The sequence below is a fragment of the Rousettus aegyptiacus genome, unplaced genomic scaffold (assembly GCF_014176215.1).
Source record: "Rousettus aegyptiacus isolate mRouAeg1 unplaced genomic scaffold, mRouAeg1.p scaffold_m13_p_14, whole genome shotgun sequence".
In the NCBI taxonomy this organism is placed as follows: Eukaryota; Metazoa; Chordata; class Mammalia; order Chiroptera; family Pteropodidae; genus Rousettus; species Rousettus aegyptiacus.
In genome coordinates, this window is record NW_023416289.1 from 3,874,754 (window position 1) to 4,451,469 (window position 576,716).

Consider the following 576,716-nt stretch of genomic DNA (forward strand, 5'->3'; position numbering starts at 1 on the left):
AAAGAGCGCTCCGATGTCAAGCGCAGCTAGAATCTTTGCCTTTGGAGCACGTAAAGGCAGAGAAGGAATTCATTCAGCAAATCCCAGGCTCCAGACTGATCTGGTCTCTAATAGACAGACAGACGTGAGGTGGGGGAGGGGAAAGGGGAATAGGAACGACACTACACCTTTCCTCTTAGGGGTGACGATGTCTGAGCGTCCCGTGCCACAGGGGTGCTCCAGGTGCTAGTGATCTACTGCCAAGGAAGAAGCCACCAGGAAACAGTGCTCAAAGCAATGGCAATGGTTCTGCATTATCTCCCGCACTTTTGGGGGTTGACTGGACTCACCTGGAGGTTTTTGCTTGCAGAGCTGTGGGCCTGTGTTGCAATTGGACTATGGCTGAGCTAGAATCATCCCGAAGGCTCGACCAGCCGGGACCTGGGAAAAGCCAGGGCCCCTGGAGCATCTCTTGGGGTGATGTCTCGTGGAGGTCTCTCTACCTTGGTGGCTTAAAGGTAGACAGACTTCTCACATGGTCGCTCAGGCTCCAAAGGCTTATGGCTAAAGAAATAGAGAAAAAAGGCAAGTGGGACAGGAGGAAGCCGTTTTACCTTTTAGGGCCTCGTCTCAGAAGTCATGCAGTATCACGTCTACCACACTCTGTCGGTGGAGACAGTCACAGGCCTGTCCCGGTTCAAGGGGAGGGGGAGTAAAGCCGCAAAAATGGGAAAGAGCGTGTGGAACCTGAAATATTTCTAGGGCCATTTTGAGAAAATACGATCAGCCACAGTTTGTATCTGCCTAAACCCAAAACCAGACTGAAGGTACAATGGATTTATCTCTCAGAGCCTCGGTCACCTGTCTGTACGATGAGTGGGGTTGGGTCAGGCCAGTGGTTTTAAAACTGATGTATAGTGAGCCTTGTCCAGCACATCGTTTTCTAAACCTCAAGGGGTCAAGCAGGTGACAGTGAAGCTTTTACCTTGGAACGAAGCCGATACAAAACGCAGGGAAAGAGCTTCCTTTTTTAACACTGAGGCTCTAAGCTCCATTTCCGCCTTGACATTTCACACCCTCAAGGCAGAACCCAGGTCCTGGGAAGAATGGAGCCTCCTCCCTGGCTCCGCCTAGAGATCAAGAAACTCTCCTTCTGCCACCCCGGGCATTACCCGGGCGGTGAGCGGATTGATTTAACCCAACAGAGACAGATTGTTGAAATTACCCTCGCAATAGGTGCTTGCAGGTAGTAGTACCCAGGAGGGACAGGAAAGCAAAAAAGGGAACAAACCCAGGCAATTTCCAGACATCTCCAGTGCCCATTACTCTGTGCACTTAAATAAACAAACGGCCCTCAGGCACTCAGCGGCCAGAATCCCAGGACCCGCGGGAGTGATTTCCTTTCACTCGACCCGAAGACTAATCAATGCCCAAACCGCACGCGTACACCCCAGCCAGCTCTCCACTTCCGGGCACCGACTCCGCTCGGGGTGGATGTGAAGCCCCCCATTCCCACCCGCCTGCAGGGTGGTCACTGAGAGAGGAAACCAGGCTCGTCCAACACGGCGGGGCTTCTCTGCTAGTCCATGTGACAGACGCAGTGTGCCTGAGATGCAAGGAAGAGGGAAAGGGCTCCTGGGAGTTGCATGGTCCAGGAGGACACACAGCGAGCGCCTCCCTCGGCACTGGTCAGCTGCCTGGAGCCAGCAGGGTGGTCCATAGAGAAATACCAGGCCCGCCCAGAAACGGCTCTGTGCCGACCTCCAGGGTCTACTCGGTGATCCCTGAATGTGTCCGGGGACGACTGCTCGCAGAGCCCTGGACACGGCAACCCTTGCCCAGTGAGTGGATCCCAGTGGGACAGGAACCATGCTGACCCGTGGGCCGGACGACGGGGGAGTGCGGCCCATTACGAGTGGCCAGAAGCCGCTTTCTCTCCCGACTCCAGCTCTCTTCCCCGCGGGCCTTCTTCTATTGTGACAGATGAACTCCGACCTTGACTAATTACGACACAGCGGGGCCACCTCTGATCACGAGCTTGTGAGCGCCTCGGCCTCGTCGTCGGCATCTGTCCCCGGAACGTCCAAGAAGAAGGGCCGGCAGGTCATTCTGTCTCGTCTGCCACAGCAAGAGAACGTGATGTCCAGGAAATCTCAAATTTTCGTCTTTTGGATATTACCGTCATGAGTATGGCCGTACCCCACATTTTATTTATTTAAGATTCTTCTCTGAATTGGCTCACTTTGGCAGGAAGAAAAAGAACATTTACTTTCAAAGAAAACTTTTGATCACCGCCCAAACTAGAAAACCAATATTGCACGCCATAAATAGACAACAACTATAAAAATACGCACCGCGGGAGTTCATGGTGGATTAGACACAAGCGTTTTACTCTGCTCATTGCCGAAACCCTAAAAAAAATGACAGCGAAGGGCTAAAACACAAAAAGTAAAAATACACAGGACCGAAAAGGAACAGAAGAGGAGCAGATAGCGAGTGACAGATGTCAACAAAAGTTTTGGCTGCTCGTGAGAAAATGGATCGAGATCAACTGACATCCGAGCCCGAGAGAAAGGAAGCGGAGATAAGCAGTTCTGAGCCGCAGCGCTCTGGAAAGGCTCCTGGCAAGGTGAGAGCCGGGGTAGGAGTAAAGCTGGCAGAACTAATGGAGAACCTGAATTAGAATCCGTCAGACTCTGGTCTCCTTCTCCCACCAACTGCCCTGCCGGGGACCACTCCTCCCCATCCCAGAAGAAGATGGGATGTTCATATCTGGGGAGGTTGATAATGAAATCAGTCCTTGTATCATCCAGAAAACTTTGTAACGCATTTTCTAAAAGTTGAAAATGCAACTAACAACCAAAGTACATCTTTAGTGTCTTACCGCCTAGATTGTGTGGGGTCGGCACGTCCTAAGATGGAAAGGCTCCAGAGGACAAGGTGGCCACTGCAGCTCCTGCTATACTCAGGTAAGACGAGAGGTTGCACCATGGCATAACAGGGAGACAAGGTAGTAAGAAGGTCAAAAAGATGGAAGTGAGCAGATCAAGGATAAGAAAATGAGTGGATTGTTACAGATCTGCTATTTAAATAATAGACATCCCAGAGAACCACAAGAACAAGAATAAACAAAACAAAACAACACAAAAGAGGGTACAGAGGGGAGGAAATTATCAAAGAAATAACACAAGAAAATTTTCCGAAAGCTAAAGGCTTTGGTTTTCTGACCGAAAGGGCACACCGAGTGCCTAAAAGAATAAATGAATGAACAACCACACTAAAAGATATCATCATGAAATTTCAGAGCATCGGGAATAGAGAGATGAGACTGAAATCTTTCAGAGAGGAAATGGGGAACAAGATAAAACAAAACGAAGCCACATCTTTAAAAAATCGGGAATGAGCAAGACGATGGACTTGTCCTCACCTCAGCAACACTGGGAGCCAGTGAAACATATCTTTAACCTTCGGAAAGAAAATTACTTCTACACTTGAATTTTATACACAGTCAAGGTATCAATCCAATGGAATGGAGGATTAAAGTTTTTTTTACAATATGTAAGGTATCCAAACTTTGCACCCTTTCTCAGAGACGTACCAGAGGATGTGCTCCACCAAAACAAGGCAGTAAACCAAGAAAGATGAAGACACGAGATCCAGGGTACAGGGGCTCATGCACAGGACAACGACAAGGGGAGTCCCCAGGGACAGCTGTGCTGTAGGCCTGCGAGGCCGTGGGATCAGATGGGGCAGGACGGGTGGCTCCAGGAAAAAAATGAAACTGACAGATTAGCTGACAGGTGTGGCTGGGTGTAAAATTGGATCGAGGGCCTTTGTATAGAGCTACTGGAGGGTGTGGGAAGAGTCACCCCAACATTCAAAGAAAGGCAAGCCAAAGCAGGCAAAGGCCAGGGAAGAATGACATCCTAGGACACGAACGGACTACACTGTGAATCACGTTTACCCATTCGTCATAAGGAAAACACCAAATCTGAACTTAATAATAAAAAACCCACAGCGAACCTATGATGAGAAGTTGGGACGAGGGGGAAATATACATAAGGACTGGTCTAAGAGAGCGCTCATCGTTCCTCTTTGAAAACTGGCGACATCTACCCAATGTGCGAGACAAATCAGGAGACAGTAGCATGAGCGTGTCATTTAATACAGAGGGGAAAACGACCCGGAAGAAATAGCTGTCGGAATGGACAGCGGTTTCTTCTGGAAATCGGCATTCGTGGGTTGGGAGAAGGCAGAGGACCAATGGGCCCGATGTCCATGCTAAGCCTTGTACTATTCGGCTATGTGTTAAGCAATGTTTATGTGTTATTGTGACACAACTTTTTAAGCGAATCAAAAACTAATACGATTAAAAAAAAAACAATACAATCGAATTTTCGCTAGATAGCATTGGCACCTTTCTACTTTTCTGAATTCCTGTCTGGGAGAAATCTCTGTCGGGTGCTAGCTTGTCTTTGCTGCCTCTCTATTTTAAAAAGGAGATTAGGAAAAATTAGAGCCAAAGGCTAGCTCCCTAAATATCACCAGCACAGGCTGTTGCTTAGCCACAGCTGAATTTATTGCTAACGGGGCAAGAGAGAGCAAGGCTCGGCAGAGTTCTGGCAGCGTCTCCAAGTGGAGAAAGTTAAGTCGGGATGTGCTGAGAGTTAGAAGTTTGTTCTTAGGAGGGTCTGAGGATACAGGGCTCATTAGGACAGAGGAAGAACCGCAACAGGCCAGGCGTGGTGGAATCGGCAAGGATTTTGAGAGGACCGGATCAAAGGAATCTCAGGCCACAGCGGATGTGTCGATGCTTTCGTTGAAGAGTTGCTGGGCCTTTTGACACGCTCCCGTAATAAACACTCGAACCATTTCCTTGAGCAGGACTGTTCCGGAGGCGTCAAGCCAGCCAGTGAAGACAGCGGGCGAGCAAAGCCCTGTCATCACGGACGGCGCAGTGCGGCCCGGTCCTCAGCGTCCGGGCTGGGTGTCGGGGAGACAGCGCGTGCTCTCAAAGACAACGAGAAGGTAATAATGGACCAGTACAAGCAACTGCCACCTTCGCGTACAGTCCATACCCAAGATGCCTCGGCCCACAGTTGGGACAGAAGGAGTTTTAGAACCACGCAAAGTGTTACTATCGGGGAGGGGCGTGGGGGGGGTGCCAATTACACCCTGACGGTTATTAGACCTCAAACCTTGAGGGCCCGAACCTTGGCCATGTCAGTCTTCCTCTAACGATTCAGAGAAGGAGGGGGAGGGGGGCCCTCAGGGCTACCAGGATAGAGCAGTTCCTGCGCAGGCGTGGGGGCAGCTAGCCTGAGGCCAGTGCCCGCCCCGCCTCGGCCTGGCTGCAGAGCGAGATGTCCAGGGCACTTATTTTTTGCCCATTTCAAATGTCTAGTGTCCCAGGTATTTTCATATATGAGGCATTTCCTATAAGCACACATATATATTATTTCTAAGTCATGAAAAGATTTTGAGTAATTAGCAATGGAACCCCACAGCCCGCACTTACTGTCTGCCTGTGGCATGTTCTGGAATGTTTCCCTCTTGTTTCAGTGAGCCTGGCCCAGGGGGGAGAAGCGGGGAGCACCAGGCCCAGCAGGGGTCCAGTGGAACAGCTGACTGGGGTGTGCGTGGCTGGGGGGGGGGAGTCCTGCACCCAGATAGCCAGGGTGCCCTGGGCGCTGCCTGCCGACGGCTCATATCCCAGGTCCTGGGCTTCCCCGCTAGCCGGGGAAGCGTGCCGAGGGATAGCCTTTCCTACACACAAAGTTGGTTTTCTGGCAAAAATAGGATCGAACCAGGTTATTTATTTTCAGAAAAGGTCTCTGAGCAAACATCTTGAACCTGTGTCTGTGAGGCCAACCCCTCTGCCCCCTATCCCCTTGCGTGTCCTGGGAGCGGCCTCCGAGACCCCTACACACCCCGCAACCTCTCCCTTCACGCCCCCAGATGAAGGGATGTGTCTGGGGGTGGGGGCGAGGCCGACTCTGAAAGCCAGCGAGGCGGGGGGCCCTCTCAGAATGACCCGCAGAGGTCACTTCACAGCCACTGTCCCCTTGGCCTGCAGATCGCTTTTCCTCTAAGAAGCAACAATGCCGGGCACTCGGCTGAAGTTTCTACCCGAATCCAGGGGGATGTTTTTCCGCTTAAATCCACTGACAAAGGCCCTGGGGTAGAAGGGCGTCTGTGCCAAGCTCTCTCACCCCATCAGCTATCGCCTAGAAAAGCAAAATAATAATAATAATAATAATAATAATAATAATAATAATAAAACATCAGCACCGAAAAACACAAAGACGACAAAAAGCCCTACCTTATTTATTTATTTTTTGACGGCCTGAGTTAAAACCAAAGTCAGGTTCAGGTTCGCTTGGGAAGGGGGACTGGGGGGGGGGGGAGGGGGAGGAGGTGCCCATCGGGGCGGCGGTGGCTCCCTCACCTCCCCCCGCCCCACCCCTCCCTGCCCGCTCCACCCGCCAGACCCAGAACAAGACAGGAGATTTGTGACTGCTGATGTGTGGCCCGTCCGAATGAAGGGGGCTTTCATTAACAAAGTAGCGGACGGTGTCATCTTCCCCTGAGTCGGAATCATTCACTATTAGCACAATGTGTTATTATTGTATTTTTAATTGAAATGTAAATTCTGGGAACACTCTGACCCAATTTACTCCCAGGGAAAAAAGGGCAAAATTCTCATTTTCAGGTCTCTAGAAATGCAAGTTAGTGTTATTAATGATTAAGCTCTTTTTCCTGCCCCCGCCGCCTGGGGCGGGCCGGAGAGGGGCCCTTCTTATCCAGGTAGATGGTAACCTTATCCAGGCCCTCCCAGTGCATTTGATCGGCAAGGTAGGGTGGGAAACGCGAATATTCCCCCCACCCAAGGGTCCTGGGGTTCACACCTGGGCCGGGAAGTGGCCGGCGTATAGATGCGGTTTCAGGTTTTAAATGATGACGATGATTGATGCGTGATTAAATGATTGATTTGCAGAGGAGATTATTGTCCCGTCTATTCTAAAGAAACTCTCTTTGTCAAAACAGAACCGAGTGGAGACAGGATGATACGGGCATTGATTCAGACTTTGTCCGCAAACATTGTGCACTCACACCCCATTGGCTGATGTTTCCAGAACTTGCACTAGAATTCAAAGGGCGATGAGTATCACAGCACCTGCTCTCCTAGCAGAAACAGGACAGGGCGTTCAACCCACTGACAAATATTTACTGAGCACCTACTAAGTGCCGGGCACTAGGAGATGGGCGAGAAAGCAAAGATGAATGCTTCCTATGCATACCTCTGCCTCTCCCGCTAAGTACGTAATGGCTCGAGTGTCGCCTCTAACGGGACTTTCCTGCCACCCGATCTCAGACACCCCCACTCTCATCACTCTCTCTCTTTAGCCATTTAAACATTTTCTTCATGGGGCTGGTCATTGCTGGACATTCTCTTGCTCGCCTGTCCATTATTTACGGCATGTCTCCCCTGACCAGCCTGCGGCCACTGGAATAAGCTCCGTGAAGCCCTGCCCTTGATGGCCATGTTCTCGGCACACCCTCGAAAGAGAGGCGGCTGGCACCTACCAGCGATTAATGAATATTTATTAATAAGAGGATGACTATGGTAGAGGAAGTCCTAAAAGTCCACCTGACCCAGAGGCCTACTATGTCTCCTACCGATGTCATTAATTTTACACTCCCACTGTGTGCCCTAGAAATACGGAAACACAGCCTCGGCCCAAGGGAGCTCAGAGTTAGTGCAAAGGACAAAGAATAAATGCACCCCAACGTGATTGTGTTCCAGACCAGAGTTCTCGAAGGGGCCCATTTCCACATGCCTCCAGGGGATGTGGAAATGGGCCCCTTCCGACAGTGGGCGCTGTCTGAAGGTCTGTTTGGTCATCCGACAAGAAGGAGGTGCTAGTGCGTAGAGGCCAGGGCACCAAGCATCCTACGACCCAAGGAATTAAAACAAAGAATTAAGGATTATCTCCAAATGACAAGAATAGCAAGGTTTAGAAACTCTATTACACACAAAGACTTGAATGTAGCATTGATTTTGGAGGCAGAGGTGGAGCGAAAGGGTGCCCTCGGCTAGGGGGTCTGCGTCTCGCAGAAGAAGCAGGCCAGCGCTGTCATGCCCTTAACGGCCCTCTAAGTCGAGCCCGGAAAACGAGGGCTCGCTCCGGAAGCTCGCTGCCCCCTCTGGAAGCTCGCTGCCCCCTCTGGAAGCTCGCTGCCCCCTCTGGAAGCTCGCTGCCCCCTCTGGAAGTTTGCTGCCCCCTCCGGAAGCTCGCTGCCCCCTCTGGAAGCTCGCTGCCCCCTCTCACTTCTCAGTGTGGATGTGTCAACCCTTCTAATAGGAACTCCCTGATCTACTCCATCATTTCATAGAAGGAGAGGTTGAGCGAGGCTCTGATAAGGAGCCGGGTTGTAATATTACCAGAAACCCGATAAGGAGTCTGGGGCATCTCCCCTCTCACTTTCCCCCAAAGTAAAGGGGCAGAGTTGTCCCATGCCATCTGCGTGGGTCACATTCGCAAGGCCGCAAGGACCAACCCCCACTCCCTCCTCCTCCAAAACTGCCTCTTTGCCGAAGCCAAAATTGCTGGGGAAGAGAAGAGAGTCTACGAGCCCACACTTTTCACGTTACTCTTAGACGAGATATCCGTGGCTTCCTATAAGCAAAATGAAAATAAGGACAGGCTGAGGGAGACGTGACTGGCAAAACCAAGCAGCAGGTGGGGGCTCCGGGGCTCCGGGACTCCAGGCGGTCAGCGTACCCCAGACCAGCGCAAGGGAACAGAGTAATGCTGGTTATTATCGGACGATCCCCGGATTGAATCCTGGCAGGGGAGGGGATTCTTTTTAAAGCAACTTGGCATTTCATCGCATCTACTTATAGACCATAGATCAAATGCTCCAGGCAGGAGCGTGGTGGGCGGGAGAGAGTAGAGGGTCGGTTGGGGTGGGCGGGGGGAGTAACGCCAAAGGAAGAGCCCGCGGCTCCACCTTCTCAGCGCCTGGGACTCCGATGCCCCGTGTTTACAAACCAGGAGTCAGGGCTGAGCTAAAAACGCTTCTGCTTCCAAGAGCCCCCGCGGCGGGAGGGCTGCCAAACGGCCAGCCTCCACGACGTCCAGGCAGGCCCCGCGAGCCGCGAGGAGGTGGCTCAGGGCCCCCTTGGTGGCTCGCTGGCCCACCCCACCCCCCGATCAGAGGTCCCCTTCCCCGTGGGTTGAGAAAGGTCGGGCTGGAAGGGAGACAGCCGAGTCTCGGACCGGATGCCCGGTGCCCGAGGTCACACTCTCAGCTGCGAGCCACGGGCTTCCTGTCTCTGCCATGCTTAGAACTCCTCCACGGAGCCCCGGTGCCTTCCGCATGGAAGTCCAACTTGCTTCGCCTTCCAGGCCCATTTCCTAGCGACCCCATCCCCTTCGTCTTCGTCCCTCCCCCTGCCACCTGCCGCCACCGCGTTGTCACCCGATCTGAACCACCAAAAGTAACCAACCGTGATGTCAAGGAAACAGGCCGTCCTCGAAGGCGAGCCCCCCCGTCCCCAGCCGGGGACTGCTTCGTGCAGACGCCCCTTCCTCCGGGGAGCCTTCCTCCTGCGCTCCGTGCGAGCCGCTACCACTGAGACACCGCGGCACGCTAAGCATCGGTCACGGGACTCGCCCTCCCGTGCCGTGCCCCAAATCGTCTCCACGCGTTTGCGTGGACCAGACCGTGAGTTTCCTGAGCACGACATCTGTGTCTTTCTTTTCATTTTCCCAGCACAGGGACCGGCGTACGGTAGGTCGGTCCGTGGCAAATAGTCTCTGGGTGAATATACGGAACAGGCCTTTAAAACATCGATAGTTAGAGTGTGTGTTAAATTGAGAGTTTCGGACTCTCGGCTGCAGAGAGAGAGACAGAGAGAGTCGGAGAAGGGGGAGGGACGCAAGGCGGGGTGAGTTTTCCCGGAAGAGTGCCAGCTGAGGCGTCCGCCTGGTACCAGGCCGCCTCGGACACTACGTCCTCGAGGCCGCGAAGAGACAGTGAAACTGTAACGAAGAAGGAGACCGTGACGCCCATTTTTTTAAAGCCTGGCATCCCGACGGAATGTTAGCGCGGGGCACACGCCCGCCGCACGCGGACTCGGCTGCACACGTGCGTCTCGTCGGCATGGGGCGGCGGCGAAGTGTCCAGGACGTGCGGTCCAGCAGCCCGGGTTGGCATCCCGGCCCCGCCACGCGACCCAGCTCTGTCACACCTGCCGCGTGACCTCGGACAAGCTCCTTACCCTCTCTCTCCAACCTCTGCGCCCTCGTCCCGAAGGAGAGACACAAACCGATCAACCTGTTTGGTTTCGCTGACCGTAAAATCAAATAAAAGGTGTACAACGAAGACTCCGAAAAGGAAAGCTCGCGTTATCACCACATGTGATATCACTGCAAGTCGTGACAAGCAGAACGAGAAGATGTTTTTTGTCTATAAGTTTCATGGCACCCCTTCTAATTCGCAGAGACCTCCTTAGAAATTACAAAGTTAGGGTGGGCGGGAAGTCAGGGAATCGTTTTTGTGCAAGAAGCTGCATTTGCTGAAAAAAAATCCATAAACCGGGAGCTAAAGCTAATCATCCACTCGCAAGGCAGAGTCATTTGGCATCTCATTTTCTTGCCGCACTAGCTCAGGATTCACCCGAGACTGGCCATCTCGGGGAGCAGGAAGGCCCGAGACGTTCAGCAACGCGGGATTAAAAGGCTATCGACAGCTCGTGACAGGCGCTTCCTGAGAAACGCTTCCTGGTCAGATAGCAGCGATCATTAAATATATGAGGATCAGTCAATTTAATCTGTTCTTTCATATGGATTGATTGGGTTAGCAAAGCCACCGGGCGAGGAGACAATTGACATTTCTGCATCCCTCTCAGACAAGCTGGGGAGGGGAGGGGGAGGCCATGTTACAGCGGGAACCGCCCCCCCAACCCCTACCTCCTGCTCTTCCACCTGAGCCTCCATTTACGCAAAATGGGGCGCTCCCTGGGCCATAATCTGCGGACGGGTCAGAGGCACATGTACCAGCGCTTCCTCCTTGAGCCCCGAGAATGGTCCCAAAGAAATTCCCCCCTCTTCATCCTCCTCCCACCGCGAACAACTGGCTCGAATCCCGAATGACACCTGTGAAGAGGCCACGGAGGCCCCGGAAGCCGGTGGCCCTGAGAGGCCGCCCAGCCGGCTGGCCAGCCGAGGAACCGAGAAATCAGGGTTCGCTCGGAACAGACGGCAGCGCTGCCGGAGGACGGGTTCGCCGCCCGGCATGTCACAGGGCTGAAGCAGGTTCCTCCAGAGTGGTCTGCTAGGTGCGCAGGGAGCAGTGAGAGTAAATCAAGGCTCTGTCCTCCTCCTCGGCTGCCCTCCATCACACACGACCCGGGGGAAGAGGACAGCCCTTTGCTCCTTGGGGTGCAACCGCCCGGGGCTTCCCCACGTCGCACGGGGCAGGCATCCCGTGGCCCAGACGACTTCGTGTGGGCGTGCCAGATGGTTCCGCACGCAATGCCCACGTGCCCGGGCCATCTCTCCCCCTCCTGAGCGCGTTCCTGTGGCTTCGGGCACGTGGTGCCCGAGCCGTCTGTATCCCCGAGTGCCCATCTCCCTCGTCAGGCCGCGAGCTTCTTCGCATGCTCGGTGCCCGTCACAGGGGCGGGTCTAAAGTAAGGTGCTCGGGACACGCGGAAGGACTGGGTAATGATTGATCTCAGGGCTCCGCGAGCCCTGTCGGTGGACTCCACGGTCCTTCTCCTCATGCTGTGACCTTTTCGTGTCACCTCGTGGAGAGAGGGTCAATTTATCACCTACGTTAATGCTGTCCCTTGAAGTTTCCAGAGGGCGGAAATTGCCTCCTTCTTCGCTCCCTTGCTACGAAAAGCCGCGTTTGTAACTATAATTGTCCAGAGAGACACAAATTCTTCACAGACATAAATAGAATAGCCTCTAGACCCTCTTAGACCCCACAGTTTTAATTTTGTACCCCTCAAGTCAGGCCCATTTTGCCTCTCCTCAGCCGTCATCCCTATAAGCCGTATCATGCATAGCACCACATACAATTATATACGGAGGAAAGAAATTTCTATTTCGGTCTCGAGAAAATTATGTGATTTTTTCCCTTAAGTTCAATTTTAAAACATGGAATATGACTGAACTTAATGTTAGGACTTACAAAAAACGTTCACAGTAATTATAGATGAGGATACATATATGCAATTTATTTCAAATTTAGTAATACAAAAAAAAAATTCTGGATCCTAACATAACTATTTATAACTTGGCCAGGAGAACTCTGAAAAATCCCAGTGATTTCGCCAGAATAGGTTATTCTTCACGTACCTTATTGAAGCAATAATGCATGACAGAGCGTGAATTATGGCATATTAATTCTCACCTAGTGTGCTATTAGGCTGGCATTGATGGCCAAGGGCTGTCAGTGCAACTAGGCATGAATTAATATCTAATAATTCCCCTGCTGAAATGTCTTATTGAGATGATAGCGTTTTATTAGTAAAGGTTATTCCTTTAAAAATGTTTTTGTATGCTAATTGGGAGAGAGGGGCTCAGCTAGGAGAAGCCTTCCCGGGTTTTTCCAGCAACCGTTTCTGAAACTTCTCTTCGGTGTCCCCAACATTTCGTCCGTGTTGATACGCAAACATCATCTTTCGGATGTTTTCTCAGACACGCGGCATAGAGGAGCGACTTAGCAATTGAGAATGCAAGCAGGAGAGCTCGCCGCCTCGACCGTGCAATCAGACTTAAGGGAGCCTTGCAAACGTGAGCACCGCCCAAGGAGGTACCGAGCGAGGATGTAAGAGTTGGAAGACTTTGGGTGTCAAGTGGGGGGGCCCTGTGGGTGGTGGGGACCAGGCTTTGAATCTTGGTTCCAGTGCCTACGAACCGCAAACCTTGGGCCAAGCGACTCACCTCTCTGGCCCATGGTTTCCACAATGGGCTTTCTCCCCACCCGACAGGTGTGCCATGATGAATAAGCGTCCACTGCCCGAAGGCCCTCTCCCTACCCACCTGTCCCTCATACTGAAGCCAAAATGGACACACTGCCCGGCCACTCTCCTCCCTCTGGGGTCCACGCAGTCTTCCACCGGCGCCTAAGTCCCCATGTGTCCCGTTGGCATGGGAGTCATTTCCTCCTGACCCTGCTGGGTTCCGGCTGCTCGGGCCCCGTTCCTGCTGCTCAGATGGGCTGTGATTCTTCCTGCCTCGGGGCCTGCACGCCTGACTTCCAAGCGGCAACCCCATCTATTGTGTTAACCGTTCCCTGGGCGACTCTCGTCACTTTCCAGAACCCCGCTGAGACCAGAGGCCGTCCTGAACCCTACCTGGTCGGCATCCCGGATCTCCACCTCCAGGCGCAGGGTGAGTGCCCCGCCTGCCTCCTTCAAGTCAGGTGCGGCCGTTTGAGCTGAACGGGCCAATGAAATGTGAGCGGAAGTAACATGAGCCGCCTCTAGCAAGAAACCCTTAAATTCGTTTCTTTCTCCTGTGATCATTGAAGCTGGGTGGAGGTAGAGCCTCCCTCAGTCGGTTCCTGACTGAACACAAGGAGCAGACCAGCCTCAGAATGAAAGAAGCAGGACCCGCTAATCCCTGAGGTTTGGGGGCTGTTTGTTACACAGCAGTACATGGCTGCGCCTGGCCGAGACACTGGCCTGACTCACATGTGGACCGGTCTCTGGGTAACGCCGTGAACTCTCCCTTAACACCGCTTATCATGACTGTGATTGCTTAGTTATGTGTAATTATTCACTGAAGATCTATTTCCCCTGCTAGACCAAAAGTCCCAAGAGGACACAGACGGGGCCTGCTTTGCCCACCACTGTATCCTTAGCTCCTATGTGCCTGGCTCGTGGTAGAGGCTCGATAATATTCGTTGAATCAATGAGCGAAAGAATAAATGGTAGGGGAAATGCAAGAACTTAGGAAGCATCCTACCAAAAAAAAAAAAAAAAAAAAAAAAAAGTACATTCATCTCCCTAATGAGTTTACTAGCTTGGCAGGATAAAGTCTCCGAACGGCAGATCGGTATCCTCTGAGCAACGCGCCCTGTCTCAGACTTGCTGTGTGAGTCTGAGCAAGAGTCTTCCCCTCTCTGGGTCTCTCAACTTCATCCATCAAATGAAGATGCTCTTTCCCGGGACCTTCCTTATGCGGGGCTGGGATACAATAAGAGATGCCGAAAAAGGACGCCGAGCGGGCGGGTAGCAAATAACACCATCCCAGGGTCGCCGCTCGGGCCGGCAGCGGCCAATCCCTCCAGACGCGCCAGACACCGAACCCCGGCTGCCCAATCTACCCCCTCCGGCATCGCCCACTCAGAAACCTCTGGGTGCCCTGCAGCAACGCCCCACGGGAAGGGCCTCACCGAGGCCAAGAGCAAAAGCACATTTTCTCAGAGAGGCCGGCGAGCATCTTTCCTCACTTGAACTATACAGGAGTTCCTTCGTATGATCCAGAAACGAGGCTGGTAAACACGGCTTCTCACCCGCAGGCTGTTGGTGAGAGAGGGGGTTCTCTGGTGTTTGGGGCCCGAGAAACCTTTCCACGCCCCCCACCAAAACAAGAGGCTCAAAGTGCAGGACAAACGCAGTCACTCGTGTATCAGAAAATCAACGCCGTCGAGGGCTCGGAGCGGCTAAGCCGGCCCGTGCGTGGACACCGCACAGCGCGCACATCGACGCGGCGGCCGACCTCCCGCGGCGCCGACAGCCAGCATTGGGTTCTGAACGCAGCCGGGCGGGGTAGGGGGGGCCTTCACAAGTGTGATCGTGTGACTGAGGGGTGACAGTCAGTCTTCGGAACCGTGGTTCGAAGGCACTTCCTGCCTCCGAAACAGAGATTTTTTTTCCCCTGGAGGTTTGGCCCAGGGTAAGGTGGCCCACGAGACGAGATCTCCAATAAGTCCCCGACGTTCCAGCGACTCTCTGTCTTCGTTTTAGACCCTTCTGAGACTTCCGGTTTGTCTCCGAAGCTTCCCGGGTCTGCGTCTACGCCTTTCAACACGTCCCAAAGGAATTCGGATCTCTCTGGGAGTCTGGGAGAGGACAGGAAACTGAGCGTCACCCTGTGTCCATCCTGGCCCCTTGCCAGAGAGCTGGCTTCTAGGCTCTGACAAGGCTGCGGGTTGCAACTGATGCTTCGACGTTCTCCTAACCCTCAGGGGGCCCCTGCGCCCCCACGTCAGGGAGGCTTTGCTCGGGTTCCAGTCTTTGTGCAAAGCGCCTGCCTCTGTCCATGCCACAGCCTCTCAGTATCAGCCCGGATGGAGGAAACAGCCTGCAGGTGTCATTTGCAAAGCAGACCAGGAGGCCAAGAATGACTGCACGGCAAAAGCGGTCACTTCTTCAAGACCTTGTCTACCCTGCACCATGCAGATGTCACCCCTTTGCCAGAAGACCATCCCTTAGCACAGCGGTCCCCAAACTTTTTGGCACAAGGGACCGGTGCTCTTAAGAGAATCTAATGCCTGAGGCGGAGCTGAGGCGGTGATGCTGGTGCTGGGGAGCGGCTGCAAATGCAGATGGAGCTTTGCTCACTCGCCCACCGCTCACCTCCTGCTGTGTGGCTTGGTTCCTAACAGGCCACAGACTGGTACCGGTTCATGCCCAGGGCTTGGAGATCCCTGCTTTAGCCTGAACAGTGGTCTCCCCAGGTGCACCTGCTCAGAGATGGAACCACGTGACTCTATGCTAGGAACCACGTGATTGAGAGATGGGAGAAGGGGACCCATCGTAGAGATAGGATCACTGAGGCAGGTGGAGCAGCTAACTGCGATGAAAAGGATTCAAGGCCCAGCATCGGAACCTTGCCACGCTTGCTGGGATGCATGCTCCCAGGCCCCGGGCCCACCTGCTTCATCAGAATCCCCGGGGCCAGAACCTCCAGGCCTAGCTGTCTGGACAGTGGGGATCTGGTGTCCCGCTTTCTACCCACAGTCATGCAACTTGGTCCTGATGAGCCACGAGGTCCGAGAATCTCTGCAGGAAAACTTAATTCCTCCCAGCTCTCCCTGCAGTTACCGTAAAAGGAGGCGGATCTGAGAGCTGACAAAGGCCGCAAGTTAGCCCGGGCTAGTTAACACAGCTGAATGTAAAAAAATGCAAGTGTTTAAAATCCTCCTGCATCGGGCTGTTCCTGGTGCTGGTTGTTGCTGTCGTCAAAATCCCTCTCCACCCGTGCCAAACCCAGGCTCCTCCTGAAGCCTCCCCCAAGGGGTCTGATAGCACCAATCACAGGGCGCAGTTTGTAGGCAGCCTCAGGGGAAGGTACTTCTGAGACTACGTCAGGCCTCCATGCAGGCCTTGCCCTCTTTCCAGGCTGTGAATTTCTATTTCTTCCTCCTGGGTGTTGGGGGTGGGGTGGGGTGGGGGGCCGTGCTCCTGCCCTGGCCCCCTTGGAGGGGCACGTCCCCTCTCCGTCCCCTCTCCGTAAGCAGCTGGGCTCTTCTTGGCAGCTGCTGTCGATTAGTAAATTATAAGTTTGAGGTTAAAAAAGAAACGTCGGAAGAATAAAAACCTTTAGTCTGGCAATTGGAAGTCAGGCTGCCCAAATGAACACCTGTTGATAAGGACCATTATGATTAGACGCTGGAGGTTCTGGGTGAAAAGATCACTGAATTCATTCTGATTGCCTCACAAAACTCTGTATAACAAATGATCTCCGACGGGGGCGTTGAGGGACTTGCATTTGAAGTGCTGGGGGGAGAGTTTGTTTCGAGCAAGGTAATATAAGCTCTGCAATGATATTAAAATCCACCGCTGACTGCACTTGTCTGTATGGCCCTGTTGAAACAGATTGTGCATGCTAAGGTTACCGCGTATTATGCTTCTGGGGGAAAAAAGAGAAACAATTGATATCAGAATCTTTTAGAAAGGTTAGTTGAGAAAGCATGAGGTCAGAGACTCATGACTCCCGAATTGTTGAATCATTTATTTACTTCTGTGTCTCTGTAAATGGAGATTGGGGTGTGCGCCCTGTGATTTAAACAGCCTTTGTTTTATTTTTTAACCATATGTATGTATATACACACATTCATATATATACTTTTTTTTTTTTTTTTTGGCTAAGGAAGACTAGAGTAAAACGTGTGTTAATAAATGGATTCCCTTGCAGTGAGATGACCTTTGTACTTTGTAACGTCGTCAGAAATGAGAAAAACTTAAGCATTAGAGATTACATGATGAAATAGGTGGGCGGGGGGTGTGGGGGGAGTGGATATACTGAATATTAAGTAGTTTCATTCTTTCCTGAAAAGAAAGAGACTCCGACTAAAATATGCCCGGCGTCCTACCTGTCTGTCAGCTCCCGATTACATCTACGAGCAGGCATCCCATCTGCTCGCCCAAATGAAAAGTGTAATATTCTACTAACTACTTTCTATTATCGCTCAACTTAAGAGTTTCCTGCAAAATGATCCTCGGTTCATTTGAAGTTTATTTGGCACACAAAAGGAAGCTCCAGACAGCTTTATGCTTTTAAGCTAATAAGCAGTATAGCCAGCTGACTCCGTGGCTGAATTTTTTCAGCTCTCGAGCCATTAATATAACATGAATTTTCCTAGTCGTGGACTTGCATTTGTCACGAGGCACACAACCTAGAGAGATCCTGAGAGCAACGGACGACTAGGACTTGGAGCAAAATCCTCAGACTTTGTCCCCACTTGGGACCTTTCTAATAGTGAGAGGGTAGAGGTTATATTAAACCCTTGTTGGCTTAAGTAACTGTATTTTCCCTACCAAGTATATCGTTTTACTAAAACCACAACGTGCCCTGCAGTGTCCGAGCATAAGAGGGGCATAAACTCCCCACCTCCACCCCCAAAACCTTTCAGGAGAGTCACTCTCAGGAAGTTTGAAGATGCTTCTGGTCCTTTGTTTCTCGTTTATCAAAAAGATTTGAGAAACCTTGCTGTGAGCAAAGGCTACTTGGGTTGCTTGCAAATGATCTCTCCCCAGGAGCAACCACTTCTAAAAGAATTCCAATTTCTGCGAGATGTGGAAGGTCTTTGGGGGTTCCTCTGAAATATCAGATAATTGAATATAGCTTCCTCCTACTGAAAAAAAAAATTTTTTTCACGCATCCAACAACGGCTCCCAAACTCCCAAGATCCCTTAGCACACTAGTCCATGTTATGACAAAATTAGTCTGAGCGTGACTTATGGAGCCCCCGAGGGAGGTCCCTGGGCCCGGTAAATATGTAAACATGGCTTTTTTTCAGTTTCCCTTTCGCATGAATACAGAATAAACCCCGCCGCCTGCTGCGCGCCGGAAAGTTCTCCTCTAAGTTAATAAAATCTGTCAACTTCCATAAAGGCTGGGAGGAAGGGGGTCCACAGGTGCGGGCGCCGGGGCGCAGGCTCCAGAAGTCGGGGCAGCTGAGAAAAAGCTCCGGGCACCGGGAGCCTCCGTGCCCATCACTCCCATCAGGCTATTGGGGTCATCTGCCGCCTCGGAGGTGCGTCCCCCGCGCCTGCCCCGCAGAAGCGACAATGACATTTGGCCGCGCTGCAGGTGCGGCTGTGGGTGGCCGCGCGGCCTGAGTTGGGCCGCCTTTGTGGCGCTGGGGTCCTTTGATCTGGGCCACAAAGGGCCGCAGAGCAGCAGCCCCCCTCGCCCGCTTTCTGCGGAGGGGGCGGGCCGGGGGCGGGGGCGGCGAGGAGGAGGGGGGAGGCGGGGGGCGGGGGAGAGGGAGGGGAGGATCCATAATATTTATTTCAACAATGGCTTCAAATCTTTTTAAACATCATAAGAACACGGCTCATTAAGCCCACAACAGCCTTGAAATTGTGTTATAAAACCGCAAAACAGAAATCAATACATTTGCTAGAAAGGAGGTAATGAAATATATCGAGTCGCCCGAGAAGCGGTTTGTATGAATCATAATATTATTATGTGCGCATCAATTCCATTTCCAATACTTAAAGTTAACCAGCTAGGCAAGCGCGCCCCGAACCCCCATTCGCCCAGCCCGCCGGGGGTGCAACCTGCGGACGGCCCGGGGCGGGGCCGGATCGATGCCGCGCGCGCCCGGGGCTTCAGCTGCCGCGGCCCCGTTGCGTCCCCGCCTGATCAATACGAGCTCACAATGGCCCCGGGAGCGCCGGGGGCGGGCGGCGGGCGCGCGGCCCGCAGCCTCGGCCTGGCCTCCCGCCCGCAGCGGCGCGGCCACCGTCCACCCTGGGGTTTGGGCCAGCTGCTCAGCCCCTCCTAACCAGAGCTCAGCTCCCCGCAGCCCCCACCCCCAGATCCCTCCCTAGAAGCTTCTCTCCCTTCCTCCACCCCGCTGTGTGTGGATCTGAAGACCCCAGCCTCTGACCCGGCACCCACGGAATCCCACCCCTCCAGGGGCGACCTACAGTGTTTCTCATTCTTTTCTGTGCCCGGGAATCAATGTTTTCTTTCTTTCTTTCTTTCTTTCTTTCTTTCTTTCTTTCTTGGATGAGGATGGATGGGAGGGAGTGGATGGAGGGAGGGAGTGAGGGAGGAGGGAGGGAGGGCGGGGACGGGAAGGGAGGGAGAGAGGAGGCGTGGAGAGAGGATGGATGGAAGGAGAGAGAGAGAGAGGGGAGCAGGAGAGAGGGAGAGATGAGAGAGAGCTGAGATATAGGAGAGAGGAGAGAGAGAGGAGAAGAGAGAGAGCGAGTAGAGAGAGAGGAGAGGATCTCTCTCATTTTTCTCTCTCTCTCTCTCTCTCTCTCTCTCTCTCTCTCTCTCTCCTTCCTTCCTTCCTTCCTTCCTTCCTTCCTTCCTTCCTTCCTTCCTTCCTTCCTTCTTTTTTTTCTGTTGGTGAATTAAAACCGCATGCATTTTTCCTCTTTAGTGATATGTTTTGAGAGACGCTCTGACCTCCGTCATGGACAGGAAGCTAAACACCGCCCACAGATCCAGGTTTGTGGGGCCTCGACTTTACGAAATGTGGGGGGGCCCTCGTAAAAACTCTCACTTTTGAAAAGTTCGTAAAAGCACAGAAGCACATTGCCATGGTGGCTCCTGGCCTGTGAGGCGATCGGTCTGTCAGGTGGGGCCCCAGCGCTGGGCCCTCACAGCTTGTGGGAGAGTGTGACCCCGTGAAGTCACCTACATGTCCATGCTGCCTCCCAGACCTGCTGGCTCTCTTCCCTCCCTGTCCCCAGAGCACAGAGCCTGTCACACAGTAGGTGCGCCGTGCAGGGGTTGGCACGGCCAGGGACGGCCACGGAGCCAGGGCCGCCCGTCTCAGCCCCAGAGGTCTGTCTCTTCTGGGCCTTGAGCAGGCAGTGCCCATGTCCACCCTCCAGCTCAGCCTGCGGCCTTTGCACGGTGCGTTTGCAGTTCGGACTGACTGTTAAATCGAGAGCTGGTCAGCGCGCGGAGCATTCTCAGGTGGTGAGTGAAAGACGGATGGCCACGTGCAAAGGTCCTTGCACACGCACAGGTGGACCTTCACGCCTGAACACATGCACGCACAAAGCCGGTCCGTGAAGGCGTGACTCCCCAGAACATCTCGGTTTTGGAAAGAACTTTCTATCTCACTAGATTCCAGCAAAGCTGAATATAAGAGCCCCAAACAGTAGTTCTCAAACCGGGGTGATTTTTGCCTCCCCCCTCCCGACTCCCACCACCCAGGAACATTTGGCAAGGTCTTGGAGACACTTTTGGTTGTCACGACCTGTGGGTATGGGGTTGGGAGGGGAAAGAAATGGTACCACCACTGGCATTTAGTATGTAGAGGCCAGGATGCTGCTAAATGTCTTACGATACACGGGACGGCCCCACGGCAAGGATTGTCCTGCCCAGGGACAATGGTGCCGAGACCGAGGGACCCTGGGCTAAGGCTGCACCTCCTTCCGGCCAGAACTCAGAGGGCTGCGGGCACCGTGCCAGCCGCGGGGCCTCCGGCTCCCTCTCTGGGGGCGGGGGACGGGGACGGGAGACCTTGGCCATTCCTCTCGATGTCGTGGCTGGATAAAAACGCCTGGCTCCAGCTCTCCACCTGATGACCGCTGGCATCGTCCCCATGTACTGCTGCCACCGTAGCTCTGGGCCTTTGCTCCAGCACCACTTGAGGACAAGCCCTTCATGCGACCCCTTCCGCCACACCGACCAGTCGCCTGTTTGCTGAGGGCTGGCTGTCCAGCTCCTGCCCGGCCTTCGAGGTACCCGACTCATCGGAAGGCCTGGAACAAATAAATCACCGATTTCGAAATCATTGGCATCACCCCTGCTCTCCAAAACCTCCCCATGCACACCCGACACCCTCCTCGCCCACAGCTCTAACCCCCCGCCCCCCGTCCAGGTACCCCACGGCACACTCGCCTGCTACAGCTACTTAAACTCTGCGGTATAAGCACAGGCGTTAGAAGACTGACTGCATCCCTATTTCAGAACCTAAAACCTGGGTGACAATAATTTTTTCAGCGCTCGACTTTCCCCCTCTGGTCTGGTTCTTCGTCCCCTCCTCTCTTCTCTCTTTTCTCCCTCCCCCCGTTGCCTATTGTCCCATGCTTATCCCAGAACTGACCATTCCTGCCGCCGCGGTCACCTGCGGACACAGACTTTGCGACAGCCCGCGCGTCTGCTCGCGCTGGCCAGGAAAGACCAGTGGTCACATGAAATAGCACAAATGTGATTTTCTTTGTCTGGAGAGGGGAGTGTCATCTCTGCTACATAATCCCAATTACACACAATTAGCTGACTCAGGCCACCGCTGGCCACTTATTGACAAGGCAGATGGTCATCCAGCCTATGATTTTGTCATTGCAGAACCTGAAAACCATTTTAATGTGGGCACAGAAAACGAAGAAACGGTCTCACATTTAACCATTTGGTCTAATACCTTCAGAGAATCCCCTGAGCATGTTAAGAACCGAACTAAAACGTAATCTATTCTATAGTTTTGAGCTTTGAGCCTAAAAAAAAATTTTTTTTAATTAAATTGTTTTCATTTCCAGTACGTATCTGAGGAATGAGACTAAAAGAAAAATCCCGTGGAACAAAATTTTCCATATTGTAGAGCTCAGAGATACCTAAGAAAAATTAGCCCTCGTGATTGAATTTTAAAACTTTGGGGAAGGCCAAAATCTAGGGGAAACTAAAAAAGTTGCCAAGTTCTAAACATATTAAACTAACTCAAACAAAATAACTCAATCACCCTTCGAGTTAGGATTTGCCATAACTTGGTCATGGTTTATGGAACCAATATTGAGTAAGAAAGTCAAAATGATTTCTTTCTCTGTAAATTTTTGAGGGTTTGTTTATAAACACAGAGATTCCATCATAAAATATAGAGTGTTTTTTTTTTCTTAAACCCAGCACGCAAAGCATTAGGAATGCCTCCAGAATGGCAGGCAATTTATTCTTGTTTACTATGTTTATGATCTGCAGGATGTTCATAAAATCTGGAAACATAGAAAAATATAAATAATGTGGTCAAAGACATCTTTCATCTTAAAGACAAGTAATAATATCTATATTTCCAGACTTTATGGACGTCTTTTATTATTACTGCCATGTAGACAGTACAAATGGACATCTCCTTAACATTTCCTATGTGACGCCGATATGTACTTCAGTGAGAGTAAATATATCTTCCTCCGCATTGTAATGCACCCCATCTGTGTAAGTTTTTGGAGGCTGGGTCGAAATTTAAATGAGTATCATCGAGGACCCCTTTGTAAAGGGAAGAAGCTTTTCGATAAGTGAATTTGTCAGTTTTGGAATAAAGGTCTGCGTAGATCGGATTTTCTTGAAAAGCAAGATGAGGGCAGGAACATTGGGGCTGAGGGGAAGGACGGGCATCCATCCGCGTCGCTCGAGCTGTTCTGCAGCTGGTGTTTGCCTATGTGCTTTGCACGGTTTATCTCTGGAATCGTCCGCCATCTCTCGCGGCTGGATGAGGGCGCACCTTTAGGCAAGTACACCTAACGTGGGGAAGGGCCTTGTTTTACTTGGTTTCTAGGTAGGAATGAAACGAGCTGTAGCGGGAAGAACAGAGATAATGGCGGGGGGCGGGGGGCAGGGCAACCTCATGTTCTGCTCCCAGCCCTTTCACATATCGAGCTCTGTGACCTTGGCTACATCGGTGGTCTTTTGTAGGCCTGTTTCTTTTAGAATCAGGGAAACTTATTCTAGGGCTAAACATGCTAGATTTGTAGTACTTTCGACCTCATTGATAAAGAAACTTCCTTTGTTTGAAAGCATCCAACTCACAGAACCTGTTGTTTACAGGTGAGTAGAAAAGTGTCGACCACAACCTCCACTGTCTGGTCCACGGGGAGCCTCGATTGAAATTGCCTGAAAGAAATCTTAGGGGCCAATTCCAATACTCTTACTTAGAATGAAAAGTCAGCTTGAACCAGGACGTGATGACTTACGCTACAACTATGCGTAAAACACTGTCTTCTAACCCGCTTACATTCGAATTCTTGAGGGCTATGCTGATATGTTCACAGGACATCACCCTGGTATCTGGGAGACAGGTACATGCTGCCTGAATACTTATACAATCAAAGAAAAAACTGATCCGTCCATCAATTGATGGTGAATCCCTCAATCCACCAAAATTGATTATGTATCAATAGACAAAAGGATGAAGAAGATGTGATACACACACACACACACACACACACACACACACACACACACACACACACGATGGAATATTACTCAGCCATAAAAAAGAATGAAACCTTGCCACTTGGAAGAACAAGAGTGGACCCAGAGGGTATTATGCTAAGTGAGATAAGCCAGACAGAGAAAGACAAATACTCTACGATCTCGCTTGTATGTGAAATCTAAAAAACAAAATAAACAAAACAGAAACAAACTCACAGATACCGAGAATAAATTGATGGGAGGAGGTTGGAGGAGGTCGGGGGAAAAAAGGTGAAAGGGATTGAGAAGTACAAATTGTCAGTTATAAAAACAGCCGCGGGGATGCGAAATATAGTCGAGAATATGGTAATAACTACGTACGGTGCCAGGTGGGTAACAGACTCATCAGGGGGATCACTTCATAAGGTATATAAATGTCTAATCGCTACATTGTACACCTGAAACCAATATAAGATTGTATGTCAACTGTCATTGGAACATATATTTAATATATACTATATTGCATACTAGATGCTAAAATGTGGAATAAAGATCGTAATCTGGAAGCCCCCCACCCACCCAAAAAAGACAACAGTGATTGAAATAATAAATGAGGATCTGACTGGTTGGGGCTTTTACTTGAGTTGGCGTCCCTGTTTTGAGGAATTCTGCGATAGGAATACGTTTGTCCGTATTTTGAAGTTTGTTCCTTTCCACCTTCCATTTTTACCACCTCACTCACCACGTAAACCCGTTCCAGCCCAAAGATTCGAATCTTGGATTCATCTGAACATCAACAAATCTCATTTGCCACACTGCCTGGTTTATAGCAGTCTCTAGCATGCGTGTGCGCGCGCGTGTGTGCGTGCGCGTGTGCGTGTGTGTGTGTGTTCTGTGCGGCCGCCTGCATGTTTGGGTGCATCTGTGTCTGCAGATGTGAGTCTCTTGCCAGTGAGAAGGGGGCCCGCCTTTCTACAGCCTTGCAAATCTTGAAAGCGCTGGCTGTACCGTTTTCAGCAGCTGAATCAATATTTTAATAGAAAATTACAAAGAAAATGAGTACAGTACTTGGAAACCAAAGGTTGCCGACCAAGAGCAGAAAAATAAAAGACTGCACATCACCTCGAGGAGAGAGCGGGGAGAATTGACTTCCCATCCATCTCTGTGTTCCTGTACTTACGTGAGAGCCAACATACTCTCCTTCGGCCCATGATTGCTTATTTTAAATTGTCTTCCAGTCCCATGGCTCTGGCTTCCTTTCCCCCACCTCTCTTTTCTTCCAAGCCTCCCAGATGATAGAATCTGTACCATTAGCTGGTGTATCTGGTTAGAGTCCAGAGATGCTCCTTGCCTCCAGCCACCCCTGGGGAGAGGAGACGAGGAGAAGGGAAGATGCCTCCCTCCTGGAAGATGATCGGACGGCCCCTGAGGGTCTGAAGCTCTGCCGATGAGCCACATAAGATACTGCAGAAGCCCAGTTGCCAACCAGCGCAGCACGCAGCCGTGATCTGGGTCAGGGGCACAAATCGAGGTCAAGGCGAGAATCTCTGACCTTAGCCCGTGCTCACCCGCTCTGCGTCCAGAGTCCCTGTTAACCAGAGATCGCATTTCCATCGTCACACCCCGGAAAGTGGCCTCTGATTCTGTCACTTTCTATCTCTTGCCAAGCATCTATTTGGGGAAGGCTTTTGATGTCATCTTTCAAATACCCGAAACCCAATCCTAAACATTTCCAAGTTGAGCTCCTCTTCCATTCGCAATAAACCCCAGAATGTGGGTCGGAGGAGATGAGTGGCAAGCCGTCCCTTCGTCTTGCATGGAACCTGGTATCTGGACCCTCTACGGGGAAGGATCATAACAAACCATCTCCACACCCACGGTCTCCATGAAGGTCGGCAAAGTCCCCGAGACTGAACTCTGCGGGAAAAGGGATGAGCGCGTTTCTCAACAGGACGGAAGGGAGTGGTTTCAGCGACTTTGCTCACTGAACTTGGAACTCCCCAGTGAGTTCGCGAGTTGCAAACGCTGCAAGGGAGGGAAGCCTCTTTTCGAGGAAAGACGCAGAGAAGAGCATTCCAAGCTCAGCTGAATTTAAAACTCGGTTCTCCTCGAACTAGGTGCTCATCCAGCTGCGTACGCATTCCCCTTCCCCTCTGGAATTTAGACACTGTGTTTCTGTATCAGCAGAACGCCTTCCCGGTCCTAGAAACTATTCTCTCCTGAGTCCGCCAGCAGCCTGGGGGTCTGCACCTTCATGCCAGACTCAGGGCCCACGTGGGAGTATGCGCTCCAACATGAGGACAAGCTCCAGAACCATTAAGTTCATATTTGGAACTTAATTTTAAAAAATCATGTTCTTCTATTGTTATTTTAAAATTTTCATTACAATAAAAAAAAAATTGAAAGTAAACTATCAGCGATTCCAGATTCTAGCAACTGGAGTTCTAATTATTTGAAAGCAGGAGTCCAGGGCGGGGTCCTGGGTTTTAGAGGCAGAATGCTCATTTGAATCTTAAGTGGATACTAAATACTAGCCGTGATCCTGTCCTGGGCAGCATGTTACTCAGCCTCAGCACTATCGACATTCTGGCCTGGTCATCCTTTGTCGTAGGGGGCTGTCCTGTGTGTCGTGGAGTGTTCAGCAGCAACCCTGGCCCCTACCCAAACAGAATTGTCTCCCGACAGTGCTGAAGGTCTCCTGGGGGCAAAATCGTCCCCAGCTGAGAGCCACTACTCTTATCAAGGGGAAAATTCATGTATTAGCCATTTCTAGTCCACTGGAAAGAGAGCACAAGGTTAAAAATGTTTTCTGGACCATAGAGTAAAAAAAATGAAGAAAACATGTATGTATGTATGTCTACCCATTTAACGAAATCTTAAGCCATTGAAAATATAAGTTTTAAAGATACTTTGTAGCCATGAGAATATGCTCTTTCTATAATATTAAATAATAAAAGAGCAGAAATGAAAGGAAAAGTGTCGTATACGTACTCCGTAAGACACGCGCATTTGAAAATATTGACACTATTCTAAAAGGAAGAACGAAAATGAAAACTATTGTTATCTGCGGGTGGTAGGATAATGCGGTATACATTTTCTTATTTAAATTTTTCTATTTTCCCAAGTTATTCACCACGAACATGTATCTTTATAATTTTAAAGCAGCTGCAGGAAAAGGACAAAGAACCTTGCATTAGGCGGCAAAGCTGCAAACGCGGGGCCATCCTCTATGCCTAATTTAATTTCCTTCCACACCGGGAAGGAGGCAGGCGGTTCCTCTCCTGCTCATCTGCTGTTGAACCTTCACTCCCTCCGCTCGGCGGCTGCCGCGTTGCTCCGGCCCTCGCTGTGCAGCATGTAGTGGCCCCCAGCCCGTGCTCTTGGCAGTACCTATTAATACTCCGTTGTGTAGTGCAACAGCTTTCAGAGAAGTAGCCTCCTCAACCGCACAGGCCGCCCCTCTCTCTGGCCATTTCACAAAGGCGTAAGCAACCTGAGGGCAGATGTTTATTCTGCTTTGGTCACTGCCGTGTCCCAGAACCAAGAACAGTGCCTGGCGGAGAGCAGGTGCTCGCTAAACTCCTGCTGAGTGAGTGAATGAATGAATGAATGAATGAACTCCGCCCAGCATGCCCGGGCGTGAGAAGGCTTCTCTGAACTCCTGTTCCTTTTGTGGGGCTACCCTGTCCCTTTGTGTGACGTCCAGGGCACGTCGCTGTGCTCCGGGGGCTTCCAGGCGGTGGTCCCCCCGACTCTGCATGTACTGGAGGGCGATCCTGGGGCTCACCAAGCTGCCTGGCACTTAGCGGGAGAATCACAGTTTAATGAGCTCTGAATAACCATTGGGTGAGGAAGGAAAGAAGTGAGGACAGAGAGAAGGTGGAAGGGAGGATGGGAAGGGGGCTCTGGGCCCTGGTGAAGTAGAGACCGCTCTCTCTAGACGATGGCAGACGGCATTTAGATCAGGGGAAGCTAAGCGGCTTTTTCAGTCTGTGGTGTGGCTGCTGTGTCGTCTGAATGGAGCCTTCCAAGGTCAAAGGCGGAAGAGCCTTTTCGCAGAGGGCGATTACCGCTCCTAAAACTGTTTCCTTAGAAAGAGCTGGGCTGGCAGAGAGAAATGCTGGGTTGAAATCGCTCCCTACCACGTGTTAAGCAGCCCCGGAATCATCTCATTACATGCCCTGGACCTCGGTTTCCTTATCCGTTTAAAGCTAGTGGTGTTGCCGTCTGCCCCGCCCTGCGGGTTTAAGGGAGCCGTGAAGATACAGGTGTTTTGGGAAGCAGAAGTCCTCCCACAGGCAAAGCATGATGGGTAGGACTTCCTTTCGCCACCTCAGGCTCAACGCCACCGTTCAGCCAGCCTCCGTCCCTTCCCTTCTCTATCCGGCATCAGCATCAGGGAGGCCTGCAAGAGATCCGGGATCCTGCCAGAACCTGAGGATCTGCTTCCCGATGGAGCCCTTCTCCGGACACGGCCTCGTGCTACAGAAAGCCAGGCTCCGACATCTTCATCTCTTCACGCCGAGGGACTCTGCAGCCTTCCTTCACGAATCAGTCTGTGGTTGCACCCTTCTACCCCAAGGCGCTTCTGCCCCTGGCCATTCCTCTCCTTGCCTGCAAAGTGAGCTGATCCGCCCACATCTTGGGAGAAAAGACGATGCCTACAGAGGCCGCAGGCTGGTAGGCGAGTGGGGCGGGGAGAGCAGGCGGCTGCGCTCCATCCGAGGGCACGGCCGCGCCTCCGCGCCGGCCAAACGCGGGAAGGCAAGAACGCGAGACCATTTGACATTCAAAAAAAAAAAAAAAAAAATCTAGAAATTCGAACTTTTATATGAGATCTCCTGACTTTCAAATGTTGGCAACGCTTTCAAATTTGTCGAATATGCCTTGCGAGCCAAATAAAACACACATGCCGGCCTCCGTCAGGCTGCGAGTCTCCACTTTGGGACCCGAGGCCTCTGGGCATCCTTTCAGCTCGGAGAGCCCCCGCTTTTCCGGGCTGCGAAATCTGCTCAAAACCCCCCAGAGCTCCTTCTCCCTTCCCATCGCCTCCAAGGCCTTCTTCGCCCTTCACCTAAGCTGCCGTGACAGCCTCCTTCCGGCCCTCGGGGTCTACGCACGGGACTTCATCTGGGAAGAGGGTCTTTGCAAATATGATTGAGTCAAGAACGAAGTCATCCAGGTGCACGCTGACGTGCCTAGGGTCCTTAGAGGAAAAGAGACGCAGAGACAGACGTGCGTCGGGGGGAAGACAATGGGAAGGAGCACGAGGAAGTCGCCATGTGAGGACAGAGGCGGAACTCGGGGGGGGGGGTGCAGAACTCGGGGGGGGGGGAGGGAGGGGAGCGGAACTCGGGGGGGGGCGGCAGGGAGGTGTCTACGAGCCGAGGATTGCCGGTGGAATCAGCAGCTAAGAGAAAGGCATGGCACAGGCTTCGGAGGGGACCATGGCTCTTCCACACCGCGACCGACTTCCAGCCTCTACGACTGCGAGTCGGTTAACTTCTGTTGTTTCATTTGCTAACGCGGCCTTGGGCAACAAAATACGCCGGCCGCTCGGCAATCCCGACCTTCTCCTTCTCTCTGTCCCCATGGCACGTTCGGGCCGTGAAAACCTGACCCTCCTCCCGGAGTGCCGAAATCTCCTAAAATCCTAATTGCTTCCCTAAAGCTTCCCTCGATTTTCCAGGAATTTTTAAACCTGGCTCCGCGTGCGTAAGGAAATGTGAAGCTCATCGATTCTCTTCACAGGGAGACAAAAATACACCAGCGGCTCATGTCTGCAAACTATTTCTTCACTGCGATACTTCGCATGCAACACCTCCCCTCCCCGTGAACGACTGCGTGGCCTGCAGTCTGTGAAAGGTGCACGCAAAAACAGATGATTCCTTTTCCCGGGAGGGAGGGAATGGGGGCGGGGATAAAGCCCCTCCCCACCCCGCGCTGTTAGGTGGTCGGAGCAGCGTTGTCTCCTTGAGAGAGATGCAAAAATAACGTGATCGCTACTTATTAACAAGGTCCGTATACGGTAGTTGGTGACCGTCCCATGCACGGAGCATCAGCGCCCGCTGAATGAAGGTGCTGGAATCAGCGTGTGGGCTCCCAGTCTCCGCAGATCTCTGCTACTGCTGTCTACACTGCGTGCCGAACACAAAGGACGCGGCGTTCAGGGAACAGATCACTTACTTGCCTGCGACTCTCGGAGGAGCCCGCTCTGGAGCCTGGGCGTAGAGTCTGGCCGCACGCGGACCAGGTGTGCGCCCTGAGAAACGTCGCTACCCCTTTCTGTGCCTCGGTCTCCTCACCCAGGAAATGGCGCCAAGACGGAATTCACATCACGGGGTTGTGACAGGAATTAAGTGAATTTGGTTAACTGCGGCCCCAGTGACAGGAAGTAAGGGACGTCCTGCAGACTCAATGGCTTATGACAACACCCGTCTACTCCCCTAGCTCCGTGGCGAGGCGATGCTCAGCATGGCTCACTCGAGCCTCTGCCTGTGGCGGGACCTGGCGGATCGCGGTTGGGCTGAGGGTGGCTCTGCTCCACGAAGCTCTTAATCTTTTCCGGAGACCACTGGGCAAGTCCTTCTCGTGCTGATGGCAGACGCACGAGGACACAAGTACAAACAGGTAGGCAGCTCGAGGCCCAGGCTGGCTGGCTCCTGGCACACCATCGAATCTGCCTCCTTCGGTCGGCCCAAGCAGGTCACATGTTTGAACCCAAAGAAGCAGGAAGTACACCCTGCCCGGGGGGCCGGACTGCAAGTTACGAGGCAAAGACTACAGATAATTCGGCTGAAGAACCGATGGCAATGATGTCAACCTCCAGAGCCACCCTTATTATTATAATTTTCGCAGGAAGCATTGGACTGAGAATCCAGGTCAAGATACCACATCCTGAGCTTCAGCTGGCAAGCTGACCTTGGGGCAGTCACTTCTGCACCGAGACTGAGAGGGACACATTTAAGTGACTTAGGCCCCAGCGCTCACACTAACTTCTGTACATCCAGAGAAGTTCCTTCGGGGCCCTCCGGTGTCTGGAGGTTTAGGTAAAAATGTGTGTGTGTGCTCATTAGCATCTGGTCTCTGCTGAAGTCTGCAGGAGCACTCACTGTTCTACTCACACATCTAAGGGGACCCGTGTAGGAACGGTCACTCGGGGCTGCATCCTCCATATTCGGCTGCAGCAAGCCCCACGGTTAGCGTGGTGACTAAGGATGCTTAGCCATGACAGGGATTCGGGAGGGGTGTTATCTTGGTTATCCAAGAACTGGGGCCCAATTACCAACGGGGGAGGGGTCTTAAAGGGACAGTGCGGCTCGGTGCAGTAGTTCGGCTTTCTTGCTCCGTATTTGATTTCTCTTTCGCACTCCTGTGTGTGGTTAAGGAGACAGTCCCTTCGCAGCCACATGCTGTTAGGATCCTCTAGGTCGAAGCAGCCCAGGAGTGGAACATGCAAGCGGCCAGCCTCTCCGGACTAGCAGCGGCGGCAGCTAGAAAACTCTGCGTAATGGACGAGTGATTGCAAAGGGCACTGGAACGTCCACCTCCGCCTTCATGACCACGCTTCCCCCTCCCAGACCGGACCGGCCAGCGCCCCCTCTAAAACCCTGGCTCGGCGGCCTCAGACCTCCGCCGAGAGACACAGGGAAGAACCATGTTTTTCAGGGCCTTTGTCAATGGCTTTCGAACTTTTTTGATGGCAGTTCGAGCCGAAAAGTCCATTCTATTGCTGTGGCCCGTGCACGCAGGAGTGTGTACACACGCACACAGCTGTGACGAGAGTGTTGCGAGGCACTACTCACGGAGTGTGACATGCTCGGGCATTGTCTATTCTGTTGCATTCAAAATAATAATGCTGGCGATGACCTACTAGATTGATTTCATAAGGCACTAATGGGTTCCCAGCCCACGTTTGCAAAACTCTGGGCCGGTTCCAAGGTGTGTGCTGGAAAGTATTGGAATAGGGAGGAGGACAAGGAAATAGAACTCGCTGAGACCCGCAGACGTTGCGCTCGTCCGGAGCGAGGGGAGGGCGGTTAGAAGAAAGTCGGGAAAGATGTAGCTCAACGAAGCGTCAGGACGTGTTCGTATCATTTCGATCCGGGATATGTCACCAAATGGGTGGGGATTACGAGGACTTTTTTTTTTTTTTCCTGCGCAGCACTGGAAAGACTACCGGAGAGAATGGAATCCAGGGTTTCCCAGTCCTTCGAAAATAAATAGACTCACGTTTTAAAAAGAGAGTAACTTAAACAAAACGAACAAATAAGGACACGCTTCCCTGTTATCAGAAAGTAGAGCGTTCCTCTGGAACCTTTCAGGAGCCGAAAGGGTGTAAAGCACAAGGAGTGATCACCTTAGGGCGCATCTTGCTAAGGACGCACAAAATAAGTCGAGATAGGGCAAAGATGCTCGCAGCCAAGTTCAAAGCCACGAGGCCAGATGCCGAGGGTGGTTTCCGGGAAGGAGCTTGGCGGGGCCCTTGCCCTCGCTCCGGGTGCCGCTGCGAAACGAACCCGAAGGACAGTTTTGATTTTCGCCTTTTTTTTCCCCCGTGATAGTGAAAAATCCTCTTCGGATTTCTTTTGGTTCGTGAAAACAGGCCTTTTGTAAAAGCAAAGGGGGGCAAAGCGGACTTTAGAAAAGTGGGGATGCCTGTCGCAGCACGGGGGGTGCTCCCATAATGGGGGTGCGGTAAGCCTCTGACGAAAGCTCCTGGGAAACGCTGAGGGCACTCGAACCCCGCAGGGTCCAGGTGGGGAAACCGGTCCCCGGCTGGGCGATCGAAGACTGCACACGCCCCAGGTTGGCGCCCGAGCAATGGCTGGCGCCCAGCGGTTCCCCGTCAGCTCTCTGGGTCTAAGTGTTGTCGCCCAGTTAGTGACGGTGGCCCCGCCTGTCTCACGGGGCTGTCACGAGACGTGTGGCAGCACCCCTAAATTCCGACGGCAGAAGAGGCGCCGCAGGCTGAGGAGTGCTCCCCTTCCAGGTTTGCAGGTGACTGTCTGGGCCTCCTGCTGACTGCGGCCGTGATTACAGCAAGAAAATGTGACCCCTGGTCCTCGCGGACCTCACCGTGTCAGGATTCAGTTGCGCTCGGGGCGAGCTGGACGCGGTCCCGCCCTGGCTCTACTGAAGACGGTCGGCTTGTGTGGCCTCCCACACAGCGCCACCGCCGCCTTCAAAGCCCTTCGCGGAGCGTAAGGACAAAGATGCTCCTGGGGCTGCCCTCTGTGAGGTGCGCAGCCCAAGGCCCCACACAGAAGATGGCTTGTTCCTGGCGGTGTTTATAAAGGCTTGTCACATTCTCCACCCCCGTCGCCCTGGCCAGAGCCCCTGACAGGCGGTCCCTGAGTCTTTGTTAAACTCCAGCTCAGATAGACATAGAAACACGAGAGAAGCCAAATCATATGTTTAAACAGTTAAGAGGAAGCCAGGCTCAGCAAGGGACTACAGCCCTGGATTTAGCCCGGGTGAATTTTCCTTCGCTGGGATTTCCTGTCCCTTTTCTGGATGTTTCTATCTATCAAATGTTCCCTGGCAGTTGGTTTAAAGCCATCGACTCTGCAGTGAAAGAAAGCCTTACAGTCCTTATGCTTAGTTGTTAAAATATCAACGGCCGCCCTGTGGTGTGGACCCAAAGCCGGGCTTATGTGACGCAAGGCCCAGCCTCTGTGCATCTGCCCGCGGTGGGGAGACAGCCCAAACCTGAACAGGGGGCTCAGAGAACCCAGGACCAGAGAGGCCAGCACATCACCCCGACAACAGCCTGGGGGCGGGGCAGGGCCAATAAGATTGGGGGGAGGGGGAGGAAGGTCCCTAAGGAACTTAAAGTAAGTGAACCCAAAAGTCAGCCTCCTGCAAGGTCCTTAGACTGCAGTTAAAATTTAACAATTTTTTTATGTAAATCATCTGGTATGCTGAACTACATGGGGTGGGCGGGAGGCAGGGGGAGCGGAACAATGGGCTGGGATTAGATAATTTACTTAGTGCTAAAATTCCAGGAAGTTTGTGTTGATCTGGGCCTGGATCTTGTTCCTTTTTAGCTCGAATCTAAATCTTTATCTTCCTAGTGTAGTTGGGAGGACTTTTTTTTTCTTTTTTTTTTAAACTCAGTCATTTTTACAGTTGTCATTTTTACCCCCTTTCATCAAATAGAGCTGGTTAGATTAGTAGCTCTTAGCACAGAGATGAAAATATTGGTCGAGCCCAAAGGGCCCTGTTTTGTTTATCCTAATGGAGCGGGCTTTGATCTAAACAGATTTCCTGGGGTCTGGAGGCTATGACCTAATTCCTGTCTTATCCGTCTCCACTTTCTGTGAATCTCAGATTGCGCTTCACAGTGGAGCCCTTTGAAAGTCGCTTTCCATTTTTTCCCACTTTGTTACCCCCTCTGACACTGGTTTCTTTCGGGGTAGGGTGTGTGAAGCCTAGTAAAGGCTCCGATGCTTTATTTTTCTAGCAGGACTGCGAAATTTTAACAAAGTGAGAGGTTTTTTTTTTTTTAGGTTCTCTCATTCCTGACATTCGCAACACGCCAAAAACAATAAGCAAATAATCTACCGCTAGAAATTTATGTCAACTGCAGATCATTTAGGATTTTCTGTATGAACACCTTTTTTTTTTTTCTAATTAAAAAAAAAAATTGTCCCCAGACCCAACCGCCCCCAAAGAGTCAGTTGACTCAACCTGGCTTATAAGGATGAGATGTGGAAACTCAAAGTTAGCTTCAGGCATCTCCAAGTGATCCGTGGGGACAGTCCCCTCCCTGACTCGACCCCCGATGCCCACCTGGCACTTGACGTGAGGGGTCTCGGGTGACTTGGGTCTGTCAATGGTCTCTCCCCTTTTTGCCTTCTTTGGTCACTGTCGATCACCAAACTGCTCTTTCAAGAATATGTTCCAGAAAGAAGGAAGCCCGCGCGCGCGCGTGTGTGTGTGTGTGGTGTGTGTGTGTGTGGTGTGTGTGTGTGTGTGTGTGTACACGGAGGACGGAGGCAGGGGGTGGGGAGCAGGCGAGATGGAGGGGGAAAAAAGGAAAACCACAAAAAAATATAGAGAAGAAAGACACAGGAAGAGGAAAAATGAGAAGAAGGTGAGAGAATGATAGTGAGACAGAAATAGAGGAAAAAGCACAGTTATTTAAAAAACACAGAAAACCAGACAAGTTGCAGACGTGTGTAAATTTTGTGTGACGGACACAAGGGTGTTTGTTACTGTACTTTTCTGTTTTTACAATTCATATTTAAAAAAAAAACTGGGGAAAATGTCACCAAAATGAATATTTTTAGTTTTGAAAATTTTGTAAACTTAGCTGTCATCATTCCAGGCAGCCACAGCCCAGGAAATTCAGTCCTTGGTGGTTGTGGCACTTCTGAGCCCCTTAAATTTCTGAAGAGGAAAAGAAAGATGGGCAAAGGAGGAGAGAGGCTCGGCAGGAGGGCTTGGGGAAGGGGATGGCGCGATCGTGGGTCCAGAAGAATAAACCGTCTTGCTTTATAAATGTAAACCCATTTCTCTTCTGCGGGGCGAGCCCCAAAGGCTGAGCGTCTTTGTCACACGCTGGGAGGAAGCAGGGCCGAGGGCAATTTCTTGCTTTGGAAATGCATGGAATGGGGTCTGGGCAGGTGATGATCAGTAGATTAGAAAGAATCACCGGTCGCCGGCTGGGCTGGGACAAAAGCCGAGAGCGAGGGGAGGGACGGACAGAGACCAGGACGCTCTGACCTTTTCCCAAGCGCTCCGGATGCCTCGGAGAGTCTGTCTAAAATGCGAAGCCGCTCTGGCTGCCCTCGGCTCAGAAAACGCCAGAGAGGAGGCCGGTGGTTAGAGGGGGAAGGAAAAAACCTCTGGGCCCCCGCCCCCCACCGCCCGCCTCGCGGAACCGGACGCGCCGCCCGGGGTGGCGCAGGGCCGCGACCCAGGGCCCGCCGGCCTGTGGGGGCCCGAGGGGTGGGGACCTCGTGGCTGCGACAGGAGGCGAGGGGCGGGAGAGCGGGGTCCAGCTGCTGACCCCGTGCTCCGGGTGGGCCAGCTGGGCCCTTGGAGAGGCAGGCGCGGCGCAGGGCGCACGGTGTCGGCCTGCCCCTCCCGGCGTCCAGCATCCTTCCGACCCCCCCCCCCCGTGGGTCCTCCCTCCCCCGTCTCAGCCCCGGGGCGCAGGGGCCGCTTCCGGGAGGAGCAGCCAGACCCTGCGACCACGTGGGCCCGGGCACCCAGTCCACGTCGCGCCCAGCCACGGGAAGGGGACGGACGCCTCCTTCGCAATGAAAACTGCCCCCTTAGGCCTCGCAGGACGAGAGCTTCTGGCCAGAATTCCGGGCCCTCTCCTGCTCCAAGCTCTCCAGCACGGGGCGGCGGCCGCGGCGGGACAGGCCCATCGAACAAGTCGCCTGCACTTGCTGGAGCACGGCGCCCCTCCCCCATGCGCGCCCCCGCCCGCGGGCATCCTGCGGGGTGGGGGTCAGCGCCCACCTTCTGGAAGGCTGAGCCCCGGCCCCCAGGCAGAATCAATGTTTCCTGGGCCCTCTCAGAGCGCAGAACCCCCACAGCCTGGGAGGCGCACCCTGAGTGGCCTGCGCCCCGTGGAAACTTCTACTGGAAGGTGGCCAGATGCTCCTCCCTTTACCTGGGCGCAGGGCCACCCGCTGCCAGTGGTTCCCAGCCTCACCGAAAGAAGAAGTTCAACGGCCCCTCTAGACACCAACCGCCACCCTGTCTGCTTGCTCACCCCAAATAGTTCTCAGGAGGAAAACACACTCCCCAGAAGGAACGGGAGAGAGGGAGAATTTGCATTTTGAGGATGAACTTATTCACGTCGATTCTACAGCTCGGTCGTGATGGACTTTTCCTTTCAAAAACGCATGTGTGTTTCAATGCCTAAAAGACTATTTAAATAAAGCACAGGTTGACCTCTCTGGGTTGAGCCGGGTTTGAGTCAGATTATATGACCCACCCCCCCCAATCAGGGATTCTGCAGGGGGTTGCTCTCCACCTCCTGAAACAAACAAACAAACAAACAACAACAACACAACAACAAAAAAGGCATCCTGGGAAATGAAACCAGAACAGCTGAGATCAAACTAAAGTGGGACTAGGTACCGATGTCCTGCTTAAGGTTAAGGACACTTACCTGTCTGGGTGAAACCTCCAGGAACGGTTATTTCATTTTGTTTTTTTTCTTTTTTCTTGGGTGGGGGGTTGTGGAACGAGCCAAACTGGTAATAGTTACTGAGAAACTATCTCAGATGCTCCAAATAAAAAAAAAGAAGCAAATCTGTTTCTGTTATGCCTTTTACAATTCCTTATTTCGAGGGAGAGACACACACTCACATACAAAATTTACTGGTTCCCCGGGGAAACGTTAAAACACATTTCAGGGCCTAGCTAAATAGAAATGCACTCTAAAAACACAGACACAGTATTTGGTTTTATCTGTTGCAAAAAAAAAAAATGTATTTGATTACTTGAGTAAAATTACAGTATCTCTGTTGTTAGTAAGTATTAAATGTTAAAGAAATTGGACCCCCCTTCCTTTCAACTTTCCAAGAAAGTGCATGTAACAGTCCAATTTTTTCTTCCATACCTAATACAAAATAAACAAACACTATACCTGCTCTCTTGATCAAGAAGCATTTGCTCTTGTAAGGAACATATGTACATTCTAATGAAAGTGATATTTCTTACTGTATATACAGAGAATCTACATTTTCTCCACTGAAGTTTGTTCAAGATGCTATACTTAGCAGCATTGTGAAATTCCAGCACAGGTCTTCTATTGTGAATATACCTACAAGGCAAAAATGTTACGTCTCAGTTTCAACTACCAAAACAACACTTGTATTTTTCTCTAGAGAATTCTGCGTGCTTATTACTGTACAGAAACCTATGAACATTGAGGACGACTCAAGTAAAAAGCACAATACGAATAGCAGTTCAAAACGGAAATGGTCAAATCTACCAAAAAAAAAAAAAAAAGAAAGAAAAAAAAGGCAGGTTGAATTTTAGAATCAAAATCAAAAACAAAAACAAAAAAAACCCGAAAAAACAAAAACCGAACCTTTCAAGGAACCACACTGTTCAGTCTGTACTCCTAGTCCCTTCCTTAATTCTGTTTTGAAACATTAGACAATGTGTTTGCTGATAAAATTTTCCAGCAGGATCAAAGTGTACATTTATATACAGACTTTATTGGAGATCTAATGCATCACGGAGGCATTGCATCAACACCAGATTCATATTAAACTGGATATAGAAAATAAGTTAATGCCAGATTAAGACCGCCTAGCAGGGCAACTTGCAATTGCCATAAATGTTACAGCAAGTTTACAACACTCTAGTCAATTAGTATTTAGTCCAAAATACAGAAGACCAAAGTTAAACGCTTGCCTTCTGTTTGCAAAGCAAGGTTATATCACTAATAAATAAGCTTTCTTAGAACTCTAGAAGTTGAACAAGGTACAAAAGAATGTCTTCATAAGGTGGTCGTTCAGAGAGATGCGGGCGGGAGGCGAGGAGGAGGAGAGGAGGCGGCGGCCGCGGGGCTCGCCGGGGACAGGCGTGCTCTTTCTCCCTCCGCGGCCGCCCTAACTGGTGACGATCTCCTTGCTGTCCTCCACGAAGCGCGTGAAGCGGAAGCCGGCGCCGCTCTCGCTGCCTGCCATCTTCTCCAGGCCGGCCAGGGGCGCCCCGGGCTCGGCGTTCTGGAGCTTCTCCAGGTTCCCCGTCAGCCCGCTGAGCGGCGAGCTGCTCCCGCTGCCCAGGCTCCCGGGGACCGGGGGGAGGCCGCCGTTCTGGATGACGGAGATCTCGTTGGCCTTCATGGCCAGCCCGTTGGACAGGGCCGCTGCGTACTGGTTCCAGAAGCCGGAAGGGTCCCCGCTTCCTGACCTTGCCGCCAGATCCTTCTGGAACATTTCTGGGAACTTGACGGGATTGCCTCCTAGAAACGTCATGGGGCCGTCCACAGAGAGCCGCCGGCCGCGCCGGGCGGGGGTGCTGTTCCACATGTGGGTGCCCATGTGTACCTGGGGGGAGGACACGGGGGGGGGGAGGGGAGAGAGGAAGCGAGAGGCTTAGTGGCTGAATCCGTCCCACCCACGTCCCAACCACAGTCGGCAAAGCAAGTGGCCTCACTGTCTGTCCTGATTACGCGCCAGACAGTAAAAAAGGTAACGGGGACCCCCACGCCCCGCGCCCGGGAGTACCGTGCTGGCTCTCTGCAGCCCCGGGCGGCCGCCCGTCGTCCTGGGCCATCGTCCCTCACTCACTCCTTTTATTACCCGCATTTAGCTTCTAATGGCCTCCGGCGAGCCAGTCGGCCGCAGATCGCTCCTCTCAGGGTTAGAATCGTTTAGAATCGTTACGTCCGTCCACTCTCATCGCGGTGGTAAATACTGTCTGACACCCTCTCCCCTACGAACATCCTTTTCAGATGCGAGGACAGTACCCCGCACCGACTGCCCACTGGAGGCCCCGCGCACGGAGGCAAATGCCAGAGAGTAATTATTCATCTCGCATTACTGGCAGCGATCTCGAGAGAGAGACTCTGTCAACAGAAAAATGTCCACAGGACGAGAGCCCAACTGTTGCTCTAGAACGCAGGCGTATTTGCTTAATTTCCAACACATATCAGTAGGAAGCGTTGTGTAATCAATTATCATAACACCCATTAGCAGAGGGGTGACGTTATGGTTTTCAGAAAAAACCAACCACGTGGCACTGCAGAGCCGGCGGGGGGCGAGAGAGAGGGGCACAGGCCGAGGCAGACGGCCATCGCCCGTGAGGCGGGCGGCTCGGCTCGCAGGCCGCACGGAGGCTCGAGGCTTTAATCAATACCCCGTGGCCAGGCCCGCCTGTCCTCCTCGCTAGGTGATGCAATTTATTTGGTGCACTTAGCGAGACAAGGGAGACGGGCTGCTGTTTCGCTGAGGTACCAAATTACTCAACGGCGGGCTGACAGCCGGCCAGCCGCAGCCGCAGCCGCAGCCTGCCCTGGTCCTCGCCACGCCCCCGACCTGCCCAGGCGCCCTCAATTCTCCACGATCGGCCACGTGCAGCAAGCAGGCCCCTGGCGAGGCCTTCCTCCCTGGCTAGCCGAGGGCATGCATCACAAACCGTGAAGGGAGAAGCGGGGTGGGGAGGGGCTGGCGGGCGGCCGGGCGGGGTACCTTAAGATTGCCTTTCGTTGTGAAAGCTCTTCCACAAATAGTGCAAGCGAAGGGTTTCTCTCCAGTGTGCGTTCTCTCGTGGATCTGCAGGGCGCTCGACGAGGAGAAGGTCTTGCCACACGTGTTGCAGTAGTGCTGTTTGGGGGTTCTCCTGGGCAGCGCTGGCATCAGGACCGAGGACGTGGCGGAGGACGGCGGAGGCCCGGAAGCGACGTGACCGGCGGGGGTGTCCTTCCCATCCTGAGGAGTCACGTGCACAAAGCCGTTGACCTCTGTTTTGATGAGAGATGACAGGGTGGTGGCGGGAAGCCCGGCCGCCGGGTTCTGATTGGGGCCGAGGTGGGAGCTGGGCTCGAAGAGCTGTGATGGCAGGTCTCGCATCTGATGTGTCAACATGTGCTGCTTCAAGTTACCCTTTGTGGAAAAGCCACGATTGCAAACTGTGCAAATAAACGGTCTCTCTTTGGTATGACTTCTGTAGTGAATGTCCAAGGCACTCTGACAAGCAAAGGTTTTGCCGCAAATGTCGCACGCGGTGTTTTTAAATTTACCCCGGTCTCTGAACGGGAAGAGGATCCCCAAAGAGTCTTCTCTGACGATCTTCTCCGTGTGACTCGACGTCAAATCTAAAGCCCCGCCGTGCACGGGGGTCGGGGACAGCCCGTTGGCGAACTCGCCGGCCGCTGCTCTCTGCGGCTTCTCCTCCACGCCGGGCGACTTGTGGAAGTCCTGGGTGCTGTTGGACGGGGACAGAGCCTGCATGGAAGAGGTAGACTCTGAGACGGCCGGGCTGCCGGCACTCTGGCTCTCCACGTCGCCGCCCACCGAGGACGAGTCGTTGGTCAGCACGTCCCCCTCCACCGACCCGTTCTCCACGGACTTCAGGCTGGCCTGCAGCTGCTCGGCCAGGCCGGCGTTGATCATCTTCATCTGGTTTTCCAGGGCGGCGATGCTGGACATCTCCAGGGGCAGAGGCGAAGAGGGCAGGCTGTCCTGGGACGCGTCCGCGGACCGGGGCGTGTCCGGGATGCTGCCCTCGGGACAGTCCTCCATGTTCTCGTCGGAGAAGGCGTCTAGGTCGTCGAAGGTCTTCTCGTCGAAGGAGCCCGTGTCGGACTCCATGGACTCCGGGCAGCCGTCGGGCACGGGCGTGTTGGGGATCTGGCCGCCCATGTGCATGCGGATGTGCTGCTGCAGCACCACGGCGTTCGTGAACTTCTTCTGGCAGATGGGGCAGGAGTGCTGCACCCGCAGCGGCGGCGCGGCGCGGTGCACGCTGTAGTGCGTCTTTAGGTTGCCCTTGGTGGTGAAGGCGCGCCCGCAGATCTTGCACTTGAAGGGCCGCTCGCCGGTGTGCGTGCGGTAGTGCATCTTGAGCGCGCTCTGGCAGCTGAGCACCCGGTGGCAGATCACGCACTCGTTGGGGTCGGTGGCCTTCTTGTCAATGTTCTCCACCAGCTGCTGCAGCTTGGACGTCTCGGACGCCTGGGCCGAGTCCAAGAGCCCCCCGAAAGGGAACTTGGCCTTGAACTGCTCGGACATGAGCGGCAGCAGGGGGTTGGTGAACGCGGCGGCCCCGGCGGGGCCGCCATCCGCCGCCGCCGGGGAGCTCAGCGAGCTGCCGCTCGCCGCCTGGGCCAAGCTGCTGTCTTCGCTTCTGCCTCCGGGGGGCAGCGCCGTGGACGCCTCGGCTTCCTCCAGGAGCCCACCCAGGTTTCTCGTGCCGGGCTCGGCGGCCCCGGAGTCACTTTTGACAGAGCCCGGGGGGCTGGCCGCAGAATGGCTGATGGGGATCGGGGCTGGCTCTTCGGTCTTGATGAAGGGCGTGAGGCTTGGCAGGGTCGGGGGCAGGGGCAGGCCGACCGAAGTGGTGAGGGTGGGCAGGACCGGTTTGGTGTCCAGCCAGCTGGTGACCGGCTTCTCCGGGGGAATGGACATGCCATAAGGGATGCCGGTGCTGGTGGGGATGCTGTCCAGGTGCTCGGGCACGGGGTAGGGGTTCATCTGAATGTGGGGGTACTTCTCTTTGTGGCGCTGGAAGTGGACCTTGAGGTTGCCCTTGGTAGAGAACCTGTTCCCGCAGACGTTGCATTTGAAGGGCCGCTCGCCCGTGTGGGAGCGCAGGTGGATCTGCAAGGCACTGTCGCTGCCGAAGACCTTCGCACAGAACCTGCACTTGTGTTTGAAGAACGCCTCGTCGGACGCGCTTTTCGCTTCGAAGGCGGTGACATTTGGTGGCTTGCTTTTTCTTGGCTGGGCCAAGGCGGACAAGGAGTTCAAATCCTCTGCAGTTGTCCCAATGTTGGGCAAAGGGCTGGGGAAAACCGAGTTAGCAGGGGCCGGCTGAGGTAGAAGTGGATTAGACGCAGGGCTTAGTAAGCTGCTTATTGCGAAAGCTGGTGAGGACGATGCTGAGACCGCCGGGGTGCTGGCGCGGGAGGCGCCAGCGCTCGGAGCCACTTTCTCCGAGGACGGCGTGGTGCCCGCTGCAGCCAGGACGTTGACGTGGGGGGAAGAGCCGCTGCTGGGTGGAATGAGGCTGTGGCCGGGACTGGTCTGAGGTAGCTGGACCGGGGGTAACTGCTTCACGCCGCTGATGCTGGCTGATTGGCTGGCGAGGCTCTGTGCTAACCCAGCCGCCGCGGCCAGCTGCTGGGATAAATGGGAGCTCAGTGTGGACAAGGGGTTGGCAGATGTTCGCAAAGTACCTTGAGACGGGCTGGAGGCTGGCAAGTCTGCGCTCTGAGACGCCAGCAGCAGTATCTGGTGCCGAATCTGCTCGATGAGCTGCAGCTGGTGGATCTGCTGCTGCTGCAGCGCCAGCAGCTGCTCCATGAGGGCGGGCACGGCCAGCTTGGCCCCCGCCGCGCCGCCGCCCCGCGCCTCCTGCGAGAACTGCGCCACGGCCACCTTGGTGCTCTGGAGGTTCTCGATGACGACGTTGCTGTTGATCACGGAGAAGTTGCCCAGTGTCGTCAGGTCCCCGAGTTGAGGTAGAGACGTTGTGATGGCTGAGGTACCTGTGGGGGCGCGGCCGCCGCCCCCCGGAGCCCCGCCGCCGGCCCCCGGGGCCTCCACCTCCATGGCCGCGGCCCCGTCAGGTGCGCGGGGCTCCGGGAGGTCGCGGCGGTCCGCCTGCTCGGTGTCGTTCGCCATGTCGTTCATCTGTTCCTCGGGGTGGTCGGAAGGGGGGCTGGGGGACGTTTCCGGTGGGGAGACTGGACTTTCATTGACGATTAAAACTAATTGATTTTTAGTACAGTTCTTCTTGTGGAGCAGAAGATCTGATAATTCAAAGAACTCGGCACAGCACCGGCCGCAGACGTGGGCGTCCTTGTTCTTAGGGGGGCGGTTTGGTTGTCCCTTCTCTGTGTTTCCTGCAAACATCAAAAGACTCAGGGTTAGGAAGGAAGCCAGGACACACACGGGCACCTGTGACTTCGAAAAAAAGAGGAAAAAGAAAAGAAAAAAGGAAAATGAAAGAGGGTCATCAACTGTTTTCCACCCGCGAAACTCAAAACTATTGCTCTTAAAACCAGTCAATATTACCTAAGAACATCCATAATTACATTTTAAGGGTGTTGGCGGAATTCCTATCCATCTGGTATCTCGGAGAGCCATGGCCTTCAGATAATCCATCAAAATATAAAATACTATGAACTGAAGACATTGGTGCATAATGAAATTCCATAGCTAAGTATTGATTTCCAATATTTTGTATATCTTATTGTCTACTCATCCAGAGAGGGTGCAGCAGCCATTCTGAGGACTTATTAGGTTCCTGAGTTTCTGTCAACCTTATTCATTTTCAACCGATTCAAAGATATCTGTGACAGTTAGTTCTGTCACTAAACTAATTTGTAGTCATTCAGGTTCCAATCAGTTGTTGACAAGGTGGGGGGGGGGCGGGGAATGCATATCACCAAGCTGAAGGCTGACAACTCGAAAATCACCTCCGGCCCCTACCTAGAACCCGAGCTGGGTCTGATCCGTGACAAACACACTTTAGTCACATCTCAGTAACAAATCCTCCAGACTGTTTCTCAAGATCCAGTTGAATACAAAAGAGAAAGCAACACACACACACACACACACACACACACACACACAATGAAGAGAAACACAATGACCATAATCCGTTACAAGGTCTGGCTGGCATCTATATATCACCCTGTGGCATGTTTATTTTTAAAATTAAAGAATGCAACCCTGGCTATCCCTCCACTAATCAAGGCACATATGCCACCAGCCTCCAAATAAGCAACATCATGCCTCTAAATATTTCATCAAAAGTGCTCTTTCTATCTATAAAACTGGCACAAGATTTACATTTCTGATTAAACATCAACTCAAAGAAGGATGTGCTGTTAAGTGGGAGCGAAGAAATAATTCTGAGTTTGGAGTTTGGAAATGCTTTGCCGGTCTCCTTGTCTGAATGCCTTTAAAAAACAGTTTGCTCTTAACTGTTATCAATTGTTTAGCAGATTGTCCTGAACCTTTCATTATAAAAATCCCTTTATTTCATGTTTGTTTCCACTGGTTGCTCAGATTTCTTCTCGCTAAGATCCATTTGTAAATTAAACATAAAAATCTCCAGCTCCAAGCTAACGTTCTATTCGAAGACAGGATGGCGCCCCATTGTTTGCCCAGCATGGGGAACACCAACTTCTGTTGTACAAATGGTGTGTGGTCATCTCCGAAGGCTGCGAAAAAAAAAAAAAAAACTGTTTAATTCAAGGATTACCTCCCTGCATGCTTTTCTGCAGAACTGAGTCAGATAATAGTTAGTTTCCATGACTTCCAAATTGAATCTCCCAGAAAAGTTGCAGGGAGAAAAAAAAAAAAAAAAAAGAAAAGAAAAAAAGAAAAAGAAAACCTAATTGCAAATATGAATAAATACAAAATCAAATGCTGCTTTTTCGGTAAACTTGAGTCAACTCAAAAGAGCCAGCCGTTGGCCTTTTCGTAGTGAACATCAAAAACAAAAAAACAAAACAACATACAAAAAAAAAAATCTTGAGTTTGTTTTGCATTCCAGAAAATATAATTAATACCTAAATGCTAACTTCTAAAAATGCCTCAACTCTATTTGCCTTGAGTGATGTTGAAGTTGATTAAACCCTGGTCAAGTATGCCAAACGTATGCGTGCTTTATTCACTGGGAGTGTTATTTGAGCAGCTAAGTTATACTTAACAAGCGAGCTTTCCTAATACCCATCTTTTAATCTCCACCAGGGTATGGTGCAAAATGCATTAACAGTACCAAACACATCTCAGTCGCAGCAGAAAATACCAGTAAGGATTCTGTTTTAATTTAATGTTTAATCATCCTAATTGGTAACCGGATTCCTATGTACATTCGAGGTGCTGTTTTAAGCAATTTCTGTGTGTCTCTCCCTGCCTTAAAATAATATAAACAAAATATTAAACGAAATTCGCTAAAGTTATGTTGCTTAACTTGGGACAAAAATAATGTGACAAAAATTCTGTTTAAAGCTTCTTATTTTGACAACCAATTTTAAATGATGCATCCATTTCAGATGCTTATTTTAAACTAGGAAATGCAATTCCTAATATATTCAACAGAAATGTTATTTCTTTCTCTTTGCACATTTCCATATGTAATGGTTATGTTTCCATCTACTTTTACAGCCAATTATGAAGGAACAAAAGCTATTCTGTTTGTTCACACATTTTCAACAAAATGCATTAAAACTATTATGTCAGCATGTTCTATTAAGCTCTGCATTCAGTGGAAAATACTTTTCAACCAGCTCACATTTATCAAAACATAAAGCCACTTTAAAACACAGTTTTGCTTGGTCAGCTGGGCTTAGACAAATAATGACAGATTCAGAACTAAATAACTAGCAAGGGAAATCAGAAAACTGACTTCATCAATTGTACACATTACAATGTAGTTGCTTCAAATATTTAGCACATCTGTGCTCACCATTAAAGGGCATTTTAATTCTTTGTAACTTGCAAACATCTGATATTCTCATAATATATAGAGAAAATAAAAAGAAGGTTACTTTACAGGGTTTAGCCGATTATTACTTTCCTGTACTCAAATTCTACATTTGTGCTGCTTCGAGACTCACTTGAGAATTTTCAAGTTTTTCAACCTGAATCTTTTTATATTTAGGATTGTGCTAACTGGACAGAAAATACAGATGCTTAAAAATAAAGGCCTGCTTGCTTCTAAGAACGAGATCGTGTTAAAAAAGCTGCCCATATTTCAGCTCAGATTTTCACAACATTTTATAATAAGCTGATATTTGATCGCACTGTAGAGTCAACTAATTTAATTTCCTGATGTTTATGAACATACCCCCCTCCAAAAAAATTCCTGGTATCTATTTTGATTTATTTCAAAAGCAGGTGTCGCTACACTGTAATAGTTCTTAACTTTAATTCTATCTGCATTCTGAACAGAATTCCAATGAAACAGCTTTAAAAAAACAAAACAAAACAAAACACAAGCACTAGTTTGAATCTTTAACTACTAAAGGGAATATTTTAAGTAGTAATAAGACACACACTCACACAAACTAAGATGTTCTAATTCATTTTTCCAACGGCTACCTTGTATTTCTCTGAATAAACTGTTACATAGGATTGCAACTGGTGACCCATTATAGTAAATACAGTTGCCTTGTTCCCTGTACTATGGTGAAAATAATATCCCGGTTCCTTTTCTATGGGTTTTGCATACAAATTAATTTTGTGATCTGGGTCAGATAGGAAGATTTAAGAAGTAGTGGTTTTCTAAGTATGCACGCACTAAAAGATATTTGGAATTTTCTGGGGGTTTGGGGGGAGGGGAAGGGAGGAGTGGTCTTACAGCTCCATCCAATTTATATGAAAATCCCCAAAGTCTTGGTTCTTTTTGTACTATTTAGGTACTTGATGCCCAGTTCATCATCTGAACCAAACATTGCAGAATAGGAGGCAGAAAATTGAAGTGTTCCAGGATATCTGTCTACTGAGAAAACAAAAATAAAACTATGCCCCACACAGAAAGGTTTAGCCAGCCAGGGGGAAAAAAAAAAACCCCAAAGCAAAACAAAACACTACTACCACATTTAGTTTTCTGTTTTGGAGGTTCTCAGAGAGAGCCTTCACTTACCTCCCCTTACCTAAGACAACATTCACATTTTTAATAGAACCTCTTGTGATGGTGGTTTTGGAGCCTGTAATTTTCGCAGGCTGGTCCTTTTCGTGGGCCAATTTAGAAAGGCTATCACAAACATTTTTGATTGATTGGTCTTTTATCTTTTATCTTTTTTTTTTCTTTCTTTTTTTTTTTTTTTTTTTACACAGACCTGGGAAAAGCCTGAACCTGACTATCCAGCTTCGGATTCCAAAGAAATTTTAAACACTACAACATATGCTGTGCATATTTTCTGTGATGTCTTAAGTTTCCTCTACGTGATATGCAACCAATGACAAAATTTACTGGCACCTTCGAGTTTTCTCAGTGTTCTGACCCGGATCTGTGTATTCTTCATGCAAGAATACACGTGAAATCTTTGAAAAAAATAACAACGCGGACAAGACACTCATTTTAAAATACTGATACGAACCCACCGAAGGTACATGAGAAATGAAAGGGGGAACTGTCTTCCCCTTGGATAAATCAAACTGAACACTAGATGGGGTTCCAGTTGCAAGGGTTTGTTCAAAAACTTCTTTGTGGCTTTCCTATTCCAGTGACGCGTAAAAGAGAGACTCCTTAAGGCGAGATCTAACCTTCAACTACATAAACATTGGCAAAGGCACAAGAAACTAAATCCCTGTTGTTTGAGGGTAAAACTGAGCTATGGGAACTACCTGTCAATCTTCCCCTTTGGGGGTCTGGCATCTGAGGGTGACAGGGGAATAAGGTTAGGAAAAGAAGCCAAGCTGATAAGGTGAAACTAAAATAAACTACTAACTTCCTGCTAAGTGACTAGCAAGACTCAATTTGGGGGTCACTGGGAAGATACTGAAGGACATATTATGATCTGGACCTTGTCACCTTTGCATGGGAGGGGGCTAGCAAAGGTTAAAACAGCCCGACACATCTAAGTTTTCTAAAGCCTGGCACACAGACTTTTTTCTTTTGCGGGGGAGGGGTGGCGGTTCTTAGGATAATTTACCGTCTCCTTTGCTGAACTGCTAAATTACTTCAGTTTGGATAATCTAAGAATATTCTGGAAGGCATGGCTAGCTGCACCAGGATATGTCTTAGAAAAACTGAATTAAGACGGCAGGAGAAATTTGGTTCTGGTTACTATACAGACTTTGGCTTTTAACAATTTCGAAAAAAAAAACTTAGAAAACTACTAGTCTACTAATTTCTTCCCCAGATTCCCAGTGAGATTTCCACATTTAAAAAATGTAGGTTTCTGCCTTCGAAAGGGTTGTTGGTACAGAAAACTTGCTACCTACAAACATAGAAAGAAATGAAACAAAGTCCCCTAAGAATTACCTATAAATTGGCACTTGTGCCCATAAACTATGGGAGAAAGCTGATGTAAAATGCACCACAAAACATTCGGTATCACAAATCCGCTTTCCCGTACTCTCTCCCACGTCCAAATGTACTTTGCTTATTTCTGTGTGTGTTTTTTTTAAAACATTTTAGGATGTATGTACAGCCAGAAGCAAACCCCCAGTTTGCATTTTCTTGTTCAGAATCTTTCCTTATGCCGCAAACTTAAAATAGGCCCGATAAAACATAAATTCTTTCCAACTGCCTTATCTTGCAGGTGTCGGTTTTTCAAAAAAAAAAAAAAAAAAAATGCAGTTCATCTTAGTTCTCTGTAACCTTTTGGGCCCAGAAACCAATGTCCTGCCGTTAAGCTGCTCACGATGAGTAAATTATTTTGGTAAATAATAGAATTTCAATATTCATATAAATAAGAGGAATTTTGATGATACTTTGCATGACAGTGACTGTTTTATCTGCAGTGCGTGATGTTTTTATCTTTCTTCCAATATTATTTTTTCCTCGGAAAAAAAAAATGAGCACCAAAAACACTTTCTTAATAAATGAATGGAGTCTGAATGTGGCATCCATACTGCTACAGGAATCTTAGAAGCACCACTCGACGGAAAAAAAAACCCCACACCAACACACACACACACACACACACACACACACCCCTGAAATCCAAATTTCAAGCAAAGAATCCACGTACAAAATCATTAGGCTCCAATATTCCCTTTCCTCAGAATTGTTTCTCTCCATAAATACTTTTTCCAATGGCAGTCATCTTCCTACAAGTAATTCAAGACTTGTTGCATATCATTTAAGAGAGAAGTCATGTATTCGCCACAATCTTGGTTTCACAAGAAATAGAAAAATCCCCAGATTTATTTTAGGCTGTTTCTGGTATTACAGCTTCACTGAAGTAGAATTAAAATGTGAACACTGTAAGATCAACCCAGCAACCTCCTTTCCTCCAACTTGCTCCCATGAAGTTCTCCGTGTGGCTGTTTAGCATGGCCGGGGTTGGACTTGTACACGCGCACACGCTCAGACACACACATGCACGGTGCCCAGCACAGCAGCCTTGGTTGCCTACAGCCTGGGTGGGGGGGGGGGGGTCGTTTTCTCAGGGCTGCTGGAACTGGGGTCCACAAACTTTTCTAGGTTCGACCTCAGACGTTACAAAATCTGAAATGCTAGCACAGGAGAGCATCAAATAGATCTGATTTGCTATGTTCCCATATTTCATTTACCGCATTTTAAGAACATTTCAAGATGTTAAGAAAAAGGAACCACGTTGCTCGAGGTCTGCCTTCTGAAATGTAACAACCTCTCGTCTACGTAAAAAAATAAATAAATAAACAGAACCCCCAAACGCAAAGCAAAACAAAAACCCAACAACTTCTTGAAGCGTGCCGTTGTGTGCGGAGAACCGAGGCGGCTGAGTCCGCTGCAGAAAAGGTAGTGACTTTGTGAAGGTAACTTTGGGACGTGTCACCCGTGCCCGGTCCCACTTATCTGCCAGCGATCCCCAAATAAAAAGAGCTGGAGTGTGCAAGGCCCTCCTGTAAGTCAGACCTTGAGGAGGATTAGTTGTGTACTAATATTATTACAACACACTAAATCCTGTAACCCTGTTACAGAATCCACCCTCTAGGCAGCTTCTCCCAAACTTATTGTTCAACCATGTAAAAAAAAAAAAAAAAAAAAAAAACCGGTCATAACCTAAAACCATTACTACCAAGGAGAAAGAGGGGGTGGGGGAAGGTGGGAAAGGGGCCGGGAGGGGAGTGTTTCCTCCCGCGCCCGGGGCAGTTTACTGCTTCTTAGGACAATGAAGCTGCCTTTGGGAATAAAAAAGGAAGAAAAAAGAAAGGAAGAAAGTAAAAGAAAGAAAAAAAGAAAGAAAGAAAGGAAACTTGATTCACTTAATTAACTTACCTCAAAGCTTGAATCAACGAAAAAAAAAAACAAGTCTAATAAATAATAATGGTAAGAGGTGGTGAACCCCTTTTATGCTATGGCTTTATGAGAAGCCTGAACTATTAAAAATTCAGGATTTAGAAAGCGACACGAGAAAGGCAAAGATCAGGCAAGCATCGTTCCTCCGCGAAGCCTGAGTCTTCTTTCTTTTTTGGGGGAAAATGTATAAAACCGGTACAGATTTACCAAAAAAAAAAAAAAAAAGACTAAAAAAACTCTTTCTTCTCCAGTTTGTTTGGCGTTTCCCATATTCATTAACTTTAACAGTATCACGGTGCGGAAGGGCTCACTAGAAACTTTAGGAAAGATGGGTGTGGGGGCGAGGAGGCCACGAGGAACCAGCTGAGAAAACCCGGGAAACATTCGCAGCTGCTGCAGCGGCCTGGGGTCATTTCGCCTCGATTTCCCTCGCGTACCGGGCTTCGCCTGGGGCGGAAAGCGGGGGTCGGGGGCTCTTTTCAGCGGACTGAGAAGTCGCAGAGACTCTGGGTAAGGCTTGTTGCTTGACAAAGTACTGGGGTGGGGGGCAAATCGCGTAAACAATTTTTTCGATCGGTCTCAGTGCTTCCCAGTTTCTTAAAAGGACCCCCACCCCCGACCCACGCCAGGGGTTCCCTTCCCGACTGCCAGGCGGGGTGTAGGAGCGGGGTCCCCCGGCGCCTCCGCGCCGGCCACTGTGCCCCGGCCTCTGCTGGGAAGCAGGCCTCTGGGGAAGGACCCGAGCGCGGGGCCCGCGCGGCCGCAGAGTTCAGTGGACAGAGGTGGCGATCTCAGGGCCGCTCCTGAGCCCCGTAGGGGTCCAGAGCTCCCTCCCTGGTACCCCAAAATGCCTCCCGGGATTGCAGCATCCCGAGAGACCCCCGGAGCCGCGGAGCCCGCGCCGATGCCCGCGAAAGCCCAAACCCGGCGCCGCTCCATCGCGGGCGGCGCGGGGCCTGGGAGCTCGGAGCCGAGCCCCTAAACCGAAACACTCTCGGAGACCGGGAGGCATTCGAGGTGTCCTCCGTCCGCGCCCCGGATCCCCTGCCCGAGCTCTCCCACTCTCGGCCGTCACTGCCTCTCACAAACTTTGTTCTGGACTTGTTCATTCCCCCCGGGACTCCGCAGTGGTCGCCTGCCTCGGGTTCAGGGGGACCCTCCTCTGGCTGGAGAGTCCCCCAGCCCTGGAAGACGACCACGGCGACTCCTGGGACTGCGGGGTGCCTCGACCCGCGGCGGGCGCAGGCCGGATGGAAAGAGTTCTTGGGGCCGGGGTACCACGCGTCGCGAGGCAAGATGCGGGGAGAGACGTGGGCAGCGGGACCTGACGCCGTGACCCCATCCGCCTGCACTGGCTCGCGAGCGGCCGGCCGCCGAGGTCCCCGGCGACCCCGCCGCGACCCCAGCGAGTCAGGCGCGGGCGCCCCGACACCGGTTCCCATCTTCTTGCAGCTCTGGACCCCCAAAGGCACCCCACGCGGGCGGCGCCGGCCCAGGTGGAGCGTGAGGGGGGGCGCGGGGAGCCACCTCCCCGCGCTCCGGGTGCAGCGCGGAGCACAGAGCCAACTTCCTCCGCGCCGGCAGCTGGGCCGGGAGGCCGAGGCCCGGCCCGGGGCCCCGGGCGCGGCGCGCCCCGGGCTCCGCTCCCCGGAGAAGCCGGCCGGCGAGCCCCCTCTCGCTCCCCCGGGGCGCCCGCAACTCCGCACAGATCCTGCCGCGAGCAGTGTGGGTGCTTGTGCTCGCTTGCCCCGGGGCAGCGGGGAGCCCGGCGAAGGCAAATTGAAAATTAAAAAGAAGAAAAAAAAAAACCCAAAAAACAAAACCCGCGCCGAGTCGCCCAGGCGATCGGGGCCGCGGGGGCGGCGGGCGCGGGGACCCGCCGCGTGTGCGTGGGTCCGGGTGTGCGTGAGTGTGAGCGCGCGTGTGTGTGTGTGTGTGTGCGCGCGTGTGTCCGCGGCGCGGGCCGGAGCACTCACCATCTCGCCGGGGGAGCGAGGCCACTTCGGGGTCGGACTGGAAATGTTGAGGCTTCGCTTGCTTCCTCCGCGACATGCTGGCTCAAACATCAGCTGGGGCAGAATAAAAAATTACTAAAAAAAATCTTCTCAAAATTACGGAAATCGAGCGGCGGCGGCGGCGGCGGCTCCCCCCGCCCGCCGGCCCGCCCGCCCCCTCCCCGGCTCCCCGGCCCCGGGCGCAGCGCGCATGTGTCCTGCTATAATTATGATTATCAATAATGCATTGCGATTAATCATAGAGGGGCTCTTTGAAAGGCGATTGGCACCGGGCCAGCGCTATTCAAACCCGCTCGCCTTAATCAATTAGTTCGTGATTTGCTGCAGACCCCTGTCTCTCCGCGCGCTGGCCCAATAAGCCGGCCGCGGGGCTGGCTCTGCGCGCCGCGCCGCCGACACTCGGTTAACCCTGTTCGCGGCCGCCCGGGACTCCGCGGCCCAGCCGCCGGGGGCCGGCCTCCTCGCCTCGCCTCGCCTCGCCTCGCCTCCGCGCGCTGGGCGCCCGGGCCCGCGCCCCCTCCCTCCAGCGCCCCCCCCCACCGCCCCCATCCCAGGCCGGGCCGATCCACATTAGCATGCCCTCCCCGGAATGAAGCCTCCCGGGCGGGGGGTGGGGCCGGGCGGCGGGGGCCGGAGCCCCGGCTGCGGGCGCGCGGCGAACTTCCCAACTCGGGCGCTAGGCGCGCCGGCCCGCGGGGGGAGGGAGTCCCGTGGCGGGATTGGGGGGGCGGGCGGAGGAAGTCCCGTTTCGTGAGTGTTTCTTCGTTTCTTTAAGAGCTACCAGAAAGCAGCCCACCCCCACCCCCATAAAAAAAAAAATAAGCGAGTGGGGAAGAGCCAGCCCCACGCCGGTCCGCCTCCCGCCCTCGGCCCGGCCTCCCGCCCGCTCGCCGCCTGGCTCGGCGCTCCTTCGCCCCGAGTTCTCCAGCCCCTGGATCCCGGGCTCGCGGGGGCGCGGAGAAGAGGACCGAGGAAAGGTTTGGGAACGTGATGGGTTGGGGTTTGGGGGGAGGGGCAGCTCCCCCGCCACCCCGGTCCTCCTCGGAGGGCCCCGATCCTCCAGCCTTCGCTTCCCCCCTCGCTCCCTTTCTCTACCTCGGACATTCCCAGGACAATTAGGGCTGAAGTTTTCGGGAGAAGCAGCCCCGAGCCCGTGGGATAAGGGGCGGCCCGGCTCCGCCCAGGACCCCTCCCGGACCTCCCCCCCGGCTGCCCCGGTTGGCTACAGGGCGCGTCACTCCGCGGGGAGGCGGCGGCGGCGGTGGCGCCTCCGAGCCCGGGGCGGGCGGAGAGCAGCGACCGGCCTGGGATCCGAGTTCAGCTCCAGCCGGGGGGGAGGGGAGGGGCCGCCGCTCGCCCTGCACGCTGCCACCCGCCCCTGGGCGCGGGAGGCGCGGCCCAGCCCGGCCGGGCCCAGAGCGAGGCCAGTCCCCAGGACCCCCGGGCTCCCCGCCCGGGGAGGGGGCCGCGCCGAGCCGGGGGTGGGGGGCGGGGGTCCCTGTCCTTCGCCGTTCGGCCCAGCGGAAGCTTGCAGCCACCTCTCGGGCACTTGCCGAGAGCTGCACCCAAACTTTTCGCTCGAGCTCCATCTCCATAGGCGGGGAAGCAGCCTCCCTACCCGCGCCCCGGAGCCCCGAATCGGGAGCCCGGGCCCCGCGCTCCCCGCGCTGGGCTGGGGCGCCCGCGAACCTGAGGCTCCGTCCTCGGCTCAGCTTAGCTCTTCCCGCCTTCGCGCCTCGGGGTCTCCTCGCTCCAGGGTTCCCGAAGTCCTGCGCCCGAAGGACAAACTAAACTCGGGTTGAGTGATGGGGAGCGAGGGGGGGGGGTGCAGATACACAATCCCTGCCCTATCTCGCGATCGGGAAAGGAGAGGGCTCATAAGGACGCCCCAATTCCGGAGCGCCCTGGAGTCTGGGAAGCGCCACGGTCGGTTCGCGCGAAGTGGGCACCCGTCTTCCGAGCGGACTTTCGGGTGCTCCGGTCCCTTACCGCGCTCTCTCAAGTGACTTTTTTTTTTTTCTCTTAGCGTCTTTTTTTAAAAACTCTTAAATCTCTTGCGTGTGGGCGAATGTTTCTGTTTTCCCTGCCCCCCCGCCCTTCTTACAACTTTTTCCCTTCTTTCTCCCTGTCCGCCCTTTCTTTCTTCACCTTTTTCTCTTCTCCCCTTATTTTTCCTCTCTTCTGCCCTCACTCGCTGGCTCGGTCACACACACACACACACACACACGCACACGCACACACACACGCACACACCCTCCGCCTCGCTTCGCCTTTCTCCCCGGGTCCTGTTGGTTACAGTAGATTTTGATAAAAAGACAAACGAAGCTATCAGTGGGGCTGAGGTTGAAGAATGAAGATAATAATGTTTCCTTAGGTGGTGCTTCAAATGCCATTATTTCTCACTGAATATTTAAAGAGATCCCTCGGCAAAGATGGATCTGCGTGCTCCCGGGGTGCGGGCCGCACGCTCCCCCCAGACCTCCGGGGAAGCGTGCCAGAGTACGTGTGGACCCCGCACCCGCCTCGCCCCGCAAACCGGCCCTCGCGGACACAGCCGTCCGCACTCCCACAGGTCCACGAACGCGTCCTCGGGCACTTGCACCCTCGTTTCTCTGACTAAGCCCGCGTTGGGAGCCGCCCGCGTCGGTCTCTACCAGTCTTGGCATGTTGAATGTCGGGGCCTCGGGGCACCGCGTGCGGCCAGGAACCCAGCGGAGCCGGCGGCCCCGCAAACGCCTCTTGCCGGGACGCGCCGCTGGCGCCGCGGGAAGCTCCCGGGGACGGCTTCGCCTGTGTTCGTTACTCGCTCTGCGTGTGATTAAGCTTAAGGTGGGGGGTGCGGGGGAGCTTTTCCTCCCCCTGAACACTAAAACAAACAACCAAACAAATGCACACGCAAAAGCAGCTTCTGGATAGTTAACTGAAAATGGGCGAGCAGAGACTAATTGCGAGGATCCAAACTTTAATAACTTCTTTCGTTCTTCCGCGTCCTCGACGGCGTACGGGCGGGCGTTGCGCTCCGCGCGCCGCATCCTCAGCTAATTTCTTGTTTGTTTTCTTTCCCTCTGTGGCTCAGAGAGAGGAGAGGGGAGGTGGGGGGGGAGGGGAGGAGGGGGATGGTCGGAATGGCGGGGAAAGGAGAATTGGTCTTTATTGTTGATGGCAATACATCAATTACGGGCCATTGTCTCGGGCCCAAGTTCCAAGGGTCGCTAACGCGGCTCAGCGAAGTCAGGGCGAGGGTTAGGTTTCGCGTGCAGCGAGGCAAAGAAATAACTAAATTAATAAAAAAAAGAAACGGAGACAGAGTAGGGGTTGGCTTTTACTTTTGTGCGGGTCGCGAAAGAAGGCGGCGAGTGCCAGTGAGGTGCCGGCTCTGGAGCCCCTGCCACGCCTCGCTCACTCGCCAGACCAGCGCGCTCTCCGGGGGGCCGCGCGGTGCCAGCCTTGGGTGGGGCGGCTGCTGGGGAAATCGGGGGGACGGGGCTCGGACTCGCCATTCCCACCAGAGGGCCTGACACTGTGGGGCCGAGCCACGCTCGAGGATGGGGGTGGCCCGAGCGAGAAGCAGCGGCCGCGCCAGGGTCGTGACCTCGTGGGCCGACAGGAACCGCATCGGGGGACGCACCTGGCGACTGGTGCAAACTCACATTTTAAGGGCTCGATGCCTGCGTTTCTCCCCACACGTCCCTCGGGTTCCCCAAGACCTAGAGCGTCTTTGGTAGGTTGGCGGGCGGAAGGGCTGTGTCCCCAGGCACAACTGAGTTCCCAGTGAAAGGGGTTCCGAGCCCCTCTGCTTCATGCCGATCCTGGGCAGGGAGGAGGGTGTGGAGCCTCCCCGTTTGGAGGCCTGGTTCTTCCACCCGCAAAAACATCTCATTCCGGCCCAGCCTGACCCCGGGGTCTGGGATGGAGCCTGGAATGAGGCCTGGCCTGGGCCCCGGACCCTTCTTCTCTTCCCTTGCGCGTGCGTTGGGCACCCAAGACACGAAGGATGCCCCCACGCGCTCCGCCCGCGCCCCCCTCGCCCTCCTCGCCCCAGTTTCCTCAGCCCCCAGCCCCAGGCCCCCGCCGGCCCCTGGCCGAAGCTAGATGGGCAGTAGAGGAGGTTTCGTTTTCTTCTGCCAAGTGAAAAGCAGCGAGAAGGCGACCACGGCGCACCGGGGGGCAGGGGCGCAGGCACGGCGATGGTATCGACGTTATTGATGGGGAAACGTTCAGCCGGAGCCGCGAGATCAGGTTCCCAGCACCCCCCACCCCGCCCCCGCGGAGGGGGGAGGGACGGGGCGGGCGGCGGCGGCGGCGTGTGTGTGGGGACCCGGCACCTGGGTGCACGCGCGTCAACCGCCGGGTTTATTTGTGTTTTTCTTGTCTGAAAGTTTGGGGGGAAGGGAGGAAGACGAAGGATTGAGGTGCAAGTACCTAGTCCTTAGTACCCTCTCCTAGGATGGGGGCTAGAACGGTGGGAGGATGGGGTGGGGGGAGGCTAGGAAAAATGACGGAAAGCAGAGACCAGGACGGGGAAGCCCAGCTCTAGGCTCGGTGCTCGTTCCAAGCCCCGGGAATTCGCTTTCCTGGGAGTTTCAGAAACTCCTTCCTTAACCGAACTGCTGTCGCTCAAATCCTAACCTCTCCTTGGCCTCTGCAGAGGCATGGAACCCGAGGCCCGGAGGCGCAGGCTCTGCGGGCACCCCCAGCCCGGGTGGAGTCTACGCTGTGCGCCCGCGGCGCATTCCCACTCTGGCGGCCAGGTCCCGGCGGCGCAAAGGCGCCCTTTGGTGGGGACTCCGCCGCCCATAGCCGAAGGCTATCTCCAGCCTGGCGCCTGGGACCGCGCTGGGACTAGGCGCCCAGGCGCCAGCGGCAAAAGCAGCGGTGGCGAGCGGAGGGTGGGCCTGGTGATCAGCTGCTCGCATCCCGGCCGAGGGTCCCACACCGCCTGCCCGCGCGGCGAACTGCGTCAGTCTCTCTTGCGGGGCCATCCCCACCGCCGGCGTTTGGAGACTGTCTTCGCCTGCGGCCGCAAGTGCTAGCGCCTGCGATTCTTAGGTTCTTACTTTCCATCCACGGGAGCGTCTTGCACTTAAATTCACTGCGCCCCGCACGCAGCCGAGGCGCAGGGGTGTCTGGGTGTAAAATCCTCCCAAAGGAAGTGTCTCGAGGTAGAGAAAGTGGAAAAAGACTAATCGAATTTACAAAAAGAAAACTTTCACTTCTTTTTGGTTAAAACCCCCTTTGCGGTTTTGAGAGAGAGAGAGAGAGAGAGAGAGAGAGAGAGAGAGAGAGAGAGAGAGAGAAGGAAATTATCTCCAATGCAGTACAGTGCCGCTAATTTCTGGAACCCAGTGATAAGTGCGGTGTCCAGAAAACCCAGCGAGCTCATGGATTCCCATTTTCAAGCTTGAGAAGTAGGACTTTAGGATCCAGTGGACAGTGATTAGTTTGTGGGTGTCATCTATTGGAAAGAAGGTGAGATCTGTGAAGCCCTGTACCGCTGTGTGCATTTGGGGGTGTGCCTGGGGGTTCTGCTAGGAAACTCATTTTCATTCATGAGCAAGATCCCCTCAGATGACCTCCCCATGGGAGTCTAGATAAACTAATTTATCTAGATTTCTTGCAAATTTCTTGCAACAAACTTTAAGAGAATTATGCTCTGCTTCTTTCTCTCGCAAAATATCCCTTTTTAAAGAATATTTTAAAAATCTCAGAGATGTGAGTCTTGGTTTTATAAAAGGCTCGTGTGCAGAGAGACCTGCCTGGGCATGACTTCTCCGTCCACGTTCGTGGAGGAAAGCACCTTTTGGTTTCTGTTTGGTAGAATTCAAAATGTCCAGGTCTGGTTTCAGAGACATCTTGGGGTCCAGGCTCCTGTCTGCCTGCCGGCCTGCGAGCAAGGCCCGTCCCTCCCATTGGTGGTAATTTACAAATCCCACAAGTCTCGGCTGAGCTATGATTTTCATAGGGGCTATTTTAGGTTTCTCTCTACTGAGAAAGTGCTTGCTGTGAGGGAAGAAAGATGTTTCTTCTTGGGGCTACAGTTTGAGTCAGAGAACTATAGCTTCCACTCCTCCCCAAAATAAACTTTAATTCATCAATCTTGTGCCATTCAAAACCTTTCAGCTCCATAAGTGTGATGAATAAGAAAGGGGGTAAGGGGCTAGCTCCCCCTCCCCCTGTGTCTTTCCCTCCTTGCTTCTTCTCCAGCTCAACAGTTTTCTTAATTATCGCACTATAATTTCTTTCTCTGCCACAGTAACACCACTGCTCTCTTGAACGTAATATCCAGTTTCATGTGGACTTTTAAATGTAAGGACCTCATGTGCCCAGTTCCACATCTGTGACTCCCTGCTTCCTTCTGCCTTCTCCAAACAGAAGCCATCCTCTGGGTCACAATCCCCAAACCACGCATACCTCCTCACTAATGTCAGAAACTGACTCCAACTTTTTCTTCCTCCTCCCGTCCCTAATTCTCATTCTGTCCCAGCTTCATTCCTTTGTCCTGCCCTCCGGCCCCCATCAAAGACTCTTTGACATATTTTGTAGTAAAATCCTGAGAAGCCATGCTCTGAACTTCACTCAGGCTGGAATGGATGTAACTTTTGCCCAGAACTTGGCTCAAGATTTGCTGTGGCCTTTGCCCAGGGACTGAAGATGGAAAGATGCCAGCAAATCTCTCCTCCAACCAAAACATGATGGTTTCAGGAGAGTTGAGGTGGAGCTCATGTTTTCCAGGTTTGTTTTTGTTTTCTCTTTCTTTCCTGGACCTCACAGAACCTCCAGTTTGGGAGAATAGTATGGAGAAAACCTGCTTCTTATCTTAGCCCCCTTCAACGATCTCTCTTTTACTGACCTCAAGTATTTGTCATGGACCAGCTTGATTCCCCATTTCCTACGTGGGTGTTGGGGTCTGACTGTTGGGGTTCACATCCTGGCTCTGTCATTTAACAGTGTCCTGGGAACACCATCCTAGCTGTGCATCCATATGGGGGGGGGGTAGCCTTGTTCAGATTCATATCACTACCCTCTGATTCCTGCTTCATAAAGTGGAGCTCACGGAGAAGCGGCCTAGTACTCACTCTCCCTCCTCCTAGCCGCGTGACCTCCAGATGTCTCCAAGAGCTTCTTCATCTGGTAAATGGAGATAATAATAGTCCTTATTTCATAGGGCTCTTCAGGGTTAAAAGAGTTGATGTGTATGAAGAGTTTAGAATAGTAGCTGGTGTGTAATTAGCACAATATAAGTGTTAACTATTATTGTTGAGAGGGTTGTCGTGAGCCTCAAACGATGGTTAAAATATCATTATCCATCCATCATCCATTATCCATCCATCCATCCATCCATCCATCCATCCATCCATCCATTTATTCATTCACTCTGCAGAGTAATGTGCTAGGCATGGGGGTTACAAAAAGCCCTATCGTACTTGCCTTGTTGGCGGGCTACGAATCACGTGGTTTCCTGGGAGTGCGTTCTTGCCTGGCTCAGTGTTGGGGGTGAGTGGAACAGCACAGGAGCAAGGGAAAAAGCAGTGCTCGATCTCAGGGAATTGCCAACATCCTAACAGGAAGTCCCAACTAATAAAGAAAACTGGAACTGGAGCAAGTCATGCATGAGCCCAAGCCCAATCGTGCATGTGGGTTGTTTGGGCCCTGGATAGACCATCTTCATGTTTCTGGAAGGTTCATGAGAGCTGGCGCATGTGTAAATAGCTATTGCTCAGGTACCAGCCTGTATTCACCTGGTTGTTTATGTGGCTCATGTATTTATTTGTTTATTTGTATGTTCTGATTCTGTGGACTCCTTTGAGTTGTACGGAAAACAAAACAAAACAATAAAACAAGTGCTGTTTTTCTTGGGGCACCTCGAAAGGTATGAGTGACTCGCGGGGTTTACTTAGGCCTTACTTTTCTGGCTCTTTCTTCTTCCATTTTTGTTAGGTTCCCAAAATTAATCATGGTCATGACAATAGAGCATTCTGTCACCAAGTCTGATGTTCGGGATAGAAAAACCTTTCAACCTGTCCTACCCTCCCAGGGATGTGTGATTCTTTTCTGGGTTCAGACCCGCTAACGGCTGCTGCATGGACCAACTCACAAGTAGCGTTCCATCCCTATTACGACCAAATGTAATTTAACATTTACTGGCACAATGCAAAGTGCTCTTGCGAATACTGCTCCCCCCCCCCCGACCCCGCCCCCATTCCGTGGTTTGGGATTAAAACACATTTTATGGTCAGACTCTGGAAAAAGAATGAGCGTCTGAGAAAAAATACCTGTTAGCAGTGGAGCCGGGGCAAAGGGGAGAGACGAGAGCCCACGTGTCCGGCTTCCGACGTCACGGCTCCCTTGGGAAGCCTCTGACTGCGAACGCAGTTTAAGACGTCCGCAGGTGTCCACACGTGGAGGGCGCGGTTTCTCTTCTCCCCGGTCCTGAGGGAGTAGACTCGATTTAATCTGTCGCTGATGTCCGTCTCCTCAAAAGTAGTACACAGGGGCCTCCGGGGGCTTTATTTAGAGGCTCTCAGGAGCTTGGCAGTATGTAAATTATGCATGAGTGTCCTTCAGAGTTCCCCGTGGTCACAGTCGGAGGGGTTTAAACGTGATTTAGCATTTCGGATGATTTGTAGGAGCGTGGGAGCCAGCCAGGGCAGTGGGGGGAGCTCAGACTGGTTTTCTCCCCATCGCAATAAATAGGTTTGCATGTCTTGGCTGCTCCGTCCGCTCTCCTCCTGGCTTCTGGATTGATCTATGAGTAGCCCTCGGCGTCGGTGGGTGGCCTCCCAAATGCGTTGACTATATCGGGGAGTGCTGAGATTTTTCCAAACCAAACGTTTTATAACTGTGAAAAATGCAATCCGATCTATAGTGACCCCCCCTTGCCTTCTCATTCCTTCATTCACGTGCACATTCATTAACCGATATTTATCGAGCACCTACTATGTGCCAGTTCATGTTTTAGGCATGAAGGATATAATGGTGAATAAGACAGACGAGATCCTTGTTCTTCTCATGAAAAGCATATGCATAGCCAAAAAAAAAAAATTTTTTTTTCCCACTAAATTCAGAGAACGGCAAGTGCTTCAGAGAAGATGAAATTATGCAAAGTGACAGGGAGTGACTTGGGTGGGAGCACAGAGTGGGATTCTAGGGGGACCAGGGAAGGCCTCCGAGGAGTTGATGTCTGAGATGTGAGTGGGAAGGCGTCGGCTCTGCCAAGAGCATCCCCGGCCGAGGAAGGGCACGTGCAAAGAGCCCCGAGGTGGCGACGGGCTCCGAGAAGTGTGCTCCGCTATCGTTTCCCCCCTTTTCCACCTCTTCCTCATTATTAGATTTTTGGGGGGATTAGGAAAATTAATTTTCCTTTTTTTAAAAATGGGTTTTCCCAGTGGAATGGATGGAATGAATTGTGGACTATCCGTGCAATGGAATACTGCGCAGCCCTACAAAGGAGTGAACTATTGAGTCTTGCGGTGACGTGGATGGATCTCAAAAGTGGTGTGCCGAGTGGAGGGAGTCAGAATCGAAAAAGCGATTGGTTATCATTACATGTGTATAAAATCCTAGAAAATGCAAACTCTTCCGGAGTGACAGAAAGCAAGTTGGTGACTTAATGGTTGCCTGCGGGTGGAGTTGGGGGGAAGGACAGGTTTCTAGGGGGCACGAGGAAACATTCGGGGGTGATAGAAGTGTTTGTTATCGCGGCTGCCGTGACAGCTTCACAGTTATATGCAAATTTCAAAACTGATCAAACTGTATTGTACACATATGTGCTTCAGTATACTTCAATTAAATTTCAATGAAATTGAAAAGTCAGGTTTTTCATTTCACAAAATGTCAGAAGCAGATGTTATAGATAAGGAATTTAAAGAGAAAATGGAAATTACTGCTGTCACATTTAAACACCTGAACCCTAAATGCTCTCTGGGCCTTGGTCACATTTGATCTGGGGATCAGTAGTGACTTGGGTAGAGATGGGACTGGGCTCAGAGCCACCTACATTGACCCTGGAAAAAACAAAGTTTTTCTTTTGTTTCTGAGTAGTAATGACTCTTTCCATTATTTCTACCCAGAAACAAAAAAGTCCTTCAAATGCCAGGTACTACTCTAGTCTCAGAATGAGAGGCCCTGTGGATGGCAAGAGAGAAGGTCACAGCCCCCAGTGACAAGTGCATCCAGATGCAGTTCAGGGCCTGAGTCCGGGCCAACACTGTTCAGAACCCCTAAAGTGACTGGTGGTTTACAGACTGGATGACGAATTTGCAATGCCATAGACCACTTGTGACGAAGGACCAGGTGGAGGACAAAGTCCTCCCCTCCCCCAATCTATCATGGGCTGATACTTTTCTAGAATACAATAAGAATGTATTACTAGAAAAAAAAAAAAAAACGGAACAGAAAACCGAGTCATGAAAAAGATAAGTCCCTAACTTGCACCGCGGAGTCAGCAAACTTAAAACTCTCCTGGCAAACTGCCCGAGCAGCTTCTAAACGCTTCCTGTCCATCTCTCCAGCGATGGTGTTGCAGGCGGATCAGACGTGGTTCGTGGATGGACCGCGGTTGGAGTAGCCCAGGCGTGGTGCTGAGCCCCGCGGCCTGTGTGGTCATTGGCGGTGAGCGGTGTGTCACATCGGCTCCCCTGAGTGCTCGGCGCAGCCGGACGGGGCCTGGGGCAGCCAGAGCCCCCAGGACAGGTTGCCCCTGAGCCACACAGATGTTGCCGTTGTTTATGCGGAAAACGTCAGGGCAGGAAGCCCCGCCTGCTAGAGGCTGTCACACTTTCGTGAGCTTAACAATTGCCTGGGGGTGGGGCTTGCTAAAAAATCCATATTTCCGAACCATGGCTCCAGTATCTGCAGAGTGCGGGCCGGGAATCTGCATTTTAATCAGTCAATACCCCGGTGACACTGTAGTGGACTCCGACATGTGTGTCCCAAGGACCTCATTTTGAGAAGCACTGATGCAGCCTCGTGGGGGTGAGGCAGTGGCGGGCCTTCCTCCAGCAGCACGGGCTGACGTCTCTCTACAGGCCAAGTTTAAGACCAGACATTGAACCGAACGATGCCTCTGTTAGGCTCCTTTGCTTCAGCAGGAGACCCTGTTCCCTTTCCACAGAGAAGCAGCCCGCTAAAGGGCATAGGGAGCTCCCAGATTCTTTCAGAAGCCCAGAGAGTCAGCCCCAGCCTGTTGAGATTCGGTCAGCAGAATAGCTCTTGAAGAGACATCATTATTGCCATTGGGGGCAGGGCCGCTACCTGTGCCACAGAAACTGGGCACCATGGCTTCTGGGCGCTGGCTGTAGATCTTATTCCTGTGACCTCACCTGGCAGAGGGGGTTCTTTACAGGCCCCATCTCCGGAGTTGAAGTCTTGCAGGGGGGCATTTACATAGCTGCAAGGGAGTCTGGGAAGATGGACGTCTGGCATTTTCAGCTTCTGTAAGGCTCACGTACTGGGGAGTTTCCTGAACTGGGTGAACCAGCAGAATGGCCACTGTCCCCGCAGACTCGCAGCCACATCCGTCATCCGAGACTCTCATGACTGTCTCCTTGTTTTCCTGAGCATCGCGTGCAGAAGAGATGGCAGCGGGCTTACTTCCAGGCATCTGTGACAGCGAGGTCCCTCAGCGGCCCCCTGGAATATTCTCAGAAAAAAGGGAGGGAGGCGCAACCTGCTGCTTAGGGCACACTTGCCAGGCCTGAGCACAGCACACACGTTGCCTCCATGAAGTCCCCCAGGAATTCTGTGAGGCGTTTTTATTCCCCTATTTTATTTTATTTTCCCCGATTTTATAGATGAGAAAACTGAAGCTCTTGAGTAATTTCCCTGGAATCACAGAATTTTAGAGGTGCTGATGCTTGAACCAGGTCTCATGGTATCTTTATGAGAAAACAGAACTAAGCCAAATGGAACTAAATAAGAACAAAATAATTTTCAAGTTTAGGACATCCAGGTGAGGGGGGGGGAGGGATTTGGGGTAGGACTTTGGACACAATCCGGACCTCTGTTTTAATTTTAAATGGTAGGAAGGTAGAGTTGGAGGTGGAGATTCATTAATGTCATGGGAGCTGTGGCAGCGTTGCATATTTGTATGGGCAGTCTTTAAATAAATGCCTCTGATTTACAGCTGTTGAAACTGAGGGAGAGCTTTGAGCAAAGCAAATCCACCCTGGTGAACGAAACTGTCGCCGACTCTAGACGAGCTCCTGACTGAAGCCCAGGGTCACTCTGAGTGGCTCCCTGGTCCCCAGCCCCGCCTTCAGGATGAGTCGGCAGTTAAGACAGGCAGATGCATCTGCTTCTTTCATTGGCCCTGATGATCGTAGTTGAAAAAGTGAAAAGTGTAAAAAGTTGCAAAGTAGAAAGATCCAGGACTTGGGAAAAGGACGTCTGTGTTAAAACCTCGCTCTGGTCATGAGCGGCAGGGTTTCCCCCACGTCTGGTAAGCTGGCGGAGCTTCGCTGTCCTTCGTCGGGGTAGTCACCTGTCTGGGGGAGAGGGGGCAGCAGACCGTAAGCTGCACATGGGCGGGACACACGGGAGGCATCCAGTACATGGCTGTTGAAGGAACGAATCTGGCGAGAGAAGGGCCGTCGCAATGTGTCCGTGCACGCCCCAAAATGCTGACAGACGCAAGCAGTCTCGTGTGGTTAGACAGGGCAGCGTCCCAAACACTAGTGCACACAGAACTAACCTGGGATCTGGTTCGAATGCAGATTCTGAATCGGAGGTCAGGGGTGGGGTCCGAGGTTCCGAATTTCTAACAAGCTCCCGGGTGACGCGAATGCGGCGGGTCACGGACCACTCTTCGTGTAGTGAGGGTGTAAATGAGTGGCCAGCAGATGTACAGGTCATGCTGGGGTGAGTGGGGTGTGGGCGGGGCCCCCTGGACCTGTGATCCTCCAATAGGAGCGTGGCTCCGTTCTCCAGCTCATCCCGTGTCTAGACAGCCCCCCGGTCCGACACCGTGCCCGCGAAGGGACGCTAACCACACGCTCTGTCTCAGGCTGCGGCTCGTGCAGCCTGGCAATGGTGTCTCACGCTCGCCATGTTGGGTGAAACTCATGGCCCTGGCTGCCCGTTGCTCTAAGTCGCCAGCATGTGACACTGGCATTAATAACCACCAATACTTATGAGCCCTCGGCACAAGCTGGACATGTGATGGGCACTCCACAAAAGGTAGCCGATGATGATAATGATGATGATAGTGATGGTGATGATGGTGATGGTGGTGATGATGATGATGGTGATGGTGGTGATGATGATGGTGATGATGGTGATGATGATGGTGATGATGATGATGGTGATGAGGGTGATGATTATGATGATGAAGGTGATGGTGATGATGGTGATGACGGTGATGATGGTGATGATGATGATGGTGATGAAGGTGATGGCCATGATGGTGATGGTGGTGATGATGGTGATGATGGTGATGATGGTGATGATGGTGATGGCGATGATGATGGTGATGATGATGACTATTTTAAGACACCTTTTTACACCTCTCACTTCTCTTGGCAACTCGATGGCATGGGTGTTAGTTGTTTGGACTCGGCAGTGTCCGTCGGTAGGTCCTGGACATACCAGGCTCACTCCCAGCTCCAAACCTTCGCTGGGAGCGGTGGTTTCCTCTTGAGAGATATTTCTGCCCACAAGGACAAAAATGTCTAGAGCCATGTTTGGTTGTCATGACCGGGATGGGAGTGCCACTGGCACCTAGTGGGTAGAGACTGCAGATGTCACTAAACATTCAACAATGCACAGCAAAGGCCCCCCATCGGCAAATGGTTACAGGACCCAAAATGTCATCGTCATCTCAGCTGAGGCTGCGAAACCCTGGCTTAGGCCATTTCTCCTGCAGAGAACGCTGGCCTCGGTTTTTCCTGTGACCATTCCACAGGCCTCTGACCTGAGGAATGGAAGAATGTCATTATGCTATTTTCCTAACCTTGAAGGCCTTTAGCCTCTTAACCTTGCGGCCAGTGAGAGCCTCCCAGCCATGCCCCTGTCACACCTCCCGGCCTTTTACAGTAAGGATGTCGGGTGGGATTTTTGTTTTCACATCCAATGTGCATAGGGAAGAAGGGGGCAGGGGCCACCGGTGGGCGTCATCTATTTCAACTTAGACCCCAGAGCTCTGTGGCCACCGCCCCCCGTCCCTTTCCTGCGACCAAGGTCAGGAGCCTGCCCAGCACAAGGAGGCAGAATGCTTAGCCCTGCCTCGGTTGCAACATCTGGACGTGTTTTCTTTTTGTTGTTGTTTTGTTTTTTCCTTTCGAAGGCAGAAGAAGAAGGAGAAGGAGAGAGAGAGAGAGAGAGAAAAAAAAAGGAAGCATGTTAGGCAACTAGCTTGGCAGAATAATGTCTTTTCCTCTCCAGAACATGCGGCGGGCTGATGAGCTGCGGCCTCCCTGGAGTTTTCCTTTGGCATGCCTCTCGGCAGCACGTGGGGCTCTGTGACAGCCTCTCTGGACTCCAGCAGCCGTCCTGGTGAGATCCGCTCCCTCCACTTAAGACACGGGAGTCGGGCATGGGGATCCTGGGAGGAGACCTGGCCTGCGCCCGCCGGCCAGGGAAATCCTGTGGAGTAGCCTGAGGAAACGGTCCAGGCGGCAGGTGGACGGTGTGGTCCTCTTGGAGATGCTTTCTTTGCTGCGAGCTCGCGTGGGGGACGTTTCTCAGAGAGGGGCGGGCGGCAGGCAGGCCTGCGAGGAGGCGAGCCTCGATTCCGGCTCCCGCTGCCTTTGACTGGTCGTGACAGGTGCCGCCGGCGTCCGGCCTGAGAAATGGCTGTGCTGCAGGCACCTCCGTGAACGCGTCTTATCGATCTGCTGTGCCCCTGCCTCCCCACCCCCTGGAGAGAGAAAAAAGCAGCGACAAACGTCAGGGCCACAGTGCAGCCCCAGCAGGGTGGCGCCAGGGGCTGCAGCCGCCCCCGGGGGGACCGTGTACACAGCGGTCGCCAAGCTGCTCCCCTCGGCATCGCCAGCCCGCGCCTCCCGCAGAGACGACGCAGGCCTGCTTGCGGAAAGAGTGTGCCTCTCCCGATGTGAATCACGGCGTGGCTGTGATTCACTCCCCCACGCGGACACATCGGACCTTCGTTAAATGGGACCGAAAACAATCAATCTGGGGCGGAACGCCTAGGACCCCATTCATAACTCATCCTTTTCCTTAGCTCCCCAGCACTGGTGTGTGTGTGTGTGTGGGGGGGTGTCACAGCCCAGAGCCTGCGGGCCACACTTGCAGGAGAGAGTGTGTAAGCCCAGCCCGCTGACTTCGCGCGTGACGTGGAATTGGCCATGATCAATACATTGCCATAAGCACTGAGGGGACATTTTTACGGCTTGTACATAAGCATTTGTAATGTAGAAGAGATGGGGTCCGCCGCCAGCCCCCGTCATCGGACGCACCTTCCACACGTGGACGCGAAGGTGCTCTGGGAGAAGTTCTGCTCTGTGGCCGCAGAGCAAGGGCTTCTGGGAATAAAGCAGGCTGAGGCCGGAGAGAGCAGGCGCTCGCGCGCGTGGGAAGGGGTTTTTCCCGGTAGCGGAGTGGTTAAGCGCCTGGCCAAGCCTGGTGGCAAACTGTGGCTCTATCATCACTCGTTGGCTTTGTGACCTTGGGCAGGTCACTCGGGTTCTCTAAGCGTCCGTTTATGAATGATGACAGTCGTACCTGGCCTCATAAGGTTGTCGTAAGGATGACACGGACCGATGTGTGTACAATGTGTGTAGCCTGTCACTAGGGTTTAATGGCAGCTCGCCAAATGTGAGGGAGAAGAAGATGCTGGTGATGATGATGGCGTTGACGGCCATGACCCATCCCTTGGTGTCTGTAATGTACCGGATTACGAAGTGTAGCCACACGCCTTACGATCTGACGCGTAGCTGTCACGCAGTAAGCGGGTTCAACCACGTGAGAGGGAGCTCGGTGGCACAGGCCAGGCAGAATGTGTCCCCGTGATGACCGCTTGAGCTCCTGAGCTGGTCCTAAGTCTTGGACCCCTGCCCTGGACCCCTTGTCCCCTCCCTGCTCTGTCTTCCTCAAGCTGCCCATGGGCTGGGCGTCCCAACACTGCAAAGTGCTTGCTCACATTAGGGCTGGCAAGCCACGGTGAAGAAGGAGGATTTGTTGCCAAAATTGTCACTCAGCGTTCTTGTTTGTTTGCTGTGACTTTCGGGTGGTCCGCGCCTTCGTTCCGTAGTGTTCGACGAGTGATGTCAGTTCGTTCGTGGTGAACATGGCAAGCGGGGGACCCGAGGCAGCCAGGGCCTGAGCGCGGGGCGGGAAGTTGCCAAGTCGGCAACTAGGATTCTGTGTACCCTTTCGCTCAATTAAAACGCCGCGTTTACGTCAGATCATCGCTGTCTGGGGGCCATCTGAGCCCGTCGCGGTCTCGAGAGCAGGCATGTCCCGAGCCAGACGTTCAGCCCCGTGCTTTACAAGCGCGATTTCAGCTGAGTTCACAGCAGTCTCACAAAGGGGGCCCTTTCAGCCGGCGGCCTTCTTGGCTGCAAGCGACCGCCGCCCTCACGCCGTTCAGGAAGGAGGGAGTGTGTTGGAAGGACGTTGGGGCTTCCGATGTGACTGGTAACTGTTGCGACTCGGAAGAATCTCCGGTCTCTGTCAGGAGGCTGGACCACAGGCTGTGAACGGGGGCGAGGACCCGGTCAGCCTAGAGGGCCAGGTTACAGGAGGGCTGATCCGTGTGTCACCTCTGCTGCTCCGAGCACCATAACGCCCAGTCTTCTCCACGAGGCGACATCGCTCGATCTGGATCTGCTGAGCATGTACCCAGACCCTCCCTGGGGCAGGAAAAAAGGATCTTGTCTGTCCAGCACCAGCACCAATGATGCCCGGCAGGCTTATCTTTCATGAGGAGTACACTCCACTGGGGGATCCCCAGAAGGAGTTTTCAGTGGGGGAGAGCTGGATTCTAGGTGGCCCAGGTCGGCAGGTGACCACCACAGGAAACTCCTGTCCTCGCTGTACAGAGCAATTACCTGAGGCTCAGGAGGGCTGGCTGACTTACCCAGTTTTTGTCACAGGCATCAAGTGGCAGAGCTGGACCTGCTCTCGGAATTCTCCTTCTCTCGACATTAGCTTATTCACTGTCCTTGAAGACCACATGGGTCAGGGACTGTCTGTCACATAATACGTGCGATGATGCTCTCCTAATCTATATAATGGAGAAAACACGTTTGTTTATAAGCCACGAGTTTGTGTGTAGCTTAAAGGGAACCTAAAAAAAAAAAAAAAAAAAAAAACCTCTGAGGCCCGGCCTGGGGTTCCTTCCTGCTTTTCTTTCCAGACTTGTCTTGTCCCATCTGCCCTTGGCAGCCGCGCCCCAGCTGGCCCCAGCCAGCCTCAGCCAGGCCCGCCCCCTCCCTGGTTCTCAAACTCAGCCCCTCCTGCTTCTAAACACGGACCATCTCGCGTACTTGCCAAAAGGCTCTCCCCTGGGCTCTCCCGGGGCTGGCTCATGCTCCGTGGGGTTGCTCGGCTCAGAGGCCCTTCCCCAGGGGGCCTGCCCTGTCTGAGTTGGTCTCAGCGGTCTGTGTTCTGATCGCTGTGGCCTTGAGCACAACTGCTCCTCCTCTGCCTCTAGCTGAATGCAAGCCGTGTTGAACAAGGTCTCATGGACCGTAGGACCTCAAGGAAAATTTGGCGAAGGAAAGAAAGAATGAATAACTCTCGATGAGACACACCCGGGAACACAGAGTAATCACTTGAGGAGGGTTTTCAATTCACAAGGGCCTGTTCCGCCTCCGACATGGCCCTTTCCAGTGAGACCCCCCCCCCACTTTTGGTGGTTGTTGGTGGCGATGATGGCGGTGGTGGTGAAATTGATAATCTCCTCCGCAGATGTTCCTTGCCTCCAGTTCTTCACCATTCTGCCTGAGCAATATTTTAGTCATGGAAATGTAGAGTAAATAGCACCAGACTTAGGGCGCCTGGGTTCAAGGTCAAGTTCAGTGCATCCTGGCCATTGGACCTGAGGCAGGTCCCTTAATGCCTCTGGGCTCAGCACAATTGGGGTCATTAAGCTCCATTCAAGCTCCTTTATACAGTTGTGGGGGGTCAGACAGGAGAGAGCTTAGGAGCATGCCGTGTATTTCAAAGAATTCACGCACTTAACACGTAAGCTGTTGACCCTGTTGACCCGGAAGCCGCATTCGTAACACAGGGCCACAGCCCTCCCAAGGAAGGAGCCAGGGCTTGGGCACGAAGTCCAGAAGTCCACGGTGGGAGCAGGCAATCACCAAGACACCTTAAGGTCCTCTAAAGGCTCGCTGAGCCTCAGGGTCTAACCGAGGCCCCTGGCGATTAACATAATGATTTGCATAATACCCTTTGCAAGTCCTGAGAGGCGGGAGGGAAGGGATCATGACCCACAATACTTTTTTCCTCCAGCCATCCTTGGCCTCTTTACCTTCATATCCTCCCTGCTGGAGAAACGGGGGGTCGGGCTCCTCCTGGGGACCCCCTGCTGCCACCCCCTCTTTCTGGTAGTGTGCACGGGGTTGACGGAGACCTCAGGTGCCACACGCTCTGATGGATGGCAGGCCTTCGGCGTGACAGCTCTCGCAGTTGAAACCATTAGGGGTTATTCTCCTTTTAATTCTTTGTGGTGGTTCTCGCTCCTTCCTTAGAGAAACCTCTGATTTTCACTTGCGCGACGCTTGGCTGCCCTTGTCATACTCTACAAGGCGATTTCAGTTCTCCGGTGCCAAAGAGCCTTTTCTGCTAATCAAAACACAGCTGCAGAGGCCCGCGTGAGCTGCTAATGGGCACCCCAGCTCGGGGGCTACGTCTGTCTGTACCTGGGAAAATAGATATAATTAGGATAACAGATATCATATGCATATGCAAATGCAGCAGGTAAAAATGACTAGCAGCGCGACGCGGCTTGACTTTGCCAAATGCCGTCAGACAAGCCCGTGGCTCAGGCAGAGGCCCAGGCTGCCTGCCGCTCCCACGCCGCCCCCAGGGCCAGCTCCAGCGCCCTGTCTCCGGCCCCCTCCTCCCCTGTGCCGGACCCCTCCTGCAAGTCGATTTTCTTTTTCCTGTAAAAATAGATCCCCCTCATTTTCTTTCTTTTTTTTAAAAATTTTTTATTTTTTAGGCGAGGCAACCCTTGGTCGACCTCACAGATTGCAAGGACCTTGTCAGCTTACGATCCCTTTTCTTCTTCTTCTTCTTATTTTTTACGCCTACAGCACCCAGTCTTCCTACGTGGTCTCCCATCCAAGTACTAACCGAGTCCGACCCTGCTGAGCTTCCGAGATTAGACATGACCGGGCATGTTCAGGGCGGCGCGGCCGTGGACCCTCTCATTTTCTGAAGCGGCTCCTCCAATAGCCCCAGATCTCACGAGGCTGCAGGGGTCCCAGCATCCGAGGGGTTAGCAAGGGACGGAGGGATCAGGAGAGAACGAACAGTATCCGTGTTTGACCTTTAGTAGCGGTTCTGTCCCCAGAGTGCCAGCGCAGTGACCGCAGAGGCCCTGACAAATCGTTCAGACCAAGTGTCTTTGTCTGAAGATAATCACCCCACGAGGAGGGCGTGGAAGCTCGACGGAGGTGTCGGGGGCCGGGGTTCCGGGGCTGTGTCTGCCTCCTCCCAGGGTTGTGAGCTCGGGCAAGTGACTTGCCGCCCTGTGCTTGGCGCCCCTCTCCCTAAAGTGGGCATAACGACGGCACCTACCTCAAAGGGCCTGGCGAGCTCTAAGCTCTCGGACGATGTTATCCCTTGTGAAGGGTCTGCGGGAGGGGGAAGAGCGTCGAGGACCAGGCCTGGTGTCCTCGCCCGGCTGCATCATTCCATCCATGTGCCCTTGGGTGAATGAATCATTTCTCCTCTCTGAGCCTCAGTCTCCTGATCTGTAAAACGGGCTAATAATGCCTGCTCTCCTGGGCCGCTAGAAGGACCAGACAGACAGTGGCTGAGTGTCACGGTGTTGTGTAACAGTGAGCAACAGATCCTGGCTTCGTCTACGGAGTAATGGTGTCTGCACCTTTGCGGACAGGGAGAGCCTCGTTTGTGAAACTCTGGGTCTGACAGGGTTGGAAGAGGCCCCTGAGCCCACGCAGTCCATCGGAAGGGCTATGAAACTGTGCGGGCACACACCACGCTCCCGCCTGCCTACCAGGCTGTGCAGGGTTCAGAGCGGGCATCCAACTCCACCAACCCGCGGGGGGATCCGGCTTTGTGGTTGGGGTTGGGACCTAGGCCTTTTCCGTTTCTGGATTCTCTGTACGTAACACAGTGCCCAGTGTGTCATAGACGCTGAAGGAATGTTGGTTGCCCGAATCAGTGGATGCCCAGGTGCTGCATTACATTGTGAGCTTACTTCTTTGCCCTGGGGTATAGACAGCTGTCACGGCCCTGGTCCCTCTGGCGACGGTGAGGATGACGCTTGTGCAGTGCACGCGGACTTCGCAGTCAAAAGCACGTTCCCATCTCAGTTCCGCCACGTACTGGCAGTGACCTTGTTTGAACTTCAGTTTGAGAAACCTTCAGTTTGCCTCATCTGTAAAGTGGGGATAAAAACAAGACCTCCTCGATGAGGTTTACACCTGTCGGAGCCGGTGTCTGCCGTATATGGAAAACGCAGGTGGTAGAATCGAAACGGGTCTCCCTGTCTCTTCCCCTCCACCCTCCTACGCAGACGCTGGGGCCGTTCCACACCCGGTTCAGTCCCGAACCCCACGAGTGAGTCTGATCCTTTATCGAATCGCGGCATTGATGTTTTTTATTTCGTCGAAGGCATCGCTATTTGTCCAATAGTGTAAGTCTTAAAATAAGCATCTAACCGACCTATGAGAGATGACAAAAGTCATTTCTGCACAAAAGATTATCTCACGCGATCATGTTGCCATTGTCGTCTGGGGCCTCCGTAGCTGGCCGATTTCCGCAGCTACTTAAATGATGACATTTGTCCTGATACTGTGTGAAACGATGAGCTCCTCAGGGTAGGCTTAGTTTTAATAGTGTACGTCAGCAGCAAATGGCTTGGAAGACCCAGAGGAGAAAGCGAGGCGCGGGCTCTCGCCGAAGCGATGGTGTGGATGTGTTTAATATCTGTATGAAAACCCTTTTAGGCGCCACAGTGATATTGAACAGGATGGTTTGGAGCATGCAGGTGAACCCCTCGGGTTGATGGGGCGCAATGCAGTGAGCATCACAGAAACCTTTTGAGGTCGTTCGGAGTCAAATCTGAGCTTCGAAAATCTTTGACAGACATTCGATTCCGGTAGTAAGATACTCTGAAACAAGCTGGGAGAATAAAATCTCTTCATCTATCTATCTATCTATCTATCTATCTATCTATCTATCTATCTATCTGTTTGTTGGTAAGTCCACCGATACATTTGCCGCACTGTTACAATGTTTAATCACTTGCCTCCAGCAAAGAGCAACCTTCCACCTGAAGTCACAATTTATTAGAGCGCCGAGAACATCTTGGCTGTTTACCCAAAAGATGGCCAGGGGTCCTTAGAGGCAAAACGAACCACAGCTCAGAATCACAGATGAAAAGATTGAAAACAGAAAATCAGTCCGGAGGTGACTTCAGGGAGCATCGTATAAAACTGTCACCACTTTCCTGTTCCAGATGCACAGAGTTCAACTGTGGCATTGTCACGGGTCTGGCCTGAGCTGAGAAGGGGGCCAGGCCTGCACCAGGGAGGGGACACGGGGCAGCAGGGGACAAGGATGCTTGCTAGGGACATATACCTTCCAAGAAGGGGCGGTCCTATCTGCCCCAGGGGTGTGGTGAAGCGCAATGAACAGATTGGGGGTTCAGCAGACTCTGCCGCTGTCAAAGTCCGCTCCGTCTGGTGTCATAGGTGTGGCCCTAACTCCAGCCTTTCTTACTCAACCAGAGGCGAAGCGAGTTTTGGAGCAGGGGGACGTCTCCGAGGCGGGGAGAGCCATTAGACTATGGACACTGCAGGCGCCTCGGGCTGTCCTCGTGGGCACAACCCCGTGGACCTCACGCTTGGATGGCCACAAAGAGTTGACTCCTCCCCGTAGCCAGCCATCCAGGACCGTCCCTCAGAGGGCACCTGGACATAACGCGCCAACTGGGAACTATCGACTCTAAAAGTTGATGCGTCAAAAGATGGAGAATTCCCTACGTATCATCCTGGATTCTTGGCTACACAAATAGCTAAAATTCCTTTAGAGTTTTTGAGAATCGTATTTCAAACAGGGTTTTAAGTAATAACGGGTATTCAGGCCAGGAACGGGTAGCTCTGAATTTGGTAATGACATCGCCAAGAGTCACAATGACGCACGAATGGCTCTAATGCGTCCCGAAGGGAGAAACTCGCCAGGAAAACTGGTTTCGGCCTGTTCGCCCCGGCATTCCATCAAGGCCGTGACGGCCGTGAATTCCTTTCTTCACAGGAAGTCTGTCATCGTTTTAGCTCTGTGATACGCAGTTTAAGAACTGGGCAGAATTCTAAAAGTGCTCCCTCTTTCCAAGATTCTCCTCTGCTGGCTATTCGGTCAAACCCGAGTGTGGATACTGCTGTGAAGGGATTTTGCAGATGTGATTCAAGGTAGGTGAATCGACTCTACGATACGGAGATTTTCCGGGTGGGCCTGACTCCGTCGGGGGAGCCCTTGATGGAAAGTGAGTGGGATTTGAAGTTCCCTCGCTGCCTTTGGAGGTGGAGGGGACCGCAGGGGAGGAACGTGGGCAGCAGAAAGCCACAAGGGACAGGGTTCTGCCAACAACCCGAGTGGACCTGGAGGCAGATTCTGCCCAGAGCTCCCGGATGCGAACCCGGGTGGCCAATGCCTTGATTTTGGCCTTGTGAGATGCCGTGTAGGGAACCACAGACCGTGAGATAATAAACGGGTGTTGTTTTAAGCCGCTAAGTTTGCGATGATTCGTTATACCGTTATACGGAGACGTCAAAGCAGGATTAATCGCGGCGGGCTCTTCCCTCCCGCATTGCGTTTATCTGGTGTTTTACGGTCGGCATCTTTGGGGCGTACCAGCAACGGTCAGACACCGGCGGGCAGGTGTCTCCATTTCTACAGGTGAGGGATGGACTTGGGGAGATCGAGGGACGTGCTCAAGAGACAAGATGACTTGAACGGGGCTCTTTTAGTCATTTGGTGTATTTGGTGGGGACGGGGTTGGGGGGGTTCCTTTACTTTCTCTTGCTTTCCAATAGGAAAAACGTGAACAGTCTAGGGACATCGCCACTGGGAGCTCGCAAAGGGAGATGAAGAAAGTTCGGAGAAGAACATGCCAGGCAAAGGTTCCGCCTGCCGCATCAGCTCTTGTCTCTGAGCAGAAGAGCGTGTTGAAAAAAGGCCCTGCAGCTGTGAGCCAGGGACAATGCATGGGGGGCAGGGTGCAGGCGGCCGCCGGAAGGGGACGGCTCGGGAGCTGTATTCGGATGGCGGAGGGCAGAGACACACAGGCCTGTAATATCAAGAGGAACGATGTTTGCAGGCCGACCTCCCAGACGGGGAGATGGGGGGCAGACTGCTGGGCTGTCTGCACTTCTTAAAGGAGCCCCCTAACTTAGCCTGTGGCAGACACGTCATCCAGGACCACCTCCCCACGGGCACGGGTGGAGGCTGAGGCCATGAGACAGAGAGCTTGGGGTGTGGCTGGGGACAGAGTCACATCCGTTTTTAAGGATGCATCACGTAGAAGATGTTTTGCTAGGATTCTTGGAAGCTTTATATGAGGCTCTCAGCCTTACACACAAATGGAGTTAGAGCTTGAATAACAGGGGTTTGAACTGTGAGGGTTATCGTTATGGGGGATTTTTTTTTTTTTCAGTAAATACCATTGGCTTTTCGTATCCACTGCATTTTCCATTCAGAGAGTCCCCAAATGGAAATGTGGAATTTGGAGATGCGAAAGGCCAACTCACGTCAAACGTCTCAGGTGGATTTTTGACGTTGCCGGGGGTGGCACCCCTGAACCCCGCATTGTTAAGGGGATACAGCACGCCTCCAGGAAACACTCGTCATTCCATGTGACGTGGTGACCCTGTCCCCATGAGTCTGTGGGATGGACCGGGACATGACTGAGTGCCACTGAGCCACAGAGAGGAGGTGCTGTCTGTCACACTGCAGGGCTCCTTGGAACCTGGAGGTCGGCTCAGACCCCAGGGAGGCCATTCCTTGTGAAACCCCTGCTGAGGGGCTCCCCCCCGCCCCCGTCTCTGCTTTGTCTGTGGGGCTCAGCTCATCCTCCAGAGCCGTTAAGGAAGCTATGGCTACACAACTCTTAACCCTAAGATTTCGACGAAGAAAGTCACGGTCAGATGAGACTCGAGTTTCCGGATATTCTGACCTCATGCATTAAAAAGCAGTTCTTAAAGCATACAGAGGAGTCTGAATTGCCCCAAGAAGACACGGGCCGTCTGTGGAAACAGACTCTTGCAGGCAATGGCGTTGAGAAATCAAGGCCTTTTCCTGAAGGACTTACAGAGGCCTTCGGGGGCCACCAGCCCTGTGCACCCCCAGGGGGTCCGCGTGGCACCCTGCTTGGCTGGCGAATCTTTTTGTTTGCGTTTGTTTGCTTTTGGAATCTCTTGGGAAAGAATGCGATAGAGATAATTCCACGAGCCATGCTGTCCACATTTTCATTCGTGGCTTCTCTCCTCACCTCTCAGGGTCCTAGTCTCTTCCCTTCCAGGTTTCTTTTAGGAGTGCAGTTTTCTCTTTTCAAGAAATGGTTCATTTCTACTCATCCATTAGTTAAAAACAAAACAAAACAACATTAGGCAGCCCCGGGCAGGCTGGGGCGGTCACTGCTCGTCCATCTCTGGGTCTCCTTGTCCTCCGCTCAGGAGTTACTTTCACAGCTGGAATTCGCAGCCCAGGGGAGACACTTTCAGGCCCAAGGGCAAAGAGCCTTGGGAGGTGGCACGATTCTAAGGGAAACACTCATTCCGCCTGGCGACGTGTCCTGAGGTGGGGGGAGGAAAAGGAAGAGGAGAGAGGATCCCGCAGCGGTCGACCAAGAGGGGCCTCTTTACGGCCTTCCTGTTTATGGCTGAGAAGTAAACAGCCTGGGAGCCAGGTCTTCTCCCCCGCAGCAGCTGCAGCGGGGTGCGGGCGGGCTGGGGACCCTCTCTTTCTGGGTGGCAGTGGGCCGGGAATCTGCCAGTCACGGGAGTCTTGGGGGGCATTTTTTTTTTTGAAACGGCATCTTGGGGGCACTTTGTCTTCACCTCGTGCCATCGGCTTCGCCCACGCCGGTGGCTCTGCTCCTCAAGGTGGGGGGGGGGGACAGGTGGGGACCTGTGTGCACAGACTCGGGCTTCAGGGCCCAGCTGTGTGGCTTTGGCCGAGCCCTGTGCGTCTCTGAGCCTCACTTGCAGCGATGAGCAGGGGGCATTTGACAGGATGTGGACGCTGGGCCTGGGAGCGGCACTTACGAGTTGCCCGGCATGTGGTACGTGTCCACACATGATCACTGCGACGATTATTATTTCAACTGGCCCCCTGACTAAACCCCCAGGGCCTGGGCGGGCAGCGGAGGGCTGTGGGTAGGGGCGGGGGCCAGGCCCACCTCTGAGAGGTTTCCTGGCCTGGGTCCAGGCGGCAGCTCCTTCTCTCTGGGCGGGAACCTGGAGCACTTTGCCTCCTGATGGACCTGCAGGCTGTGATGGACGAGAAGGTGCCTGGACTAAGATGGAGAGCCGGGCCGGGGGGCGCACACACCGGAGATCGATAAGCTATAATTATCAGGAATGGTGTCTGCGGGAGGTGGGGAGTCCTGCGGGCAGAGAGAGACAGCGGAGGGGGCGGGGAGATGCCAGGCAGAAGGGGCGGCGTGCGTGCGGGATGAGCATCCCCTGGGGGACGTGCATCCCGGCCCATCCTGGCGGGGGTCCCGCCTTGGTGGGCGGCTCAGGGGGAGCCCCGAGCGGGAGCGGCTCACTCTGCAGCCCTGGCACCCAGGCCTCCGTCCACGCGGGTCGGCTTCGTAAATTCCACGAGTCCGGATACACTGTCGGTAAAGAATGCCGTGTTAACTCTTTGGGGCAGGGATGAAACGCTCTCATGTCTGCGTACGCCATCAAATCGATCCATTTCCTTGGGCTGAGACGTCAAAACCGTACAGATTGCGCTACGTTAGGTTAGACCTGCCTCCCTGACGTCACCAGGGGCTTCGTCGTCCCCCGGTTGAACGCCGCGTCCCGGGCCCACCACGTCATGGGGCTTTCGATTCAGTGCTCCGGGAACCCGTGCGTGTGATGCCGTCACCAGGACTCAAAGGCCGAAGCCCCGATTGTCCACTGGCCATTCGCGAGCTCCGCCGCGCTGCATTTCCCTCAGAGCCTCCCAAAGCCCCCTTCGGAAGCTGCCTGTTTCCTGATCCCGACACTGGCGACGTTGGGGTCCCACCCCGGAAAAGGCCGGTAAATCTGTGTGTGCGTTCTTGGCCCGCCATCCGCCCCGTAGCGTCTGGTAACCGTCACCGCACAAAACTGGCCTTGATCGAGGTCCTCTGGGGTTCACGTGTCCCCTAAATGTATCAGAGAGGTCCTCGTAGGAGGAATGCTTTTGTGACACTCAGATAAGTTGAGTCACCCCATTTGTTTTTAAATAATAATTTTGAAAACCAATGTAAAAACAAACCTGTTTTACACTGGGCTTTGCTGTGAGCCTGGCACGGGGCTAAGGACAAGCAGTATCTCTGTCACCTGCCTGATCTCGAGGGTTCCAGTGGCTATTTGTTCCCTCATTTGCGGGTAGAGGCGCTGGAAGGAAGCGTCGCCTCTCTGTGGCGGAGCTCGCAGGTGGCCGAGCCTGGCGGATGCTCAGGCATCTCGTCGGAACTGCACCGTGAGGCACGAGGTCATCACTGCCTGTCCCGGTGAGGAAGCCGAGGTCCCGGCAGGCCGACTGCCGAGGCCTCACGGCTCACTGTGGCCGTGAGCAGAGCAGGTCCCTTTGTCCTCGGAGGAGGGGAAGACGGGTGCACAGCGAACCCCACCCTGCAGGGGGGTGCTCCAGCATCGGCCTCACACTACCCGTCCCCCGTCCAGCCCCATCGCCTCAAAGTATGTGCAACGCTCCTTCTCCTGTTCTAGGTGACGCATTCGATGAGCGGGTCAGCCTCCCGCCCCTCGGCTGGGGACCCACGTAGCTGCCCGGGTTCCCCGGAAGACCGAAGGCAGGAGCACTGAGCCTGGCGGGGACCAACTGGGCCGTCTCCACCTGGGCTCACTCCTCGGCTTCTGTCTTTTCTCTCTGGGCAGCACCATCTGGAAAGGTCCCTGTCATCTATCTGGGAGTGGAAAGAAGCATGCTTCGTGAGCCCACTTGGCTGGGTGAGCGAGGGACCCTCGGTGCAGAGACTGTTCCTGGCTTTCGGCTGGTTCATTCCACACACAGGTGGGCACGTGCCCCTAAAACCGTTTGCCTTTGTGGGGGACAGTGATGGGGGGAAGGGAGGAGCAGGCACACAGGGCTTGGGGTTTCTCTTGCTAATCATTGAGCACAGCCTTGGCCTTTGGGAAGGAGGATGCGATTCCTACTTTGTTTCTTCTCTCCCTCGCTTTCCCTTTTTTGTTTTTGTTTTTGTTATTTCAAGTTGACACCGTAAAAGTGCAACAGGGAGCTTCCCTTCATCTTTTTCCTTTTGTTTTGTGCTGGTTTAAATCGTATCAAATTGTTGCACAGTTCACTTTGGATACAATGAAGCCAGAAATGAGAAACATAAATTACCTTCTGCTCTGAGCTTGAAGAATCTGCGAGATTCTTCCCTTTCTAAACTCTATGTGCGTTTTTCATTTAGTAACTTATTTTTCTAACTTGATAAGATATCACTACAGAAAAGGTGGTTAAAAAAAAACATGGTGTGTGTGTGTGTGTGTGTGTGTGTGTGTGTTTCACTTAAAAGAGAAAGTAAAACACGGATTGATATTCTGTTAATTCTGCTTGGCAAACACCACCCCAGGGGTTACTTGCAAGCATCAGGTGTGGATATTTCTAGTTTTTTTAAACTTCAAACACGAATCCTGGTCATTCTTCAGTGGCATTCCAAAAAACAAATGTGAGACTTTACAAAAGACTTACACATGTATGGGATTCGAAGCAGTTTTCCCTTAAATTAAAGGATAATTTAAGTTCCCTTAAGTGGAATAAATTTTTCCTGCAAATTCAGCCCGCTCGTTTCAGTTTTACTTGGGGAAGAAGCGCTATCCGTGTAACGCCTAGCAGAAGAATCATGTTTATTAGATGTTTTCTTACTCGCTTTAGATAAAGGGAGAAATCTTGAAGCTCTAGGAGAATAAAAATGTCTGGGGAAAAAAAAAACAGTGCGAATGAGTGCTTCTGTCTGTATTTTCTCCAACCTAGATTTTTCTCTTCTCCACCAGGCATGTCGGACCTTACACCTCCGTTCCCATCCGTGACGTCTCTACAGAGCGAGGACATATGCCCGCTTGCTGGGAGTCCCACAGGTGCCGGGGGGGTTTGTGAGCCAGAGGAGGACGGTATGGGGGAGCAGAACTGAGAGCTGGGCTGAAGCCAGAGGCCACCATGACGAGGGGAAGAAGGGCCCGGAGGCGCCACCCGCAAAAAGGCTTTGCTTTCTTCTAAAAATGTATTAATTTGATGTCGGCCGTTCGCAGAGGCAGGCAGGAAAGACACGGCAGGACCGATATCAGTGGCTCCCTCGAAAGGTCCCGCGACCTGTGTGGGCTTCTGATTGGACTACTTCATTTCCCTCTCTCCTTACTATGGCAGAAATGCGTTCATAGAAAGGCTCTGCTTCCTGATTTGTAGTTCTTTCTCCCATCTCGAGGTGCTCAGAACTACACATCCGTGCACACACACAGGACACAGCACGCTCTTCTCACTGGGTGACCGCGGGCTCCTCTGCGTCTTCCCCAAAGCACCTGCTGTGCTCTGTCTCCCCTGCGGATGTACATCTGGGTGGCCCTGATAGCACATGAAGGCTTCAGGCCCTTCCCAATTCCAAAACGTCTCCATCCCCACGGCCCCGTGTTTCTCGCTATCTGTCAGCATGGACCAAACGCGCCCTTTGCGGCTGATTTATGGCTGCCTAGGGAAAACTCCACCGAGGATATAAAACACAGTGTCCCACACCTGCGCCTGATCTCACATGTTATCGGTGACTGTAAGTGCGTTTTATAACCCCGGCGCCAAATCGAAATCAAGGTGATTTGCGCATCAATCTCCCGGATAAAATCAGGGCATACTCTGTTGCAGTTTGACCTTCCTGGCGCCTTTGGAGGGTCCGACTTTTCTAAGTCCCTTTGGACAATTACCCAGGGACAGTTGGAGAATGCAGTGATAATGGCCAGAGCTGGGATTACCAGCTGTATCAAAAGGCTTAACTCTTGAGCCCCAGAGAAAAAGCCCTAGGAGGAGGGAGCATGGTCGCTAAGAGACTCAGGTGCAGGCAGAGGGTGGGGAGTCCTGTGCTCTCAGGCTGCACCCCTGAGCCCTCACAGAGCAAGAAAGCAAAACTCTGAATTGTACAAAAAGCCGGCTGAAAACAGTCTTCGAAGTAAGGCCTTATTTATAATCCCAAGAGCTCAGGGGACCGAGCGTGAGAGAAGTCATTACGTTTCTAAAATGAGTGGAAGAGTGTAGGGATAGGCATGAGATCAGGGGCATGCATCCTGCCGCTGCCCGGAGCAGGCTCTTTGTTGATTTTTACAGAAAATGGTCAGAGGCCTCCTGACAGCTCTGACTATCTCCTCTGGAAAAGTTCAGATCTTAACCCAACATTTCGACGGACACCTTCACAGGAGCCTAGCGAGGTTAGAGATATTTTGAACAGATTCGTGGAAATTATAGATTTTTAGAACCTGAAGCCTCTTTAGTGATGGTCAGAGGGTGTAGTTAGGATAAATATTTTAAAGTCTGGGTTTTTATGCCTATAATCTGAGCTTCTCAACTTATATTTAGCCCAAACTTCTTTTGAAAGTAATTTCATCTCTTCTGATTCTATGTCCTTCCAGGGGCCAGGGCAGGAAGCTCAGATGACTCTTCCAATAGTAAAGCCTGTTTTACAAATCCCTTTAAGATATGCTAATCTACATGGGCTGATTATTAAGATAAATGCCTTGTGTTGGAAACTGGAGTTAATTATAATATATATAATTAGCCACTGGTCAGCCTAGAAGTTATAATTTATTGTTCCCTAATTTGCATTTATTATCAAAGATATTTAATTTAAAGAAATTACCAAAAAAAAAAAAAAAAAACCTGATTTGGGTGGTTATGGAGACGGTGGGCATTTGGGAAACTTCAAAACTCTCTTTCCCCCACCCAAACTTTTCTGAGCCCATTATATACAATTTCAGGAAATAACACATTAACATTAGGAGATGAGTTGTGCTTGTTGATTAAAAAATGGCAAGGCTGTTTTTGTAGGAAGAGAAGATGTGGTTTTCTCTTTCGGACCCTGATTTTTGGAACAGCAGGTAAGCTTGCGAGATAAGAGGGTCCGGGAGTTTGCGTGACAGGAAAGACTACTTACTGTGTCCTGTTGGGCGGGAGGGGGGCGTGGGGGAGGAGGAACAAAGTAAAATATTGGATGCGTTTCCTTTCAGGTAATAATTTCTTCTGGATAGTGACAAAGAGTCCAGCAGTTTGTGACGGATGCAGCTTTTGTGTAAAAGGAGATTCTGGAGCCTTTTCATAAAGAATGTTTCTGTGACGCCTCACTGGCCTTTCAAACTCATTGTTGCTGTGTTTCTTTATCTGACGCCCACTCTGTCACTACTCTGGGCCCCCTCAGCCACACGGGGGCCACTTCCGGGTGTCCCTTTGCCCCCGAAGTAATTGGCACAGGGAAGGCGGCCCCCCGTCCTCCCAGAGACCCTCCTTTTCATACATGCAGCCAGGTTGACTTGCAGCGAGTTAGTCTGAAATGCGCCTTCAGGAGAAGTGACCTCTCGGGGAAGTCAGAATTTCCCTCCTTGAGATGAAGGGATAGAGCCGGGTTCCTGCCGGCAGGAACGCGCCTGTCCGGTTTCTGAGCTGGTGGTGATCACCCCGGAGCCACTTGGGCAACGTTTTGGAGCTCGCCGGATGCCGAGGTCAGAATGCTGCTCTCCCAACTGCGTCCGTGGAGGTCAGAAACGGGACGTTTGGGCTTCGCGGCTGTTCCGTTAAGCGCACAGTCAGATTGGGTGAGACTGGAGTCTTTCTTCCTGCGGACATAAATTTTGTCCTCTTACTGAAAGGGAAGTTGGGGTAAGGACGGGGGCAAGCTTTGAGGAAAAGACCGCAAACTGCCCTTGAACTCCTGAACAGCGTGAAGCGTCATGGGGACACCGCCTGTCATTTTTGCAAAGGGCCCCGGGCTTGTCCTCTGCTCTGGGGGCCTTAGTGGGCGGTGGAGTTTCAAGGGGGGGGGGGCGGGGCGTGGACTGCAGAGCTTAAAAACGCACGCCAGCTCAAAGCGCCCCCCCCTTTTATTGTCACCCAAAGCAGCCATGCTGATGTCGGTGACAAAGCATGAGGAGGCTGCCAGAGAGGATGGGCTTCGGTGATACGCACGTCGACTCTGATCGGGGTTCGTGCCGGGCCCTGGTCCATCTCCGGGTCGGGGCACGTGCAGCCCAGTCCCTGAGAGTGTTGGCCACTACTGACTCAGAGCTGTCACCTTCCCTGAAGGGTCACACCCGAGCTGCCCTGAGCAGCCCTGGCCAGGGCATGGCTGGCCCCAGCAGGAGACAGGCCTTGGGGACGGACAAGTCACCATTCAGAGACCACACCCCCACAGGCCAAGCGTAGACCTCGCTCCGGACCCCAGCCTCGCTCAGCCTGGACCCCACATCTCTTCTTCTTCCCCACCTTGAGCACGCCTTCGGCAAACCCTGCGCAGTCAGACTGCAGTCGTAGGCTGTGCTCTGAGGGGACTCTCCCTGGTCACTTGACTTCCGGTCGGCACGCTCTGTGGCGAAGGCTCACTGGGCCTCCGATTTCCCCAAGATCGCCTCCAATGCAAAAGCGCCCGTTTGTCTCATTTCTCCTTCTTTGCCCGCAGATGCAAGACGTGTGCCCAGTGCAGCTTCGGACGTCTCAGGGGTATTCGATGGCATCCGCGGGCCTGTGGAGTTCCAGGGCTCTGTGTCCCCCGGAGGGTGTTGGCAGCCCTGTCTCAGGGGCACTGCTCCAGGGCCCTGACCAGTCTCTGAGAGGCAGGACAACATGGGCTTTGTGACCCAACAGACCTGGGTTTGGTGCAAACTGCCATCTTCTTCCTGTGCCACACCAGGCACAGGACTACGCCCCATGCCCCTCGCCCCGCTGGTGAGCTGCGGAGCCGGCGTTGAACCCAGGCGCCCCGTTCCAGAGGCCCTGCCGTTAGCCACTGTCCTGCTTCAGGGGGCCGATGGCTGCTCACGACACGGTAGCGATGAAGACGATGACGACGACGACATTTGCACACCTAGAAAACGAAGGGCAGGAGACCAACCGAAATTCCACTAAGCTCTTTCCCCGAAGCTCTTATGATGAGGAAAAAAGACAAAAACAAAACAAAACTAAACTAAACAAAACAAAACCGCAGGTTCCCGGAATGCGCACCAGCCGGACTCCACCCTCACGAGACGCTGACTTTGGGTGAGGCCATTGGTCTGAGCCTCGGTGTGCTCGTCTGTAAAATGGGCAGAAAGGTCAGGGTTACGTGAAAAGAGGCCCCGGGTCCAAATGCTCAGCCCTGCACCTGGTGCGGCAGGCACCTGCCGGGCGACCGGCGGTTAGGAGGCCACGCGTCGGGAGAGGACGCAGGGTGGCCATGGAGAGAGGCAGCACGGGCAGCTCTGCCGCTCGCGGGGCGTCTCCCAGGGCGACACGGCCAGCGTGGCCCCCGAGAATTGCTGGGATCCCCGGAGTCGCGGCGCGTCGGTGCTCGCGACGAGGTCTTGCCGTCTCCTTGACTCTGCAGTGACCATTCCTCCGCGCCCCGGGGCGCCCTGCCCTTTATCCTGACATTATCCTGACAGCGAGCTCCCCATGAAGGGCCGAGAAGGGTGGAGATTTCACTTCCTGTTACTTACCGCTGCATTCCCAGTGCCCAGAACGGTACCTAGCGCCTAACAGATGTTCAATAAATATTGCTGAGAATGTGAACCTTATCCGCCGTTGGGACTGGCTGGGGCAGGAACAAGCGCTCGTTGGTTGCCAGGAGGCCTTAAAGGGTGCCTTTGCTCTGCTCTGCGGCTTTGGAAACACCGCCTAACCCCCATGGACTTCATCTAGCCTGTGAGTCACACCAGCTCTACCTACAGGGGTGGGGCAGCGCCAGGCGAAACTGACTGGCTCTTTGAAATGTAAAAACTGTGAAATTGACTTGAAAAGAACAGTTGAAGGGAATTTAGCTAGTCCTTGAAGTTACAGTAGAAAATGTTTTTAGGAAACATGCCGCCGTTTTGTGTTTTCTCTTAGAAATTTAAAGGCGCCTTTCGAAATAAACTCCAGGATTAAGAAGTCAAAACGGGACTAATAAACGATTTAGAAATGAATGGCGCCATGTACCAGAAACCTGTGGGATGTGGCTATGTTAGTTCTCAGAGAACAATTTATAGCTGTAACGGGTTTATCAAAACATCAAATCGAAAATACGGTTTCTGAACATTCGACTCAAGAAGCTGGAAAGCAAACACTATCACCAATACCAACACACACACGCACGCACACACACGCACACACACACACACACACAGAGGAAGAAAACATTTTCAACTAATTTTTTTTTTTCATTGAAAAGTCTTACGACAGTGGGATATGTTTATACCAGGAGGTTTTCTGGAAGTGGTCGCCATTTGATACATTTTCCACGAATCAATAATTTGTAATTACATACTGCCCTATGGAGAGTGTGAAGCTTTCTAAAGGATATGGCTGTTCCGTCGTAGCCAATCATGCTTTATTTTGTCCAGACCCTTTTGGGAAGAGGGTCAGAGGAAGAAGATGGAAGGGATTGTGGGGAGAGCAGAGGGCTCACCCTTGACCACGCGAAGAAGCATCTTGCTGGGTGATGCAAATCGCACAGTGCGGTAGCAGCATCGATATGGTCATGGAGCCCTGAGTGTGGGAGGGTCCGCCCTCCCAGCCGCCAGCGGGGATTTCCGCGGACACAGACGGAGGTAGAAGGGGGACCAGAGTGCGGGCTTCCTTTTCTAGTTCTATTTGAAAACTATTTGAAAATTAGTCTTATGACTCATAGGGGACCAGACTCTCAGCTCCCTGAGCACAGCGTCCAAACAAGATGCTGGCGACGGAGGGTCAGTGGAAAATCCTATCTGGGTAAAATGGTAGTGCTTACCTATCTTCGCATATTTGGGCTGCTGTAACAAAATAACACAGACCTGGAGGCTTATGAACAACTAGTGTATATTTCTCATAGTTCTGGAGGCTGGAAAATCTGAGGTCAGGGAACCCGCCTGGTCAGCAGAGGCCCCTCCTCTGGGGACCAGCCTCGTCGTTGTACCCTCTGGGGTCTCTTTCCTGAGGGCACTCATCCCACACAGGAGGACTCCACCCTCATGACCCGATCACCTCCCAGAGGCCCCGCCTCCTGAGATGATCACCTTGGGCAGTTAGGATTTCAACACATGAGTTTTGGGAGAACACAGTCTTCAGCCATAGCACTACCTCTTAGGTGGTGAAAAGTAAACATCCGTGAGGAACTTGTGTAAAGCATTTAGGTTCATGCCTGGTTTACGCCCAGGCTCAAAACTAGACAGTAGCTATATGTGACCCACCCCTTTTGTGCCAAATTTATCATTTGGAAAACAGAATAAACGATAACCATCATATGCTACTTGGGAAGGGAGTTTAAATATAGAAGGTCGAGTCATGTGAAATAGTCGAAGTTTGATCATTTTTGACCTATACAAACAGCAATTTCACACGGGTCGACCTGACGAAATGTGGGATGGCGATTCACGTCTATAGAGACTCGCGGCTGATTATAAATATGATTTGTTACTTTATTCCCTCTCCATTCTCTATTTCCATGATGAAAGCGCATCTCAGAAAAGGGACGGGGCTGGAACTCTGGGGTCTCCCCCACCCCATCTTTGTTTTATTTTGTACTTCCTCCCCTGCCCCCGCTTCGCCAACAAACCCATAATGATATTTCACAGCGCTCGCTCGGTAAGGGCGGCTCCGTTAATCACAAATGTCCCATAGAAGTGAGTAGATTCGCTATTTTCTGTGTTAAGTTGTTAATTGATTTGATAATTGCCTGGGAGACACACACAGACATACACATATGCAAAACAATGTCAGGTCACAGACTTTTCTCTCGACAGTAAGATGAAGATGTTTTAGTTATTGGAACTCAGATGTCACCTAGAAGAATAAGAGGAGGGAATGGGAAAAAAAAAAAAAAAAGAAAGAAAAAGAGGAGAATGGAGCCAGCGTGGCGGGGGTTGGGGGGGGGCAAGTCATCCCTCTTGGTTATCAAGCGAAATGACTCCCCAAATATGACAATAAATCACTGTAGGAATCAATCAGACGGGAGGCCACTGCTCCATGCTGATAATGCATCAATCAATATTTAATGTTTACACTTTAATTAATCTACACATGGGAAGCATTCTTTCAGTGACAAAAACAAAGGGATGAGAAATCAAACACCTTTTATATCAAGGAGTGGAGAGTGCGCTGCCTGTCTGGGTGGCTTTGATTGGACCTGTCATTGATCACCGTGGTCCTCGACAGCCTCCGAGTCACATTTGGATATAAAGCTAATGTGGGGGAGGGGACCGGAGGTGTCACAGTCCGGCAGGGAGGGTTGTGACTTCCTCAGAACTGCTACGGAGTATAGATTCTGTGAAGGCAGAACAAAGCCAGGGTAAATATTGGATTCTAAACGTTGATGACATCTTCTCCCCAGAAAAGATTTCTGTCTGCAGATAGTGATCTATAACTCTAGGGGAGGCAGGGCGAGCAGGAAAGACATTTTCCTTCTGGTTTGAAGAATCCAAGTGTCGTCTCGGACACACAAATTCCAGTCTCCTCCACTAGGAATGGTTTATAACATGCGTAGCTCATCAGCATGATTCCCACCCTCTGCTCTACCTCTTAGCAAGCATTTAAAAATATCCGTGTCCCGCATTCATTATAATTCACGCACAGCTGCACCTAAATCTATTTCAGCTGTGGTTGACTAGTTGACCTACTATACTCTATTTTGTAGACATTTAATCAAACATATATTGCATTTGGTTTTGCAGGTTTCTTTTGACATTTTGAAGCTAACGCCTTTTGTTTAGGGTCTCAAACATTTTGTAGGCTCTCGAAAAGCTCAAACGCTATAAGTATATGTAGGATTTCTATTTGAGAAAATGGCTCGATGGACGATGCTGGATTTTGACCCCCTGACACCACGGAGCTTTCCATTTGGGGAGCATAGCAGTGAGGTGAGGATAATTGAGTTAAAAACGCCAGGAGTCTTGGCTGGGGTTCCCCCAGAAGTAGATTCAGGGTAAGGATTTGAGAGCAAGTGTTTTATAAGCGGGGAAGCCGTATTTATCCACCAGCTCTCTGTCTGCTGTTAATCAAGGGCTCCTTCCAGGGGTTCACGGTCTACCACGCCCCACTCCCAAGGTTCAAGAAATTGCACAGAAGCAGATCTTTTCAAGAAGACTTCAGCTTTCAGAGTTAAATCGTCACAGGATATGGGTGCCTATCAACCTCGACTGCTCCTCCAGGACAAATAAGTCATAACTGACATTGATTCTGATAATAATTGAGCAAAGTCAATCCTTGTATGATGCAACTCTTCTGTATATGTTTACAAACTCTACTGATTAACCCAAGAACTGGACTGCACCCCATCTTCCCGGCCCAGGTAGCATCATCACATTCTAACGGTTTCTTTTGTAGAATACATACTACAGTCATCAAGTGCTTACTAGATTGATTTAAGTTCTTCCCTCTTTTGCATTTAAACTACACACCTCCCCCAACTCTGAGTTCCTTTGCAGTTTACTAAATTTAGTTCCACTTCATCTATCATTGACCTTAACGTATTTCTAATTGGTCGAATAGTATTTAACTTCCAAAAACTTTTTCCAGGAAGCAGGCCCAACCTGTGTCTCTCTTTTAGTTTTAAAGAGTCTGTTATGAGGTTCTGTGAGTGCAGGTAACAGAGACAGGTCTTCATTAACTTAAGCAACAAGAAGGAATTGTGGGAGGGCTACTGGCCAGACTCAGGTCATCTCTGTTGATCTCAGTCAAGACCCTTATGGCCAAACTCCAAACACCTGTCCCCGTGCATCTCCACTCAGGAATCAGCATTCTAGGAAAGACCCTTTAATTGGCTTTGGTTAGATTCCCTTCTCACTTTATGTCCAAGACTGAAAGAGATGTCCGAAGCTGTCACTGCCCCCCAAAAAAGGTGGGCACTAGACCCAGCAGAAGGAGAAAAGGAACACTGAGCTGACGAAAGCAAGAGAAGCCATGATATCCATCACAGCCTTGTTTTTATACCATTTCATATGAAAAAAAAGGATTTACATGAACACACATGCGTGCTCCTCTCTCGTTTTTTCTTTTTGGTTTTAAATGTCTATTCATTTATTTCCACTCTGATCTTAACTGTTTCCTTCCTCTGTTTACTCTGTGGTTTGTTTGTTCCCCTTTTTCTAATTCCTTTAGGTATAGTGTTTATTTATTTGGGATTTCTCTTGTTTCATAAGGTAGGCTTGCATTGCTAGGAACTTCCCTCTTAGAACTGCTTTAGCTGCATCTCATACGTCTTGAAAAGTTGTGTTTTCATTTTCATTTGTTTCAAGGTAGTTTTTGATTTTTTTTAATTTCTTCTTTGATCTGTTGGTTGTTTAGAAGCAGGTTGTTTAGTCTCCACATATTTGTGGGTTTTTTCCCCCAGTTTTCTTCCTGTAATTGATTTCTAGTTTCATGCCATTGTGGTTGGAAGAGGTGCTTGATATGATTTTAATCTTCTTGAATTTATTGAGGCTCATTTTGTGGCCTAATATGTGACCTATACTGGAGAATGTTGCATGAAAAACATGTGAAAGATATTTTACAGGTGTAAACATTTTGCAATTTTTAGATGAAATGCTCTAAACGAGTCTCTTAAGTCAATCTCTAAGAGGATTTTAAGGCCATTATTTCATTATTAATTTTCTGTCAGGATGATTTATCCATGGATGTGAATGGATATTTAAATCCCTACTATTATTGCAATTAAAAAAATAAAATAAAATCCCCTACTATTATTATATTACTCTAGATGAAGTTCCCCCAAGTCCCTCTATTCCACACTCGAGTTTGGTGAGGATCCTCATAACCGGTTCTTCGAATTCTTTATCAGGAAAATTACTTATTTCTGTTTGCTTAGGGTTTTTTTGGGGGGTGGGGGGTGGGGGAGGGCCTGGGAATTTTTCTTATTCCTTCGTTTGAGAAATATGCTTCTTTTTTTTTTTTTCATTTTGACTTTCCGTATTTGTTTATATGGATTAGACGAAATAGCTATCTCTTCCAGTATTGGAAAAGCAGCCTCACGCAGAAGTGGGTTCTCTGTGCACTGTGTGTGTGAGTGGTTTTGGCTGGCCGGTAGGAGCAGAGCAGGTGCCTCAGGCATCTGGGGCACTTGGTTACCGAGCCCGAGCAGTTCCGGGGGGGACAGGTGTGTGTAGTAATGCCCTGTCATCTTACCTGCTCCCTTTCTCAGGCTGAAACGGGTTTGGGTGATGTGTCTGGGAACACTCTGTAGCGACTTTGCAGGCACACGGGAACCCCTGGAGAGAGCCCTCGCCACCCTGTGGAGGTGGACGGGGATGTAAACAATGGAGCTGATTGGCTCCTCTACCCTGGAGACTTCCTGTAGCTCCCGGAGGGCTTGCCTGACTCTCTAGTCTTCTCTATGTGGTCTCTCTCCTATTTGTTGTATTGCAAGTGGTCCCATGTAGAAGCGACCTCTGTCCGTGCTCTATGTGCTGGGTAGTTTGGAAAGCTGCTTGGAACCTGGCAAGCACTTCCGGGCACCTGGGGCACCAGCAGGCACTTCCGGGCACCTGGGGCTCCAGCAGGCACTTCCGGCACCTGGGGCTCCAGCAGGCACTTCCGGCACCTGGGGCACTGCTCCTTCTCCCTCTGCGTGGAGGCCCAAGGCTCCGGGCAATGTAGCTGTGAACGCGCTGCTGCCGGTGACCCTGCAGGTAGGACGCAGCCCTGAACAGTGCTCCCGTGGGGCTGGAGGGGTTGTAAAGGAGTGGTGTCACCCATTCCGTAGGCTGGAGAGTTCTGGCAGCTCTCGGAGGGCTCTCGCGGTTTGCCAGCCTCTCTGGCTGGTCTCTTTCCCTTGTTTGCTGTCCAAAGCTGCTCACTGAGTGTGCTCCATCCACTGGCGGGAGTGATTGCTGCTTAGACACATGCATTTTTGGTTTCGCCCCCGGGGCAGGGTGAGTTTGCGTCCTCCTGCATCGCTGCCCTCTTGGATGTCTCTAGTCACTCCTTTTCCTGCGAGGCTCTGCTCTGCGCTCAGATAAAATAACAAACCAAGAGTAAGCGTAATCCTCGTACTCCGGAAATGTTAGACAATTAATCACAAAGTCACCACTGCTGTAAGTGTCCCGGAGGACTCTGGATCGTGGAGCCTTTAGAGACCGCGCAAGAGGGGTGGCCCTGACGAGGTGAGGGGCTCGCGCAGGCGCCGGTGAGCAGAGGCCCTTGCGGAGAGTGGGCGTAGCGCAGAGAGCAGGTCGCGCGTGGCGGAGACGCAGGATGAGGTGGGCGGGGCCGGGGCAAGCGCCGGGGGTGGGCGGCCTGGTGTCGCACGCAGAGGCTTTGGAAGAGTGTCCAACAGGCACCCACACTTCTGACTTAGGTTTGGAGACGCGTCTGGGTAGGTGGAGCTGGAAAGAGTGAAAGTGGGGAGGGGACCAGGAGGCATCCGGGGGGAGGAGCAAGGGGGCCGAGGTGGGGGCGCAAGGGTTTGGCTGGGGAAGCAGGGTGGGTCGCCGAAAGCAGAGGCGCACGCCCCCTTTTTAACCCCCTCCAATCTTTCTTTCCAATTTTGAAATTAGCCTATGTCTATTCACAATGATCTTTAAAAGCTCAGGAAAGAAATTGGCATGCCGAAGACCAAGAACATGGCAAGGACATTAGTGTGTGATTGAGCAATGGCTGCATGCTAGGCCCTTCACGTTTATATCCAGAAAGTCCGCTCATGTAAATTCTTGTTTTTTAAACAGTTTCTGAGCCCCTGCATCCCCTGGAACCAAGAGGTCCAATATTTCCCCGTTGAGAATTTTCTACACTTTCTTTAAATTATCCAAGACCCTTTTGGAATTACTTTAGTCCAGTGGTTTTCAACCAGGGACATCTCCCTTCCCCTCAACCTGAGAACGTTTGCCAATGTCTAAAGAAAGTGTTGGTCATTACAGGGTGTGTGTGTGTGTGTGTGTGTGTGTGTGTGTGTGTGTGTGTATGCTATTGGCATCTAGTAGGTTGAGGCTAGAGAGACATCTAAACCTCTTAAAATGTACATGGCAGCCTCCTACCATAAAAAATTATCTGGCCCAATGTGTCCATAGTGCTAAAGTTGAGAAATCTTGCTTTGATCCGAGGGGATCGGCTCTAGTTCAGTCACTATCAGACTTGCTAGTCTCGGCCACATGGGGTCGCTGTTGGAGATGAGTCTAGTGCAGTCTGGTAGCTGCTTGTTCTGGTAAGAATCCCTGCTCACACCCAGTGACATCCCATGCTGGCTCGTAGTTCACGTCCACATGTTTATACATCATTTCCTAAAGTTCAACAACCGAGCCAGGGAGTCTGGACCTGAGATGCTTCTGTTTTAGCCACAGATTCTGTGCAGAAGAAAAAGACCCTGAGCTTTGGCTTTCACCGTGCTGCTGCCCTGAGCTTTGCCCCCTGAAGCAGAGTTCATCCTGTAGATTCCCACCAGGTTCACTGTCGGTCAGATTTCAGACTCTCCAGGACTTCTTTTGGGGCTGGGGGGAGGTTCCCCTGCCCCATCGCTGAGGCTTCATTCTGCTCCCTTGGGGACCTGGCACCCTATTTATTTAGCTACTCGTGTCTTAGAATTAGCTGAATGTACATGATGAGCCCTGAATGGATTCTGCTACCAGCAAGCTAGTGACCTTGGACTAAGTGGCCTCGGCTCTCTATGGGTAGGGAGACAAGTTGGGCTGGTGACGGTTTTCTAGACTTAAATCATGTGTGCAAATCACTTTCCCATTTTATATCATGTCTGTGAACATGCACTCTTGTTTATTTAATATTTTCCCTTTAATTGGCTCACTGAATTTACTCAGCACTTTTTTGTTGAAAAGAAATCTTTATTCGCTCTCACAGATGGAAAACCAGTTGGCATAAATAGAAGGTAACAGAAAAAATAAGGATAATGCAAACAAAACAAAAGAGCTGTTATTAAATTCTGGCTAAACGCTGTTGCTCGCTAAGGATTCTGAGTCATAGGCCCACTTGTGGTTCTTGAAGAGGGAGATGGGCCAATGTTAGAGAGGAATTGGAGGCACGCTAGGACCCATGGAGACATTTTCCCTCCACGGCAGATCAGAGGGATAGGACAAGGGCCGAAAGTGAGTCTCGCGAGGGCGTGCGGTGCCCGTGCAGCAGCTCACGTCGGCGCGGGGGCCATGCGCATCCCGTGCCTTGGGAATTCTGGACTTGGTGGTGGTCTCTATGCTCCTGTGGACCTGACCGCTGGCTTCCTTTCCCTTGTCTGCATCACAGAATCACCGAGCGGTGCGGATGCGGAGGCGGGGTGAGGGCTTCCTACACTGCAGTGGGGCACCCCTGGGGCAGACGCATGCTCGCTCCCCATGGACGTGAGAGGCGGGGCTACAGCCTCTACCGAGAGCCTTCCCTTCCGATCCGATTTGGGGATTGTTGTTGGTTCCTCAGTCGGAGATGATATCCTTGCTTCAATGCTTCTCGTTCTCAGAAAAAGCGCAGATTTCCCGGCGGCAGTGCGAGTGATCTTTCCGGGAGCCATGTGTCATTCACGGCAAGCACCTCAAGTCCATCAGTCCTTTCCTGGTGGTGGGGGGGGGGGGCAAGCTCAAGGATAGTTAAGGAGGAGAAGTGTCTGGGGTCCGGCCGAGGCGACCGAACTAGGCAGCAGGGATAAGCAAAGCCCAGGGTCACGGCTTTGCGAAGGTCCACCCTTGGCTTGACCTCTGTTCTCAACCTGGGTAGAGCTGGGTTTGCCGCCCAGGTACAGTAATAAGAAAAGGCCACCAAGAGGGGACTGGGCAAAGGACCTCACTCCTTGGAATGGATACAGCGTTTCTGGTGCAGAGTAAGTAGCCCCCGGATGTTACTGTTACTTTGCGTTTTCCCTCTGTTGTCTTTCGCAGCACTCAGACGGGCCCGACCTTTCCAACTTGGCCGTGTAAAGAATAACAACAGCATAAGCCAACTTTTTAAGACTCTCATTACTCGTCCCAGGCCTTGCGCTCAGGGCTCTGTATGCCCCGTTCTGTTCCATCCATTCAACCACCCCACAGAATAGAGGCTATTACTGTCCTTATTTTAGACTTGAGAAAACTCAGCGTAAGTGTCTTGGCCAAGATACCAGTCGGCAGCTGAGCGGAGCTTCAGCTCTGGGTTGCAGCCCGGGCCTCTTCCGGCATCTTCTCGGAAGCACTGAGTTAGAATGCGAATCCGATCGTGTTTCCGCTCCTCTAGAACAGAGCTTCCTTCGGCTTGGCTTTCTTTTCCATGCCCTACAGAGGTTCTCAGACTGCAAAGATCGGACCCAGGGAAGAGAGAGAGTGAGAGAGAAATTGCGAGGGAAAGACCAGAGGGCGAGCAGATGCTGCAGTGTTGTGCTTGATCTATAAAGTCAGGATCTTTGGGACGAGTGCTGGGAAGGAGCGTTTTTGAAGAGCTCTCCTGGTGGTTGAGCCAGCTGCGAGAAGCTGGTCGGGGCACAGCGTGCGGGGTATGTCAGTCTACGGATAGCGGGGTCTGCTAAATGTTTGTCGAAGGACTGCGTTCTTCCACAATTTGCCAAGGGTGGGGTACAGAGTTCCAGGACGGGAGACGGTTTATGCCATCATCTCGATGGGCATCGTCAGGAAACCGTGACCTCCAACTCCAGTTTAGGGCTGTAACCACCGTCAAAAGGGAGGGGAAGAAGGAAGGAAGGAAGGAAAAGGAAAGGAACGAAGGCAGGAAGGAAGAAAAGGAAAGAAAGAAGAAGAAGAAAGGAAAGAAGGAAACAAAGGAAGCAAAGCACCAAAGGAAAGATACTCGAGAAGAAAGAGGAAGAAAAAAAAAGAAAGAAAGAAGGAAAGAAACAAAAGCAGAAGAGACAGCAAGAAAAAAAAAGGAAGCGAAACGGAAGGAAGGAAGGAAAGAAGACAAGAAAGACAAGCAAAGGAAACGGAAGGCGGATAGAAAGAAGAAAGAAAAGAAAGAAAGAAAGAAGAAAAAAGGGAATTAGGAAGGAGGAAGAAGTGAAGGAAGGAAGCCCGAAAGAAAGAAGGAAGAAAGAAAAAGAAAGAGGTCCCTCCAGAAGATCAAGGTCCCGAGTCCATCCCTCCCTCCTCCCTCCCTCCCTCCCTCCCTCCCTCCCTCCCTTCCTTCCTTCCTTCCTTGCTTCCATCATCTATCTATTAATATTACTAAATCTACTTTGTACAAAGCCTTCTCTCCTGCTGGGATTACGTTTCTATCCTGTGCCAGGTGGCGTCGATGCTTGGCTCCTGATGTTGGGGGGGGGGGGGTGACTTAACCTCCTACGGGAAGCAGAGGCATGATCGTGAGGATGTCGCCAGCATTCCCTTTTCCTGACCTGGGATGTGTAGCAGGATGCCCTGTCGTGGGAACTGAAAATGACAGTCGAAGGTCGAAGCGTTAGACCTACAGCCACAGCCGGGCCCCGCCCCCTCCACCCTCCACCCACCCCCTGAATCTCCGCTGAGAACAGACCTGACTTGTTCTTTTCTTTTCTTTTTTTTAATGCACCTCGCTGTGTGACGCATCCAGCGTTTGTTCCTAGATGACTTCTCAACACAAACACAATTCTTCCCTGGATCGGTTCATAGAGTCCACAAACTACTTCCCCCCAGAGGAGGAGCCTGGCACAGGAGGAGGCTAATGGAATACAAATCGGGGCCGGGCGTCCCCCCCACGGCGTGGGGAAGGCAGCGTGAGGGCCGCCTGCAGTTCCAGGCCACCGCTCCTTTCCATGGATCTGGGCAATCAAGGCTTGATGGTGCTAATAAACCCTCTGACCTTTTATTTCCCAGGAAGCCAGACATCCAAATTCCCCCCGTTTAATGTGTACACAGGCACGCAGTTGGTCAGCAGGCGCGCCGGGGTGGGAATGCACCGGGGAGCTCACCTCATTCTCGCCAGCTCAATTCTCAGGCCTCTGGCGTGGGTTGTGTGCTGTAGTTAAGATTCTGAAAACACGTCCCCAGGTCGCCAATCAGAGGCATACGGAGGCGCTGGCATTCGTTAATCAGCCCGTGTCTTTCACCGAGTGTGTGTCCGCTGGTTTCTCTTGCTGAGCGCTCTTGAAAGGCAGAGAAAGGAACCTTTTTCATTCGTTCGTTCATTCGTTCATTCATCTATTTGTTTTTTCCATTTTAACCTGATGTCCAATTTTGTCTTTCTCTGTGTGGAATCAGCTGAGGGAAACGGTAAACCCAGATCATATATTTGCATACAGATTTTAAGGATTTTTTTCTTTTTTTTTTAGTGATGTTTAAGAATATCTGGTAGTGACTGAAAAAAAAAAAAAACCACTTCGCGTAGTTGCTATAAAACGGTGATTTTTACAAAGCAGATTCGAGCTATAGATGTTTTAACTATAACGTTTCTAGAATAAGAACAATGAGTTCTGGGAAGCCAGTGGAAAAATGGCCAACTCCCTTACTCTAAATGATGACTTTTTCCTTTTGCCAGCAAGGGTTTAGCATTTTTTTTTTTTTTTTTCGGATGGCAAGAATGAGAAGCTTATGTGGTCCTCAGCACTCCTGGAAAATATTCGAATGTAACATTGACTAATGCTGCTGCAATGATGGGATAATTAAGTAATTTCAAGAGCCTGTGTCCAAATATTAGGCATAAACCACCATGTTGGCCCTGGCAAGGATGTTAAAAATTAAATCCTCGTCAAACCTCTTGTGGCTGGAGACAGAATGAGAAATTGAGTGGGTGTCTTGGTCAAAATTTTAAAAAGAGCTAAAATTCTGAAATTAGACCAAGCCATTTTTTTTCCTCCCTGTGTTCAGAAAATCTCTGAGAAATAATACAGCTTGGATGAGAATCTCTTTGAATTCGAGAGGCCAGAGAAGGACTGAGCCATTGTTTTCTTTCCTCTGGCATGTTCAGGAACAACTCCCAGGCTTCACGGGGGGACCCAAGATTTTAAACGCCAGAGGAGACCTCCTTTCCCCTTACCCACATGTCTGCCTGTCAAACCCAGGACACCCCATAAATTCCCATCACATGGCCTTTCCCATTAGTAACAGAAAATGGAATTTAGGGCCAGTTTATAGGGTGACATTGTTGTGGCTGACAAATGACCCATGTCAGGCACCTGTTGTGAATGCCGACTGAATGCCACATACTTTTTTTTTTTTTTTTTTTTTTGGCAAAAGTAGTTTGAAGAGTACTGGGTTCAAGTTGCGTGAAAGGCTGTGAGAGGGTTTGAGTGTCATGTGTAGGTAGTCAGCTGGTTTGACCCTTTGAGATATTTAATGAATATACCCACTCATATACCCTGGTTACTATTTAGATGGTCTCCCATCCAAATACTAACCAGGCTCGACCCTGCTAGGCTTCCGAGATCAGGCGGGATTGGGCATGTTCAGAGTGGCATGGCCGTAGACTAAATTTAGGTTTTAAAAGGCTACTTCCACCAAATGCTAAATGTGCTAGACATGGATAGAATAATCTGCTTAGTCCGAGGACAATAGAACGGAAGTCTGGATGACATTTAGAGAGCACTCTAGTACAACTCACGGGTTTTCCTAATGAGACTGAGGATCAGAAGGAGGAAGTGTCTTGACTAAAGTCATATGCGGGTTTGTGGCAGAATTGGAGGTCTCCTGATTTTCCAGGGTAGTGTTTCTTCTGTCGTAGTGATTTAAGACACGACACCGCCTCATCCATTTGAACACAGGTAAAGCACTCTAAAATCATCTGTCTGTTCTTCCGTCCATCCGTCCGTCCATCCATCCATCCATCCACTTAAAACAACATTTACCAGTCTTCTCTGTGTGGGGCATTCTGCTAGGTCCTGGGGACACAGAAGGAAAGATGCCGTGTGTGTCCTCCAGCATCAGTCACATGGTATCGTGGAGTGAGAGCTCTGCCGAAGGTCTGCACAGCTCCCTATGGGAATGAGAAGGAGACATATTGGTATCTGATTGGAGGAAGTCAGTGATCGCTGTACAGGAGATCTGACCTGTGCTGACCCTGGAAGGACAGGAAGTTGGAGCCCCCCGACTTTGTTCTTCGTATTCGAACTAGTTTTGGCTAGCTGAGTTCCTTTGCCTTTTTATATGCATTTTAGAATCAGCTTGTCAGTATCTTCAAAAACATGGCTATTGCACTTTATCTGTGAGGTAAGGCGTGACGACCCTGTTCATTCCTGGTTTTAGTAATGCAAGTCTTCTCTTTTTCTCATGGTCATTCTAGCTAAAGGTTTGTCAATTTTGGGTTTCGTTGATTTTTTCTCTGTTGTTTTTTGATTCTCTGTGTAGTTCCACTCTAATCTTCATTATTTCCTTCCTTGTACCTGCTTTGGGCACGCTCTTAGCTTACTTTTCCATTTCCGGTTCCTCAAGGTGGAAGGAAGTTTATTGATTTGAGAGCTGTCTTTCTTTCTTTTTTTTTTTAATATGGGCATTTACATCTATGAATTTCCCTCTGAGTGCTGCTTTAGCTGCATCCCGTAAGTTTTGGCATATTGTATTCTTATTTTCATTCATTTCAAAGTATTTTCTAATTTCCCTTGTGATTTCCTAGTTGACCCAATTGTTTAGTTAGGAGAGTGTTCATTAATTTCCACAAATTTACAGATTTTTCAAATTTCTAACTACTGATTTGTAATTTTATTTCATCATGATTAAAGACAATACTTTATATGGTTTCAATACTTTTAAATTTATTGAGCCTCCTTTTAGGGCCTAACACATGATTTATCCTGGAGAATTTCCCCGTATGCATTTGGGAACAATGTGAGCTCTGTTGTTTCTGGGAGGAGTATTCTGTAGATGTCCATGTGAACTCTGTTGTTTGTTGATGTCTGTGAGGTGGAGTAGTTTAGGGTACCGTCTTCTGTTTCCTCGCACGTAGTCTGTCTCATTGTTCTATCCGCTACGTGAGGTGGCGTATTGAAGTCCTCAGCTACTTTTGTTGAATTGTCCATTTTTCCTTAAATCCTGTCAGTTTTTGCTTCACGAATTTTGGGGCTCTGTTGTTAGGTGCATATACGTTTAGACTTGCTATGTCTTCTTGTGGATCGACACCGTTACCATTATGATGTGTTCTTCTTTGTGGTGTGGTACGGCACTTTTTGAATTTTTGAATGATGCCATCCTTGGAAAGTTTACCCCGATGCTCAAGTAATGCTCATGACTGCCAGTACTGATAACTTATTATATTGCTTTTTCAAACCAATCATTGAAAGGCTTGTGTACAACATCCAAAGCTTGCTCTTGTAAAGCCATAGCCCCAGGAAGAACGACGAAATCTATTTTAAATGTCTTTGCCTTCTTTCTTTATTGATTCTGTCAGGTGACCTCTTTAGCATCCAAACCAGCTGGCTGAGGTTATTTCAGGCTAACTTATTTTCCTAAAATAGTACTGTTTGTTCAAAATAAAGCATTTGAGAGCCTTTTTTACAATTTAAGAGACTTCAAGCAGATTTAAATATAATCCAACTCCCTCTTATTCAAGAAATAATTTTAGAAAAATAAGCCTGTCTAATGTTCAGGCACATACAGTCTCCAGCTGTCTATACCGTTATTTTCATTCTACTTCATAAAGAAACTCAACTAATCACTGCGTCCTCTCTGGCTTTTTGGTGCTTTGAAGGTCGCCCCTGGACCTTATTCCTGCAAAATCTCAGTGAGCAGCATGTGGGTTCCAGCCAGGTCTGCAGCTTCATGTCCTGGCCTCAGGAGGGCCGTGACTGGGCCTCCTGATGTGCTTCCCGTCCAGACTCTGCTACAGAACTAACAGACTTGTTCGGTTGAGTAGGAAGCTTGGGGAGGAAGAGAAGCATAGCCCTATTTTCTGTAAAGGTTAATTTTCTTCAGGGCACCGAGGGGGCGTGCATTGTTCAAGGCCAGCAACACCGTTCCTGGCCATGTTGCTCCCTTGCTCTGAGCCTCTGGCCCTGGATCCTTTGAAAGGCATTCTCGAAGTATTTAGAAGCAAAGCTCTATTATACAGTCAAACTCTCTCTCTCTCTTTCCCTCTCTCTCCCTCTCTCTCCTTGTCTCTCTCTTTCCCTCTCTGTCTCTGTCTCTATCTCTATCTCTGTCTCTGTCTCACATACACACACTTGCACGTGCACACACACACACTCATACACACACCGATGCGTGGTGTTCTTCATGGAATCCTAGAATCTCAAGCCTGGCAGAGCCCAGGACATTCTCTCATAACATAACCAAGAGGTCCTTCTATTACACGCACATGGAAACGTGACCTCGTCCAAAGATACAGGCTTATTTTTCAGTGTGTGTATTCAGATATTACTGCGAAATGCACATTTTGAAAAACTAGATCATCTGGCTTTAAAGTACTTTCCAAAAGTCAGGGCGCCGGCGGAACCATCCGCTGCGCACTGTGCTCCGGACTTGCTGTGCGCTGACCCCTCCGGTCCTTTTCCTGCCCCCAACCATTCTTCTCCCCTTTGACGAGGTCAAATCAAAAGGTGGACGTGTTTCACTAGGGTAAACAATGCAACGCAAAGACGTGGCTACCTGTCTTTCAACATTTAGGAACCGTAGTTGGAAGAGAATGTAGGCTTAGCTCATGGGACCCCAAGAGGTAAGACTGGGGCCAGTGGAAGTCAGGTGGGTTCAGATCCATTCTAGAAGAACTGCGTCTCTGGTAAAAGTGTCCGACTGGCCTGCTTTGGCAAGCAACAAGCCGCCTGTTCCTGGCAACCCTAAAAATATAACTTTGATGATTGTTGCTTATTTTATTATTTGGCAATGTTTACTTGCCCTGCTGTTCCAGGCTCTGTGCTGGGACATGGCTGTGAATGAGGTGGGTGGGGCCTGTCCTCTCGGAGCTTCCCTCTTAGCGAGGTGGAGGGTGCAGGCCGTAAACAAGAAAACGAAAACATTTTTAAAATCATACATTGTGATGCACACTGAGGAAGACATGGACGGGCTGCTGCGGCGGGGAGTGGAGGGGGCCCAATCCCCACCTTGACCGGGATGCTTTCGACGGGGATCGAGCATCACCGTGAACATTCGTTGCCTTACGATTCTAGGGAAGTGATTCTGTGACTGGGCAATGGAAGCTTCCTGATGGCTTTGCCGCCCAGAAATTCAAGATAGTCCTGGAAATTTTGAATTTGGTTACCCGGAAGTCGTTGAAATCCAACACAGGGCTCAGAAAGTCTGGACTCGGGACAACCAACTCCCTGAAATCAACAGAAATCTCATTTGTTGTTGGTTTTTAGTTTGGACTGGACTTTATAGTTTTTGGCTAAAGGTCGTGCATTGATTTTTAGCAGAAAGAGTCAGATTAAAAGAACTGGCATGATATCTGGATTTCTTTTAAAAATCACATTGCAAGATCCTTCCTGGAAAAAATTCCGGACTCAGGACCTTTTGGTTCAACCATCTGCACCTGGCGTTGGAGGGGTGTAGGTAAGGAAGCTTCACGCCATGCATAGTCTTAGTTTGTCCCTTAGAGGTGTTTTTTTGTTTTGTTTTGTTTTTGTTTTTTTTCTCTCCTTAACTCAACATTTAAAATTGGAACGGTCTACTTAAAATTTCTGGCGTTAACAATTTCTGGCGCTTCACGGAAAAGTTGGGGATCCGTCAACAAACGCCCGCATTCCCACGCGCTCACGCACCCGGAGAGGCAGCAGCAGACTCCTCTGTCCGGGACCTGGGCTTCTCAGCGCATCAGCCCCTGAGCGGCCAGGTCACTCATTCCCGTGACCTGCTGGGCTTCCGCAGGCGTCTGAGTGTTTGACTCCCGATCGGTATGTGTCTGGGCCCAGAGACTGGAGACGTTGTTTAATGAGGGATCCTTTATGACCCCTGCCATATTGTCTCTTCGAAAAGAAAAGGTATCATTGAACTTTAGACTCTCAGAGCCGAAAAGGCCTGTGAAGAATCACCCCCCCGCCCCCCTCCCCCACCGCCACCCCCATCCAAATCCCTGTTGAATTCATGGGGAAACCGAAGTCCAAAGAAGAGGACACTCAGCCATGGTCACATACCGAGTTGGTGCCGCCAGCGACATGCCACAGCGAGTCACCTATGCACAGAAGTCCCATAGTAACCATTACATTACATTAAGTCCAAAGCAGTTTAAGAAAAGTCTTCCATACTGGAAGGACTTTTTTTTTTTTTTCCCCTTCTTAAATGTATTGGAAATAAGTAAAGAAAGAAAAAGAAGGAAATTCTGTGTTGTCAGGCCCATCTGAATTTTGTTAACAACCTTAAAAAAACCTTCCAGATAAAAATATTTGACTGTCATATCTTAATCATTATCTTGTTGAACTGCACTTACCACTTAATCTAAAAACTCAACAAAAATCTTAATCCCTTTGGTAAACTTCTCCAGGGCGCCGATGCCATAAAGATATTATGCCCTTCTCATGTCTTCTCAGGTGTTGGAAAGGAGGAGACTCGATATTTGTTAAAATGTCAAACATTCTTTGCGTAGAGAGGGTGTCCTTACACTTTGGAGACTATTCTTTCTCCTTTCCCTTCAGCAACTGAGATCAGGAAGACGGATCTTAAGGCGTTTGGTGTGATGCCTTGATTTCCATACATTGTGAAATGATTACACAATCAGTTTAGTTAACTTGAAGCGTGAGCTGTGCTATCCGTCAATTACATCTCAATAAAAACACAGGAATTTAAAAATTTTGGATGTCTGATCATGGTGTTGTGATTATGTATTTTTTAAAGAGATCTTTTCTTAAAAAGTTACTACATTAAAAAATACATTTTGAGATCTTTATAGGTGAAATGATGTATCTTGTAGTTATTTGAGGCGGGTGAGGAGATGGGTAGGTCTGAGGTGTAAGGAGATTGGCCGCGTGCTGTTAATAACTCATGATGAGCGATGGTAGACAAGGTGGGCTTCTCACGCCACTCCCTGACTTTGTGTGTATTTGGAATTTTCCATAACAAAATTTTTTTAAGTGAATAAAGGAAGATGGCTTTTAGAGGTTTCTGATGTCTCCCCAATAATGGTGAATTGTTAAGGCAGCAAGGTGTGATTCTAGAAGGCTGAGTAATGCTAAGTTCCATTAATAATAATAATAATGATAATAATAATAGTTAATAATATATATATATTTTAAAGCTACATTTGTTGAGCATTTACCAAGAGTCAGGCGCCGTTCTGAAAAAGTTCCCTCTAGTGTCTCATTCAGCCATCACGACGACCCTGTGAACTAAGTTTTATTGTTATCCCCATTTTACAGACAGGTGAACAGAGGCACTGGGAGCCTTAGGGGTTCTGCCCAGGGCTTTACGATGAGCTGCAGTGAAGCTGGGGTGTGGCCCCCATCTCCAGACTCCAAGGGTTTCATCATTATTTCTCCTTTTAAGACAGCTCCAGAAGCAAAACACACATTCCTGAGGTTCTCTCTCGAGATATTTTTTTGAGATGGACGAAGCCTCCTAAGTCTCGGTCTCTGCTGCCCAGTGTGGCGACCGTTAGCCTTGCGTGGCTATTTAAAGTTAAAATAATTAAAAATTACATCCGGTTAAGAATTCGGCCGTCAGTCGCGCCAACAACATTTCGTAAGCTCAAAAGCCACGTGTGGCTAACGCGCACCGTGTTGAACACTGCGGACACAGACATTTCCGTCGTCGCGGAGAGTTCTTTTGGGCAGCACTGTTACCGATGAAGGGTTCGAGACTCAGGGAGGCAGAGGGACTTGTCCAAAGACACGGTGAGACCCAGGATTCAGAAAGCTGTTGCGATGCCAGCATCCCAGCCTCTCCCCTTGTCCCCTGCGCCCTTCCTCCTGCCAACCTCCTTTTGTCTTTGCAACGAGATTTTAAAGTTTCTCAAGGGCGAGTGGCACATCTTTTATTTGTGCACTGTTAGCCATTCGACCCTCAGCCCCTTCCAGGGCCCAGCACACAGTAGGGCTTCTACAAGCCCTCTCACTCTCCAAATGACAGTGGGGGTTCTGGCAAGTATCAAGCTTCAAGGTTTAAGTAAAACGTGTTATTATAATTTTTTTTTTTTTTTTTTTTTTTGGAGCCGGCATACTTAATTGCGTAAGGCAGAGAGATGGTTTTTATTTGCAAACCTCTGAGGACTAGTATGTTTAGTGGGAGAAGAGGGAGTGAGCGGACCGGTACTGTTTACCTTTCTCGAGGTGAGAAGGGGGGTAGGGGGCGTGGGGACCTGGGCCTTCAGGACCCTGGCACTAACTTGATCTTGTAAGAATTCTAACCAGAGGTTTAGTAAAGTGTGTAGACCCTTGGGACGGAGGGGTCTGGGCTGCCGTGTGAGCTTCAGCAGGTAACAGCTGTGCAAGTGCGGACAATTTATGCACACTTTCTGGACCTGTGTTTCATAATTTGTAAAGTGCAGTTTGGCCTCCCAGCGTCGAGACACAGGAAGCATCGTTGAGGTAATGCCTGAAGCATGACACCTAGGACCCTGGCCCCGTACCTGGGAGCCACAGCTACTTCATCCCCTCGTTGTACAATATTTATCATTTTGTCACTCTCGCTAGACCAAAGGTTTCATAAGGGCAGGGCCCTTGTCCATCTCATTCTCTGCTGTATCTCCAGGGTGCACTTCTCGGCTCCATAGTAAGTGCTCAATAAATATCTGTTGAAACAATGGAAAAATATCTTAGTTTCCCAAAAAGTCTGTGTCACAAGGACGCTTAAGTGTTTATAGTTCTCCTCCCTGTCAGGTACACAAATCTCCAGTTTAACACTTCTGTTAATCAGTTGCGTGGGCACTTCTTGAATACCTCCGGTGATGGGGAGCTCACTACCTAACGAACAGCTCTTTTCAGTTTGTACCTCTCCATCGGGCGTGAGGGCAATCGCATATGCCTAGCCGAGCCGGGCCGCGTCACACTCCTCAAGTGCACCGTGCCGTGTTGCTCGGCCACGTAAATCCCTTTTCTTCTGTAGAAACAGGGTTGTTTCTACAAACTCTGTAGACTTTCCCAGTTATCACTGGGGGTAGGGAGCGAGGTGGAAAAACGAACCTACAGAGTCTGGCTATAAAATACATTACCTGCATTTATGGTCCTCGTGCCCCAAGGCCTGGGATAAAGTGAAGAAGGAAAAACATTCCACTCCGGCTCCCAGTGACCCCTAAAAGCAACCCTCCACGGAGTCATTTAGGATAGTAATTCGAGTATAAACTCAAGCATGCGTTCCTAGCCTTCTCTCCATAAATGCAAGGAGCCTCGCGACGGTCGGCACCAAATTGCTTGAAAATGCGGCCCAGAACCCTTCTGGGTGAGGACTGGGCTCGGAGAAATAAAAAAGTTAAGGGCGCGTTGCTATGGCGTTCCGGGTGAGGGGGTGCGCGCCAGCCTCAGACCGTGCACAGAACTCGCGTTCTTCCTGGAAGCCCTGCCCACGGAACGCGAAGCCAGCAAAAGCCATTAAAACGTCAGCCCAGGAGCCGGGTGGGAAAAATGCACGTTTAAAAGTAAACATGTAGCCTTGTGATAATTGTGTCCCCTGGAAAGCTAAGCATGATGGAGAGAAAGGGAAAGAATTGGGAATAAAGAGAAAGGCGGGTAGGGGAGAGGCTGCCCGCTTCCCGCCTCCCGCAGATTTGCAGTTTAGAGACATGGCCTTTGCCACTTGCTTGAGCACAGCACCCAAACGCCGTCCTTGATGCTTTCTTTCCTTTCGTTATTTCTCTGCATCTAATCACCCGGCAAATCCCGAGGAGTCCTGACTTAGCTCCAAAATATTAGGTTGAACCCTATGCGGTTGCCAATATTACAGCTTCTCTGACCCACAGGAAAGGACAATTCCGTCTGGTGCAACCTCACTGAATTTCGCATCACCGCTGTCATCGCCATCCTGGCTCACGCCCATCATCACTACGTGACAGTAGCCAATCGGTCTCCTCGTCCCGACTCTTGTCTCCTCTCTCTCCTTTAACCACGTGTTAGAAATTAGAACAAGCCAACTCCACACTTACGTTACTGCAGGGTTAAATTTGCCTGAAGACCTGACCTCAGAACATTACACAGCGTTGCTGAAAGAAATTAAAAAGTTTCAAATGAGTAGAAAGACATTCCGCGTTCATCGGTCCAAAGTCTCCGTGTTCTTTTCAAGTCGATCTGTAGATCTGTAGGTATAAATGTAATGCAGTCTTAATCAAAACTTCACGAGGCTTTTGTTTCGTAGAAGTTGACAAGCTGATTTTAATATTCCTGGGAAAGCCGAAACGACTTGGTAAAAGAACGAAATGGAGGGCCGATACGACTTGATTTCAAGACTTCATAAACAGCCACAGTAGTCAGGAGAGTGTGGTTTTCGTGTAAATATAGACACGTAGATGAATGAAACAGAATAGAGAGCTCAGATGCAGACCCACACCTACACGGACAACTGATTTTTGACAAAGGTGCAAAGACAATTCAGTGGAGAAAAAATAGCCTTTTTAACAAATGGTGGTTCAACAATCGAACAGCCATATGTGAAAAAATGAGTTCAGATCCACATTATACAACATATAAAATGTTAACTCAAATTGTGGGCCTAGAAGTAAGTAAAGTGTAAAACTATAAAATGTCCCCAAAAAAGAAAATCTTTGATCTTAGCTTAGTCAAAGATCTCCTAAATATAACTACCAAAACACAACCCATTAAATAACATACTGGATTTCATCAAAATTTAAAACTTCTGTTCTTAAAAAGACTTTGTGAAGAGAATTAAAAGATAAGCCACACAGTGGGAGAAAATATTTGGAACTTATATGGCTCATAAAGAACTTGTATCAGAACACACACATGCACACACACCCTTAAAACACAATAGTAAAACAAAGACAAAAAACTTAATAAAAACATGGGCTAAAGATTTGAACAGACACTTAAACAAAGAAGATTATGTGAAAGTCAAATGAACACATAAAAAGATGCTGTAATCATGAGTCATTTAGGAAATGCAAATTAAAATTACAGTGCTATGTTACTACACACCTATTAGAATGGTTAAAATGAAAAAAACTGAATGTAGGGCATTAAAACTCCCACTCACTGTTAGCGGGAATATAATATGATATTAGTACTTGGGAAAACAATTTGGTAGTTTCTTAAAGAAGTAAACATATACCCATCACATGGCCTCGCCAGTTCACTCTTACCTATTTACCCAATAGAAATAAAAACTTATGTCCACACAAAAACTTGTACACGACTGTTCATTCCAGCTTTATTAAAGTCCCAAACTAGATAGAACCCAAATGCCCATCAACAGATAAATAGATAAAAAATTATGACATCTTCATACAATGGAGTACTACTCAGCAAGAAAAAGGAATGATTGTTGACATAGGCTATAACAAAGGTGAATCTCAAAATAATTATTCGGAGTGAAAGAAGACAAAGAATATGTACTGTCTGATTCCATTGATATGACAATCTAGAAAATGCAAGGGAATCTGTTGTGAGAAAGAGCAGATCAGTGATTGTCTGGCGATGGTGAGAGGTAGGAAAAGGGTAGCAGGGATTTCAGAGGAGCAGGATGTAGGGAATATGTTCATTACCCTGATCGTGGCGATGGTTTCACAAGCATATGCGTGTGTCAAGATGAACCAAAGTCTACACCGTTCATAGTAGGTCAATCATACCTCGATAAAAGTGTTCTAAAGAATACTCCAGTGGTTCATGGGACAAACCAGTTCTTCACACACTTTATCCCTGTTGCTCTTTTTTGCTCTTTAGTTGGTGCTAATGATTCATGTTAACAGACGGTTTGTTGAGAACCAAGTACAAATCAGCTCAGGCAGCCGTTCTGCATGGTCTTCCTGGATGCGAAAACACGGTCCAACTCTGTGCCATTTACAACAGACCCGTGTTAGATCTAAAGACAAAAAGAAGGTAAGATGAAAAGATGAAAAAGGATACGCAAATAGTAACAAACGTGAGCTGAGGTGGCTATACTACTAAAAGAGAAAATAGAGAAAATCGATTAAACCAAAATGTGGTTCTTTGAAAACAAAATCAACAAAATCCACAAACTTATTCCTAGGTTGACTAAGAAAAAAAGAGAGAAGACTGAAATAGCTGACATCAGAAATAAAAAAAAGACAAATTACTACTGATTTTTTTTTTTTTTTAGGCGAGGCAACCCTTGGTTGACCTCACAGATTGCAAGGACCTTGTCATCTTACAATCCCTTGTTTTTAAATTTTTTTATGCCTACAGCACCCGGTCTTCCTAGGTGGTCTCCCATCTAGGTACTAACCAGGCCCGACCCTGCTTAGCTTCCGAGATCAGATAGGATCGGGCTTGTTCAGGGTGGCGTGGCTGTTATTAATGATTTTACAGAAATAAAAAGGATTATAAGAGCGTGCAAATAATTTGTATGCCAACAAATTGGATAACCTAGATTAAATGGATGAATTTCTAGAAACATACAACCCACCAAGACTGAATTATGAAGATATAGAAAACCCGAATAGAAGTATAACAGAGGAGAATGAATCAGTGATCAGAAACCTCCCAACAAGGGAAAGCCCTAGACCGAACGATTTCACTGGTGAATTCTACTAAACACTAAACGAGGAAGTAATGCCAATCATTCTCAAATGCTTCCAAGAACTTCAGGGGGAGGGACGACTTCCTAATTCATTCCGTGAGACTAGCATTAGCCTGACACTAAAGCCAGGTAAAAACTCGGCAAGAAAAGAAAATTATAGATTAACATCCCTCATGAATATTGATGCAAAAATCAAAAAATACTAACAGAATTCAGCAGGATAATAAAAGTATTATACACCATAACCAAGCGGGATTTAGTCCTGAAATGGAAGGGTGGTCCAACACATGATCATCATTGATATGTTAATCAATGTGATACACCCCATTAACAGAATGAAGGTGGGAAAAAACTCGTGGTCATCTTAATTAATGTAGAAAAAGCACGTGATAAAATTCAACCCCGTTTTGTGATAAAAACACTCAACACACTAGGAGTATAAGGAAACCACCTCAACATGATGAAGGCCACATGAAAAGCCAACAATGGGCATCATGCTCGGTGGTGACAGACTGACAGCTTTTTCGCTAAATTCGGGACAAGATCGGGATGGCTTCTTTTGCCACTTCTGCTTCACACAGTGTCTGATGTTCTAGCCAGAGTAGTTAGGCAAGAAAAATAAATAAACACCATCCAAATTGGAAGCGAAGAAGTAAAATGATCTCTGTTCATAGATACCCTGATCTTACATGTAGAAAACAAACGAACACAACAAAAATCCCGTCAGAACTAATAAATAAATCCAACGAACTCATAGGATACAAACTCAACGCACACACCAAATACCAGTTTTATTTCTATACACCCACGATGAAAAATCTGAAAAGGAAATTAAGAAAATGATTTCATTCACAATATCACCAAAAAAATAAAATAAATAAAATTAACCGTGGAGGTGAAAGATGTGTACACCAAAAACAAAATATTGCTCTAAGAAAAGAAAGAGGGCATAAATGATTCATTTTACACATATATTTGTGATTACTGTGCGCCAGGCATTACTCTATCTCGATTCAGGGTTATACCAATGAAATCAATAAAATAGAGCTTACATGCTGATGGGGAGTTACAGGCATACGGGTGAATCAGTAACACGTGCATGTTAGACTGTGATGACTGTTGAGGGCAAAAATAAACCAGGGCCAGGACAGAGCCTCCCGGGCGCGGGATTTGCACCTTGCTTGCTCGTTGCCTGACGTCTCTGCTAGAACGCGAGACTCTGACTCTGGGCGGGAACCATCTCTGTCTGGTTCCCTTCACAACCCCCACGCCCAGAGCGATGCTGGGAACAGGTTATGAGTGACTGCTGCGTGGACCAATCACGGTCCAGTCTGAATGAGGAGCTTGCAGCAGGGCACAAGTGGGGAGATCGGTTTATAGCGTCTGATCTCCCCTTGCCAGCTCATCTAGGAAACTTGTGTCCAGTAAGAACCAAGAGATCTTCCTGTTCTTTAATTGGGGTAACATACCCATCAATTCAGTGGCACGACGTACGTGCTCAGTGTCAAGCAACTGTCACCTCTGTTCACCTCCGGAACCTTTCCTCATCCCATCCTGAAGCAGCCTATTAAACACCGATTCCCTGTTCCCCTGGTAACCACTCTTCTAGTCTCTGTCTCTGTGAATTCGACCGCTCTAGGTACCGCCTGTAAGTGGAGTCATCTAATACTTGTCCTTTTGTGTCTGGCTTATTTCACTTAGTGTAATGTCCTCGAGTTCCATCTGTGTTGCAGGCATGTGTCAGAATGTCATTGCTTTTAAAAGGTAAAAGGAATTTACTTTTAGGCAGATTGTTCTAATAGGTATGTAGGGGCATCCTATCGTGATTTGAATTTGCATTTCCAAAAGACTTTTGAGGCCGCATGATAATCATTCTATGTGCAGACCCAAGGGAGCTTCTTGGCTGTGTCAGAATCCTCGGTCCGCTTTGAGGCTGGTACAGCAAGAACTGCTTCATAAATTTCTCAAGGGTGGAGAATCGCGGCTACCTCATTCCCTGCAGGACCCCGGGGCCCAGCACCAGCGCCGAGCACGCCGGCACGCTGAGAGAGAGACAATGTGAAGATCCAGGGCCTTTTTTGGAATTTCTAGAAATTGTCCACTTTATTATTGGTATATTTTCCTGTGTTTCCTGCAAGTGAGGGTCCCAGGAGGGAGGGTCCCTCATGGCCTTTTCCGCCCTCATAGAGAGACATACCGAATGATTCTGATGGATCCTGACTTCTGTTCATTCAGTCACCAAGATGTCCCTAAGCAAGATGGACCTGGAACAGATGGATCACTCTGTTTTCATCATAAAGACAAAGAAATGCCCAGGGGCAGGATGATGAGAAGGAAGCCTGGACCACTGGACTACCGATGGGCGCCTGTGAGTGCGCATCCCTTTTGAAGAATTCTTTTCCCTCATCCGCTTTGTCAGGAATGGTTTTCTTTCCTCATCTCCTTCTGTTTCCAGCTCGTGCTCTGCATTTATACTGGCTTCTTCCCAGGGGTTCAGGTGAGGAAGTATAACTGTGGCCGCCTCACCCATCAGAGACATTGTCTCAGGCCTGGGAGAGTACAGACTCCAGGCAAAGACCTGTTTCTCACAGCCAGGAGTGCTGGGTCCCGGACCAGCTCGGAGCGACTTCCCCAAGTCGTGTTTACACTGTCACGCTGTGCAAATTGGAGAGTTTGTTTCCAGGAACATCTGGGAGGACCAGCTGGACACGTGTTTCCCTTCCCATTAATTTAGGTTCCTAATTAATCGTGCAAAACCCAAACCTAATAAGCAGGAACTGAGACTGAAAATAATCATTATGCCCCCCCAAACACGCACACAGTTTAACGACAACTTGGCCCAGGTGATCGCGTCTCCCTTGGCTCAGTTCTGTGGCTCTGACCGAGGGGTTCGGAGCGAGAAACACTTGGGGAAGCAGATGGATCTGTACCCTCCGCTAGGCAGAGTAGAACCTAATGGACCAGGGGGACCCGGGGCTGACTTCCTGATAATTCGTAAGGAATGGGTTTCCCTTGGGTCAAGTGCATCGTGGCCTGAGAGTCAGTGGCCTGAGTTCAACCCCCCACCCCAGAGGTACTAGCTTCTGTTCACCTCTCTGGGCCTCAGTTTTCTCATCTATAAATAGGAATAATAATATCATCTGTCTCACAAGGTTATTGTGAGGACTGAATGAGAAAATTTATTTATGGTGCCTAACTTTGGAGTTGGCACATTTGTAAAAATGAGTGGGAGCCGTTATGGTCAATGCTGCTGCTGATCAACATTCTTATTAGTAATCTCTTCCTCTGAGGATGATGGTGATGATGATTAGTCACCTAAAAAAAGAAAACAAACCCATTTCTCATCTGTTATGTCATACATCTTGGTTCATAAGACCCTGGCTGAGTTTGAGTTATTGGTCATCAGATTCAAGGTAAAGGTTTCTTTTTTTGAATGCAAAAGTGTCCCGGATTAATGTCCTTTTTAAGCTTTATAATACGACGAAAAGAAATTATGATGCGGCCACATGAGCGATGATTGTCCCTGATCAAGATAGAGCAAGGCGTTGGTTGGGTAGGCTTGGGAACTCCATTATGAGTAGAGTCTGGGAAATGCTAGTTTTGAAACCAGATCACATACTGAGGACAAGGCCCCCAACTTTGAGGAAAAACAGAGTTAAAAAGATCTATAGAAAGTATTGCAAGGCGTCTTGCACATCCAACCGCCGTGAAAGGTGCCTGCTGGTTGGTGAGCAGGTGCGTCCGGCCCCCACGGGCTGTTCTTTCCTTCCTTTGCATGCGAGTTTTACAGGCGCACACGTTCGGGGTTTTGCCGATTCTGTGCCCTTTCCCTTTATGCCCCCAAAGACCTTTGGAAAGTAGCGCAGGAATAGCGTTCGGCGCGGAGTGTGGCTCACTCAAAAGCAAACCTGTTCGTGATACTCTGCCTGTTAGAAACCTCCCTGAGGATAACAAGTCAACTCTCTGCCCAGCCAATAAGACCCTGGGAAGTCCGGCCTCCCGGGGACCGCAGCCGCAGTTCCCATCGTGCTCACCCTCCTGCCCCTCCCGCCCCAACTCCACCAGGCTCCCCGCTGTTCCTAGAAACGCACACACCCCCTTCCGTCTCCTGACAAAGGCTCTTTGCCACGGCTGGAAGCGTGTCTCCTCCTGCTCGTCCCTGGACTTGGGCGTCTCATCCCTCGGGCTCTGGCGTAAACGTCGCTTCCTGTAGGAAGTTGCCCCCGAACCCGAGCGCGGCTGCTTTCTTCGCTCGTGTCCTCCCACGACTCCTCGTGCCCCCTCTAGGCCGGCAGCTTTCGTGTTTCGTTGCAACTGCTCGTTTAATTGTCTGGCTCCCTTGAGAGACCCACGATGGGTGAGGGCAAGGGCCATATGCATCTGTAGCTTGACGTCTGGGACCCCGATTTGCAAAGAGCATGTGTGGGATGCATGACCGTCCAGCCCGATGTGGCTGCTTCAGGCCTTGGCTCTGAGGCAATCGCACAGACAGCAAGGTGGCCGCAGTTAATGATACTGCATTGTATATTTATAAGTTGCTAAGAGAGTAGATCTTAAAAGTTCTCATCACGAGAAAAAAATTGTAGCATATGAAGAGACAGATGTTAACTATTGTGTAATTATTTTGAAAGATATACATATATCAAGTCATCAAGTACACCTAAAACTAACAAAATGTTACATGTCAATTGTATCTTAATAAAACTGGGCAAAAAAAACCCAAAAAACAAAAAACGATGTATTAGAACATGAAAGCTGCCCATTGACAGGTGGAGCAGAATATTCCAGGATGAAACCTATAAGGGATTTTCTACAGCAAGCCAGACGCAACAACTGTGGCAACTTTGTAAGTGATGGCGCTTCTAGTTGTAAGAATTGGAAACCCCAGCCTCAGGCAGCATAAGCAATAAATAGAGGGCGTTTATTCATTTATATAACTGGGAAATAGAGGCTTCTATTTTAGAAGATAGTATAGGTTTCGGGTAAAGCTTGACCTTGTGACTCGGTGATGTCACTAAAGTCCAGTCTCTCCCTTATGAGTGCGAGATGGCTTTCGGTGGCTTTCACGGCTTTGGGCTTGATCCTTCACGTCGGGAGGGAGGAGAGCGCACCTTTCTTCTCCCGCTTCTGGGAAAGAATCTGTTCTAAGATCGGCTCACGTGGCGTGAAGCGTACGTCCAACCCTATTCCGGGCGCTGAGGCAGGCGGAAGGGAGGTGCCGATGATGCAGAGGTCGCAGGTCTCGCTGCCGAAAGCGGGGACGCAGTCGACTTCTTCAGAACGACGTACGTTTCCAAGAGGAAGTCAGGAAAGGGAAAGCAGGAAGCGGTGCGAGACCATCGCGAAAGTGATCGCGACAGCGATCCGATCACAAACGCCAGGAGGTGTCGGTGTGGGCAGCTCGCCCTTGGTGGGACCGAAGGAGAAACAATGCCTAGCGGGGACCCTGGTGGCAAACGCACGCGGGGCCGCACGCCGGCTCCCGTCTGCCGCCACGCCGTGTCTCTGTGCGGGGCTTGCTTAGCTGATGCTTCGCGGTCCCCGTCTGCCAGCCCTGGGGCGGGGACGCGCGTGGGCCGAGGACAGGCGTGCGCGCGTGACCGTGGAATGCGTGCACGCGGGCGGCGCAGGGCAGGGCTCCAGAGCCAAGAGCTGGCGCTTTATTCAGCCCCCGTCACGTCCCCGTGGTGGGCGCGACAGCACGAACGTCTCTCCCAGTACATTTCCTTGTGATCTGTCCTTAATCCAAGCGCGGCGAGCGTCATACTGACCCGAACGGGCCTGAGCCTTCTCGTCGTCGGGAGTTCCAGTGCCTGCCCCGTGGTAAGAGCCTGTTTGCCCCCACGCGCTGCTCAGGTTTTCGTCGGGTCAGCGTACTGTGTCCCAACAACCTAGCAATTTGCATGTTCTTCCTGATTATCTGGTAATTAAACCCAGTAAGTACAAACACGCTGTAATTATCGTGTAACCGACCATCTGGACGGAGGGATGGAGATAACTGCGTATTTACGCTAGAGCCGTGTGATAATTATGACGTCACGGAATGATCGGCCGTGAACGAGAAGACGGGTTTGTGAGAAGCGTGATCGTCGCTTTTTTCAACATTGATCCTGGCACGAGTTTTCTAGAAACAGCCGGAGATGTAAGGACGTTGGCTGATGAGTCCCATCGGGATGGAGGCGTGGAATGCACACCCAGCAGTAGGAAGTCACGCGCTCACCCATTGATTCCGATCTTGTTTACACGTCATTGGACGACGCCAAGCGTTTGTTTACCTGAACTGTCCTCCCATTTGCGTTGGGCTCACCAGAGCCTGTCAGCAAATGGAAATGTGTTTGAGTATGGTCACGACGTTTTATTTTACAGATCTCAGGTTCGTGGAGGAAGTCAGGTGTTCGGTCATAGACAAAGCTTTCCCGTAGTGGCATGCGTCCTGTTTTAAAATGGTCAGGAAGATGCACTTCCCCTGTTGGATAGCACCAGAAATGATACTTGTAACAGTGAATGCGCTAACCATGAAGCCTCGCTACGTCTTGACTGTGACATGTGTCACATTATACTTTGATATGACATGTATGAGGGAGAAAAGGAAACAGGGGGTGGGGTGGGGGAGGGTGGCCAATGGGAGCAAAACATAACTGCGCTTGCGAGAATGATACAGTGGGGTCGGATCATGTGAGCGTTCATGAGATCGAACTCCCGTAATTCTGTCAAATCGAGGATGCTGTGCAGGTACGGGGATTGGTTCACACACTGCTAACAGGGAAAAAAAAGTCATCAAGTCAATCTAATGCAGTGTTTTCTTATCATTAGAATTTTGAAAGTAAAAGAGTCGAAAGAGCTTTCGTACATGCATTTGGGCATAATTTTTATTACAACTCCTCTCGGGTCAACACATAGAAGGAGCACGTCGACGAGGTGCTCCTAAAATGTCTTCGCGTGGACGGTCCAACGCTCTTCGTTTGCTCTTGGACTCTGAGATTTCAGCATCTGTGTTCACGTGACATCATCCTCTGCCTTGCGCACACTGGTGATTCAGCGTTTTGCCGAAAGGGTGACTGGCTATTGTTTCTGGCATTTTCTTCCCAGGCAATTACACCCATCCTGCAAATTATGCAGCATTATCTGCGGCTTAAATGTTAGTGACGGTTCTGAAATTTTATTTGCTATTATCATTGAGTAAGCTTTCAAAAGTCTTTCTCTATGCAAATGTTTATAGAAATATTATATGAATAATATAAGGAGTCAAGAAAAACCAAATAGTCTTTTTTTTTTTTGAAATGACAATGACTCAAGCTAAGATTCCTTCAGCATGAGTCAGACAACAAAATCTTGATCGAAATGGACTATTGTAAGTTAATGAGACATTATGAAACATGTAGGATTTGCACTTTAAATGTTTTTTATTAATCCTCATAATTTTATTTATACCATTTTTCAAAGATCCTGTTCATATCTCATTATTAGTCATAATAACTATATTTTTGTTAGATTTTCATGAATGAGGAGCTTGATCAAGTCTGCATTGGGATTCATCAGGCTGAGGGAGACTTGGCTTCTGTCTCTTCTTGTCTGTCTAAACTGCACAGGAATCTCACAGGGGCTCCCCAGAAATGATCAGACGAAGTTCGCGAAAGGAAAAGGCGAAGATCACACATACCTATTCAGCTGGAACGCTTTGGTTAAAAGTGAAACAGGAACTGAAAATTATAGTCATAAAAGCTAATGGCGCTACAGCCCTTACTGCAGGGCGAGGCGCCGTTTTAACTCGCACGCAGCACCGCAGTTCATCCTCACAACAGGTCCGCGAGGTGGGCAGTACTGTCACCAGCCCCACATCAGCGGCTGGGGCATCAAGTCCTCGCGAGTGGCCCGACCCACCCCAGATCCCGCAGCCGGGCTTCCAGCCGGGGCGTCCGGCATCCGGCTCCGCGGTCCAGGCCGAGCTGCCCGGGGAGCCAGGGGCATTTAACCGCCGCACCTCCGGGTTCCGGGGGCCGGCCAGCTCCTTGGCGTCGTTCTGAAAATGGATCATGGCCAAAGGCAGCCTCAGGTGAGCTGCTGTTGCTCGAAGAAGACGGTTGACTAACACGAAGTTTAGGAAACATCTTCGAAGCGGACCAGCCGTTAAGCGTTTCCATTTCCCTTTTTCTTCCCACAAGGAAATCGTGTGCTTTTGCAAGAACTCAGCGAAGTAACAGCAGCTTTACCCCTTTCCACTGACTTAAAAGCTTAGGCCGGCAGGGTCGAAGCCGCCCAGCCCTGCCGCCTTGTTCCGTCGGAAGAATCGGGAGCGGCACCCAGAGAGGCTTTCGTGCACCTGCAAAACCTTTTCCGAGGGTCCCCTTGAGCCTGGCGGTGGGGCTGGGGACACATAGTGACCATAGTGACTAGTGCTGGTCTAGTGTAGGACACGCTCAAGGTTGCTGCATGGACCACCTGTCAGCCACTCTCCTGGAAGCTTTGCAACAGGGAGTCTCGGGGGACGTGCCGTGGATGACACCGGAGGCCTCCGCCGCGGGCAGCCTCGGCATCTGCCGGGCTCCACGTGGCTCTGCTCGCGTCTCGCTGCCCACAGGCCGCGGCCCGGGCTCCGCTTCTGGGAGAGCGGCCACAGCTGGAGCGTGACAACGCAGACGCCCGCGAGATCATCGGATTTCCAGTCTTGGGACACAGAGTTGGCTGGTTGGGGAGTTGGGAACAGAATGGCAGCGAGGTAGGAGCAGGGTGCAGGGTCGGGGGTGCTGAGCCTTGGCGGACGCCGAGACCGCGAAAGACCCCGGCGTATGCCAGAGACAGTGACCGGTGTGACCAGGAGGCGGGGGTGTGGCGCAGGGAGAGTTGACAGAGTTATGGGAAGACCCAAGGGCGACCCTTGGAAAAATAATGATACTATCGTGCATAATAGGTGGTATCGACTGAGAGCTTATGCTTACGCCAGCTCAGGTAAAGGCTTCATGTGGAAGCATCCCCATCGTCCCAGGACACAGGCTGCGACTATGATTCCCGTTTTACAGACGATGGCTCGTGGGCGAGTCCGGCCTTAGGTTCGCTGTAACTGGCAAAGGGTTTAAATCAGGAGCGCTCATCTGAAGAGCCGGCCTTGTGTCAACGGGACAAGACGCGGCCACTCCACACTCATCTCCCGAGTTCGACAGGCAGGCAGGGCGCCGTCGCCCCTTCCGACCAGCAGGCGAGCGTCCGCGTGCCACGCTCCCCACCTCGAAGCCCGGCTCCTTAACGCGTACGCCGGACCCTGTCCCTGCCCCGCTCGCCGCCGTCTGAGTTAACGCCACTGCCCTCGAAGGGACCTTGTCTTGGATTGCGTTCCCTTTGGCTCAGTCCCCCAGGCCGACTGGCCCTCCCTTGGCCTCCAACCCACCGACCGCATTCCTGCCTCCGGCCGTCTCTGCCGGCTCAGGGCTCTGCTCAGCTGCCGCCTTATCGGCGAGGCCATCCCTGACCACCTCCTGTGAAATAACACCTCCCCCTCGGTCCCTGTCTCCTCCACCTGCTCCGTCTCTCTCCACAGTGACCCATTTCTGCAATGACATAGTTATTCTCCGTTTTCTCGCCCGGCAGTGTACATTCTATAAGGAGTGGGGGTGGGGACTCTGTTTGTTCACGGCTGCAGGGCCAGCCCTGGAGCAGTGCCTGGTACGTAGGAGACAGTGTGCAGGATGAATGGATAAATGTCTGTGGTCTCTCAGCGTTCATATGTGAGACATACAGCAGGATCTTTCGGAATAAAGACACCTTTATATAAATATAAAGCTCAGAGGCATAAAGATGCATTGTTTCATCTTTGCCTGTAAGGACACAATGTTATAAAGACAGCTATATTTATATCTACAGCATCTCCAGATGAAAGGCCAGACAATGACCAGCAGTGACAGAAGGCGAGGACAATGGGCGCTGTTTACGGCCTCCTTGCTGGGCACACTGTTGGTCTCTGTGAGCTCCTTTTCTGTATAAGCGCGTTTAACCCTTGTGTGGTGGTTTGACTCTTTCTAGAAAGAGCCACAGTTGGCCAAAGTCTCTGTATCTGACACATCAGAATCTAAAATGGGGCTCTCAGACCTACAGATGGCCCTCTGCGGTGACAGTACTTAGACGCAGGCTGTCTCCTTCCTGTCCCTGGCTGCACCTGTGCCAAGGCCAGCTGGGAGAGGACATGAGGGCAGTCCCACAGCAAGCACATGGCCAGCTTACTCCGTCGAGAGTCCCCACGGGCATGCCGTGTGTCCGCCCCGTGAGTCTCCAGCGCCCTAAGCCATGCCATGCTCCCCCCCCCCGCCCCACCCCCCAGCTGATGCTCACAGAAGCCCTCCTGGGCCTAGAGAAGTCTTGTTTATACTCTCATGAGCCAGAACTGTGTCCTTCCACACAGCGGGGCTGGCACTGTGTGTGCCCCTGGGGAAAAGCCGTTGCTGTCAGGATTCGAACCCATTTTCCTGATCTACAGAAGGCTTTTTTTTTCACGACATGCATTCTGACGAGGGCATATTCCAAACACTATAGCTCCCAACTCTAGATAGAACGGGTAAGAAAGGGAGCCTCGCAACATCCTGCAGAGCTACAGGCCCCGGCCCAGCCCTCAGGCCCCAGTGGGGACTGGGTGAGGGGGTGCTCTGCTGGCCTGGCTGCCTCCAGCAGCTCGTCGCCCTTTTCCCAAGCTCCCTGTCCCTGCCCACCTGCTATCAGAGACCTCCCAGAGCAGCCCACTCACCTCCCACCTCCCAGCCCCTGACTCCTTTGCTGGCGGGGCCCAGAAAGAACCGAGGGGCCCCGCCAGCTTGGAGCCATCCTCCTCCGTCCGGAAGGCTCAGGTGTCCTGGGGTGGGGTTCGTCGTGTTCCCAAACCCCACAAGAACCTCCCTCCAGGAGGCGAGTTTCTTTTCCGCCCTTAAGAAACCACTTCCGGAGGCCAGCTCTGGGAGAAAAGGAGAAGCGGATGTCGGCCAGTGACACGGGATAATCGCTTTGCTCAGTGCTCGTATTTTCCTACCAATTTCGTATTTTTCAAAAAAGGACAATAAAACAATTGTACTCTCGGCTAATTAATGACAAGCTGGTAAAAGCATCTTCTCATTGTTCCATTTATTTCTCCATTTCTCCCGGTTAACAGTCCTGTCTCTGAAATGAGTCTGTCGTTTACACAATGCTGTCACCCCATTGTTCCTTTATCATCCTCCATTTTCATAAATCGGGGTGTTAATCCCTTAATGGCTTTTCTTAGTGCTAAAAAAAAAAAAAGAAAAAAAGAAGAGAAGGAAAGAAAAAAAAAAAAACCCGCCCAGCCCCTGCTCCTCTGAATCCCCCAGCAGACAGTGCAGGGTGACACCCTGCTGTGTGTTTACCCCAAAAAGCAGGTCGGGTGGGGGACTTAGCCCCTTCTGTTTGTTGGCCAAGCGGGAGGCCCCTCATCCTGGGGATCCGCCCCTTCCTCAGGTCAGGTTTGCTCAGCGTCTCTGCTGGGCTCTTTGATGGGGCCTCTGACCTTTGCCCGATGGCCCAGGAAGGCCTTGCTAGGTTAGGGACGGGATGGGGCAATGTAGGGTCGGGACACCTGATTCTTTCCAGACTTCCCAGCACACATTCCCAGCGCCTTCTCGCTCGGCTCCCACCAGCCTGGGCTTCCCTCGGGTTGCAACCCTGCCCAGACCCCTTCTTCATTTCTCAGGACCCCGCACAATGACTGGCAGGCAGGAAGCAGTCGATGATGACATTGTCATCATCGTCATCGTCATCATCATTGCCCAGAACCTTGCCTCAGCCTCCTGCATAAGAGTCTGGAGTCCACCAGGATTTCACGGTCCGTCACCCAGGGAACACGTCCTTCCTGAGCTCTAGCTCTGGGCAAGGCCGTGAGCAAGCTGCTGGGGGCTTAGATTTAAACCAGAGGCCCCTGCCCTGGGGGAGCTGCCTATAGTGAGTACACAAATAACTTGCAGGAACAGCTTGCAAACGCCCCGGCGCGTGCTGCGCCCTTCCTAATGGCACAAACGCGGCGCAATGAGCCCAGCGCTGGTGGCGGTGGTGGCGGTGTTGGCGGCGGTGTTGGCGGCGGCCGCCGTCACGGAGAAGGACCTCAGTCTGAACCTTTCAGTCTGGCACAGAGTTCTCCAGCTAGAGTTGAGTAAAAAAGGGCGTTCAGGGCAGAATGAGCAGCTTGGGGAAAACGCAAAGGTTGAAATAGTGCAAACTGCTGTTGAAGGATTTTGCCGAGGGGCGGTGGTGATGGAAGGGTGGGCTCCTGAGGAGCCCAGGGCCATATCTCAACCCCTCCAGCCTGAGCCATGAGACCCAAGGGTTTCGAACAACCAGAAAAAGCCTGTGGATTTCAGGCTGATGGGCTAGAATCTTGCTCATGCTAGTTCAAACCATGCGAGGACTTTATTGGCTTCTGTGCCTCCTTAGCTCGAAAGCGTTCAAAAGGCTTCAGGCATAGCAGGATCCAGAAGCTCACGCGACTTATCAGAACACCGTGTGTTGGTCCCACTTTATTCTTTGTGGGTGTCGTTTTCAGACAGACTCTCCCAAGTCGGTAGCAAAGATGGTCATTGACGACTTAAAGCTTATTGAGACTTTATGCCTAGAAGTTTTGAAAAGAGTGGGCGTGTGCCCCCAGGGGTCTCAGAAAAACTGTCTTCCTTCTAGACCCTCACGGGCCTGGCTTGCATTGCATGGCTCTCCCAGAATCAATCACTTTGCTTCAAGTCCCAGGCAGCTGGCCAGACCTGGGTCTCATGGTCGCTCTGAAACAGGAAGAGGGCATGGGGCATGGCAGACCCTATTCGAAGGGCATCATTGAGAGTGGAAGAGGCATGGGAGTTTCCAGAGGAATTTTGCAATGTTTTCCCAGAGAAAGCAGCAACAAATTTGGGCCAGCCAGGAAGAAAAATGTGACTTGAGCGAAAAGCTAGAGACAGTTGGGTAAAAGTAATTGAACTGCTACTAAAATTCTGCATGTCTTTTCTATGCACAGAAAGAAAAGACTAAAAGAATCACCACCAAAATGTCGCAATTGGTTATGGGCGACAGGATCATGGGTGATTTTTACCTCCTTTTCCTTTAGCTGGGCGACGATAAAACACAGAGACAGACAGACAGACAGACAGACAGACTTGAGTCCTGCTCCCCGCCTTCAGCTAGAGGGTTCGGGCCCAGAGCATTGTCGCCCCTCTCGGCTTCGGGGTGAAGGCTCGTGAAACGCGTCTCCTCGGAGCTCCCCACCCCTCCCTGATGGGCATGGACGGCGGATACCAGCACCGCCCTCGCCGCCTCTGTTGCCTGGCTCGGCACAAACGGGCATCACTTCTGTGTGAACCGACGCCGCTCACCCCAGACGGCCGAGTATAGAAACGTGACGTCGCTATCCCATTGTCTTTGTTAGCATAACCTTACTACCCCACGAATACTCTTGCCAGGCAGCCAGCTTCATGGTTCATTAAGGAAGTATCCCATGGACTCTTCGGTAGGAAGCATCCAATGACATCGTATCAACGCAAGCTCTTTGAAACCCTCCCTTCGAAATGATCGCTTGGCTATTTCCATCAATCCTGAGTGATTAGAATGCGGTCCTTACCCACTTCTAGCCAACTCCGGCCCCTGCCACTTTAAAAACGCTCTTCAGACCAGAGTTCAAAATCTCAGTAAAAATTACCTTGGCTTTCCTGCTTCTAGATGCTACCTAAGCTCTGGCGAGGTGGAGCTAGACTCGGCTTTGCCTTATTAGTAGGCGAATAGGGGTATTTGGGGAGGCAGCATTCGACATCTGCAGAAGAAAACTATAGAACTATGTCTTCGCATGACCTCATCCAGAGGGCCCGTGGGGGATTCTCTCAGTACAGGAATCTCCACCCTGTTCCCTTAGGAAACAAAAGAGGCCGAGTTTATGGAGCCACACCCTGCCTGAGAGTATTAAGACCATTTCACAGTCCTTATGATAGTTTTAAATGATCTATTTGTTTGTGGTCATTCGTTTAATGTCTTTCTTCCTGCCAAAGCTGGAACCCCACGAAGGCAAGTACTGCGTCCTAATCATCGTTTGTCTCTGGCGTGAGAAGGGTGCTCGGTGCGTGTGAGTTTGGTAGTTGTGGGATGGAAGGATGGCGAGTGAGCGAGCAGAGGAGGCGTCCGGGTTACGGTGCCGGATCTGCGGCTGGCTCGCCGCGTGCCTCGGGGCAAGCCCGTTCTTCCTGGCGCTCGGTCTCGCTGCACGTGCAAACCTGGGTGCGGTGACACCCAGAATGCGCGTTACGTTATAGGCAGTTACGGCTCCAAAGGCAGCCGCGGGCTCTGGAGGGCGACCGCCCTTCCGGGGCCCCGAGGTCGGTGGCCCCAGATGCCTGGCGATGAATGCCAGATCCTCAGGTTCGCCCACCTTCCCAACTCCTGAGACGAGGCAGCGGGGGGCTGGGGGGGGGGACAGAGGTGGGGGAGGTTGGGGGGAGGCGGCCGGGGTGTTTCCTTGCATCGGCCGCTGTGTTCATATAAAATGTCGTTTTCTCCTGGCGTGTGCGTGAGTGGTCCTTAGCGACACGGGGCAGAGACAGCCCCTGGTCCCCGTCCTTGTCGTCCCCGGCCCCCAGCCCAGCCTGCTTCTGGAAGGGGACCACTTCGGCCATTTATAACCCCCTAGGGATTTAAGTGACGCATTTCCCTGCCAGAGACATTCACAGTTACTTTCTCCCATTATGAATCACCAAGTTGGACCCCGCTCAGAATTTACAGGGGATTCCTACACTTATTGTGACCTTGGGCCAGCTGCGTAAGCTCTCTAGTGCTGGACCGCCTCGTCCACAGAACAGAACGCCAGTGGCTGCCCCACTGGGTGCCCGGGAGGTTAGGCGAGTTGGCGCAGTAGGACACCGGGGCACGCCGCACAGCTGCCAGTGATCGCTGTCACCCCACGAAGTGCCTGGTGCCTGCCTGACCCCAAGCGATGGCTCCGTAATTGAACGCTGCACAGAAAAAAAGAGAAAGAGAGAGAGAGAGAGAGAAAAGCGTGCCGTGGACCTGTAGCTACGCCTCCCAGGCGTCACAGCGCGTGGGAGAAGCCAGTCTCCACAAGCTGCACATTGTGTCATTATGTTTATGTGACATCCCCAACTGTAGACCTGCCGTGATGGAGAGCAGAGCAGTGGTCAGGGAGGGGTTAGGGGCTGGATGGGGGCCTGACTTTATAAAAGGCTCGGAGGAGGAAGATTGGGGAGATAACGGAGCCGTTTCGCATTCCAGTTGTGATGGTGGCTACACGCCTCTGACCGTGTGTTAAAAGTCACGAACCCCTGACCTGGAAAAAGTTAATTTCTTGTGTGATATTTAAAAAAAAAAAAATGCCGTGGCTTGCTAACGGTTGTCGCCTTTCGGGTACCTCCTTTCCCCTGACAAAATAAAGAATTAGGAGGTACGATTACAGCTCGGCAGGTGCTCCGGAGAGCAGGGGCATCGAGCGCGGCGCCTCACGGCGGAGAAGGGCACCGGGATCCTGGGACCCGCTCGTCTGCGCGGCGGCCCAGGCGAGGGGTCGGAGCCCAGCGCGACGTAGACCCGCAGCGCGCCGTTCCCGAGAGGTCTGCGTGCCGTGTCCTGGCTGCTCGTGGCATCGCCGTTCTTCCCAAGCGAATCCCCGGCGGAGAAGGATGTCGAGCGAGTTTGGCGACGGCTCGCGGCGTGCGATCTTGGCGGGGTTCAGGGCGCGCCCGTCGAAGGTAGCAGGAGGGAGCCGGCAAATGTCGTTTTAGTCCCCACGCGATCATTTAGGGGCCGGCGACGTAAGTTCTGGGGAGGGAACGCTCAGGCCAGATATGGCGGCCGGGGACGCCTAGGCGGCAGGGGCCTTGGCTTGGCACCAGCGCTGTGTGATCGAGGGGAGTCCCGCTCCTTTCTCGGACTCGCTTCCGCCACCTGCTCCTTGGCAGCGGTGAGGGTTGAGCCTGATCGTCCCCAGGCTCTTTCCTTCCCATGTTGTGGCCGAGACCAAGTCCCTTCTTCCTGTCCTTCGGGGCCCAGGCGCCGCGGCTTCACCAAGGCAGTCAGTCCCAAGTGCGTCTTGAATTTGATGAGCGGCAGGCATCCTTTTACCCCTCGGCCGCCCCGGAGGGATCCCCTGAGCAGACTGCTGTGCCGCACGGCGGCAGGCTCTGCGGAGTGTCCGCCACTGTGCCCAGAGGTGCCGTTAGGACGCGGGGATTATGAGGTGAGCAGGAAGAGGCAGCCAAAAAAGCAGGGAGCCACTTGAGCAGAGAGTATAAACATAAATATCGCCAAGCAGGCCCCAGCGCGGGGCTTTTATGTTGATGTGCTAATATGTTCTCCGCTAAGGGTTTATTTACGCCGTTTCGGTGCAGTCGCCGCCATTCATTTATCTGCATAGGGAAGAGGGACTAACAGGACAGTTCCTCATGAGCAAGCGCCCCCATGTGATCCCCACCGCTGTTTATAATCCTTCACGCCCAGATCTATAATTCACGAGCCGATGGCCTGGTGGCAGTTTCCATAAAGGCCACGCCGGGCGCCCAGTCGTTAACTCGCCCGTGCCGTCGCGCACGGAATCGAAATCAGCCCGCTCTTCTTCTATTCATCACGACGCCACCGACGTGCGGGCAACGATATTATCCAAATATTATTAAAACTTTGAACCCTGGGCCCATAAATTACGGCCGAATGGCTCCGCGGCCATTAGGAGAGAGGGAGGTATGGGCTGTAGTGGCCGCCGAGTAATTATGTGCTTAAAAGGAAGCGTGGCTGAGCATTCCCCTAGTAAAAAAAAAGAGAGAGAGAGAGAGAGAGAGAGGCCGGGATCGTTTGTTACTGCTCCAGCGTGCGCGGCCGGGCGGCTCCGGCAGGTCAAGTCAACCTTACAGCAGGGCGATTATCTGCCGAGAGACGCTGACCATCTGCGGCGGAGTTCGCGCGGCCATCGGGACGGCGAGCCGGGGCCTCGTCCACTTCAAACGCTTGGCGTCTTCCACACAGCACCCCGCCCCCCCGCCACCCCACGTTTCGTTGATGCAGCTTTGAAATACGCCCTCCCCTCCCTCCCCCGGCCCCGCGCTTTAATGTGCCCCGCAGCTGCTGATGACGGCGGCGGCGTGACTTTAGAAGGCTCTCGCTATCTTTCTCCCACTCTTTAATAATCATCATAATAATTTTTGCTGCGTTTCTTTTTTTTTAACTCCCAAACTTTTTTTATTTTTATTTTTTTTTGGCATTTATTAGTTATTCGAGGCGTATGACCGGGACGAAGATAACATCCAGTTGTTGGAGAGTCCAAGGTCGGTCCGTGTTTAATAAGACGCCCGAGCTCTCTTTGATTCTTGCACCTGCAGAGGCTGGCGGGCCGTTGTGGTGCGTGGAGGCAGGTGGTCCTGGATGATGACCCGGGAGATAGGGGTTTGCAGGCTGTCATGGTTCCCTGGACCCTCTGTGTGTCTTGGGGTCCCAAGGAAGGAGGGAGAGGGACCCTAGAAACCAGGGAAGAAGGAGCGGGGAGCCGACCAAAACACAAGGCTGGTCGACCCAGAAGGTGGGCGGAGCTGGGGCCGTGGGCCTGGCCAGGCGGGTCACGCCGCAGGTCACGCCAGCCAGCGTTCCTGGACACGGAGAGCCCGAGAGCCGTTCTCCTCCCGTAAAGAGGCGACGTTGTCCTCTCGAGCGAGGAGAGCCGGGCCCCATTCGCGGAGGAAGCTGAACAGGATTCTCCCTTGCAAAGTGACGTAGGACTAACAGACCAGATTCCTTTCTTCTCGCGGAGGACAGGACCTCCAGAGCTGCCGGGCGGTTGCGACCCGAGCATCGCAGAGATATACGGCGTCTGGGCTAGCTTCAAAGCAGCCCCGGGAGAAGCGGGGGTGCGCGGGGCTCCAGATGCATCAGACGTCCTCCTGAGCCGATCATAACTGTGGGAGCCCCGTCATGGGCACAGGGGGGTTTATTGGACTATTCTCTACACTTTTGATGGTATCTGAAAATTTCCCATAGTCAGAAAAACCTCAAGGAGCAGAACTGCTCTGTGTTGTGAGTGACCTGTGATCCTGGCAAAGAACCTGTCTCCCCAGGACCGAGTTCTATGGGAAAAAGCCCAGAGAAGAGAAGCCCAGATGAACCAGTTGGCAGAATTTGTGAGATTCTCTGCTCTAATCCGTCCCGGAAACACTTCTCCCAGGAAAACCTGCTTAAAACCCTGTTTCATGAGGCACCTGCTCGGGAGCCCACGAGATCTTCCTAAGAAGCCTGAGTTCCTTCCTGTGGTTTCGAGACCTGCCGCACCTCTCAGGCCCAGCAGCTCCTCCCCCCCCCCCCCCCCCGGAGCCTGGCAGGAGGGTCAGGTGGCAGCGGTGAAGGAGAAGGGGGCACAGGAGGGGTGGCGCCGAGGCCACGTCCCCGAATGTTCTTTCCCCTTGTGTAGGGAGGGGACAAGTTCCAGCGACACGGCCTTTGGCCCCAGGGATCTCCTCCCTGAGTACGTGCTGGGGAGAAGGCAGCCCCAGCATAGCTGCCTGCTGTCCCCACAGAGGGGAAAGAGGCGCGTGCACGACCAGGGTCCGGGTCCCTTCAAACGCACAGGCTTATTTTTTTCTTTTCTTTTCATAAGGGGCTACCTTGACCTTCAAAACAGTTCTAGAAACAGACCACCCCAGCGAGTTGGGGGGAAGATCTGACTCCGGGTACCGTCTCGGGCTGCCGTCACAGGGGGAGCTGACCAGCGAGCACAACCCCTCAAGCCCACCTCGCTGCACTGGCCACAGGGCGGCTCCCCGGGGCCAGACGCCTGGGGTCAGGGCCTGGCTTGGCTCCTTTTCCAGTTGTGTGATCTCGGGCAAGGGACTTAACATCTCCGTGCCTAGGTTTCGTAGTTTGTAAAACGGGGATAATAGTAACACTCCCTCCCTAGTTTGCAGCGGCTGTTAAATGAGCCCCGGTAAGGCCCTGACGTGTGTTAAGTGCCGTGTGTTCACGACTCGAACGAATCGAAACCGAATCTTTGGAGGTTCGGCCTCGCGGCCGGGAAGTCGGTCCTGAATTCCTCCTCCTGCGTGCTCCTCGCAGCCCGCCTTCTCTCCCATTCCTTCAGCAAACGTTTGTTAAGCGTTGACCCCGGGCCGGACTCGGCGACAGTTTTGACTGCAGGTGCCTCTGCCAGATTTCTCTGAGTCTGAGAGATCCCGGCCGCCGCAGGGTCCAGGTGCCCCCCGCGGGCCTCGGCTCAGCGGTGTCCGGGCCTCTCTGGCCCATGAGTCACACGTTTCTCTCCCCTTGCTGAGCAGGTTCTCGGAGGCGAGGTCCGGGAAGCTGGGATTCAGGAGGCGGCATAACTTGCCCCGGGTCCGTCAGGCAGGATGGGGTCCAGCTGGGGTTTTGCAACCTGGGTCTGACTCGTTTTGATGTCATATTGACGTGGGCCACCTTGTCACTAACTGCTTCGCTGGACATCGTGTGCATGGTCAGGGAGTTTAGCGCATTGCCCAAAGCTGCCAATCAAGGCAGCAGCTGGAGAAGTGAGGGCCATGGACCCTCTCTGACAATCCCCACACGAGTCTACACTCGGCGAGCCTTGTCAGGTTGCACACGGATGTCCATTTCCCACTGACATCTTTGTCCCTTTCTCTGACCTGAAATGCCTGTGGCTGGGATGGGTTTCTGGGGAAAACTGCACAGAGAACTCAGTGAAAGAGCCTCCGTTTGTCCTGTCTGGCAACCTGCGACCTGCAACCTGGGCCAACCACAGTGGCTCACGCGGCCCCGTCGCCAGCTTCTCCGCGAGAGGCTGCTGGTTGTCATCGCCCAAGAAAGTCCTCTTTCCCAGGAACGGCCCCTCCCCTCACGATTTCCTGTCCTCTGGCCTCTCTCCAATTTATTGCTTCTGTTTATGATTTGAGGTTAAATGCTTTCAGTTCCATTTTCTTAAAAACATAGATTTCATCCCCTGCCCTCCCCCCTACCCACCTGAGGTAATGACTTCTGGGCTCTGAGCAACAGGCCCTGGAAGGCAGGAGCACACCAGCCTCACGGGACCCCCGGCTAGTTCCCACGCGAGGCGGGCAGGCCGACCTCGGCGCAGCCATTTCTAGACTGCAGTGTGTTAATCGATCCGGTCTTCACATTTCAGACGAGCTCCTAAGGCGGGAGGCTCTGGCAGTAGGTAGCAGTGGGGCACACCTGGGCCCAGCAGGGTGGGAGGGCCTGGAGGGGCTGAGCGCCCAGGCCCAGGGAGCATAGGAGAGGTCTGGGGACAGAGCTGGCTCCAGATTGGACCCTGGAAGGGGCCAGCGACCTATAGACTCCCCTATCTGGTGCAGCCATTTCCTGAAGAACAGAATCTGTGGGGCAAATGTGCTCATTTCTGGATCCCAATTTCAGAGTCTGCCTCTGGCCCTCACAGGCCTCCTGGCCAGGTGTAGCCACTCACCTGTCTTACGGGGTACTGGGGGGCACGCGGCCCTCTAAAACCACCCCGTCCCTGGCAGGAAGTCTATGCGGGACGTCGATTGGCCTCTATTTCGGGTTCACTCTGTGGATTGTTGGGGCCTCTCTCTACATCTCTAGCGTAGCCGCCACATTTTCTGACATCCACCTGCTTTACGTCCCCGATATGCTCATTCATTCATCCATCCATCCATCCATCCATCCATTCATTGAACAGCTGATATTCAGATGTTGGCTGAGGCCATGGGATAGAGAGAGATGAGTTAGAGGTTGCCACGTGAATGCGTAGAGGAGTGTGTGTGTGTGTGTGTGTGTGGGGTGGCGGTTAATGGTCAGAAACGTGACCGTTTTGTGTGTAAAAGTGCACGAAACCATCTCTATAATTCTATCGTTTCAAGAATGCTACTTACTTAAATGGGCTCGTTCTGTCCATAACCTTTTCACAACGGCATAATTTCTTGTTCTGAGAGAAGTGTGCGTCCTCCAAATTCACACGCCGAGGCCCTAATCCCCTGTACCTCAGAATGCGACTGTATTTGGAGACAGGCCTTTAAAGTGGTAATTAGGTTAAAATGAGGTAATTAGGGTGGGTTCTCATCCAAACTGACTCGTGTCCTTAGAGGAAGAGGAAATTGGGACACAGACTGGGGCAGAGGGAAGACCGTCCGAAGACAGAAGACAGAGCCATCCACCAGCCAGGGAGAGCGGGCTCGGAAGACAGCGAACTTGACCTTGACCTTGCACGTCCGGCCTTCAGAACTGGGAGGGATCAACCCGTGTGAGCCATCCAGGCCGTGGGATCTGCCGCGACAGCCTCAACGGACCAATCCATCTCTCTTGGACTTGGGCATCCGGCGGTCAGGACCGTCGATGATGGCGATGACGATGACGAGACGATGGGAACGGGAACCGTGGTAGTGGCCGGGCCTCCTTTTAAGGATTCTACGGGCGACGTTCACCGAGCTCCGTCTCTGGCCCGCGAACCCGAGCCTTCCTGATTATCCTTTGTTCTTGGGTATTTTCATAGCCCCGGAGCAACGTCCCCCAGGGCTGCCGGTGGTGCTCCGACCCCCACCCCATCCTCAGGCCGATCTTGAGGGAACTGGTTCACGATCCAGTCTCTTGTCTAATTCGCCCCTGGAGAGGCCGGACGGTGGGGGAGACAGGGAGGAAGAGGGAAGGCCACCTTCCCCGCGACTATGATGATTGATGGAACATCTGGCGAGCCGCAGGCGCCTCCTCAGACTATCTTTTGCCTACTCGATAATAGATGATCTAATCTGTCTCTCTATAGCACTTCCTTCTTCGGGCAGGTGACAGAGATGGAGCAAGCCCATCCTTCACCGGGAGGAGACAGGGCTTCCCAGGGAACGTGCCCGGCGTCGCCGCAGGGCGCGAGGGAGGCTGCCACGCGGGCACCGCCGTGCGAGGCCGTGCGGCGGGCCGGACCCCCCGCCCGCGGCAGCGCGCCTCTGGCCGAGCAGTGGCAAATGAGCAGCGTTTCCCAGGGGCCCAGGCAGCCTGGCTGCCTCTCGTCCCTGCTCGGTCCCCGCGGCATTTCTCACGGAAAGCCAGACACGTGCTCCCCCTCCCGCTTTCATGTTATATTAGGCTGAAATATTTCAGGTACGAAAAAAAAAAAAAAGCCCCAGAGGATATTTCCGTAAACATCGGGGTACACAACACTCCGCTTAAGGAAGAAAGCATTGCGAACGCAATCAAAGCCTCTTTCCTGCACGATTTCCCTCCTCCCTCCGCCCCAACCACCGTTCCGAGTTTTCCCACACATGTTTCTATGACTCGACTGCATTTGTATGTGTCCGTGTGCTTTTAAACTTAAAAAAAACCAAAAAACAAAAAACAAAAATGCCATCGCGTGGCTGGCAGTCTCCAGCAGCCACTCTCCCCCCAGCCCTGGTCTGACAGCTCGCCACGCTGCAGTCCTGGCCTGAGGCCGGCTCAGTTAACCGCCTCCGGCTCTGCCCAGGACGGTGAGCTGACGCGCTCCTCACCCCTCGTCTTGATAATGGAGAGCTTGTTTCCTTTTTTTTTGTTGTTGTTTTCTTTCATATTTCAAGCACTATAGCAATGAACATTCTCATACATAGCTCCTTAGCAAATAGGCAGAATTTCTCTCGCATGTACCTATGGGCGAGGCATACTGGGTCATGGGGTGTATGCACTGCTAGCTTTTCTAGACGTCAGCAAATTGCACCCCTGAGTGATTTGACCAGTGTCTGCTTGTACCCGAGAGGCAGAAAGTCCCCACAGCCTGAGAACCTCACGGCACTGCTGTGTCAGACTTTCAGCGATGTCACTGGAAATGAGGTCCCCCGGTGTGGTATACAGGGCTTCTCTCTGTGTCTCCGTCTGTCTGTCTCTGTCTGTCTGTCTGTCTCTCTCTCTCTCTCACACACACACACACACACGGAAGCAGTTGAACCTTTTGCCCGTGCGTGGATCTGTGAAAGGCCCCTCTGCACAAATGCAGGTCAGAGTCATGGGACGTAGGATCTGCAAAGGGCGTGGCCTGATTGTCACCAGGGAAGAGTGTGCTTTCCGCTCAGATGGCATCCGGACTCCACCCCCTGAGTGTCCAATATGGTCTTGCAACTCTGAGGAGGTGGCTTCACTTCTCTGAACCTAATTTTTGCTCATTCGTAAATGGAAAAAGTAAGACCACTTGGGAGCGGCTGCAGGGTTAGGAGACGCTGCGTGCTGAGCCCATAGCCCAGTGATGGGGGCGCCGACCGCTGGGGAACGGCGGCCGCAGACTCTTCTTGCCCCCGCCTTCACTTTGGGGTGCCGCTAAACGCAGACGGAGACCCTCGTGGGGCCCCGAGCGTGGCCTGGCACGCGTAGCCTCAGGGGGCCCCTACTGCCGTAACCAACGAAACGACGCCTTTTAGCTAACGCATTTGTCGTTTGCACACAAGCCGAGGCTCCTTTGTTGCGACAGGGCAGCTCTGTTTACTCAATAACGGACCCGCTTCGATGAAATTCGGTGATTTGGGTTCCTCTGCTCAGAGCGGAGGGTCCAGAGTGCGTTCCGGCCCGGACCGGTCGCATCAGCATCCTGCGGCCGCTGGAACACATTTCCACAAACTCGATTGCTTTAAACAGATTTTTTTTTTTTTTTTTTTTTTTTTTTTATCTCACAGTTTTGGAGACCAGAGCTCCAAATTAGTTTTACGGGGCCCAAGTCAAAGTGTCGGCAGGGCCAGGGCCCTTCCCGAGGCTCGGGGTGAACGCACCCCTTCCTCGCCTCTTCGGGGTCCCCGGCGCGTGGCCCCCGCACCCCGCCATCTGTCGTCCGTTCTTCCGTCTGTGCCAAATCTCCCTCCGCCTCTCTCTTACGAGGGTCCTTGTGATTTCATTGAGGGCCCACCTGAATACTCCGGGACAGGATTGTTAACCGTGTTATAGCTCCAAAGACCCCTTTTCCGAATGAGTTTCTAAGAATTAGAACCTGATGCCCTTGGGGACCCATATCTAGCTTGCTGCACCCGATTCCATGCCTCACTGCATGGTCGTGGGGGAGGGATGCCCTGGTTCGCAATCCACGTGAACAGCCAGAACCCATCCCGGGGAGCCCTTTCTGTCCCTTAGCCTCCCTCTGGGTCAACCAGACCCTAACAGGACTGGGGACCAGGTAAGCATTTAAATCCAACATGACATAATGTTTGTCTGAAGGTAATTCTGCTTCTAAATTATTTGCAAATGTTCTTCACATTTCCCCACTTCTCTTTGTAGGATTCAGAGCCAATTTGTAATAAGCAAGAGCAGTTTGACCCAGATTAAAAGGTACAATTAGTCTGTCTGCATGGTAAACCTAAAAAAGTACTACTTACAACAAGTTATTGTTTTTTCGACAAAGGAAGATGTCCTAGCAGAACAATAAAGTCCCCACTGCTGATAAGAGCCTTGTAATTTACCCAGAACGTGTGGTACAGGGACAGAACAGCCCCCAGAACCTGCGAGGCCGTAGCACGTCCTGCTCTCGCGGGGTTAAGAGGTGACTCCCAGAAAAGGAAATGAGCCCCCTTACTGCACAGAAGAGAGAGGACTGCCAGGCAAGGGCTGGGGACCCCCCCCCCCCGCACCCCCGCCTCTCCCCTGGAACTGCTAACGGTTGCTTCCCTTGGAAATACATGCCCAGTGGGGCTGCCAAGTGTGCGAGGGCCACCCTGACTCGGGCCACCAGCTGTCCCAAACTGGTGGTGGGAGGGGGCAGTCCTGGAATGAGTGCCCACTCGTGGGTCCTCAAGTCCTGTCTGTCCTATAGGCTCTTGGCTGGAAATCTGGGGGGTAGTAAAAAACTCGAGGGGGCTGGGTACCCATGGTCCCCCTCCTCGTAGGCCCCGCCTCCCTGGCCTCGGCCTCTGTCGTTGGGGTGTGGAGCTCTGGAAGACGCCCCCACAGTAGCTGGGCACTGGGGGGCTCTCTGGGCCAGGCACTGTGACAGCTCCATCTGTGGATCATCCCAGTTAAGGGTCGCACTGCGGCGTGAGCGAGAACTCTCCTTATGAGGAGTGAGTGTCAGGGGCTGACTCGTGTCCCCCTTGGATTCGGCTGTCGAAGTCCGTGCCACCAGGACCTCAGAATGTGACCTCGCTTAGAGAGAATCGACCGGATAATCGGGCTGTAGTAAAATCCCTAGGGAGGGCCCCGATCCGATATGACTGGTGTTCCCGTAAAAATGGGGACTGTGGGGGCAGGCACGCCCTCGGGGAGGGCGGACGTCACATGGAGGTGAAGGGAGAGACCCAGGTGGCGCTTCTCCAGGTCAAGCAAAGCGCCGGAAGCCGGAGAGGAGAAGGGACGTGTTCTCCCTCAGCCCGCAGAAGGAACCAGCCCTGCCGACCCCTTCGCCTCGGACTTCTAGCTTCTAGAATCGTGAGGCGGCAGCCCCCGGGTGTTAAGCCCCTGGGTTCGGGGCGTTCTGTTAAGGCAGCCCCGGCGAGAGCGCACGTGGGGCTGGGAAGGCGGCTCGTGCAGCCGGCGCGGCCGGCCGTCTGGCCGCCGGTGTTCCCAGCACGTCTTTTGCTCGCCTCCTTCCGCTCTGAAGGCGGAGAACCCAAATAGCTGTTTCATCAGCCTCTCTTGAGCTAGAAGTGACCACTGACGTTGACCGGGCCAGTGACACTTGAGTCTATCGGGTGTTTCTGGGCAAGTTTCACTCTCCCAATTAAAGAGACAGACCAGTCTGTCACCTCCTCTGCTGGCATCGGAGTGACCGGCCTGCAAAACGAGGACGATGCCCGAAGGGCCTCAGAACTTCCGGGCTCTTCGTGGCTGAGCCACTGGAGCTGGACTTCTTGTTGTGAAGGAAAAAAATTAACCCCGATGTTGTCAAGTCGCTGCAGTTATGATTTAAGCTACTTCCTGCCCAGCTACCTCGTCCCCACCTGCCCCAACATCCCAGGTTTCGGGGCTCTGGTTAACCCCGCTTCACCCTGACAGTGGTGCCTGTAGCGTGAAGCCTAAGACTTCGGACAGAGTCGGGCCACACACATCTGAGTGCTGAGGGGTGTTGTCTCTGTCTCCCTGAGGGCACCTGGGGAAAAGGGGGCGGGGGGGGGCGCAGCAGCCGTCAGCTCTGTAAACGGGAGGGGAGACGGCACCCACAAGCGCGCAGTGCCTGGGAGCAGGGCGGAGTGCAGAGAGGCGCAGGACCCCGCTCAGAGCCCCGTCTATCCGTCTATCCGTAGCCAGCAAGGCGCGCAGGCCCAGCAGGGGGCTGCGTTGCCTCTTAACACCTCAGGGCCGGGAGGAGGGGGCAGCCAGCTGCTGGGGAGGGACCAGATCATTCTGGGAAGAGGATCGTCTTCTAGGGCAGGGTGTCACAGGGGAGTGTCCATGCAGGGGGCTGGGCAAGATCTAGGCTCTACCTTTCTCTTGCTTCTACTTCCTCAAATCCCAGAATCCCTCTGCTCCTGTTTCCTCTATTTCTCCTTGGTACATAGTACAAAGCCTTCTTGACCGTAAGTACTTGGTTACATGATTGTGTAAGCACACAGAAATGGGCGCTCGCCTGTCACAATGACTCTGACCTCTGTTCTTCCTGTAACAGATTTGAGCAAAAGGGTGGGACTCAATTCGGCTGGTCCATTTAGCTGGATCTTACCCAGAGACCGCAGTGATTGGTTCAAGTGCTGACATGTGACCTCCAGCTGACCAATAGAAGTCTTCTCTGGGACTTTAAAAATTAGAGCAGGGAAGGGAGTATTCCTTCTGTGGTCAGGAGGCTCGAAGAATGTGAGGCCCTGGCTTCTAGAAGCCACGATGCCCAGAGTACGAAGAGAGACCCTGGGCAGTGGGATGGCTCCGGTCCAACTCGCCTGCGAGCCATTCCCCAAACATGAGTCGAACCAGCACCATGACACGATCACCACAGTACTTACCACTTAACGAGCATGTAGGGTGGGTGAGCCTGTTGTACTCAAGATGCCCTCATCCTCCACTGGCGGGTGGGCTACCCCTTTTCTGGCTTCCTGGGGCACCGTGCTTGCCCTTCTCTGGTGGCAGTTACCACGCCCCGTGTCTGATCATCGGCACGCGATCGTTGGCTAAGTACTTGCTGGGATGGAGGATACGGCACTGGGCACCAGGGAGGACAGTAGAAAACTGTAACCTGGTTCCATGTGAGTCTCGAGCACGCGTGGACATCGCCGCATTCCTCAGGCAGGCCGAGGCTGCGGCAACCTGGCGCAGGCGGCGGGAAGTTTTTCGGGGGTTATGAGCGCACGTGTTTATTTCTCGCTCACGTTTGGGATCCATGGCGAGGGGCCCGGGGCTCGGTTCTCCATGGCCTTTATTTCGAGGACTCGGCTAACGAAGTCGTAGCTCACATTCCGCTGGCCGAAACAAGCCACGAGGCCATGCCCGCGTCTGGCAGCGAAGGAAAGGACAGTCCTTCAGAAGAGGGAACGCCAGATCCCGGCGAGCATGGCACTGCCTGCCACGCTGGCTCTGCTGGCCAGCCTGGGGCCTTGCACCCGCCGAGTCCCCAAGGATCGCTCGTACTCTTTCCTTCCTACTATGTATCACAATCGTTACGCATGCTCAGGCACTGGCTGAGCATTTAGTACATACCACGTAATGTCTATTTCATTAAACGAGGGAGCGTGGGGGAAGGTCTGCGTCTCCTTAACTGCTGCGAGCCAGCACTTAGGCACCTAGGTGATGCACGCCAGGTACAGGGAATGCTTGTTCCCGGGTACGCGAACGGGCGAGGGAAGAATCCACGGCGGGGTCTGCACCTGCTTGATTCCTGCGCTGTTCCAGCTCTCCGTGTGTGCCGGGCCCTGTGTTAGGGCTGGCGTGACGTGGATGGCCCCCCACCGCCCTGCCCTCCGCCTGGAGCTGGTGGCCGGAGCGGGGTCTTGTCCAGCCTGCCCCTCACCCCATCTGAAAGTCAGGAGGTTGGACTACATCCCATACATTAACCCCAGAATGTTTGGTTCACATCATCACTCACACAAAACACCCATATGATATACGGAACCTTACGCAATTGTCAATGGACTGCTTCTGACCAACGAAACCAGCAATTTCCTATGGTTCGAGCTAACATGAACCAGGCAAGAGCTCTGTCTGAAGCTCGGGCCCCCACTGCTTCGATATTTCTCCAGCCCCTGCCCCTGCCCCGCAAGGCACATTCACAGAGTCTTGGTGTGAAAATCTCTGGACAAAAGCATCTCCAAGTCTCGAAATTCTAAGTCCCAGAATTGGGCTCTCCTGCAGGATGGCCAGGCGCTGAAATGCAAAGGCCCGATACATCTGCAGGAGAGCTCCACCCACCTCCCACCCCCAGACCTGTGGCACCTGATGCATCCGGGAGTCCCAAGGGGGGTCCCAGGCCCCAAGGCAGCACGTCGTTGTGGTCCGCACCCCGCGGCATGGATTCCGCGGCTAACCGGATGAGAAATTGCAGCACATTTCCTTCACGGGGCTCCTCCATGCATCTCTGTCAACGCCCGTTTACATTCTGGGATTGAACTAATTTGTTTCCCGTTTGCTCCTGGCCGCAAACTTCAGGCAGCTCAGCTTTGCCGGCCGTGCGTTCGCGACTCCGTCGCCTCCTCCCCTCGTGGTCCCCATCCCCAGCTAACCACATCTGAGAGCAAGGAGGATTAGCAGGCTCAGGGGGATGTGACTCCGGCTCTCGTAGCTTGGACACTCTTGCTACCGTTGGGGGCTTTTGGGGAGGGGGTGAGAATGAAGGCTCTGATGATGTGTAAACGCAGGGGGGTGGGGGGAACCGCCCTCGGTGCCCAGCTGGAGTGCTGCCCACCCCCACCCGGCTCAGAACACCCCACCCGCGACAGCAAGCGAGTAAGAGTGACGGTGGCCACGAAGCTAATTGCGGTTAACGTTTACCGAGGACTAAGCCTGCAGCACGGTGTTGACTCCCGTTCGTGCATTTCAGGCCGCTCGCTTCATCACCCTAGGACCTTAGGCGATGTCGTATCACGCCCGTTTTGCAGATGGAGAAACCAGGACCCAAGAGGTAAAATAATGTGCCCAAGGTCACCCGTTAGGACTCAACTTTCAAAACCTGTGTCCGACTCAAGGACTCATGTCCAGTTGCTCGATACGGCCTCCCCACATCTTAATGCTTCTAGGCAGCTACTGAAAATAAGCATCTTCTAAACTGTAATCAGAATCGTAGCCGGAAAACAGTGGGGGTAAGGAAACCCGAGCCGGGAGGCCCCTTTGGGGCGATCGGCGATGGCATTTGAGACCCTCGCAGTCCTCCGGGTGTACCCATGTGGCATGTTTTAATTTTAAAGTGACAAACTAAAAAGATGCTTCCTCGGGGCTTCCCCAAATGCTTGGATAGTGGCTGACGAGAAGGCTAATTTTCTCATTGACATTCTTCTCCTCAGTAGAGTTAAGTAATTTCAGCTGTAAGAATATTTATTTTTAACCCCTATGGGACTCTCTACAAACTGTTTTCATGTTGAGTATGAAAGAGTGGAACCTCAAATCATCTTTAGTTTATTCAGGCTTGGCCTGCAAAACATCTGGTTAATATTTTCTAAAGCTGGAGATATGCATATTCTATGACCAGACAATGCTACTCCTGTGTAAATATGGAATAGAAATGAGTGCATATGTTCGTCCAAGATGAACGTTCAGAGCGGTTCGTACAGCCCCAAGAAGGCCCACGGCCGATGAGGGAAATTATGGTCTAGTCGCACGGGGGGACCAGTACACAGCCCTGGGGCAGAACTATTGTCGGCCACACCCAGGGACACAGAAGAACCTCACGCCCATTGAGTTCACTCGGCAGAAGTCAAACCTAGAAAAGAACACCCCGTATGATTTCGTCAGCCTCGAAAACGAAACGGCCAGTTATTTGACCAGCAAAAGGGGTTCATTCAGGAACGGCAAAGACAAACCAAACCAAAACCAAACCCGAAAACGTAATTGGGGACATGCAACCTTTGGCGAACCATGGGCCCGTGTGGAGAACAGAGCAGAGGAATGTTACTTTATAGGGGGAAAGGGGGAGTTGGGAGGGGGGTGGGGAACTGTCAGAAACAAAACGTCCATTGGAGGAAACCGGGAGTTAGAAGTGTGGTGGCTTCCCATTGGCTGAGTCTTGGTGGTTTCTCATTGGCTGGGTCTGTTGCTAGGCAAGGAGAAAACCTTCCTTTCCGCCGCTGGAGTAGTGGAGTAGACGTTCCCGTTTGAGAAAGGAGAGGGTGCGCTTCCTTCTCTGGGAGCTAACAGCCGTGGGTGGTAGCGGGCGAGCGCCCCCCTTTCGGCGTTCCCCAACTGCATTCGCAATGAGGTTTCCTTTATTCATTTTCACAACCTGGTGCTTTCAAAGTTCAAAAACAGCCAAAAATAATATTTGGGCTTAGAAATCAGGATCCCTTTAGTCCTGGGGTGGGGGGGGGGAGAGTAGTGACTGGGAGGGTGTGCGAGGGGGCTTTTGGGGGTGCTGGCGTCACCGGGGCATTCACGGTGTGAACTCGCCTTGAGTGCTGCCCTGATGCCGTGCACCCGTCCTTGTGCATGTTACGCTTGGGTGAAAAGCTTCCCTGAGGAACGGCTGCTGCCTTCAGCCGAGCTTGAACCTTATTTTATCACCAGAGATACGGCAGGGTGGGGGCCCAGCCGGGCTTTATTATTTCCATCCCGAGCTCCTATTTCAGTACCAAATTCCATATCTGCTGGTTCAGTGTTTTTAAATCGAGGGGTGCCACCATTTCATAACCAAAAGGTGGGTTGTAAAATTAATTTAGTGGGTCTTGACCAGCATTTTTAAAGACAAAGTATATCATATGACATAACATACCAGAACATGTTAGATTGTAAAACAGGTAGTAAGGATAAGGATTACGTGATGACATGAAACATTTTCTTTAAAGTAAGGTACATGTGTGTGCTGGGTTGACACGTAAAATGTTTTGATTTTTTTGTGTGTGTTTTGCTATGAGTTTAGGTCGAAAAGTTGAAAGTTTGCAAATCCCCCTCCTCCCTCCCCAGGCAGCAGCTCTCAGATTTGCTACTGGGAGTCGTACCATGCGGGATCTTATTCCTTACGACCCAGGGGCGCGAGGCCAGGTCCCCTCTCCTCTCTTTATTATTACTATTTTTTCCTTGTCCGTCCTGGGAACCCGGGCGAAGCACAGTGTCCGACCCCGAGGGGATCGGAGAGGTGCAGCCGTGTGTTCCGAGCCACCGCGTGGTACCGGTTCACTCCTCTTGGTATCCTGAGTCTTGATGTAATGTGCAGAGCCCACTCTGAGGTCTCAGATTTAGCCCAAAGTTCTTAAACCTCCCGGAGGTCCTTGGCTTGTGGGCCCCAGGCGTGACCCTGAAGGGCACCCCATGGAACTGGGCTCGCGGGTTCTCTACTCCCTTGGCTGTGAATGTTCTTGAACCCAAAGAGCAAGCCACTGTCTCCACACGGTCACTCCACTGTCCAGGACTAGACGTTGCCTCTGCTGGTGGCCCCTTAGGGAGAGGGGGCCACACAGCTGACTTTCGGAGGATGCTGGTGTGGTCGTACTTGTTGTGGTCGTACTTGAACTTTGGGCTAGCTGGATGTATTATCACCTTCTAACACACGTGGTGGTGGGCGGGGTGGGGGGGGGACAGGGGGCAGATGCTTTCGAAGCCAGTCCTCTACCCTCGCGGCCTACCTGAGTCCTCCTATAGTGTGCGCTTCTACCTCAGCCACCCGGGTCTTCTTTCTGTACCCAAGGGTGTTGTTTGGCACTGCAGGAGCTTGCTTTGCCTTGCAAGCAGGGGCAACCTAGAAATATGGGGGACAACACCCCACCAATGGGGGCTGGTCGTCAGTGGACAAATGTTCAGCCTTCTGTTCCAGGTCCCCTGAGGAATGAGCCGCAGTTACCAATAGTGTACCTGCTCATTAACGCACCTGTAATCACCTTTCCTCTCTTTCCTGCCTTGCCGCCTCCTCGCCTCCTCCTCACCTGGGCCTGCTGGGACTATGTCCCAGGTCAAACCCCTCCACCAGATCTTTGTCTCTGAGTCTGCTCGTAGGGGCTCCCAAATGAAGACCCTGTCTGATTTACTTCCTTCTTAGGGCGGCGATTCCCTGTTGGCTCCATCTGGTCACTCCATGAGTCCAGGGATCTTTGTCTTGTTCACCGATGAGTCCGAAGTGCCTGGAACAGGGCCAGGCAGATAGTTGATGCTTAATAAGTATTTCCTGGATATCAAAGGAAACATGCAGACATAGCCAGGGATTCAAGGTCTAGGCAACCTCAAGCTGCCCAGAAGCTATTTTACTCAAGCCGCAGGGAGCAGACCTCATGTCAATGCCCAGTGTCACTGCTGTGACCTAATAAGAGTTCCCGTAATGGTCATCGTCGTGATGTCACGGGTCAGATAACTGCTCGGTTCTCCACTACGCTGAAGGTTCGCAGAAGCAAAGTCTCTCTGTCTTGTCTCTGCTGCAGCCTTAGTACTTAATGCTGAGTCTGGCACATAGTAGAGGCTCAGTAAATATTTGCTGACTATATCAGTAATAAGTAAATAAATAAGTAGGTAAATAAGTAAATAAATAAATATAAATAACAAGAGCGCTTAAGCGTTTTGCCAAGTTTCACAGCTGGGAGCTGTCGGGGCTTTGAACTCAGTGAGAGCCAACTTCAAAGCCCGGTTCTTTGGCCAGGCCAGGCTACTGCTGCAGAGTGGCCATGTGCGCGCCTTCCGCCTTCTGTCCTTGTCCCCACTGACTGTGATTTCAGCCATCCGCCGGGCACGACTATTGTTTTAAGGTACCAGAAAACTTCTGTAACTGAATCGTATGAAGAAAGCTTTGCGTGACCACGGGCTCAACCCCGCAACCCTAGTTCTCCTGCCCTTGGTCTTTAAACTCCTCGCCACAGTTAGGCGGATAGTCACACACTCCACCACGCCCTCGACCTGGCATGCCCGGCGAAGACAATCGTGCCTGGCCGGGCAATCTAAAGTCTGGGTTTACGTTCTGGTTTGTCTATACGCTGAAACAAATGGGACTCGAGGTGGAAATAGGGCAGCTATGGGGATCTTACCCGCGAGACATCTTAGGTTCTTACCGGCGAGACATCTTAGGAGAGCTCTGAAGTGTTCCATGCCGACTTGACTCGGTCACAGCGTCCTCAGTTGTTCAAGGAGCTGGGCAATCAAAAATCCGGGTGGGCATTGGCCACTAAGAGCTCGGCTCCTCTGGGGTAAGTGAACGGCCCAGATGCTGTTGGCTGAGTGTGACGTCATATGGATGAGAAGGGGTGATTTCCCTAAGGCCGCATGCAGAGCTCATTGACTGGAAGAGTAAGTTTGGGTATAGGAGGAAGTCGAACTGTTTCTTCTCGAAAATATGGCATCCCGCTCTTGGTCTGGTCCTCCGGGGCCGACCCGGTCAGAGTGATGTCTCCGGGCCTGGGCCGCGGTGCCTCATGGAAGAGATGAGAAGTGTTTTGAGGGAATGTGAGGTTGGAATGGGGGTACATAGTTAAAAATTCAGTCGTAACCCGAAAAGGCTTAAAATGTGATGGGAAGCCAAGGAATTATGGGAGGGAGGTAGACCAGCCTGAGACGGCCCTTGGAGCGGATGTAGAGGTGTCCTAGGACTCGCCGGGAAGGGGATGGCGGATGAAGAGGCCCTGAAAACCGCTCGGGGGTATTCCATATCGTCACTCTTTGTCCACTAGGTGATGGTCCCTCCTTTCAGGCGAGTGCTGGGCACCAGAGAGCCGCTCTGGCCCGCCTTTCCGGGAGGGCCCTCGTCCAGACACTGGCTCTCTGTGGCTTCCCAGTCTCATTCAATCAACATTCCCTCTGCATTCTTCCTCGGAGTCTGCCCCACGAAGGCTGTACACACAGAAGGAGCCCAGTGAACTCAAAACCAGTGTATATTTATTTATAAGCTTTATGTATAAATACTTATGTCTTTATTATTAGAGGAATTTAAAAAAATTCTACTCTATCTCCGACGTGTGGGATATGGTAGTTGCTCACGTAAGGAAGCATGTTCACACGGACTGTGAGCAAGAGGGAGCCATCGAAGGGTTTCAAGCAGGCGAGAGGCAGCATCTTGCTCCAGGAGGCAGATTTCCCTGCCTGCGACATGTGCTTCCGCTTGGTCCCAGGAGAAAGTCCCATGGCTGAGCCGCATTCTTGTCCCGGTTCTGATGTTCTGGGTTTTGTCCTTAGGCTCTGCCGGCCCCTCCACTCTCCTCCTTAAGTAGGGCTTTATTCCTTTTCACTGCCCTAATAATATTCCATTTTGGCACGTGTTGGAACTTCTATGTTGCGAGCTTAAATTTATGAATTTCCTCCTACAGCTAACATCGCGCATTTTGAAAGAAAGGAGAAGTCCTATTTCATCTTTAAGTATCCTGAATTTTATATTCTGGTTTAAAAAAAAAAAATGTTTTTAAAGCAAAATTATGGACCACTAAGCTGTCATTGAGGCCATTTACAGGGAGGAAGACGGTCATGAAGTCCTGGGTTCAGTTTTGCCCGTAAGCAGACCCGGAGACAAGGATTAGAGTGTGAGGAGGAGGCTCCGTCCCCCAGTTCTCCCGTTTCCGCGGTAAGGAAGGCGGGACTTTGTCCGCCTGCTCCTGTCCTTCCATGCCGGAGACGTGCTCCCTGAGCGTTCACGCGCTGGCATTTCTGTGCGTCCTCCTTCTGTCTGAAAATGCCCTCGGGCACAGATGCAGGTGCTGGCAGGGGCCGGCTGTCTGAGGGGCCATGGATGGAGCCCTGAAGTGTTTTTGTATCATGGACCGACAGCAGCAGTTTGATCGACCGAGAGTGGCCGTGTGCCAAAGTAGTGTGTTCCTCCTCCTGAGGTACTCGGGGTGGGGGGACCTCGAGACCCCCTCTAAATAAGCACTTCCTTTCGGTAGCGTTTACAGCCGGTGATGGGCCGTGGTCACGTTGGGGCATCGGCTGGACCCATTCCTCTTGCGATGTTTTGAGTTGAAATTGCACCTCCAAATGGCAAGATTTTATAGGCACGGATGTTTCTAGGGAGTGGTGGGTCTGAGTGTGGAGTTAGAGGCTTCGTCTTGGCACCAGTTTGCTGTGTGATGTTGGGCAGGTCCCTTGTCTGTCTCTGAGCCTCGGTTTCTCTGAAAAACAGCAGTGAGACAGCTTTTCTGATTCAGACTCCAGGGCTGTGGGTTTTGTTCTTCCCCGGGGGGCGGGGGAGGGGGACAATGCTGTCCCCAGGATAGCAGGAGAGGTTATCCAGCCAGCGCACTGCAAGCTTCCTTACCTGGGGAAGGAGGTAGGGATGCGGAACCTAGGCTGTCCCAGGGCAGAGGTGGCTCTCACTTTGCTTGAGCCGTGGGACGTCCACTGAGCTGGGAGAGGGCGAAGCGGAGTCCGAGGACGTGGCCGCCCTTCCCAGGGCCGCGCTCCTGGTGGCCGATGGTCCGTCACGTCGCTCTGGTCCATAATGTGATAGAAGTCAGCAGCCTGACCGCGCCCTCCACCCCCCGCCCCCACACCGCCTGCCCCATCTCGAGTTTTGGACGAGGGGCCCCCACTCACATTTACCCGCAGGACACCGGCCCACACTGCCCGCCTGCTGCATTTCTCGCGCTGCCTTCAATCGTGGCCGCGAAGGCCATTGCTCCGTGGACAAACAGCTTGCGGCCCAGCGTGTGACCCACAACTGGCTCAGAGACTGTGATCCGTGCAATCTGCGGAGCGGGAGAGGACTGGGTGCGCCCGGGCTCCCGCGTCTCGTGAAGAAAAGTCACGCCCTGGAAGGGATGCCGTGGGTTAGCGAGGCTGTTTGGTATCATCGAACCGTGAGCCGTAGGCACCCGTGATGCCTCGCGATCCTGGGGAAGGAGAGAAAACGGGGTGGGCCTGTGCGTTGTTGGTGCTTGTGTTCCTTGAACAGAGCAAGACGAGAGCATCCCTCCGTGTTTATGATTTACGGCCCGCGGGCCGCCATCTGTATAACCCCGCCAACGTTCCGTCAGTGCCCCCCGGCTCCGCAGGCTAGGCCGGCCGGACTGGAACGCCATCGGCATGTCGTCCGACTTCTCGTTTATAAAAATAAACTGGCCCGCCGGAGCTGTGTGTGAGGGGTTTATACTGAGCAGCTGCAAAAGCCGGCGTGTGAGGGGCCGGGGAGCGGAGGAAGTCGGGGGCGAGGAGACGTGACCCCCCGCCCAGCGCGGGGCCTCTCCCGTGAAGCCGGAGAGGACCACTTCGGGAGATGAAAGGAAAGGGGGGAGGGAGGGGGACGGCCTCGACAGCGAGCAGGTCAAACACCCTTCCCCGTGGTCAGACCAGCACGTCAGAACATTTGGAGTGCCGGCCTGGATGGAGCGCATTTGCCTTCTTGGGGGAGGCGCCAGCATGGGCCCCAAGGGGCGGCCCTGTGTTCTTTTGGGGGAGCAGAGAGCAAAACAAGGAATAGAAGCTGATCAAAGGCTCCCTGAAGAGGTGCTGTTTCAAAAGCTGGGTGCTCTGTCTTGTCACTAAGCGGCAGAGTCCCCTCCGGCAGAGGCAAGGAGAGCCCGTGGGAAGGGCGTGGCTGGGCTCCCTCAGCCGGCGTCAGCCGCAGGGCACCGTGAAGCCCTGAAGGGGCCCGAGCTTTGTCACCTGCATAGCCGGTGGGCTGACTCGGGGCTGCTCAGGCAGGAAGGCATCAACCTCCTGTCTTTAGGTTTGTCTCTGAACCCAAATGACAAAGACGAGACTAAGGTGCAGAAGTTTCAGAATGTCACGGTTGAAGTGCTCGTGAGCCCCCTTATTTAAAGAGTGGGAAAGGAGAGGCCTGGGCAGAGAGGGGCTCACCCGTCCTGCAAAAACGGTCGGGGAGGGTGGGGCTGGGCCTGGACCTGAGGTTTCCTGGCCACGAGACCTGCTCCATTCCTTTGTCCGTTTGTCCACACCTGGCTGCTTCCTTGTCCCCTGCAGTCTGTCCTCCAGACGGAAGGCAAGGTGATCTTTTAAAGACATTAGCCCAGTCCCCTATGCGGAACCAGGCTGAGGCTTCCAGTAGCGACCGGAACGGCACCCAGAGTTCTCGCATTACGTGATCTGTGAGTGTCCCCCGACTTTGCACCTGACCTCTCACAGGTACCTGTGCGTTCTAGACACAATGGCCTTTCTGCTCCGTGGCCATGCCAGACTCCCACGTGCTGGTCCCTCCATCCGGGCCTCTTCCCTGGGATCTTACTGTCGCTACATCCTTCTCCTCATTCGCCCTCCTTTGAAAGGCTGCTTCCCCAGAGAGGGTTCTCCCGAGCACCTGTCGGGGCGTTCTGGACTCCAGCTTCCACCTTCGTGATTTATGCTCATTAAGAGGCCACACACTTTCCATATGCCGGGAACTGCTCAGGTTCTCTGTTCCGCTGAAGGGTTCTCTCCTATTCGTAGCACTCTTTATATTTATGAGTGTTCTTTTATTAGTATTTGGGGAGAAGAGGAAGATAAAAACATGGACCCCCTTCTACCATTTTGATCTAAAAACCTACTGGCAGCTTTATTGTACCCTCGGTTCCTAGCTCTCCGGTCTCAGCTCCAACACCCTGTTGTAATTTTATGCGAAAGATAATGGGGTGCTTCAAAATCGGGGCTGGGCGGACGGTGACATGAGCACTGGGGTGTGAGTTCGGGGCTGGAGCAGCTCTGCGGCCCCCCGGCGAGCTCGGAGCGGCTTCCTGGAGAGGCGGACTCCTGTCCTCCCCCAGGACGCAGCCCACGGCTCCCAGCCAGCGGGATGCCAATGCAGGACAAGAACCGGCGAGCCGCGGGGAGCGGACGTGCAGAGAGCCACTCCGGGGGCCCACACCATCGCTTTTCCTACACCCTTCCCGACCGGCCCAAAGGATCGACGCCCCTTCAAATTCTGGAAGCTCATGCTGCTGCCTCGGCCCAGTTCCCCGGGGGCGACCCACTCACGTTCCACCGAGAGCAGTAGCCTGCCAGCCCCGCTGCTGTCTGCTCGGCCACGGGGCCAGTGGGGCGTCGCTTGTCCTCGTGGGCCGCCTTACCCACGGGCTCGTCTGCGGCAGTGGCCGAAGGCGGGGGTCTGGGACGTGGGGGCTGCAAACCCCTCACGCCGGCCGCCCGTCCGGCCCTTCCCTGGACACCAGGAAGTGGAGGCTCTGCAGGGCCAAGGACCCAGGGGACACAGGGAAAGAGTTTCTGGACTGTGGAGCTGTAACCGGGAGGGGAGAAGGCTGAAGGCAGAATGGCGGGCGGGCCTCGGGTCGGGGTAGGGACCTGCCTTTGGTTCCTGAGCACTTTGTGTATGTTTTTTTTTTTCTGATAATTATCCTTTTTTGGTAGATATTATATCAAATCTGTTAAAACTGTACAGGCAAGTAATCAACATTGACTTCCTACATACTCTCTCCCACTTATCCAAGCCCCTCAGATTTTGGCAACGATATATTGTCGTCCTTAGGAAATCACACGCTTTATTTAGCATTTCGTACCGTGAACAGCAGGAGTATTAAGTACCAGCAGGGCTGTTAATTTTCACGAGTGCTTTCGGCATCCTTCGTATGACCTCTCTGGTCTTCGTGGTCTTTTCTCTACGTTATGGGAGCTGTCGTGGAAATTTCCAAGCAACTTAGGTGAAACTGAGGGCTCTTTGGCTCTTTTGTGATGTTTCCAAATCATCTTTCCAAGAGAGACGCATTTCTTTAAGCATCGTATTAAATGATAACAGAGGAGATGACCCAGGTGTCTTGGGAGATGGAGTGGCTGTTGGTCAAAAGAGGGATGTGATGTATGGATTACCATGTAGCATCATGGATCCTGAGTGATGCCAGCTCTCCATGGGCTGGGGTGAAATAATGGACTCTCTGAGTTAATGTTTCTTCAGTAAAATCTTGTCGATGATTACTCTTATACCCACTTCCCTCCCCTACCCCCCCCCAAAAAAAAAAATCAAGAGGATGCTGTTTCAATGTCTAAGCTCTCCGGCCCAATAGTCTAATCATGACATGATGTGAGAGATGTCAAACCAAAACAAAACAAAATGAGCCAGTTTCTCTTGGTTTGTTAGAAAGAGCATTGAACAGAGATTCACTTCTTTAACGATTTGTGCATTTATTGAGCACCTACTAAATGCTAGATGCTTGCTGCACAGTCCTGTATCAGAAAGGCATGGACCTTGGCAATTCTTTATGAAGCTTGCTATCATATGGTGTGCGTGTTGGGGGCATGTGCACATGCGTGTGCATTTTAAGGAGGTGTAGGCGACAAAGTAATAGCCAACGTGTGCATATGTGTATGTAGTAAGTGCGTATCAGGATCGTACTGCAGTGAAGAGCTATCGAAATGCCTGGTGTCTGGTCCTGGATGACCAACGAATGAGCCGTGGGTCATGGACGAGTCGTCTTTCTCGCTGTCTCTACTGAAAGAAGAGGTTATCTTTTACAGGTTACCTTGTTTGCACTGAGCACATTTTACTTTGATAGTCAGGAAAAAAGGCAATAAAGATGAAAGAGACGAAGATCAAGAAGGAAGAAGCAGAGCAGAAGGTGGAATTCCAGCTTAGATCTTCCGTGGTTCGCATGCCCGATGTTATGCGGATGTTTCTACCACGCGGCTGGAGTTTTGTGTGTCACGTGTTGTATCCTTTTGAGGCCTAAGTGACAAAGAGGATATTCTCTTTTCTAATGAGCTTCACTGTCACACACGGCAGATGGTGATTCCATATCTGCAGGGACGACTGAGTCAAAGAGAAATGCAAGTCCGTGCACCTCGATGGGCGAGCGACCGTTTAGACGCTGAGCCTAGTTCATCTGTGTCCTGGCTCGGGGTCCTCCTCTATCCTTTTCTTCGGCTTCATCGGGATTGTTTTTATCTTGGCATTAACCCCCCTGTGTTCAAATATCTTACTCTGACTTTCTTGGCTTTTGTGATTCAGGCGAGTTGTTTGAACATCTTTTTTTGGTTTAAAATTCTTTTTAAAAATGCCATATGATTCCACTGATCTTACCAGAAACCAATAAAAACACATTACTTTAAAAATAACTCCCATAAAACCTCTTACTTGTGAAAAGCTTTCATTCTAATAAAATTGGAGCTAACCAAAACCTTTTAAAACTGCTCGCAGGCATGCATGAGACTTGGCATGTCCAGATTGCACAGCCTCTAGTGGTGATGAAGATACCAGAGCTCTACTCTGTCTGTAGGAATGTGGGTCCAAGATAAATGAACTCTCCTCCTTTAGAAAAGAAAATTCCAATATGAGAATGATAACACCCCACAGAAGGCCACTCATTCTGCGTTTTGCCAACACGGCCACTGGGAATCTACAGTCTTTTCCGTTGTGTGTGAGGTTGTGGTTGGGTGTTTTTTTTTTTTTTTCCCCCTTTCCCTTTTAGTTTCCTAAATATAGAATTAATGGGTTTTAGGGAAAGTCAGTGATTGCCCTTACTTGAGACTGGAAAGTAGAAAGGAAATCTCTCTCTCTTTAGGCTTCGAAATTCCCTTTGAGTTGGCACCGTCGCGAGGTAGTTTCACTTTTACGTAAGACACATGTCGGTGGACGTGATGTCTGTGCTGATGAGAAGATGGAAGGTGGCCTCGTTGGTCCAGGGCGGAGGAGTGAGCCCCAATGTCGGGCCTTGGCTCCCGGTGCCAGCTTAGCCACCCCAAACGCCCCGCGTGGAGGACTTTGAAACAACAGACTTGCAGGCTGCCCTACTCAATGATCCGGAATGGGGACCCAGAATTTAAATCGTTGCTGTTTTTTTGTTTTGTTTTTTTTAACGATACCTCGATTATTCAAACGTGCAGTCAGTTTGGGAACCAGAGGTGTAAAAACAAAAAGCATTACAACAAAAGATAATTAAATAAAAAAATGTCCTCGCAAGAACCAAGAAGGAGAAACAGTGGGGCGGTGGCTCGGCGTTGCTTACACCCACCCCCTCCGAGGCATATTCCCGAGGCCCTTGACTCGTTCCCCCATCAAAGGGATCTGCGATCAAGTAAATACGGAAAAAGCACGGAGCTGCACCCACTTCACAAGATTCTCAGGTTTTTAGAGAGTCTATAAAATGTACTAGGATGCTCGTCACAAAAGGAACATGTTTTGCGAAGCTTAGCGGCATGTGTCTCAAATGAACGTGACCACAGACTACTCTCTTATTAACTAAATGTTAACATTTCTAAAGGCCTATGGAACATATTTTCAGAGATGCAGCTACAGAAGATGCATTGAGTAATTCCCGTGAGATAGTCAACCCTTGATTGCTGGCAGAATTTTTCATACACGAGTACCCCGAACTTACTACATTGCTTTTCGGGGGTTTGGGAGCACCACAGTCTATGTGCCCACAGGCCACATGCCCTCCTGGTCTGCTGTGGAAAGACAAGGGCACTCTCTCGAGTGGCTGCCAAAATGCCTCTTGAGAATAATTTTCACGTCTGACGAAGCCCAACCCTTTTCGCGTGCTGAGGGGGTGGTCTGGAGCAGGATTCTCTGTATTCCCTAATGAGACAGCACTTGCTTCATTTCATTTTTATGGCTGAAGGTGCCAATCAGGGAATTTCAGAAACGTCACGCCCGCAAGTACCGATTATCTACTGTGTGCCGGAAGTACTGCCTGTGTCCCCTCTAGTTTTTACGACGTCCTGCAGACCCGCCCCCATTTTATAGATGAGAACGCCGAGGCTGAGAAAAGTTCATTAGCTCGCTCACCTTGTCAGTGATAGAACGAGCTGGTTGCTGTGAACATTTAGGCTCTTTACTTTCAAAGGAACCTTGAAAAGACACTTTTTTTTTTTCCTTTTCCATAGAAGAGTTTTCCCTCTTCTTTTCTTCCCCGAATCCTTAGCATCACTTTTCTTTGATTATCTTCGACACAGAGAGAACGTGAAGGCAAAGTCATTCCCCTCCCCACTCTGGGCATTTTTTTAAAAAAAAAATTTAATTTTATTACTAGTTTCAAGTCTACAGTGCATTGGTTAGACATTTATAAAACGGTCCTCAGCTACAATCAAGTGTTTGCTTCCTAAAGGAGTTCTAGGTATGAAAGAGGACTGAGACATCTTGGGCCCCAAAGCCCAAAAGCTACATGTGTCAAGTTCCACAAGGCTCTGTGTCCACCACAGCCAGTTTGTTGGAGTCCGTAAAGGATAGCAGCCGGCCAGTCAAAGATACGTCTCCATGCTGCTCAGGGTTGGGGGTGGGGGGGCGGTTCTCTTTTCGGGAACTTGCTCTTCTTCTGTTCTTTGTACTCAGCCCTGACCCACCATTGCAACCTGAAGTCCCCATATCCTGTATGGCCCCCCGCAGTGGTGTGTTGTCCTACATCCTGACGCTCAGCTGCACGTGGCCCCTCGTGGGAACGGGGTGGAGTCAGCAGAGACTGTGGAGGCGTCTGGTCTCCCCACTGGCCACCCTGGGAAAGCGCAGAGGAGGGAGAGAACGAGGCCTCACGTCGTCTTTCGTTATTTCGGCAAAGGGTAGCGGGTATCCCGGGTTCGTTCTCAGGAAGAACAAAGCCGAGTTTAAGATCAAGCACGATCGCTCTTTCTGGACTGTCGTGTCTGTTCTGCTTGCTCATCCAGACCCGGTATTTACAGGTGATGGTTCTGGAAGGTAGCGCCGGACAAAAGGGTTGCTTCTTTAAAAAGAAAAGCGAATATTTCCCAAAATTCCATTTTTTTCCCCTTACCTAAAAATTATATTAGTTCAAAACAAAAATGGAACTCTGGTCATTGTTTCTGAGAGTGCGCGTGGAAACCAATGGAGAGTGTCACCGTTCCGAATTGACGTGGGGACGGGGAGGCCCTCTGGGTCCCGATGTTTGCGCAGCGAGGTGGACTGGCCCGCGGGAGGCCCAGCTCCGCCTCCCAGGGAACTCGGGGGGAGGCGGGGTTGCCGTTCTGCTGGCAGCAGCCGGCTCTGGCCTCTGTGGTCCCTCCTTGTCGTCACACGTCAGCGTTGCCACCCAGGGCCTGGCAGCAGCCGGAGGCCCTCGGGCGCGTGCGTTCCTCCAGCTTCCGGAATCCCGGGACATCTTCCTCGTTCCTTGACGCCGTGGCCCATGCGGATTTGGAAGGGCTTTTAAAACCCCACCAAATGCATTTCGTGTTCTCGACAAACAGCTTTCAAATGCCTGGATTATTTGTTCGTCAGTTTTACATCTGGAGTGCGGTGCCTCATGTTACTCGGAAAAATAAAGGAAAGACAGGCAACATTGCTCTAAATGCCCCTTTGCCGCTTCCCAGAGCCCGGGTCAGCTCTGCCACGAAGCGCGGCCTGGGCCCGTCCAGCCTGTCTCGTCTGCTGTCTGTCTGTCTCTTTATCGCTCTATCTGCCCAGGGCGGACCATCCTAGTCATTTTGTGGCCTCGATAAATATCTCGACCCATTTCGTGAATGTTTTTAGTTTGGCTAAAACTTAAAACACATTTTCCCTAGGCACTTTTTCCTCTTAATTTTTAAACTCATATATTTTAAGGAAAATTTAGCCCATGTGTTTCTCATTATTCCTGATTCATTTGCACTTAACTCATCAAAATGTTGCTTTGCAAAAGCCGTTTGCTTTCCAAGAAGACTCCCGAAGTCCTTTTTTGTAGCTTCGGCCTCCCCCAGCTGCTTTTCTCTCCCTTCCACTCTTTTTTGCCTCAAAGACACACTTTTCTTAAAAATAGGACTCTTCGCCCCCGGTAGTGGACATGTTGGCTTATTGTAGGAAAAGCCGACGTGGACGTGGAGTCGTGGAGTCGAGCTTCCTGTCGGCCATTCCTTGATGGCTCTTCAGAGCGCCGGCATCCGGGAGAGACGTGTGGAGCCTCGGTGCGGGAGGGTCGTCTTCTGTTTTCCTGACGTGGTAAATGAACGTTAGGCACTAGCGAAGAGCAGTTTAGGACGCAAGCTCCGGAGTTGGCCATTTTTGGGTTTAATCCCACATTAACCTCTTTGGATACTCTCCTGTAAAATAGGGGTGACCATAGTGCCTACCACACGCACAGAGTTACGTGGAGATTCACTGATATGCCGTAAACAAGGCAGAGAACAATGTGCGACAAGTTCATAGTAAGCGTTCAGTTATTACCTGTTCGGTTTTACACGTAAGGCCCCTCCCACCCAGATCACGTGTCTATTCTCAATGACATCCTCTGGCTCGGTCTTATTTAGGTGACTCCAGAGACAGATCCTGAGACCAGGATTCAGGTGCAAGGAATTTGTTTACCTTAAGAAATTTCTGTATAAGAGTGGGGAAGTGATTAGTTAAGGTCTCCAAAATCTAATGGGGAGGCTGGCAGGCTGGCGACTCACAAGTCCCAGGTCAGTTTTCCTGAGGAGCCATTGTCGTAGCTCAGATCTGAAGACAGTCTGCTGGAGAATTTCTGTTTGCTCAGAGGAAGGCAGCCTTCTGTTCTGCCCAGACCTTCAGCTGGTTGGATGAGCCCACACCCACATCGTGGAGGGCGACCTGCTCAAAGTCCACTGACCTAAATGTAAATCTCATGCAGACACGTCCCTCATCCCTGACAGAAACATACAGCATAATTTAGGTGTTGTAGCTGTGGCCCAGCCAAGCTGGTAAAGTTAACCATCACAGGAAGTAAGACAGGGACAGAAAAGAGGCCAATGCAGGTTGCCCGTGAGGGCAACTGGAGCTTCGACCCTTGGGGAGCTGAGAAGGCGTTGATTGTCCTGGTTGGGGGCTGTTCCCACGTTGCGTCCACCCCACGCTTGTGGCCTGCTGCGTTTGAGAGAGCCCTTCACCATTCAATGGTCACTTGCATTTTTCTTACTTTTTTTTTCTCTATTATGAGTAATGTTGCCGTGAACATTGGTAGACAAATGTAATTTGATTCTGAAGTAATCTCAGAACTAGTTTTTTCTTTCAGATTCACACATTTATCTCAGTTGTGAATAGATCCTATCAACCAACATGTTTCCAAATCGTTCAGTTTTGTAGTGACTTTAATAAATATATTTAAACTCATAGAATCTTTATATAATGGTAGTGACAGGTAAAAAATATTCACTGCATTACTTAGGTTCACAGCTATTGAGAAATTAATTATATACAAGTGCATAGGGAACTTGATTTGATGGAAACTCTAATCAAATCTTAGAGACCATTAAATGATTATTGATAGTAACCAATGCATACTTTCCTTAGTGCTGAGGTGCCCTGGGATCACGATGAGGTTACATTCTAGCTTTATCTGTCTAGCTATGTGACCTTGGGCAAGCTAATTAACCTCTCTGAACCTCCATTTTCTCCTATAAAACGATGACAATAAAAGTAGTTCCTCCTTCACGGAGTTGTTATGAGGAACAATATGAGTTGGTACATTAAAAGCATTTACAACAGAGCTTGGCACATAGTAAAAGCTCAATAAGGTGTTAGCTATTTTTATTAGACTGAAAATCGAAGAGTTGGAGTCTAATGACCCAAATTCAAATCCTGTCTCTTCCATGTACTTGTGCGACCCTGGAGAGGGCACTTCATTTCCTGGGGGTTTCCTCTTCTTGCCTATGGGATGGCACCATTTCTGCCCACTCTCCTCCTCTCCTGGGGTCAGTGAGATCACACGGGCAAGTACGTGGTCACTTGCACGTCCTTTGTTCTTCACACTTTGCATCTCGACGTGCCTCTGGTGTATCTCGCACCCACGTATTGACCTTAGAAGTTTCCAGATAGCCTCCGAGAATTGCTTTATGGGTGAACCAGCATTCAAAATGACAATCTGTCAGGTAGAATGACACCCTACTGCATGAGAAAGAGGTTCCCACACAGCCCAGAATATCTAATTATGTTTAGCAAGGATCTGAGTCCTTAAACTGTTGATGTCGAGGTTTAATTTTTCCAAGACTTTGTTATAAATATTTCCAAGCACGTAGCAAAGTCGAAAGAATTTTATAATAATCACCATATAGCCCCCTCCTAGATTCTATCATTAACATTTCACAATAACCGCTTTATTGGATATCTGTCCATCCAACCGAGGCTTGACATTGTGATTTCAGAGCTGGCAATATCGCCTTTCAGATATGTCATTATCCATCTTCGGTTTCTGAACAATCACAGTTCCCTATATTCTGTACTGTGGACTCCATGGGTCATTGGGATGTATCAGAAATTCTAACAGGTTGCATTCAAAGAAATGTAGTGAATTTCCTTGAAGGTTCAGAAACAACCTAAAAAAATGTTTCTTATTTAGACCCAATGGCTTGATTGCTCTTTGCGACACGTAGTTGGTACAGTTAAACCAGCTGGTCTACCCCCTGTAGTTTAGCTTGAGGACAGAGAGGCTTAGGAGAAGGAACTGATCCTTGGTCTCATAGTCCAAGATAAAGTCACAACTAGAACTGAGGTATTGGGACTGCAAAGTGAGTCTATGTTTAAATCGTCTTCAAGTCAATTCTCTTGAGTCTACATAATGCTTTTCGTTCCGAGGCGCTGGTTGAGAAGAGAGAACTGTGAGATTCCTGCTCCCAGCAAAAGTGAAATCACGATGAAATGTCATGTTGAATATTTCCCTTCGAAGCACCACGAAACATTTTAAGAGGAAAAATATTTACAGGAACAGAAGTTTCTGCCTACTCGTGTGCACGAGTGTGTCCACGCCCTTGACGGGCGTGTGTATGTGTGGCGATGCACGTGTAAATCTGTGTGCGCTCACTAGGAAGAAATGTGTCAGTGCGTTCGTATGCTTTTCACTGTTTTGCAAACACATTTGGCCTGCCTTTCCAACTGTCTCCCCTGTCAGAGGGTGACGTGAAAATTCTGGCTTCAGAGACGAGAAGACCCAACGTGATACAAACTAATCCAGCTCAATGAGGCAGAGTCGAATTACCCTAGAGTCAGCGGCGACCCCTTACTCAAAGCCCCACGCAGCTCACGGCCCACAGGCCGTTTGCTGCAGGGCTGGCCAGGGAGCTAGTCTCGCTGACATGTAACGCGCGTTTCTGGCAGTCGTATTGTTTCAATTACTAGACTGTTCACATTCACATCTCGGCTGACACGTGCGATGGAGCTTGCTCCTTGCCTGGTACATAATTTAAGGTAAAAAGAAAAGAGGGTGTGTTTCATCATGGCCTATCATATCTTTGTCTTTTGTTCTGGGAGGTATTTGCATACCTAAAGGGAAATGGCCTCTTTAATTTCTTTCCCTTCTCCTAATCAGCTGAGGCCTATTAAGAAGCTGCTCTGTATCCTGTAATCAGACAATTTATACAGCATGCACCCTTAGGCAACAGCTATTACAAAACAAGCTGGAGAAATCCTTTACAATAAGTGATTAGAATGGGAAGACACCATTCATAATTAATTTTTTTTTCTTTCTGTTTTTGTTGGCAGATGTCTGAGGCATCCAAGCATGGCCTATTGCCCGTGTCTTTATTCTGAATAGAGCAGGGCAGCCTTGGGAAAACGCTGGCTGCGAGGCTAGCTCACTTTAAAAAAGTAACCCAACCTCTTCTCCTCTCGGAATCAAGGCTCAAAGAGAGTTTTAGAGAAGGGTGTCTGGTGGATCACGTGACTGTACCTACTGGTCCTTTCCCCGCCTTTTTAATTATAAGTTGTCGCAACCCTCGTGGGGGTCTGAATGCATTGCAGGGCCCAGCCATCCGTCCCCACCGCTTTGCCGTGTAACCTTGTCATGCCTTCTCCCTCTGTGTCTGGAGTCCGCCATCCGACTTGCCTTGGCCAACGGGGGGTTAGCGACCGGGACGCGTGTTGGCCACAGAGGCTTGCACGCCGCTCGTGCAGTTGGACTTCTCGCCTCTCCCCCTCCGTTGCGGCCGCGTGAACATGCGCGTTTGTGGTGGGTGGCGAGAGACACACGGAACAGAGTGAAGTCCCGCCAGTCACCCCCAGACGGCCGAGTGAGCCGAGCCAAGATCAGCCGAGCCCAATCTAGATCCGTACTGCACACGCGTTAGTTCGATAAAAGTTTTCGTTGAATGTCACGGAGGTTTTACGGTTTTTAGTTACACAGCATCGCTGTGGCAGTAGGTGATGGATACGACCCCTAAACCGATAGAAAACCTCTTCGGGTGTGAAAAAATAGGAAACGCATAAGTCTACGCCTTCGTGGAGATCCTGTTGTTCATGATACTCCAACTTCCACCGATAGAAAAGCTAAAGTGGCTTTGGACTAGCGGTGTGTGCCTGTGCGTGGCCATGTGCGCATGCACGCACACTCCTCAAGGAGTCCGCGAAGGAGGCTGCTGAAATGTCACCCAGATGACAAAGGTAGTGAGTGCCCTGTTGGCATTCATTTGTTTCTAAGTGACATAAAACCTGATTCAAAACGGCTCAGGCAAAAATGTGAATCTGTAGGTAAAAATGACTTCAGACATAAAAATAATCCGAGACTCAGGTGGCATGACCCGGATTCTTCATACTTTCTCTTGGGAGGCTCTGGATTTCCAGATGTGGAGAGGCTCTTTGCAGCAACAATTCTACTGGTCCCAAGCCAGGTGGAGAAGTCTTCATGCCCTGTGGGCCCAGCTGGAACTTTACTTTTATTGGATTGTCCAGTGGTGTGCTGTGGCCAGGTCACATGCCGTGGCTCTCTTCCCAGCTCCAGCTTCACAGACATCATATTGGTGGCTCAGAATCAGCCGCCGTGGGAGGATTTACACCACGGAAATTGACAATGGCTACAGATCGACACATTTATTATTCACAGAGCCAGGCGTTAAACATTTACCAACACACTCTGTTTGTTCCCAACTTTTAATCAATCACCAAAAGAATGGGGTTCACCCATTCGTGGGCCTTTTCTAGATATGAAAGTGGGGGGTCAACCTCCCTTAAATTAATGCCTAAAAATGAGAGAAGATGGTGACCCAAGATATATTCAGAGCACTCCCACCAAGAAAGAGGGTCAACAGGTATTAGCCTCAAATAATAAATACTGGTTCTGCTTTTCAGGTGAGAAAGGTGATATTTAAGTGATGTTCACAATTTCACACGAGGAAGCCCTAGACATGGTACTAGAACCTAGTTCTTCTGAGCTGGCAAAATTGCATGCATGTTTTTTTTTTTCTTTCTATACTTTATCATTCTCAGCTTATAGCCCAAGGGTCCACCCAACCTGGAGCCTGCGAAGCCTAAGGATGATGTGGTTAATTTCCTGGAACATCCTTCACCAAGCGATGAGCAGATAGTCCTGTGGTCTCACCGGTAAATGATGAGATCGCTCATCTTGTCTCTTCCACTGACATGAACTTCAGCCCAGTTTCTTCTCTCCTGTGCTATTTTCCTGCAAGTTTTCCACCCAGGGTAGCTTTAGAGAACTGTGCCCTCCAGGAGGAGTTCCGATTTGGCAAATTCATTTGGAAAGGGGACGAGGCAGGCACTGGCCCTGGGCTCTGTAAGCGAAGCGAACGTTGTGCTCTGGCAAGAGCCAGCTCATTCCTAGGAAATGTAATTTTAAAAAGAAATTGGCATCGGATTTACCTTTGGTGGCTGGATTCCAAAAGCTCTCCTCTGCGAAGTTATTCTTGACCAAGATGTGAACGTCGTTGGCAGGGATGTAATATTTGCTGGACTCATGTGGCCACCCAATATTTTTTTGCCCTGACAGACGTTGCTTATTAGTTGGACACTGAGTTGGCTCAGATTTTGGCTGAGACTTCTTGAGATGATTCTCTGCGTCCCTAACTGATCAGAGCTGTCATGACATAAAAACTACTCCAGCTCGTTTTGCTTTTATGATCTGCAGTCCTCAGCTAACTTTTGGCATTTTCTCCGTATTTGAGTTTTACTAGATCCGATGATGTAACGTTTGGTTAGTTTGTTATGTTATCCTTTTTTCTTGATTCACGTAAGTTCAAAATTGTTCCTCACAAACTGGTTTAAGAACCCAGGGTTCTCGAACTGTGCTTCATACCACTTTGTAAACTTCCCAGTCAAGATGGGTACAAACTAGGTGCTCAATAAATACTTGGTTGATTAATTACCTACTGAATTAGGATTAATTGCCTAAGGGATTTCTGGGTTGATTAACTTAAGGAATCCAATGGAACAAAAGGCTAGGAAAGGTTTTGCTAGCATGGAACTTTCAAAGTAAAGCTCTGAGACAATCTACCGATTAGGAGAAGATATTTGCCAAAGATACATTTGCTAAGGGGTGAATATCCAAAGTTTGTACAAAACTTGTATAACTCAACACCAAAAATAATAATAATAATAGTAATAATAATAATAAACAATCCAACCGAAAAATGAGCAAAGGACCCGAGGAGACATTTCTCCAAAGAGGACATGCAGATGGGCAATAGACATATGAAAAGATGCTCAACATCACAATTATCAGAGAAATGCAAATTAAAGCCTCACACTTGTCAGAATGGCTCTCATCGATAAATTAAAAAAAAAGCATTGGTGAGGCTGTGGAGAAAAGGGAACCCTTGTACACAATGGGTGGGGTTGCAAATTGGTGCAGCCACTGTGGAAAATAGTGGTTCCTCAACAATTAAAAATAGAACTGCCTTTTGACCCAGCAATTGCATTTCTGGGTACTTCTCCAAAGAAAACCAAAATACTATCTATGCAGCCCTATGTTAATAGCAGCGCTATTCACAATAGCCAAGATATGGACGCAACCTAAATGCCCATCGATAGATGACTGGATGAACAAGAAGTGGTCCATGTGTACCATGGACCGTTGCTCAGTCATCGAAGTGAAATCTTACCATTCGTAACAACAGGGATGGACCGCAAAGGGCATTATGCTTAATGAAATAAGCCAGACAGAGAAAGGCAAATACCACACGACTTCACTCAGAACAAAATAAATGGACAAAAACTTATAGACATAGAGAACAAACTGACGGTTGTCAGATTGGGGGGGGGGTGGGGGCTGGGTGAGAAAGGAGAAGGGATTAAGAAGCACAAATTCGTAGTTACGGGATATTCACGAGGATGTAAAGTACAGCATAGGGAATTTAGTCGATAATATTGTAATAACTCTGTACGACGCCAGATGGGTATTAGACTAATTGGTGGGACCACTTTCTAAATTATACAAATGTCTAACCACTATGCTGTACACCTAAAACTAGTATAAAATATTATCGAATGTTAGTTGCAATTGAAAAAAAAAAAGTAAAACTTTGGGCTGTGATAGTTTAGACAACCTGCAAACCTTTATGGGCTGCTTGGAGTTTGTGAACATCCTCACTGCAGGCACTGGAGTGTGTTTGTTGGTAGCTAGACAAAGTCTTTATCTTCAAGGAACTTGTGGCTCAGGACCAGAGGAAAAGGAGGATACGTGTGCTCATGGGGAACATAGAAATCTAAAAGCGCCTCGAAGGGAAGGGGTAGAGGTGGGTGGGGCTGGCTCGGTTAACAGCTGCTCTCGCTTCTCGAGCTCCTGTCGGTTTGCTGTTTCCCTGCTGCCCTAGTGGGATGTGTCCCCAGCCATTCCTCTCATTCCTCTCCCCGCCTTCTGCTGCAGGGAAAGTCACATTGGGTCAGCCCTGGATAGTGTCCTCGCTGGTTCGCTGTGGCTTTCTCTGATCATTAGCCAAACTAGGGGACTTCTCCATGGCCATAAGCCGCTGGAGGTTCAGATGGGCTGAATTTTCCACAATGGCTTCATTCCTGAAACAAACAAACAATCCTACTCGGCCCTTGGAGGTGAAGGAACAGTGTCTCTATCGGCTGACTCGGGAAAGGGGGGCTGTTGTCACTGGGGGAGATGACAGTCAGGAGTGGCCCCAGGAAGCTTTGACTGGGCACGAGGTAGCTCTCTGACCTCAGTAGAAGGATTTGTGTGTGTGGGGGGGGTCTTTCCTCGAGTCCTCACACGTGCTTTTCCAGGCCTGCCCCCACTCCCTCCGGCTCGCTTCCTCCTGGTCCACACCTGTGTCCATGCCCTGCTTCAAGTCTCCCGTTTGCTCGTAGTCTCTGCTTCCTCGTAGCTCTGTCTTGCCCACAGCTCCGCAGGGTCCAGCCTCTGCTCACGGCAGTCGATCTTCAGTCTCACTTTCTGGAAATAAAGTTCTTTTTAGACACAGAAAAACGTGTTCTTCAAAGAGCCCTCAGCAAAACCAAATGTGAACCGTTTGTGGAGTCAATAATTTTCATTGGGCTCCAAGTAGGACACACAAATACCCTACTCGGAAGGGTCTAGAAAATGGTGATCTAAGTGCCTGAGTGTCTGTGTAATTGGAATGTAGAAGGCGAGGGGTGTCTTTCAATAAAGGAAGTGAGGGTCCGTGAATAAAGAGCCCTGGTTAGTGAGTCAGGAGACCCGGATTCTAACATCAACTCCTCTGGGCTTCGTAAGCCATGAAGATGCTGGGAGAATTTTGCGTGAGGAATATAGGGTGGTCTCCCTACTTCCTCTCATCTTTCTCCTTCCTCCATCCATGCACTTCTGTAATGATGAACATATTAGTCCATCACCTCGTGAGAGCAGCTCTGATATCCCGAACTCCATCAAATTAAAATAATTTTCCAACCAATTACACATTGGGTACCGTGTGCCAATCACCAAGTCTCAGATGAGGCATCTATCAGAGCAGACAGAGGCTGAGTCATGGCTCTTAAGAGTGTCTACCCACACAAGAAAGCCTTTTCTTTGGGAGGAATTTATTTAAAAGACTCATACATATATAAACACACACACAAGCAGAGTGTAGCTACTCCACTGGCCTGAGCTTTCGCTTTTTCGTTTTTATTCACTCAAGAATCTAACTCAAGATACGAGGGGTGTGGAGAGGTCCCTCTTGAATCTGTCGGCCCCTGGGTTTTACTGGGAGCCTGGCTTTTTGGTTTCTGACCGTAAAAGGACTTTGTTAACCAGGCCCAGGTCTCAGCTTTGGCTTTATTCACCCTGTGACCTGCTGGAGGTTGCAGATAAGTGAAATCTACTTAGCATCCCTAAGGGATAAGGACTGGCCCCGCCAGTGGGTTGCTCTGGGGAGATGAAACTTCATCAAAGGCGTGGGGTAAGAGTGTGGGGTCATAGGACTGAAACAGAGAAATGGGTTCCCCGCAAAGAGCCGTCTGCAGGGAGGCCGGGGACTCATGCAGGGCGGAGCCAGGAGGCGTTCTGGGCCGCTCACGCCTCCTGCCTGCTGGTGAGAGGCCCGGGAAGCCACAGGGCGGAGGTCAGCCCGGCACCTCAACTTTGTCCAGCTCTGAGGAGTCAGTCAAGGACCTTCGCTGCTGTAAAGGTTCTTAGACGTCACTGTCCCCATTCCCATATTTGACAGAAACACTGGACGGTTGTCTCTTTACCTTGTTGATGGTTTCTTTTGCTGACAGAAGCTTTTTTAGTTCGATGCAGTCCCATTCATTTATTTTTGCTTTTACTCCCTTGCCTTTGAGGTCAAATTCATAAAATCCTCTTCAAGTCCAAGGTCCTTGAGTTGAGTTCCTATGTTTTCTTCTATGCATTTTATTGTTTCACCACACACCAAAATGAACTCAAAATGGATTAAGGACCTGAATATTAATCCATTTTGAGTTCATTTTGGTGTGTGGTGATAGACAACAGTTTAGTTTCATTCTTTTGCAAGTGGCTTTCCAGTTTTCCCAGTACTATTTTTTCGAAGAGGCTTTTCTTTCCCCAGTTTATGTTTTTGGCTTTTTTTTTTTTTGTCAAAAATTATTTGCCAGTATAAATCTGGGTTTTCTTCTGCACTCTCGATTCTGTTCCACTGATCCGTGTGCCTTTTTTCTGCCAATACCATGCCGTTTTGATTACTGTTGCTTTGTAGTATAATTTGAAGTCAGGCAGAGATGGCTTTGGCAATTTGGGGCCTTTTGTGCTTCCATACAAATCTGACGATTTTTTTTGTTCAATTTCTTTAAAAAATGCTGATGGGATTTTGATGGGGATTGCATTAAATCTGTATAATGTTTTAGGTAATATGGTCATTTTAACTATGTTGATTCTTCCAATCCAAGAACACGCATATCTTTCCATTTCTTTGTATCATCTTCAATTTCTTTTACCAGGGTCTTATAGTTTTTATTATAGAGGTCCTTCCCATGTTGTGTTAAATTTATTCCTAGGTATTTTATTCTTTTTGTTGCAATTATGAAAGGAATTATTTTTTCAACATCTTTTTCTGACACTTCGTTGTTAGAGTATAGGAACGCTATGGATTTTTGAACATTGATGTTGTATCCAGATACTTTACCTTATTTGCTTATTGTTTCTAGTAGTGTTCTTGTGGAGTCTTTAGGGTTGTCTGTATAGAGAATCATGTCATCCACAAATAGTGACAGTTCCATTTCTTCGTTTCCTATTTGGATGCCTTTTATATCTTTCTCTTGTCTAATTGCACTTGCTAGGACCTCCAATAGAACACGTTTTTATTACCCATGCCACTTTGAGGGTGGGAGAGAGAAATGAGTACATCATTTTCCCTTATTTCCTCCAATGCCTAATTGCAGTTTTCTCAGATTAGTTGTAAAATGATAGCACATTGCCCAAATGCACACATCAGATAAGAGTTGTGCTCTCTGAGAGATGACGGGGTGCTGTCCCCCTACGACGATTTTATGAACATGAACCATCTGAGTTGCTGACAGCTGTTGCACGCATTTCGAATCTGAATTTTAAATCGCACTCTAACGAAGTGGTTGAAGATTGTAAGACAGTGTGGCGTGATGGCCTGACGAATTGCCTCCTACCCCCCTAATCCCTTTTCCATCAGAAATAAGACATGGGACCTGGGACAAGACTCTGAACTCCTGAGCCTAAGAATCCTCATCTGATGACCACTCTGATAAGCAGTTGATGCGAGTTAGAGTCAAGCTCTTCGCACATGCGGGTGCTCGTGAAAGATGGGTACAAAGTCAAGCCAGCCACACGTCCATGTGCCCCGTGTATGAGAGTAGGTTCTCCCAAATCAGGTGTGCAGACCAGAGGCCTGCCCCTGGCCTCCTACTGTCTCCAGGAAGCAAGTCCGTCGCTGAGCTCAGAGTCCACCTTTCGTAAGCGCAGGGAAGAGAGGAAGCCGTTGTTAGCCGCCGTGCAGACCCAAGAGTCCACCCTGGCCAAATCGACCCCTTCCTGCGCTTCAGCCTTCTCATGAAAACTGGTTGGCAGAGAGGTGCGCTGGAGCCACCTTAGGGCCTCGCAGCTCCCAGAGCTGGGTGCAGACTTCCTAGGAGCACAGAGGGTGACAGGAAGGTGGGCAGCGTGGTGGCTGAGCAGGTGTGTGATGCACACTGGCCAGAGAAACGTCCCCTGGGCTCGGCCCAAACCACAGTGCATTCGGCCTTGAGCCCATCTTCCTCTTAAAACGTGAAGCCCGTGAGTGTTTTCAGGTGAATTTAATCCGCGTGTTTTTATTCATTCTAATCTATTTGAATTTAGCTCATAAATATGTAGTTTTTAGGAGGCGGAGGTTGGCCCGAGCCAGTTCCTTTCTTCCTCTTTTCCCTCCTCCTCCATATACGTCTTCCTTCTTCAGGAAAGGAGTTACTTTTCCCTCTTTTTATTTAACTATCTAAGACAAATGTCTGGGCTTGCTCGGAAGTCAGTATTCATGAAGCTGTGTTAGCACTAAGTGAGTTCTTCCGGGGCAAAACCCGAAGCCACAGTTCTGTTTCCACGCTTGTTCTGTCGATGCCATCGCAGGGCACACGTAGGGCGAGGCGACGGATTACAGTGTCATACGAGCCACCTCGGCGACTCACGTGAGGGTGAGCGCAGAGCTGGGGGCTGGGAAGGTGCTCTCCAGCAGAGAATTTCTGCAGATTTGGGGGTGAGAGTGCGAATCTTCAGACTCTCGAGGTCCTAAGCGTTTCTCTGAGAGACACCAGAGACCCGGCCTCAGAAGCCAGATCAGCACATCTGACCGTCTCCGGGACCACGGCTTAGCACAGGGACCTGCACAAAAAGCAGGACGTACCAGCATGCACGTGGAAGGACAGAGTGGGAAGATTGTCCCTGCTTCACTGAGGCGGGCGAACGGGAAGGAAAGGCTGGGCAAGGTCCAACGGTGACAAAGCCCTCCAATAAATGCCACCCTTCAATTGCATTAAACAATTTCTCTTCCTCCACTGGGGCGGGGCCAGGAGGAGAGGGGCAGAAGGCTGGGCCGAAGGGACCCCGGCCCCGGGCGAGAGGTCCAGGAAAGCCTTCTTCTCTTTGTGCTTAACATTCTGGAGTTTCTCCCCAGCAAAGACGAGGCCACACTGTTCTCCACCCTTCTATCCCTCATAGCATGGAGATCGGGGTTCCGTAAACGAGAGGCGCTCTCTCGAAATCTGGTTATTTTGAGTATTACTTTAGTCTGTCTCCTTGGAGATACAGGGATGCACATGGGTTTCAGGTCCGGACCACAGTTTTACATCCGGGACTTGAGTGCTTTTCATGAAGTTGTTTAATTGCCTGTGGGATGCTTTCGAGACCAACCCCTCCTCCAAGAGCCCGGGAGAGAATTCTGCACTGGAACCCAAGAGACCGGAGCTGGAGAGCGGGCTCCGCCTGCCTCTGACCCCGGGGCTGGCTGATGGTGGCAAGGCACGTCCGTCCTTCGGAGCTCATTTTCATCATCTTTAGAATGGGGACCTTGTAATCGCTCAACGTTAAAATCGCGCAGCTCCGTCGACCTCATTTTATAGAGGAGCAAATGAATTCATCTTTCGACGACTTAGAAACAGATATTTAGGTCCCATAGGGAGTCGGTAGACGCAGCAGGCGGCACACGGACCCTCAGGTCAGACCGCTTGGGTTCAAATCCCACCTCGGCCAGTTCCTGGCTGTGCGACTTCAGGCAAGTTACGTAATCTCTCTGACCCTCAGTTTCTTCACCTGAGAAACGTAATTGTTATAATAGTAACAACACCCACCTCATAGGTTGCTAAGAAGAACCCATATGTGGAAAGAGTTTGGAACGGCAGCTGGCCGGTGGCAAGGAGGAAGCAAGTGTCGGCTTTTATTATGCAATGAGCCAACTACGTTTGCTAGGACTGCAACCCCATCTTCCGAGGGCCGCTATCCATGCTCTTAGCCAAAGGTGCACATCAGACTCATCTGGAACACTGAAAACATACCTGTCGCTGGGCCCCATGCCACTTCGGTTAAACTGGAAGGAGGGGAAGGGGCCTGGGACTCCGTATTTTTAAAAAGCTCCACAAAGCAATTCTTAATGTGCAGCCTGGGCTGAGAGCTGCTGCCCTCGACCACGTCGGAAGACCTTTTTTGAGAATCAAGTACAATTCGAAATCTTTATGTGTAAATAGTATCCATAACCATTTGTCAAGATCTTATTGTCTTCTAAGGGGCATAAGTTGCTTTTCAGTGTTATTCTCGCTTCAAAGATGTGAAACATACATTTTTTTTTCTATTTTCTTCCTTTCGTGAAAGCCCCTAGTGGGGGCTGAGCGCAGGCACACCGGGACTTATTTCAGAAGAACCGGAACAGCCCCCCACCCACCACCTCCCCCCACGCCCCACCCCCCGTGGGAGAGACGCATCAGAACCCCCTCCAGTCATTACCATTTTAATGTACAAAATGACATTATGCCGAAAAGAAGGGGTTCATAAATTATATCTGATTTTAGAAAGTTTTCCAGCCATTGTATAAATGACAGATCTATAAAAGAAGACTGAAAATGAATTTCAAATTAAAAAAAAAAAATAATTCCATGTTTTTATGGCAAGCTCAAAAAAAAAAAAAAATTCTCGGAACAAAGTGTTTCTGAGGAGGGTGGTTCAGGAGCCTGTGGAGATGAGCATTGCCTGGTAGGAGGCAGGAGACTCAGGACCGGAGGGAAACCGGGGTTTGTCGGGGGTGGGGGCTGTCGCCAAGGTGGCGTGCCCAGAAGCCGGAGCGCGGTCCCAGGGGCTGGAGGAAGAGCAGCCTCATTCCCGAGTCTGAGGGCAGTGAACGGTCGAGTGTACCCCACACAGGCGTGCGACAGGCCTGGAGGCCGAGACGCGGCTGACGGATGGAGTTATGGCCTGAAATTCCCAGCACGTGCATTTCCACGGGGGCCTTGGCTACGGCAGATGCAGGACTGGATATAAAACTGGTCACGTTTCCTTTTCTATTGGTACCTCAAATTTTGCATAAGGTCAGAGAAGCGTTTTGAGAGAAAAGGTACCCTGGGCTGTCCCTTCCCCTCACTGAGGTTTGGTGACATTGAAACCTGTCTGAAGGCCGGGGTGGGCCTGAGCGAGGCCAGATTGCAAACCAGGACAGGGAGGCCCCAGAGAGGGCAGAGGAGAGAGAAGAAATGTGTCCTTCACCTCAAGCCTGGGAGTCGGAGAGAAGAGGCTGATGTTGACATCCTGGTGAGCCAGGCACCTTCCTGAGGTCCTGCGATGTCAGGGCGTTGGCAGGTCTTGCAAAGGTAAGAGAGCTCTTTCCCGAAGCCGGGAAGGGCCTTGGTCGCTGGACCTGCTCAGGGCAGTGGCGTGTGAGGGCCGGTTGCCCAGTTTCTGGCTGAGATGACCGAGTCCAGCAGGCAGGCTTCCGTGGGCAGAGAACGGAGCCGCAGCGGTTGTGAGTTCGGTCTGAAGAGGCTCAACAGAATTGTCGCCGCCCCATTGAGGGAGCATGGGGACGGATCACGGGCCTGTGGACACAGCTGTCGGTGACTTAGGAAGGGGAGCAAGGTAAACTGGGATCCCCGATGACGGAGCGGGCGCAGTGGAGGAAGAGGGGTCGGCACACTCGCGACGGGGCATCGAAACCCGCGGAACCACGCTGGCTTCCGCAGGCGGCGTAAGCGTGAGTGCCCTGCACCCACGTTCGCCCTCCAATCCATCACAGCTCTTCATTCACTCAGTGAACGACAGACCCAGCTCGGTGCCGGGAACAGGACAGACACACAGAGAAAACGCTGGACGAGCGTCCTCATCCACGAGGCAGGGCGGCCCCCGTTTTCCAGCAGAGCTGCGGGGAGCAAGCTCGCGCCGCGTGCTCCGGCCCCGCCCTCCGGCCCCGGTGGCTCCGCCCCTTCTCCGCGACTGTGTCCCGCACCAGCCCGAACGCCGCGTCCTCATCACGGGCTGGCCTCCCTGCCCCTGGCTTTCGACTTCTTCCAGCCGAGCGTTCTGCAGGCCAGCGGCGCGTCCTTCGCCTGCAAAGATTGTCCGCAGACCTCTTCCCAGGGATAACAGGTGCCTGGAGAAGTTCTGCGAAAAGAAGGCTGCGAGGACAAGGGCGGCTGGGACACAGAGCGTGCTTCATTCTCCGCCCGGAGTCTCCTAACCAGCGCTGGCACGCGCAAGGCCGCTGGGGATTCTCGGGGGCGGCGGGTCTTTCTAACTTCATTGAACCCCGCGCTCCCCAAGCCCGTGTGGCCACAGGGCAATTTTCCCCACAACACTTATGAACATCTTCGTTCCTTTCTCTTTCCCTATCACGATCTTCATTTTTCTCTGCTTCATTTTTCTCCTTAGAACTTAGCACTCTCTATAGTTTGGTCTTCTGGGTATAGGTACGTACCAACCGAGTGTTCTATTTTCTGTTCGCCCCCGAACTCCCCCTAGAATTTGAGCTTTGTGAAGGCAGAGAGACACACACATGTCTATATATGTACATACATGTCTATAGAGATACATACATATAGAGATGATAGATTAGATAGAGAGAGAGATAGATAAATGGATAGATAGATAGAGGATGGGTGGATGGATGGATGGATGGATGGATAGATAGATTCCACATATGCATATACAAAAGGGCCTAGAACGGTGCCTGCAACGTGGTGGGTCTTTACTCAGCAAATATTTGTTGTGAAACTTAAATCAACATGCTTCCTTCTGCCTGCCCTGAATAATACTGGAATAAGCAAAAATAACGCAGCCCCCGGCTCCAGGAAGCACGCCCATTTTCCAAGACCAACAGCTTGCTCATCAACGTTTGCTTCGAGACTCTTGCCTCCCTCTACCCACCAACCCAAAGCTATCCTGTTCCAGGCTCTGCCCAGTTCCAACCGGTGGCCTACCTTGTAAAACTCACCTTGAAATCCCCCAGCTTTAGCCCCAAAACCTTAGAAATGTCCCCCTTCCCCACAGTGTCCTTACACTGAGATTCTACCGAGGTGGTGGCATCCGTCACCGCAGTAGGGCTGATGAACTTAGCTCTGTTCAGCCGACAAGGTTTCTGGTGGTCCTTCGCAAGGCCAGTGATTGACAATTCAATTAATACGGGATGACTGAATTCTGTTAACTGCGACCTGTAGAACCAACTTGGTGAACAGGTTTTTTACAGGTCAGGGAACAGGTTTCTTAGCCTGGAATTCAAGGTCTTTGCTGGTCACGCCTCCTGCCGTTTGCCGGTTCCTGGCTGCGTCGAGTGCTCTTGAAGCCTGGCTTGTCCCTTCCGCCCCTACCTAAAGCCCGCCTGCCTACCCTTCACCTCTCCATTCAAGCACCACTTTTCCAAGATGTTTTCTTCTGTCAGCCACTCACAGGGATGGCTCATGTGGTTCCGCACCAGCCTCCCTGATTGCTCACTTTAGGGACCGCACCTCGGCACCGGTGTACTGAGAAGGTCACTGCCAAGTGGCCCGGGCTTTACCCCAAACTTATGTGAGAGCAGGACCTCGCTGTCCTCACTGATCACGGAGAAGTTTGAATCCTTCTCAAAGGGTTCGCATTACAATTTAAGGTTTGCTAGTGCCGCCATGACAAATGACCACAACACGCTGGCTTAAAACAACGGAAACGTGTCATCTTACTGACCTGGGGGCCGGAAGTCTCGAATCAGGGCGTGGGGTGGGCCGCACCCCCTCCGAGGCTCTTGGGGAGACTCCTGCCGTGTCACCTCCAGCTTCCGGTGTCCCCAGGTGTGCCTCGGCTTGCGGCTGCATCATGCCCTCTGCACGTGGCCTGCTCTTCTCCCTTCCTCATCCGTAGGTCTCTTAAAAGCACACGCCGTTGGATTTAAGGCCCATCTTTATATGCCAGGATGATCTAATCTCAAGATCCTTAATTTTATTACATCTGCAAAGACCCTTTTATTCCAAATAAGGATTCCTGGAATTAGGACGTGACATATTATTTTGGGGGCCATCATTCAGCTCACGGAAGGGGTGTTCAGATTAACTAATAACTAATAATTAACTAATAACTAATAATTCATGAAGCATTGCTTTTGAAAGAAATAAAATGCAGTGCAGAGATAAGTGGGCATCGTTGCTTCCACAGTAAAGAAATTGAACTCTCTTTCCAGAATGTTCTTCCTTACTTGTCGTGTCCCCTGGGAAATGATTCGGAATCATTTCTCTGACTTCGGACTTCCACCTCTGGAGTCCCCTTCTCACTCAGAACATCTCACCATCTTCGAAACAAAATAGTTGAGGTCTCCCTCGTCCAGGTGGACCATGTCTTCCTAACCTCCACCTTCCGCCACGCCCACCTGCCACTCCAGCTGTGACACCGCCCCATACCACAAAGGCAGCCTGCGCCACCCAGCCTCCAGCCGCCTTCCCTCCACCCGGACTTCCTCTCACTGCCCACCTCTACCCCCTCAGCCCGTCCACCCAGCAGCACTCCAAAAATGATCATCCTCATTCTCTGACCATTGCCTCCCAACTCCGTTATAAGATTGAGCTACCTTCTTCAAAGCATCTCATACTTAAAAAAAAAAAAAACACGAAAATCTCTTGCCAGCCACCAACGGCAGCCTAGTTATTTGCTGAATGGCGGTCTTGCTCACGAGACCCGGGGGCGATGGGAAAGAGGCCTTATCTTCTCCTTCTCGTCTGTCTCCGTCCTGATTTGCCTCCCCTCCCAAGGTTACCTCCACTGTCTCCGCTTCTTCCTTCTTCCCCTCCCGTCCTTCCTCTTCCTTCTTCCTCTTCTCCTTCTCATTCTGCTTCTTTAGAGCGGGCATCCCTTTCCACCTGGTTGGCGTTTTCCTTACATGATCTTGTTTAACCCCAGTGACAGCTTACAACACACAGTGGTGTCGTCTCTGTTTGAACCGGGCGCGTGAGTCAGTTATGGTTTGCCGCACGGAAACGGATCCCCCACAGCCCTGATCGAGCGCCTCGCACGCAGTGGGCATTATGCAAATGTGCGCTGAATGAATGAGCAGATGTGGAATCATCAGGGCCATTTAAAATATTTTAAAAATAGCGGAGGAGGGTGAGCAAATCGGATCGTTTGAACCCAAGCTGTGTGCGCATCTGACAGTTGCAGCGAAAGCATCTAAACAGCACATTCGTTAGTGGTCTGCTGGTTAATTGGTAGGTACACACTTGCTTCTGTGGAAATGAGACCTCATTACCCTGTCTTTTTTCCTTCGAGTCTGACATTTATGAAAGGTGAACGGATATCTTATCACTACGTGGAGCCAGCCACTGCAGGGCTCCTGCCTTGACAAAAATATTGCCATATTGCCAGTGTTTGTTTTCCTGGGAGTCTGCACTGCTGGCTTTTTTTGGCAAGACTTGTAGAAAACACGAAACTCGGGTTTGCAGGTGGAGGCAGGGATCCGGCTGCCCCGTCAAAGCTGCAGGGGGAACGGGGCTTCTCTCGCGATGGGGGCCTCTCGGGCTGTGTCGGGGCGGCTCTCGCCCTCCGAGACCCTTGACCGACCAATGAGCAGGATGCGCCTGTGGATTCCGGTGGCCGCCCCTCCGTGGGTGCCCCTGCATTTAGGAAGGTGTCAGGTTCGGAGACCTCTGGGGCTCACGCAGGAGGCAGATCGGAAGGCTCTCCAGCTCTTACTCTCTCCCAAATCGGAGCTTCCATTTTTCGCTCCGGGTAGCTCTCCTCACTAAGTGTCTTTTCAGGGCCAGCGACAGCGGTAAAACTTGCTCGCATTTATCGAGTTACACTTGTGGCACCGTTCGGAAGGCCGGGGGTCCCCGCAGCCCTGCTACGGGGGGAAATGATCGCACGGAGGGAGAGCTGGCTGCTGACGTGGCCGGGCGCCCCCCGTGCACACGGCTGTCAGGACCCGTCCAGCCCACCGGCTTCGTAAATCACGCCCGATAAAAACGAATGACAGGGACGCTCGGGCAGCGCGTGCCGCGTGGCCGAGCACGATGCTAGCTGCGTCGCCTGCAGGGTCCCTTGGAGCCCCCACCGCTGTGCTGGGAGGTCGCCGCTACCATTATTCCCACGAGGAAAGGGAGGCACAGGAAGGCGGCTGAGACGTCGTCACCTCGCGATGGGGGTGGGACGGGTGGGATCGAACCCAGCAGGCCAGACCCTGCTGCGTTTGGGAACGTTCTCGAGTCGTGCCGCGTTTCGAGAACACGCTGAAAGCTGTGGCCCTGGGAATCCCGTGTTAAAAAAAAAAAACGTTTGTCCTAGCGAACGCGCTTTAACGAAAGCGGTGACGAGTGGTTTGTCCCGTCTGTCTGAGTCGACACCTCATGGTGGCACAGGAAGTCCGCGCTCAGTGCCATGAACGGGCAGGTAGGTGTGGTGGTTAATTTTATGTCCGCACTTGGCTGGGCTAAGGGGTGCCCGCACAGCTGGTAAAACATCATTTCGGGGGCATGTCTGCGAGGGTGTTTCCGGAGGAGATTAGCATTCGAGTTGGTGAACCGAGGGAAGCAGGTGGCCGTCCCCAAGGGGGTCGGCATCGTCCGATCTGTCGAGGGCCCCAGGAGAACAAAAAGACGGAGGAAGGACGAATCCGCCCCCTCGGCTCCAGCTGAGACATCCGTCTTCTGCCGCCCTCGGAGGCCGGCGCTCCTGCCTCTCCAGTTTTTGGACTCAGATCAGGGCTTATTACACCATGAACCGCTCAGTTCTCAGGCCTTTGAACTTGGATTGACGTATACTGCTGACTTCCCTGGTTCTCCGGCTCGGAGATGGCAGATCGTGGCACTTCTCAGCCTCCGCCTTGCGAACCCGTCCCCATAATGAGTCTCCTCTTATCTCTCTCTTTATATCTACCCCGTTGGTTCCGTTTGCCTGGAATACAGCAGGGTCGCGGTTCAGAACAGGCTTCCAGTCATATTGCCAAGGACTGGAATTAAGGCCCCCTTAGCGGTATGAATTCAGGCCTCAGTGTTCTCGACTGACAACAGGGGTAATAGTAGCCTCTTGTTTTGTTGTGAGGTTTAAAGGAGCCGATCCAACAGCGAGCGGCAAGGGGACCAGCGTACACAAAGTCCGCAGAGAAAAATGTTATTATTAATAATTTTAAGTCGAATGTCGGATACCTAACAGGAGGCCCCTTTCCGTAACACAAAGCGCATCAGTGCCAAGCGGCAGGAGACCTTCTTGCCTTTGCCTGTAAAACCATGCTCGGGTCCATCAGTCAAAGGTATTTCTTGAGCACCTACTATGTGCATACTTCTGTGCTGTGGTCTGGGCTGCATTTGAAGGTGTGAGCAAATTCCAGTCCTTGGCAATATGACTGGAAGCCTGAACTTGAACTCTAAAAGGACATAAGTCTTGGTAAAACTGAGACGAGTTGATTGCCCTATTTAGAATGCATGTTCAATGCCTACTCACGAGGCTAAGGACCACGAGATCCAGGCACAGGGTCTGCATGTCATGTTCACGTTGCAATTCCATGGCCCAGATCAGGGCTCGACGTGCACTGAGTGCTGAGTACTTATTTGTTGGATAGATGGATGGCTGGATCTTAAAGCATCCTTCCAACTCTTGGGTCTGGGATTCAATAAAGGTAAAACCAAAGAAAAGAGTAATAATGGGAACCACCCTTTCAAATGCCCTCGAGGCAACTGCTACCCATGAGAAGGACAAAAATTAGAACGGAGAGTCGCTGGTAAACAGAATGCCCATTCCAGGGACGAAGGAGATGAGGCAAGAAGCTATGGCTTCGGTCGGGTGAGGTCCGCGAGACACTGTGCCCTTTTCACGCATCCGTGCCTTAAAATCGTTCCATAAGAAGGAGCTGCTTGCTTCTCATCTCTCTTTTGCAAAAGAGGAAACTAAGGGACATTGAAGTTAGGTGACAGGTCCCAGGTCTCACGTGGGGGTTAGAGATGGGACAGACCCCGTCCCCGAAGCCTGCAATGATTACCTCGCCCCTCTCCCCATGTTCGAGGCCTTCGTGATTCTCAGTCTGTGGGTCCTAACATGGGAGGATGGGGTCACAGGAAAAAATGGGGTGCAGGGAAAAGAAGAGAGTTCAAGGCTGGAGAAGGAAGTGGAGACCACCCCCACTCCCCACCCCCACCCCCGCCCCAGAGTCACCTGAGGCTCTGGGCAGAGTGTGAGTTTCAGAGAACTCACAGGAGAAATGGCATCTGAGGACCAGGATGTTAGGGCTGGGTGGCTGTGCCCTAGGATTTGAGCTTGGGAATCATCTCCAAGAAGAGGAGAATTGAGGTATTGATTGCACTTATTTTCTCATGACACAAAAGGTAAATTAATCCTTTTAGGGCAGAAAACATGTTTTTATTACATTCTGAGTAATTTCCTTTGAAAAAGAAAAACATTTTTTTTAAAGCCCCTGGCAGGAAAACTGGATTCCTCCCCACATCTTAGACGATGAGAATGCGTGTCATTATTCATGCATAATCTGATTCCAAACGATTCCTTGTTTACAGTTTTTGTGTGTGTGTATTTTCTTATGTAAGCAAGAGTTAATACATTCAGACATGAAAAAAATAAGCTAAATTATTTTTACTGCTTCTCTTTAGGACGTACAATATGTCTTCTTTAACTCTCAATGACATGCAAAACAGTTGGAGAAAAAGCACAAATAAATGCCCATGGAAACAAAGACAGATATCCCGGTGGGGAGGGGGAGGGTGCATGCTGCCCACCCGGCTCTCCTTCTGCCCCGTCGGGGGCCAGGAGGGTCCGGGACTGGCTCTGGAGCTGGCTGCCCCTTCCCGTGTCCATCGGAGGCCAGCTCACCCTGGCACCGTCTTGGTGGGCCTCCCGGCCGGGCTGAAGGCAGGGGAAGCATCCGGCTGGGCACGCGCTTGGCACATCCGGGCGGGAGGCCCTAGCCGGTCTCAGCCTTCACATTCCCAGCCTCCGCCGCGAACTCTGGTGCGCGCAAATCATCCGAGGATTGTGTCCGTGTGCTCACTCGCCGGCCCGCTCATCAGAGAATTTATCATGGCTTCAAAGCCTACCTGCACTTTTTTTTCTTTTTTCTTTTGGTAAAACGGGCGTATAACATTATAGGTCAGTTTCGTGTGTAAACATCTCCATTGGCGCAGAGGATGCTGGAATCGGAGTGAGACGAGGACCAAGGGCTTAAATTCAAGGCGGAGCCTCCTCTCAGCTGCTGACCCCGTGTCGCAGGACCGAAAGCCGGGTCCCCTTAAACCGTCGTCCTGGCCTCTTCTCTGGCCTCATGGCTGCTCCGAGCCTCCTGGTGCCTCTGTTGCGAAGTGACTTCAAATCCGTTTTCAACTTCCCCTGCTGGCAGTCCGAGCCTCTTAAGGTTTGCTGATTTACATTTCAGTGGACAACTCTGTATATGCGAAGTCTGCTTAGAAACATGCTTTCACTTTTTAATTCTTGCGTCACAAAAAAAAAAAAAAAAGAGCAACGTGTTCTCTTGTCCCCGTCATTAGAAGAAAAAAACCACGGCAGCCTTTTTTTTTTTTTTTGCATTTAATGCAGAGACGAAACAGGCGGCCAGTCTTTGACGGGGATCATCAAGCGCGGCAGTGACGAGGATGTAAAGTTTGACCTTATGAATCCAGAACGCGAGGGCCGCTGGGAGCTCGAGGCATGCCTTCTCACCCCGCCATCCCCCCGCGGTCTCTTTGAAGAGATAAACTGGCTTTCTTGTCCTTCCAACTCAAATAGAGTTTCTTCGCTGTCATCTGTTAGCAGGTCTTAGGCTCAGAGGGCAGTTGGACCTTACACAGCTAGACACCGTAGTGAAAGTGAAATGAATTATGATGGCCATTTACTGAGCCTCCACCAGGTGCCAGCCCTCGTTCTGGGCTGTCACGTGGTCCTCAGCTTCAGAACCAGTCTTCAGCGCAGGCAAGAGGCCCCTGGCCCGCGCGCGTGCAGGGGCACGTGCAAGGGCGCGTGTGTGCATGTCACGCCAGCCTGGCTCTGGCCTTTGGCTGACCGTGCCTCTGCCCAGGGCGCCGAGACCCATGTCCTCCTGGAACTCAGGTCTCCTCTTCTAGACCCCACTCGGGGCGCCTAGAACCTCAGAATTTTCTGCCTACGAGCTGCACATACCTCTTCCTTGGGCTGGTCGTCTCGAAGGAAGATGGCAGTACCAGTGAGTGTCCCCAGATCCCACGGGTGGCTTTTAACTGGGCTGGGGGCGGGCCTTGGGGTAGAGGGGTGTATGGAGCGAAGACAGGTAGGTCGCCCAGGTGAGGGCCCTTCGCGTGCTCTTTCGAATGTCAGCAGCGGGACCACTCACCGTACCCCTGTGACGTTTTCTTACAATTATCTCTACTTTTATAGCGGAGACCACGAAAAGTCAAATAACTTCCCTAAATGTGCACATTGAGTGGGTGGTGGGGACCCAGTTTTAACATGGACAGTGAGGCTTCAGGGCCCCCAACTTCAGGGGACCAGGAGGCATGTGTAATGGTAAGATACTGGCTCGTGTGACTAAGGAGGCCGAGTCCCGCGATCTGTCATCTGCCTGGTGGAGGGTGCGCCCCTGCCAGGGAAGCCCGTGCCACAGTTTAAAGGGCTGAGACTGTGTGAGCCAGTGATCGGTGAGCTTGTGTCTGGGTCCCAGGACCAGAGAAGCAGGGGTGTTAAGGGCAGGGGACGGTCGAGTCCCGGCCCAGAGGTCCGGAAGAGCCGACTCAACCTTCCCCTCTGGTTCCATCCAGACCCTCAAGACATTGCATGAAGCCCACCCATTTTGGAAAGGGCCATCTTCTCTACTCAGGTCACCCATCCAAAAGCTAATCTTTCCTAGAAACACTCCTACAGATGCACCCAGAAATTAGGTTCGACTAGCTGTCTGGGCTTCCTGTGGCCCAGTCAAGCTGACACACAAAATTAGCCATCACGGTCAGTCAGAGCGACCTTGGCCTTGAAGTAGGGTTCAGTAGGTCTGCTGATGGAGGAGGTCCTCGTGGAGTCACACGGTAGCCTGGCTGTGGGTTGGTCCTGTGGTTCGAGGGGGCCTGGTTCACAGCTGAAAGAGGGTCCTAGGGGAGGGACTCAGTGATGTCACCAAGTGTGGGGCCTTTAATCAGTAGTAACCAGTGAGGTGAACCAAGTGCAGGTTCCCAGACCTGCACCGTCCAATACGGCAGCCACTTTAAATGTAAATAAATTACAATTAAATAAATCGCGAGTGCCCAGCAGCCACACGTAGGGGACAGCTGCACTTGTGTCACTGCAAAAGCTTCTGCTGGACGGCACCGGCCCGGCCCATCTTCCAGTGGCTTTCGTTGACCTTTTTGCCTTATTTCCAAGTGTCAGATAGTTTTTCTAACATACCAAAGTAGAGTTATTATTTGAGCCATATTATCCTTGTTTTTTTTTTAAGTAGTTCTCGGGTCCGGTGTCCCATCGACGAGTCTAACCAGTCAGGGGTGCTTCTTTAGAGGGTGCATGCGAAACCAAAGTTGTTGGACTCTTGTCCTTGGAAAGTCAGCTGCCGCGTGAGCAGTCAGCTCACCCCGAGACCTGCGCGCTGCAGAGACCACCTGTGCTCTGACCAACGCCCCCGCTCATGGGAAGAAGAGCGAAATCATCTTCTCGCCCAGCAGGAAGACAAGGCTCACGGAGCACACGAGTGAACATAGACAGTCTCGTTCCGCATATCGACGCGTTATGGGGAGAGGGGTCCAAGTATCATGAGGATAGCTACCCGTATTCTCATATTAATGAAATAAGGTAAAAAACGTTAGTCCTGTAGTCAGACTCGGCCCCTGAAAATCCATTAAATTCTGTGGAATGTACAGAACGCATTGTTTGGGGAGCAGCCTCTCGAAACAACTCAATCACATTTTTTTTTACTTTTTTTTTCTTTTTTTTGTGGTCCCGCATTGAAAGAGATCATCATTTCTTCAACTGACTCCTAGATGAAGTGGGTGGCTTCGTTTACTGGGTTTGTTCTAGAAAATAAAAAAAGCTTACTTAGCTATTTATGCCCAGCCTGTTTACTAGAGCTCACATGAGTTTAAAAAGGGTCTGTGGTTTTATTCTTTGTAGTTTTTGGTTTTATCGGTAAAACAAAGAAAAAAAAAGAGCAAACTATGTTGAAACTAAGAAAGTCTACTAATCGGGTATCTCAGGGGCTGGTGAACTTATTCTATTCAGGGCCAGACAGTGAATAATTCAGGCTCGCAGGCCATATTGCCTGTGCAGCCATCCTCTGCTCGTGAAAGCAGACACTGCAGAAATGAATGGTCATACCTGTGTCCCAATGAAAACTTATTTACAAAATCAGATGGCCAGTAGGACTTGGACTGTAGGTCATGGTTTGCAAACCCCTGGTATAGCCGAGTGATGGCTTATCTACTCTGCCTTGTGTTAAATCTCTATAATCATTCATCCATTTATCCATCTGTGCATCTTTGCATTTATACATCTGTCCATGCACCCATCCATCCATCCATCCATCCATCCATCCATCCACCCATCCATGCATCCATCCATCCATCCATCCATCCATCCATCCGTCCGTCCATCCATCCGTCCGTCCATCCATCCATCCGTCCATCCATCCATCTATCCACCTGCCCACCCACCCACCCATCCACACAGCTATCCATCCAGCCAGTCATTTACTGATTCAATGAATATTTATTGAGTGTTTATAGCGTACGCGAAGCTCAAACATCTGCATAAGTTAGAGCCTCGTTGCTTTTACTTTATGCCGAGGCGAAAGTGCGCATGTGATTGTGGCTCCCCTGCTCTGACTGTCACTGAGATCAGTGACGCCGAGGCAAATCCCCAAAGTCAGGACACCCTCCCTTTCGTATCTAATCACCTCCTACACCCACCTTCATTCCAGCCCGTCTCGTTTACTTCTCAATTCCTTCTTGAGGCGCAAGGAAGAGAAATAAATAAGAAAACCTCCTTAAAATTGGGGCTGGCGACCGAAAAGCCCTTTGCCACGCAAAGAGTGTGGGACGGTGGGACGGAAGGCCCTTTGGGGCACCCCGCACCCCGTCTGTGACTGGGGCAGCATCTCTTCCTCTGGGACTCTGCCAGAGGCTCCCCTTAGCGCTTCCTGGCGCGCACTTAGCCAGATCTGTTAGACTTTCCGTGGACCCCAAGCCCCCTGGGCGCCCTCGCTGGTCCCCTGTGGGGGCTGTAAAGAGCCTTGAGCACCCCCAGCATGCTGTCCTGCAGCCAGCCGGGCCAGAGGAAAGACTTCCACGGTCTGCTGCAGGCCCGCAAGCAGATGGCGGGTGACAGGAGCCCGGCGCCCCCCCAAAGTGGTGGCGTCGCCCTAAAAGATGCCGGCGACAAGGATGGGCGCGCGGACGTGGGCTTCCCGACTGAATTTCTGACGTGGTAGAGACGAAACCGACAGCTGTTAAGTCAGACCGTGTATGCAGATGGTAGAGTCTCCTGCGGGACCTGCCCGCTGTCTCCCTTAGACACTTCTAGGAGTTCACGGGCACTGCATCAGGGGGCTTGGGCTTGCCGCTGAGGGGCAAGGCTGGCCCTGGCCGTGCAGCGAGTCCCTCCGGTCGCTGGCTGTGCGCAGGGCTCCGAAGACCCCTGGGTTTGAACAGGTGCTGAAAGCTGGGGAGAGCCAAAATATTTTGTTCTTTCTGGGTCACGAACTATTTGCTGATAGAAACATCTGTGTGTTCGGGTGTATAAGCTAAGCATAACAGAAGTGCCGAGGACGGCGCTAGCCCCCTGGGGACCCCAATAAAGTCACTCTCTTAAACACGAGCCCCTTGCTTCTGGCCAGAGTGACAGGCAATGAATTATCCACGCTGGTTCAAAGGGCAGGGTCGCCTCGTAACAACATCGCCCATATGCTGCAGCTAAATCAAGCCTGTCCCCAAATCTCGTCTGGGGAAGGTGTGTGTGTGTGTGTGTGTGTGTGTGTGTGTGTGTGTGTGCGTGCGCGTGCGCACGTGTGTATTTGGAGCGAGGTGATGATGTAGGTCCGCTTCAGAAGCGATATTCTCCATAATTAGAGGAAATGTTACGAGTTCATTTCCTCGGAAAAGAGCAAGTGAGAGAGAAGGGACTTAAAGACTAGAAGTTTAGACAGGCCTGCAAGGCCCCTCGCGCCCTCGCTCCGATATTTAGCAAAACATTAATCTTCTTGCCAGCAATTATAAAGGATACAGTGACGTCGCTGGCTCTCCGAGAGTGAGTAATAGCGATGCCATTGTTCCCCTTTATGAACGCCTTGGCTGTACCAGGCAGATGAGGTAAGTTGGGGCTTTGATATGTTATTATTCGGCACTGGCAACGCATAAAGGATGCTTACACAAATATCTGTCTGTTTCCGAGGCTCTGTTTCCCACCTCCTTACAACTCCAGATCAAAGCGTCTCAACATTTTATTATGAAATCATGAAAATCCTCCTCTAGTTTGCATATGAATCATAGGCTTTTTTTTTTTTTTAAAGCCACCCCTGAGCCCCCTGTGACAGTGGCTTCTGAACCGCCCAAGGGAACAAGGTGTTAGATATTTATTCCTTGAAGGCTGGGACTAGCCGGGTAGGGGTGCTATCCAAGATCTTCAGGCAGCAGCAAAGCTTGGCAGGGGGTGGGGGGAGGGGGCCGGAGGGGGGGCCCTCTGTGCTATGAGGAGGCCAATGATCTCTCTTTCTCTTGTCGGGAAAAATAAAATGCAGCGTGAAAGCCTCCATTTGGAAGTGAAGAAGGGAAAGTTTACACACCTAGTTATTTCAAGCTAAACACACACACAAAAAGCCATCTTTGTCTTCTTAAAATAAAAAGAAATTTTCGTTTTCGAGATTGGGGCAGCAGCTGTGATTCCTGTAAGTGGTGACTTCTAAGCCCAGACTTCTTGCCCTGGTGGGTCTGGCAAACCGGGAGAAGCAGCCGCTTCTTTTGTGGGATTTGCATATCAACTGGGGATCTTCCTTTTGAGTTGGGCTTCTCTTCTGGGGACAATTAATAATCTCCCTTGGAATGTGGAGGGTGGGGAGGAAAGTTGCCTGACAAAGTTGGTGACTCCAGGACACACGCGCGCGCGCGCACACACACACACACACATGCACGCAAGCACGCACACGTCTGGGCTGGTTGAGTCTCACTTTGGAGTTTGTTTCTTATGCGGATATGGCCGTGTAGACTGCAACGAATCAAAGCTATCACATTTTCGTGCAGGGAGCTTTGTTGGGCAGGGGCAAAGGGCCATCTGCAGTATGGAGGATGCAATTTAGCTTTAGCAAAATTCCACCGCCCTGGGAGAGGTCTCTGCCTCTGATTAGTGCCTGCGGGCTGGGTACATCTCGGAGACCATGAATAAAAGGTCTTGCCCTATGGAGCAGGCTTCTTCTCTGATGTGGTCCAACAACAACAACAACAATGTGAGATTCTGTGTCCCAAGCCTTGGCCTGTGCCCTGTGACGTGCCAGCTGGTGGAGAGAGGCCAAACTCTCAGCAGCTACCGCATATAGACAGAACTGGACAGCAGCCCTCGGAAGGAAAAACCGGCCCCCCCTTCTTCTGCAGAGTAGGAAGTGAGGTGTTAAACTCCCCTTCAGGGGACATTCCTCTGCCTACCTGTCCGTGCCTCCTGCTGGCCTTTGGCCAAGGATACTACAAACGCAGTTGGGTTGTGACATAATGTTCTTACAGTAAAATATTTGCCCTCATCTCACAAGCACGCTGAAATGAATCATCATATGGAAACAGCTCACCAGTGACAGCTCGCCTCACTTCACTTAAAACGTGTGGGAATCTGTCAGAAATGTAGGGGGTACCTTCTAACTCCGCCCCCTTTTCCTCTGACCAACACTCAGAGACGGAGTGGCAGGCGAGGCCTTCCCTGCCCTCCAGGTGAGGCCTTCCCTACCCTCCAGGTGAGGCCTTCCCTGCCCTCCAGGTGAGGCCTTCCCTACCCTCCAGGTGAGGCCTTCCCTGCCCTCCAGGTGAGGCCTTCCCTACCCTCCAGGTGAGGCCTTCCCTGCCCTCCGCCACCCTGCCGTCTGGCTCTGCCGCTCAAGCCAGCAGGAAACCGTCACTCACGACCTGAGGCTCTCTACCCTGTTTCCTCTCCGCCCTATGCATGTATTCATGTTTATTCATGTCACTTCCCCTCACTCAGAAGGACAAAACATCTTATTTTACGAAAGAACCCTGAACGGTTGGTAACGATGACCTGGAACTCCGGGCTGAGAAGGTTCTGAAGGCTGACGGGGGCCGGGGGGGAAGGGCGGGGAGTGGCTTCATCGACCAGTGATGACTGCGTAGTGACGGCTGTGTCCCGATGGCTGCCCTACCGTGGTCATGGAGGAGACGGGGAAGCAGCTGTGCTGAGAAGCCGCCCTATCCGAGCCTTCTGGGCTGCCCGCCCTTTCCTTCCTGGCTCCACATGCCGCCATCCCCGTAGGTCCACGTGGAGCCCCTCCCCTCGCCTGCAGCCTTCGCCGCCGGCCCCTGGCACCCCAGCTCCCAGTGGGCATTGAATCGTCTGCCCCCAATGCCGGCTGCCCTCTCTCCCGAGTGCGTGGCTCTCGTTCCCAGCGAGAGCAGCTGTTCCGGAGGTCACTTCCCGCTTATGACACAGGACACCCTGACTTCGCTCAGAACCACGCGTGAGACGGGTCGTAGGGCTCATGTAACGCCACAGTTTGTGGCAGCACGTGCCGCGGGGGCTTCCTCTAGCAATTCCGGCCCTGTGTGTTGTTCGGTTCTGTCTTTCCGGGGTGCACAGCTCCCCCGCGGTACCCCTACTGACTGCAGGAAAAAGCCTAAGACATGCATCCCAGGTAAATGTTCAGAGTCTCACCAAAACACAAATTGTATTAATTGTCCCGATGCACAAATATTTACTCTGATATTTAGGGAGAGAACAGAGTGTCGGCATAGGGCCGTGTCTACTACCAACTTAAAGAATGAAATGTCGCTTTATTCTATTTATTCTACTAGTAAAAAGGGAGGGCTTTTTTGTTTTGTTTTGTTTTGTTTTGTATTGTTTTTTGTTTTTTGTTTTTTTGTTTTTTGTTTTTGCAAATAAAGATGGAGTGCTGCCCTGTAAGCCGGGAAGGGCCAGCGTTCCCAAGTGTGTGAAGCGTTCCTCCTGCTGCGGGGATGTCCCCACCCCCGGGTCCCGCCCTCGGCCCAGCAGCCCAGCTGACACGTGATGGAGGCTCACAAAGGGAAGAATTCCGCAGGCTGGGCTCTGAGCTTGTTCATAATTTGTCACATTGTTCCCCCACTTTGCCGCGTGTATGAGATATGTAAGACCCCCGACGGCGCCGAGGCCGCGGCCGCGGCCGGGCACAATGGGGGAGGGGGGGGGCCGCGTTGTGGCTGTAACCTGCGGCTCCTTTGCTTTTGTGGCTGCCAGTGAGATGCTTCAGGTCGTTGGGGTGGGCCTTTGTGAGCGCGATTAAAGACCGGGGAGGAAGGGCGAGGAAGCCACGGCTGTCTGCACGGGCCCAGGCGACGACGGCTGTGTGGCGGCGGCTCCCGGGGCAGCGGGCAGCGGGGTGAGGCGCCGCTGACATGGTCACGTTTGTTTGTGGTCTCCTCCGTACACAGAGCCGATGGCCCACTAGGGGCGGGGCATCGTGGCTCCCTCCACCTGCTCCCTCATCCTCACCCTCTGGATGGGTTCGCAGACTCACCTGCGGGCTGGAGGATTCTGGTTTACGTCCGGAAAACGAGCAGAATGGAGCCGACCCGTTTGGGGACGGTGCCCGCAGGGGAGGCAGCGGTGGCCGCGCGTCCCGACGGCCTCGGTCGACGTGACTGTGATCCACGTCCGCAGCGACCCTCTTCTGAGATGACCCACGCGCTGAGCCAGAGCTCTGGTTCCCCGGCGCCCGCCCCTCTGTGTGTTTCCTCGTCCCCCACCCAGTCTCGCTCTGCTGCACTAGACGCGTAGCCGTTTCGAGACTCAGTTTCCTCTCCCGTAGAACGGGGGACGTGTGCGTGGGAACTATAGCCATCACATACACGATACACGCGATACCTATTCAGGAGGTTACGCCTAATAGCAATGATCAACAGGCTCCCATCGCTCCAGAACTCAAACGTCATCCGTCTGGCCGCGGCTTCCTGTATGTTTCACTCCACGCCCACGGAAGTACCCCAAATATGCGCACACTCACACGTGCTCACTTGTAACCAAGCCGATCGTTTTTAAACGGCGGGAAACCGCAGGCAGACGTGGAGGTGGCACGTAGCCGTGACCAGCCCCGTGGGCCCGCCTCCCGGCTCTGCCCCTGCCATCCCGCGGCCGGCCGCCTTCGTCTCGACCCCGCTCACTCTTCATCTCATTGGGATGTCAGTCCCCGACGTCATTTTATTCCGATTTTGAAAATATGTATATATATATTTGTAATTCTGCCACATGTGAACGTATTTCTCAACAGTATAATATTTCGCGCTTCTTCGCTCCAGATCTTATCAGAGCAGCACGGTTTCGCATGCAGTTTGTGCCTGATTTAAGTTTATGTTCTACATTTCCGCCTCATTGAGGCGTGTAGCTGTGGCGTGTTCATTTCTGCTGCTGTGTAGTTATTTTGTGAGCATTCCATCATTTATTTATCCGCTCTTCTGGGTCTAGGCGTTAGGTTGGTTCCTGTTTGGGCGACTTTAAATAAAACTGTTGCCCGTGTTCCTAGACGTGTCCTCGGGACTACGTGTGCCTGAGTCGATCTACGTAGAGACCAAGAGTCGGATTTTTAGGTCTTGCCCTATCTACCTTCTTCACTGTGTGAGATGATGCCAAACCGTTTTCCCGACGTGGTTATTGAGACTTGACTCCCACGTTGATCCTCGAGTTTCCACCACCTCGAATCCTCGCTGAAACTCAATATTGTCAGACTTTATCAACGCTGCGCCGGTCTTGGGGGTGTAAACCCATTTCACTACGGTTTTCATGTCCCTTTCCCTGTATGTCTCTGAGGTTGAGCATGAGGACCGTTACGCTTGGCCACTCATGTTGCCTCCTCTGTCAAGTTCATGTCCAGGTTGTCGGCCTATTTTCTATTGAATGATTTCTCTTTTTCTCCTTATTTTTCAAGAATTTAAAAAATATTCTAAATACGGAGATTGTGTTGATTAATTCTTGATCGGTTGTCTAGAAAATGTCTTCTCCCTGTTTGTGGAATTCCTCCCCCTGGCCCCCAACTCTCTATGTTGTTTTCTCATGAACAAAAGTTCTTAATTTTAATATAGTCATGTCTGTTCACCTTTCACTCCATGGTATTATTATTTGTTGTTATTGTCGTCATCATTATCATCATCATCATCATCATCATCTTCTCATGTAAGAAATTGTTCCCCAGCAATCATTAAGACATTTTCCTCATCTTTTCTTCAAAAAGCTTTAAAGTTTTGCATTTTACATTTAAGTGGTTGATCGACCTGGAATTGATTCGGTGTGTGGTACGAGGTAGGGATCTGATTTTAATTTCTTGTTCCATGTGGATAATCGGTGTCTCCAGGACCTCTTGTTGAGCAACCCGTTCTCCTGAAATAGTGAAAGGGGTCAAGCTACAGCCCGACAAGCTGCAAGAAGGGAACAGAACAGAGCAAGGGCTCACAGAGAGGCTGGCATGTGAGGAGGAAGGTGGGGACGTGGGAGGAGGGAGATGGCTTCACTGAACAGGCGACGTTTGGACTGAGCTCAGAAGGAGCCGGCCACGGAAAGGTCAGTAGGTAATGGTTTCTATGCAGAGGAAAGAAGAGACAGTGCCAAGGCCCCGAGACGAGAAGCAGCTTTGCATATCTGAGGAGCAGAAAGGGGGCTTGGAGGGGATGGGATGTCACGAGAGAGGAGATGTTTGTACAAAAGTCCAGGCTTGACGATACCATATTACATTGAGTACATTGTAGGCAATGACATAGAATTAGGACTTCGTTCTAAGCACCGTAGGCAACCATTCAAAATTTTAATCAGGAGAACGGTGTGATCTAATAATATCTACTTTAAACTATCGCATGAGACAGAAGGTAAGAAACGTACTATAATGGCCAAGAGTGGAAACAGTCGCAAAGTTCGAGTGGGTGATGGTGATGGTTAGAACGATCTGTTTCGGCAGGGGGAGAGATTGAGGCATGCCTCCCTGTATTAACTCACCTGGCCAGACCTCGCGTGGCCCACCTTCCTGGACGCCCAGAGCCATCCTTTCTGCGTCTGCTGTCCCTCGCCCTGGAGTGTCCTTCCTCCAAACGTGCCTCAGTCCTGTCTGCCCCTCGAGGCCCTGCCCACGTGCATTCTCCTACCAACGGTATTTTCCTGACTCTGGTAGGATAAATCTCTCCATCTTCTGGGCAAGGTCTCGTGCTGCTCCTCCAAAGCTGCTGAGGGCTCTTTGCCCCGTCTACCTGGCATTGGTGTTACCTGTGAACATACGGTCAAGTCTTTATCTTGCTACCAACAAGCTGAATGATCCTAAGTCCAGCCCTTTCTCAATCTGGGCCTCAGTTTTCCCATCTCTGAGAAGGGTTTGGCCAGATCCTTTTCAAACAATTAGATGCTTTATCATCTCTTTCCTGCCCTATTAGATGTAAGCACACTGAGTTAATACATCCATATTGTTTTTATCTTTCTGCCTAGGCTCTTACTGAGTAAATATCAACCGTTACTATAAATAATAATGTGCCAATAAGCATTCGCTCAGTTCTATATGATGTTTTACGTGTAGGCTATCAAAAAGAAAAAAAGATGGAAATTTGAGAGTGTAAGTTAATATTATTTTCATTACCCGCTTCGTTCAGATTTTTCTCGAATATCTATTTGGGGACCTTCCTGGGTCCAATGATATGTGTGGCCACAGACTTGCTTATTTTTTTTTCGACCACGTTAGCAGTCAGCCATGTGAATCTGTGTGATGCTCGTATCTGTCTACCCGGATGTGTGCTGTTCGAGTAACCTTGTCATTAGCTCGACTTGACAACTGGTCCGATGACTGGTTACAAATTATCTCGTCCCTTCCGAGTTGTTGTTTTAGGCTGATTTAACTTGATGGGTTCCGGAGATGCCGGGAGAGAGGGACAGCGTCCCCTCCTTGCCTGGATCCCAGATAAGCAGTTGAACAGCTTGGATGCCATCATTCGAAGAGTCATAGCGGCTGTCCCCGAGCACGGTTCCTTCAAGATGCCATAGGAAATGATTCACATCCTCCTTCCCTGGTGTAGGAGTCTCTGTGGGTCAGGAAATGCCTTTCTTAAGTCCAGTGTTTCTTGGGTATCTCTTGGCCCTGCTATTCTTAGAGACACAAGTTACGATCTCCGCTCTTGGGCACTTCCAAGAGTGAGGCCGTTGGCCCCACAACCAGAAAACACTGAGCCCAACTTGCCAAGTGTGACGGAAGACATGTGCTCAGAATGCTGTGCCCACACAGAGCTCTGCCTAATGAAATCAGGGAAGGCATCTCGGAAGAGGTGGAATTTGAAACGAATCTTAAAGGATGAATTGACATTCGCTAAATGGAGAATGGCATTCTTTGGAGGCGGAGGAGCATATATAAATATATACATATAAAGAATGTTTTATATAAAGCAAGGAGTTCATTGGACTTAAAAGTAAGAAGTGTGCCCAAGATGGGAACATGTCGGGAAGGGAAGAGAGATGCTCAGATTTGAACCCAAGCAGTGGGCAATGGAGATCGAGCCAAGATTTATAGACAGCGGACTTTATTTTGGGTGGCAGTCTTATAGACAGAGTTTTGGGAGAGTCTGGGGCAGGTAGGGGCCTGAGAAGGCCCCCCGGAAAAGTCTAGATAAGAGGACTAAGGCATCACAGGCGAAGTGAAAGGGGTGGCTTGAGAGATTTTTAAGGGAGAGAACAAATAAGGTTTGGTGAGCACCGAAGCGCGGAGAGAGAGATGCGGTTTTCCAGGCGGAGCGTCCCACGGCTCCCCGCGGGCCTGGAACGAAGGCCCAGCGCCTCGCCGTGCCCTGCAAGCTGAGCGCCCGCTCTCAGATCTCGTCTCCTGCCGCTGTCTTTCTACTCACCGTTGTCGACCCCAGGGCTCGCGGCTCGAGTCCCCGGGCTCATGGCCACCTTCCGGGTGCCGCCTCTGTCGACTCCTCGGTGCGGAACACCCTGCCCCATTTGTCCATTCGTCACGCGGCCGACTCCCTGTGGCGATTTGGGCGTCCACTCAAGCCGTTTCCTCGGAGACGTCTTCCCCTGCCCGGCCCGGTTTCTCTCATCCTCTACTCCATCGCTTTATTGTCTGCACGTCTTTATGGACTGATCTTGCTTTGTCTTCTGCGTAAGACTACCCGAAAAGATGTTTGTTTGTTTGTTTTTTTTCTATTTATCGTGCACTCATTTATTTCCTATCTTCCTTTCCAGAAGCCAAGTTCCACGGGAGGGGCCGCGGCGCCCCACTGGTCGCACTGTTCACAAAGAACGCGATGTAGCCGGGACCTCTCGCAGTTGTGGGGTCCACTGATCCTGTCCAGCAGGACGTGTTCGGTCTCCATGTCCTAAGCTCTGAGCATGTGATGATACCAGGGTCTGTTTTCTGCTCGGAGGCACTGCACAGTTTGCGGTAAAACTCCGCCTACTGCCCTTACGTGCATGATTTCACTGGGTCCCGGGGCAGAAGAGGGAGTCGTTAGTATCATCATCCCATCCTCCAGAAGAAGGAACAGAGATTCGGAGAGGTTGAAAAGATCCTTTGAAAAGGCTTCATCTGCGATATAGTGCTGCTCCTAATTTTAAGCTTTCCTTCTTCCCAAGTTCTCAGATTTTCCCAAATAGTACTTTTCGAAACACATGTTATCTGTGATCTTCTGAGGATGGCTCTGTAACATAAATTACAACTTCCTCTGTGGGCCGGCTGTGTGTATATGGAAACCAACATCCCCCCTTAAGGGCTTATGCATCTGCTTAAATTCCCAAACACAACTTTTAGTGTACACCCATATGTGCCATTCAGTGGAAGGCCGCGGGAATTACACAGATGAGCGAGGTACTGCTTCCCTCGTGAGGGACAACCATCTGGTGGCAGGGGCCTGGGACGGTTCCCCAGTTGTCAAGACTCTATCTATTATTAGAAGCTCAACTCAAAACAGCTTAAGAAAAATGGCCAAGTACTGGCTCACATAACTGGGAGTCTAGGCAGGCATCTGGTCCAGGATAGTTGGATCCAGAGAGCTTTGATGATGTCAACAAAACTCTTTCCCTCCCTCCCCCAACTCTAGGCCCTTTTCTCTGTCTCGACGATATTTGCAGCTAGACCATCTCCTTGCAGTGGAAAGGCAGCCTCATGCTCTTTGTTGTTGTTAAAATAAGCTTTCTATTTTAAAACAGTTTTGGATTTATGGAAAAATTACTAGGGAAGACAGAATTCCGATGGATCCCTTGAACGAACCAGTGTTTCTTACTAACTAAAGTCCATGCTTTTTCAGATTGGCTTCGTTTGTATCTAATATTCTTTTGTTTTGGTTCCAAGATCCCAGCTAGGACATCACATTACCTTTCGGGTGTCATGTCTCCTGAGGCTCCTCTTGGCTGTGACGGTTTCTCAGACGTCACGTGTTTTGGATGACCTTCACAGTTCTGAGGAGCACTAGTCGGATATGTCCCAAGATGCCCCTCTCCTGGAATTTGATGTTTTCTCACGATTCAACAAGGTTTATGGGTTCTTGGGAGGAAGACCGCAGAAGTAAAATGTCATTCTCATCGCATCGCGTGTAGGAGTGCCTACAATCCGGTCTCGATGTAGCACGTGTTAAGAGTGTTTGCATACCCTTCCGGATCTTTTCCTATGGACACACACACACACACACACACACACACACACACACGATTATGGGCCTCGTTCCTCGCCACCAGCCTCTTTTCTCAGACACGGTCTTGCCTTTCTTCGCTTCTGCTTTCTTCTGTCACTAGCCTTCTTGTGGTCCTCGCCCCTTACTCTCCTGAATGTATCTCTAAGGACGACACATTCATCTCATACCAGGTTCGCGGCGTGCAGTCGTATGCTGCACGACTCCAGGAGGCGCCGTACACTTAGATCCCTGACTGTGACTTCTCGGAGCTCTTCCGGAGTTCTAAGCTGTGCTACCTTGTCAGTCCTGCATAAAGCCCTACCTTTTATAAAACATTTCGTTTTACCTCTATAGCAATCCTGGATAGGAGACCAAAAAAGACAAATAAAACGATTTGCTTCTTTTCATGAACCAATGAAAGACTCAGGAAGAACCAACCATAGAAACCCTTGGCCGAGCTAAGTGCCGGCCTTTTCCCAGACTACTTTCCGATGGGAAAAAGGACATTCGTTTGGATAGAGGGTGTACAGTTGAAAACTAGCCTTGAGAAGAGCTCCAAAGATAGGGCCAGAAGTGGGGTGGGGGGAGCAAAAAAAGGAGAGGTAGGTAAAAAAGCCATGAGGCTCCTATGAAAATAACATCATAAAATGTGCAGGTGAGAGAGGTGAGGTTTGTAAAAGACGAGAAATGAGGAGGATGGTCCGAGGCCAGCACTTACCTCCCTGGTCCAGGATGACGTCTGCCCCCCAAGGCGAAGGCTGTTGCTAAGAGGGCGCTGTGGGCTGATATTTCCATTTTTCTAAATCTCAGCAGCTAGTTCCTCCACACCAGCCCACCGGCAGCCTTTCCTGATTCATGCAGACGGGTGGCTCAGCGTGCTTTGCCAGCTTCGGAGCACATTCGGTTCTCGGGCGCGAGGGATCATGTTAGATTCTGAAATAAAAATTGTAATTGGATTATGCTCAATTGCAGTCGTAATAGGATTGGCTCTTGGTATAGAATATGAATGAGGTCAGCCTAAAGGAAGCAATTCATCCCCTTAATGACAACATCTTGGTCTACGAAATGAAGACGAGATCAAAGCTCATTCAAAAATAAGTGTATTTAACGGAACAGTAGTTAAAGAAGTCTGGAGAATTCATTTTATTTTCATTGCATAATATCTGTTTCTCATAGACTTGGCTTGTTCTTCAGCCCTCTTTATTCTTACGACTGAGTATGGGTTTGATTAGCTTAATTAGAGTTAATGTTTTGGGAGTAGAATGTGGGACTGTGAAAGTTTGGGTTCTTGAAGACTTTGAAAAAGAGAACTGTTGGCCTCGTGCTACATCTTCGGAATCAAAAAAGTCTGATGATTATTATCATCTTAACATAATTGAAGCACTGCTAAAAATAAAAACCAGAAGGAAAAAAGAAATTGAACCCAAATAAAAGGAATGGAGTTATCCCAGATTTGGATACAATTCTTGCAGCAAATTGAGCTTGAATCTGAAGCCTTAGGTAATTTAAGATGAATGCCAAAAAATTATTATTTTTTCACCCTCTGAGCCGTTAACCAGGGCGATCTCCCCGTTTTCACAATATTTCCTGCTATTCTCCTCCTGTTATCTGTGGCTCCACTGAAGACCGAGGAGGACCTTAGAGGAAAATGCCACTTGAGATTAAAGTCTTGTTGCATCTCATGAATTCACTGCACAGGGTCTCACTTGCCGGAACTGCGAGGTGTCTAGGGAACGCCCCCGGGGGCCTTGCTCAGAGGGACCATGTGGGCCACGCTCCCCCTACCCCCTTCCTTAAGCCATGGTTGAGTCTCAGGCTGAGTCTGCTGAGGCCGGACTTCCCATGTCAGGGGAGGGGAAGTTCCACAAAGTTGGGACCCCTCAGAGGATTAAGCATGTTGTTGCTAAAAATGAGAAAGGTTGAGAGACAGGGTGGGGTAGGGGATGTTCTTCAAGTTTTTGCTTTGAAGACCCCCGGCCTTTAAATTATTTACATTAAGTGAAGTCATGCTTTAATCAACTGGCAGTCAGCGAGGTGTTAATTCGGTCATTTAGCAAATATTTATATATGTATATTGTGGCAGGACTGCACGTGGGGCTGGAAAAAAAATGGAGAATACAACCCACCACGTTGCTCTCCTTATGGGGTTTGCCCTCAGAATGGGGTTCGTGTGCGCGCGGGTATGTGCGCGTGTGTGCGTGTGTGTGCATGTGTGTGTGTGTGTGCGTGTGTGTGTGCTTGCATGCAGTGGGGGGACAGAAATAATTAAATAAGCAGAATAATTTTGGACGGTGGTAAGTACTAGAAAGGAAATAAATAAGCTGATGACATGCAGTTTGACCCAACAAGTTATTTCCACCTTTTTCAGTAACATGGTTGGCACTCAAAAAATCAAGGTGCTTAAGTTACTTTATAGAGGTTTTTTTTTTTTTTTTGCCTTATAAATAAGTAGTAATCACTATCAACTACAGCACATGTTAATAAAGTAAATATTTTATCAACTGGAATTTTGTATTTAATGACATTTCTGAACATTTATTTAAAGTAGCTATTACTTTTTAGGCTATTTCTGAACCAAAGAGGTTTTTATATTTTTTCAGTTGCTAATTGTAGTGTTAAATGTTTTTTTTCATGTTTTAATTTCTTGAAAACGGTTCAGCCCATATAGGTTCTGTCCATTCAGTTACTCAGTGAACTAATTCAGTACCTGGTCTGCGCCAGGCTGGCTACTGGGTGCTGTTCCGGGTATCTCTGTGAAAGCCAGCTCTATGTTAATCACGATAGAATTCCAGAATCCTATTATTTTACTAAACCATAGATACTATTTTATACTATTTATACTATTTGCTCATTTATACTATTTGCCTATCCAAGTCTTTTTCCAGGCCAGACTTAGGCTAAAGTTCAGCCCACGTCCAATCACTGATGGTTATTTTTAGTGAAGCTTTTCACCGTTTGGTGTTTGCTGTAGAGAGTCCCAGCCATCCGTGGGCGGGTCTGACCCTCCAGAGTCGCAAGGAGCCCTGACGTCTTCCTGCCCCTGGAGTGGACCGCTCAGGGAAGGATGGACTAATGGAAAAGGATGACAGCTTCTGGAAGAGCAGGTTGGGTGAGCCTCTGAACGCATGGCCAGGGGAAAATTCTAAATCTTTTAATGCAGAAAAGAAAAGCTTTCGAGCCATAAAATAGCAAACGTAATGGAAAACTTCAGAGAGAGCCACATCGCTACAGAGGGCTGGGAGTTTCCAGGAGAACATCGAAAGTGTTAAATGAGAATAAGTTTATAAAGCCAGAGTGTGCGAATGGTGGTCTTACTTGTGGGGATTTTAATGTATCTTTTTCATGTCGCCCTGCTGGCGTGACGTACAGTCAGGATCCGGTCGATGGTGGCGAGGGTGTTGGCGCGGTGTGACCTTTTCGGGCGAGTCTTCCTTGGTGACACACCTTTGATTTCGTCTCTCCTAGGATGAGTTGTGTATCTTTATAGGACTAACCTGACCACCGTCCGTTTTCTGGTTACCCGTGAGCCTCCTGTGTTGGAGTGTGGAAGGCTGACGTGGGCCGTGTGCAGCCCCGTCTTCCCACGCCTACCGCCCCCCGCCCCGGGCACACAGTGCGCGACCATTGTGGGCTGCGTCGAATGCCAGGGGAATGAATGATCAAATATGGCAAAAGAGGAGGTAACTTTGTACCTGCCTTTGCCAATGCTCCCTTTAGACAAACTCCGTCGTCCTACAGATCACCTCTCTTCACCTCTCGAGGTTCCTGCACGCCCCTCCGCCAGAGCCACCTGGTCGGCAGAGGATAAGTCTACATTCCCCCACCAGCCGAGGGGATTTTCAGTGTTTCTTTGTGTGTTTTGTTCGAAGAAAGCAAAACCGATCTCCTGCCCAACGGTCCACAGTTACAGCAAATATTCTTTTAACACCCATTTCCCCCAGGTTCTGCTACGCGCCTGTCTCTCGGAGAGGGGAGGGCGGAGTGGTGTTGGACCCTCCCCGGACATTGAGAATTTCGGCTCCAGTTAATCTCTGGACCCTTTTACAACTCGAAATTCTGTGAGCCCGTCTGCTGCCAACATTTGGTCGGGAGATGAGTAGGCGACGCGAAGGATTTAAGAAACATATTGGGCGGCTTTGTTCTTAAGCTGGCATTGGTGCCATTGTGTGTCTGGAGAGGTTTTGTGGTCAGATTTTGATTATTTGCTAGTTTTGGCAACCGTCGAGATGTTAGATCTCATATTGTTTCTATCATTTTTTACAGTTTCACGTTTAACTCTTCGCCGACGGAATGTTTAGACACGTATCAAGATCAGATGTGATTTAAAACAGAAAAGGTGATTGTGCCTTGCTTTTGACTTCACGCTGATCCGGCAGGGCCCGACTCCGGATTGCAGGGCGATGTTGGCTCTCCATTACGGGTCAGTGGGCTGCGTGTGGTCAGCGTCATCTTGTAAGCAAGAAGAAAGGTTTAGTTGTGTCTAACAAAGACAGAGCATTAGAATCCCCACAAGTAGGACCAATTTGTACATCTCGGCCTTCTGGATTTCTTCCTATTCCACACTCTTGACATTTTTGGCAACGCCTAACCCTGTAGGGTTCTCTTCAGATCATTACATATTTCCCAAGATTTGTACCACTTGGCACCCCTTGTCTGCTGATGTTGCCCTCTAGCTAAAGACCTTCCCCCCTCCGTCCCCCAGCTCCCCACTGCACCGGAGTTTAGTTTATACATCGTGAAATGCCACCCTGAGGAACTTTTGAGGAGACCCTTACCTCTACGCTTCTCTCTCCCCCAAACACTTCCAAACCCGGTCTGTTGAGACTGTGGAAATAGATGAGGATTTCTACACGTTAGCCCTAAAGAGATGGGCTGCTGACCCGACGGAGTCTCGAGAACCAGGCTGTGCTACCTATCAGCTCTTAACCGTGGGCTCATATTGACATTTTTACAGCCACTTATAATACTATTGGTTTTTTAGTTCATGCCTTACACTCGTATTGATTAGAATATGACATCCAGGTGCTGGAAAATCCATCCCAGGCCCCGGATTCTTCGCATGCCAGCGCCGTAAGTCACGTGGGCAGAGTGCTGTGCTAGGCACATTGCACAAGCCGCACAGGCTCTGCGTGGAATTGTGTTGTGTTTCGTAATGCGTGAAAGCCCGCGATGGCGCAGAGCCAGGAGTCCGTTTAGCGGTGCCACGCGACTGCCGTAGCTACGCGGCCCAGAGCTGGTGGGAGGACATTATGGTAGGAATTAACGACGCCACCAGAGAACATCTTCTCTGTCCCCCTCCCCCTCGGCCCTCCTGTCAATCAATTCAGGTGGTGCTGTTTGTGATGACAGAGAAAACCAGCATCTCAGAGGCTCACTGTCACAGAAATAGATTTCTCGTTCAGAGATATATGATTCGACCAGTGGCGGAAGTCGGAGGTGCGCTCTGCTCCATGTGGTCATTCAGGAACCGAAGCGTCCATCTTTGACCTGTCCGCCTCCAGGGTTCTAGAATGCTCTCCAGTTAGCCACTGAAGTGATGGAGAGACTGCACAGGACCGTATGGGAGGCCTTTACGTGCCAGGCCTAGAAGGAGCTTTCGTTCGCTGGTCATAATTCAGTAATGTGGCCCGAATGGGCTGGGAAACGTAGTCCAGCTCTACATATGTCCAGAAGGAGAGGAACCAGCACCCGCCTTAGACAAGGGCCCACAGAGCTCCCGCCCCGAGCCGTGTGGGTCGCAAATGTAAACACAGAAACGCACTCGTTAGAGAATGCCGCCGGCCTCTGTCACGCGGGCCGTTGGGTTCTCAGCTCCGCCGCAGCGTGACTCATGAGCTGAGCTTCTGCTTTGGTGACTAACACCGTTCAGGCCCCGGGGAGATGCTTTTCCACCTCTTCACTTTGTTGTCTCAAAACACGCAGCAGCTGGGCTTGGATGCCGTGGAGGCTGGTGGCCCGTCCCGCTGCCGACGTCAGAGACGCTCCTCCCGCCTCGCGGGGTGGAAGGACTCCACGGGGGGCGTTCGAAGAGGAAAAAGACTGGTTAGTTTTCTCACCACCACCTTCTCAGCTGGGGAGAGGAAGTCGAATTTTGCCCGATCAAGTCTTATTCCGAGGACGGGGCCACCCCCATTTCCCATTTCTGTTTTCATTTGTGGCCTCAGAGGGACTCGCACAGTAGCTTCGTGCACATTCCTCGGTTTTAACCTTATGACGATACATTTGTCAGGGTAGAAGTGGGGTTGACAGATTTTGCAAATAAAACGTCAGGACTTTTTAAATTATTATTATTATTATTATTATTATTATATCTGGCAACTCCACGGATTAGAGGACATGCTTTATGTAACCATTTGTTAGCTCAATTTATAACTTTGAATATTTATACATATGAATAGTGGGGCTCCGGTTTATGCTCTTGCCCTGGGGCCTTGAGAATTTAGGGGGGCGCCTGAGCAGTTTCGTCTGGAATCTCTAGGTTTTGCATGATACTGCTGTCCTTCCTGACCTACGGGGCAGACATGCGGCTTCGGCGAAGCCAGCTCTCGCCAACCTCCTGGGCCAGAGGACGCGTGACTGAGCCAGTCCGATCAAAGTGAATCTTTGGATTTATTTTTTTTTTCCGGGAATTTGGAAAAATAATCTTTAATTGTTCTGCTGGATTTGGACAAGGAGCACATGGACCAAGATGCCACTGACGACCACCTTAATGCACAAGAAGAGCCAGTGACAAAGACTGTGTCCATGACCAAACCGAAGACAGACTCCTCTGGGCCCTCTTCTCAACGAGGCTCCGCCCTCGGCCCCCCTCCCGTCCCTGGCCTGCCCCGCCCAGGTTCAGCAAGAACCATGCGAGGTCATCCCTCCAACCCCAGGTGTTATGCGATCGCACTTGACGACGATCAGGCTCCTCACTCCCCGCCCTGCTTCGCCCTTTGTAAGACCCCCGTTGGGTCGGTTTCTCGAGAACCCCGTTACCCGTGGTGTCTCCTCTTAGTGCGTTCCCTCCTGCTGGCCCCTGCCCCGTCCCTTGGCTGTAAATCCCCGTTCATCCTCGTACTATCGGGACGTGAGCTCGGCCTCTCTCCCCTATTGCCACGGTCTCGAATGGAGTTTTCCTGACAAGCCAGCAGGTGGTCGGTTCCACCTGCTGTCGAGATGCCGCCGCGGCAGCCCCTTCCTGGGCTCCCTTTTCTCCTCCTGCAGTCCAGAAACATGTGTTGGGCCCTCGTCGCGTGGCTGGCACTGGGTACTGAAGGCGAAGCAGCAGCTTAGGTTGGCAGAGTGCCTGTCCTCAGGGGCCTTGCATTGCCGCAGGAGAGCCCGAAATCGAGGAACAAACAAACACATACATAGGAGAATTTCAGATGGTGACGAGTGCCGGAGAGTGAGATACGTAGACAAAATAGAAAGACTCAGAGAAACAGGGAAGCCCCAGAGAGGAGTCGCAGTCACCGCAGCAAAGAGAAGAAAGAAACAAATGGAGTCGATTTTTATAATATACTCTATTTAAGCCGATGCATCCAAAATACTATCTGAACATGTAATCAATATAAATCACAGGGAGCCATTTCACCTGCTTTTCCTGTACTCGGGCTTTGAAATTCGGTGTGTAATTTACACTTACAGCACAACTTCCGCGGTGTCGCAAGTGACCCACAGCCACGCATAGCTGGTGGCCGCTGTGCCCAACAGCACAGGCCTGCTCACGCGGAGGTGTCTCCGCCCTCCCTGACTGCACGGACGTCCAGCTCCATTCTTAAGCCCCATACAAGGGATTTTTAAATTTAGATGTAATCTCCCAGTGCCGAAATTACCAGCACCGCGCTCTCATTCATTCCCGTAAGGCATGTCCTCGCACTGACCCACTGGGCCTGTTGGGAAGGACTGAGTCACGGCGGTGACAAGCCATCCCTCATGAAGCGGTCCCTGAGGCTGGCCGGGCGGCGGGCTGGGGGACTGGCTTTCAGGATCGGCTCTGGGGAGCCCACTGCAGTGAGGGGCTGGTGGCGCTGGATCTGGGAAGACCCCACTGGGCTGAGAGAGAAGAAAGAGGAACTCATTTTTGTCCTGCAATGGCTCTCACCCTGGCGATGGGGAAAATGAACAGGAACACTTTGAAATGCTAATTATTTAATCTCTGCCAAAGTTGGCTGCTTTCAGGGGAGCCCGAGTTCATTTGCAAAATGAAACTATTTTAGAAAATGACTCAGGTTGGGAGAGCGTGGCCTGCAGGGGTGCCGAGGGGGCCTTCCTGAGTGCCTCAGCCCTCGGCACCTTTCAATGTCTTCCCAGTGAAGCCCAGCTGCTCCCCAAGCTCCTCCCAAGTGTCCCTTACGAAGCCCCCAGACTTTAAACGGCGTTGCCAGCAGATGCTCGGGAACACTGGCGTTAGGGGCCGAAAGACCCGAGACCTCGGAACGCAATTTCTGCATTTTCTTCCCAAAGGAGCTTTGGCAGGTCATCGACCTCGGCAAGCTGCACTTTTCACATCTCTAGAATGTTCTCTCTGCGTTTGTCATGAGGGTCGAGCAGTATCTCTCACGATGCGCGTGCGGCCCTGACGCTGTCCAATCCAGTTAGCGCCCGGTCCATTTTGGCCATGCTCAGTTGTGCTGTTATCCTTAGGGTTGGGAATCGCGTGGTTATCTCTCATACGCGCTTATTTCTCTCAGTTTTTTGTTTGTTTGTTTGTCTTTTTAAGTATCAATTACCCTCTAAATGAAGAAAGAAAGAACTTTCTGGCAAAGCCTCTCCCTGCGCCCGTATGAGCGCCCACGTCAGCCCGCGTCTGCCATCTCAGGCTCCCCTAACACAGGACCGACAGAACGAGGGGCGTAAGGGGCAGAAATTTGTTTTCTCGCGGTTCTGGAGGCTGGAAGTCCAAGGCCGCGGCGTCTGTAGGGTGGTTTCTCCCTGGCCTCTGCCTTCGGCGTGAGTCGATGCTTCTCCTCGCCGCGCCTTCGCGCGGCCTCTCCCGGAGTGCAGCCGCCCGATGGCTCTACCTCTCTTCCGGGAGAGTCGCAGTCTTATGGAACCAGGGTCCACCCTTCGAGGAAGAAAGTAGAGCACAGAGACATCAGATAATTTGCCGGTGGTCACACAGCCAGGAGTCTGCACAGTCTGATTCTCGAGTCTTTAATGGTTACATTGTGAAAGGAGAATTTCTGTAGATGTAATGGTGAAAAACTCCTGCAGATTACTTTTTCATATTCTCAGAGTAAAACTTCCCAAGTCACATCAGAGAAACTAAAAACGATTTCCGATTCTGGAAAGGAGTCTGTGAGTTTGGCTGGCAGCTTGGTGCCTGGGCTTCAAGAAAACATTTCAACCCAGAACTTTCTGACTGGGGAGCCCCAGAGAGTCTGTGTCCGAGAGGAAAGCGCTCGCAGTCTCGAGGGCAGGCACACGTGAGCCAGTGGGCCTCCTGGGGGACCTTCTACCGGCCAGGTGTCTTTTCCCATCAGGCAGCGGGAGGCAGGATGTGGGGAAACATGTGACTTGGAGGTGGGGGGTCCCGTGGCATTGTCCCCAGCAGCCGCAGGAGCGGAATCTGCTTGTCTCCCAGGTAGCGGGAACGCATCATGACGGAAGGGCCCTCTGCATCATTTACCGCCTGGTGAAGCCCACGAACCCGTTACTGGGATCATCCTGGGCGCGCCTCTAACCACACGAGGCTCCCGGCAGGACTTGGCTTCCAGAAGTAAGTTAGCAGCAAATGGCTGATGTAGTTGACTTGCAGAATCTCTCTCTCTCTCTCTCTCTCTCTCTCTCTCTCTCTCTCTCTCTCTCTCTCTCACACACACACACACACACACACACTTTCCCATATACATACATATGTACATAGCAGTTTCGGATCTTATAATTTACATGCATCAGAATGCTTCAGACGTCTTACACACGTGCGTATACACACAGACATACGTACGATACATTCGTACACCACCGATTCCTTCATTTCGGCTTTGCGAGTTCGGTGTTATGTCACCACGGTGTTTGCGGTGACATGTTACCGGACAGAGAGAGCTCATCTGCCCGTCACTGGCAGAGGCGGACACAGGGCACTGAGCATCGCTGTGGGAAAGACTGGCTGTTTCACTGGGACTGGCTCCACCCAGGAGGACGGGAAGCTAATGCTCCAAACCCCAAACGCCCCGTCCAGGCTTCCGGGTGGGTTTTCAAGTGTTTAGGGGAAACAGCAATGTGGAAACGGGGGGCGAGTGTGAGTCGGGGGGCCTGGGAGCCTGGGAGCGCGACCCTTTCCGGTAAGGGCGTCGGCACCAGGTCCTCTGCACGCCGGACTTCCCTGCGGAAAGGCTTCCGGTCTTCGGCTTCTGGTGACGGCCCGGTCCTCGGGTTCCGTGTGTGTTTGGGTCGTGGGGAGGGGCTGAGACTTTGGTTCCAGGACAGCCGGAGGTCACAGGCCCCTCCGCTGCGCATGCTCCGGCCACACGACTCGTGGTTTTGGTCTGTTGTCTCTGAACGCGACTCAGCATCTTGCTGACTGGGCTAGGACCAGTTGTGAACTGGTTCCGAGGCTGCAGATACAAACGTGTACATATGTCACCACACACGACACATAACGTGATGTGAACGATACAGCCGCCGGCCGTCTTCCCTGTGTCCCGGCTCCGCCCCAGGAGAAACAGGCAGGCGGAGGCTTGTATTTCCCTCCTTCCTTCCGCGCAGCCACGAACCCGAGCCATGCGGGGCGACGGGCGACCCCGATTTCACGAGGAAGACGTGAAGGGCAGCCAGGCCACAGCCCAGCTCCGCACTTGCCCCAGGATCCAGGGCGAGGAGGCCCGGCACTGGGGGACGCTGCGCTGCTCCCCCCACCCCTGTCCCGCTGTCGGGCCAGCCAGAGATCTCGGGGGTCCGACTCCTTCGGGCCCTGTGTTCCACTGTGCTGCTGCGCCCCAAGGCTGCCTTGGGGGTCTGCCCTGGCATTCGGACGACGGCCATTCGTACCTTCGCAGGCCCGGCCGGCCGCCTGTTGCTGACGCTGGCGGGGGGGGGGGGGGGGGGGACAAGGCCTGGCAGTTTCATGCTTTAAAAGTAGTTTTGTGCAAATCAGCGCCTCTTAGCCACCCCCCGCCCCCTTCTCTCTGCACCCTCATCACCCAGGCCCCGCAGAGAAGAAGCTGGTTTGATTTAAACTCACGGAGGGGCTGGGAGCTGGGCGTGGGGATGTGTGTGTTTATATTTCCTCTGCATCCATTAGGGCCGGTGGCTGAAGGGGAGGGGTGGGGCGGGGGGAGCGGAGGAGGGAGAAACTTCATTTATATGTTAATAGTTGCCAGCACAGGGGCTAAACTGACAGAACTATTTCATGGGAAACTGACACATTTTGTCAGCCCGGCTGTGGCTCCACATCTCAATGGGGCAATAATCTTGATTAGCAAAACAATTGGGGGCCTTGGGTTCCCGCTCAGGTTACACGGGGCCAGTGGGGGGAAGGCTGGGGCCTTCGGGCTCGAACACATTTTCAAAAGCCACCGAGTTTAGGCAAATGAAGGGAACCGTTGGGTCGGGGAGGGGGGCGGGAAGGGGATGGGCGAAAGGGGTTAATTTGATTGACCGAATCTTCATAGTCTCACAATCATTTACTTAGCGAGTAACTCTGGAGAGAAACCAGGGGCAGGGCGGGAAAGTGGGGTGCAGTATCTGTTCGCCCAGATGTGTGGGAACTTTAGCTGCCTCCTCCTTCCACTTGCCAGCTCTGAAAAAAAAAAAAGAAAAAAAAAAAAAAGAAAAAAATTCGCAACCCCGTTGGGGCCCTAATTACCACGTGCAGAATAAGTTGTTATCTAAAAATACACACACTCAACACCCACAAACAGAGTCACCGCAGGCCACTGCCGTTACCCGTCTCGACTCGGCATTGGTTTTATTTTTATTATCCGTTCATCGCATTGCTAACTAAAGCTGAGAGCTGACGATGGGCTTTGCCTTCTAAGAACTGGACTGTCCTAGAAAGATCCGATCGGTTGCTTTATTTTCAGTGTGACCTGTGTCTGTTTGTAAACATACTCTTGGGAAGAGATGCAGTTCCTCCAGGGGCCTTGGTGCCAGGAGAGTCCCTGAGAGATATGCCCACCTCAGGGCTGGGTGGGAGGGACACACGGAGGTTCCGCACCTCTGCAGCGGGGAGCCTTCCATCCCGTTAGACTCTGCTACCTGCCATCGCCCCCGCCTCGCGAAAGAAACAATTGTTTGATGCAATTCGCCAACCAATTTTAAGCTTTTTATTCTGAAATAATTATAGACCTACGAGAAGTTGCAAAAAAGAGTACATCGCGGTCCTGTGTGCCAGTTACCCTTATTAGTGTAGGAGGGAAAAATTATGCCCTCTATCCTCTTAGGTCTAGTCATCGGAGGCCTGCAAATTAACCTGACAACGGAGAGAAAAGCACACACGTTTAATTTACGTGCGCAGAATGTGTTTGTGGGAGAGCTCAGTGATGAGTAACTCTAAGGGCTGCTTAGAATTTGGGGCCTCTGTACCTTCCTTCGTAGGGCAAGAAGGGGGGAAGGGCACTGTGGAAACGCAAGTGAATTGTTGCGAAAATAAACGGGCCCTTAGGAGAATGTGTGGGGGATGCGATGATCTTGTGACCTCTGTCTGGGTGTGGTGCTGACTTTTCCCGAACAGAAGAGATTAGAGTTATTCCAGGGGAAGGGGTTGGAACAATCGCGTGTTGCGTGCTTAGGCAGGTAAGGGATCTCGGGATCTCAGGATCTCTAACGCCTTCAGCTTAGAGTAATTCTTATGCCAAAGTGGCATATTTCGGGGTGGCAGAACCTGACCCTTTTCATCGGAAATGCTGGCTCTCATGCTGCGCTCCTGACCCCCCGAATTGGAGCCTGCATTTTAACCAGCTCCCTGGGGATGCCCACGTCCGTCGACGTCGGGGGAGCATTGTTCTGACCGCAGCTTCTTTAAAAGCGACACGTAAGAATTCCTGTTATCGAATGAGCCTCCGTCTTAATTGCATGGTTTTCATGCAGTCTGTAGCCCCTGTGGGTATGTTTCTTGGGAAAAATGGACGTTCTCATTGTCACTTGTCTGGGAAGATCCTTGTACAGGCAAGGGAATCCCAGGGGCAGGCGGGAGCAGGCACTCCAGTCTACCTTTGGCCTTGATCTGGTGGGTGTGGACTATTCTCAAGAGCTCCGGCAAGGTGCTCGATGGTGCTTCTGGGGCATATGCAGCTGGTACCGGGAAGCCGGTCAGAGGAGCTGCCTACAGCGAGAACGTGCCGAACCGAACCTGTCGGGCACCCTTAATCCATGCTTCTTTTCCCGTTTATTTCTCCCGCCTCTGTCTTAACGCTGAGGGATTTGAGGAAAGGTTTGTGCCAAAGCGGGGGACAGCAGGAGAGGGCAGTAGCACCCCCTGCGCCTTACTCCAGGCCCGCACGAAGGTTACAGTGGCTCTCGGGGACAGCCACAGCAAAAGGTGATGGTCAGCCTAAGAGTTGCAGCCGCAAACTTGTACTTGCCTTTCCCATGTGGAGACTTCCTTCACCGTTAACTTGAAAAACTCAAGTTTTATTTTATTATGAGAAGTGGCAATTCTGTAATGCTCGCAAGTGCTTTCCAAGTTAACTCCTGGGAAATACAGATTTGGAGCCCTGGTCTCTATTTCCCCGGGAGCCGAACTCAGCCACAAAAAATAGGAAGGTCCCTGAGTGTGTGCGCATGTAATTTGCATTTCTATTCTCTATTTCCTCCGGCTTTAAGGTGAAAGAAATAGCACATCATTTATTCCAAAATATATGATTCATCTTTTTTAATTAGCAGAGGCTAGCAAGCTTTCTCCTGTGCAGAATGAGGCCAAATGCTGCACATGGCAAATTGTCGTATAGCGGATTCATGGGTTCCTTCGGCCTAAGTTTTTGGTTTGCTTTGCTTTTTACAGGAGGGGTGGGGACAGAAAGCTTCCATCTTTTGGTCCGGCCCTGGTAGAAGAAGGGCTGCGTGGGGAGAAAGCTAAGCAGAGAGCAGAGAGAGGCTCGGAACAGCTAGCGATGCTCACGTGGGCCAGCTGCGGGGAGCGGCAGCCCTGGGCCGGGCTTGGCCCATGAAGAGCAGGGCCCGTCCCCTCGTGTCCCACACGGGGGACCAGGGGACCAGAGAGTGGGAGTGATTTACGACGCGACGGGAAGTCACTGGCACAGCCCGGATGTTGCTCTCTCGACTTCGACTCCAATACAAACGAATTTTTCTGGTCTCTGTTCACACTGATCGCAACTACAGATCAGTTGCTAAAACCCTACGTCTCCTGGTACCTTACAGTCGCCGGCTTCTCCTGCTCATCCTGACGTAGACGACGAGTGCCTTCCAGCCGTCAGCCCACTGAGCACACACAGTAGGTGCTCCTAACTTTTTTTAATAGATTACGAAAATGATCTTTGTACACATAAAATATCACGCCCACAAAAGAAGGCCGTGGGTTCACTTTTTGTTAACATAGTTATGATAATGCCGTAGCAGAGTTAAACAATTTTAAAGTTGTAAGTCAATGATGACGATTTATAAGTATTTTGTTTCCTATGCCAGAGAGCACTGTGCGTCCAAATCAGATAACTTGAAGTCGCATGACAAAGGAAAGAGGGCCAGATGAAGAAGCAGATCTGCAACAGTGCAAATCTATCTCGATTTCTAGGAAAACAGCTCAAAGAGCAGACCCTGAGAGAGGCGGGTGCACAATGATCTGTTTGTTATTATTTAAAAATAAAAAAAAAACCCCACTGTTCGCATGTGGCACAGAGCAAGGATTGTTCAGGGAAGAATTAGCAGTATGTGGTGATGTCTCAATCACTTCGTTATTTTTATTAATTATTTACTATCATTATTTATTTTATTAATTAGTCCTCCAGGGGCAGGTCTTTTTTTTTTTAACGAAGCTGGTTCTCCAAGGGCTAAAGGTTAATTCCAGCTGCTTTTGCACTAGGTGGTAGCTATGGCCAAAACCAGAATTGTTCCTCCAATACCCTTTTGGAATAGGAAAAGTCTTAACTTGTCACCAGGCTGCCCAGCTCAAGATGCATTTCCCAGTTTCTCTTGAAAATAGATGTGACCGGGCGAGCAGGTTCTGGTCAACGGGAAATGAGTGGAGGTGAAGCCTCGGACCCCAGGGGTCGCCGTAAAGGAAGAGTGTTCTCTCTCTGCCTTTGCCGGTCCCCTCTTCCTGTGGCTGGAGTGTAGAGCTGGTGGCGACGGCCACAGTCCTGAAGGACAGAGCCGCGTGTTGGGGTTGGCAGGACGAGAGGGAGAGGAAGCGGGTCCCCGACACCGTCGAGGCGGCCGATTAGTTCTGAGTCACGTGGAGAAATACACTCGGTTCTCGCTCGGGTCTCCGCATTTGGGGAGCTTTTGTTGGCAGAAGCCAAACATGGACCGGCTACTACAGCCGAGCAGCTTCCGGTGCTATTTCCACCGGGTCCCCGCACGCTCGGGCGCTCGCCTCACGCGCTCCCCACGGTTTGGAAGCCACATTGGATCTGGTCCCCTTACTCTGAGGTACCTGTGCCATATGAGCCGCAGGTGGGAAATCTCCACTCACGAAGAGGATGGGGAGGCGGCCCCCCCATCCTCGTGAATCAGATCATTTACTCCCCTCCCCGACTGACGCTCCCTGGGGACTCCTCATTCCGCCTAGACCGAAGTCCCGATTCCTCACACGATTCCTCACACGACCGCTGAGGCCCCACGCGCTTTCGGCTCTGCCTGCCTCCCCGTCGCCCCTGGCTGCTGGCTCCCTCTCGGCTGCCCGCTCTGCTTCGAGCTTGTGGCCTTTTCTTTTCACAAATAGGACTTGACCGTTTCTTCTGTGGGTGTGGTCTCCCCCCTGGATCTTCCCACGGCCAGTGCTTTCTTCTCATCCACGGCCACGTTCAAGCGTCAACGCTTCCGATAGCAGATCTCTCTGCAGACCGATCTAAAGCCTGCTTCCCTCTCCATGACTTGGTTTTACCTGTGCCGTAGAGTCATCACGGTTTGAAACGACCTTTCCGATTCATTTGCTGGTTGTCTGTCTCTGTCTCCCACGAAGAGGCCGGCCCCACGACGGTGTGGACCGATAGCCCTGTGAAAGCGCCTGGCATGCAGTAGGCACTCAATAAATACTCACCGACTAATTACAGAATGAACCCTTATGGGGTCTACACTGCCGGTGTCTACGTTAGGTGAGGAAGCGCAGGGGTCGGTGCACAGAGCTCCTGAGGGGTTTTCTCGGACCCCGGCTTACCCATGGGCCCTGCTGACGTGCTGCACAGACGCTCAGCCTCTGTCATCTGGGAGCTAATTTCCCAGACTCCCTCCAGTTGTAGCTTGCCTGTATTAGCCTCCACGACTGTCTATTAATTTACAGCGCGAACCTACTAAAAGGGCAGCCAGATATGATAATGCATTTACATGCATGCATATAAAGGCTGACAGCTGTGGCCAACAATTTTGGATTTTGGGCTTTTTTTTTTTTTTTTTTTTTTGGTATCTGAGTGTGGGGCGGGGGGGGGGGGATGTTTTTGAACTCCCCTCCTGAGTCAGACTTGATTCCTGCTGATGAATGACTCAGCGCTTATGATTTTATCTGGAGTTTTTCTGTGAAATACAAAGGGAGAAAGAAGCCAGAATAAAGATTTGAAATAAATATATTGACAGAATTCTAAGAAAAGATAATAGATTCGGTCATGTTCCCAGCATCATCATTGGAGGGAGTGGGGAGGGGGAAAGGTTTGCTCGGCCAGAGCTGTGTTTGGTTATAGATTAATAATCCAAGGTACAAACGGTTCGGGACAAATTAGAGAAAACATAAACCACAATATTCAACAAACTGAAGTTCAAAGGTTTCTGGAATTTGCTAAGTTGTTCTTGGTCATACATTTTTAAAAAGTGATGACACAAAACAGAGCGTTTGAACTTTGCCACACAAATAGCAAGTAGATTTTTGCTTGAATCGCGTTAAGAAAATATGCAACTGTTATTGAAAAAAAAAAAAACAAAACAAGGAGAAGAGGAAACCGAATGGAAAAGTTTGGACGCGCCCATTAGCACGTTGCCAGCCATCAAAGAATAATAATTCTGCTGCAGAAAATGCGCGTTTATTTGGTTTACGTTCCACATTGCACAGTGGTTAGGAGCATCGCTTGGGGGCTCACTTTGGGGACCCCCGTCTGGCTCTGACGCTTATTGGCGCTATGGTCTGGGGCAAGCGACGGAGCTCTGTGTATAGAAATATTCTTTGAGCGCCTCATGCGACGCCGGGCACACTGACCGTCTTCCTAAGCCCGCTCCGCTCCTCCACTACATGCTTCACATTGTGGAGTGTTATCTTTATGATACAAACAAGGTCACGTCTTCTGAAAGCCCTTCATGTCTTCAAACACGGGCCACAGGCTAACGCTGCCCTCCCCTGACCGCCCCCTCCCTCGTCACGCGGCTCCCTCCTCTTCTCTCTGCTCCGGCCGTGCTGGACATCGCCAGGTCCCTTTAGTGTGCCACACTTGTTCCTCCCTTAGGATCTTTGCACCTGCCCTTTCCTCCACCTGGAATTCTCTTTCCTCTTTCTCTTCCCTGACTCATCTTTGTGAGTTCGGTTTAACTGTGGAGTCTTCAGAGACTGTCTTTGACCTTCCAGGCTTCCTTTCCTGTGCTGTTCCTTTAGTGCGTGGACTCGGGTGGACTCTGACCATGAATTGCTCTCTCTGACCAGACTGGGGGGCCCCTGAAGGCAGGGGTGGTATCTGGCTTATTCACTGCACCCCCAGCACTCGGCACAGCCTGGCGCACGCTGGGCACTCGGTGGCCGCTCAGGGCGAATTCAAGGAAGGCGTCAAGGTTTCGGCGAGTCCACGTTCCGTTCTGCGGACGTGGGGATCCCACTACCTCTGTCGTAGCTTCACAGAGAGGCTTAAACGAGAGAAAGACTATGTAAGTGTTTGTCAACCATAAAGGACCGTAAAGAGCAAGGCATGGTTATAATTTTTCATGTCCCTCAGGAGCATTTCAATTTCAAGGGACCAGAAATTTAACTCAAATTGGCTTACACTGGGGCGGAGGGGGGGGGATTATTTTGGTATCTATAATGGCAGGATTCAGATTCCGAAATGGCATCATCATAATTCCCGCCCCGAAGCCCCCCCCACCCCCCGTCCCTCCCTCTGCTGTCAGCTTTTCTTCCCTCCGGTTTCCCGTGTTCTGTCCCCAGCCGAGCTGTCTCACTGTCAGCGACGGGAGGGGCAGGTTACGCTATACCGTGCGAGCCTGGCACCCCCAGGAGGAAGAGAGTGTGTCTTCTCGATAGTTCCAGCAAAGGTCCATGGAAAATTCTCTTCAGTTCCTCTTAATCATACCACCTCTCTGCTATGGACTGAATGTTCGCCTCTCCCCAAATTCATATGTTAATCCCCGCCTCCCCCCGCCATGGAACGGCATGGGATGGGGGGCTTTGGGAGGGATTTAAAATTAGCCGAGGTCACACACGTGGAGCTGAATGGAATGTGTCCTGCCGAGGGTCGCCAGAGGGCGCGGGTCCTCTCTCTGCGCGTCCCCATGCAAGGACGGAAGGAGACCTGAGCAGTCCGCAGCCTGGAGCGGGGTCCCTGCGGAAGCCGATCACGCTGGCACCCCGGTCTTGGACGTCCGGCCTCCAGAACTACGAGGAATAGACGCCTGTTGCTGACAAGCCAGCCAGTACAAGGTCTTTTGTCATAGCAGCCGGGCCAGACTGAGACACGCTCTGAGTCACTCTCTTGGGACAGAGGGCTGTGCACTGCTCGGCCGCTGGGTCTAGGCTGCATGACGCCGTCTGCACGACACCGTTGGTGCCTGAAGATGCGATTAGTCGACCGGAACTCCTCGGACTGAGAAGAGGGCAGTTCGATTGCACGGGAGAAAAGTGGGGCGTTATTAAGAAAAGCCGAAGCACAGTCCACGCGGACAGGAAAAGGCAGCGAGCAGCCCCCGCGGACACCGCCCGGCTCAAGGGAAGGCGTTCCTGCCGCTCACCCCCTCGCCCTCGGAGCTCTGTCTTCTCTCTCACGTGATGGACAGTCCACGCAAGTCACGTGACGCAGCATCTGCACCACGGAGGCGTTTAGGAGAAAGCTGGCTCTCTGTGTGTCACAGCGGGTGAGATCAGGGTCATCACAAGCTCACACACTGAACCTTCCCATGGAAAAAAATAAACCCTGTAAGGAGAAAAGTGTCCAGGCCCTCAAGCTCGGGGTTTCTCGGAAATAAGCAAGTTCACCATGTTTTGGAAATTGCCAAGAAGTGCCTGGAGTTTTCCTAGGCGATGATACAAGTCCAGTTATAGTTCCGATGTTGAAGTCAGAAGATAAAAGAAACCCCTATTCTAGTTAAAACAAACAAACAAACAAACAAACAAACAAACATGTGTTTGTTTGTTTGTTACTCATTGAAGTGGCCAGTCTGCTGGTCTGTCGTGATGATGCTCGGTGGTGGCGGTCCTCAAGGCCAGGATGGATGGAGAGTCCGGCATGTTCTCTCGCGTCTACACAGAATCATAGAACGCTGGCAAGAGGGACATTATTTCGGGGGAAAAAAAAAGAAAAATAGAACATCGATTGTAGGGAAGCATTTCAAGGCCATCTAGCCCAAAGCCCTGGGTTTAGAGCAATGGCCCTGCAGCCCAGCGTGGGGTGGCGGCCTGCCCGAAGGCACAGAGCTGTTTAACGACAGGGCCGGGAATAATGCTCGGTTCCGGAGACTGCCTGTTATTTAATCCCGTCTTAATGGTTGTGATCAAAGGACACGGTTTCTCTCACACATCAAGAAATAACTGGACTTAATGTCGGTTAGGTGCCTGGTGAGCTGTCTACCATGGCGCAGTTACCCTTCGTCAACCGCCAAGACCTGTTGGTGCACACAGACGGCTTCATTTCTGCGTGACAAGCCCGCATGTGAATGCACGAGGGAACACACTCGCCCTGCGGAAGGGTCATTAACGGAGCCTCGGCGGGGCCCGTAGGCAGCACACTACGCGTATGCGTGTGCACGCTGAGGTGACGGTCGTCGTGGGTGTGCAGCCTGCTTGACTTAGGGGTGTGGGCTCCGCACACACGAGTCCCCTCTTCTAGATAGTGGCTTCCCATCTGCATTAAAACACAAAATCTGCACTTGCAGACGATCTATATTCATCCGTCTGTCATCTCGCTTCCTGCGATGCACGTGAGCACGCGCGTGTGTGTGTGTGATAAAGACACACGCATACATTTCCTCATCGGAGGGTTTTGTGTATCAGAAGCCGTACAACGACAAACAAGCACAGTTTTCTTTTTTCTCAGTCACGACCTTCTGCATCAAACTTGGGTTTTTAGGGTCTGGCAAAGCACCTGCTTTGCAAACTCCTGCTTATTCTGACATTTAAATACAAGTGAAATTAAACCATCAATGAGCCTTGCGAACAACTTAAAAGAGGGGAAAAATGATTTAAAAAAAGAGTCAGGTGGACAGTGTGGAAAGATGGAAAAGCACAGAGCCTGTCTGAGAAGTTGGGTCTCAGCTTGTGTTCACTTCTGATTAGTTCCAGCCTTTTAATTGCCCTCACAAGCTCCTTTCAGAGTTTGGGGAGCCCGTCCCTGCGGGGGCCGCACCAGCCTGAAGCCCCTCTGATTCCTGGCACCTACAGGGCAGAGCTGTTGCCACGGGGAAGCTGGGCTCAAGCCACATAATTTTAGGACCTACAGAATTCCTAAAGTTAAAAAGATACAACAACAACAACAAAACAGCCCAAAGCAAACTCTTGGGGTTCCCTTCGTGCTGATTTTGTAGCAATATCAAACTCTTAAACTTCTGAATATACAAAGAGGTTTTTATTTTAAATCCAAAGAACAAATGACCTCTTCAAATTCATAATGAGGCATGCATTGAACGGAACACAGCCCAAGGTGAGTCATTCATTAATCATAAACAAAACAGCCCCGATCAAGGACACATCAGAACACACTGTAAAAAGAGGCTAGGTTGCCCAATCTCTTTATTTAATATTAACTACATTATGTTTTTCATGTGAGTTCTGAGAAGGTGATTTTCTCACTTACCTTGTAGCCAGCTCGGTGTGAATGGCTAATTACTTCCCTTCGAGCTGTTTCTTCTGAAGGTTAGACCTGTTCGACAAGACCGGGGGTCCAACCTCACCTCTCACGGTGGGGTGGGGGTGGGGGCGTCCACAGCCAGAGACTTTTAGCTGGAACCCCTCAAGCATAAAAACAGCTGCCAACAGGAATATTTCAAATGACGTGAATAATATTTGTGATTAATAACATCTAACCAGAACAGCACAATCCAAGAAATACATTATTAGCTGATTACGGATACCTGATATGCTAATTATCTTCAAAAATTTCATTGCCGATGACTGTTTTGGCAGAAATTTGAGTAGGGGAAGGGGAAATTTAAACTTTTATGTAAGTTGGAAACAAAGCATCGGGGCGATTGGACTTCGGAAGACCTGAGAATGGTATTTCGTGTCTAATTCTGTCCAGTGAGAAGGAAATTAAATGATGAGAATAGAAATCAGTGTGAAGATTGAAACCTGAGCCAAGGAGAACCTGGGGGTTGCCATCAGAAGTTCTTCATTCCTTTCTTGACAAAAGGCTCCTGGCACCGAGGAGGGCAGGTAACACGATGCGCTCTGGCAAGGCTCACCTGGGTGCCTTTCAGGGGCGTGCGTGGCACTGCTCCTCGTAGGCCTCGAGGACTTGCTCCTGGATGCCCACGTTCCCAGGGGAGAGCTCGTCGCTGCCAGCTCCCCGCCGCCCCCATGGGCTCTGGCCTCATCCACGTCCCAACCAGATCCAGCCCTCGGTGCTAAATGGGCGAAACTAGCCTGGGCACTGTCACTGAGGCTTTACAGAATGTAACATATCGTGGGGGACCCAAGAGGTCACATAGTAGCCTAGTGGAGGAGCCCAGAGCAAACCCTCTCAGTTTACTGGTGGAAAAGCTGGGTCCCAGAAAGGGTCGGTAAGTTCCCCAAGACCCCAGGAGGGTGACAGGTTTCTGGCTGTAGAACATCGGCTATTTGCTGGGGAAACAGTGAACTAATATCACTCTGGACCGTTTGCTTAACCACAAAAGTACCCGGTCTCCCCTTCTGGAAGTCTACAATCAAGAGAGACTTGTTGTTGTTGTTGCTGATGACAAACAACATGGTAAAAACACTCCTCGGTTGGACAGTAAGTTAGGAGGGAAGGACTCTCTACGGGGGGAAGGACTCTCTACGGGGGAGCTCCCTCCATCTCTGGCCCTCTTCCTGCCATCTACCGCCAGGAGGAAACGTCCCTCTGTTTCTCTGTCCCCCTCCAGGCTGGACCGGGTTGTCTTTGTAGTCTAGAAATCAGGTCACATACTAATCAACTCTCCCAAATGTTTCAAAGTGGGCAGGGGGGGGGGGAGAAAGGAAGAAAAAAACGATACTATTTCCCCCCCCTCTTTCATGGGTGCAGCTCAGACTTTGCACACAGTAGGTGCTTTTCAGAAGTTTCAGGAAACCAAGGTGCATTCAGGGAACGGGTCCAGTGAATGAGATTTTGCCACCAGGTACCCAGAGTAAGGAAACTAAGGCCGACCCTGAAATTTTCTCTGCTTCGAGGGGGACAGCCACCACCAGCACGGAGGAAGGCAGCTGACTGCCTCCTGCCGTTACAGACGGCGCTGCGCTCACCGCCGCCTGCACCGGCGTGCATGCCGTAGGCAGCTTTGATTGAAAAGTTAATCAACGGGCTTGAGTTTCTATCAATAAAGAGGAGAGAGATTGATTTAAATACTTGATGACAAAAAAATTTTTTAAAGCCCTAAACCCCAAACATCTTAAAGTGTGGAGATAACAAATTAAGAGACAGTGAAAGATGGGTTGTGGCAGGTTTCCATCAGAACGCTAAAGTTTTCGAGAAGAAAGTGGCCCTGGGAGTGGGAATTCAGCCTGACTTGGAGCTTACAAAGGGAGATGGGTAAGAAAAGGATGAGACGGTTGCCTACTGGTCGGGTGTGAGTTTGTGGGTGCGGGATGGACCAGCGCGCCGACACCCCCAGCGCCACCCCACGGCACCCGGAGGGCTCAGAGGGTGTGGATGGTCTGCCCTGATCCTGCACCAGCTCCCGTCATCGTGACCAGCCCGAGGGGAAGGCTGGGTGGGAAGAACCGTGTGGATCGAAGTGGCTGGCTTGGCTCCCCGAAGGAGATGTCCTTGAGCAGGGAGTTGAAAAGTGGGCATTTTCGAGTTGAAAGTACCCTTCAAACGATCAGGCACAGCCCTTTAGCTGATGACTTGGAAAAACGTGCCGGATGGAGTGTTTTTTCCTCACTCTCGGTATGTCCTCCGGATGGCTAGGCTGGCCTTCGGTAAACTGGTGGTGGTTGAATAAGAATAATAATTAGCATTTATTAAGTGCTTGCCAGAGCTAGGTCTGTGCTGGGTACTTTTCAGGCAGTCTCTCGTTTACTCGTCCCATGCACAATGTGCAGCCATGAATTTCACTGCATTTCAGTTCATAGAAGAAAAAACTGAGCATTCGGAGGCCAGGGCAACTTCTCCAGTGTCCCAGAAGTTTGGAGCTGGGGTTGAAAGCTCATGCATTCACCCATTGCCCAGTCTGAAGTGACTTCTGGTGTATTCTGCAGCCAGCAGAAGAGGGAAACAGAGGCCTCTAATGGATACCAGAGCTGTTTTACCTAGTGATGTAAATTCGTGTCAGGGGCTGAGCCACGGCCTAGCATTTATCCCAACCGAGGTTCGTCTTCATTGATGCAGGATCTGTTAGAGAGGCTGGAAGACAGTAGGTACTCAGTATAGTGGCCGACTACCCCATGAGCTTTATTTCCTCTTGCCTTCTCCCAGAGAACTATTTCTCTCCCATTCCTCGCACTCGGTACACCCTTTTGGACTCTGTGCCCTTGATCATGCTGTTTCCTTAGCTGTGGGCACAGTTTCTTCATTTTCTTTGTCCATTAAAACTGATCCTGCAGTGCCCAGCTTAAGAACGGCGAGTCTATGGTGCTTGGCCTTCCTTGACCCTGCTTACTTCCTCACGTGCCCCCCGAAATCAGGATGCCTCCTCCAGTGAAGGCTCTTGGCTTCGATTACACCCTCATTGGCCCTTATTAATTTTTCTAGCGTCCTACTGAGATGTAAACAAGTGCATTTTCCCCAACTTGTTTCTGATCTCCTTGAAGTCTGGGTGTTGCTTGCTAATATTTATCCTCGTGACTCTTCGCCCAGCCCAGCCTCTGGAACTGTGCTTGGCACCCAGTAGGCACTCAGTGGTCGACTTCGATTGCAGATTAATTCTGGAAATCCCATCTCACAATCCTAATGTTTTCTATAGAGAAGTCGCTCAATAGACTGTTCAGTGGATATCAAGTCCTTGCTAGGAATCTGCCACTCGGAGAAACTAGCTCTGCCTCGTAGAGGACAGGGCTTTGGTGGCCTGGCATAAACATATGTCCTGAACGGGAGTGACTGGCGGAGGGAGAGAGCGATGAGACAAAGCAGCTCAGGTTGGGGACAGAGCAATGGTGTGGACAGCGAAACAGGATTGTCGAGAGGTTGGCCCAGCACAGCCATTACCATGGAAACTAGCACCAGGGCTGAGTAGGCACCTACCCATCTTCCTAGGTGGTCATCCCGGGTGGGTGGGGGTCAGAGCCCTGGCCCTCCCTCCCCCGGGAACCGCCTGTGGCAGATACATCAAGACCCACTTCTCATCCCCAGGGGAGCTGTCAGCGTCGCACATTCCATCAGGCACTTCCGCAGCCCTCAGATCGCTGCTTTACAAAAGCATCTTTTGATTGATTCATCAACTACCAAACAGGAAAGACACGCCTGTCACCGCGTGGGGAGCGGCAATTAGCAATGGGGAGAACTCAGAGGTTGGCGGTTTGCGTTTTTTGGCGTGGAGGATAAAGCCAAGAACAGCTCTTTCTCCAGATAGCCCCAGCATCCCGCCCATGACCTGGCTGCGATGAAACGGAGTCAGAGCAGTCCGTGAGAACAGCGACGTTAACACCGTGAAGAGCAGATGCTTACTGTGCGCTTATCGGTGTCGAGCGTGGTGCATACGGATTTAATGACATTTAAATTAATCGGATTCTTTCAATGACCCTCGGATAGGGAATACTATTTCCATTTTACAGAGGACAACGTGGAGGCTCAGACGCGGTAAGCATCTTGTCCAAAGTCAGACGGTGAGGAAAAGGCAGAGCAGAGATTTGGGGTCGGTCCTTCCGACCCCAGCATGGGAGCCCTTGACTATTCAGCTGGCGAGCGGCCTCCATCCGAGTGTGGTGGACTCAAGTTTGGACTCAAGTTTGAGAACAGATGAAAACTCACCCAGTGAATCCTTGTTTCCAAAGGACATTTTTTTTCCTCTTTTCCCTCCTAGATAAAGTACATGCTTCTTTTCTCTGTAGTTAAGCATGCAAATCACCATCTGCATAACATTCTGTTTCAAACGGTTAGGCTCTAGGTAATTGCAGTTTACCCACTGGCCATATTTAATTTTTCCAATGTGTTTTCATTCATTTCTCCCCTTCTGAGACCCTTCTAAGAGTATTTTTTTTTCCAAAATAGGAAAATTCTCAGTCATTAACCTAGCACTAAAGTATTTAGTTATTATTATAGATATTATTTTTTAACCGGTAAGACTATTTAGCAGCATTAAAGATTTTGGATAAAAATAAACACAGCTAATATTCAAGCACTCTAATACGATTCTATTTATGTCTTGCATTTTATCTTGGACAATTGGGCCAAAGAGCTAGATTTTCGCGTAGGCATCATATACACAGACTATTTTTGTATCTTTTATACGCTTATGTAATTTTAATTTTTTTAATCTCATAAAAGGATCCCACTGCATCGACTTCCCCAGTTTCGCAGACGACCCTCCATCTCCTTGGACGTGCGGGTCGGGCTGCCTTTCCAGATAGCGTAGCTAACACGGCGCTCCCTGTCTTTCACGACCTCGTCCCTCCCGTTTCCTAAAGCGGTCGTTCATTTCCCCAGCCGACTTTGATGTGCGCTTCCTGCCTAATTTTTAAGAGTCAGCAAAGGGCATTTTAATCTGCTGACAAGTTACTTTATACCCTGTTTTCTGGTTCTTTGTACTAAACCAGGCATCACTGGGCACCAAGATGGCCGATCACGAGGTCGCCATTGCTCTTTGCTGATGAGCTGCAAAAGGCAGGGTGCCCTGCCGGGTGCCTCATGAACCCCACTCGTCTGTGAGAGGGTCGACATGCACGTATTGACTGAAGCTAGTGCCACACACTCCTGCCGGACCCAGTGCCAAGTGGTTTACATGCGTTCGCACTCAGCCCAGGGCTCTACACATAGTAGGCCCACAGTCGACATTCGTTGAATGATTGTGCGGTCTCTTCTCTTTCTCAGAATACCTTGGAGGTTCTAATGATTAGTCCAACTTCAAAGATGAGAGCGCCAAGGCTTTGGGTGACTTGCTAAAGGCACCTGGTGATGCTAATTTGGATCCGGTTTAGTCTGACCCCAGAGTCTCCCTCTCTCTCATAAAACATAATAATACCAAGCTCGCTGTCTTTATCATGTTCTGTGCTGCTCGTAGGTCGGAGTACATACGTATGTTTTTCTTCTTTTTCTTTTTCCAATCTCATCTCACTTCTGGGAATCCTTATGAGATTCTAAAATAACCTCTAACTCTAGGTCTTCATCTACGTTTGTCTCAAATCTTTAAAGGAAAAAAAAAAAAAAAACCCAGAGGGACCAGGAGAACAGGTGCCTTAACTACCTGGTGTGTCTCTCCGGGATCTGCGAGACAAGCCTGGTGTACACGTACTCACTGAACGGATGTGTTAGAACCTGCCCTCCGCGCCAGGCCCAGGGCTGGGCATGAGGCATATAGTTGGATGAAAGGTCTCCAAGGAAGGACCGAGAAAATAATAAGTGAACGATAATTCCCCAGCAGCGTACAGGGCCCGGGATCTGGGCGACAGGATGGGGTGGGAGGGGACCGTGTTCTGACTGGTCGATCAGTTACTGCTTTTCTTCCGTGCGGAGGTGTAGCCTGTAGGAACCACGCTCAGATTTTCGGCGTGGCCGGAGGCGGCAGTTCAATTTTGCTTTTCCAGTTTAACTGCTAAAGTGTCGAGTAACCTCTTAAATACTCGTAGGTCCCTAATGATGCCTAAAGACCTGACCTGGTCAGTTTTTCCGCCTTTGCATTTCGTCGAGAGTTTTTCAGCCTCGATCTATTTTGTGTCAGATAACCCGTTTTGTGGGGACTGTCCTGTTCACTGTAGGATGTTTAGCAGCGTCCGTGGTCTTTACCTGCTACGTACCAGTAGCACCCCCTCCCCAAGAAGGGGCGGTCAGAAACATCTCCCCTTGCTGCCTAACGGCCCCTGGTGGGCAGAATTGCCCCTGGTTGAGAACCACTGCTCTAGACTTGTAGATTGTAACAAATAATTTCCAGAATCTGACAAAAATCAAGAAAATAGTAATCATCGTTAAGTGCTTTCGATGTGCAAGTCACTCTGTTAAATGCTTCGCATGCATTATCTCATTTAATTTTCACACCACCTGTGTGATGAGGCTATGATCGCACAGCCAATCACTGGCAGAGCCCAGGATGGAGCTTGGGCTCGTGTGGGTCACAGTCATGGACAGAGAATGATAGGTCTGGACCTTCGGCACCAGGGACGGGCCATCAAAATCAGCACATCTCATAAAGTGCACACCGGTCACCTGGAGATCTTGCTTAAATGCTGATTCTGATTCTGCTGGTCTGAAGTGGGGCCTGAGACTCTGCATTTCCAAGAAGCTCCCGGGGGGCTTCAGCGCTACTGGTCCATGAACCACACGCTGTGTGATGAGGGCCTAGAGCAGCGGTTCTTAAGACTTTCTAGGTTACAGATTCAACCAAGAATCTGGTACGTTATGGACCTCCCCCCAAAAGCTGCAATTATGCACATACATTTCCTAAAAGCCCAGCTGAGATCCCTAGCTCTCTCCGGAGCCACACCCGAACCCTTGCCGAACAGATGGGTCTCCCCTGTATCAGATTCCCATGAAAGCAGAATCCTGAATTCCGTTTCGGCTTACCCTTTTGCACCATCTCAAAACGCCCGTGGCCTGAAAGTCCTTGTGATGCCCACGTGTGTCTTTCTTACTGTCATGCAAGCTCACGACCTCTGCCATTGCCCTCCGCAGAGCCAGAGAGAAACTGGCTACCCTTATCGAAGCATTAACCTCACCCCCTCACTTTGCCTCCTCTTCCAAGAGTCTTCGAGTCCTGCATGCCATCTTTCCATAATAGTGCTTGCTTCCTCCCCCACTCCCCCAGCCATCGGTAATTATCTACGTAACGCATATGCCATGTGATACAGTTATCAGAAAGTGATGTTAACCGAACATACACATACAAAACAATATGAGAAGATACTTTTCTAAAAGAACAGATAACCTTAAACATTAATAAGTGGAAAATCTGTGAAATCAAAGCATTTTTTTCTTTTTATATAATAGCCTTTCATTCTTTTTATGATTTTGTCTTTGAAAGCTGTTTCTGCAGATGACAGATGATATTGTTCTTCCATCCTCCTTCAGACAGAATTAAGGGAGGAAGGGGGGAAAAAAAACTATTGTAGAGCCATTCCTCTCTGCAACGCGATTTTTATAATTAATATATACAACCGAGCAGAGAAAGGTACGTTATAATGAAATGCAATTAAGAGATGTTTGTTCTTTTCCCACACGTGATGACTGTAATTCTCTCGGCTGTTTAGAAGTCAACCATTATCATTACATTTTGCACATATCTTTTTTTTTTTTTGCTCCCAGATTTGTTTATTTTCAATAAAAAAACAAACATGGATTTAGAGCATTCGCTATTCAGATAACATCATCTTTTAACGATGGCCCTCGGTTATCATCAAATCTACCACCTTTTATGGTGGTTTTTTTTCGCATTGGCGTGGCTTCCAATTTTTAATTAATGGACCTTTAAAAATAGCTCCAAATAAAACTGTAATTTCGATTTACAAAAAAAGCTTGGTTTGGATGACAACGTTGTGTTTTCCTCCCATGTGGAAAGGAACCAATCTGATTTTATAGTTATCTGTCATCTTGGGCTTTAATTATAACTCTCCTGTGCAACCTGACATTTAGCCGTGCACGCTGGGCTGCCCTCTCTTCACGCGCCCCATTTTCTTTCTCTTTTGTCCCTCTGCTCCCCAAATTGAATGGAAAAATAAGGGTTGGGAGGATCCAACAGTCACTGGCGGTAGGAGGTAGTGTGCCCTGGGGTGACACCAGGCGCCTGTTCAAGTCTGGCTCCTGATTCTCCCAGGCTGTTTTCAGTGTCGAATGTGGTGGGCAGGTCGGCACCAGCCCGAAGGACAGAACTCGCTTGGAATTGCTGAGCTCGAGTGCTGAGAAACTCGCCTCGCCTAGCAGAGACCCGATGTGGGGACAGAGGAACAACGTCTCACGCGATCGATGCCTAATAAAAACATGTGGCTGAAATGCAGCTCGGAGCTTTACTGGGATAAGCAGAAGGAAACACAGTGCGCCGAGCGAGGTCTCAGACACTAAACGTTAGTGCGCGATTTCTACTCAACATCTCTTAAGTTTCCAGGGCCCTAAAATTAAAGATGGTGGTAGCGTCTGCTCTTACTGGATCCCCTTTGGTGGAGGGAGCGGGGACATTGTTTAAGGCACACATGGCACAGAATGGATATTACGTCTAAGAACCAGGCTTGATGTTTTAGAAGCTCCAAACGAGGCGATGGTATTGCTGCTTAGTTCAGAAATATGTTTGTTTGTTTGTTTGTTTGTTTGTTTGTTTTCCCCAGGTGTGGACAATCAGGAGATGTAGGGAAAACATGCAACACAGCAAAGGATTCTTTCTTTTTATTCTATACACGTGTAATGTTTTATTAGAGATACAGAAACAGTCACTAAAAATCTCAAACAGCTCTTTTTAGCCTATAAGTAGAAGTCAGAAATATAGAGAGAGCAAGATCTTTTTTTCTTTTTTTTTTTCAGTTACAGCTTAGAGAGCAAGATTTGAAGGACCAGAAATAGTCAGATCCCACGTAAACACCTTCCCAGTAACCCGACAGCAGCCAGTTCAACTTCTGGAGCCTTCTTTGCGCTCCGTAAAGCACAAAAGCACACACAGATGAATACAACAATAATCTGGGCCTTCGAGGAGCTCTTAGACAGAAATATCCAAAGCAAATGAGTGTTCTTTCCCGAGGTACTGGGGAAGATTCGACACACCCGGCGGATGCCGAGACCTGGGGCTCGCAGGCCGACCCGCTTCCTGGGTCAGACTTGCCACCGCAAGGCTCCCTCCACCGCTAAGTTAGTACCCAGTGGGCTTCTGCTTGGTTATTATGGAGTATTAAAAAACAAAACAAAACAAAACAGTTCCTTTCAAATCTAAAAAAGAAAAAAAAATGTCAAATTCATAAAAACAGAGAGGAGAAAAGTGGTAGCCAGGGGTATAGGAAGAGGTTGGTGAAAGGGGACAAACTTTCAGCTATAACGCGACGTGCGTCTGAGGACGTAACGGTGACTCTGTTGTGGTGACTGCAGTTGATTACGGTGTCGTGCAATTGAAATTTGCTAAGAGAGAAGAATTGAAATGTTTTCACCAAAAAAAAAAATAAATAAATAAGTATGCGAAGCGATGGATGGGTTAATTAACTCAACGTGAGGCATCTTTTCATAATATATATGTATGACATATCCCCACGTTGTACACGTATCTTACAATTTTATTTGTTAGTTATACCTCAATAAACTAAGAAAAAAACAAAAAACAAAAAAAATTAACCAACCCACTGGTTTCTTTTATCAATGAGAGCTGCTTGTGAATCCTGGGGGCGGGGAGATCTTAGACTTTTCTCTACATCCCTTATTCCTTAACCTTTCCAACCAAAGTAGGAAACATAGGAAAACGGGCAGCACCACATTCTCTCGGTCTGTACGAATCATGCTCCCAGCCGGCGTCATTTTCCTCCAGCGAGGAGCAAAGTTTTCTCGGCAACTAAGTTATGCCTTAATTAACTTTCCCTCTATACTTTTCTGCTTTTTATAAAAGTTAGTATGAAACTGCTTTTCTGCTGAGCTCTCAAATTTTACATCCTGTTGGGCAAATTTTTTCTTTCTTTCTTTTTTTTTTTTTAAATTCTGGTTATTGCAAAACACAATTTGAACCTAAAAGATTTTACAGGTGTTTGTGTGGTGGTCTCTTCCCGTAGGCTTAGTAACTTGTTTCTCTTGGTCTGTGTCTGGCTTCACTCCTACCTTGCCAGAGGGTGTGGGTCACGTGACATACTGAGGTCCCTGCCAGCCCTGGGTCCTCAGATGAAGGCTGTGCGAACGCTCAAGTGTTTGGTGGCCGCGTGCTTTTATCCTCCCCGTTGTTCGCCTGTGGAGCCGTGAGTTAGGGCCAAGTTCGGGTTCTGACTCGCCGACTAATTTTCTAAGTGACTTTCAGAATGGCTCTCTCTCCCCTTAATTGTCAAGGGGGACATATAGTTGTCATAGAAAGTGAGACAGCGCTTCTCAAAGAAAGGAGCACGGCCTGACGGTTCGGAATCCGTGTCACGACTCAGAATTCAGGCTCTGGTCACTGAGTAGCTGTAGGCCTTGGTGCCAGGTAGCTCACCCCAGGAAGCCTCATCACTTCCTCTTGAAAACAAGGGTAATAATGCTGCCTTCCGCAGGGGGTTCTTATGAAGAGCAGATAAAAGCTTTTAGGACCAAACCTACGACACAGTCATTGACTCACCGTGTCAATAAATGTTGGCAGGTTTGTTGTGTGTGTGCAAAATATGAAACTTGACGAGAATCAGATCATTTCTGAATCAAATGTCACATATTAAATATCGAGCCTCGGAAGGCGACATAACCTTTCGGAAGCATAACCTTCGGGCTTAAACGCCCATATCCCTTTGATGGACGTTTTCCCCTTCTCGATCAATATACTATTATTTAAAAGTCCATCGTGATGTTGCCTGACCAGTTATTCCACTAACATCCGAAGAGTCTCCGTGTGGTTTGAGTCAGGCCACCACGTCTTCATGCTTCCGATCTCAGCGACAAGCAGGAAGGGGTTCACCCCGCCATCGCAGTGGGCCACACGGGTAGGCAGCCACTTGCAGAAGGGCCATGTGTTTAGCTTGGTGGTGCCTGGCCGTTGCAGTCTTGAAATTCTTAATCATTTTTGAACAAAGGGGTTCAGAATTTTCATTTGGCTCTGGGTCCTGCAAATTCCATAGCCAGGTCTGCCTCGGGTCCACGTAAACGGGACTTTGGCTTCTGGTGGCGGCGAGACTCCTGGGGACAGCCCCCACTTCGGATGCTCTGCTCGTTGTCTGAACCTCCTTCGGTCTCGTTCCTGGGGGAGGTCGTTGGCTCTCCAGTGAAGTTAAACTTAGAAACTTGACACTTGGCGATCTCTCTTATGGACTTTGTGGCAAATGCTTTACCCTGTCACTCCCATGAATAAGGCCCACCGTCTCTTTTGACCTATGTCACACACACCCTTCACCGCAGTCAACTTTTCTTTGCTGTCTAGTATCTAGACCCACTTGTGGCAGGGACAACCGGAACACAATAGTGTGCATTTTGATTAATGCCGCTTCCCATGGTTCTACGAGTTGTGGGGACCCGATGCCTCTCAGACATTTGGGATGGACACTCATCCTACAGTTAAAACATCAGCCTTTGAGACGGTTGTTCTGGAGCGCCCAGGACGCCTTTGTTGGCCTGCCCCATGGTGAGATGGTGGCCAGACCCCCTTGGGAGTCCAACGACCCTTCTCCGGGTTCCCGCGCACTACCAGAACGCCTCTCGCAAATTCCACGTGTCTGCTGTGCATCATTGTGGTTTCTCTTCTAGTTCTCTCTTTAATGTGAGGCTGTGCCCAGTGATTGACAGTTATAATTATTCCTCAGAGAGCCTCATATTAATAACAGCCATTGATCTAACTCAGATGATTCTAAGCATCTTGATTTCTTAACCTCAAACGTGAGACTTCAGCTCCTCTGAGCTTGAATTGTGCAGCTTATGAAAGAGAGCTAAGACCAGATTTCAAAAGAATAGGTAACCTTTTTTTCTCCATCTCAACCCAAATGTAAAGCCCCCCTCTCTCCTCAATGGTTTTTTTTTCCCTCTTCTTGATCAACATATTATTATTTTTAAAAATCCATTTTGACTTTCCCTTGCCAGGAAAGGCTCTCCATGCTCTCTGCGGCACAGCAGGAAGCCCTTTGAGACTCATTCAGATTGGTGGGTGGAGGAGACCACAATTATACCCCATTTCAATGACACGTCTGGGGGTGCAGTGACTCCAGACAAAGAGGCTGAAATGTATGAAGGTTTCTGTGTCTTCAAGACAGAACCTAAAAATACCTGCCCGAGATGCAGGTTGGGAGCTATTTCCAACGACGTGGCTTTCCTGCTGGGAGCTTGAGAGGCTCTGAATTCTTTTCAGCCGGCTGTCTAGGGCGCCTGGGGATCAGGAGGTGATGCACAATACCAATGCCGAGGCTTAGAAGACTCCCCAAGAGGCACCTCAGCCTCCCGTTCCCGCCTGCTGTGCCAGCTGACAGGCTCCGATGGGTCTGCTCCGAGCTTTTCCAAATAGCCAAGGACACCGTCCATGCAGAGAGCAGGTTCTTTAGGGAGCAGCATTACTGGTCAAGGAGACTGCTGTCACAAGGAGGTGGGAGAAGAGGGAAGTGTGAGTGGGCAGGAGAGGATCTTAGAGATTTTCCAGTTTCTTCTTCTGATGCTTCGGTTATTTCTAAAATAGTGCTTCACCCAACGGATATACAGCCTTCATTTTTCATGCTTCCTTTGGTGATGTGCTTACCACCTAAAGAGGGATCACGTCATTCCATTTTCATCTTTGTTCTTGAGTTGAAACTGACCTGTCTCTAGCATCTAAGTTCATCTAGTCCGTACTCTGTTTTAGTGTTGTGGACCCTCGTCGGTGGTGCTCAATGCATTCCACAGAGCTTGTCTTCTTTAGGTCAGTGTCTCTGTGTCCTTTGGCCTTTTCTGTGGGGACTTTGGGTCTAACCCCACCTGGTCTGACTCCTCTGGAAAATCGGTCCAAGGCCTTCTCAACTGGGACACAAAAGTCATGCCTTCTCGTGTGAACTTCCAGGAGGACATTCTGGAAGCATTTTAACAGTGTGAGGGTGGGGTTTTCTCACGGGGGCGGTCAGCAATGAACACTTTCAACCAAATTCTTTGAGACATCAGGTATCAGCTCAGCTAACCTGATCTGGTTTGGAGATGCTGCATTTGAAATGCATGCCTGGACCACTCTCAGGAGCATCTCTCAGCATTTTATAAAGAGCAGGGTCAACCTCTTGGTCCCAGAAAAAAATCTCAGTCTGGTGATGGTCATACTCTTTTGAAGAGCGAAGAAAAGAGCCCCCTGATTTGTTGAGCTCTTTGAGAGAAGAGGAACATTTATTAAAGGGAGAAAGCAGAGAGAACCATACTCCTGCGGACTACTTTTTAATTTCTTAAAAAGGATATTAAACACTTGCGTAAACTACAAGGTTAAAAAGAGAAGTCCATTGTGTCAGAAAACTAGACCAAAGAAAGCTACACCATTTATATAAAATTATTTCATAATTTTTTCTTTGTTATCTTTTGTGAAAAAGTTTTCTTTAAAGAAAGTACTTTTTTAATTCATGAGTTTTCAAACTCATAGGAAAGTAGGAAACACAGTATAATGACTGACCGTATATCTTCATCTAGATTCATCATTTCTCTTCCTTCTCTCTCTCTCTGTCTGTCTCTCTCTTATCACACACAGTACCACCCCAAAAAGCTTGTACATGTAATGATCTATTCCCGCCCGCAATTACATACTTTATCAGGTATCACCCAAGAATAAGAGCATTCTCTTCCTCTACCAGAATACCATGATCATATCTACGAAAAATCGTTAATTCAATAACATTATCCAACATGCAGCCCACACTCAAGTTTTTAGAATTTTTACAAAATGTCCTTTTCAGTTAAAAAAAAAAAAAGTAATCCAGGATTGCATTGATCTCCTTGCAGCTCATTGAGTCTTTGCGTTTTGTCTTCCCCAATCCAGACGAGCCCTCCCCTGCCCCCCAACTTCTCGCTGGTCTTTGAAGAGCTCCAGATGGGGTCCTACAGAAGGACCCACATTCTGAGTTTGTCTGACCATTTTCTCACAGTCACATTCAGGTTAAACATTTCTTGCAAGAACACAGGTCCCTCCTGCAGCATTGCGCCAGGACATTTTTGTCTCTGTCTTTTTTTTTTCTCTGTTTTCTAAGCATTTCTTAATGCCTATCTCTCCAACACAATAGCAGCTATGACCACAACACCCACAATGCACCACTCATTTTGAAGATGAAAGAAGATGACCGTTTGTAGGCAACTGTGATATAATTAAAAAGATTTTGGAAAGAAGGTACGTAAAGTGACTTTAAGCAGGTTGTGCAAAGTACGTGCTTACAGACAGAGCGGCTCTGGATTCTCTGGTCTGGTTTTAGTACAGCGTATGGTTAAAGGCAGACTAGATTGAGGTGTTTCACATGTGAAATCGAAATATCTTATAAAAATCCAGGAAGCCTTAGAGATTGCGGACAGAACCAAAACCTCCTCGAGACTGACCAACTCTGCCCGTCACAACTGGTTGTCATCTGACTGTCCAGCTTCTCTCGGCGTCTCGTCTCAGGGGGAGACGGCGTCACGTGTTCTGGAATGGGTCGTGGCGCGGGCTTCCCCTCCTGTCCGGTCCCCTAGTCAAGCCTCCGCCACAGCTGCCCCGTGGGGACACGGCTCCCCTGAGCTTCCTGCCCCCAGCTGTGCCTTCTGTCAGCTGGTCTCTAAGTCAACTCACTGGAGGGCTGGGCCTCACGGGGCTGCTCAGGAGGACAGCTTTTGGCTCAGAACCAACCACCGGGGCATGTAAGTGCTGGCGGGGGGCAGAGCTGGTGGTAGTTACACATCGGACGCCTTGGCCACTTTTCTCCACTTTCGTTGATTTCTGTTTTTATTGATTCTGAGTTTCTCCTTTCTCCTCTAACACGTGACTTTCTCCGAGCCACAGCCTCCTGCAGATACTAACTCATGCACGTAGCTACTTAGAGAGCAGGATTTTACTCACCTGCGACCCAGACTTCACCACGTGTCAAACAACCCAACCAAGACTAGCGTTTCATTATGTTTCATTAGAAATCATTTCTTCAGGATAGACACCCACCTTTCTATAGATAATGACATAGGTAAGATAGAGCAGTGTATGAATACATAGATTACAGATAAGATAGAGAACTTTAAAACATACACCTATTAAAGTTTGACAGTTCTCCGGCCAGACATGCTTGAGAATCATTGCACTGGACACAGCAGAATGTTTTTGGTGGCAGATCCTTTCACATAATCAGGTGCTTTGTGAGTCTCCAGGAAAAGATCACGGTTGTGGCATTTCCCTGCTTACTGGAATGAGAACCCTTCTTTCTTGGGAGAGTCAGTGAAGCGAATTGACTCCAAACCTGCTTGTAGAGCTTCTCTTATGCTGGGAGTTGTGTCTGTGGAGGATCCAGGTGACAAGTCCTAGTTGGGAATAAGTATGTTTTCGTGTCTTGTGCCAAACAGTTGGTTTCTGAAGCTAAAAAGAAAAGAAAAAACAAAAAACAAAAAACCAAAACAAACAACACCATCAAAGATCAGTTAGCAGGAGGGTTAATTATCTTTTACTCAGAGTTCAAAACAACCTCAGGGACATCTAACCTATTGGCTCTGCCTTTCCAAGTCATTAGTAAAGAAAACTGTTTGGACTTCGTAAGTATGCTTTTATTTTGGGATCCAAAATAGAATCCTAGAGAGATCTCTGTTGTTCTATCAAAGATATGGCACAGTCCCTGTAGTCACCATTCCTTTGTGAGTCCCACACAGCCAAGCCCTACGGAGGCCACAGAGGGACAGAAGGTTTGTTCTCCTCCCGCAAGAGCAGAGCTTTAGATTTCCATGTTATAATTGAAGTATAAATAGAAGCATAATTTGGGACTCACTGCTTGTCCTCTCTCATCAGTCCACATTCTTTAAGCTTGCCACCAAGATAATTCTAGAAGTGCTAAATCCTTCCCCTCAAGTCTCTCTCTGACAATGTCTGGGAGAATTTTAGGAAATGCGGTGATGCTCAAGTTATGTGCAGAATTTCATACCCAGGGAAACATGGAGGCAGCGGCCGGGGTATTGATTGCACACAGTCTAAACATCCCCTGCGGTCTTAATAAACCACGTTTCTTTCTTCTTGGCTTCAGGCTGAGTCAGACCAGCCATAGCCAAAGTCAGTTACAGTCCTGTGTGATCACGTGATGTGTGACTTCATTTTGGCCCGTGATAAATGATTGTGTCTCTGGACCTGCAAGAGTGTGTAATATTTTTTTTGTGTATGTTGAGTCATTATTATTGCATCAAACCAAAGTAAATGAATGTCTACTACCATTGTAATGAGAGAGAGAGGGGAAGGAAAGAAGGAAGGAAGGAAGGAAGGAAGGAAGGAAGGAAGGAAGGAAGGCAGGCAGAACATCTTTAGAGAAAGTCCTGACATAACTGAGAAAGCAGGACACTTAACCTGCTTTCAATACCTAAATTCACTGTATGACTTTATTATAAAATTCTGCAGAGTCTAGTTTTTCCTGGGTTCTCCTTAACTTTTCATGCTGAAATATTTACCGTCGTGTTGAGATAGTGATGCAGACCATGCCATAAAGCTGGTCTTTGATGCCAATGGCAGACAAATACTGCTGTTTTTTATAGGAGAAGGAGAGAAAATTGGCATCAGCTAGGAAGTCACTGCATGTTCAATATCAATGACTTAAGGTCCCTCTGGCTGGCTACCTCACAAATCCCTGTGCTCCATGAAACAGCATCAGAGACAATAAAAGAAAAAAAAAAGAAAAAAGAAAAAAAGAAAGCACAGAACTATAAAAAGGCATCCAGAAAGATTTTCATAAATGCAACAAGACTTTAAAAAAAAGCAATTTCATGTCTACTCCAGGTAGACACATAAAATCTTATGAACCAGTTCAAAGCCTCATTCATGAGACTTTCATGAAGATTCTTTTAAACTTTTTAAAAGAAAGCACTCGGACGGGAGGAAAGGGAGAGAAAACAAGTATTTGGGCCACGGGAGGCAGGGAATCAGGAAACGGACTTGCGATGTTTTCCTCGGTTGCAGGTGCTGCGAGCCTTGGTGCTCCCAGCGAGGGCGGGGCCTGGTCACAGGGCTCGTCGGCATTCATCATTAATTCATATTTTCCAAAAAACGAAGGGGAAGGTGGTAGTAGGAAGAATAAGGAAATGTCGGACCCTGGGGGTGGCGACCGAGCCTAGCGGAGCGCGTGGAGAAGCCAGTCCAGACACGGGGAAGGGGAGAACTTACGCTCGCTGCTTCCCGCCGAGTGACAGGTCACCGCCAGGCCCAGCCTGTCTCTCCTCATCCAGAAAGCCCACCCACCCAGTCTCTAGTCCTCTTTTGAGGAGTTTTGTTTCATAATAACGAGGTGCATAGTCTGAGCCAGGTGCGGGATGCGGGGTATAGAAGGGTTATCTCATCTCACTTCCCGGCACCCGAGGAGGGGGGACCCCGCGTTATCGCTATCGTATAGACGAGGCAGCTGAGGACGAAAAGGGTGAGCGACTTGAGGTTACCCCACTTGCCAGTTTTGTAGCCGGGGTACAAACCCAGAGCCTACACTGTAACGGGGGGCACACAGTACACACAGGACCACCTCCCTTCAACTGTGCTGGACCCTGCTCTGCTCACACCCGCGGCCCTGCTCACACCCGCCGGCCCTGCTCACACCCACGGTCCTGCTCACACCCACCGGCCCTGCTCACACTCAGACTCTCCTCGGGCTTGATGGAGGCAGTTGGGTTTCTGGTTGTCCAAGTGCAGGTTGGTAAAAGCCCATACATTCAGCATCGGGTTTTACAAAGCCTCCTGTCCTCACTGTGGGGTTGGGAAATAAGACCAGCGAAGGGTTTTTCCCTCTACAAATCATAATCCTGTGCTTTTCCCTGATGAATGGCCACCGGCGAGGCTCAGGTAGGAGCAGCCGTACTTCCGTGACGCAGATGCAAACACACCGTGTTTTCCAGGTGTCAACCACCCGAAGCCTTTCTCCTTTCCCTCACCTTCCCTGTTCGCGAACTGTTCATTCGGCAAGTCACTCGGCAAACCTTGCCCGTGTCTACACCACGTCAGGCTCCGGCCTAAGAGTGGGGAGTACAAGGACAAATAGAGGAAAACCTTTTTACTCAGTGAGGGGTTCCCAGGTACGGAAGTTGAAAATTATGATAGAAAATAGTAGTGAACGTTGATCAACACCCTTTGCCATCCTAAGCGCAGTGCTTTACGCTCTTAATCTTCAGTTAGTTGCTATCGTCCCCATTTTACAGGTGGGACAGCCCAGGGGCAGAGGAGGTAAATGATTAGATTTTTTACATCTAATTTTCAACAGGCCTGTGATATATCCTATTGTGCTATGTACCTTAGAAATCTTAAATTTTGTTTGCATCTGAAACAGGTGAATTTGCGCCAGGAGACGTCCTTTTAGCTATTATATACCCAGGGTCATACCGGAAAAAGGTAGCGGGGGATGGCCCCTGCAGAGCTGAGTTGAAATTAAACATTTTATTATTATTAGCATACGTATAACAAAGGTAGACAGACTACACTTGGGTGTTATGGGAAAATGGATTTTTTTTTTTTTAACTAGATCATTTTGTCATCCCTGAGGTCACTCTGAGCTTTAGGTCTAGGTGAATGAAGAACAAATTCTCAAAATATGACATTTTCAGGTATCGTTGTGGGTTTTTTTTTTTTCATGCTATAATTTTTCCTCCTGAGAGGTCGTAATTTACACATCCACCTGAATTGTAGGTAATAGGATTACTGCTATCTCTTTTCCTTGGGATTTCATTTTGGGGTGGTAATAAGGAAATCAAACCTACAAACAAACGGAATGCTCTTTGCCTTCTGAGAGATTTCAGGCAGGGGTAGAGGAGAGGAGAGAGTTAGTGGGCAAATGAACCTAACGAAACACCTTTTGAAATAGAATAATAGGCAAGTGTATCAATACTCACTTTGAGCTTAATTATTTATGTTTAAGAAAATCCTACCTATGGCAAAATAGGAAGGAAGGAAGGAAGGAAGGAAGGAAGGAAAAGAGAATGAAAGAAAGATACTAAGTCTAAATGGGAAATTATGTTGAAAGTAATTAAGTTCTCAATATTTGATCAATTTTGACATACAAAAAAAAGAAAGACAGGTACGTATGATTCACTCAAACAGCGCTCAGCGACTGCAAAGCAGTTATATTTAGGACATGCATGCATACTCATCCGGATTTTTTTTAAATGTGAACTTTTATTTTATTTAAAAAAAATTTTCGGTTACAGTTGCATTCGATATTGTTTCACGCTAGCGCCGGCGCGCGGCAAGGATGCGGGACTCGTCCGTTTGACCTAGTACCGGGTCCAAACTGCTCGCTGCGCGGGCCCAGCCCTCCCGGAACTGTACACAGGTCGTCGTGCTGAGCGGCTCCGGCCTCTCGAGGGGGCATCGCGCCGCCTGTGACCCGAAGGGAGCGCGGCGAGAATCACAGGCAGAAAAGTCGCTGTTTCGACATCCTTTGATTTCCCCTCGTCATTTACTAAATGCATTAAATTAAGCTGCAGATGTTTTCCTGTCAACACAGCGCTGTGTTCTGCTGTGTTATTTTCCTGATAGAGACATTTTCTATACTGTAAATAAACACAGTTTTGTTAATTAGTTAATGAATTATTTTTTAATGCTCCATTAGGCTTTAGAAAAAAAATAGCGCGAGCTATTGAAAGTTCTCATTTTTAATAAACAGACCTTGCAGTAAATATGGAAGGCTACACATCTGCTGAAATGGTGGTTCTTGACGGAGTAATTATGGCTCCAGCTTCCTGTTTTAAGTTATTACGTGCTGCTTAGAGTGTTTTAGGCTGGGGAATTAAGGTTTATTAGAAATACCCAGGATTTGGGACAGGATATCTGAACATAGCATCTTGAAGTGAGGGAGAGAGACTTGGAATCTGCTCATTCATGTTATATCTCCCTCCGCCGCCCCCCCCCACCCCCCACTCCCAATAGGGAGGCGCTTTAAACAAGTAGCAAAGAAACAGAGAATTCTGCATTTAAAAGTCCAGGTTTCCCAGGGAAATGCCAGAATGTCGGCAACAAAGCAAACCCGTAAGCCTTCTTCTCCATGCTCACTCGAGTCGTGCCATTTTTTTCTGCCAAGCGAGGACGGAGGGGTCTTTGCTCATGGAGCGTCTCGGGCCAGCAGCGGATTGGAAAAATGTCCAAGCAGGGGACGCGAGTTCTCTCCCGGATGAGTTCATTTCAATAGTCACTGCGTTTCATCGGATGCAGCTGGTTACATTTTTAATAGGCAGATGGCTAATTTTACAGTTCTAAGCCAATCTCTCGCTGGAAAGCATCCAGAAAGCCCGTGGTACGGTAAGGCCCAGCAGAAAGTTCAGCAGGACACTTGGGGGAAACATAAGCTAACGTCAGCCCTTTTACTCCAACGTCTTTAAAAAGAATATTCGGCGCTAAGCTGAGGGATTTTCAGGGACTGAAGCTAATGCCAGATGGGTGGCCGGCTATGACATCTTCAAGGCCTAAGCAAATGCTCTTAATTAGTCTTGCATGGTCAGAGCCTCAAACGGCATCAAACCAGTAAACACTGATTTTTTTAAAATGACAAAGGTGTGTGCATTTGCAGAAATGACCTGTCGAACTGGACAAGCATGTTCTCTTCACCGAAGCCCATGGTGTCATTAATCTCCGCAGTCCTGTGATCACCCCTGATCCCTGCCTCTGTTTGGGGTATCCCTCCTTCCCCCCGACTAGTATGCAGTTACTAATGTCCACTTACCTCGCCAGGTGACAGCCACCTCCCCACCACAGGGTTGGGGAGAGGTCAGGGCATCTGTTGCAATTTTAAATACATCCTTATTCCTAAACCGTTAGGACATCTCTCTCTTTAAAGCCATGGCTATTTAGACATCTTCATGAAAAGGGAGTTTGGGAATATCTCCCATTTTGCAGGGCCTGTAATCAACCATTTCTTATTCTCTGCAGAGGGACCTCAGTTCTGTCTTCACAAAAGGCTTTGAAAGGTCCTAAAACAATCCCTCCCCGCCCCGCCCCTGTAGCTCAGGGTCGGGGTAGGGGTGAGAAGGAGTTAAAAACCAAGGCGGAAAAACAACAAACATTTTCCGGGAGGTGATAAAAGTCTTGGATGCAAAGCATCCTTGTTTTATCCCTGTGATGAATCGCCCCAGGGCGACTGGAAAACTGTTTAAGGACCACGATGGGCAAATGCCATTGTTTAAATGAGGCAAATGGCGTTCTACCTCTAAGCAAAATAAAAGATGAGAATCAGAAGAAAGGAGGGATCAAAGGAGCTTTCTCCAAACAGATTTATAAAAGAGAGTGATTTTTCAATGATTTCGACTCCTACTTTATAAAAATATTTTATGAGGCACTTTTCTGAAAATAAAACATGCTTCTGAAGAGTTTTCCTCCCCAGATCGCTTCCTGGAAGTGGTGACGTTACTTTTATCCAGTGCCATTGGCTGCCCAGGACTTTATTTAAAACAATGCAAAGAAATCCAACAAAGCCAGTAACTCTGCAGAGGGAAACTGGCTTTTTTTTTTTTTCTTTTTCTCTCCCTTTTTGGCCAGAAAAATAACCTTCAAACCTCAAATTGAATCTATAAATGCTTCTATCAAATTTTTCTTTCAAGAACCTGGAAAGCGGTTCATTTTGTTTTACAGAACAGGTTTGAAAAGAGTTTTCTTGCAGAGTTTTTGTTTTATAATCAAAATAATTCAAGGGAAGTGACATGACTTTTCTTTTGAGATTTTTTTTTCTGGACAAAGTATAGTAAAAGGAAAGAGCGGGGGGAAAAAATCTAACCAATTCCAAGACTAGCAGACAAAAGTTACACACAATGGGAAAAACCTCAAAGATAGTTATAAATTATTCTGTCACTAAATTAAAGTATTAGTAGAAGAAAAGTCTGAAAAATGTAAAATGAGTATTAGCCAACGACCTTCACAGTTAATGGAATTATGGAAACTTCTCTCTGGTATGAATTTCCCCCAAATACACTTTAGCCTTTTTTTTTTTTTTAATGCAGTTTAAAGAAACTTTATGCTATTTCAAAATAAATAATAACTTTAAAAGGAAAAAAAAAGCTAAAAGAAAAGCAGAAATTAGGGCAGTTTTTAAACTACAAGCCAACTGTTTGCTCTACTTTGCTTTATTTATTAGTTCTTAAGGTATTTAAAACTTGAGCATTAAAACTGCAGAATAATTTGCAAATGAATGCAGTTGGAGTTGTGAAAATATAACTCACAGCTGAATGTGGGTTATTCAGACAAATGGCTGCTTTGTTGGAGGAGGGGAAGTAAAGTTCTGTGTTAATTTATTACAAACTGCGGCATTTCATCCCTGATGTCCAGGCAACAATGTTTTTTATTTCAAGTAATTTATAAGCACTTCCCACAGCACTTAAGCAGCGATGTCCTTGGCCGTTTCGCTCCCAGAAGCAGAGTGTATGTGTATTTACTGTGGGAATTTGTTTTTAATAAAACTGTTTTAAGGCATTTTTATTCCTTTGCTTTGTTACATTAAAAACATTCGCTGCATAAGTAATGTATTTTATTCCGAGCTGAAAGGCAGCAGCTCACAGCCGGCAACTGTATATTAGTTGGCGGAGAATACTGACGAGGGAGAAGCCAGCGATGCTTAAAGCGAACCAGACCGTTTTCCGGGCGGCGCTAGGTGTCCCCTGTGCCCAGGTGTCCTAGGGAGGCAGCTGTTAAGTGGCGGGGAGGCCCCCCCCCCGGAAGTGGACCGATGCTCACACTCCGGAACTGGATGGGATAAAGGGCGCCTGACGAGCAGCAAACGTGCGTGTGAGCCCCGCTCCGCGTGGAAGGACGCACGCACGTGTGCGGTCAGCGTGGGGAAGCCTTACACGGTTCCGTCAGTTCTCCGTTATGTCCGAGGATCGATTCCCCGCCCCAGGGTTCCAAAATGGGCCCTTATGCCAATTTTTAAGGAAAGCCCACGGATACTCAGGTTCCTATGTGCACGTAGACATCTGTAATTTTTTTAAAAAATCAGAATTACTTAGATGCTATTGGGTCGGTTGAAATTGGGGCTCGGTAGCTCAGAACCACATTTGGTTTCTGGTTTTCGGCACTGGTGAGAAAGTTGCGGAGAGAGCTAAAAGTCACAATAGTCTTGCCCCGAAGGTTGGAGGTGGCTGACAAGGGTCCTCATGGAGATTCCAGCTCTCCAGGGGCCTACGACTCTCTCGTTCTCTCAGGAAAGGGTCATAGTTTATCTATCAAATCGATTTATCTATCACTTATCAATCTATCATGTATGTATGTATCTATCTATCCATCTCTCGTGTATCTATCATCATCATTATTATCTATCATCTATCCATCATCTATCCATCATCTATCTATCTATCTATCTATCTATCTATCTATCTATCTATCTATCTACCTACCTACCTATCATGTATATATCTATCTATCACCTATCTTCTATCATCTATCTGTCTACCATCATTATCTATCTGTCTGTCTGTCTGTCTATCATCTACCTACCTACCTATCATGCAGTTTTATCATCCTCGCAACTTTGGGAGAAAAATCATTGGTCTTAAGAGCTGACGCCATAGGACACTGATCGATAATTTCCATATGCGTGTAACCCCGGGATGTCTATATACGCAGAGATCATTTTGTTGTGCTTTGCTTTATCGCCCTTCACAAATGCGGCTTTTTACACCTCGAAGGCAAGACCCTCCACCCGCAACGAGGTCGGGCATGATTTGCTGTATTGCAGGGGTCCGGAACCGGCCCCTCTGCGTCTGCGAGGTCTGCCTGTGTGTCTACCATGAATCATGAGGTACTTCAGAGGCGCGCACAGCTGATGCAATCTCAGGCTCCAAAGGCAAAGATTCTACCATGCCTTGCAGCCTACCAAGGTACGGGAGCTAGATAAAATGCAGCCTCATAATTATCTAGACACATTTGAGAAGTTCTTTATAATTTGAAAATTGCTTTGACTTTTAAAAAGAAATTTGATGAGCAATTACTCCATAATAATAGATTTTTAAACTTATTATTAAAAAAAAAGTAACAAGAGATGTGTTTGAACAAATTACCTTTAAGAAAATATAGGTTTTTTTCCCCTCTCTGTCCACTAACTTTTCCAGAAGTGATGAATAGAAGAAAATTCAGATTGCTATGCTAATTAGCCACAGAAATCATCTTTATTATTTGTGAAGGACCCATGGAAGTTAGCACTGGCCTGTAGGCCAGGCAGCTGGAAGAAACTAGGAAGTAGGTCTGATAAGAATCAGACTTATGCGCTGGGTGCAAACGATACCTCTCTTCTCATAAGGAGCTATCGCTAATGAAGAATTGGTCAGTACTTTCTCCTGTTTCCTCTGTTTCTTTATTAAAAACCAACGTAAGTTTTTAAGGCCAGCTCTGAGAGGCTTTTGTGACTTTAACCTATATTCACGTTTTTATTTTCTGACTCCTGGACCCAGAAGTGTGTGTGCGCGTGTGTGCGTGTTAGTGTGCGTGTGTAACACACATATACATTTGTAGGGCTTGAAAGGCCCTTGGGAATCACAGGGGGACCATCCCTCTGGGCTTTGGAAGGCTGGCAGGTGGACTGAGGGGGGAGGAGGAGTGGGCGTGGCAAGTCCCTGTAACACGTGGGCGTGGAACACAGCTTGGCCTCGTGGGCTGCTTGCCCCTCTCGACACGGTCGCGTTCTTGTGGGGTCCAGCCCCTGCCTCCTGCTTCTGAGATTTCTAGCATCTCGAGTCCTTCGGAGATAAAAAAGGGAGTCATGTTTTCTCCTAGGTGAAGAAATCAATTTAAGAGCTGGTCATAATAAAAAAAAGGTTCATGATGTTTTAAAGAAACGAGAGAGGAAGAAAGAAAGCAGGAAAAGATAACAACACATCACTTCGTGATGTGGCAGCGACAGCCGAGAGTGTTTAGCTAACGCAGGAAACAATTATCTATCAATCAAATGATCCTCGACTTTAAATTTGTCGTAACAAATATTTACCACGTATGATGAATCTCCGTGCTTCTGGAGGGGGTGTTAACCTTCTAAATGAGCAGGTCGCAAACACGACTTTGTCTATGCCGAGATGACTTTTTCAACCCCGTTTTAAGCATGTCGGTAACAAGCTGTGATGGTTAATCACTACGCCAGGGAACCTTTGAGTGGACGCTAGAAGCCGAAGCTCGGAGTGGCGGAGAGACCGACACGCTGTCTCCCCGTCCAGTGGCCATTTCATGGCACCGTTCCGTCCCCTAAGTATGAGTCAGCAGGGGAAAAACAGCGACGTTCAGGAGGCGTTCTCTCTGAGGACGCGGACCCTTCCTGATTCTCGGCCACGTGAGTCCTTGGCACCTGGCGAGGCATCTTCCTGGGCGGGGCAGCAGGCTCCGGAGGCCAGCCGCCTCGGACGCCAGGCCCGGACGTGCCTCCTGCCAGCCCTGTGGCATTGGGCCGACGGCTCTGTCATCGCCGTACCTCAGTTTCCTCATTTGTAAAATCGGGACGATAATGGTAGCCTCTACCTTCTAGGGATGTGTTGGGTGTTAAATACGGTACATGGCATTTTCTACGTGTCAGCCAAGCGTGGCCTGTAGGAAACACCTCAGGATTATGACTTGCTATTATTTCCCGGCCGGGTCCAAGTTCATGTGCTGAGTGGCCCCCATGTCGACCTTCCGCTCGTAGCTTTGCCCAGCAGCAGAAATGCTTTCTCCACTCACGCTTTCTCTTTTCCAGTGTGTTTTCTCTGCCAAACGAAGCGGGCCAGCGAGCCCCTTCTCCCCTTCTGCTCCTCCCCGGCTCTCTTGCTCTCTCACTTTCTGTCCGTCTTTCCCGCGTCCTGAGCCTCTATCTGTCTCCTCGCGCTGTCTCTAGACATCCTCATCACAGCTCTATCTGCCTCATTCATATTCGTTCATTAGCATATGTTTTGCATGCCCCTCCTTTACCCAGACTGAGAAAGCGGCCCCCGCGGTGCTGCGGGGGGTCGCCGGGGCAGGAGCCGGGAGGCGGCGGAGGGGCCGCGGGGAGGTGTTCCGTCTTCTCCAAGTCACTCTGGAGGAAGCAGAGACTTTCAGGATTCCGAGCACAAAAGCGGCCTTATTAGCTTCTCAAGTCCGGGAGCTCAACATTGCCCAGAGAGACAAAAGCAAAGAGCTCATTTGGGGCTGAAGCTTCTGCCCCTGCCTTAAACCCTGGGGTCGCAGGTGCTGGGGCGGGGGGAGCATGGGATCGGAATCACATCCTTGGGCACCTGAGTGTCTGAGCTTCACTCTTTCCGGGTCTCTCAGTTTCTCTGGCCCTTAGTACAGTTTTCTCTCTTCTCCACCGTTATCTTTTCTAGTCCAATTCATTCACACTCTGGTGAAAAGAACTAGTTTAGTTTTAATGCACTATCTCCCCGAAGGATTTGGGTTTTAACGTGCTGCAAAAGATTGCCTCCGGATTGTAGGGCAGGGGGACAAACCGGCAGAACGCGGGCCAGATTTGGCTCTCAGGTGTCTTCGCTTCGTTCTGCAGTGCGATGCCCCCAACCTCACTGATGTGAAACATTGGTAGGGTTCCCGTACAAGCCTGGACGTCCGGCCTCCCTCGAAGAATCCGGGCCTGCTTTGCTTCGTCTTCTCTCTCATCGCGCATCTGTAAAACTCTTGGTTTGTAGATTGTCTTGTTCGGCAAGTAATTATTCTCAAATATCTGTCATCCAAGCTCAAAGTATCTCAGGCCCTCTGCCATCCTAGATACTGGGGATCTCTAAAAGCTGGCCCTAGGTGATTCATGGGTATGGTGAAAATACGTTTGACCTTTTTACCTCCTAGTTTTGTGTTTATCATGAAATGCATCTTCGTGTGCATCATTTAATGTAAACACGTGTACGTAAACCCACCTGTCTTGGGATGCACGTTCAAACGCTGTTGACCGATGGTGCGTGCGATCCACATGGAGACCCTTTGCTGCTGCACCGTGGCGTGTTCTGAAACACTCGTTAAAAGGTGACTGCATGCAAAGCACATGTTAATTCATGAATAACAAATGAGCCAGATGGAGCTGTCCCGAGGATGCCAGGAGATAGATATAGCTCAAGGAAACAGAGATAAGCGCCAGAGAGAACGAGCGAGGAGAGAAAAAAATTTAAAAAGGCGTAGGTGCCGGCGAGTATGAGGCTTAAGGAACCCTGGTGCTCTGGCCTCTGAGCTGTGGAAGACGTACCACACGGGGGAGAGCAAACTCCCTTCTTAGAGCACAAACAGAATTCTCGATTCATCGACATGGAGCTGGGGCAGAGCTTAGGGGACATCTCCTCCCATGGGTCATTTTATGTAGTGGGGAAATCAGTCCTGCAAAGCCTAAGCAGTTTGCCTGGGGTCGTCGGCACGTCTTCTTTGCTGGTAAACGTGGTCATTTCCAGTCTCTGGGAAGTGACCAGTGATCGGTGCATCTAGAAAAAGAGGGTACGGTTCTCAAGGACCACCGACAAGAAAGGCACCCTTTCTCATCAGGAATCCACTCTTACCGTTTCTATAAAAGTTAAATCCGTTTCCTTACTGTTTGTTCTGTGTGGTGAACCCAGGCCATCTCCTCTCTGGTCGATTGGTTTCAGGAAAGGAATGTTCGAGGAAGGGCTTGAGACACAGTAGATAAGGACAGGGGCTTTGGGATCAAGTGAACCCGGGGCCAAGTTCCAGGTCTGCTTGTGACTCAGACTGTGAGGTCAGTATTCCCATCTGTAAAATGGGGCTGATGGTAGTACTTACCAGGGGAGACCTTGAGTTATCAGTAAGTTTCATTAAGACAGAAGTGCTGCTTTCTTGTGGGAAGAGAAACTAGATGCTCTATGGGACATGGCATGCTCCTGGTTCTGGCCAAAGCAGCCAGAACTAAGCCTTTGCTTTATGTGATGCAAACTTAAGTTTTTGGCAAGGAATTTTACTCAAGTTTTATTATAGAAAGGTCTCTTGCCTTCTTTTTACTTCTCCTTGTCCTGTCTGTTCCCCTGTTCCTCTCCCCTCTGTCCCCCGAGGCAGTTTTCTAGGACAGGCCAAGGACTCCAAGGTGGCCTTGAACCCCAGAAAGGGAGGGAGGATCCAGGCTGTCTCTGAAATACCAGCTTGGCTTCTGCTCTTGAAGCCTCCGCTTCCTCTGTGGCCCCGGCCGTGGGCGTCACGCTCTCCCTGCAGGGAGCAGATGGGGAGCACCAGCCGCCATCGGCACGCCACCCCCTCGCCCCAGCTCAGACCCGGAGACTTCAGGTCAGCTTTATCCGCCCTTCACGTGAGGAGCCACCATCGAGGTGTTTGCCGGCCTCCTGAGCCCGTGTTCCATGCGTCCGTTCTGGGTGCAGATCCCGGATCAGAGGCCCCCACAGGCAAGGGGCAGTATTGGGGTACCGGCTGCGGTGGCACCCAGCTCGGGAAGGCAGCGCCGGGCACGGCGTGCTGGTGCAACCCGGTGGCTCCCTGCGCTGTCCCAGACATTGGCTTCCTTCCCCGACGTCATTCCGCGAAGGATGCTGGGCTCCGTTTCCTTAGCCTGGCTCCCTTTTATCAGTCTGGAACACGAAACTTCTAAAACCCCATTAACTAGTAATCAGTCAGGGCCAGCGAGGGCGCCTCCACCACCCCGGGAATATCCAATTAGCAAATCATGATCCGGCCCTCCAGTGAAAGAAGTCAGACCCATTATCTGTGAGGTCCCCAATTAGAGTGTTTATTCATGAAAGTCTGTGCCGATCCGGCCAGCCCTCCGCTCCTTCCTTCCTTCCCAAAGCTCGGCCAGATTAAGCATCTCTTCCCACCCCCACCCAAGCCCCCCTCCCCCCCCCACTCTCCCAGGCCTCCCCCCAAGTCTGCCCAAATCACGAGGACCTTCTGCGAGCAGCAGGGCGGAAGAGCCGGATTCTTTAGGTTTGGTCATGCCTGACTCGAGTTCCATGTCGTGCGTTCCTTTCGCGGGGAGAAGGAAAAGATAAACGAGTGGAGCCCCGAGTGTGGCCGTGATTTCGTTAGGACGTATCAATCTCACTTTGGCAGTGAAGCCGGCACCCGCCAGACGCTGAGATCGCCCCCAGGCGCGGGCCCTCGCTCCTTCCCCTTCCCGCTTCCTGTCCCCACTTGCCATCAGCTATGTCCTCGCCGCAGAAAAGCGTGGAACACAAATTCATCTGCTTTTCGAGTCAAAACGGTCCTTCGGCGACTCGGCGGGGTCTCACCCCATTCCATTCCGTTTGCCAAATGAGGAAACATCATATTATTAGGTTTGGTTCGGCTTTATAAACCTCTCCATTTTTCTTTTTAATATATATATATAGCCAAGACTATAACCCCACCTTAAAAATGCTCAAATAAATATAGCGACCATGAAGTAAAATAATAATAATAATAATAATAATGAAGCAACCAAAACCATTGTCGGCTGGGAAGATGACCTTAGCTAAGTCTCTCCATTCGAAAAGGCTGAGTAAAAAAGGGAAGAATATCCTGGTTCATTCAGGCAAACAGCCGTCCTGTTCCGTGTGCTGGGTAGATAAAGTCTCAGCCCTGAGAGGGTTTTTGAGGCAGGCCACTTTAAAATGCGTTCGACACGGTATGAATTTCCTTCCACCGTCGGGCCTCAGAAAGCAGGTCTTCTCCCCACCGGAAGGGAAATTCTGTCCCTTTCCAACTTTGCCGCCAGACCAGTTGCTTGGGGGAAACTCGCGTAGGCTGGTGTGAAAACACAATCTGTCTGTTTATATTCCTAGAGCCAAACACGGTGTTTTCTGTAATTCTGATTAGCATCTACTTGGCCCCTTCCTTGGAGCAGCCTGGGTGGAAAAGTTCCAGATAGAAATCTGTGAGCTTCTGCCATCAGCGGCGAGCCGGGGCCCTGCCGGCCCCAGAGCTGACGGTCAGAATCGCAGGAATTTTGCGATGATGGAAAACCGGTTTTTAAATACAATCGTTATTAAAGTTTTAATTAGATGAACTTACGATGAAATGAATCCTATTAAAAACAAAGGTAATAATGCTCAAACCTGTGACTTCTTAATTACGTTGCTACTCTTTACTGGCCCCGTACACGTTACATCTGGAAGTTATTTACACTTACTGCATCTGTACGGCAGGAACTACCAAGTTCCTCCTGTCTCGAAATCAGCCATTGGGGGAAACGTTTTCACCATGGAAATGAGGAACTTGACAGGTCGGGGTCCCACGCTACCCCTACCCCAGCGCCAGTAGTTAAAAATGTACCTGTCTGTCCCGCCGAGTCTGTTCACGGAGTGACCCCTTCCTGGCTTGGCTGGGCAGACCTCTCCGGTCTGCGTCGGCGAATTTCACATGCAGCCGAATGGTGTCTGTTCTCTACCAGGTCCTTCATTATTGTATTTGTGCCTGTTTTTAGTGGATGTTTTTCTAAGTTATGTCACATAATCCGCCGTCTTTCACACAGAAATTCTGACGGTGTTTCGATATTTCTTTGAGATTGGAACGTGGGTGCTCGGAGATGTGTTGTCACAGTATCTCGGGGGACATGAAGATATATATTCATTTTCCCTACACTAAATGACCTGGACAGCTATGAGGTTGTAGTCATTCTGCTTTGATGGCTCGTTAAACGTCTTTTGGATTAGAGAAAAAGATGTCAACCGTCAGTCATGTTTTTAATTACATAAATAGTACATGAATACATGTTCAGAATAAATGATTGAAACAATACATCGATTAAAGGAACGACCCTCTCAAACCATTTTCTGTTCCCAGAAATAACCCCAATTACGTTTTGATGTGTTTCTACCATGATCTTTTAGGATACATCTACACATATATACATGTTATTTTACATAATAATAAATTAATATATTATATATACACAACTTTTACACAAATGGGAATCACAAAATATTCTGCAGCAAGATCGTTTCTCTTATGTCATTAATTTTGTCCGTGTTAGTGTGTGTGACTCTCTATCACTTTTTAATAACATCTACAGGATCTCACAGTCTTTCTTTATTGAGGGACATTTAGGTTGTTTCTATTTTTTAAAAAAATATTTGTTACGAATGAAGCAATACTAATATTCTTACGTATATATCTTTGTGCGCATGCGAACGTACTTACGCAGGATGACTCTAAGAAAGTAAAATCATTGAGTCACAGGATAACCGTCGTTTCTGGCTCCTTTCATTTCTCATCATCTCCTGTATCAATGAAGTTTATTAATATTGTGCCCGTGAGTAAGCAGGCTCTGGGGAATGCTCCGGTATCAACAAATAATTCACATAAACAAATAGCGGCTATGTGAGGCCTCTGGAAAAGCCGGCGCGTAACGGACGCTTCTGGTTGAAGAAGGGGACAGGAGAGCGGCGTGGTCAGTGAGGCGGGCACTGCGGTGCTTGTCCACGCCCTCGGCAGCTTCTCTTCCAGCATGTTCTCGCTCTCTCCCAGCCGTCCTCCTCCACGTCTCCGGCCTGGGGCTTTCTCCAAAACCTCAGGAAGCCATTTGGCCCAGGAGGTCGGCCTGAAGCGCTAGGGAACTAACAGCCCCCCAGAAACGGCTCGAGAGCAGTGACTCTAGTTGGTGCCTGAACACCCCAGCTCTGTCACTGCTGCGGTGGGCTCCTGCTGAGGCCTGTGCTTCGGTCCATTTCCGGAGCTTCCCCCAGGGGACTGAGCTGCGGTGGTTGACAAGGCTAGCTGGCTGGGTGTGACGACTTCTCTCGGCCACCTTCTCTTCCAGGAAGCTAGCTCGCCGCCCTCTCCTCTACCAGGATTTTCCTCACCTCCCAGAGAGACCACCTGTGCTTGAACCCTTGACTGTGGGTTGTTCCTCTGGGGAGCCCAAACCGTGACAGCTGACTTCTCAGGACGGTGGTCATGGCAGCTTCCACCCCAGACAGGAGGTGTTGCTAAGCAAATCTAATGCCCCCCCCCATTCATTGCAAGGGACAAGTACCCTCTTCATGAACGCCTCGAGCCACGTCTGGCCGCCCTGGTACGGAAGGTCGGGGCCTGTGACCTGACCGGCAGGGCGTGCCATTTGCGGTGGAAGCATGCTGTGTTGTCACAGGCTTTAGGAATAGCCTCTCACGTTTCTGCTCCACGCGCTCGGCACAGAACACACACATTTTCTTGAGGGCGCTGGGCCTGTCGTCGGAGGTTGGGGGACTCGGGTGAAACTGAATCAGCTCCACCTACGAATGTGAAGCTTGGAGCTTCATTGACCAGGAAACCAAAACCCTTCCTCATAAGGCAATTTCCCTCTCCTGAGGCCGAGGCCTGGCGCGGGAGACCCATTACCCCGGAGTCCAGGTCAAAATGCCCTAGAGCTGTTCCCTGGACATGAAAGTAGAGAGCTCCAGAGCCGTTTCAGAATCATTAGAGAAGCTCGTAACTTCTTCCAGCCAACAAAGCCTGTGTGGAAACTGTCCCTTTTCTGCTCCTGAGCTGGGGCCAGCTGGTGGTGACTGTCAACGTCTCTGTCATTGAACCCGAAACTCTTTCTTAAGATTGTCCTCATTTCTCTTGCTTTAAACAGCACTTAGAAGGCCCTGAAAAATGGACCCCGACTTAGCGATAATAATAGCAAACTTTTTCTAAGCGCAGTGCCAAGCAACACGGTTGTGATTCATATGCATTATCCCACTGAGTCGTCAAAACGGCACTCAGACAAGATGGATAAGATGGCGATTCTTCCTGCCCAGTTGAGGAAACCGTGGCACAGTGAGGTTCGGTGACTGGCCCAAGACCATGCAACTAGTAAGTGGCTTAGCAGGAATTTTTGTCCCGGGGTGTCTAGCTTGAGAGCCCAGGCTCTCCACCTGTGAAGTGCCTGACCTTGGAGATCAGGCCATTCTTGTTTTAAAGGCTTATTTAGCTATGTGGCCTCGAGCAAGTCATTTAAGATCTCCGAGTTTGAATTTCTCCAATGAGGGCGAGGAGGATTCTTACCTCATGGGGGTTGTAAGAACCGCGAGCTAGTGAAAGTGCTGGCGGCCGAACAAACGCCCTCAGAGAGGCGCGATTATTATCATTGTTGTCCTTGTTCTCGCTGTCACCTCATACTCTGCGCGTCCACACTGACGTCCGTCCGTGTGTGCCGAACGGCTGGCTGGCCCCTCCCTCAACACACCGGTGGCTTCTCGGTCCTCCCGCTGCCCGCAGCGCCGGGCCCCAATTCTCTGCGGCCCGGCATAAATGTCACCCTCTCTGCGGAAGCCTCGAAAATTCCCAGCGAGGCCTTTTCTCCCATCGGCGATTTCATCTAACAGGGGAGGAGCTCGCTGGTTAATCGCGTGAGGTCTAGACACAGAGAGTTCAGCTTCAAGGAGCGACTCCCCCTGTTTACAGACACGGCGCAAGCGCCCTTGTATGTGAAGTGAGGGAAATTACAGTGTCTGTGTCATAGAATCATTGTGAGACTTAAATGAGAATAAAGGTATAAGAAGCTTAGCATGGGGCTGGGAACATAGTAAGTGCTTATTAATCTTATATTATTTTAGCATTATGAACATGTCTGTTATATCATTTAATACTTGGTATTATGATTATAATTATTGTATTTTAGGGTCTTTATCCCCGCTAGGCCACCAAATTGTTTAAGATAAGAATAATTTCTACTCCATTTTTCTGCCTTTTTTTTTTTTTTTTTGCTGTCGTTGTTGTTTTTTTTTTTTTTGTGCCCGCTCTAAGGCCTGGTGTACAGAAGTCGGTTTGATGTTGGGTGGATAGACGGAGGAGCGGGTGGATGGGTAGCTGGTTAGATGGATGGTGGTCACCGCTGCCTGGCTAGGTGGCTGGTCAGAGGGGCTGGGCCATCTCTGCTATCTGAGATACACCGTCACATCGGGAAGAAGGAAACACGGAGGGACAAGACGCAGCCTTCCGAACTCTTTGGTCTGAGCCGGGGACGATAAAGGAGAAAGAAAGGAAACAAAACCAGCGACCGCGAAGGCTAACGGTGGGTCCATTTTCATCCATGCTGGGTGAAGAATTGACTTAAATCAACCCCAAGACCCCTTTGGCTTCTGAACATTCACCTTCACCTTTCTGCATCTCCAGCATGTGACAATACCAAGGTGTCAGTCCGAGACCCGCTCACCTACAGTGAGCGACCGGAGTTGTCATCTGAGCATCTGGAATATCTCAGACAAATCTGGCTGTTCTCAGGCCTGCAGGGAAGGACCAAGTAGGATCTGGGCTTCAGCTCTCTTCCTGAGTTTTCTTAGCGGGGAGGCTCCGGGTTGAGAATCCAACAGTTTCACAAATAGACTAAAGCTTGCTTTGCTGAGAGGCCCCTTGATTTGTAGGGGTCTTAACTCTTGACGTTACTTCTCGAGAGCTCAAGAATAAACCAAGGGTATCCTTGGTTTCTTAGCCTTCAAACTCTGCCCACCAGGCCATGGGTGGGTTCTCAGTGGGCCTTGGATCTCTGCTATTTAGAATCAATGGGGTGAACTCTTCAGAATTCACTCAGGGGAAAGTCACCTTCATCTTAATGTCACATACACCCTATGCCATTAATGATCCTTCCCCCCTTTGCCAAGTATAAGGAATAAGACAGAGGACTCACATTTACAGATGGTGCCCGGCATGGGAGTCGCCACTCTCCAAAGACACCTTCTCCCCTTCCAGCCAAGGCTCTTACCTTTCTCTAGAGTGATCGTAGTGAGAATCAAGAGTAGGAACTTTGCCTCTGATCAATTAACAAGCGTGTATTTGGTTCCGACTGGACTTATTCATTGAGCCCAGGTACCTTGATGGGATGATTAGAAGAAGTGAGGTCGCACTTTGTGCTGACCCCAAAATAGGCACTCAGGTAACTCTTATAGGAAAAGAGGGGGAGAATAAGGAGCAGGAGGAAGAGGAAATGTGGGAAGAAGAGAGAAAGGAGGAGAAAGAAAGACACTCTTTGCTCTCTAAGATCTTACACTCCAACCAGATTGGCAAGATCTGACAAATACCCACGAATCGATCCGAGAACCGAACATAGTTCCTCTCTCCCGTCCACCCTCCCTTCCTCGTCTTGCCTTCCTTCTTTTCTTCTGTTAGTTCTCAAACAAGTATTCTGGTGAGCAGAGATGCCCTGTCCCCTCCATGTACACAAACATGCCTTAAGGCCTGGAGGAGACGTTGGTGGGGCGTGGCAGTGAGAAGCTCTGGGTCCGGAGGGCACTAGGCTTCGGTTCTAACCGTTGCCTCACCAGCAATGAGCTGTATGTCCGGGTATCGTTACCTAACGCTATCAATCTGAGGGGCCCTCCTCCGTACAGAGGGGTCATCAAAGGACCCACGGGGGAAGGCTTTATGAAGATCAAAATGAGGCAGCTCATGTGAAGCCAGCTCCTAGCACAGCCTGGCACACCGTGAGCTCTCAGTAAATATCCACGACTGTTTTTGGTTTGGTTATCACTGAATCCCTAACAAAACGAACCTGGCTGAACATAATTTTACCTTTCTTTTCAGAGTGCGCCATGGGATCATCCCAAAAACATCAGTTATCTTGTTTTTAAGATGTTCAGAGGGACCAGAAGATCAAAATTTCTGCTTTAAAGCAAACAGAACAAAACAAAACAAAACAACACCGAATATCGAGCTTTCCTTTCTGTAGAGTCTTGACTAGAAGAGAATGGGAAAAGAAGCAAGGGCAGGAATGGCCGACTCGAGGCTCGGGGCCCGGGCGAGGCCAGACCCGGCTTCGCAGTCTGGCTGACGGGGCGCCGCTCCCGTTCCGGGAAGCCAAGGCCCCGGGGTGGTGCTCTGCCCCCGTCTGAGACTCCAGACGAGGGTTCTCCGCCAGACGCTCTCAGAACCAGGCCCTTATTCCTCATCTTGTCTGTGGCTCGTGAGATAAATGGACCGCAGACATTTAATTCTTGAGAGTGTCTCCTTCGGCTTCTCTCCGCAAGGCCCAGCGCCCATATCTGCTCTACATTCTGCGTCGACATCTACCTTGAGGAAACCCTAGCCACTCTCAAGAGCTCAGATGTTTTCTTTTTTTTCTGTGCCGACAACCCCTGGTCTTATTTTAAGGCTAGAGGAGGCTCTGGCGCTTGCTGTGTGGCCGGGGGCCTTCCTGCCCTCTGACTGGCTCCCCATTCTCCTCACGCAGACAGGGCCCATCTTTCCTTGTGTGTTGGGAAAGATCAAACTGCTTCTTTACTTACTCCTTGGGACAAACGGCATCCTGCCCGTCCACCTGCGCTCTCCCCCTGGTCCCGGAGGTCTCAGGGTGCGACGATGCCCCGTGTGCTCGGCCTCAGGGGACAAAAGACGCACTTTATCGAAACGTCATATGTCAGCCTACATCCTTCAATTCTGTTAAAACTCTTGCTTTTTTCTTTTTCTTTCTTTCTTTTTTTTTTCCTTTTTCTTAAAAAAAAAAAAAGAAAGAAAAAGAAAACATTATGGCGAAAAAGGAGAGAAAAGGATTGGGGAGAAGGGAGAACAGTCCACAAAAAAACCCCCCCAGCAAACCCGAGCCCACTCTGGCAAGTGAAAACATCTGCACTTTCTCAGCAGTTTGAAAGGAAACAAAAAATTGCCAAGTGGTATAAAATTTGAAGAAAAATTACCCAAAGGAGGAATGGACGTTAACTACGCTTCAATTCCCCACTATGGGTTGACATTTGAAGTACTTTCTTCTCTCCTCTTTCTTTCTGATTCACAGTGTGTCTAAAAGGGTGAATTGGGTGCACAAAACCCAACCTCGTCTTGCCAGGGTGGGTATGAAATATGAAGGCCAGACGATTGTCTGGGCTCAGTGCATTGGAATAACATTGGTTAAATTATGGATAGTTTTTGAATAGTGTCACTTTTTTTTTCTCTGCAGATGGTTGTTCACACAAGGAGCCGGGTCTGCATAATTGTATCACTAATCAGCAGTAAGGCAATTAGTTGTGTAAGTGTGCTATAATCATTCTAACAGAAGAGATGACGAAAAGACAAAAAAAAGGAGGGGGGGCCCAAAATGTCTTTTCTGAATCCATCAACTGACAGCCATAATTAGATATATATAATTGAAAATTCCACAGTAGGGGGGCCGGCTTCTACAAATGAATTTTCTCTGCTGCCCTCACACATTTTTGTCTTTGGTTGAGCATCCCCCTAGGAAAACGCAGAAAACTCGTCATTCCTGGAGTGCATACTGTACTGGGTATTCTTTCAGACCAATGATGTCAGAATAACAATTTTTTTTTTTTTTTTTTTGGAGCATAGTGGGGCTCAGGGTGGGGACTGGGAGGTGAGTCTGCTCTGAAGGCTAGTGCTCAGCGTGGGCTGAGACGAATTGCGTTGCCGCGAACTCTGTCCTCGTCACTGGAACCCTGACGTCCCTGTTTTGGCTTATGATGGGAGATTCTGGAGCAGGGCCGACTTCCCCGTGAGGCGCACTGTCTAGGGTCCACCATACCTTTAGGGGCCCGCACGACTGCTTTAATTTTAATGTCTTTTTAAATGTAAAAGAAAAGGAAATGGACATAATAATGAAGTGTGCATAAAAATGAATCCAGCCCGGATTAAAATGATCTTTGTACCAATTCAGTTGCAAAATGCAATGTTTAATAGCCTTGTATGGAGGAAGGCGCCCACGAAGGCCAAAGTGCCCTGAGCCCACCAAAGTCATAATGCGTCACTGTTCCCCGGGGACACGCGGCCCTCTACGGAGGTGAGCAAGAGTGGGCTTTTGGGGAGCCTCCTTATGCCTACACATCCCGTCCCAAGCTCGTAGAGTCAAGAGACAGGAGACTTTATTTAACCAAGGTCTGATGATCAAAACCTATCATTACATTTGGGTTCAAAATTCTTAAGCACGGATATGAGTTCATGGAAACTATGCAGAAAAGCTTCGTGCCGAAAGGATTAGACTACAGCATCTCCCGACAGACTAAAAATCTTTTGAAATTGGAAGTGGGTTCTCCCAACCTCTCTCTCGCTCTCTCTCTCTCTCTCTCTTTGAATCTACCAACTCTCCTATAATTTAATTGGACGAATCTTAACTGTGATTTTTCCCCCTCCCAAAGAGGGGGCACATTGCAGCCAAAGCTTGTTAATTAAGTTCTTTAAATGCCCCCAGCTGTGCAATAAGTTTCACAGCAACACAACTGAAAACTTATTATTTTTCTTTCTTTTTTTTTTTTTTTTAACATTTGGTGGCCAGTTTTCAATCATGCATTCTTCCCCCCTCCTTGTTTTGAGGATGGGAAAAAACAGGAATAATCTCTGGGAGAATTCCCATGCATTGTGAAATCTTGGACAGACAGTCAAATTGGAGGTGCCATTAAGTGGTGTCTAATTGGAGCCTGCTTAAGGAGGGGAGTCACAAGGGACGATTCTTTGGGGCTCGTAGGCAGCTCGGGCACACACATGCTCGTGTGGCAGTAACTCCCAGGCAAGTACTCAGGAAAGCAAAGCTCCCGCACGGGGCCCGAGGGCTGGAGTTCTCACTGGCGGCAGGTGGGGCCGCGGGAAAAGCCAGGCCAGCGGAGAGGACGGACGGTCACCGAGCGCGTTTCTGGTGTCCTCTGCCGCCTCGCCTCGTCTTCACCGCCTCCGCCGAACTGGCGCAGGGGGTCTGACGCGGCGGGAAAGAGGCAGAAGTGAGTCCGCAGTCACCTCCGTCCTCCACGAAGCTCCTACGCGTGAAAGCCACGTCTCGTGCAGGGGACAGTGACATCCGGCGTACAGGGGCGGGGACTTCCGTGTCTTTCATGTTCCAGTTTCCTCGCTTCTCAGTTTCCTTTTCGGGCGTCTCGCCATCACCGCCAGGCTTTGCCGCTGGCCGAGAGCACGGGACGTGCTTCGGCCAGTGGCGTGGACGTGGACACACTGCCTGTCAGGTGCATAACTCACCCCCTTCCGTGACCCCTCGCAGGAGTGACCGTCCTTCGCCCCGGGCACCCGGGGTTTCCATGGCACGCAGAGCCGCCGCCCCCCACCTCAGCAGAGTCCACCCCCACTCCGCCCTACCGACCCACCCTGGGCATGCAGCTTGCAGGTGACATAAGCATCCCTGTGCCCGACCAGTGAGATTCAGGGCCGTCGGGCACTACAGTGCAGTTGCAGCTGACCGATACAGTTACTCAGAGTGCGGAGCTGAATGGTGGCCAGGTTAGGCCTTCGGACGTGTTTCGTTTGGTCGTGTTTTCTAAAAAACTAGTTGCCAACGTGAAATACTGAGAAAGCACTCGTAAAAATCTGGCAACACAAGGCTTGCACGCCTCCCGTGGTGTGGCCGCTGTCGCCCGGGGTAGCAGCCCCCAGCACTCGCCACGGGCAGGCACCGGGAGGCCATTGACGTCGTCTGCTCTGCCCTCTAAGCTAAGATCTCCCCAGGCCTGGGGGACAGGACGTGTCTTGGGGTTTCCCTTCCTCGTCGCTTCTTCCAGGTGCCACCGGAAGGGCAATGACCAGGCTCGTTCAGGCTTCGTCGCCCAGCGGCGGGGCTGCAGGAGGCAGCGAGGCCCCGGGTCACGGGCCTCCGTGAGTAGGGGCTGCAGCTCTCAGATCTGGGTCCCTGCACCTTGTCCGCTCACCCGTGGACCATGGCGTGTCAGTGGCCACTGGGCGGGGCACACCTTGGAGGGGCTCAGGCCCAGTGGAACGGCCACTTGGCAACTTTGCAACTATCACACATGGCCAGGCAAAAAAAAAAGAAGAGACACTCTTGCCACTGGGAGCCCCGGGACCCCCCCCAGCGCCCCTCCCCGTTTCTCGGGGTGTCTTCCTTCAGGCCCATGTGTGTCTTGCCTTTTCCCCGTGCATACACAATGGCCGGCAGCCATTTGTCCTTGAAACATGCCTTCTCCCACACTCTGGGATCCTCAGCATCTTTTCCCCATGGCTCCTCCGGCTTCACAGACGGCGTCGTTGCCATCACCAAGCACGTCAGATGGAGCCGTAAGTAAGAGAGAAACCGCAGACGCCTACCTAGCCGGGATCCAGCTCCCTGAGACGTAGCCTGCGCACCCGCGGGGTGAGGAGAGGGAGGGAGGCGGGAACCGGGTGTCGCGTGCGCCAGTGCCTGAGCCCTGACACGTCCCCTGCCCGTGGGCAGGTGTGGTCCGTGTCTCGAATGCTGTCAGCGTGAGGGTTCTTCTGCTCCCAGCATCCTCGTCTGTTTCCTAGACGTGGGACTCCCTTTGGGCAAAGTCATTGAACGAAAATGAGACTCTCTTCTCCCGAGCCCCGGGCCCCGACCTCCCTGGTCCCACTGTGGTGGTCTCCGGCCTTCCTCCTCAGCCGTCCCTTCTCTGCATCCTGCGGACGGGGAAGCTCGTTCTTGGTCTAGCGCATCTTCCTTCCGGTCCTGTCCTTCCAAGCCATCTTGCAGACCGTCCTACTTAGACACCCAGGACTGTCCCCGTCCGAAGGACTGCCTGGGAGAGGGATGACCAGCGCAGGCCCTGTGATGGGCGAGCGGGGTTTCACCCTGTTCCTTTCGTTTACTGGTCGGGGGACTCTGGGCAAGTGATTGAAGCTCCAGATACCTCTGTTTGCTTGGTTTGACATCGAGATAATAACAGAACTGGCCTCAGAAGGGCGCGATGTTGTTCTCAACGCGTGAAATTGTGTACGACATTTCCGGGCTGCCCGGTTCCTCGCTGGGAGAGCTCAATAAAATTAGCCATTTATCTCAACTCAGAGAGACGCGACCGAGTCTTCTGCGGAGGTGGGAGCTGACACCTCCGCATTCTCCTCCCCCAGTTTTCAAGCTTTTCTGTGTCACGCTGGCGATCTGGAAAAGTCCTCAAGCCACGTGCGTGTTTGTTTGTGTGGCTGGTTGGTTATTCCTTTCATTAAGCCACAAGCGTTTGTGATGATGTGATCATCAGAACTGTATGAGCGGCCTGAGAACTGCCACGGACATGCTGCTCAGTATTCATTAGCCGGGTAACTGATGGCCGGGCCTCGGGATAATGACAGCTCGGCTGCACCCCGATCGCATCGTTTAATATAACTGATTTCTCAAGGAGCGAATGTGTCTGCTGGCCTCGTACTTGTAAGTCAGAGGTTACGGAGGCAAAAAATGAGCTGAATTGGAAGAGGGCTGAGAGAATCGACTGAGTTCTAAATGCCCCATCTCGTGCCCTTTTAGCCAGAGGTCAAATCTGGGTCCCCGGAGGGCAGAATTTGGCTCGCACGAGGCTTTTATAAGAAATCAAATTTGAGCACTTTTAAGCAACTCGTGTATTCTCTAGTTTGCCACAATATCTGCTGTCCCCTTTAGCTTGACATCTCATCTCCTTCATTCATTTACGTTAATCTGTGTGGTCCCTGGACACAACTAAAAAACTTGGTGTTTCCTCCGTAAATATGAAAATTACCGATAGGGACGTAGGGGTTAGAGCAGAAGGCATTTAACGACTTCGTAGTTATCCCACATTTCCAAGCGGGGACTCTGAAGTCCAAGACAAGTGACATAAAACCATTTCTGACGCACAAGTAGCTGGTAAGCAGAGTCTTAGCTGTTTACAGTCTCCAAAATGGGATAATTCTTCTGGAAATTTCTTGAGCAGAATAAGAGTTTGCGGCATAAGCACGGGGGCATCGTTGATGGAGTATGTCAGATCCTGCAACACAGAGCCCGTATGAGAGCTGTCATTTGCCGTAACCCCTGCATTGTTCCTCGCTAAGCCTGAAGAACTTCTCATTCATCCGGAAAAGCCCACTTATACCAAAGCATTAGGGAGCATTGTATATTTTGCCGAAGATCTTAAAATGGAGACGGAATGAGGGGGTTGTGTCACGGCGTACCCAGTCTTTCTCTTAAGAAGTTCCCACCAGGAGCATCTTCTCCACCTCCCCACCCCCCACCCCCAAACTCACTCCTCTGCCCACACGCTGTACGGGGTCTCTCTCCTCCCCCCTCGATTGATGAGAGCCCCTCAAACCCTGACCCCAAGCCCCCTCCCCTGAGCTTATCCATCCTCTTTTCTTATGCTGATCTACACAATCTCCCCCCCCCCACCACCCTGTTTCTATCTCCTTCTATCCTTAATGCTATTTACAAGTGTGAGAATAGAAATTTTGTTTGTGCTCAGTAAATAAAAGATTCTTCGGTTCCCATGACCTAACTCCATAAATGGCAATGGAGGATTATAAATAACGACGATAAAATATTTTCGTTTCTCTAAACACACGTGATCTTTAATCCTCACTACAGCTCTGCAACGAGATAGGTATGATTTGCGCCCCAAAGGAAAAAGAGCAGAGATCGGGGAAGTCGAGTCACTTGCCCTCGGTCATGCGGCTTGTGTGTGCTGCAGACAGGAATTAGTCCTTCCCCAACCTCCTTCTTTACCATCTGAAGGCACTGGATGCCGGGCAGTAGGACTGAGTTAACTGATCCTCTGACATCAATTCTAGATGACTCTCTTTCATCCTTGCTGGGATCTAATAGCTCAGAGATGGCAAATTTGGTTCAACACCCTTTTTAAAAATAGAATTCATCTACAGGATGCTTTGCATACTTAGAGAACAGCTTCTAACGGTGAGACTTCCCCAACTTTGCTTTCTTCTCCTCATCTGAGCCTTGTTATAATTCAGGCCTCTGCATACAGCTGACAGTATCCTCTTTTCTCTACTTCTTTCATTAGCACTATCGTTTTTAACCCGTGGAAAGAGGAGAGGGAGATCGAGCGTCCCAATGACAGACGTGTTGTTCTGAAACTACAATTCTGACAAATTCGCAAACTCATAAAAAAAGATGTTTTTCTATGTTACCCTGTTAGCTCAGAGCAGAGAGTTAAGAGTCTTTCTGGGGGCTAATTCCGAGCCATTTTTGGTTATTATTCACAAGATGTTTTTCAGCTGAGTTGTCAGGTTGTTAAATGTCTTCACCATGGAGTGTCCCAGTAATTCAATCCCTCTGGATCGCCCGGAGTGTCTTAAATGTTTTGATTGCAAATACAGGAGAGAAACTGCCGTCCTGAAGAGTCTCTCCTTAAATCTTCTTATAGATTAATTTGCTGTGTGGCCTGAAATAGGTCAAAAGGTTTTGGCTCAGGAGTAGAATTCTAGAAATAATCACCCTATAGACACTCTAAATCAATCATAATTAATGCACTTGCCCGGTTCTGTCAGCTGATTGCTGCTAGAGGGCGAAATAAAGAGACCCTTTCTAATACAATTTGAAAAGAGATCAAATCTGTCATTTCATCTAATAATTGAGCCAAATGAGAAAAGAGAGGGGCCAAAGTTCACTGGGTGACCTTATGTAAACCCAATAATGCATAATTCATTTCCTTTTTATGGAATTTATAAGCTGCTGTAAACGCACAGGACGGAATCATCTGCCCCCTCTGTGGCTCCTGCCGAGTGGTTCTTGCTTGTCCCCAAGTGTCTGCGGAGCTGCCCAAACTTTTTGGGTGCCTGTTCTGGCTGATAATCCCCAAGCCTTCAACACGGGCCGGCATTTAAATCATGCTCCCAAGCGTGCGAAGTTAATAACTGAATAAATCACTGGCAGCTCTCTCTGAATGATATAAAACCTGTAATTTATTTATTGAGCGTTACAAATACAGTTACAACATGTTTTCATGCACGAGGCTTTCCCGCTTTTTAATATTGTCGAAAGGAGGATGTGGGTTGTGGGTTCTGGAGGTCGAAAAACAGCGCGTTCGGGCCTCGTCCATTTTCCCTTGCGGCCTAGTGACGTGGGGCAATGAGATTTCTTCCCAGCGATGACGCCGCTTGGGATGAGGAGCTGCATGGTCGAGGAAAAGTGCGTTTTAGAAAAACTTCCAGCAGTCACTCAAGCTTCTCAAGCAACGGGTAGTCAAGTTTCCCCCGTCTCTGGGCCGCGCTGGAACAGAACGTTTGTTTTAAATGCACGCAGATCATCATGAGTTCTTGTCTCAAGAGTCTTTGAGAGCAGCAAGCCAAGCACCTGTTTCATCAGATGACGAAACCAAGGTAGCTGTGCCTTTTGCTTTCCGTGGGTGACGTCCGAAGGGGTCACGGGCTTCTCCGTGGTGCAGTTAGCCCGAGATGCCTTCGGGGCTTCTAGCGTGTCCCATTGGCAGAGGCCGCTGCCGACACGTTTGTTGATTGACGCGCGTGTCTCCCAGAATGCCATCTGACCATTCCCATGCTGCACTTGGGCGCTACTAGGACAGGCTTTCCGAAGCTAGCTCCGATCTCGCCATTTCTCGCCGTTGCAGGTTTTGGTGTATGGTGCCGGGGTGAGTGTACACTGGTCCAGCCTTTCCTGAGAACAGTTTGGTCCGACTGAGATTTTACATATACTCTGACTCCCAAAGTTTCACTTCTTGTATTTCATCTTAAGTAACGGGTAATTTATCTTAAATATAGATAAAGGCGTATATACTTACAATACATCCGACATGTATTATAGCTATAGAAAACACCCAAAGGCTCGTCCATAGATCGTTAGATATAATGTGGGCATTAAACATGATGGTGTCCCCACACGAAAAGATGTCTGTGCCATGTTAATTGAAAAAGCGTGTCGCAATACAACCTGAGAAGTATAATTCCATCTATTTTAAAATATTCCATTCAATAAATAGAGAGGAAAACATTAGGACTTCTGGAGTTAATTACAGATTAAAGTCATGACACCAACAGAGAATGGACCGTGACACACAGTAATCTAGAAAGTCGGTGTAAATCTGGGGCGAAATTCTAATTAATGTGTGTAGGGGATGTTGGAGTCAAAACTTAGTGACGTTGGGATATTTCACAATCCATACAGAATTCATGCAGGGGAAAAAAAGAAAAACAATATAAACGTTCCATACTTAAAAAATAAAAACCTTAGCATGAAATGTTTATATATTCTGTATTTTTTGTCCGTGTGTATGTATGCACATGCATGCACGTATGAACACACACACAAGTACATGTAGATTTGTCGACATTGAAATGAAAATCTTCAGTGTGACATAAGCATCAAAAACAAGGTTAAAAGACAAGTGATAGACTAGGAGAATATATATTTTAATGGCTATGACCAACAAATAACAGATAAATTTATGAGGAATATATAACTCGATAGAGAAAAACAAATCACAAAGGATACATATTGACAATTCATGGAAGAGGAAGTTCAAAAGGCTGACGAACACATGAAGAGAAGCTCGTCGGTAATGAGGGAAGCGCACATTAAAAAGCCTGGAGTTACCATTTCAGACTCATCGAAATGGCAAAAACTATAAAGCTTGACATTTTCAAGTGTTGGTGAGGAAAACAGGAATTCTTACACACTACCGATGAAAACTATTCCACATTATTTAGCAATTTGGAAATAACCACTAAAATTGAAGATAAGTACCAACCGCAACCCAGCGGGCCCTCTTGTTGGTATCTGTCTTAAAGAGGTTCATACATTTGCATAAAGACAGCAGTCCCCATCCTTTCTGGCACCAGGGACCAGTGCTCCCATGAGAATCTAACGCCCGATGACTTGAGGCGGAGCTGAGGAAGTGGCGATGGTGCTGGGGGGGGGGGGCGGCTGCAGGGACAGATGGAGCTTTGCTCACTTGCCCCCCGCTCACCTCTTGCTTCGTGGTCTGATCCTTAACAGGCCACAGACCGCTACTTGTCCACCGCCCAGGGTTCGGAGACCCCGGCATAAGGAGACAAGAATGAGGATAGTTATAGCTGATGAGAGTAAACAAATAAGAAGCAATTACGATGTCCATCAACAGAGTACTAGCTACACAGCAGTGGTGTTTATACCATAAAAACACAGGCTGCGGTTCGAATTCAGGCTCTATCATTTACCAGCGGCATAGCCGAGAATCCCTTAAGCGCTCTGTGCCTCATTTTCTCATCCGTACAGCGGGAACAATAAAGACCTTAATGAGGGTCAACAGGTTAAGTGTGGAAAGCATTTAGAACAGTGTCTGGCACATAGCATTACACGTTATTTACAATTATCATGATAAAATAATCGAAGTAAAAACAAAACCCTAGATCTTTGAGTATCAACATAGTCGAACCTCAAAACTTCGTGTCGAGATTGATGAGGAATTTGTCAAGTGATTGTGTTGCCTGGTACAGTAGGAAAAACATCTACACCATCTTTGAAAAAGCACATAAAACCATGTTATTTTTTGCTATGGTAATATTAATACAATAAAATTATGAGAACATGCCTAGGGAATTCCAGTGTTATTTATGCTCGGTTCTTGAGGGAAATGGGCTAAATCATAAAAGGTGCTTCCTTAAGTGGAGCTGTATTGTTTCATGTCTTTTGAAAAAAGAGAGATCTGTAGCAAAAAAAAAAAAAAAAAAAGAGTTATTAAGAATTTTAAAATTTGAATAGTGAGTATACAGGAGTCTATTATCTTACTGTCAAAATTTTTAAGTCAATATTTTTTCAAACTTCCTTTTAAGTTAAACTTTTTATAGTTTTCAACATCTAGGTTTTGTTAGATTATACTGCGACTTTTCTTTTTAAGCAACTTTAAATGGTATCGTAATTTTAATATTGGTGTCCACTGCTAGCATATAGTCGTATTTTTTCAATTTTTGTATTTTTATCTTGTTTTCTGTAACCTTGCTAAATTCACCTATTCCAGGAAAGTTTTGGGGGGTGGAGTGTGAGGGGTAAATCCCTTGGAATTTTCTAAATAGCTATCTGCCAGTTGGAGACAGTTTTATTTCTTCCTTTTCATTCTTTTAATTTCTTTTTTCTGATTTATCGCATTAGCTAAAACTATTAGCACTATGTTGAATAAGGGTAGTGAGATCCTTGACTCGTTCCCAGTCAAGGGGAAACCTTTCAGTCTGTTAAAATTAAATATACTGTCAGATGCAGGCCTTTTGCAAATGTTCTTGATCAGTTAAGAAAGTTCTCCTGTATTTCTAGTTTTATAAGAGTTTTTTTTTCCTTTGAATCAGAAATGGGTGTTGAATTTTGTCAAATACTTTTCTGCATCGACTGATACAAGCATATGAAATTCGTTTCAGCCTATTAATGTGGTAGATTGCAATAATTAATTTTGTAAAATTTAGCCAGCCTGGCATCCCTGGAATGATTCTAACTCAGTTATGATACACAATTCGTTTTACATATAGCTGAATTCTCTTTGCTAATAATGTCTTAAGGATTTTTGCATCATGTTTATGAAGGATATTGGTCTGCAGTTTTCTTTCTTCCTTCCTTCCTTCCTTCCTTCCTTCCTTCCTTCCTTCCTTCCTTCCTTCCTTCCTTCCTTCCTTCCTTTCTTTCTTTCTTTCTTTCTTTCTTTCTTTCTTTCTTCCTGGCACTGTTTTTGTTTTGAATATCAGGGTAATACAATCCTTATAAAATGTAGGCAGGGTTCCCTTTTGTTCTTTTTTTTCGGTAAGAGATTGAGTCGAATTGATGTTAATTCTTCTTTTGATGTTTGCTAGAATTTTCCACTGTAACCATCTGGGGCTGGATATTTGTTTTGGAAAGTTTTAAAATTATCAATTCAATTTCCTTAAGATGTATAGATCTATTCAAATTATCTATTTCATGTTTAATGAGATGTGGTATTTTATATTTTTGTAGAACTGTTCATTTTTATAAACGTTGTCCATTTTTGTGGATAGAGATATGTATAGTACTTCCTTATTCTTTTGAATTCTTCGGAGTCTGCAGCGATAACTGCTGTTTTATTTCTGATATTGGCGATTTGTGCAATCTCTTTCTTTGTCAGTCTTGCATTAAGGTTGTCAATTTTATTGATCTTTTTTAGAAATAGATGGTTGTTTCAATAATTTTCGATAGTGTTTTTCTGTTTTTAATTTCATTGATTTTTTTGTTCTTATTTTTATTATTACTTGTATTATGCTGCTTTGGGGTTTTCTTTCTTTTTCAGATTCTTTAAGTGGGAACTTAGATTATTATTTTTTTTTGAGTTTTTTTTTTCCATTCCTCATATATGTGACCAGAGCTAGAAATTTCTACCTAGTCTATTTTCATTTTCATTTAGTTCAATGTATTTTTTCCTCTTAGATTATTTTTTGATCTATGAACTATTTAAAAGTATGTCATTTAGTTTCCAAATGTTTGCAGGTATTGCTTTTATCTTCCTGTTATTGATTTCAGTTTAATTCCATTATGGCTGGAGAAGGCACTATATGATTTCAATTTTTGAAAATTTGTTGAGACTTGTCTTTACTAACGAGAATAAGGTCCATCTCAGTATGTGTTTCACAGAATCTGTGTTCTACTTTTGAGTGGAATGTTCTGTAAATACTCTGTGTAGAGTAATTCCTATTGTTCCATCTTCAAATTCACTCAATATTTCCTTTGTTCCTTTCGCTCTGTCGTTTGGCCTACCTATTAAGTTTATTACATCAATCATTGTACTTTTTAATTTTAAAATTTCCATTTGGTTCTTCGTCTTCTCTCTTTTATGCAATGATTTTCTCATTTCTGTGATTCTGTGTTTATAAACTTGTTTCAGACATGTTTATTATTGTTCGTTGAAATATTTTTATCTTGCTTTGGCGTTGTCGTCCTTTGCCTTTCTTCATTCCATGTGAGAACTTCCTGCTCTTTGATACGTGAATGATTGTCATGGAAATCTATATATTTTGGATATTGTGTTAGAAGACCTCAAAAATTATTTGAACCTTCTGTTTTAGCCGGTTTCTTCTGACACTCCTCTGTCGGGAGAGGGGAGACGCGGGCTTGTTATTGCCAGGCGGGAGCAGAAATCCAGTGTTTCATCTGGCCCCCATTGACCTCTGAGCGTGCGTGCTGGGGACTCTTCACTACTGCTGGGCGGGTATGGGACTCCCAGCTCCCTCCCAGCTCTTCACTGACACCCCTGTGGTTTCCCTGACATCACAGGGGAACCGGCTGGCCTCATTCCCGCTGTGCAGTGGTGAAAGTCCTGACGTTTTACTAAGTTTCCTTCGGTACCAAGCCAGCGGGGAGTGGGGAGAAGCGCTTCGTTATTGCCGAGTAAGGGCACAAGTGCAGGCCCTCTCTGCTGGCATCGTGGTGGAGCAGGAGGGGGCTGCTCATTACCACCTGGCAGGGATGAAGGTCCTGGCTCCCCGCCTCGTAGTCCCTGTACCGCTGATGATCCCAGTGTGCTGCCTTCTTCAGCTTTGCGTCTGGGGTGTATGAGGGGACAGGAAAGCCCAGGGAACTTGCCACCGTGCTGTTCTTTGGGCCCTGACGTCTCCAATCAGTCTGCCTTTTTTTCTCTATCTTTTAGAGTTTTCTTATATTGGTGTTATATGTAATGCCTGAGAGTTTTTTAGTCATACGTCACAGGAGGACTAGAGAAAAGTATGTCTATTCCGTCTTCTCTGAAGGAGAAGTGTCCCAGACTTTAGAAAAATATATTTCATTCATTTTATAATTAAAATAAGTATTTACAAAATGAACGGGATTTTGGGGGCGTGAAGGGCGCGTGCTGGGTCGGGGAAAGCAGTGAGTTTGATAAAGGCGGAGAAGAGCCAGCGACAGGAACACACGTGGGGGAGAGAGAGCTGGTGAGAAGGTTTCCGGGAATGAAATCTGACAACGTAAGGACCGTTGACAAGCACAGTTGGATTTTGAAGATTTTGGGAATATGTGAGGAATGTTCTTTAAATGATCACTTCCATAACAGAAACGGGGGTGTCCCTTTGTCCTTCAGGGCCCACTCTAACCTCTTTTATTTTTTCAACTTTTCGGAGTAACAAAAAATGACAGTAATCATTGAATTCATCGTATTATTTGAGAGTGACCCCTTGACCCAGAGGTCAAGCCTTTGCTTGCCCGTCTGATTAGGACATTCCATAATTTTTGAAGGAACTTATCTCCAGGCCCTTTCCATTAATTAGTCCAGCACTAGCAAGTCCTTGAAGAGGAAAAGCCAGTGCTGAGGGCTCTCCAATCCCTCTTTGAGATTAGGATGCGAGATAAGGAAGGGAAGCTTTTAACAACACAGCAGTCATCTTGCAAGCCCCAGGGAGGGGGGCCGTCTGCAATCTGAGAGGAGCCAAGTTGCATGAGAAAAGCAAACAAACAAAAAATGCCTCTGTGATGCTTGGAGTTTATAGCTGTGCTAATATCTGGTGTTTAATCTGACCATCCGGGCCAGAGAGGACAGTGTTCAATTGCTTGCTATTCTCGGGCCACCTTAACCTGTCATTGTTAAGCCAGCCTGTGTGGGAGCCTTTGAAATCAGAGCCGGATGCATAGGAAAGTCGTACTGGCCCAGGTCTGGTGAATTCGGAACCACCGGAAGTGGCCCGAGGTGAAGTGACCCCACCCCAAGCCGGGCGAGCTCCGCTGGCTGCACGGTGCGGTAAGGTGACTCTTCAGAGGGTGTGGAGGTAAGAGAGGTGGCATCTCTCAGGCCACCTCTATTATTTTTTAACACCATCGGTCTGGTAGAATATTCATGGAGAAGCAGAAAGAACCTTTGAGAATTGAGTCTGGTCATCTCCGCTTATAGAAGACGTAGCTGAGCCTCGATGTCATTTCCTGTGACCCTTTGCATGTCCCCCGGCTGGTCAGAGGCAGAGCCGCCCTGATGATGTCAACCTCCTGATCCCTCGGCCTCGTTCTCAGTGTTTGCAGTTTCCTCACCATCTTGGTTATAGTTTGAGCCGATGAACATATTATCTGATTGATTAAGGCATTGAAAAAAAAATACACGTCTCAAGAAAGTTGTACCAAAACAACGACAACAAAAACCAAAAAACAGTCGCAGTGAATGAAAGAGACCCTCGAACGGGGAGACGCAGGTGTGACCACCCGAACCGAGGGACGTGCGCACGGTCGTAATCGCATATTATCGGGGTCTTTCTCATCTCAGGAGGTGAGCGATCCCAAGTGCATTCTAATGCATGTTTTATTTCTCCATTGATTTTAATTAAAAGGATATTGTCAAGGTTGCTAGGCATAAATATTGACTGATTTTGACACTACGGTTGTCCCAGAGGCTCAGGCCTGCCTTTTCAAGGTTCTTGTACTTCCTTTGACTCCTCAAATTTCTTTTCTGTCTGTTTGAAACATCAAAAATAGAACTATTAGGACAAGCCTGATACACAACACAGGTTGAGAAAAATGAAAGTCCGGTAATTGGGATCCATGACTCACAGATGAGATCCCGGGCCTCGGCTAAGCCGGAATGATTGCATCCGTGGTAAAAATGTACTAAATAACAATATGATTCTTTAATCGGTTTGGTCGGTGTATACATGTGCTTGTGTATCTCCAAAAACCCATCTGAACATTAATTATGCTTTTAATAAAACAAAGCAGCGTGCTCTTTTAAGAGATGATTTTACCCTGATTCCTGTAGCCACCTCCCCCCCACAACCCCCCACTCAGCCCCCAACCCCAGGTCTAGTTCCTTTGTGGTTTCTGGGTGATCACGCCTCCCGAAATGAGCAGGTTCACTGCTCAGAGACGCCGTTCCCGCTCGTTGCTGTCCAGGGGCCAGAAGCCTCAAGTTGGTGCTGGGCCTTCGGGGTTAATTCTCAGAGTCCGACCCAGCGGGGGCTACTGCGGCCCAGCACTGTATCTGGAGGCGGCTGTGGGAGCAGGAATGGTGTGAAATGCATTATGAGCATTCTCAGCGAAGAGCAATTGTCTTTTTCTAGTTGATAGTAGAAAATCAATAGGGTTGTTTTCTGTTCCGTTTTCAAGGGCACGAGTTGCTGCTACTTCAGGCTGGAGAAGTTCACTGGGTGGTTAACGAAATGTCAGTGGTGATTGAGCAGTTCAAGCAAAATTGACACCCCTCTGCTCTATGTCTGCCCCGAGTGAACTGGGGGCCATTGGGGAAGCAAAGCTTCCCGGGCCTCGGGGGGCAGATGGCCTGACGTGTCGAGCTACGAAAGAATTTCCGACCCCACACGACAGGAGGAAAGGGAGATGCGTGGTCACCCCCGTTGGTGTGGGAAGCTGACGGGGAAGGGAGAGAGACCCTGATGAGCAGAGGGTTTCCCCAGAAACTGATACAACGCCAGACACCGGAGGACTGAGTGCCAGTCTCTCTCCCTGCGCCGGTCTTGCAGCATGGGACGTTTTGTTTGTTTGTTTGTTTGTTTGTTTTTTGTTTTTCTCTTGGCGCTCTCTGACCTGTTGTACCTGGTATTGCCCTTTCTCCTCCTCGGATGACCTCTTCTCCCGCCCCTTCCACTTCCCTTCACTGAAGGTCATGACTCAGTGTCTCCTGGTGGTTGAGAGGGAGGCTCCGGGTTCAAATCTAGTGCTTCAATCCGGGACTGGACATTTATTGGCAAAGCCGCTTAATTTTTCCCCCAAGCCTCTGTTTCCTCAGCTGTAAAAGTGCGTAATAATTGTCCCCACCTCCTCAGGTTGCTGCGAGAATTAAATAAGATTATGCACGTGGAGAGTCTCGTGCATAGTGAGTGCTCTAACCTCCTTTTTCCCATTAATAGGCCTTCCCGGTTCCTTGAATCGCCTTCATCTCCAAGCACGCCTCTCTCATCCACCAGAAAATACGCTGATATGTTAACTGAGACCAGAAGGTTGATAGCGCCCCGTGCCCAGGCACACTTCACGGGTCACCAAGTGCCATCAGCTCAGGATGTCATTGAGCCATCCCACAAAGCCCTCCAAGGACGGCGAGGACAGAGCATGTTGGTCCTTCAAGGTGTTTTAATACCCATGGTTCCTTACTCCGACGTGACAACTCTAACTACGAGGTCTCAGTGGATGTGGAAGTCGAGTTAGAAAGATGTTTAGGACAAAAGAAGCGTTTCTTAGACCACCTCAGACCACATCATACAGACATGTCTATACCGTCTCTAACGGCAGGCTAGTTCTCATTGGAAAAGCTGACTTGGCCATTGTGAGCTATTGTCAGTAGTCATGTATGGTGCTATTTTGAGCTATAGCTGATCATATATGGAGCTGGTCAGGGCAGGCTAACTTCTACACACCGAACTGCCCTCTAATACCTGAAGGCATAGATGTATCTGTCGCAGTCCCATGACGGGGTGCTGGGGGCAGGGCTCTCCTCCACGCAGTCATTCAGGGACCCAGTCTCCTTCCCTCTCACCAGCGAGGGGGACAAGAATAAAAGTTTGTAGAAAGTGGTGTATGAGGCTGGACTGGAAGTGTCATATTCACTGCTGCTCACGTTCCATTGGCCAGAGCTCAGTCGCTTGGTTGGGCTGCATCTAAGGGCAAAGGAAGCTGGGAAATCAATCTATCCGGGTGCCCAGGAGGACAAAGGAAATAGCTGCTGAGTAACCAGCCGCGTCTGCCATTACATACAATATAATTTCTGTTTCCATCGGGGGAGGGGCTGATCCTGTCTTTTTAGGGAGGGGCTTGAAAAGGCCAAAACGTCATAGTTTATGAGTAGGACTAGGCTGAAGAGGGTGAGGCGCCCAGGATACAAGATTTAAGGAGGCGCTTACTCTCAAGGTCCCACAAGTGCAGGGTGGATGCTGCCCAAGAGCGGATGCAACCTTAAATGTCATGCTCCATACACCTCACTCATTTTACCCTCCTCGTGGCCCCATTTTAGTCACATTTTCAGGTAAATCTATTGGTTTCTTCCTTAAATTTTTTCCACATTGAGTGATTATGACATTTCTCTCTTTCTCTCTTTCTCTTTCTTTCTTTCTTTCTTTCTTTCTTTCTTTCTTTCTTTCTTTCTTTCTTTCTTTCTTTCTGTCTGTCATTAGGTGTGGGCAATAAGAGGGTATATCTTTGTCTTTTCTGTAAACTCAGTTTACCATGACTAAGAAAAGGGACATCAAAAGGCTCACTGAGATAGATAAAGTGCCCCATCAAATAGCTCTAATAAAACAGCGTCTTGATAGTTCTTGAGAAGATGGATCAGAAGCACAAGAACTCAATTTCCCTTGGAAAATCTATTGGGAAAAAGAAAACCCAGCGGAGTGGGCAAAGTGTTGCAAGTGTTTCATTCCATTTCCGGTCCTGAAATGCGGCTCTAACTTTTCATTAAGAAGGCCCATCGGAGTCGATCCAAGTTCTGGGTTCAGGTCAGAGTTTGACTCCCAAGGAGTTAAGAAAAATAAATTGAGGTAACCTCAAAGGGTGCAAGCCTGTGTACAGTTTATCTTAAAAAAAAAAAAAAAAGATCACTGCATTTTTATCTCCAAATGTAAGAATTTCATCTTGCGGGTAGGGAGAGGTGACAAGAGTTGTAGAAAGGACTCGGCTTCTTCAGCAGTAATCTCTTGTTGCTGGCCTTTCTTCTTCACATGCCATCGGTCCTGAAATGGTCACTAATCTTCACTATAACCCTTGCAATTGTCAACCATTCCTTTGTTTGGTGTCAATTAGATAGGAAAGAACTTTCAATAATTCAATAGTTCTGTATTAAAGGGCAGCTCGACCGCACATAACTTATCCCTACAGATATCAATTGTTTATACAGAACAGCCAAGTGGAGATCACTTGGCTAACTCACCAGTCATCCATCAGGGCCCAGATTCATCTGAGCAAATGTAGAGTTATGATTTAATTACCGAAAGGTTGAGTTCAAATACAAGGGAATGAGACTTGTTTATAGAACAACGGCTTGTTTTTCTTGGTTACTAATCATGAGCTTAATTTTTAATGGAAGAGCATTGCTAGCATAATTAACACCCAATTTACATGTGCATCCATAGAACCAATTAATTAAATTTTATTGATGTCTAGTTGCTCTTTAAAATGCTTTCCAAATGCCTCCAAATTGATTTTAAACTGTTGATAGTGGAAGTCAGTTTATACTTTTCTTGTGTTTATGAAATACTAACCTCTTCGTTCATTAAAATATGTTTTATCTACTGGAGACATAATTTCATAATTTGCTAAGGATATTTTGCACGGAGTACACAGCGTGATCCGATGATCATGTAAGTTTGAACAGTCTTTGAAATAAATGCTACAGCACTTGAGGGCGACACTTAAGTGGTCCCAAGGATCTGAAAATGAGCAAGAGCAAAGATATGCCTACAACAGTGCCAGAAACAGAACATCTAAAATCAACCCCCCCAAAACAAAATCAAACCCTTCCAGGACAGCAGAATCAGACTGTGACTTGAAAGGGATGTTAACACATCTCAAGAAAGAGCATGTTACTCCTCTGAGGGAGATCGGCAGTGAAAGCTTGAAGAAGAGGCTCCTGATGGCCGTCATCGGGTAAAGGCATGGGCTGGAAGCACATCGAGGCAACTTTAATGAGATGATCGCTGTTGACATTTAGTAGTGATTAGACCGTGACTACTGAATATTATCCAAGATGCTCAGGAGCTTTAGGATTAAAATAAAAACAGCACATGTTACTATGGAGACTTCCATGAATGGTTCACCAATAAGTTTATAGGAGTTTTCTGGTGTCACTGAGTATAAAAATGATGCTTGGTAAAAAGGTGTTATTTTACTTCCAGGACTATTTGTAATTTAGTGTAAAGTTACAGAAATATAAATAGGCTTGCTTTGGCTTAGCATCAGGTGCAGATCTGAACTTAATGCATATTTGGTGACTCACAGTTTTTTTTGAGAGGTTAAAAACTAATGAAATTTGATAAGCTTTTGGGATCTGGAGGTAGGAAGTCTCCTGAGAAATTCTGTGCCTTAAATAGTCGGCTCTTCCTGGAAACTGGAGGTAGATGGTATCACCCAGAACTTCTGCTTGAGTGAAGTAGCTGAGATGCAGGATGAAGACCGCTAAGTCCCTTGAACATATCATTGAGGAATGAGTTCAATTGTTTTATTGAGCTGATGGCCAAAGGCAGAAGAGGGTCCAGGGAGTTTGCATGACTTGTGTTAACTCCAAAACACAAGGCTCAAGTGGAGACATGTGGAAAAGGCATGCATAGTTTGTACCATGCCAGATCTGGGCTGTGTTTCTGATTTTTACATTGTGATATTGGTTAAGATATTTAACTTCTGAGCTTTTTTTATTTACAAAATAAATATGATAATAAATATGATAATCATCATTACAGTGGTCATTGCTAAAATTTATGGGGAAAAAGTATGGAAGACACTTAGCAGAATGCCTGGACTTTATGGGTGTCCGATGAGAATAGCTACCTTTGGTTATGCTTTTATTTTGTGTTTACCCTATGCACGTTACTTACTTTACTTCCAATGAAAACTAAATTGAAATACGAGGTGAGAATAGGTGAGAATGCATATTAAAACCATAATGAGATACCAAAAACCTATCAGTACTGTGTGTTGCCATTGCTCATAGCCCATGGTATAGGGAGCCAAGGACACCAGGTTGTGATGTGTGAGATGGCGAGCATCAGAACTCAGAGCTGAAATGCAGAAGGTAGCGCTTTGGATGGACAGGAAAAAGCCGCTTTCCTGGGCTGGGGCCACTGTTGGCAGGATTGTTGACCCTCTAAACCAGCACAAATCTATCACTTACCCCCAACCTCTTGTTATGGGAAGTGAGACACAGACAGACAGACAGACAGACAACCTGTTTAAACACATATAGGGTCAGGTTTTCTACTAATTGCAGCTAAATATACTCATAACTTAGAGACATTCCTAATTGATAATGGGACTGTGTCCTGGAAATTTTCTGCTCTGGCTTTAGATTGCTTCTGAATGAAGCCTCATTTCTTACAGTTTCTCAGACATTTATAGATCGTCTCTACCACTTGGACTTAACTTTCGAATGGCAAACTAGATTATAACGCATATGCCCTCTGTACTCATTTCCAATTATTTGCAGATTTCCTGGACGACTCATATTACCTTACAAACGAAATTGTGGGATGTGTAGGAAGCAAAATTGTGACAAAGAAAAAAAAGTCACAAATTCCTATTACCCAAAGATAATAGCTATACCTTTCAGTATTATATAAACCATTCATCATTCCTTAAAGCATAAAAGTCCGTGTATAAGTACACATGCCTTACCCGTGGTGGTACCCTCAGTAGCCAGCACTGTAAGATCAGCCACGGGAAGTGGTTGGAGCAAGTACGGGTTTGCAGCCTGACTGCCAGGGTTCAGATCTTGGCCATGTGATCCTGGACACATCGTTTTCCCTTTTCATGTCAACGTTTCCTCATCTGACACGTGTGACGCGGCATAATCATTGTGCTTACTTCGTGGGAGAGTCGTGAGGAATGAGTGAATGAATGCATATCAGGCTTTTAAAGTAGTACTCGGCACATGTAAGTATGATCCAGGAGTACGTGCCAGGCAGTCAATATTTATTAAATAAAATATCCACCACCCTCTTTTTAACAGTAAAGCAGAAACAGGCGAACAGAGTAAGGGAGAGAAGTTTGTCCTCAGAGTTTTAGTGGACGAACAAGCTGAAACTTTTTCCTGGAGTAAAATCCGAGGACTACCAACATGTATTCTCTACCTTTCCCTCATACTGGTGGATGGTCTGGAGAGGATGGAAAACGTGCGCGCGTGTGTGTGTGCGTGTGTGTGTGTGTGTGTGTGAGAGAGAGAGAGAGAGAGTGTGTGTGTGTGTGTGTGTGTGTGTGTGTATGAAAAGAAAGCTCAAAAATGATTGCTGAAATACCAAAGAAGGTTATTATTTTCTTAGACATGGGATTTGACCTTGACAGTGGTCAAAGCCTGGTAACAACCAACCAGGTTAAAATGAGGTTGGTGTGCCCTAAGCGTGTCACCAGCAGAGTGGCGATGGGAGCTAAGGCTCCGCCAGACTCTGTCTTGTGCACTGGCCTCTTCCTCAGGAGCCCCCGATGGCAGGAGCACCTGGTTGGCAAAAGGGACATATTGACCAGCCAACCCAGGAACGATATCAAGATTTATCATCTCTTGGAGTAAAAATTGACCCCAATTTAACCTCTATTAATATTTATTTCTCAGGTCAATAAATCTAGAATTTGTCTTAGTAAAAGTCAATATCTGTTGAATTCTGACTACTCTTCTTGTGAGGCAAAGAAGAAAAGGGAACTGTAATTTGAATATGTTAAAAATACAATAATGAAGCTACATGCAAAGTTTCTAGAAAAAAAAATAAAAAACAAGGGCACCAAGACTTATGATTTTAAAACAAATGGATATTCAACCCCAAACATAAACTGCCTTGATTCCCTAACTACGATCTCTGGTTGGGTGACATATCACCATCCAGAAGGAAATGAGTGGAACCCAGGTTCCAGGCTCTGGGTGACCCCCCAGTCCGTCGCTGCATTCCTCCTGGCCAATTCTCTAATCTGGAAAAAAAAAGCTCTATGTTTCTACCTAAATTGTTTGCTCATTATACATTCTCCCCAAGAATTTCAGCTCTGTTATACGAGGTAGTCATCTTTCCTTTGTCCATTTTGCTGATCATACCGGGGGTGGGGGGACCAGAATTATATTACTAGATGATATTTTAAGGAAAACATAGCGCTTGATGCTACGGGCTGACACACGAAACTAGTAACTCCTCTCGTCTTCCTCATCTCCTCAGAATGCTTCGTGTTGGAGGAGCAGGAGATGTCGATGGCCAGGTATTTGGGTCATTAGTTTTCGGACCTCTTGCCCACCCACAAAATGCCCTCTGCCTTTATCCCTTTATTCCATTCTTACTGTTTGCCTTTCTTCCTGGAGAGCGCCCTACCAGACCGCCCTTTCTTTAGCACTCCACAGTGCTCTCTAATTCCTACCCAGTCTGTTTCCAAGAAATGCTGGGAGAATCAGGCAGATCAACTAGGGAGGGTATCCTTTCCTGACTCCCCTAAATTAGTCTCTCTCCCTCCCTCTTCTACTGTCCCATTATTCTTTGTGTCTTTCACATTACTTATATCAATATCCTATTGTTTTATTTTATTTTTTATTTTTATTTTTTTTGCTTGTTTGTTGTGTGTCCTTTTCATGAAAATGTAAGTTCTATGAGGACAGGAAGCTTATCCTCTTATACTTTTGTCTTCTGTGTGTTCAACATATGAATTTATACTCTGTAAATATGTATGGAGTCAATAAGTGGATAACCAAATAAATATATGTAGAATACATTTTTTTTTAAATAATACATGTGATCAGTTGAACGAATAGCTCCAATCCCTCACCCTTCCCTCTCTGCATGTCTTTTGCTGTGCGACTTTGAAGCTCCACCCACACAAGGGGAGTTGTCTCTTTTTCCGCCGTTGGCTCTTGGTTTGGCTATGCGACTTACTTGGGTCGATGAAGCGAAACGGAAGTGGTGGTGTGCTAGGTCCAAGCCCAGGCCTGTCATTTCCTTATTATTATTATTATTTTTTTAAAAAAAAACCTTCTACCAATGAAATAAGAGGAACATGGCTGGGATAGCCCATCTATCTCCACAGAGGACGAGAGACCCGCAGCAGAGCTACCCGTGGTCCAACGGTTTAAATCAGCTGACTCCCCAGGCATGGGAAATAACTTGTAATTGTTGTAAGCCACTGAGGTTTGGGGTAGTTTATTACATAGCAATATTCATGTTATAATGAATAAGACGAAATAATAAATAAGACTAATAGTAGTGGTAATCAAGCTTGTATTGACTTGGATCACCTATATCCAGATAATGAGCTGGGTTGCTAGAGGTCAGGTAGACATGTAGTTCTGGAATTGTGATTTTGGATGCTGGGCTTTCAAGTTATTGTCACAAGAGCCTCGTCTCCGGAGGTACCAGAGACACATGCAGAGAGCTGTCGCCTGTAATCTTCTTCCTTTCGCCCTCTGCACATATCTTGATGCTGGATCCAGAAGCTGAGGATTCAGATGGGTGTCTACATTACGCGTCGCGGAAGCCAGAACCTTTCCCATCAAGCAACTGAGGGAAAATAAAAGTGTGCTTTGGTATTTGCATTCGCCGTTGCATTTCTCGCCATTTGTGGGACTGAGCAAAGATAATTTGACAGACATTTATTCATCTTTTGTAATGAACTTGTAAAGAACGGTGTCAATTTCTTCCCTCAGGCCTTCAAGAACATCATTTCCTAAATATGCTTTTTTTAATCACCTAAAATGTTTATCTGCCCCCATGCATTAAAACCAAACACTTGACATTCCAAAGCAGCACTTAGAAAACCGTGATAAATTTACTATTAATCGGAGAGGCAGGAAAGTAGACTACAGAAAAATACTGAATTGTTTAAATCAACCTCGTGAAGCATATCTATTCGTATTTCTTATTTTCCTACATCCAACATTTCTTTTTCAAACACTAACAGTATTAGCATTCACGCATTTAATTTACACGTTGGGATCTCCTTTTTCTTTTGTTCTTGGTGAATTTTTAAAACCAGTCTGGCTTCCACTTACACTGGTTACATTTTAAAAATATTGGAGCATTTCACGTTAACCGGCATTGCTATGAGGATGGCGATGCTTCTGGAATTTTTTTTCTGATTCTTTTGAGTTCAGGAGGGTAGACTGCGAACGAAGCTGCTGGATGTTTAGAAAGTTAGAACGAAGTCTAGGCTGGTGGCGTCAGCAGATGCTTCTCTCAGAAAGCGATGTTTATGTAGATGCGGAGGTTGGAAAGGTCTTGGAAAACTGGGCATAACGTGGCAAAAGAAAGGCCCCTTTGGACATGTGTATGACAAAAATAGTTATCAAACTTTAACCTACTTTGCACGTGCCTAATGATTTTTTTTTTTTTCTGATAGCTGTACCAAAACTCCTGGGCTGGGCGTCTATTGGCTTGTCTTAGGTCACATGACCATCCCTGAGCCAATCAGAATAGTCAAGGGGATGACTTAATCTGATTGGCCAAGTTGCAGTCTCGTGTTCTTTGCTAGAGGCAGGGAGCGATCGACGCTATCTGAATTTTAAGGAGAAAGGGGAGGAATAGTTTTCTAAAGAGGATTTGCTGTTATTACTAGAACTAAGCAGGCAAAAACACCCACTAATGTTTTCTTTTTCTATTTTCTGAATCATGTCCTCATGATATCACCTCTGAATACCTCTGCCCCTCGACCTTGGGCTTGACCATTGGATTTACTTTTGGCCACTGGGGCAGTGACAGATGAGCTGCATGCCGAGGTCTGAAGTGTGCCGCTGTGTCTGGGTTTTCTCTTTTGCACTCCTGCCAGTGCTGTGAGTTGAATATGCCTTGGGTAGCTGCTGGTTCCAGGAGAGTAATAAATGTGGAGAACATATCTGATGTGCCACCTGAAACCAAGCCTACCTAGCCCGGTTGAGGCAAGATATGCCGAACTCCAGCTGAACCATAGATGGCGTGAGTGAGAAGTAAAGCTTGTTACGTGCTACTGAGATTTCGAAGCTGTTTGTTACATGGCAGTAGCTGACTAAGACGCCTTCTCTTTCCAGTCTAGCTATAAGGAAGAAGGAGGAATGAGACTATATTTTCACCTGCTACTTGCACTTTCTGGAAAATTATCCATCACCCTTCTCATTTGTCAGTCTGAACGCCATCCACGAGGTAAGTAAAAATGATCTCTAATTTGGTTGAGTAAGTTCTCACTATAATTTCCCTGTATTATTAGATTTTACTTCTGCTCTTCTATATTCCTATAAACTTCCCCCAAGCTCTAAGAGTTTATAATTCTTGTCCTGAAATGTTTACCATTGACCATGATGCTATAAATAATCCACGGCTTTGAGCATGTTCAATATGAATTATAGTACCATTATCGTGACTACACTTAGGCATTTACAAATTTGCCTGTAAATGGAGATTTATTGGGGGTTTCAGCTGCTCGAAGATGGGACAATACTAATGTCTTCACAAGGACAAGTGAGTTAATACAATCTTTCTATATCCTTAGAGACTCTTTGGCGATGTCAGCTTGGACAGCTGGTTTCCCACACACAATAACTTCTCTGTTACATTGAATGGTTGGGGGATGGGCTGTTTACATGTTTCTTTCTCTCTTTTTAAAAATTATTGTTATATAGGGCTTGAGGTTTCAGGGAAAGAACCACTGATATAGGCTTCCCATTTCGTCGGAGGTTCGGACATTCCCAGAAGGCAAGGGAAGCAGCAGAGGTGTGGTCGCTAAAAGAACGTGGACTGACCCCACGGTGCTGGCCTGAGTAGGCGGCTTTCTTATTGGTGAACTCATTGGAAAAGGCAGCCCAGTGGTTAAAGAGTGGACGTTGGAGTCAAATGCATGTGGGTTTGAATTCTAGCTCCGAGCCGTGAGCCTGACATTGAAACATTTTATTTACTCATTCACTTTCTTTGCCGGTTTATTTATTGTCAAGTTGCGTGGAAGCAGAGCCTGAGACAGGGGTTAAGATGCCCTTGCTTTATGGATGGAGGCTCCTAGGCTTTGCTTTTTAAGAGAATGAGAGGCTGAATGGGGAAGAGGGTGTGTGGCCCCAGGTAAGGTCTAAAATTGGCCTGATCTGCAGGATGCTCTGGACATACGTCACATCACAGAGGTGTCCTCGCTTGCATGGTGGTGAAATACACTGAAATAAAATTTACCATTTAACTACTTTAAAATGCATAATTCAGGAACGTTAAGTACATTCGCTATGTGGTGCCATCTTGACCAGTGTCTAACTCCAGAACTTTTCTTCACCTTAAAAGAGAATCCAAACCCACCAGGAGACCAGGAGTCCTCTCATTCTCCCTTCCCCCAGCCCTGGCAGCCACGAATCTGCTCTCTGTCCCTATGGATTTTCCGATTCTGGATATTTCATATAAATGAAATCATAAAATATATGGCCTTTTCGGCCTGGCTCCTTTCACTTAACATTATGTTTTTGAGGTTCATTCATGTTGTAGCCTATATCAGTACTTTAATCCTTTTTATGGCCTAATAACATTCTATTGTATGTGCATTTATCAATAGATGGACACTTGGGTTCCTCCCACGTTTGGGCTCTTGTGAATAACGCTTCTATGAAGGCACATGAACGAGGTTTTATTCGGATTTATTTTTTTCTTTTGGATTACAAACCTAAGAGTGGAGTAACCTACAGCATGCATGTTTATCCAAAGAGTGACTGGAAGTCATGGCAGGGAATTAAGTGGGGGTAGGGGAGGAGGGGGATCTGATTTGAATTTTTTTATACTATTGCTCTATCTCTGGTATGGCGAATGGACTGGAATTCTAGGAAAACATGAATCTCCAAACTGATACTGGGGAGTGAATTTTCCAATTCGTGGACCATGCTGACAAATCTTGTGGTTCGCTTCCCCATCTGTTTGTAGTTTTTAGTGTGAAGTCACCTCCAGCAGGGGTTATTATCTGTGAGAACCCTGAATGCTTCGGTCTGTGGAAGCGTTCTTACCAGTTTTGATTTGTAAGCTTGAGGTCTCTGCCTCGGATGGGTAGGAATTTGAGGGGGCTGCAATAAATGACAACCTTCTTCCCTGCCTGAGTTCAGAAGCAATTGGCGTAAGCAAGCAAATCAGTATTGGCTTTATTGTGGATAAAGTGGAGATTAGACAGCATGGCTCACGTGCGGGGAAATAAAAGGTTTCCTTTGCACCAGAGAATTAGACTTCCCCATCTGGTCACAGGTAGTGGTGCAAAACTGCTGACTTGATTTCCAGGTCCTATCCATACCTTTACCAAGAAGATGACTACAAGGCTGTGTTAGACAAATTATGCTGTTTTCAAGAAGAGATGAAGAGCATAAGAGCTTTAGTCGAAGTACAAACTGTCCTGGGACCATAGAGGAGATTAAGAGAATGGCTCTTAAAGGGAATGAGATTTGAACTGGGCCTTGACTGGCATGTTACTTGTTTATTTAAAAAATGTTGATTATCTACTGTGTGTCAGGCAACGCGAGCTGTGATGACAAAGAATTGACAGGGGGAATTGATGGTACTCCACACTGAGGTGATAGATTAAGTCGAAGCAGAGAGGCATTCCTGGCGTGAATACCAAACCAAGTCATCGTAAGGTACTTGAGACACTGGCTTACAGCAGATACAGTTGGTTCCCTGCTCATTAGCCTTGACGGTCACCGTTCTGGTTAAAGATTTCTTGCTGGTAGCATCTAAGACTCTTTGCTGAAGGCTTTCCTTGGCACTGGGAGCAGCTGGGCTGGCATGCCACAGACTGGGTAGGCCTCCAGAAGCAGCCCTCAACCAGTGATGAAACTGATGGGTACCAGCTTCTTTGCCCCTTGGGTTGACTCTGAGATATACCTCCCAAGTAGATGTTGACTCCAGTTGCTTATGCTGGAAATCTACCCATCAATGCCTCTGGGTTGACCTCTTTCCCTCTTTCATTTCCTTCTTGAGATACCCTCTTAAATCAAATACTTAATGTCCTTATCTCCAGGCCTCCTCCTGGACAAGCTAAGACATTTATCCTTTTACACAGCAAAAGTCCAGTTTTAACTCTTTAGATAACAACGCACGAGTTAAATATTATGTATGAACATTATTAAATATCAGGTTAAAAAAGATATTCCCAAATCCATATTCATGAGATTATTCATCTGTCAAATACCATTGAACATGATTGTTGGGCAATGCTGAGCATCATTTTAAGAAGAGATAAATAATCTCAAACTGCATACACAGAGAGTGCTGATTGAAGATTACATCAATAAAAATAGGATTCATGTCACTAAATTGACAGGAATGAGTTTAGTTTTTTTGTTTTTGTTTTTGCTTTTTAGTAAGTTTGTTTTCTTCTATTGCAATCTTTCTAGTATGTTCCTAACAGCCAGTTGCAATGTTGGTTCAGCTACCCTTTAAATGTCAAATACCTTCCACGTGTCATCCAAGAATGCTTATCTTAAACCCAGAGAGCACTGCTGACCCAATAATAGTAACCGTATCGACTTGGTGTTGGCCACCATTGTCTTTGTGGAGTTAGAACTTAGCCAATCACCTGGACAATTTAATCAGAGATCGACCTACTTTTGAAGAGCAGGTGAGGGTTATTTGATAGCTAAGTGCAAAGTTCCCTTGGAAGGTGGGACAATGTTTGCTTTTATATCCGGACATCCTCCTGCGCGCACATAAGTGAGTACGCACCCTCACGTGGACACACAACAGTAGCAGCACCAATAACTGTCAGGAGGTATTTTAGGAAAGCCCCAATTTCAACACCTTAAACAATAAGCCATTTAATGTTGCTATATTCCTTCCTAGTCTTTGGCCATAGACAAACGTCATTTTTATGTGGTTATAATAAGATTTTTGTATTTTGTTCATTTCTGCTAACATTATTTTGCCAGTGTTTTTCCCCCACAAGGGTTTACCTTTGCTTTCTAGAAAGATGTCACGATGTTCCCTCTGTGTTGAAACCAAGTGTGGGGCCTCAAGGGAAGAACTACTTTTAACTTCTTCTGTTCTCTACTCTAAGTAATGGCCTCCTGGCTCTGGCTTCTCTCAGGGATTAATGTGTTTGGATAATTGCTGCAAGCAGGGGTGTGCCACTGGAGGCCAGGTATAGGGTCTTGGCACTTGGCAGAGGCCTAGTTTGTGTAGTTGTCATTTGTTCACTCATGTGTTCATTCAACAAACATTCTCTAAATACCTTTTACCTACTAGACAGTAGTTGCCATCTGCAGGTCAGTGATGGAGGCTGGAGACCATAATAGATCAGGAGCAGGAAGATGCAAGAGATGAGGGAACATTAGAGCTGAGTGTGAGGACCCGGTAGACAGGAATGGAGGACCCAAGTACCAGACACCAGGACACAATGAGAGGCCTGTGATCCGACCCAACAGCAGACAGGAAGTAGAAAGACAGGCCATGATGCCCGGTAGACCCAAATTGAAGTAGGGGCTGTCAGGTAGGAGGAGTACAGATTTTAGACCTCAGTGACAGCGACAAACCCTTAATGACAACAAAGAACCACCTTGATGTGTTCTCATGTGGCTCCTATGAGGGCAGACACCCCGAGCATGATGCTCTGGGGTCTGCTGCCTGAGTCTCTGAGACGGGCCGTGGACTCGAGCCAGGATGCCTGGGTTTGAGGGCCACATGGGAACTAAGTGACTTCAGGGTACGTTACTTGACTTCCTAAGGCCACAGTTTCTGGATCCAGAAAATGACGATGGCATGTAAGTGCTCAGCTCACAGGGTCGTAATGACTCATGAATGAGTGAATACTTGTGAAGTTCTCAGAATCATGCCTGGCTCAAAGAAAGTACTCATGTACGAGTTATTAAATGGAACAAATACTTAGTGCAGGAGTGCATTCCCTGGTGAGAACTCGATTCTTTTCAGTTTAGAGGCCCTGACACCGTGGTCTCCGCCTCCTCATTGTCTACACACAGGTGGATCTAACCACGGCTTCGTTTCCTCCCCACGACGACCACGATGTCCCATCCTCCTTCCCCCAGCAGTAGTGCTGTTGCTGTTGTGTCCTTGCTGGTTGGCAAGCCATCAGCAGCAGCTCTGAGGTACCAGGCCAGGCACTCCACTCTCACATGTATCAGAGCCTTTCTTCGTCGCCTGCCCTTGACCTTGAGCACTCACAATGAATACCGCCTCCCAGCTTCTCTGAAACCTCCAGCTCGCAAAGCTACTTGTGCATGAGCATAGTGCTCAGGACCCGCCTCCATTTGGGAAGCTGCATCTTACTCCAGTCTGACAGCGCGTGGATGTTCCAAGCCCCCTCGTGACTCAGCGGAAGGGCTCGCGCCATCGCTGCTGAAAGATCATCTTGCATTTTTTAGCTGGACGGGAAGCATAGCCTCTTCCCAGATCCCGAGCCTGGCGAGCATTGCAAATACGACTCAGCTCTCCGGTGGAAAGCCTGGCTCTAGCAGCGGTGCCATCAGCCCAGTGGTGAATGACAAACAGAAAGACAGGGGCCGGGCAAGGACTTGGCGAGGACGAAGGACGAAGGTGCGCAACCTACTCTCTTTCCTCTCCTTTTTGTTGACAGAAGGACCCTTTGTTTTAGTCATTCTGTGCAAGAGCTAAGCAGGTTACGGTGAGAAGAGATCAGGGCAGGCCCGGGCACCTGAGAGATGGCGGGGGGAATTCGCATTCCGCTGGCAAAACACGTCGGAAGCCTGTTCTTCCTGCCTCGATCGGAAGGTGCGGTTCAGTTTTGGGGCTGTTTAAACAGGACCATGCCTTTCCCCTTAAGCCCTAGCTGGGGTGGGGCCGGGGGCTCGCCTGATGACCAGGGGCTCTCGGGGAGGACAGGGGAGCAGCACTGGGTCGCACATTCCTGCCGAAGCGCGAAGGAGGAAAGTCGCGTGTGCCACCTCCAGTCTTTAGACGGCCAGTGTATTCGAAAAAAAGAAATGCCGTAAGACGATTGCACAAAGTCAAAAAACGGAAAAACAGAATGACGTTGTCAAATGCTGACTTCCGGCCATGTCACACATTTAACACACACACTCTACATTGATTGTATGCGCGACTTCGTTTGTGGATAATGTCAAAAGTTTGTATTTGAGGAACAGGGTGAAAATGAGGCTCCTGACAGATGGTCCCTGGGCACCCCCCCAGATGGTTCTGCCCACTGTGCTTCTACAGAGAGGATGTCACCCCCACAACACAGACAGCGCCTGCACGGAAGGCCTCACCCCTCGGTCGCCCGCCTCCCCGAGAAGCATCCTGTGTCTGCCTCAACGCCTCTTATTTTTTCTTTCTCCTTCTAGAAAGCCATAGCCCTCCGAGAGAGACTTCGCCTCAGCACTAAGTACTCTCTGTTGCTTCGGAATAAGCCTGAATATCAAAGGGCCTCTCTCCTCTCCTCTCTCGGCCCCCTTCACACCACACGCACACACACGCACGCACACACACACACACACGCTCACACACATGCACACACACGCTCACACACACGCTCACACACATGCACATGCGCACACACGCACACACACGCACACACACGCACACGCATGCACACACACACATGCACACGCATGCACACACACACACACACACATGCACACTGAAACCCGGCTCCAGTCCTCTGTCTGCGTCATCCCATGTCTGCCCCTTCCACACAGACTTATTTCATAAAAATGTCAGCTATTAAGTCAGCATTATTTAAGGGGCTTTGGGCTTTAGTTCCTGAGCGCAACCTAAGCCGGGCGGGCGAGGGCCCGGCACGGAGGCCCGGCCGTGTAGGACGCGATCCGCAGAGGCTCTGAGTGAATAACCTGGCTGTGCGCGTCCAGCGCCTCGCTATCCATCACTGCGGGCACGACAAGCATCTGATGTAGAGTGAGCCCAGCCGAGGGTCGACCCCCGGCACAAGCCGTAATGCGATCTGCGGGGAGGACAGATAACCCACAACGGCATGAAGAAGCCCCGTCGGATAAATAAAACACACTGTTTGTCCTTTAAGTAGCGCTGTCGGGAAGGGGACAGGCGAGCCACGCGGAGCCAGATCCAGTTCTTTTATGGAGGCACCAAGCCAGGGACCCCTGGGCGGAGCTGGGGAAACAACGTCGCTCGGAGCTAGGTGGGGGGCTGGGGAAGGAGGGGGGCGTCTGATTTATTGAGGTCACGGTCCTCTTTGATCTCAGGCGAATCCTTTCGTCTCCCTGGGCCTTCGGTCTCGCCATCTGGGACGTGGGACGCATCCGCCTGGTCCTGCCCACCTCACCGGGTCGCCGAGGTGACCCCAGGTGAGAACTTCGTGAAAAGCGTGCGGAAGAAGAAGGAGGAAGGGACGTTGTGACGCTCAGAAAGGCGAATGCGGAAAGACCGAGCAGGCGACGGGAGCGTAGGGCTCCTCGCCGGTGGCAGCGGTGGCCTGATGCCACCAACGCGGGTCCCCAGGAGCGCCGCCCACTGCCGACGCGTCTGTGAACTCTTCCGGTAAGAAGCTCGACCCGTGGATTCGCACGTGAAATCTCAGCAAGTCTAAGTGCCGACGGCTAAGGTGGGAATCACTGAGAATTCTGTGTGCGTTTCGTTTAAAAACGAAATGCATCTAGCTGAGAAACGGCCGGTCGGTCTGTCGTGTGCGGCTTCGGGCCCGCAGCAGAACCGGGTGGAGCGATTCCTGACTCGCCCCGTCGTTCCTGCCGCCCACGCCGGACCGACCTCGGGGACACGGAGGGAGGCGACGCGGCCCTCTCGCGCCCGCCGCTGGGCCGCGCGTTTGTGTTAGCGCCTGCAGCTGTTCGATGTAGTTGCTCGGAATCCACACCACGACTCCCCGACTGCTTCACCGAAGCTGCTCACGACGGAGCTTCTCTTCGATCCAGTGTGTGATAACCGCCCTCCGAGCTTTTCTTTCTTGGGTAGAGAAGCGGGCCTCGCCCTCGGCCATTATTTCTCAACGGGAACACAGTTGGGATTCGCCAGTGGCTCTGGCCCCCACAACCCCTCTTTCTGAGGCCTAAGATAACCTCCAGAATGCCCCTTCCCTTGATAAATAAGGCACAAAAAGCAAACTTTGGCCCCTTCGCATTTGCGGAAACCAGAGAACCTACTTCTGTATTTTTGAAGAAGACCAAACAGAGTTGTGTGGCCCCTTCAGTGGCCAGGATGAGCGGGCAGCCCAGGACTCGATGACAGACACCCCGAGGCAGCTCAGAGTGTGTTTACTCTGTGAGGTCTCAGCTTCTCAGAATGACGAAGGCCAAGCAAAGTAAATGGGGACAGAGGGTTCTCTGGAGGGTCACCCAGAGCTTCGTCCCCACCGCAGGCTCCGAGTTATCAATGCTACTCCTGAACAGGGAGGCTCCTGGACCTCATTCGGCTGGCCTGAGGGTCTAGCCCAGGGATATTTATTTTTATAGACAGCTTTACTGGTGCATTTAGACCATTTTGAGAGCCCTCGCTTTAATAAAAGCATTAACATTTCCTCTCTCAAATTTGCTGGTTCTTCAGACTTACCTGGGAAGCTTTACAAAATATATCTCTTTAGGGACTGGTCTAGGGGACCGATTTTATCTGGATATTGGATCAAACTCTTACATAACTGTTGCGGACATAGAGGGAGCTAGGGAGCTCTTGTATCTTTGCTATGTTTTGGGGGAAGGAGGTCTGCTTATCCTCACGTCACAGATGGCAAAGCTGAGACCCCAAAATGGAAAATGACCAGTAATGTCTTGCACCCAAGACCAGACTTAGATTGAAATATTTTGTCTCTTTCCTAAGGGTATTACTGGCACTTTTTATTCTGCAGAACCTGCAGGTAACTTGCTGCATTCAAGCTGTTCTTTGCTGGGCTAAAATTAATCTTCCGAGGCAGCAGTAGTAGGATATTTCTTTGCATCAAATTACATTTTTGCTCTTACTTCGTGTTCGTTGTTGGATGATTCTCTCCCTGGTCAGGCGCAAAGTCGGTTCTGTGCTATCCTGGCTCCGACGGAGTTTATGGCAGAGCCTCCCAGTTTTTGTTTCCAGAACCTTAAGCTCCTTGCAGAGCCTGTGTTATCGGAGTCCAGGACTCCTCCTGGACTAAAGAGTGGTTCCCAGAGATGATGGGAGGAGGAGACGGAGGCTCAGAATCACAGTTAAAATGATTGAAAACACAGATACGTGAAAGATTTGCTTAACTCAGTTTTACATCAAAAGCCAGATGGACCGTCTTTAATTATGTTGTAAATGAACTACTGGCCTTTTCAATTTGAACCATCTCAGAGGAAGTTAATCTTATACTCAGGAGATAAAATTATCCACATGAAACACATTTTTATTTTGACGGATTTAAGTAAAAAAAAAAATTCAGTTAAATTCTGTTAAGAGAATAAAAACACAACCTAAACAAAGTTTAGGACAAGAAAATAAATAAGAATGTATCAGGCTATATGAAGGGAGAGTCCAGGGTGCAGATGACTCCAAGGACAACTTCATCCAGCTTCTAATCCCATTGTCAGGAATTTCTGTGTCCCCTTGGCGACATTGACTTCACCCCTCAAGAAAGTGCCGCCATGTGGCGCCCCTCAGGCTCCTGGCTGACATCCTCCCAGCTTGGCGACTCAGCACAGTCAGCCCTCCTCGCTGGCCTGCCTTGGGACGTGTCCATCATAGTTAACGAGGTACAGAACGTGCTGATTGGACTGTGCTGGGTCATGTGTGCCTCCTGGATTCAGGAAGGTGGGGTCAACCTAGCTAAGCCACGTGGACAGACAGTAGAGATGGGGGGTCTCCCAAAGGAACACACGCACGTGTGCGTACACACACACACACACACACACACACACACACACGACCGTTAAAAAAGGGGAATTGATCCTGGTCAAGAATGACAACAGATGTTTTCGACAAAGGGAGACAAGATGGATGGAGGGAAAGAAACCAAGTCCGTTTTCTTCTTTTCTGTCCCGCATTAGCATTCCTTAAATAAAAGCAAGTCAATCAGTAGGACAAACACCAGTTGAGACTAAAATCGAAGTCAGGCCCTTCTCTCACAGTGAATGTTTCTGACTTGATATTATTTTTAGGAAAGCTTTTTTTTTTTTTTTAAGAACTTACAGTAACTCAGTTTGGCTAATAAAGTGTTTGCCCAGTACATTATAGAAGTCTTTGGGGAGGCTATTGAATCAATTAGAATGATTTGTAATTAGCACACCAACCTAATGACAGGGTGCCTCTAAATCGCTTGAAAATAGTTTGCTCTCTTATGGGATCTGTATGCCCCTCTTATGAACTTAATTACCTTAGTAATATGCTCACTAGCCTTTTACATGTGTCAGGAAATTAAATTTTGCTCAGACTCTATATGAAATATTACAAATTCTGAATTAAATGGTTTCCAATAATTAGGAAGTTACCGTATTCATTAGGAAGATCTCCACCCCTGTAAAAAATTATTCAGAAAAGCCTGTGGAACAGACTATCACGAACAAACATTTTTGAGAATTCTGAATGATACTAAAAAGTCATGTGAGGCCCCAAAGCAATTCAAATAGAATAGAAGCTAGTAATAATAAAACTGTTTATGTGTAATCCTAAGGAATTTCACAAATCCACAGTAATATTTTTAAAAATGCCCCATGCTTTTTAAAAAAAAGTTTGAAAGGTAAGCTTGGAAATTAGCAGAACCTATTCCCCAGACTTAAATGGGAAGATGCCAATTCATGCGGCATAATTTTAGTTTTTAGTTTCTAGAGCCTACTTTGAAAGCAATGTCAGCCCACAGATACATGGCATTCTCATCAACGACATAGGTTCTGAAGTCAGACAAAGCTGAGTTCATATCCTACCCTCTTCCTTACTACAGTTGTAGAATTTGGGGGAAATTACTCAAACTTTCCCAGCTTTTACCTTGTCAAAAAAAAAAAATAGAGATGATGGTAATCACACATTTGGTGTTGAAAAAAATGCACGTATCTTGTGCGTAGTAAGCCCATATTGGTTGCAGACAGACCCCTGGGTTAACGGGGATTCGATCCTGGCGAATTAACCCATTTTCATCCTATAGTAGTGAATAACCTGGAAGGTACAGATGAGTCTCCATTACAGGCTAGAGCGCAGGTTGGACGGTGTGGAATGTCCGATAGAAGTGTGTTTTCAGTCAAGTCACGTTTCCAGCATCTCTTAAGGGCCGGCAATTTTCATTCATTCACTAACTGCATAGGTATCAAGACCTGCACTTAGTAACTGCGTCTCTGCGGTGTGTTGGGCATTATGCTGAACTCTGAGAGCACAATGGAGAGCAGATCCAGTAAGGCAGCAGTGAACTTTCTGCACGTTAACACCTTCGGTTAATTTCGGCTTGTCATCACTCCTCGTGAGCGGTAAAACTCGTGATGTGTTGCCATCCCTACCTGGCCCAGAACAACTGGGCAGGAAGCAGCTCCCCACTGTTGTTCCAAGAGCCACGTGCTTTTCAGCAGGCTTTGTCCGTAATGCGAGAAATAGCTCACTGTGAGCGATAGTTCCAACTGTTACTGCAATGATCACTTCGTGATTTAATTTTTTTTTTTAAGTACTATAATATTATTGAAAAAATGACACTGAGCTGGGTTCAGAGCTGGGTCTGCCTTATTGTAGCCGATGATCTTGGGCAAATGACATAACTTAAGTTTCAGCGTCCTCATCTGTAACGTGAGTTGTTCTCAAGGCCCGTCTCGCAGGGGAAGGGAGACATGGCCTAGAAAGCGACTCACGTGGTCCCTGGAATGCAGTCCGTGCTCACGAGTCACCATGAGCATCGGAATATCTAACACTTGTGTTGCCGTTTTAAGGTGACATTATGCTTTCGCTTAAACATTTCCATTGACGACTCGGCACAGACTGTGGAAGAACAGTCTGATTCACATAACGGTCCTTATCACAAAGCGGGGAGGGGTTCCACGACCTGCCCGAGATCATCGGACAGGTATGTGGCACTCGGTCCTTCATCCTAAAAAAGCATCTCTGGGTTTCGGAGTGATTTTCAAAATAATCCTCGAGACTGGAGAGAACACTTCTGAAGACAGTCGTGTTAGGGATTCAGCCGAGACCAGGCCAGGTCTGAGCGGGCCCTTCCGGACGCACGTTCTGGAGGGAGCATGACTTAGAGCACTGGGGGCCGTGCGAGCGACTAGCCCACGCCTCCCCCGACGGGCGGAGCCTCTGCTCAGCCGGTCACTTGCTGTCCCTTTGCTTCCTCCTCGATCGCAACAAAGTTTATCACCGTTCGACCGACGCGCGGAGATTCTTTCAGCCTCGCTTCCAGCATCACTTCAGTCCTAGCCGTGGTAACATGTTTTCTTTTTAAAAATGTCATAAAAGATGCCACTTGTGGAGAACATTCTCTGATATGGCCGGTGAGGCCCTCACCTTCCCGCATCTCTCTGGCCACACTTCTGGGGGGAGATGTGACTATGGCATTGGCAGACCTTCCGATTTTCAAAAACAGAGCTAGTCGTCTAGATTTTTATGTGAAATAGCCATATTTAAAAAATATAGATGCAATTAAAATGAAAACAAAACATGACTAGTGACCGGATGAGGTCTTGGGATTGCCGTTGGCACTCCCAAGCCGAAACCAGGGCCCTGATTCATTTCAGAGGGTAGGGAAGCTTGCCACGAGCCGGTGGCTTTTAGAAGGAGAATGAGCAGGCTTTCGTGAAAAGAAGGCCAGGGAGCAGCTGCCGATGGCCGCGGTGTAGACTCTACACGGTAGACCGTGGGCTAGGGCAGAGCGGGGAGGCTGGTGGGGCAGACGGGGGCTGGGTCGTGCCTGCCCCGTGGGCCATGGGGATGGCGGCGTGGTTGACCCAAAGAACGTGCTGAAAACAAGGCCGGGTGATGGGCCCGGCCTGACCGGGAGAGAGGGAGCTGGCCAGCCTCACGGGAGCCGCGGCTTCTCATCGTCAGCCCTGCGGCACCGGCGCCGGACCAGGCCAAGTTCGTTTTCTCCGGCGTCGTACTAGGTTAGAGGTGGCCGTGCTTCCACCTCGCCTTCTCCACGGACAGACAGGAGGCTCTCTGGCTGCTTTCTTGCACCTCTCGCGACTCCTGCCCCTTCTAGGCTCTAATTTACTCTTTGTTCTAATTCTTTTCCCTTTGTATTTTCTTTTTTACACCGAAATGCCCGGTTTTCAACTGTCATTGAATAAGAATTAGAAACATGCTACGTGAATAAAAAAAATAGCTTACCTGTAAATCAAACCTCCCGGCAAACTTTAGGGTTTAGGTACCTTGTGTTACTTTTTTGTATATCTATCTCGGGAAATATTTTTTCCCCTCCTCACTGCTGACATATTTTCCTGAGAAATGCAGGTCGCTGTTGTGCACTCTTTGAAGTCACTGTGAATTGAATAAATCTGATGTTTGATGGCCAACTGCCATGGGAACTTAAACCACTCGTGAGAGGGGATATTATTACCTTTTCCTGTTGTTTTAAATTCCCAAGACCATCCCATGGAACGGTGGGGACAGGTATTGCTTCCTGGTGCCTGTCCCTTTGTGCAGGCTCTGCCGCTCCCAAATCTCGGTGTAAAATTCCCGGGAGCTAACACGGTTTTTGCTCACACCTCCCACTTCCTGCCCCCAGTAAAAACTTCGAGGTCATCATATTGACTTGCTGGCTTTGAAAATTAGAGGATTGGGATAAATTAAGAGACGTGTTGAAGAAACTGTCTTTAATTGATTTCAGTAAAGCAATGCTTTTATTATAATGCACAATGTGCCATATTTAGAGGGGTTATTCAGAGGGCATAAGAGTCTTGTTGAAAAGTTGTTGGGTCTTTTTTTTTCTTTTTCTTTTTAAAATGCCCTTAATTCTCTTTCTCCTGTTCTTTGTTCTTATTTCCTACTTTGGAAAAATCAACATAAATCTACCTTAGATGAGGCTAAATGGCCCAACTTCTCTGCACTTGGTCCACGGTGGGGGACGTGCGTTTGGATCAGTCACTTTGAGTGGCACTGGGTGACGCCCGTCTGCTTGGGCCGGGATGCATTTCCTGGTGGATCGGGGCTCGCATCTGGTCTTTTTTGCCGTGCACTGACTTTTGCGGGGGTTTTTTTTTTTAATGGCAAATAAATCATTTCTTTCAGATTGGCTAAAAAAAAAAAAAATGGGATCTCCTCTTTGGAAGCAGAAGTCTTCCAGATAATTCTGTGTTTGCACTGTAAACTATATCAGTCAATTGTACATTCAGATTTAGATGCGGGCCAGATTTATGCCCCTGAGAAAATCCTATTTTTGCATGATTTAGACAAAAAAAAAAAATGTGTCTGAACAGCGTTACCCAGCCTAATTTATATGAAACTGGGATTCTGCCACCTGGGGTTTCGGGTCTGCTCTGTGAGACGTGTCTGGTATGTGACTAAAAGACCAAGCGAGGAGGAGGTGGCAGTGGCCGAGGGGGACCGTAGCCCACTTGAAAGGGAGGCGGCCATCCCGGCATCTGAGCTGGGCGTGCACGGCCAGCTGGAGAGGGAGGCCCCCTCATTGTGCTTTTATGACCGGCTCTTGTGTACAACCAGAAAGGCGCCCCCCTCCTCAGGGCATGCTTGGTTGCTACGATCTGTTCCTGGGGGCTTGTGTGCATCCCAAATGCCCCCACCCCCGCCAACCCCAGACAGGCCTGGGTTGCTCTATGACAAAAGTCTCCGGCATTCTCATCCCGTGCCCTTTCGAGTCCCACCTGCATCTCAGAATGGGCGAGAGAGAAAGAGGCTGAGGCCGAGGAGCTGTCTGTCGCTGTGGCCACACTTTGGGAATCTCTGTGGGGCAACTCGTTCCCCCCTGAACGGATGTTGCTTGCCGCTTATCTCACGAGCGAAGTTGGAGGTGTTTTGGTCTCGCCTTGTTTGAAGCTGTCAAAGTTCTCTTCGAAGGCTCCAGGGGGTCTTTGCTCGCTGTCCTCAGGGGCCGGGGTCATGAATCTCTTCGTGGGGTGGAGGCCGACCCTGCAAGATCTGCACATTTCGCAGCCACTGGGACCCCTCCCGAAGCTTGGACATATTTGAGCATTTTCTTCACACCAAGCACTATATGTGGGGGTGTCAGGCTGAGGCTGGGGTACAGGGATAAACAAGACACACAGGGTCCTTACTACAGAAGAGCTTACGACTTACTGGAACCAGGAACCAGGGGTCCAATGATCACAAAATAAATATGGAATTCAAGCAGAAAGCGCAGCCGACGGGGAGGAGGCATCTGAGTTAGGGGGAGGCCACGGTGGAGAGCAAAAGGAGGGGCTGTTTGATCCGAGAACTGAGGGCCGGACGGAAGGAACCGGGGGTGTCTCCGACTCAGGAGGGGTGACCAGATCAGGTCAAGGACTGGCCCAAGGATGCTCAGCAAAGCAGGCACAGGAGTAAGGCAACCCCCCCCCCACCCCGAAGTCTAAAGGGGCTGAGCCCAACACCCAGATCATCCCTCTAGACGGCGTATTCCCCGGTCCCCGTGGGCCTCCGTTTCCTCACCTGCAGAGCGAGGGGCCCAAGAGCCGCCTCCCCCGAGGGAAGTTTTGAGGCATAATTAGGAAAAGTGCGTAATGTGTTTGAACATAATAGATGTTAGCTTAAGTGACTATTAGATAGTCTTATTTGGTCTTTCAAAGCAACTCAATAAGATGGAAAGGTAAAGAAGTAACCACCCCCCATACCCACTCACATACATTTTATTTTAAACAAAGAGCCGTGTAACTTGCCCAATCGCGCATGCATGAATTCACTCAAAATATTTATTTATTGAGTTCTTTCTGTGGTGAAGGCATTATTCAAGGAGGTAGGGAGGGGAGAGGGCCTGAGAAATAGTGTCTTTGCCCTCGAGGTCAGGCTACCTGTTTGAGGAGGTTTCAGAGCCCCAGAGGTGACGGCTAGAGACGTGGTCTTTCTTAGCCCCTCGTTCCATAGGGGGAGAAACTAAGGCCTGGGTCAGGAGGTTGGTGGCCGATATCAGCATTTCGGTCCTGTGCCCTTGTCCCGATGTGCGCCCCACGTCATGACCGGGGACAGTCCCTTTGGACTGAGGACCCATTTCACGTCAGTCTCCACCGAACAAACCACCGTGGCAGCCGAGCGGTACTTGCGGGAGCTGGGTCACACTCCTCACCCCGTCCCTGTCCCAAGGACTTTGGGTCACTTCTGCGAAGGAGCGGAGGGAGCTATGCTTGTCCAGGACGCCGTGAAAAGGCGTCAGTTCACACAAGACAGCGACTCCGCAGGCAGCCGGCGGGGGGCGGGGGGACGTATTTATTTGCCGACATTTCCGAGCGCTTCCCAAACTCCTTCTAACTCCATGTCCTCCCTACGCCAGTGTCTAGCTGCCCCAGGATGGAGGGGGTTTCTGGGCTTCATTGTCACAACCTGCACTTGCGTGGTATGTTTATAACACGTCTCCATCTCTTAAAGGCGTCGTGGTGCAGGACCAAGCTGCTGTCATCCGTCCCTGTGAGACCCACTCCTTCGAAAAACCACTGAGGGACAAAAACCCTGTTTCTCCACAGCCAGCTCAGACTCAGCGGATGGTTTAGGGGAGCTTCCTGCTTTTCCTTCATTCCCCCTGGTTAATTTTCTAACAGCATTGCAAACAGCATTTTATTCCTAATTTTTTCACGAATGGATTTTCAGGGGCCGATGAGAGGAAGAGACATCCCGCATGAAGGCCGTGGGGATACTGAGTCAGCCCACAGGCCACGGGACCCGGGCCCGAGGCTCCTCTAAAGAGCCCGCTTGGGGAAGCCTTCCAGCTGCCGCCTCTGGGACAGCGTTCAGGGACCATATTCAAACCCCGGAGAGCCGACTTCGACTTCCGAGCCTGTGTTGTTTGTCGGCAATTACCCCAGAAGTCCTTCCTGTAATTAACCCCAGCTTCACCGAGGCCGCTGTCTGCACGTCACCTCCCTCCTCACACCGCCCCTTTGCCATGATTTCCTGGGAGATGAGTCACGGAAGGAGATGGCTTATCTCCACTCAGTCTTCAACTAGCTTTTGTCTCCCAGAGATGTTTGTCTGTGATGCGCGTTTCAAACCAGGCACGTCCACTCCCACCCGCCCTCCCTCCTTCAACTTCTTCTTCTTCTTTTTCTTCTCTCTCTTTCTATCTTTTTTCTTTTTTTAATAACAGTTTCTCCCTCCTTACTGCTTTTATATTTCTTCCTCTCCCTCCCATGGCCTTTCATGCGTTCAGGATGTCGGAGAGCCGGCATCAAAGCGCAGGGCCCTGCGAGTCCTCCTCCCCTCCAGCTCCCCTCCGGTAAGACTGCCCTCTCTCTGTCTGATCGTTGACTCATAACCGCAGACCGGCTGGGTGCAGGATGGGGAGGGAGGGGCGGAGGCCGAGTGAGCAGGGACCACGGTCTGCAGCCCCGGCACAGACAAAAGTGGAGGATTTGTTCAACGGGGCTTCCCCTGACTTTGGGGATAATTGTTTAGGACAATCCGAGCTGACCCAGTCCAGGGCTGAAGGCAGGATTGGGGGTGGGTGGGGAGCGGGGAGCTGGGAGGGCAAGGGGGCATTCCCACCCCCACTCCGTCGACTGGCAACTGCAACCAAGTGAAACTCATCTGGTCAGGCTCCAAATCCAAGGCCAGGCTGGTCCTAAACCCGCTCCCTGGGCACCACCAAGACATCCGATTGCATCGTTTAATTTTAATTTGATTGAATGTGCATGTTTTGAGGGCCTACTAGGTGCCGAATTTCGAGTCGACAGGTGACAGCCACAGGCGTAAACTCTGTGGAAGTTAACGTGCAGGTTCTTCAAGACAGAATTTGCAGGCCAGAGAGCTCCCCCCACCCCCCACCCAGTTCTCCCCTCCCTTTCTGCCTCCATTAGGCATGAATGGGCATCACATCTGTTTCTTTTCTTGCTGGAAAGCAAGAGGCAGAGACCCTAAAATGGGGACAGACCAGCACACACCTGGGTGGTCTCCAAATTAGAAAAAAGCTTTTGCCAGAGCTCTCCATGTGGGCCCCCGTCTCCATGCTTCCCACTGCTCTCTGCCCCTGCGTGGTGGGAGACGTGTGGGTAGGGGAGGACCTGGCGGGTACCAGAGGGGCCATCCATTGTCCTGGTCTTGTCGAAGGCTCACACACGTTCCTCCCCACCCCCTTTCCAGCACTGGCTTTCTCGCCGGGCAGACCGAGCATGGTCTGGGGCAGAGGCAGGGGCGGGATGGGGAAGCGATCATTTCAGTTTTAGCCTGTGCGTACAGGTTAGGTCTTTTTGAAAATGAAATTGTTTATGTTATGATTTCTTTCCACGTTATTTGAAGCACAGGCTCCAGAAGCCAGACTGTCTGGGTCCAAACCTATGTTCTGTGGCCCTGTACCTCAGTTTCCTGGACTGTGAAATGGGCATAACAGAAGTCCGACCTCATTAGACTGTCGTGGGGCATAGTGAGTTAATATATCGCACGAGATGTTGGTTCTGGGTAGCTGCTGGTGGCAGCCTGCAGTGGTCTGCAGGCGTCTGCCTTTCCCACACCGAGACGCTTTCCTCCAGGGGTCCTTCTGTGTCATTGAGGGACCTGGACACCTGTGACCTCGCTCAGCATCTTCTCCCTCGTTTATAATCACAAAGGAAGAAATGAAATGCCCCGGATGCATCACTCCCCCAGAGTCACCAGGCTCCAGGCCTCTTTGTGGGTCCACGTTGCCCATTTCCACCAGAAACGCGTCGGGTCTCAGGCTTTTGGGGAGTCGTGCTGCCGGATAAGGACCAGTATGCCTCAGATATTGCACGGGGGCATACTAATGCTAAAAAACACGATGCGTCGGTTATCTAAAATCCATATTTAACTGGGTATCTCGTATTTTTATTTGCGAAATCTGACAGCCCTGCCTGGGGATTTTCCTCATGGGTCTTTCGGTCAACTGTCCTGCTTCCCTAAGGAGATGGAGGTCAGCTGGGCTTCTGGAGCTGGTTCTTTTCAGGAATCTTCAGAAGTTTTAGGTGGATGGAAGGAAAGGGGGCTGTCGATGAGAACACAGGTCTCCCTGTTTCTCATATCAGTAGTGAGAGCCATTCTCGAAGTAGCTGTCCATGGCTGTCTAAGAGGATGGAAGACTGTGCCTTCTGGAGGTTTTGTGTGTTTCTTTTTTTCAGATTTCGATGTAGTATTTGTGTGTGTGTGTGTGTGTGTGTGTGTGTGTGTGTGTGTGTGTGTTAAGAGAGCAAGGGCCATGGGAGGGCTACAATTAGTGGCTTCTGTACAGCTGGGCTGATGGGTCCTATGAACTATGTGATGTGTAACACATATGCCTTTTATTTTTATATGACATATAAAATATTTAGCCGAATGACTAAGCTATTTGGTACAATGGCCTGAAACTTTCCAAGTTCTTTTCGCTTTGCTAACTTTTTCCAAGTTGCCGAAAGTCCTAATTTATTCATGAATGGGTGAATTAAGTAGAGGAAGACTCAAACATGGGACATAGTACTGTGTTTTATTTTGGAATTTGCCATGGGAGCTATCAAGGGAGCCTGGCTAGGTTTTTGTGATTGTTATGTGAGGGTCAGCTGATAAAACTTATTAGTATTCCTAAAAATCATGAACATAAAGAGTAAAATCACTGACTCAGAGGAGATTTATTAAGAATATCCATTTTACAGAAGGCGCTTCTCACTGAGCTTATCATTATCCACCGCTACAGCTTGTAACGTCAGGGGGTCATGCTGCCTACGTAAGAAAGCTGTCTAGAAACGGCGGGCATGTGTGTTTCTTTTTCTTTCTTTCTTTCTCCAAAGAGAGTGATGAAAAGAATATTTAGTCTCTAACCACCACAGCAGTGTGATTCAGATCCCTGTATTTACAGAGGCAAATTAGTTGATGCACCAGCATGCTAATGTGGCCAGTGCCGGCCTGGTTGGTGTGTGTGTGTGTGTGTGTGTGTGTGTGTGTGTGTGTGTGTGCGTGCACGTGAGAGAGAGAGAGAGAGAGAGAGAGAGAGAGAGAGAGAGAGAGAGAGAGATTTCTCCAGGAGATGATTAAAGGAGACTCAAGAAGGGAACCCTTCAGTTACTAATTTCAGGAGGAAGTTAGCTGGATTCTTAGTGTCTTCCAAATTTTTTTCCTCCTTTATTGGCAAAGCGAGCAGAAATATAATTTTCTATTGGTTCCATCCATAAGTTCTCTTCCAAGTCCCCGGGATAAATAAGAAAATAAATAAACGAGGTCATGATTCCTTAATTAGATCCTAGAGGCAACCGACGGCTAGGAAATAATGTACCAAAATTAAAATTCTGGTCTATATGTAGAGTTGTTTGATGACATTCAGCCGCTTGGAGCCGGGTGCCGTCTAAGGCAAGCACGAGCCCCATTGCCCGTTTAATCTATAGCTTCCCTCGAAGAGGAACAAACTAAGATGCAGTCATCGTTTCTGGTTCAGCAGGAAGTCAGCGACAGACTCTGGGAGACTCAAGGGGCTGGACGTCAGAGTAAAATATAACAGAAGCTACTTTTTGACAGAAATGGTTTCTAACAGATGCGCGGGGACCCTGGGCCAACAATAATATAATTTACACTTACCCCCTTTACCTGCAAGAGAAAATGCTTCGTGCCCTTCCATTCATGGGGCTGACGATGCATACAATTATAAACTGTCAACAGTTTGACCTAGAAATATCCCTTTGCCTCAAATCTCACTTTATCCGGCATTTTTGGTCTAACTGTTGGACGCCATCTAGGCATGGCCCAGGGCTCTCACAATAGGGGGCCCATCCACTTCATTTTAGGATTTTTTTTTACTTGATTACAAGGAGATGGGGTCTCGCTCCGTCCACAAGCCTTGGTACCTGCCTGCTCGCCCTTTGTACCTCCTCCCTATCCTTTTTCTCCTCCGCTCCTGTTTAATTTTTGCATTTCCTGATTCCTATCTTGGGAGAACACATGCCAGCTGCAGTCGCTGGAGGAAACAGCCGAAGGATCCCGGCAGGTAGGGGACTTGCAGGTTTTCAGTCTCAGACGTGAGAACCCAAACGCGGGGTGTCAGGTTGCATGACTCCTGCACCTCCCAGCTCCCCGCGCTCCGCCTGGGCGCACACCCCGCGGGCGCTCGCACGTGCACGCACGGCCCCTTCCGTCGCCTCTCGCCCAGGGTCCCCCTGGCTTTCCGCAGCTGTATTTCTAATCAGCAGAAGATACATCTTGCTGGGAGACAACACTCCTTTTTTCTGTGCATTCTTAACCTCCTATCTTATGCATGGATCACTGGTTAGCTTAGAAATGCGCAGACACAAAGGAGAACCTGACATTCGAGGTTTGACGGCCATAATGGCTGTTTATAAGCCTAATCCATCACGTTTAGTGGACACCTCCATTTTTGTCCCTCTGAAAAGGTATAAATAATAAAATGGGATAGCTCCAGCTCAGAGGTGCCTTGGTAAATATTTTAACTATTTACAAGATCGAACCAATAACAAAAGAAGCATCTGTACCATCCACAGAGGGGCCCCCGGTCGTTAAAAGAGACCCAGATGGTCCCTAGCAGACAACCAACAATAACATTTCTTAATGGCCGAGCTTTTGTGACACGGTTTACATTGTTTTTCTTCATATCGCCTGTGATGTTCTGAACTTGTCGTCTTTCTCTAGCGCCCCCAGCAACCTTTCTAAAGAAAATCTCCCCAAACAGCCTTTCCCCCCTACGGGAAGAATGAGGCCTTGAAGGAAACTGGAGGTTTCAAAGCCTGATTCAGAGACAAGTCTGAACAATTAGAACCCGGGCCTTCTCCAAGTCCAAATATTGACAGGGGCCCGCCCGTTCTGTGGGTAAACACCCCGGTCGAGCCCGGAGTCTGTGCCATCCCGGACTGTGTGCACGGCTTTGCCTCGCTTGGTTTGAATGTACCCTTTCCTGCCAGGCATAAAGAACCCGCCGTGGGGGCCCCAGGAACCCCAAGGATGACTTCTGGAGTTGCAAGTATCCTTCTCCACGGACCCTGTGCCTGGCGACGGGACCCTGATCGGTGGCGACAGTATGTGTGACTTTAGAAATCTTTTAGCGGGTCGTATTTTTCTCAGTTCTGAGTATGAACAAATTACGGGGATGCTGCTGCCGTAACTGCTTCTTAGTAACCGTGGGACGCTTCGGCTCTCTCTAAAGCACCAGGAAAGTCAACTTTTTGGTGACAAAAATGATAGTGAAGACAGAGCAGGTGAGCCAGGCGGTTATCAGCTCTGGGGCCCAAGGCAAAAGGCTTCTCCACATAGAGCCTGAGCTTTGGTTCCCAGTCTGTTACTGGGGCGATAATGGTGTATAAATCTCCAAGAGTGACCGTGCGAATCAGAGACGTACATTTAAAGCCCGGAGCTAAGCTCCATGATGGTCTCTATAATTGATACCGACAAACATATTGCACAGCAAATCTTTTGAAACTAGACTCCAGACAGCAATTCCACGTGCCTGGCATCTGAAGCTTCCTTCTGGGGAGGAAGGAAAAGAAAAGCAAAAAAAACAAAAACAAAAACAAGAAACCAAAAAACAAAGCCATGTGACCAGTTTCTAGCTCTTTGAGAAACCTCAGCATTCATTTCTCTTCCAAAGGCTCTATTTAATTTCGGAGCTCCCGCTTTCCAAATTTGGTCAATAAAATTAACAGCCTCCTTTTGAGTGGGACATCACACCTCCAAATGAGCTCAAGCTGGCCTGGCGATTGTCCTTCGGAATGTGAGATTTACATTTCACAGCTCCTGGCCAAGGCATGAATGAATCGGAGCTTGTAAACAAACGATCCTCCTCCGACAGCAGTGGGGTGGACGCTGCAAAGAAAAATATTTATCCTGTTTGTGTGGCTCTGGGTCCCCGAATGGCCCCCCAATAAAACAACATCATAAAGGGCATTTCACAGCCGAGCTCGCAATTTAATAAACAGATGCGAACAGGAGGCCTCGGAGGTCAGCAATTAAAAATAAAGCAGCCGAGGTTCTCCTTGGAATTCTCCTGGTCCACAAAGAGGAGAAGGCCGGGCCCCCCGCGGCTGTGGCCGGTGGGTGAGGGGTGGGAAAGGTTTCCAGGCTCAGGGGAGTTGTACCTGTTCTGAATGATTATTCCAACCACTGCCCGTCTAGCAAGAAAGGGAAACTCTGAAAGCAGAGGAGAGAGAACTCACTCACCCACAGACCGAAGTGGGCTGAAAGATGGTGCGGTTAACTTTGGTGAACAGCAAGCAAATGCTACGTGTCAAATTCTCTGTTTTCTGCACCAAGGACAGTAAAGATTGGAGCAAATGATCCCAAACAGCGACAAGTCAGAGACTTGCTTCTGTACAGTTGGTTTTGGTATGGATTTTCTGCTAAGTTGGAAGTGTGTGTGCACACGTGTGTGTGAGTGTGTGTGTGTGTGTGTGTGTGATGTCCGAAAAATAACAAAGCCAATATACCAGGCAAATACAACATTCATACTTTAGAATAATGTATACAATGTAAATGTATGGTTTAATAAAGCAGCTACAGTCAGGTTGAGAGTCGGCCGTGGTGACTGTCCTGTGCCCACCTGTAACTTTTCCCTGTGCCCTCTCTGTGCTGATCAGTTCAGCTGTCCACCACGGGGCACACCCGTCACCTCCATCCGACTCCACGCTGTCTGTGTCGCCTCGGGCTCCTCAGCACCTCTCCCGGCCCCACATTTCACGTAGGTCAGCACCCACATTTCACGTAGGTCAGAACCGGGGTGAGAACAGTGGCCGTCGTGAAGCTCTCAGGGCCGTGTTTGCAAACAGCGCGGCCTCGACGACGCCAGCCCTTTTGCACGGCGTCTGTGCAGTCTTAGAGGCTCACGCTTTCTGCTGGACCAGGGGATCTCACCGCGGCAGGTCACACTCACCTTGGCTGACAGTGTGCTGCAGGCTTGCACGCCCCTGTTCGCACACGCTCCCCCACCTGGGCTCCCAAATGCCTGCACAGTGAATGCCTGCAACCTCCCCACATTCCTCCGCTGATAAGGGGGGAAATGAAGGATGGCTTTAAAGATAACCATTTGCTATGGGGCCAGACCTCCCGCGAGGACCCATCTGGCAGGCAGCGGGGAGCCCTGTATCAAGTGGCCACACCAAGCCCCTCCCTGGAGCCCAGAGCCACCCTGAGAGTCTGCAGTATAAATGACCCCCACGATGGCTCTGATCGACACCCTTAGCAGCCCACTTCCCTCACACGTGAAGAGTAGGGGTGATGAGCTGGAGAAATCCTTCAAGTACTGTCTATTGACATGGTGCTCCCCAATATACCAGGGGGCTCCATGCTGCCTTGTGGCGCATCTTTGGATGTTTTATGCTTTTGCAGACCCTCTTCCCCTTGAGTTAGAATTATTTTGGAATCACATGGACTTGAATACATATGCTGTTTCCTCCCCCTCACCCCCCTTTTTAAAGAAGTGAGAATATACAAAAAGCGGATAGGAGACAGGATTCAGAATCAGTCTCTCTTTCCTTTCCTCGATGCAGAAGACCTCCTTCTCGGCAACTGTATACTGACATGAAAAAGACCCTCTCCTGGGCACTTTCTCACCCACTCCTTAGCACAAGCCTAAACGAATACTACCAATCCTTCTGTCACCAAGGAAAAAAATAAAAGTTCCGAGGTGACAGAGCCCCCTTCCAATTTCATCACTTTCAAGTAGCAAAACTGACCATTTTTCATTCGTTCCTTTTTTTCCATTGTGGTCTAGCACTGATCTTTAAAAAGGTAATGATGGGCAAATATGACGTTCATACTATAGAAGAATGTATTAAATGTAAATGTATAGTTTAATAAAGCAGCTACAGTTCAGGTTAAGATAGAAAAATCTTCATCTCTATTTTTGTTCCTTTTCCATCGAGGGACCCAGAGTAGATAAAGCCATTATTTTGCCTTTTCCGAGAATCATTGTCTTTCTTTATTTTATGGGTTTACCACCTATACGAGTATCCATAAATGATATAGTAGAGTTTGCCTCTTTTAGAACTTCATAGGAATATATGCGTATTGTATTTAATTATTTGTGTGTTCCTTCTTTTCGTCAATATTAAGTTTGTAAGATTCATTCGTGTTGCTTAGCAAAGCTGTGGCGTGTTCATCTTTTTTATTGCTGTATTGTATTCCACTTGGGGACTGCACTCTGACTTACCTGTTCATTCCGAGTTGGTTCCAGCTCTGGTGTGTGTGGTGGGCTGCGGAAATTCTTTAAGCCTCTCTGTCTCCATGCTCTCTGTCAGATGACATACTTCGGCTAATAAAGGGGTGATGACCGTGTGCCAGGTTTGAGCCAAATAATCGTGAGGATGTTCATGTTTCTACCTACACTTCTGCGTCTCTCTCTTCACCATAAGAAGGCCATGAGCGTGGGAGGATGCTCAGAGACATGTGGAACAGAACAAACTTGAAAAGCCACGAGCAAGGCCAGCCCAAATCACTTGAACTCCATGAGTGCATATGATAAACGCTTATTATTGTATCATGCTAATATTTTGTAGTTGTTTGTTGTGCAGTATTATTTAGCAATAGGCAATTGATACGAGCTGCTATAGGTAATACTTCTTAGCTTATAAGTGTTGTCAGAATTAGCCATTTTAACTCAGTTTTCTCAAACTCCAAAGCCTGAGTTCCTTCCGTGATGCTGGTTCCTAGTCTTTTTTTAAGTAGCGTTCGTGGAAGCTATCAGTGAGGATGTACGGTCAGACGCCTCGCTTATGGGTCCAAGTGTGAAAATCCATCCATAGCTGTTATGAACTCTATATCTCATTCATTTTTATATCTATTTACTTATTTTACATTTGTAAACTTCAGCTCTTCGAACCTCTTCGTTGGTTTACTGTCAACATTTCTCATACGCGGTATTCTTTTTCTTTGTTTTCACTTCTGAGTCCTTTAGCGACATTGTGGAATGACCATAGAGTAGAGGTATCCAGAGAGTCACATCAATACTTATCCTGGACAAGTTTTGTCCACGAGTGTATTTTGTTTAGCCTATAGCATGTTTACAAATTTGGGGCCAACATGAAACAAACAGGACTTCATACAAAAATCTAGATTTTAAGCTTCTCCCAAATTATCAGATTATTTGCCAACATTGGGCGTTCACTCCTGTGTGTTAAACATTTAATGAAACTGAGGCGTGGTGGTCCCCTTCTGAGGGACACATAGTCTCTCATTTGCCACAGTCCCCACTAGTCCTTGTTGATCCCCAATACTGAAACTGAGTGTTGGTTGCCATTTGCCTTTATGATAGTTCTCTGATGATGGAGAAATATTTTTCCGCACCCATGTCTAAAAAAAAGGGAACGATGTAAGTGTCTAAAAGAGAGTTCCAATTTATTTTTTTAGCAATCGAGGCTCTAATTAAAGTCTTTATTCAGTGACGAATGTGCAAATAGATCTTGTCACTCATTCCCCTACTCCAGAACCTTCAATGGCTCCCATTAGCTACCGAATAGAGTTAAAATCCTTTAGCTTGGCTTTCAATTTCTTCACGGCCATTTATAGCCTGTCCTACTGGATGACCAGATAGGACCTGCATGTTATTTATTTCTTTGCCCCAGCTCCTCCGAGCACAATGCCTTACACATGATAAGAATACAGAGGATGCTGAGTGAGTGACAGGCTCACTTGCATAGACAACTGTGCCCATCTGCCTACCCTTGTCTCCTGAGAAGCTAGTCACGCTAATTCACCCCACCAGCCATAGTTGGTTGTTGGAGTCGCACAGTTGAGACAACCTAGCCAATCATGGCTCTTTGACCTCCTGGTAACACTGGGTAGCTCCAGGATTGGGCAAGTGGTCGTGGCAGGGCCAATCGAAACCTTTCTCAGGGACATTTCATTTTATAACCAGGAAAGACCAGCCAGTCTGTCACCAGTGGTAAAAGCTGTAAGACGTAAAGCCCGGAAAATCTCAGTGGCCGTTCTTCTTCTCATGCTGAGGACACCAGGCCGCAGAGAGTAAATAGAAACAGGTTCTGAAAAGCCTTCGAGTCACTATTTGGTGCTATTATTATTGTTCCTAAAATTGGGCCCTGTCTTTGATCTTCCCCCAGCGTGGATGGTCCCTCTTTCCTGGAACCCATGGGCCAATATATTTCCTTTCGTGACGGATCTAACCCGAATTGCATTTCCATCCCTTCCGAAGCAGTCCTCATGGATGTAGAAGTAGGATATGGACACGGTTTTAAGAGAACACACTGTGTATTTATTTAACCTACAAATCATGATGCTTAAGAGTTAAAAAAAAAAAAATAAGACACTAGCCGTCAGTGAACTCAGAAATTGTAATTTGTAATTGAAATAATTGTAATTTCTTATTCACCTCTGTATACTTAGTGCCTGGTCCAATAGATGGCATTTAGTAAGAGTTTATAAATGTTTATTTAAAAAAAAAATAGATGTGACGCTCAGGTTTATGGGATGTTGGCCAAGTGTAATGGGCGCACAGAAGAGGAAACTAAAAATGCTCCTAGGATGGGGAGTTATAGGCGTTTCAGGAAAGGTTTCGCAAAGGGGGAAACGTATTTGAGCTCATCCTCGGGGGATGGGAGGTATTTAGTGGGTGGAAAGGGAAGGCGAGTTGGGAGTCCAGACAGGGACAAACGCACGCGTGAAGGGGGAGGCACAGAGGAGCGTGGCGAGTCTCAGAAACCAAAGGACTTTCGCGGGGTTGGATTATGGTGTCGGCAAAGGCTGGGAGGGGAGGCCGGCAAGGCAGGTCGGGCTGCGTGATGCAAATGGAGAAGATTAAATATTTACATACGCTCATTAGCAACCCTCTGTGCACGTGACACGTATGATTTAGTTTAAACCCCCAAGGTTTAAATACCCTAAGTGCAACTGTATCTTTTCGAAATTGATTACATGACATTAATGGGCTCTCTCTCAGCTCCCGCGCCGATCGTGGTCGGGATGCACTTCCTTTGCCTTTGTCCCTGGGCTCGGGGACAGTCCGCGAGACCTCCATCTTCCCTCTCACGCCTTCCTCAGGAAGCGAGCGTCATCTACAAGAACCCCCTAGTTTTTGTCCTCCATAAAGGTAAGCACTTTGGCTTCCCAAGTTTTAACAGGAAAATTCCTATTACGAGGATCGTTAAAAAAAAAAAAAAAGGAGCCTGTGTTACGGTGATTTTCTCGATCCTCTGCATCACCCATTAAATATGATTCAAGGATTCTTTGAGAACTTGTAACGTGCCCTACAACAAGGCAGGCCAACTCGGAGAATACCTAAGGTCTCGAAATATTCAGGACAGAATCCCTTCCCGAAAGGACCTTGCTAAGGAGGTAAGATCAATATCGTTAAGTTTGCCAGTATCGCTTGCTTTTATAAAACATTTATGAAAGGTTTGCATATCACAAAGCACTTTTGTCTCTGTCCTTACCTTTGATCTTACCTGTGTGGTGACTCGTTTTACCGACCGCTGGTTTATGTTAGGTAGGGTCGAAGGGCTCCGGGGAAAGGGAACACTGGATCCAGCCCCTTAAAGTGATACTCACTAACGATGTGTCGGTTCAGATGGGTTCGGTTCTGCTGCAGTAACAAAGCACTGCAAGGTCTCAATGATGTAACTCAACAAACGTTCGCGCCTCACCTGTGACCGTGTCCGGTGAGGGGTGATGGAGGCTCCGCTTCTCACAGAGGTTTGGACTCCAGGCCTCATCATGACAGAGCTACTGCCTTCTCTAGCGTCACTTTAATGGAGGGAAGGCGGCTTCCGGGGAGTCTTGAACCAGCCATTAAAGGCTTCAGCCCGGAGGCAGCACACGCCACCCCACCCCGCCCCCCGCCTCACCGCCCACCTCGGGACTCGCTGGCCAGATCTAGGCTCAGGTCCGAGCCCAACTTCGATGAAGTTTCTTTCTTTCTTTTTTTTTTTAAATAATATTTTTTTGTTTCTCAATCACAGTTGGCATACAATAGTAATTAGTTTCAAGTGTCTAGGTGGACCACTTTCTAAAGGCAAGTCATAATTTTTTACTCCTGGGGTTCTAGCAAAGAGGGTTATATACATTAGGATATTTGGCATTGATCAAATCCGAAAACAAAATCCCATTGCTCACAATCCGAACAAGCACTCTTGGGGTTCAAGGCAGAAGAAAATGTATTATTTTAATATTTTTCTCATAGAGAAGATGTCGTGGGATGAAGTAAACAGTATTTGCAGTCACATCCTCACGGCAGACGGATGGGCGTTTCGGAGCTTTTTTTAAACTAGTGTCCTTGAGCAGTGACTGGCCGTTCCGTGAAAGCAGATTCGTAGGAGCCGGGGACGCAGAGGCCCCGGCATGTGGCCCTCTGCGGGGCCGGCCCGCCCAGGGACAGATGGCAGAGCCTGCGACAGCAAGGTTGCGAAACGGCAGCTCTCCCACCGGCTCCAGCCTGCTGGAGGGTTTCGTTGGCCTCTATTTTTAGTTAGTTGTCAATACATTAAGTTAGGAGGTGCCACATACAAATCTAAATTGTCAACTTTTATGGCAAAAAAAAAAGAAATAGAGCATCTGGCCACCTTTGTGGCCACCTGCCTTTTATAAATGAGGCGTGAGTGAGCTGCCCAGCCCAGCGCCGTGGACTCAGGCCCTCTTCACTCAGGAGTGGCACCTGCCTGGCCCTTGGTGGTATTTGCTTTTGTAGTTTCTGGCTTGGAGGGCTGGACACATTGTGGTCTCTTTAGGTGACTCTTCAAATACCTTTCTCAAGTGAGTATTTAAGTCGCGGTAACTTCGGAGCATCTCCCCATCCGGAATTTGCTATGATTATCCCCATTTTACAGATGACAAAGTTGGAGCTCGAGTTAGCGACTTACCCAGAGTCACGCAGCAGAAGGATGTAACTTCTAAGGGGAGGAGCTGGGCTTTGATGTCTGAAAGCGACTGACAAGGCGCCTGCGGCTCGCGGCCCTTCCTCCTGCCCCGGGGGCATCTCACGCCGCCCGCCCGGCTGCGCCCGGTGCGCCAGTCTCACCGGACTTCTTTCGGTCCTTCGAAGGTGCCCCGGTCCCTCCCGCCTCGCGGTCTTTCCACTTGTTCTTCCCTCCATCTCGAAGGTCGTCTCGATGCCTTCTACCTCTCTTTCTTCTGGGTTGCCTGACCCCGGGAGAGGATGTGCGTGTGTGTGACTCGGTGCGTCCATTCGCATTTCCACCATCCCTGTAAGAAGTCAGGACCTAACGAGCTCCCTGGCCCCGGGGAGAAATGAGATCAGCCAACCCCTAGGTGCGCGAGCCGAGCAAGTGCTTCTTGCTCTACGACACTGGTATTGTGTTGTCATGGGATACGCAGCTACCGCTCCCCGTGGGGCGGGGCGTCGCAGACCGAGCCAAGGGCCGGAGAAGCCCACCGAAATCAGATAGACTTGTCTTTCTCGCTTTCTCCAAAGGGCTGGCTGAGATTCCAGAATACTGTCTTAGGGCTAGACAAAGGCCAAAGGAATTAATGTGTAAATATCATCGTATGATTGTATTTTGACAATTTATCAAGCACTGTGCCGTGCCAGGCTCTGTGGTATGTGCTTCAGAAGTGTTATCTCATTGAATCGAAGTTTCCTCCTCCATGGGTCCCATGCCCCTGTGCTCTTTTTGGACTAATTGTGAGGCCCACGGGGGGACCAGTATGCAGACTGTGCATTTTTTGGTTCCTGTCTAGACCGTTCAACCCCAAACTGAAATAAATAGCTGGACTGAATCAGGAGCTGGGCCGTCAGGGCTTGAAGCAGGGGAAGGGCCAGGCTTGGGGCGGGGAGGGGGGGGGGCGGACAGACAGAATAAAAATAGTGGGAAAAATATTGCCTAAGGGCGCGGGGAGAAACAATGCCCTGGTTTCGGCGTCTCTCCCCGTGACTCGAGTCACGGGTCTGAGGAGTGTGTGCTGGTTGTTTGTGAGTCAAGGAGAGGGGTTCGCTTTCCAGCAAAAGCGAGGCTCCCCTGCCGGACAGCCCGGGCTGTCTGAGTCCAAGGGCGTGGCGCGGTCGTCGTGGGACTTCGTTAGGATGGGAGGAAGAAGGATCTCGGCCGACGCGTGCCGAGCGGCAGCGTCGGCAGGTCGGGGAGTGCGGGGTGTGCGTGAACGGCCTCCCGCCGACGACCCTCAGAAGGACGTGCCACAGAAGTCCCTGTTGCACACACAAGGACACTGAGGCCTGGGGAAGCGGGCCCACCGTCCAGGATCATCACACGGCTCCGAGGGCTAGAGTTAGGGCTCAGGGGGAGTTCAAAGCCATCGTTAACAGTTACGCATTGAGAAAGGCTGCTGTCGAATCCTGCAAAGTTCCACGGTGACTGTCCACCTCTAAGGAACGAGGCAGGGACAATGGCGGACTCTCCGCCAAGAACCTGTTAGGCCGCATCCGGTGCATTCCTTCTCATCGGCTCTCATGGCGAACGGTTCCCCGTCCTCGGTGGCTGAGCATTCTCAGCTGAGTTCGTCGTTTTAAGACCAGGCAAGACGATGGAGGGGCCTTCGGACATCAGAAGAGCAGCCCAGCCCCCACGCTCCCCGGGGGCTCCGATCCAGCTGACTCCAGCCGGCACCCCAGCCTTCGAGGGGCTCTGCAGCACAGACAGGCGAGGAGAGCCAGCCCCCCCATTTCAGTGAGGGCGAAACCGAAGCAGAGGAAGGAGGCGACCGCTCCGGGGTTCCACAGCGGGGCCCCGGGAGCCCCGCCGGGAGGCCGTGCGGCCCGCGCCCCGAGGCCCTCGCGCCCCGCTCTGTCATGCCGGCCCCCGCCGCTGTCTCTTCCGGGCCCTAACCCTGGGATTCTGCCCTCACAGGGATTCTCTCCAGCAAATGTCACATTCTGGTTTTGAGGAATGAGGGGAGAGTTCCAAGAAATTAAATGTTTGTAAACCGGAGCATATTGTGTTGTTTCCTGGCTTAATCCCGCTCTGATTTATTTTGTTTATCGATTTTTTTTTTTTCAGTGGAGGAAGCAGCTCACTCAGATACCAGAGCTAGAGAAGACATTTAGAGATGTGTCAGGAAAGAAAAAAAAAAAAAACAACTCATAGCCGTAGTGTTTTGGGTGGGGAAGCTCTCAGCGTGGTTTCGCACGTGTCGATGTTGCCTGTGTGTGTGTGCGTGTGTGTGCGTGTGTGTGCGTGTGTGTGTGTTTGGGGGGGGGGGCGGGCCGTGCACACATGTGCCGTTCACTGAACGAGGATTCCTTGTGCATCTCTCGTGTCTCGCAGGGATTTAAGAGATGACAATACAGTGCCGCCCAACACATTCATTCGCCTTGCAAACCGGCTTCCTTGGGCTCTTTGCTGAAACAAATAAAAGTCCACTGAGACTAGCTCCGGTACAACAGAGATAATTCTCGAAAGGGTACGCGGGGTCTCGCCGAACGAGGAACCCGTAGGAATCAGGACCTGGAGGCTCCGGGGCAGAGACGCGTCAACCTTTTCTCCCCGGGCGCCATCTGTCCGCCCCCGATGCCTCGTTTTCGTTTCTCTCTCTGCAGTCTCTTTATTATTTCTCTTCCCGTACATTCTACCGGTCAGGATTCTAAACTGCGGAGAGGAGAGAGTCCAGCTGGACCGGGAGGGCTCTGGGGCCTTGCCGTTTTTCCATCCAGTCCGGGCTGTGACTCTGCTTGGGTCGCCCCGGCCGTAAAACCTCCAGCTTCTTCCTTGACATTTCACAAGGTTTCCTTCTCACTGCGCCCTGACATTCTCCCCGGAAGCCCAGGCGGGCTGCCCGCCCTCCCCCACCCCCCACAGAAGGAGGGAAGAGCAGAGCGATTGGAGGGATGTGTGAGCAATGTTTCACTTCCAGAGAAAAGTTAATTTTATGATGAGCAGGTTATTTAGAGGGTGACAGCTCGGCAGCTGGGAGTGCCTTTTTCTGCTCTCCTATAATCTTAACAGCTAACACTTTTTTGATTGTTCATTATGTGGCAGGCATGGCTCCTAGCCCTTCCCACACGGGGGCTCATTTCATCCTCCCGATAATCCAGTGTGGAATTGCGGTCTGGGTTCCCTTTGACAATTCAGGAAACTGAGGCACAGAGCACTTTCCCGAGGTGAACAAGGTTTGAACCCTGCAGGTCTGGCTGCAGATCCTGTGCTGTTGACCGCGACCCTTGTCAGTATTCTGGGATGACTATTGGCATGGAAACTACTCACCTGGAACGTCGTAGCATTTTGTACGTATTATTTCTTTCTGTCTACACAAACGGCGCGACCGGTCGTCAGAACCGTCCCGAAGACGTAGGAAGCGAAGCTCGGGGAGGTGAAGTGGTTGGTCTCAAGTGGTGATAGAGCCGGCATTTGGAGCCACGTCCAGCTGGTCACCGCATATGGGCTCGTAGCCACTGGGCTTCTTCACATTCTTGGCTTAACGCTGACGTACGGAGGCTGGAGTCTCAGCGGAGAACGTCAGAAAAGAAAAACAAACCTGTTATGGGAGCTTTAAACGGGCAAAGTGAAAATGAGGAGTTTGAAGCAATTTTCTGGATAGAGGAGGATTTAAAAAACAAACAAACTAACAAAAACAATAACAAAAAAACAGAAACCTCAGACTTGGTTTTGACATATCTGAAAGGGAAGCATCAGAGAGAGAAAATCGGGTCGATTTGAGCCCGTTACAGGTTCCCGACAGCTAAAAAGAGTCCAGCTGCAAACCAATCATTGTCAGAAAAGCAAATACGAATTCGCCCCAGAGCAAAATAACTTTCAGAAAATCAGGAAGAGGCTAGATGGACAGCAAGTTATGAACATAAAACTCTTTGTACCCGACCCAATTAACCCTAAGCCAAGGCAACCCTGTGCCTCTAAGCTGTTCATTTAAGGGTTTTACGATGCCCAGGCGGCCGCTCTCAGGGGAGGTCCCGCCGGGCTCCGGTTTCACGTCTCACGGCGGTACATGTGCAATCCCGGCGTGTCACAGCTACGCTATTAAGCCGAGACCAGAAAATGCACGTTTCGCAGAACGAAAGGAGACCAGGGGAGCCCACGGCCAGCTCCGCGTCCCTCCCACCTGCTGGGGGGGTGGGGTGCGGTGCCGGGCAAGGTGCGGGGTGGGGGTGGAGGCGGGGGCTTGAGGCTGCTCCATCCTCTGCTCTCGCAATGTAGTCTTCAGACCGGGCAGGTGGTATCTTGTGATGGGTGCGGAAAGAAAGTGAACCCGGAGTCGGAATCAGTGTCAGCTCCAAGCCGGGGTCCACCATCTCCGAAGGCGTGACCGTTTTCTCGACCCCCGGTAGGCCGGGAACGGCCGGAGGTCCCTCTGGAGAAGGAGCGACGGCATACATCACCTTCGGAGCCAAGTGGACACGGGCTCGGAGCTGCCGCTAACCCCGGGAGACCCCCCCGTGGCCCCTTTCCTGAGGGGTCCAGGTGCTCGACGGAGACGCGGCTGAAGCCCATCTCTCAGGGGCCCAGCGGGTGCCTGACTGCGTCCCATGCTTCTGTCCCAAGGTCCAGCACCATAATGGGAACAGAGGTGCTCGTCGGTTCCCTGACCTGCGGAGCGAGGGCTGCGATGAGGGGAAAGGCCACAGAGAAAGCACCAGAACAGTTTCCACCGGGAAGACCGTAAGCCAGACGCTGCGCCGCGTTTCTGGGGGAACTGCAGAGGTCAGGGCCCCCGCCGGGGCCTTCGAAGACGGCGGCGGTTCCCACACAGCCCCGCCCGCTCCGCCTGCTCCTGCTCGGCCCCGGTGCGGGCGGCGGCCGGGCCCCAGGAGTGGCGGAGGGTCACGCGCGGCGCGTTTCCCGGGGCGGCGACTCGGGTCGCAGCTCCGCTCGCTCGAGCAGACGAGCATGCCGTGTGGCGCCCGACTCGTGGCCGTCGGTCTGGCCAGCGCCTGTCCCTCCATCCCTGTCTGGAAGCCCCCCCGGGAGCTCTCGGCTCCCAGCTGGCGGGGCTCCTCGGGGGAGCGTCGTTCTCAGCTCGGCGTCGGGGTCCAGCTCACGGAGGTCCTCACCGCCTTTCTCGTCCACGAGGCGTCGCACGGGGCCATCGCGTTGGTGACGCTGTGCTGACCGTGTCGCTAGTGAGCAGGAAGAAGTAGCAGCTGCTCAGGGCTTACTGGGAAGACACGGCAGGCTAGGGGGTGGAGAAGAAATCTAAGTGAAATCCGGGTACCTCTGCCTCGGTGGAATTTCCAGGGGGCCGGCGGTGCGGGGCGCGTCAGGATCGGTCTTCTCAGGGGGAGGGTGACATGCCGCATCTGATTCTATTTAGAAAGAGGCACAATGCTTCGCGGGCCTCCTTGGGTTTGAGGGGGCATTTCACTCTTCAGGGCGGGTCACCCCGGCCCACTTACCACGTGAGCCTGAAGGCTGCTCGTTTTCAGTGGGACCTGAAACAAGGTCTGGGCTACTGTGTGAGCTGCTCCGCCACTTGGGCCACGTGACCCAGCAGATCCAACGGAGCCCGAGGTGTCAGCAGTGGGTAGGGGTGCCATCTGGGGCCTTGGGAAGGGCCCTGTAAGTGAATCCCAGCACAGGCCCTTAGGATTTTGGAGGGCAAAGCCTTGCCGTCATCCACGGATAACTACAACCTTGCCGTCATCCATGGAAACACGGCTCATGGCCTGGGTCCAGGCTTTGGTACAGACTGAAAGTTTAACCACGTGCCACCAAGTTACCGCACGACCTGAGCTGCCCGTCGTGACTCGGATGGCACCTGGCTCACCCAGCATGAACACGTGCTGCGTGAGAGAAACCAGCCAGTGTGCTTGGGCGGGGGAAGGGTTAAACAAAGTACGAGAACGCCATCCGACAGAGCACTACCGGACAAGGAGAAGGGAACTAACTCGGGATTGGCACAAAAACCGCGATTTATCTGAGAGAGATTTAGCTGAGAGAGAGGCTAGACTCAAAGGCTACGTCTTGTGTGCGTCCATTTAGTGACCTTCTGGAGAAAGCGAAGTTGCAGAAACCGAAGACAGACCGGGGACTGGCAGGCTGGGGAGCGGGGTGGTGGGCCGAACACAGAGGCGCAGCCCGAGGGGCGGGGAGGGCGACCGGCTCCTTCGCGAGCGGCGGATGCGCAATTCTGTGCGACCGTCGAAGGCCACAGAACCGCGTACCCCAAAGAGGGAACATTACCTGATATACATTTAAGAAAAAGCTCAACCAGGGCGTGGAGAGAACCCAGGATGGAACGCGGCCTGCGACAGATGAATCAGACGTTGCCGCAAACGGAGAATAACACCACGCTGGACCGAGTGGCGGAAGCTGCCGCCCCGAGTGGGTGCGGGAGGCGGCGTTCCGACCGGACGCCGTGAGGCTCGGGGCAGGAAGAGCGGGGTGCCGCGCTGTGTCCTACTCAGTAAATTCGCTTTTCACAGGCGGGGCCAGCAATGCAGGAACTGCGCGTACCCCGGGTTGGGGCGAGTGAGTGAATCTCCTGCAGGTGATGAGAAACAGGCTCCCGTTGTCGGGGGGAGAAGTCGCGACAGAGCAAGTGAGGCGGGCTAGACCAGCCCTGGTCCAGGGTCGGCGGGGTCAGCACAAACTCGTGGTTTTACAAATGGCTGTGGCAGATTGGCAGATACGAAAATGAACATAGGGATGCGGGTTAGCGTCCACACACGGGCACACGTTTCCGAGCTCCGTCTTCTAAGAAAGCATGAAAACAGTAGCACCCCGGTATCCGTGAGTACTCCCAGTGCCGAAGGATCATTCTCTCCAGAAAAGTGGTTGACTGCAGGGCTGGGGCGTGGAGAAGCCAAGACGAGCCCGGGGCAGAGTGTGCTTTTGAGGAAAAAGGAGGCGGTAGGTTAGGAGACCAGGAGCCGACCTGGAGAAATTCCCAGTGGCCGAAGCACTGGGGAAGATGTAAGCGACAGAATAAATAATGATACGGTCGCTCTAATCTGAGAGTACGTAATACCCTGGAATTCATGCCGACGAAGAGGTCATCGAATGGATACGGATACGGGGCAGAAAGGACAGCGCTTCTTTAGAGGAGAATCCCCGCCGATAAATAGGAAGAGGAGAGAGAACAGAAACTCGCCACGAGAAGGCTGCAGGAGCTGCTGCAGGTGGGATCTGCAGACGGGTGCTAAAATTAGTGCGCAAAAATGTAAGGAGGAAGAAGGTATTTGCAAAGCCTTGGAAGCTCCGCCCCGCGCCCCCAGGTAAATATTTATTAATCGCAAAGGGAAAGAGGGGAACGCCACAGCCGAGGGAGCTGGCGGTCAGCACCTTGTCCACGTGACCGAGGCCGACGTCACCTGTGATAAGACAGTATCGTCTCGTGCCCCTGGCTGCACAGCGGTTTGCCTCCCGGCGTCCTTCCCCGTACAGTGTAACCCCAATACGGTCATGGAAAAATATCGTACGAACCCAAACTGGGAACCGTTCTACAAAACACCTGGCCTGTACCCTTCAAAGGGTGTCAGATCGCGAGAGACAAGGAAAGGCTGCGTAGCTGTCACAGGTCGCAGGGGATCGAGAGGGCACAAATTAAATGCTGCGTGGATCCTGGACCGAGGCCTGGAACAGAAAAAGACCTTGGCGGGAAAACGGAAGACCCGAAAGGCATCTGTAGATGAGGGAAAAGTGTCGTACCAAGGTCAACTTCTCACGTTCGACAGACGCGTCACGGTTTCGGAAGACGGCATCGCCAGACGATGCTGGGCGGCGGACTTTCTGTGCCGTCCAACGATGCCCGAGCCAAGAGCTTTGTTTTCTTGAGCTACTCCTAGTCCGCGATCGTGGCTCGCAGAAGCATCCCGAAGTAATACGGAGCTCGAACTTGGAGTATGGAGGTGGCGACAAATACGCCCCAAAATCACATCGTTGCTAATTCGGAGTGCGGTCCAGAAAAAGGAACTCGTGGGGATCCACAGGTTGTCTTCAGCATTAGAAAGTGAGATCGGTCTTTTTTATGCTTCATCTTAAAGGTCGTTTGAATCATTCGTTGCAGCTTCCAGTACAATCCCCTGGTTTTGGAGCCAACCCCTACTGCTAATTTTTTTAAAAAATGGATTGGCGTCTATTCTACGGGGGAGGGGCAATAGTAAACAGTGGAATATAAAATGAAAACCCATTTATAGTTTCCAAAGGGCCGAGGGATGCTGCCAAAAAATAAAGTTGGCAGAAAATGGTTTACCAAATCTCTAAAGGAGAAAAAAAAAATGCTTATAATACAAACCCCATAAATATTTCGCGAGTGGTAGGTAAAGGGTGTTTAATACTGGTGAGCAAAGTTTTAGCATGTATTGGAAAAACGGTTTCTAATATAAAATTACCAACGACTGGAAGTTATCTGCAAAATTTTATACCTAAGTACTTGCAGATGTAATTTATTTTTCTGACAGCACCGCCTGTGTAACGAACGTTGCTTTTAATAAAACATGAACGCAGCTAGGTTTTGCCAATTAGGTTCAGAGGAGTCGTCATCGGTCTGATTCAAGTTGATATGTTGCTCCTGAAATCCGGCGCTGACCCACAGAGTAGCTTCGGGATTCGTAAAGTGTTTGTGAAAGATGAACTCCAGAGGCTCTGACTGCTCGGGCAGAAGTGAGGCGACTCTGGTGAACTCGGGCCAGAACCGTCCCCAAGGGACTGCCCTGGGGGTGGCTGTCAGGGGTTGTGTGCGCTAAGTGTTAATGCTTCATTCACTACAGCTGACGTGAACAGACGCTCATTCTCTACGCCATTTACTCGTGAAGTCACGCACACGTGTGTAATGTATGCAAGCGTCTGTATATTGATGTCCCTGAAATTCTATCGTCAACAGACATATATCGAGTCCCCATTATTTGCAAAACAGAGAGGGCAGAGTGGAAATATCGCTGGCCTCGAAGCCAGAAGACCCGTTTTCTACCAGTTGTTCTGTTTCTTACAATAGCGATGGTAACTCCTGCCTCGCCTAACTCACTGGAACGCTGGTGGGGAACGTTGGAGAGAAAGTGCCCTGAAACACCGTTACGTGTACCGTGCAAGTGTAAGTTCCTGCCGAGTGCCTGGTGACAGAACAGAGGAGCCCAGTGGTTGCTGGGAAGGAGGGCTGTTGTCACTGCTGAGCTTTCAGACTCCGCGCTAAGTCACCTTTAGGGAATTTCCTAAGCGTGCTCTCACGCCCAGGCTGCAGGGACGAGGCCTGGGGACGACGCAGACACCCTCATACCGCACCCCACCTGGTTCATCCCGCACCCCGCCTGTCTGCTCGCGGAGCCAGTTAACCATGGGCGAACCTAGAAGACTTTCTGCACGGATGGTGCAGTCACTAATGCCGTGGGGACAGCGAGGAATCGCCTCCAGGAGCTGCGGTTCGGGGCTCGCTCTGCCAGCTCTGCCTTCCGGGCTGCAGCCTGCGCAGAGCTGGTCAGAAAAGCCAGTGCCTCTTGCTCTCTGCAGCTGCTACGCCCCAGACAGGAAGTGAAACACGCCTGGTGGTCATTCATTCATTCCCACCTCGAGTTTCATCTTTCCTGTACCCCGAGGCACTTCCAGGTTCTCGCCTCGAAACGGAAGTCCCTGTGTGAAAGAGACACACAAAGGCAGCTTCCGCGTTATTTTTGTCTCTGCCCGCTTGCCCGGGCCCCACTGCCAGCCTAGCTCCCCTCCTAAAGTTACTGGGATTCCAAAGCAGAGGGCGGAAGCAATGCTTCTTCACGCCTGTAGGGCAGCTCCGGCCCCTGGGCTGGCATTGGGATAATGCGGGCAAGGGGTGGCGGCCAGCTGCCTCCTGGCTAAGCCAGAGCTGAGCCCAGCACATAGATTTCACTGTGCTTTCGTCTGTTTGGCTGAAGCATCTTAAACTCTCCTAGAGTTGGAAAGAAGCATTGTTCTAAGTTCAGAAACATTTTTTTTATGGGTTTATTTTGTATAGGTTTAAAATTACGCATCTTGTTCCGTGGCCTTTGAAGGATGAGTTTGAATGACAGGACGCAGTGGGCAGTGAATTCAAGAAACATTCAAAACGGCATCGACAGAAACAGAGCTGGGGAGACGAGTTGAGTTGAAGATTTTAATGTTTTATTCGTCATGGGGTGTTTTCGGCATTAATTTTGATTTTTAAAGTTACTGCATTCGAGTATCATTTTATTAATAGTTAGTAGTTACCGCAATCATGCATGAAACATTATTGCATCCGCATCTTAATTACCGAGCGTTTGGGCGTCCCCTTAAATTTTGCACCCACGGGCCTCAGGGGCCTGAACCTAGTCCGGATCCAGTATAAGACACACCCCAGCGGGGATCTGAGGACTTCAGAAGACACCCCGTGTCACTCCCCGGGATTGACTTGAAGGGAGCCTGTTAGGGACGCGGCCCCCTTCCTTATCCTCAAAACACAACCCGTTGTCGGCTTGGGTATCAGAAAAGTCTTCTGAGTGTCTGCTCTGGAGAGAGACGGGAAACCGTTGGGTGGAGGCTCTGGGCAGGCAGTCGTTGGAGCCAGCACTTCTCACACTTGAAAGTGGGCACGAATCCCCCGTGACCTTGTTAAGAATGTAGATTCTGATCGAGCCAATCCAGAAGGGAGCTCGAGAGTCGGTCGGTGTTTCTGGCGAGCGCCCGGGGGACGCCGATGTGGCTGGTCCCTGGACCGGCAGTAGCGAGAGTCTGCAAACTGATGGGTCATGGGCTGAGAGTCTCTCAGGCATGGTTTGTTTGTTTTCGTGTTTGTTTAGAAAATGTTAGCCGAATTGTCACCCGGCCTTAAAAAAAAAATGTGTAGTGTCGGGTGAGCTTGGATCGGCATCCTTGCACGGTAACGGAAGGCTGGAGAGGAGTGAACGCCTTGCCCTCGGACCCGTGTCTCGTTTCCCGTGCGGCCCGCCTCACACGGACGCAGGACAGGCACACCCCGCCCTCGCCTCTCCTTCTGCTGTCGGCCTGGGCGGCGCAGGCACTTGAATTCGCATCTCTGGCCTATTGTTTAGTTTGTCAATCGCACTGATGGATATGTTCCCACAGGGTACACTAGTATATTCTTCCTCCTTTGCTCTTTTATCCTCAAGCTATTGATCAAGGCTTTTCGTGGCATTATGACCGAGTTCTGGCACGTCCAAGCCGAGCAAGAGGAAACAGCAGTGAAGTTAACTAAGAGGCCTGGGCCTCAGTGACTCTTGGATTTTGAAACTATTGGAAAATTTTATGTGTGATTAAGTTGAGGACTGAAGAGTAAAAGGAAGGCCATCTACTCATGCGTGTTTAAATGTGGCCGAGGTAGCATTTGGAGCTGAAAGCATAGAATTGTTAGTCAGATTGGCAGTCTAACTATAAAAACTGTACTCCAGCTGGTATGATTCGAATGACAACTACCAAGTAAGTGACTTCTTGCCCATAGACGTCTCACCTGCCTGGATTGTGTAATCGCTGGCCGTACCCAATGGCGCCTCAGATCCTGCTGCTTCTCTTCCCTGAATATGTCTCCCCCAGTCCCTTCCTTTATCTCCCCCCACCCACCACTACTGTGACACCATTTCCTTCTTGGATCACTGAGAAAGGCCCTTAAAAGTCTTCTTGGCTTCCAGGATCACCCTTCTGCAAATGGTCTGCCTTCCTGTGGAAGTAGCAGCAACAAGTCACCAAGTCCCTCCCTCCGTAGACGTCCTCGGTGATTCTACCGCCCGCGACACAAAACATAAGGCCCTCGGCTCCCCTGCCTCGCCACCCGACTCTCCACCTCCCAAGCCGCTGAAACCCCTGTGCCTTGACCCGTCCCAAATTCCTAGTCATCCAGGAACTTCCCACAATGCGTCGAACTCTGCTTCGTACTCACAGGTCTCGGGGTACATTCATCGCCCCAACACGGTGTGTCCGCGCAGCACTTACGATGCACAGTGGGCTTATGCGTTATGTGGGCGTTAACTTTAATATCAGAGTGTAGGGGAAGAAAATCAAGTCCACTTTAAAGGATTACCTTGGGGAGGCCTTGGTATGTCTCTCAGAGCACAGAAGACATGTGATGTGGGGAAGACAGAGCCGGTTCCCCACGTGGAGCAAAGAGCTATTTCTTCGTTTGATGGTTGGTTGAAGTAGTCGACGTACGTTTGGAATTCTGCAAGAATCTGACTTTGTTGGGCCTCAGTTTCCCTAGCTATAAAACAAGAAGGGTAAGCTAAATAATCATTAAAATTTCCACTCGGTTTTAATATTCTGGAATAAGAATCAAATGCAAGTGTCAGGGAGAGAAAGTCTGTATGCGCTGGGCACTTTGAAAGATGCGTAAAAAATATTTAAATGTAGGAAGGATTGAGAAATTTTTGCTCACTAGAACCCTAGGGACAAGAGAATTCCAGACGGGCTAGCATGGGGGGGTGGTCTATTCCCCAAAAGAGAAGCAGGCAGTTGAAAGCGGGGATCCAAGCTACTCTTCTCCGATTTGGGCCAGAGAGAGACATGGGCAGGAAGGTGAGCTTTCAGAAGACGCCGAAGCCCAAGGATGGTCCCCTCCATCCTTCCTAGGGCTTCAGCAAACTTATCCAACTCATTAGCCATCCAGGGATTCGATGTTTTAGAAAAATGACGCAGAGACTGCAGTGTGGCGTACGTAGGTCTAGACCAAGAAAGCAACTGGGTCGAAGACATAATTCAGGAAAAATCCTCTTAAAACAGTTATGCCAGAAAAATCACAGGGAACTAAACTGGCAGTGGAGGCTTAGCCGAAGTCTGGGTGATTCAGATCAATCTCAGGCACCCCCCCCATCCCCTTCTGAAACGGAGCGGGGTACAGAGAGGGTGGGAGAGAGGTCTCAAGTAGAAAGCCGCGACTTTCTCCCATCCTGATGAATCGATTTTCCAGAGTAGCGAGTTTCAATTCCCTCTAGACGTCCAGAGGGCTTTTTCTGTTCATGAGAAACCTCAGTGCTGGAGGAAACTCATTTTCGACTCGTTTTCCTCCAGAATTGTTACGACACTTTCCATTTGCGAGCTGCGGTTACTTGGCTTCCACGCAGCATGCGGCGCTCGCTGTTTCCAGCGCATTTCTGTTTGCGCGCTGTTTCTCTCTCGTTTGATGGACGTCTGTGGTCTGGACGAGGTTCTGCTTCTGTGGCTGAAGTTCTAACTCGGAGTTCTGCAGAGCTGTCCTTTAATCAACCGGCACGTACGCGGCGCAGATCTCCACGTCTACACTGCGAGGGGCACAAGGAACTATCTGGCATGGTCCGTCCCGCGGACGTTTACTGCTCTGGTGAATTTTATCACGCTGAGCAATCAGCAAATAAATCACAGATCCGTGGGTCTCGCAGCTGGACACTCAGTGCGACACTCATTCCACTTAGAGCCTGAGATCGGGAGGGCTTCGGGTCTGGTCCACATCGTGCAAGGCCAGAGCCCTGTCCGCCCGCACACTCCTGGCCTGCGCGCCAAACCTGGGGCTCTTCCTGCGAGACCATGGCAACACCTGGCCGACTATCAGGCCTCGATCTTGATTACAGACGAGGGGCTCCCAGCCTTTGCCTTCCGCCGGCGCCAGGAAGGTATCGAGGTGGCCAGAGCAAGGCGTTATTTTTGTAGCACATCTTTTCTGTTTACACGTGAAGCAGGTGGAACGAAGCTCCCCTCTCGTCCCCCATCTATGGTCCTTGAGCCGTATGTCCTCTAGCCCGGTCTTCTGTTTTTCTACTTTGGGGGGAGGGAGACACATATAGAAACTATTTCTCCGCTCAAAGAATTAAAATGGACTAGCAACACGAGAAGTGGCAATCGTCCCCAGGCTCCGTGTTGGGAACTGCCCGGGGACAGCAGCAAATCGCAGTGTCCAACGGGGCCGCCACTACCCAGCTGCAGGCACTTCTAAGCTCACCACCTGGGGATCGCTAGGGACCTCTCGAATCAGTGTGGACTCACCTGGAACGTTAACTGGGGCGTTTCCACGTGGAAAGCGATAGTTCCTCGTAACGCGGCTCGCCGCGCGTGTGTGCGCACACGTGCGCACGTGACTGTTAAGCGGACACGCTGACGTTTGTGCTGTCTGGTGACCCGGCAGGCACGAGCCTGAGTCCTCTCCGGTTCCGTGAGTGTGCGAGCCCAGACGCGGGGACGCAGCCTCAGGGAGCAGCGTGCGGCCGCTCTGCCGGGCGGTCACCGGCCGGCCGGCCACGCGGGAGCGCGTGTCTCCACGCCCCACACCGGACGGGCTGCCCGGACGACCGGGCACCGGGCGGCCGCTTTGTAAGGTCGCCGGCGGCCTTCTCCTCTCAGTGCCGAAGGGCGACCCGCGTGTGCGTGAGGCCTCCCCCGGAAAGCGGCCGCATCGCGGCCTGGCCCGCGAGCGTCCTCTGACTCAACGCGTGGCTGCCGCTTCACGCTCTGCGGCTCCTCGGAAGACTGAAATTTAGCTGTCTGTAGGCGGGAGGAGTGGAATTGATGAATCATCTGGAGGCAAAAAAAAAAAAAAAAAAATGAAATCCATCTTTGTTTCCTTGAACTCAGTAACACCCGGTGCCTGACATGCGAACGCGTTAATTACAGAGATCTCAAAGCCAAACCACAGGCTGCAGACGGTAGGTGTGTTTGTCCTCGGCACGGCACACAATACCTTTCCAGGAGGTGCCGTGATCCGCTGAGCACAAGGGATGTTTACGGAGTTCGGCGACGCCAATTTGCGAGCATCCAAATGGGAACGGGCCAGAAAAAGTCTCACGTGAGTCAGATGCTCAGACTTAACAGATTGTTCTTTCTCTGGTCTGCTGTTTATCAGAAACAATGCCATCTTCCAAGGGGACCTAAATCATACCCTCCCAGTAATGCCGAGCGTGATATTTTACTGAAAAGCATGTTTTGATTTTAGACAGAAATTGGGTCCTTTCGAGTCCTGTTCTCTTCTGTAGTGAAGCTTTTATATACTGTTTGAACCATGCAAAATGCTTTATGGCTCTAGGGCGGCGTGGCGGTTACGAGGTTGGGTTTTGGAAGCCGAACTCTGTCCTCTCATTTCCGTGATTCTGGCGCAGTCCTGGAGCCCCCTTCACACCTGTGTCCTTATCTGCAAAGCGCGAGTGATAATATTTACACACTTTAAAGATTAAATGAGATAATACACGGAAGGTCAAGTGCCTGGCAAATAACGAGCGCTCAGTACACATTGCATCTCGAATATCATTAATGCGAATGATATTAGGTAAACGGCGAGGCGTCACTTAACAGATGAAGGGCAAGATTTCTTTCCGCTTGCCTCCGTTCCTAGGCAAGAGGCTCTAAAAGAAGTCTGGAGGTTTTTACTGTAGGAAGAGCTTCTAAGAGCATGTGATCCATTCACCCTTTTATAGATAAAAAAAAAAAAATTAAGGTCCAGATTGGGAAAAGGACTCTCGAAATCAGAATGACTTCATGGCAGGAAGAGGAAGAGGCCCAAAGTCCTGGTACCCTGAGCACTGTGCCTTCGCCGGCCTCCTGGGAGTGTTTAGTGGGAACGTAGAGTATGGGCCGTGGTAGCTGGTCGCTGGGGTGAGTGTCCGCACTGCGCTGGACTCTTTAGATGGGTTATTATTTTAAGAGTCCTTTTGTACCTGTTCTTGAGTCGAGATTGTGTGTAAGTTTTGGGGCACGTGTGTCTGTTGGTAACCCGACGGGTGTGACGTAAGCTTAGTTTATACACTGACGAAAGGCGCAGGCCTGTACGTGGGTGTCGGAGAGGTTTTAAAATTTTAAACCACCTGGCCAACAATCCTATTAGATCGGCTCTCATGGGACAAGGTAGATTCTCACTAAGAAGTTCGTGACAAGATACTGATAGATAGGTCTTAGATAGGAATAAATTTTCCAGGGGTTGTCTGCTAGCTATGACCATACAAACCAAGGAATTAAGGTAATAAAACAGAAATCTTTGTAAGAAACACTGGGAGATATGTCTAAACATGGCTCTTTCCCCAAAGAGTAGATCCAGGGGACAGAATCAGAACACCGGACGCCAGGGAAGTTGGTCGAAAATGGTCAACAGCTAGACAAGAGAAATGATGGGGGTCTCAGGCGTCAGAGGGTTCGAACGATATGACTGACATAGGCCTCCTCTCACGGGTGACCAGTGGGTGGCATGGCCTTCTTCGCTCATTGCGTCAGTTTTCAAGGACACCAAAAAGTTGAGGAAAGCCCATTACAGTTGTCATAAATGACCACGAATCACATATTTGGGGAGTTAAGAACAAGACCGTGAGCAAATCAAGGCCACCGCTAAGGCCTCATAATAGCCGATTAAAAGGCATTTAGCTGCAAGTAAGAAAAAACAAAGCGAAACAAAACAAAAACCCTACCTGACCCATCGAAGGCTTAATATCTCAAGAAATTTATGAATTTATGGACAGACTCTTTAGAGCTGGCTTCGTAGCTGGACGGTGTCCTAGCATTCGATAGGCTTCTACGGAGTTCTCTTAAATGTTCCCTTACGGTCCCATAGCTCCAGGCGCTGGGTAGCCTCCCAGCGGGAGAGGGAGGCAGAGGCAAAGGGCTGTTTGCTCACAAGCCTCCGTCTTTTTATCTGACAAGGAAACCTTTCCTTGAAAAGCTAGACTCCTGTGTCGGTCTACGTCCAGCCGCAAGGAAGGCTGCCAAAGAGCATTGGCCGAGGAGAGCTGGAATGGCCGTCAGGACTAGAGCCGGACCCCGACCAAAGCCAGGGTGTCGACATGAGGAGCCTGAAGACGGGCTGGGGGTGTGTGGGCGAGTGTGTGTGTGTGTATGAGTGTGTGTGTGTGTATGAGTGTGTGTGTGTCGAGTCAGCCACGTTTGCCCTGTCAGGCTTCTGTGGCCTCGGGTTGGAGGAGGACTGGGGGGCATCCGAGTGGCTGCAGGCTGAGGCGGAGAGAGATACGCTCGCGGGTTAACTGCCCGCGACGACGGGCGACTTCTACCTGACCAGAATGACAAATCTTCTCCTGTAAGACAAACAAAATCCAGGCAGCTTCTCTGGCCTCCCTTCGCCTCTCGCGTTTCGGAGGGCGCGTCGAGTTTCAGGACCCCTCTGCCGTAAATCGCACTGGCGAGCGGGCCCAGTGCTGGTCCCAGGGGATTTAACCTGCGACTTCCAGCCGGACACACCGCGGGCCGCGGAGGCTGCTCAGAGGGGAGGCCCGGACCAGGGGCGGGTCTCGGCCAGGGAACCTACCGCTCCGAGCGATTTCGTGGGTTCTGCCAAAGCTGAAGGCCCAAAGGTCGTGGTTTCAGAGTATTTAACTGTTGTTATTTTTCTACTTATGTTACTAACATTCATTATAATTATTTACTATTCATTATTTAAAATAGGAGAGTGTGGAGAAGAAAAATAAAAATCCCTTCGAGATAACTACTATTATTATTTTCATATTTATCATCCATTTTCTTTTCTGGACGTTTTTATTTCCACATGAATATATTTAAAAATGGGACCAAGTTATATCTCTAAAGCTGTTTTATTCCGGATTGCCAAGGAACATCATATTATGATAATTATCTCAGTTTAAAAGTATTCCTGGAAAACATGCTATTTAATGGATGCTTACATTCCATTTTTTAAAACGTCATCATATTTAAAAAAGAAATGCCTTTTCCCGTTTAGCAGTTTAGTGATGCTTTATCTAAGTTTCACTCTTGTAAGTTACACTGCAGTCAACATCTTCCACACGAACTCGAACTATACATTTGATTATTTCTTTAGGATAACCTGTTTTAGTGGAATTAACAGAGTTCAATGGTATGAACATTTTTCTGTGATTTTAGGCAGAATGTAAACATCACAAACTCTCTCCAATTCTTTTAAACGAGGCATAATTTAAATTAAGATAAAAATTTGCACACAGTGGAGTACGTCTCTGTTATACAGATAAATGAATATTATTCATGTAATCACCAGGCACAGTACGTTAGCACGAGGGTCTTAAAGTCTCAGGGTCGATCACATATTACAACTCGCTTCCCAGGAAGTTAGTCCCAACTCACACTTCTCTCAGCAGAAAGTGTGTGCATCGTTCTCAGCAAAGTCTTGCCAGCATTGACACATTTGGGGAGTTAAGAACAAGACCATGAATATACACCTAAATAGACACATAACACCGAAAACATCTGACAACTTCGTGGGCAAAATTATGATTTTATGTTGCATCCCGTGGTCTGTCTTAGTTATTTGTGTTCCTAGTATGCATTACCTATCTTATCTTTCGCCATGAAAAATAAGTGTGCCAGTGATATCGCAATATTCCAAGAGTTCTCTAGATTAAGGTTGTTAACCCCTCGTCTGGAATTTTTAAAATATCATTTTCAGTTTGCCGTTTGCCTTCTAATCTTGTTTGTATTGATCACTGACAAAAAATTTAAAAAAATATTCTTGGATGTATTAGTTTATTCTCTCGTGATTTCCACTGTTGCTTTTTCTCCCTTTTTTCTCTCTCTCTTTTTTCCTATTTTCCTACTGCTTTTTTTTTTTTTTTGCTCAGAAATTCCTTGTCTATTTCGAATAATTTAAATAATCACTTTTTTAATTTAATAAGCTTGAGATCATTTTTTTAAATAAGTATTTTGTTTTTCATTCAACCCTCGAACCCAGCTGTAATTTATCTTAGTAGCGGTGTAAATAGTGGCACGGGCATCCCATGAGGCTGCTTTTTCATCATACATTAAGAGTTTATAAGATCTATTTTAAGGTTTTCTCTTTCACTCTTTTGAAACCGCCCATGGTAATTATTTTAGATTTGTAATACAGTTCCATATTTGGCGGGGATGTCCTTCTCACTTGTCTTATTTTTCAAATATTTCCGCTGGTCTTGCCTGTTGCTTTTTTTAGATGAAAACTATTGTCTTTTTCCCAAAACCCTGGTTTGCAACAAACCTACAGAAACATCATTCATCTCGTTCCCCATGCCAAAAGCTAGTGTGGCCAAGATGGCACCCACGAAAGGTACGCGTGGCCTACATCCAGCCTCGTACGTGGTCGGTTTAGGACAAGGTGATTCATCCCGGCGAATGGACTCTGAGCAAAAGCGACCCGAGTCAGTTCCAGGACAAAGAAGTTACAGCCTGGGCCACCGCTCTCTTCCCTCCTGGCACCTTAGAAGCCATGTGTGACATGGCAGCGTCACGCCTCGGAGGAGTCCGGAAGCCCAGGGTCAGTCCTGACCCACGGCGGGCTTTGCCTGAAGAAGAAATAAACACCTGTTTCTCAAGCCGCCGAGACTGCAAAGCGTATTTGTTATCGTGTACCCGACTCGCTTACTCCCTTCGCCGGCCCTAACACCCGAGATGCCGTCTTGGACCCCCTGTACCTACTCCCACCCGCATCCGCTCCATCGGCAAGCCCTGAGCCTCCCACCACTCTCCTTGACAAAACCACAGACCGACGGGCTGGGAACTAGGGTTTTTCACCTCTGTAGGGTGGCGCGAATGTCTCCCCCAGGTACAAACGACGACAGTGTGAGACAACCGAGTCCCCTGTGCGCTTTCCCAGCGAGTCTGCCCTGCATCCATCCTCCACCGCGGCGCCTGGTTCCGGGCTGAGAGCTCTGGGCCTCTTCCGTGAGAGGGGTGACAAGGGACACCCCCAGGGACTGGGGATCCTCCGAGGGCGGGGCAGGGGTTTCCTTTCCCTGGTACTCAGCAAAATGGAGGCAGAACCCAGAGAGCGGAGAGATCACGAGAGCCTATTTCGATGATGGATTCGCTTGTCATATTTTGGCATATAACTCAGAAGGAGTTCGAGTCATTGACAGGTCTTGCGACAATAAGACGCCTTTCGTTCCTATTTACACATTTTTGCGAATGAGTTTGCTCAGCCCTTATATCGCTAAAGATAAAAATTGGCATAGTATGGGCGTCAAGCTCTGTCTCCTCCTTAGCGATAAATAAAAGCCATCCAAGGGGAAAAAAAAAGCCCCGTTAGCACCCTGAAGAGATGCATTTCTAACAAACTTTAATTTTGCTTCGGGGAAGTCCAGATGGCATGCGGGAGAGCAGGCCGCCTGGGCCGGTCCCGAGGACGGACTGGCAGCGCCCCCCGCAGAGTGCGCGTCTCTCGTCTCCTAGCTCCGTGGGTCCCGACAGCCGCCTTCCGCTCCCCTCCCGAGCTGGGTCCCTCCCCTTCCTCCAACACACCCCTTACTCGGCCGGCGGTAAAAATCAGTTTCCCACCTCAAGGGCCGATGCCGGCGGGTTGGCCGCGGCTGCCCGAGACCCGGGCGGAGGCGTCCGAGGCTGTGCGGACCCACGGGGAAGAGGGCCGAGGGCGTCCCACGCCCAGCACACGGGGGCCCGGGAGGGGAGGTGGTGACCGCGGTGCCGTGTGGTTGCCCAGGTCCCCGGGGCTGTGTGCGGCCTTCCTCACTGCCGTCCGTGCTACGTATAAACATTCTCCTTGGAAGCAGAGCTTAAGGATATTTTTCCCGAGTCGCACATCTCGGGTGCGCTCAGGACAGCGTGGGCGCGCTCTGGCCTGGTGCTCGGCCCTTCGGCACGGTCATGTCGACACCCTCCGCCCCCAGGTCTACATCCCCGTTTGAACCAGGTTTTTTTTCATAATCCCTGAAACAGCCTGCCGAGCGTGAGGAATTAGAGTATTTGGTCCAAATAACCCGGGAAGATGCCACATGCACTTACGCGTTATGGAAACAGAGGCTCCTAGAATAGCACGCTTGGAAATTAGAGACGGCGGACAGCGAGCAGGTCGTCGCGGCCCTGCACGATTTGGTTAAATGCCTGGTATTTTTACAGAATTTCTTTTAACGTTCCCTATTTTATTAACGATTTCGGTCACACCTGTTAGGAAGCTCGAGTCTCATTTCTCGTTTAGCCGGATTTCGAGGACCACCGCCTCGCCGGACCTTACGCCAGCTCTTCACCTTGATTTTAGTCCTCAGAAGACTTTTAAAAGCGTCGCCAGCTCATCACATTCGAACCACGACAACAATCCGTTAATGTAAATATTTACCTGGTGGGTGGTTCACCGAAGCGGTTTACACCACTCCAAAAAAGCTGGAAGCTGCCTGGATGTTTACAAACAACGGATTAATTCAATTAAGCTTTCGTTCACCCATGGCGGACGATACTAGGCCATCATTAAAAATGACGTAGGTGCGAATTTGACAATCTCGAATAGGAGCCAATAAAGACTCCAAAGTGACGGAAGTAGAGCATGAACTAGCGCCCACACGCTGCCCTGACTTCCGTTGGAACCCGTGTTTAATTTTTCAAGTGCGGAATGCGGCGTGCCACACTTAACGGCCGCTAATGCCGGACGCTTTCGACTTACTCATCTCTGTCCTCTGTGTTTCCTAATTTATCCGTGCTGAATACGTAGTGCTTTTTATAAACAGGAAAAGTCATTTGAACAAGAAATGAACCTTAGCCTCTTTTTTTTTTCCCCCCTTTCATTTGAGTACCTGCTTAAGAGGGGTCAGTCCCCATGAGTTCATTCGAAGGCAGCCACTGAGGCAGCCACTTGACAAATCAATATTTACCTTCCTGCTCGCCAAAGCGCGTGCTGACTGATAACCTCTGCGAAGAATTTTCTGGAGTTGAATTGCAAAGGCTGCAGTCGGGGTCTCGCCTGCTTCGGCAAAGGTGTCTTCTTGTTCCCTAAATTCTGCCAGGTACCGATTCTGGCTCTTTCAAGTCCTGGCAGGTTTGCACTCGGCTAAGTAACTGATATCCAGGTGCAGACCAGGTAAATAACTGTCCCCAAAAGCTCCCGAAATGCAGGCCTGTGGTCCTCTAGCTGCCTGCAAACCCAATCCCTCATTCCTCGGACAAAAGAGACAGCGTCCCCTCTAAAGTTACCCCGCGGGACTGCAGGGTTTAGCCGTGTGTTCACCTAAGCTTTGTTTATATCCCTTCAAACAAAGGTACAGAAAGCCACCGGGCAGGGAGGTGTGTCCGGCCTGGAGCCCTTCTCCCCAGCCTGTGCGGGGTGAAACGTAACTCCCGTTGCCGTCGCCCCCACTTCGTAAAGCCCAACTGATTACGGCTGTTGTTAAAGGTTAGTGAACTAGAAAAACACACCGGGCCACAAGCCGGCGCCTTCCTCATCTGAGCCCGGGGTGCCCGGACGTCTCTGAGCCCCCCTCCGGAAGTGGGCTGCTCCTCTCAGGCCACTCGGAGGAAAGGGTTACTGACCATCTAGAAACTGCGATCAGCTTTCTCCTCTCTCCGGAACTCACACGAAACCTTTTCTCAAGTATCAGCTTCTCCCACAAAAGTCCTTCGCGACTGACATGGCATCATAAAAACAAATCCAGCAGATCCGTCCCCGAGGTCGGTGCCCCCCCCCGCCCCCGATCGTGTTCCAGAGAGGACGACTCTGTCGCTCGCTGGCTTCCGGAGGAGGGCGGGACGGTGGCCGCATGGCTGCCCAGGGCGTCCTCACTCTGAGCGGGCGCCTGTAAGTCAACCGCACGGATTCTTCTTGACGTTTTTTTTTTTTTTTTTTTTTTTTTTTTTTTTTTTTTTTTTTTTTGCTGTGTTCTTTGCAGTGAAGCGGCTTTGTGAGCCCATCTTCTGAGATTTAAAGTGAATCGGCTGAAGGGAGCAGGCCGGACCGATGTAATTCGTGGGACGGGCCTCGGGGAGATGCATGTGGAAGGGTTTTCATTCTGCAGGCGGGCTGAGCAGCCTCCACGACCGAGGGGGCACGCCGTGACCCGCAGCTCTGTGTGCACCGGCCATGGCTCATGCGTATGTCAACCCCCGGGCCTTTAAGATACCGGGCCACCTCGACCTCACAAAACTGTTAAAAGAAGACCAAAAAAAAAAAAAAAAAGAGAGAGAGAGAAAAGGAAAAACCCCACAGCATTCCCACCGACGGAGACGTGGAGAACAGGCAAACACCTGGCCCTCCTTGCCAGACGTTCACGGTGGAAAGTCTGTTCACATTTAACGAGAGATGACGTCATGAGGCGGTCACGGCCGTCACTGCGGCTGCTCCATCGCGAGAGTCGTCCCTGCTCCTCGGATCCGAGTCAGACTTCAGGAGTCGAGAAAAACGTTCGCTACAAAAGAAAAGCGAGCTCATGGAGACAGACGTGGCCACAGGACAGGGCTGGTGACAGCCGCGTCGGGGCCATCTTGTCCAGGTGCCAAGCCTCCATCTCTTCGGAACATTCCGTTTTTGCCAAAGGGCCAAGGTGCTATAAAATGCTTTAAAAACGTTCTATTTTAACAATGCCGTGCAGCGAAAACGGTTCGCTTTTAATGGCCATCTGTATAAAGTCTCTTTTTATTTAGGAAAATCTATTTTAAATTAAATATCATAAGCCCACGAGCCATGGCAAACAATATTTTCGACCATATGCTCTGAATTACGATGCCATTTTCTGGGGAGAGCATCGCCCCGCCCTGACGTGGGCAGAGCGAGCCCAGAGGCCAGGGTGGCAGGAATGTTCAATAAGGCCGCCGAGGCTAGAATGGTGGCGAGGAACCAAAGAGCAGGCGTCCCCCAAGTTACCCGTCTTCTGAATCATCACAACGCGGATCCACTTCCTTTTTACGAAAGACGTTCGGTCCGATCCGCCTTTCTGCCTCGTCCAGAAACCCGTGCTGGCCATGCCGGCCGCTCTGCCCCTGGCCCATTGATTGCCCTTGGCTAATGCCCCCCCCATCCCCTGCTCCAGGTCCTTCTGCGGCTCCCCCACTAATGGACAGCAGGGGGCAGCACGGCCCCCTGGTTGGCCGCGCCCCTCGGCGACCGGGAGTTGGGTGAGCTGGCGGCACCTGACTAAGGCAGAGGGCGTACGCGGTTCGCTCCGGCACTGGTTTCGTGCGAGTTTCAGACGCTCCGATCCTCAGCACGATCCTTCCGTCTGACCCTTCGCCAGCTCACCGGGCTCGACTGCCCGAGGCTGGCACCCCTCCCGGGGGGGGGGGCGGCACCCCAACACGTCGCCTCAGGCTACGCAGCGCCTTTCTGCCTGCGTGCTTACAAGCCATCCCGCGCGAGGGGCGATTTTTGTTGCTGTTGTTCTCGTTTTCTGATCTCTCCCTCCAGCACCTTCTCCTCCCCTTCGCCCCTTTCTCCCGTTCCGCCACGTTTCCTTTCTTTTTTCCCTTCTTTCCGTTCGTCCTGCCTGTTTGAGTTTCCGTCTGTGCCACCTGGAGCGCTGCTGTCATTGTCCCCACTGTCCGGGATTCTCGGTGATGGTTAATATGCAGGATTATTCATTACTGTTTCGACATCGACTAGGCGCTTCCCAATTTACAAGTATCATCGTCACATCTTACAGTGGAGACGAGAGTATTATCGTCTTCATTTTCGAGATGAAAAAAAAAAATGCGTTCTGAGGGAGGTTACCGGACCTGTCCGAGATGACACGTCTCGCAGTAGTCGGGTCCAGACTCCCCAATCTGTCCACGCTTTTTCCTCCTACGCCTTAATGACGGTCAGATGCCATCTTTGGGTCTCTCTCTTTTTTTTTTTCTTGTAAAATGAGCTTCGCGGCTCTACCACGTTATTGGGCCTTCCCACCTGGGCTGCTTACTCATGCATTCACTTCCCCTTTATTACGCTCCCGACGCTTTGTTGTCTGAGTTATAAATCTTCTCTAAGGGGCCACACAATGGCTGTGTTAGGAGGACAAGCCTCAGAGAGAGAGAGAGCGGGGTCAAGTTTAAGGCCAGCACTTCACAGTGGTCCCTGAGCCTCAATCTCACTTTCCTTTAAACGCGATACGTGCGGGGGTCGCTGACCACAGCACTTCCTTCTTCTTGCTTATGGGCGGGGGAGGGGGACGTTGTACGGAGCCATCATCCGCACAGGTGCCTAATTAGTGCTGATTTCTCTCCCTGCCCAGCCTCGCTGAGCCACATTCCCCGTCGCTCTCCACAGCCCGGCCTCACGAACTGTTCTAATTCCCTTAAAAGTCTCAGGCTCTTCCTGAGCACGGGGCCTTAGATGCATTGTCCCCTCTCAGGTGGATGCGTCTCTCCCCATCCTTGGCCAGGGGCTACGTGTCAATGTCCTTTAGTTACAAGTAAACGAAATGTTAGTGCATTTAGGTAAGAGTAAATTAATTAAAAGGATACTGAATAGATTATAAAATTATAAAGAGCCAAAGAGCCAGGCCGTGGACTGAAGGTGAGTCAGGGCGGCTGTCCCAGTAGTCAGTGCTGGGAAATAAAATGCCCCTAAACTTCATGGCGTGTAAAACGACAATCATTTATTTTGCTTATGTTTGGGCGAGGATCAGAGGGGGCCGAAGTCTCTGGTTCACGCGGCCCAGATGGCTCACCCGCCTGGTGGCGAGTCGGTGACAGCCATCGGCTGGGGCTCGGGGGGTTGCGTACCTCGGTGCCCCTCCATGGCCGCCGGAGCTTCTCTGCGGTGTGGCGATGAGCCGGGGACGTGGAAGGGTGTGGAGGACCAGTCGCGAGGTCTCACGGTGGCCGTGTTCCGAGCACCCGCGAGAACCGGGCAGATGCCATGTTGCTCCTTCTGGCCCAGCCTCAGAAGTCACAGAGCATCGTTTCTACCATGGCCTCAACGCCACGCAGACTCAAGGGGACGGAGGGCAGACCCTCCGTCTCGGTGGGAGCAGAAGCGGAGTCCCATCGTGAGACGAGCAGGTGGGACGGGAGGGAGAGAGACAGCGATCTTCGGAACACGCGGCGTGTCACGGCTTCTCTGGGAAGCTGCCCGCGACGGCCCGAGGGCTTCGCTCCCCGTCAGAGACGCTCACCATCCACGCTACCCGTTCTGTGCTCGATTTAAACCCAACTTCTAGGGGAAAAGGTCTGATTAGCCTGTGTTGTGTCACATGACTTCCCCTGGTCAATGGATTGGGACATGTGACAGTTATCAATGTTAATACCTATAGCCCTAATTCATTTATTTTAACTATTGTATATATAATATTCTATGATATGAATATACAACAATATATTCATTAATTGTCCTACTAATGGATCTTTAGGTCTTTCCCACAAACAACGCTGGAAGGAACGCTCTTGACCTTGTCTCCTTTTCGTATGGATGAACTTCATGCGGGGTACGCGCATGTTTAAATGTTCTAAATTCTGCAAAATAACCTCTAAAATGGTCACCTCCGTTTATACCCTTATTAGCATATGAGTTGCCATATCCTCTCTGCTAGCACTTGGTATTGTCAGAGGTTAGGTTTTTTGTTAAATTTATTATGATTTTAGTTTGCTTTGTACTTTCCTGATCATTCTGGGGGTTGAGCATCTTTTTATGTGTTTACTGGTTATTACGCTTCCTTCCCTGTCTATCACCCTTCACTCTTTATGCCTTCTAGATACTATTCCTCGTCGGTTATATACATCGCAACCACCTTCTCATGGTCCGGGGCTCGTCTTTTCACTTGGTTCGACGTGACTTTTTTTGATAGAAGTTTTGATTCTAATGACATCGAACTAGTCAGTCTTCTGTAGCTTGCACTTTGTGTACCTTGATTACAAAATTCTCCTTCGACTTGAGGCAGCCGGCACCCGTGACTGACCGTGACCGAGCCCCAAAGCCGAGCCGCGGTGCCGCGCCTCGCGGTGGGCTGGCCCCGGGGGCCACAAACACCGCACTTGATCCCCCCGCGATCAAGCGGAGGCTGGATTCGGCTGCGCTTCCTTCGTCTGCCGCCCTCCCCCGCCATCCAGACCTCCTCCGAGGCCCCTGTAAGGCTGGTTGTTTGCGGCTTCAGCACACCGCCCTCCCGAGAATCCCTGCCCCGGCCCCTGTCCCTGGAGAACTCAGAAAATGTGCTCATTTCCTTGTTGAAGATCTGTGCCCCCCACTCGGGTCGCGGCCCCTGCCCTGCACCCTCCAGGGGAGCAAAGACCTGGGCTGTTTCACCCGCCATTTAGCTCAGCATAAGGCCCATTACGCAGAAGATGCTCCACGAGGGAGTGTCGCATAAAGGATGGGTGGGTAAATCTGGGTTTGCACGACCAGCCCCCGAGGGACGGCAGCTCTGCGGAGACAGCAGAGTCACAGCCCCCGCCGACCCCGCCCCGCAAACAGGTTCCCTGGCCCCGCCCCGCAAACAGCTACCCCGATGCACTGCAAGTTCACTTCTTTTATTTTTATCCTTATGAAACGCAAACCTGTAAAAAGCCGGGGGTGGGCCGGGGACGTCTAATCCCACCCCACAGTACGCCACCTCCGAGTATCTGATCACACGAAGTCCTCAAAGAATATGATGAATGTAACTCGGCCACGTTCACACTCCGACGTTCTTCCCGGCCAAACACATATTTCAGGCTCACCCGGTCCCTTTCAGCAAATAAGCTGTTTTGAAAATGATTTCCAGGGCGCTGTCTGTTGCCATAGGAATGACATTAAATGAAAAGGACAGAAAATATAGAGGGTGATAAACTGCATACTTGGATGACACACTTGACTTGGAAGCCTGTGTTCAAATGAGGCGTACATGCCAAGATTTTTATGAAAGACAAAATTAAAATGTATCGCTATCAAGCTGTAACTGACAAGGTATTGTGCGGCGGGCTGTTAACATACTGCTCCGTATATTTATTGTTTGTCATTTTACTGGCCTTGACAAAGGTCTCCCAGAGCTGTAAATCACACCATTAAATCTGCCATGAGCAACAGAGGCTGTTGGGAAGAAGAGAAAGCAAGCGTGGTGCAGAATCTCCGTTTCCGATCCGTGCCGGGCGAGCCATCGGGCCGTCCAAGGAGCCGTCCCCCTTCGGGCTGGCACTTTTATAAGTGTCAGATTGTTGGCTTTTGACCCCTTGACAAAGAAAGAAAGGGAAAAGCTTGAACCCTTCCCCCGCCCTGCTCCAATTGCTCCTAATTTTGCTTTTTAGGAAAGACGCCCACCCCAGGCTTGCTTTATGCGATTTTGGGTGCTACGCCTCAGATTCTCCGGAGTGCCCTGTGGCCAAGTGCCCGGCCTGAGCTGGCTTCTGTTATTTTCCTGAAGTTTCCATGAGCCTTTTCGCTGCACCAGCCGAGACTCATTTGTTCTAGAACTGGTAAGTCGATGAAGGCTCTTTCCACCTGCAGCTGCCGGGCGGGGTGGGAGCGAGCGAGGCCGCTACGTCCTGCCCCGCAGTCCAGCGGGGTCTCGGGAGTCCTGACCTTGCCAGCGACCCTCGCCCTTCCGTCCCGATGTGTCAGGGACACACTGGCTGGACGCGGGCCCGGCCGAGCGCCACGGTGGGGAGAACGGGGAGAGGCGAGTCAAAATCCGAGTCGGGATCATGACTTCGCTGCGATGAGATGTGGGAATTTTGCAAGCTTTTAAACCAACGCGGAGCTTAGCTTCCTCGTGTGTTTCGAAAAACGGGGACGTCGTATTTCAATGACTTCTAAATTCCCTTCCGGCTCCATTTTTAAATAAAATTAAGGACTCGAGGAGGTTGTCCGGGGCATTCGCGGCCTCTGGGAAAGGTTTGTCTGTGTTACCCAGAATCGTCTTAATCAGAAGCAAGTCTAAATGAAGACCAATCAGGCCAAGTGTCCTCTCTAGGTGGTGTGGGGGTGCGGGGCGAGGAAGAGGAACGGAGGGAGGGAGGGAGAGAGAGAGAGGAGAGAGAGAAGAAAGAAAGAAAGAAAGAAAGAAAGAAAGAAAGAAAGAAAGAAAGAAAGAAAGAAAGAAAGAAAGAAAGAAAGAAAGAAAAGAGAAAGAAGAAATGAAGGAAGGAATGAAGGAAGAAGGAGGAAGGAAGGAAGAAGAGGAAAGAAGGGAAAGAAGGAAGAAGGAAAGAAGAAAGAAGGAAAAAGGAAAGAAGAAAGAAAGAAAAGAAGAGAGACAAACATCGCCTCCAGCATCTACACCTGACTGTGGGAACACAGGATTCAATCACTGGCGGGGAGTCGCTGGTTCAGGCTTCAGGCTTCATTAAATACGGGCGGGCGGGCGAGCTCTCTGCCAACCCTCTCTGCAATGTCTGCGTTTATTTTTATAATGCAAATGGCTGTTTGGGGCAACAAGAGTTTAAAAGAGCACACAGCTTTTGTCAACACACTTACGTGCAGAGTACCTTTTTCCTGAAAACGTCTATGCTAAGAAGCAGACTTGTAAGAATGCTTGAAGATCTCTTTATACAAAAAGTAAGCATTTTAAGGCACACGATTTTTGCTTTGGTCAGTTCCTGTCAGAGTGCTGTGCATGCAGGGTTCGAAATCAACAACTTGTATATTGAATTGGCAGGAATCTTATAATTATAGATTCCAGGGAAAGTTAAAATTGCCTCTCACTGGGAAAGGCTGCCCAGTGAACTGTGACATTCTTTCGCCAGGTCCCTGTTGTGGGCGAGCCCCGTCTCGGCCTCGGCCTCGGCCTCGGGGCTGCTGGGAGACGCTCTCGTCACATGCTCTTGCACTAAGAATCGGGAATCGGCATAGAGCAGAGCTCCAGGCCCGGGCTGGGCGTCGACCCTGGGCCTCGGTCCCGGCTCTGCGGCCGACGCCGACTTGCCGCTTCCGCAATGGAGTTAATCAGTGCTGCCGAAGAGACCAGGTTCTAGCATCTGCCAAGGCTGAAGTCCCGACTCCGCCACCACCTGCCGTGTGACTTTAGGGGGAGGGGTCGTTCCCCACTCCTGAGCTTTATTTTCCTCATCTGTAAAATGTGGTTGTTGTGATTCAACGAGCTGAAACGCGCTAAACCTGACCAATTTGCGTAACACGGGTAGAAATCTGAAGTACCGTTACTTACTATGATTATTATTCACTGCGATTCTAGAACAGTCATGCAATGTCTCAAAAGGTACATCTGTCCCTCCTATAAAAACGTAATGAGAAAGATGCCGTCGTTATTATAAGGCTGGCATTAGGTCAACTGTGATAACAGGACTGCGAGCACCTTGAGACTTACGAAGTACAGATAAAAATAAAGAATTATTATTTTGATTTTTATACTGTCCCCAATCAGAAAATCTTCAGGTGAGATAGAATGACAGCTTTAATTATTACCAGATTGCTTAACATCTTTTGAACATCATTTAAAAATATCGAGACTAAAATGCAAACTGCAAGTCATACCCACAGCATTGGCCAATTAAGAAAAGCTTGGACCTACGGTCTTTCCATTCGCCAGCTGTGAACAATTCTATGGCAAAAGCTACGTGGGAGCTTGTAGGTTAAGAGTTGAAAGTGTGACCTGAACTCAGGTCCCTGCCACAGATTAATACCTGGGGGCATGGCGTCTCCAATCCTTATGCAAATTAAGAGCGTTAATATTAATATCAGAAAAGCTCGATCAAGGACTATTATCTAAATCTACTTCAAAGTATTAAGATATTCGAGTACATTTAGAATATGTAGAATTTGTATTTTTTCTATTTAAAACATTCAAATTCGTATTCCATTGAGAACTTTTAAAAACTGGTTTTCTTTTGAACATTTCAAAAGGGAAAAAAAAAAGTGTGCAAAAGACATACGTGCAAGAAGCCAAAGGAACTACACGCAACCAGTACTGCCAGATCATCAAAGGAACACGAGTCACCACGAGTCACCACGAGGGTGTGTTATCGCGCGGCCCCCGCAGGCGGAGTGTAGGGCCGGGTCAGCGAGGGTTGATGGGAAGAAGTGCTCACGTGGTCTGTCGCCGGTACAGCCGCCTCTGGCTGGTGAGATGGCAGACTTTTGGTTTTCTAACTTTGGGGATTCTCCGAATATGTTTAAAAGCCACATCCCTCTCATGATGAGAGAAAAAATGGTTCTCCGTTTCAAAAGGCACCCTGTAAGTGTATTCGATAATGTCGTGTAAGTAGAACACTGATTTGTAATTTGATGTGCCGGCTTTGTTTGCCATCCCCCGCGCTGAGTTTCAGTTGGGGTACAGCTGTTTTGGATGAACGTGGGTTCCTCACATTGTCCTAGTTCTCACTGAGGATAGTACTTCGATGTCCCAAAATGTGTGTACTCCCATAGACTTGCTCTGATGTTAATTTACGTAGAATTTCCTTGAAGATGAAGTTACATTCATTAACAGAATTAATTAAATGCCAAGAATAATTCGCCTCGTTTACATTTTAAAAACAAATAGAGCCAAATTTTAAAATATTCCTTTGGGGTCAAGATTGGATCACATACTGAATTTCAGGAAAGAAAAAAAAAAAGGGCTAGAGAGAAAGTTGGGGTGCACCTTGGAGCGGTATCCAGCCATCATAATCTCTCCGTTTCAGTGACTTAACGTGACCCACAACTAGGTCACTGTCCCGGGAGGTCACATTGATACAGATGCAGGAGTAGGAACGGGAGGAGGGGGCTCCACGCAGGGACTCGGGGCCCAGGCTGGGGGAGGCTCCGCCGTCTTCACCACGAGGCACCCAAGGGCAGCCACGACCAGGTCCGGAAAGACCTGGGTCCCTCAGGCGGCGTCGGGAGCCAAGGCCTGGAAATGACGCTCATCACTTCTACCCACACTCCCCCACGAGCATTGCTGCTCTTTACGGAGTACCACGGGGGCTACGTTTAGACGTGTTACATAGGATCTCACTGGGACATCAGGATAAAGTAAGTCGTAACAACACTTTTATGAATGAAGAACGAGGCGCAGAGGCGATATTGCCGATGACCGAGGTCGTACCATGAATGAGGTCCAGAAATGGCGCACGAACCCCAAACTTCCTAATTCCAAAGATGCTCGACTCTGCTCTGCTGAACTTCCAACCCCTACTCTCCTCTCTGTTTTCCTGCAAATCACCTCTCCTCTCAACAGCTCCCCTCACTTCTGCTCGGCTCGCTCTTTGCCTTCCTCGAGTGAGATACCGACCTGTAACTTCTCAGCTGACAATCTCTGAAGACAAACGTCCTGGTGTTTCCTAAGGTGCATCGTCGGTCGCTTTTGCTGGCTCTGGCTTCTCCCTCTGGGCTTACCGTGTGTCTCAGTCCCACGAACGTTTGTAGCCTTCCTGCTGTAACAGTTACCAGTATCTTCTGAGTTCACGTCACGTGCCAGGCGCTGTGCCCAGTGTTGAGGCATGCCTTATCTGACTTGATCCTTAAAACCACACCGCGGGAGTAGCCACTGTCATCACCTCCATTTTACAGGTGGGAAAACTGAGGCTTAGGAAAGCATCTGGGCCAAGGGGACCCAGCCCGCCCATCACCAGCTAATTATGGAAGCCTGGCTTCCACCTTCACCTTCAAAGCTGCCCGTGGCTCGCGGTTTTGATATTCTGCCCCGCGGAGGGCAGCATCGGGGGAAAATGGTCCACTGGTGCCGGCGACTCTAAACCGAACGCAGTTTCTCTCCCTCGTTTTCCCTCCAGAGTCCTTCGGACACGGGGCCTCTTGTTTACATATGCGATTGAATGCTCAAATTTGTTCAAAATTCTTTTTACGGCGAACGGTTTTCTGTATGGTATAATTTTCGATAATTCTCGGTGGACTGTTGAAATCGGATCGGCATGCCACCTGCGTTCATTCTCCCTTCCCAGGCAACTCTGAAAGGGTGTAAAAGATCTTTTTTTTTTTTTTTTTAATGTTAATCTTCAAAATTCTTCTGGGGCATATAATCCCGAAGTCAGCTTAACTGCAACCAATACTGAGTTTTCATTTTTTTTTGTTTTAAAGCAAACAAACAAAAAAAAAGCAAAAAGATGATTTACTAGTGTTAATCCCTTTCTGATCCCATATATATATATATATATATATATATATATATGTGTGTGTGTGTGTGTGTGTGTGTGTGTGTGTGTATAGATAGATATAGACATATAAATAAAATATTTTTTGGTTATTTTGCTTTTAGTCATATGAAGTTTTGACAGCTAAATCTTGAAGGGACATAAAGATTCTCTCTACAAGAAGACAATTATATAGAATGGGCTCTGGGAGTACTATTTCATTTTTAACAGTCTGTAATGTCATTTTAAGTTCATTGCATCTTTAAAGCATGTTCTTAAAGAAGGCATGCCATAAGGCCTTACTAGAAAGGATATCTAAACATGAGAGCAAATCTAATTACTTAATTTCTTTTAAAAAAAAAAAAAAAGAAACCGAAGCTGTCAGATGAGCACATTAATGAACCATCTTCCAAATTATCACATTTTAAAGGTGTCTCGAAAGCTTGGTTAACATCTACTATAAATATTATGTGTATATTTCTCATTAATTTAAACCAGCCAATTGATATAATGCAATATTTTATGAGCTTTAATTCTTGTCTTCCTCGTGCTAGAAGAAGTGAAATCTGATTAGAAGGCTTACAATCATGCATCTCTGTTACCTGCATTCTTTACGAAATTTATTTTAAAAGCATACAAAAGCCTTCGAAACATCCGCTTGAAAATCATCGGTGGCCATGTCGTTTCATGATGGAACCAGACTCTTGGCCAGTGCATCGAGCTCATCTTCCTTTATTTTTTTAGCGTTCTTGTTTAAGGAAAATTAGCGACAGGTGAACAGCTGTCCTGAAACATGCTGAGGAAGAATGCCGAACAGGCAGATTTGCCAGAAAAATATCTCCTCCCAGAAAAGTAACTCATATCAGTTTGACTGCACAGAAAACTCTTCCCTCTGCCCAGTGTCTTTAAATGCAGAAGCTCCCGACCCCCAGCAGGCCTCCCCCAGCTCCCAGGGGATCTGCACTGGCCAGGGGACGTCCCCGTCATCCGGGGACTTTGGTGTCTGGCTCTACAAGAAAATGAAAGGGTCTCGATCTAATCTAATACTTTATGCTTTTTTACCTGCTAGAAATTCTGCGGGATTTGAACATCTCAGATGTAAGGTTTTAATGAACGGATCGATACAGAGCAAGAAGCCCAAAAGGATCCGGATGTTAATGAAAATAAAAAATGTGAGTAGATAAACATCGTTACTTATTGTGTGTGTATAGCTGTTTAATGACATTCGTGACAAAGTTGCTGTGACTACCACGTTTCTTTCAAACGTGCAAAATAGACTATTGAAAATGCCTTTTAAAACAGACATTACCAAGGGGTCTATTTTGCCAGTGAGGCCGTGCCAAAGGGCTCTCGGCGGGATGATGCCTGCTCTGTAGAAGTAACCCGATAGAAATGAGAATCGCGGCGGGGTGGAGGGTGGGGAAAAGGCCAGGTTGCCCAACGGCGTGGCTCAGCTTTCTTGGTGACGATGTGTCCTGGACGACAGCCGTGAGCGCTCTCAGCGACAGCCTCAACAGGGCACGGCTCCGTGCGTGTTGTAGGCCTGGGAGTGGCCAATCCCGCTGAAGGGGCTTCTGAAATCTCGCCTCCTTTGTCGGCTAATCGGCGGCATCCGGGAGTTGCCGGTGGCGAGATTGAAAGGTGACAGGGAGGAATGGGCCACGGCGTATGGTGTGGTCAGTACGGTCACTGCTCCTAGCGCTCCTGATCCCACTGGCCAACGCCTGGTTTAAACGGGAGCAAGTAACAGGAAACGCAGATCCTCCTGCAGCCGTGTGTGTTTCAGAGACGTGTGTGTGTGTGTGTGTGTGTGTGTGTGTGTGTGTGTGTGTGTGTGAGAGAGAGAGAGAGAGAGAGAGAGAGAGAGATGTCCACGGTAACTGATCGTCAAGAACGGGTCGTTTCTGGTTCTTCCTTTTTTCTCTTTTCTGTTTTTGGCTTGTTTAACAGTCTTGAGGTGACCGTGCTGATTTTAATATATTAGAAAATACTTCTTTCAATAACTTCGCGGGAAAGGTTAGTAAGGGTTCGCAGCTGAATGGAGTTTGCGGCAGACAAGGCTTTTTCGACCCTAATGATTCGAGCAGTCTGTCAATCAAGGATTCAGGTGATCGTTTCGCTGCAATTAATTACTCTAGAAGTCTCTGGTTTTTCTTTCGACCTGCCTTTACCTTCGATGCTTCTATGAAAATATGTAGAATTTATTAAGACATTCGGTAAAGAATTCTGACTCAACGGGTATTTATGAAGCATCTACTACGTGTTTAGAATCGTATGGAGTAAGAGTCACCATGCGAAGAACAGGAGTTTAAGACTTGCTCTCAGTTTTCAAGGTATGCTGAAAATTAATTAGAAGTAAGTACAAAACAGTATGTTATCAATTGCCAAAGTGAATAAAATGCATGTTCAATGCTCTAGAAGTCAGATCGATGCGCCGATCAGATGATTCTCGCAAGCTTTTTAGGGTCAAAGGAACTTACAGGAAGCTCGGAAGGATAGTTTGTGGATAGAAAGCACGAGACGGCAGGAATGAGGATTCCTACAAGGGCGAAGAACTGAGGAATGGAAGCCCTGAAATTTCCCTTTTTTTTCTTTTCCCAGCAAAGCGAACACATTTCTTTTCAAAGCCAAGCTTGAGAACAAATAAGGCACTGTGGCTTTTCATCATGGAAAGAAAAAAAAAAAAAGAGGTAGTTGGTTCATTCCTCTCATCGGCAGGGCTGCCTCGTGTTATAAATCTCGGTAAATTTTTAGGGTAGGAAAATGTATGATTTGGAGACCTCTATGCCTGCTGTAAAATAACTCTTGAAAGGGCACAAAAGAGAAGGCCATAGAAACCTGAAGTTGGCTGGGGTTCTCTAGAGGATGTCTTTTCGTCCCTCGAGCCCAAACTAGGCCCAAATAAGACTGGACCGTGTGCCCGGTAGAAATAAACGGGATCCGCTCCTTCCACAGTCACACTAGAGGATAAAGATTATGCGTCCTACGAAAAGGACTGGGCTCTCCGTTATTGATGCACCTGTCCCCGCTTTAACTCTCAGCAGTTCACGTCATTCGTCTAAAAGAAAGGATAACGAGAGAGAAAAGATGAGGAGACTGGCGTGTGAGCCTCGCCGACCGGAGCTGCTGGATCACGAGAGCAAGCCCAGGGGTGGTGGTGGGAAAGGGTGCAGGATGTTTTCTGAGGACCTCTCCTCCAAAGAGTGAACGCCCATCTAGAAATGCAGGGCTCCGAGACGAGCTTCCGTCCCCCGGGGAGGAGCATCCGAGGGCGGCCTTCCTGGCAGCCTCTCCCTGCTGCAGGTGCTGCTCGGCTTGCTCGTTAAGGGGCAGCGAGGGCGGCGTGTCGTCAATCAGAAGCCATGGATTTTGGATTTCTTAAACATGGCTCTGAATTGAAGAGCTTTATTGGGTTTTGGGGTTTTGTTCGCTTGGTGTGTTTATCGAATCCGATATCAAAAGGGGAAGAACGGGAGGGATCAAATATTTCTGAAGAAAACGACAGACAGGAAGGAATTGGAGTTTCACAGCTGATGTTCATTGAACTTGGGACCCAAACAACCCAAGGCAAATTCAGTTAAGACCCGACACCTCCTCCCCAGGAGAGGAAGAACGGTCGGGTAGGGGATGCAGTTGTTAAACAACTGTGTAATAACTCTAGGGAATTATTTTCAGTTGAAAATAAAGATCACGATTTAAATAGTGCTCAGCGAACTAAATGTACCCTACAAAATCTTGTTGAGTTATAATAATAAGTACCCCAAAGACGACCTAGAATTTGGCTTGAGAAGCTAGCGTTGTAACCAGAGATTTGGAGCCTGGGTTTCATTCCCGTCTCAAACGAAGCATATCAATCAAAAACTTTACAAAATACAACCCAAATACAACTTTGAAAGATACATTTTGTACTTAGTTCAGTAATTGTAGTTTCTACCTCTCGAGTACTGACTATGTGCCGAGTACCATTGTAATAACTGGGTCCTGGCATTATAGCATTTTCTCCCACCTTGAGGGGGGAATTCGTATTACCCTCATTTCAAAGGCGGGCATGCTGAAGGAGGGGGCGGTAAGCACGGAGCAGGAGGACAGCCCAGGTGTGCCGATTCCTGACCAGGCGTTGTTAGCCGCCGGAATATCCTGCCCGACTTCTTGATTCTGGTTTAGGGTAGAAAAAAATTAATCACTCTAAGGTCGAGAAACAAGGAAGATGGACAAAAATCCTGGAGGATATGTCGACAGTTTTTGGTAAAATAAAACAAAAGCAAACACAAGCGAAAAAACGGCTTTCAAGGAACGTTTCACTTTTCCCGATGACGGTGGATGTGGCTGACACGTATACCTGTGTCCATCTAAGTGGACTTTCGGAAGGATTCGTGTGTTATCACTTCTGTTGCGGGATCTGTCTGAACAGAAACGTGTCCATAATCAATGACGATGACCCCTTTCAGTCTGGCCATGAGCTGGTCTAGAAAAATAAGTTGCCTAGATGATTGCTATTGACCCATCTAAATACCAAACCTAACCACTTCTGAAGGAAACATTTCTAAAATGTACTCTATTTTATTCACGCCTCCTGAAAAGTGTTATACCGAGTATCACTCATTGTTTTCCAATGACGCGTGTCCTTAATGATGAACACCAGCTTTCAGCTGAAATATCACAGGGATGCAACTTGGGGCAACCGAGGCGCTTTGGGTGACGGTTCCTGCACTGACCAGCCCTTTGTCACTATGGTTTTATTCTTTATGTGTGTTTCCTGGTAGTTTTATTGTTTTTCTTTCTACTTTTCTATCTTTTATCTTCCTACTCCACTCCTTTCCTTTCTACTTCTTTGTTTCCTCCTCATTCTTTCTGTTAAAAAAAAAAAACAAACAAAAAACAAAACACATATTAGAAATATAAACTGGTGCAGCCACTATGAAAAACAATATGGAGTTTCCTTGAAAAATTGGAACTGTACTTACCTTACGATTCAGCAATCCCACTTGTGGGTATGTAGCCCAAGGAAACGAAAACAGGATCTGGAAGAGAGATCTGCATTCCCACGTTCTTTGCAGAGTTATTCGCAATAGTCGAAGTATGGAACAACCTGAGTGTCTTTCAACTGAGGAATGAGGAATATGCGTGAGGGAGATATAGACAATAAAATATTATTCAGCCCCGAAGAAGAAAGAAATGCTGCCATTTAGGACAACATGGATGGACCCCGAGGGCATTATGCTAAGCGAAGTGAGTCAGACAGAGGAAAAAAAAAAAAAAAAAAGAAAGGAAGAAAAGTCAAACTCCTAGAAACAGAGGAGAAGCGTGGTTGCCTGCGGAGGGGGTAGGGGTCGGGGTGAAGGAAATAGGGAGGGGCTGGTGAAAGGTACAGACCCTCAGCTATAAGATGAATGAATGTCTGAGGGGTGAATGTAAAACATGGGGACTCTGGTTGCTAACAATAAATAAAACTTTTAAATGTTTCAAAAATTAAAAAAAAAAAAAAACAACAGGAAACATGTATTTTGAGAGGCCGCTCCGGTCCTCGGTGAGCCGGGTGGTGGGGTTGAACGGTGAGCAAGACGCAGTCCGTCATCAAGTGTCTCGTGGCCTGACGCTCTCAAGTGTCACTCCGGCTCCCACGAACCTCTAGACTTAGCACCTTCTGATTTACTGTTTTAATCGTGCTCCACGTGATTCTAACTAAAATAAGAACAAACAGCTTCTATGCAAAAGCTTGAGAGACCTATGCATCTCTGAATTCCATGGGGTTTTGTAGGATTTTATGAGAATCAGGGATTTAAAACAACTTTTAGCATCTGTCACAACTTCGTCCCGGGAGCAGGGCCGCGTGGTGACAGGAACGGAGACATTCGCCGCGCTGTTTTCTGCCTGTGTGAACCTGGCTGGGTCATTTCACGTTTCCGGGCTCCGTGTGACCATCTGCAACCCGGAAGGAGGTGACGATTTAATGACGGAAAGTATTTAACACGCCAATCTGATGCTTGGCATATTAACTACCTTTCCTATATTTTAGGGGAAAGAACTATTTCTGTTTTCTTTTTGTAAAATTATATATTGAAAATTTATTGCGCTTTGATGTTTTGACTGAGGATAAGCAAAACGTGGCTCACACAGAAACCACAGACTAGTATAAAGAAAAAAATATGGTGAACTATTTCCTTGTGATGTTTCTCTATACATATGTCTATTTGTTTCACACAATTGAAATATACTGTCTAGACAACTTCACTTCCCAGATTTTTTAGAAAACAAATTTTAAATATATATTTGTGGTCAAATATATAAATCTTTCCCATCGTTCCTGGTGTGCTGGTAAACCAGCTCTCAAATAAACAAATAAATAAAAGCACTGATCTGTAGCATTTGACAATTAATGTGTTATAGCTTTTCCTATTATTATGGCCGATTAACAATAAATAACAATAGTTTAATAACCAGCTATTAAAATTCCTGAATATTTATGAAATTCAGCATGAACATGATACTATCGATTTTAGGCACTCTATTCTCTATATACTCAGTAGGAAGTGAGGTACTGAGTTTTTTCTAGGAGCTTAATTTATTATTCCAATATATGGGGAAATCCTTTTTTTATACATGCCTTTGATAGGGGCTGCTGCCATTAGGACACAGTGTCTGTGCGTATTGATTAAGATCTGTTTCTAGAATTTCTATTCTATTGTTTTTTCATATCTCCGTTCGTCCCTGTCAATCCCAGTCTAAATTATTTTGACCTTATAAAAATCTACTAAGCATGTTGAGGATAATGAAGATGTGTTCATCGCTGCATCCCTGAGCCCAGGAAAGATGGGTCTATGTGGTCAGGTCGTCGTTAGTGTGCTTCACTTTCTGGGGAGACTGAGCCCCTCCAGGGGGCCCTGGTGATCTGAGGTGTGTGCCTAGTGCTCAGTGGACCAACTACTTTAGTGACGATTCTCTGGAATTCCATCCTTAAAGAAGTCTTTGGACCTCAGTATTGTTAGTAACCACTGCTTTAACACTCAGAGGCTTGAAATGAAGATTTGTTCATTCCCACTGCTCCGTGAGTGGCTGGGACGGTCCCCCACTTGTTACCCAGGCTGACCATGAAGCCGCACAAGGCCGGAGGGTCGGTGTGGGGCCAGGCTCCCCTGGGAGGCGAGGGCAGTTGGGACTCTCTCTCCCGGGTCGTATGGGGCTGGGCCTGGCTGTCTCACATGGTGGCAGTGACATTTGGGGGTGGGGGGAGAGAAGCCGACACTTCAGGGAGGCGAGCCCCAATACCTGGAATTGCTTATCAAGCCTCTACACGCCAATGTCTCTTTCGCTCCAATGCCCTACTGGCTAGAACAAGTCACATGGCCAAGCCCAGCGTCCCTGTGAGAGGTGGCTGCACAAGGCTGTGGGTTCTGGGGACGGGTGACTCGTTGATTCTTCATTCAAGGCGTGGACGTTAGCATGCCAATCTATGACAACGATCGCGTCGTTGGCCTCCACATAGACGGAACAACTATCCAAGGAGCTGATTATAAATGTTATTCCTTTAGGTAAATCAACATTTATTATATTCTTGGCATATGTGATTTTGTGTACGTGCGTTAGTTCTATACCAAAAGAGCAGAGACCGCTCGCGGTGAAAAGTGGGTGTACAAGTAAGCACTGGAAACGCTCGAAAGCCTCGAAGGCTACCTTTCTTGTTTTGATTGAATATTAAATTTAACATCGAGCTTCCTAGGAATCGAGGCAAAAAGGGAGAAACGTGGTGGGCCACATGCTCGTCCTGGGTGAGGCTGCCGTGGGCGCGATCGTGTTTTATTGTCTCCACCGCGTAGAGCGTCGCAGAGAACCGAGATGGGAGGAGCACCCCCCCACGCGTCCTGTGACAAAAACCAAAGGCAGAGCAGTCGCGTGAGATCCGGGGACGACGTTTCTGACTCGGGATAAACCACGTGACGAAGGAAGGCAGAGTTCCGGTGTGAAATAAAGGACTTGGCATCGCTCAAGTCATCGACGCGAACTTAGATCCCAAGGACAGCGAGAGAGGCGCCCAGGGCAGCCACATGCCCCGCCACGGAGCTCCGGGGCTTCCCGTCGCCTCCCTGAGCGATGCGCCCACGCGCGTCCGCGTAGCCCTCCCTTCGTCCAGGTCCCCACTCGAACGGCCCGCCGCCAGAGCCCTTCCGTGACCACAGGACCCGAATCAGCCCCGCCCACCCCTCCCTGGTGTCGCGCTCTGGTCATTTACCTGCTTTATTTTCCCCTGTGGCTGTCGTCAGCGTCTGACAAGCCCCACTGCAGATGTGGGCCGCTGCCCACAGCATGGCGCACCGTCCCTCGGTGACTTCCCTGGCTGCGGACTGAACCTAGCTTTCATTGGAGTTCTGGCCGGTGGCTTCCCGAAGCCGCTCAATGCACGACATTTAAAACAAGGCAAACGCGAGTCCCTGCCGGCTTTGCACAAAGCGCCTGCTGGCTGTGTGGCCCGGGTCTGCTCTGAGCACAGGCGTGCAGAGTGAAGTCGAGGAGCCAGAAGCCGGGGCTGGTCCCAGCTCCGCCACTCGCTGGCGGTGAGGCTTTGGGTACCTTCGGGCCTCAGTTTTCTCAGAGGGGAAATGGGGCCAATGACCGCGCCGCCCCCAAGGCGGCGGCGAAGATTCGGTGACGTGATGGGCAAAGCGCCCGCCGCGAGGACGGGCGCGCGGTGTGGACTTTGTCTTCCTCGACGCGTGTGTAGGAAAGAGGCAGAAGGTGACCCAGGAGCCACCCAGCTGTTCTCCTCTGAAGGCGACTCATTAAACGACCACGGGGATGTTTGTTTTCTTAACTAGGGGTCGCGAGACGCGAAGGCCACTAATGAGTGCGATCGGTGGCTGGGGGAGCTGGAGGGTCCCCTGCTTCTCCCAAGCCTTCTTCTCAGGGTGCGGGGGTGGGGGGGGGAGGTCCCCTGTAAATTTTATGACTGCCGTGTCAAAAGTCTTCTATCCAAATCGGCAGTAAATATTCTAATGAAGTCTGGAAAGAAAGCCATTTGTAATGGCTCGGGGCAGAGCATTAAGATAGCCTGTTTCTAGTTAGTCAGTCATTAGAGAGATCTAACGTGCTCAGAACGGCTTCCTGTGCTCAGGGCTTTAAAACCGTCTTAGGAAACCCCCGTTTCCTGCCGGCTTGTTTGGCGACGACGACCTGCCGGCTGGTCAGACGCTGCCGATGGCCGAGTGCATGGCTCTTCGGCTCGGGAGCCTCGCCCAGAGAAAGCGGGCTTCGCGTCTCGAGGGGGCCCGGTGGGAAGTAGGCAGGGCCACGGTGGAGGGCTGTCGCGATCGGTCCACAGCGCCGTCCTCAGCCTCCGTTTTAAGCGCACTGGGGCTGAGCAGTTCACACTATGAACCCAAACCAGAGGGGAGTCTCCCAGCCCGCAGCCTGGATGCGCCGGGCTAAGATCGGACTGACCGGGCAGATGGGAAAGTGTCGGCTGGAACCCCCTCCCCCCAGCCCACCCCCACTCCCAGCCTGGGAGGGGCGGGGCAGTCGATGGGCCACGGAATTCTCTTGGCTACCTGATGTGTTGTGCATTAAAATGGGATTTTCCAAAACAAGGAAGTCCCATTAGGACTTCAATTAGGATGTAGATGAAAGTATTTGCTAATCAAATCCATTTGCTTCTGTTGGTGTGTGAGATGAGGGTCAATACTGTACTAGAAGCAGGAAATTGACGGATCCAGGAAGACCACACATTTCCCCGCCTCCAGGGGACACCCCCTTTTCAGAAAGGAAAACACTTAGCCCTGAATCCATCACTGCCGCCTCATCTGGCAGAGGACCCAAATCACGCCCACCTCTGGGTGCCCTGCTGGCCCCAGGGGGATGATAAGAGTCTCGCATGAACCGCAAAGCCACCCCTGCTAACCGGAGGCTCCATAGCTAATCTTCAGACACGTGAGGGTCAGTAACTGCTGTCTCAGGGCCCTGAAGTGGGGGGCAGTTCGTCACAGCACAACGGCTAACTGATACACCTCCATTTTACAAACCAAGACTGCACGATTCAGATCGTAGCAGTGATTTTCCCCAAGGCATCAGACTTACAGCTGGGCAAGTCAAGTTCAAACCAAGAGGCATTTCGTTCTTCAACATCACGCTAAACTGCCCTTCCCAGCGCCCCGCCTGCCGACGGCTCGCAGTTTCCAGGACGTTTATCGAAGTCGGAGATTTCTCTGCTTTTAAGACAGACTCCATTGTCATCGTTGAACGACAAAGGGGCAGGGTCGCTTCGCCAGCCAGGGCGACGCTGCTCGCGGGGGTGAGCGGGCAGGGAGAGAGGGGAGACCCGCGGCACCCACCCCGCCCGCTCTCCTCACCCAGCGGAACGCTTTGCCTGCGCCGCCCTCGTCGGCCCGTTTCTGCCGGGCCTTCCCACGGCAGCCGCGTTCTAGGGGTGAGCGCGTCCGTGCTAACAAGGCACACGTGATTTTAAAAAGTCTTCACGATCCGAAGTAACTGATCTTTATCGGTAGAACTTCGGTTAGGTCGGCGGGCCAGCTGGGACGCAAGCTTCGGCCGGCCCGGAGCACCTTGGAGCGCGGGCTGAAGGGAGCCACGTGCTCTGCTGCAGCAGAAAGGGAGTGAAGACGGCACCCCAGGTTGAGACGGCCTTGGCCACGGCTCGGGGGAACTACGCCGGAGGCCCCTTCGTCCCTCCAACTCCCCGTGTGAACTCGAAAGGCTCGCCGTCTCTCTCCGAATTTTCCCGTCCCCGTTGTCACAGGGGAGGCTGTCGGGAAGACACAGTCTTTGGGGCCCCGTTCAGCTCTCTCGTGCTCAGCTGCCCGGCACTGACCGCCATGCCCCCGAAGACCCGGGCAGCGGCACAAACACGGCGCTCGAGTCGAGTCTCCGCCCCGAGCCTCGGGTCTGAACCTGCCATTCTCATGATGTGCCTTGAACGGCCCAAGGATGCCATGTCGCCGGGTACCTCACAGAGATAATTTGGAAGAGAGGAGGTTTATAGGAAGTACAATAACGGTTCCCATTATTTATTTTTTAAGTCTTATTTAAATAAAGATTGTGCATTTAGAGTTGCATTTGATTGAACAACTGTCCTTTTTTTAAAATTTTCCCTGACAAAGGCTATGAATTATTAATTTCTGTCATTGTAGTCACTGAACAAATGTAATTGCAAGTAAATGTCAGAAGTTAATGAAAAAATTAAGAAAAAAAGATTTCTTTATAAGAATTAATGAAACATTTCCACAAACCTCTTTGCAATCATGATTGCGGAGCCTTGCGACATTTCTTTGGAGCTGCGTATCCCGAGCGAGAGGTCGCAGCTTTACCCTTTCTTTCTCAGGAAGGGCGAAAATATTTGATTACAATTGCACCAGCTGTGGCAATTAGCCCACGCAAGGCTCCTAACCTTACCCCTCTTGCACATTTCAGTTCTTGTTAAAAGTGTTTTTTTATTGTTTTTTTTTTTTTTTTTTTTTTTTTTCCATTTCTTTTGAGCCGTGGGTGGGAGGTCACCCCTTTCCGTCTTGCTGTCCTGGCGACTGTCGTAACCGTGAATATTTTCACGTTAACCTAACACAGTGAAAAGTTCTGCTTTCATTTCTTAAAGAGCAGGAGCCCACAGGATGAGGCTGGCATTTAGCCTCAAGGCAGAGACCTGGACTAATTTCATGCCCCGCCCGTCAAACGTGCTCTGAGTAAGTCTTAACCAGCACTTACGTGAGACCAGAAATAGTCTCCAATCCCACCCAGTCCCCAGCTTTCTAGGGGAGATATACCCCCCCACACACACACACCCCTACAATTTCAGTACGGTAGTAAAGGCCATGAACTCGGCGCTGGGACAGCCGCGCTCCGGTGCGAGGCCTGTCACTCACAGGTCGGTGACCCAGGGCGCGAGGCCTGTCACTCACAGGTCGGTGACCCAGGGCGCGGTATGTCCTTGCCCCACCCAGAGCCGCACAGCGCCGCGGGGCTCACAGCATCGTCCCCCTGAGAGCTGGCCTGCCTGCTGTGCGAACTCGAGCCCGCCGTGGACAACGACATACGAACGTTAAAAAGCTGCTTTCGCGTGCGTTATTCATTTCGATTCCTTTCGTCTCTGAGGGAACTGCAGAGGCATCTGACGGCGTGGCCTGTGGTTTCTGCCCCCGCCCCCCAAAAAAACGGAAGTGGGAAAGCAGCTGTCTACATTTCGCAGCATCTTCTGCAGTTCGGGGGCACTCTGAGAGTCTGCCCAGAGACCTGTTAAGCCTCCCGGGGGTGCTGGGCTCCTCTCTGTCTTCCTCGTTTTCCAGACTCCGAGTGTTTGTAGGTGGCAAAGTGACCAGCTGGAAGAACACTGGGCACTTACGTACCCGTACAGAAGTCCGCTCTCTGAACACCCGCTAGGACTGCATTATAGGAAACAAGCCGAGCTTCACTGTGTTTAACCACTGGGGTTTGGGGCTGTTTGCTACATCAGCTAGTGCGACTTAGTCTTACTCATTCCTCAGAGTGGGAGGCCGATGGGGAAGCTTGAATTCAAACCTACGGGCAATGCCTGTCAGAACTAAGTGAGTCATTCTTGCTGGGATGGTTGCAAAATCATTTTTCTGGGCTAACTGACCACCGGCTTTTATGCAACGAGGAGAGACTTACGTGTGGAGCGCTCAGTCCCTGGGGGTAACTGCCCAAAGGGAGCAGATCCAACAGGAATGCCTTGATAGGAAACCACCAGGGTGCCTTATCATCTGTTACCCCGGAAGCCAACGCGACCGTCCTGCCCCCGAGAGACGCTTGGGGGAGGAGGAGGAGGCCCGCGTGCGGTCAGCGATTGCTTCTGAGGTTTGTGATGCTGGACTTTCCTCTTCTCTCTACTACTGGCCGAACGGGGGCAAAGGCGGCCTGTATTCTGAGTTCTTTCTCTCTCACTCTCCCTGTTCTCAGGCTCGCATCTCCCAGATCTGAACATTTTTTTTTTAAACACACACAAAAAAAGCGATTAAGTGAAAAGGCACATTCCTGTAATTTACCCAAACGTGCACATTTCAATCCATGGATAACAGAGGCTCCAAATTATCCCCAGACCAACACACTATCCCCATTTAAGAATCCTCTTAACTCGCATCCCGAAGTCTCCATAAATCTGCCTGATATATAGATGTCAGGCACCCCCTGTAACATGACAGCAGCTGGAGATTAAGTTACCACTCATAAAGACCATGTTTATTTGCTGGTTCTGTTTAAGAATTTTTTCCAACTATCATTTTACTCAAATGGCCTCCTATTTTATGGGAAATAAAGTTAGAAGTAATGAAGAAAACGCTTTCTGAGCTCAGACAGACATGCAGGCTGTGACCGTCCTCATTGTAACCAAATATTTAAATTATTTAGAGCCCATTGTAAACGAGTATCGTTCGATGTGTTGACGAACGGTACCACGAGCTGATACAGAGAGTTCCAATGCCGAGATGGGGAGAGAGATCCAAGACTCCAAGACAGAGATGTTAAGAATTAGGGGAAGAAGCCGACGTGCGAGAGACCAGCTCAGGGCGAAGGCCTGCAATGCTCCTCCCCTCGGGAGGCGCCACCTTCCTGGGGACACCCCGAGCCACCGGCTGGAGGGCTGCAGGCAGGGAGACAGAGAGAAGGCCGCCTCCCGCACCCATCTGCCCGCTGGAACGCGGGGCAGGAACTTCATTTCCAAACGGTGCTGGCCGGCAGGAGAAGACATTGCTCTTGCTGAGGGCCCCGGGGGACAGAAATAGCTGTGAGAAGAACGAAGTTCTTACCGCGAGACACGGATATTTATACACCGTGACTCCTCTCCCAAGCCCTCCTTCAAAAAAGTTTAAAAAATAAAAAAAGAAAGAAAAAAGAAAAAAAAAATTTAACAACTACAAAAACCCCACTTGGAACACAGTTTCTCATGAACTTTGTTTTTCCGGTGTTTAGCTCAAAGTAGGTGCTCAGTTAAATTCGCTGAATTAAATTTTGCTCATCCAACAAATCTTGGCGTATCTGCAAGGGGGCAGCTGCCTGAATCATATTATTTCAGTCGTACTGAGACGATCCTCTGCCCCCTTTCCCTAAAATACCCTTCCAGAAAGTCTCCTCTTAGTAATTAAAAAAAAAAAAAAAGGCCTAGCACTTTATTTTAGCAGCATTAAAAAGTCCCCTTGCCTTCCATGTATTCCACGATTATTATCTTTTTCCTTTTTTCTTTTGCTTCCATTGTCACTGTATTCGAAGGTCTCTCTCTCCGTGAAGATCATCCTGCAGGAGATTTAAAAGGTATCTTTTATATTCCGTGGGGAATCAAATGGATTTTCTCTCCGCCCGGATCCGAGGGGCATGGTGCCTGGTCGGGACAGAATGTCAGGAAGGGGCACAGGGGCCCAACTCTGGGTTTTCCAAGAGTGGCATTTCCTACCCACCAGAGAAAACCGTCTAACATTTGGAGGGATTCCACATATCATCAGTTAAGTTACTGTCTCATCATCGATTTGGGGTTCTAGTTTAAGGGTCAGCGAGCTTCAACTTGGATGCCAAGCCTGCCCTCTACCTGGTAAGTCCCACAAACCAAAAATGGTTTGAAAAAAATTCCAAAGAACAATATTTCGTGATGTGTGCCAATCATGAGACATTCAAAATCAGTGTCCAGCAAGGTTTGCTGGAAATCAGCCACGCTCACATGTTTACGTATTGTTTGTAGCTGCTTTTGAAATTCAAGGGCAGAGCTGAGTAGTTCTTAAAAAGACTGTATGGTTTATAAAGCCTAAAATATACACTATCTGGCCCTTGATGGAAAAAGTTCGTAAAGCCCCAACCTGACTGGGCATTTCATGGCTTACGGCACGTGGCATCTGTGGGGGGGGGGGGGGTTGCATTTCTTACCTTTACTTATTGGTGTCATATTTTAAAGTAAATCTCGTTCTCCAGGTTGGGCATGTGCGTGTGTGTGTGCATGTGTGTGTGTGTGTGTACCCATGTGCACGCGTGCTTGTGTTTGACTAGCGTGTGTGTTAAAATATATATAACAGAACATTTACAATTTTAACCACTTTTAAATGTTTAATTTAGTGGCAAGAAGTACATTTTCAAAATTGCACAACCGTCATCACTAACCATTTCCAGGACGTTTATCCCAGAGAGACCATTATCCCAAACAGAAACCCGGTACCCTTGAAACGCCAGCTCCCCACCCTCCCCTCCCCTCGGCCCCTGGGAACCACACTTCTGCCTTCCGCCCCTATGAATCTGCCTGTTTAAAACAGCTCGTGTAAGTGGAATCGCACGACACGTGGCCTCTCGGGTCAGACTTCCTTCACTCAGCGTAACGCCCTCAAGGTTCATCCGTGTAGTATCAGAATTCCGTTCCTCTTGAAGACTGAGTCGCATCCCCTGGCATGGCTGTGCCACTGGGAATTCTTGCTCGGCCACAGCTGCACCGTGTGGCAGACAGGTCTTCGGATTCGTTCAGCTGCGTGGCACCCACGGGACCCACAGGCGAAGGCCACGAGGCCCGGAGGGAGGGGCAGGGCGGGGAGGAAGGCCTCCATTTCTGGACTGGGCATCTCCGTGCACCCTGGGACAAGAGCAGGTGGCTCGAGGGATTCTTTGGTCCTAGGGCCCACTTTTGTGTGCCATTCCCACGCCTCAGGGAGGGGGCGGTTGATGGCGGCTCGTCACGCATTTTCCTGGGGGTGGAGACAGCCTCGGGGCCTCAGAGGTGTGTCCTTTCTTCACAGGGAAGTTTCTGCGGAACATTTCGGACGGACAGGACTTCTCACCAAGTGCCTCTGAGTGTGTGCGAAAAATGCATCCTTACGTGCTGGCGGTGACCGGATAGGTCCGGTGGGTGTGTGCCATCGAACCGTCTGTCATCCCGTGAACTGGAAAGCTCCGAACAAGCAAAGAGCTACCGACGAGCACCGTTCTTTAAACAACGCTGATTGAGGGCATTAGTTCCTGTGCTTGGCACTGAGGACACAGAGATGGACAAAAATACCCCATAACATCGAGAAACTTCAGGCTAGTGTCATGGTTCCCAAACTGTGCGCCAGGTCACCCAGGGTGCCTCAGTGACTTCGTGGGGGGTGGGGGAGGGGCGCTGTCTGACATTGAAAAGTTTTTGAGGCAAACACAGTAACTAACATTTGTCTGACGCTGCACCAACTACTAGCTTGAGGCAGTTCCCGGTTTCAACCTTGGACCACGCTGCATTTCTTTCGATGACGTCCTGTTTTGTGTGAAGCTGGGTTTTCGGTGGTTGCTGTGTTAAAAAGCGAGAATCGTAGGGAAATTAGTCGGGAACCGGAAGTCAGGATGCGGGGTCCAGTCATGCAGACCCCAAGAGGCACAGACACCCCACTTCAAATAACCACGGGAGTCGGAGAATAACACAGACGTAATATTTTTCCTTTGAATTTATGTGTTTTTCTCCTATGCCTGCTAAGTTGTCAGGACACATGTACTTCTTAGGTTGTTTGGACTTGTCTGCTTAATAAACAGAACTGGCCGGTGTTTCTCTCGAACCAGGAGCCTCCCTGAAAGCAATGACCGAGAGGTGAAAGGCACCGTGAACGAAGACAATTCGGCGAACCTCTGATCTCGCATCTCGGGCGTGCGGTGCGTTATGAACACGAACGCATTTTAAATTAAACAAAAACGAAAGACAAAGGCTAATGGTGTGTAAACACTTCGGCAACGAGCAGCGTTGCCGCCCTTAAAAATCCAAGGGTCAACAACTCATGTGCCATCGGCATTAATACCACGGAGTCGATAGGCGCCAACTTTTAATGGAAGTCTAATTATGAGCGTCTCTGCGCAAGAAACTAAAAATATTGAAAATGCTGACATTGGGGAGGTGCCCTTGGATCAAAACTCCTGTAGAAGTCAATAATCTATTATGATTTTCATTTTGCAGAGGTGGCGCTATTATTTCAAAAGCTCTGAGAAATCAATGTGGCGTTCAGTATATCTGTGTCATAATGACATCCTAATTAAAAATCCCGATCTGAATACTGCAAAGGAGGACGTTGAATCATTAATCGATGCACACCAAGTCCAGAAGTTATGGACGCAATAACCCTTTTCAAGGAACTTTACTACATTTCTCAGGTTTGGTCTGCTTTTCACCCTACAATTTGGGGGGCCTTTTCTGTCCGGAAACGTATCGGAAAAAAAAAGCAGAGACCGTTTGGCGCAACGAGCACATACATTAAAGAGAGAAACATCAAAGAAAAATATCTTCAGAATTGTGTGGGTTTCTTTTTAATTGGAATTTATAATTGCTCCTAATTATAGGACGTATTTTAAATGCTACTTTGAGGAGCTGAGGGAGGAGGGGCCCCTGTCCACTCCGGCCACATGAGCTATAACCTTGACATTTTAATTAGATATTATTTTGAAATATGGAAAAGGGATTTACGTACTCAGTGAAACATAGCATCGATCGTGCAGTCCGCCCGAGGAGATAAAATGATGCACAGTTTACAAAACGATCGACTTCTCGAAGGAACTGTAGGAAGTTTGAAGAAGGGCGGCCATCGTGACCACGTTGAGATTTCCTAATATTTTCCCCGGCCGGTCTCTTCACAGCAACCCGGTGTCTGTGACAGCGGCGGACAGAGGGAAGTGGCTTCGGCTGATTTACAGGCCCCACACACCCATCCTACCCGACAAAAAGGAAGGCCAGAGGCCGGTCAGGAAGTGCTCCTTGGTGAGGGTTTTCTGGTGCCATGCTACGTGGCCGCGGGAGGGCGGCGAAAACAATCCCATGAGGCTCCCTCCCGTGAGATGCCTTGCTCTTTGATAAAGGGACAGCGCAGGACAGAGATCACAGGACAGGAGGGACAAACCCGCCTTCCAAACTCTGCCGTCACAGATACGCTGCAGATCTGATGAGATGAAACTTACTGCGAAAATCCAGCAGTCGGGAAAATGTACTTATGGGTCTCTCCTGGGAGGGGAGAGATGGGAACGGAGGTCTTCCCATCCATCTTCCCAGGGTTTAACATTACTGGGATCCTTCTGAATCTTAGGTCCTAGCTGAGACCGAATTAGGGAGGAGCAATGAGCCTCTTAAAATAAAACCTCAGCAAGGTTCGGAAGAGAAGGCCAGGAAGCGAAAAGGCCACCTGCGAGGCCCTGGATGCCCAGCCTCACCCCAGCGTCTGGGGCCCTGTGCCCGGAGCCTCTGTGTGGGCAGAGATGCCTGCTTGGACTGCAGATGCTCCAGCCAGATTTGGGGGGGGGAGGGTGTCACCCTGGTCGCCTGACCGCGCCAGCCCCTGGAGGACTTGCTGCGAAGGCCGGGATCCGAGGAAGAGGCGGTACCCAGCCCCGCGCCCCGTACCCCCAGTTCAGTCCCGGTGCCGTGCGCTTCAGCCCCCACAGCCTCCGTGAGGGGAGGAGCCCTCACCCCACATCACGTTTAGGGTCTGCTTTGCCCCGGCCGCCTGCGAGGCCACCCACCTCCAGCCCCAGCGGGGTGCCTCGGAGTTACGCCACTGCACGGGGCGTGTGCAGGATGAGGGCATCCTTGGGGAGGGGATGGGAAGGAGGGCCCCAGGCGACGCAGTTGCTTAAACGACACTCGAAGGAGAAGTGAGCACATTCTCTTGGCTCCCATTGGCAGAGCTGGTGTAAAACCCCAAACCTGAAGCTCCGAGTAGCTGGGCGCCGCTGGAGGCGGGCGGGGAAGGGCCAAGGCTGCCCCGCACACAGCGGCTCGCTTTCTGTACTTGGCTTGTCACAGCCCCTGGAAAGCGAGGTGCCCCGAGCTGGGGGCAGAGGAAACATGGGGAGAGCACACTCCCTAGGACGGCTGAAGGCTGACGCTCCCAAGGACAGCGGCCACGACTCTGCTTCCCACTTCCTCCTGTCCACGGCTGGCAAATGCCACACCCCTCCCCACCGCGGCCCCGGTCGGAGCCGGCCGCCACCCAGGGTCACTCCGTGCCCTCCAGCCCTGGGTTTGAGCTCCTCGGCCAACACATGCTGCCTCCCGAGCTCGCCCTGCAGAGCGGGGAGACGTCCCCTGAGAACGAGGAAAGGCACGAATGATTCTTTCTCTCTCCCCAACTCTCGGGGCCTGTGTGGCCCCCTCCGGCCTCACCCCGGACAGGGGCAGTGCAGAAACAGCCCCGGCGAGGCCGCGGCGTGCAGGCCGGTCTGCTGCTCACGAGCCTTCGCCCCGCGTCCCGGACGCCGCGGTACCCGCCAGCACCTCCGCCCCCTTTCCCGCGGGCTCCAGATCATCCTTTATTTCCAATTATGCTGCTGTTCACATTATCGATTTGGAGGCTACAAATGTTGAATGGAAAGGGAAAGAGACGAGGGGAGGGGAAGAAGAACTCCGTTTCGCCTGAAGGATGAGGTACTCGCAGTGCACCCGGCTCCGCGTCCCCGAAGCGTTCGCCCACGTGGCAGGGGCTGGCTCAATTATCTTCATGTCAGATGATTATCTGAGAGCTTAATTTAATCTCCATTATCCTCCCCCGTCATATTTCAATTAAATCTGCTATCAGAGTGTTAACACATCTTTGAACCTGCTATTTCTTCAGTTAATTTTCCACTAAGAGGTGCTGGAGAGTAACAGATGTCATAATTATGCAATTATTAAGTGTATTTGACACTCATTCTCTCAGGATTTTGTGGTTGGGGCAGGAGCACTGGAAAATTCATCTGGTGACAATATGCTTCCGTTGTGATCCGTGACACCCCCCCCCCCCCCCCCCCCCGCCCCGCCACCCCCGCTGTTCCGCCGGCCGCGCCGAGAAGGATGAAGGATCAGCTGGTCCCGCGTCAGGTTCGTTTCACTTTTGTACATCTGGCAAATCGGATGAGCTCATTAGGCGAGAAGTTCAGAGACAGGTTTTCCTTCCTTTTTTTTTTTTTTTTTTTTTCCCGCCCCCTCTTCAAGAGGAATTAGATAACCGTATGACTTTGGTTATATCACACTCTTCTCTCTGAGCATCATGTCCACGAGGAATGAACCATCCTGCGAAAACGGCTAAAATCTTGTCTATTCTATAGATAGGCGACGATAGATACATACTTCTCTCTATATTAGTACACGTACATGGAGATATATAGATATCTATATATATGTCTATATAGATATAGATATCTCTATATGAGAGATATCTCTCTATATAGGATATAGAAATATATGTTTATAAAGCACATAAATATATACTTACATATTTAAACATTTTTATATATTTACAATTTCAAACATTACACGCGTAACACTTATGCTTTATAAATACATGTAAACATAAGTACGTATATTACTCCATATCATCTATATCTGTAGCTGTTTAAATCCTCAGATCTGTTAAATTTGGGGTCTCAGAGGATGCCTCTGTTGCTCTTTGAGTCTGTAATCCATAGTCACTAAAACCAGACAGACGGCTCGTTGGTCCCGACACGCAGGTCAGTGTGGCCGTAGGCAGACGCCTCCTCCCTCCGAGCTCCCATTTCCTCCCCCGGGGAGTGAGTATGGAACGATGACCCCTACAGTTCACGAGCCCGCCGAGGTGGTTCCATAAAACACTGTATCTGTTACGTCTGTTCGTCCCCGTACATATGGTTCGTGTTGAGTGCGGAGCTGAAAATATACGTAGGAATTGTTGAAGTCAGGCGTGGACATATGGACTGGATGAGCGTAGGTATTTCCGGAAGTTTCGTTTCGATGTCGCGTGAGGTTTTGCACAGAACTGAAGTTGTGAGGACTTCGGAGCTCGTCCAGGTGGAGCCCGTTCCTTCGGGGCGAGGAACCACAGCCCGGTGGTCCCCGCCCCACGCACATCGCCTGCTGGGGGTGACCCGAGGGGGCCCAGTTTCACAGGAGGCCGGAGTCGACCGTCTGCCACAGGCATTCTCAGGTCTTCCACTCTTCATGGAAGCCAGACCCGCCTGCCCTGTTACTCCCCCAGGGCGACTCACGTAGATAAAAGGTAAGAGGTGGGTTATCTTCAGCCCAGATGACAGGCTTAGGGGTTTGGCCCAGAGCTCCTCACTCCATGGACATCCTGTCCGGAAGCCAAGTAGATAAAGTGAGACCAAAGTAAGATGCTCTGGTTAGGTCGGTTAGGACATCGGTAGTTCAGTGCGCTTACACCCGCCTGTCCCTGAGGGGTTCTGAGGAGAACCCTGGGTCCTGCAGGGGACACTTGGAAAACCATTATTCCGTGCCATAATTTTTGCCCGAATTGAATTTCATGGAACAGAGATAGAAGCTGTCTTTGATTAATCCCCTTTTGCTGGGCATCTAGGTTATTCCCGATTTTTCGTGCAAAAGATTGGCAAAACCCTAGATATCTGGTTTCTAAAAAGCGTCCTTGCATTATAGATTTGGTCCTAACAGTTGTCCTGTCTGGAAGGCGTCGACTCTCCCTCCCTCAGAAAAGACGTCGGGACGAGGCCGACGGGCTCGCTGCAGATGCCGACGGTCGTCGAAGCCACGCGGTTAAGTAAAACACACCCCGTTCTCTGGCATTTAGGTCTTCGGACTCACAGAGGAGAGAGGCTTCGGGTCTTGTTGGATCGAGGGCTTGAGGGACGTCCTCGGGTTCACCATAGGACGCCTCGCTCCCGACGTGTGCTGGCCTCACGCTCAGCTCAGCGGCCGTAGGGAAGGGAGCCACCCGCTGGCTGGGTGCCGGGTCTGGCGAAGGAGGATGTTTTTCTGTTTTTTTCTTTCTCTTTTTTCTTCCGGAGCCGCCCTGTTCCCGTCCGGCCCCCGGCGACTGTGTCGGCCAGCTTCCCTCGTCCCCTGGCTCCCCGCCAGTGTCCGGCCAAGGGGACACTGTCTTCGTTTCCTGCCGCGACACAGCGCCACACGCCGGGTGGCTTAAAACGGGAGGAACGTATGTTCTCACAGTGCTGGGGGCCGGAAGTCCGAAATCGTGGCGTGGTCAGGAGCCGCTCCCCTCTGAACCCCGCGGGAAAGAGCCCTCCTCGTCCTCGCCTCTCCCGGCTGCGGGGTTCGCCGGCGGGCCTCGGCTTCGGGCCGCGCCGATCTCGGCCTCTGTCGCCACGTGGCCATCTTCTCCCATGGCCGCCGGTCTCTGCCTCGTCCCGCCTTTTATAAGGACGCCAGTCGCATTGGTCGAGGACCCGCCCTCCTCCGGTATGACCGTCTTAACCGATCACATCCGCAATGATTGTATTTCCAGAGAAGGTCACATTCCGAGGCACGAGGCGTTAGGACTTCAGCACGTCTTACTTTTTGGAGGGGACGGTCGCGGTTAAACCCGCCCCAGGGGCACCGGCAGCGAGACAGCGGGGAAGAAGCGAGAGGTCGGGGCGTCCCTTTCCCCGGGGTTGGAAGCGTGTCTGTCCCCCTGTTTTTCCACCGAAGGCCACAGCCTTCGTAAGACACCCCGGGTCCCATCAGGAGTCTCTGTGGTACGGGTTCCGGGATGTTGGTGACTTCCTCTTCCGGCCCCCTCGGGACGGGGGAGCCCGCGGCCAGCAGGGCCGTGTGTGACCCCCCGGACCCCACAGCAGCTTGCGGACGCGCGGGAGGCGTCCAGCTCGGCGCCCTCACGCGCGGGGCCCGGGCGGCCCACCTCCGACTCCGCCGCCCCGCCCTGCTCTCTCCCCCTCCCTCTCCTTCCCCCCACTTTCCAAACCTTCAGGCATTTTTTTTTTTTTTCTGTAAAGCAATCTAGTGACAGACCGCCCGGTGGAAGGTTTCATGCACAAGAAATTACTATTTTTATGCATTCTGCCTTAGGGTACACGCCAGCACAATCCATACTTTTGTGGGCATTTTCCCCCCTATAATATGTTTGTAGCCAGAATATGGAGCCGGCTTCGAGAAAATTAAACAGAACAAGAGAAGCCATGTGCCCCACAATTAGAGGAAACACTTCAAGTAGCAATGGGAAGCCAACAGGACAGTCCTCTGTGCCAAGAGAAAAATGTGCAGCCAGAAAATCTGCCAAGCGTCCCTGATTTGTAAAGATTTTTTTTTCCATATTTAGGTAAATTAATGTAATTATTTAATGCCTCCTGCAATGGTAATAGGATTGTGCTCGGGCCCTTTCAACATATGGTGCTGGCACCGAAATCCTCTTTGAGAGAGGAAAAAAAGGTGGGGGGTATGTCAAGGCTCAGATCCCATTTGCCGGTTTTAATGTCAGAGGCCTGCCTGGCCCTCAGCCAGCTCTGGGGGGTGGGCGGGGGGCGGGGAGGGAACTGGGGCCATCGATTCGGGGCCTCTCACAAGGTGGCGGGGGCGGCAGGCGCATGTGCCACCCACGGCCGTAACGGACGCCCCCGCCTCGCCCAACGGCCCCGCGCGCTCACGTGTGACTCCCGGCTTTTGGGTGTGAGACTCACCTGCCTGTGGTCACCTCTGCAAGACTCTTCCAAAAGTGATCGACAAGAGCAGGGAGCCGAGTTCCGTCGCTTTCTCCGAGGTCGCTTCATTTTCAAGGATGTTGCAATTTTTTTAACGATCCCAGTCCTGTGGAGAGGGCCTCCTCGGAGGTTTGTAGAGATCGTTCCTTGCCCTCAAATCTCCCCCACCTGGCAGGCCTGTACTCGGCAGGTGGCAAATCCATGTGGATCCCAAATATGGGTCATCTTGTTAGAATACGGCATCTATTACGTGATGCCCAAAGCCTCCTCCTCCAACACCTGAAAAAAAAAATAGCAACATTTAATTTTTAAAAAATGTAGTGCTTAGTTTATACACTGAAGAGTACAAGGTGTATCGCCTCTTCACCAGAAGGCCTGTAGCCTCAGAGGAGCGGTGGGGTAAACGTGCATACAATAATCAGAAACGGTGGGAGACGTGCCGAACGGCGGGGTGAGGCCCCTCTCTCCAGGCCACAGAACTTGGGGGGAAGTAAGTGGTCACACGCCAGCCCTGAGTCTGACTTAGAAGAGAGGGCAGGGCTTGCTTGAGCAGATAGACGGGGAAGACCCATTTTGGGTCGTTTATGCAACGCTGGGACACGGGAATGAAATGGCGTGCCCGAGCGTTTATGAGGAGAGCAGTGTTCCTGCGAGGAGCGGAAAACGAGCTCACACGGGCGGTCCCGGAGAACTGTGTCCCACGGACTTCTTTTTTAAACTACCGTTTTGTACTCCAGAAGCTCTGAAATCTTATTCCCCTACAACGATTAATTTTCACCTCGTGATATCACCACGCTCCTTCCAGAATTCCTACTTCTCTGTACCCGTAAATCAAGGAGGTGACATTTACGTGGGTCTAGCGGGAGTTGGAGGACGGCTGGTCATCTTTGGCCCTCTCATGCTTTCCATCTTCATCTGATGGGGACGCCCCGGGAGGAAGCGAGCAGCTGGGGCTGCGTCCCGACGTCTGTGGAAGTGACCACGCGAGCTGGTTCTGTGTGGGATCGCCCCGTGTTGAACTAGATGCTGTGATGGCTTGCAGCCAGCAAAGCTGGACTGTGGCGTTGATGGATCCAGGCTCAGACACTGAAGCTGCATTTCTCTGACTATAAATCTGAAGCCCTGGCTAAGGCGCCGAGGGAACGCCCCTGGGCCCTCAGGGACCCGTCCGAGACTGTCTTTTCTTGAATTCAGACCACTTGTCTGTTACTTCCAGCCAGATTCTAGACTGTGTGTATTTCTAAGATTGGAGTTCAATGCTTTCGTGCCATATGACCCTCCTCCCACGACTCTGCCTGTAACGATCTGATAGAGCGTGGAAGGGAAAGGACTATACTTTATAAACGCCGAGTGTGAAGGAGAAAAATGTGTCTGCACTGTGGACACAGGGCATGGAAATGTGATAAGCAAAACCAGGGGCTAATAGTGCTTGATAAATACGTACTTCATGAATGTTAACTGAATGAATGGATGAATGAATAAATAAATGAGCGGATGCATTGCTGGATGGACAGATGGATGGATGGACGGACGGACGGACGGACGGATGGACGGATGGATGGATGGATGGATGGGTGGATGGATGGATGGATGGATGGACGGATGGATGGATAGGTGGATGGACGGATGGACGGATGGATGGATGGATGGATAGGTGGATGGATGGATGGATGGATGGATGGATGGATGGATGGATGGATGGATAGGTGGATGGATGGATGGACAAATGGATGGGTGGATGAAAATGGAAGAGTCTTGGGTTCTTGACTTGAACTTGTTTTTAACATTTTTGAAGTATCATCAAATCATCTTCCCTCTAGAATTCTCTCTTCATCTGTTAAATGGGTAAATTCCCCTCTGCTCTCTTTCCTCAAACAGATTCGATATTCGAAGGAAATTATGGGTGCGGGCGTCCTGCTGCTGGACTTGGCGACACACACTGGGAAGGCTGGCCGTCAGCACTGCCGTTCGCACATACGCTCGAAGGATTCGACAGTTAAACAATCCGTTGAGCTGTGATATTCGTGACCCCATCTCTACAATGGGAATTTTCCTCCTTCTCTTTCCTGACACTGGATCTCCAAGCAGACCCCAACCATTTTAGATCGCCTTGTCTGTGCGGGACAGGGGAAGCACAAGGGTGAGAGAGTATCCGTGAGTACAGACCTACGTCCTGGGGTGGCCACTCCGAGCCTATCAGGAGCCAAAATGCCTGAGTGGGATTATTCTGCCGTCTCTGCGGCTCCCCAACTCTATTTTTATTTAGATGTCTGGCCTGAGGTGAGTTGTAAATATATCAGAATAAGATCTGCTTCGTAGAACATCTACTGTTCGTTTATTCATTCTTTCAACAAACCCTTTTGAGCTGCCGCTACGTGTTAGCAATACGCTAAGTGATGGGTATTTAAATCCTCACCTCAAGAAGCTTATAATCATGATGGTATAGATATTGATCTGAGTGCCAACTTCAATCAATCATTTGGTAACAATTGCTATGCTAGGAAAGATTCCAAGGTCACGTAAAGACTGATTAAAAATGCTATAGTCAATTAACAATATTTCCAATGGGCTTGTTACAAAAAGAAGGTACTATTATTCCCCAGCCTAAGGGCTGCATGTCGCTCTTTTGGGGTAATATTAGCCGCTCTTAAAAATTCCTCCAGATATAATGGCTTAAACACAATAGAAGTTTATTTCTCACTCCCAGAATGCCCAAAATGTATCTTCCTAATTGGCAGTTAGCTCGCCTCCAAGTGGTGACTCAGGGACCCAGGCTCCTTCCACGTTGTGGCTCTGTCGTCTCTACCATGTGGTTTCCAGGTGACTGTGCTCCTCTGCGGGACGCCAGCAGGAGGGGAAAGGCAGGTGGTGCAGGCACACTTCCCTCTCAAGTTTCTTGGTCTGAGAGTCACTCACGACTGCTGCTCCGGCTCCGTGGGTGATATCCCACGATCCTGTCTGGTTACAGCGGAAGTGGTTGTGGCTGGTAAGTGGCTTCCTGGTGACGACTCTCTACCACCTTTGCTAGACAGGAAGTCATCGCTTCAAACAGTGTCCCGATCTCCTCCAGTCAGGCCTGCTTTAGCTCGTTTTCCTCCGCCATGGCATGAGCCCGCCTCCTTCCCTTCCGAAGTTGGACAGAGTCCAATCTGTGTCTCTCTACATAGGAGATTCTCACCTGGTATTTAAGGACGCCATTTCTAGTCTCATCCGACACACTGTGGAGCAAAAACTCAGAGGCAGACCACCACGTCCAAGTTCAGGGCTCACCAGGTGTTTGAGTTAAAACAACCCCATGAGATCTTAGCGTTAAAGATTTCTGAGACTCCGCCCCAGGAGGAAGGCAAGAGCTTGTGTTTTTCTTCACTGAGCCGCCCACTGAGGTTCGGCCTTACCAACTCAGCGTGCGGAGCTCTGGGCTGCTCACGCGGACATGCGATTCTACCAGCGCCTGGCCGCCCACAGCGACATTCCTCTTACTCTATCTCGCAGGCCACATAGAGCCTTTATCACAGAGGGAAGCTTCGGATCTTTTCATGAAGACGAGCAGATAATTTTACCTAATTTCGTTGACTGTGGTTAAGTGGTGTTTTTTCTTTCTTGTGTATTTAACCTCTTTGGTTGCTACTTACGAGGTCCCTCCTGGTCTGTCCACTACCCTGTCTGTGAAGCGCACAGGAAACTGGCTGACCACGGGCTCCTGGTCACCCCCAGGCCTTCGCCCACGCCTGCCTCCTGCCTCCTCTGGAACTCAGTTCTGTCGCTTCATGAATGCCTCCTCAGACCTCGCCCTGAGTACCCACTTCCGTCGGCAGGCCTGACTGCTCCCCGCGTCGGAGGACTTCAAGCACTTTTCGAGTATAGATGGACGATGTTGCTATTTTGTCCCCGTCCACCTCTCTCACCTCTTTGGGAGACCTGCTGTGTGTGGGCTGTCTTTACGCATGTGATCGAATACGTAGCGGTGTAATCGCAATGACGACGATAATAAATCACATTTACTGAGCACCTGCTATCTGCCCAAACCCCTGCTAGGTGTTCTGTAGTTACCTATTGGCTTCTGTACTCCTCCCGGTTGCCACATCAGGTAGATGACCTTGCTCCAGGTCGTGGCTAACAAGTGGCAGAGCTGAGATTTGAATCCAGCTGGTTCCGACTCCCAAGCCTGCTCTACAAAGTTTTCTCCATCGTGTTGCCTCCCTGTGAGCCTTCGGACTCTCCGACGGCACCCCAAGCCATCACACAGGCCGTGGCGTCAAGTGGAAGAGTTGAGAAGAATCGTGGCCAGCCCGCCGTGTGTTTTGGGGTGCCGTCTGTCCGGCGGGCACCCTGCTTCCTCGAGCTGTGCTAACTTCTCTTCCCTGTGTGGATCAGGATGCATGAGAGAGCGCCCTCCCCCCTCCCGTCCAGATCGGCCCGTTCCTCCTGGGGCCATTCAGCTGACAGCTGCGCAAAGGACAGCGTGCCTGCTGGGAGAGGGTCCATAATTGCCCTCTGGCAAGAGACCGCAGTCCAGCTTTGGAGAGGACAATTAGCACGCTCTCGGCGGGAACAATGGGAGCAGCAACAGATGCTTCTCCTCCCAGGGATGCTCCCGGCTGCAGCCCCTGCCAGCGGGAGGCCTTCTTCATCCCCGGGGGGAAGCTGGGCGGCCATGCCAGCGGCCGGGCGTGGGGCTGGCTGCTGAGCTGCTGCGAGAGGAGCAATGTCGCCGCCGAGCAGAGGGGCAGGGCCCGCAGGAGTCCAGTCCCCCCCACCCCACCTCCTCGGATGGCTGGGGTACCGCCCCATCTCCCTCTGGACGATGAAGTGATCAGGACCAGGTCTGCTCTGAACGAGGCTTTGGGCAAACTCCAAAAGTGTTGCCAACTGGGTCACAAGCAAGAATTCTGGAGGGGACAGATGTGGGTTTGCGTCCTGGGGTTGCCACGTTCTAGCTGTTGTCCTTGGGGATAGCCTGAACTTCTCTAAGCCTTGGTTTCCCCACTTATAAAACAAAGAAACAATAATATGTGCATCGCAAGTTAATTTTGGGCTTTAAATAAAATATGAAAGCACCTTACAGTGACAGCTCTGAAAAACGCTCCATAGCAAAGGGACTTTTGTGCCATAATCACCTTTATCTCTAGGACTAGCACATAGTATGTGCTCAATAAATGCATAATCAGGCTTAGAGCCCTCACGGTGGGGATGGGGGTTCCCCAGAGCAGCCCAGTGGTGCCACTACCGCTGTGAAGGGCGGAAGTGCCCCCCGCCAGTGGGGACGTACCCCGTGTTCATCGGGCACCTCTGTTTGAGACCGGCTGCTCTCGGCTCCAGCAGGGAGCCACTGACCTGCTTTTACTGCCCATGTGACCTGGGCCCGTAGCCTGAGGTCTTCGAAGCCTGCTCTCAGGACTCCTGCCTGGCGGGCTTGCTGAGGAATGCTAACTTCGTCTTGGTGGAACCTCTCGAATGAGGTTGAGGGGTCCACAGCCAGCAGGGCAGAGCGGCGACCTTACTCACTGAAGGTAGAGAAGGGTCCACACGGCAGCTGGCCAGGCTGACTGAGAGCTGTTTGGGGACTTTGGGTACCAAGTCTCAACTTCTTTTGACTTAGGGAGCAGTGGGCAGTTGTCCAGGAACCCTCCGGAAGCTGTCACCTTGTGGCCGCCCTGAGATGTCACCCGGGCTTGTCTGGACCATCTAGAGGGAGATGGGCGCCTGTCAACAAGTGCACATGATGGACATGACCTCTCTCCCGGTGTAAGGGACGTTCCCACTGGGGAAGGGCGATAAAGAAGACCCCAGTCATGATGGTCAGTTTCACGTGTCAACTCGGCTGGGCTACGGTACCCAACTATTCGATTAGACACTAATCCAGGTGTTGCTGTGAGGGCATTTGATAGATGTGGCTAATAACTACGATCGGCTGACTTTAATTAAAGAAGATTATTCTTGACAATCTGGGTGAGCCTCGTCCCATCGATCAAAAGGCATTAATAGCAAAATAGGTTTTCCCGAGTTTGGGCTCCATGTCAATTCCTGCCTGAGGGGTTCCAGCCTGTGGCCCACCTTACGGCCCCCACGATCGCATAAGCCAATTCCTTGAAACAAATCTTTTTATATATATATATATATATATATGTGTGTGTGTGTGTGTGTGTGTGTGTGTGTGTGTGTGTGTGTACAACAGCATATTTGCCTATGGATCTGTTTCTCTGCTGAAACTCTAATCATCTACCAGTCAGCAACGGCGACCACAGCAAGGGCAAGGTATGTTCCGAGGGCGGTGAGGGCCGTAAAGGGCGACGGGACCAGGTCGACATGGCGCAGCTGACGGGAGGGGCCTACTCCGAGCAAGGCTGGAGGGCAGCTCCTCCGAGAAAACAGTATTTGAGTCGAGACCTGGCAGGTGAGGAAGAGCCGGCCAGGTAAAGATCAGCTGAGCAAAGCACCGAGACAGCGCGACAGCCGGTGCGGGTGCGGGGCGGGAGGAAGGGCTGCTTCTCCGGGGGGTTGGGGGTGGGGGTGGGGGGGGGGGCTGGGCCAAGAGGCGCGGCGAGATGGAGAACAAACGGACCAGATCAGAAAAAGTGCAGGAGGCCAGGGACAAGGGTGCGACGCCTCCTATCGATCTATTTTAATTTTATAAGTCATGCGTGTAATACATAAAATCAAGGCCACACAACACATGGGATTAAAACCTTACAAATAAAAATATAATGCACTTTTAAAACTCTTTCCTTCCATCCTGGCCTCCTCATACCTCCACAGAAACTAGTTTGGGATGTAAGTTTCCAAGTTATCTTCTATGATTTGCATATAGAGACAGGGTGCACCCTGGAAAATAAATAGTATTGTTTCATGATCTATTGATTTAACATATGAAGTGTTCAGTTATCTATATTATTATGAAATTTGTTTTTGGTTTTTTTTCCATCCAGCCTTGTATCTTAAAGAAGATCCCACGTTGACGGATGCAGACTCGTCTTGTTACATTTATCTGCTGCGAACGAATCGTGGTTTGTTTCCCCATCTTTGTGTTGATGGACACGTAACCCGTTTCCCAGTCTTCTGTCTCTCAAAGTGAACGTCCTGTACATGCTTTTGTTGTACATGTATTTTTCTAGGATAGATATCGAGAAGTGAATTCCTGGCATCGAGAGTAATCCCACTTTTAATTTTAAAAGATACGTTCGGATTAATCCCACGGCGACGTGACTACACCAACTGCCACTCTCGCCAGGTTATGAATTCTTCAAAAAATCATTTCTTCTCTCCCTTGGCCTGTGCGGGTCTTCAGACTTGATATTCTGTATTCGTTCTCTTGTTCAGTCACTTCCAGTCTCGGCATCCGTGTTGATGGTGCTGAAGTTACGCGTTGGGTTTGCTGAGCAAACGAAGGTAATTGATTGGAGAAGGAGCCGACGGCTTGGCTTTGGTAGCGCAGGTCTGGGAGACAATGCTTTGCCCATCGTCGATTTTCTGATGTAGTGAACGCTATCGGGCTTAGAGATCTCTTCGCTATAAAGATGTTTGACTTAAAATACACTTCTGCCTGCATATCGGGGGGACGTCATCCGTTGTGTAGCTTCCTGTATATTTATTTTTCTATTCTATTTTAATTTTAAAGGAATATTTTTCTTAAAAAAAAATTAGGGGGAAAAAAAAAGAATCAAACTACTCTGCAACGAGCGTGGATAAAATGGGAGGACAGGTTTTTATTTTCACAAATAACCACAGAATGGGCCGGCCCTGCAGGTATCCTCCTCCATGCAAACACTTGGTTGCTGGTCCATGTTCAGCTATAAAGAAACTGCTAATTAGCTGGCTCGATAAGCACTGAACTGATCTAAGAGTCTTACACGTGACTCTGAACACATTTCCCTGTTAACTTTTAACATACGTAGCCTGCAGGCACCCTTCACAAAGATCTCCAGCAGTCTGAGGAACCAATGATCAGCCAGAGAAACGTGTAAAGATTTGAAAACACACACAATTTTCACTTTGTATGTTGTCAGTGAGTAGCTGTTCCGAAGGTACGTTCTCACCATTTGACTGTAAAAACATGCCATAATGCGCCGCCGCTCTGACAAAGTTACACATTTAATGAACACACCACCCTGAGGAATATTTCTTCAAATTCGATAACTGCTTCGCTTGCATTCGAAGACATCTAACTAGAGATGTGGAGTTAATTCTGCCATTTATCTAATTACATGGAGGAGATCTCCTCCAATCTCTTTTATCTCCATTTAGCATTTGAATCATTCGAGTAGGGGCGAGAGTGGGGTTTAACCTTGATCAGTAGAGAATTTGGTAAGCCAGCGATCAGCATAAACAAACATTCAGAGAGAACGTTTACGGGACTCCGCTTCTTTTTTCTGACCCGCAGATAATTTGTTGTGTGTCTTCTACATGTGGACAGATCATTCGATTGTATATTATTATTATAAGTCCCGTTTCTCTGGTTGGATTTATGAAGGGGAAAGACCCCACCAAGGGAACACCCACAGATTCCTTTGTGGGGTCTGGCATTTCATGGGCACTGGATAAATGCTGGCTAGGATAGAGGAAAACTCAGAAATTCCAATTTACTGATCAAAATCAATAGACTGACTAGAAAATATTTTTATCAATTCATTAAGCACGTTTCCTAAAGTATCTGTGAACATGCTTAAGCTAATTTTGAGTTATTTCTTATGCTTGAAAGTATCGCCGTGAATTACCTTCAAGTTCACAAGTAACGAGAGAGGTTTGAAGCTAAGATGGTGGTATAGGGTCACAGGAAACCTGCCACCCTAGTCCAAACATATAGAGTAGCAGGTGTAGGAGGCAACCTGCCTTTGGTTGCAACTCAAATCATCTCAAAGAATAAGCTAGTCCTTCGCACCAGATCACGGAGCAGTGAAGGATGGTGACTTGTGGGCTGGCTAGTTCAGCAACGGAGCGTCGCCAAGGGCTTTCCCCTGTATTTTTCAGCTCTGCTCTCCTGTGCGTTGTTGCTGTCTTCAAGTTTCCTCCCTCGTGGTCACAAGATAGCTGCTTTTTTACCTCCACTTACGTCAACATTCTCAGGTAGGAAATAAGACTGTTTCCTTCTCATAAGAGAGAGGAAACCTTTCTCACCTCATTGGCTGAACGTGTCACATGACTAATTCAAACCAATCACTGTTCCCACCTGTATCTGAGACTGGCTAGACTTCCCCGAAAACCTGGCCCTGGATAGGGAAGCGGCTGCATCACGGGGGGTCTGTTACAAAGCAGGAAGTCGAGGGACCCTGGGAGGCATCCGCCACCATCCGCTATGGCTTGTGCAATGCATATCGGAAGCCTCGAACAAGATAACGATTCCCCAAATAGCATCCTCGTGACTAGGCTAGATCAGGACCGAGGCACAGAGAAGTGAGCAGGGCTAAACGCGCTGGTCTGCCAGGGACCAAGTGCACCTTCTGCGATGCTTCTCTAGTGGAGATGAGAGCTAACTCAATTTAGGGAGATCAAAATGGAAAGTGAAGAACACCCATTGCCCATCACCAGATAGAACTGCTGCCCTTCTGCGTGCGACTTCCTAGAATATTTTCTTACTTTTGTAAAATCGAGATTAGTTTTTTCCACCTTAAAGTTAAAATGTACTCCACTCACTGAAAAATTCACCACTTTTGATGTTAAGCTCTCCAAATTTGGACAGTTGTATAGAGCTGGAAAATCACTATTACAGTCACCACCACTCTATCGACCAGAACATCCTTCCATCCCCCTGTGTAGCCAGCTCCTCCCCCTGCCCCATCCCTGTTCTATGTTTCTTCGGTTTGTTTTTTGCAGATTGTCACATAAATACTATCACGCGGTATGGAGCCTTTTGGGCTTCTTTCACTTAATGTAACGTACTCGAGATTCATCTTTGTTACTGCAGGTATCAGTACTTTGCTTCTTTGAATTGCCGTGTAATATATATTTCTTTTCAATCTCTAATTTTACCAATAAAATGATATATTCCTTAAAATTTTTACATTAATCTTATTACTAGTGAAATGAAATAATGTTATCGGTATGGGTCATTACAGTTCTATCCGGGGTCAATCAGACCGTCTTCCTTTGAAACACACCACGAGGGAGACAAGACCCTGTGCGATCTCACCTCCATGTGGAATCTAAGAACATTGATCTCGCAGAAGCAGGGAGCAGATCTGTGGATGCCTGAGGCAGGCAGGTGGGGGTGGGGGTGGGGCGGAATGGGGAGATGCTGGTAAAAAGTACGAACTTTCGGCTATAAGACAAACAGGTCCTGGGGACCTAGTGTTCGGGACGGCGATTATAGATCGTAACACTGAACTGCATCCTTGACATTCGCTCAGAGAGTAAATCTCAAGTGTTCTCGCCACAAAACCAAAAGGTGACTATGTAAGATGATGGACGTGGTAATTAGCTCAGCTGTGGTAATCATCTCACATTGTACATACATATTGAGTCACCCCGCCGTATACCTGAAGAACATCACATCGTACACCCTAAATATACACAGTTTTTATTTGTCGGGCCTACCTCAATAAGGTTGGAAAAAACACACCGCAAGTCCGGTTTTCCTCACCCTCTTCATCGCGATGTGGTTTTACCGTCTAGTCTTTGGAGGCTTAATTGACCAAGAAATCTCGTCTCTGCTCTAGTTTACGTTGGCACAGCTGGCGTGTGATGAGGAGTTGAGATACATGCCTCTAACAGATGGGCGTTAAGCCAGGGACTTGCATTTTATTTCGGTAGAGGTGGGAAGAAGATGACTCTGGTCTTATCTACCCGAGCGGCATCCAGAAAGCGGGAGGCTCACTTGGCCTTTCTGTCCTGTTCTCACCGGAACTGTTTCTCCTTAACCATCCCAGGACCAATATGATGAAAATTAATGGGCTTGTATCAATCAACATTTATGAGGCTAGTTTCAGGTTAACAAAGTGGGCCCTTCGGGCAAAGTTCATCCACCTGCCTGGCTGGATAAAAGGGTCATTCTTTGGCAAATTTCAGCCATCTTGCTCTACTGTGCAGCTCTGTGGTTGAGGGCAAAATCTTCAAAATCCACTGGTCCTGGGTCCAAATGCTGACTCTGACAGTAGTCTAGTAATAGAAGTTGCTTAACTTACTGCAACTTCGGTTTCTCAGCTGCCAAAAGACAATAATAATAACACCTAATTCCTTAAGAAAAAGCCAGTAAGGTTAGATCTGAAGTACACCTAGGGGACATGTCGAGGACTATTACGCCCAATGAATGGAGCCATTGTTAGTGTCGCTTGGGGTGAGAGTGATGGTCCTGGGGACGGATCCAGGGTCCTGGAGGCTGTTCCTGTTCCAAGGAGGAGGGCAGCAAGAGACCCTGAACACACTCTCCTCGGAATTCGAAAGTTCGGTGCTGTTTCGGGGACCGTTTCACGTCTCCATGCCCCCTTCCGCTAGACTCCGAGCTGTGCGCGAGCGCCTCGCCTCTGTCCAGCTGAGAAGTTAGTCCAAACTGGTGTAGCTTCCCACTGAGGAGCCCCCTCTGGAGACCCAGGAACTGGAAAACAGAGGAGCCAAGTAGTGAACAAAACGTGCAGCATGACGACCTGCTGGGGCCCCTTGGCGCACACCCGTGCTTTGCGATGGCAGCCCTGTGAGAGGCAGCGTGCTCCACCGCAGAGAGGGCGGCACCGGCCATCTGAAGGACCAGGGTCACTGACTGTCCCGGGGCCTCGCGTTCCTCGTCTCTACCCTCAGAGGACTGTGATAAGGACGATGTGGGGAAAAGTCAGCCGCGAACACTTGGTCCCCTTCCTCGTCTCTTTCCTGGTGGAATTCCTTCTCCTTTGGTCCCGGTTCACAGTTTCGATCTCGGACTCCGCCATCTCTCCTCTTTCTCTCCGTGCATGTTTTGCCCTGCTCTGTGACCGACGTCTGTAGCTTCGATGAAGACTCTCGGGGGCGCGGGCTGTGGAGGTTCTGGGGCGCACACATGATCGAGTCTCCAGACTCACTCGTTTGTACGACCACGTGCGGTCTTGCTGCCGGCTTGTGTTTTCTCCTGGAGGTGACGGCTCTCATCAGCGATGGGACTCTATCAGGGACCTTCTCAGAAATGCTGTCCGCCTCCGAGTCGCCTTCTACCATGGCCCCTCCGGCCTTCGCAGGGAGCAGAGGCAACCAAGCTCCTCCAGCACTCAGCTCAAACGTTACAGGCACCTTTTATTCTTGCCAAGATGTCCTTTCTTTGGGGAAAGGCAAGCCTCAGTGGGCTCAGTCTACTCTCCCTGGCTTTCTTGTTGACACTCCAGGTGCCATCTTTGAAAGCAGTGCGTGCTTTGTGTGGTAGAGAAGCAGGAGGGGTCCAATTTTACCATCAATCATATTTAATAGCATATGCTATTAATGTAATTTTGTTATTGAAGATTCTTAAATCTATTCAGTGGCTTGCACAAGACAATTATGGTTTTTAAAAAGTACATGCATGCAATTGGATATCACCTTTAATTAGAGCCATAGCAATTAAATATGGCCCTTCTACGCGTTATATAAAGTAGTCATTCAATAACAGTTGATGTGGCATTTCTTTCACTTAAAGGAAAATGACATTGGACTCAAACAATGAGAATTTTTATTAATTATTTGGTGTCCTATGAAAGATTATCTGCTAGGAGGATGACATGGAAGTGTCTGGGAAGGATGCTGTTGACATTTTGAACCGCTTTCTCTTGCCTCAGAGCCAAGTTCACGGGCTTGTAGTTTTAAGATCTACTCTGTCGGAAGCCAGGCCATTTGAGTCCAGTTTTTGGACTTGATTAATAAGAAGGCATCGAAAGGCCCCCTGTAAAGGGGGGGGGGGGGCAGGAGTCTGAGACACGTACACAATATGTCCTCATCACGAAATCCACATCTCTTTCATGGAGCGTTTTGCTCTTGGACCATGAAAAAAATTAATGTGTGTTCAATGCTAAAATGTGTTTCCTTGGAGGAAGTCGGTGGGAGGTGAGAAGGGGTGGCGGGGAGAAACACCCCAAGTTCAACAGCAGCCTGATCACATTTTAGATGTCAGGAGGCACATTCACCAAGCATTAATCAAGAATCAGGATGGCTCGATTCATTTTTTTAAGTAATAAACATTGAGACAGAAAAACATAAAATAGACTAAGTAAATAAAATAGTAATTCTTCTTGCCCAAATCTGCCGAAGCGCTGTTTTGTGTTTTGATGTAATTAAACAGTGGAGAGATTTTTTTTTTTCCTTCCTCGGAAAAACTAATGGTCTCAGTTTATGTTCCTTTATTGTATGTTCTCTGGCCATTTTGTGACTTGTCATTTAAGAGCCGGGCAAAGAGGCTGCTTTGTATCAGGGGAAGGCCCCAACTGGCTCCCCGGCCTCATTGCTGCAAACATATTGGCCGGAGAAGGATATAGAAAGAAACTGCAGAAGGTGCATAACGATTCCTCCAACGATTTAGAATGTTTGAAGTTAATTGTCCCACTCTGATGACTGGTTGTCTAGACATTTTAAGTATTTATTTTGTGGTGTCCCCTACAGTTCATAATTAAAGACCTAGAGGAAGGCTCCTGGAGGTTTTTACTGGCCAGACCAGAAATTACCCACACAGCACACTGTGCTTGGGCAAAACACAGGAAGGAGCCGCATTCCTTTTTTTCATGCAGTCGGATCGGAGGCAGCGGCTGGGGCAGCGACTGTCTTTGAACCACGCTCGCATTAATGAACCTGTCCGAGATCCATACGGCTGGGCTCAGTCTCTCCGCCCGGGACTCGGTTTGTCAAGTGCTCCTAAGAGACGGAATGGCAGTGGACAATCTGCGGGGGTCACACGCTCCTTAATTTTCAGGTCCTCGGCACGACCTATGCATGAGTCAGGGGACAGGACGGGAGGCAACGGACTCATGTAGGCAGAGGGAATCGTTCGTTCATTTGTTCATTCTTTCATTCATGTAACAAGTCTTTGCTCAGCGCCCTCATGTCAAAAGCGCTGAGTGGATATTTTTGGAAAGAGCACAGTGGTGGGGTCTGAACCTCGGCTTTGCTGCTAACGAAATGTGCGACCTCGGGCAAGTTGTTCAATCTCTCCGACGCTTTGCCAAGTGAGAATAAGAACATTTATTCTTGCATGGTTGTTCGAAGCATTAAACAGAAGAAGCTAAATAAAAGCCACTCGACACAGCGTACAGCACACAGGCAAATACTTAATCACTTGGGATTCGGAATGTGTGCAAATATCTGCTAAGAGTATGTGGACGCAGAGGCGGGTGGAGGTTGCAGAGTTCTGTGTGTTTGTCATGGTGTCTTCCGTGGCCGGCATCCCTCCTAAGCTGAAGTCCTCACAGGTATGCCGAAGTCCTCAGTGGGCGTCTTCTGCGTTAGCCTTCCCTTTCTTCCGGAAACTAAACAAACCCCCCGATGGAGTAAATGTCACTGCAGAGAGGCCACACCGGGCGCTGGCGCACGCAGGCGGGTGCAGATCCCGAGGGGCCGGAAGGACCCAGGTGGGCTTCCAGGAGGAGGCAGCGCGTGTGGAATGGGCGCCCTAGTATCCCTCGGAGACCACGCTCTTTGTTCGTCCTCTGCCTGGGCCTCTTGGCTCCTTCTCCCAGCGACTCCCGACTTTCAGAAAGATGTACGAGATGCACACAGACACACACAGACACACGCAGACACTCAAATGCAGGCAGAGCCTGCAATGTAATTAAATTCCAAAGTGAGTGTGTGCGTGTGTGTGCGTGTGCGCGTGTGTGCACGTGTGGGTGTGTGTGCGTGCAGCTCCAGTTCTTTTTATTTGGTCCCCAGGCATTTCATCCCCGGCTCTTCCTTGGGAATTTTCCGTCTTCGCATCCCACAGAGCCAGCGCCCGGTGTGACACTCCGGGGCTGGGCTCTCCTCCCTGCTTCTCCGCTCTCGTGCCAATGCCACCGACGTCCCCGGGTCATCGAGCGGTAAGGTTCATCGTAAACGCGACTGTTCAAACTTTCCCCCTTTCTTAGACCCAATACCTATCTTTCTGCATTGGCTGAAAATGAAGCCATTTTGAGGGATTTTTTTAGAGACGTGAAAACGGCCACGTCCCCCTTATCTGCATTCCCGATGCCTCGAGGGTGGCGGCTTGCCACAGCGCCACCCGCGGGCTGCGTCCTCGGAGTCGGTAACAAAGAACCAGCTTCGAAGGAAGGGTTGGTTGGAGGCCAGGGCCGCATCCGGCCCCCAAAACTTAGCACGCGGAATGAAGAAGACAGTTGAATGGATGAATGAATAAACGAGAGCTTAAAAGTTCCATTCCGAGACAAAGAGACTCGATTCCTAGATTTTTGTTGAAACTTTTGGAAGAGGGAAGCCATTTGCTACAGGGATTGCTGGTCATAAAGAAAATGCAAATCCAGAGTTAATGGAGGCCTCCACTTACGGGGAACCTGGTTGAGCCAAGGAATGGAGGGAGGGAGGGAGGGAGCAAGAAGAGGAGGAATGGAGAGAGAGAGAGAGAGACAGAGACAGACAGACAGACAGTGCCCCGATGACATTGTTTGACTACCTGCTTCCAGCCCTGCGGAGCCCATTCTACTCCTCAACTTCTTAGCCGCATGAGTCAAAAGGCTCCCTTTTTTCCCTTAAGTTTTTTTGATGACTTGCACACAACAGTCCTGATTAATACCATGATCGGGGGCGGGTGAACATTGTTCTTATTTTCCTTTTGAAAATACAGCAGCAGATGACCGAGAGAACAGGCAGGAGAACCTGCGTTCTGTGGTATGTCCCACGGCGATTTCTCTTCCGCGGTGATGGGTAAGGGTGGGAGAGGGGATCAGACGAACGGTCCTGCCTTACGTGAGCAGGGGGACGAACTTCGTTAACGGGGAGTTGTTCCTGGCTTGGCTGAAAGTCATTCGGGTACGCAGAGGAGCGTCATCGGGAAGGGGGGTACCGAGATGCAGACGAGTTGGATTCTGGTTCTCTTTTCTGCGGGGAGGAGGAAGGCTTTGCTTTCATCCCTATTTTTTGAGCAAATCGGTTAACTGGTAACTTTCCTTTTTCTGAATAACCCCTCTGAAATGAATATCCATCCATCTGTCCCTCTAATTTAGGTATTGGAAAAGTCCTCTTTTGGCAAAAAAAAAGTCGATTGAGGTTGACTGTTGGAATACCCCCCACCCCAAATTCTGTTCAAAATAAACCTCCAGGTTGGAAAAGTGGATTTTCAACAGCTCTGATATTTTCCCCTAGTTTTATCAATACTGCCTCATTTCGGCGTGGGCAGGACAAACGGCCCTGGCTTCATCCCATGAATTAATGATTCTCCAAATCAATTTAATCTGGAGCCCAATAAATTTTCTTAATGACAAATCAATGTCAAAAATAATGAAAGAAGGAGTGATTCAATGTGTTTGCCCCACAATCTCTACCTCCCTGAGCAGAGAAGCATTATCTGAAGGGCAGATTTAGCATTTTCTCTTTCTACAATTCATGGCTCTTTTTCCTGTGCGGGGTGGGTTTTCGAAGGCAAGAAAACAGATTTCTTTCAGTTCCTACAATCAGACACCACTGTCTGCATGTTTGCCTTTCTCGTGCTTTTAAAAACCTGGACAGAGCGCCAGCGTTGGAGAACTAAGCTCCTTAGTGTTGTCTGCATGGGCAAAGAAACAAACCAAAAGCATGGTGAGTGTGTGTGCACACGTGTGCGTGTGTGAGATACGTGTGTTTCTGGAAAATGTTTCGACAACGCTGCTAGGCGAAGGCGTGTAATACGTTACTGTAACGAAGTACGCAACGGAGGAGAAGGTCGGAAAATGAGCACAGTGATTCCTTGGTTTGTCCTTCCTGAGTTCAATCGCTTAAAATAAACATGTAATGACGCCACTAAACTAACATTACTTCCATCCCCAGACACTTGGTTGATGGCTCCCAAGAATTAACCGAGACTGGGTAAGAGCCTACTGTGTGTCCATCATTGTCAGGTGCTGTCGGTGGTCGAGGAGATGAAATCTCAGCCCTCAAGGAGCTTGTAATCAAGGGTGAGGGCGCCAGGCTGCCACATGCGAAACACTCAGAAGGAAAGGTGGAAGCCGATGGTGACGACGCGGGCTGTTCGAATTCGGAGTTGGGTGAAAGGCCAGTTGCCAAAGAAGGTGGAAGGAGAAAAGTCATGGTCAAGGGGCCGAGAGGCAGGATTTAGGCGACAGGGCAGGGACTGCGTGTCTGCCGAGAGTGAGGTTGCGACTCTGATAGACAAGGAGCTAGTATCATGGCTGCTTCTTGCTCATTCCAATGATGCTCTAAGGAAGAGGTTCCGACCCGTACACTGACTTCCGTTCTCGGGGGCCCCTCTCGAATGCTGACTCCCGAAGGAGCGCTGGGATGGCCCAGGTACCTTAGACTGTGAGAGGTCTTGTTTCAAAGTACTCAAAGAGCAGTGGAAAATGATTCTCGATGCATTCATCTTCATTCTCTAGACTACCTTCGAGTTGGGCTGAATGATACGGGAGTAGAAGGGACTAGATCAGATGACCCCAGGAAGACTTCAGAGACAGGTCTCCTAGCAGTCTCAGAGGCAGTCTCTTCCAAGGTCACGAAGCTCATACCTCGTATGTCCGCCATGATGGATGTGTTTAATAACACCCATTGCCCTTCCGGGACCAAGGTTCAAAACAGCTCAACCTTTCCCCTCTCAGAGCTGGACATCATCAAATATTTAAGGCTAGAACTCTCCTTTATCCTTGATCAGTGTTTAAGAAGGGGAGGGAGGAGAAATCCCAGTCTCAACTGTCGCCATCTTGAGATGCTGATTTTTCTTAGACGTTTAAGTAGAAACCAGGTGGATTAGTGACAAATTAGATCGAGTTCCCGGGGCTTGGGAGCTGGAGTTGGCAGCAAAACTCTCTTTTATGCAGCAGAAGTTATCGGAAATAGGAGGACCGGTCCGTGTCATGCGCCGATGGTTGGATACCTTTGGACCGAGGGAGTCTGATAACTTGGCCGACGGTCTGTTGGGTTTGCACAGGTTGGAGGCAGGATTAGGACGCAATGGGAAATAAACCCCGGGAAAGACTTACTCGGAAGATTTTCCCTGAGTGCCATTTTTAGCATTTTTATCGCTTATCAAATAAAAACTCAATTCGTGAATTGAAAAGAGAAGTATCATACGGCTTTCTCTCATCAGTTAAAGTGAATTAAAACTTATTTTTATCTGAGATATGTGGATGTCCCTTGAGACCGGCGTTCCTGGGGTGGAAAGGCTCGGGAACTGGGGCCTGTCAGCAGCAGAGCGGGCTTCCTCTGCTGCTGCTCCAGACAAGGTCGGCAGTCTGACCCGGAAGCACCCTGTGGCCAGGAAGCGAGTGAGTGCCCCCCACTTCTGTTCAAAGCCTGCTCGGCTCCGTGAGCTCATCGACGGAAACGAAGAACACTTTACCACCTCCTTTCCATATCCCCAAAGTACAACAGCATGTCGCGCGTTTGGAGATGGCTTGCAGGGAAGAATTCTTCACAGTACATCACATGCTATGTGACGATGAGACAGGTGTGTTCAGGTGGCATCTCTCTACTTGGCTCTACGCAGAGTGTGCTTTGGGAAATGTGTCATTAACTACGTCTTAATTCTCTGGCTCACCCCCGCTCACCCCAGGCACTTGGCACAGCACCCAGCATGGGGAGGTGTGCACCCTATGTTCGGGGATCTCTTTTCAAGATGCCTTAGCACTCACGACTCTATCTGACCCTTAAAACAAAACCTCTTCCTCTTACAGACTAGGAAAATGAGAGGCAGAGAAGTCCGGTGACCTGCCCGGCGGTAGAGAAAGGGTCCTAACTGACGTCTGCTCCCTTCGATGTCTGCGTTTTTTTCTGTTCCGCTGCCCCACAGTGTCTCTGGGCCAGAAATACAGAGTTACCCCAAGGCCTGAGGAATGAGAGCCCCCCGGACACAGGATTCTGGCTCTGAACGCCCCTCAGGAGCCCCCTTCTTCGAGTGGGCGCCGAACGAAGTGTGATGAGTGAGTTTGTTTGTTTGTTTGTTTAAGATCGGTTATTACTACCTTTTAACAAGTATTTACTAAGCATCTGCTATTTCTAACAGACATTTCACAAAAGTAATCTCATTCGATCCTCCCACGAATCCCATGGGAGCAGGGAACTGAGGCTCAGCGAGGTCGCCCGGCTTGCCCAAGGTCACATGGGAGGCGGCGATGGTGGGACTCGGATCCAGGAACGAACCGTCTCCCGGTCCCCGCGCGGCGGCTGCCGCATCAGGCAGAATTCGCTCTCTTCCCGTCCGTCCTCCTGATGTTCCTGGGGAAACCTGTCTCTCTCTCGTTGGTCTCGGAGTTGGAAAACGCACTCTGCCTGCACCGTGCCAGCCACGTCGGGTCAGGGAAGCCGGCCTTTCACAAAGGGACCCCCAGAAGGGCGGCTTCCGTCCAGGCTGCACCCCGACCTCTTCCTGTGGTCTGGAGCCTCTGTGGTTGCTTGCCCCTCCCTCCTGCATCTTCCCGGTCCCCCTCCTCGGCCCCACCATTAATGAGAATCAGGAGGGAGAGTGGGGACTTGAAAGGGTAATTCCTTCCTTATTTATAGGTCTCCACAGAGCACCGGGGCAAGGAGTGTGGTCTCTACTCTGAGGCGAGGAGCAAAGCTCGCACAGGGGGCTGGGGCCCGGCCGGGCTCGGCCTGTGACCCCTCATGCCTTAATCTCCCCAGCTGTACAATTAGGTAAAAACTTGGGCTACAATGAAAACCAGATGTTCCCATCAGGAGCGAAGTCTCCTGGGCAAACAAATTAAATAATAAATAAATGCTTTCGGTTTTACTAGTGCCTGGCTGCTCTAGACCCTCTCCCAGGCTCCAATTAGGGTGCTCCTGTTGTCTTGTGGAGTCTTAAAACCCAAGGGCAAGTTGGAAAGACCCCCGAGACCCCAGAAAGGCTTGCTGGTTTTCAGTTTTATTTTTATCGATTGTTTGGGTTGGATTTTCCCGTGTGCAATGTTGCGAGCCTGCTTTTTTGCAAATCATCGTTGAATTTAATTTTACATTCTGGTTTAGGGGGATGTGACTGACCAGGTTGTAACCTTTTTGTTGTCGTTGTTGTTATTTGGGGAACACTGATCCTGGGACATTCTCTGAGTGAAGTACTCTGGGGGTTACGAAGATGTAGCATGCTCGTCTCTCGATCAGCTGAAACCCCAAAGCAAACCCAAACCAGGGGGACTCCGGCTCTGGGCAAAGCAATGCTGAGCTTTTTAACTGCAGCCAATCACTTGAGAATCTCTAGGGTACTTGCATCTGCTCCCTGCCTTAGCTTCCGTTGAGAGGTCATCATACAAAACTCAAAAGGCCTCAGACACACTACTTTCACTCATTCTTTTACGCGCGAACTCATTCGTTCTTGCAACAAACTTTTATTGAGCACCTGCTATGTGCTCGACACTTCTTGGCACAGAGAGCCGAGCTGCAATGCAGCTGGCCAGCGTCCCTGCCCGTAGAAGAGCTCAAAACAGAATGTCTGCAAGGCCACTGTTGGGATCCCCATTTTACAGCAGAGGAAATGGAGGCTCATCGGGGTGAGGGTCCTTCTTTGCCTCATGTCACACAGCTTGTAAGTGTCAGAGTCAGAATTCACAGCCAGCTGTCTCTAATACCTAAGTCCCCGATTCACCTCTGTTTAAGTTTGATGTTTTATAAGCAATCGAGTGAATGTTGGAATTAAAAAACCAACCTCGATGTCTTTGCTGAGATCTGCTTGACCTTGGAAGGACCTGAACCCTTAAGACATGTTCGAGGGTGCTCCACATTCACCCCTGGAAACTCCAGAAAGTCTTGCTGGTTTTGCTGTTTAGGTTTGTCAGTTGCTGGGCTTGGGTTTGGTTGTATGCAATGTTGCAGGCCTGTTTTGCAAACCATCATGAGTTTAATTTCACATTCTGGTTTAAAGGAGGGCAGTTGATGATTAAACAGGTCGTAACCTTTGTTTCAGTTACTCAGGGAACGCTGATCCTGAGTCATTCTCTGCGTGCAATACTCTGGGGGTTACAAAGACGTAGTGTGCTCTGCTCTCAATCGGCTGGAGACCCAAACCAAGCCCAAACCAGAGGGCCTGCAGCTCTAGAAAAAGCAGGACTGAGCCCTTGGTCAGGGGAGGACACCGAAGCCACGAGTGGCCGGGCCCCTTCCCCACGGGCGACTCTGCCGGAGCCGCCGAGTAGATGCGCCCTCTGGCGCCGCATTCTCTCGGGCGGAAGGCGGGTGGCGAGGGCACCGAGGCGAAGCTACACGAGGGGACGATCCCCAGTCCTTCCTTGCCATGTGCCGTGGCCGTCGGTCCAGCCCCAAACGCAGGGACAGGTCTGGTCCAGCCCCAAACGCGGGGACAGGTCTGGTCCAGCCCCAAACGCGGGGACAGGTCTGGTCCAGCCCCAAACGCGGGGGCAGGTCTGGTCCAGCCCCAAACGCGGGGGCAGGTCTGGTCCAGCCCCAAACGCGGGGGCAGGTCTGGTCCAGCCCCAAACGCGGGGGCAGGTCTGGTCCAGCCCCAAACGCGGGGGCAGGTGTGGTCCAGCCCCAAACGCGGGGACAAGTCCGGGCCCAAGAAGGATGCGCTCGGTCAGGACATGTTTCTTTTTTCCTCCTTTGCATCTTACGTCATTTGGGGCTGTCACTCACACCGACACCTCCACATGAACAGCGGCGACTGTTGACAACTGTGTACACTCATAGAACCACCACCTCGATGGAGGCAGAATATTCCCAACTCCCCAGAAAGTTCTCTTTTGCCCTTTGCTGTCAAACTACACCCCACCCGCCCCAGGTAACTGCCAATGTAATTTCTATATTTCCTTATCTCTCTGTTCCCTTTCTTTTTTTATTTCCTTCTCTTTCCATAATAATGTTTTTTTTCCTCTTGTTCAAAAGCTGATGGTTGCACATTGCACATAGGCTTGGGTCGTTGTCTTTCCTGATTGTTTTTTTTCCCAGTGCCCTTACTTAACAAAATAAAAAGTTTGCAACCCTTAGCCTATAAATTTTACTGGTCTATGAAATCTAAAAGATCTATTTTATAAGAACAGAAATAATGTGCTTGATTGGGGACCTAAGAGAAAGTACATGGACAGGAGAAGGTGTCGGGGGTAAGGGCTCCATGGTCATTTTACAAGATGGCCAACTCCGAACCAGCGACGTTAACCCAGGACGCCATCTGACCCCCGTCGGCCGCACCCAGGGACGACGTCAGCAGCCGATTCTGAAAAGTTCTTGTCCCGGATGCACCTCTGAGCTACCACCAGGTGACCCGAGCCAGCGGCTGCTTGCTATGCCCGTCTGAAAAGCAGATCAGGAGGTACGACGATTTCCGTGGTCTGATTTTTCTCTCTGGCCAGGTCTGGATTAATTGAGACTGATTTCCCCAGAGCTGCCCAGGGTCCGCCCTCCAGCCCAAAGCCCACATGGTTCTGAGCAGCAGGCTGCGATCGGGTTCTGTCTAAAGTTTCCTCCCACCTCTTTCTGGGAAGTAATCAAGGGTCCGTTTTCTCGGAATCTGTAATTTGTTGAAAAGCATTTGATTGTTGTATTGAAAGGTTGCACTGTATGTATAAAAAGGTGTTTATGAGGCTTCGTACAGTATAGTTAATAACCAACCAAGACCGGGGCCTTTACAACGGGGACCCTGGCTGCGAGCATCCACCCCGTGCCTCTCCGAGGCCTCTAACGTATAATTGCGGTGGCTGGTGGTCTGGAATGCGAGCCCGGGGTGCCGGCCGTGGCCCGCGGGTCAGCCCTGCCCTCCGTCAACAGCGGCACGTCCCGCCCTTCCCAGGCCTGGCAGAAACGTGCCTCCCGACCCTCTCCGTTCGGCTCGCTGGACACCTGCAGATTCTAAGGTAGGCCGAGCAAGGTGCAGCATCGCTAGATGCTTTGGACGAGAAGAGCTGGACGGCAACGGTAACGCGGTGAGCTTCCCGCGTGTTTGCTCAGGACGGGGAGACCCGCGGCTGAGGGCCACGCAGCGCGCGCTCCCGTCATCTCCTGCCCGTCGCAGGACAATGGCTTCTCCTGAGGCCTCCCACTGCCACCGCGTCCCCACACCCCAATCCTTGCCCTGCACCGTAGGTAGGGCACGCGCCTAAATTTCTAAGTCTGATCGGGTTCTTCCCTCCTAAAGACCTTCCGATGGCCTGTGTCACTCTGCAGGACGGAGCCCCCATCCTCGTCCGCCCCCTGATGACTTTCCCAGACTGGGGGTGCGTCACGCTGCCCTCTGCACCGTGACCCCGTTTCTCAGCGACCTCCTTCTGGGTGCCTTCTGCCTCTGACTCCCCGCGCGAGCTTGGCTATGTGCCATTCCCTCGCCCGAGGATGATCCTTCCCCTCTCCCGGCCTCCCCCAACACTACCACCATGGGGAAGTCTCCGCTCAGCCTTCAGACCCCAGATCAAATGCCGCTTCTTCCAGGAAGCCTTCCCAGATCTCTCAGATCAAGTCGAGTTCCCTACTCGATCCAATTATTTTTTATTCCAAAATCGCCACGTCCAGAGTGCCAGTTATGTGTCTGGAACTGAGCCACACAGTTAGATGAAACAATCCGTGTCTGAGGCTTGTACCGAGACCATCTTTGTTCTACAAATGAAGAAACTAAAGCTCAGAGAGTAAAGGTAGCTTGTAAGTGACCAGACCAGAATTCAGTGACTCTAAAACATAAGCTCTGCGCCAAGAACACAGACTCTCAATATTCTGCTGTCACGTGGAGGGAGAGAGAAGTAGGGGGGATGGTATGTATGATACTCAAATAGGTCAAACATCTGCCCCCAAAGCGTAATAAAGAAGTAGCAAGCCTTCGATGAAACACACAGGTTATTACTAGCAATTAATGCTTGATGACGTCTTGGGAGTAAATTTCTCCTTTCAATTTTTCTCGACTTTCCTAATTTTCTGTAATGAGAGCCTATGTCTCCTCCAATGAAAACATGCTAAGCTTTAAGTAAAATGCATACATTTAATTAAGTAAAATGTATATTGCCTGAAACGTTATAAGGGTCCGAGCGTTTATTTAAAACACTACCCACGCCGTCGCCACAGTAAACACACTGGCTGTTTTCAACGTTCTGTTCGCCTCCCAAGAGCCGTCTCCGAAAGGTAATTCGTGTCCTCACGGTCATAGTTAGAGCGCCCACTCTGCCTGGGCGTTCCGCTCTTCTTACTCAGCATCCCACGGGGACGGTTGTGTGACGCGTGGTGCGACCCGCCGCCGAGGCGCACCGGCCCCGCGGCCGGGGTCGCCGGCGGGAGCCTCATGCCCCGGAGGCCGGCGCCGCCCTTCGGTGACGCCGCCATTCGCGCCCAGCTAACTTTGGAACACCTACTGTGTGCTCCCATCTCCCTACGCGATGTGACAGCTCTGGCAGACGGCAAAGCAATTTATTTCTCAAGAAGCACTTAGCAGACGGTGGGAACTTTAGGGATTGGAGAGCGGTTTTACAGGAAGCCAAGGATTTGGGCCCTCGACTGATTTCCACCTCTTACTCAACAAATCTGAACGCCGGATCATACAGAACTGTACAGTTTATAGGATTCTTACACATCCGCTGTCGCTTTCATTGGCCAGCACCCAGGAAATGGGAGCGAGACTCTCCAAAATGAGAAGACCAACATCCCAAGAGGTTATTTGATTTCTTCAAAGTTTCTCAGTCCGTGAAAAATGGGACCAGACCATGCATGCTGCTTTGACTTGATTTTCTCTCATATCGATATACCTAGGGGATATTTCTGTGTCAGGACAGTCATTTAAAAAAAAAAAAAAAACAGTTGCAAACTATTTCACAGTATGGAAGAACCATAATTTATTTAACCCGTTTCCCTTTATGGATATTATATTATCTCAACTTTTTATTATTTGACTGTTGCCATTTAAAAAAATCCTCATAATATATTTTTGACTAAATGAGTAGATTTTTGTAAAATAGGCTCCTTGAAATGTACGTAGATCGGTGGGCATCCATAGTATAAACTTTGACAGAAGGTCCACTAAAGGGCCTCCTTAAGAATATTGCGTAACGATACTCATTTACCAGCGACAGTGCCAGCTCTCGAAACTACAAATCTTTCTAATTTTTGCCGACGTTATGAGGCCGAGATGATATCTCACCGTGGTTTTTAATTTGCACTTTCCTTTCCTGATCGCCGGTGGGTCTGAGCATCTTTTCTTACGCATGCGAGTCTGTAGCATCTCATCTGAGAAGACGCGCCTGAAGCCCCCGGAAGAACTCCCTTTGGGGAGGGTCCTGAGGGTGGGGAAGACGGGGGCGGGTTTTCGTCAGCAAGCCCATGCCGTCCAATCAAGCGGGCACGTGGAAACCAAACGGAAGACTCAAACACGAGGTCAGTGGTCAGAAGGGGAGAAAGACAGAGACAGACAGGCAGACAGACAGACAGACAGAGAGGCTGGAACCCAGGATATGTCAAGCAGTTTATGATATGCCCCAGAAAGGGCATGAGCTATCTTGGGACGGAAGTCTGTGTCGGAAGCTATCAGGGAGGGGTGGGCTCGCCGTGAAGTTAATGGAGCTTCATTCTCAGGCCCACCCCCCACCCAGGGGTCCAGAGAGGGGTCTTAGCAGTGGGTTCACGTGGCCACATGTGCTGTAGACTGACTATTTGTGTCCCCCACCCACCCCACCAAATTCACATGTTGAAATCCGAAGCCCCAAGGTGTTGGTAGTAGCAGGTGAGGCCTTCGGGAGGCCATTTGGTCACCAAAGGGAAGAGTGACCTTATGAAGGAGGCCCGAGGAAGCTCCTGCCACGTGGGGCTACGCTAGGAGACGGTCCCTGGAAGCTAGGCCTTCTCTGCACACCTTGACTTTGGACTTCTCGGCCTCCAGGACTGTAAGTAATAAATGTTTGCTGTTTACAAGCCACCGGTTTATGGTATTTTATTATAGCAGCCCGAACAGACTGAGAAAACATGTTTCTGTAAAACTCGCAAAACTAGGTATTTTCGCTTTCATTGAGTCGGACTGCTCTCCTCCTGCCCCAACGCCCCTCGCATTGCTCCGCCCCCCGTGGCGGGTGGCTGCTGGGCACCAGGACCCTGAGTCGGGGATGCTTATAGCCCGTAGTTAGTGAGATGTACTCGTGGCGTCCATGGACGGCACGCGATGGCTCGCTGCCCCGGTGTGTGACTTCCTGGGCCGACTCGCCACACTGACATGCAAGCAAAAAGACAGACCCCGTAGAGAAATGGGAAAGTGTCCCGTGGTACCTGGCCCCGGATCGGGGAGGACAGAAGGGGAGAGAAGGGACATGTTTGAAAAGTCGTGAGCCGAAGCTAGGCTACGAAAAAGTCTCCGTTTACCAGATGTGCACAATTACGAGCAGAAATTCTGTTCGCATTAATTCCTAGTCAAAATAGAAGCTCTTTCTTGTCAGAATATACTAAATAAAGCAGCCATTTATTGACAATATAATTATAAACCTACCATAATTTATATGAGAATTCCATGAAATATAATTTATCAGAAATATTGTATTGGAAGAGTACAAACTGTGCCTTTCAGCGAGTAGAGCTGGCTGTGAAGCTGCACGTTTTATGCATCCCACGTGTCAGTCTTGTTATTTTGATCAACGGTGCTAGGGGAAGGGCTGAATTATCTTTCTATTCTCTCTATAGAAAATATTACAAAGCCGTCATCACAGGAAGAGGCGAGGCGTGTACAGCCAAAATTGCAGGGAACGGGTACTGCAGAGGGGCCCAAGTAGTTAACTAATTAAAATATTATTATTCTTCTGGGTGCTGGAGCTTTTAAAAAATCCGTTAGCGTTTTCGAAATTGATATTTTTTGTCATGATTTCTTTTCTTATTCTAAATAAACATCACTTTCATTCCTAAGTGTGTGTTCACACCTTTGCATTCTTTTACTGAATACGGACTCCCAAATCGAATATGCTTCGGGCCCCAGAGTTTGCAGGTTGGAGGGCTCGGGGCTGGCCTCAACGACTTCTTTAGTCTAGACTGTCAGAGCAGGAAAGGTGGGATTGTGCCACCTTTTGTTCAAACTCTTACACCGTTAGCGTGCTGGCAGCGACCAGGGTAAACGGGCCTCGATCCGCCTTTACTGCATGAATGAACGACCCTCTATGTAGCCTTAAGATGCTCCTATAGGATGCTTTTGGTGCCTACGGTAGGTCGGCTGATTGCTCAGAAACAGTTACTCTCTTCCCCGCCCACCACTGGTGTTGAACTCGGCCTCGCGACTTGCTTTGGCCTCGCGGTGATGGGGAGCGTGCACGGGCCACCCCTTGGTCTCGGAAGCAGGCAGGGGCGAGATCAGCTCGCCCTCTCTTGCGTCTGCTGTCAGCGTGAGAAGGATGCGCCGCAGCTAATCTGCTGCTCCACGGAGGATGAGAGACACGTGCTACGAGCCCGACCCGACCTGCGGCCTCCGGGGCCCCTCCCGCCCGACTGCTGGCGCGGTTCCTGGTTTTGGCCTTCGGTCCGAGAGCTCGCCGGCAACCCACGGCCCTGCTCGGGCAGACGCTTGGGCAGGGGTGAGATGAACTAGCCAGAGTGAGAGGCAAGGAAAACAGCCGTGCAATGCAACCATTTAGACGAAGTCAAATATAGATTTAACAACTAATTATAGGAGAAAGCTGCAAAGTGCGTTATAAAATCAAGTGTTTGCACAGAAACATTTTTGCTAGAAAGCAAAGTGGTAGCTCATTTGCATGTTCCGTATTGTTAGCATACAAAGGAGCTGAACTGCTAAAATTAAGATAGTGAGTTGTTTGAAAACCTCATTTTAAAATAGAATAAATCACGCCACAGACAGATGTTTAAGAGTGCGCCTGATGTGGGGAGAGCCGGCCTCTAGCCGGGAGCCCTCACTCCGCACACACTGAGCCACCTCCTCTCTGAATGGCCAAGGGTCAGGGGTGTCAGGACTCACGGTCTGAGTCCTCCCGTGAACATGTCATGGTTGGGGCTTCGCAGTCGGGGACCAGCCCGAGATTGTGAATATCAGTGCTGGCCGCCACCGGTGACCCCGGATCTGCGTGCCAAGTACACGCCGAGCACTCCACGCGCAGCAGGAGGAGGTAGGACAGCCCCTCGGCTGTGGCATGTCCGCGGCCGACCTCGAATGTGCGCAGACCCGAGAGGGAGCGCAGGGACACCTTCGACCCTCCTCCCCGTGAGCCGCCTGAGTTAAGGCTACTCGAGTGTTATTAACATCACCATCATCCCACACCACGCATGGACACGTGGAGGAGGGGAGAGGTTCCGGAACACCCCCTAGATCCAGTAGGCAGCAAGCGGGGTGCCTCGAGGGAACGCGAGTCTGACTCCAGAGACGCGTGATCACCGATCTTCTCTACCGCACGTCCCCTCACCAAGAGAAAGAGTAAACGCCCACTTCCGTCGATGTCTACGTATTTACTTATAAACTATCTGCGCGTCTGGCTGTATTATCTACTTTATATAACATGCCCCCGAATAGAAAGAGGAAAATAATGAAATAAAGGTAAAAAGGAAAATACCATTATTTTCTTCACACACTAAAATGAATTATCTTTGTGTTTCCCCAAAGCTCAAGTTTTTCACACTTTGGGGACACGTGTTTAACCACTATGCCCTCCACTCTGACCTGTTCTAGGCCACGGAGTGTATTAGTCAGGGTTCTTCAGATAAACACGAGACATATGTGTATAATTTACACTACGCGCTTATGCTACATGTACATGGACTACACATGTATATATACAATTTGTAATCGACGTATATTATATAAAGTATAAATTATATAAATTATACTTTATATAATTTATGTATAGACTGTACATGTTTATAACTTACATTTCTATTATATATACATACATATGTATATATTATGCATATATAAATATATATGTACATATACATATATATTTAGAAACAGAGATGTATACAGAAGAGATGAGTTATGCTGTTGTTTTGGAAAGAGAGAGAGGGAGAGAAGGCGGTCGGGAGAGAGGGAGGGAGGGAGGGAGGACTTCTAGGGCACAAAGCATGCACGGTTCTTCATGGTACCAGAGCCCGCCTTCACCTGTGCTGACCTCATAAGCACTGATGCTGGCACATGAAACGCCATTTCAAAATTTTATTGTCTTCCGACCACCAAAATCGCCTTGATGGGAAATAAACTGAAACACTCCCTGGGTTAAAAAAAATAAAGATAATTTCAGGAACTAACCAAAAAGGAAAACAGAGACATCGTCGACTTCGAAACGTGTTCCCGTCATCCAGAAACTACGGCTAGTGACTTAAGGGGCAAGGAGACGAGCTCGATGAAAGGCTTTCGCCCGGGAAACAAGGAAGAGGGACGGAAAGGAGACGGCTCCGAAGAATGAAGAACCCCGGGGCCCGGAACTCAGAAGTCATCCGAGAGAAGAACGCAAACATACCTCACAGAAAACCCAAGAGCTTCGGGAAAGAGAGAACGAGATCTGAAGGATTTCCCGAAACTGCTGCGTTTGGAGCGACGCTTCAGATGTCAGGTCGTCGAAAAGAGAAGAGAATGAATCCGAAAGCCCTGGAAACTGAGGGCCTATGGCAAGACTATGAAACCAGTGGTGTGAAGGGAGGGGCAGAACCGCAAGCCGGGGAGAAAACCCTTCCGGGCCATAGCGTGGCCGCCGCCCCGGGCCAGGAGCGGAGGAGACGGAGAGGGGGTGGAGGGGCCGCGTGGCAGGGGGGGGGCCTGAGTGCCCTCGGCCTCTGGGGCCGGCGGTTCGGGCGGCTGGCCTGCGACTTCCTTCTTCCATCAGGAACAGCGGGGAGACGTTTCTTCTGAACGTCTCACGATGCTCTTTGGAACCGGGTCACGACACACGAATGCACTAACGAGTGGGAGGGGCGGGTTCTGAAAAAGGTCAACTGAGGCTTATCACTTGATCTACTCTTTCCACTTCCAGGTATTTGCTCAAGAAACAGGACCATCCTGCCGTGTATCCGATCGGCGAACCTCGAAACTGCCAAGGTCGGGAAAACAAGGAAAGTCTAACAAGCTGTTGCAGCCAAGAGTAGTGACAGCTAAATGGAACTTGGGATCCTGGACCAGAAAAGGGACATCGAGTAGAAACCAAGGATGTCTAAATGAGCTATTCGTTAACGATAATGTATAAGCTGTTAGTTCATTCATTGTAACAAATGTGCCGCGGTCACATAAGACCTTGAAACGAGGAGAGACTCCATGTGCGTAGGTGTGTGGCTGTGTTAATGTGGGAACACCCTATACCATCTGTTGGATTTTTCTGTAAAATCTAAAAGCTGTTCTAAAATATCAAGGCCATGGAATAAAGAACGGTCATGTGACTCGCGCGGCACGGGAGACGCCTGGCCCCAGGCGCCTGGACTTGGAAACCAGGCTCCGTCCCGTTACGCATCAGCTGCTTTGCCTTTTGCCGTCGATGACTAGCGAGAGGTAGCTCGTGCGAGGCCGGGGCGGCCGAGGATGAACCGGGCAGCCCGGTGTAAGCCGCTCGGTGACTCTCCCTCCCATCGGGCCAGGTCTGGATGTCCCGCCCATGCCTCCGAAGGGCTGGCACTGCCCGCGTGCGGAAGGACGCGCCGGGCGAGCGGAGGGGCAGCCCGCCCCCGACGGAGCTCCCGGGCGCTCAGGAACGCACGCCACGCACAGCCGAAGCCTCGTGTTTATGTCCGGGAATATATTAAACGCCATCTGCCTAACCATTTGCCGCGTAATAAATTAGGGCGACGCCGACCAGAGTACGGTGCCGAGGAGCACTCCGCTGTCTCCCAGTGTGATGTGAGATGGAATTTGTTACCAAACTCCCCTTACGAACACGAGAAAGCACAGTCGCGAGCCTTCTGGACCAGCAGATGGTCCCGGAGGCTTCTCCGCGAGGCTCGCAGGCTTTGTGTTCTTTGCTGTGGAGACTGGACAGTGTCGTGGTCGGTACTGGAGGCGGGTTTGGCAACGTTCTGTGCGCACGTTTGAACCCTGGCTCTGCCGCTTGCTTGCTGTGTGAACAGGTGTAGGTTATGTAACTTCCTGGACCCTCACCTGTAAGGTGAGGGGTAGCGGCATCCACCTCAGAGACCTGCCACAGGATTTAAGTGATTTCAGTCCATCTCTAACGGTCCTTGGCTCAGAGTGAGAAAGCTCTTTTCCCCTGTGACCTAAGCTGCCTCTATGTGCATTTATACACACACACTATTGAAATGACGTTTTCATTATAAACAAAATGAATCCTTGCAATGAATTATCCACTTTGATATTTTCCACTCTAATCTCTTCTAGTCTATTCTGTTTTGTCCTCTTAACAGGCACCCCAGGAAGTTATTTGAGATCACTAAAGGCTTACAACCTGCAGATTAAAAAACTTTAAGATAGGGTGTTGAAACGCATAAAAAAAAAGTGCTTGGAAAGGTATGCAATAAATGCAAACAAATAATTTTGTTATTAGGGGTGTTAGTATTCATTGTGGCAAGGCGCGGTAACGAAGTAGAATATGAAACGACTCTGGTCCGCTTCCACGGGCTCGGTGGGAGAGTCTAGTCCTGACCCATTAGCAAAAGCAGCAGCATTTCGGTAATTCCTGTGCAGCCCAGGGTGCTCATCGAAGCCCAAACGCTTGCTCGAGGAGAAGCCTCCCCCCATTTCTGTCTCCCACGAGGCCGGCTTCTCCCTCACTTTCCTGCCATTTCAGGGCCCCTGAAGGGCCGGGCGCTGGGCGACCACAGCGATGGCCCGCTCACCCACGCCGGGTTGGATTCCTCCCCTCCCCGCCTCATTTCTCCGCCCCCACGCCATCTCCAAAATGAACTTCTTGCGCTCCGTTCCAGTCTCGGGGTCTGCTTCCGGGAGAAGCCGGCCCGGGACCGTCCCCTCTGCTCCATCCGTCCTTACACTACCTGCCCAGGCAGCCTCGTGGCAGACAGGGGAGCTGCAAGCCCTCCGGACTCAGCGAAGCTACTTCCACGCGTGCTGGCTTCAGGCACCAGTCAGGAACAGGTAGGGATGGCCCGCCAATCCTCACGTGAGTCGCGGTCAACCTTGAGGCCTAGCTGCCTTTCTCCCTTGCCGCTTCCTCCTTTCGTGGGTGAAGCCTCTTATCTGCACGGGCCTGGCGGCCAGGTCTTCAAGTCATGCATGACATCTCTCTGCTCATCTTTTTTCTTTTTTTTGCATTCCAGAGAAATAAACAAAGTGCTTGATCTCAAACATGGAATACATTTATTTGCTTATCTTTCTTTAACATATCTAATATCATCGGGTCTAGAAAGCCCCCTCCCCCTGCCTTTAACTCACTGGAGCGCCCACAAAACTACATTTTCTTCAGACAGAACGTATCTTTTACTGGGCTTGTGTCTGTGATAATGACGCAGGTGAATTTTATCATTCCTTTCACCCTACTAGTAATGAACAAATTCACTGCGTATTACTTTGGACTTGATCTCTGGCAAAACACCACTGGAACAAACAATTTGATTTGTCAACACCTTTCCAAGGGCTCCTCAATCAATGTCACAAATCCAAATTTAAACAGCAAAGTACATTTGACTGCAAGACCCTGGACTGATTAGAGCTGCGAGTTCAGAGAATTGCTCCAGACAGGGCAGCAATCAGATTATTAACTCCACTTGAAAATACTCTCTGCACCCTGGGATTAGCATGCATATTTTGATATAGATCGATAAGCAATCTCCTTTCTATAAGAAATGCCTGCAACATTCATTTGGCTGATCAAAGGTAGATATCAGCTGGCCGTGACAGCTGGCTATTGTCCTCCTGCTTTCTTTACAGAAGAGGTTCTATGAAAAAAAAAAATTCCTAGGCCCCTTTTCAGCTAACAGTGGAAGCCAGCGGAGAGACACAAAATCCCATCTCCCTCTCGATACTGAAACGCAATTAGTGCAGAAGGGACCTGAGCCTTTTTGAGCCGAGTTCACTCATTTCCACGGTGTTCACTGCCAAACAAACGCGGCAAGTTTGTTCTGCCTCCTGCCCCCTTCCCCTTCCATTCTGACTTCTTTTCCATGGGAGTGGTGGTCCCAGTCTGGGACCGTGGGAGAGATGGCAAGTCATCTTTTGCTGGCTGCTACTTCCTTGGCGAGAGGAAAGCTCATATGTGAGGCCCCTGGTACTGACTGAAAATAGTTCGCCCAGGTCTGCATTCCGGGAGCGGGCAAGGAATGAACTCATTGCTTTGAAGGCTGCTCCGCGGTCCCCCAGCCCTTGTCTCGCTCTCGATTCCTTTACTAAAGGTCATTTCCTCATCGAAAACCATTTCTTATTCACATTCTCCGCCTGTTTATCTGAAATCTTTTTCCTCTCACCTAAACCTTTCCCAGTCAAGTGACTCAGTAATAAAAACCTAACTCACAAACCGACCAATCGTTTTCTTCTGTCCAAAGATCCCAATGAACAGAAAGCAAGATAAGGTCCCTCGAAAGACAGATTAGTAAGCGAGAAATGCAAGCTAGGAAATAGTTATTTTTTAAAATACTTGTGTTTATGTGTAGATATATGTCCACGATGTACATATTCAGCATGTGTATGTACACACACACACACACACACAGGAGAACATCCCGTAGTCACTGGCTCTAGAAGGGGAGATCAACTGAAGACTTTGAGATTTTGCTGCGCCATTCTGTTCTATTTGAATTTTGAAAATCTTTATACTGATTTTTAATTCAGGAAAACAATGGCTTTAAAAACGAGACTCGGACGTCTCCCACCTATTTACGCCATGCAGATGTTCTGATTTGTTCCTAGACTTCTTGCTTTGAGATGTGAGCATGTTCGTTTCAGTTCGCGAGGCCCCTGAAAGCCGAGATGGCACGTTTTGATGGCTCAGTCTCAGCGAGAACGTCATCGTGCTGTGTCAACAACATGGCAGGTTCTCGGCGTGTGCTCGGTAGGCGGTGATGTATTCTTAAGGATTATTTGATTTATCTTAAAGCCTCGCTGGTCTGAAGGGGTTGTGGGGGAGTGCAGCCTCCGCGAGCGAAGATCTGCATTTTAGTATGGTTTAAAATAAATGCGCTGGGAATAGAATCGTCTAAGATGTGCCTGATGCCACAGGATTAGACGATATTCAGGTCGTCGCCATTGAACACTGTTATCACAAAAAGGTAAAAATATGCAATAACTTTTAACTTTATGATTTCAAATTTTGGAGTTCTCAAAACAATATTTCCTCTAAATATTTATTTTTTTCCTCCATCTGGAAAGGGGATTTGCTAAGCCTAAGTCTTGTCAAAGTAACTTCAAATGCTTTGTAAATGGCATTTAGGGACACCCCTTAAGTTCCCTGTGACAGATTTCATTCACAGGCTTTTACAGTATCTCACTGAACCTTCGTAGCAACATGGTGGGCTAAGTGTGTTTATTCCTATCTTACAGATGAGGAAACTGAGGTTTAGACGGTTAAATGAATGAATCCAATCAGATCTGACTATAAAACTGGGGAGAAGAGGTACCTTAATGGCATCTAGCAACTTTACAGCGAAATGACACAGCTGATTTTTAAAGCTAGAATCAAAAACTGCGGGTCGTGCAAGCGGCATTTGTGAAAATAGTTCTTTCTCAGGAAGACGACAGAACGGATTCTAATGATTGATACAGATGTAATCTTGCTCACAGGTCTGAAATTCTAATGCATTTGTAGGAACTAAAGAATTCTGCCCTTACTGATAGACCCTAATTCTGTTAATATAGAAAAATCTAGCTCCAATAAATAATTACATTTGACAGAAATATATTGAGACGTGACTTTCACTTGAGGCACACTTCCGTCTCTTTCTGATTAAATTGTCGAATTTCTTAACCTCTCCATGTCCTCTTATGTTAAATAGGGTGGTAACAGTATGTCCATCTTATGGGGTTGCCGTGACGTTTAGATGAGGTGACTTGTGAGGCAGAGAAGTACTGGGATGTAGAAGGTGCTCAATAAATATTAGTTATTACAAGAAACGGCAATGTATTTTCTCGGGCCTTATCTATCCAGACATTCAGGAGCTAGAAAATAAATGGATTTTTCTTCTTTTTTAAAAAATGGATTCTTCTACTTTGAACATTTTTCTGATCTATTAAGGCCTTTAGATTCTCTCCTTTGCTGTGATGACTCAGATCTTTAGCTGCTGAAATTGAAAATGACAATGCAGTTGACTCTTGAGCAGCATGGGGGTTAAAGGTACCCTGTGCTGTTGAAAATTTAATAACTAATAGCCTACTGTTGACCGGAAGCCTTATAGTAACAGAAACAGTTGATTAACACACATTGTAGATATTACGTGTTTTACATACTCTATTTCTACAGTAAAGTAAGCTAGAGAAAAAAAAATGTTTATTAAGAAAAACGCCAGAGAAAATACATTCGCAGTATTTATTGAAAATATCGGTGTATCGGTGGACCTGTCCAGTTCAAATCTGTGTTATTCAAGGGTCAACTGTATTTGTTTCCACTGTTCTTAAATGTTCAAAGTGATTTCGTTTACTTCATTTCTCACGGACTATCTCGAGATGACGTAAACGCAGAGCTATTCAAGAAATCGTTTATAAGCATCTACAGTGCGCCAGTTGTGCTCGATGCTAACAAGCGGAAACGCTGATGTGCTCACCCTCGGGACCCTCACAGTCTCGTGACAAATTATTAGTCTTATCTGAAATAAGGGCAGGAGGAAGTAAACTGCCCAGTGAGAGTCAGGAAACACATCCCAGTTTCGTCCCGTGAGGACAGGGCGCGCGTGGGCTGCCAGCCACAGAGGTCTCGGGGAGGGAGGGTGGGCAGGGGGAGGACGTATTTACCCACGATAACTTGACACACCGGTTAGCTCAAACATCAAGCTGGAGTTCTAGTTGGAATATAAGTGAGCGAACAATCAAATGATCGTCTAATAAACAATCTAATCACAGGTAGAAAGGGTCTGTCCGAATAGTCTGTCGATGGAGAGAAAACCAAGAAGAAAACTACATTGGCCTCTGTCGGCCTTGACCTTGATTTGTATAATTTAGGCTCGTTTGCATTGGGCTCCTCCCTCCACGGGCTTTGGGCTTAAAACTTTGTGTTCTGTGTGCCTGACACGTTCCTGGGATCGTCAGAGCCGGCCACCTAAAGGGCCGCGAATTGACAAAGGAGAGGCTTTCATGTGGACTCGGCAGACAAAGCCCTGACTGAAGGAAGAGCTCGGCTGTCGGCAGCAGGTGTCCTTGGCTTCCACGATGCCCATCTCCATGCCATTTTCTGGCCGTCAGAGTGGCGAACCCTCACAGTGTCATCATCTTCAGGGAAGACATAGCCAACGTCCGTGCCATGACAATTAAGTTTTGCCTTTGCTTGGTGTTGCATGGGAACCGCCTGCCTCGGGCATCTTCCTAAGCGCCTTCCCCTCCGCAATCTGTTATATATATATAACGCCGTGGCAAACGTTTTTCTTTTTCCCCAACTAAGGAAGAAAAATGGTTTTCATTTCTCGCCCAATAATCCAGGACTTCGGTGGCAAGAAAAGCGAATCAAACTTTGTGATTCGCCTAGTCAAATTAGGAAGGGCATTAGGGTCACGTGACTGAGCAGCCAGGCCTGCGCCCTGTATCAAAGCACTGATTTTTCCTTGTGCGAATAATGCCATTGACAAGGATTCAGATGATTTAAGGGCACGCTTGATGAAAAATCTGGTTTTTCTCCTTGGCTCGCCACAGATAAATCAAATGCCACGTTTGTGAGGTGCACAATGGGCGTCCCTTTATGAGGACAGTTTCTCCTTCTGAAGCGAAAGATTGAGTGCGAGAGGCAATCCAGATTATTAGATGGCTGCGAGAATCAATGGGTGAAAAATATTCTCCCCTGTTGAATAGAGCAATTCATTCTCATCGATGGCACGGGAGGTCAGAGGATGGCTCTCGCTTCATTAGCTCTCTCGCTGGGGGACGGTTCTGACTGGGGCCACCGGAGAGAGTGTCTACACACAAGCACACAGTCCACGTCTCCGCCATGAAGGGATACTGAAAGCAAAACTTGAAGAAAGACAGTAAAGAGCTGTAAGTGTCCTGAGACTCAGATAATTTCTTTATTATGTGAGGACAAATGCCATCCATATGCTATCTGGTTTGATTTGAAAGTTTACAGTAATTTGTGAGCCTGCTACATAAGGGTCATTTAGCGGGGGTCACAGCAACTTGCCCTTAAGTTCTTCCAAATGTTTTCTGGGGGTATTTTCAACGTAGTATGTCAGAGTCCAACACGTAACAGTTATTAAATAAATGTTTCTTAAAATCATCTCTACATTAAAAAACACAATGTATGCTAGTGTTTGGCACATAATAGGTATTTGGTAAACAATAGCTATAGTGAAATAAATTATAGCATATGCTATGAATTATAATAATATAATTTTTATCCTAAATCTTGTCTTTATAATCTAGTGGGAGAAGCAGAAGAACTATACATATAATTCAACATGCTGTGATACACAGCAAAGATGAATGTCTGTACAAAACATTATGATTATTCTTAGGTAAAAGGAATTTATTTGGGGTAGCCGAGGAAAGCCTCACTCAGGAGGTAAGGGCTGGGCGGTTCTGAAAGACAAACAGGGGTTAGCCAGGCCGGGAGGTATCGGTAAGCAGAGAAAGGCATGTCATGCTCCAGGAACACCATGGTGACAAGCAGGAAGGCGCAGACGCTCAGCGTTTGCGTGCCGACCGACAGGCCAGCCAGCTTGGGGGGACCGTGGTTTATCTCGCTAAATGTTTCATATGCACGAAAAAAAACCAATGTGCACCCCGCTTCTGGTGGATATTTTCCTATAAATATTAATTATGTCAAGTTGGTTAATAATGCTGTTGAAGTCTTTTTATATCCTTACTGACTTCCTCTGGAACTGTTAGATCATTTATCAAGAAGGTTAGCGAAATCTCCAAATGTAATTGTGGATTTCTCTACTTCTGTGTACAGTTATATCAGTTTTCGCTTTATCTATTTTGAAGCTCTACTATAAGTGTGAAAACTCTTAGGATTAAGTCTGCTTAATGAAATGGCAACTTTATCGTTGTAAAAGTGCGTTCTTTGTATTTGGTAATATTCTTCGCTCTGAAATTTACTTTATCAGGTATTAATATAGCCACTCCAGGTTTCTTTGGATCACTGTTAGCATGGCGTATTTCCTCTACCCTTTTGTTTTTAACCTGTTTATGCCTTCATATTTGAAGTGCATTTATTGTAGGCAGCACGTAGTTGGGTTCTTGCTTGTTCATCCGACCTAGCGATCTCTGCCTTTTAATTGGAATGCTTAGTCCATTTACATTTAATGTGATTATTGGCATAGTCAGGTATAAATACATCATCTTGTCATTTGCTTTCGGTTTGTTTCATCTATTCATTGCTCCCTTTTTTTCCTCTGAGTAGTTTTCTATTAACTACTTTTCTGTGGTTCATTTTTTATCTCCTTTATTAACTGTTTTGTTACTTTAGTGTTTGCCTTAGGATCTATGGTGCATTTTTAACTTTTATTAGTATCTACGTTCAAGTAATATTATACCAACTCATGTAGTATAAAAAACCCACTTTTGAATAATGTACTTTCATCTCTCCTTACTCAGTTCTTATGCTACTGTTGCCATACATTTTATATCTCAAATGTTATAAACCTTATACCACATCGTTATCCATTTTCATTGAAAGGGTTAGTCATCTTTTAGAGATATTTAAATAATGCGAGAAATTTATTTATGCATACAGTTACCATTTTTGGAACTCTCCGTTCTTTCGTGGAGATCCTTATTTTTACTTGGTACCATTTTCTTTCTGCCTAAAGGCCTTCCTTGAACATTCCTTATCGTATGAGTCTCCTCCCAGCTTTTGTATGTCTCAAAGGTTCTTTATTTGAGTTTGTAAATGAAACTTTATATTTTATAACAGTTTTAGTTTTACAGAAAAATTACAAAGATAGGTGGGAGGAGAGAGATAAAGAAAAAGAGAAGGAGAGAGAGAGAGATGGTTAGAGGATGCCACTCGAGTTGCCCTAGCAATAGTCCAGAAAACACACTTCAGACCGAGTACACAGAAATGATAACGAGACGGAAGAAAGTGGACCTTAAAGAAGCTTAAGAGGTATATGGGGTGGAAATTGGTGAGCTCCTGGCCACATTGTCATGATGAAGATGGGTCCATCGGTCCGTGTCCTATCACGAAGACAGAAGGAACTCTTGAATTTGAAGCTGAGAAGAATTTAATCCGAGGAATTGGTCACACCGTGGCAGGAGAGCGGGGATAGTAAAACAGGAGATGGACGTCCCCCGGACACTGTGAACCTGCCAGTGTCTCTGGGATGCAGTCCACGAGCCTAAATCCACTGCGCACGCCACTGGAAGCGCGAGCTGACGGTGCTGACCAGTGACCGACAGAGCTGACACTGATACCGGTGGAGCTGCTGCTGTCGCCCAGATGCTTCTAGAAACCCAGACGCTGATGCAGCGCAAGAGTCGCCTCCGCTCCTGCTGCGGGGGCGCCATGAGAAGCTTCTAGGTGCTCTCTGCCCTCCTGCCCCTCGAGAAGGCAGAACCTGCCTGGACTCCAACGGAAGGGGAGGGGGTCTGGGTCACAGAGCCCCAGAGCGACGGGGAACACAGAAGATGAGCACGCGCTGGGAGCCCACGACACTTCCTTGGCACGGGGAGCAGTTGACGAGGGGGAGGGGCGGACCTGTGGCTTCTCATCGTGCTGGGAAGGGGATCCCTTGCCCGCGATGAGAGGACAGAGGTTTTGGGGTGGTTGGAGCTGGTCATGGATGCACAGGAATAGAGATCACTTAAAAATTGATGATAAATGTTTCTTTTTAAAGCACTAAAATGCAAAAGCCCCATGCTCAAATGAAAGGAAAAGCTTAATTAAAAGCAGAACCTTTCTAAAGGGCAATCAGACCTGGTATCCACATAAAACCCTCACACCGGGCGCAGGAGATATCGACGACCCAAAGGCCAACGATAAATGTCCCCCATAAAACCAGAAATAAAATGAGCTCTATCTGAGGCGTGAGGCTGGGGGACTGGCCAGCCCTCATCAACTTGAGGCCAATTACCCCCAGAGGCCTGAGACCCCGAGGTGGAGGTGAGACAGGACCCGGGGCATGTGCACTGAGGAGCATTCCGGCTCCTTCTGCCGTCACCTACCCAGGAGAGGCTCGCGGGCTTTTCTGACTCACCTGCAATGAGGTGAGTAAGCCCTGCCCGCTCTGGCATAACCCGCGTGGCCAGAGGCCGGAGCTGGATTCACGGAGCGTGCCAGGGAGCCCTCTGAGCCTTGGGTGAGGCAGCTCACAGGAGGTGGAGTGACGGCGAGGGAGTGGAACCCCCCTCCCCCACCAAGGCGTGGTACCCCAGCGGTTGCCTCGGCAACACCTGCGTGCAGGTTAGCACCATCCGGGCCCCGCCCCAGACCTGCCTGAGCGGAATCTGCTCTTCAACCGGATCACGACGTAGCCCAAGACAACATGACGCTCAGGAGGGGCCACGCTTACCCCGGGCGGAGGAAAAGGATGCGCCCATCAGAAGCGCCTTCCCAAGGCTGACGGTGGAGAAAAATGAGAAGGACACTCGGGCTGCACAGATGAAGGAGTTGCTAGGGAAGGAGACCCAGGACAGCCCCGCCCTGCAGGGACAGCCCGGCCCTGCAAGGACAGTCCCCACCCACCCTGCGGGAGGCCAACAGCCCGATGTCCTCGGATGGAGAGAGACAGCCCGGGAGCCGCTATTGTGGCCCCGACTGGCTTCTCTGGGGCTTAGCAGCTGGCCGCCGGCTGGCTGGCCACCTAGCTAACTGCACCTCCCTTCTGTGCCCTGCTTGCCTCATCTGCAAAATGGGGACGTTCTAGGATGTTATATGAGTTAAGACATGACGTGCCGGGAACAGTGCTTAGTCCAGCCCAAGTCTTCTGTACCTGATAACCGCCACGATCATCCATACAGAGTCCTGGGGACTCGCGAGGTAACTCGCCTAAAGGAACAACAGCCTTATTTGCTTCGCTGAGTCGTGACAGTAAGACAGGGACCTGAGATTTGAGCCCGAGGAGTGAGGATTTAATAGCTTTTTATAGAATCCTGGCTGCCGCTGCTGCTGCTATAGCTGTTACTGTGACTGTTGGCAGACCGCACCCACAGAGCCCCTGTCCCAACCCCCCGGGGCAGCACCTGCCTCAGCTGAAACTCTGAGGCCGGATTCTCAGCGGAGCCATTTTTCTCTGTTTATACCTACAGCACCTGGTCTTCCTGGGTGGTCTCCCATCCAAGTACCGACCAGGCCCGACCCTGCTCAGCTTCCGAGACCAGATGGAATCGGGCGAGTTCAGGGTGGTGTGGCTGTGGACTGAGCGGAGCCACTTTATAAACGCAAACGCCACATCCTGCGCGCGCGCGTGCACACACACACACACACACACGCCCACCTTCAGCTCCCTGGCAGCCAGGTGCCAGTTGGAAAATGGCCTTCGTGGGCAGGGATGGGATGGCCAGGGAGGAGGGAGAGGGCCTGGCCACACGGCTGAGGAAAACTAGTTCGTAGTGGCAAGCATGCAACAGGTTGTCCTGCTCCAAACTGCTAGCTCTCCGGTGGGCGAAGCTGTCCTCTGGCATTCTGCGGGGAAACCTGACTGGACACTCTGCTAAAATCACCATCACCATCACCATCACCATCACCATCACCATCACCATCACCATCACCATCACCATCACCATCATCCGCAAGGGGCTGCCATTTCTGGGTTTGCAGTAAACATCCTCCATTAAACACAGGTCAAGTCTGCACAACAGCAGATTGCTGCTGGGAAAAGTGTCCTTCGGGGGGGGGGAAAGGAGGCTCTCAGACTCTGTGTCCTGGTGGATAAAATGGGTGGGCACAGGAGAGTACCCTACCCGCCCCCCAGCCAGGTATCCACCCACCCCCCATCCGCTCAACTATTTCTCTATTAAGTAGACATTCGTTGACACTCCCCACGTGGCGGGTACTGTGTGTGTGTGCACGTGAGCGTGTACGTGTATGTGTGTGGGTGTGTTTGGGAAAGGGCTGTGGATTAGGCAGGGGCAGCAAGAAAAGCAATAAACACAAAATGGTTCCTGCCCCCCAGGAGCCTCCATTCTAGGGGAGGAAGAGATGGACATAATTAACGGCGATACTACTTGGCGGAGTATAATAAGAATCAAATATTTTCTTCCCAGGGGAGGAGAGATTTCATTCACTCTATTAAGGCCGGAAGGGAAACCTCTGAAGGAGACACTGGCTCTTGAATTGCACCTTGGAATATGCTGCAGGTTTTGGTGGGTGAAAATGTACAGAACAAGACAAGAGCATCCGAGCTGGAAAGGTCAGGGCAGGCACCGGCGTGAACGGCAGGGTGAAGGTCCTCGAGGGGTCAGGGTGTGCTCACTGGCCTGCCTCGGTCTGCGAGACCGTCCTTCTGGGGTGAGACTGGCCAGGTCCATTTACGGCCTCGTATGGCACTGGGGAAGGATGCCGTATTTAGACCTATGAACGTGGGAAGGGAGTGTTACGGGACCAGGCCGCTGGGAATGTGTGTTTTTAAGGCGGATGGGAGAAAACAGAACGGAGGCGACGGATGCGTGGCGTGAATGATGTCCCTGCCCCTCCCAAACCCACGGCGGACGGGACCGGTCAGCACGAGCACCGCCTGGCGCCCTTTCAACCCGCCCCCGCCCACTAACAGCAGACTGGCGCCTGTCTATGAAATGCAGCCCGCCCGCCCGCCCTGTGGCCGCGCACGGGGGGAGGAGTCCCCGGGAGTCAGATGGCTGGGGTTTGAGGCCCAGTTTCCGTCCTGGCTGTGCCCCCTTGGATTGCTGGGCTGGCCCCTCTGGCCTACTGCTTGGCCATTTGCAGAGGGGAAGAGAAGAAACGGCCATTGTTTGGATGCCGTGACAGAGACACTTAATCCCGTTGTCTTTTCTTCCTGGCGACGTAAGAAAGCAGCGTTTCTTAGCCTCCTCTGCAGGTAGGTGGGGCCGGGAGGCGGATGTGGCCAACCGGACGCAAAGGGGGAGCAGTACGGGCGACTTCCGGCTTGACCCTAGCCGCCAGGCTCCCCCATGTCCTTGTCCCCTGAGTCTGCAGAGGGCCCCCGGGCCCCAGGAGATGGGGCAATAACTGGATGGGAGCAGCCCGAGTCTCTGAGTCCCCCCGTGGAAGGCCACCCACCTAACTGGACTGGGGTTTAAGACAATGAGAAATCAGCTTCTGTCCGGGCAAGCCACCGAGGCTTTGGAGTTCGGACGGCAGTTACCACGATCTAGCTCAACTAATCGAAGTGCGAACACACGATTTCACTTAAGCGCCTTAACGGTCCTCTCGTCAAGGTAGACTTCTCCCTATTTCGCTCTTACTCTGATGACAAAACTGAGGCTCAAGGGTCAGATCACCTCCCTCCGCCTCGAAGCCCTCATATTTATATAGCACCTACAATTTTTTTTAATAAAGCCCTGTCTATAGTACAAGAATTCGAGGAAATTTCCAAGGTTTGACGATCTCATGGAGGCGACCAGATTTATAAACTGTTAAGAGGGAAACAGGCAGAGGCTGATCTTGCCTGTGACGGGGAAAAGCCCAGGCGGGGAAGCAGCCTGGCTCGGGCCGGCTCCAACACTCACGTGCACAGAGCGGGAGGGAGGCGGCCCTGGGACCAGGAGCCCGGCGCCCCGAGGAGCCCGTGGGCCTGGGAGGGGGCAGGGCGGGGAGAGGGTGAGCGGAATGATTATAACGGCAGAGCAGTAAATGAGCATACTTTTAAATATCAACCTGATTTACGGGTTCCGCCCAGTTAATTGCTTCTTTCATAAACTCCGCACATTCCATACATCATGGGAAACCTTAAAGAAAGAATCCTCATGTAAAATATTAAAGGCGAACGGCCTCTTCAAGGAACAGCCGTCCCCCACTTCCCGGTGCGGCCGGGTGTGGGGTCTGGACTCGGCGCAGACCCGCGCCGCCTCTCCCCCTCCGCTCCGAAGCCGGCCAAGCCCGCGCCTGAGCCTGAAGGGACCAGGAGGGGACCCCTGGCCCTCAGCTGCAGCCCCGGCTTCTGGCCTTATTCCCAGTCACCAAGATTAATAAACCGTCCAGAGCGAGCAAGGCCTTGCATGGGAACTTTGGTTGAAACCGGCCCTGCACCCGTGAGAATGAGACCCCCCCGGAAATCCCCCAAGGTGATCGTAGCCTGGCACAGAGGAGACTTTGCGGGGATGTCAAAGGTTTTGAAGATGCTGCTTAAAGAGGATTTGGGTTTGCTTTAAAGAACATGGAACTGCCCTGCTCATTGTAGGTTCGAGTCTCGGGCATTGTCAACCACGAAGCAAAAAAGGAAGGTAGATTTTCTGCTTAAAAGTGCAGGATGCTGTCAAACTCCTTTCTGTAAGAAATCGATAATGAGTCTTTACTGACCACCTACTATGTGCCCCCTGCTATGAGGCGCTATGGAGAATGCAACATACGATTCCTGCTTCGCTAGCATTTTAAATGTGGGAGAAAAGGTTACAAAAATAGCATTCAGCGTTCTTTCATTCATGCGTTCAATTACTGAAAGCCTACTATGTGCCACACTCAGTGCCAGGCACAGGTTAGGGATATAGATGGATAGATGGACAGCGTTTCGGTCAGCGCGGGCTGGGTGGTTGGTACACGACGGAAAGCGACTTCTCAGGTCCGGGGGCCGGAAGTCCGCGATCGGGGGTCGGCATGGCGGGGTTCTCGCGAGGGCCCTCTCCCGGGCTGCAAGCTGCCGACCTCTCGTCGAGTCCTCACTTGGCAGGAAAGGGAACGGAGGGCTCTCTGGAGCCCTAGTTACAAGAGCGCTGGTCCCATTCAGGAGGGCTCCACCCTCATGACCTAGTCGCCCCCCAGAGGCCCCGCCTCCTGCGGCCAGCACAGTGGGCTTCAGCCGGGGGGACACACGTTCAGTCCAGTACGGTCGGCCCTGGGTGGACAGAGCCGGCGTTGGGCTGGCAAGTGCTTAACAGCCCGGCCTGCTCGCGGGGAGGGGAGAAGACGCCTGGTCTGCAGTATCCGCCGTGGGGTCAGTGCTCCCAGCGTGGACGCGGAAGACTTCCGGCCCCCGAGGGCCGTCCCTGCACGGAGAATGGGGAGGGACCGCACGGCAGGCCCCCTCGCTGGCCGGCGGGAGCTGGCCCTGGCGCAGCCGAGCCTAATGAAAAGCTGGATCGCGCGGTACGTGCCAGAGGGGAAGGAGGCCGGCGCCCCGCGTTCAGGACAGGGTTCCTCGGGCACAGGGATGGGGGCCGTGCATCCAGGATGACTGAGGCTTGGAGAGAAGGGAGGAAAGATATTCTGGGCGGGAGACGCCAACCGAAGTGAAGGCGCGAAGGCAGGAAGGGGCAGGGGACGCGCGGGTCCTGGAAGCAGGCTGAACTGCGAGCCAGAGCCCGGGAGCCAGAGAGAGAGCAGCAGGTCTTAAAAACGTGGCCTAAGCCCCGCGTGCCATCGTGGGCTAGAGAAGGACGCTGGGAAACAGGAGGCCCCGGGGGTCTCCATTCTGGTCCAGGTGACCAGACCTTGCACGGATGCGTCCCCAGTGGCACAACCAGCTCTGGAAAAACGAGAAGGCCCATCTAATAATAACCATAATGACAGCAAACACTATGGAGCACTTACGACTGTTTCAGGCTGGAAATGTACCAGTTGCTTCCTATCGATTAGCTCATTGAATCCCCCCAAGCTAACAAGGTGGGCGCTGTCATTAAACCCAGTTTAATAACAGCAGAAACCAGGGGACCCAAAGCTGGTCGGTGGAACATAGCAGGCTGTGGTATGAGTCACTGCCAAGCGAGGCCCCTCAAACCCTCCTGTGTGGGCTCTTCTATGCTCTCGTCTGCTTCTGGCTGGCTGGGAGGGCCGCAACCGTCCCAACCGTGTAGGCAACAGGTTAAAGACAAAACAGGCTCATCAGCCTGAAGCCCTGAATGTCTGCATGGAACAGAGCTGCCCCTTCGACCAGGAATGCCTGCCTCCGTCAAGGAAAAAAATGCACTTCTACTAAATTTTCACCATTGTATATGGCTGGATCTACTTGTTACAGAAACTAGCATTATTCTAACTACATCAAGAGCCCTTAGGTCAAAAGGGAACAACTCTCGGTAAGGACCAGATTCTCTGGGCTCATAAGACCCTTGCCCGGACTGTCCACTGGTCCTTTAAAATTCTCTTGAAATTAAAGTTTGAAGCACTTTAGGTAGGAGTGTATTTTCTATTCATAAGATTAAACTGGCTTGAGAAAAATCAAACCAAGCTTAAGTAAACATAGCTTCCCCTAGGAATGTGCATAGGTAGTGTAGTATCATAGTTCAAAAAAGGATACTACAATGAAAGAGCCAAAATCAAAAAAACAACAACAAGAAAACAAACAAACAACAACAAAACCCAAGTGAACGCTTTAGTCACATTGCCTGGATTCATATGGCAACTCCAAATCAAATTTCCCTATCTTTGTCTTGGTTTTCTCACTTATAAAATAGGAATAAAGTTTCGAGTTCGTTCATACAAAGCACTCAGACAAGTACCTGGCATTTCGTAGGTGCTCAGTAAAAGTTAGCTACCATGACAGAGATTTCATCAACGAACTAATTCGTCCAACGAATTTGAATCGCATGCTTTCTATGGTCAATCCTTGTTGTTGGGTTTCAGGGGAGGGTGTGATGGAGGAGAGATCCAGATGCCATCACTAGACCAAGAGGCAGAAGAGAATTCTAGAAAAGAGCCTCAAGTAATACATTTCGCATTCCTATCAGGTGTAAATTCTCTTGGCCTTCAACAAGAGTCTCATTTACTCGTTCATCAAATCTTGGAACATGTGTAATGCAGAGAACTGGACCCCGCGGCTGGGGGTACGGGGGGAGGCAAAGAGGAATAAGTTATTTCTAATGGTTATGACAATAACATTTTTTCTAGAAGAGTAAGGCATTCCCGACGAAAGGGAACCCCACGCCCTTTCTAAGGGCGTGCAGAGCAAGCTGAAATTCAGGTTCATACTGTTTCATCTCCTGACAATTGAAAAGGAACTTTCTGGTACCTTGTCTCTAGAACTGGTTATTTTGAGTTTGCCAAATTCAGTGCCCACGAGGGGCAGATACTTCAGTGGTTGGAATCAGCCTAAACTACGGGGCCGCGTTTGAATCCCTTCCAGGGGGCGGGACGTGGCCGGCTGCCATGCGAGAAGGTAGGCTCCGCTGGCCAGATCTACTTTTTCAAGAGAAAAATCTCCACATGGCGGTTTCCATGGTCAGAGGGGAAAAAAAATCTAGCAAACGTCCTACAAGCCCAGATTTTTCTTCCAATTTTTAAACACGAACAAATTCTTTTGAAAATGTTTTTAGCTGTGCGTGCCCACCGAAAGCCAGCCGGGGGCCGGGCCTGGCACGTGGCTCTTCCTTCAGCTTCTGGAGAGGAGTTACGGGAATTCTGGCAGATGGAGAGTGAGAATCGCTGGTGGCGAATCTTTCATTGAAAGGAAAGCAAACCCCAACAACAACAGAGAGGAGCCGGGCTCCAGGCAGGGAGCCACCCACCCGCCCTTCGCGGAGCAAGCAGCCGGCGGGCCGGGGAGCCCCGCTGCCCAGCAGCACCCCACCTCGTTGGCACGCCATGTCGATCACCCATTTCCTCGGGGGCAAGAATCCTTCAAAGCCATCCCACCGATACGAATGTTGCCCAGTGATCGTTGGGGAGAATACACAAACAGACGGCGATAAAATAAAAAATAACTTTTGAAGGAAATAGTCTATTGGACAGATTCATTACAGAAGTTCAAACAAGAGCCCATATGTGTCCCTCCTGTTTATGGTGGATACACAGAGTGCCTGTAATAAACTGGGGGCAGCGAGGGGGGCGGAGTGGGGCTTGCTTGCGGAGGTAAAGGATAAAATCCAAACATCAGATAAATAACCGAGACCTCTTTATGATTACACAGGCGCAGGCCTCCTCGACCCGCAGAAGGTTCCCTGCTGATATACATTTGCAATGATGTTTTAATTAACGTTGGCCGGCTATGATAAGAAATGAATAGTTGGCCTGTCTTCCTGTTCTCTCCATCCCCTTGGCCCCGCCCCCTTTGGCCTTTAAGTAAACTTATGAATTTGGTCCCTCTGGATATACGTCTCTCTCAAACTTTATTGTTTAGAATCAAAAGTCCCTTGCGACTTCCAGGTTGACTGAAGGTTACGTGGCAATAATACAGGAACTTAGCCAAAAGTTATAGTTCCTTATAATTTAGGAGAATTACATTTATTCTCAGAGTCTGTCTTAGGCTGCATACACTGTAAAATTTTATTTTATCTTTAGATAATAAATTTTCCTATAAATCCCAGAACACTTTAGCTGTTTTAGACAAGTTTTGGGGAGACTGAAAGATTGAAGAAGAAAGGAGGAACTTTTTCACACACACACACACACACACACACACACACACTCATGCCCTGGTTTCAGTCCTATCCTGGCATACACGTTAATGCTCTTTTAATTTACACATTGTCCGACAGGCCTTGAGCCATTGGAGGTGAGGCCAAAGCTTCGAATGCACAGGTTAGGCATTCTGAAGGGTAAGGAAAGGCTGAGGTGAGTTTTATCCTGAAATATTAGAGGATTAATTCACGTTAATTATTTTTTTTGTGAAGGAAGGAACCATCTTTTCTTTTTAAGTTTACCTTCCAAAAAGTCCTATAAGAATTCTATGAGACTATTTAGCATAAAATGTTTAAAAACATACACATAATAGAGTATATATATTTTAGAATGTGTGCACTCTATTCTATAGAAAAGAAAGAAGGAAGGAGGGAGGGACAGAAAGAAAGAAGAGAGAGAGAGAGAGAAGAAAGAAAGAAAGAAGGAAGGAAGGAAGGAAGGAAGGAAGGAAGGAAGAAAAGAAAGAAAGAAAGAAAGAAAGAAAGAAAGAAAGAAAGAAAGAAAGAAAGAAAGAAAGAAAGAAAGAAAGAAAGAAAGAAAGAAAGAGAAAGAAAGAAGAAAGTAGAAAGAAAGAGAGACTCCGCTGTCATCTTGGTTAGGGAGATATGAGCTGTCGCCATGATCTTTTCTGGACCACCTTTAAGATTTTAGTCTCTCTCTTTCCTTCTCTTTCTGGTTAACCTTAAGTTTAAGCCCTAATAAAACACAAATTTATGGGGATCAAGGTTGTCACCAGCTTTTCATTACTGTCAGTTTCTCTTCAATTTCATCTAACTCAGTTTGGGGCATTTAAAAATGTTTTATCACACTCGCTAGAGAAGTTTTGTGAAGTCACCACCAAGCCAAATGATGACCGTTTTTTTTTTTTTTTTAAATAACCCGAGACCCGAGACTAAGATCAGGGACTCAGATACAGACAGTGCTGTAGAGAGAGGGTCCGTGCCGCTCCAGCCCTCATGTTTTAATCAGGAAAAGCGGGTGGCGGGTCACACAGATTAGGTTTAACCTTCCTGATATATATCAGGCCGCTTGTCCTCTCGGCCCTCCAGCAGTGTGAGGAGGCATTCTTTCTGAAACCCATAAATTAGAGGCCAAGGTTTCTTCGCATAGTCGAATGACAAGATGACAGAATCCCCATGGAGCCTAACTCTTTTCCCTAGACATGAGATTTTTATTTATTTTCTTTGGAACGTTAAGCCATGATCGGTGGGTCAATGGGAGTCCTGCACGTTTTATTTCTTTTTTTTTTTTAATGAAAAAAAAAAAAAAAAAAAAGGTCTGGTCATGAGTGCATTCTGCTAAGATTTAAGACCGCCCCCCAAACCTCAAATGACTCTTCCTCGTTTACATGCTCGTTTCAAAATCCACTAAGTAACTTATTTAGGTTCCGAAAGTTATATACAATATAAATCCATCCAGGCTGAAGTAAAAAAAAAAAAACCCAGGAGCTGTAAAGCTCGTTCCTATATTGTTTGGACATGATACTGTTCTCGAGTGAAATCATAAGGGAACAGGGCACTTAAAAAAGGGTGTCTCATTTCAAGGTAATAAATAGCAGATTGATCCTACCTCCCAATTGATCCCGCAGTTTACATATACACAAAATGGAAAATAGGGCACCAAAGCCACTGTGATTTACTTTGTAGAAATGAGACACTCAATATCAGCTTAAGTGAATGCAAAGGCCAGCTCAAACGATTTATTGCCGGCTCAGCCCAAATGTAGTTTGGATCAAGTTGCACTATTGGCCCAAACACATCGCCGTGCTTTTAGCATCTCGACAATTAAACACATTTTAGGTCTCCTTATTTCTTCGTGTACATTTTGTATGCTCTTCAAACCACCCTTGCCATCCAACAACAGATAAAAAGGAAATTCACTCCCTTCCTTAGCTTAATGTCGACTCCATTACATAATGGGACACCATCTTGCCCCTCTGCGCCCAAGAGCGGCTTCTACTATTTAGGACTCGGGATGTAGTCTGGATGCCTGTGTGCAACGCCCTTCCATCTTTGTCTGAGTTTCAAGCACAATGTCTTATGATATGGTCACTTGTATTATGGACTGAAAACACATTCGTTCCAAGGATATTTGCAGAATTTTCCTGCGACTTTTGGGGCACTGTTAATCACGACCACAGGATGATAAGCGTGAACCCCAGCTCCTGGCCAGCTGGTGCATAATTAAAGGTATTGACTGTATCACTTCATCTTGAACAAACAGTACTAAATCCCGACAATACTAACACGTAATTTTTTGAGCTCTCGCTATAGGTCATAAACCGCGGTTAAGTACTTGTCAGATACGATGTCGTCAATTCTCACACCGGCCCTACGAAGCGGGGTCTAACGTGATGCCCACTTTCAGAAAAGGAAACGAAGGCATAGAGAGAGAGGTCAGATGACAGAATAAAGGATTCAAACCCCGGCTTATCTCGCTCCCGAGTTCCTGGTCCTGACCAGCAAGGAGGGGGCACATCACTATTGTCCCAAGCTCTGAATCACTACAGGCTTCCACCGTGTAGCCTCTGTCCCTGATTCTTCATTCATATTTTTCAGTGAATCAAAGTGCTCACTTCAAACATGAACCCTAAATGTGAGGGCTCTCGAGGTACTGGTGTGAAATCCTTATTTCCACCCCATATTGTTAATGTGATACCATAATAGGATATTTCAATTTTGTTTTTAATCAATACTTAAAAAAAAAAAATTAGGGAGCTACTCCTAGCTGCTAAGGGCCATCGAGCTCTGGTTCAGAGCATAAGATTCCCTGTATCACATCACATATGTGTCTCCTTGGCATTAGAGAGACGAGTTTACGTGACAGAATGCAAGAGCAGCTTACATGAAGCCCTCGAATAAAAATATTTGTATTATCCAAAACGTCTGCAAGTTTCATCTTTCTCCTAATTCATTTGACAAGTGAGAATACGCGAACATGAATCGATGAGGTTTGAGAAAATAATAATCTATTTTACACTGCGGTACAAGGAATAATTTCAGGGGAGAGAGAACATTATGAGAAAAAAAATTGTTTGAGAGGTTTTCTGCTTCTACAATTGGAATAGATGGAATGGATTGCCCTTTGTGCACAAGCACACACCAAAGGATGTTCATGCTGAAATTAAAAAAACTACAACAAAAAAACCCATGCTAAAAAAAAAAAAAGAAAAAGATAATCAAGGAAAACTCCTTATATTTTTAAATGGAATACTGACCTGCGTGCCTTTAAAATGTAAAGAATCCCCAAGGGGGAAGAAAACGAAAGGGAAGTCGGGATCTCAAGAGGGCAGGGCAGGGTCCTTCCCGCTCTTGCCTTTTAAGTGGCTACAGAAGACACAAGGCATGAAAGAAACACCAGAACACTTCCTCCTTACCACACGGACGCTATTTCCTGATGTAGTACCTGTGTGCACAGTTAGTTCTGTGCACACAGGTACTACATCAGGAAATAGCGAGGAAACTGGGCTGGACCACTCCATTTGCATAATGGATGAAGAAAAATTTTTAATCATGAAATTTGCTTCATTGTTTTCCAAAAGTCCCTCAAGCTGAGGTCTTATTTTAAATTGGTCCCAAGGTTATGGAGCTCCTAGAAAACAGGTAGAAGCAAATCAAATATTTTTTTAAAGGGATAGAATTCCAAGAAATATATGCTCGCAGTCGAACATCACAAGCACAAAAGGAATTTGAGCTAATTAAAGTAAAAACCAGAGAATAACAACAGTAAAGCGTTTGACAATAAAATCATGAAATACAAAATATAAACAAAATATGTTTAGTAAAATTAGAAAACATGTAGAGGTTAAAATATGAATTAGGACCAAGAAACAATACAAATAATAAAGTCGATTTGAGAAAGTACCAAATAAAATTTCTAAAACTTAAAAAAATATAGGACTTGCAAGTTAAAAATTTAATGGATGCTCTCATTGTAAACTCTAAATAGCCAAAGATATTGTAAACTAGATGCTCAAATTGAAGGAATTATCCAGAATTCAGCATACGTACACAGGAAATAGGAGAAAAACGAAGGAGTTTAGAGGAGAGAAAAAGGTCCAACATATGTTTAATCAAGTTTCCAGAAAGGTACAATGAGAAACTGAGAGAGAGGCGATATTTATAGGCTAAGATTTTTCCAAATTTTATGAAAGATATAAATCTTCAGTTCAAAAAAAAGAGTTCACTCACAAACTATACCCAGTCACATTATGACAAAAATAAAAAAGCATAAAAGATAAAAACATTAAGTGCAAAAAAAAAAAATGTATTCAGTCAAACAGAACTTGAGGTTACCGCTAAAAATTTTTCATTTAAGGAAAATAATACCATAAGAAGTCTGTGATAATAGATTTATACTTAAAATTAAATTCAGACAAATGTTGATTGATTACAAATAACATTCTATTTTAAGGAGTTAAAAATATAGAGAGATGCTAAGCTGGAAAAATTACATTTTGGAGGGGTTGGCTGGATTTAGAGTAACCCGAATTTTAGCAGAAAGATAAAGACATTAATTAACTTCGGGCTTTGTAAATATGCATGCAAAATCTTTAACATTATCACTAAAATTTTTTAAAAAGTGAGTAATTTACAAAGTGATAAAGTGAAAAAATAGAACAAGTGGGGGAAACATTCAATAAAAGAATGTGGAAGAAGTGGAGGGAAAAAGAAAGAAAAAATGGAACATCTAGAAAGCATGAAATGAAGTGGTAAAAATGAATACAAGTTTATCAGTAATTACAACAAATGTAAATGGATTAAATATATTCTTTATGAAAAAATTATGTACTAGGTTAAAACAACACAAATAAAATGCAAGCATGTGCCGTTTGCATGGGACAACTAAAATGTAAGATGTAGAAAGTCTGAAAATAAAAGGATATAAAAAGACATAGCAAAAATCAATCATCGATTATTAATGTGGTTAGCTTCATTTCAGATAAAATAGAATTTAAGGCAAAAATATTCAAAGATAAAGATAGTAACTACAATAATGATAGTAGAAGCAAATAAATAAGAATATATAATATTTCTAAAATAAGAAGTGTTTAAGTACACGGCTTCAAAATATGTAAAGTAGCCAAAAAAATGCTAGAATTCCAGAAAAAATTAATAAAAGTCAGAATCATTATGAAAAATTTTAATACAATCTTAATAAATGACATATTAAATGGCTAAAAAAGATGAGCAAATGTGTAGCATATTTGAAAAGCATATTTAATAAGCTCGATCTAATGGACATAAACAGATGACTACACACTAACTGATACTTACTAAACATATTTTAAAACCGGCCATGTAGTTTTCTTATTACTAGTGCTAACAAATTTTAAAAGGTTGCCTTGTATAATCATATTATCATATAATCAAAAACTGATCAACAATAGCAGCTAACACAGATTAACATTTAATGGACGATAAAAATACTTTAATTACACATTGTTGGGCAAGGCACTATTCCAAGACATTGGTAGAAATGGTTATATTAGAAAATAGGAAGCTGATATTAAATAAGCTAAACATCCATCTTGGTTTGACCATAATAAATTCAAAAATGGAATGATGGAAATAATAAAAACAACAGTGATATTAATGAGGTGAAAAATAAACGTATGCTGTAGAGTACTGACAAAACCAAATGTCGGTTTTCTTAAAGGAAGAATAAAATTGGCAAACTTTTGAGGAGACTTATTAAGAATAAAGGGAGGACAGAAGTCAATAAATAGATTGGAAATAAGAAGTGGAATAATCACAGAGCTGCCACCATTTAAAAATAATAAAACTAGTAACAATTTATTCTAAGACATTTGAAAACAGATAATATGGGCAAAATTTTAGAGAGAGTACAACTGAAAAATTTGACTCAAGAAATAGAAAATTAAGATAGTCTTATACTCATCAAAGAAATTCTATCCATAGTTCAAGATAGTTCCTATAAAACAAACAAAAGAGAACTCTAGTTCTGGATAGTGTTCTGGTGAGTTCTACCAAATTTTAAAGAACAAATGACTCCAAGCGAATACAATATTTCCCAGACGAGGATAAAAGAAGAAATGTCCTCCAACATATTTTATCAGAGTAGTACAATTGTGATTCCAAAACCAGTCATTGTCTTCACGTGAAAAAAATATATATATATTCTAAAGAAAATATTAGCAAACAAAATCCAGTCATGCATAAAACAGATAACGCATCATGACAATCTGGGTTTATCTCTGGAATGTAAGCTTGATTCAATCTTTGGAAATCAAGAAGTAAATTCACTATTATCACAAAATTTGAGGAGTAAAATTACATGATCATCTTCTTAGATAAGGGAAAAGGGTTCAATATGTCACTTATTTGCTAAAAATGAAGGCGCCCATCAAAATAGAAAAAAGAACTTCTCGATCTGATAAAGAGTGCACTAAAATAAAATTTTAAAAAACCTCAGGTGATTGTTTTACTAAATGTTGAAGTGACAAATGCATTCTGCTCAATATCCCGAAGAAGATAAAGCCAGACACTACCACCTTTCCCCATCCATGTTGCCTTGGAGAATCTAGAAGGTGCAGTAGGACATGAAAAAGAAAAAAATGTTTAAGGATTAGCAGGAAATGAAAATGCTATGACTTGCAGATGACATATTTTGTCTACATAGGAAAGTCAAAATTATCTATGGAAAAATTATAAAAATTAAAAGGAGTTTAGCAAGGCTGCCAGTTTAAACACAATCAAAATATAGAGGTGAATTGCTTTTTAAACACCATCAACAGTTAGAAAGAATAACAAAAAGATAACATGATTTATAGCAACAACATAAAACATAAAATACGTATGAATAAATCTAATCTATGCCAGATCTTTATGGAGAAAATTAGCAAATCACATAGAAGTACTTTTTTTTTTTTAACTACATACTAGGATAGAAAAGATTAATACAAAAAAATATATTTTGCCCTCCTATTTTTCTATAGGTTGAAGTAGCCCCATTCAGAATCCCAGCGGGAGCTGAATTTGACATATGACTATAATAGAATCCTCGAGACAGTCAAGACATCTTTAAAAGCTCCAGCAGTTAAGACGCTATGATGTGAGAAGAGGGGTAAGCAAGTAGATGAATGGAACAAAGAGAAAATCCAGACCCACTCCTAAGCGGACGCTGTTTATGTCAGAAGTGGTACTTAGTGAAGTAATCCATTTGCAAAAATACGAAATTGGGTCGCTCCTTTACTCCCCACATAAAAATCAACCCCAAGGAAATTAAGGTCTTATACGAAAGGCAAAAATTTTAGTTAACAATTGCCTGATGTTTTAGAATAAGGTGAGATTTTTTTTTAAAACAGAATTTTAAAGTAAAGCCCAATTCTTAAAGGAAGAGATCGATAATTTCTGTTCATCAGACGACTCTCCCTATAAAGAGAATGAAGAAAAGCTTCTTAAACGGAAGGGAGATATTTGCGAGAAATATTGCCAATAAAAGGGTGGTGTTCAACATTTATAAGAAGCTCTTGCAAACCGATGAGAAAAAAAAGATGAGCGGCCCAATAGAAAAACCAGGCAGAATTCTCGACCCGACTTTTCAGAATGGGAATTATGAATTTCCAATAAACAGGAGAAGATGCTGATGATCAGGAGAGACCAGGCAATTGCAAACTGAAGCCACCGTGATATTAATTTACACCTGATGGGTTGGCAAAAAAATGTAAACATCTGACTGTTTTCAGTCTTGTTGGTTTTGTTAAGTATCACACACTTCTGGGGAAATAGAAGCTAGTTCAACCAGTTTGGAAAATAATTTTGCATTAATTATTTAGCAGAGTTACAAAAGCAAATACCTAAAGAATAACTTTTCCCCCTAGACACACGGCCTAGAAAACACCTCGCAACAGGCAATCACAAGATGACAGGCAGCAGCAAAGCTCGATGTCGCATGAGCAAAAACGAAACAAGTCTAAAGAAACGCAGGTATCCGCGGATGGGAAGATGGAGCCGTGAGAATGGACAGCTGCGGGGGGAAATGCGGACATCCTATTTCTAGCAGCTGCACATTAACACGGATGAAGTTCAGGGGCCAGCGCTGAGGGAGCCAGGGAGCCGGTCAGAGGGAACCGCCCAGTGGAGGAGTCCTCTTTGCTCAAAAGCAAACAAGACGGACCGGACTGGAGATTAGACCGGAACCTGGGGAATAATAAGACCCCATTCAGATTGGGAGAGCATTGAAGGCATTGCCAATCTATCTCTTAAATTAGGTTGGTGAGAATGTATGTTTTATTGTTCTTCCTTAATTTAAAAAATTTAATATAACTATTTCAAATGATTTAGTATAAACGATTTTTGAAATGTTAAGAGACAGACTGATTTCTACCCGTTTCTATATCTGTAAAAGGGGAGAGAGAGTCGGACTCCCAGTGTGGTTTTTAAGCGTTTGTGGATCATAGCATCTCTCCCCAGAAGAAAGGATACGTGTGCACATCTGTGCGACATTTGCATGCTACATTGCAGGCTCTCTTTCCCCTTGAACCCCTTTCCCAAGTCCTCTCCAGATGCGTAGAGTCCAGTCCTGGAGGCGAAAGACGCGGATCACTCAGTGATTCTGAAACACCCCTGCAAAGAGCCACCAAAGGAAGTCTCCCTTGCCAGCCACAGGAAAGAGCAGGCGTCTTTTGTCCTCAGTCCTCTGCTATCTGCAAACTGAGAAACTCAGAACTCAGTGGGGCCTCGCTAATATTTTAGTGTCTGCCGAGGAGGGCTTTGTGTCAGGCTTGTTGGCAGTAAAGCAGGAAATGAGGACGGGGCATTAATGGCCCGTGTAAACAGCACCTTCAAGGCCTTCAATCACCAATTTGAGGGTGTTCACCACCGGGGTGGGAAAAAAAAAAAAGGGAGGAAAAAGCCAAACAGGAAATGCAATGAAAGGAGATGAAAGCAGATCAATAAAGAGAGAAACATTTGGTTTGAAGTCTTGCCTTTAAAATAATGGGAACCCCCCCCCGGCCCGCCCCCTCCCTTCAGAAAGTAATTTGGGGCATCCCCGCGGGTCTGGCCCTTGGGTGTAATTGCCCCAGATTCCAGCCACGCAGAGGTTTAGAATTCCAGGGCTCTGCAGAGAATTCAGTTTGGGAACATAGATTCTTACCACCTTTTACAGAGTTGTTGTTGTTTTTTTAAGGATTTACTTAATGATAGAAGATAATACTGCTGATTGTATTTCTTTTTCTTCTTTCCACACTAAGGGGAGGCGAAAGGAGTCATCCTTGGGGCCTCTGTCAAAGGACACAGCAGTGTCGGGGCGATGGGTTTTCTGAGGTGAGGACTCCCTGGGGGGGCCCTGAGGGTGAGACAGGCCCCTGCCATCCGGGCTCATCCGGAACCCAGGAACCCAGCGGCCTCTGTCTCCGGAAGGCGAAGCGTCCCCTTAGAGGAGGTGGAGGCCGTGAACAGCGGGCAGGGCTGCGAGGCCCGCAGGCAGAGCCAGGCCTGGGGCGGGCCGGAGCAGGAGCGAGGCGGAGGAGGACGTGGGGACACGCCGCATCTCGAGCCTTTAATTTTTTTTTACTGCGTTCATTCTGTTTTTTAAGACCCTGAACCAAATGCCAGTTTTACGATCGCATTTTTTTTTCCTTTTTATTTTGCAGGGACCAGACTGGGGAGCTGCTGAAGAGATTCTAGAACGAAGCAGAAGGGGCTGGAGGTTCGGGAGGAGATAAGGGGACAGAGACGCGATTGGAGCAAGTCGACGGTCGGGGCCGTTACGTTGTGGCCTGAAAAGATGGACATTTCCGGTCCCGTCTCCCACCGTCTACAGAGCTCAGCCTCCCTGTGCACCACGAGCCTCCAGCAAGAATGTGGATTTGATGAAAAGCCTCATGCATTTCCAAATCCTATTGTGCAAACCGAATGGGGTGAATCACGCTTTCTGCTCGTTTTTAATGCCAGCTATGTTTACAAGTAAATACCTCTCTTTTCTTAGTAATTATCATTCAGTCGAAGGAAGAATGTCCATTGTTTTAAGGATGGACTTCATCTGCTCATTAAATAACATTTTTTAAACATTGACTTCGACGTGGCCTCTCTGTGAAGCACTCAGCAAATTATGAGTGGACACTATGGAGTAACTTTTCCTTCTTGTTCTCCCCACCTCTCTCCCTTCCAAAAGGCTTCAGGTCCCCAGCACACATTAAGGGGAACCGAGGGATGGTGACAGGCTTGAACTGCAGGCACCTTTCATTTTTATTCTCTGGTTTTGGGGGGCGGGGTACACACAGATTACAATGGATGCTTTATACCACCTAACTTCCTTACTCATCTCTCCCTTGTAGACCCCAGAGATTTACAGGTCTTAATTGTGCAGCAGTCTCCTGCCAGACATCCCTCTGCTGGGACCTCACCCTTTCTCCACATTCTTCTCCTCGAGTCACAGTTTCTGTGGTCACCAGGTCACGGAGCACTGACTGCCACCATAAACCATCGAGGTCGTTCTTTCTCTCCTGGGTCAGCTCAAGGGGAGCCCGCTCCTGTCGGGGCTGCATGTCACACCTGGGTGCAGACCCCCCAGGGAGGCTGGGTAGCGCCCGCCACGCATCCACTGAGTCCGGGTTCTTGTGCTTGGGGGCACATCAAGCTTAGCCGGGGAGCTGTGAACACACGGCTGCCCCGTCCATGCAGCAAACTCGGCTTGGCGATTCTGAGATAAACAGTCTGGTGTCTCTGCGCATCGGGGTTTTGTAAAGTCCCTTGGTAGATTCTACTTTGCAGCCAACTCTGAGAACAGTGCCTTAGAGTCTTCTCATTCTTTCTCGATGGCAGATTTTTTTTCCTGCCCGTTGACAATTAGAACTAACGACACACTCAGATATGGGAAAATTTCTATGCTTTTTTTTTTTTTTTTTGCAAACTTTTGAGACTGGGGATTTTCACAGCAATCGAAGAGGTCCACTCTCCTCTTGCTCCCACCCCCTCCCCAGCCCTGGGGAAGCTGCAAAGAGGGTTATTTATGAAAATAACGTCCACGCTGAGATGCGAATGGCGACCTCACCCTTAGAGCCAAACCCGATCTTTTAATGACGTGCCTGTCTTCTCTGATTCCCTGAGTGTGCATCGAAGCCCGGCCCTTCACCTGTGGAGGTGGGCTCTGCCTCGGCGCAAGCACCCCCCACGGCTGCGGTTCTGCGCCTCAGCTCCGCGGCGTCTGGTGGCACCTTCGTGAGAAGGCCCGGTCTCTGTCGGCTGCGATCGAATCAGAGCAGAAGAGTCTCCAGGTTCGGAGCCCGAACCACGTGGTGTTTTGGGGCAGGCTCGCCCGAGCTCGGTGGCAGCGGGAGAATTCTGAGGTGTGACCTGGAAATGTCGCGCGAAAGGCCTTCGGTGGACTCATCGAGCTCTTCCTCTCTCATAGTCTCCATAGAACACGTGCTGGGTCAACACGGAGGGGTTTGCTCGAGGGAGCGTGAACTTCCCAGAACGGGGAGACGGAGGCCCCTCGGCAGGTGCAGCCCAGACACCGACGGCTCAGGACAGAAAGTCTGAGCGGGAATGGATTTACACGGAACCGCGGAGCCCGCTCTTCGAATAAGGAGGAGATGGGGGAGCCCGGGGGATGGGCTGGAAGGCGGGGTCCCATGTGACCCCGGGATGCACGCACACCCCCAGGCCCGTGGAAGCCCTGGAAAGCAAAGAGCACGAGGGGAGGTGGCTGTGCAGGCGGGATGTGCGGCAGAGACCCCGAGCCGCCGCAGAGCAGACGCGCTGGGCAGAGCGCTCGCCCGGACCGCGAGTCCCCGGGCTCTCGAGAGCTGCAGAAAGTGGGCGCAGCGGCCCGGCTCGCCGGCAGATGGCTCGGCCCAGCGCAAACGGACGACTCGGGGGCGCGCTGGCCGAGAAGCACGCTAAAGCGTGGCTCGGGCTTTGCCTGAATTCCCGTGACCTTCGAGTAGACTTTCCGGACGCGCGACGTCATCCCCCGACACACACGGCCAACGGCCGCCCCCGTCACCACGGACAGGATCCCAACCGGAACCTCTGCGTAGGCGAAACGTCCATTCTCCGGCACAAGGAGGATTTCATTCAATGACAAAGTTCTTCGAATCGGTCGCACTCGGCTCCGATGAGTTCCCACCAATTTCCTCTGAAATTTCAGGTGGGAGTGAGGACGAGGAGTGACCTAGTCGGTGTGAAAGATTTGGCTCGAGAGGCAGAAAGGGAAGGGACGCAGCGATTCCTGAGAACTTCCCCTTCCCGGGTTCGCAGAAAACCCCGTTCTTCAGCCTGGAAACGACCGCTGTCCCCAGACCGCTGTCCCCAGACCGCTGTCCCCAGATCGTCTCCTTACACGAGCCGCGGTCTAAACCGAAGGCCCGTGGGGTAAAAACAACACCAGGGTGCAGCGACCCTGAGGAAACGCAAGGCCTTCCTGGCACTGGGAACTCAAGATCCTACAGGCGACGATTTCTCCACCTGAGGATTCTGATTAGCATTTTAATCCCGTGACCTTTTCATTTTTTCTTTCAAATTAAAAACAAACAAACAAACATATATGAGTGAACACAGGTTACATGGACCAGTCTAAATGGACCAAAAGGCAGAGAATTAAAAGCAGTCTTTTTTTTCCTTGAGTGTCTTTCAAGGGGGCATCCCCCACTCCCAGAAGAAGCGCCCTCATCTTGAAACCCCGGCAGGGAACACAGGGCTGGATGCAAAGCCCACGCCACTGTCTTGGGGTTCTTTGGACGGCTGAGGACACAGGCGAGGTCGGGGGTCGTTCCAGAGCCCCCGGAGAGGGGGTGCTGCTGTTTACTGAGTGAGTCCTACGTTTGTTACCGCATGCGACTCCATCAACAGCACGTGACGATCGGCTGCGTAGTTTCTGGGGCCGGGTGCAAAATGAAAACGTGAAACCCCTCGGAGGAAAATTGAGACTGTCAAGGTGGTGCTGGCCGAGCGTGCGGCCAAGCGTGGGGTCCACGGACAGGTGGCACGTCCGTGAAGCCAGCGCAGCCACACATGCGAGGGGAGCGATTTCACCCCCCGGCGAATAAGTGAGAGCGGGAGGCAACACGACTTGTCTGAGATTTTGGGGCCAGTGAGAGTTGTGAGCACGGGACCCCACAGACTGCAGTCCGTCTGCAATTTTGAGCAGCTTAGCCCTTGAACTTCCCAAGGACATCTTCCTGGGCCAAGGGGGCAAATCGCTGTGCGGTAATGTCCCATGCGGTACACAGAGCGGAGCCTTCCTCGGAAATGCTTAGGGTGATCAAGACATTAGGCCAATTCAAACCAATTACAGTTCCTATCTCGGATCATGAAACGCCATTCAGAGCACAAGTTCACCGATGACTCCAGTTTATTTATAATAAGTACGTCTAGTCAGAATGGGAGAACTGCTTAATATTATAATTAAAACCGATACATATCTAGTTGAAAAACTATCCAGTCCCTGCAACGTTTCCACAGGACATGGCTCCATATTTTGGCATGAAATCTCCCTGCCCCTTCCAAAACGTTTCATATTTTATCCCGAACGGCAGATTGTAACTTTTCCCACAATATCATATCAAACGAAAATGCAGCATTATGCATGCAGCAAACCTCAGCTGGGCGGCTGGGGCATCAATTGCACTTGTGTTGTAAGTTGAGACTCAAGGAAACAGTTATTTATTTAAAATATTTTTGCCTGTAAGTTAGACAAACAGCAATATTTCATTTCACTGTTTTAAGACGGCCTTGTAGACACAAATCCTGGAGACCAAGGCTATGATCATGCTTACATCTGCAGGCAGATTTAATTATTTTTTTTGCTTTGAAGTCAGATATCCTCTGAGATTTTTACATATGAACCTAGTTCTCTGGGAAGTGGGCTGTGTACTGACTATGGAGAACCATACAACCCTTTTTCATTATATTCATTATTTTCTCTATAAATCTGGCCCGGGGCACAGCGACCGTGCGAGGGCAGATGCAGGAGTCGAAGTCAGTGGCGGACGGAGCCTTGTGACTTGTTTCGAGGAGACGCAGAAGGCGAGATGCGGGAGGATGGATGGCGATGTCATTATGACGGGGGGAGCTCGGAGCCGTCTCCGAGAGGTGGCCCCCGAGGCCTGCGGGCGGCCCCAGCTGCAGATCGCCAAAGGGGCAGTTTTTATAAGGTCACTGTTGATCACTGGACGCATCAGAAGTTCTTCAAACCAACGAAGTCTTTCGATGTTTGCACTTCTGACTTCTTTCACGTCGTAAACGACTGGCCTCTTCTGTCAGTTGGCGCGAGCTTGAGCCGTGGTTCTCAACGCACGGCAACCTGCAACTCAGCAGCCGGTCCCATCCCCTGGGCACCCACCGCAACAGCGACTCAGGGACGAAGGCCCCCAAAGCTGAGTTTAACAAGCTCTGCACTTGACTCTGATGTGCTTCAGGGTTTGGGAACCACTGAGCTAGAAGGTGCGTGCTTCTGCCGGGATGGGTCCTCTGGAGAAATAAGGAAATCCTGGCGACGGCTTCGTGCCGGCATAAGAAGAGGTCCTGCGTGGCCTCAGAACGTGAGGCTTTGCTTCAGGCACGAGGAAGGGTGTGGACTCACGCACAGCCCATGGGTTTTCCACATGCCCCAAAGCAGGTGTGTTCCAAAAGTAAACGCGACTTCTGTTTTTACATCAAAGGTCGTGTGCCCTAGACAAGTTCGCCTCGAAAGTCTTGGGGCTTAGCTCTCATTACATCGGAATCACCTGGGGAGCATCTGATGTGGGTCCGACAAACCCTGCCCCCCAAAAGTCACACCTAGTTGGTTTGGGGCGGTCCGCATCTTTCTAAAATTCTTCAGGTGACTTTAACGTGCACTCAGGGTTGAAGAAAACTATGACACATGTACAGTGTTCTTGCTGCTGCTGTTAGCAAACACTGTTTGGTGCCTTTTTGAGCAGCCGTCTGAGATAGAAGTGATTCCTTTACTGTATAGGACATCTGGGCTCTAACCCTGTTTGAACGTCCATGGGAAAGTGCTTTTCTTCACTCTGGGCCTTAGGTTCCCTGTCTGCCCACTGAGGAGACTGCCAAAGAAGCTCTGGGTCTATGACCTGGACCTGTTTCCCCAGGGACCCGGGGACAATCACGAGGGGAGCCAGCTGGGAGGTGCGGCCGGCCTCCCCTTGGAAGGCAAGTCCAGGAGGGGAGAAGGCTTAGACCTCATCTGCCACTGGATCCAAAGTGAATCCATGACGCCAAACGTGTAAGTGACTGGGGGATGACTGAAATGTCCCCAGGCCCGTCCTCCCCATGATGTTTGGCATCGAGAATGCACTAATACTGAACTGTTTGCCGAGACCTGGGTGGTCCGAAGACCCCACCCCAGCAGGGCGACTTGGGGTTCTCGGCCGTGAGCATCCCCACGCGGGCCTCTGATCTTTAAGATGACCCCTGCCTGCACATACCCTGTGGGGTCCACTCGTCGGGGAAAAGATCACTCTGGAAGCCCCCTGAGGGAGGGACTGTCACTTATGTTTGGCTGAAGTCCTTACGAGGCTGCGTTTGATGCCTGGCCTGTGACAACTGTTCCACCGTAGTTAATTCGTCAACACGTAAACGAATGCTAAGTTCTACTACTAAGGAAAGGAGGAGTGGAAACAGCTGATCAAGTCGATGAAGATGGCAACGATGGAGAAAACTAATGTTTGCCGAGGACACTCGGTGCTGTGACAATTTACGCACCTCGTTCAATCCTCTGAGGCGGGCACTGTAATTCCTGGCGCTGTGCAGGTGAGGAGATTGTGCAGCTCGCCCGAGGTCACCGAACAGTAGTGCCAGTGCGGATGCCAGGCCAGCCCGGTGCGCCCGGGGACCCCGACCGCCCCTCGGCACGACTCCGCCCTCTCCAGCCGTTCTCAAGAATCTGCTGCTGCTCCCGGCACATTCCCACGCATCGCTCGAACAGAGCTGCGTGTCCATAAACATCTGTGTGCAGACTCTGCACCAGCCCTGTTTTAAGTTCCAGAGTCAAAAAGATGGATAACGGCATCGTCATCTTCTGTGGGAGGCGGACATGTCAGCGGCCAGTACTCAATATATTTACAGTTAGGACAGAAGTACGTATAATAGTGTATAGGCAGGCTCGTTTGCAATGTTTCCCAAAATGTCCTGCCTGTAGGAACTTGCTAAAAACCCAGAATGCATCTATATTTTATCAAACATTCTAGATCTTGGTTGACTAATCTTTATCAATGGGCTTCATATTCTTCATTTGAAAGGGCTTGTCATTTTCAGGATGTGATTTTTAAAGAAGAACGATAAAATCTCGTTACTGAATTCAGCATTACTTGGACTTCTACGTACCCTGTCAAAATGTACTGCTGAAAATAACCTTCATAGAGGTAAAACCCTGATGTAACGAGCTTACAACAGAACCTTTTTAACACTACACACACACACACACACACACACACACACACTCCTGCAAGATCCCTAAACACGGATGCCCCAAACTCATTTGTTGAATGACTCAGTGAATACAGTTATCCCTAAGCTGACCAATAATTCCTTAATACCAGCATTAGAAGAAAACCATATCCAAACTTCCATGCTAATATTAGCTATATCTTCAAAATTATGGGGGGTGCTGTCCAATATTATCTCCTCTGTCTATCTCTTTCTGCAAAAGCACCTAAATGAGACTCCGCTTTCAACACCCAAAAAGTCACATTTACTGGTCGAAATGTCTTCTCGCGTAACCCAGTTTTCCAGTGGTACCTTGCACTTTGTCTTCGCCTGTGCCCCGTCTGTTTACAATTTTCAAACATTTTTACAGAGCAATTAAGGAAGGCCTGCATTAACATCAAATATTTATAACTCTGTGATTCTGATTTAGAATTTAGCTTTGGAATAAAACCCAGGGTAAAAACTGCTTCTGTTAATTCCAGGGAATTTCTGAGAAATCGCAAAAATGGTTTTAGGTGCAAAAGATAACTTAAGGTTTTTATTTTAGCTTAGTTTTTGTGTTTAGGATATGATTTTGAGCAGGCAGTGATTTTAAAAGGCGTAAAGGAGATTTGGACACTCGGTGAAGATAATTTCAGGGATGCCTGAGACAATACTTGATTATCTACTTTGAATCAGAGTCAATAAAACATTAAAAGATAAACATAGAAAATAACATGATTGCAAAGAAACTCTAACTCTCATAAGTGAGGAATTTTTGTTTTCTTAAGTGAGCAAGAACTTAATAGTCAGAATAAAGCATAGAAAATTATTTTTGTAGAACACAGAATCTTTGTCATCTAGGGAGATTGTACATGGGAAGAATAACCCTCTCTCGTGGGTAAAAACAGTAAACCAAGGAAACACATCAGGCAAACTGTGCAAGCCTTTGTTAAGATCTAAATCCATCTCATAGCTGTTCAGACTCAGGTACTATCTATAAACCGAGGTAAATAAAATTCACTTCCCAAGTTTGAGGAGCAAAGTGACACTTTAGGACAGAGTCTGCAAGGTCAGAATTAATTTCATAGAAACGTTAAGATGTTATTAACATACAACGCATTCACCATGGCTAGCTTCGAATGAACCAGTAAATAACTATTTCAAAATGCTAACAGTTTTTCATATCTAACATAGGAAGCATTGCGAGTTATGACAATACCAAAGTTTTCGGAGTCTAAGTAAATTTTAAGAGTATAAAGGGATCTGGAGAACAAAAAACAACACTAAGAACAGCTACTTGAGGACAAAGCTTTTTTCTTTGAAAATCAGAGGTGCGCTCACCGTTGTATTTCTCCGTTACTAGTGCTCTTAATACAGTCTCAGATATTCATCTTAATTAAAACTTTCCTCAGAGTCACTTCTAGTTCACAGAGCAAACCGAAGCCGTCATTAAAAACCACCCGTCACTCACTAATATTCGACTGCCACTCATTCCCCTCTCTCGACTTCCCCAAGTGGCAAAAACAAACAAGCGGCAACAAGAAAAAACACTCATTAACCTAGCCCAAAGGTACCCTGCAACACATAAAAACGTAAAGGAAAGCGAAAACATGTAAACTTGAAATCACGTTTAGGAACGCATTAGAATCGTACCTTAGTTAGAAATTACCTACGTGTTAAATGGTTATCCATTAATTGACTCAATTAATATCATACCCAGGTTATAAGTTACCTAAAGATCTTAGAAGTTATCTTCCAGCTGACATAGTATAAAAAGTTACTGTTTAAATAAACAGTTTGTGAGAATGAGACTACTTCATGAAACACAGATTTACATTCACACTTTTCATAACCTTAAACATTACATAGGAGTAATGTTACCTTATTTGATTTCAGCTATATAAGTTATAAGTTTAGAAAAACGTACCCAAATATAGTTTTTTAAAAGTTTGCTTTATCATAACTGACACTGATGAATGAGATGGTATAATGATTTTTGTTAAATAAAAATTATTAAACAAGTCTTGTGTGCTGAAAATTTACCTTAATTGTGTGATTTTTAATTATTAAAGTATTTCTGAGTTAGCTTCTGTAAGAATATTTTTCATTTAAGTATAGAATATTTAAAGTATTAGAAGTTAGATTTTCTTACATTCTGGAAGTATTAGATATATTTAATTTAGCCAAGTGCATATTTGTCTCTATAAACCAATCAGAATGAAATTTCCTTAAAAACACTTTACCATCTAATTTATTAATATTCCCTGGAGATATGGAAACATTACATACTCGAACACTGAGGGGTGAAGTTCTTTTTGAAGTACAGACGTATAGACACAGAGACACATAGAAAGCTCCAATCCTCCAATTTCAGCCACAGATTAAGAGAAAACACAGAACACAAAAACTTCCCAGTCTGGTTATTGGGGAGCTATCCTTCTTCCTAGTAGGCACAAATTTTTTTTATTTGATTTGGGCTCAATATAGAGAAACAAACAATAAAGACCACCAAGCCAGATTTCTGTCATTGCTCGGCCAGCAGAAACTGCCTCGTTCCAAACTGATATTCCACAGACAGAGGTCACCTCCACGGTCCGAGCACAGAACCCAACTCCCCATCATTGCCGCCACCGTTGGGAGATCCCTTACTGACCAGAAACCAACGAGAAGCAAGAACAAAACATAAAATTGGCAAAGAGGGAAATCAAAATGGGAACGGCGGAGAGTCAGCGAAGTCCTGTGCCCGATTCGGATTCTCTGAGTTCGGATTGGGAGCTAAGGAAAGCCGAGCGTGGGCTTAAGCAGCCCATGAGGTCCATCGCCTTGGCGAAGAAATTGAATCGGGTCTGTCAAGTGAATCCACTAGGCCTCAAGGACCTCTCAAACCGTTAAAATATAATTTTCGAACAAAGGTAAAATCGGTGCTCTCTGTGATACTGTGCCTTGTAAGAAATATTTATTTGATCATTCAGATGATGCAACCTGTGCATTTGGTCTTCATCCCAGTTCTCGGCTCGGAGATCCCCAAACCCTCGGAATTCTGGGAGTGACAGGAGCAACGGTCTCTTGTGCTCAATTCCTGAAGTGGCTTCAGAGCCATGAAGGCGAAATAGGCATGCTGTTACTTTTAACAAGCCCCTTTATGCCACAACTGGGTTAACGTGAACGAGGCGACTTTTGGAAAGCATTTAGGACAGGGGCTGGTTGCCAGGGAAACCACCTGTGGAGAGAAAGTTGGAGCTTTCAGCCCCATCCCCTACTTTCCAGGGAGAAGAGAGGCGGCTGGAGACTGAATCGATCCCCAGCGGCCAATGATTTCATCAGTCGTGGCTGGGGAATGAAGCCTCCATGGAAACCCGGAAGGAAGGGATTCAAAGCGCTGGGGTTACCGGACACGGGGAGATGCGGAGAGATGGCTGGACGGAGAGGGGGTGCTTTCCCCACACCTCGCCCCGGGCAGCTCCTCCGTCTGGCCGCCCCGAGTTCCATAGAGTGTGCAGAGAGCTTCCAGGTCGGGGAACCAGGACCATCCCAGAAGCCACCGTGTGGGCCCCAGACTCCACAAAGACAGAAGTCGCTTTGTTTGGGAACTCACCCTATCTATCTGTCTCTTCCTCTGGCTGTTGATCGGTATCTTTTAATATCCTTTTGTAATAAACCAGTAATCTAGTTAGTAAGATGTTTCTCTGAGTTCTGTGAGTCCTTCTAGCAAATTAATCGAATCTAAGGTGGAGAGTTAGAATCTCCGGTCTACAGCCAGTGGGGTCAGAAGCAGGTGATAATCTGGGCTCGCGAATGGAGTCTGAAGTGGGGGCCATTGGGAGGTCAGACCCGGAGGAGCCCTTCACTTGTGGGATCGGGTGCTTTGTCTCAGTAGACGCTTGTTAGACCTGAGCTAAGTGGCAGGACACTCTGCCACTCGTGTCTCAGCACGGCGTTTTGGTGCAGGGGGCGGAGGGAACCCCCTCCTCACGTTGGAACCGGGCGGGCAGAGCCGCGACTCTCGCAAATATATAATGAACAAATATAAAAGGAACACGTGTCGAAGATTTTGTTTTACTTCGTATGGAAGGAGAATCCGAAGGAGAGTCATATTTACAGATCATGAATATTGAAATTAACCTGCAAAAAAAAAAAAAGTAAAACTGGCTTTTCTGTGGTCGTGATGGTGGTGGGGGGTGGTTTTTCTCCACTGGGTGGAATTCATTTGCATGTTCACAAACAAGAAGCATTTGCACTTGCCACTGGTTTTCTAAAACTGAGAGCTATGGAACAACTCAGAGGCTAGGATCACGTAACCCAGGTGGGCGTCCTTAAACGGTGCATAATTTTCCACTGGAGTGGGAATGAGATCTTCCTGTCTCCAAATTTCCTTACGCCACAAACGTGGACAGAGCCTACCTGACTTTAGAAAGTGCTGTGTTCCCCCCAAAAAAACCCCTTAAACTATTCAGATTTTTCCATTGCTATTGTTAAACGAGGAGACTGAATGAATTCAAGTCAACTTTTATTTACACCTAACATGTATGATGGAAATGCTATATTCCGAAGGTTCGAACTGCACTACATACAACATAACAGGCTATAATTAAATGATTCTAAAGTGATTAAGACATGAGAACTGTGGACAGCTGTGCTTAATAAAGTCGTGGCTGCGGAAAGGCTTGCTATCAGTCATCCACTGCTGTGTAACGAACCACGCAAATGTGGCGTAAATCCGTGGGCTGGTTGGGAGTTCCTTCTGGGTTAGGTTGGTGGCAGCTGATTTCGGTGAGGACGGCTCGCGTGTGCTGTCGGTTGGATGAGAACTGGCTTGTTTGGCAGATCCTCCCCTGGGACACTTCCCTTCCGTGTGGTCTCTCATCCTTCGACGGGCAGATCTGGCCTCGGTGACACGGCGTCCACAGGAAGAAGGTACCGAGAGTGTGAGCGGAAGCGCGCAAGGTCTCTCAAGGGAGGTGACCGGGCCATTCTAGCTTCAAGGGCGAGAGGAAGAGACGCCACCTCTGTACGCGAAAAGCACACTGTCGGGCCGTGAGCCCGGGAGAGGAAGAGCGGCTGACTAACGCGGCTGACCTCCTGTGGGACCGTAGGGGAGCAGGACATGAGTACATGTCCCTCGAAGCAGACGCCGCCGCCACACACAATGGCACAAGGGTCCGGACGCGAGTGCCTGGGACAGTTCCACAGGTGTGAGGCTGGAGCTGAGTTCTGGAGGACGGCCCTGGAACTTCCTTCGCGGCGAGCGGGCAGGGGAGGTGACGATGGCAGAGGGGATAGGGGATGTGACAGGAGCAGTGACTGGAACGCTGTGCTCCGCACTCGCTTCGCGGGCGCTTGCTTACAGACGGACAGCATGGCGGTATCCGCGGAGAGTAAGGTAGGGCGGTTAACAAATTGGGGATAAAACCTTGGCTTTCCCACGGAAAGGCGGGACACATTTGAACAAGTCACTTCCCCTCGCTCTGAATTTCCTTTCTTCATATAACCCCTATTCTGATTCGACCACATAAACTTTTTCAAAAAGAAAAAAAAAATGTGAGTAGAGCGTTGTAAACAAAATCAAACTTCTTATGAGAGGCTGAGATGCAATGTATTTAACCGACAAGGAGTTAATATCAACATAAACTCTCTGTGGATTAATAAGATGAGGAAGGATCGAAAAGAGACATTGGCAAATAATGTGAGCAAGCGAATCTACAAAGAAATACGAGTGACTGATAAACGTATAGAAATATGTTTTACTGCTCGCTACTGATTGGGAAAACAAACTAAACAATAACGATGCCATTTTTCTGTTTCCAGGTGCTCAGATTTTTAAAGATTGATATTGTCTAGAGCTGGAAGCGGAGCGAGACAGTGGCACCTGTTTATATATCATGACACCTGTTTATACATGATGACACCTGCTTATATTGTTGCATAGGGTCTAAACGGGAACAATCTCCTTGGAGGGCTATTTGGCAGATGGTGTCAAAAATTGAAATTATTTATTTCTGATCCAAACGCTCTATTTTGCCGAAATGCTTATATAAGCTTGCACGCGCGCGCACACACACACACACACACACACACACACATTCACATAGGTCTGCATGCATATATATGCATGTTTGTATGTGTATACATATTTAAGTATTTATGAGCATATGTATATATATATCGATCCACCGGAATATTAATTCAGCACTGTTTGTAATGAGGAAAATCTCAAGTTATCCTAAATGTCTTTAAATAAAGTTAATTTTTACATATTATCATGAAAGATATTCCCAATATATCGTTAAAGGGAAAAAAGCAAGTTGCAGAAAAATAATAATATCATATGTATATCATAGCATGATATGTATGCTATGTAAAAACTTTTCTTGTTCTGCTTCTTTCAAGGGTTAAAATGAGAAAAAAAGATAATAGGTATTAAAGTGCTTTGTAACCTGTGAAGTGTTTTAAATGTTAAGGTACATCTGACTTCAGCTTCGAAAACTCTAAAAAACTTGTTAATTTATTTCAAAGCTCTATGGCTTCTATTTATGATGTATGCTTGATTTTCCAAGGGAAATTAAGAAATTATGTATTAGGAGTCTTGGCAAACTGATTTTGGGTATATCAGAAATTTATAAAAAAAAAAAATGCCTCCAACCAGACTGATCTACTTTTTCCTTAGAGGTGACAATCGACCAGTGTTGACAATATTTTGCTATTCTATCTCAGCCTTCCCCTCCTTGAACAAACAGTTAAACTGGATAACGAACTAATAAAAAATAATTTGGAACCTGGGGCACAATTATGGCCAGGAAAGATGCTGATGATCATTTCATGTGATCAGAGAAAACCCTAAAATAGAGCACTCTTCAATTACCATAATTTCTACTGTCATTGCAATTTCTGTACATAAAAGCATTTGGTCTGAGGTACCACAGATTTATCTGTAAATCACACAATAAAGGATGGGGAACGGACCTTCCTTTAAAAGAACGAACGGAACCAGTCATTGACGCGGACATCTTCATCTGAATCAACACGTGCGTGCGACCAAATGCAGACTCCATTACTGCATAAAGTTCGGGAGGCTGCCACCCGACCCTGCACCCACCCGCCCCTCTCCCAAGTTTAATTAAACCAGTATCACACTGAGACTGGGAGGCAAACACAATGATACAACAATAAACAAACATTAATCATGATCATTACATACATTTTATTACATGAAATAAATAAGGCTGGGGAGCTTTCACCAGAGATAAAGCTCTTCGTCTTGGATAGCATCCTGCGGCAATTGAGGGGTAAAATAATACTAATAATGATAATAATAATTAGTATGAAAAGGGAAAAAAAGGGGTTTATCAAGCCGTACCCTCCTTCGCTTACGTTCCTCTCATATCTGCTCGTTTCTGGTTTCTTCTCGCCGAGGTGAAGGAAAATAAATTCCTCGCTTGTGGCCTAGCTTTGGGGCACGTGAGTCCACTCTGAATGCCCAGGACAAGGAGACCCGTGGAGGGGTCGGGGATTCCCCCGGGGCACGGGGGAGGGGGCTCCGAGCCCTCTGGCTGTGGCCGGGCGAGGAAGAGGGGGAGGCGTGCAGCCGGCCGGAGCGGGGCCTTCCGTCCCGGCCTGAGGAAGGACCGGGCCCGGCCTTGCTCCACGCCATCGTCTTCTGAGCAGAACGAGGGATCCCTCTGGTTTGTCTGAGTCAGAAACGACCCCCCTGGGGGAATGCTCTTCCCCCCCCCCCCCAGGCTTCCTGACAGTCTTTTGTATAAAGACCACGTTGGGGATGCCCACTAAATATATAACATGGCTGTCCGCCCCAATCGTCCCATCTCCATGTGAGAACAACAAGAAATAGATCCTCTCCCACAGAGATGATCATTAAGTGCCACCTGGCCAGCCGGACACGAGTCCCGCCCTGTGGCCTTATCACTGTCCAGTCCCGAGGCGTTCTGCTGCCATCTCGGGGAGACTGTACTAATGAACCCAAAGACCAACCTGCCCCTGCAGGCTCCGTGATGTCGAAGCAGTGCCAGCTTAGAGGACAGCTTTTGTCCCTTCTCCACTTTCAGGCACAGTGCGGCTTAGCAGCGTGATGGGAGAGTCCACCTTGGTCCTCTAACTCAGGGTCCCCACCCCCTAGGCTGTGGACCAAACCAGTCTGTGGCCTGTTAGGAACCGGGCCGCACAGCAGGAGGTGGGCGGTGGGCGAGTGAGCGAAGCTCCATCTGTGTCTGCAGCCGCCCCCAGCGCCGGCATCACCGCCTCAGCTCCGCCTCAGATCTTCGAGCGTTAGATGCTCATGGGAGCCCCGGTCCCTGGTGCCAGAAAGGTTGGGGACCACTGGTCTAATGGGCTTTCCTGAGGACGGCGCCTCCTGACTCCCCCTTCAAAGAAAGAGAACGTGATCCCTATGGGAGGACCCACTTTTGACTTCCTTTCGAAATGTTTTCTGACAGGTCCCCATCCTGCCTCCCGCTCCTGTCTGAAGGAAGCAGTTTTAAGGGCTCACAGCTCAGGAGGGGCCCTGCCTCCCGGCTTACGTGGCAGCCGCGGTGCCCCGGGCGTCCCTGCCCTGGCCCGGGGCTGCGGCCTTTTGTGTGGTCTCCTTGGCGCTGGCTGGTTGGCTCTCCACCCAGCGAGGAAACAGGAGAAGCCGGCTCAACCAGGGCTCGCCCCGCCTCGAGCCAAGAAATGTCCCCCTGCCACTTGGTGAGGGATCTTGGGGGCGGCGGCTGCTGCCCGTGGGGCTGGCATTTGACACCCAGTGACGAGACGTGCACGGGCGACTGGCACTTCCTCCTGGTGGCATCCGCGCGTCTGGCCCTTTCTCCTGGAGACGAATCAGCGCGTGGCCAGTTACGAGGAGGCCACGGGCGTCCTCGCCCCTCCCCCGCGCGGACACCTCTGGACAAACAGCAAGGGAAGGGGTAGGCGAGTGGACACTCCAGCGCGGACTCTGCCTGGTCCCTCGGGGAACGTCGCCTCGCCCTCTGCCAATGAATGTCTAGGGCCGCCTCGATCATAAATACTCTGATTAAAATGTAAATTTAGCCAACCTATCAGCTTCCCATTAAGAGCACTCTTTAAAAACGCCGTTAATCAGCCGAAAGATACGTAGTGAAATACCGCTCATCAATCGTAACTGCTTATGACAGTTAACAAAGCTTTATATTTGCCCCGAACATGTGCCGATCTATCCATTACGCCAAGGTTCACTCTCACGCTAATTGTACATTTTCTTCCCTAATGCATTTCTTGCTGTTATCTCATAGGCTAATGAAAGCCAGGAAATCAATAAATATAAATTATACATGCAAAGAAGGACCGCCGCGCACATAAAGTTTCTAATTAATTGCACTTGATTAATTTATATCCTTTAATTATCTTGCTAAGCCACAAACAACATAAATATCTTTGCAATCTGGTTATTGCTATGTCAGTCATAAAAAAGCAGACACAGTAAATCTATGAAATCCAGCAAACTGCATCGCCAGAACACACGGAATGGCATAACCCATAAATATCATCGGACTTACTCGGGACACCGATGAATAATTTCGGTGTGACAAATTAACACTAAATATGTTGTATGGCTACTTGACAAAGGTTGTAGTGATGTTATAGGTTTAAATGGTGTATATGGAGCAGGCAAAAATGTGGTTTTTACTGCTAGGCTTATAAAAATCAAGCCGAAGAGGGTTCATGCGGGTAGGGACCCACATGCTAACGTTCAGTGTAATTTTGCAAGTGGCCAAGTTCAAAGGCACACTGTTAATTACTTTGTTTCTTAGTTTCCTTTTGATAAACTTGATCAACAGAAAATAACCCACCTCGTCTGCAAAAGTGAAAATAAAATACATATTCGAAGGAGGAATTTAAATCCGGAGACTTGACCCCAAGTTAGAAAAAGGGCCGAATGTTGCTTGCTGCCATTGTCTTAAAAGATGCAACTTTTACATGGAAAGTGGTTTCTTTTCATCCGTCCCCCACTCCCTTTTAATTTTATCTGACTCTGCTAAGCCAGCCATCTGTCACTGAGCTGAAATCTAATCCTCTCTGTCCACCCAGCTTGCTCTTTGTCCTAGGCCACTGCATATTACCAAGCATCTATATCTACAACTTTCATAAATGCGTAAAAAGAAACTGTATCTGTCCTCAGCTACACTCAGACAAAGACCATCTGTCAGCAACTGCAGTCATTCTTGAAAAAAGAAAGCATCCAAAGGGATTTGCCCTTTACCAAGTAAACCCACTTAACCCTTCCAATAAGATTAACTGTTATTTGTTTCCATTAAATAAAAATGACCATGCTAATATACATTTAATAGTTCTGTAACAGTTGCAGAAAGATCAGCTCTCATGTGAATATCTTTTGTAGATAAAACATGCGTGCATATAAATACTGGAATTATGACGGCAATAAGATAACCTATAAGGCACAAGGATGTTTTCACTTCCTCCCTCCAGCATAAAATATAGAAGCCAGAAAGTTCCGTGGTCTCCCCGTCTTCAATTTTACAGTAAATGGCACTTCTAGATATAACATATGGCTGAACACGTACAATTGTTAGGATTCAGAGCCCCTCTCCGACTTCTGCCCTCTCCCCACCGTACATTCTTGCAGACAGTTTTATAGCTGTTACGTTACACGTTTCTGAAGCCTAGCTATGTGCGCTACACAAATGCACACTCGCTAAGGATTACGGGAATCATGGGAAAATCGGCGGTGGAGGCAGGTGGCGCTAATGCAGAACTTCAGCGACGCTTGGGGGTTTCGACGTCCCGTTCTCATCCCGAAGAGTGCCACAGTGGTCTGGCTTAACATTTCAGAGGCGAAATAGATAACGCATTTGCTTCAATGGAAAAGCTCGGGCAAATTTTTCAAACGTTTATCTATGCTGTATGCGTTTATGGAGAGATTACTCCAGGATAATTGTTTTTAATGTTGCATCCCCAAAATAGGAAGGCCAGGTTCTGCTCACAGGACAGCCGAAGTTTCGTAGGTATATTTTAGCGAAAGCTCGACCGACCGGCGGGTCCCGGAGCCTTCAGTGAACCTTCGTGTGCGCAGCGCTCCGTTTTTCCCACGTGGGGCCTTGCCGGGCTGACGGGACCGGGCAGGGAACCAGGGGTGGTGGGCAGAAGAGCCGGTGGACAGGACGCCACCTGCCTTGGCAGCCCTCAAACCGCGTGGCACACCGGTGTCTGCTGGAAATCGGGGCGCATTTGTTTCTGGAAGGTGGGGGCAGGGCAGCGGGAAACCACCAGGCAGATGAAAACCTTTGTTTTTTTCTCCTGCCGAACGTCTGGATTTTCTCCCTTAAAACATTTTACATGGTCGTGACGACTCGGTTTCCCGGGAAATCCAACCAAAATGTGCCCAGGTCCACATATACACACCTGGCGCCGGGCTGCGCCCCTCACTCCCCGTGGCCGGCCTGTTGCACCCCCAGCCTGCTCTTGTGGGACTGAAACCTCTGCTGTGGGGGTGGGGGGACCCCCGGCTTCCCTCCCCCGGGGACCTCGGCCCCAGCACCCAGAAGTCCAGCTTCCCACCCAACCTGGTGCCATCTCAGTTAAAGGACAGGAGCCTCGTTCTGTCTGTGTTCGGCGTGGATGTCTCTGTCTCTAAGGAGACAGGTAAATCTCCGGATGCTGCAAGCAGATCGGGGAGGTAGACCCGCTCCCGATGCGCCTCGCCCGCCTCGGGGCTCCTTGGAGGTAATGAAAAAGCCGGGCGGGGAAGGCGGGCCGGTGACAAGCGGGGCCCTGCGCGTCTTCCTGGCTGACGGCTGGAAAAAAAACCAGCGCGTCCAGCAGGGAGGAAGTAGGTATCTCTCACTGGAGTTCACTAGATTTGTCATTTTCGATTTAATGCACCTAGGTAGCGAGCCGACTCACTAGGTTTGACTGCAATTACCTTATCTTTCCTATTTTTAGTGACAGGACCAGATTATTTTAAGTGCATTTTATAGAAAACCCTTCTTTACTGAAGTATAAAGACTGTAATAAAGACAATACAATGTTTTGAAACTGTTTTAAACCCTTCACTCAGCGTTGCTTCTACAGATCTAACACGTAGGGGTTCTAATCTTACTGCTACTAATTAGAGCTTTAGTGTAATTGTGCCAACAGGGTGCTTGGCATAATAATTACTATTGAGAGATCCTGGTGGCGCAGTAACATGCCTACATAATGCAGATATGCCTAGTATCACAGTGCAAGTCACCTTTGTATGTTGACTCCAGTTGGATTTTAACCAAGTAAGGGGTTATTTTGCCTTTATAATAAAGCTTAAAAGGCATATACATATGTATGATTTAGGTATCTCTCTTTCCTCTCCGAGTCTTTTGAATATTAATTAGCAGGAACCCCAGAAGGCAACTGGGACACATTCTGTTTCAGAAATCTCACAATTTGGGGCACCGCGCGCTGGGAGTTGGCTCGCCCGGGCTCGAGTGTGGCTAAGAGTGGATGTCGATGCCACGGTGCTCTGTGCCTAGAGCACTCCCAGGTGACAGTCCTTCTCGTGAACAAGCCCGCCTCGTGACCCGTGGAGAGAGGAAATGGGGGTCGCGGGGCCCCCCGGGAGCCGAGTCCCTCTGGGGTCTGGACCTGGTTCGTCAGAGGAATCTCTGCAAGCATTCTCTCTGGTTCTGGCGTCTCTGAAAGTAACACTTGTATCTTTGGAAACGTGAAGCTGAAACTGGAGACAGCCATTTATTTCTGTGTGCATCTCTATTTCGACCTCGGCCTAAGTAGTTTTGTTTATAATTGTCCGTGTTCCCATTGTTTGCTGGAAAAGGGACATTGGAAGAGCCCCGTCGCGGTGCGACGTGCAGGAGGTGGTGGCGGTCTGCGGCTGTGGGTGTGGGCGTGAGGTGCGGGTGGGCCTGAGGGCACGTACGAGGCCCTCTGGACGCGGGACAGACTCCGCCGCTGGGCAGGTGGCCTCAAAAGGCCGCATCAGATTTGTCAGGCCACAAGCAAGGGACGCCCTGGTTGGTGTCACTTTCAGTGGTACCAGGGCAAAGCGAGTCCAGGGGGCGCTGCGCGCTGGGCATGGGGACTCCATGGTGCCGACGGGCTGGGCCCGGGGCGCAGAGACCCGGGGGCGGCCCGGCCACGCCCTCGCGCGCCCACACGAGGGCATCCAGGGGTTCCCGCCTTGTTCTGTTTCGGCACATGCGGAGGAGTTTGTGCAAACCTGATTTCACAGAGCAATAAGTCACCTAAGAGGGTGTCACCAGCCACCGGGACTGCAGGGGTTTGGGTGTGATGAACGCGCTGGCAGGTCCTGCGTCTCGGCCCACGGCCCTGACCGCAGCTCTGTCCAGCTCCCTCGGCCTGGCTTCTACTGCCCCTTAGTGCCGTGCTCTTAAAGTGACAGGAAGCCCATTTCTGATCACAGATCAGTGGGTTAGGATGTTGCCTCTAGATAGCATGTTCCGCTATGAATCCAAGGAGTCACCCACGAAGCCGGGAAACGGGGGGTCTGGATAGGGATGACAGCGATCGCTCTCCATGGAGCGAATGGAGATGCTCTTGTTGATACGGAGCTTTGTAACTTGCTACGTCTCTGGGGCAAGGCCTGGGTCACTCCAAGCCGCCCCCCGTCTCTCCTCACTGGCCTAGGGCAAGCGGGGCGCGTCCATCACGTGCACCAAACGCAGCAGTAAAATTTTCATTCGTGCCGTGGAGGCTCCGGCTCTTCTCCAGGCTGACAATTTCTCCCCGGACTGCACCCCGCCTTCGCTGCGCCAAGCTCCCCAAAACTGTATGTGCTGCTGTCATGCAAGATACCTTTTGATGAGGCCCTTCTTTTTTTTCCCCTTTAAGCTTTTAAGATAATCTGAGAGAAATCATCAAGCTATAAAAAGAAATCAATAAAAACAGAAAAGGTTCCCATCACCCCGAAAAAAATCCATAACTTTTGCATTTTAATAGAGACGCTACAGGACCGGCACGGTCTTCCCCCTTTCTGATGTGTGCCTTTGATTTCCCTCGCATCTCACAGGGCTCTTGACTTTCTTGAGAAAGGGATTATTGAATTGTGTGTCTCCCTCAGATGTGCTTGATCACTCAAGTATCTGTACTTAAGAATGTTCGAGTCTGCTCAGCTGCTGCCTCCCTCTTTGGAGCTCGTCAGGGCTTGTCATCTTAATATTAATTGGGTTTTGTGCAGGAATCTCAAGTCCCACAACGAGTGGCTTTCAAGAGAGAAGATTATGCCCAAAGCCAGATACAAAGACAAACATATTTAGCACAACAATTATGATAATTGTAGAAACATTCTGGTGCGCAATAAGCAAGTTTGATTAAGGACACTTCTGCGTTATCAAATATTAATCTGGTGTCCTCGGTCTATCTGGTTCGATCGTAAGAGGCTTCTTATGGTTTTATGTATTAACAGATTTGTGGAAGCCGAAGGTACAGAGCCTAATGGTCTGAGGCAGCCAAGCCCGGCTGGTAAAAGGATTTTTGCTGAATATAATCCACTTAAATTTAAAATCGACACAGACAGGATCATAAACCTGAAATGAAAATTAAAACCCACCCCGCCCATGAGACATTTTGTCTAATTCCGACCAGGTGGTAATTCAGAAACACATCGTGGAAAAGGAATATTAGTTCTCATTTCTGTTTAAGTAAATAAAAAAATGAGGTCAGTATCTTTAGGGTAAATTGTCACGATAAAGGCACAGTCAGTGAAACTTCCCACCTACTTGATCCTCCCCGAGCTGGTTGGTAACAGAAGCAGTAATGTTCTTACTGAACTAGAGAGTTAATTTTATTTGTAATTTTCAGCAGCTTTCAACTTAATTGCACAATTTGCTCAATTATTAAAGTTCATTCTACATACTTAAGTTCATTAGCCATTGTCAAATGGGCAAATTACTTTGCAATTTTAATATTTGTTGGACAAAGCTGCATTAATAGATTCACTCTCCAAACGCGATTTCTCAGCTCTCGATGCTGTATGCACTGGTAACTGTAACCACCCAAAGCAGAAGCCAGGAACTGCATTGTTTTTTTTTTTTTCCTCTTTTTATGAATATTTCTTAAACGTTAGCGATTTTAACCACACGGGTAGGCTTTTTTGTTTGTTTTCCGTGGAGCGAGGGGTTTGGGGAGGGCAGTGGTAGTAACAGTGGTCGAGGCTCGGTGAAACTTCTCAGCACGCCCATGCAATTTGCCTAAATATGATATAGTTATATATACATGATGTAAGCCTGTAAAAACACAATATGGGCCTCTGAATAATCAATAAATCGGATTTTCAATCAGGGTCTATGCTATAAAACTTGTTGCTTATGATTCTATACCTTGTACTATTAATAAAATACATGTATATTTGAATTTTTCCATAGAGGGATACGTTCCGAGGTGTACCTGCTGGCATTAGAGAGGCCGTCTCAATCTTTTTCTCTCTCTCCCCCACCTCTCCCTCTCCCCCCCCACCTCTCTCTCTCTCTCTCTCTCTCTCTCTCTCTCTCTCTCTCTCTCTCTCTCACACACACACACACACACAAAACAGTTATTTAATGCATGCATATGTAGACTACGTTTAAATATACATATATGCCCTTGTAACAAAAATGCTACTTTCTATTTATTTTGTCCCTTGCGGTTATGAAGCTCCTTGCTCCCCCTCCCCCCATTATCTCATTTGATTAATGAATATGTACTTGCTTCCTGGTCTAGATGCACAATTTCGTACAGCATCCTCCAGGGAAGCAATTCCTGAAATTTATCAGTACTGCTATATGGAAACACCCCCTCCCCAAACTGCTTGGTGTACACAGACTCACTCCAAAATGTCTGGGTGCAGATAGCTCCAGACCTCGGGGAAGGGGACCCCTGCCAGCATGGCTTATCTCCCCAGTAATTAGGCTTGTGTTTCTGCTTTATTAACTCGAATACAACAACGCCCTGCCCTCTGTCACCAGGGGGACTAATAGATGATAGTCACTCTGATTTGGAAACCATACAAATTAAATGACAAAGTGAGAGGAAGTGAAGTTAAAGCAAATTGTGTAAAGATAAGGCAGTCAGTCATTTACATACTAGTTTTTCAAATGTTAAGCAGGGGGCTTTGGGTTTTACATCTGCAGGTGCAAAACTGCTGAAGGAGATAAACCCAGTTTTCTTGATGTGTTTGTTAAACCTCCATGATATGTGGATTCGTGACCGAGGTTGGGAATCCTCGATTGTGAACGTTCAAAACCAGGGGGACGTTTTCTCCTCCCCGGGCCCACACTTCATCGCCTTCCCCGGAGAAGGTTTTCTTCTCTTAACCGTGCATGTGAATCCATGCGTGTATTTTCCCAGGGGCGTTTCAACAGGTCTCTATCTCCATCACCTGAAGGGCAGATTTGCTTTTACATCTTTAAAACTCACAGTCCCGCCTCTAGGAAAAAAACACTCACACTCACGCACCATCTATAAGAATAAAATTACCCAAGGAAAGAAAATGAAATTGAATGAGGGTGGGAAGCTGTCCAGCGAAGCTGATTCCCATCAGTCTGCCGTGGGAGCTGTGATAATGTGTTTAGCAATATGATTTAACGAGGAGCGTTAGCTCTCTCTGGGCACGGAGCTGCCGGGTTGGGGGAGGCTGATGAGATGTGATTATCTCCATGCAGAAATACCGGGGCGGTTAAAAGATAATTTGAAGTGAGGTTAAAAATGAAGCGACACTAAGCTTCTCTCACTTGTGTCAAAACAATCACATCTTTTCTTTTCTTTTCTTTTTTTCCCCTTTCATTTTGATGACATTTGCTCATATTGGAGGTGGAGACATTCTTCATAGCAAACTGTAATTCTTGACTAATTTTAAATTGAATGTGGCTCTGTTTGAAAGACAGCTCTAAATTTGATCCAAAATCAGTTTCTGGATATTATGGATCGGCAGCGTTTGTAATATTTGGTAAGCTTTAAATATTGCTATTAGTCCCAGAACTAATGTTTCAGTTCCTATGTTAACAACAGTCACGGTATAGACAGCGTATGTGACATAATAAATTACATTTGGTTAGAAAAATGTCTTTGAACTTTAGCTTAAAAAATGAAAGCAGGCAAAAAAAACAGAATCAAATGTCAAAAACCATATGTCAGTAAATGAATATACCTCGGCATATTATTTAATCACCTTATGTATAATGGCTGTTTCAAATGATTAAGTTTCAAAGTCGGAGAATATTTCTAACTTTGAAAAGGAGGAGTTTAGTACGTACTGGACGTATTCATTATCTCAGAAAGAGAAATCCACGTAGCCATAATTCTTCCTTTATGAGATAAAACAGTAAAAATGGGTTAGGAAAATGAAACACTATCTCTGTGTCTATAAAGAGAAATAATAATTGGGTCACTTGCTGAGAACTTTTTTAAAAAGTCTAACGCGAGATTTCCAAACCTCTTGTTTTGTTCAGGGGCGCCTGGGACACTCTGCCAGCGTCAGAAGTTTAATCGGCGTTTAAGCAAAGAAAGCCCTGCCACTCTGCTCCGTGCTCGCTCTGTGCTCAGGTCAACACGCAGTCCGACCCGGGCGAGAGAGAGCTGGGGCACGTGACAAAGCTCTGCTGGCGGGGAACACGTATGACAAGACCCCGACAGTGTCCCGCCCCCCCAATCCCGCTGCATTAGTCAGTCAGGGCTCGGTGCTCCCCCGCAAGCCCCCTCCTCCTCCCGGCCTGCAGCGCTGGCTGCCGTCACCCCGATGCGAGGAGACGACGGTGCGTCCATTTCGTCCACGCCGAGGCCACTTAGTCGTCACTGTTCGGGGTCATGTCTGACCAGCAAGCCCAAACGAAGCCGCAGACGTCTCGTAGGGGATGCGTACAGGCCGGCCTTGCTTACTTCGAGCAGACAGATCACATGCAGGCTGAGCCCTAACGAAGGGGCCGCGCGGCCCGGCGGAGCGAAGCACCGGGGCTCCTGCGGCCCTCGGTCCGCTGCTGCCCAGCTGCGCTCTGGAGACCCACGGCTTTCTGGCTGCGGCCTCCGGATCAGCGGCCTCGGGTCCCCAGCACGTTCCCTAAATTTCCTCCACAATCATATATCCATGATCGTCGCACACAAGTGCTTCCAGCAATCACAGGACGCGACCCCCTCTCCGCACCTCCGGCAGCAGCCTCGCTTGCCACCCGGGCCGCCTCCGGCTCCTTCCTGCCCGCCTTTTTATCTGCTCCTGGTAAAAGACCCCCCCACCCCTTGTTGATTTAGAAACAAAAATCTTAGGTGCTCCTTTTACTTACATTTCTCAGCACTTCTTTGTCTTCCAAACCTTTCTATCTCTTAACGTGGAAGTTTTATGCATGATTTGATCAGAAAATACAGACCTTTTTCTAGCTGGCCTGAGCAGTCAGGATGGGTTTAAGGACGCTTGCAAACCCCGATTTCACCCGGAAAAAAAAGCAACATAGGGCATCGGTTAACATCGAGAGCCTGAAAACGCGGCCAGGAAGAGTCGCGCAGCCTAAGGGAACTGGCCACTGAAGGCCACAGACATTCGTGTGGGTCCGGGAAAGGCCCGAGAAACTTTGAGCTGCGCGCGTCCCCGCTCGCGCCGGCCGGGCACCCGAGGGCCCAAAAGGCGCGGCACAGCGCCATCTGCCGGCCGGCCCGGCGGCGCGCCCGGGCCTCGCCTCGCGGCTGGCGGCGAAGTCCCCGGGCTGCTCTGCTCGCGCACCTCGGTCCCCAGGGGCCTGCTGTGGCCGGGGACTTCTGACTGTACCGAAAGGGAAGGAGAGAGGGAGGCTGTCCTGGGGAGAAAACGCGGCGCTAGAGGAACCGTGTCCAAAGGCCTGCTGGACGTGGAAACGGAGGAGAGGAATGGCCCGGGGACCCTCCCCGGATGGGCGGCCACGGGCGGCGGGTTTCTGCGCGGATCGCGGAGCTGGGTTCATTTGCAGCGACAGCGAGGGGTCGTTTCCGCTCCTCTCTCTCTGTCTATAACGCACTGTGCCCTAACCACGCCGTCTTCACTCCCGGCCCCGCGTGCTTCCTTACGGAGGCCGGGAAGAAGGGATGGACGGGCGTCCAGGTCAGCTCAGCTGCTGGCTGCGGGGCGGTGTGCCCCCGGGTGTGCGTGTGTGTGCACGCGTGCCTGCGTGTGTGTGGAGGGTGGGGGGAGATTCAGCAGTGCCTGCGTGTGCGCGGGGGGCGGGGGAGGGGGGGAGATTCGGCAATGCCCTTGGAGACACCGGAGCCGTTTGCCCATCGAGTCCAGGAATCGCGGCGCGGCGGGCCCCTGTCCAGGGCAGAAAGCGAGGACGGCGCAAGCGCAGTCAGCACCCGCCGCCTGTTCCCACGCTGCCTCCAACGGGAGCCCGGACTCCGGGAAACTCCCCTGTGACAAGGCGCGCAAGACCCAAACCAAATGGCGGGAGAGGTGATCATCATTCTTAAGGGCGGGACCTCACGGTAACGCAGGATAAAGCGTCCTCCGCGGTTATTTTTTAAGGCTTGAAATCTTACTTTCACCCTGCCTCTAGCACCAGGCCTTTGGCTAACTGCCGTTTCCGTCCCGTGGGGCTGACTTCCAGCACCCCCCTCCCCTCTCTCTTGCACTATTCCCCTCCCCCGCCCCGCCACACACACACACACACACACACACACACACACACACACAGGATGCGGTGGGTGCCATCCCCACTTCGCCTAGGGAGAAAAGCCCAGAACCATCCCTGGCTCTCACTACATGCTGGTTGGTTTACACCCTGTGGTGGGGCCACAGGTCCTCGGCGCAGGATGGCACGGAGCGGTAATGGACGGTACCTGCCTGTGCATGCACAGGACTGGAGGTGACCTCTGTGCACCCAGTCCGACACTGCCTGCGAATCAGCTTGGGATGCAGAGCTCCCTGGGCCCTGAAGGGGTCCAGCTCTCCGCAGCGGCGGGAGGGGGCTGTGCCTTCTGGAAAGGCTTCCTTTTTCTCCGGGGGCTGCTTCTCACCCTGAAGACAGTTCTCTAAGACCATGTTCCTCCGGGTGCTGTGAACTGTCCTTGCGCAGACCACGAATTTGCTGGTGTTTTCAGGGACTGCCCCCACCCCCTTCCCAGCACACACTCTCAGAAGCAAAGTCAGATTCATTCATTACAGAACTCGAACTTAATGTCTAAAGGATTTTCCAGACTCAGGTTGCCAGGTAAAATACAGGATACCCAGCCGAGTTGGAACTTTAGAAAAACAATGAATAGATTTTTAGTATAAGAATGTGCCAAATATCGTTATGAGACATATTAAAAAATATTCACTGTTCATCTGATATTTAAATTTAAATAATGTCTGGGGGGGTTTTGTTTGTTTTTGTTTCCACTAAATCTGGCAACCAATTAGAGAGTTTCTAGTGCAAATCTTTAGAGAAGAAACAGATCAACAGAGGCAAAGTAACATGCTCCCTTACACAGCTGATTGAAGGCAGAACCACAGCCAGAAATCAAGTCTAGAAAATCAGTCGGGTCCTTCTTGCCAGCCACACTGCCTCGTTTCCCGCCTGTGTGGCCTGCTGGGGGCCAGAGGTACTAAGTGAGCGCGTATGACAAAACCGCTCCCTTAGATAAGCATTTCGGAGCGACCGCGCGCGCTTCCGAGGACCAGTAAGTAAAATGCCGCTCTCTGGGAATGCCGCTAGTTCATAATTTGTGACATCTCTTGCCCAGGTGAGTCTTTACACAGCAACCCTTTTCTTGTGGGAGAGCTCAGCATTTTCCTTCTCTGCAATCAGTGTTCATGATGGCTTCAAGGACTTTGTTCCATCAAGCGATCTCAGACACGAGAGTGCCCACTCACACACGAGTAAGTGCCCACTGTGCCAGCCTCCGGGAAACCAAGAGTCCCAGAGCCTTCTGCAGACAGGCACTGTTTGTTGGGCTTAAAAGACTCAGCTGATCATCTTAAAATATTCGAACATTTAGTTATGCGCTTGGAAGCTGTTCTCCAGACTCGAGGCAAAAGCGATCTGGGTCCTGGGAAGGCTCAGGGCAGCCATGGGAGTGCTTTAGTTTGGGGCTGGGTCGTGTAGACGTGAGCTCAGCCATGCTCCTGGCGCCTCTGAGCCTCCCGTCCCTTAGTTTTAAATGGTCACATCCATTTTGGTTCTGGGACACTGGGTTTCTTGTGGGCAGTCGTGGGCCACGTGCTCCAGTCACGATGTTTGCTTCTCAGGCTCCGGCTGGAAGCAGCAGCAGAGCCATCGCTGGGTCTTTTGAAAGTGCCCACTGTGCCCAGCTTGGGGCTGCAGCTGGCTGTCCGCCCCCGAGCAGCGTGGCCGCCAAGGGCGGACTCTGTGTCCACACAATGTGCCTCTTCCAAGGTCGAGTCCCAAGTGACCAGCTGGTCCCGGAGAGGTTCTCACTGGGCCTCAGTAGTAATAGTTGGAAGGATCTGGCCCTCTTGCGATTGGGTCCAAAGGCCCCAGCCTGACAGGCATCTCCGTGGGCATCTCCGTGGGCATCTCCATGAGCATCCCATGGGCATCTCCGTGAGCATCCTGCAGGCCCACGTGATCCATGAGGAAAGCCTTAGGTGTGTGACAGCAAAAGAAAAAAATGGTAGAAGATGGCAAAACCCCGCTTCGTCTGGGAAAACGCTCCTTTCAGGTCTGGAGCTCACATTTCTCCCGTGAACGTGAGAGTAGCGTGAATGAGGCCGTCCTGCCCTTAACCCTCCCGCCCTTAACCCTCCCTCCCTTTCTCCCTCCCTCCCTTCACCGCTCCCTTCCTTCTTTGTCCCTCCCTCCTTCTCTTCCTCATTTGACATTTTTTTAACCTTGCAGTGGCCCCTGCAGAGAGAGGCCTTTCTCTCAGCCAGGTGAGTGTGGACGGGGCCTCGGCTGCCCTCGGCGTGGCCCTGAGCCTTTGGGCCCCGCAGCGCCCGCCTTTGCAGGGAGGAGTCCTCTCTCCTCGCAGTAACGCAGGGCTGTGACTCCCGGGGATGGGAGGGTCAGTTCTTCTGAGAACACGAAACTCTCGAGTCCTTTTTCCATTTCTTGAACGGGGTTGCTTCGAGGACCTTGCTCGGAAGCACTGCGTGGGTTATTTCCATCGTAATGTCTTCCCATCGCTCTGCGCCACCGTTAGAACCCCCGGGGCTTCCGCCCACCCCCCCCCCCCCGCCCTCGCGCACGCTGCGGTTTGCAAGCGTCTTTGGTACGATGGAGAGTGTGCTCTCTGGACGCCATGAGCCAAGTCGAGACCTAACCTGCCATGTCTAATGACAAAGGAATCAAGAACCATCTTGAGAAGGAAAGAGTGACTTGCGCGCCCTGATCAGCACCCACATCTGCTGCTGATCATGACTACAGACTTTGCACATAGTCAGCCCTCGGCGGAAGGTACTATTACCCCCGCTTCATGTGGGCTGAGAGAGGTCCGTGACCTGGATACCGTCCCTGCTGGCAACTGGTCGGGACAGGGCTGGAACCTCGGTCTCGCTGATTCTAAAAGGCCACGTTTGCAACGGCTTCTGGTAAGAGCAGGGAACTTTATTGCGCACCCGCCCAGAGCCGAGCGCTGTTCTGAGCACATTCTGCGTGTCCTCGCAGGGAGCTGGCTCAGCCACCTCGTGGGGCAGGGACGACCGTTCGGCCCATTTGGTGGGTGAGGAACGTGCATCGCAGAGACTAAATGACGAGTTGGCGGCTTCAGCCCCTGAGGCCATGCGCGTACGTGGCCCCCTGCATCGTGCGGGCTTCGGGCACGCATCCCTTAATGCAAATTCACAGCAAAGCCTCACGTAACATGCTAAAGGCAAAATAAATAAAACGGAAACATAACAACAACAAACAGAGGGCAGACCTGACCCGCCCCCTCCTGCCTCAGCCAAGCAGCTGTGTGCGTCTCCAGGCCCCGGCTCGGGTTTGTGGCCATCTTCCCCTCCCTCCCCCCCGGCAGAGGATAAGCCTGGGGGATTGGGTGTGCCCCGAGGGTGGCTCCTGTTCCCCAGGCCGCAGACAATGGGAAGCTGGTCCTGTAAAGGACTGCGCGATCTCCACCCCCCCCCCCCCATACGCTGTTCCTCTTCGATAGAAAAATCCTAAAAATCCAGTTTCTGGAACTTTCCACTGACTTCTTAGGTCGGCCCAGCACTGCAGCTTAGGACGGAGACACTCGGGGACACTCGGGACCACCGGCTGCTGCGAGCTGGGCAGAGAACGACCCCAAGGAAGCCGGCGGTTTTCTTTCCCTCTGTAAATCTACTCTGATTAACGTAAACACCGTGTAACACTCCACCTGTAGGCAGCGTAATTAAGGTGCACCGGAACCACAATCAGCCCGGTGACAGGCAGAGGGACAATTACTGACCTCCCACGGATTTTTAAGTCAGCACATTTACTACTGTGAAAATCACCAAGTCATTAGCAGAGGGGTTTTAAAAAAATGTTTAAATGAAAGAAGTCTGCTCACATTACAGCGATTTGTCTGTTAACTTCCTTGTCCCCTCTCTCTCTGACTTCAGGTGGAATTCCCCCGCCCCCCACTGGAGCCGCGGCAGGCTGGGGGGCACCAGCCTAGCGAGGGGCTGAGAGCTCCCGGCCCAGCCTCAGAGGAGCGAGTGGTTTCCCGCTGGAGACTGTCGCCTGCACGTGGGGTCTGGGGGTACGTGCGCCCACAAGCGCCTTTCCCTCGTGCCTCGCCGGGCTCCCATGTCGCCTGAGAGCTGACACAAAATTAACCTCCAAGTCGACGGCCACGCCACCCTGAACACGCCCGATCCCCTCTGATCTCAGAAGCTAGGCAGGGTTGGGCATGGTTAGCGCTTGGATGGGAGACCACCTAGGAAGACCAGGTGCCGCAGGAGTAAAAATAAAAAATAAAGAACTATAAACTGACAATGTCCTTGCAATCTGTGAGGTCAACCAAGGGTTGCCTCACCTAAAAAAAAAAAACAACAACAACAAAATTAATCTCCATGGACGCCCGCTCGGGAGAGTGGCAGCTGTAGCCAGGGGTTCTGCTCACTGCCCTTCGGATGCCAGGCTGCCAGCTGCCGGCCCGGGAGGAGCACGGTCCCCGGTCCTCTGTCCAGCCTCTGCTGCAACAGCACCTCCGGTCTCTCCCAGTGGCTCCCAGTCTCTCCCAGCCACTCCCAGCCACGCCTCCCCTGCCCACAAACAGGGGGCGCTGTTCGCCATGAGACCGAGGAGCAGAGATGCCCTGACACCCATCTCGTTAGTAACCAATGCTTCCCCCGCCGAGGCGAGTGTCTGTCCTCAGTGGGCAGAGGAGAAACAGGAGGACGTTGGCGCCATGCCGAGCGGGTTCTGCTTCTGGCCCCGTCGCTCCCTCACTGAGCCTATTTGTGCCTCGGCTTCCTCACCTGTCACCTGAAGATAACCACAGCACACATCGTTCAGGATTGTCGTGCAAAACGGAAGGGACAATCCACGACATGCCTGCACAGTGCACAGCACCTCAGAGACCAAGAGCTGGCGAACATTTTCTGGAAGAGGCCAGGCAGAAAATGCTTTCGGCTTTGTGGACTGTGTGGTCTCTGTCACAACCACTTAACTCTGCTATTGTCGCCTGGAAGCAGCCATAACCCCTATGCAAATGAAAGAGTGCGGCTGTGTTCCAATAAAACTTTATTTGTAAGTAAAGGTAATGGGCCAGATATGGCCCTTAGGTCATGGTTTGCTGATCACTGTTCATTTGAAAAAAATAAATAAGTGTCAGCAGCTGTTATTATATATGACAATTCCTTGCTGATGAGCTATTATATACAGGTTGTTGCTGGTGGGTTAAGATGGCTAACTGTCTTAAAAGTTATGACGGTTAATAGCGAGGAAGAGGCACTAATTCGCAAACATTCACTGAGAACCTGCTGTGTCTAAGAAGGATGATGCATAACCTAGAAGCAATTACAGAATATCTAGAACAATCTCTGCCACCGAATCTTCCATTTTCATTTTGTAAAACTCTACTCCCGCCCTATGAAAACAAATCAGGCACGTTTCGCATTGACCTCAAAATAATGTCACCGTTAGAGACTAAGTGTCCTTTTCGAGAAAAATAAAGGACAATAAGCATGCACAAACATCCCTGTGTCGTGCTCTGAGTGTGCCCCGTGCCGTTTTAGATACGATCAGCAGAGAGCAAGGCCAGCGAGGTTTTGTTTAAATTCACAGCCAGTTTGCCCGGGTCAATACTCAAGTAGTCAACACAGCCAGCTCGAGAGTTGTGATTAGACAGGCCAGTACATGCAACCAGGGGCCTCAACATGGAGAAGTCAGAGACCCCAGCTGCTGCAAGCGTTAGGCGAGAAACGGAGGAGGACATCTCTCCCTTTGAGATGCGGCTCCAAAGATACCATCGGAAAACATCCGGGGCTTACGGGTGATGACGAAGCAAGTGTGTCACATGCACGTCCGAGCGGGTCTCTAAGGTCCGCGAGGCACAGAGAGACAGGCAGGAGCTAACCTAACCCGAAGGTGTGTTCTAGACTCGCTCGCTCCTTCATCCGCTTGTTCTGCAAACATCGGTGAGAACATGCCGTGTCGCTTGGAGCGAGGCGCTAGGAAATACAAAAGCGAGGGAATCGTGGCGCTTACGCGCATGCAAGGTCCTGAGACCACGTGTGACACGGAAGGTGATACGGCTGACCAGAGGAGGCCCATCGCGGGACCTGCACGGCCCTTCGTTACTCTGAGATGGTCACGATTCAGCTTTCACAGAGGCGAGGCGCCTCTTCTGACAAAGGACACCGTTAGAATGGAGAGAAGGCGCCTGTGTCACCCACCTGTGTCCCGATGGCCCTCTCTGCAATGGTGACGCGGGCGGACTGACGCTCAGATGCGGCAGAGGCGTGAGACCGCACTCTCTTACTCCTACACAGGTCCCCGCCGCTGCCCCGACATCTAGTGGCCTCTCGTTCCTCTTCAAAAGCTGGTGCCCCTCCCCCCGCCACACCTGTCAGCCTCTTTGTCCTGCTTCTTCACCTTACGTGACCGCTGTCTTTCACTTTCCCCCATGATCTCAAGGTCCAGCCATTCTCCGCGCCTCTGTCCCCACGTCCCCAGAGCAGTCACCTGCTCCACGAATGCAACCTGAGTTTCCTGACTCTGGAAACTCCTGCCCCATCTGGCATCTGACTCTGTCAAATCTGGGGATCACGTGGTAATTCAGTAAAATTCTACAGATCCACTGGCTCCTGGGGTGTAAGGGGCTTGGGGCTCTCGGGTTCTGAGCCCAAAGTTGTCCACAGCTTTCATTTTCAAAGGCAATCACAAGATGAATATCAAAGAATTTACAGAATCCACATTGGGAAAGCTGTCAGAAAATTGTTGGGAAAATAAAGTGAATCAATAGAATGTCAAGAGTCCCAACTGGAAAAAAAATATTGAATATTCATTTTCTGTTTCACAGGGGCAGGGATTTACTAGGACCAAGGCAGCTGGTGGGATTTTCGGCTTTCCTTGGAATGGTTCAAATAATTTTTGTGCTGTGCATTGGATTAGTATTCAATTAACTCCTTTAAAATTATAATGTGCAACTTCAACAAACTTGTTAACGAGTCTACAGCACAATTAGAGCGGTTAATAGCCACCAGGTACAACAAATGGGTGCGGCGTCTCTATTAACAGACAATGTCTGAAACAACTCGGGCGACTGTTTCCTTTTCGCGTAGCGATTCCAGAGTCAGCGACACCTGTAAACACCAGAGAACAATGACAGAGCGGGTCCTTTCTCCCATACGTTGATTAAAAATATATCGAATGCGTGCAGAAGTCGTCTCTTTCTAACGCGGCCGCACCCCAGAAAATCTGACGAGCCGTCATAGCCGGCCCTTGGCGGGGACACCCCATCAACCCAGTCTGTAACTGGGGTTGAGACCACGTCACTGTGGCTGCCACCACGCTTTGCACACAATCCCCCCAATCGCTGTCGCGCAGGCCATGTCGAGGTTTAAGAAAAAGAAAAGGTGGTTGTATGAATACTGTATCGGACATCGCTATTAGCCTGAACAAAAAATCACCAGAAGATTTCACGCACTCGGACTCCACCCCCCCCAAACAAACAGACAGACAAACAAACAAACAAATAAACAAACAAAGCAGGCACATGCATTGTAAGGTAGGGCGGGTCAGGGGAGAAACTGCCACCATGTAAGAAGAGGTACTGGACTTTAATTAGTACGGTAAGATCAAGACTGCACTGGCTTTCTGTACATTTCTTAAACCAAACAAATAAAAGTATTTGAAAAACTTTTAGCATTTGACATAACACTAAGTTAGAGACTCATTCCCTCGGCTGAGGGATTTTTTGCATCTGACGCTGATCTAGTCTGGAATAATTATAAATGGATTTTAAATCTGGAAGTTGTAAACTCAATTATTATATTCTCAACGGAACACCATTGAGAACATCAATTCTGCTCGTGATTTTTAATAACAGACTCTGACCACAGGTCACAGAGCCATCGTGACACGTGTTACTTCTCCATCTGCATCTTTAGAAGGTTCCCATTTTTTTCCCACCTCGAAGCTACTTGCCCACTCTCCCCTCGCACACACCCACACGATTATCAAAGTATCACGCAGCGACTTAAATAGATTAACTGCTTCGGATAGGTTGTGGGGGAAATGCTACGTCTTCCATGAAACTGTAAAACTTTCTCACCATGATTAAGGAGCGGCAGAAATAATACAATCTAAAACAAAAAGTGCAATTTAATTTTTTTTTTCTTTTTTAGAACTATTTCTTCTCTAGCCTTAGAAGATGCGTTTTCAAAGCAATGGTCAAATCATTGATGTTCATCAAGTTAAAAGAAAGAAAAAAAAAAAGGCTCCTAAATACCAGGCATTTGCTCTTTGGAGCACCGTGAGAAGGAAGTGGTCCCACCCTCAGAACAAAGCACAGCCCAGGTAGCTGTGGGTTAAAATGGGGTCTCAGTCCAGGGCTTTTGATCAGTTGGAGTTTTTCTTCCCTACATAAAACTTTGTTTTCTTTCGCTAATCTTCCTAGTGGCTACCGGCCTCTATTTCTCAGGACTCGCTATCTGAAAATTTGTAAACAAGGAAGAATCTGAAGTTAGCGAACGTCTCTAGCCACAGTCTCCCTGCCATTAAAACGTATTCGCCAGAAAGCTGTTTTGTATTTAAAGAAATATCTAACATGTGTGATTAAAAAAACCCTGCTTTTTTCTAGTAATGTAGAAAGATGGCTTAATTACACTAATAATTACATTCTCCCCCAGTTAAACTATAAATGAATCTGAATTAAATTTTCCATTTTTTTAATTATAAAAGAATCCTAATATTCAGGAGGAAGAATAAATGCATAAGAATAATCAAAAAAGTCTAGAAAAGAAGAGTACTATGGGAGAATTTCTCCTACCACCAATTAGAATACAGTTTAAAGTTATGACTTCAGTCTGGGTCTGGTATAGCGTCAATGAAGCAGAATAAAAATACCAGAAACAACCTCAAGTAAATCTAATAATTCAGCGTATACTATAAGTGATATTTAAATGAGAAAAAGATGTGATGAAGTAGTCAGTAACTGTGGCAACTGGCTATGCATTGGGGGAATGGGGGAAAGGCAGTTCCTGGCTCACGTAACTGAAAAACTAAATTTTAGATGAAATAGACTGCAAGTGTGAAAAAAGGAAACTATGTTTTCCAAGAATATGGAGATAGATATTTATATAATTCTGGATTGGGAAACATGAGCCCAAAGGTGGTAATCAGAAGAGAAACTATAACGTTTACTATATAAATGCTAAAGAGTCTGTGCATTGAAACATACAAAAATTATGATGAAGAAGGAAAGATAAGTTTGATGACATGTATGTATATATAACAAAAGGTCAAATGCTCAATATGTAAACAGCTTTAGCCATTCAATAAGAATAAGAGGACGATATAGACAATTCCCAAAAGAAAAAGGTGCAATGACAAGTTATTTACCTACTTAAAAGATATTCCAAAAATTACAACAGTCAGTGCTAGCAAAGATGCGGGAAAATGGGAATTCTCACACATTACTGATTAGAATATAAACAAATACAATGTTTTACAGATAATAAACCGCTTAGATACAGGCATGCTTGTTAGCCCAGCAATGCCACTTCTAGAAAAACCACTGTGTTTAAGGTAGGAGCGTAGTCTCAGAATAAGGTGAAAGCAATTCACAAGAAAATAAAACCATCCCTAAACCCCGCTGGTCCAGCAACTACACATCTGCATGGTACCTTTCCTTCGAGATGACGAGTCTCTACTGGAAGTTCTCGACTGCATTTCCGGGGCTCCACAGACCCGCCGGCCCTGCCCGCTTCCGCACGACGCTGCCCACGGGCACTTCGCAAAGAGACGGGCGGTTCCGTGAGACTCTCAAGGGAACCTACACCCTAAAACGTCTAGGACTTACTGGGTCTAGAAGCTCGCAATCCAAGTCAAGCATGCTGACCTGGAGAAGGCCACCATTCACAGCGGGGTTCCGATACCAGGTGAGGGAGGGCGTGGTCCCACACAGCGACACCCGTGCGTGTCTGAAGGCGCAAGTGGGATTTGCACATCCGAACTGCGTGACCCGTCCCCAAGGAGGGCTCGCTTTGAGACCTGAGTTTTCAAGAGGATAAAGAGTAGGGGACCTCAGACTCCGCCTCTTGAATTCCAAGCCTTTCCTCCACTGTTTTTTGCAAACCCAGCCCCCCGAACACCCGCATCCTGCAGAGGGGGGTGACCCCGCCGCTAATTGAAACTGTTTCAGCGATGCGTCCGTTTTTCTATTTTTCACTCCTTTCGCTCCCACTTTTCATTTCTTGCCTGAGTTCACATGGCCCGTTCCTTGTCTTTTTTAATAACTGTCCAAATTATTACTATTAGTAATTTGGGGAGGGGAAAGAGAAAGATAAAGAAGGGAGATGCGTTTCCATGGCAACCACAGCCAGGTAAGACCATGCCGAACGTCCTTGCTATGACTACTTCATTAGCGCTCTCCCGAGAACCCGCATCCCCATTAACCTGTGTGAGGACTGCGTGTCCGTTAGCTGGCTCGCTCGCTTGCTGCTGGGGATTGCGCTTTCCCCAAAAGGAAGGAATTCTGCCTCCAGACTCTCTTTAGACTCAAGTCTGCATCAGTGATGCCGACCAGAATGCCCAGCCTGTGGGCCTCCTCTGCAAACTTCGGGCTCGCCAGCCTCCGTAACGCGACTCGATTCCTTAATCAATCTCTCTCTCTCCCCTTCCCTCCATCTCTGTCTCTGTCTCTGTCTGTCCATCTCTGTCTGTCTCTCCCTCTCTCTCCTTGCTAGCTTACTCTGCTAGAGCAAGCTGCTATGTTGTGAGCTGCCTTACAGAGAGGTCCAAGCGACAAGGAAATGAGGGGTCTCACTCTCATTTTGTAAGAAAAACCAAATCCTCGGATAACCACTGAGTGAGTGTGAAAGTTGGACTTCTTCAGTCCAGCCTCAAGACCACAGCAGGCGGTATCTTGACTGCAACCTTGGGAGAGAACTCGAACCAGAAGACCCAGCTAAGCTGCGTCTAGATTCCCAAACTACAGAAACTGTGCAACGGTCAATAGTTTGAAGCCACTGAGTTTTGTGGTCATTTGTTGCAGGGCAAGTGATAGCTAATGATAAAGATCACAATATATGATAGAATGATTTGAATATGCAGTAGGAGATTTTAAAAACCTTATCTTCTAAGAAAGCGGCCATTTCCCTGGGCTCATAGGATGGTCACCGGCCCCTCTAGAGTCGGCCTTTCCCCTTTGCGTCTGAATTCTCCCTTCCTGACTGAATGGTGGCGGCTGATGGTAAGAAGTTAAAAATCTGACTTTCTTCTTTTATTAACTGTATGAACTTGGGCAAATTACTATACTGCTTGGAGCAACTTTTATCATTAATAGAACAGAGATAAAGGTAGAATTACTGTGAGGGATACGGTGATCAAAACCTAGGTAAAATACCCCAGAGAGTACCCAGAACACAGTAGGTGTTCAGTAAGTGCTGGGTCCCGTCCCTGAGCTCTTAGAGACGACTTCGCCACACTTTCATTTACAGCCAACACCTTCTTCAGAGAGAACATGCTTCAGAATTCAATCGGCTACAAGCATCCTCCTCATGGAAATGAGTTCAGACGTGGTGTCTTACAGAGAAAGAAAAAAAGAATTCATTTTCGAACTCTTGGGCGAATGTTTTGCAGTGTGCAAAGAGTGGCAAAATCCAACGAGAATGAGGATTTAACCCAAAAGGTTTGGCTTCCCGACCAGTTCGCCTGGAAGCAGGCTCACCAGAAGGGCGGACACACAGCTGCCCGGCCCCACGCCCAAGCACATGCACGTGGTGGCCTTCGCGGGGACGTAAGAGGAAAAGAATGTTCTAGAACCAAGCCAGTCTGTGCGTGTCCAGCCAGGGGGCTGGAGAGAAGACCATCAAACGCACGCCACCGCTCCGAGCACGCAGCGCCCGAGAACTTGGCCTTTCCAACCCCGGCCCTGAGGTCGTTCGGAAAAGCAAGAGAACGTGACAGCTTTCACTTACGACCTGAGAGCCCACCCCCCCCTTGACCTCGAGCACCACGATTAAGTGCTCGCTTTTTAATAAACACAGCCTCGGGTTGGCAGGAGCCAGATCGAGGTCCCCGTGCCGTTTCCTGCACCCCTCGGCTCGCGTAGGCAGACGCAGGAAGGCATCAAGCGCAAACATAGTGCTGATAGAAATTTCCTAGCGCGAGCAGTCTTTATAGATTTCTGCTATTTCGGCGTAGGTCTCCGAGGACCATTTGAATCCATATTAATTTCCTTTCTGGCAGTTATGCGGCTGAGTATGAACTGCACTATTTCACTTTTAATCTGTCAGTAATTTAGTAATGTGTAAACTAATTATGCACAGATATTAATGTAATCGGTTTGGGGAACTATAAAATCGATGTGTTTTTACAGACTGCATTAAAGAGAACTGCAGTATTATAATCGCATGTCAGTTACAGATAACGTTATGGAATTAAAAAAATGGATGCCACCCGCACCTCGGGGAGCACCCATGGACTCCGTCACATAATAGGAGCGTGGCCTTCGCATCATCTAGGGCTGCAGAAAAAATGTTCGTGCTGCGGCCACGCCACCTGGCTCTGCTCTGACTCGGAAAACGTTGGCCGTGACCTTCCTCTTGCTCTTCGTCTTCCCCTCGTCCCTCTGTGGTAAATAAAAACTTGCCATTCAGAATCCCAAAACGTGGTGCCCCCGTTAGTCCTCTCGGGGGTCATGCCAGTGTCCCATGGTAGTGGCAGCCTCGGGTGACGTCTCTGTTAGTACATTTTGCCAAACCAGTGAGCAGCTGAAGGTAGGTGGGCGTGCACCCGGTGGTCAGGAGGGGTCAGCAGAGCCTTTGCAACACGTTGTCACTCAGCTGGGGACGTTTCTCCGTGGGGATTCCTACAGGTCGCCCAAGACATGGCCAAATCCTTCCACAGGGCTAGAGGCCTCTCGCCACAGAGTGTCCACACCGAATGGGAGAAAACCCACCACACTCTCATAGGCCTTGACATCTGAGGACACTCCTCGCCCGATGGGATGTTCGAGTACGTTCCAGAAACCTACCTTCGTATACCTGTCTTTTGTCTTTCAGTTAGTCGGCATTCGGGATTATTTTATATTCGTTTTGGGTGCGCAGCATCGCGGTTAGACATTTATTTAATTTACAAAGTGATCTTCCCCAATTAGCGTGGTCCCCACTGGCATGATGCGTGGTTATCACAGCATTATTGACCGCGTGCCCTGTGCCGTGCTCGAGTCCCCGTGACCTGTCTCGAATCGATCCCTCTGTCCAGCTCCCTGCGGGTTTGCCACTAGTTTTTGCCTCCCTCTAAAAACTCAGCTCACTCTCTTTCGTAGCCCTGAACATCAGTGACGTCTCTGGCAGAAAATGCCATTTCTCCCCACCCTGACGATAGTGAAGAAGCCCCAGGCCCGGCCTTGCACCTCGGAGTAGGGAGACGTCACCGTAGAAAGTGAAAGGTCTGCGACGAGAAACCAAGTTGCAGGTCCGGCCGAACCATGATGCTGACACGGTCCCCTCGATGCGCGATGCCCTTATCACCCCGAACCTCATTTTTCTTGTTTGCAAAACAGGATGACAACATTCCTTACGCCACGGAGGATGAAATGAGGATTGCGCGGTGCTTGGGTCATAGTAAGTATTCAATCAACAGCAGCCAGTAGTCGTAGCAACAGCCGTAGTAGTAGCGTTGGTGATGGTCATTTGGCTGCTGGGCCTGATTGCTCTCTTACTATAAAATGAAAGTGAATGGATAATCTCTAAAGTCCCCCCAGCTAGTGACTTTGATTCGCCGATGTGAGGCAACTAGTTGCATAAATACTACGCCGACAATCCACTCACAAAGGGGACCCTTGGGAGGAGGACGTCTGGTCAGCCCAGTCGGCGAGGCTGCGCCCCTAATAAATCCCACGCCCACCGCCGCCCCCTCCCTCCTCATCGCTGGCCCCTGCCTGGCATGCAACACAGGCCCAGTCTGGCTTCTCTTGAAATCCAGCCTGCCTCTTCCCCTCTGCGGCATCCTGCGTAGTCCACCCCCAATCAGCGGGATCACTCGTTCCTGGCCTCCCCTGATGTTTACTGACACCTCCTGGGGCAGAGATGGCTTGGAGGGAATGTCGGTATGAATGACACATGGCTCCAGATTTCTTAGAGGTAATTGGCGATTGGCGAGATAAGAGAAGTTCACAGTAAGTGAAGTTTACTATCGACCTTTCCCAAACACCTCTTCGCGTTGAGCGAAGCCTGGATTTCCAGGCGGTGACACGTGCCCTGATTTCCTCCGGGTGGAGGCTGTGCCTCCTTCTCGGGCCCAGGCGCCGTACGGCCACGTCACCCCACCCTTTGCCACCGAGAGTCAGTATCCCCATGTTAAGTTCACGCATTCCACTTTGCCCCGTTCGATGGATGTGGGTCGATTTCTGAGACTCACATCTACAGTGGTGTTTTGAGAACCTGATGAAAAACATTTTTTTTTGCCACCTATCCTCTCATCGTCCCCCACAGTTTCAACACCTATCCAGCTGTCTTTCTTATATTTTGGCCTCATCACGCCTCCATGCCAGTGAAGGCCAACCGTAAGCCACAAGGGCCAAGTACTGACTTGATGACGCCAGCATCGTTAAACGAGACAACGTATGTAAAGCTCAAAGAGCAGTGCCTGACGCACAGTAAGCAGCCAACACGTCCAGCTCCACACCCTCCGCCTTCAGCTTTCTGTTTTTCAGGATAATAGCTGCCCTGTTCACCAGGAATTTGTCCACAGAGTTGTTCTTAGAGAAAGTATTTGTCTCCGGTCCTAGAAGCTGAGGACAGATGCTCAGAAGGATGACATCGGTGGTCACTGTCTATAATGATTTATGCCCCATTACAGAAATCGAACGGCACTCACGAAGTCAAGGAAACACATTAGAGTTTCATCCCGCACACATGTAACTTTTATAAAATCAAGTTCAGCTACTTGGCCAAAGTATAAAAAAGAAACAGTAAAAAACAAACAGAGCGGTGAAAAATATTATAAAAATATATTATGCATGGACAATCTTTGTTTTATAATGAATGATTAGCAAATATATTTTTTGTACACATATGATATAGTGCTATAAACTCCAAATCATAAAAAACTCTTCTCTATAGGCCATTGAGGGGATTTGCTTATGGTAATTTTGATCATACCCAACTATTACTTGATTGACTGCTATCTTTGGAATGTAACCCATATGAAAGAACTGTCCCATCCTCGCCCATTTTAGGATTTTTGAGCATGTTGGTGAAAACCAGAAAAGGATCTGAGGCCAGCCCCCGTCAAGCGGAAGCCGGCGTTATCCACGACCAGCTCCCTCCCATTCCCCGAGGACCCCGGGAAATCACGGTCCTTGACGGACTTCGCTGCTTTTTCTCAGATACTTGTGTCGTGGCATCACCAGGGATGTGCTCGGGGACGTCACGACCCTGAGACGGCCGGCCTCCCTTCCTCTTCCCTATCCTGGGTTCTTCAGATGAGACTCAGGGTCCCTTTGTGCCCGCCGACCCCCGACTCCGAGCCCTTCCTCCCCAGCTGCCCTCCTGGCGGCCGAGAGGCGGCTGCTAACAAGACTTACGAGTCATGTCTTTGCATCGATCACGTGAGGCTGGTCCTCAGAGAAGCTCTGCAGTAAGTGCATACGGGCAGCGGTCCTTTTATCTTGCACTAAAGGAAATAGGGCAATGGCTTTTTCATCCCATTGAGACTATCTCCCTGGACAGCTTCTTCTTTGTCAAGGTCGCAGGACGTGAGCCCTGGAGATTCCTGCGTTATAATGGTCAGGACGTGGGTTGTTGAGAAAGGAACTGGGATCATCAGCTCTGGCAGCGGAAATGAGAGAGGCTCAGGGGACTCGAAGGCAATGAGGACTTTTATGGTGAATGATCAGGGCTGCAGCTTCGGCTCGAATCTCTGCTTCACTGGTGGAGCCATAGACCTAGATTTTTATCAAAAGTAACTCACGTGCTACTAAAAAAATGGACAGCTGAGCTCTCCAAACTTGGGAGGATGAGCAATTTAGATGTTTGGGTCAATCACTGAGCTTATCTTGGGCAAACCAAGGCTGTCCACGAGAGCACTAAATTTGGAGTCAGCAGATCTGGCTTCAAATCCTTCTGAGGCACTTAGTGCTAATATGATAGCCACTCGTCACGTGGGCCTTTTAAAATTTAAATTTAAGTCAGTTAAATTAAATGCAATTAAAGTTCCACTCCTCAGTCAGACTAACGACGTCTCATGGGCTCGTAGCTCCGAGCGAGTAGGTGCTACTGTTTGCACTGCGCACCTATAGACCGAAGACAAATAAGTTTTCCAAGCTCCAGTTTCCTCTTCCACCAAAAAGGAAAAAAAAGTAAGATCCATCCTGTTTACCTCCCAAGTGTGTCCTAAGATAATGAACATAAAAGCACCTCAAACTTACTCAATATTTTTAAAAGGATGAAATATCAGCAGTAAAGCACTTAAATTTATGCCTTGAGCTTCACTTAGAGGAAAGCCCCATGTTCTTATTTAAGTTCCTTTGTGGATTTTTAAAAAAATCTATGTGTTGGTCAAGTTATTTCAAGTTACTCCTATCAAAAAAATAGAAATGGATCCTGCTACGTCTACACGATCCCCAGTCTGGAAGCCTTGGCCTTTGAAGAATTAGTGTCCCAGCATTTTCAGTGGACTTTTAATCACAAATAATTTCTAACTTCACAACTTACGTGAGTCCCAGGCAGCATGCAGGGAGAATCCCATGGGAGAGGTGAGGGGTGGTGGCTTATGCAGAGGAAACGGCGGTAGCCGGCTTGTTTATGGAGATGTCACCAAAGAGGCAATTTCTGACCTCTTCCTAATTACCAAGGGAACAATGGGGACTCTGTTGTGTTCGTGATTTATGTCCTTTACCTTACGCATTTCCTCAGAAAATACACGCCTCACTTCTCCATCTGAGCTGCCTTGGAAAATGTCCATCTGAATTCTGCATGCAAGAAATATGTTCATGTTTCACTCTGTGGGTATCAGTGTCTAGAAGAAGTGGGTGTAGGAAGGAAAAAAGTGAAGGGAAGATTGCTGGGGGGGATGGAGAAGGATGGGAAAAATTTGCCAGGAGCTGAGAGGCACCAGGCAAGGACAACTGAAAATCCCTTCTGGTTTTAAGAGGTAAGGGGTAAGAGTTATACAGCCGGGGTAAGGCAAGCAAAGCAGGCCAGTTGTCTTGGCTATACACAACTGGATCATGATGGCCTATGTCACCATCATCATTAACGTCATCATCACCATCATCATCACCATCATCACTATCATCACCATCATCATCATAGTCATTGCCATCATCACTATCATCACTGTCATCACCATCATCACTATAATCACCGTCATCATCATCATCATCACCATCATCATCATCACCATCATCATCATAGGCATCGCCATCATCATCGCCATCATCAACATCACCATCACCATCAGGCCTCGCACTGACTTCAGGCCTGTAGTTTTGGAAGCGCTTTCACATTCAGGAGCATACATGCTCATTGTAATAACCTGCAGAGGAAGGACATTAGACTGCCATGGTTTTTGCCTGCTTAGCATCCACTCCTCCTTACTCTGATAATGCCACCTTAATTTACTCTGGAAAGACATCTCTCTTTTAATTTCCACCTATATGTGTCAAGTGGGGCTGAACCATCCTGGATCCAAGTGTGAGTATACCCTCTGGCCCCTCCTATCAGGAAATTATATCCACTAGCCACAGCGATTGGTCCTGGGATGAGTACATCACCCAAGTCTATCTGATGGGACACAATCCTGGGACTTTAGTTAAGACTATTAGAAAAGATAAACTTTTTTTTTTCCCAAAGGGCCACTAAGCCCCACTGGGCCTTCGTTTAGCGATAGCTTCTTAGAGAATAACATTGCCACTGAGGAAACTGCAGCCAAAACCTGGAGAGAGAGCGAGAAAGTCCTGAAGGCGCAATTTTAGCCTCTCAGATTCATACCTGTGTGAGATAGCTCTGACTCTGGACACAACCATTTGGGCCACTTTGAAGTGAATTTCTGTCGTGAGCAAGAGGTCTAGCTAATGCATCAAGAGGGAAGAGATTAATACCCACTTTTTACAAATTAGAAAACTGAGGCTCAAGATAACATCCATTAAACCATAATTTGAACCATTTCATTGTCTCTAAGTGTGGAATTTCTGAAGAATTTTTGCAGTTAGTCAGCAGGGAAGATGGGAAGGAAAGGTTTGGCAGGCTGTAGCTACAAAGAATGTTTAAGAGTCTCATTAAAAGGAAAGTGAAATGAGAAAGAACAGAGCCATGCTTATGGCATTACAGGTCCTTTGGGAGAACAGAAATGCTGAAGTTTACAAATGCATATGAGGCGGCAGATAACACGGTTGAGTTTGCTGAAAAAAAAAATAGCGCTTTAAAATAGCATGGAGCTTAGCCATAGTGGAATGCACACTGTCTGGGAGAAAAATCACTGCGTGTGTCTCCTCTAATTATTCTGTAAGTAGGTACATGCAATATATCAAAGATATATAAAAGTATCCCTCGCTATTCGAATGTGGTGGCTTACGTAGGAGGTATAGATAGACGTAAAACATCTCCAAACATAGCATTCGCACAGTGATGATTCTGATGCAGAGTCATGCGTTCAGGTGGAATTCCTCAAAGTGTCATCTCTGGACCATCAAGGTCGACATCCTCTAGAATTTCTTAGGTCCTAACCCAGACCAGCTGAATAAGAAGCTCTAGGGGAGGGCTCAGCAATGTGTGTTCTAAAGAGCCTTCTGGATGATTCTGATGCAAGCAAAAGCATGAGAACTGCTATTGTAAGAGGTGCCGGGATATGTCTATGTCCATATGGGTGTTTGTTTGTGTAACTTTCTTTCCCCAAATGCTCATCAACCTCCTATTCTGCAAGCCCTGACAGAGAGGGCAGAGTGTCATCTGTCTGCATTTAGCCCAGAGTGGAGAGTACAGATCTGGGGCCCTCTGGGCCTCTTTCTTTTATGAAGAACTCTTTATAATCATAGAGCTAACGGCATGCAGTGTCATTTGGAATGCGATTGGTCAATTTTCAGTTTCTATATTAGTTATAACAATGTGGTAGGCAGAATTCTCAAGATATGTCCCCGGCCATTCCTCTAACCCCACCAAGAGTCTCCCGCCTGGTTATTTAATCATACACTAACCCAAGCACTGCTGGGAAAGGATATTGCAGAAGTCAGTAGAGTCCCAGATCAGTTGGCCACAGGGTGGGGAGGCTATCCCAGCAGGCCTGCTCCCATTAGGCGAACTCTTCAAAAACAGAGCTTTCTCTAATTGGTGGCAGAAGAAAAAGTCAGAGAGACCTTAAGCGTAAGGAAGACTCAACGTGTCATTGCCAATTTCGAAGGTGGAAGAGGCCACATGAGGAGTGTGGGAAGCTTCTAGAAGCCGAGAGGCCCCAGGCTGACAGCCAGCAAGGAAACCGAGACTGCAGTCCGACAGCCGCCAGTAACTGAGCTCTTCCGACAACCTTCATAGAGCTCGGAGGCAGATTTCTCCCCAGAGCCTGCAGAGGAGGACTCGGCTGGGTCAATGCCTTCGGTTTAGCCCTGTCGCACACTGAACAGAGCACCCAGTCCCGCTGTGTCAGATTAATGACCTGCAGAACCATATTGCTTTAAGCTGATGATAGCTGATACGCGGCGACGGGAAATGAATACAACTCGAGAGGGAATGCAGCGGCTGGAACGTGAGACCGCGCGTTCGTGGGTGCACGGGATGCGATCGTTTGGAAATGCACGCGTGAGACGGTTCACGTGGGAGACGGTGGGGAGAGCATCTGGGGGGACGTTTGGTTCAGCGGAGACGAAAAAGCACGTTCCAAGAAAGAGGAAACCTGACCGATGTGCGAGTAGGAGAGAGGAAGGAGATCATCGGAAACCGAAGTGATGATAGACGGCTCCAGGGAGGGCGAGTGACGAAGGGCCACGAACTGGTCCACGCTGCTGAGCGGTGCGGATCGCGTGGGAAGAGTACGGCCTTAGAAGCGGGACTGCGCGGAATTTCCTAATCCAAAGGCGTTGCAGAGAACGTACAATTTCATCCTTCATTTTTTAGGTGAATCTGTAGAGGCTAAAGAAGGACGCATGGAGTGACCAAAATTACAGGGCTCATTAAATTCTGGGTCAAGATGAGAACTCACAGCTCCTGACGCCCCTTTTTACTCGGCAGAATTCTTTCAGCCTTGGAGTCAGCCCTTCCCTTGGGCCGAGGAGCAGCTTGTAAAAGCCACTGAGATGACGGGAACAGAAGCCCGCACAAAGCGGCCGGGCTCTCGGCACCCCAGTCTTGCAGCATTAATCCAAGAAAAGATATGATGACTTTTGCCCTCTAGCCACCGACAAAGCCCCTCGCTTTGTCACCAAGCTCAATGCAATTAGCACGCGGGGCTTGCTCTTCCATAGAGCCTCAAACCTGATTAACAGGTTAGAAGCTAGGGCCTGTGAAGCAAGATAGATGACATTGGGAAGCTTCTGCCCAGGAACAAAAAGGCTAAAGGTGACCGGATGGTGGGGGCAGAGAGAAATCGGCGCAGTACCCACCCGGGCTGCCCTCTCCGGCGCACGCGCACGTGAGCTCCTGCCCTGCTCAGCGGCCCTTTATCTACGTGGTATTTTTTTATTAAATAAATGATGGCTTATTAACCTCATAACCACCATCCTCCCCCCTGCGGCCCCAAGAAACGAAACAGAATATTAGACCGTGCAAAAGATCCCTTCACTCACACTGGAAGAGAAGTTACCCACGGGCTGGTATTTGTTTCCTTGGAAACCAAAAATAAATATTGATACTGCGTTAATGGTCTGTGTCTCACTTAAGCTCCATTAAACTTCGAGCACTTGCAAGAAAACAGCCCATTGATGGCCCAGCTGAGGGAGAAGGAAGAGGCTTTATAAAAAGCAACAGTGTGCAAGGCACACGGGGTGCAGGCTGGGTTTCCGAACGCTTCCCAACCAGGAAGCTCTTGATGGAATTCTTCCCGCCGAGGAGACCTACTCAGGCCCACTCCAAGCTGCCAGTTAAGATGCTAGTCCCCGCCTGAATGGATTTTTGTAAACCTGTCCTTGTTTTTTTTTTTGTTGTTTTTTCTTTTATAAAGAATAGCTGTGCGTTTTGGAACGCTTATCTGCAGACAACAGCATTATCCAGGAACCCACGTGTGCAAAGCACAGCAAACAAACGAACTAAACATCCAAATTAGAATCTTTTTGTTTTTTTCCCCGTGTCACTTTTCCCAAAGCAATTCAAGTGCAGACACTGAGGTCAGCATTGTTGCCTTTTATATTTATAATCCTGCTTTTAGGAGCAAAGTATTTGATTTATTACATGAAAGTATTTTACAGCTTTAAGCACTGCTGCTCCTTAGAATAAGGAACATCACAGCCTGCGTAATTTACACAAGGGATGTTAGGACTATTTAATGGCACGTAAACATTTTATAAGGCAGGTTCAAATTGCAGGCGATATTTAATATACTTTAGCAAAATGGACCACAAATGGATTCTAGTTCTTATTTATGGGCCCAATCTTTCTTATGGCATCAAAAGTGAATCGAGTTTTAAAAGGTGTTAAGAGTTTGCAGTACAGTTCTTGACACGGCGCAATCGGTAAGTCGGCGTAAAAGAAACAGCGCACGAATTAATTCCAGAACCGAGGAAACCGTGAGCCCCGGACCAGACTTTGTCATGTGGCCTCTGGGGTTCGGTCAACAGTTGCCCGTGGGCCATCAGCTTCTAGAAGAGCTCGAAGCCCGGAGAGCTGCTGCGCTGAACACTGGGAAAGATCGCAGGCCAGCAAGCGAGGTGTCTTATCATGAAAAAGCACCGATTGGAAAGGTCCTTGCTGGCGAAATAGAGATCTAGGCAATGTCATTGAGCTGGATCTGAAGGTTCTAATTGATCACGAGGATGCAAAACCATATTGTGATAAACGTCCAGAGTCTCTGGGAGGAGCTTTTATTTTTATTTTTTTATTTTTATTTTTGCCTTGCTGGCATTTCTTCAGCAAACATCCTTCACGTCCTACCTTTTATGAGAGCCCAGGTACAAAGCGGGGTCTTGCGAGAGGAACTCAGCGAGCCTGCTAACAGTTCGGGCAAGGTGTGTGACCCAACCAGGCTCGCCGAAAGCCTCCCACAGCCTGTGGCTTCGCTCTGGGGGCGGGGGAGGGGAGATGGGGGCCTGGAGCTGTCAGCAGCCATGTCCCCCTCGTGGGGGGAGACCCCCCGAGAAGGAAGCCAGCTCACGGAGAACGGCGCTGACGGGCCATCCGTAGCTGAGTCTGGTTATGCTGGCTTTGCCCTGACTGCGCGACTCCGTGTTCTATGAGCCGATAAAGCTCACTTCTGGCCGTTAAGAACTGTGTTTCATCGGAACATGTCAGTTATCCCACAGCTGGGAAAGAGGATGTACAGCTGGCTCCCACTTCCTTTCGGTTGAATCCAATGAGAAGGGCCTTATTTTAGGAGAGGCCGCGTAGCCCCCAAATTCCTGGGATGTTTCCGGGCTCCCTGGAAAAGTCACGTTGATTTCTCTTCCACAGCAGCACACAGCTTGGGTTCCGCTTCTAGCTCCATGTCCCCTCCGTCCGGATTCTGTTCCTGGTGCGGACGCTGGCCTTGATTAAGTCCATCGGTCTTTCTGAGCCCTGTTGTCTTAACTATAATAAACCTTGGACCAACTGATATCCATTTGCATTTTTCCCAAAACTCTTTCATATCCAAATTCCACAATAACCGGGTGAAGGAGGTGATCTGACTGCCATTTTATAGACACAGAGGCATGAAGCAAGTCTTCTAAAGCAGGGGTCCCCAACCCCTGAGGCCTGTTAGGAACCACGGCTGCACAGTAGGACGTGAGCTGCAGGTGAGAAGGATGGAGGGAGAGAGTGAGGGAAGGGGGGAGGGAGGGAGGGAAAGAAGAAGAGAGAGAGGGGGGCGGCCTTCTGTGTCTGCAGCCGCTCCCCAGCGCTAGCATCACTGCCTCGGCTCCGCCTCAGATCATCAGGCATTAGATTCTCTTAGGAGCACTGGTCCCTGGTGCCAAAAAGGTTGGGGACCACTCCTGTAAAGAGTCACACTGCTAGTAGGTAACGAAGCTGGTTTGGGGGCCCACTCCTTGCTCCTCAGCCCTGACCGAGGCTGTCTCACTAACTGGTCATCTCTCTGGGCCCTGCTCTCCCAGTTACCCCTCGGTCCCCATTCCCTCACGTCCCTCACGGAAACCTCACGTGTCAGACAGCATCTTCTCCATCCTACAGGCGCGGAAACCGAAGCGGAGAAATCAAAGCGCGTTGTTCGGGTCCTCAACGTTCGGGCGCGCGTCCCCTTCTAGGCGAGGACGATGACATTCGTTCTCTCTCCTTGGCCACTGCTGGGGAGGCGGGCGGCTGACAGAACAAAGTCTACTTACTTTATACCCCTCCTTGAGCTGGCCGTCCGTTCAGTGGACACGCGAGACCATTTTTAAGTGTCTTCCGTGCGTCGCGTACGCAGAAGCCAGGCTGACGTGGGGGAGACAGACGGCAAGTAAGTAAGTGTGATGTGTCACGCTGATGCACGATGGGAAACGGTGGCGTGCTGTCAGAGCACGCGGAGGAGCCGAGGCCATCGCCAAGGGCGCGTGGGGAGAGGGTGCCGGCCGGGAGGTCAGGGCAGGCCAGCCAGAGGAAGCGCTATCGGGGGTAAGGCTTAAAGGGCTGTCCCGAATCCAATCCAGCGAAAGCGTCGTTAGGGCCTGCGGTACGTATATTTTCTTTCCCTGTTAGTTTTAAAAGTCAAAATAACATTTCACACATGGCTCTTCCCCCATTTAGAGTTTCTCCTTATATTTGCTGTTTTGGCTTCAGAAAACCCTTTGATGTGTGGCGGCCGAGGGCCCTGCCTTGGGGTGGGGGTAGGGGGGCGGGGGGTGGCGGGGGCTGTTCCAGGCCAGACCGTATTTCATCCGAAACAGGGATTGGGGATGGGAGACCATTACCAGCCATGCAGTTAACGCTGCGGAAGACATACAGCTTATGAAAAGAAAAACGCTAGTGCTGATTATGCAATTTATGAGGTGCTTACGTCTCGGGGATTGGAGTGAATTATCTAGTTCCACCGGCGCTCTGACCCATTTAAAGCGAGAACAGAGGAGGGCAATCTGTTTGCCTCTCAACACCCTCGGAGAAGGTGAACGGGGTAATTTATATCTGTGTATCTGGCCGCCCGTTTGGCCAGGGATTAGATAATGAGTTTGTATTTCCATCGCGAACCTCGCCCAGTCAGGACATGATCTGCCGCAGGGGAAGGCCGATGACCTCCACACTTGTCCCCTCCCCCAGCGTCTCTGCCCCGGAAGAAAATTCGTTTTGCTCGAGATGAGGCTGCTGGACGTGGGCCGTGAGCACTAACCACTCAGTCAGAAACCGTGGGGAGCTCTCGATGGCGAGTCCTCGCCGCCGCATCATCCACCGTCCCGTTTCGCAGGTGAGCAACCTGAGACAGGGAGGCTGTGGCGAGAGCCTAAGATCACGTGGCTCCTAAGCGCTGACCCCAAACCGGGACCGTGGGCAGGAAGGCCCCGGTTCTCACTGCCACCTGCCTGGAAATAGAACTTCTCTGTGCGGAACCAGAAGGAGGAGGGGGAGGGGAAAGGCTCCATATTTTTGTCTACGAATAGGCACCTGCTACACAGGCTGGGCTGTCGCGTTCACAGGGGTTAAGCGCTTTGATAAAGAGGAGAGTCAGAAGCTGATGCAACCCCACTCAGCTTTTTCCAGACCCGAGAAGAGCCCGGCCAGAGGCCGCAGAGAGAGCTAACCCTCCGCGCACCCCTAGAGTCAGGAAGCCTCTCCCCAAATGCCACCAGAATTTAGGTGTCCGCCTCGGAACGGAGTTTTGGGAACATTCATTGAACCGGTGCCAGTTACGCAGATCCAAAGACTGGGTCACTGCGAGATCGATTCCAGGGCGAAGCCGGACAAAAATAAAAAGCGTGGCGAGGGGATCAGCAAAAATTAAAGGTTGAATAAAGTTAAAATCCGAAACAATGTGGAGTTGGCCGGCAGCGCCACCCGCAGCGCTGGCTGTAGGCTGGACACTAGGTGCCTCTCCCTTCCGCCCACCCCACAGCCCCGGGGGTGGGGAGGGGGTGCACGGGGCTCCCATTTTGCAGATGGAGAAATGCAGATGACAGTAGATTAAGAGAATTGCCCCCGGCCACAGGCAGGGCTGAAAGCAGTCAGAATGCAAGACTTCTGACCCCAAATTAATTGAGCTTTCTCCTAGCCCATCACACCCATGCCCCATCGTTGGGTGGCTCCCTCTTAATTTAATCCCTCGAAAGCAACCGGGCCACCGAATCCAGTTCTGTGGGATCAGAGAAAGTTAGAGCTGAAAGAAAGCATGGCCCGCGGTCAGGAATACGGATCCTGCAGTTTGCTGGACTGGGTTCTGAACTTCGACTCCACCACCTTCTCGCTACGTGGAGGGGTCGCCACACTGCAAGTCCTATCAATTCTGAGGCTTCGACCCCTCACATTCAAATTAAAGAAAAATAATAATATCTCCGTACAAGGCCGTTGCAACTCCGAAATCAGGTGAAGGTGACGTGTGCAAAATTGTGCCTCCCCGGATTCGGAGCGCAAATTCATTCGATGACAGTTACGGCGTCGTGATGCATTGTTCACCATAACCATCGCCTCCAGAGGGGGAATGCTCGAACCAAGTACAAGAGCTGGGGAGAAACGGAAGTGTCTGAAGCCGTCGGGGCAGGTGGGGGCGGCGGCGAGGCGGAAAATGCTCGCGCCGTCTGAAGGCGTTAACGTACCAGTGTTAGTAATAAGCGCTTCTGGACACACGCGCCGTATTTATGGGTTGTGTGGTCCACGAGCCGCCAGTTCATAACTGCTGTTCAGATCCAGTCCCCAGAATCATAACGATAAAAGAACGGCCCGATGAAGGGAAGAGAATTGATGGCGGGATCGTTCCTACTGTTTAATCACATCCTTCCGCTGCCCGCTCAGAAAGCTACGACATCTCCCGTATTTACTTATATTTTCTTTAAAAGCGAAGGAGGGGAAATCCGCATAATTAACACAGGGAAATAAATAAATAAAGGAGGCGGGAGCGCTGAGGAAGAAGCAGAAGAAATTAAGTTTCGTCTTTCCCTTTGGGGAGCAGACTCTGTTCCCATCGCATGTAAAAATCACGGAGGTTTAGAGGAAAGATCGCCATGAGCAGCCTCGCCGACATGAAAGGCGCGGAATGAGCTATGTGATTTCAAAATCATAAAATCACATGATTTCATTAGTGCCACATTCAGGGGTTTTCACCCACGTCTCAGAAGACCGACGGATCGATCTGACTATGGAGCTGTGACAATAAAACCATGCTCTATTGACTGCTCCTGCAGGGCCGCCCGATATCATTTATTGGAGCTCGCTGAATAGTGGGGGGAAAGCTCCGGCCCGGTAATAAGAGGTAATTGCCGGGAAGTGAGGCATCGCGGTCCTCATTGACCCCCGCGTCCTGATATTTTGATGGATTCTATGTAACTCCATTAGGATTGGCATCGTAATATTACACCAGCTCAGCTGTAGAACAACAGACCTTCATTTGGATCATTGATTTTTGATTATACGGCTCCTCGGCATACCCCGCAAGGAATTCCCGCTGCTGGGGCTGGGGTGCTGGAGTCGGCGGGGTAACAGATGGAGTGCCACGTGACCTCCAGTTACCGCCACAGTACTGTGCAAGGCCGCCTCCCCCAGGGACCTGAACAAGGAGGCAGCCGTGACGCCCGCCCTGCCGCTGGGCAAGAGTTAACTAGGCCCCGAAACGGTGCCACCATGAGCAGGGGACAATCTGGGGCACGGTTCTGGAAACTTAAAACTTCTTAAGGTGTGAACAGAAATCGGCTAAATATGAGCCTGTGTCTAGAATACACTGGTTAGATCTGTGACATCTCCAGGAGAGTTTCACACATATTTTTTGAAAAGTCATGTCTAGAAGAGTTGCCTCCATTTTTCTGTTCGTTCATTCATTCATTCATTCATTTATTCATATTGTCACTCGTTCAAACAGTGCTACTTGTAAGTCATCCCTGAATCAGGATCCCTTCCGGTTTCTCCCTCCTGGGCTTGAGGGTGCCCAGGTGAGTTCTCGAAGCTCATCTGTGTGACTGCGGACCTCCGGACAGCCTCTCCTGGCAGGTGTGATTTAGACCACGTGGATGCACAAACATTAGGTTGTGGGGGAAAAACAGAAGTAAGTACTTGACTGGTGTGATAAAGGCCTCCCGGGGGAAAGTTCCAGAATAAAAGCGGTACGTATTCTCACAGCGAGGGACTTCGGGTCACCACGCCTCAGCAGGGGCACCCTGAGCACCCCGCATGCCTCGTTCATGCGTGTAGAGGTTGTGCTCCCTCTGAGCTACGACAGAATCACGGTGTTTCAGGGCACGTCACACCCGATCGTTTCAGGGTCTGCGTTGTCTTTGGCAATTTCCATGATGCATTTTTATTTGCTTCCTCAGAAGTGAGGATACAGTTGGGCACGTACGTAGGTCTAAGAACCAAACAGCGTGGGATGTAGGACTTTTAAGATCTGGCATCAAACCTTGGCAAGCTTTATAACCTTCTGAGAATGGCACGTTACGGGTTGTAGAAGTCTGGGTGGACTCCTGGGTATCTGTGAGCCAGGCTAAGGATGGCAGAACAGAAAGATGCGCTCTCCGCCTTGCCCCAGGCCTTTCAGAGGCTTCTCTCTTGACACGCGGGCTGTTTTCATGTGTCTCCTCCTTTGCTCAGCTGCCTCCCTCTTCCCAGAATGCCCTCTTTTCTCTAGGAAAATACTCGCCTGCCAACGCCCACAAGCTCCTTGCTCCTTAACTTAGGATAAAACATGTGCGTTTTCAGTCTTGCCCATGAACCTTCCGCAGACTGAGGCATCCAACTAATACGGCCTGGCCTTGGACAACACGTGACTTCGTTTCCCGTACACATCCTCCACAGGGAGATGTCTAAGAAGCACCCTCACAGCTGACCATGTGGATCAATAGTGACTGTTTGCAGCAGGAATTTTAAAAGGCATCGGTCTGGCATTCATCCTTCAGCCCGGGTGAGCTTGAGGAACGTGAGTCCCTTCCCTGAAAGGGTGGCCCCTTTCTGGTGTCCCCGGTTTTTCCTCAGGTGACATGCAGCCTCAGAAGAGACCCTTCCCTGTCAACTACAGGCACAATCACACTGTTCCGTCCACGGGAATCTGTGTAAGGAGTTCTACGATTTGTGGGATTCCACAGAACCCACGTGTGGCCAGTGAGCAGAAGCGCCTCTCCCAGCCAGCAACGAGGCACTATGCATCCGGAAAACGGTCAGCTGGGGTGAGCGTGGTGCTAAAGAGTTAACTCCGCAGTGATTCTCAGGACTTTACAGAGGGGAACCCAGGGTGAGATTGGGCTTTCTGATAAACAGGGGAGGTGGGGACTTGGAGTCCGGGTAACTTGTTCCCCATTCAGGTTGGGCAGCACGTATCACCTCCATCTCGCCGCTGCAGGGGGGAGCAGGTCGGTCACTCAGGCAGGTGACACAGGTGACCTTCTTCACTGCCCAGTGGCTAAAAGAGCTCAGCACTGGGTTCTCATGCTCCCTTTGTGAACTCCACAGTTTTGATGGACGAAAACAGTTGTTTAGTCGTGTTAATAGAGCGTTACCCAAAGTTTTGTTTCGTTTGGTTTATTGGTTTTTAATAAACTATTAGTCCTGCAAGGAACTCAACAAAAAAAGTGACCCACAGCCAAGGGAAGAGTAGAAAATGTGGGATACCAGTGTCTCTCTTAAAGGCCCCTGATCAGCGTAGCATAGGTTCTGAAAAGTCCTGCTTAGCAGAAAACTTTTTGTATATTTTTAATTAATTGTTAATACACTATCTCTAATCTACTTGATTGGAGATTATACACACACACACACACACACACACACATATACATATGCAATTTTTTTCCCTAGCTAAACAACTACACTAGTCAAAGAATTAATGATCTAGAAAACACACTTTAGGAAACATTTACTCAGGAATTAAAGTCAAATCTTGCCCAGAAGGCATCCTGTCTCTCTAAGGTGATTTTCTTCCTTTCTCATCATATTCAAAAATGTTTATTATTACCTTTTTTTTTTAAACACAGTCTCCTAGAGAGTAACCCCATTTCCTTACTTCCAGGAGTTTCATGGGGGTCCCTGACCACAGGCCCTGTGCCACCTGGACTCCTGGGTTTCCTAATGTTGTCCTAGATTACTGCCCCAAATAAATATGCGCCGCCAAATGTCAGGCCCTTTAATGTGATGAGAGGAACCTTGTTCCAATGTGCTTCCTCCTGAACGCGTTTTGCTAAGGGGCATTTAAAGAAACGCATTAAATTTTATGATGACTTTAACAAACAAGTCAGTGATCATGATTTCAATATGAGCAGCATGCAAGGAAACAGAAAGGTCAGCTCAGCCGTGGCCTGTGGAGTTTCTGCTTGGGGGTGACCGGCTCTCCCCCCCACAGCAAATGTGAGTCAGCTGACTCTCTAATGCTATAGTTAAAACGTAGGTTCTAAATAGTCAGGCTAATGACTCCAAAATTAAAATAGTCCTGGCCCCCAGATGCAGCTAGTAATTAACTTTTAATTTTATACAGAAGCATGTCATGCTTTTGACCTTTGACTTTATTTAGTTCTCTCCTGGCATTTCAAAAGCCTGATCTGCTAAATAAGGTTGTTAAAATCAGTGTTACAGGGAGAAGCAATTGCAGCAAACGTGCCTATGGAGATTATAGCCCGTGGGGTGCTTCATGGAGAAGCTGCCTCTGTGAACTTGAATTTGTGCTAATTGCTATGGCCGTATTATTCAAAATTATAAATTAGACCATTAGCAAACGGAATGACGGAAGACCTCCAGAAGCAAAACAATTACTGTCCTAGAGCCACGGAATGTGACCGTCACAGGGGATTTACAGGACATCCGTTGATAACACTCTCTCTCTTCACAAAGGGAGGTGACGGTGAGTGGGGGGGGCCGGGATCCTCCGAGGTTTTGCCGTCAGTAAGAGAGGGTCCCCGTTTCAGCACGCCGGAGAGTGGGATCTGACGGTGGCCATTTTCGCTGCTGCTGCTATTTTCCAGCTTCTTTTAAAAAGCGCCCTACAAGTTTCATCTGCTTTTTCCTCTCGGGTGGTGAAGAGAGAATCCAAGGGGAAAGGATGACTCTTTCGAGTATGTGCCAGGCGGGGCTGAGGTGCGAGGCGCCCTCCGTGGCTCACAATGTTTCACTTGTTGAACCAGTTGTTGCTTTGCATGTGTCTCAGTCTGCTCGGGCCTCAGACTGGGCGGCTCAAGCCACAGAAATTCATGTTCTCACAGCTCTGGGGGGTGGAAGTCCAAGACCGAGTTGCTACCAGGGTCGGTTTCTGGTGGGGCCTCACTTCCTGGCTCGTGGATGGCTGGCTCCTCGCGGTGTCTTCCCGGGGCCTTTCCTCTGTGTGTGTGCGGGGAGGACTCTCCCACGTCCTTGTGGGTCAGGGCTCCAACCCCACAACCTCAGTTAACTTTGATTACCTCTCCAAAGGCCACGTCTCCAAATACAGTCACGCTGGCACTTAGGGCTTCGACATAAGAATTGTAGGGGACATAATTCTGTTCAGAACAATGTGTTCGACACTTACTTTGAGGAGGAATGAGGGGGTTGGAAAGTCATGGCCCTTGAGGTTATGTTTAGACTCCTCCATCGTCGCAGGCTCTGGCCCCAACCTGTATACCACACTGTACTGTGAGACCCCAAGTTTCCACTCCAGCTTTGACATCTTTGAGTCTCACAGGGCCCCACAGGCCTAACCGTGAGTTTCCTGTCCTCACCAGATACGGCTCCCACCGAGCTGGCTCTCCGATCAGTCACCAGCTGCACTCCGCCTGAATTAATGGGTTTCACTTCCCCCGTTGGCCTGTGAAACTATTCAAACAAGCCCGTCGCATCCTCCTATGGGAACCAAGGGGCACCTCGATCTCTTGTTGCTACAAAGCCCGTCTCCCTCAGCCCCTGCGGCTTCGCTCTGCTCCCACGTGCAACCGCTGTGTGGCGCTGCATGGCGTGCAGTGTCTTCCTTGTTCAGGCGATGAGTGTATGTGGCTAATAGTGTGTTGTCAATTTCATCCGTCCAGCGTTGCGTGTCATTACAGGCAAGGACTCTCTCCTTCACCAGTGGAGTGGGGAGAAAATACTCAGGATGCCCTCCCAGGAGCACGAAAGGCCTTCAGGTAACAAGATCCTGTCTCTTTAATGCATACTAGTGACTCTGGGTGGCTCTCGGGGGTCCATATCCCACCCTCTTTCTTGCAAGTGGCTCTCCAACACTTCTCTTTTGACCGTGCACAGTTTTCTACATGAGAATCTGGATAAACACAATTTTCTCTATCTCCTGACATTTTCAGTGATGTTTCATCTACTGTTATTGATTGGCACTCTGGGAAGCTTCCCTTAATTGGCTGTGTGTGTGTGTGTGTGTGTGAGTGTGTGTGTGTATGTGTATGTGTGTGTGTGTGTGAGAGAGAGAGAGAGAGAGCGAGCAGAAGCTGGATATCAAGAAAAGCCCACATCGGCAGCCAGGCTGTCATAATCCACCGACTGATACATTGAGGTTGAGGATAAAAGATGCTGTTTGGTCTCACAGAGGAGGAGACTAAACCACGAATATAAAGTTGGCATCAGAAAAGATCTGCTTTTTAATAGAACCAAAATTTATACTTCCATTTCAAAAAACAACTGTGCTATTTTGCTTTGTTCTTGTTTTTAGCCACATCATCTATTTCCAAATTGCCCTCTCCTCTACAGGTTATCTCAGTTAAAACAAACGAACAAACAAACAAACAAGTTATGTTTCAAAGGTTAAGTAAGGGGTGACATTAGAAAGCATTCGCCCCATAAGGTCGCGTTAGAAATGGTACACGAGTTCACACCTTAGAAATGAGAGGCCTCTTTAACTGAATCACTTTACTGGAAATAGATTACTGTCATCAACCATAGTAGAAAATAACACTTTTAGAACATTTTAAATCAAACATGAAAACAATGTGTCAACCCTCAAAAGTAGCTTTTCCATTTAGGCTTCAATTTTCCTATCTGAAAAAAAAAATACGAATTAAGCAATGTCATATAGATCCTTTTCAACTTGACTAAATGTAAGATTATTTAATACAAAACATATTTTGTAAGATTCTAACTTCAAACTCAAGAAGACATAATGAGTATGTTTATTTCCTCATTTTTCCAATATTTCATAAAGTGACAGTAAATCAGTCAACTAAGAAAAATAGAACAGCATAGAGAGTAGAAAAGAGACCATCAGTAACTCAGAGATTTTAACACAGGAAACATGAGAGAGACAAAAAAGAGACAGGCTTCCAATCAAGTATATTTAGTATCATGCAAATGTGAATTTGAGAAAGAGAAAATTAAAATCATAGGGATCTAGGTGGAGGAAAATCATCAAAAAATTATCCAGAGCTAAAGAGAAAGAGTGCTCCACACGCCCACACAGTGAAAAAAGGTTCACGCTCACAAACATCCCTGTGAAATTTTAGACCAACAGGGATAAAGAAAAGGTCCTAAAAGCTTATGTATTATGAGATTTCTAAAAAAATACTAAATCATATACAAAGAACCAAAAATTGACTATCTAACTTTTTTTGGCACTGACTATGGATATAAGATGACAATGGAGCAATATTTTCAAAGTTTAGAGATAAATTATTTTTTTCACATGAATTTTATAACTAGCCAAACTTACCTTGAAATAATGGGCAAAATAATATTTCAAACACTTACGAAACATATAGAAAGTTCATTACAAATGCATTTATTCTAAGTAAGGAGTTCCATGAAAATGAACCCCGGGATATTAGCTATGCAGAAGGCTTAGAAAGTATTTGGTTCAACTCAAGTTATTAAGCTCCAAGAAGAAAGTCAGTAAGAAAGAGAATGGAACAGGCTCTGTGCAATAGATAGAAAGAGTAAGAAACTATGACAAATTATGATACAGTGAAGAGTTAAACATACATGAAACTTATTGCTTACATTTTTCAAACTAAAGGAATCTAAGACATTGTCTTTTTCTTTTTTTTTTAAAGACATTGCTTAATCTACATTTTCAAATAATAAAAATCACTTTTGGGGTGACATTGTTCTAATGTTTTATTTTATTTCATATATCCTAAAAACATCATTTTCCATTATGGTTCGTGGCAAAGATTCTTTTCCAGCTGTGAAATAATTTGAATAAAGCGGTCTCTCAGGTCTGACATGTAAACTTAAACATGATATCTAACTCTGAATTGTGGGGAAGAAGGCCACCATCCAAAATAAAAGTTTCTCAAAATCCAAATAATGAAGCAACAAACACCAGCAGTAGCAACAACAAAATTAAATCAAACCAGGAAGTAAGTGTGTAGAACTTCAAATGTGGCGTCATATTGTGCAATCGACGACAATAATAATAATAACAAAAACCCATTTACCTTAGATACTAAGCCCATTCTGCAGTGAGTGGCAAAGGAGTCATAATACTAAACCTCTAGAGAGGGAAATGTATTTCTAATATACTTCCTTGTTCTGTAGAAAGCAATTTTTACATATTACATCACTGAATATAACGTTTCGAGCTTGAGAGTCAAATCACGGCCAACTCTTGAAAGATTTAGCTATGATTAACCAAATATCCTAATAGTATAACTCAGAGATTTGAGAGCTCTTGTCTGAATTTGCTGGAACAAGAAAAATAAATTTATGAATATTGTTAAATATTGCAGTGGAACTCAGAATAACGATTTAACTTTCAAACATTGAATGAAAGAGCGATCGGGTTGTCTACACATGAGCCGACTTTGTGTCTTCCACAGCAAAGACTCATTCAATGAATGATACTCAGAGTTAACTCACCAAGAGTGGTTATAGCATAGTCTTCAGTTGTAGAGGCAAAAAAAAAAAAAAAACCCTCAAAACAGAAATAATAAAAGTTCTGTTTCTGAGGGACATAATGCTGGGGGGAGTGAGTGAAGGGCGGGGAACTACATTTTATTACAAGCCTCTGTCTGGTGACGTTTGCTGGTGGTTGTGGTACAGCCATTGCTCCATATGTGTACACACGTACATGCATACTACATACATACATACATATTATCTTTAATGCTAAGGCATAGCATATGGAATGTTTTATGATTAATATATGGGAGTTTCTTTATAGTCCTAATTTCTCTTACCAGTATTACTTTCCTTTTCTTGTGATTATGTCACTTGGACTCTAACCTGTAAGATCTTACGTGATGTGCTCACTTCCTTTTGCCTAAATCTTATTCCCCTTCTCCTCCCCCTCCCCCCCACCTTGAGCCTCACAGACCTTCTCCCTGGCTTGGGAAGCCACCAAACGCATTTGCCTCAGGGTCTTCGCATTTGCTTGTCCTTGTTCCTTGGGAAACTCTCCCTTCAGACTTTCCTTAGACATGTGTCTGCACATTGCTCAGGTCTCTGCTCAATGTCACCTGCGAGGTCTTCTCCAATATCTCTGGCTAACCAGCCCTCTTAGTTGCTTTTTAAGGAATACTTTTTTGGATAAAACATTATTGCATCTTGGACGTCCTGCTGGGCCCCTAACCGCTCTCCTCCCCTCTCTCCTCCTCAGATCTAGTCACACCTCTGAATTTCATGTTACTCGTGCCCATGCTTTTTGTTATGTGGTTTTCCACAGCTGCATGTATTCTTGAACATTTCACCATTTAGTTTTGCCTAATTTTGCACTTTATATAAGTATATGACATGGAATCATTCTATATGTGCTTTTACACTCGACACAATATCTTCGAGAATCATCCATATTGATGAGTGTGCCTCCTGCAGTTTATTCATTTTTTTTTCGCTTCATGTATTATTCTAAGACAAGATCACACTTTATTCACCCTGCTACAGAGGAGCATGTGGATTTTCCCAGATCTTTGTTATTATGAACGATGATCCTATGAATATCTTTTTACATGTTCTGGTCACAGTGAGACTCTCTCTAGGGTTGGAATGGCAGCATTATAGCCAATGTGCATGATTCACTTTGGTAAATAATTCAAAATTGTTTACTAAAGAGGTTGCGCAAGTTCACAGACCCACTGGCATCGGTGAAAATTGCTGTTCCACGTTTTGTTGCCATGACAATACCATGGTCTGACATTTTCGGCAACCTGATAGATGTGAAATGATATTTCTCTATGGCTTCTCATCACTTCGTATCCTTTCCTCTGCCCTATTTCTCTCTACAGCATTGTTAACTACCTAGGCTTGTATTATATTATGTTTGTATTATATTACGTTTATATAATTTTTCCCCGACAGAATATAAGCTAGATGAGAAAAAGGATTGTGTCTGTCTACTGCGCTGGTCTTGCCCATTGCTATTGAGTGTTTGACTCAAACAGAGAAAGAGCGATGGCAAAGGGAGGAGGGCACTCGATCATGGGTAAGCACCGGAAAGCACAGGGATGGAGGAATGAAGCGAGAAAAAATGTAAGTGTGCACGTGCTTCAAAAAAGAGGCTGTGAGGTTGGGATTAGCCGAGCTATGAAGGCAGAGGAAAAGTAGCGAGAGAGCATGAGCGCGGCACTCGGGTTGGGAGGCTGGGAGGCTGGGAGAAAGGGCGACGGAAAGCGATGTAAAGGCAGTTCCCGGCCCCAGCCAGCAGGTGGCAGGGTGGGCCCAGGACAGCGCAGTTGCTGTTCTGCTCTCGGGTGTGAAGGGGAGTACCAGGCAGTTTCAAATGATTTATGAAGGTAGGCTGTAGCCAGAAATCAGAACATTGGTGCCTTTGTAAGTTAGGTGCTTATAATTTGGAGACTAATCATGTACACCGTGTCTATAGAATCTTTGTTATGGTGACCTGCATATTGAAATACTTTGTTGGAAAAGCTATGGATATAGGTGCATTTTATTTGAATTTGTCTCTTCAGTTTAGTCCCTAAAAGTAAACTAAACTAAAACAGAGTTCAGCCATTTAGTGATTTAATTGATACAAATATTATATCTAATATAAACTGTGTTCTTAGTATTTCCTGACCATAAGACTTCATCTCACAGATACTTAACATGTTCTTATTCAAATCTAGTTTTAAGATGGCAGTTGGTAGGTCTTGAGTCTGAGTTACTTTTGACTGAATTTGATGAAGAGTTGATTACTATTTGCTTAAGCCACGATCAAATAAATCAGCTGCCCACAGCCTTCCCGCGCAACAAGTAGGCAATTAACTTTCCAAAGATGGAGCCCAGTGGCGTGACTTGGCTGACGGCATGAATGAAGGGTTCTCGGTGCCAAGTTTAGTACCTCATCAAACTTCACGGTTTTTGGTGGCGAACAGAAACTCCAGCCCATCGACGTTCACGTCTATTTACCTTTGATAAAACACCATTTCCTCTTTCTAATGAAGAAAAAACAAATGATGTTTCAATATTTTTTTTTTTTTTTTAAAGAAAAGGAAAGAAGTGTAATGGGCTTTACATGTTAAATGCTTCTTCCGGAATGACTTAACACATAGATGTGCCAAACGAGTAAGTTAAAGGGGAGGAGTGAAGGAGAGCAGCCACGGTGAGAGGCGAGACCTCGAGAGTTTCGGAGATCGTCTTAGAGAGTTAAAGGAGCTAATGGTAAGGAACGTTTTATTTGTCACGGAGAAAAACAGTAATGCGGAGTTTGGTTTTCTCTGGGTTGGGTTGGAAAGGCTTAGGGGTACACCAGAGGAATGCTGACTCGGTCTCAGAATACGGCCATTTCGGATGGGTCAGGAGAAGATAACCGTCTACAGCCCACGCACTCCCTCACTTTGAGACCACAATCATCGCACTTCTGTTTACCAAGGGGTGACATGGACACCCGAATAAATTTCATGCTTTCAAATAGCCACTCTCTTTTCTAGGCTACTGAGGCTCAGGGGAAGTTTTGGGGCACCCTCAAACTCGTCCCCTTTCCCTCTTTTCCTCGTGCATCTGTGACAGAACCACAAATGATTTCAGCTCCAACCCACGCCTTGTTCACCCAAATCACTGATCTCAACAGGAATTCATCAACAGAAGAAATTCTTTATGACCCGGAGTGCTTTCCTAATTCATACACAGTATACCTCTAATCCCACGAGGGTTGAAAGTATAGTAATTACCCAGAAATTCGTTGCTTGGAGTGTTTTATTGCACTTGCAAAATGAAATGTATACATAAAAATTAGGCAAACTGTTAGATGCAGTGTATTAACTAGGTATTATGGGCATCCTGCCTGTGGCCATGACGTCATTCAAAGCCAATGAGAAGTCTCCTAGCAACCTGCTTCTAACCATAATTCATAGCCAGGTCATACTTTAGGGCCTGTTTCTTTCACAGAAATTGTTCATAAAACAAAATAAAGACCTATAATGTACATGAAGCATAGCTGATCTGACTGTTTACTTTTCATTTCGTTCTCCAGAGTTTGTCTTTCTTCTCCAAAACAGGAAATTCTCTGAATAAAAAGATATTTCTAAAAATAGAAAATCTTTTGAAATGATATCCTAGGATAATAACTAAAATCTGGGAGCTTGAGGGAGTAAAGGGAGAGACCATTTCCCAGAGAAAACTAATATTTCTGAAGAATAATATGCAACATTATTAGCATATGTATTGTTATATTACTATAATATGCATTATAATGATTGCGGGCTATTTATATTCCTATGCAGAATGAAATATCCATATGTGACTTATTTGCTTTCTGACCACAAAATAAGTGATTAAAGTTATATGTATGATAAATGTGCTCCAAAAGGACAGGAAAAAATCTATATGTAATCAAACAAAATGTAAATAGTATGAGTTCCATGCAAAAAATAAATTGTCACTTTACCCACAATGCTGCTTTTCATCATTCATTCAGAACTTAGTCACCCTGACACCTGACAAGATCTAATTAATGCCTTTTCCTTATATTTAGAGGTGTTTTTCTTCAAAAAGGGCTTTCTCTTGCTCGTGACTTTTTTTTAAAGCTTTTAAAAAATCGAACTAAATGTACATACAGAAAGTCACACATATTATAAGTACATAATCTCTGAGTGTTTTAAAAGGTTTCAATTTTTCTGTTCTCCCCTCCCTCAATTCAAATATCCAGATTTGACGTTAGCTGTTTGAAATACGAAGTCTCAGTTTAATTTTATTTCAACAAACCTAAAACAGCATTTTAGTTACAAAAGATTCCGGAGCTTTCAAACGTTAATTTTTCATCATTTCCCCACTAACTTCAGCATTGGACCAGGTCTCAAGTGAGAAAAGCTAGCTGCCTGCTGTCCCTATGAACAGAAGCTTAATTTTTCAGCTGACGGCAAACATGGCCTTCCCAGCCTTACTTGTAGCGAAGCGAGATCATGTGATTATGTTCTGGCCAATGAGATGTAAGTGGCTTCAGAGATGCGTGAAGCCACCGCACCAGCCCTGGACAGCTCACGGAAATTTCTTTACATTAGACAGAAATAAACTAGAAGTTTCTTTCTTAACTTAAACTTCTGGGTTTATGAAGCCATTGCTATTTGGGTGTTTTCTTCCACCTAGAGCCAAACTGGATTTAGGGGTTCCTTGGGGGTATTCCCAAAAATGAGCCATCACCCCAGGAAAAGTGAGATGTATAGTTCTTTGTAGGTCACACATGATTTGGTATATAAGAGATATTTTCCGTACGTCATCTCGTTTCATCCTCCCGATAACGCCCTCGAGTAGGTATGACCGTCCCCATTTCACGGAAGAGGAAACCAAAAGGATCAGAAAGGGAACAAATATACCCCGAACCACACAATGCGTCAGCGCCAGGACGGGGGTTCGATCCCAGGCGAATCTGTGCACGCAACTCCTACACTCTGCAAACCCTCGTGGCACGTCTCACCCTGCAAAGGCACGAGGTCCCACTGGGCCCGGAACCCCTGTGGAGGCACAGATGACAGGGACGGCCAGGCCTCCGGCCCTTGCTCTGTCGTACATATGAACGCTGCCGATAACAACCTCGGGATCGGTGACGTGGGGACAGACGCGCTGTGGCCGGCCCCGCATGCCGACAGGCTTTGGCAGAGCTGATGGGTGGGGAGGAACAGGGTGGCCTTGAGAGCCCATCACGGCCTCTGCTCTCTTTGGAGCAAAATCTGGACACTTCTTGCTCCACATTCAAGCAAACTTCTTTTCTGCAAGTCTTTTACTAACTCTGATACGATCAGACCAATAAAGATAAAGGTAAACACTTTATTGACCTGCCCTACGCAATTGGGGAAAATAAAGGACTTTATGTTCTACCTCTACATGATATTTGATTTTTCTACAGAAAGACAGCAAGCGATGAGAGCCATGGTTAGAAGTGAGTGTGCGTAAAGGTCGAACTGGAATCTTTCTGTTCGTCTTTCTGCGTGTACCAAATCCGGCTATGTCGTAAGGGTTCCTGCTGTTTATGCTGCTGCCTGCTTTGCGTGCCTGGGTCGCTGCCTGAACTAGACCCCTCCAGCTTGCGGCTGGTTCCCTTTCCTACCGGCAGCCCAGAGTCTGAGAACACCCGGGATGCTGCGAAAGGGGAAGACTTGGTCCTCGGAGTCTGCACGGTGCTGGCAGGAAGTCAGCACGTGTTGACTGGTTGACACATAAACTATAAAAGGAGAAAAAGTGAGCGGTTAAGTTCCCACACGAGAGGCAGATGGCCCGGGTCTCTTTCCTGAGTCCCGGTGCCTATGGGGCGTATGACCCCGCTTAAGCCACTGACCCTCGGTGAAGGTCACCCGTATCATGGAGATGGTGCCAGTGCCTCCCGGGAGAGTGGGTGCTGACGTGTGTACTGATGCGCGCAGCGCACATCCAGGAAAGAGGAGATCCTGCCTCCCGGTTTCCCGGTGTCGCTCCGGGGCCTCCTGCCAGAAGGGGGCACTGTGGAACCAGCCAGTCCCTCTCGGACACAGCGAATTCTCATCTGTCCTTTTAAGTCAAGTGTTTCCAACCCTTGACTTATTCTATTTTCTCCTTTCCCTTCTCCTCCTTCTTCTATAAGACATGATGGAGAAAGCGTTCTGTACAATCTTGGGGTGACAAGCAAAACACCTCCTCCCTGACAGTCCAGGTCAATCGGCCCGATTCGGGAAGGGGCGGCTGGAAGCCACCGCCCCTGCTTGGAGAGCGATGCTTGAAGTTTTGCCTGTCGCCCAAAAGCAACCTGATTTCTCTGTTTATACAACCTTCTCTGGCACCGCGAGCGAGAACTTAACCTACTCATAGCTGCACCTCTAATACTCGGCTTAGCACTCAGAACCTACTGGCCGCTCAATAAATATTTGTTGAAGAAATGAATGGAAAAAATGAGTTAAGCAAGCCGTGCGATTTGTCCATGAACTCACATCACCCCTTTCAGTTCTGCTCCGTTCCATAACCAGCAGGGACTTTTTAAGAGAATGGAGATAGTCTCACTAAAATAAAACCAGTGTTTCAGCACGGGGTGCAAGAAGCTTCCTGCTCCTGGGTTACATTATTATGAAACCTTCCTGGCGAAGTGGAGGAGAAGAGAAAAGAAGAAAGGAAAAGTAAAGGAGTGGCTTACAGCGGTCTGCTGGGTGACCCTGGGCAGCGGGCAGGGGGCCTCTGAGCTGGGCAGGGACATCACTGGGGCCAAGTGAACCCTCTCAGCTTGTACTGGTGACACCGTCACAGCTTGGACTCCTTGTCTCATGCCTCCTGACGCAGAAGGAATCCCGGCGTGTCTGCTCATCCAAGAGCCTTAGTGCATACTTAGCCTCGATCATAACACAAATCCACCATCGCTGCTGGCCTCGGGGGTGACGTTCTGCCTGGCTTGGGGCCAACGCACAGGGTGTGGAAACACGCAAGCATGATCTCCTTAGGAACAGGATTTTTTAAAAAGGATTCCGGGGCTTCTCGAGCCTGTCCGTCTCCGCCGCCTTGTAACTTCCGAATGGTCTGGACTCCCGTGCGTCCCCCTCCCCAGACCGGACCACCGTGGACGGCGGCATCGGTTGCCATTAACATGTCATTTCCCTTTCCTGTTATCACAATATAAAGGACCTCGGCATTGACCTTTTCTATCAAAACATCCTTTGTTTGGAATGAAAAGCTATTCACGGTTAGAGCCTTATCTATAGGGTTTCGCCAGAGGATCAAACCCAAAGAGCAGAATTCGTTTACTTTGTATTAAATGAGCTCAGTAAAGAAGTCTCAATTTTGGCAGAAAGGTGCATTAATCACAAGGAAAAGAACAGATCTCGCTTTTCACAGCTTCTGGGGTACTTTCAATACAGTTACACAGTGAGGCTTTTGTTCCTGAAAAGTGGCACTGTATTTAAATACAGTAAATATAACCAAATTGCCTTCTTAAAATTACACAAGAGCTCCTCCAGCCTCGGGCGGCCACAACGGCCTCAGTGTTGCGCCCCGACTTTACAGCTTCAAAAAGCCTCTCAATTAGTTTGGACAGACGGGTTTTATCCCGAGGAAATCAATGAGTTTTTGTGAGTCTGACTTAATTTTTATGCAGCGAGCACTTTGAGATGAAATTAAAATATGTATGAAAAACATATTAAAGTTTCCCCCGGGTCTGCAGTTGTTTGTACATTTACAAGGTGTTAAAGAGATGATTTAAAAACTAACCCTATAAGGGATCAATGCGAGCGGATCGTGATTTATGGTATTTCATGACATTTTTGACACTTTCGGCCTAATGTCTTGTGCGTGTTGAACCGCTAATTATCTTTTAATTCATAAGGGCTTCGTGGTATTTTATAAGCGTAATATAATATATGGGGCTGGATCACATAGAAAAGCTCCGAGAACAACATGCTTTACACGTCTGGTTGAGTGGGTAACACGTGTAAGCAAATTTGGGCCGAACCTGACTGAAAAGGCTTCTTCACGATGCTGTAAAACTAAATCATTGCTTTTACCTGCCCGGCTCTAGGAAAACACACACACACACACACCACACACACACACACACACACACAGATTTTCCTTGTTTAAGGTGCGTGTAGTCGGATTAAGGCCTCCGTGGATCAGCACCCATTTTCCTCACACAAAGCGGGTGGTCAATGCCAGCCTAGGGCACAGTACGCACCCCGTAAACACTGAGTGGACGCGTGGACAGTTGAGCGGTAATCAAAACGGCAGTGTGTTGGAGTCTAGATGTTCTCTATCCTTTAAAATCGGATCATCCGACAAAGTTCCTTTCGTGATGCGATTTCCACCAAACGTCCGCGGCTCGCATCAGACGCTGGAGGCGCCCAGGTGACAGGCTGCTCGCGGCCGAACGGCACGGCGCGGCCTCGGGTGGTCAGTGCAGGTCACAGCGATGGAGCCTCGACGTGAGGCCGCAGTGGCCGTCTGCGTGGTGCCGCGTACAGGTGAGGACGCCGAGCGCGTTGGCAGGTGATCGCTGCCCTGACGCCACGCAGCCGGGCCGCGCCGCTGCCGGATTTCAGCCTTCGAGGGCTGGCTAGTGAGACCTCAATTTTGAGGGTGGGGGAAGCTGTAACTGGGAAGACCCCGAACACAAGAGGCTTCAGGGCTGGCCCTGCCGCGTGCACAGAAATGAGCCCCTAGACTCGTTTCCTGGTCGTCGGTCCCAGCCCCTGAAGTGACCGGGGCTCCGCATGCACTTGGGAACTGCACGCCGGTCTGCTGAGGGGTGCTCTGCGTCGCCTCCCCAGCCGGGGCGGAAGCCTCGTAGGGCACCGCGAAGAGCACTCTGTCTGCGGAGTACGTCACGCAGTCATGGCTCACGGTTCGCGCCTCGCACCAGCCCTGGCAGGTGAGGATTCACGCCAAACCCATATTACAGACGGCGACACTGAGTCACAGAGTCGCATGGCTTCCCCTGGGTGCAGAGCTGGTAGAAGGGGGCGTGAGGCAGGCGGGCGGGCGGCAAGCCCGCCTCACTGCAAAGCCTTTGTTCTGTCCTGGGCACAGCCCGTGGAGCCCGGCCGGGGCCCGACAGTGGTCTCAGCCCTGGGCGGTGGTCTCGGGGCACAGCAGCCTCGTGGAGATGGATTTATGGAGCCGTGAGTCAGGGGAGGGTCTCGCTGACCATCGCAGGAAATCCGTCTGAGAGCGGCTGCTCCCTCCCCCGCGCGGGGAAGTCTGGGGACGCGGCCGCAGCTCCCCGGCACCGCAGCGCCCCGGCTTCTCTGACCCCACGCGCCTCTCTCCCCGGCGTGTGGCTTTCGTGCCCAGAGTTGCAGGATGGCTGCTGTGCCCCCGGGCGTCACAGTCACGTTTCGTTCAGAAGGAAGGAGGAAGCAAGGAGAAGGAAAGCTCACACCTCACCAACTCTTATTTCACTGGCCTCGACTCCGTCGCTTGGCCACGGTCAGGGGCACGTGGGGACGAGACGCCAAACTGAAACCCCTGGGGAGTTCTCCATCCTCCTCGGCCGTGTGAGAGCGTTTCGGCGGCTTCACGTCCTCCCCCGCTCTTGGGATGCTCAGTCGTTCTCATTTCGGACATTCTAAATGGATGTGTGGCAGCTCCCAGTAGTGATTTTAATTTGAAACTCTCTCATGACTGAACACTGAGCATCATTACATGGACTTATTGGCCATTCTTTTATCTTCTTTTATAAAGTATCTGTTTGAACCTTTTGCCCATTCAAAAAAAAAAAAATGGTTGGTTTGTCTTCTTATTGAATTGGATGAGTTCGTTATATATTCTGGGTAGGAGTCCATTGACTGATACATGTGTTCCAAATATTTTCCCCCAGTTGGTGGCTTGTCTTTTTATTCTTTAAACAACATCTTCTGAAGAGCAAAGGTGTTTGTTATGAAGTTCAATTTAGTATCTTTTCCTTTTATGGTTTATGCTCTAAGAAATTTGTGTGTATCTCCAGGTCTCAGAGATTTCCTTCTAGAAACTTCACAGTTGTAAGTTGTGCATTTAGGTCTATGATCCACTTTGAGTTAATTTTTATATATAGTGCAAAGAAAGAGTTAATGTCCTTTTATTCTTATATCAAATAGATATTCAGTTGATCCGGCATTATTTCTTAAAAAGACTCTTTTGTCTATTAAATTGCCTTGGAAACATTAATGAAAATTAATTGGTCATATACGTATGAACTTATTTTTGAAAACTTTATTGTTTCATTGATTTCTTTGTCTCCATATTTGTTAATACCAAATTATCCTGATTCTGTTAGCTTTTAAGTAAGTCTTGAAATCAGATAGGGTAAGTTCTCCAAATTATTTTTATATATTCTCTTGTATTTTAAAATAAATTTTAGAATCAGCCTGTCTGTCAATTTCTATTTGAAAAAGGCCTACTGGAATTCTAAGGGGGGTTGTGTTGAATCTATAAATCAGGGAGTACTACCATCTTAGTAATAAATGTAATTAATAATCTATGAACTATCTATGAAGTCTATCTATCAATAATATTTATAAATAATATCTATATTAACTATCGATGAATAATAATCTATAATAATCTATAAAGTTATCTACGAACATAATCTATTTCTCTATTTTGCTAGCCTTTACTTCCTCTTAGAGACAATTTATAGTTTTTAGAGTAGAGATCTGGGAGGCCTTTCATTAGATTTCTCTTCAACATTCATATGTTCTTAGATATATGTGTATAGCGTTTCAGACTCATAATCGAGGTGGGCCTGAGTCGATTCTTAGTTCTAAAGGAAATAGGAAAGAAGATGAACTAACACTTATTTAGCTTCTACTGTATACCAGGCCCTGTACTAACAAGTCTGGTGATGATACCAGCGAGTTCCTTGACTCTGAACAGCGATGTGTTTACGATCTAGGTAGATAATGGTACCCCCTGTTAACAGATGAGGAAACAGGCTCTGATAAGTTACAGGGTCGAAGGCAGGTCCTGTGACAGCGAAATCTCGGACAGGTCCCCTTTGCCTTGCTGAAGATGATGTGCACAGCACAGAAAATCACCAGGCTTCCTATTTTATTACAGAAATCTCAATGACAAGTTCATTTAGCCAACATCACACCTAGGGAATTTTCATTTTTATTCGCCCACATGGAAAAAGATGCAAATGAGTAGCATACCTGCATTTATATTTGATTACTTTGTAGTTAAAGCAAGTCATTAAACTGTTTACTCACATTTATGAGGCCAGGATTTGAATTTTTATGTATTCCAGTTAAACGGCGCGCATTTTCCTGACTTTGCGAGCTCTGTGGCAGTGAGAACCGAGATTGCCCACAGGACTGCTCAGTAAGAGAACGGACCCTCTCGCGTTCATTTCTGTCAGATTTGGACAAACTTCTACTCTGTTCTCTGCCGCCGGTGCCAATACAAGAAGGCTTCCTCTTTTCCTTGGCACCAGAGGTGACCAAAGCAGCCTGGCCTGCACTGGGACTCAGACTGGCTGTAAAAAGCTGCTGCTGAGGTGAAATTAATTGTCCCTCATGACAATGAAAGTAATAGCATCCCCATCTCCTTCGACCACCTGGAAGACCAGGACTCCCGTGGTTCCCCCTGGATTGCCCACAACACTGTGCACACAGTAGGTGTGCACACAGTAGGCACTCCACCTATGAACTGAACAGAACTGCCTGCGTGATGGCACCACAGACAGTTGTAGATCCTCCCGATTATTGCAAGCAAATGTTTGAAAGAGAATTCATGACAAATTTGGGAAACACAAAAAAGGATAATTTGGGGGAAATATTTCATAGTAGTCACTGAAATCACTAGTCCAGGCATTGTAAAATAAGCTCTCAAAAGGTAAAGTATCCTCTCGAAAGAATAACTAAACTACAATAAGTGAGCTTTAAAATGGGTTGAGGAAAATAAGAATTCTTTGTGATTCCTTTATTACATCTCCTCAACTCTGACCTCCCACCGAAATGCTTCTGGGGCAAGCTGGGCATTTGATCGATGTCTTCTTCATTTTAGATACTATTTTTGGATGTTGGTCTGTCACTGAAACTGGGAAGTCAGCGTTCTGAGTACGAAGACCGTGGCCTCGCAGTTCTGCATCCGCCCTCAGGTCTGTGGCAGTCTCGCCGTCAAACGCATGCTCTAGCCATCCGAAGGAGCAGAACCCCATGGGAGGTCACCCTGCAGTCACGACTCAGCCAAGTGCAACAGGCCAAGATTCTGAACCGAGGCAAAGCCACCCGAGGTCAATACAAATCCTGACAGGAAAGGAATCCTGTCCTGCTAGGAGGAGATTTTCCCTTATTAGCCAACAAAATAGCTGCGATTTATTTAATTGCATGTATCTATGGAAATTTTGAAATTTTGGTCACTCTCTCCACAGCCATTCGCTCTTAATTCGGTGAGAGATTCAGGGAACCCTGAAGCGGTAGGCAGAGAAGAAACGAAAGGACAGACAATAACCAAGACCAGTGTGCTTCGGACAGTAAAATTCCGACAAGGCAGAATGAGTTTGTTTCTATGTGGGAAGTCAGCCTCCCCACAATAAATAGCATTCTATTTTCTCCGTCCACTCTGCTTCCCACAAAATGGAAACGTTGCTTGGAAGTACAGCGATGCCCATGCCTTCCTAGCAGCCTCGACTGTGTCGAGCCAAGCTAGCTTTCTTTCGGTGGCTTGGAAGTGCCATCCTCCCTGCTGCCCCAGGGCCCTAGCATGTGATTCCTCCTCCTCCTGGAATGCTCTTCCTAGCTTGTTCCTTTTCCCAATTCCTCACCTATCAGGTTTCCAGCTCTGTCCAAGTGTCATGCAGTTTTCCGGGGGGAATCTCGCCGTAAACCAGCCCCCTCCAACTGCACGTTGGGGTTCGTCTCAGTGTGGGACACTCACAGCACCCACTATTCTTACCGCAGAGTGCTGGTCAAGTTACATCATCGCTCGTGTGGTTATCTGACTAACGTCTCTCTCCTCCCCGTACGATAACCTCTTTGAGGGTATGAACCGGATGTGTTTTACTCAAAATTGCTTCGCCGCGCCTAGCACAGCACCTGTCACACAGCAGTGCCCAACAAATATCTGCTGAACACACCTTTGGGTCACTGCAGTTATCTGGGGGACCCAGCAAGGCTCAACTGGTGAATCTGGCCCTACACTTCATCAGCAAAGTGGAGGTGCCAAACCCCAAATCACCAGCTCTCATGCAAGTCCACACCCCAAATCTGGACTTCCCCAGAATTCCCAAACCCAGCTCGGTGTGTGCTCGGCCCCTCTCATTCCCTTCAGTGAGTTTCAGCCTGATAGTGCCCTGCGCTTTAATTTCCTCTTTTCAGAGCAACAGCCATGGCTGGGCCCTAGGACAGCATCGCCAGCCCCGTCCGTGGAAGGCCAGCCACAGACAAGGAGAGATTATTAACACAATAAACCATAATTCTAAGAATTTGTACTCAGGGACTTTTTTATTGCCCGGTTGGGGACTATTTAATCTATGGCTTGACTCCCTGGTTACTGGATTACTTGGTTACTAAGTAACCAGGTAATTGACACATAAACCACAGGATTTGCAAAAGATGCTGTATCCAATATTAATTTTTACGAACTTAGTAAAAACTCTAGTTACATATTTAGAGTTTTTAAATGACATTTATGGCATTTTAATATTCACATTCCATATCATAACCAATTTCCTAACAGGTTTAGGTTTTCTCGTAATGCTGGCTCTGAGAAAGCTTTTAAAAATTTTTGCCTTTATTAATAATTTTTTTTTAAAACTCCCTGGCACCACATAAATGATACTAAAATTAAAAAAGCTGAAAGCGTTTCCATAAAGCACATGTACAGTCTAGGCCTTGTCCTCCTGTGAGATTTTCACGCATGATACGGTGAAAGGGATTTTAAATTTGCTTTCAGGACCTGTCTCTGACTTCCTGCTTCACGATGTGCTGTGTGACCTGGCCACACCACGTGATCTCGGAGCCTCGCTCGCCCTTCGAGTGACAATGACTCCTCGGTTTGCAGGGAAGTACAGTGAATTAAGTGAAATAATTTGTGAAGAAATTTTATAACCTATAAAACGTCATAAAAATGTTTTATTATTAATAAGAATGTTATGGAAATGTTCTACTATTCTTATTAATGTATTCTGACATTTAGGTCTTTGATTCCATATTACCATGTATGATTCCAATAACAGCCTCATAACTACTTTACTGTAACTGCCAATCTCCTAAAATATAATTTTGTTTGGGTGTTTTCTTCCAGGCCCTAATTCGGAGCCCGAGAAGAATGGAAGTGACAGTCTCAATGGTTTTGACTTCGCTGTGCTCCATCCTAGTGGCCATTCCTTGGCCAGTGAATTTTAATCACATCGGGGAGTATCCTCGAGCTGGCCAGGTGGGCTGGCTCTTCCTCACTCTCCTAGGATCAGTGCAGAGCTGGGGACGACGCCGTTCAGAGCTCCCAGTTCTCTACAGCCACAGGCCTCGCCCTGCCGCACCCTTAGCTTGCAAGAGACACGAGGACCTCCGTTGGCAGGAACCAAACAGAAGCCGAGCTCGGGGTTTTAAAAGCAGCCACTTCCCCCGAGCTCATGTTTGTATCTACCGGCTGGTTTTTCCATTGGGCTCAGTATCCGGCCTTGTACATTTCCGTCCCTGGAAGGAGGTGACATTTTAGCAATGGCGCCCCTTGGCATCCACGCTTCAGAGCAGCGTTTTCGGAGGCCTCCTTGCAGGCACCGACTGAGGCTGCATGCACGACAAAGAGCTTGCCTGCTCCTTGCTGAGAAGCGAGCCCTCAAGCTCCTCCCTTGCGTTCGTTATAAGGGAAAACGAGAGTTGATGCTTTCGTGGTTCATGCTTCTTTATGAGGCAATGCACGTTTGTTTTACGTCATAACAGTCTCGGAAGAGGGACACTATGATCTAGATGAGAAAACCGAGGTTCGGGGAGGGGAAGCGGCTGGCGGGAGCAGACCCGGGCTGGGCGAGGTCCCTAAGTCGCTCTGCCGCCCCCCTAGGTCACACACCTCTCCAGCATGCCCCGGCCCATGCTGTGGGGTTCGGCCCAGTTTCACGTCTCCCCCAGGCCAAAGCCTCCCCATAGCCCGAACCCTAGGGCCTTTCGTTATTAGCATGAAGCCCTACGGAATAATCGTTTTGGACAGATTTTTCTTTTTCCTTTCAAAATCTAATTCGAACTATCTCGCTAAACCCTGACTGCCACTTAATGAGCCCTGGCTGTCCTTTTCCCTCTCTTCTTAGGTGACAAAGGAGCTTCACAAAATAACGGTGCTTTTTTCTTCCCCCTAAATGAGGTAATTCCCACCACTGCGGCGGGGAGTCTGCTAACCAACACGGGGGCAAGCGAAATCCTATCGACATTTCACGTTCGCGCGAAGTTGTCAGGAGTCCGTACAACGCCGGAGTGAGACGTCCTCTCGGGGGAAGCTTGGCAGAGCGAAGGGGGTTTTAGGTTAGAAGAGAGAAGAAGAGACGGATTCTTCGAGATGCAGCGCAGTGCTCACAGCGACAGCGTCGTCGCGCCCGGAGTCAGGGCGGCCTGGCTTAACCACACTGATTCTCAAGAACTGATTGAAAAAGTGACCCGATGAGCAGCGTGTAGGAAGAGTGCCCGAGCCCGAGCTTTGACGCCACCGCATCTCATTTTCTTGGGGACAGGCTTTCCCCCCCGCTCCCCGCCCGAGCTGCTGTGCGCCATTCATCCTGTTCGAAGAATGCGGCATATTGTAGGCATGAAAAGAGGAGGGGGAGAGAACGAGCTGCCCCCATCCACCTTAGCGCGCTGTGAAGAACAAATGCCCACTCGCGAGCGGAGCCTGCCTCCTCCGGACGAAGGCCAGGGCTTTGAGTCTCCAGTGGAATGGGTTCCCTGGGGGCGGGAGGGGAGGGAGGGACCCCGAAAGGGTCCTCTGAGGCTCAGGGCCGCAGGTGAGCCTAAGTGAGGGTTTCCCATACGGTGGGCCGACCGTGCTCTCGTGGGACACTGCGGCCCGCCCAGGCGTGTTCGCCCCCTGCCCGCCCTTCTGCCCCCGGCCAGTCTGAATGACAGATGAGCTAAGTAACAGGTAACATATGCCGGGTTTTTACAGTTTACAAAGTGCTTTCACATAGTCATGACAAGGCCAGGCCCAATGGAGAGGCCATTCTCCTTCCGGCTTTTGAGGCTCCAACTCCGTTTAAAAAATGTATAAATTCTAAAATAGGTTTTATAATTATAATACATTTTTACTTTCCTCACCTAACAAGGTAGGGCCTTAAATACACACACGTGCATGCGCGCACACACACACACACCCCCTAATACAACTCCGATGGTGCTATTGAGAAGATAATTTATAGAATATTAAAAACGATCATTTTTGGGAGTGATGCGGTTCAGTAACGGGGCACAGTTCAGTCGTAGCTCACTGGATTCCTCTCCCCCCCACCCCAACGCCCCAGGCTGTGACTGTCTGTGGCTGTGGCACTGCGCATCTCCGAATGTGAGGCCAGGCACCGCCCAGCGGTCTCCCGCTCCCACAGTTCCCTTGGAACTGTGACGGGCCAGTTCCAAGACGGCCATCCTTCAACGGCACCGGGAGCAACTTCCTGCGTCGGTTAACTCCGCGGATCCTATTTCAGGGACATCCTCATGGCCTAACACAGTAAACGCACAGCCCTGTGCTTAGACAAGGAGAAGCAGCTGCATAAGCACGTTGAGGGGGTGACAGGCACGGAGAGACCCGATGTCTAACGCTGAGTGCCATTTTCAGGGGATTCTAATACCTTGGCCTTGTGTGACATCGTATATGCCTTGGTCACAGGGCTGTAAGTGGAGAAATAGCAGAGGTGCCCTTGACCGTCACCTTTTGAGAAAATCACCCTTTGGACTTAATCACAGTATTGTTGAATGAGGCATCAAATAATCCAGGTAGAGATTCCAGACCCTTAAAGGTAGGCGTGACTTAATAAAATGCCCCACCTAAGTGGCTGAGACTGGTTTTCTTTACGGAGTTAAGAATCCTGGCATTCTCTATAGAATTCAGACCACTGGTCCTTTTGTTAGTTATTACACTTCAGCTGTGAGTCAAAGAACTCTTTCCTCAAACTACCTTAAACAAAAGGAAATTCACCTCTTTCGGCGGAAGTGGAGAGGTAAAGTCCTCTTTGGCCACAGACCGTCGGGGCTCCAGCTCTGTTCTCCAGCTGTTCGCTCGGCCTCTTCTGCGCCAGCTTCTCGCTGGGAGTTACTCAGTGTGGGGCACTCCTGCATGTCTTGCAAACAGGGGCACAGACCGCCTCCGTTCTGGCCGCGTTTACAAGGCTGTTTGTATGGCGAACGGCTTTGGGAGACAGAGATAAAGTTGCCCTTGGGAGCAGACAGAGGGCAGGCGCGCTAACTGTCTACTGCGAGACACGGAGGTTCCCTAAGCTCAGGATCCCCAGTGCACACAGGCGCCACTTGGCCCTCTCTGCACTGCCCTGCGGGCATGCAGCTCGGGCACCAGATGCAAACGTGCCGATATTCACGCCGTGTGCCATGCCATGGGCAGTAAGATCCTTTGTCTCTGACCCAGGAGTCTTGCGTCTTCTTCCAGAATCCACGAGACTATGGCAGTCTAATTTTTTCAGCTGGTAAATAGGGTGAAATATCAGACCCTTTCTAATTCATGTGTAACTAAATTTTTTTTCCAGGAGGATTTTGAGATGGACATAATATGGCTGCCGTTAGCATTAGGGCAACAGGCTTTCTTGTTTAAGGTAGGAGAGAGAGAAAAATATCTCCCTTAATTACAGAATATCAGCCCTAGCCTTCACTCTGATTGGGTCAGTGTAGGTCATGAGCCTAGAACGGAAGAATCGCTGGGAGAAAGGCAGCACTCACTGCTCAAGCCTGCGTTCCCGAACCCATCGTCGGCAAAGCCAGATTCTCTCGAGTCACGTGGGGTGCAAAGGGGCTGAAGAAAATCTGAGTTCTGTTAGCAGGGAGGAAGAGGGGACGAACGTTGGCAGCCAAGAGCCTCCTACGGAGAGCTGTGACTGAGCCTCCCATCTGCTGCGCACCCCTGCGTTCAAGCCGCCGTGTTCCTCAGGCAATTCGTCAGCACGCGGTCTCTCCTACCCATGTCTCTCGGACTCTGCCAGTTGTACTTTCCAGCTGCTCACATTTCAAGCCAATAGCCGTGAGTTTAGGCATTAAGGGATCTGGTTCCGATCATAAATGTTATACAGATCAACCAGTATGGATTAAATGCTGCCGCAGTCCATCACTGCTAAACGAGGGTCACGATTTCGGGCTGCTTGATGGACTAACACACTTAATGATTTTATGAAACCCTCGTCCACGGGCATTCATCATAAGCGTGTAATTTTACACGGTCTCACAGAAAAGCAGCCGGTCGCACACCGCTCTGCTTTCTGCTCATGGGCACACGTAGAAACGTGAAGTGAATGTTGACCTGGTGGTCATGCGTCCGGGGCACAGGGCTGCGCTGGCTTTTGCTGGGGCCCCGTCGCAGCCAACGTGCCCGTCAGGGACGGGGGGCGGGGGGCAGTGTGCTGACGAGTACTGTGGTGCTTTACCCGCGTTGGGGGTCACTGGCCACTGCGCCCACGCCTCTTCTCCGATCCCCAAACAATGACTGGCACGTACGTCCGGGAGGGAGCCCAGAATCCAGTCTCCCCGACGGCCTTTGGAGGGAAATGTGTGGCTCTGCGGGTCCAAGCCCCACCTTGGAGATGGGCCGGGCCGCTCATACAGGCTTTCTGCCCAGCGCTACACTGGGCTCGGCTCGAGGATGTTCCTCGGTGCCCAGAATCACCCCAGCTACGTGTCCTCCTCTCCGTGGGTCCGTGAGAATGCTACTTCGCCTCCCTGAGCTTGTTCTGTCATCGTCCCTACGTAGATGGTTTTCCGTGTGTCACAGGGTGCTGTGAGTAGTACATAAGATTACAAGTATGAAGCAAAAATCCCCTTAAATAATGCCCGGCATGTGACAGAGACCCCCAGATGCGACTTGCGATTTAGTTAAACTCAGAAACCGTAGATTCACAGGCAACGTAGTTTTATAGCCACAGTCAGCACACTTTCCTTACCTTAATCTAGGGCTACAAACACCCGCTCTCGCCCTTCCTCAGAAAGACCCTCTTCAAATGGTTCTGTAGCCCTGAACGACTTCCTCTGTTTGTCTCCGGAAAGTCCCTTCGTCATAACAATAATAAACGCGTTACGCATGTGCCGTGTGCGGTCGGCAGCACAATGCGTCCCTCATCCTAGCAACCTGGAGTACGGCGCCGAAATGGCAAACGGGACTTCGCAGATGTGACCTCGTGAGCGCCTTGCGACGGAGGAACAGGCGAGACTACCCGGGTGGGCCCGGTTTAACCACACGGGTCTGCAAAATCAGATTTACCTTCCGAGCTTTGCTTGGACGCAGGCATGACCATGAAGTAGTGGTCAGTGCGATGCCATGGCGCTGCTCTGAGGACGGAAGAAAGGGGGCGACGAGCCAGGGAACATGGGGGCCCCTCGTGACTGGAAAAGACAAGGAAGCACAGAGCCCCCCCTCACGCCGACAGAAAGGCGTGCAGCCGTGCCAACGCCTCCATGTTCCCCAAGCACCGGACTCGTGACCTGCAGAACGGTGAGGTGATGATTCTCGATCTGTGGTCCTTGGTTACAGAACCGGTGAAAAACAATACACTGGGAAACGGGCCCTGTTCTAAATGCTTGACACAGTTCCCCGCACGCAGCCCTCGCAGGCGCCCCGGAAGGTAAGCACTGGGGCAGAGTAACGCTCACAGACGTTGAGTCACTTGGTCAAGATCTCGCAGCTCAAGTCAGACCTCGGACGTTGACGCGAAGCCTGCCAGTTTCTGTCGGTCCTGCTGGAGAAAGTCGCCTTCTCTTTCTTCATCCCCCAATCCCTCACGAAACATGGTTAAAATAATTCGGTGGATAATTGTAAATGTTAAGGAAGCTAAATTGTGGGGTTTCCTCAGGACCGTTGCTTGCATTTCCCAGCAAAGTAATTTACCGGTTTTGCCCGGAGCTATCGAGGACGCCCGTCTTCTCTTAGTTCTTTCGTAAGTGACCGGCAGCAGCTGTCTTGGAATTTCTCGAGCTCCTGGCGGCCACCCATCTCAATGGGACACTCCAGTGGACAGGCTCTCACCTCAAATGGGGGGCGCAGCTGTAACTGGTGCTGGGCGCTGTGGGTTCAGCCGCCTCTCTCAAGACCTGCAGTGTTGCGTTTGGGGCATGACCGGCTCAGCTCCTAAGACTCCTGGGAATCTTAGCAAAATTCCTCCAAATTTCTGAAGTCCCTAGGCAGCCCTGAGGACTGTAATTTTTCTTTAAAAAAATATATATATATATTTATTATTATTTATAGCTATAGCAAGCACCTGGTCTTCCTAGGTGGTCTCCCATCCAAGTACTAACCAGACCCGACCCTGCTTAGCTTCCACGATCAGTCATTGGGCTTGTTCGGGGCGGCGTGGCCGCAGACCAGGGAGCATGGCTCCACTGGGGTGCGAACCCAGGTCCTTCTGTGTGTAAAGCAAACATGCTGACCGCTACACTATGGAACCACGTCCTGTAATTTTTCTTCTTGGTAGAGTCTGCATTAGAAAGGGTCCGATATCTCACCCTCTGGAAGGCCCCCCACGTTCCCCCCAGACAGCCGAAGAGATCCTGTCTCATGTCTTGTCTTTGCTGGGTGGCGATTCCCTGCTCTCGTCCACTCCGTTGAAAGTTAACTACTGCTGTCTTTTTTTTTTTTTTTTTTTTTTAATGCTGAGTTAAAACTCATTTTTTCTCAATCTTTCAAGCCTTCCTGAAACTGGACAAGCTCCCTAAGAGCAACGACGAGGTGTCCTGGACGAAACTGAGGACGATGCTGGCCAAACGGCAGATCAGCTTCGGACCTGCGCATCCATCATTTTAGGTGGGAAGTGACCATGCGGGTTAATCACCAGTCGCAGAGCGTGAGAGGGATCCCAGAGGAGATCTGAGCCAAGGGTTTTCCCTGAGAGTTTAAGTTCGAGGCGCAGAGGCAGATGTGGGGTTTGTCCGCCCCCTGCCGCAGGCCCCTGCCGCTCTCTGTGGTTAGACCCCAGGAGCCGGCGGTCGGGCCGGCCGCACGTGGCGCCTTCATCTTCTTAATCGCTCTTGAATTTCTGACTTCCTCCCCCCACCCCACCCCCCCATCTGCCGGTTCTTCCAGAATTATGGCTTTTTCAGGAGCTCCTGCGCAATTACGCAAGGCCCGCGTGCGTTTGGCACAGCCCGAGAGAGCGGAGAGCTCCGAAATGTTTGTTTTGTAAAACGGAGACCCCGCTCTACTTCACGTCGACTTCCTCGCCCATCAATCATTTCTTCTGGCAACGGCGTCATGGGACGAATGTGGTTCGGTCATACAGAGAGGTGATTAAGACTCTGAACCTGTAGACTTCGTGGGGCGGGGGCGGCTCCGTTGTGGTGAATACTCACTTCATGACGAACGCGGCTTTTGCTTTCTAACCACTTTAGCCCTGACACTACCCGTGAGTGAAGGCGCTGCCCACGTGGGCGGCTGGGCTAACGCGAAAACATGGCAAAGATGAGCAAAAATGGAGGGGAAGGAAGGGAAGGAAGAACGACAGGAGAATGGGGCGGGGGGACAGGAGGCAGAAGGCGGCGTGAAGATGGGTAACGACGGGAACACTGAAGAGAAGGGGAGGAGAAGGGAAGGGAGGAGGATAAGAAAGGAGAAGGTAAACGCGATTGGGAAGAGGCCGCCGTGCAGACTGGGAGGGAGAGCCGCAACCGAGAGGAGACGTCGCAGGGGCGACGGAACGCGAGACAAGGCACAGGGCGTCTAGCTCCCCCTGTTCCGGAGGCCTGGCCCCCAGGGCACCCCGAAACTTGCGCATCCGGAAGCCACTGTGCGAAGTCCAGAGCACTGGGGAGGTGCGGACGATGTCTGGGACGCTGGCTAACCTGGAACCGAGCAGCCCTTTCAGCAAGTCAGGTGACCTGCTCTGCTGCGTCTCTGATAAAAAAAAAAAAAAAAAGCCACCTGTGCGATCTATAACAACATTTCGAAAAGCGGTCGAACGTTAAGAACATCAAAAAGCAACTTAGGTGATCACAAAAGTCTCCTTAAAAGATGATAAAGGGAATTGCATTGCACGACGTCCACCCACACATCACCCTCGACCCCCTGCCCATTCTCCAGCTCTCCCAACCCTCGGCTTGTGGGATCCGTCACCTCGCTCTCCTCCAAGTGACTCCCATCTCTGGCTGCCTCTCCCCCTATGCTCCCCACCTCGCAGGTCCGGACGTGCACGCACTAGAACCAGACAGCCTGGTGATGACACGGCCCGCAGCCTGGGGGCCTAGGAAGTGGGGGGACTGGGGAGTAAGACAGCTCAGAGGGTCCGATCTGGGGGCTTGCGTTCTGTGGGACCCGCACTGGGAGAGGCCCATTGCCCCTCCACAAACGTTGCAAAGGTCTGTGAGCGCACACGGACCTTTGCTGGTGCACGTCTAGAGAAGAATGGGAGGCTGCAGGAGACCCTACAGTACGGCAGGAGATGGGCGCGGGGAGGCGGGGAAGGGTCTGGGGACAGGAGGGGACCAGCTGGCTTCTCACCGGATCCCACAGTCTGGACACGTTTTAAACGTGTCCGTGGATCCCTTACTTACAGGAGAGGCCAGGTTTTCAACACCAGCGTCACTTCGCGTGAGCCTCAGACGCGCCGGCCGTGGACCGGGGTCACCCACTTCCTCCCGCGGCCCTGGCGTAAGGAAGCGAGGCTCTTTCCCTGGAGACGTGTTTGGAAACTCTCAAAGCTCTTGTCAAAATGGTGGCGGCGCTGGAGGCAAGGCCGAGGCCAGCTCCCGCGTGCCCAGGGCGCGGGGGTCAGTGTGCCCGACGTCGCCGAGTTATTTCAGCTGCCCTGCCCGGTTCTGCACGCTCCGCCAAGCGTGGCGACGATCTGGCCCCCAATAATAGCTGCGGATTCGAGAACTCGGGTGCGGGGTTGGGGTGAGGGGGGTGGAGATGAAAAAGCAAGCTCTGGCGAGCTGTTTTCTTCCTACACTGTAAAAACTCACATGCCAGGGGGTCAGGGGTGGGCAGGGAGGCGAAACGCGTCTGCCTGAAATGTTTAGTGCAGCAATTAAGGTTTCCGAGCGCATGCCGAGGGTGCCTTGTCGGGCTGGACACTCCGGCGTCGGGCGCGTGCGCCACACAAATGAAAAGAGCCGGAGGTTTAATTTAGAATTCGGACAAAAGGCCCGGACACATGTGTCTCTGTGAGAACGTGTGGGTGGGGGAGGAGGGGGCAGGGAGCGACCGCACTTGTCACCGGCCAGTGCAAAAGGGCCGTTTTTGGACTTTGATTGGGGGACTCGCTCTGATTTTAACAAGTTTGCCAAGAAGACCTTCAGCTGGGCCGCATATGAGGCCCGGCTATTTTTAATATAAATGTAATGTTTTTAAATCCATCAACGGTGTCCTAAACCAGATTTGGTCGTCAGCAGCTGTGCTGAAATTGTAAAATCTCACCCTTGTGTCTGGTTTCACATCTGGTAACTCACAGCTCACAGTTACAACTCTCCAATAGTAATTAAATGTTTTCTTTAAAAGAAAGAAAAACACACCCACAATCATATAGGGCAGGATGCATTATTAAAAGGAGTATTTTGACTCACAACAACCACCGCCAGGAAGAATCCAGCGAGAATTTTATAGGTAGCTGGGTTCTTTTAGGTGCTTTTTCTAAAGGTGTTGATCAGAGTAAGTACATGTTACAGAAGGCGAAGGCCGTTTGCAGCGGCCGGTGCCGAGCGGCCCTGCAAGGCCGACTGTAATTGCTAGTGAGGAGAACGAGAACGCCTCCCCTCCGACGCCGCCCGCGGCTTTTCTCTTTGTTTCAGAAAGGAAGAAACTTCAAAAGCCGTAATTTCAGGACAATAAAGGACTCACGTTAATATAGGGTTAATACAGGTACCAGCTTTGACTGCTCAGGGGAAAGTCTCAGGGTGAGAATGCGGGAGGATGAGGGAGACGGAAATCAAAGATGGGTGGGTCACGCTCCGTGCACCATCCTAAATGCGAGTGGAAGACGCCGAGCGCGGCCCCGAACGCCGCCTTCAGACGTCCCTGCGCGCGCCACGGGGCGAAAACAGCCAACTCCCTGTAGTTTAAAACCTGCGGTCTTATTTCGTCGTATTATTTTAAATCTAGTGCTATGTTATATTAAGTGGATTCTGCTAATGATGTTAAAGAGTCTTGTATACCTCGTAGCCTATAGGAAAGATGCTCTATAATTTAAGACATAAAGTATAGATTTGAGTTTTCTAACGCTTTCATTTTTAGGCTGACTTTTTCATTTTATAGACTCTTTCAGTGAAGTATAACCAAAAAATGCACACATCGTAATTTTACGTAGCTTCATTTTTCACGTTAACTTTTTTCCTACGCGTTTAACTGCAGATTCCGATGATTTTTAGTAGATTTTCTGAGTTGCGCAGCTGTTATCTCAATCTAGGTTTAGAATCTAATGCTTTTTTTAAAAAAAATAACAATGACTAAAAGGAAAATCAGGGAAGAAACGAGACGAGTCCCTGAACAGAGTGCGTTTGGGACCCCGTACGCGACACCTCGTCCTCGGCCCTGGCAGAGAACCGAAGACCGTGCAGGATGCTGAGAACCCGCCGGCCCCTCAGAGCCCCGCGCACGTTCCCTGCGGTGTGGAGCGGTGGGTCCATGCCCTCCAGCGTTTCCCTCGGGGCAGTGAGTCAGGGGCCTCCCGCTATGAGCACCATGGAGCCCACAGCAGCCTCGGGAGGCCGGAACGCCAGAATCGGCCTGCGCAGCGCAGGTACCAGCAGCCTGCCCGACACGGATGGCCAGGCGGAGGTTAACACGGAATCAGCAGGGCTGGACGGTCTGCACGGGGCAGGCGCCATCCGAATCACCCAGAACTCAGAAGAGCCTGCTCGCGGACGGGAGCACGGTACCAGTCTGCTAAGCGGAGGAGCAGCTGTCCCTGAAGAAGTGGTGGCTTCTTCAAGGCCCCTTCCTGCCTGGGCCCTGTCGCTCCTTCCGGTCAGAATGGGAGGCGGGGGCTGCGCCTCTCCCGGGAACCGCTGAGGGCAGGGAGAGCCCGGAGCAGTGGCGCGCACTGCTCCCCTGTTAGAAAGCCCCGTGTCGGGCACTCTCTCGCTCTGCCCGGCCCTGGAGGGGATTGTGGGGAGTCGGGACTCTGATTAGGGACCTGCTTCCCCAGCTGCAGACAGAGGTGGCACTTTGCCGACAGCTGCTGCCGCGCTGCTCTGAGCGCCAAGCACACACACGGGGGGATTTTGCCTGGGTGCATGAACCGCTGTGGTCCCCTTAAGGAGACCCGTACGGTGTGGGGTGGATGTAGAAGCCCAGAAAGGTGACTGCAGACAAGGTGCGGGCCTTTACCGAGGCCTCTCGGCTGGTGGAGTGGCCCAGCACATCGCCCGGCTGGGGGGCGAATCAACATGAAGGCCCCCGTGGGTGCACAGGACGCAGCGGTCCCGGCCATGCTGAGGCCCGCACGTGGTCTGAGCGCCGCTCTCGGCCTGCTCCCTCTCGGCCTCCTGCACTCACCCCAAACGGGAGATTTTTACCTGGACATGCTACGGCCACACCAGTCTCATTACAAAGCGGTGTGAAAATCCAGCCAATAGTCAGCAACCCAAACAGTCCCCTATCCGCTCTGGCCCACTGGGTTCTCACGGACCCATCTGGACTGCCGTGAAGAACACGGCCAGGCAGCGAGGAGCGTCCGGCTGACAATTCTTTCTGAGACCTTCTGCCCAAACCTCCATTCCAGGATGGACCAAGAGGAGAAGAACGACTTTCCCACTGAGCAGAAAAGACCTTTCCTTCCCCCACAGACCCTTAACTGTGGCTCCTTCAGAGCCAGCTGTCCTTTGAACCCTGCCATGCAAAGACAATTGGCTCGGAGTGGTCATTTAATTCTCTCTCTCCCCCACGCCTTCTGATGGCAAACATTAACCACTGGCTACAACGGGACCACCTGCAATGTGTTAGTCATTAAAAAGGTCACCGTCACTAAACATTTTAAACTGTGAATAGCTTCAGATTAAATTAGGTGTAAAAAAAGTCATTTCCTCTCCGTGATAGACTCAAACACCTGCAGTAGGGCTCATGTTTACCGTGGACATAAAGGGCCTCCCCCACTCCTAGGCCATGTGGGGGGACGGAACACAAAGCCCCATTCTGCCGGCTATCTCTGCCCTCGGACCAGAATTCTCTGAGTTCGGCGAGTGTGCGCGATGCTCCCCGAGACACACGAAGTGTGCACGGACCGGAATCAAAACCTCTTGCATTGGCCTCACTGCTGCTCTTGGCCGGGTCGATGTGAATGTGCTAACATTTCGTCCTTTTTCCCTCCCGCGTTTCGTCTCGCGCGAACTCGCTGGAGTGTTCGGCGCCCTGAACCCCTGGCCGCTTGCTCTCGACCTGGTGGAAGGGCGCCGCCCGGCACCTGTCGCCGCCTGCGGCACACCTGGGCCAGGCGCGGCGGGGGCTGGGTGTCGGCACGGCTCGCAGGTTGTCCTGCCACCGACCTCAGGGAGCCTGCACCACGAACCTCGCTTCGCAAGTGAGCACATGTGGCTCTGAGCGGCCAGGTTGCTCGCCTGTGGGAGGCTCCTCGCTTCCGAGTGGAAGGTCCAGAAAAGGTCCTTTCTCTGCCACTCCCTGGGCTGAGGCCACCACGCGCTCTGCTTCCGGCTGGTCTCCGTGATGGATGTCTCACGTGGCAGTCACAGTGTGGTTATGAGGGTTTGAACTGGACTACGCCGCCCCCTGCTCAGAACTCGCCCACGGATGCTCAGTGCAGTGAAAATAAAACCCAAGCTCTTCTGTCCGATCTCGTCTCCGACCATCTCGCGCCGTCCTCCCCTCTCCCGACGTTGGGCCATGCGGACTCTCTCTGCGCCTGCACACCCGACACCGCGGCTCTCCCCACAGTGGTGCGTGTGCGTGTGCGTGTTTGCGTGTGTGTGTGTGTGACCTGCTCATGCACCAAACGACGCCCTGCCTCAGTGGCCCTCCCGCACCATCCGCTCTGGACTACGGCCCGGGCCCCCCCATCGCCTCCGCCCTACTGCCTTTACAGTTCTCATTGCTGCCGGCGAGGTCTTGCCCTCCCTCCTTCCTCGCCCAGTAGATTGCCCATCCATGGGGGTGGGATCTTCGTCTTGTTCTCTCCTGTCCCCACAATGCCTGCACGGTGACTTGCTTAAACTCGGTGCTTATCGAATGACAAATAAAAGAACAACCGATGAACCAAGGAGTCCCGGAGTTGAACCCAGGCGTCCGGCCCTGAGGCTGGCCTTTCCACTCCGTGACAGAGATCACCGCTGGGCTGGACACGGACGCCCGGAAGCCAGAAGGAAACGCTGGCTTCGAAGACCGTGTCTAAAGTCTACCTGCACCTCCGCCTCTACACACCCGTTTTTTTAAGTAATGTGTAGAACTATCTGTCTTCAGGTTAAAACGACTCTAGAACTGCAGCTGCGTTCTGCGGGGACGCTTGGAGCTAGCCGCTGCCACGCTCAGTCCTCACACTTAGCTTGCCTGTCTCGGGTTTGTTCTCTTCGTCTGTCATTTGTGTGAAGGTCTCTCTCTCCTACAAAAACACACGTTCCTTTGAAGGCATCACCTTGTTTTTGATCCAGTTAGTACTAATCAGCCTTTGTTTAGCAGAATTCAATAGTTTACCATACAATCCCTTTGTATGTTTCTTTATAATTCCATTTCCCACCTGTATCTGCTGTAAGGGGCATAGTGAACACTCAGGAAATAGTTGTTGCAACCAAAATAAGGCCTGTCTTGCCATATAAATAGTTAAAAAAAAAAAAAGGGTAAAAAAAGCTTGGGAATCTGAGGAAAAAATATGCTGAGCTCTGTATTCTGTGACCGTCTTCAGCCTTGGGCATTACCGTTTAGAAGACACATACATCCCATGACAATCACTAGGAATTACTCAGAAGAATCAAGGGCAAGGAGGAAATGATTCAAGTGATATTTAAAGACAATCTACCAGAATGTTTTTTTCTAAAAGCTTAGTAGAAATTTTGTTTATCTGGAAACAACCTGAATTTCCATTCATTCAAAAACAGCTGAATAAACTATGGCTCATTATTTGTTTGTTTTTTTTTTTTTTTTTTTTTTTTTTTTTTTTTACAAAGAAGGAGCTGGCTCTGTACTTACTGACCTAAAAGGATTTCCATGGTATATTGCTGAATGCAAAAAAAAAAAAAAAAAAAAAGTTATCCAGAACACAGTATGTTATATATGAGCCCGTTTGTATTAAAAATGTGTCTCTAAGCATGTGTTTATTTGTGTAGAGAGAGATGTGGAAGGATACACGCCAAGCTGTTAAAATTTGTCATCATAGCGAGAATAGGAGGGCTGTGGTAGAAGGTCCTCGTCATCAACTTTTCCTTCGTACACATTCCTACTGCTTTACTCTCTGCAACGAGAGCATTGCTTCTAAATAAAAATAAGTTAGAAAATAAAGTGCACTGTTTTCCTGGAATGTGGCATATACCCCGGCTGGATAATAATCTTCAGAGTGCTCGGCGACTAAGGAGTTAACTTTCTTTTCCTGCTCCGCATCCCTGGTGAGCTCCTCTCTCGCTCACAAATCCAGTTATCCAGAATAAATGGCAGGCTGCTGGGAACCGACCCTGAGGAAACGTTCAAGCAGAGAGCTCGGAGAAAGTTCTCTCCTCGGAGTTATTTATCACATCGCGATTTCATAAGACCGTAATAATGGATCCAACATAAATGCCCTACAACGGGGGAAAAGCTAAATTAATTAGGATACGCTCGCTTGGAAAAATTAGGGACCACGACCTTTGAGGCATTTGATACTTTCTAGGACCCTGGAACGTGCTTATAAGATGATGTCAACCGAGAAGCACGGTACGCAAAATGAAGCGAGTTCTATGAGTATAATTATACGAAAATGATCAGGAAAAGACAAGGTGGGGACACACCCAAGAGATGAACATGGCTTCCGATGATACTGAGAAGCAGCTTGCCAACATTCACACGCTCAGGGTACTGCAGGAAGACGGTAGTCACTTTGGAAAGACGGCCCTTAGTTGCATACGTCACTGGAGAACGTAGGTTCTAGGGTTACACCTCAAGCTTGAAATCATTTAAGAGGATGATGCCTCGGCCAATAGTTTCTAATAGCCTGAGAGCATCACTGTTATTATTATTTTTTTCTTTTTCTGCCAATCACACTGCAAAAGAGAGTTACACGTATCTTAGAAGATAAGAGAAAAAAAAAAAAGAGGAGTTTTGTTTGTTTTGTAGACGTGATCAGTATCTTGTGAGGTCTCAGGAGATATAATTTTTATTAGTCCTAAGCACCAGAAGGAACTGGTAATTCTGGTTCGATTTGTTAATAATTTCCCCCCTTGAAAAAAGAAAAAAGAAAAGTTAAGGGCCAAAAGAAGATGGCCGGCTTACAGAAAGCGGTGAAAGGAGCCCTGGACCAGGAATCGCGAGTTCCTGCGCTCGTTCCTTTGTTCGCCTGTCCGCTCGTTCATCCGCTCTTTCACGTCTGCTGGGTGCGGCAGACTATGGAGTGTAAACTTGTTAAAGAACCCGGCCCTTCTCTGAGGCAGCTCGGCTACAGTGAACGGCTAAGGACATGACCAAGTATTACAGTGCGGTGTATTCGGAATGGTGGTAAGGAAGGATATTATGGAGTACGAAGGAAGAAGTCTCCGGTTCTTCCTGAGACAGTAGGTTGGGCTTCAAAACAGAGGTACCCCTTGAATAACTGGGGCCCCTTGATCCACAGGACCATCCGTGCACACGGCGATAACGAAAGGCTATTTTTGTTGAGTCCTAAAGCCCGGCAGTCGGCTTTAGGTTTTGACTGGGGTGTGCTGTGGGGATAGGTCCCTCACTTTTTCTTTTTTTGGTAAAATATGGGACAGTCACCCTAACCCCTGGAGCCCAGTAGAATTTTCTGGAAGCCTTGCTGAAGCGCAGGTTGCTGGACCCCGCCTCCAGGATTTGACTCAGCTGGGCTCGGGCAGGACCCGACGACCTGCCTTTCTGACGCGTCCCCGCTGAGCTGATGCTTGGGGTTCAGCCGGAGGAGCCCTAGAGATGTTTGGAGGAAAAGCTGCGCTTCCTACTAAGCGTGGGAGATGCAATCACCCAGGTTTGTCTGAATCTCAAGGGAAAGGATGATTTCTGGTTTAGAACAGAGTAATACGCAAAGAGCCACCAGCGAGTTACCCAGAAAACACGTTGGGCGCTGAAGGAAGGAGAGGACGCGCCTGACGCCGTCACGTGGACGCCGAGTTGGCGCCGCCAGGCTCCCGTGGGAGCAAGAGGCGCGACAGTCTGCGGCAACGGAGTCCGATCGGCGGCCAGGGAGCCTCGGTGTGAATCCTGGCTAGGACTCTCACCATCCGTGTGGCCTCGGGGGCCACTCGACCCCTCCGACCCCATTTCCTCTTCCTTGCCCTGGGGGGACGTTTACCGATTATTTCTCTGCCACCACACATGCTTCCTGGTCCACGTGTGGCCCAAGATGCTGCCTCTGGCTCCCGGACCGCCCCTGAGACCAGGAGGGGACGCATACGCAGGCCTTTCCCTGAAGCTCACGGTCTGAGTGCTGAAGGTTCCTGAGTCCGTGTCCGAGGTGGACGCCCGCGAGCAGGGCACCTGGGGCGCCTCCCATGAGCCACACCCACCAGGCAGCGTGAAAAGCAGGGCCGGGCACAGCAGTCTGTTGGACTGTGGGGCAGCCGCGGCCTCACCTGCAGGGGGCTCCAGAGCAAGCGGGGCTCCTGCCAGGTGCCGGGGTGGAGCACAGGGACTGGGTCCTTGTACCCTCAGCTCTACCCTGCATCGCATCGCCCCTGGGAAGAGGGTCTGACCTTGGGCCAGGAGGCTGAGCTCAGACGAGGTCGCTGGCCGAGCTGCAAGCTCTCATTGGCCGATGCTCCCAGCAGCGGGGGGCGTGAGGGCGCCGGCCGCGTGATTGGCGGAGCCCTTTTCCCAGAATTGCTGAGAATCTCAAGATGACGACGCCGCGCCATCAACACTAAACTGAACACTGGGCCCTTCCAAGTGACTGCGCAGGTGGCAGGCCACAAAGCCGGCCTCGAGGTGCGATCTGGGGCGCACAGCAAGCTGTCCCGCTGGCGCTGTGGGAAGGGAATAAAGACAGAAAATCCTCGAGCTAGCCAGCTGGCTTACGAGACGCACTTCCTCTTCAGTCCTGGGTCCCTTACTGGTGACCCCAATAGAGCTCTTGTGGCTCAGGCTCATTCCTAAGGTCTCCTCAGGACTCTGGGGGCTCCTGAAGGCTGACGCACGGGGCCCGGGGGCGTCCTCTGGCTCTCTGATGTCCCGGCTCTGACTCTGGCACCCTGACCTTCGCTCACCCGGGCGACAGGCAGTGGGAACACCCATTCTTGCTGGGTCTGGCCTCAGGCAGCAGGCAGCGACCAAATGACACCCCTTTGAGAGGCTGAGGGCCAGGGGCCTTTTCCCTGTGGCAGACTCCTCGCTCTCCCTGCGCCGGGCCTGGGCTGCCTGCCTCTCGGCTCGGGGCCGTGAAAGTGCCCTCCCGTTACTGAAACTGAATGTTCCATCTGACTGTTTTTTCACCATCCGAACAAAGCCCAGGCTGCTGGACCCTGTCTTTCGGCCCTTTCAAATAAAATTCAAAGCAGAGACTAATCCCGTCTCCACAGTCCACCGGCGTTTCATTTGCTCTCCCCAGCTAAACTGCATTCTAACCCCGGTTCCGGGGGCCGCGGAGCCCCTGGACGTGGTCCGTACGGCGGAGTGTTTGCCGCTCACCTCACACAGCCTCGCGGCCCAGCTCACGCCCGCGCCCGCTTCCCCCACTCTTCCCCGCGTCATTCTCCTGCGAGAGTGCGGGCGGGTCGCTTGCACTTGTTTCGGATTCTCTTTTCCCTGGTCCACAGCTTGAAGCGTTTTACATGTCACGTCGGGCGGCGGCTCGCGGGCGGCCCTCCCTCCGCTACCTACACCTCACGCGCTCCGGACGAATCCCCGCTGCCCGTGCGAGAGGCAAGGCGGGGAGTCAGCAACGTCACCCACCCTCGCCCCAGCCCTCCGACGGCAGAAAGGAGGGGCACGGGCTGTCGCCTGGATTCCAGCTGCAGAAAAGTCGTGTGGAACTAGCATTCTGTCATGATCACCAACGCGTACGGTCTATAGGTAACAGCAATTGGTTGTGTAAACTTAGAGCATTTACCCAGGTAACAACCTTCTAAGTGATAAGAGGGTATATATGCACATATACTTGTAAATGTACATATGTGCATGATATATATGTATTATATATATATACATTAAGCACATATATATTGTAAATATATATACACCTAGTATATATGCGTATAAACTAAGTGTATATATATTACTTGTATATGTATATATAAACTAAGTGTATATAGTCGCTTAGAAGATAAATATACTTTTTTTTTTTTTTTTACAAATAAATTCAGTTTCTCCTAAAAGATTTCCATTTTGTGTGATTTAAAGGCATAAAGGTCCAAGAAGTAATATATTTAAAGCGATTTGCTGAGGCAGAGTGATAGGTTTAAAACACTGAAGGAGATCTCAAAGACCCCTGCACTGTTTTCCAGGTGACTTGGAGAGAAACCAAACTGCTCCGCTGGCCTTCGCGGCTGCGCATCAGCCTCCCCGCCTCTCTCCGGCCGCCGAGGATGGACGGCATTCTCCTCCCTGCGCCCCGCTTCTGACCCTCGCCCGTTCTGCACACCCCGAATCCTGCAGCGGTTTTTCCCGGGTCTCCCCAACACCTGCTCCTTCCATCCTGCAAGTCTCAGCTCCCGGCCACCTCCCCAGAGAGGCGGCCTCTGACTCCAGCACTCAAATTAGCTCCGGCCCCCGGACCAGCAGGTGGTCAACGTCCTATCGCCTGCTCTTCACACACGAACTTCCGCTGCTGGCCCACGTGTCCGCCCGCTTCACCACGCACCTTCCCCGGTTAGAACGCGAACCCCGTGCGGGGCCCGCCTGCCCTGTCCGCCAGTCTCTGACCGGCCTCTGCAGCAGGACCTAGCGGAGCGAGCTCTTGATGTGCGTTGTATAAGTGAGTGAACGGAATGAATGGGAAACTGGCGAATGTCTCCTTCCTCCCTTTACATAGGCAGTGTGTGTGCGCGTGTGTGTGCGCGTGTGTGCATGTGTGTGTGTGCGCGTGTGTGTGCACATGTGTGTGCGCGTGTGCGCGTGTGTCGGTATGTAGACTCACACCCGTAGACCCCCACGCACACACATATATATCTTGACCATCCTGTGGGCAGATATTATTACTGTTTTCATCATCTCGCCGTTAAGGAAATTGAGCGGGTAAATGAACGGCTAAGTTGCCAAACCCTCATGTAGCTAATTACGGTATGCGCACACTCACATACGCTCACACTCACCACGCATGCGCACACACACGCCGACACACCTGTGTGTCTACGTGCTCTGCACCGATTAAACTAAAAGATTATTTAGGTGAACCAGCACGCCTTTTTCATTTTTTAACTTTTAATTGCAGCAAATGCCCTATCCTGATGCATTTTACACCCACGCCCCCCCCCAGGTGAGGACAGGGCGTCTCGGCACCCAGGAGGCTCTCGCTCGGCCCCTCCTCCCCGAGGGTGGCCACCGCCCCCGCCTCCGTCAGCACGGATTAGTTTTGCCCGTCTCTGCGTCTGCCTGCGCGGCACCGTGCTTTGGGCGTTCCTGTCGGTTTGGCTCATCTCATCCTGCATCCTGCCCGGAGCGCCGGCCAGCAGCTGCGCCGTGCGCGCCTTGCCGCGCGGCATTCCGTCCCGTGCTCAATGCACATTTCACTCACTCAGGCGTCACGGGAACGTGCCCTGTTTCCAGCTTTGGACTTTCATGCCTGCTGCTGCTCTGGCCGGTTTACGCGCATTGACCGCTGAGCGCACACACTCATCTCCATTGAGAATGTACCTAGAGGTGGAGTTGCGGGGTCAAAGGTAAAGCACGTGTTGGGCTGCAGTACCTGTTTCTATAGTTTTCCAAAGTCCTCGTTCAAAAGTACAGTCCCGGCTCGCAGCATGCGAGGTTCCAGCATTTCCTTCTGCATCCTGCTAGGTACGATACACTCCACTGCACGTCCCAGGATAAGATGCGGGTCCATGTAGGCGTTTCACGGAATCTAAACATGGAGACTAGCGACGTGCAGGGAAGCGTCCGGGGCGGGCATCGCGGACCTCTCAAACCGAGCACAGCGATTCCCGCCGGCCCCCTCCCACCGCCGAGACTCCTAGACAAGCCTAGAGGAGACAGAAACAATTGCAGGCTTCATCTGCGCCACGAGGGCGAAACCCGTTATTATGAAACCCGTTAACCTTTCCTCTTCTGGGCAGAAATAGCTCCCGCTGTCAGGGGCGCCTTGTTTAGAGAACCCTGTGGTTTCAAACGAACTTTCAAAGTTCCAAAGAATCAAAAAACAAAAACAAACAAAAAACCATTCATCTGTTCTACAGAACCATTTTTATATTATTTGACCTGCTGATTTGTCGCCTGACTCTTCAAGACAAAGCTGGTCATCGTGCAAGAAGTGTCCCGCATCAAAGGCAGGTCTCCCTCGTTCTCCGTCTTCCGCACACAGGAAGAGAGATCCCGAAGCCAGGTGGGGACTCACTGCCTCACATCTCGCCATGATACAGTCGCGAACGCGATGGGCTCGCCTTTTCCCTGCAACTTTCCAAGAAATTCCGCTTTGACTCATGAACAGAAACTAGGTCAGCCTAGCAACCTTCTCTGGACGGGCGAGGTGCTCGATTTGCGGCAAAGGAACCCAGGTCGGGCCGACACGTCTCACCCAATTTAGAGTTTCCTTCTGCCAAGCCGACCCGACACTGCGACCAGGGCGGTGACATTTGGTCACCTCCCCGTGCTGGTCCTTGGTGCTGCCCGCCAGGTCTTCCCAGCCGTCTCCCGCCCGGGCCTGTGGGAGGGTGACGCGCTCCGGCCCTCACGCTTGGATGTGGCCGTGGGACTAGCTGGCCGATGACTGGCAAGTAGGACTCACTTGGGACACAGCAGGGCTGGAGGTTAATCTGTGGTCTCGGGCCCTTCGAAGCTCACTCCCTGGCCTCTGGGCAGTAACGACAGTGCTCAAGGTCAAGGCTGCCCCGAGCAGGGGGAGCGGAGCCTTCGTGGTTGGCTGTCACGGAGGTTTCTGTGCGACCTGCTGCTGCGGCATGGCCTCGCCCATGCTGGCCGATGCTCTCCCCCCGCCCCCCGTCTCGGTCCCTTCATTCTCTCTTGCTCTCCCGCTCGCTCGGCTTGCGCCCTTGTCTAAATGTGTGCTGGCTTGCTTCTGCCAGTCCCTAAGGAACGAGAGATTCTGAAACAGGAATCTATTATGCCAGAAGCTCTAACGTGGAACAGAAACTGAGTCATTCTGAATGCCGTCCTCAGTTTGCCGTCGGTTATTCGATATTCAAACAGTAGACAGTACACGCTTGTTACACACGTGGCCATGCTGGTAACTCGTGAGGGGACGCGAGGAGGAACGGGAAGGTGAGGGAAGGGAGACCGCCTCGTCCGAGGAAGGCCCGGGGACGGGGCCGACGAGCAGAGCGAGGCGCGTCCGGCAAGCACGGCGTCAGGCATTCAGCCTGGTCCCGAACGGCTTCCCACGCACTCGCTGGCACGAAGGGGGAGGACGAGGGCAGGATGAGAGCGGCCAGCTGACCCTTGCTGCGCCGTGAGTCTGGTGCACACGTCACGAGCACAGAGAGGCGGAGAGACGGCCCACAGGCCAGGTCGTTTCATTTCGAGTCACCTCGAGAGCCAGATGGGTCAGATCCACGTGATTCCGCCTCGGGGCAGAAACTGTTTCTCTCTCGCTCACTGCTGTCATCTTCATGTGTAATGTGACATAGGATGAGCTCGATGAGGTTGTAAGATGAATGGATAGTAAGGAACGGATGGATGAGTGAGAAAGAAGCTTGGCCCTGAAGTACCCTCACGGCCAGTTAAAAGTCATGCTTTTCTCCTTGTTCCAAAACTTTGCAGAAATGTTTCCAGTGATCATTCTCATGATCGGCACTGAACAGAACAGCTCCTGTGGCCCCTCGAGTCTGTGGCCGGCCTGCCCGCCCCGGGGAGAGTCAGCAACGTTGTAACATCCGCTTGCTGGCCCCGGAGGCGGGCCGCCTGGGCCCTCGCCCCGGCTCTAGGGCGGTACCTTCCCTTTCTCCGGGTCTTCGTTTCCTCCTAACATGAGGGAGGCAGATGAGGCCAGGAATCGTGCCTAAAGAATCACCAGGAACTTTGTAAACACGTGGACCCCAGAGCTCCCAGGGCGTCTGGTCCCCAGCTCTGGGGCAGGGTCTGGGGACGTGTGCGGTGGCTGACTCGGAAGTCACGCTCTGAAGCACAGAATCTTTAAGTTGCCCACCAAACCCTACATTGAACGATTCTATCACAAGAACCGGGTAAATATCGCATTCTCTCCCGGAAGGTGTTCTTAGGCGTTAGATTAATCAGGCCACCCCCGCCGATCCGAGGTGACTCGGAGCAGCTGACGGGCGTCACCCGCATCAGCGGCGCTGGCAGGGGCCCCCGCGTCAGGCCCCCCAGCATCTCCACGGGGAGCAGCCGCCCTTTCATCTCCTTTCGATTTCTCTTCACGTTTCCTCACCATCAACTTTTTAAGGCTGGCATCAGAATTTCATTGACCAAGACAATTCTTTAACAGCAATTTTTTGAGATGTGGCTCCAAATTCCTTTGGAGTGTCTGTGAAACTCAAAAGTGAACATTTTTGGCTCCTGTCCAGCCTTACACTCAAGCGCTCGTGGGTGTCCAAGGAAGAAAAGCCACGGGCACCGCTAAGTGGGCCCCCACTTTGCCCAGGATCACCCAAGGGCCACCGGAGATTTGGCATGCGACGAGTCTCTACCAAAAAATGGAATAAACCCTAGAAGTCACCATAAGGGTTTGCTTTCAGGGAAGACGGGGGAGGGTTTGTGACAGAAGACACGATTTCGTTCTCGGCCCCAGCTCCGCTTTGGCCTCTGATCACTGCGCATCCCCCTAGACCCTTTCCTCCTAGGTCACCCCTAAAAGCCAGGTCACCCCTAAAAGCCAGGGCTGCCTTGCTTCCCGGGCAATCTCGAGGCATCCTGTCGTCTGAGGTGTCTCGCTCAGGGAAACCTAGGGTTAACCCCGCGGAGAGTCGGGACTTCAGTCCCAGAGTCCCGGGTCCCCGCCGGAGGCTCGAGATGGGAACGGTGGGCACGGTGCCCGCCCCGTGGCCCGGGGCGCGAGCGCTGAGCGCACCAAGATATGCGGCGTGAGGTCGTGCCCCGGCGACATCCGAAACGGACCCTTTTGGGGAATTTCATGAAATTCATGACCAACTGTCATCAGCCAGAGAAAGGAAGGAAGACGCGGAAGCGCCAGAGCTCGCGGCATCCCGTCCCCAGACGCCGCTCCCTCTGGCGACGCGCGGAGACGGGCGTCTCCGCCTGCCTCTCCAGCCCCGTTTCCCGTTCCTCGATTCAAACATTGGTATTTCGCAGCCGCTGCTCCTGTAACAGCGACAATAGTTCAATTATGCTCGTGCGTACGTCAGGTATAGTACGGCCTAATTTAATCTTCATTACACATCGCCATATTGCAATTATACACGCTACCCGAGTGTTCACACATATTTAAACCTGCTCTTCCTTTGTCACTGGTTTACAAAGGAGGCACCTGAAAAGAAGCAGATGTCATAATTACACGCTTATTCAGCTCGCTTTAAAGTGAGTCGCAAAGCAAATTGCACATGAGCCCGGCGTGTCTTGAAATTAATGTAGCGATAGGATACTAATGCCGCGATTCATTATGGTTTGTCAACGTGCCGCACTTCTGGAATGTGCGATAAAATTATATTAATACTCTGTACTAATGAGATTAATGAGTATGAACATGCGGGAGAAGAATGGAGTCCTTTGTTCGGCTATTGAAAAAAATAACATATCGGTAATTAAAAAGAATTAATCAACTCATGTACAGCCTCATTTATATTAAATTAATTTGTCTGGTTTCATTTCTAATAATTAATCACTTTTTGCAAATTACAAAGCACTTCAGGCGGATGGAAACACTACTGTAGGAGTTGTGATTCGGAATATTTAGAACGATCAAGGTGGTCCCTGTGGGTTCATATTAATTAAGGTTTAACAGTTTGGAAAATTGTAGCAATATTTTATGATTCATGTAATTAAACTCTGTAACAAAATGTCACAACTGCTAGTTACTTCTGCGCCTGTGATTTATATCTTCCTCCTTTTGGAAAGGAAGCGGCAGAAATGAAGTCTTCTGAAACGTGCCGCACGGTCCATGGCAGAGCGGGCGGGCGGCTTCGGCGCGAACCGAAGCACTTCGTCTGGGGCGCGCTGCGCCCTGCGGCCCGCAGACCCCGCCGTGCGCGTATGCAGATGAGACTGAGTCATGTGCTCTGACATATGGGAGAAATCTCAGGGGTCTCTTCTGGCATGTTTGCTTGAATAAAAACAAAAAGGCAAGAGCTGCGAGCCTCCTTCCCAAACCGAACGGGGGTACGTTTACAGACCCCCGTCAGCTGAGGTTCCTGGGTATCCAGCACCCGAACTTCCAGGAAGGAAGCCGCTGTCACCTGGGGTATGCAACTGTCCGGTGTGTATGACCGGGGTACTTCCTCGAAGCCATCTGCCCAGCCCCCAGGGTCCTGGAGAGGGAAGCAATAGGAAGCGCCTCCCCCCGGGGCCCGCGGCATGGGGAGCCTTGCATCTGCTCTCCGGCCATGGGTGCCTCTCTTCCCGGCTGCCGGAGGAGCTAGAGAGGGCCCCTGGGGACGCGCTGTCAAGGCCACGGGCCTCGCTCCTCTCTGTGCCTCAGAGGCACCTGGGGGCTATTTCCTCACCCCCAAACTGGTGAGGTGGCTTTTCCCCCCTCTGACTGCTCAAACCCGCTCCCTGCCCTTGTTTTCCTGGTCTGTGCCCCCGGGTGCGGACCCCTGGGGCCGGGCTCCCTCAGCCCCCCGCTGGCGGGGCCACGGGAGCGCTCTGCGTGGGGGAGGCACCGGCTGGAGATGGAGAGGCAGGCGGGGAGAGAGGGCGCAGAGGGGAGAGTCCTTTGCCATGTCTTCCTCGCCTCGGCGCGGTGCCTTTCCTCCAGACCGAGCCCCCTGTGAGCCACCACGGGCCCCTTGAGCTCCGGGCTCCAGCTCCTGCAGAGCGCAGGGACACCGTTTCCCGACCTCCTGCAGCTCAGTGGTGCGGAAGGCTTCTCGCTGTTGCTGGCTTCTGGTGCCTCCCCATCCTTCTGTGGTCTCTTAATCCAAGCCTTCCCCCCTCCCCCCCCCATAAAGAAGCACCTCCTGACAGTTTCTTCATGAACCATCTGATAGCGAATTCACACCCAGGCCTTGGCCGAGAGCTTCCGATGCAACTGGCCTGGGGCAAGGCCCTGGCATCTATGTATTCTTTAAAAAAAATCATCCCTAAGGATTGCATTCCATAAGGCAGGGGACCCCTGCACGAGACAGATCCTGGGGAAAGTCGTGCTGACATCGCGCTGGTCGTGAGCCGGGCTCAGAGCGCTTTAAACACGTTGCCCTATCCCAAGGAGCAGGTGCTGTTATTACCCCGTTTTACAGGGGACGTAGCTGAGAGCCGAGAGGGCGTGAGTAACCGGCCAAGGTCGTCGGGCAAGTACGCAGCAAAGTCAGGACTGAATCCCGTCTCTGCTCTATCAGTACTCTGTGCTATGACAACGAGGTTTGTTTGTTTGTTTGTTTTCAATTCATTCTGAGGAATATTTTGCAAATGGGGAGAACCTGTCTGACTAGTCACACTTAAACATTCAATGATCTATGTGTGCATTCATTCCAACACATTTGAGTTCTCAACATTTATGTCCTAGGCATCAAGGAAGATGCTTATCATAGCTACGGGGGGGGGGGGGGGGAGATTTATAAACAGACAAATAAACAAATATGTAAACAGATGAAACTGAAAGTGTGTTCCAACCACGGACACGGAGAAGCCTTCACAGCAAAGGGGACACTTGAGCTGGACCGCAAAAGACACAGGCTCGTCATGAGCAGAGCGGCACGGGAAAGGCTCATTGTTTGCTGCCACCTGAGGACGGGCTGGCTCACACGGCAGAGGCCGGCCTGGGGGTGACGCGACGGCAGAGAGGGTCACTGGTCTCCGTCGCGTGGACTTTAAATTGCATCGCCCGTGCACGGAAGAACCAACACAGCTTCGAAGTGAGGAAAAGGACAGGGTCATATCAGGGCGCCCCTTCGCCAGCGCTGCGGGGGCAAGGCTGGGGTAAGCCTCCTCCGGACTCGGTGCCGGCCTTCCGGAGATGCCTGGAATCCAGGGGGGAGGTAACGAGCTGGGAACGGGGGCGGGGGGGGTGCTCCACGGCACGGGGACGCGCGGCCCGCTGACGTTTCTCCTGTCTGGTCCAGCGCGGAGTCTGGCCATTAAACGTGACGTGTGTGGTCCGGCGAGACGCTGGGCTCCCCGCTTTGGCCAGGCCCTTCGGAAGCTCTGGTCCCACTCAGCCCACACTCAAATCGGATTAACTTGGAAATGAGCGAGACCGTGTTTTTTTTATGCCCGTGAGCGGGCGCCGGGAACACGTGGGGCTCCCCCGGGGAGGGACGTACGCGGCAGTCGGCGGCTGTGGTGTGACGCGTCTGGGGACAGCACTAACGGGGAAACGCTTCGCTTTGTTTTGTTTCTTTCCGGAGCGCGCAGCCCCGTTGCTTCGCGCAAGGCCCGAACCCACGCCGGGGTCCTCTGCGGCAAACCACCTCGCCCCGACCACGCCGGGGCGGGGCCGACGCTAACGGCCTGGACAGACGATGATAAAGTGCAATCTTTAAGAAATCATCAGAAGAAATGAGGCGAGGCCGCGGGAGCTGTCTCTCCAAAGTGACAAGCCGAAAGGAGCTGCCAGGCCACCAGCCCGAGGCCCCGAGGCGCGTTTATGATTTAATCCCCATCTTGACATCAATCCACACATATTAATAACTTCAGCCGGAAGGAGCAGCGTCCTGAGTGTCCTTTCACGGTGACGTGCCCGCATCTAGGAAGCGGAATTCTGATTGCCAATTAAAGCTCAAACGAGCTCAGCCGTTTCCACTCCCCTCGTCCTGAAACACTGCCTCATATTTCAAACAGCGCCGTGGGCCCCCCGCCCCGGCCCCCGGCCCCCCGTCATAGCTTTAGCTTCGTATATTGCCTTAGAAACAATAGCAATTTTATGCGATCAAATCTGGCCTTACGGAATTATAAAGCCTGTCACTTGGGGAAGGGGGCGGGCTGACCGATCGCAACGTGCAACCCCCTACCCGGAGCAACGTTCCCCCCACTCCATCCGACAAGTGACTGTCCGCTTCAGTAGCTCTAACTCAGAGCAGCCCCTGCTCCCCCAGGAAGCTACGTGGTTTGCCTGGGAATCTGTGGGTTTTAAGTCAGAGTCCCAGTGGTATTACAGACAAATCTGTATCTATCTATCTATCTATCTATCTATCTAACTATCAATCATCCATCCATCCATCCATCCACCCACCCAGTGTACACAGGTGTTCTCTGCCATGAGAGAACAGTATCCCTACGAAAACTTTTGTACATCAAAATGGCAATTACCATTAATTTATATGAAAAACAACATTGGTGTTCCCAGACCGCCCCCCCCCCAAATAACCCACCAAATTATAGTAAATAACACATAAAGCCTGAATCAACACTAACGCACAGTAAAGGCAGACGGTGGGCTAACCACGCAGCTGGCACAGCGCAGGGCGAGCTCGGCGGGGCCGCTCTGGCTTCTCGGGGAGCCCGCCGCCCCCGTGACCACTTGCTGCAAAACAGATGCTGGATGCTATTCTCACTTTTTGTCTTTTTTTGTACAGTTACGTCTTCACTTGTCGATAGGTTCTCGGAAACTGTGCCTTTGGCCAAAACGACGTGTAACGAAACCAGTTTTACCGCGGGCTAATTGACGGAAAGAAGAGTTGAGTCCCTCAGGCACGGCTCTGCTCACAAAACCCCACCAAACTTCTCAATAAAGATCTGAAACGCTTCTGATAGCAGACATCGAAATGAATGTGCGCTACACATACGTTTGAGAAAGACAAAGAAAAACAAGTGAGATCATCTTTTCCTTCTCGGTTATTCTAGGTCAGGATCGAGAGCGGCCGAACTCTCTTCCACAGCTCGGGGCACAGGTGGGACCCGTCCCTGGACAGGGCACCCTTCCAACGCAGGGTCGCTCGCAAGCACACCCACTCTCACTCACGCGGGGACCATCCGGACGCGCCGGCTCGCCCCGCGGGGCACGTCTGTGGGCTGCGGCAGGAAGCCGCAGTCTCTGGAGAAAACCCACACGGACATGGGGAGAACGAGCAAACTCCGCACAGGCGGGAAATGATTTCTTCTCCTCATCAACGTTATAAGAAAACGATGTTATCGAAGAACCCGATAGAACAGTGAACATATTCCCTGGATTTCGTTCGGTTTCTGAAAACAGGCACTAATGTAGGTCCTCATAAAAGCAAACCGGCATGACGCAAACTTTCGAAAAGCTGTGGATGCCCACATGCACGTGTGCATATCACACATCGCATACATCACATGCCTCATGTTACACATGTGTGCGTGTGTCACACATCACATAAATCACATGCCTCATAATACACATGTGTGCGTGTCACACATCACATAAATCACATGCCTTGTATTACACATGTGTGTATATCACATACTTCATATTACACGTGTGCATATCACACATCGCATACACATGTGTGTATATCACATACCTCATATTACGCATTTATTATACAATTCTCAACCAGCGGCAATTTCGCCCCCCCGGGGCACGTTTGGCAAAGGCTAGAGGCGTTTTTGGCTGTTACAACCGGGATGTGCTATTGGCATCTAGGGAGTAGACAGGACGCTGCTAGAAATCCTACAGCGCGCGGGACAGCGTCCCACAAAGTCCCCGTTATCAGACCCAAAATATCGACGGTGCTGAGACGGAGAAAGCGCGACCCATATGGACACACAGAGGAAAACGTGCAAACGGAACAGGCGCTGAGCACTGCGCGAGGCACGCGGCTCCCTTACACGCTCGCGCGTTATGGCAGCCTTGCACCAAAAAACCCTGTTTCTCACTGAGTCGCGGGTGCGTCCTTATGAAAGATACAGGTTCCGCTTAAGTCCTCTTCTAAAGACAGCCCTTCGAATATATGAAGCGGATATATAAAGACATCTTCCGAAGTCGCAATCTCCCCGAACCGAGCACCCAGGTTTCTTTCCGTGTTCACCTGTATTTCAGGGTTTCCAGGACACTCATCGTGATTTTGGCAGAAAAATCACAAAACGACGAAATCCGCCTAAGGTTAAAGGAAAAACCGGCAGCGCAGGGGAGTGTGCGGTGCAATAGGGTGACAGGGAATTTGTCGGAAAGACACTGGGGGACCTCGGGCGTCTCCGACGTGCCTGGCCGCTGGGGGAGAGAACGCGATTCGATCCTAATGTAGACGAGGGCTCCGTTTGCCTTTACCAGTCATCGAACCCTCGAGCCCCGATGCGGCGGCCGGCATGTTCCAGGCATTCCGTGATTATGGGATGGATGGGAGGAAGGAAGGCGGGCAGAAGAAGAGAAATTTCATAGAAAGGGGGCTAAGAGGAACAGCCAACCTTCAGGCATGTTCTTTGTCCCTTTAAGGAGCCACTGCTCTATGAAAAACAAGGAAACCGTCAGCAAAAACAAGCAGCCGGCCCTGGCTCCTACCCTTCAAAGGCCTCCGAGCTTGGAGTCTTCGACTTCTGTCTGTGATGCTAAATTTCTTGCTGCCTCTTTAAGCTTACAACATGTTTTGGGGTTCTGCAATGCAAGTCTGTTATTAGAGATTCTGTTGAATTATTCAGGGCTAAATCGAGACGCGAAGACACCTTTTCTGAGACAGAAAATTGGCAAACACTCTCTAAGATGCCTTACAGCCAAGGGGGGCTGGGGAGAAACCTCACCAATTCTTCTACAGCTGTTGCATTTACCATAAAATTGATAATGATAAAAAAAAAATTGATACCTGCATAAGAATGACAGAAGCGTCTCAAGAACTTCTTTTGTCTCCAGTGACGGTATCAGCTTTTGATGGCCACGGTCCCACGAGAGATGTGTGGGGGTGAGTTCTATCCCTCGAGGGTTCTGAAACGTAAATGGGGTAATGCGCCGTCAATATCAGGAATCAACATTAAGCGAGGAGTCCTGTCTCTCTGGCTTTCATTAGAGGCCCAGGAATATTGAAAACCGCAGTGACTCAGGGGATCGTGTCAAAACACACTTGATACACATAGAAAAGGGACTGCATCAGCGAGGCTGAAAGAATCAATCGTCCTCCCTTCCGGAACGCTGGCCCGAAGCAGACGGTTCCTGCAAAGTGCAGGGAAGTTTCCTAGAAAGCTTCTGAATGCCACCCGGGTGTGGCACCGTGCAAGAGTTCTCCGCAGTAATAAGAACAAATAAATGACCCTCCCCTCCTGGTAAAATTCAGCAGCCAAGGGGTGCTCCGGACATCAGCGCACTAAGAAAGAAGCTAGGAGGAGATCGAGGAGCCGGAAGGGAGGAAGCCTGCAGGCTGGAGGCTCCCGAGGTCCGGCCCGCGGACGAATCGTGGCCACGGAAGCCGAGGCTCTGACTTCTAAACGCTGACACAACATAGTGTCGGGAAGGATTCGAGGCGAGTGTGTCCCTAGAATGCTGCACCCCCCTGCTTTCCTGAAGAATCCTCCTCTGGACTAAACCCCCTCAAGGAACTTCCGACCGCGTTTCCCACTTCACCCATATCGAGTCACCCCCGCCCCCCGGTCCCCATCACACAAGAATTTGAGCTGTGCGCATGCGAGTTCTGAGAATTAAATGTCGCGGCAACGGTTTATCGACCCGCCGACGTCCACCGGCCAACACGGGTTTGTAGGTTTCTTCTCTCGCTAAGCCGAACGGAGGCCTTGACTGCCGGCTCCCAGTGCCGGATGAGGGCTTTACCGAGAGTTCTGAAACTGGTAAACGCTAATCTGCCGCCGTGATCCTGACGACCTTTACGCCCTCAAAGCACGTGCATACCCACAAACGCACACTCGCACGCACGTTGCGTCTCATTCACTCGTGCCCCCTAACGTGCGGCATGCTTACGGTCAGAGCAGGGGCCCTGCCGGCAAGGCAGACTGAATCCATAGCGAAGTCTCTCCCTGCGTGACGCAGGGAAACTTTTATAATGAGAAGTTTCTAGAACTGAGTCAAGACCTGCCCAACCCACCGCCTCCCAGCTGAATTTGCTGGTTTCCTAGACCTAGTAAGCAACCCAGTCATCATAAGTCATGAAAGGGTGCTGGCACTGGCTTTCCGGCGAGGTACCGCATGTGCCTCCGTTACTCGTGGGAGCACCGCCGAATGCGGAGCTAGACAGAGTGAGATGACGCTTCGATAACTTGGGGGTGGTTATGCTTATTTTCCCTTTTAGATTCTGCAAATAATTACTGAGCACTAACTTCTAATCCATGCCTCTGTTATCATGATACCACTCATAATTTAGTCCATTACTATTTCCTTGGGTCGCATGTAACAGAAGAGCCTATTGTATCAGTTTAAACAGTAAAGTTTAGTTGTTTCTGCAACGAGAAGTTCGGAGGTGGGCGGCGGAGAGCCGGTACCAGGAACCAACGCTGTCGCGAGGGGCCCACCCAGGCGTCTTCCACCGTCTCGCTGCCATTTTCGGCGCATCACTTTTATCCTCATGCTCACGAAAGAGCTGCTGCGATTCCGGGAATCATAGCAGCATCCCAGGTGGAAAGAAAATGGAAAAAGCCAGGAATCGAAGCGGCAAAAGAGGCTTGCCTTTCGACCCGGGAAGCGATGCTGTCTCTAGGAGCCCCTGCCTGTGTCTTCCCGGCTGGAGCTTTGTCACGTGGCCACCTCCAGCTGCAAGGGAAGCAGGAAAAGTGACTTTTAAAAAATCCGGGGCTTAGCCACTCTGAACCAAACACGGAGTCTAACAATAAGAAAGAGGGAGCCAGCACCAGCTGCATATTTACTTTAATGGTTCGCTTGCTCGTTAATATCCCTGTTAGAGGCTCCCTGAGGCGTGGGGCCATGCCCGCCGCAGTGTATGACATAACTCATAGAGAAAGAGAGAAAGGAAGGAAGGAGACAGAGAGGGTAGGAGGGAGGGAAAGAGGACGAGAAAAGGAAGCAAGTTGGAGAAGAAAGTTTTAAAAAAAGAGTGAAAGTTACCCACGAAAGGGAAAATAAATGGTCGGTTCAGTCGAGTGGGCAGCGAGCAGTTACTCCTGCGTAGCCGTGGGCGCCAGGATCCCAGGGGACACCAGATCCGGACAGTCGAGTCCCGTCCGTAAGATGGCTCAGGATTGGCGCGTAACCTACGCTCGTCCCCTCGCAGACTCTAAATCGTCTCTAGGTAACTCATAGCATCTAGTAACACGGAGACGCCGTGTCACGAGCCATCCCGCTGCATGGCTCCGAGAATGACGACGACATGAGAGCCCGGGCACGTTTGGTGCCAACGCGGCCGTCGCGGGCCTGACACCGCCTGCAGCGCACGCCGGGGCCGAGGGTGCGCGATCGCCGGACCCACGGCCGGTCGGACGGGAGGGTGCGAAGCCCGAAGGGGCAGAGGGCCGACGGCAGAGGCCGCGCCCGCCGTGGGAACGAGGCTTCGTCACGGCGCTGCCAGGCGCCGCGCCCCGTTCCGCACACACCACAGAGTGCGTGGCCGCGACGGCGCCCGCGGGGCCCAGGACGCCTGCACTACTTCTCGTCTGCAGAAAGTGCGGAAACGTTCACCGGTCTCAGCGACGGATGATTTCTGAGGTTCCCCAGGAAACGGGCCTTACAAAACGTTATTTAAAAATAATTAAATGGCGTGGAGCCCCATCCTCCGACCATGCCCCCCTTGGCAGTAGACAGAGAGGCGCGTCTGCCTGCCACCCCGCCCATGGCCCCAGCCGGGCCGAGGGCTTGGTGACAGCGACATGGTGGCTCCCAGGGCTTCCGGTTTAAAACGCCCATCCATCGTGCTCTAAGGAGCCTCAGACCTCTCCACTGCCGTCTTGCCGTTCAGCTCAGAAAATGGGCTGCTGAACACCTCTGTGCCGGTCACGGCTCAGCTGACACCGTGGAGTGACCGGCGGGGGTCGGGGGGGGGGGTGGCGCACGGGGGCGCCGGCTGCGAGGGGCCCTGCGTGTCCTGCCTCGCTCGTCCCTGAGGGAAAGTGGGCGTCGGACCGACCCGGGCCTGCTGCTGAGTGCTTTCTGGTCGCTCTTCTGGGAGGCCCGAAGGCCTCACTGCTACGGGCCCCCGGGGAACATCGGGGGTGCGGGGTTGCCCAGGCCCCCTTCTTCCTGCCACGCTGGGGCGGGGGAGGGGCGCACCGGGCAGGCCACGGCCCCGCCCCAGGCACCCGGGGGTTTCTAATGACCTCTCGCCTCCCGCCGGGCTCCTAGGACCGTGCGCCTGCCCCGGCGGGAACACGCCCCCACGCTCGCTCCCAGCGGGCTCGTCCGTCCCGTCCCGCACCCTCGAGACCAAGCCCGGACGCTCCGAACCCTTCCTCAGTGACTGAAATCTGGACCCTTTTTCACTTGAGAACAGATGGTAAGAAGAAACACGGGCATCATCCCCCATCGAACCCGAGCCCGCCTTCCCTGTGTCCCGTGTCACCAAACCCCCCACGCCCCTCCCCAAAGGGCAGAGGTCACCCTGAGCCAAATGCCAAACTGCTTTTTACAAATAAACCTGTGACCGAACTGCGGCCATAAAACTTTGAAAACCACTCTGACGGAGACATTTGGACTAATTACCCGCGAGCAGTGGCTACGGGCCCCCTCCCAATGCTGTTTATTACATTCCCTCGTTACCCAGACTCCCCGGGGTTGGTTTCTGAAATAAAGATTTAATTTGAGGGTAAATCAGAACAACAAAAAATGTAGCTCATTGTAAACAATGGTATCCCCAGCCCAGCTGAGCCCATCAGTATAAAAACAGAAGTCCTCCTCATCCTCTCGTACTATAAACACGTGGAATGCTATTTATTGTGACTACATGTGTGTGGCCCGGCCTGAGTGAAATTGGGAGCATTTTCGTGACTGAGAGACATAAACATCAAATACAGCTCCCATCATCCTTCCCGTTTTAAAGTTATAAAATCTAAATATTAATTTTAATAGAAAGGTTAGGAAATTGGAAACTGCAATGCCCACTGAAGTCATCGGAATAACACGGGGCTCACGGAGGGAGCCCCAGCATTCCAGGGAGATTAAGGAGGCAGGTGGGGTCCAGACGCGGTCCGCGAAGTAGGACATGTGTCATAAACAGAGGCTTAGGCCCCGTGGCTTCCTACCAGCCGACGTCCTGCCCGGAGAGTGCTTTCTAGCTCAGCGCGGGATGTGTGCAGACAGGAAGAGCAGCTGAGGATGCGTGCAGGAGGAGACGCAGCCAAGACGGAGAGCCGCGCTGTCCGTCTCCGGTCTGGAGTCTGGGAAAGGCGCGGCTTGACTGCCATCGGCCCCCTGCCCGCCACCCCCCAAACCCCACGGCGGAACAGAGGCAGGCCCGCTGCAGGAGCGCTGTGACACTAGTGTGTGCAGGCCCAATTCCCGATGACACTAGGAGGCACATGTCACGGTCCCCTCACCGCCAGGCTCCGATTCATGCTGTCCTCTCAGGTTGGGACGAAGGACTTCTTCCTCCACCTGTCCGCTCACTTCTGCCTGCAAAGGGCACAGGCTATGGAAGACCCCGCCCATCCGAGGGTCATTGTCCTCACGGAGCAAAGAGCCTGGCCCCAGGCTGGCGTGAGAAGTCCTGGGTTCGGACCTGCACCACGTAGCTACGTCTGGGCCGGCCCCTCCGCAAGGGGCTCCGCCGTTCATCACACAGCTCAGTGGTTTTATGCCCCTTCCTGGCTTACTGGTCCCAGACGCACAGGACGCTGAGCAGGCCTTAGGACAAGGGTTCTCAACTACGGACAATCTGGCCCCATGCCACCAATGGGGGGTGACATTTGGCAACGTCTGAAGACATTTCTGGTTGACATAACTTTGGGCAGGCGATTGCCACTCAGTGGGTAGAGACCAGGGACACCGCTAAACATCCTATAACGCACGGAGTCGGCCCAAGTGTCAATAGGACCAATGCCAGCTGGTGCTGCACCAACATTCTTCTCTTGAGCTACAGTTATCTGATCAAACCCGAAGGTTTCGAAAAGTGAAAAAAAACCTTTTGAGGCTTAATATGTACATTCAAAGAAAACATAAGCAAAATAGGTTAGAATACCAGCCCTTCGAAACAAAACCAAGAATCTCTTTTCTAGACTTTACAGATTTTCAAAGATCTCCCCCACCCGCAAAAATGTCCTGGACCCAGGACCTGTCCGGAGTGGGGACATTCCCTTTGCTTGTTGAGTTGCACGTCATCTTGCCATGGTGGCAAGACGAAGCCCCCAGTCTGCGGTGAGACGCTCTCCACTTTCTGCGTGGAGCTAAGCAGATACGAGCAGAACGTAGGGCATGGGACCCAGCATGGAGTTGGCGCTGGAGAAGTATTTCCTGGATGAACGGACAGACGCATGAAAAACTGAATGAAGCGCTGTCTATTCGAGACTCTCGTCTTCTCTCTGAGCCTCCCTTTCCTCACTCACAAACCAGGGAGGATGCTGATACCTGTTCTCGCGTCCCCCATGGGATTTGCGTGAGGAACACATTATGCGAGTCCTGGAAAGGATTTCGAGGAAGGGGTTTAAGGACGAGTGGTCCTTGGAATAAAACAGACTGCATTTTTACGACCGCCCAGCTGCTGTCCCCATGGCCAACTCCACACCCTCCCGCCCTCCAGGAAGTCAGACAGCGACAGCTCTGCCCGGCTGAGGAAGACCATGATCCCGAGTTCCCACAGGGCCTCCGGCACTGGGGAGAGAAGGTGGGCGGGGCTGTCTGAGCTCTGAACCCCCAAACATCTCACCCGGGTGCCTCATCTACAGGATGAGAGAAATGCTGACGTGCCCCATGCTGCTCGTAGCCAACTGACTTCTCTCCTGATAAAAACCATACAGAAGAGGAAGACGACTGGCCCCTAACCCATGCCGCCTCCAGCTGAGAGCGTGTCCATGCAAATTTCACAGGCCCAGGTGACTCAGAGCCTCACGAGCTGTCACCCCACCTCGCCCCCAACACCGTCACCACCCCTAGCAATTGCCCAAGGCTCGGTATGGAGGAACAGCTCTGTGGGATAACTCTCGTTATCCTGACATGAATTCCATGGTCACATGGTCTCATAAAACTAAAAAATGCTACACTAGACAGAATTAGACAGACTTCTTTTAAGTTACAGGACTTTTCAGAGTCTGGTATGTTGGGAGTTTCCATTGGCTCTAGTTTATATATTTCCAAATTGACTTTAGGATTGAATTTGTTGCTCTCCATTGCCCTAGAGAAAATTATGTTTCAAAAAAAAACAGCTGGAGAAACTCTGGACAAAATAACTTCCATCTCGACAACTGGCTGCCCTGTCTTGCTCTTAGAGGGACCAACCCACACACTTGGAGAGCCCCCCTCCTCCAATGTATTGTCTACCTTTAATCCCAGACCCAGAGATTTCCCTTCGCTGGCTAGGTAGAGGGGGTGTGGTGGGTGGCCACCAGCACCCATTATAAGCAGCCCGTTTACGGATGCTTGTTTTGAAGGTCCGGCTCCCCCCTCCTGGGGAATCTGACACAGCCGAAGATGTATTGACCACGTGTTGTCTCCTTCAATAGCGTGTATGTCCATCGCCCGCTGGTGGTCCACCGCATCTATGAGAGCATCCCACTGAGCATCAGCGCTGGACCACGGCTCAGCAGCTCGGAGGAGGGAAAAGGAAGCCGCCACTGGGGCTGCGAGGCTCCCGGGAGGACGCGGACACGACGGTGGACCTCACTACCTCAGAGGAACGGAGGGGGCCTGGGCTCACAGGTTCAAGCAGAAGGGGGAGAACGCCATCTGCGAGTGTCTTAAGGTTGGTTCCCCGGAAGGAAGGCGCGAGGCGCAGGTTTGGATGCGTCGACTGCATTGCGGCATCTCCCCACCCCCCCCCCCCCCAGTTCAAGGCAAGGAAGCGGGCCTTCTGAACCCCACGTCAGTCAATCGCTGGGGATGGGCTGCCCCTCGACGTGAGGGGGACGCTTCAACGCAGGGCCACTCAGCGGCTGAGGGCGGGTGCCCTGGCCGGGTGACAGGGATGTGGGTGACAGCGATGCCAGGAGCATCTGTTATAAACAGCCAAGACGAAAATGTACTAGAGAACACGCGATATTAATGGAACAATAAGGAAACAGTGTGAGGATGGGAAGAGATCTGAAATGCAGTATCGAATCAGGCATATCTGGTTTGGACGGAAGGCTGCATGGACGCTTTTGAGAGGCCTTGTGGGAGGTGGCACATGCCCTAAGGTGCAGCCGGCCCTCCATCCTCATATAATATATTTTGAATGTGACCTATTCAGTGATTTTATTGCCTTTTCCTCTGTATCTGATTTTATTGCTGCCATCCATCTACATTCTATGAAAACACTAACAGAACCTTTCTAGTGTGCCGAGGTTTCAAATAAAAAGCTACATGTGTGATTTACTTTTTTCTTTCTTGCATTTCTGTTGGCCTTTGGTATAGTTTTCCTCTAAAACTCTTCTTTCAGATAAACTAAATGACAGTCCTTAGGGATACAGAGAATAAGACAAATATGGGATATGATAACGTCTAATATTTGTAGGCCGCAAGAGGAAATGAGTCACTTGAATAATATAAGCAATGATAACTCAGCTGAATATGACTAAGATGTTAAAAATAAGGTGTGTTTACAAGTGAATAAACTTCCTCATGAGACCGCTACTCTCCAGAGAGATGGAGAGGGGACAGGCAAAGGTCCTTGGCATCCCAAACAATTTCTCTTTATTTTCCACTGGTCAAGTGTGGTCATGGTGTGTTGCCCATGGTGGCCTCGCTGCCTGTCGTCGTGGAACTGCAGGCTACGCCCCCCACAGAGGGATGCTCTGTGCGCTCTCTGGGATGGGCCCGTCTTCGGGGTCCTTTGCTTTTGATTTCCTGAAGGTTCCTATCCAAGGAAAGCATAGGAGCTAACCTTTCTTGAGGAACAAGACTTCATTTATATTCGTCTCCATTTAGGCCTCCTTTCCCTGCTCCGCCCCCAGCTTCCTTACTAAACCTCAGGACCCTGAGAGGAACATCCTACTCTTCAGATCCCGGCAGCTGATTAATGCGAATCCGTAAAAGTACTTTGAAGTTGGGTGCTAATGTCTCCTGATGGCTGAACACTTCTCCAGAAGACACTGATGACTTACCAAGGGCGTTTTTATCTAGGACCCCGGCACCGTGGATTACGTGAGTGGAGACACCAGAAGAAATGCTTTCGCTAAGAGATGTCAGTCCACGCCGCGCTCAGATCCCTGTCTTCATGCCGTCTGCTACCCCTTGGCGTGCGTTGCCACGCCTTTCTATGTATATCCGTAACACGGAGGTCGATAAGATCAAAAACTGCATTCCTAAGACCACCTTGCAGCCAGAGCTCTCCACGTGCCTCGAGTCTGAGAATGCGATGCGTTCTGTGAGACTGAGAAGGCAGAGAGTAGGCAGTGACAGCTTTCTTTGACAAGGCTGGCTGACAAGTGACCCACAGTGGGTATGTGTGGTTAGAACTGCCTGGTGACAGGTGGCACCGTCTGGGCCCCAGGTCCATGCATGTGGGACAACCGCGCAGAAGTGCTGGTGGGAGCAGCTTCTCGTTAGGTGACCTTGAAGTAAGAAATCAGTGGTATTTTCTGTAGGTCCATTACAGTTCAATAAAAGTTAAAACTGGGGGGAGGGGAAGCCTGACGGCCAAGCCACACTGTTTAAAAATAATTTTCAAGTACCCGGTTCCCTTGATTAAATACCTTGCTGACTACAATAGCCAGAGAGAGAGCTTCCTGTTTTCTGTACAGATCCATGGCCGACACAATAACCTTCTCCTTCGTTTCTACGACTGTACATACATAGGGGACAGATTTCGGTTTGGACAATGAAATGAACCACACTGACGGTTAGTGAGCTTGCTGTCACAGGAGGCAGTTCAAGGACAGACGAGTGGGAAAAGCCATCTGAAGGGGGTGTTGCAAGGAGAATTTGACTACTAGGAAGTAGCTGAGCCTCTACCACTTCTAAGGTCTTGTCCAACGCTGAGATTCTCTGATTTAGGGGACAACTGACTGCCCACGAAAAGGAATTCCGAGAGACTGGTCCAAGAGTCAGACAAGAAGACGTGGATCTCTTTCATCGGCCTTTCTGAATGACTCTCCTGTGCTCTCCATTCATAGAGCATAACTTCTAGGGAGTAGCCGAATATAAAAGGGGAAGATCTGAACTGACCCCAGACAGCAGCCGTAAGTAAAGCGAAGATAAGATGAGCCGTGATAGGAACAGTTCACATTTCCCGTCTGCTGGGCACGGAAGGGAGGAGAATTGCCCAGATGGGCACAGCCACATCCAATAAATATGTGCGACGGGGTGAGTACCTCGCCCTACTTTCAGCGCTAGACCCAGAAGAGAATTCAACAGACGCTCACATGGGAAGAAAGCTGAGTCAAGGAGAAAGTCCGTACACTTTGATTATTGCCATACTTTGGACCAAGTAGATTACTTCTCAGTTGGAAAAAAATTTTTTTTTTTTGCATTTAGTATATGTCAGGTATCATGCTAAATATTTTCCATGTAATATCTCATTTAATACTGAAACCAATTCCATGATTTACATGAATATTCCTGTCATACAAATGATAAAATTTAAATAAAAGGGTATAAATAAAAGGTACACAGAGAGTAATTTGGAGAGCTGGGAATGAAATGCAGGCTGTCAGATATCTGAGCCTTTACTTTTAAAAATTCTGGTTTCTTGCCTCATTTCTGATTGAGTCCATGGGAAAATTAAAACCTGAAAAATGATAAAAAAAAGATAAAACTCTGTTGTCCTGAAGATCTAAAGGAGAAAGCGAACTTTGAAGATTATTTATTATACGAATCCTATAACCTTTTAAAACGATTTCCTACTTAGAAGGAAATCAGATGACATAGCTTCTTTGAAGTCATAAAGACCAGAACAAATGAGAATGAGAGGAGCAATTAAAAAGGGAGCACCACAGGTTCTCAGGGGGGTCAGTGAAGAAACTGGGGCGGCACAAGCTACATCAGTGAGTGGAGGGAGAAGCTGAGATGCTCTCCCCAAAATTCAAAAGAAAAAACACAGAGACCTCAAGCTAAGAGCTGTGGAGGGTAAAGAATGGAGATGCAAACTTTGACATATTCAAAACATGGACCTGCTAAAGGAAGAAAGCAAAAGTGGGACCGTGGCAGTACCCATGGACATCTGGCTTCTCTGGGTGGATGAAACGTGCGGATCGCGACCCCCCACCACATCCCCGCAAGAGACCGGGACTAAACCTCACCCCGGCGACGCTTTCAAATTCCAGGTACAAAGGAAAATACTACGAGAGTCCAAGAAGGAAACAAACGATTTCCTCAGAGGAACAGAATCAGGATGCTCTTGAACTTCTTTGAAACTTCGAAAGTCCAAAGACAACGTTACAAAATTTACAGACTTCGGAGAATAAAGGTGATAATAATCTAATATTTTTCTACCCACCTGTCTTTGTTGTTGTCGTTGTTGTTATTGTTGCTTAGGGGAAGACAACAGAAAGGTATTCTCAGGTATGAAAGTTCAGGACAAGTCTCTGTGTGCTTTTGCTGAAAGACTTTTTGGGGATATACGCAGGTGGCCATGCAACATACCGAAATGAAGATGGGCAAGGAGAGCGCTCATGGCGGAAAGGGAGCTCTGTGGGACCGCGGCATGACCACCACCCACACGCCGAGGTGTCGGCCGCTCATCAGCACCACACGCCAGGCTCAGATGAACTTATCAGGCCAACGAGCTTCCAAGAGCATGGCGGTCTTGGGGTCTCCTCTCATTCTGCTGTATGGCCAAGACCCAAAATGAAATGAAGTCTTTTTAAAACAGCTCCTTTGGAGATATAAGGTCGTATCATACGATTCACCCCTTTAAAGTGTGCGATGCAGTGGTTTTCAGTACATTCACAGATACGCACACCCATCACCACAGACAAGTTGAGAGCCTTTTCATCTCCCCTGGAAGTGACCCTGTACCCACCCTTTAGTTCCCAGTCTCATACTCCCATCCTCACCCCCAGCCCTAAGCAAACACTAAGCTGCTCTCTATCTCTATAGATTTCTCTATCCTGGACTTTCACATGAAAGGACTCATATAATACGTGGCCTATCGTATCTGGCTTCTTTCACGTAGCATCATGTTTTTAAGGGTCATCCATGTTTTAGCGTGTATCAACACTTCACTCCTTTTTATGGCTGAATAATATTCCATTGTATGGCTATACCATGTTTTGTTTATCCATACATCAGTTGGTGAGCATTTGGGTTGTTTCCACCTAAAATTAAACTGATTTTTGAGGAAATGTTAACATTTACAGTGGAAACGACTCTACTCAAATTCAATAAAGCCCTTTGGTAGACACTCTTTCTTAGGCAAGGTTAATTACGTAAATAAAATTCTTAAAAATAGAGAAAGATACAAAAAAATCACTGTGGTTATTTTGGGGATTAAAGTTAACATGTATTTTCTATTTTCATGTATTTTTAACATTTAAGAAAGAAGGTACAATACGTTAACGTTTACGTTGAACATATAAGACCTTCTTACATATGGTCAGTCCTGCTATAATAGTCTTTTTTTTTTTTCCAAAAATGCAAGTTTTCTCCAGGGTGATCGATCTTTTAGGGAACAATCTGAATGTCATGCAAATTGTGCTAATGCACAATTTCTTTTGCAAGAAACACCAGGAAAACACATACCACCACCCCCTGCTGACGGGAGCCACGCAGGAGTACACGAAACACGCATACGCGCACACCTTAGACGCTGACCAGCTGCCTCGGCCCGCCTCGTGTTATAAGTCACGGCTGCCGCGTCTGCTGTTTGAACTTTCTGTCAGGTTTCGGGTGATCCTCCTCCTCCTAATTCACCGAGACTCACGAGCTGCCCTCTTTCCAGTACCCACGCCTACAAGCGAGCGCCAGGTCCTCTTCACGGTCAAGTGCCAGACTTATCGCAGTATTTATGTATTTCTTGACCATTTAAGAAGTGTAATACTGTTCAGCTATTTTTATTAAATTCCTATGGTTTTTACTTTCTTGAAAACATGCCATTGATGTTTTTGAGTATTGCATCCCTTCTCCATTTTCCTCATAAGTTCTGTGGTTTTCACTGTGGGATTTTGGCATAGTGTGGTGATTTTTAAGAACACAGGTGTTGACTCATAGCATTTATACAGCACCTCAGAAAGGTGACCGGAAGTCAGCAAGGCGAGAAAAACTTAACTTTCGCTGTATTTGCTTTCGTAATGTATTTTCAAAAAGAAATCAATATGAGAAATAAAGTAACAGTCACTAAGTACTGCGATGAAAGAACCCGGATTTGAAACTTCCTATTTCGTGGAAAGCTAACGCTGAGGAACCCCTGAAATACAATGGGGCAGAGAATCAAAAGAGGTAAACCGTTTAGAGTTGAAACTAGAATTCACGTGGTCCTCAGGCAACAGTCCTTCTGAAGAGATAAGATAATATAAAAGACTTAATAGGATACTTGGCACGTGAGAATGCTTAATAAAAGTTGAATGCATGAATGAAAAATGGAACATATGGACAGATGGGTGGGTGCAGATGAGACTTAGGGAAGAAGGGTCTCTGGTGATCCGAATCCAAATCCTGGGTGAATGCCAGCACTTCGTCCTGAACGAGCCAAAGGTATAGGTAAAAAGTAGCCGGGAGTCACTGGGAAAACCTCAAAGTTCTTTCTTTTATTGTGTACCAAGGCATTCTAATTACTGTTGCTATCTCCCGTGCCGTAAAATATCTTATCGTTTATGTCACTTGGCAGCGTTTTGTCTAAAGCTCTTAACTGTCATAAATGCATCCCAACGTATGCCAATGTGAAACAGTAAATAATTATTATGTGAGTGACTGATTTACTTTGAGAAAACATGCGAGGCCTCTAAACCTGGAGTGCCCTGCCCCACATAATGTGCATGAGAGAAATGAGCATCAGTAATCACTGTCAACCGTCTCTTGTAACGAAGAATTGAATCATTTATCTGTCCAGTGAGTGTAAATGATCATCATCGTCTATTCCGCGGGAAGGCCTAATGGCAATTTATGTTATAAAAATAATAAGATACGAGGGTTTCACAGGAGTCACTTCCTGGCGCCCCGCCGGACGCCGGGCTGCAGCACCGGCGCGGGCGGCCCGCCCCGCACATCGGCACGGCGGCCGCTGCTCGCGGTCGCGGCTACTCTTACCTCCTCTGACCGAACGAAGAGCGAAGAGCGCGCTTCCGCATGGGATGACCTCTCCCCACCCGCTTCAAGGATATTTTCCTCTGTGACCAACAAAGATAATGCCGGCGAGCAAATGAGTTGTAAGCACTGAATAATTGTAAATGTTCTGACAGCCTCTGCGAACATTATCAGGCTCTAAGTTGCTACGTATCCATCATGTCTTCTCTGGGAGAGTGTTTTGTTGTTTTTTTTTTTTTTTTTGCTTTTGTTCTTTGCCTTTCTTTCCCCATAAACTAGGCTGATTTTTAACTGTAAATGCTCGACAGCCCTTGGAGTGTGTTGATTGTCTTTAGTCACCTTCACCTTGAGGATGCACACACTCCTTTGGCTACCCCCCGAGAAAGGGCTTGTTTGAGAGCGCTCAAGTGTGCATTCTGTGCAGAGGAGAAAACATGCATTTGTTGCTCAATGGGAGAGGTTTTAAAACTTCCGAGATAGGTTCCCGAAATGAGCTCGCCGTGCAAGCCGGAGTCCAAGGCTGTGTCCTGACGTTGGACGACAGAGCCCGGGGGACTGGGGAGGCCGGCGCACTAACTGGGAGAGTGAAGAGCCACGCTCGCACCGTTCTGCTCCTTATCAGCTCTGAGCTGGTGATGTTCAAACCAAAAACACTCTCTACGCTAAGGGAATTCGGAAACGCCTACGACACGGCCCCTCCCCTCAGAAAATTCAGGCCGGTGGACGATGTGAACTTTATACAGAGAGTTCTTTCTCAGATAGAGCAATTCTGCTTTTAAGAACTTTTTCCCACTGGAGTTAAATGTGCACGTGTGTGCAGAGTGGCTGCAGAGATAATCCACGTAGCATCGTTTACTGGTCTTAGACTGGGCACAACTTGATGGTCCCTCGTTGTGGGCCAGCAAAGGTACCATAGGCCACACAGGCCAGACAAGGAGGGGGCATCTCTGCAGCAGGAGCGGGCCTCCCCACCCGAGGCAGGGGCCGTCTCCTCGGGGAGGGCTTTTCTGGGCACTCAGTGAAAACTGCAACCCATCTCTCGATATTTCCCATTTTCTTCCCCCAAATTAATTTTTTTCCATAGCAACTTACACCAGCTACCATAGTACATATGAAGTTATCTAGCACAACACGTTAAACATATATGAAGGAATCTATGTATAATGGTTTTGTTTTGTATTGTTTTGATTGTCAAATACAAAACAATAAGCAGAATAAATCACTTCGGGCGGTGATTATGTCTGTCTGTTCAATGCTGCATCTCTAGAAGCTGGAACATGCTGGCAGGTAGTAGGCATCTGATAGATCCTGTTTGGATGGATGCATAAGTGTACCGATGCAGAATAATATTTGAGATGTATTTTCAAGATATAGTCTTTCGAAAGTATATTTCCGGTGGCAAGAAGAGCGACGTGAGGCAGGCGGCACGGCCCCCCTCGCCTGCGCACGAGACACAGGTCCCATGCCGGGCCCCGAGCAGGGTCTGCACGAGACCGGGGAAGGCGGGTGCTTCTGGGGAGAAGTGCTGGGGGGTGCGGGGTCAAAGGAGGGGGCGCTTCGGTGTTGCCGCATATCCTTTCAGAAACTCTGATTTTTTTTTGTTTACTATATGCATAATTTACTTTTTAAATTTTGTTTTAGAATCGTGATTAAAGCTCTCAGTTGATGACAGTCTGATGAGCTTCAAAAGGAGCAGAAACAGGGCGGCCAGGCCGAGGGGAAGACATGGTTAGCAAATGCTTTGAGAGTCAAGAGCGTTTCTCAGAGGGACGGGGGGTTGGCAGATATCGTCAGATGCGGAAGAGGAGGTAGACGGGACACCCCGGTCAGAAGGAATTACCCGGGTGGGACTTAGTGGCACAAGAGAGAAACACCTGCTCGGGGCAGTGGCTTTTATTGTAAAGAGAACGCTCCAGGGGACACTCCGTGGGCAAAGGGCATTGCCCCTTCTTCTCCCCAAAAGTTGTCGCTCTGGAATCGACTGTGGGGAAATAAATGGGTAGTGTGCATTAAAAGTGGTAAAGTAGGAGAAACGAAAGGTCATCAAACTAAGACCCGGGATTCGCGTCGATGACTGGGTCTAGAGGAAATGAAATGGAGCTTCCCGGCAACGCATTCATCTCAGCTGTAAATCCCGTGGACCACAGTGGGCTTGACTGTCCCCCGTGGTAACTCTGGGCTCTTCCAGAGGGCTGGTTGTGTATCGGACAGACACAGAGAGTGATACCTGGACCAGTCTCTTCGAGTGTCCAACCTAAGTGCCTGCAGAGGTCGAGGCGGCGACAACTGGGATGGAAGTGGCGGGTTAAGAAAAACACCTGGAAAATATTCACCACTTCCCTAAAATTACATGCTTTTTCTTCCATTTTCCCTAAAACACACAACTCTCTTTATCTGTCTTTTGTTTTACAGTTTTTTGGAGACGGGTCCTAGAGAAATATTTCTTTGTTTTGAAAGAATTAAGAGCACACATGCCACGATGCATAAATTGTGACCTTGGCTCTGCTGTGGCTTCCCTAGGGCACCTGCCAGTCCTCCGAACGGTGGCCTCGCTTCAGCTCTAGTTTGTGATCAGGCAGGATTTCTGACTCAGTGTTGCTGCATCTTTGGAATTTTTAAAAGAAACTAAAACTGCAAAATGTTCATTTAAAATCTGCCAGATTAAAAAATATTGATAACCAAGTGGAGTTTGTCTCAGAATTGCAAGGCGGATTTAACTCTCAAAATTCCATCACGGCAACTCATCGCATTACATGATCACTTGGACGGAAAATGCACTTGACACAGTTCAACATCCATTCACGATGAAAAACCCTAGGAAACTAGGAACAGAAACTAACTGAATAAAGAGCATCTGCGAAGACTCTTACGGCCAACGTCACATTGGATGTTTTCTCCATGAGAGGTCAAGAACGAGTCAAGGATGCCCACTCCTGCATTCCTACTCAATATTATACTGTAAGTCCTAGCAAAGTCAATACGTCTAGAAAAAGAAATAAAAGGCATTCGGATTGGAAAAAAATAAAATTATCTCCATTCACAGACAGTACAATTTTCTACATAAAAAAATCAAAGGAATTCTACGATAAAAAAATAAAAAAATAAAAACACTTAAAACTAATAAATAAGCTTAGCAAGGTTGCAGAATAAAAGATCAATATGTAGAAATCAATTATATCCCTATATACTAGCAATGAACAAACAACTGTAAATAAAATATTTTAAAACAATACCATGTTAAATAAGTCCAAAAATGAAGTTATAAATTCAAATCTAACAAAATACATGCAGGCTCTGAATACTAAACTACATAACGCTGATGAACGAGATCAAAGAAGACTTGCACAGACAGACACCTAGTATTCCCATGGAGCAAAAGGTCAATATAGTTAACATGCTCGTTCTCCCCAAACTGACTTATAGATTTAATGCAATCCCAATCAAAATCCCAGCAAGATTCCCTGTAGATACAGACTAGGTGATTCTAAAAGTGATATGGAAAACAAAGAACTAGAATAGCCAACTTGGAAAAAGAACAGAGTTGGAGGACCCTCTCTACCATATACTAAGATGCCCTGTAAAGCTGTGGTAGGCAAGTCAGTGAGGCGCTGCTGAAAACAGAGACTCATAGACCAAAGGAGTAGAAAAAAATCTGGAAATTTTTTGGTGCACATAAACATGATCAACTGATTTTTCATTTTTGACAACAAGTCAATGGAGAAAGGATTGTGTGTTCAAGAAACAGTGCTGTATAGAACTGGACATCCATGCAAAACAAACAAACAAACAAAAAACACAGCAAAACAAAACAAAACATCTTGACTCATATCTCACACTAGATGACATTAACTTGAAATGGATCACAGAACCAAATATAGGACATAATACTCTAAAACTCTTAGAGTAAGGCACAAAACTAAACCTTTGTGACCTTGGGTTAGGCAAAGATTTCTTAGATATGACATCAAAAGCATACATAATACATGAAATTTAAAAAAATGATAACTAGGTCATGGTTCATTGTGAAGAACACAAGGAAGGGAATAAAAAGATAAGCCACAGACTAGGAGAATTTATTTGTAAATCACAAATGTAACAAAAGACTTTGATTCAGAATATATATTTAAGAAAAACTCTTACGACACAATAAGTAAACAACCCAATTAAAAAAAGAAAAAACGCGTAAAATATTTGAACGAAGCCTTCACCAAAGAGGATATATGATACCAAAGAAACACAAGAAAAGATGCTCAATGTCATTAGTCATTAGGAAAATGCAATTAAAATCACAATGAGATACTACTACACACTATTAGAATGGTTAAAATTAAAACAAAACAAAACAAAACACTGACAATACCAAGTTTCGGCGAAGATGCAGAGAGACAGGAATTTCTCACACACTGCCAGAGGGAGTGCAAAATGGCATAGTCACACTGAAAAACACCTTGGCAGTTCCTTAAAAAGTAAAAAACCCAGTTATCATATGACGGCAGTCCCGCTTCTAGATATTTATGTTAGAAAAATGAAAACATATATTCGGCTAAAAAAATAAAGCACACAAATGTGTATAGCAGCATTATTCATATCCGTCAAAAACTTGCAAAAGCCCACAGATCTTTCCGTGGGCGAATGGCAAAACACACAGTGGAGCATCCGCACAGCGGGGTACTACTCGGAAGCTAAAAGGAGCCGATCGTCGACACACGCGACGAATCTAAAATGCGTTTTGCTAAAAGAACAAGGAAGGAGTCTTGCGTGCATCATCGCGGTCACACGGCTTCCTGGAAGAGGTGGAACTATGGGGAGCACATCAGCGGTTGTCAGGAGCCGGGCGCGGGGCGTGGGGGCCGGGCTGGCGTCAGGGCGACGCGGGATTCTTCGGGGTGTCGGACTCGCTCCGTGTTGTGCACAGTGGGTACGAGAATTTACACATGTCAAGACTCTTACAGAAAGACGGAATTGCACTGTATGTAAAGTTAAAATATTAACAAATTAATTTTTCAAATGAAGCACGAAAAAGCTGAGACAAATTAAAACAAAACAAAAGAAAACATACATCGGAGGCCGCATGAACGCCACCTGCAGTGCAGGCCGACGCTCACCCGCGAAGCGCTAGTTCGCAGCTCCGGATATGGACAGATCAGCGTGTTTGAGACAGGCTGTCCTCGTGACTTCGTTCGACCTGACTCCTTAAAAATGAAGCCCGAAGAGGGACGGCCGCCGAAGCCACATGGCCAGGTCACGCGGCGTGAGCGCGGGGGCCCAGCGGCCTCGCTCCGACCCCTGAAAGACATGTCCTTCCGTGCAGGTTGCACCTGAACCATGACCCGAAATAGAACCTAAGCCCCAAACACAGAGCACTGAGGAGGACAGCAAGAATGAGACACTGGCCTCGGGAGAAAAAATGGCGAATTCCTGAAGGTCCAGCATTTACGAGAAGTATATTAAAAACGATGACCTCAACGACAGATCCCAGCGAACGTACGGGGATGACAGACACAGAACGATTTAACTGTTGAAATAATTCCGTCAAAAAAAAAATTAGCAGTGTGCCAGGGAAGGGTCCCCGGCAGAGACGCCTCCACACAGGGCCACTATCGATTCTGCGACAATCTCGTCCGTGATAAATGAGAATGTGCTTACGAGAGGATTCAGTCAGGAGCGCCCTCAGATCAATCAGCTTGTCAACAGGCAGACGAAATTCAATTTTTATTCCTAGTAAACTCTTATTTGGTGGCAGACTATCGTTTCTGCGGAAATTGCTTCACAAAGGCCGAGGGGCAGGCGTGAGAACATGGAAGAGGATAATCTTTTCAAAGCATGTTAAAAGGGAAGATTTGGGGTTTACGGCTGGGAGTGAGCAGAAGCCATGACGGGGCCGTGGCCACCACATCGTCTTTGCCCAAAAGGACTAGGGGGAGCCAGCTGTCCGGGTCCCGCACAGAACACGCTTCCTTCTCGGTCACCTGACCCGACCACCAGAAGGAAACTCAGCGTGGAACCACGGGCTCTGTGGGGGGAACTCAGCGACCCCGCGACACAGCCGAAAGGGGTCTAGGTGGAGACTTGGATTCAGTTAGTTTACACCATATGAAACTGCCACTTAGTAGGTTAAAAAAAAAGAGTCCAATATCGGCAATTTCATATGGTTAAACCAAATAACTCTCTCCTCTTGTCTTCTGTTCCTTTGCATTCATATCAGGGATTGTTTGGCACTTTGATTCGGATAAGCTCTTCGAAGTCACCCAAGAAATTAACTTCGGGGCTAGGGCTCGGGCCCACGTTTCTTGACTCCCAGACCAAAGTCCTTTCTGCCAGTCTTTGCTGCCCCGTCCCAAAGACCGAGAGGTGTCCCTCCACTTGGCTGTGGGCCCTCGAGTCGCCACACGTAGATGGGGCATCTCAACCGCGCGAGGCGCTGGCAGCGAATGAGCAGCGGCCCCGTGTTGCTCCTGGAGGCCGCTGGGCCGTCAGAGTCCCCGGACGGGTGGAGGAGCCTGTCAGACAATCACAGGGCTGCAGAGCCAGTGCTCAAGGGAACCGCGCCAGCAGCACGCGCAGGGGGCCGGTACGGGGTAAGCCAGGGGCCCCTGGGGAGCTGCTCCTAAACTATGCACGTTGAGTATATTCGAATAAAGGGCAGTAAAGAAATAACTTATTTACTGAGTAATAACATAAAAACTTTACTCATCTCTAACTTTTAGTATCGCCTGTTTTGTGAGAGTTTTCAAGGCTAAAATACCCAGTGAGCTTAAGCGTGCAAAGAGACTTGCAATGCCATCGTTGCCTCTGGGCCTCATATTCCAGAGTGGCCCTGTGCTGGTCGCCTCTGGCCACAATGCCGCTGGGATCAGGAGGACGGACCTGTGCAGCCATCTGTCTCTCCTTGGACCATGCTCCATGTGCTCAGGACCCTGACAGCACCTCGCCAACCAGCCCTGCGCCTGCTTCCTGGACTCTGATTTTTCCTACAGGTCTCCTTCCTCCAGGCCCAGGGGCAGGAGCTTCTGTCCCCAGCAGAGTGGGGCACACCGGGTAGATGTGTTCACCAACCAGGAAGTTCCCCCAACTCTGTAGTGCAGAGGGGTTTACGGAGGCTTCACCACAGAGACAGTTATTAATTAGTTATTACCTCAGTCTCTAGCCTCTCTCCCCTTACCAGGGGATGGGAGGTAGGGCTGAAAGTTCCAAGCTTCTTATCATGGCTCGGTGTTTCTGGAGCCAGCCTCCATCCCGAAAGCATCCAGGAGCCCAGCAAGAATGACCTCATTAGGAAGAGAGACACTCAATCCCTCCACCCAGGAAATGCCAAGGGATTTAGGAGCTCGGCGTCAGGAACCAAGGTCAGACACGAAATATTACCACAAAAGATGCTCCTGGCACCTTTATCGCTTAGTAAATTACACAGGTTTGGGGAGCTCTGGCCAAGAGTTGGCGACAAGTACCGGAACACATATCTCTTATTATATCACAATAGATAAATGATTGAACAGTCTTTGAAAACCCATCTATGTTCCAAATTATATTCGCTTTAGGGAAGAGATTCCCTGTGACTGCCTGAAGCATGCACATCGGGACTGTCAGCGACCAGAAGTGGATATTTTGCATCACTAGAGAAATGCTGCGGAAACAATCAGAGATGACTGTGATAACTATGCGTATTTCAGTTTTATAAAGCACCTTGTCGAAGTAAATGTCAGGTGAAAAATGCCACCAAAAATGTCCAGAGCTACCTGCGGATAAACAAGAAACGCCTAATGCTGGGGGTGCCCGGAATGAAAGATGTCTTGCCTTTTAAGCGCAAAGCCACACCTCACGCAAAGCTCAGAACCTCCCGGAGGCCTCCCCATCCCTGCTCTTCCTCAGACGAAGATGGGGGAGGTGGGGGGCGGGTGGCGCAAAGATCAAACCCTACAGGAAACCTGGACCAGACCGAGGGCTCGAGGAAAGACTGCATTCTGCTGCCCCGGCTCTGGAGGAAATGGGAGAAGTATTTCACTTCAGGGCAGTGTTTTAACATGAAAAATGACCCATACTCTTTATCCATTAAACTATTAGTACATCCCAGCATCGTGGGTCTTAATAACATTTCCTTAAATAACTGTGAAAGCCTATTGGTTTTATTTCTTCCAGAAAAAAAAAAATGAAAAGAGGAAAATATAACATATTGGACTAAGGGATGAAGCTAATTAAAATTGTAAATGCCAATAATGATATCTGACATTTCTTTTCAACAATAACCAATTATTGTAAGCGCTCCCCCAATAGCTATTAAATCTCTCTGTACAGACCTCATTTTTTCACATTTGGAATAACTAACACAGATCATTTATCCTGGCCCTTTCCATTAGTCTACGTATAAATATATATTTGGGGAGAGGTATGGCTTATGTTTTGTCTAATCAGAGTATCACATTCCATGCTGAAAGCAATATTAAGTTACATTTAGGAAAACAGGAATATTATATGTTAAAAACCAGAAGAAAGCTACACATCTGGTATATTTTAGTTGTGGGATATGTAATATCGCCATCCTTCCCAAATTCTGTCTACTGGAAACCAAAATGAACAGATTTAGGAAGTGTTTCTTTTCTGTTGAAACGTGAAGCCTAAACAGAGAGCTTGGTGAACAGATTGATAAAGGATGTGAAAAATCAGTAGCTAACGGGAAGAGGAGATGAGAGATTATTGCCGAGGGAAGAAAGGGTTCCGGTTCCGCAGGACTCAAGTGGGGACAGGCTTCCTTCTCATGGCTTATCCTAGACGCCCACGATCTTGTTGAGTGGTGCACACAGTCACCAAGTAGAGGAGGGGCCGCCTTGGTTGAAGGACATGTCTAATGGCCTACTGGATTGTGTGAAAACCTCCACACAAATTAGATGATGGCCAGTCATCTAATCGAACTGGAATATTTCAATATTTGTCACCAGATGGTACCTCAGGCGGGGAAGGTGACAAGAAAACAGCATTATGAGTCCAGATTTATCTGTAATCTTGAGATATTTGGTTATTTATGAGGAGAACACTGGGTAAAAATGTCCATGATTATTTCCATCTTGTAGATGAGGAGATCGAGGCTTGGAGAAGCCGATAAAACCTGCCCAAGGAAACACAGTTAGTAAATGGCAGGAAGGGGCTTGTTTCTTCGAGTCACGTCTCCGCCTTCCCTGAGACTCACTTCCTGCCACTCTCCCGCATGACGATGGTACCACAGTCATGGTCGCATTCTCCTTTCTGCGCCTCAAACGCGCCACAGGCCCTCCTTCTGCCTGCGAGGATGGGTCGTTTTCGTGGGTCCGGGTCCACATCCGTCCTCCCCCGTCCGGCCTCGCTAGAGCGGCCTCCCCACCCGCCGTGTCCACAGACCAGCCTCTCTGCGCCGCAGCCCTGGGCCGCTTCCCGCCTCAGCACCTCTCTCTCTGAAGTCTCCTCTTCACATGTGTGCTCACTGGCGAACTGTCGCTCAGCTTGACTGGAATACCGACCCCGTGAGGGCCTGTCCCTAAGACCTGACGCAGTGCCTGGTACACAGGGAGTACTCTCTCATTATCTGATAACTAAATGAGTGAATGAATGAATGAATGAATGAATAAAAACGGTTTCTGGCTCTGGCTGATCTAAATCTGAAACCTGAGCTCGATCTGCTCCGCCAGGCCGGCTGCTCTGACAACAGTTCAGGAGCCATGCAGGCAGTGACGTGCTCACAGCAATGGTCGCGACGGTGGCTGGAAGACGGAGGTCGTTAGCACTTCCCCTTGCCTCGGGTTCTGTGAGTGCCAAGCAACCGAAAGAGCCTACTCTGCAACTCAGGGGAAATGGGGACTTAGGCCAAAAGTGTCACACACACACACACACACACACACACACACACCCTCCAGAAACAAACGAAAAGGGAAATCAGGTAAACGAGTAAGAATACGAGAAAGTCTACTTTTGTCTCCATCTCGGTCAGCCAGATAATTGCTAATATTTGTCTCCGCCTCTCAGGCGGTTGCTTCGCGCCAGACACAGCGCTCGCTAAGCCTTGGCGAGTGCTCATCCCATCTCCGTGGGCATCACGACGCCCCGGAACGGCTGCTCCGAGCGACGGGAGCTCAGAGACGTGACGCAGCCCGTCCACAGTTCCCGAGCGGCTGACTGGGGCTCTAAGGCAGGCTTGCTGTCCCGGCGCCCGCAGCGGGCTCCGGTGATGACAAGTCCTTCATTCTGGTTAGGAGCGAGAGAGAGAGGAGGAGCGAGAGGAGATAGTCCAAATAGCGGACCACCATGGACGACTTCCCCGGCCGCCCGTGATCCCAGCGGCACAGGTGTGTCGCATGAAGCCACACTTTTCAGCAGTGTCCGAAACCCATAGTGCGGAAGTTGTTTATATAGTCAAAAAAGAGAATAGGAATGACTATTGAAAACATCCGGCTCACTCGTTCTTAAGTTACTGCTCCCCAAACAGAAGATCCCAACCAAGCTTTGTGCAAGTCTTTGGCCGCCAATCAATAATATTGTTTGGGGCCATTAAAAAGAATTCTTCAAGGACTCCTAAAAAATGAAGAGGCAGCTCCCATATTTGACGGGTCTCGGGATCTCTAGTCCGTCTGAACAAGGACACGCGATCAAGTCTCTATCCGTCGTCTTTCCCGTGGCTCGGCGGGCCTCACGTGTCTGCGGGAATGGTTCTCCCAGAAGCCCGAGGAAGACGGTGCTGCGGCCGGTCCTTACGCAACCCCCGTGCCTTCTAGCAGTCCCCCGAAAATGCGTATTCACCTCATTCATCCTCCGCTTCGTACCCCTGTGGCCTACCAGGTGCAGGGGCATAACTCATAAGAAATATTAACATGAGCTGTTTATCATGGAGCTTGCAAAACAGAAAAGCAATAAAAGCGTAGGCGTGCGCACTCCATTACCATTGAAACAGATATCACAAAAATTATTCAGTGTCAGAAATCTAATTTTGTATGATATTTCTATATATTTCCACTGCTAATTTTTCTTCCCTCCAGTATTGGTGAATTAATATGCTTTAAATGCCCCTCTAGCTACCCTGGAAAATAATACTACTTATTTAGTTGAGCTACCCAAATCCATTAGACAAATTTCCTTTACAGCAAAGCATTGATGAATGAAATGTCTCATGCTAATGTAAGAATAATCAATTTAGAATGCTTATGACAATTAACAAAGCTGAAGATACGCCTTGAAGGCTCTATGCTTTGTCAGCCCTGATTTGGATTAAACTTGTGCTAATGGGATCATTTTTCTTCCAAAAGGTATTCTTTTTAGGCAGACCTATCAATTAATATGAATTATGCATGTATAAAAGTACTAATGTCATTAATTAGACAAATTAATTTTTATGATGCAGTGGATAGACTAACACTAGATTATACGTGATAACTTCCCCACAGCGCCCGCCGATTTGAAAGAAATGAATAGTTTATATTTGCGTGCTTTCCACAGACTCGGTAAGGATTAATCAGGCCGGTCTGTGGGCAGGAGATGGTTGAGATGCCACATAATCTTGATGGGCTTCTCAGCCAGAAGGGTCACTCCTGACACAGCACAGCCTGGAATTCGACGGGGAGAAACTTTAGAATAATGCTACACGGGGTCATGGGGGAAATTTTAGTAAACCGTAACCATTTGTTCTGGCAAGCTTTTATTGATTCTCTTCCCAGATTTACATGTTGTTGTCCAAGTGGGCTAAGAAACAAGTAGAACTCGAGAGATGAAGAGTGGAGGAAAGGGCGTTTTCCGACCGCTGCCCTGGCAGACACGGCCCATTCGCTACCATTGGGGAGATCTGACTGTGTGGTATTTACCTTCGGACTCTGAGTCCAACTCCTAAATCTAGTGTTACCTACGTTCATTCTCAAATCCATGAAAATCTGGACCTCCTCAAGCCTGGTATGCCGTGTGACGTGTACGGTGACGAGGTCCAGTGGGGTCCATCCCATACCTGTAAGGCTAATGACAATTTCCTCATTTGCCTCACGACAGGCTCATAATTATAACGAAGGGATCACCACTAGGAGAGCAAACCTGAAACTCTCTCTTTTACTCTCTTTTATCCTTTTATTCTTTGTTTTGCAGGAACCTGAAACACGGACCCATTTTAAGTTTTGTAACTGGGATGACTAAGGACGATGATGACATGACCTAGAGTAAACCATAGCATCCCGTCAGGGGAAGGCTGGCAGGAACGAAGCAAGCCGATGTGACCTAATCAAGGGCTCAGTGGTGGGCACAAGAGGTCGAAGCATCTCTCGCTCAAATTTCCTGTAGTTACAGCCTGGAGCCTGGTACATATTCGATAAATGTGGATGGAAGAAAATGAGTAAAGTATTCATTTAGCTAAGGACTTGACGTTGGTCCTAAAAACAAGGGGCCACTGCAGACATTTACTCCCTGCTCTCTGTGGCCTTTGTTATACCCGTGGTGCCATGACATGCCCATGAAATGCAAGCCCTTTGAGGACAGAGTCCTGGATGCAGACCGCAGACCTGCCGTGTTTCAGCCAAGGGACCCTGGGGGTTCGATGCGACCTTACTGGGCAGTTGTGAGGTTTCAGTGACGTGTGATGATCAACATGGTGCCTGCCTTGAGTGAACCCTCAACCCCTCCCAGAGAGGAATCAATGTCTTTACTATCCAGAGCAAGGCGTAAAAGGTGATGGCAACTTCGAGAAAATGTCACCATTGTCCCTAACTAAATTCTGCCTTCGACAAATACGCCGATGAGCAGTAGGATGAATTCAAGTCCCGCTAAGAAGACGTGGGGCGGCACCCTGTCCTCTCACTCGGTTCTGACGATAGTCCCATCTTTTCTGGTATGAGGCAGGTGAGAGAGGACTGAGTGATTAAGGTCGTGGGATCTGGAGAAGGCTGCCTGGGTTCAAGTCTCACTCCCACTGTGCACCAGCATGGCACCCGGGGCAACTTGCTGAAGATGATGACACTTCCTTTTCTTATCTGTAACATGATGCTAAGAGTTCCTTCTCAATAATAGGATTAAATTAATTAAAACTTACAAAGTGCTTAAAATAAGGACTGGCACGTAGTATAGTATGTAAGTGATCAATAGGTTAAAGTAAAATTATTTGGCATCTACTGTATTCTAGGTGCCTTATAGACGTCATCTAATTTAAACCTTACTACATCCTGGTGAGAGTAATATAAATAAGATCATTTTAGAGGGGAGGAGGTTGAAGTTCAGAGTGTCCATCTTGGTCACTGTCACTCAACTCTCGAAGAGGAAGGATTTGAACTCAAGGCTGTCTGAGAAGTTACTGCATAGGAGAGATGTAAACGTCTGCAGTACTGAGAGGGAAAAGGCGAGGAGTCATGAGGGGGAACCCTGTTCGTTTTGAGAATCCTACAACTCCTGGAAAACGGGGATGGTGCTTGGCTGGTCGTGGAGGCAAAGTCGGGTGGGTAGGGTAACAGTGACAGCTACCCTGGTCACGGGCCAGGCACACCGCTACGGGTAGATACTACTGATACCTTCATTCGCTTTATAGATTTGTTCAATAATTAACATCGATCACAGAGTGGACACACAAATACTGGTCCATCTTATTACTTATTCTGCATTAGTAAATCTTATTCCATAAAACCTAAAAGTTTTTCAGGAAATAATGACATGCCAATTGGGGATTTCAGATATAGAGTCCTCTCCTTCCAGCCTTGTGTCTTACCTCGCCACTCCTGTCTTATCGTTAACTGTGTGACTGGGACTCTGTGATCACTCCCCACAGGTTTCTGGAGGATGAGACCCAGCATTTTGCAGAAGCCTCGCCCATGCGCATGAAAGGCCTTACCAGCAACATGACCATAGGCTGTGGCCAAGAAGGGTCTCACTACTAATATATATAAAAATACATTAGCTTCCAGAGGTGCAATGCAGAATTCCAAATCAGATTTACACACCTCTACTTGGTCTATGATGTCAAATACCCTTTTAAGAAGGTACCTTCCTGGAGCCGGTACCTGTACTTACCTGCCTAGCCATGATCTTGCTTTAGGGACGGTCATATTACCTAAGCCAGACCAATGATACTAAATTACTGGACTTTTCTTGGAACTGGGAGTGTCGGCTATGGGGGTGATGGAAGCTCAGAGCTGTTGGAGGCCACCACCTAAGAGGACCCGCCTGAGAATGAAGGACACAGGGCAGCAGAAGCAACAGATGGGGGAAGAGAGGCTAAATCCTGGCTTCATTTGAACCCTGGAATGTATCGCTTCCTGAATCCAGATGACCCCACACTCTTCAGTTATGTGAACAATTAAAATGCCATTTTTGTTCGCTTTAGTTTAAGTTGAATTTCTGTCACTTGCATCAGAGAGAAATCAGAATAACAGAGGAGAAAAAATATGGAAACCAACATTGACAGTTCGTAACAATAGAATTTGACACTCACTTGAATTCACTAATTCCCTAAAACATTCTTAGAGGCTTATTCTTGGAATAAAGCTACCTTGTATAATTCTTTTTCTTTTTGACATTTCAATTCGTGAATTCTTGGCTATTAGATCATTTTAGACAAGATATTACAAACAATGTTTTAGCGGGATTTGTTGATGTCTCTTTTGCTTCTTGCAAAGGAGGCCAAATAATTTCTTAATCCAACAAGGGCAGGGGTTTCCTGGGAAAATGAAATCGTCACCGATCAAACGGTTTGGTCACAACGGACTAAATCTTCGAGGGAAATGGCTGCGAGCGAACAGTGCCCACTTGCGTCCGTATCTCTTTGTCTCTCGCTATTTATAATTTATGATCAGTTAAACTCACGAGAGTCTCCATTTTACAACCAATCCGAAAAAAAGTTTCCTACAAAAACCGAAAAATTGACTACCTGAGGGAATCATCGACAAGACCGACGGTTTTCCCTCGGTCACTCATTTCATCCTGTGCGAACAACTGCTAAGTGACACACCTGTTTCCTTCCCGCCTCCCCATGAGATCCTGAGGGCGTCGTCACGTGGCTGGAGGACGCGGGGCCGGCTCTAAAGCTATGGAAGATCTGGGTTGCCAAGGCCGTTTGGACGCAAACGTCACCAAGACCTTTCCATTCTCTGATCACTTTCATCTTCCCTACAGTTTCGGAGTCGGGTCATGGTTAAAATGGGAGCTTTGAAGTCTGACAACCTGAACACTCTCCTTGCTTTATCACTTCTTGGCGGCAGGCAAGGTACTTAGCCCCGTATATACTATCTATACGATGAGGAGGCTGATGAGAGCCAACAAGCTCATTTGATCTGCTTATCGAGCATCAACTGTCTACTAGCAAACCAGGCGCTCTTCCAGGTGCCTTGAGATAGAAGAAGCAACACAGACAAAATTCCCTGCTCTCACGAGACTGATATTCTAGCCCCCCTGGCCATGACATTGGGCGGATTCCATGAGAGGAAGGCTGTACGATGCTTACCACTGCACCTGGCACATAGTAGGTGCTTCAGAAGTACTAGCTTGTGTTAATGGTATTCCTGTTAGCTATGATTACTTCTGGCCTCATACCTACTGTTATGACGATATATTTCTCCTGCCTGGCGCTGCCCACTGCTGAGAACTCAAAGTCCCAAATCCCAGACTGTATCTTCTGGGAAGCGGCGCCAAACCCAAACGTTAGTTGTTTCGTCTCTCCATGCCCCTGGAAGCCCTGATGCTCCCAGCCCACCTCGCTAACTCGCCACGGTGAGGGCTGTGCCCCCGAAGCATCCCGTGGGCCTTCTCGTGCTGTGTGGATGGCAGAGCGCAGTGTGAGGTGCGTGGAAAAAGCAGGAAAAGGGAAGCGTTAACTCAACAGTGCAAGCCCTCCCTCTGGGCCAAAGGGCATCACCGAGCTTTGAGGAAGCCCCGCGAGGCTCAGTTCTCCTGCCGTTTTCTCCGAGAACGTAGATGCTCACTATACGAAATCCAGGGTCTCCGTGCTGTGCAAATCGGTAACACGGAACATTGACCAGACGTTTTTTGATTGCAAGCATCAGAAACTAACTCCAACCAGCACAGAGCAAAAAGGGAAATCATTGGTATACTGAGGTGGTCTCCACAAGCCATGGAAAGGCTGAGGTCCTGGGGCGATCTTACAAGGGTCTCAGGAGGGATCCGAGCAGCAAAGTTTAATGAATTGTCTCTTCCAGGCGTTCAGCCATCCCTGCGAGTGGAAGGCCGGCCTTTGTCAGCGGCTAGTTCACTCGGCGCCCGATACAGCTGATTCATCCCCTATGCTTTCCCAAGTGCAGACAAACGTGTCATCTTTCGTCTTCGGCATTATCTTCTGCTGATCATGGCTGGGTTTCTCAATGACCGGAAAGAAAATGCGAAGAGCTCCATCCTAGAATCAGCATACTCTCATCTCAAGGGGCAATATCGGCAAAGTTTTTGGTTTTTGTTTTTTAAACTGCAACTTGCCTCATCCTGATCGAATCATGACGAAATGAGGAAGAAGAAAGAGAGACAGAGGTTTTTGGAGTTCAGCCTCGCATTGTCCTGACGGTGGGAGGCATCCCCAGGCGCTGCGCTGCTCCTGTCTGCTCTCCAGAGAGGAACTGCTTCTCGGTGGTCCCCATGGGAACAGCTGCCATTTCCCCGTCAAGCACCGCGGCAATTCAGAACCACGGGGACTTAAATTGTGAACCTTACTGAAAGTTTTCTTTTTCTTTTTAACAAACTTTTTGATTGAAGGACAACAGAGAGAAAAGTACATAAATCATATGTGTACGGCTCAATAAATTTTCGCAGCATGAACACATCTGTGTGATGACCACTCAGGTGAATAAACTTGATCAGGACTCCAGAAGTCCGTCTCCTTTATATTTCCTCCAAGTCAAAAGCCACCTCTTCCCAAAGGTAACCATTTTCTTGACATACAACACAGACTAATTTTGTATGTTTCAACATGAATAAAGGGTGTGAGATAACAGAAAACAGGTGTTGATTGGTTTTTGCAGAGCTCCTGAAACCCTCATAACTTCCTAAGTGATACGAGTGTCTTCTGTTCCAGTAAGGTGGTTCTGGGTGCTCTCCTGGGTGAGTGCTGGCCCTCGGAGACATGAAGCCATGATTAGAAGCTTGGAAGTTTCATTCCTGCCCTCGTTGTCTTGAGGGGGCAGAAGGGCTGAATATGAAGTTAATGATCAGTCGTGCGTAACGGAGGAAGCATCCATAAAATCCCAAAGGTTGGGGAGCTTCCAGGTTGGTGAACACATCACACACCAGGGAGGTGGCACACCCCGACCCCACCCAATAGAAGCCCCTGCACTAAGGACCCTCTCAGACCTTGCTCCGGTATCTCTCTATCTGGATGGTCATCTGTATCCTTTATCATATACTTTTTTTCATATAAATTGGTAAATGTTTTCTGAGTTCTGTGAGCAGCTTTAGCAGATAATGGAATCCAAGGAGGAAGAGGTCACGGACCTTCAATTTGTACCCAGTCGGACAGTAGGGCAGTTAGACAGTCGGACGGAAGTTGTAGGAACAGTAGACCCGCCACTTGCCGTTGGCACGTGAAGCTGAGGGGGCCGGTCTTGTGAAGCTGACCCTGAACACGCGGGATCTGACCCTGTTTCCAGATCGACAGTGTCAGAACGGAGGTAGTCACAGGATACTTGGTCGGTGTCACAAAGAACTGCTTGGGGGGGGGGGGGCACACCTCTGATGACCGGAAGTGTCAGAACTGAAGTCTTCTGTGTCCACACAAAGGAGAAACACAGGAGGAGGAGAGCTGTAGCTTTTTCCAATACAAAGGCAATCACACACTATGTATATGTATACATACATATATACTGTGTGTCTGGCTTTTTCCATTCAAAATTGTGTTTCGTGCCTAAGATTCATCTATGTTTTGGAATGTGGCAGCAGTTTGCTCATTTTCATTGATGTTCGTTTTTCATCTTGTTGTCTGGACATGCTACTTTTCCGTCCTCCTGTTAGTAAGCATCGAGACTGTTTCCAGCTCTTAGCTGCCGAGACGCTGCTGTGGGCATCTTACACGTGCCTGGTACGCACGTGCATGTGCTTCTCTGGGGTATATACCTGGCCGTGAGATTTCTAAATCATAAGTGTATATTTAGCTTCAGAAGACATCACCAGCTTTCGAAAGTGGTTGTACCAAAATACACACCTCTCCCAATGTCGGTTACTCCACATCTTCGTCAACATTTAGTACTTTTGGGTTTTTTAATTTTACCCACCGATGATCAGGGATGTTTGCCAGAAGCCCTTCTTGTCCCTAGAAAGTGGCAAACTCCGATTTCGTCTCCTTGGCACCGTGAGGCTATCAAAAGCTCGGCCCAGTGTCTTAGCCTCCGGGCTGCTGCTGACAAATCGCCAAATGTTTCGACTGAAAAGTCACGTGGAATCCTCAACTGATTTCCCCGCACTTTGCTCTCCAGGATTTGGCCCTCTCATAGCCAGCCTGCCTTGCAAATTCTAAAATGCCAATTTTTCTATCCCTAAGCAAAAGCTTTTGCTCAGCTTCTTCTCGTAGCTGACGCTCTGACCTCTCGGCTACGAATCAGAAGAGCCTCGACCAGAATGGCACTGCAGGCTCTCAGGTCCATCCCCGCACACTCTCCTCTTCTCCGCCCATGGCCCTTTAAATCTGGGCTCCCGTTAGCTCTCCGCTGTCTTCAGGTGGATTTCCAGCACATTAACCCTCCTTTGCTGGTTGTTCTCAGTAGGTGAGTTAGTGTGATACAAACTAGTCTGAAGGGAAGTCGGTAATAATAATAATACTATACCATAAAAACTTGGACTCTTATTGCAAGGATTACAAACTCAAATTGCTCGAGATTAGGCAGGTAGACTATGTGCAGAAAGTATGCCAGGTAAGAACTAGGAAAGGACAAACCACACGCCCGGTCTAAACAGGGAAGTATTGTGTATTACCCATCTTGGCACAGAACAGTAGAAACCAGAAATGTAGATTTGTGTATAATCGTGTGAGTTTTAAATATTGTCAACTTTAAAAGGTTTTTTTCAACCTGGGCCTGGAAAGTTATTTCCAGACTACATTGAGTCATAAACTAATAGTCGAAAATCTCTTTTAAGTCATTTAATCAGTTATTTACTAGACCACATCTCTATTTTAATTCATCCAAAGACTGTTTTTAGACACTTATTATTCCTAGAAAATTGTACTAGGTTTAACAGGAGACGTACGATACAATTTTCTTATCTAAATTCACCAATAAGTAATGACTTAAACAAATAAATATAATTCTAGGGGAAAAAAAAACTGTAAAGTACTCTGTATATATCACAGGTAAGACGCTCAATGGAAATTCAGAGAAAAGAAAGATCTCCTCCAGCTGGGTGAGCAGGGAAGAGAGTGCCACTGAGTAACATTCTGACAGAACATCGAAAAGGAAGGAACCAGGCAAAGACAGCAGGTCGCTTTGGGGGACGAGGCATTTCTGCACTTCAGGAGGGTGACAGACAAATCTGGGTTTGGCCTTGCACTGCAGAGTAAACCAGCTGTGGTCTGATCACCAGCGCCTTAATCAAAGTAAGGGAGAAAACCACCCCGACGGCGCTTGTGGGTCAGTTTCTCAGCCTCGTAAACAAGCTCCTGTGTATGTAATTATAACTAATATATGGGAGGATCAGACAGGGATGAACAGATGTTGGAACCAAATGAGGATACACAGAATACAACAGTGTGGTATAAAAACCCAAGTTTATATGGTGCAGCTGGCTGCATTCCATGCTTTCGAAAATTTTTTTTATTTACAAGGTGTGGCATCTGGCCTTCTATTGTCAAACCTCGGTTTGACTTGCAGCTAATTTTATCTGCAGCTCATGCAATGCCGGCATGAGACTTAACTAAAAATCCTCTCTGAAAATGAGAGGCTAGGGAGTAGAAAGACAGGTGACCCAGCGTGTCCCTCGGCGGCAAACAGGCTGAGATTTATTGGTCTACATTTCAGCTCCGGGCCCCGTGGCTCTCCCGGAGCTCCTGAGAAAGCCGAGGTCTATTTCCCTGCGTCGCCCTCAGGCTAGTCCAGCAGGTTAATGGATTCCCCCCACTGAGGTACCCGCCGAAGTGGGGCTATATAGGACTAAGCGGGAAGCACAAGATGCAAGAAAATATATGCCATTAACGAGAGGGAGAGCTGACCTAAATATACCCTCGGCTCATTCCAAACGAGCCCCTTGGAGCCGTCCTTCCCCGGCCAGCAGTTTTCAGGCCGCCGCCGGGAGTCCGGGGGTCGCAGAGCTCAGCGCTGCTTTCACATCAACATGGCGGCCGTGCGGAGCCAGTCACCAAGGGTCACCGGCTCCCTGTTCTCCCGTGTTAATTTTGTTTTTATGTTACCTAGGTTTTTCTTTAAATGTTTTCACTTAGGAAACCCATGAAACTTCCTTTATCCTCAGCTTCACGTAATGTTTGGCACTCAGCTCAAGTGGCAGTCAAGGATTTGGGTTAAAGCCTCAGGCTCCACACCTTAGTAGCTTCAGGTCACATGTTCTACCAAGCTGTGTTGATCGTAAAAGCTGTTTAACCTCTCTTAACCTCGGTTTTTTCCATCAACGCTAGGGAATAATAATACTAATAATAATCTAACTGAAAGCACTATGGGAGGCACTTGGCATAGGGCCTGGTACATCGTGTTTACAAAATAATATCTATTTTTTAATCCAATTTTTCTTTTTTATGTATTATCTATGATAAAGTTTAGCTGTGAGCTTGCTTAAATAGCTTGTTTATCAAGTTCACTGCTAATGAATAAATTTGTCTCTAATCAGGTCCCTATTGCTGCTTTGCAACGCAAAGTGTTGCCCTTTCGGAGAAGCTCTCGTTGAATCCCCACCCTCCTGACGCTGCCACTTCCTCTGAGTCACCACTACAGATCGAGCACATCAGGCGTACATGCTCCTCGATCCCAACACTCTTCAAGTGGAGCTTTCCACTGTCTTACAGTTATTAGTGTGCATGCGTACATTCCCTCCTGACACTGAGTCCGTCCGTCCATCCATCCATCCATCCTCTATCCACCCATCAACTCACTAACCTGTCCATCATTCGATCCATCCATCCATCCATCCATCCATCCATCCATCCATCCATCCTCCATCCATCTATCCATCTTCCATCCACTCATCCACCCACTAACCCATCCATCATTCCATCCATCTGTCCATCCATCCATCCACCCACCCATCCCTTGCTTTTGAACATTCTGCTCCCTGAGCTGCTTCCATGGCAAAGTCGAGGTCTGGAAATGCAGAGATGTAGGCATGCATGGGCACAGTGGGCCCTCACTGCTGTGGAAAGGCCACGTGCAGCTCCAGGCTCTCACTCTCTGGGCAGGGTTTAGCTTCTCATGGCCTATTCCCACACGTCTTCTTTGCTGGCCTCGAAAACCAGGCTGTGGACTGGAGCGGGCTGAGTCCCCACTCCCTCCCCCGCCCCAGCAGTGTGTGGCATCCGGTGGCCTCCACAGCTGCCCACAGCAATAAGGAGTTGGGTCTCCCGACTAGAAATATTACTCTTCCATAAAGAAAATACTTTTCAAATCAATTAGAAGCTTCTGTGACCCAGAGCAATTTAGGAAATTAGAAAACGCTCCTTGTTCCTCCCACAGACTGTATTTTATTATTGGATTAATGTGCAAAAAGCCCCTATTCTGTAGCACCAAATATTTACTTTGGAGACATTTTCTGGTTTTATCATGGATTTGCCTTGTACTGTCAACAAATTACTACAGTGCGCATAATGAACTATGGAAGTTAAGAAAATATACACAGGGCTAGACTCGCTTAGAAGAAATTTCTTTTTCTTTTTTTTTTTCTTCTTCTTCTTTTTTTTTTTTTTTTTTTGCTTTCAGGGAGGGGAATTAGTGAAAAATTAACATCCGGTCACCCAGCGACTACATCTTGCAGTCCTACATTAGAAATCGTGCAGAAATTTTAATTCTTATTTTAAGCATATGATCTGCTTTAAAAGTGTGGGCCAGGTGCCTGTGCCCAGAGTTCAATTTCAGGACCTGGCTCTATATCACGAAGAGCGGTTACAACTCCTCCACTAGGCCAGGCGAAACGGTCCAATGACAGCAGCGCTGGGGCTGCGGAGTGGCCGTATGATGGTCAGGAGGGTCCCGTGCCTCTGCTCAGACGGAACTGTTCAGGAGCTAATAAACAGAGAAACAAATTCTCCGTAACAGGAGCAACGGACGCAGGACCGAAGGGGCCGCGTTTGCTTCGTTCTCATACCTGCTCCCTCCAGGTGTGTTTGGGCAACAGGAAAGCGCGATCTTCCCTAACAGCCGGACACGCAGTGCTGCTTTACTCACTGCTCCCTGGCGCGTCCACCCTGACGTGGGGAAGTGAAACTGTCTGTCTGTCCCTTCGAGATGGCAGCCTCCTTCCTGTGACGCAGGACCTGGTACGGAGACAGTCTCTGTCCCTAGCATTCCTGGTGGACGCAGAGCAGGGTTTCCAGAAGTCTGCTGACTACCTGACTGCATTTCTGCTCTGCCGTCAGGCCCTAGTCCAAGCCCGCGATTCCCTCAGGGCAATACACTTGTTCTCTTATTGTCCTGGCATGCACGCCTGTGGCCTTCCAGTTTTCTACTCCGCCTCCCTGGCACTTGTTTTGAAATGCAAATCTAGTTCGCCTGCCTTTCAGATGAAGACAGCAGGCTTTTACCGCGCCTACCAGATCTTGGGTGCCAACCATGCTGTCCTCTCTCTGTCTGCCCGCCCAGGTCCCCATCCTCTTCCAGACTCCGGAATGCCTCCTCCTTCTTCCTGCTACTGCGCCTTTTGGCCCGTGCCATGCCCTCGACCCACAATGCCCTTCCTGCTCACATCACTGGACCAAATTAGCAACTCCTGCCCATTAGACGGGGTCGACGTCCTCTTCACAGCGCTTTACCGCAGCCAGGATCTCACACTCGTCTCATCACTATGTCCTTGGTCTGCGCCTCTCCTAACACAGGAAGAATCCTCTACGGAGTAGGACTTCCTCCTTTCTTTTCCTTCCCATTACTGTCACCAGTACAGAGCACCGGGCTCGCCACACAGTAAATGCTTCATACATATATGTTGGAATCACTGGATAATCCTCCAAATGGGAAGCTGGGAAACACAAGCAGTTGCCTGAACACAAAACCCAACTCGAATACAGAAGGAAAACAAACAGCCATGGTCTTTGATTCAATATTCTTCCAAAGTAATTCTATCAAAGAGTAATGGATTCTGATCGAGGCGCTGCCCATTGCCTTGGGCACATCTGAGTCGGAGGCTTGATAAAGAAGGACGAGCAGACAGACCAGTCTGACCTCAACTATAGAAGAATTTTTTTTTTTTAACGTATTTCCTCAAGTGACAAGGCTTAGGTTTAAACCAATGGAATAATAGTTATCTGGAGAATCTTTCCGTCTGTGAATTCTATGGAACACATTGGATCCAACTATATATTTGGAAGAATATATCCCATAGCCTGAAACCAAGACACTGAGCATCTCAATTTTGGGACAGTGATACGAAATGATTATATTCACATGGTACTTTTTATGATCTGTTGCTTTTTTTCCCCCCTTAAGTGCTTGCACATCCATTGCCTTACTCACTGCATCAGCACATTTCATAAGTAAAGCAAGTATAAGTCCCAATTTTTGGTGAGTAGACGGGGGCCCAGGGGGATTAAGTGGTCCAAGTGAATCGGGAACTCAGGTCACTGATCCCACTGTTTTTAAACCGATCTCTGCTGCTCCTGCTGGGCTCCCATTCCATGCCAGACACTTGGCCTCTGTGAACTCCTTTTGTGCCCATGGTATCCACATGAGAGAACTTTTATTATCCTCAAAGTAAGCATGGGTAAACTGAGGCTGGATCAAAGTGAGGAAGAAATGAAGCCACAGCCACCCAGTAAATAACTCTCAAGCTCAGACCAGTCAAGCTGCGAAGTCTGTATTCTGACCAAGACCCGGGCTCCCCGTGAGGGCACCTCTATACCGATCTGAGAGGCCGACGTGGCAGAGATGGGCAGCAGACATTTTCACCCAGTCCACGTAGGGCTGCAAAGTAAACCACGAGGGCCAAGGGGACGCAGAAGAAAGACACAGGACTTCTACAAGCTAGTAATTATTTTGCCTAAGTTTATTTAATTTGTTTATTTCCAGGCAGTCTTCTATTTTTGTCTCATATAAAGAGTTAGAAAAGAGCGACTTTGGGTTAAGTTGGAAGAAAAAAGAAAAAAAGATAAATGTATGCAGTAAATATGGTATGGCGTTTTTTGGTTTGTTTTTGCCCCACAGTCATGGGAAAGATAAAGAAAGTTGAAAGGATTAAAAAAAAAAAATGAACTATTACTCTTTGCTACCACAGGGATGGACCTCGAGGGTATTATGCTAAGTGATACAAGTTAAATGGAAAAGGACAAAAATCGTATGACTTCACTCATAGTGGAACATAAAACAAACAAAAAAGAAACAAAACAAAACAAAAACCCTCTCAGGTATGGATGACGGATCGGTGGTCACCAGAGGAGCGGGCGGAGGGTCACATGCACGGCGAGGGGTGGGGGGCACTGGGCTTCTGGCGGCGGGCACAGATGTCGGGTTGTAATGTGATCCATCACCTACGAAACTTCAACGGTGCTATCGGACAACGCTGCCTCAATAAAACAAACAAGTAAATGAAATTATTGGGGAAAAAAAAGAAAGCTGATGTGACAACTCAGCCGCTTTGAGATTTTATTCTGGTGGGAGAGGAGAGTCTGAGTGAGAGGAGAAAGCTGCCGGACTGAGGCTGAGTGCTCGGCAAAAGCCTCTGGGCGCATGGGCCCGAAGCTGTGCGTGTGTGCGCGCGTGCGTGTGAGCTGGGTGTGTGTGTGTGGTGTGTGTGTGCTGGGTGTGTGTGTGTGGTGTATGTGTGTGTTGTGCGTGTGTGCACGTTGTATGTACACATGTGTGTGATGTGTGCATGCACATGTGTGTTATGTATGTGTGTGTTGTGTTTGTGTGTGCATGTTGTGTGTGCACATGTGTTGTGTACTTGTGTTGTATGTGTGTTGTGTGTGGGTGTTATGTGTCAGTGCATGCTTTAGCGTGTGTGTGTGCTGTGTGCACATGTTGTTTGTGTGTATGCGTGCACATGTGGGTGGTATGTATGCGGTTTGTGTACATGTGTTGTGTGTGTGCATGTGTGGGGGGTGTTGCTTGCCATGGATACTGCTGGAAGTCCACCTGACCTGTCTCCTCCTCTCTTCGCAGGAAAAGGGGTGCGGCTCGGCTCCCATGGACTCAGACAGACCACATTTCCCAGATCCCCTGGCAGTTGGTCGTCCAGGTGACAAACTTCTCACCCGTGGAATGTGACAGGAAGTTGTGTGCCTGGTTCTTGAAATACTGGGCAAGCTGCCTCTACACTTGCTCTTTCTCACTGGCTAGAAGCTGGCCGTCACGGTGACAGCTGCAAGCACGAGGTGACGACACCGGCCCGAGTGCAGAGGAGCGACGGGGCCGGGACCCGGGCCCGCACAGGAACACGCGGAGTGGGCGGGCCTCTCCTGCCACGCCGGACTGCACACGCGGGGCCCGGGACGTGGGAGGGAAAGGCGCTCCTTCGTCCTGCGGGGTCTCCTTACCGCAGCAAGACGCTACCCTAATTAATACAGCGAGTCGATGCGGAGCCCTCTAAGCTTTGTTCACCTTAAGTATCCAAGTTACTCCCCACAAAATGTATAAACAATGCCAGAAACCACAGACTTTACTCAAAGGGAAAGTAACTCTCACGAATCAAGTTGCAGGAACCCCAGATCGCTTCTGGATCAACAATCCTCCCCTGGTTTTGACCTAACAGACACGTAGTGGGTACCACGTCCGTTTTGCTTAGGAAGTATTTTTCGTTCTCATGATGCCCTCTACGGCCGCTGTTCTCAGAGCACAGTGCATTGAAGGCCATCGTGTAACATAGAGGGCCGGCTGGCTCGAGAATTTCATCCGCTGTCATTTTTTCTCAAAATAGCAATCTGAACCACAAACTGAGCCTAAGTTTTATGTAACCTAACGTCACTCTGTAGTACAGCGATATCGTCAATCAATTTCCTAAAATCCTTATTTATGAAAAATAAAAGCATACAATCAGTTTCACAAGATACAGATGAAGGCATATAATCATTAAATGCCACACAATCGAAATTGCGTATCTGCCCGTAACAGGCCTCTGTGCCCATCACAGGCGGGTCTTCTCATGCATCCTCTCTCCCTCCTCCACCTCTCCCCCACCCCCCACCTCCTCCACTTTTCACGGTCCCTTTAAGGTTCTGAAAAGAAGGCTACGCATTCGTTTAAAGTTCCTGGAACACAAAATGATCGCAACGGTGAGCATTTCAAATTCACATTTGCAAGGTGAACATCTGAAATGCATTCGAAGGAGGGAGAAATTATGAGATGAGAATGCTATTAACAGCTAACATATTGCAAGACGTGAATCAATGGACAGACAACCTGTTTCCTGGGTTCTCTGGGGGAATAAAAAACATTTGAAAGGAAAACGCACAGGACCGCAGAACGCACGACTACCGTGAAGGAAACGTGATTTACAACGTCACCTTTCAGAGGCAAACTTTGCATGCGTTCGAAGTGCTGAGAATGTCTGTACCCACCTCTTCTACTTTCCGTGTTGCTGAGGGAAGATCTTTCGTTAACGAGGAGTTTTTTTCCTCACCAGAGAAGTGGGATTTTCACACCTGTGCTTTGTGGCAGCGGGCCTCCGCCTCGCAGTTTATTTTGGTAATAATTAATAAAATCTCGCGCTTCCTGGCTCCCTTGCCCTGCCCAGAGCGTGGCCTGCTGCCACTTGACTGGGTGCCATTGTTGGAAACGAAGTGCCATTGCAAGGGGACCCAGCTGGGAAAGGGCAGCATGAGAAGGCCCCCCGTTCCCCTCGAGTGCGTTCTCAGTGGCACATACATCAAAAGGTGACCCCAGTGGATCCTCGAATGTGCTGTGCGGTAGAGACGGAGGTCGGTGTTTATAGGGCCTGGTGCTGACGCACTCAGACAAGCTGACTGGTTTATAAAAAAAAAACAAAAATCGTCCTCCCATTACTCCTATTTTAGGTGTAATTTAAACGAAACTCGCTTAGTTGTAACGAACCCGGCAAATGCGTCTCAAACAGAAAAGGCAAAGGATTCACTTTCGGGAGCGGAAGAGTCATTCATGAGTGAACAAATATTCACTGAGTGCCAAGCAGGCTCCGGGCACCATTCTTGGCGCTGGCGACATGGCTGTGGACCAGACAAGCCCTACGGGAAAACGAAAGCAGAGAAAGCAGTTTGGGGAGCGATCTTTAATCACCCCGGGCATGAGTCACTCTGAGGATGCGATCGCACTGCTAACGCCCAAGGAAATCTAAGAACGGGTGTTCGGAATTGTCACATCCCGTCTGGCAGGCGGCCGAACCCACCTGCTTCTAATTCTGCATCCTCCCTCTGCATCGCCGTCTTCAAAGCCCAACACGGCAACAGAGAAGTCGCAGAAATGCTCGCCGCGGGCCAGACGTTACACTCAGCGCATGCGCTTTCCTCCTTTGCTCTCTCAGCCACCCCACGCGTGAGCACCCTCGTTTTACAAACGAGAAGCCCAGGAAGAGGATGCAGGGGCCCATGACCTCCACCTGCCTCGCCGCTCCTCCGCAGGGCCCGAGGCCCTTGCACAGAAGCTCGGTCCCCCACGAGCCACGCGCTTTCCCGTCTCTGCGTGGCAGCCCACGCCGGTCCCCTTACCAGGGCCTGGAAGGCTTTTCCCGTCAGGACAGCAGAGAAAGCCTCCCACTAGAGACACGAAGGAAGGATGTAGGACGGAGGGTGCACGCGGGCCCCTGGGTGGCCTCCCCCCTGCGTAACTCGAATCTCGAAAGGAAGCCACGCGCCGCCCTGGAAGGAACGTAAATCCGAAGGCGGCATTAAAAGCCAGAGAAGGTGCTGCCCCGAACTTGAAATGAGAAAATGAAATAAGCAGCTTTCCATTTGAGTTGAAAACCCACGTGTCCGGTCCATACTGCCTGGGGTCCCACAGTGCAGGGCGAGTGGCTTTTAATCGTAGAGAGAGAAGACAGACTGCAATAAAATCGGGACCTCTGCCACCGTGCCTTTAATAAGTCCTCCCTCAGTAGTTTGATAATCATCATCCTGTTTGAAATTCAAATGGCCTGGGAGGCAGGAAGGACAGTGATTACCGCGACCGCTTAATACGCGGGGAAGCCGCGGAAAGAGAGAGAAAGCGAATCGCCGAAAACGTGCGCGACCAGGCGCGTCTCATCGGCCTCCTTGCTCAGGAGGGACGAGACCGCCCGGGGAGCGCGCCCCTGGGTCAGCCGTGTTCCCACGGCACCCAGCACCCCGCCTCCGGCCACCGGGAGCACGGGGGCCCCCGACAGCGCTGGTTTCACGCCGTCCTCCGTGCCGCGTTAGAGCCTGCGCTACGCGTGACACGGGCCAGCGCGGTGGCTCCGCGGCCGCCGCCCTGCGGTGCTGCCCGACGCCGCCGCCCGAGCCTTGGCAGCCCAGGCAGCGGACTTTTATCATTCGTCCCCATTAATGCACTTGGCAATCACACAGAAGGGCTTTTAAATCTAATGGCTCGGACGACAACGGAGCAGCACCGCGTGGTCGTCCCAGAGTGACGGGGCTGTGACCCTTTTAGGTGTGTCGTGCCGCCTTACCCTGGGGACAGGCTGGAGCTGCCGCCTCCGAGTCTGCTCCCTTTGCTGCAGGACCACGCGAGAATGTGAGCAGCACGAGCGTCTCCAAAGGAGCACGCATGCGTGTGCGTGTGTGTGTGCATGTGTGCACGTGTGTGTGTGCATGTGTGCACGTGTGCACACACACATTTCTCACCAGCAACACAGGTATTCAGGTTGGACGGGAGCAGACTCCAGGCTGTGAATCTGCCTCGGGGGCTGTGAGCGGTTTCCTCTGGGGCTCTGAGCGGGCTCTTCTCAAAGGTTCTAACACCCGTCTCACTCTCCATTCATAGCTATTGAGAAGTTTATTTCCTAGACTAAAACGTGTATTTAGATTTTCAGGCAACTAAGTTCGTAAAGTACATCAAGACTTTCTTTTGTCAAATTTGAGTGTCAGGAAGTTTTTATATTTTTAAATAAAAGCATAGAATGTCTGTGATACAGAGAATTAATAAATACTTTCAGAGTTCTCCATATTTATAGAGGCGTATTTCTCTCGAGCTATCTGCACACTTCATTTCCAGGTGATGGCATCTTTGGCGCTCTTATCAGTGTCAATAATTCCATTTGGCAGGCGGCAGCTAATTCTTTTCATGTGCTAATGATTAATCAGACAAGCCTATTTACTAATGTATCAGAATGCATTAGAAACATAAGGTAATGGTGGACAGAACATCAATTCAGATATAAATGAACTACATTTACATTGGGTACCTATCGACTCGTGTCACAGAATGAAGTAGAAAATACAATTTACTTGTAAACCATTAAAATGAATGAAAATAGAATTTCAAACTCCATCTTCAAACATAACTTGATTGACTTGGCTGTGAGCCTTGAGGGAGTGTCTAACTACATTTTAAAATATATAAATAACACACTAATTCATATTGCCATAAATGAGTTAGTGTCTTACCAAGTAAATGCCATGGAATTTACTAAGTTGGAACTAATATGAAATAAAGAGAGGTCACAGAGCGTCCTGCGAGTGCACGTTAGGGTTGTCGTGCGGGAGTTTCCTGATTCTGGCTTTCCTCGAGTCTGCTTCTGTCCCGAATCCTGCATCTCTCCATGTCCCAATGGCACTGGCCCATGTTTTAGTAACCAAAAATTCAACATTAAAACCCTGATGAGAGAAAGAGAAACAGAGAGAGAGAGAGAGAGAGAGAGAGAGAGAGAGAGAGTGCAGGAGTGAGAGAGAGAATGGGGGGAGGGGGAGAGAAAGCCAGAGAGGAGGAGAGGAAGGTGGACCGCTCGGACCTGGGTCAGGTAAAGTTACACCTGTATAATGTAGACGGGAACCCTGGGGACCGAGCTGCCGGCCCCTGTGTTGGACTCTCAGTGGTTGAAAGGGAATACCAAAAATTAGAAGCAGGTCTGTGAGTACTAGAAAGTGGGTAGATTTGAACCGCTTAGCTCGAAAACCACTCTATGTGAGATGATTTTTTTGCTTTTCATCTAGATGTTGAGGATGAAATAGACAACACTACTTGCCACGGAGCTTCTCAAGTGTATCGGAATAGAACAAACACGAGAAACATGAAGCAATTTGACGAAACAATTAAATTCCAAGTTTTATTTTTTATTTTTTTTATTTTTGGTATCGATGATGGCTCAGATCCAGTCAAATGACCAACCACTGCCTTTTAAAGTAGAGACTTAGACAACGGTTGCAGTTTTGAAAAACCAGGCTTAAGAGAGCCCAGAGGAGATATGAACGAATAATTTAAGGGAAACCCTAACCTACCCGACTTTTCCTTCCTTTTGCATTTCTCCTCAGACTAAACTGCAAGGCGCCAATGAACCGTGATGTTTAGCCGAAGCAGCATTTTCCAAAGGACATTACCAAGAGAAAGAGGTTTTTTCATGGTCAAACATGCTTAGAAAATTCAACATTAGCTTCTCTCCCCAAACCCCTGAAAATTCAACATTAGTTTCTCTCCTCAAACCCCTGAAAATTGACAGGGCACCTTACTGTGTTAAAGGCTCTGAAAAGTCCTGCAGTAAAAAAAGAAAAAAAAAGAAAAAATCTTTTAAAATTTTGTTCCACCAGCCTGTTCATGTTTTATTAGGCACAGGAATATTTCCTTCCCATACACATGGATTTCGTGTTCCATGCAGCACAGATTTAGAAATATTAATGATGATCAAAAGACTGTAAAAATTAAATAAAATATGCCAAGCCAAGTAAATCTTCTTTTATTTTTATTTTCAAGAAAAATGGGAAGCCTCTCTCGATGCTATTATTTTTCAAAAAGGAAGGGATCCTACTGCCCTGGGATCCCACGACATCCTTCAGCCTCGGCAGGAAGTTCGCCCACGTCTGAGCCCAGCGCTTTCTTTCCTGGCGCTTGGGTCCTGTCCCCTAACAAAGCCTGATTCCCTTTGCAGTGAGGGGCGCGAGGCTCGGGCTCCCCACCCTGCCCAAGAAAAGCCACCTTCAACGCTCATTAACCCGCTCAGAAGGACCTCAAGAGGACTCCACAGCAGGCGCCCAGGGAAGACTTACTAGCAGCCTCGTCTGTACCCGGAGAACACAGACGCTTCTCCCGTTTGCTCCTGGCCTCAAGTCCATCCAGACACTGTCCCCAAGATAAACCGGAGCGGAACTGACTTTTGTTAATAACGTAACCATTTTGAAAGTGCAGCTTTAATCAAGGGGGAAATTTTCCAGAATTTGACAACCTTTTCCATTCCCCCTGGTATGGATTCTGTGTTTTGTTTTGTTTTGTTTTTTCAAAATTGTCTAATGCTGTTTCTTAGGTGGTATTCAATAGAAACCAGTCTATAATGCAATGCACTCTCTTTATGTGATGTTTAGATATGACATTGATCTCGGCGGACACCCTGGAGTTCTGAAAGTAGGATTATTGGATTTTGTGGCTTTCTCAGATGTCGAAGATCTTTAAACAGTGTCTTGCAAAGTTGCTACATCCTGCCTGTCTGTGAAACACTTATGAACTCATCAAAGAAGGCAGCCTCCACGTTAATTAGACATGGTGGGCAGAGGGGGGCTGGACGCCAACGTCCCCCTGCCATCGAGTTAAGAGCCCGGACCACGTCCGCTTTCATACTTTGGGGGGGGAAAAAAAAAAAACACATAAGTTCATCCGTCTCCAGATCGATAGGGCCTTAACAGCAAGGCTGCTGACACAGGGCGGGCTGCGGAGTTCGGACTAGCAGGGGGCGCAGCGGACGTGGTCGTAAAAGCCCAAGTCAGCAGCCACGGCATCTCGAGGCTCTGCGAGGGTTTCCCGGCTTCGGACCTCGGCTAGAGCGGGTGGCAGCAGCGGAGTGAGAGGCTGGCCTCGTGGCCTTTCAGGAAAACGAGGTACTCAGGACACGGCACGCTGCCGACTTCGAAAGCGCCACAGGTATCTACGGAGGGAGAGACGCCGCGGCGGCCACGCCCGCCCTTGTGTTGGTCACCGCTCTGGGCGCCTGCCATGTCGGGCTTCGGGACGGTCTAGGGGGGACAAACTGGACGTCGCCCCGGAGGAAGAGAGCAGGGGTGCTCAGCGCACGGCTCCCGGCAGCCCGACGCTCCCGCGCTGGGCCGCGGGTCCGGCCACCACCGTCGGATGGTGGTGGCCACTCTCAGCCCTGCGGCCACGCACGGTGCGCCGCCCAAGCCACAAACGCGCGTGAGTGAGAATCCGCGGGGTCCCCGTTTCAAGTTTTCCCTCCCACAATCTTCGTAACGATCGGCAGTTCTATCCCCACGTTTATATTCAAATATAAAATTATATCTGACTCGGCACAAAATTAAATGGCCTTATTTCAGATATATGTATATATACATATATATGGCACTGGTTTATTGCCCGTGGTCTTGGCTCTAGAGACAGGGGAGACCTCAGAGATGGCCCGACTGGCCGACCCGCAGGACCGACGTCGGGGACTCTCTCTACAACACCAGTCCCACAACAAGGGGCACCGCTACGTGCCTACTAGAATGGTCCAAATCCAGACGCCGACGACGCCAAACGCGGGCGCGGAGCCTCAGGGACGCTCGTACGGTCCTGGGGGCAGCGACGCGGAATGGCACGGCCCCCGTGGAAGGCAGCCTGGCAGTTTCTCGCGAAGCTCAACGTGTCGCGCCGCGAGACCCAGCAGTCACGCCCCCTGCTGTTCAGCCACAGGAGGGGAAATTGCATGTCTACACCAACGCCCGTTCACAGATGCTCACGGAAGGTTTATTCACAGTCGCCACAACTCGGCGGCGACCACGATAAGCAAGACCACAAGATAAACTGTGCTGCATCCAGACAACGGGATACTGTTCAGCACCAAAAATAAATGAGTGATCACGCCATGGAGAGACGTAAAGGACTCTTAAATACATATTACGTAGAGAGAAATACGCATTGCAGTGATCAGTGAAAGAAGGCGATCTGAAAAGCCTGCGCACAGGGCGATTCCAACTACAGGACGTCCTGGGAAAGGCAAAACTGTGGAGGTAGTTACGGGGCTCGGAGGCCGCTGGGGCGGCGGGGCGCGGGGGAGCTCCAGGGCCGGGACTAGGCGCTGCTCGCCGCTGTGATGATGGCCGCCTGTCAGCACACGCGCGCCCAAACCCGTAGGGCGGACCACGCCGAGAGAGAGCCCTCGGCGCACCAGGGACCTTGGGCGGCAGCGATGGGTCAGTGCAGGCTGGTTGACGGTGACGGACGCACCTCCGCGGCGGGGGATGGTGACAGTGGGGGCGGGGGCATGTGGGACATCTCCGCACCTTTTTCTTAGACTGCCTGTGAACCTAAAACTGCTCTCAAAAAACGTTTTTTAAAAACAACTCAGAACCCCCCATCGCCCACGCTCTGGGAGTCCCGGGGTGTTGCCTCCGCCTCGGCGCGTACGCGTGTCCACGGCACTGGGCGGGGGGCGGGCGCGTGGGGTGTGCTGGCTCGGGCCCAGCCGGCCCTCGGGGTGCTGGCCGGGTCAGGGGGGCTCGCACAGCGGGAAGGGCGGGCGCCCCGTGTCACGCCGAGCGGAGTGGCGGCTGGGCCCCCGCGGACACGGAAGAGGCCCCGGGCCATCTCCGGAGTGCGAACCACGGTCAAGGTCTGCTCCAGGACGCTCCGGCAGAAGCTCAGGAGCCTCCGCCTCTGCGCGTTTTCCAAATGTGGTTTGCAGACCGCCAACGTCTGAAGCATCACACGGGCGAGGAAAATACAGAGTCCCAGGCTCCACCCCAGGTGGCGGAACCCAACTGTGGGAGCTGTGGCCCAGACAGCAGCGGATCGCGCACAGTGAGATGGAGAGACTCACACGCTGAGCTGGGGATAACACGGATGACCACAGTCGTCAGACCGCGAATAAATTTACTTTTCCTAACAATGGGACACGATCCTCAGCGCCTGGCGCTGGCAGCCACGACCGTGCTAGGGAGTGAATTCTATGATCGCCGCCGGTTCACAGACAGAAATGCGGAGCTCACGGAAGCGGAGCTCAGCGCCAAGGCCGAGGTCCCACGCGGGCTCTGGGCTCTGCAGCGAGCAGACGCGTGGCCCGGCCACACCTCGGGGCCGCGAGCGGGAGGGAGCACATGGCGCGGCGCCCGTGCTCACGAGCGGGATGTCCCCGCCCCCCGGGGCGACGCCGGGGCAGGATCGGCCGCTCCCCGAGCGAAGGCCCCTCTCGGCACCCACAGTCCCCACCGCCAGGCGGCCCCTCCCTCTGCTCCCATTACGTTTTGCTGCTCGAGATGCATTTGTGATGTTTAATTTATGTCCCCCGATCATAAAGCGATTGCATCACTAAGAAGGCCGTGATGGTGATTTATACGATAGTTGCCTGTGTCTGTTAATTAGAGAAATATCATTTGGCTTCCTACCGAAGAAAAACAATAAATTACGGAGGAGGAGGGAGGGGCATTCGTCCCCCAAACCTATGCCAGTGACTCCTCTCGAATTTTATTTACGATCCGAACCGATTTGATTCCATTTATACCAACAACCTTTGGGGAGGAAAAAAACAAAAACAAAACTGTGACTTGTGTTGAGGAGGGAGGAAGAGTAGAAGAAAGAAAGGTGGGAAACTAACGTGGAGGTGCGCTCTCCGCGCACGTGGGCGCACGCTCGCTCACACACGCCCCGGCAAGGAAGCGCGGGCCGGCTCATGGCGGGTGTCCGTCCTCGGGCCCCGCCCGGCGTGGGGGGACGGGAACGGTGGCCCGACTGGGTGTCGGGGCAGGGCCTGCCTCCTATTCTAACACCTGCCCGAGAACGGCCCGGAGAAGATGGCCGTTCACGCGTTCACGCGCTCCGCTCACAGTGGCGCGTCTCCCGCTGCGTCGCGGGCCCCGCGTGAAGGCCGGGCAGGCGTGCAGCGGTCAGAGGACGTGGTCGCCACTCCGGACCCCGCGGAGCTCACTCTCTGACAGGGCAGATGGCACGAGTCAGGTCCCAAACAGACCGATGCGAAGTCACAGCCACGCCACGTGTGACAAAGGGGAAATGCGAGGGAGCGGGAGAGGGTTCCTTAAGCAAAGAATGAGCGTGCGTTCGGCGTCGGGGGTGAGTTAACTTGGTTACGCTGCGGGGCGAAGCGTTGCGGAGAGAAGGGACAGAGCCGGGAGGGGACGGAGGGGGTGCGGAGGCCTGCGGGGCGCCCGGCGGGGCCACGGGGACGCGAGGGGGCGGTGCGGGACACGGCTGGACGCGCTGGCACCGGACCACACGAGGCCCTCTCGCCGCCGCCACCGTGCAGAAACAGCTTTTATCCAAAGAGCAGTGGGAAGCCACTGTAAGGTTTTAAGCCAGGGCAGGGGGGCCATGTAATCAGATTTGCATTCTGAAAAGGTCATTGTTCTAGACCTTGAAAAGACTTTGGGTTTCCTGAGATTAAACGGGCTGCAAAATTAGGTTCAGGTCAGCAGCCCCCCCCGTGGGGCGAGGCGTTATGAGATGTCATGGCACGGGGCTTCGGCACCGTCCGTGGGGGCGAGTCTCTCTTCTGCCCCGCCGCCCCCATCCCCGGATCACCCATTTGTCCGCGTCAATATTCACCCACCGAGGCATTTGCTGTGAACCTGGCAGAAGGTAGAAGTGGATGGAGGGGGGGAGGACGCAGCATCTGCTCCCCGCCCGGCCCCCCGTCATGAGAGCGGGCAGAGCTGGCAGCGGACCGGGCAGCGGCTGCTGCGACCTGCTCCCTCTGACCCTCTCCTCGCAGAAGCCCCCCTCGCCCCCTCGCCGCTCGAGCCGAGGTCGCTGTCAGCGGGTCTCCGGGCTGCCGCTGCGGAATGGGCAGGAGACCTAGTCGCTCCTTACTGTGGCTTTTGCTAGAACAGGGGCTGAAGTCTTCCCTTTGGTCTTCACTTTATCTCCATAGCATGGCACGCGCCCTGCCACACAGCAGGTGTTCAAAAAGCGTTTGTGCGATGAGCGAGTGGTGGATAAGCAAGTTACGACGTCGGCGATGCCAGGGGCACCCTAACGACGGCCAGAGAAGGAAACGAAGACGTCAGGGTGAGGACGGTATGCGGGGGAGGGGGTGCTTTTACTCTGGGTGACCAGGGAAGCCCTTTCTGATACCGTGTGAGTGGAGCCCTGAGCACAGAAATTATTCTGTCGGAGAGCGGACTCATCGCGGAAGTCGCCCGCTATTGGTTGAATTGTTCCTCAGAAACTCACACGTTGACGTGCAAAGCCTCAGTCCCCCAGAATGGACTGTGTCCGGAGATGAGGCCCCAGAAGTGGTAAGTTGAAAGGAGGGGTCAGGATGGCCCTACTCCAGGCTGACTGGTGTTCTAATAAGAGGAGGTTGGGACGCAGGCGTGACGGTGGGGGATGAGGTAACGGCACGGGGGGAAGAGGGGTCCATGAGACAAGGAGAGGGGCCTCGGAAGACCCTGACCCTGCCGACTCCCGATCTTGGACGGCCAGCCTCCGGAACGGTGAGGAAATGGATTTCTGTCGTGGCAGCCACCGAGTTGGTGGCACTTCGTGACAGCCCCGTGAGCGGACGACCACAGCTGTGCTCTGTCCCCGTGGGAACATGGAACCCAAGCCTCAGGTACCAAGGCCGGAAACCGGAGGCTCTGCGCCCCACCTCTCAGCTCCACGGGGTGCCTGAGGGCGAAGCCGTTGCACAGTTGTCCCTGCTGGGGCTACGCGGTACTGTGACAGCCCGACGTCCTCTGAACTCTCAGCAGGGGCTGCCACCTGCCCCCTTCGAAGGCCTCCTTCTTCCAGAACCCCTGACCTCACTCCTCTTCCTTCTCCTCTAAACACCCGCGAAACACACCCCGCGGCAGGTCCTCAGCCAAAGACGCATTTAAAATGATCTCGTTAAGTTATACTCGTCAAACATTCCCATGCCGGTTCTCCCTCCAATGACCCGAATTAGAATCTCAGAAAACCCGGATGGGGACGACATGTCCCCCCCAGAAGACACGAGACCGTTGGAGGGACCAGGGACGAGCAAGCAGCCCGCGAGGCACTTGCTCCGTAACGTGCCACCTGGTCTTAAAAGGGCGCGGCCGGGGCGGCGAGGCCCTGGCGGCTGCGGGGCGGCAGCTGTGGCACGGGCAGCTGCCCAGGCCCCGTGGCGAGGAGGCCCCCGCCCGGACAGCGCGCTCCGCCCGATCGCTGTCTTGACACTCTCACTTTGTGACCAAGGAGCCCAGGATTCCCGCTTGGCGCTGGGCCCCACGCGGCGTTCCGTGCGGCCCCCGCGCTGCCGTGTGGGAGGCTCCACGCCCTGAGCTGTCGCCGCGAAGCGCCGTGGGGGCCACATCACACGGGCCCCCATTCCCGTGAGGCTGCGAGTGAGCCGCGGCGCTGTGAGCACAGACAGCAAGGACCCGGGAGGAGACGGGGCAACGCCGGTGGACCCCAGTGGCTGAGAGGCGGTGGGACGAAGAGGAGGGGTAGCCGGCAGAGCCCGTGATCACGGCCCCCCTGCCGGCCTTCACGGCCGCGAAGAGAAAACTGTGCTCTGCCCGCCTACGGTCATCGGGTCAGCAGGGATGGCCACCGAGCAGGAAGCTGGTGACCCAGCCACCACGGCCGCGTCGCGGGAGGACAGGATTCTGTGGTCCCGAGGCTCTGCGTTCGCTGCCACCAAGCCTCTTACGTAAGGTACAGAAACCCCTAGAGCATCGCCCGTCCCTCCGCCGGGGCGTGAGCTTCCGGGGACCGCCAGGCGCCGCCCGGCCTCACGAAAGAAGCGAAAGCAAGCAAGTTCATCCCTTCCTTCGAGGGACTCTCAGCCGATGACCTCGAAGCATGGCGGCTGTCCACAGCATGAGGCGGGGAGGCGCTGAGTGCTGGGGTCTTCGGACTGGGCCCGAGTGGCCAGTGAGTGGTGGCAAACTGGGGCCTGACTTCGAATCCGCCTCTCCGCCGGCCCGCAAGCATCTCCGTCTGGCACGTCTCATACAACGGGGCTGGGGTGAGTCCCCACGTCCCCTGCCGCCTGCTGAATCTCCGCGGCTCTTCCCCAGGCCTCCAGACGCCGAGGCGGAGCCCTCGGCTGAGCAGACGTGGGGAGAGGACGTGGACCGTGAGAGGGAAGTGAGACTCCCACGCGCGCGGCTGGGAGCCGCCCCGCCCCACCAAAGCCAGGCCCGGGGGCTCCGGGCGGCGGCGCTCCACCGCGCCGGTCTAGAACCAACGGAACCGGGACCAAGCTGAACCCCCGGTGGAAAAAGAAAAAGAAAAAATAAGAAAACAAAACAAAACAAAACAAAAAAACACAACTCAAAACCCAACGCCGCGTTCCGACGGCAGCATTCCTGGAAGCTGCGGTCAGAGGCTTCGTGAAAAGCGCCGGCCAGTCCGCGTCCCGCGTCCGCCCCCCGAGCTTTCATAAACACTTGCCGTTTCATAAAAGTTACAGGTTTACACATGCTTTCGAAGCTGCCAGAAAGTGTACGGCGCGCGCGGCCCCGCCCGCCCCGGCGTGTTTTACGAACGAAACAGGCTGCGGCAACCGCCCCAGATGTTTTCACGGCTTATTTTTTTTTTCATAATTTAAAATCTGTTCGACCTGATGTTTTTTTTTTCTTTTTTTCTTTTTTTTGCTTCGTGAGCATTTCAACTGTAAGAAAAGGAAACTGAAATATTATTCATGTGGTGCTAGGCTGTTACACCTAATTTCTTCTCAAGTTCACACTAAACCGATATGTCTCTAGGAATCTTAAAAAAGGCAACAGCCGAGAAGGCGAGGAAATATGTCAAGGACTTGTAAATAAACAGCTGGCTCCCAACATATGGATTTTCTTCTACATTTTTCGGGTGCCACAGTCTCCCATCCGTATCTGCCAGCCCTCCAGCGCACGGCATAATTCAACTGTAATTGATAATGTAAGGGCAGATGGAGGGGACTGTCAGCTCCTCCCCGGGGTCTCTGGGGACGCTGCGGAAATCAAAGCAGATGGCCCAATTGCATCTTCTTTATGTGTTGCTGCGAGCGCCTCTGTCTGCAGGATAATGGATCATTACGGCCTGCTGTGTACAAACACCAATATGCTTTTAAATCTGGTTCTCGAGCTTATGAAAAAGCACTATATTTCATATTAATTTGTGAAGCTGCACTTAACAAGGTCCACTGTTGTTAATTTATGATTTGGAAGCGGGAGGGGAGGTGGGGAGAAGTTCGCGCGGACAGCCACCTCGTGCCTTCTCCCCTCCCCCCTCTGGCTCTCTCCTAGCCCTCCCGCCGGGCCTGCCTCCTGTCCCACCAGTGGTCATCCGAGGGGACACAGCATCCGGGTCTGCTGAGCTGACATTTAATTGAAGAACTGGAGCCCTGCGGCTGGGGCTTTGTGGGAGGCGCCATCGTGCAGGAGGCTGGGTTTTAAGCCCCATCAACGGCCCGGATAACGGGAAGGAGAAAAGTTCCCGCACGGTTCTTCCCGCACCCCCTCTCCTGCTTCTGCGATGAGAAAGGAAGAAGACGGAAACAGGGAACCCCCGGCCCCCGACGCCTGCCTCATCCCGGTGTTCTGCGGGCAACGGCCCGCGGCCAAATCAGAAAGGTTTTCCGCGGTAGGCGCGCATCCACTCCGAGGACATTCTTAATCGTTGTCTTGTCTCCATTGGCAAATATTTGATGCCCTACTATGTGCCAGAAAACACCCTGGGTCCAGAGCAGCCTGCGGCCACGCCACCCTGAACGTGCCCGATCCCGCCCGATCTCGGCAGCTAAGCAGCGTCACACCTAGTTGGTTAGTACTTGGATGGGAGACCACCTAGGAAGACCAGGTGCTGCAGGCGTAAAATATAAGAAGAATAAGGGATCGTAAGCTGACAAGGTCCTTGCAATCTGTGAGGTCAACCAAGGGTTGCCTCGCCTAAAAAAAAAAAAAAAAAACAATGCCCCGCCCCCAGCAGCCTGCTGCAGAGATCTCAGCTGAAAACTTGCCAAGAACGTGATCAAGGTGCTGAGCTGGCCCCAGACCATGGCAGGAACAGGAGGGTCAAATGAACAAATGCCACGCGGGGACCTAGAAACCGTGGCCTGAGGACCACGTGGGACTTGACCGGGCGACGGAACGTACAGACGGTGCGGGCCCGGCGGGGTTTTCCACGCGGGATGCAGAACCTGCGAGGAAGGCCGAAGTGGGAAGCGGAAGAATGCCACGTCTCCGTCCCGGCTCAGGGCCGACCTGTGCTCCGCCCCACGCTGGAGGGGTCCCACCGCGGCTCACGTGTTATTTTCCCTGGGATGCTGGTAACGGGTGGTCTAAAGAATGAGGCTGCGACTCAGACGCCTAGGAGGATGCAGCAGGGAACAGCTCGGTGCGTACCTGGCCAGCAGCAAGGCACTGGGGGTGAGCGGAGGGCTAGGGAGCGGAAAGGCTTCCTGTGGAGACCCCCGGAAGTGCTTCTGCTGGCCAGCATCGGTGGGGCCTCCAGGGCTGAGTTCTTGCCTTCGGATATTAGAACTAGGACTTCGCATTCCTTGCTTCATTCATTTAGCGTGCAGCACCCCTAAAGTCCCAAAGACGCAAACAGTGTGGGCTCGGCTCACGCGGCTCTCTGTAGATCTGCCCTGCACGGGGCGCTGTCCGCTTCGGGCACGAGGCCGCCGCCCGGCCCTCAGCTGTCCCAGCGCTGTCCTTCACTTATTTGCCAGAAATCAGCCTCTGCTCAGGCTGTGTGTGGCTCTCACAATTTAAAACAGAAATTTTAATAACAAATTTTAAACATTGGAAGATGTTACTGACAGAGCTAGTTCCCTGGGTTCTCCTAAAAACTGCGGAAGATCGGACAAGCCCCGGCTGGCTGCATCGTCGCCTGGCCGTCACTGCTGGGGGCCGAGTACCACCCGCGCCGGCCCCCGCCCCGCGGCCATGCCTCCATGGACAAGGCCCGAAACCGTCACTTAGGGGAGCTGGTCGGCTCTGAACAAACGATCCTCACCCTCGCCGTCTTTCCAGGTGGGACTCTGACCCCGTGAAAAACAAGGCAGCGTTAATCTCACAAGGCAAAGAGTCTCTCCCCAGCCTTCAGACGGTAAATAATACAAACATCATTACTCTCTCAGACAAACAAAAAGGAAAAGAAAACAAAGCTACACATGGCGGCCCCGGAATGTATATTCTCTTACTAACGTAAATTAATTACATAACGGTCGTAAGTGAGACATGATATCCACGGCCATTACCTCATCTTTTTGGAGGAAGTATAAAATAGTTCATGGTTTACTACGAAACAAACATGGGCTGGGACTGTATTCAGCTGTCCGGAGCCGGAGGACCGGGTTACACCTCTGAGGGACACAGCACTTCCTCCCTCCCTCCCTCCCTCCCTCCCTCCCTCCCTCCTTCCTTCCTTCCTTCCTTCCTTCTTTCCTTCCTTCCCTCCATCCTCTATTCTTCCTCCCTCTATCCCTCCTTCCTTCCTTCTTTTCTTTTAAGCAGCGGTACAAGAGAAGATCCTTCGCTTTGTCCTGATCTTAGTGGGAAAGTCTCGACTTCCTCGCCGTTAAGCATGATGTCAGAGGTAGGTTTGGGGAGACACTCTTCATCAAGTTAAGGAAGTTCCCGTCCATTAGAGCTTCAGTTTCTGTTGCTGTTGCCGACGTTGGTGTTAGAGCAGTTTTAGGTTCACAGCACAATCGAAGGGCAGGTGCAGCGCTGACCCGCACGCGCCCGGCCTCCGTCGCTGCCAGCACCCCCAGCACGGCGGCACTTGTTACGCCTAACGGACCTGCGCCGATGCGCCCTTATCACCCTGAGTCCACGGTTTCTGTAGGGCTCACTCTTGGTGCTGTACATTCTATGGCTTGGGCAAATGGATAATGACTTTTCTCTACCGTTATATATTTTTAAGCTAGAAAAGCCAAACAAAGACACAAGAGATCCAGGCCTTGTGGTCAGGGGGTCTCGGTTTGCAAATTGGGGATGTACCTTTTCTGAGAGAAAACATAAATCCTGAATTACGGCATCATTGGGAAATGTGGGAGCATTTCAAAGTGCCTTAGCATCTAAAGATTTCCCAGGGTTGAGGAAGAAGCTAGTGGTCCTTATCCTGAGCCTTAGCAGCTCACCCCCTGGAGGCATCCTCTGCGTAGGGTGGGCTTATAGGAACGCAAAGGCACACAGGACAGCTCAAAATGCTTTGTGAGAGTTCGTGCAGCTACAACAAAGTCTTGGAAGGACCCTGTCGAGATTCTAATAGCACCTTGCCAGAAAAAAATACGTAAGTGGGTAGGAGAAATATCTCGCTTCCTTCTAAAACTGTCCCTCACTTTCCGTACCTACAAAATGCGATACCATTTCCCGCCCCCCAGGAATGTTTTGAAGATAAACTGCAACTCATAAATGGGGAAAAGTTATAAAATACTACAGGCGTGAAATATCTTAATTGTTATGGGTGAGGCCACAAGGAAATGTTTCAAACGATACGGACTACGGGGTGGAGAGAAGTCGGTCTGCAGCCACGCGTGAGCCTCAGGTTCCTGGCTGGAAAACGTGGAGAGCTACCTGGCAGAGGAGCTGTGAGGACGAGGAGCTGTGTTGGCAAGGTGCTTCACTGTGATTAATAATAGCAATAATAAGGACAGGACAGTAGCAGCAATTAACATATACTGGACATTTTTCATGTTCCAAGTACAGCATCGAACATTCGCATGCTCTATCCCATTTATTCCTTACAACTACCCTGAGATTGGTGCTATTGTTATTCCCACTTTACAAAGTAGGAATCTGAAGCGCAGAGAAGTGAAATCATTTGCCCGGGTGAAAACCAGGTGAGCTGATCACGGAGCTGAGCTCAGGGGCGAGATGCTGCGGTGACCGCCATGGCTCTCATCAGGAGAGTGCAGCCTCCAAGTCATGGAGCCCC

The 576,716-nt window shown here is 49.8% G+C and overlaps 1 protein-coding gene, 3 long non-coding RNA genes and 3 pseudogenes across 23 annotated transcripts; 4 read left to right on the forward strand and 3 right to left on the reverse strand.

Moving 5' to 3' along the window:
* Positions 1-37,034: 37,034 nt before the first annotated feature.
* SALL1 (spalt like transcription factor 1) lies at positions 37,035-53,379 on the reverse strand. 4 transcript variants are annotated; one of them, XM_016147558.2, is made up of 4 exons: positions 53,327-53,379; positions 52,193-52,285; positions 39,776-43,152; positions 37,035-38,632 (listed from the first exon to the last, which is right to left on the reverse strand). In XM_016147558.2, exons 2-4 carry the CDS (start codon positions 52,266-52,268, stop codon positions 38,192-38,194), a joined length of 3,894 nt encoding a protein of 1,297 aa, XP_016003044.2. In that variant the 5' UTR covers positions 52,269-52,285; positions 53,327-53,379; the 3' UTR covers positions 37,035-38,191. The 4 variants fall into 4 exon arrangements, with proteins under 4 accessions (XP_016003044.2, XP_036087158.1, XP_016003043.2 ...); XM_036231265.1 differs by lacking the exon at positions 53,327-53,379 and adding an exon at positions 43,345-44,478 and having other exon boundaries at positions 52,193-52,319; XM_036231266.1 differs by lacking the exons at positions 52,193-52,285; positions 53,327-53,379 and adding exons at positions 43,345-44,478; positions 50,196-50,306 and having other exon boundaries at positions 37,040-38,632.
* LOC107512241 lies at positions 50,636-85,737 on the forward strand. 12 transcript variants are annotated; one of them, XR_004954191.1, is made up of 7 exons: positions 50,636-50,726; positions 74,727-74,802; positions 75,427-78,642; positions 79,486-79,621; positions 80,608-82,686; positions 82,816-83,397; positions 83,699-85,737. It is a non-coding gene; the product is annotated as an uncharacterized LOC107512241 (long non-coding RNA). The 12 variants fall into 12 exon arrangements; XR_004954190.1 differs by having other exon boundaries at positions 50,654-50,726; positions 74,648-74,802; XR_004954194.1 differs by lacking the exon at positions 50,636-50,726 and having other exon boundaries at positions 71,451-74,802; positions 83,699-83,783; positions 83,885-85,737.
* A 4,961-nt stretch (positions 85,738-90,698) lies between these two features.
* On the forward strand, positions 90,699-363,885 carry LOC118611329. 4 transcript variants are annotated; one of them, XR_004954200.1, is made up of 6 exons: positions 90,699-91,410; positions 272,179-272,290; positions 329,692-329,859; positions 335,534-335,636; positions 359,689-360,796; positions 360,978-363,885. It is a non-coding gene; the product is annotated as an uncharacterized LOC118611329 (long non-coding RNA). The 4 variants fall into 4 exon arrangements; XR_004954202.1 differs by having other exon boundaries at positions 363,410-363,885; XR_004954199.1 differs by having other exon boundaries at positions 359,689-363,885.
* Positions 108,831-108,949, reverse strand: LOC118611590 (annotated as a pseudogene).
* A 7,086-nt stretch (positions 363,886-370,971) lies between the features above and the next one.
* Positions 370,972-380,372, forward strand: LOC118611330. Of its 3 annotated transcripts, none has more exons than XR_004954205.1 (4): positions 370,972-372,134; positions 372,595-372,740; positions 375,985-376,784; positions 376,868-380,372. It is a non-coding gene; the product is annotated as an uncharacterized LOC118611330 (long non-coding RNA). The 3 variants fall into 3 exon arrangements; XR_004954204.1 differs by having other exon boundaries at positions 375,985-376,312; positions 376,655-380,372; XR_004954203.1 differs by having other exon boundaries at positions 375,985-380,372.
* An 18,647-nt stretch (positions 380,373-399,019) lies between these two features.
* On the reverse strand, positions 399,020-399,138 carry LOC118611640 (annotated as a pseudogene).
* A 174,380-nt stretch (positions 399,139-573,518) lies between these two features.
* LOC118611875 lies at positions 573,519-573,641 on the forward strand (annotated as a pseudogene).
* The last annotated feature ends 3,075 nt before the right edge of the window (positions 573,642-576,716 follow it).

What these genes read in the sequence shown, in the direction of transcription:
- SALL1 (XM_016147558.2), bottom strand. Translation starts at nt 52,268, where the DNA reads ATGTCGCGGAGGAAGCAAGCGAAGCCTCAACATTTCCAGTCCGACCCC. An exon ending in CTCGCTCCCCCGGCGAGATG is followed by an intron (nt 43,153 to 52,192) that starts GTGAGTGCTCCG and finishes TGATGTTTGCAG; the next exon opens with GAAACACAGAGAAGGGACAA. An exon ending in CAACGAAAGGCAATCTTAAG is followed by an intron (nt 38,633 to 39,775) that starts GTACCCCGCCCG and finishes TCCTCCCCCCAG; the next exon opens with GTACACATGGGCACCCACAT.